Source organism: Drosophila kikkawai, chromosome 3R (genome assembly GCF_030179895.1).
Source record: "Drosophila kikkawai strain 14028-0561.14 chromosome 3R, DkikHiC1v2, whole genome shotgun sequence".
Lineage (NCBI taxonomy): Eukaryota > Metazoa > Arthropoda > Insecta > Diptera > Drosophilidae > Drosophila > Drosophila kikkawai.
The window spans coordinates 5,481,322-6,058,037 of NC_091731.1; the positions used below are offsets into that span (position 1 = coordinate 5,481,322).

Here is a 576,716-nt window from a genome sequence, read left to right on the forward strand (position 1 = left end):
TAAATGATTGCGCTCTTGAAAGAATATCTCTTGTTGATGATTTAGGCGTTCGCTTAGACCCCAAACTTTCGTTCTCTGAACATATTTCGTGCATGGTTAATAAAGCCAAGGGCATGCTCGGTTTTATTAAGAGGTGGTCGAAGGAATTCGATTCCCCTTATATAACGAAGACCCTTTTTACTTCGTTAGTTCGCCCTATATTGGAGTATGGTTCATGCGTCTGGAATCCTCAATTCGGAATCCATATTAACCGTATTGAATCTGTACAAAAGAACTTTTTACTTTTCGCCCTCCGGGGCCTACCTTGGGATGCTGATGAGAGGCTACCGTCCTATTCAAGTAGACTCCTATTAATTAACTTACCCTCCCTAGCTAACCGTAGAACGATGCTCGGTGTCGTATTCCTTCATAACCTAATAAACGGTGATGTTGAGAGCCCTTTTCTTTTAGGGCAGCTTAACTTCCACGTTCCCCGACTAACATCTAGAACCCTTATCCCTTTAGTAGTAAATCACTGTAGGCGGGAGTTTGAAGTACATGAACCCTTTAGGGTTTTATGTTCGGATTATAACCGCCTCTCTGATATTATTATTCGTAGTGATACCCCGTCTATATTAAAAACCTTAATACTTGTAGAGTTAGCTCGTAGTGTAGCACCGTAGTTTAATTTTGCATGCGTTTTTATTTTATTTTATTTTATTTTACCTATTTATTTATTTTTGCATGACTTGTAGTAGTTATCTCGTAGTGTAGCAATAATTTTGCATGCGTATTAATTAATATTTTTTTTTTATTTTTACTTTTGTTCACTTATTTATTTATATAGTTATATACTTACAGAATACTGTCCTAATTTTGCATGCGTTTTTATTTACCAATATATTTATATTAGATTTAGTTATTTTATATTATATTTTGTTCTCTAATGTTTCCTCGTTCATTTTCGTCTTTCTTTCTAACGCGTCTATCTAGTTCGCGATTCGTGCCGTACGTCACACGGCTGCGCCCCTCGGTCGGTTGGGCGGGAGGTGGAAGCGGGACCCCGCGCGAAAAAAAAATATGGGCACAATCCGCGTACTAAAGGATTTCAGTACTCGCGGTGCCACGATGGATTTTGTCGGTTTGGACGGACTGAAGCGTAACGTAGGAGGTTGAATAGAATTTATAGTTTCCAGTGTTTTATGGCGCTCAGTAAGAAAAGAATCAAGCTCTAGCCACGTCGGAATTTCGGTTTTATTTGGTACGAATTGCTCCCATAATGAGAGCGTTAGCTTTGGAAGCTTCGAGGAGCACAAATAAACCAATAGAAAATCCCAATTTTCCGTAGGAAGGCCGGACAGAGGGATGTGAGGCAATTTTGAATTGTATTCTGCAGCTCGTTCAAGGCTGCCGAGGATTCGCGTACAATTGATTATATGTTCAGTAATTTTTTCAGTTGGCTGTTCACCAACGCGCGTTTATTTTCGAAACGCTCAGTTAGGTTTTCCCATGCTGAGCGGAAACCGTCGTTGGTGAGTGGCGAATTGGAAACTATGGAATGAGCTTCACCACTAGTCTTGGCATTTAAGTAGAACAACTTTTCTACAGGGATCAGCGTAGGATTGTCGATATAGACCGCTGTGAAAAGGTCTCGGACAGTCGGCCAGCGAAGATAATCGCCCGAGAAAACTTCCGTTTCGCACGGAGGAAGCCGACAGCCAGACGGAAAGGAATTTTGGGGCGCATGGGGTTGGACTTGAGCAGCTTGGGAGGAGATCGTATCGATCCGTTGCATGAGGTGGGCGGCAAACCGTTCGTAAATACAATAGGAGTCGTCGTGTTTTGCCTTAAGGGTAGGCAAGGTGTCCTCCGCGCTGAAATTAGCTCTGAACAATCTTCGTACTCTTTCTCGACCTTATCCCATAGCGCTCGGACTTGGTCGAGATGAATTTGGCAAGAGTACTTGGATGGAGTGGGTGCTGCTGGATTGCAGACTCTGGACTCAGACGGTCACAGATCAAAGTAAATTTGTTTAAAATTTAAGGAGCCATTTTGGATATTTTTTTACAAAAATGTACTATAAATATATATTAAAATTTATGGGTCGAAGTTTGATTGGGAATTTAGGAACCAAGCGGACTCGTAATAATTATTTTTGAAATAATTATTGTTATTATATATAATTAATTGGGGAAAATCGTATTTTTTCCGTATGGAATTTAAATCGGGAATGTTTGAATTAATTCAATAATTCCGGTCAGCAGCGAAAATACGTTCACACTAATGCGGATATGGAAGCGCAGTTGGATTTCTAACTTATTCGTTAGTTGGAATATTAATATAAAATAATTTACAAATTATTTTATTTATCTGGACTTATATGATTGACCGGTGCTGTATTTTGGAATCAATACGCGTGTACGTATATTTGTGCACTAGCCGTATGCAAGTGCAGAATAGCGGAGATAACGGCGAAAAAAATTGCCAAATATCGGAGCGTCGACTTGCAGACGATTATGTATGTATGTATGTACATATGTATATTTAATTAGGTGAAGCTCAGGATAGAGCAAGGGAGAGTAAATAAATTAAATATACAAACAAACTTGGCGTTGCATATATTTAAATAAATTTATAATCGTAGTAGCTGCGGACATTAATTGTTGTATGTATGTAGTACGTTTTGGAATTTAGGTTAAAGTTTATGTATTTATATATTTGTTGTAAATTTTTAAATATATGTTTCGGATAAGGTGGACTGTATTATTTTTTTTTTCCTTTTTTTTTAAGATTTATTATATATGTTATATACGCAGAAGTAGTAGAACATCAGTAGTAGGAGTATCAGTAAATGTAAATAAATGCAAGCAGAACACAGCGAACGTAAAGGAATTTAGAACAATTCGGAACTGAAAGTTTCACTGTGGCTTATGCATTTATTAAAATAAACACTTTATGAATTTTGGAACCCGTAGATCTTGTAAAGAAATTATTTGGATATAATTTCTCGGATTGGGGAAATGTCAATGTTGACAGCGATTGTAGTCTTATAGAGTGGACTGTATATATGTATGTAAATGTAAATAAATGCTAACGGGAACACAACGAAAAGTAATTGAGAACTATACGGAGTTAAATTCTCACTGTGGCTATTGCATTTATTTACACACACAGTTTGGATTTCGACACATATTACAAATGTAGAAAACGAATATTTTGTATTGAGGGGGAAAACCGTTACCCGCACAAGAAGAGAATAGGCACGAAGTGATCTTTATTTGCGACTGACTCGCGTTCATAGGTATATGCACAAACGCAAGTATGGGTTAGAGAACAAGTTTAACATTTTAACAAATTCAATGTGTTTCTTTTTCGCCAGGTTCTTTGTCAGTATATCTGCAATCATTACATTTCAAGAAGCATATTTCAAAACTATCTGACCATCATTTACAATCTGACGAATGAAGTGATATCTTACATCTACACGCTTTGTCCTAGCATGATGCACTGGGTTCTTGGCTAGTTGTTGTGCACTTAAGTTGTCTCCAAAAACGATCGTCGGGGTTTCTGCGTCCCCGCAGCCAAGTTCGATGATCACCCGCCTCATAGCAACTGCCTCCTTGCACGCCGTCGACAACGCCATGTACTCAGCCTCGGTACTGCTGAGTGCTACGCTGTGCTGCTTCTCCGACTTCCACGATGTCGGACCACCAGCCAAAAAGAACACGTATCCTGTATACGATTTTCGATCAAGCCTGTCGCCACCCCAATCGGCGTCGACGTAGCCAGCAAACGCCTGTCCCGTCTTCTTGTAGTGCAGCTTGTATTCCAATGTAGACGCCAGGTAACGCATTACATGCTTAACGCCTGCTAGATGCTCGCTATACGGTTCCTTATTCCGCTGTGCCAATTTCGCAACGGAATGAAGAATATCCAGTCGGGTCGTAAGCGCCAACCACATCAGCTCGCCAACTACTGTCTGGTATTCCGTCTCGTCCACCTTTGCGCATTGCTCATTACACGCAACCTGATACCCTGGATCCAAAGGTGTAGACGCAGGTCTGCAGCTCTCGACTTGATGTCTATGCAGCAGGTCCTGGATTTACTGGGTCTGCGCTAGGGTTATCTCTCCAAGTTCACCCTTGCGCTCTATCTCCATACCTAGAAACAGCCGTAACGAGCCTTTATCAACACATTCGAACGCCGCTGAGATCGATGTCTTGATGTTGAGTAAGTCTGCTTTCTTCTGGCATGCTATAATGAGATCATCAACATAAACAAGGATTAATGCTATATTACCATCATCCGCACGCTTATACAAGCACGGCTCATTCTGCAACGGATGGAAGCCAATGCCCTTCAGAACACCATCCAGTTTGATTTTTTCTGATCATCTCCGCTTGTTTCCTCGGTCGACTGCCATCAGTGTTGCCAACTTTTCCTTAAAAAAAAGCGGTTTTTGACTGGAAGTGCGATTAAAAAAAGCCAAAAAAATGTTCGAAAACGCAGAAAAAAAATCTGTTTTTGAAAACAATTATTTGTTGGTTTTAGTTCAACTAATTATATTATATATGTTTGATTATTGTATGTTGAAAATACCAAAAGTCACAGTGTTTAAAATCCCAAAAAGAAGGTCACACTTATCTAAGAACATTTTTGGTTTCCTTTCGTACCCGAATTAATTGCTTAAAGATAACGAGAGCGTGCGGTTGTGAAATAAAGAAGTTTAATTAACTAAATCTATAATTAAAGTGTTTTTACTATTTGGCTTCTTGGAGTTTGTATAAACTCTGTTTATATAAATCTCATAGGTTATGGGCCCAGTCAGCTAAGTGCTATAGTGAAATGCTTTAATTGTTAAAGAATAATTGTTAACAAATAATAAAAGTGAAATATAAAAAAAAAAAAAGTGAACAACGTAGTAGACTTCTGCATGAATGCATCCAAAACGACAAATGAATCACTTATTCTAGAAACGGGAACACACTTTTTACTGCACAGTATACTTGGGTGTGAGTCAGTAGGGTAGTATTGTATGTTTTGACAGACAGTGTTCTCACTCATTCGATAGCTGTACAGCTGTTTATGAGTACAGCAAAAATGGTGTGCAGTAGTCAGGCACTGTACAGTGTTTTGGTGTGCAGTTGACTTATTGTACAGTGAGTGAAACTTCATGAGTGGTACATGCACACATATAGAGTTCTCGTGTGTACTATGTATTTCTTATAAAGAATTTTATTTTATTAAAGAATCTATATTTAAATTATTAATATTAGAATGGAGAAACATTATTTTATGTACCATTTTTATGCACTTATTAAAGAATACTGAACTCATCTGCACAGTTGTACACAGACAACTAACAAGCTGTACAACTAACAAGCTGTACAGCAAATATAGTACTCACTCCCGAAGGGTACAACCATATACTGCACTCACGCAAAGTGGGCACACTTAAAATGTTGTGCTATCTACTTCTGGCCTATAGAGTATACTGTACAGAAAGGATTGGGTGCAGTATTTTTAAGAACTCTACACTACTGTACAGATCTGTTATGCTACAAATGAGTACACTCATGCAGAAGTCTACAACGTACATATAAATATATGTATAACGGCGCACCAAATTGGCGTACATTTTTTCATTTTTCAGTGCGAGTGTTAGAGCAGGATAGCAACACAAATTCTAAGAAGCGCAGTTTTTCTCGGAAGATGGAAAAAGGAAAGATAAACATAGTACCTTTTAACGGGGAAAAGTAAGGGCTTTATTGGAGGAAAACGAGTTGCTAAAAGTAATTGACGAGAAACCAAGTGATGATGAAAGTGAGGAAGTGAAGCGAGCAGAGAGAAATGCAAAGAGTCTTATAATAGAATATTTGAGTGACTCTTTTTTAGTGTTTGCCAATAATGGGAACTCGGCTAAGGAGATTTTTGAGAATTTGGATAATATTTACGAGCGTAAAAGCCTGGCATCTCAACTTTCATTACGCAAACAATTACTGGCTTTAAAATTGAAGGGTGATTCTCCGCTAGTCAACCATTTTCGTTTATTTGATGATTTGGTTACTGAGTTAGTTGCAGCGGGAGCGAAAATAGATGAAATGGACAAAGTGTCTCATTTGCTGCTAACACTTCCAACTAGCTACGATGGAGTAATAACAGCGATAGAAACTCTCTCTGAGCACAGTTTAACTTTAGCATTTGTAAAGACTCGGCTTCTTGATCATGAAATCAAACTAAAAGGAGTTGGCAAGGACACAAGTGCAAAAGTGTTGCAGGCTATAGGCAATCGAGAGCCTAGGGATAGCACAAACAAAAACAAATAATTAAAATTTGTGAAGAAACAATTTTCGAATAAGATAAAGCCTAAGCTGAAGTGTTTTCATTGTGGCAAATTAGGCCACATGAAGAAAGACTGTTTCTTCTTAAAAAGGCAGGCAGGAGGCAACCAGAATATTCATGCTCAGAGTAATGTTAGAGAGAGACAGGCCCAGATGGCAACAGCAACGCAGCCAGAACGCTCGTTTGCATTCATGACGAACATAGCTGTTAGAGAGAGACAGACTCAGATGGCAGCTGCGCAGCCGGACTGTGCTTTTGCTTTTATGATGAAATTAGCTAATTCCAGTGAACAGACAGACGGCGTAGATTTTATATTAGATTCAGGGGCGTCAGATCACATAGTAAACGACATAACTTTATTTTCTGAGTATGAGAATATAAATCCGAGTGTAGCGATTGAGATTGCAAAGAGTGGAGAATTTGTGTATGCTACTGTCTACACCGATCAGGCATCCACATCGCGTGCTGCTGCCATCAACGACGCGTCGGTGGTGTCAAATCCCAACCCAGTGGCTCCCCCGGTGGTCACTATCTCGGTGCCGGCCGTTACCAGAAGCGGCCCCCAACAGTCGACAATTTCTGGCGTTGCCAAACGCGGACCGGTGCCTTTGGCTGGTGTTGCTCCGAAAAAACAGATTTTTGTTTCCCGCCTCAATCCAGATGCTTCTGAGGGCGACGTTAAGACCCACTTGAGCAGCAAATTGAATGTTTCTGTTACTGAATTTAGTGTCTCCAAATTCAATTTTAAGGAAAGACGTGATATATCTTCGTTTAAAATTACAATTTCTGACCAACTATTTTCTAAGGCTATTGATCCTTCTGTGTGGCCTAAGCATGCAATTGTTCATGAATTCGAACACAAAAGTACTCCTCGTGCTCGCGGGCCTCAAACTCCCTCAACTAGGCCTCCAAAAAACTAATAGACTATTTTGTTCTTCATTATCAGAATGTTCGTAGTTTACTTGGCAAGCTCAGTAGGCTGCACGTCAATAGTGTCTCTTTCGATGCCAATGTTATTGTCTTTACAGAAACATGGCTCAACTCCTCTGTGTCTGACTCTGAGATTTTTTCAGGGAACTATGCCATCTTTAGACGTGATCGTCCTATACGGACAGGCGGTGGTGTTCTCATTGCGGTTAAATCCGATCTAGTTTCCAATATCATTTCTAAAACTGACACTGATATAGAGTTTGTGGCGGTTCGCATCCAGGTTTACGATTATTCTATCTACGTTTCATGCTCGTATATTCCACCTAGGTCTGACACTGATATTTATATGCAGCATTTATCCTTAATTCAAGAAATTCATTCTTCCCTTGGTATTAATGACCACCTTATCGTCACGGGTGATTTTAATCTACCCTCCATTTCCTGGATGCCCTTACCTGATTCAAATGTTCTTGTTCCCACCTCACCCCACGATTTAATTCATGGTCTCATTGACCATTCATTGGGACAATTAAATTTTGTTAGGAACTGCAGTAATAACGTCTTAGACCTCATCTTTGTCTCTGAGTTTGCCAATGCCTACGTCACTAGAATTGACCCTCTTTCTAGTCCTGAGGACGCTTATCATCCCACTTTGGAGCTAACCCTCGAAGCCTCCACACCATTATTATTGTGTCCGGAAGCTGAGCCTGCAACGTTTCGTTGCTTTCGAAAAGCTAAGTTTACAGAAATGAACCACCACTTATCCTTAACGGATTGGACTTTCTTGAACTCCACAGAGGATCCCTCAGACATTGTTAAGCGTTTCTATGAAATAATGTACTCAGTTTTCGACATGTATGTCCCTTCATTTCCCTCACCAGAAGTTTCTCATAAGCCCCCTTGGTTTTCTCGTCGGCTTTCATATCTAAAAAATCTGAAATCCAGACTGTTTAAAAAGTATAGCAAATCTGGTCTTCAAGTCGACCATTCGAGATATTTAACTGCTCGTACAAATTTCCTAGCACACAATTCTGAATGCTACAGAAACCACTTAAATCGGTGCAAAATTGAGTTTCAGGCTAACCCGAAGCAATTTTACGCTTTTGTAAACTCGAAACGGAAATCTCAACAATTTCCTTCATGTCTTCATTTCGATAATGCCTCCGCTTCCAATGAGCCTGATATCGCGAACCTGTTTGCAAAGTTCTTCCAGACTACATACTCACAAACTAATTTCGATAATAACTCAGAGTATTCTTTTCCACTCCCGCATTCCAATTGCATTTTTATGCCTGTAATCAGCGAAGATGATGTTCTTCATAATCTTAGAACAATCAAACTTTCCTTTTCCTCTGGTCCAGATCTTGTACCTAGCTGTGTTCTGAGAAATTGTTCCAGCTCATTATGTAGACCATTGTCTAGACTTTTTCAGTCACTTCAGCATTCGTTTTTCCCCAAAGTTTGGAAAGAATCGTTTATCATTCCGCTTCATAAAAAGGGCAGTAAATCTAATATTGAACACTATAGAGGTATTGCAAAACTTAGTGCGATTCCCAAATTATTCGAATTTCTAATTACTACTCAGCTTCAGCACCAATGTAGCTCAATAATGTCCCCCTCACAGCATGGCTTCATGAAACGTAAATCAACGTCTACAAATCTCCTTGAGTTTGTTGCTGTCATTAGAAACGCATTTAAAAATAACACCCAAACCGATGTTATCTTTACAGATTTCAGCAAAGCTTTCGATTCGGTGAATCATCAATTACTGCTGAAGAAACTTTGTCTGTTGGGTTTTCCGGTTACGTTGATCAAGTGGATTTCTACTTATTTGTCGAACCGTACTCAAAGAGTTGCATTCAAGGGTTCATTCTCAAACCTTGTTCACGTGACTTCTGGTGTTCCTCAAGGGAGCCACATCGCTCCTCTTCTATTTGGCATTTTTATAAATGATCTGCCCCAAGTTATTCTCCACTCTTACGTCTTGATGTATGCTGATGACGTAAAACTATGTTTGCCTCTTGTGAATCCTGACTCTGCTCAGCTTTTGCAAGCTGATTTAAACAACATGATGTCCTGGTGCATTCACAATTTATTGTTTCTTAACAACTCCAAATGTAAATACATGTCGTTTTACCGCAGAAATTGTTTCCAGGCTAACTATTCCTTAGGCACGAGTGTTCTTGAACGTATCCACTCTGTAACGGATCTTGGTGTTCTATTTACCCACAACTTGAGCTTCACCGATCACATCGGTATAATTGTTGGTAAAGCAAAGGTTGTTTTTGCTTTCGTAAAACGATGGTCTAAGGAATTCGATGATCCCTACACTACAAAACTTTTATATATATCCCTGGTTCGGCCCATACTCGAATATTGTTCGTGCGTATGGTCCCCTCAATATGCAAAGTATCAGGATCTTATCGAATCGGTACAGAAACAATTCCTTTTGTTCGCTCTTCGGGGTTTAGACTGGGACCCACATCGCCACCTTCCTCCGTATGCCGACAGACTACGCCTTCTGGACCTGCCCTCTCTTAAGGATCGTCGGACCTGCCATGGCGTGATGTTCCTGCATAAATTAATAAATGGATATATTTTTTCCAGTAATCTTCTTAAACAAATACGCTTTTCAGTTCCTTCTAGGCCATCACGTTACTTTCGGCCTATAGCTTTGGATATTTGTAAAACTAATTTCGAGGCACACGATCCTTTTCGCGTTTTATGTTCGCTTTACAACGACATGTACTCTCTGTTATATTTTGAAATGTCATTAGACTTTAACAAAAATAATATCTTAAGACACCTATCCTTGCCTCTGACCACCTGATGTGAGTCGGAGCATATCATTAAAAAACACTCCTTATCCGGTCTGAGGTAAGGATATGGATTTAAAATGGCAGATATTTGCTATTCTTAATAAATAAATAAATAAATAAATAAAAGGACTAGTTAGTCTTAACAGTTCCGGGAAAAACATTGCATTACAAAATGTGCTGTATTGCAAGGAAATCCCGCACAATTTACTATCCGTGAAGAAGATGCTAGATGCTGGAATGACCGTCGAGTTTAATCCGGATGGTATAAAAGTAATCAAAGATGGTAACTTGGCATTTGAATTGTTTTGTAAATATAATATACCGATTGTGAAATTTTATTTAAATAGAAAAGTATATACATCCAAAAGTTTAAATGATGCAGAATATCGCTTGTGGCATGAAAGGTTAGGACATATTAGTGTAGGAAAATTCTTAGAAATTAAACGAAATAGCTTGTTTGAAGATGTTGAACTTATTAAAAACGTACAGCTAAATAAAAATGAAATATGTGAGGCGTGTATTAACGGAAAGCAATCTAGGCTAAAATTTGAGAAATTTAAAAACAAAGAAAATATTGATCGCCCATTGTTCGTAGTTCATTCTGACGTTTGTGGTCCGATTACGCCCTCAACTATTGATAATAAAAACTACTATGTAGTTTTTATTGATCAGTTCACACATTACTGCGTGACATATTTAATAACTTATAAATCAGATGTGTTTTTTGTATTCAAAGACTTTGTGGCGAAAAGTGAGGCTCATTTCAACTTAAAAATGGTAAATCTATATATTGATAATGGCAGGGAATACCTCTCTAATGAAATGCGTGAATTTTGTATAGAAAAAGGTATCAGCTATCATTTAACGGTTCCTCATACCCCACAATTAAATGGTGTTGCAGAGCGGATGATTAGAACAATCACCGAAAAGGCTCGCTCTATGATTAACTGTACTAAACTTAATAAAAGTTTTTGGGGTGAAGCTGTTTTAACAGCAACTTATTTAGTTAATAGGTCCCCAAGTAGAGCGTTGGAAAATATAAGAAAAACACCATATGAGATGTGGCATAAAAAGAAGCCAATATTAAAATATTTGAAAGTATTTGGATCGATTGTATACGCTCTAAATAAAGTGCGTAAGCGAAAATTTGATGAGAAATCTATTAAGACTATACTTGTCGGGTATGAGCCAAATGGCTATAAATTGTGGAATGAGGAATCGAGGAAATTTATGATAGCTAGAGATGTAGTGGTGGACGAAAAAGGCAAAAACTCTATGACTTTAAATGAAAATGACATGATTCTCCAATTGAAGAGAATGAAGAGTTAGATTTTCCATCACAGGAAATGAATGAATCAATAGATTCTAAGTCCTGTGAAAACTTAAATGAAAATTCCACTTGTCTCGAGAATACCGATCCAGTAGCTGAAGCTGGTGATAATATACGAGAAAATGAAAATCAACAAGTCAGACGCAGTGAGAGAAATAAAGATAAACCAAAATTATCATATAGATTTTTAGAAAAATGTCTTATGAATACCCAAATATGTTTAAGTGATATTCCCAATACTTATGAGGAAATTCAATTTCGAGATGACAGAGCCTTGTGGGAGGAAGCCATTCAAGATGAACTAAATTCGCATTTTGTAAATAAAACATGGTGCTAAGTGCAAAGGCCTATGGATAAAAACATAGTAGATTGCAAGTGGGTTTTTAGTTTAAAGCAAGACGAAAATGGTAACTTACTAAAACATAAGGCAAGACTGGTAGCGAGGGGCTTCACCCAAGAATATATGATGGATTATGCTGAGACCTTTGCACCTGTTGCACGAATTTCTAGTTTCAGATTTCTTTTAGCATTTTCTAATCAATATAATTTACTGATCCATCATATGGATGTAAAAACAGCATTTTTAAATGGAACTTTAAAGGATGAAATTTATATGAAGGTTCCAAAAGGCTTAAACCAGTATGATGGAAATAAATAATGCAAACTAAATAAAGCTATTTATGGCCTTAAGCAAGCTGCAAGATGCTGGTTTGAGGTTTTTGAAAATGCACTTAAAAATTTTGGATTTCAGAATCTAGAAGTAGACCGATGTATATATATTTTAGATAAGGGAGATATAAGTAAAAATATATATTTACTATTATATGTTGACGATGTGGTAATTGCCACCAGTAATTCCGAAAGTATGTCTAAATTTAAAACATATCTTTCAAGTACGTTTTAAATGACTGACTTATGTGAAATACGACATTTCCTGGGTATAAAAATTGATCGAAAAGATGATCAAATTTGTCTCAGTCAATCTGCATATATTAAAAATGTTTTAAGGAAATTCAATATGCAAGATTGTAATCCAGTTAGTACCCCTCTTCCAAGCAAACTAAATTATGAGGATTTGCAAGCTGAAGAATCATGTGAAGCACCATGTAGGAATTTAATTGGCTGTTTAATGTACATAATGTTGTGTACACGCCCGGACTTGAGTACATCGATAAGTATCTTAAGCCGGTATACTAATAATAATAACAAAGAATTATGGCAATGTCTTAACGAGTTCTAAGATATTTGAAAGGAACTGTTGACTTAAAGTTATCGTTTAAAAGGAATCCTAAAGTGGATAATATTCTTATAGGATATGTCGATTCTGATTGGGCGGGAAATGAGACTGATAGGAGAAGTACTACAGGATATATGTATATTTAAAATGTTTGGAGATTGTTCAATTTCCTGGAATACTATGAACCAAAAAATCAGTTGCTGCTTCATCTACTGAAGCCGAATATATGGCCTTATTTGAGGGTGTTAGAGAAGCATTATGGCTAAAGTCATTAATAAATGAAATTAAATTAAAATTAAATGGCCCAATAGATATTTTTGAAGACAACCAAGGTTGTATTAGTATAGCCAACAACCCTACTTGACACAAGAGAACTAAGCACATAGATATTAAATATAATTTTACCAGGGAACAAATTGAAAACAAACTAATCTGCGTCAAGTATATTTCCACAGATTTCCAATTGGCTGATATTTTAACGAAGCCACTACCAACAGCTAGATTCACTGCACTGCGAGACCAACTGGGGCTAATTGGACCTTTAGCCTGAACCTTTATATGGAGTTTCTTTTTAAACCAAGACAAACTGGATCTCTTGGCATATATATATATATATATAATTAACAATAACACAGGAACACAAAATTAAACTTTGTGAAATTTCCACGAACCATTTCAAGTTTTCCATGATATTTGGGTGCTCCTGAGTAAAAGTCCCATACAAAATTATTTTCCATCACCTACAGGTTCCGCGGTATACCTAAGAATACAAAAAACCTATGTTTGCCGACATTTTGAATTACGTGGCCTATATAATTGGACTTACCTTTATTATTTTCGGTAGGACCTACTCTCAATACATCACGGCACTACTAAAAAAAATAGTCCCAATCGTGGACCATTGCCCATGTCTTTGGAATTCGACGCCAAAGTTGAAACTCCCAAAATTTTCAACATTTCTGTGATGAAAAAACCATTCTGAGAATTAAATCTTATATGGAACTAATTTTAAATATTCATTGAATCTATTGTTCATTGTATTCTTTAATTTCGGTTTAAAGCGTTTGCATGAGGACATTTTATTGGATTTATTAAACGAATAAAACCGCTTTTTTGGTTTGATTATCTACTACTATTTTCTGTCAAATTTCAAATAAGTCAAGGCAACCTATAAAATAGTAGTAGATATGTTTCTTTTTATATATAATATACATTTAGTTTTATATTAAATAAAAAGGTCTTCCGAACATAACATTTTTAAGACAGCTTAGTAGCCAGCGATAATCCTTACATATTTAAGTTTAGTCAAAAAGAAAAAATGTATATTATATATAAAAAGAAACATATCTACTACTATTTTATAGGTTGCCTTGACTTATTTGAAATTTGACAGAAAATAGTAGTAGATAATCAAACCAAAAAAGCTGTTTTATTCGTTTAATAAATCCAATAAAATGTCCTCATGAAAACGCTTTAAACCGAAATTAAAGAATACAATGAACAATAGATTCAATGAATATTTAAAATTAGTTCCATATAAGATTTAATTCTCAGAATTGTTTTTTCATCACAGAAATGTTGAAAATTTTGGGAGTTTCAACTTTGGCGTCGAATTCCAAAGACATGGGCAATGGTCCACGATTGGGACTATTTTTTAGTAGTGCCGTGATGTATTCAGAGTAGGTCCTACCGAAAATAATAAAGGTAAGTCCAATTATAAAGGCCACGTAATTCAAAATGTCGGCAAACATAGGTTTTTTGTATTCTTAGGTATACCGCGGAACCTGTAGGTGATGGAAAATAATTTTGTATGGGACTTTTACTCAGGAGCACCCAAATATCATGGAAAACTTGAAATGGTTCGTGGAAATTTTTGGCTGTGTACCTGTGGAATCAAACCAAAATAATTCCTAGTCTAACCACTGCTGTTTATATATATAAGTGAATCATGTAAATTTATGTTTTTGATTGATCTGATTGGGTCTTACTGGGTTTCCCCAATTCTTTGCAGCAAATGCTGGATTAGAAAAGAAAGAGACCCCAGAGAAAGAGAAAAAGAAGAGAAAAGAAAAGAAAAGAAACTACAACCATTTGAATATGCACTCACTCGTCTAAAATTATGTTTTTGTTAATCCTTAATTTGTATCAGTGTAACTTTTGAGGTGGCGTGTTGAAAATACCAAAAGTCACAGTGTTTAAAATCCCAAAAAGAAGGTCACACTTATCTAAGAACATTTTTGGTTTCCTTTCGTACCCGAATTAATTGCTTAAAGATAACGAGAGCGTGCGGTTGTGAAATAAAGAAGTTTAATTAACTAAATCTATAATTAAAGTGTTTTTACTATTTGGCAAATCTGGCTGGCGGCTTCTTGGAGTTTGTATAAACTCTGTTTATATAAATCTCATATTGTAATATATCAATAATGTCATCAATTTCTGCTGTTTGGTCCTGGCTTTCATAGCATAATCCTGTTCCAATCATTCGTAAATGCTTGTTGGGAACGGTGTAGGTGTAGCAGCACTTCTGCAGTCTGCGCAAGCCATATCTGTAAGTTCGCAATAAAATATGATATTTATATTTAAAGTAAGAGTTAAGCCAATTACCTTATATACAGTACACTATTAAGTGCAGACAATTCCAATTTGTTTCGCAATTTGGACTTAACAAGATTGAATTGGCTAAATACGCGCTCCACTTCGGCGTTAGACCAAGGCAACGACAGTATGTCCAACGCAACGTTGGCCAGCTCTGCAAATGTGTGTTTGCCTCCGGAGTCCTTATAGGTATTTACCTAAGTCCAGAATTTGGAAGTGTTTTCTACATTTTCCCATTTTACCAGGTGAATTTTCTTGTATTGGCTCTCAATTTGGCCTATATTTTGGTAGTTAAGACCTTCCAATAAAGGTATGATGTCTTATTTATTGTGGCGCAATACGTTCTTGACAGATAAAATATCTACCTGTTTTAATATTTTATAGTTGTCTGGATGCCTTAAAATAAAAAAAAAAAATTATAAATTTACAAATTCTATCAAGTTTAAGATATTTACCTCTGCTTTAATTGCTTAATAAGTGCTATCAAAAATTTTGAGCAGCAGTCTCGAATGTCTTTTTCAGAATCTGGATCCAATTTAATTAATTGCATATGCTTTTCAAATTCATATCCTTGCTTGACATTACCGTCGACATATTTTTCAAAGTCTTCTGTTTCCAATAAATCTATGTCTATTTCCGGAGGTATAATGCCCTTCTTCAAAGATTGAATGGCCAACGTCAAATCATTTAATAATTCGGTTGCATTTGTGTTGTTGCTCTGAAAACACTTGTTCACTTTTTGCAATTCTGCTAAAACTGGACTTAGAAAAAGCAAATATAAATAGTTTTCTTCGTTAAACATTTTCTGAAGGAGTTCCGCTTTGTGGCATTTTTCCTTGTTTGCCGCTAAACTAAAATGAAGTTTCAGTTTTTCCCATTGTTGTAAAATTTGAGATACAGGCAGCTCAATAGAACGCCATCTCGTGTCCGACACTTTTGGGATCTTTAATGGAGCCTTAAAGAAGTATATTTAAAAATTAGTTTTAATTATCAAATTATCGTTAGTACAAAATTTAACAATCAGAGAGCTAATATTACAACATATATTACAAACATATTTATTTAGAACTCTAAGTATAAATGACTTAGACCAAAAACCACTTACAACAAACACATTATATATAACAAACCTTGTCGTCGTTTATAGATTGGTATATTTTTTTGTACTTTGTCTAGCTGAACTTTTCGAAAACCAGTTGTAGGTTTCGTGGACTAAAAACTCCAAACTGGCCGGCAAAAAATCTTTGCAAGCGTGACTCAAGTATCGAGTGGCAGACGCACTTTATTAAAATTAAGGATGGTGCTTCCCGTTTTAGCTCGGTATAAACACTCTTATTTGTGCCTATCATCACATTTGCGTTGTCAGTGCCAATGCCTATTAATTTTTTTATATCAAGCTTGCGATCCTTTATTTCAGTTTTTAAGGCCGCAACAATGCTGGATGCGTTTCCTTGATCTAGGGAAATTAGGTTTAAGGGGGGGTAAGGTTAATTCGGTGCAAAAATGGCCACTTTTCAAAAAATTATTGTGGCGGAACGGCTAAAGTTAGCTTAATGAATTAAATACCATATAATAACACAACATTTGAATAATTTTTGAAAAATTTTGTATTGAAAAATATTTCGAAGTAGAGAAGTTATAGGGAATCTCCCGAGTCGCCTCCAAAAAAAGTTGTTTTGCGGTGTACATCCTAACAGTCCACAGGATCATCCGATCTAAAAAAATTATACCTCATTCGTTAAAGGATAAGTGTCCCGAGGTAATCAGGAAGCGTTTTTTTTTTTAGTTTTTTTGTGATTTTTTAGGAAATTTGAAAGTCAAAAACCCGATTTTTGACTAAAAAAAAAACGTTATTTCTTAATTTAAAAATATATAAAAATTAAAATTTAAAAAAAGGCCGACGTGAATACCTGAGGAATTAGTTAAAGAATGTGTGTGCCAAATTTCAAATCGATCGGTCCAGTAGTTTTTCTGTAATCGTGTACACCGATTTGAAAAATTGAATTTTTCAGGAGAGCGCTTTAAACTTTGTGATTCCCATGCATTGAACACCAACCGACCTTCGTTCAACTCCGCATAACTTCGTCAATTTTACTCTGATCGATGTAAAACTTGGACACAATATTCTTAAGATGTTGAACTTTAAAAAAAAAATATAAAAAAAAATACGAAAAATATTAAATACCTTACCCCCCCCCCCTTAAAAATGTCGAAACAAACTTTTCATGTTGACGCGAAAAGTAATTGATGGCAACCCCTACATAAGTACATATAGAATTAAATAAAAACCATTTAAACGATATTATATGAAACGTAAAGAAATATATATATACAAATGAGTCATACATACCTAGAATTTTGGTAAATCCAACGTCAGTTGACTCATCTATTTGGAGACTAAACTTTGAGTCCCCAATATCGGCTCTCAACTCTTCCGAGAAATGCACTCCCAACACATTTTTTATGATGTTTGTGCATTTGGTTCTATGCAGTCTTATTCGACTCGCACTGTCACTGTCGTAATATTTAGTGAATAAGTTGCCCAAGTGATCTACTTGTGCAAACGATGTATGCTCCGCGATAAACAAACAGAGCGTTGCTTCTTGCTCCATTGTCTTAACCGGAAGCGTAACAAAATCTAATTTGTTTGTTTGCTGATGTCCTCCTGCTGCACTTTTGTGCTTTTTGGTTAAGGCATGGGCGCGCAAATCGGACAGTTTTGCAGTTATTGTGCATTTGCAATAACTGCATAAGACCCGCCTCTCATCCGTATCGTCCCTACGTGCCCATTCCTTAAACTCGACACTTTTAAGCCACGCATCGCGAACTTTTTGTTTATAATCTTTTGGCATCTTTTCAGCTTGAAACTCGTCGTCGTTCTTGTAATTCCCGTTTCTTGAAATTCGTTTCAATGTACCAAAGTCGGAAACGAGGTATTTCTTCTAATGCTATCCCTATAGGTATTCTTAAAAGTATTTTTAAAAGTATTCTTAAGAATATTCTTAAAAGTAGCAATCGTTTCATTGATGGATAAGTATTCGTTGCTGAACGCAACCAATGAAACGATCATACACAAAAAAATCGGAAAAAAATCATTTAAATAAAATAAAAAGCCAGAATTCCCGCTGCCCGTGTTTGTTAATTTTTCTAGCAAATGGCATTCAGAAAAAGCCAGATTTGACGCGAAAAAAGCGACTCTGGAAACAGTGTTAACAATGTCTGTTTTAAATTTGTTGTTATTTTAAATGTGTCTTTAACAATATTTAAAAATATCAATTCGAGTTGTTTTATTTTGTTTTTAAATGTCGATGAAGGTTTCATCAGACCTCCATGCGAAACCTCATCTACGTATGTAAATGTAATTTTTTCCTTGGCCACTTAAGGGGTTATATACAGTTGTGATAGTCGAAAAAAAATTTTTAAATTTAAAATATTCTTAAAGTATATACTGTTGAGAATACTCTCACAAAAATTCGTAACGATCGGAGCATTAGAACCGAAGTTGTAGCTATTTATAGCGCACTACCTCCACGTCGGCCGGAACAAACTTGAAACTTTAAACGCGATTATCTCAGAATCTTGTTTTTTCGAAATTACCTTTGCGGTGGACACGATTACTAAAAAACTATTAATCCGATCAACACCAAATCTTGACCACTTATTTATTATAATAAAAACTAGTCCGTGAACGAAGGATTTTCAATTTTTTTGAAAACTTCCTTTTTTAGAGCATAAAAACCGAAAATTTTACCCCTTAAAAAGGACATTTTTTGTTAAAATCGTCGCCATTTTTTTTTAATCAAAATTTTTCGTTCACGGACAAGAAAATTCAATATACTAACGAAATTTTGTCGAATTTTTGATTTCTGATGAACCGTTCTCGGGATATGATGTCCACCGCAAGTCACTATCGGAAAAAGAGGGTATTTGAATTCGGCCATAACTTTTTTATTAGTTAATATTTTTTTTATAAAAAAAATTTAATAAGTACCCAGAAAGATGTACTAAACACCGCTGGCAAAACATTTTTAATAAATATTCTTTATGGTGTCAAAAAAAAAATCGACAAAACTTCATATTTTTGCGCGGTACAACTGTATATAACCCCTTAAGGGTTAAAGCTCTGAAAAAAAACCGTCCGCACACAGCCTTTCAGTTCGACAAGCAGGCATGCACTGACATTAATGGACCAAAACCCGAACGACTTCGGCAGCCGAGTGGACTACCTTGTATAATTCTATCATGGCCTAGAGTTTAGGCCATAAATTCTGCCCTAGAAGAAGGTGTTTCCCATAATCGATTCCCTCTCTTTGTCTCCTCGTAGCGAATGCTATGAGCCAGGCCCAATACGCGTTACCGCTTTACGTTACCTTTTCCGCTCTTCTGCCAATGCCGAAACAATTGCTTTTCGTACTCAGTATACCGGTGGCTGACACTTTGTATCCTTAAAATTTGGCATATACACTCTTATTTTAGAAAATATATGGGCATTTCCACGGAAAGGTCCACCGCGGCCAAAACACTAAAACTTCTCTAAAATGTTTTTTTTCCAACATAGTAACATTAGGAAAAGGCCAATTGTTTAAATTTGAAAGGCTTTATCATATTCTTAAACAAATTTCGAAATATTCGAATGCATATTCGCGCAAACACGATTTTTCATTATTTTGATGAAAAACGTCATAAAAATGGGTCCGTTTTCTTTTGATAATTACATCCAAACCGAGGCATTATGCTTTGAGTGTTGTTTACTAACATGACTAGAAGAATGCAAAAAGTCGAAATAAATGGATATATGCTCTTCCAATTTACTTATAATAGTCAAAATTACATGCAAAGTATGATGATAAAAAATGTCGCGTGCAAATCTGATTAAAATTAAATAACAAATAAACTACGCTATATTTCTGATTATAAAATAAAGCATATGAAACTGGCATTATTGCATCACCTTTTAAAATTTGTTTCATTAAAATAGTCTCTGCCGTTTCGCTGAAATCAGTGTTTAAACAGCTCGCCGCGAAAGTGACTTCTGTTTTTGTCGCGTGCAAATCCTTCAGTTTTTTTAAATTTTCTTAAATTTGAGCAAACACTCAAAATCAACATTTGCACCAATTATAGCCCTAGGCAAGAGCTATAAGTTAACATATATAAAAAAAATAGAAATGAAATGTACCATAATTTTTTTTTGCTTTGAATGCGTACGAATGTCGCGTGCGACATTATGGAAATGCCCATATGCTACTTTATCGGAATAAATTGAAATTTTAATTCTTGATGATTATCGATGTACTTATTTTAGTTTTTATTTCTGTGGTTCTTAAGCACAATATAAAAAACATTTCATGTATAAAATTATTTTTCTTTCAAGGACTTCTATTGGTTCCCAACGGAGAATCTCTTGGAAATTGGTTTGGAGATGGAAGTGATAATACTTCACGAGGTCAATTTGATGAAGAAAATAAATTTAACAATTTCACCAATAATCGTTATATGCCACCGAAGACTTCTCACGCGTGGGGCATTTTTTTTACAGTATTAGGAACTGTCCTTCTCGATTTTGACGCAGATGCTTGCCAAAGTCCTGCTAGAGCTTATCTCTTAGACGTATGTCTACCAGAAGATCATGCAAAGGGTTTATCAACATTCACCATTATGGCAGGCTTGGGTGGATTTTTTGGATATTCAATGGGTGGCTTGAACTGGGATGAAACTGATATTGGTAAGAAACATATACTAAAGCGCTTGTTCAAAGTTATTTTACTTTAAATAATATAGGTCGGCGATTGGGTGGACACGTCAAGGCCGTTTTCTCTATAATAACATTTATTTTCATTGGCTGTGTCGCTTTCACAGTTACAAGCTTTGCTGAAATTCCTCTTTGGGTACTAGCAGACGCGGAATCTCTTTATGATAAAGGAGAAAATGAAAAATTGCGAGCCCCAAAAGAAGCATATGGTGCCTGCGCAATAGAAGAGGAAAGAGGTAAAGCATTCGAGGAACTTGACCAGGTAATATAACATTAGCTTTGCTGTAACATAAACTCTTTATATTCTATATTTTTTATGAAAGATATAAAGTATGTATATTGTCTTTTTAATTAGTTTTCTATAATAATACTGTGTCAATCAAAAACTTGTGTAAAAGGCACAAGAAAGCGTTTCTTCTTTCTCTTTTCTTGCAGAGAACTTCCCTATTCTTTATACAATATTGTAGGGCAGTGTTTATTTTTGGTGTTATATTATTCACTATCGGAGGTAATGGGTGAATTCTTCTCAGCATGCGCCAGTTCTGCAAAGTCTAAACTTCAGGCCAGCATATTGGTGTGTTTCAAAAGCTTATTAATGTACTTTGACGACTGCTTGTTGATTACAACTCCCATCAGGGGGACAAAAAGGGCCCTGGCGATGTCCACATTGTGGACAACCGTCACCCGGGAGTTGGTATTTCCAGCTTCGTAGGAAGAGAAAACCGGTTGGCGTGTTCTCATTTAATTTTAATATAAAGGTATGTCCCTATCCTACGAAGGCACTCCTAATTCTCCCACTTGTGACGCCTGTAGGCGCACAATATATATGCGATAGAATGAAATAGAAACAATTAGGGACATAAGAAATGGATTGGCAACATTATGAAAATAATTTGAATTGAAAGCGCGCGCGCGCCACTGATCGTGAAGGAGGGTCACACTGGACCGAACGGAGGCTGGCCACACTATTCGGGGAAAAGCCCGCACAGGACTCTGGCCACACTGAAGCCGCGCCAGGGCCTATATAAAGCGGACCACGGCCCTGGAGTAATCACTTAGCAGCCGACTGCGATTGGGTCGAGTTAACCTCCCCAGTAGTTAGCAGCGAAGTCACTTTTTGGGAACTCAGGTTCCTATTTATAAATCGTAGTTAGGATCTCTGCCGACTTTCGAGTCCGATTCTCTCTGCTGACTTGCGAGTCCGATTCTCTCTGCTGACTTGCGAGTCCGATTCTCTCTGCTGACTTGCGAGTCCAAAATACTGCAGACTTTCGAGTCCGAGTCTCTCGGCTGACTTGCGAGTCCGAAACACTGCCGACTTTCGAGTCCGATTCTCTCTGCTGACTTTCGAGTCCGAATCTGCAGACTTTCGAGTCCAAACGTCTTCGAGCTGACTTTCGAGTCCGAATCTGCAGACTTTCGAGTCCAAACGTCTTCGAGCTGACTTTCTAGTCGGAATCTGCAGACTTTCGAGTCCGAACTTCTCTGAGCTGACTTTCGAGTCCAACCAACGGCGCTGAGCTGACTGTCGAGTCCGACAACTACTGGGTTCGGTTGACTTTCGAGTCCGAACGCATTCTCTCGTGGAGGACTTTCGAGTCCGAACGCATTCGCTATTGGGTGGCTTTCAAGGCCCATACCCTGGCGGGACTATCGGCATTCCCCTATCGGACAGCCGCACTCGGGACGAGGAGGACGAATCGGAACTACGGCGTAACCCCAGAATCGAGATCCGGCATGAAATTATTGAAAATTGTACCTTTTAAGTAAATAAACATTAAGATACATTTACGGCATAATCTCTAATCCTCTAGCGTTCTACTCTGGCACGGGGTCGGAATCTCTTATAGCAACCACGCTTGAACCAAATAAATATATCTGCACAGACCCTGGACGTCCCGCTGACTACCCGTGGACGACAAGACGTTACACACTATTTGTAACAATCATTTAAAATTACATATTCAGGCTTGAGATGGTGTGTGAAGTCGCCGGGCACGGACGCACCACGGCGGTGCTCCCCCGACGAACGCGTGGTGTGGGGGTTGTGGCAAGGCCCCCTGCAAAATCGGATGCTGACCGGCCTTGCGAAATGGCTGAGATTGCTCACCTGCAGCGTCATACCCGTGGTGTCCGCGGATGATTCAGGAAGCCCGATCTTCCAATTCTCTGAGCTGGGCCAGCGGTGGGAGCGGTGAGAACTTCTCTCTCTCGGTAAATGTGGCTGCCCCCGCAGCATGTTGGCAAGATCAGCTGTGACCGAAGAGAAGCAAAGCCGCCTAGGAGGAGACCACCCCTGACGCTGAGGTTGAGCAGGAGATGACGCTTACTCGCACCGACTGCGTCATCAAGCTGGGAAAGCTGTTCGACGGACTCCACAGCCTGGTGCACGAGAAGCAGGTGCGCCACATCAACATTACAATGAAGGCGATGATAGCGGAGATGCGGAAGCTCAAGTCCGGCATCGAGCAGTCAACAGTGGAGCCCGAGAAAACGAGCGCCCCGGAGAGCGTATGCTGCAAATGCTCCCAGATCCTACCAGCTGGGAAGACTGTTGAAAGCAAGGCACTGCAGACGGCGGTAGTGCCGAGGAAAGACCGAGCAGTCCAGACTGACCCGTGGAGAAGGGTCAGCCAACAAGACGGCATAGCCGGGATGAGCGACGTCCCCAGGCAGAGGCGAGCCCCTCCAGCCCAGGCCACAGCCCCCGCAGTGCCGAGGAACGGTGCTAAAAAGGCTCGGTCGGTGGAAGCGCCAGGGAAGAGCTACAGCGAGATCCAGGCCCTATTCACAAGAGGGAGGACAGACAGCTGACCGATCTCGGAGGGGCTGTCACGAAGGTGCGTCAGACGGCTTGGGGGAATCTACTTCTCGAGATAGCCAGAGGAAGCTCAGAGAGCGCTGAGTCCATGAGGGACAGCATATCCAGGGTCCTTCGAAAGCGCGAGCCCTAACGGAGGAGTCGAAGGTCTGCGTCTTCGAGATACGCAACCTCGACGCGATCACGATGGAGAGGGAGATCCGTACCGCCCTCGTAGAGCAATACCAGCTTAGCGACGGAGCAGTGAGGATACGAAGCCTCCGCCCCGGGTATGGGGATTCTAAAACGGCGGTCTTCAGCCTGCCATGCCCGATGGCGAAGGAAGTCAGGCGGCGCGGCAAAGTCCGCATAGGCTGGACCATATGCAGAGTGCGGGAGCGCGAGGGCCCTCTCCGCTGCTTCAGATGCCTGGAGCTTGGGCACATCGCCATTAGGTGTAAGAGCCTGGTGGATAAGAGCATCAAGTGCGGCGAAGCAGGCCACAAGGCAGTTGCCTGTAAAAAGGAGCAAGTGAACTCTTCAGCGAGTTCCGGAGAGGCCAACGATCGACCCGGCAGCAAAAGCAGTCAGGCCGGAAATGGCGGTACCGGTATTCCAAAGACCGTATGCAGTTAATTCAGCTCAACCAGAATCACTGCAGAGCGGCGCAGGACTTGCTGACGCAGACAGTGCGAGAGGTAGCGGCGGATGTGGCCATACTGAGCGAGCCATACAGGGTGAGCGAGGGAGGAGAGTGGGCCAAGGACCGCTCTGGCAAGGCGGCCCTTTGGCTCTGCGGAGACAGAAGACTACGGATGTCCAACATCCTGACAGCAGACGGATTCGTGCGGGCGGAGATTGGCGGCTGCCGCATATATAGCTGCTACCTGGCGCCTAGTCTCCCACTGGAGGTGTTCTGTAGAATCCTGGACGACCTCAGCTCCGATCTACGCGGGAATCCCAACGATATAGTCGGAGGAGACTTCAACCCCTGGGCCCAGGAGTGGGGATCTGTCTTGACCAAAGGTACTCGAGGCGTTTGCATCGACAGACGTTATCCTCCTCAACGACGGTGAGCGGCATACGTTTGTCAGAGCAGGAGCCGCCTCAATCATCGACCTAACGTATGTGAGCGGAGCAATTTCCCATACCGCTAGATGGGGAATCTGTAACGCACATACCGGGAGCGATCACGAGGCGATCTTATGCTCAGTGGGAGTATCCGCGGAAGATACCCGCTTAGTACCGCGGCCCAGCAAAGCCTACCGGCCAGACACGCTGTGCACGCAGGCTTTCGCAAACGCGTTGGGCGGCATGGCGGCCGAATTGACGGGTGGAGCCAACGAGATGGCGAACCGCATCGCAACAACCCTGGAGCATGCCTGCGACCAGAGCATGCGACAGAGAGGCTCGTTCCGGAGGAACCATAGGTCAATGTTCTGGTGATGCGATGTGATCGCCGACCTCAGGAGCACCTGCCTTCGAGCCCGGAGGCAGCTGACCCGTGCGCGCGGCACCTCACGTGTCGCACAGCGTAGCTAGGCCTACAGGACGGCGAGGAAGGCCCTCAAGACGGCCATAAAGGACGCTAAGAGGGACCGCTTACTGCAGCTCTGCGACCATGCAGAGGACGACCCCTGGGGCGGAGCGTATAGGATGGTAGTCAAAGGGCTGAGAGCCGGCAGTACAGCTCCATCGAACCCCGAGGCCTTGGACGGCATCGTGCGGGCGCTTTTCCCGACAGGATCTCCGGGAACCATGGAGCCCAGTGCGGAGCGTCTCCCAAACTACGCCTGCGAAGTCTCGGAAGCGAAGGTGATCCGGATGTGCAGTAGTGTGCCCCCAAGAAGGCACCTGGGCCGGACGCTGTACCCAACAGAGCGTTGAAGCTGTCCGTCGCCTTACACCCGAGGGCGTTCGCCACCCTGTACTCCAAGTGCTTGGAGGACCTTTCCGGAGAGGTGGAAGAGACAGAAGCTACTGCTACTCGTCAAGCCGGGCAAGCCGCAGGAGAGCCATCCTCGTTTAGGCCCATCTGCCTCACCGACACCACCGGAAAGGTATTCGAGCGGATCATTTCAGCCAGACTGACTGCCGCCATCGAGGAGGCCAGTGGTCTCTCTCCAAACCAGTTTGGGTTTAGGAAGGGGAAGTCAACGCTGGATGCCATCGGCTATCGCAGGTAAGAGGTTGAAGATGGCTCCAAAAGCTACTGTCTAGTGGTAACGCTAGACATAAGGATCGCCTTCAACACCGCGAACTGGAACCGAACGTTGGAGTCCCTCGCCGCCCTGAATATCCCACGGTACCTCATGAGGATAGCAAGGAGCTACTTCAGTGAGAGAGTGCTCACAGTGGCCACGGATATGGGTTCCACAGCATATGAAGTCTCCGACGGAGTCCCTCAGGGCTCCGTGTTGGGACCCCTACTCTGGAACACCATGTACGACGGAGTCCTGCGGCTCCCAATGCCCAGTGGCACGACCGTTGTGGGCTTCGCTGACGACGTAGCGGTGGTCGTAGTCGCCAAGGAGCGCATCGCAGCAAAAGCTACGGTTAACGAGGCGATCAAATCGATCGAATCGTGGCTCGCAAGTGCTGGCCTGGAGCTAGCGGCACACAGGACGGAGGCAGTCCTGATAACGAGCCGGAAGATCGTGGAAACGGCCGAGATCCGGGTAGGCGGAGCCGTGATTAGATCGCAGAGGGCAATAAAATACCTCGGCGTTGTGATCGATACCCGGCTATCGTTTAAGGAGCACTTGGAGTACGCCCAGAAGAAGGCCAGCAGGACGGCAGGAAGCCTTTCGCGGATACTCCTTAACACCAGAGGACCCAAGCAGATCACCAGGAAGTTGCTGACTAGCGTCGTGACCTCCCAGATGCTGTACGCGGCTCCGGTGTGGGCTGCAGCCGCCGAGACCAAGTCCTATATGCGGGGGGCGGAATCTACATACAGACTATGCGCTGTCCGAGTGGCAAGCGCATTTAGAACGGTCTCGGATGACGCTGCGCTTGTGATAGCGGGATTGGTCCCTCTGAGGGAGTTGGTCCGCGAGAAGGCTGAGTTGCGCAACGCGTTCCGCGGGCACCATAGACCTGATCGCGCCGCGAGGTCCGAGGCTAAAATAGCGGCTAGAGGAAAGAGCTACGAGAGCTGGCAAGCCAGATGGGATGCTTCGTCCAAAGGGAGATGGACGCACATCCTGATCCCCAACGTAGAGGCCTGGATGGAGAGGAAGCACGGGCAGGTGGATTTCTACCTGACCCAGGTGCTGAGCGGGCATGGCTGCTGCACTTACCTCAAGAGGTTCGGCCATGAGAACAAGGATGGCTGTACCGGCTGTCCGGAGTGCGGATACGGCGTGCAAGAGGATGCGCGCCACGTCGTATTTGAGTGCCGCCGATTCGCGGAGAACAGGCAGCGCTGGAGGCGGCAGCAGGAGCGGAGATCGGCGTGGGCACGCTGGTGCACCTAATGTTGAAGAGCCCAAGGCCTTGGGAGAGGGCTGCTGGAGAGGGGCAGGAACGAGCGAATGAGCTAAGCGGCCTGCCACTGTGCGAAGCGATGCTTTGCGGACGTACCGCACAGTAAGGGGCCAAGGTCCCGCTCGCGAGAGACGAGGAGTAGCATCTGTATTTACTATAGCATATTGTTATTCTAGTTGTATAGTTGTATAATCGAGTAAATAAATTGAATACAAAAAAAAAAAAAACATATTCAGGCTTGTTGTTGGTACTGAGAGAAACGCACATGCAAAATTGTTCTCCGGTTGTGACTTGTCGGCAGGGGGGGTGGTGGTCTTGCTGCTTCAGTGTGACCTACTTTTATTATTTTTGGAAGGAAAACTAATTTCATGTATGATTTTTCCAATATAAGAGTGGAAGAGAAAACTCTGAGATGAATTAAAAGAGGACGAAAAAAGAAAGATTATGTTGAAAACTTGCCCTTATCCTATGCCCTAGAACACATTGCAAATCTCGAATTTTGATGGGATCCCTCCCTTCCTATGGCCGCTCGATTTCCATTTTAAATATCCTCCTTTTGAACGGCCCCTTTTGGATCCAATGCTTTCCTGCGGTCATAGGTGCTTCGCCAAATTTAAAGAGCTAATTACAACATTATAAACAGAATTGACAAATTATCTCAAGAAAATTTTTCCCTCTTCGCTAAAAACCCATGAGAAAAAACATGACGAAAACCATATAAAATAATACAAACATAATTATACATAGATTAAATTATATGAATGTGAAAAACCAAATGTACTGAAGGGCTTAATTTAAAATATTATACTGTAAATAATATTCATTTTTAAATAATATATGTATAACAAGAAAGGAAGCTAACTTCGGCACGCCGAAGTTTGTATACCCTTGCAGATTGGTTTCGATGTTTATATTATAGATTTAAATGCTGAAAACACTCACAAAACAGAGTTTCATTACATTTTGCCTATACTTATTATGTTTACAGTTTGACAGTTACAGTTTTACATTCCCAGTTTTACATTTTCTCTACATCTACCGATCGGTTTATATGGCTGCTATATGATATAGTTGTCCGATTTTTATGAAATTTATACCATACTTCCGTCCGTCTGTCCGTTTCTACGCAAACTAGTCCCTCAGTTTTAAAGCTATCTGAATGAAACTTTGCATATAGTCTGCTATATACGCTCAATGCTATATATGTCGGAACGGGCCGGATCGGACGACTATATCATATAGCTGCCATAGGGACTAGTTTGCGTAGAAACAGACAGACAGACAGACGGACAGACGGACATGGCTAGATCGACTCGGCTGTTGATGCTGATCAAGAATATATATACTTTATAGGGTCGGAAACGTCTCCTTCACTGCGTTGCAAACTTCTGACTGAAATTATAATACCCTGCAAGGGTATAAAAAAGCTCTCCTCACTAATTTCTCCTATTTATTTGCCTTTTGTCATTGCACTATGGTCCAGAATCCGTTTTTTTTGGCATAAAGTCGAAAAATGGAGCTACTTCGCAGATTTTATTGTTGTGGCATTAACAACTTGTGTACAAAAAATTGGGCCATTACGACCACGCCCACTCTTGCCGCCCCTGCAAACTGATTGATATTTAATTTTTAATTTATATATATATACATAATTACCATTTATTATATACATAATTAACGCATATATAATGAAAAAGTTGTTAAAAAAAAAGAGAGATATTTTTCCGAATTTATAATTAGAATTATTGGAAGAAATTAACCGTTCAAGAACGTAGTTACATTTGGGAAGATATTTTTGAATATCACTATAAAAATTACTGCATTTTTAATCTATTTCCTTTATTTTCTTGGATTTCACAGTGTCTTCATTAATTTTGGTGCATAGTCACTTGGATACAGATTGAATTTTTCGATTGTTGCTGCTCCATAATTTAAAAAGTTCGCTGTGACCAAACTATGTATATTACCAAAATATTAGAAAAGGGGGACGAACGGGGATGAGTTTTTTGTTTGTGGTTAAAGACAACATCCAGGAGTACAATCTGGACCAATTAGTTGCTGTCAGCATGGAGCAGCTTATTAGTTATACTCCACGAAACATGGAGAACGCATGATAGTTTTCTAAAAACATACACATAAATTTGACATTACACAACACTAAATACGTAGAACTACACAAAAATTTACAATATAGATTAAATAGTGCATACTTTGAAGATTATTTTCCATATTTTAGTTGATTTTTTTGAACCAAAATAACAAGTCTGACACAACATAAAGTAACTAAATTTTTTGGCGCGAATTTCTATTCGGAAATGAGCTGATCGCAATCGCATTTTTAAAAGCTCTCAATAGGCTTTGGTGGCGCATTTAAAGCTTTTTGTTAACATTTTTATAACGTATGATGAGTTTACTTTAAGATTAAAAAAAGAAAACAACGATATATTAACATAAAAAAATCGACTTTATGCCAAAAAAAACGGATTCTGGACCATAGTGCATTGGCTGACTGAATTGTACGAAATAATTAATTCTAATTCTCCTTCATTATTTACTTAGATTTTTTCTTTTAGTTTTCTTCCACTTCTCTTATTCTTTTTCACTCAATTTCTCTTTTGTTGATCAGAGGCGGCGACGTCTGGTTTAATTCCTTTCAGCACTACTTGCAGTCCCTTGCTGCTTTTTAGTTGGTAGGTGTTAAAATTCTTTTTGGATTCTTCCAGGTATTTAGACACAGCCCGAAAGTGTTCTTCTGTTTTGGTTTGAATTTTTGTTTTGCAAATGTTCCCTTTAATAAGCGGAACAACATGAAAGTTTCCGTCCCCGACCAGCGCAACAATTTTGTTGACCAGGGCGTTTGAGCTTTTCTCCCTAATATAAATGGGTGGGGCTTTGGCTGTTTTTGAGTCTCCTGCTCCTGCTCTGCTTGGTTATTCTCATCAGCTGCTAGCGAAGAAAATTTGTTGGAGTTGTTTGGGTCGTAGCTTATGGTGAGACGGTTGATCTTGGGCTTGTTCCCAACCGTGTTATGTGGGCTAAGCTTACGCTTAATTTGGATGTAGCGATCCATGCCAGTCTGTATGGCCGGAACCGCTTGTTGCTTATTGGAGTTCACGGTTTTTGTTACCATTGAATTTGGCGCTGCGGCCGTTGGCACCGATTTCGCAATATTGGTCGTTGGTTTAGTTGTTGCTGTTGCTTTTGCTACGTTTGCAGAAATTGCAGCTCTGCTTGTTGTTGGTGCGTCTTCCATCGAAGCCGGTGGTGGTGGGGTTTGGCATTGGGAGCTCCAAGATGTAGGAGCTGGAATGAGTAGGGCGGGTGAGCAAGAGCGCGCTCTCGTGCCGTCGCACAGTAGCGCCTCTCGAACAATTAGCGTTGCAAAAATCGAAAAAGTCATGTTCGCAAAAACGATTTTAACTATACTTATTCGACAGGAAATTTAACAAGGATTCAGAATCTGCAATAAAATCAATTTTTTTTTTTTGTAGAAGTTATGAGCATTTAAAGTTGAACTTTGTTTCGTTTTTTGCATCATACAAAAAAAAATGTGTAAATTGGTCGACTTTCAGGTAATATTACAAAAAAACCATAAAACCAATGGTCATGGTTTTAACTTTAAATGATAGATACATTCATAAACTATTAAAGAACCTAAAAAAACGACACTTTGGTTTGGGTTTCTACAGGTAAATCGCTACCTGCCAGGTGTCCATTTTTTTCACCTTTTTCTGCCTAAAGTAGTCTATATCTTTTGACGCCAATGCCGGCCACTGTCTACACTATGACTACAAGTTCCGTGGATCTTTCCTGGATCAGAATTATTTTTCATCGGCTGCGTCAAGCTGCGTCTGCGGAAATGCAACGCAAAAAACCAAAACAACTCAGGGTAAAATATACCAAAATACCATAACCGCCACTTACACGGTATATACTATATACCAAATTTAGCGCGCAACTGTTTTGCATCCCAAATACTTTCAATCTGTTTATGTTTTCTGTATTGAAGGACAAAACGTACCTTTTAAAATGGGTTTGGAGGTTTCATATTTATACCTGATTATACTTCCAAAGGGGCAAAAAGAGTACTTTTAAAAAGAGGTAGACCATTTTGTTGTTTACAAAATAGTTTTGGGCTGTACTAGGTTTCATATTTATACCTGATTATACTTCCAAAGGGGCAAAAAGAGTAATTTTAAAAAACAGGTAGACCATTTTGTTGTTTACAAAATAGTTTTGGGTTGTACTAGGTAAATAATGTCTTACCTAAAAATTGCATAACATGAATTTGGGACATATTTACAAAGATGCACAGGTATAACACGTGCATGACGTAACCCTTTAAAAGACCCAAAACCGGGATATGGAAACTCAAGCGATGGAAATACTTCTCGGAGATTTTTTGAAAATTGCCATGTTGCGGCAGAAATCACTGGAGTTGACGAGGAAATCATTCAAAGATTGGGTACGATCTTGAATGTACTCAATTGCAAGGAGAAAATTGATTCCGTAAAATATGGGGAATATGCTTCCATCACAGCTTCACTTTTGGCTCAGAAGTATCCATCATCATCTGCATCATCTGACCCATTTATTGCATCTCTACGGCATGTAAAATCACGAAAAGAGATAGAATCAAGTGATTATAGTCCAGAAATGCTTAGTCTATTAGAAATTCCTCAAATATAAGCATATATTTAGTAATAAGTAGTCAAAATTAACCAAAAATTAAAAAATACTAAAAAAAATTGTAAAAAAAAAAATTTTTTTTCAGTGTTCAAAATATTTTTATTTTATAAATTAAATAAAAATAAAGCAAAAAAATTAACAAACTTTTGTTTTTAAAAATTCGTTTTCATAGAAAAAAAATTATTTTTTCTCTTTTATACCCTATAAAATACCCTATTTGTGGGCGTGGCACATTATGCAGTACATATATAAATTTAACAACAATTACCTGTCCAATGCCGTTTAAATTATTTAGTTATCTCATTTGGTTCAAAAGTTATGATTTTTGCAACGCTAAATGAGAAAAGGCGCTACTGTGCGTCGGCGGTCATTAGAGCCTGGTTGGGCTTTGTAGACGTTTTTTCTGCTTCGATATCGCGAGTTGAGAAATAAGTGAAACAGCCGTTTCTTTGGTTTACAGAGGTTCTACGCTCATTCTTTTGATCGCCGCTCATTATTTTGAGCTTGTTACGCGTGGCACCATATAAATGAACTTTGCAGCTCAAAAATACGTCTCACGCACTAGTGTCCGTATGTCATACGCACTGTAAAGCTTGGCCTAGCTGACAGTACGTAGTTTAGAGTTCCGAATTTACTTTTTCACCATGAAAAAACACTTCGAGAATAAACCCCGGGTAGCGGTCGTCCGTAAGCACGTCTGCACTCGATGAAGGTCGAAGACGGAAGATATGTCGGCCGGCAACTTCAGTGCCAGAGCGGTAGTATTACGCCACTTCTCGGGTGTTGGTCACCGGCTGGTGGACCGTTTTGGAGGCTGCTGGCTAAGATCGACGCAACAACCGCCGTATTTTTTTGGACGTGCCGCGTGCTGATTGCCACGTTTTGAGGTTGGAATCGACCTACGCGTGAGCTTGCCCAACACCAATCGTATTTAACCTCAAATTTTGAGCGACACTTCGGCCGCGACAACCCTGTGCCACATGGAGGTTCGGATTTAACCTTAATTCGACCTGCCGTTCCCAATCAGCCAATCCATCCCAGGCGTGGTGTCGGAGTACCCATGCGGGTTAGGATACCCTAAGGAACGCGAGGAGGAGGGGAAGGAGATCGAATGACCGTTGGTTATGCTGCCGTAATTAGGAGGATGAGACGAATGTGATATATCCCAGAGCGGGATGAAATAAGGAGAACAGACATTCTTGTATTCAAGTAATGTAAATTTAGAATCGTTTGATCAAGCAACGCAAAAATAATTTTTGCTCAGAAGTTAACAACATTTTTGATTAAATCTAGCACAGCGTCTTCGATGGGCCCACCGTACCTGCTTCAACCGGATTTGTGAGTAAGTGAGATCTCTCCGTATAAAAACATATTGATTTCTGACTTTACAAATATATTCTATTTTTGTGTGTGCATTTAAATAACAAAACGCCATATAATAAGTCGAATGACATTTAAATATTTTTATAATTTATATAAAAGTAAATTTTAGTAGCATTATGATTGGGAGTTAAATACATCGTAAGCAACAATAAGAATTTTAGGAGCGAATAAGAATTTGTAGACGATAAGATGATGCGATTTGATAACGTTTTGTTATTGTTTTGGGCGGCTTGTTTAGGCGGCTTCTGGAAACTCGTATCAAGTCCCTTGCTAAAGGATTTGGATGGGTGGAGAGTTTTTCCTTGTAGGACGCTTTTTTGTTTTTCTATTTCGTTCTTAACTGCAGGAATGCCGAGATCCCTGTGGATGTGTTCGTTGCGAATATACCATGGTGCCCTAGTGATAGTTCTCAGGATTTTTGATTGGGCGCGCTGTATGATGTATAGATTGGTGCTGCACGCGTTCCCCCAGAGCTGGGAGCCATACGTCCATATTGGCTTTAGTGTGGAGTTGTAGAGCAGGACCTTGTAGTCCAGGCACAGAGGCGATCGGGAGTTTATGAGCCAGTGGAGGCTGCTGGCTTTTAGTTTTAGATGAAGTTTCTTGCATTCAATATGTCTTCGCCATGTTAGGCGTCTGTCCAGGTGGACGCCCAGGTACGTTACCACGTTGACTTCGGGGATCAGTGTGCTGTTCAGGTAGAGCGGGGGGCATGTTTGTCTGTTGAGAGTGAACGTTATATGCTTACACTTTTGTTCATTTATTTTGATACGCCAGTCAGATAGCCACTTCTCGACTACCTTGAGGTGGTTGGCGAGCTGGGCTGTTGCACGGACTGGGCATCTGAACGGCTGAGGATCGCAGTGTCATCAGCGAAAGTGGATAATGTTAGCTGGTCGCTTGTAGGGATATCCGCTGTGTATAGAACAAATAGGGTAGGCCCAAGTGCGCTTCCTTGTGGGACTCCAGCTTCGATTGAATAGGTGCCGGATGTTGTTGCGTTTCACCTCACTGCGAAGACTCTGTTGTAGAGATACGACTCAAGTAATTTGTGTGTGTATACCGGCAAAAGTGTTTTTATTTTGTGCATGAGGCCGTTAAGCCAGACGCGGTCGAATGCTTGAGAAACGTCGAGAAATATCGCGCTGCAATATTCTCGATGTTCGAAGGCTGTGCGAATTTCTGATGTTATTCTGTTAACTTGCTCGATAGTTCCATGTTTTTCTCTGAAGCCAAATTGATGAGCTGGGATGATGTTGTGAGCTCCCAGATAAGGAATTATGCGTTTTAGTAGGCATTTTTCAAATAACTTGGACAAGCATGATAGTAGACTTATTGGTCGGTAAGATGACGGAATCGTGTGGTCTTTTCCGGGCTTCGGTATCATTATAATTATATATTTTTTCCATTTTGTTGGGTAATGGCCGAGACTTATGATCCCATTGAAGATTTTACAGATGACCTCAATAGCACAATTCGGAAGTTCAATTATCCTTTTTTGAGTTATTAGGTCATCGCCGGGAGTCCTTTTCGGCATCAGTTCCCTGATGACCTTCGTTATCTCGTTCGGACGAAATGATGCTGGAGTAGATTCCGTTTCAGTGTGGATTTGCGGTAGTTCAAATGGATTTGCAGCAGGGTTCGGCTGGAAAACTCCCTGGAGATGTGAGGCAAAAGTTTCGGCTCTGTCTTTGTCGCTGCGGGCCCAGCAACCAGATGACTTTCTTATCGGGGTGATGGTTTCAGCCGGTGAGCTTAAAGTTGGGTGAGCTCTCCATAAGGGATGCTTTGTGCTGGTTGGCGAGAGTTTTTCAATATATCTTAATTGTGCTTTTTCGGCAACTTGCTTCAGGGCCCGGCTTAAATTGCGTGTGGCTTCATTTAGACGTTGCTTTGAGCATGGCGATCTATTGGTTTGCCACGCCCGACGCAGACGCCTCTTTTCTTGGATAAGCTGTTCAATCCGTCTGTTGTGGTGTTGAGATTCTGGCTGCAGTCACAAGTACCTCTTCCAGTGCGGAGGTGGAGGAGTCGATGTCGGTTTCAGTATTGAGCTGGGGGGCTAGCTCAATGTGGGAACTCACATACTTTTTGTATTTCATCCAATTGGTTCTGTGCGACGTCAGCCTATCGGGGCGATCCGTATTTTCTGGGCTTTGAAGGAGGGTTATCAACAGCGGCGAGTGATCTGAAGAAAGGTCTGGAAGGGCCTTGGCGTTTATTAAATTGCGTGGGATGTTTTTTGTCACCGCGAAGTCAATTAGATCGGGTATCTTTCTGGGGTCTGCTGGCCAATATGTGGGGCTACCAGGAGAAACGTAGTCCAGCTTATTTCTCACATTGATGAGAGCGTTATACAGTTGGCTTCCCTTGGGGGTCACGAGGCGCGATCCCCAATGCGTATGCTTGGCGTTGTAATCTCCTGCAGCTATAAATCGATCTCCAAGAGAGTTTCAAAAATCCATGAATTGACCTTCAGAGATTGTAAAGCGAGGTGGGCAGTAGACAGCAGCAATGCAAAGGTTGCCGTTACCTGACTGCACTTTTATGGACGTAGCTTGCAAGAAATTTGTTGCAAACCTTTGGTGAAAATGGTGTTTGATGCGTTCTCTGATGAGGATGCCGGTCCCGCCGTGGGCTTTACAATCTGGGTGATCTGTGCGGTGGAAGATATAACCTCTTATATGAAAGTTGTATCTGCTTGTGAGGTGCGTTTCAACCAGTAGCATGGCGTCGATATGATTTTCATTTAGGAATTGTGTTGATTCAAGTTTATGCCGTGAGACGCCGTTGGCATTCCACGTGGATATACGTAGATTAGACATTGATTATTTCGACTGTTGTGCTACAAGCAACTGTATCACCATATTCTGATTCTGGACAAGCGTTTGCATGGTCGTTTTCATAAACGACATGAGTTCCATCATACTTTGTTGCATGGTCACCATCATGGATTCCAGGTTGTTTTGTGACTGCCCTGGGGCCTGCTGAGCGTTTACCGAGTTTGAGGGGGGAGGATTTTGCATACCTGTTCGAAGAGCTTCAGCGTAGGAGATGCCCGTGGGGGCATTTAGCGGACCAAAAGAAGATCTGGCCAGAAGATCTGGCTACTTCTGGAGTAGTTTTTGAATTATAATACACATTTTGTGTATTTTGTTGGCGTGTAGCTGTTGCTCGTCGCATGCGACTCTTCAGCTCCTTGTAGACCACGCAGCCTCTGTAGTTAGCTGTGTGATTTCCTCCACAGTTTCCGCATTTTTTCTTGTTTGGGTCTTCTTTGTTCGCAGGGCAGTGTGCGGAATTGTGGAAGTCTCCACAGACTACGCAGACTGACCGAAGGGTGCAGTATGTCCTTGTATGTCCATACTCCTGGCAATTTTTGCATTGCACAGGACCGTTGCGTTTGTGCGGTTCTTCCACGGTGATTCTTCGATGCAATAGGAACTGCAACTTGTAGATCGGGTGAACTTCATTCTTCTTCATGGTTTTACTTTCTGGCTCCAGTTCGACTTTGAAAAGTGGTTGCGGCTTTTTGTTTTTATTTATAATGTTGCTGACATTCTTGGCAAGGAAACCCTTGCCTTTCAGGGCTTCCACTATCTCAGAGGGGGCGACGTCTGGTTCAATTCCTTTTAACTTGCAGTCCCTTGCTGCTTTTTAGTTGGTAGGTGTAAAAATTCTTTTTGGATTCTTCCAGGTATTTAGACACAGCCCGGAAGTGTTCTTCTGTTTTGGTTTGAATTTTTGTTTCGCAAATGATCCCTTTAATAAGCGGAACAACATGAAAGTTTCCGTCCCCTACCAGCGCAACAATTTTGTTGACCAGGGCGTTTGAGCTTTTCTCCCTAATATAAATGGGTGGGGGCTTTGGCTGTTTTTGGGTCTCCTGCTCCGGCTCTGCTTGGTTATTCTCATCAGCTTCTAGCGGAGAAAATTTGTTCGAGTTGTTTGGGTCGTAGCTTTTGGTGACACGGTTGATCTTAGGCTTGTTACCAACCGTGTTATGTGGGCTAAGCTTACGCTTAATTTGGATGTAGCGATCCATGCCAGTCTGTATGGCCGGAACCGCTTGTTGCTTTTCGGAGTTCACGGTTTTTGTTACCATTGAATTTGGCGCTGCGGCCGTTGGCACCGATTTCGCAATATTGGTCGTTGGTTTAGTTGTTGCTGTTGCTTTTGCTACGTTTGCAGAAATTGCAGCTCTGCTTGTTGTTGGTGCGTCTTCCATCGAAGCCGGTGGTGGTGGGGTTTGGCATTGGGAGCTCCAAGATGTAGGAGCTGGAATGAGTAGGGCGGGTGAGCAAGAGCGCGCTCTCGTGCCGTCGGCGGTCAGTAGAGCCGGGTTGAGCTTGATAGACGTTTTTTCTGCTTCGTTATCGCGAGTTGAGAAATAAGAGAAACAACAGTTTCTTTGGTTTACAGAGGTTCTACGCTCATTCTTTTGATCGCCGCTCATTATTTTGAGCTTGTTACGCGTGGCACCATATAAATGAACTTTGCAGCTCAAAAACACGTCTCACGCACTAGTGTCCGTATGTCATACGCACTGTAAGGCTTGGCCTAGCTGACAGTACGTAGTTAAGAGTTCCGAATTTACTTTTTCACCATGAAAAAACACTTCGAGAATAACCCCCCCGGGTAGCGGTCGTCCGTAAGCACTTCTGCACTCGATGAAGGTCGAATGCGAATTTTGGGTTTTGTTACCATATTTTTTGTCTTTGCGGTCATTGACAACGATTACGCAATATTGGTCGTTGTTTTAGTTGTTGCTGTTGCAGGTAGGTACGTCTCACTCGACGAATGTCCAATGATTTTCCATCTTGCCAAAAATGAAACGGAACGTGATTGGGGAGAGCTCGTTGGGCGTTCTTCTCTGAACCAGAGAGAACTAGCTACTCGCCGAAGACCGTCGCTACCTCTGGACACTTAAAATCATATGCTTCTGATGATGATGATTCTCCAATGGTGTGCTATTGATATTTAATTTTACTTATATTTAGTTTATTTGCTTTTAAATAAAATAATTGTGTATCGCTGACAGTTTTTTTGTTGTTTTTTTTTTTTTTTTGGAAAGCAAGGGACAATGACTCCCAATTTATACACTTTTCACAAATCAATACGAATAGCCCGTACAGGTAAAACACTTTTTTACCACAGAAAGAAACCTGGTTAGGCAATACTGAAAACATACTTTTTTTACTTGTATAATTTGTTAATATTACCACTTTTTTAACTTTCATTCTAAGGTGACTGGAAGGCCATCCCTCGGCAACATAAATAATGAAACCAGTTTTATTGAAAATGCAGACGTCATGCAAGAAAACTCAGAAGGAGGAAATGATGACTTAATTCATACCCATAATTTTATGGAAGTAGAGTCGTTGCAACACTATTTGCTATCTATTGTACACATGCCATTTTCTTTGAGAATGATTTGCCTGACAAACCTTTTCTGCTGGATGGCACATGTATGTTATTCGCTTTATTTTACCGATTTCGTGGGAGAGGCCGTATTCAAAGGAGACCCAAAGGCATCGCAAGGATCTGTACTTCAAATTCGTTACGAAGAAGGGGTTCGATTTGGATGTTGGGGAATGGCAATGTATTCTCTCTCATGTTCATTTTACTCACTTATAATAGAACACCTCATTAAAAGATTTAGGTAAGTATATAAAAATATCCTGTTAATATATATATATATATATATAAGGTTGTCAAAAAAGTCTTGCGGTATTTTTATTGAATTTTCAATTGTTCATAAAATTGGTTATTATAATGTGATTTAAGTCAAATATGCGCCGTTTTGTTCGATAACGAATTCCTAACGAGATGCCATCTTCATAATTCCCATCTTAACGAAGCTCGCTTCCCTGTTGGCAAAAAACTCGGAGAGCCAATTTTCATAGGACTCTCTTGTGTCCATCTTCCGACTACCAAGCTCGTTCGCCATGGACAGAGTTAGGTTGTAATCACGTAGTGCGAAATCCGAACTATACAGTGGATGCAAAAGAACCTCCCATCCGAGCTCCCGAAGCTTCTGGCGCGTCACCAAAGATGTGTGTGGCCTGGCGTTGTCCTGATGGAAGACAATTCGGCGTCTGTTGATCAAATATGGGCTCTTTTGGAAGAGTGCTGCATTTAAGCAGTCCAGTTGTTGGCAAAACAGGTCCGAATTGAGCGTTTGGCCATAGGGGAGCAGCTCATAGTGGATGATTCCCTTCCAATCCCACCAAACACACAGAAGAACGGCCGTCAATCGAGGCTTGGCAGCTTCACCGCTCTTCGACCACGACCGTTTGCGCTTCACATTTTCGTAAGTGACCCCCTTTTCATTCCCAGTCACCATCCGCTTCAAAAAGGGTCGATTTTGTTGCGAATTAGAAGCTATTCGCATGCATCCAAACGGTCAAAAATGTTTTTTTGCGTCAAGTCGTGTGGCACCTATATATCGAGCTTCTCTTTGAATCCAAGCTTCTTCAAATGGTTTATAACGGTTTGATGACTCATGCCCAGCTCTTGGCCGATGCTACGGCTGCTACAAGCCGGTCTCTTTCGATCAATTCAGCGATATTATCGCAATTTTCGACGATAGGCCTTCGGCATCTTCGACCACCTCTGCACCAGAACGAAAACGTTGAAACCATCGTTATGCGGTGGAATTGGAAACTGTATCGGGTCCATAAACTGCACAAATTTTATTGGCAGCATGAGACTCTTTTTTGCCTTTATCGTAGTAGTACTGTAAAATATGCCTATTTTCTCTTTATTTTGCTCCATGTTCGCGACGGTATAACTCACGAACGACTAAAAACAAACAACCACAAATCAAACAAATGTTAGCGCGGGAAAAGAGCTTTCCAAAAAGGTCTAGTGTAAGCCCATGTGACGAATAAAACTAGAACTACACGCTTGCAAAGATACTTACCTAAAATACCGCAAGACTTTTTTGACAACCTTATATATGTAGGATTGGTATATTTGTAGAAGAGTATCCCTAGTGTATTTAAGTATATCTTTAAAGTATTTTAGTGAAGTATATATGCTGAAGTATATCCATTAATGTAAGACTAGTATTAAGACTCGGGATGGCATGCATTATGCGGGCACACTTAAGAGAAGAGAAGAGCTGAGCGGTTGTTAAGTTTGAAGAAAAAGCGCGACATATATCGACGCATTTCCGCGATAGTATCGTATGTCTCTTTTTTTCGAAATTGAGATTTTAATGCAAAATTCTTAGGCACCTAGTGTATCACTACCCTGTGAAATATTATAACTGAAAACCCTATAGTTCCGATAAAAATTAAATTTCAACTTTATGGTTTGTTCAGTGCTTCCTAAGAGATCAAATCAAAAAAAGAGCTTCTCCTGTAAAATTAGATTTTTCAACCCATGATACATTCGCGGAAATGCGTCGATATGTAAATTGTTTAATAGTTATCAAATTCAGTAAATAATAATAAGTAAACATTTGTGGGAAACTCAATAAAGTTATAACCCTACAAATATTGGGGGCTCGTCCAGGAATAATATAAAAGAACATTCTGAAATTTTTTCTTTTCGCAATTCGTCAAAATTGCATGCGGTTAAACTTTTGCATATATATATATATATTTTTTAATATATTCCATTTATTCAACATACACAAGAACTTATTAACACATAACAACAAAAAAACGAAGACTGCGTGTTTTTGGGTAGAAGGGTGCTTTGATGCAGTGTAGAGGGCCATGGTCGCGCGGTACCGCCGCTAAGCATCCTTCTCTCCGTCTCCAGGGTACTAATGGTCATCATGACGCTTGCCACGAAAGTGGCAGTCGCGTCCCAGGCCTTCTGGCTGGCAAACATGGTGGGGACCACATTGTCAGCTCCGATGGCAACGCCCACGACTTCCTCCAGTGCTAGCCGCTCGAGGTGGAATCGGTGGCATTCGAAAAGAACGTGGTCCTCTGTGTCGTGGCCGAATCGCTTGAGGTAGCTTCGAAAGCAACCGTGTCCACTGAGTGGCTGTGTCAAGTAGAAGACTACCTCGCCGTGCTTTCGGTCTTCCCAGCCTTGGATGTCCGGAATCAGGCGGTTTGTCCAACGGCCCTTTGTGGAACTGTCCCAACTGGACTGCCAACGGGCGATGCTCCTGCGCCTGGCGCTGCTCCTGGCCTCGCGCCTGGCCAAAGGGTTTCTCGGCTCACATAGGAGGAGGGCTTCTTGATCTTCTTGCACCAGCTCACCTATCGGCACCTTTCCGGCAATGACCAGGGCCGCGTCGGTGGAGACAGTCCTAAAGGCGCACGCTACTCTTAGGGCGCATAGACGGTAGGTTCCCTCCACACCCCTCGCGTAGCTCTCGCAGCCTCCGCCCAGGATGGGGCTTCATAGAGGAGTTGCGACGTGACGACGCTCGTGAGCAACTTCCTCTTGGACTGCTTCGGCCTCCTGATGTTTAGTAGGATCCTGGATAGGGATCTCCCAGGACGGAGCCCTGCGGGACTCCCGCTAAGACCTCGTGTGTTTTGGTGCCCAGGGACGTGTCCACGATGAGAGTCCTCTCGCTGAAGTAGCTGCGGACTATCCTCAGCAGGTAGCCAGGGACGTTAAAGGCTTCCAGAGCCTCCAGTGTCCGCCTCCAATCCGCAGAGTTGAAGGCGTTCCGGATGTCTAGTGTTACCACCAGACAGTACTCCTTGGCGCCTTTTTTCCATCTAGCGCCAGCGATGGCGTTCGCTGCCAGGTTAGTGACCGTTTCGATGGCATCCAGGGTCGATCTTTTTGGTAGGCCCCGCCCCAAGGGTCCTTATCGACGTCGTCGCACAGCTTGAGAAAGCACTCTTTCTTGCTGGTCCTTATCGCTTCTTCAGGGCCGCCCTTGCGATCTTATACGCTTCGCTACGGGCTAGAAGGTTCGGGGAGCCGCGCGCTCTCTGAACTTGCCTTCTAGCTCGGATGCAAGATGAGCTTAGAGTTGCTATATCGTCGTTCCACCAGTAAACAGGTGTGTGGTGCCTTCGGAATGTTTTCCGTTGCTGCATGCTTGCGTTACATGTACGCTCGACGGCGACCGCCAGTTGAGCGTGTTGGCACAGTCCGTCTCGTCGGTGGCTAGGCCCGCCAGGGCACTCGAGAACGCTTGGGCGTTGAACGTGTCCTGCCGGTACGCCTTGTTTGCGCTAGGCGGAACCGTTCTGCGGGGTGGGTTCTCGCCGAGGGAAACGAGGATGGCCTCATGGTCGCTGGCCGTGTAGATCTCGCTGATTCTCCACCTGGCCTGGCAGGCTAGTGCGATGCTAGCGTACGTTAGGTCTTTAATGGACCCAGCTCCAGCTCTGTTGAATGTTTGCTGGATGCCCTCGTTGAGCAAGGCGATGTCCTGGGAGGCGAAATCCCCCAATCCTGGGTCCAGCCGTTGAAGTCGCCACCCACTATGGTGTTGCTTCGTCCTCGGATGTCATTACTGAGCTCATCGATGGTGCTGCTGAACGCCTCCAGGGTGAGGCTCGGTGCCAGGTAGCAGCTGTACACCCTCACCCCGCCTACTCTTCCGCGAACGAAGCCATCCGCCGATCTGACGTCGGACAAGTGACCGGATTCCCGTCCACACATCCATATCGCAGCCTTGCCGGTACGGTCCGTGGCCCAGCCGTGTGTGCTAGCAGCTTTGTTTGGCTCGCTGAGCACCGCCACCTCCACGTCCAGGTCGCGCACTGTCTGCATCAGCAGGTCCTGCGCGGCCCTGCAACTTTTGCATATATGTATGCGTGTGCGTGTAATGTGAAAATGAACATGTGGAAAAAGTGCAGTTAGACACTAAATGGAGCTGGTGTTTGAAAAAAAGAAGACGGTCCTCCTCGGTCCTCTTCTATTTGGCATTTTTATAAATGATCTGCCCCAAGTTATTCTCCACTCTTACGTCTTGATGTATGCTGATGACGTAAAACTATGTTTGCCTCTTGTGAATCTTGACTCTGCTCAGCTTTTGCAAGCTGATTTAAACAACATGTTGTCCTGGTGCACTCACAATTTATTGTTTCTTAACAACTCCAAATGTAAATACATGTCGTTTTACCGCAGAAATTGTTTCCAGGCCAACTATTTCTTAGGCACGAGTGTTCTTGAACATATTCACTCTGTAACGGATCTTGGTATTCTATTTACCCACAACTTGAGCTTCACCGATCACATCGGTATAATTGTTGGCAAAGCAAAGGGTGTTTTTGCTTTCGTAAAACGTTGGTCTAAGGAATTCGATGATCCCTACACTACAAAACTCTTATATATATCCCTGGTTCGGCCCATACTCGAATATTGTTCGTGCGTATGGACCCCTCAATATGCAAAGTATACAGAAACAATTCCTTTTGTTCGCTCTTCGGGGTTTAGACTGGGACCCACATCGCCACCTTCCTCCGTATGCCGACAGACTACGCCTTCTGGACCTGCCCTCTCTTAAGGATCGTCGGACCTGCCATGGCGCGATATTCCTGCATAAATTAATAAATGGATACATTTCTTCCAGTAATCTTCTTAAGCAAATACACTTTTCAGTTCCTTCTAGGCCATCACGTTACTTTCGGCCTATAGCTTTGGATATTTGTAAAACTAATTTCGAGGCACACGATCCTTTTCGTATTTTTTGTTCGCTTTACAAGGACATGTACTCTCTGTTATATTTTGAAATGTCATTAGACTTTAACAAAAATAATATTTTAAGACACCTATCCTTGCCTCTGACCACCTGATGTGAGTCGGAGCATATCATTAAAAAACACTCCTTATCCGGTCTGAGGTAAGGATATGGATTCAAAATGACAGATATTTGCAATTCTTAATAAATAAATAAATAAATAAATAAATAAAAAAGTGTGAAAAGCAAGGCGCCGCTGGAATTCTACGAAAACGGATCTTTCGAAGAACTTGAAAAGGCCCCGTATTTCTGGCGTCGCTGGAATTCGTGGAAAACTGAACTTAAATTTGGTGAAAAGACCGCGTGTTGCTGGCTTCACACAGGCAATCATAACGACTTGAAAAGGGGAAAAAACCGCATTATATACACATAACGATCGGAAAATTGGTGTGACAGACAGTTTGTTTTTTCACAGTGATTAGACGTGTTTTTCCGAGCTCCAAAGTAAAAGTTAGTGTTGACGGCTCGAAAGGCCCCAAAAAGGTGATATTACTACTTGTGAGACAGCTCGGGAAATGTACGTACCAAAATCGGACCCCGCTGACTATCTGGGCTACCCGAATCTAGGCACTTGGAACCGCCATAGGAACCCGTGGGCAAGGGGGGGACTCTCTCCTGTCCAGCGAGCGGCTCCATTTCCCGCGATCTTTCTCACGGCTTGGAATAGTTTCCGGCGCAACAAACAATCAGCTGATCATAGCGTTCTGCAGCGCATGCGCAGCGAGCATTCACACTCGCGCAGTGTTGGAAAGCGCGAGCAGACAAATTCCAGCCACAGCCAAAATTTAAACTTAAATTTAAGCCGTAAGCATTTCTACCTGAATTTAAGTTCTAATACAACTTGAGATCTAACTTTAATCTAATTTAATTATAGTTTAAGCCTTGGATTGGATTAAGGTTTGAATTTGGGAATTTGGGTTTGAATTCGAACACGAATTCAAATCTAGACTCTAGGGTTCAAGCTCGAATTTGGTCTACACTTAGATTATTGGGATCCAAATTTAAAACAGAATTGGAGTTGAGTTGGAACTTAATTTTGATATAAAACTTGTTTAATTTGAATTTAAATTCCAAATCCGGACCTGAACTTAAGGTTGAACTTGGGTCCAGATCTAGATTTGAACCTTGATATTTAAAATAAATTTGCCTTAAATTTGAGTTGGGTTTCGGCTCGGATCTAGATTCTATATTTATTTGATTCTAGATTTTAGTTGGATCAAGACTTGATTTGACTTGAATTCAAGGTTTAAATCAAGCTTGGATTTGTGTTTAAATTAGGGTTTAGGAATTTTCATTCGCATTCCGTAGTTGGCTCTGGTGGGGCTAAGAGCACAAGGCCAAGGAACTCGTTATTTTCAAACCCCTCCGCTAAGGCGGCGCCGATTAAAAGGGGCTCTGGGGACCGAGAAGGAGCGGTATAACTCCCATCAGGCATTCGCAGGGGGAAATCCCCGCGCACCGAGGGCCCCCCTAGGAGCAGGTGCGATGAGCGAGGAGAAGCTGCGACCAGGTAGCGAGAGCTGAGGAGCGACTCAAGCAGAAGGTCCAACACTCGCCCCCGGCCAGCGCGCCGGAGATTCACCCGGTGTCAGCGCCGCCGAAGGTGCATCTGCCAGTTTTTGTCTTCGGCGACATAAACGAGGAGCAGGCAACCCCGAAGCGAAGCTGGGACGCGGTGAGCCCTGACGGGAAGCAGGTTGAAGCCCACAAGAGGCAAAAGGTCGAAGCTAATGCCCCAGCGCTAGTTGAGAAGCTAGGATCAATGCTCGACGAAATGATCGCGAAGTCTACCGATACTAAGAGCAATAACAAGAAGGTAGTACGGCACGTCACGCAGGGGACGATCGATTCGATGCAAGCTATGAAGAAGCTACAGCATTGTGCCCGAAAGCAGACCGAGAAATGCGGCATGGCAGCAGGTCAAGGCAAAACCCAGACCTAAGAGCATAGAAGTCAAAGCTGCGAGCGGCGATTAAAATGGGAGCCGTGCACCTCAACCGGCAATGCCCAGGAAGCAGCGCGCCGACGCAATCATAATCAAATGTAGCGAAGGTACATACGCAGACATGCTCAAGATTGTCAAAACTGAGCCCTCTCTACAGGGACTCAAGGACAATGTGCAAGGACTGCGGAGAACAGTGAATGGTGGACTCCCCTTAAGGATGCCGAAAACCCTGGACCCATCCACGCAGCAGCTGCGAGCCCTAAAGACTGCCATCTCCGGCAAAGCATAGGTGGCGGTTATCCAGGAGATGATTCAAGTGGAGATTCGCGACCTGGATGACATGACCAGCGCGGGGAGGTCATCATGGCCCTGTTTACGGGAGAAGAGTGCGACATACCACGAGACGCCTCACCTAGGATGCGAAAAGGGTTCGGCGGAACCCAAATAGCGATGGTCAACCTTAGACCAGAGCATGCGCGGAGGTTGCTCGAAAAGGGCAGAATCCGGATCGAATGGGTCGTATGCCGTATCCGAGAAAAAACCGAGCCAAAGCGATGCTACAAATGCATGGGCTTCGGACACACCTCGGCAAGATGCCGAGCCTACGACGCAATAACTAAAGCCACACAGGAGTCATGCTTTAAATGTTGTGGCACGGGCCACAAGCACAATACGTGCATCCTATGCACCCGAGGAGGCAAGCACGCGAAGGAGGCAGAGTACGCTACAATGAGCAGGACCTGCCCAGAATACCAGAGGGCCGTCAAGCACATGCAGAATGGTTAAGTTCCTCCAGCTTAACCTAAACCACTGCAGAGCAGCCCAAGACTTACTGTCGCAGACGGCTATCGAGCAGAGAATCGACATCGCCACACTGAGCGAACCCTACAAGGCAAAACCAGAAGGAGTATGGAAACAAAGCGCGGACGGTGGGGCAGCCATCTAGAGCTGTGGAGAGCCTCCGGGCCACCTATCGCAGAGAGCTTCGAGACCTGGCTACGCCAGGGCCAAGTGCCAGGCGACTACAATATACAGTTGCTACCCTCCGCCGAGCATGCACATAGATGCATTCAAGGATGTAATCCAGGAGATTGCCCAAGACGCCCGGGGACGATCCCCGGTAATAATTGCCGGGGACTTCAACGCGTGGTCCACCGCATGGGGGAGCACGGCAACAACTCAGAGGGGAACCACTAGATGCCCTGGCGACCTTGGATGTCTGCCTCCTTAACGATGGAGGCAAATGCACATACTGCAAGGCAGGCCGAGAGTGACCTCCTCACCTACGGCGACCATGCAGCGATAGTCATAAAGACGAGTCACTACCTGCCGGGCCTAACCAACCTTTAAACTGCCTACAAGGTAGGCACCCAAAATGTCGAGGCGCTCTTAGAAAACATGATGGTAATACCATTTCTGGCGACGCAAACACCTGCGCGGATGTGGTATCTGCGAGGATCAAGGAAGCTTGCGATGGGGCAATGGAAGGCGACCAGTCCCCTGGTGGAACCAAGAGATAGCCACAGCCAGGAGAGAGTGCATCTCTGCGAGACGGAGGTGTCAACGAAACCGTGGACGGCCCATGCTTGAGCTATCTGAGTCTCGCTACAGGGAAAGGAAAAAAGCCCTAATGGTGGCCATTAGAGCAAGCAAGAGAGAGTGCTTTCAGCAGCTGTGCGATGAGGCAGACCAGGAACCTTTTGGATCTGCCTACAAGCTCGTCATGGGTAAGCTCAACAGACAGACCCCAACAGCCCAGGAACAGCTTGGAGCGATAATCTCCACCCTCTTCCCTGCACAGCCGCCTCTAATGCTACCCAGTATAGCGGCGGGCGGAGCTATTATCACCAGCGAGGAGGAAGTCCTGAGCGCGGTGGCCAGTAGCAAAATTTCCAAGGCCCCGGGACCAGATGGCATCCCAAACGCGGCATTGCACGCCATAATCAAAGCAAACATGAGCCTATTCAAAGAGCTGTACAACAAGTGTATCGGCGAACGTACCTTCCCGAGAGTCTGGAAGCAGCAAAGGCTCGTGCTTATCCCGAAGCCAGGCAAACTGAATGACGATCCCTCCCCCCTCTGTATTGTGAGGAGTCGTTTGACTCCCCACAAATACTGCCAGCCGGCCGCAACAACGGCCACCCACGCCAGCAACAACAACGGCCACCGACGACGGCCACCAGCAGCCGCGTCATCAACAACAACGGCCACCGACGCCGGCCACAACAACGGCCACCAGCAGCCGCGTCAGCAACAACAACAGTGACGACGGCCACAACACCGGCAAACAGCTCGCGCCAGAAGCCCACAACAACAACAGCTCGCGCCAGCAGCCAACAACAACGGTAGCCAGCGCCAGCCGTCGACAACAACAGCACCCGCAGTCAACAACAACGGCAGCCCGCCGCCGGCAGCAACAACAAGCGCAGCCAGCGGCAATAACGACAGCGGCCAGCAGCCGGCAGCAACAACCACAGCAGCCAGCGGCAATAACAACAGCCGCCAACGCTCATAGAGAGCTACAACAAAGGCAACAACAACAGCCGCCAACGCTCATGGAGAGCCGCAACAGCAGCTAGCAGCGAAAACAAAACCAAAACAAACCGGCGTCGGAGCAAAACAAAACGCCCACGAATCATTTCTCAATTTGTAAAATAAACTTTGTATATTTCCAGTTTACGATTTGTATTATACCTAATTAATAATTGTATAAATTTAAGCTTAAACGATAATATGTAGTTATCTTTTGTTCCCCGTTCTCGCATCACTAGCGCGCACACACACACACACACACATCCAGATACGTACAAGTGATATACGTACAAGTTGTGTTTCCACCGCGCTCCGCTAAATTATCCTTTTAAGTCGGTTAAGCGTGTCAGGCATCCTGAAAAAGGCGTGTAAAAAGGCGTGTAGTGTAGTGTGAGACTCCCAGGTACACAGGTACGTACCCGGATCGTTCCTGGTTTCGGCTCCACTAGGCTCCGGACGCCCAAAAGTTTTTCGGCAATCCAAGCCGCCTCAGGAACCGGTGGACAAGGGGGAGGGGGAACTCCAGCCTCTCTTCCCAGCAGACGCCTTCCACTCTTACTTTTGCGCTCTCGCTGCTTTCCACTTTCCACAAGCCTTTCCCCGCGTTTTCTTTTTGGCACACAAACACAGCTGATCGCAGCTGATCCAGTGTTGGGTAACGCTATCGCGGGAGCTTGTACAGCCGCGCTTAACAGCACACTTTAGTGTTGGACAGTGCTTGCGGTTAAGCCTTCCCGCCCTGTGCCGTTTTAAATTTTAAATTTAAATCGGCATATTAATTAATTAATTTATTAATTATCAACCCGGAACCGTGCAAGGTCGCGCAGCTGGCAGGCGGAAAAAGGTCTCGGATCTGACCAATTCCCGATTCCCCGCCTAGGCGGTGTCCCGAGCAACGGGCTTCGGGGACCGAGTTGGGGGGAAATTCTTGGCCAGCGTGGGAGCCCTGCGCGGACTGACTAGCCGGATATGGAGGAGGAAAACCCTTTGGCGGGCAGGTCTGCACTAGCGAGTTCGCCATGTGCACCGAGGGATGAGGAGGAGGAGGCGGCGTTCGGGAGGAGCAATAAGCTCTCCCGTACGCCACCGATGTACGAGGCCCAAGAAGGTGGGCAGAGCACAGGCTCTACGCCGCCCCCTAAGAGGTTGAGGGACCCGGCCAAGAAGAGCAAGGCGTCAGAGAAGGCAGCCTGCCTGCAGGATCTGCAGAAGATGGGCAATCTATTGCAGGAGGTCTCATCTAGAATGATGGATAAGTCGACCCGGCATATTACCGTGCCGCTGAGAGAAATGATTGCCAGTGTGAAAACCCTGCACTCGAGCATCCTTGCAGCAAGCAGTGCGGCCGCGGCAGGTGTCAGCGACAGGCAGGAGAGCCGGGTCGCAAACAACCTGTGCCGGAAATGCGCCCAGATCACCAAAAGCGCGGACAAGGAGCAGCAAACGGTGACCGCCTGGAAAAAGGAGGCTTCGGTCCAAACCGAGCCTTGGAGAAGGCTAAGCCAGCCAGATGCGCCGGGATTACCCGCACCGGTGCTGGCCCCGCCACTCCCTCGCCCAGCAGAAAAGCGCAAGGGCGCCCAAGAAGCCCCGTGCGAAGCCGCCATCGGCGGTGCATGATGCATCGGAGCAGCATAGGCCAGCCCGGAAGCCTGAGAGCCAGGCAAACCCCGAAAACGACTGGGAGGTCGTGGCGAGGAAGCCGAGAACAGCGCGCAGCACTCGCCCGGACGCTGTCATTGTCCACGCGAGTGGCAAGTCCTACAGCGAGGTGCTCGCAATGGTGACGAGGAGAGAGGACAAGCAGCTGTCGGACCTGGGACGCTGTGTGTCAAAGGTTCGCCGAACCAACAACGGCAACCTGCTCCTGGAGGTGGCGAAAGGTAGCGCCGAGAGCGCCACGACAATGAGGGAGAGCATCGAGAAGGTGCTCGGAGATATAGCGTCGGTGCGCGCAACGACAGAGGACTCAAAAGTCCTCGTCTTGGAGGTGCGCAATATCGACCCGATCGCGACGAAGCAGGAGGTCTGCGCCGCCCTCGCGGGCCAGTTAAACTTCGAGGCGGAGAGGGTGAAAGTGCGGAGCATGCGCCGCAGCTTCGCTGAAACCCAAACTGCGATAATCAGCCTTCCCGTATCCCTTGCCAAAGCCCTCCTCCATAGAGGTGAAGTTCGGATTGGATGGACCATCTGCAGGATCCGGGAACGACTTGGTCCCGTGAGGTGCTTCAGATACCTAGAACCAGGGCATATTGCGATCCACTGCAAGGGCCCTGTGGACAGAAGCGGTTGCTGCATTAATTGCGGCGAGCCGGGACACAAGGCGGCTTCGTGCAACAAGGAGCCGTCTTGCTTCATATGCTCTGCGGCTGGAAGGAAGGAGACGAGGCACAAGGAAGGCGCAAGGGGATGTCCAGCCTCGAACAGTGGGTATGCGAATCCTAAGCCTGCATGCAGTTGATTCAACTCAATCTGAATCACTGCAGGGCAGCGCAGGATCTCCTGTCGCAGACGGTGCGGGAGCTGGGCTCGGAGGTGGCAGTCCTGAGCGAACCCTACAGGGTCGGTACCAGCCGCGTCTGGGCCACTGACCGCTCTGGCAAGGCGGCCTTGTGGCTCTGCGGAGCGGATGCTCCGGAGATGTGCGACACCAAAGCAGCGGAAGGCTTTGTCCGGGCGAAAGTCGGCGGCACTTGGCTGTACAGCTGCTATCTGGCACCCAGTCTCTCATTGGAGGCGTTCGGAAGGATTCTGGACGAGCTGAGCAGCGATCTGCGTGGGCGGAGCAACGTCGTGGTTGGCGGCGACTTCAACGCCTGGGCCTTGGAATGGGGATCCTCCCGGACCAACGCCAGAGGCCGAGCGGTGCTGGAGACCTTCGCCTCCCTGGACGTAGTCCTTCTGAATGAAGGCTCCCGGCAGACCTTCAGCAGGGCTGGGGTGGGCTCGGTAATCGACCTCACCTATGTCAGCAGTGCGCTGGCCAGCCGCGCCCGATGGAAGATCAGCGAGGCCTATACCGCCAGCGACCACGAGGCTATCGAGTGCTCGATAGGCGCCGCGCCTCGCACGAGTGGGTCCCTACTCCCTGATAGGAAGGCGTTCCGGCAAGACACCTTCAGGCCGCGGGATTTTGCAAATGCCCTCGAGGGCTTCACGGCAGGCGAAGCAGAAGGAGCCAACGAGACGGCCGACAAGCTGGCATGGGCCGTGGACGGCGCTTGCAGCCAAAGCATGCTACTAAGAAGGCCGTTCAGAAAGCACCACTCCCCGGTGTTTTGGTGGAGCGAGGAGATCGCGGACCTGCGCCGTAAATGCCACCGCAGCAGAAGATTGTTGCAGCGAGCTAGAGGCACCCCGCGCCTTCTTACGTGTAACGACCGCTACAAGGCAGCAAGAAAGGAGCTCAAGACTGCCATTAAGAACAGCAAACGAAATTGCTTCCTCAAGCTGTGCGACGCCGCCGAGGAGGATCCATGGGGAGGAGCCTACAGAATGGTAGTAAAGAGGCTTAATGCGGGTGGCTGTGCCCCAACCGACCCAGCGACGCTGGAGAGGATAGTTGGCTCCCTGTTCCCGAGCGGTCGGCAGGTCTTGATCTGCCCCAGCACCGAGTTGGGCGACATCCGTTGGGTCACGGAAGCTGAGGTTCTCCTTGCCGGTAGAAGCCTGAAGCCCAAGAAGGCTCGCTGCTGACGTCCGAAGTTGCCGGCCTGTTCAACAAGTGCCTTCTGGAGGGGACGTTCCCCGACAGATGGAAAAGGCAACGTCTGGCAAGCCACCAGGAGAAGCATCGTCCTACAGACCGATCTGTCTGCTGGACACGATCGGCAAGGTATTCGAAAGGGTGATCTCAACCCGGCTGAGCCAAGCCATCGAAGCCGCTGGTGGACTCTCCCCGGAGCAATATGGCTTCACGAAAGGGAAGTCTACGCTGGACGCCATTGCAAAGGTAGTCAAATTGGCGCAGGATGCCATTGCCGGAACCAGGTGGAAAGGAGGAAGCAAGTCCTACTGCCTGGTGGTCACCCTGGACATCAGGAATGCCTTTAACTCGGCAGACCGGAGCCGTATGCTAGAGTCCCTGAGGAACTTTAACATTCCTGGGTACTTGCTGAACGTAGCTCACAGCTACTTCAGCAACAGGGTACTCATGATGGACACGAGCATGGGTCCCAAAGAGCACAACGTCTCAGCCGGTCCCGCAGGGATCCGTCCTGGGTCCTCTCCTTTGGAACGCAATGTACGACGGCGTGCTGAGGCTTTCGATGCCAGTCAGCACCAACCTGGTTGGATTTGCGGACGACGTCGCTAGAGTGGTGGTAGCAAAGGAGCTAGCATCTGTGGAGGCGCGCGCGGACTCGGCCATCCAAGCCGTAAAGTCGTGGTTGGCGGTTGCAGGTCTGGAGCTGGCGGCCCACAAGACGGAAGCGGTCCTAATCTCGAGTCGGAAAGCGGTGGAGACTGCTAGCGTGCTGGTTGGAGGGACGAGGATCCGGTCGCAGAGGGCGATCAAGTACCTGGGCGTCATCATCGACACCCGGCTGTCCTTCAAGGAGCACCTGGAGTACGTCCACCAAAAGGCCAGCGGTACGGCTGGAGCGCTCTCCAGGATGCTAACGAATACTAGAGGTCCAAGGCAGTACACGAGGAAACTCCTCTCATCTGTGGTGACCGCGCAGATCCTGTATGCGGCACCAGTTTGGTCTGAAGCTGTTTCGGTCAAAAGCTACATGCGAGGAGTGGAGGCGACCTACCGGCTATGTGCCATCCGGATCGCATGCTCGTTCCGGACAATTTCGGAGGACGCGGCACTAGTGATCGCAGGGCAAGTCCCACTGACGGAGCTCATTCGGGAGAGGAAGGAGATCTCTGAATCCCTACAGGACAGGCGATCACCGCTGTCCCACGCTGAGGTGAAGCATGCCGCTAGAAGAAGGAGCATGGAGAACTGGCAAGCTCGATGGGACTCTTCTCCGAAAGGCCGGTGGACGCACAGGCTCATCCCAGACCTAGCGCGGTGGGTAGAGAGGGCGCATGGCCAGGTGAGCTTTTACCTCAGCCAGGTGCTTAGCGGCCACGGATGCTTTCGCCAGTACCTGAAGCGCTTTAGCCACGAGGCGGAAGACTGGTGCCCGGAGTGCGGCTCTGGCATAGTGGAGGATGCGCACCACGTTCTCTTCGAGTGCCGCAGGTTCGGCCTCGAGAGACAGGAACTGGAGGAAGCAGCGGGATCCTTGATTAGCGCCGAAACTTTGGTGCCGAGGATGCTGGAAGACCCAAAAGTTTGGGAAGCGGCAGAAACATTTTCCGCTCATGCCATGAAGACCCTCAGGGCGATGGAGCGAAGGCGGAAGGAGCGGCCGGAGTAGGGGCCTCCACGCCCGCGAAGCAATGCCAGGCGGCGGTACCGCACGGCGTGAGTTTCTATTCCCATGTACCTGTTCCGTCTTGTCCTAGTTGTAACTTTAAGTGTATTATAGTTTATTAGTTATTGTAAGATGGAATAAAATAATTGGAATAAAAAAAAAAGTCGCCGGGCACGGATGCGCCGCGGCGGTGCTGCCCCGATGTACGCGTGGTGTGGGGGTTGCGGCAGGGCCCCCCACAAAATCGGATGCGGAGCGGCCACGCGAAGCGGTTGAGATTGCTCACCTGCGGCGTCACCCCGTGGTGTCCATGGATGATCCAGGGAGTCCGATCTTCCAAACCGTAGATCTGGGCCAGCGGCGAGAGCGGTGAGAATATTTCCCGCGACAACCTTCATGGTTGTTGTTGCCTCCGTTCGCGAGCTTCTCTCTCGTGGTAAATGTGGCTGCCCCCGCAGCATATGCCAGTCACGTCAGCTGTTGGCGAGATCAGATGTGACCGAGTGTTGAGAAGCTTCGAATAGTGCACAGGTCTGGCAACGCTCCGCCGCCACCAGGTGGCGCTGTGCAAACCGACCGGCAGGTGGCGCTATCGTGACAAAAGCTACCTGCTACGACGTGCATATGCGATCTGCAAATGCAAAATGTAGCATAGCTTTCAGGGCTGCTGCTCGTGATCCTTGGCAGGAGGTAGTGGAAAACGGGTGAAACCCAAACTCAAGGCTCGCACTGAGGAACACTAAGGTGGTAAAGGTCATGGAGCGGACCAATACACCTTTTAAACGGGGCTCTGGCGACCGAGCAGGAGCGGTAAAACTCCCACCTGCATAGTTACGGGGAAACCCCTGGCCAACAAGGGACCTCGCAAGTGCACACACAAGTGTAAGAGGGGCAGAGACCCGGCCAGCCCGACGAGCGGTCTAAAGGGTACGCTACCAAAGAGAAGCAAAGCCGCCTAGGAGGAGACCACCCCTGACGTTGAGGTTGAGCAGGAGATGACGCTCACTCGCACCGAGTGCGTCACCAAGCTGGGACAGCTGCTGGACGAACTCCACAGCCTGGTGCACGAGAAGCAGGTGCGCCATACCAACCTCGCAATGAAGGCGATGATAGCAGAGATGCGGAAGCTCAAAACCGGCATCGAGCAGTCAGCAGTGGAGCCCGAAAAAACGAGCGAGCCGAAGAGCGTATGCGGCAGATGCTCCCAGATTCTACCAGCTGGGAAGCCGGTAGAAAGCAAGGCACAACAGACAGCGGTAGTACCAAGGAAGGACCGGGCAGTCCAGACTGACCCGTGGAGAAGGGTCAGCCAACAAGACGGCATAGCCGGGCCTAGTGACGTCCCCAGGCAGAGGCGAGCCCCTCCAGTCCAGGCCACAAGGCAAGGCGGATTTTTGGCTATGCAGCGACAGGCGACTTCGGATGTCCTGCATCCGTGTAGCCGATGGCTTTGTGCGTGCTGAAGTTGGTGGCTTTTGAATGTACAGTTGCTACCTCGCGCCTACCCTGCCGCTGGAGGCGTTCAGCAGGAATCTCGACGAACTTTGCTACGACCTGCGCGGTAGGGCGAACGTGATAGTTGGAGGCGACTTCAATGCCTGGGCCCAGGAGTGGGGATCCACATCGACCAAAGCCAGAGGACGGGTGGTGCTAGAGGCGTTCGCCTCGACGGATGTTGTCCTCCTGAACCACGGAGAACGGCACACTTTTGTCAGAGCGGGAGCTGCCTCGATCATTGACCTCACGTTTGCGAGCAGTGCAATCTCCCATAATGTCAAATGGGAGATCAGCGACGCATATACGGGGAGCGATCACGAGGCTATCCCCTGTTCGGTAGGGGAGTCCGAGAGTCCACGCGCCGTGCTGAGACCCATCAAAGCATACCGGCCGGACACGCTATGCACGCAGCAATTCAATGACGCGCTGGAGGGCTTGTCAGTGGATGGATCAGTCGGAGCGAACGAGTTGGCGAACCAGACCGCTGCACTTGTGGAATATGCCTGCGACAGATCCGGAAACACTGGACGGCATAGTGCAAGCCCTATTGCCGGGGGAGCACCGGTGACCCTGCAGAGTAGCGCTGTGAGGCATTCCAGCGACGCCTGGGCGGTTTCGGAGGAGGAGGTGACCAGAATGGGACGAAGCGTACGACCCAAAAAGGCGCCGGGGCCGGATGCAGTGCCAAACCGTGCGCTGAAACTGGCCATCGCGTTGCACCCAAAGGAGTTTGCCGACCTATACTCAAGGTGCCTCGAGGAGGGTACCTTTCCAGAGAGGTGGAAGAGGCAAAAGCTTCTGCTGTTGGCCAAACCGGGCAAACCGCCTGGAGAGCCATCCTCGTATAGGCCAATCTGCCTTACCGACACCACGGGCAAGGTGCTCGAGAAGGTAATAGCCGCAAGGCTACATGCCGCCATCGAGAGGGCCGGAGGCCTCTCGCCGAGCCAGTTCGGCTTTAGAAAAGGGATGTCAACGCTGCACGTAATCGAGGCGGTGAAGGAGACGGCGGAATCTGCGATCGCGGGAAAGAGGTGGGAAGGCGGTTCCAAGAAGTACTGTCTGGTGGTCACGCTGGACATTAGGAACGCCTTCAACACTGCTGACTGGAATCGGACGTTGGAGTCCCTTGCAGCCCTCTACATCCCAGGATACCTACTGGAGATCGTGAGAAGCTTCTTCAGCGAGCGGACTCTCGTCGTGGACACAAACACGGGGCCCAGAGCATACGAGGTCTCAGCCGGAGTCCCGCAGGGCTCCGTGCTGGGACCCCTGCTCTGGAACACCATGTATGACGGGGTCCTGCGACTCCCGATGCCCAGCGACACCAAGATCGTTGGCTTCGCGGACGACATTGCTGTGGTAGTAGTCGCGAAGGAGCGGGCGGCTGCGGAGGAGAACGCGAATGGTGCGATCAGAGCAATCGAGGCGTGGCTCTCGAACGCTGGCCTGGAGCTAGCTGCGCACAAGACGGAGGCAGTCTTGATTTCGAGTAGGAAAAAGATCGAAACGGCGGAGGTCCTGGTCGGAGGGACGGCGATTAAATCCCAGGGGGCCATCAAATACCTGGGTGTCCTCCTCGATATAAGGCTGTATTTTAAGGAACACCTACAGTACGCCCAAAAGAAGGCCAGCGGGACGGTTGGAGCACTGTCTCGGATGCTGCTTAACACCAGGGGACCCAAGTATAGCATAAGGAGGCTGCTGACCAGCGTCATCACCGCCCAATTGCTGTATGCGGCACCAGTGTGGGCTGAGGCGTCTGGGAAAAAGTCCTACATGCGGGGAATCGAGTCCACGTATAGACTCTGTGCCATTCGAGTGGCGAGCGCCTTCCGAACCATCTCGGACGACGCGGTGCTGGTGCTAGCAGGACTGGTCCCTCTGGAGGAGCTGATCCGCGAGAAGGCGGACATTCGTGCCGTGCTCTGCGGCCAGCAGGGAGCCGATGCGGCCGCAAAGGCCGAGCTGAAAAGCGCGGCCAGGAAAAGGAGCTACGGAAGCTGGCAGGCCCGGTGGGACGCCTCGTTTTAAGGTCGCTGGACCCACAGGTTGATCCCCAATATCGAGGCCTGGATGGAACGGAAGCACGGAGAGGTAAATTTTAACCTGACCCAGGTGCTGAGCGGGCATGGATGCTTCCGCAGCTACCTCAAGAGGTTTGGCCATGACGCGGAGGAAAGCTGCCCGGAATGTGGATCCGGGATAACAGAGGATGCCGGCCACGTCATCTTCGACTGCCGCCGGTTCGACGAGGAAAGGGACGAGCTGGAGGCGATAGCAGGTGCAGCCATCAGGGTGGATACGCTGGTGCCGCTGATGCTGGCGGACCCGAGGACATGGGAGGCGGCGCTGCCAAGCTGATGAGATCTCTCAGGGCCCTGGAGAGATCGAGGAAGGAGCAGACTGGCTGAGAGGCTTACCGAAGTGCGAAGCATTGCAGGCCCCTTGCCTTGTCATTCTCATTTTCTGTTATTTGTTAGCGAGTTGTAAAAGTAAATACTGTTGTGTAATAAAAGAATAAAAGAAAATAAAATAAAAAAAAACACACACCCGGAGAGCAGAGAGTTATTCACAACGAACAAGTGGCCCCCGAGCCAACGCCGTGCAAGAGACCCCCGAAAATTGGCACGCGCCAACGAGAGAGAGCGAAGACAATGCATCGCAATGTCGAGGAATGGAAAATTTCCAGCGCGGCCAAAATTCGCCAAAACCGCATGGCATTTTTTCACTCTGGCGAACGTGAGGAAAGAACGTAGACGTGCGAGCGGACAAATTCTGTAAAACTTTGGAAACGGGATTGGCGCGGCGGAGTTTGTGCGCAGAGTGGATAATTGACAGTGACAATTTCTTTTGAGATCTTACCCGAGACCAGCCAGGAGGTGGTTCTCGACGGAGACCAGTGCGAGTGAACAAGGAGTCAGCTAACAGGAGTTGCGGCAACTAGTGGCCAGCGAGTGCACCTTTGGACGAGCGAGGTCAACGGCGGCGGAGCATCAGCCACGTGTGTGTGTGCGTGAAGTTTGAGACGGGTGAGTGATTAGGGTGAACCGCATTCTGGCCAGCGAGAACCGCGTGCAATGAGAAATTTCTCAAAGTCCTCGATGCGGTGTCACTTAGAGTAGGCTAGGAAATTAAAAACTAACTAAACTAATACTGACCATAAAAACTTAACCTCTAACACTGAGAAAAAAAAATTGCATAAATTAAGACCAGACCGAAAATGAAATGAAAGCCAAAACGCAGAAATAATAAAAATTTACATACTTTTCTGAAATCCGATTCTAATAATAAAAATTATATTTTCTTGAAATCTGAAATTCCTCTTGCTACCGCCATGTTTGATTTTCTTGACCTTTACCAATTTCGCCAACCGAATCACACCGAGAGAAAAGGGGTGGACCAAATTCTAGGAAAATCCTGTTGTAAATTTCTTTAAATAAATATTTCTCGCACATTTAAGAATACGGCGCTCGCCATGATTTTTCCCTAAATAAAAATTCTGGAAATATTGTAAAGGGAAAACTTAGATCTTTTCTCGCCACTGTCGGTCGTATTGACTACACTGGGAAAAAAATAAAGTAAAACTCGGGTTCCAAATCATTTAAATATATTTTATTTATGGAAATCCCAGACACTCGCGGCCACTTTTAGAGCATTTGAACCGACCACACTGAGAGAAATAAATTTAATAAAATGCATCAATAAATATTTCTCGACTATTTTCTTGCGCTCCTAGGGGAAATATGCCAAGAGCTGCCCGCGCATAAAATACATGCACTTCGAAAAACCTGCGCTTGTTCAGGGCCAGGCTTAGCCGGCTGAAATATTTCACGCGACAGCGAGTGCCCACGTCGGCTGCCGATTTTTCCATCCCGATGCCTAGCTTGTAGGCCGTAAAATCTGCCCCTAGAAAGATGTGTCGCCCATAATCGGTCCCCTCTCTTGGCCTCCTTGTAGCGACTGCTATGAGCTAGGCCCAAAACGCGTCTCCGCCGGTTCTTTTGCTCTTTTGCAAACGCCGAAGCAGCCATTTCTCTTACTATGCATCCCGGTGACTGACACATTACATCTTTCGTCAGTCCGAATTTCGTCAAAGACCTCTTTGTCCCATGTCTTTACAAATTTTTCAGTAAAAAGACTCTGGACGTGATTGAGCCTATTCCCAGCCGTCGAGACTTCTTTACAGAATGGCGCCCGAGCAGGGACATGGGGTTTACAATTTTTAGAGGACGAAAATATGGCCTAAAGACCCATCTGGTTACATAATGTTCGAAAAATTTTCGGTTCCGCCACTTAGAGGCGAAATTTTAAGTCGGAACGTAAGGAGAGTCGGATGACGAGGGACACAGAAATTTCTAGGGCAGGAAAAAACAGGGAAATATATATATCTTTATTTTGATAAAAATATATCAGAGCATCGTACATAACCTCAAATTCGAAACTGCGAATTTGTAAGCAAGGCACATGGCACCTTCGGGAGAAGTTTAGCAAAAAAAAAAAAAAGTATATCCACACACTCGAGAAAATTTTAGCACACGGCGACAAACGCATGTACATGTCAGAGCACCGAGAACATAACCTAAAAACAAGCGGTTATTTAATTTCAAGATCACGTTGCCAGCAAAGCACGTGAGGAAACGCACATTGCCAAATAAGCAGAGCAGAGCAAAAGAGAGAGAGCGAGAGCCCTCTAGGTAGCCAAGTCAGGTCGCGAGAGTTTGAAAAGCACGAGGTAGGGAAAGCTAATATAAACTCCCCACAGCGCAGCCATTTTGTTTTCACACTTCACTCTAATCGTCGTCTCCCTCACACCAGGGAGAGTCTATCGAGTACAGTCAACGGGATCACATCGTTTTTTCTTCTCATCCAACCTTCGTCGAGTCAACACGTGCAGCCGCAGTTTTTTTCAACGGACAAAAAAAATCATCATCGTGAAAACTTACAAGCTTTAACCATCGTCGAATAAATTTTAAATCGCAGTCGAATAAACTAAATCATCGTCGTGAAAACTTACAAGCTTGAACCATCGTCGAATAAATTTTAAAATCGCCGTCGAATAAACTAAATCATCGTTGTGAAAACTTACAAGCTGGAATCGCTGTCGAATATATTTAAATCGCCGTCGAACAAAGTTAATCATCGTCGAGGAGAACGGAAGAATTAAATCGCCGTTTTACATCTAGTTTGTGGTCAACCTAGTTGCACGTGGGTATTGAGTGAATTTTCGTGGCAAATAAAAGCAAATATTTCACTGAAGATTTTGTTAACCAGTTCAAACGTCGCTTGACCCTCGCCTAAAAATTTCTCTCGTCCTATCGAAATTTTTCCTGTCGTTTGCCAGTTGATTAATTATTTCACAGCAATATGGGCGCGCGTTGGATTTCGTATCTGCGGAAGCGAGAATTGGACGCGATTCTAAAGGAGTTTTCTTTGGAAGCCACCGGAACCGTTAACCGTTTAACAATCGAGACGATCACGTGCTGGAGATAGCCGAGCGGCTACAGAAATGCGAGGCGGAGATCACAGCCGCGTTAACGGAGATAAAACAATGCACACCGAGTTCGAGTCCACACCCTCCGGGTCCAGCACAGCTACAGGTACCAATCCTTGAGACCAGAAGTGTCGCCGATGCCATCGGAGACTTGGAGATCCCTCCAACAAGACGGTATATTTTCCCCAAGAAGTCGGAGATGTCCGCAGCCACACTGGCGGAGAAGCTGAAGAGCTGGGGAATAACGTTTGACGGAACCTCGGACCCCATCACCTTCATTCAACATCTCGAGGAGCGTGCAATCGCATACGAAGTCAACGTGGAGAAGATGCCGCAGGCCATCCCCGGTCTTTTGACGGACACGGCTGAGCACTGGTTCCGGACGAGTCAGCTGCTAGGGGAATCGTGGTCGAATTTCAAGAAGGCGTTTTTGGACTTCTTCCTGCCGCCGAGGTATATCCAGCGACTCGAGGATGAGATCCGCGCCAGAGACCAGCAGACTTTTAAGCAATACCTCGTCAACATCAGACTACTGACGCACCGAGCGGGGTATAACGCGGAACAGGAGTTGGACCGAATCTACGAGAACCTCCAACCGGAGTACCAGAAGTACGCCACGATTTTGCAACGTTGGATCAACTTACCAATTTAGCGGTAAACTACGAGGTCACCCGGGATCGGAGCATTGGAAGCCATGCTAGGATGCTAGCAGAACCCCAGCCAGCGCCAAGGAGGAAGGAGTACGAGGCCCCAGCGTATGCGGGAGCGCCACCAGCAGGTCAGCAAAACTTCTCATGAGCAGCCAGACGACCACCCACCCCAGCCGCAATTCCACATCACGGTCCGCGAGTAGGAAATCTGTCGATGGTGACAAATTTCAGGACTGCTTGTAGAAATTGCGCTCAAGAGGGACATCAGCAAGCCACGTGCCGCAATCCCAGAGTCCTTTTCTGTTGGGATTGCGGGCGCAGGGGAATACGCACGCTCGAGTGCTGCAGACGTACCCAGCCGGGAAACGAGAGGAGTCTTCGCCCACTCGGGGAGCGGACGGAGACTGCCTACAGGAATCCCCGGAATTAGGAGAAATCTTACAGGTGCAGTCGAGCAGAATTATCGCGCAGGTGCGAATCGAGGGTCAGGGGTTTACAGCTACTATCGACACTGGAGTCAGCTGGAGCTTCGTGAGCGAACGGATCGTGCAGCGCATAGGAACGCCACAGAACGTACGGTCGGTACGCACTCATGTCAGCCTGGCCGAAGGCTCCCGCAAGGAAATAACGAAGTCTCTGGTAGCCAAAGTCCAGTTGGACCAACGTTGGGTAACGTTTCCACTGTTAGTTCTGCCTTCAATCATGGAAGACGTGCTCTTGGGCATGGATTTCCTCTGTGGCGTATCTGCCACTATCCAATGTACCCGCGCTTCCCTGCAGCTGAACCCTTTCTTGTTAACCAGTCCCAACTACAACTTAGCTATGCCGTCGCTTTTGACAAACGCGTTCACTCCGGAAACAACAGACCCCATCGAAGCCACAGAACCCGCACCAGCCAGCAACGATCCAGATAATGGGACGCAAGATACCCCGACCAGCAGTATTTTAGGGCCTCGAGACGACAACGCCGTGCAAAACAATCCGTTTCGTCGGAATCAAGCCACCATGTCAGCGGAGCCGGCAGCGGAACCCGTAGCGGAAAGGCGTGTGCCTTCCCCAGCCATACCAGAGTCCATACCCGACGCTGGAGGAGCACTAGCCGTCATCACCAAAAACACGAAGCACGCGGACTTAGAACCGTGGGTGGACATCGTCATACGACCGGACATGGAGCCCAATGCGTTTGCATACTTGGATGATATTATTATCATCGGCCGCACTCTGGAGGAGCATGTGCAGCATCTACAAGAAGTGTTCCGGCGGCGACGAAAGGCGAAACTTCGCCTCAACGCAAAGAAATGCAGCTTCTTTAAGCGCAGCCTAGTGTACTTAGGGCACGTAATCAGCGAGGAAGGCATACATACCGAACAGATTTCGGCCGAACAGATTTCGGCAGTACGACAGCTGAGTCATGCAAGGAACTGAGGAGATGTCTGGGCATCGCGTCATGGTACAGGAGATTTGTATCCAACTTTGCCAGCGTAGTGCAGCCTATGTCTCTGCTGCTCAAGAAAGGAAAGAAGTGGCAATGGGAGCTGGAGCAGCAGGATGCGTTCGAAGAGCTGAAGAACAAACTCACAGAGGCGCCGGTTCTTGCCTGCCCTGATTTCAATGAGAAGTTCGTGTTGCAAACGGATGCCAGCGAAATCGGCCTCGAAGCGGTGTTAACACAGACAATCCAGGGAGAAGAAAGAGTCATCACATTCGCCAGCAGACGCCTCATCGCCGCGGAGGAGAACTACTCAGCCACGAAAAAGGAGTGTCTGGCTATCATATGGGCCATCAGGAAACTCAGGTGCTACTTGGAAGGATATCGATTCGAGGTGATAACCGATCACCTCGCTCTGAAGTGGCTCAACTCGATTGAGAATCCCACCGGCGCCATAGCACGCTGGGCATTGGAACTGCAACAGTACCAATTCGATGTCACGCGGGAGCCAGAACGTTGTCGCTTACGCACTCTCCAGGCAGCCTTTGGAGGTGCTACAGATGATCCAGGAGGAAAAGCCGGGATGCACTTGGTACCAGCGGTCGCTCAAACTCGTACAGGACAAACCCGAAGACTACCCAGACTACGCCTACGAGAACCAGCAGCTCTACAGACACATCGGATCTCGACCTGATGACGAAGACTCTGTGCCATGGAAACTGTGTGTGGCCAAGGAACACCGACAGCGAGTACTGGCGGAATGCCATGACCAGCCCACGGCAGGACATCTCGGAATCAGGAACCGCCCGCATCGCCCAGAGGTACTACTGGCCGGGCCTCTTTCGCGATATTTCCAGGTATGTGCGCAAGTGTGACACTTGCCAAAGTCAGCCAGACCAAGCAAACGGGAAAAATGTTCACCAGACAGATTAACGAGCCATTCGACACTGTCTGCGCCGATTTTATTGGGCCCCTTCCGCGATCCAAAAGTGGGAATACGATGTTGCTCGTATTCTTCGACGCTTTCTCGAAATGGGTCGAGTTGATCCCTTTGAGAAAAGCCACCTCAGCGCATCTAGAAAAATCCTTTCGGCAGAGGATTTCAAATCACTTCGGGGTCCCTCGCACTTTTGTCTGTGACAATGGGACACAGTTTACGAGTCGTTCCTTCAAAGCCTTCTGTAAGCAGGCGGGAATGGAAGTCCAATACACAGCACCTTATACTCCGCAGCACCATTAAATCAATGGTCGCCCAGTACATCGAGGACCAGCAGATGACTTGACGAGCTTATGCCCGAGCTGAACTTGGCCATTAACAGCAGCATCTCAGACTCAACCGGATTCAGTCCGGCGTTCATCGTCCAAGGCCGAGAGCCAAGACTCCCAGGGGCCTTATATGATGAAGTGACTCCAGGACCAAGCCAAGCGCCACGTTCACCGGAGGCGAAAGCGGAATTTCTACGGGATATTTTTAAGGTGGTTCGAGAAAACACTCAGCGAGCTTCGTTGGAACAGCGAAAACACTATGATCTCAGGCGACGTGCGTGGAGACCAACCATAGGATTGCTGGTCTTTGTAAAGCAGCATCACTTGTCCAAGGCGGCGGATAACTTTGCCGCCAAGCTAGCTCCCAAGTATAAAGTCCCGTACAAAGTAATCAAGTTCTTTTCTCCCACCATAGTGCGCTTGCAACATATCCAGAACAGACAACGCAGAACAGCATCCCTTGGAGACTTGAAGGAAGCAGTCAACGAGCCAGAAACCCAGAATCTGGTACCCAGCCGACTGGACAACACTGAAGACGCGCAGACGACGGAACAAGTTTAGCGATCGAGGAGCGCTAAACCCACGAGCAGAGTAACAGCAGCAGCAGAGACACAGCAGAGACCACCACCGGCCCCGACAGCGGAAGGGACGACGACTTGGCCGCCGACGTCAGCCAGGAGGAGGACGACTCGGACGCCACAGGACCCAGCAGCATCGAGGACTTTGATGCGGCTGAGGTAGCCCGAACCAGCCTCGGCGACCCACTCGCAAATGTGCGCGTCCGGAAGCCGAAGGTGGGCCGCGATGACCCCAACTCGGGCAAGCTCAAGCCCGACCCCTGGGTACTCCCATGGGAGAAAGACCTTCAAGCCAAGGCCAGTCGAGAGCGAGCCCAGCGGATGAAGGCCCGTACTGCACCAGGGCCGACCGAGGCACAGCCTACTGCCCCAGTCGCAAAGGAGGGGAAGCGCGCGGAGTATCCAACAGCCGACGAGGACTGGGTCCTGCCGCCCCGACACTGGAACATCCGGGTCCCGGGAGGACGCATTCCTCGATCCGTGGTCGAGCTGGTGCAACCGCAGGAGGCCACGAACAGGCGGGTCAACCGCAAATTTCTGTTCCACGCGGGCGCCGAGGAATTCCGGGTCCATTTCTCCAAGGCGAACCGGGTCACCGTTTCGCAACGCACCCCGAAGTAAGGGGAGAATGTGAGGAGTCGTTTGACTCCCCACAAATACTGGCAGCCGGCCGCCACAACGGCCACCCACGCCAGCAACAACAACGGCCACCAGCAGCCGCGTTATCAACAACAACGGCCACCGACGCCGGCCACAACAACGGCCACCAGCAGCCGCGTCAGCAACAACAACAGTGACGACGGCCACAACACCGGCAAACAGCTCGCGCCAGAAGCCCACAACAACAACAGCTCGCGCCAGCAGCCAACAACAACGGTAGCCAGCGCCAGCCGTCGACAACAACAGCTCCCGCAGCCAACAACAACGGCAGCCCGCCGCCGGCAGCAACAACAAGCGCAGCCAGCGGCAATAACGACAGCGGCCAGCAGCCGGCAGCAACAACCACAGCAGCCAGCGGCAATAACAACAGCCGTCAACGCTCATGGAGAGCTACAACAAAGGCAACAACAACAGCCGCCAACGTTCATGGAGAGCTACAACAAAGGCAACAACAACAGCCGCCAACGCTCATGGAGAGCCGCAACAGAAGCTAGCAGCGAAAACAAAACCAAAACAAACCGGCGTCGGAGCAAAACAAAACGCCCACGAATCATTTCTCAATTTGTAAAATAAACTTTGTATATTTCTAGTTTACGATTTGTATTATACCTAATTAATAATTATATAAATTTAAGCTTAAACGATAATATGTAGTTATCTTTTGTTCCCCGTTCTCGCATCACTAGCGCACACACACACACACACCCGGAGAGCAGAGAGTTATTCACCACGAACAAGTGGCCACGGAGCCAACGCCGTGCAAGAGAGAGGGAGAGAGGACGTACGATCATGCACAAAACAACCCCCGAAAATTGGCACGCGCCAACGAGAGAGAGCGAGAGCGAAGACAATGCACCGCAATGTCGAGGAAGAAAATTTCCAGCGCGGCCGAAATTCGCCAAAACCGCATGACATTTTTTCACTCTGGCGAAAGTGAGGAAAGAACGTAGACGTGTGAGCGGACAAATTCTTGAAAACTTTGGAAACGGGATTGGCGCGGCGGAGTTTGTGCGCAAACGAGTGAATAATTGACAGTGACAATTTCTTTTGAGATCTTACCCGAGACCAGCCAAGAGGTGGTTCTCGACGGAGACCAGTGCGAGTGAACAAGGAGTCAGCCAACAGGAGTTGCGGCAACTAGTGGCCAGCGAGTGCACCTTTGGACGGGCGAGGTCAACGGCGGCGGAGCATCAGCCACGTGTGTGTGTGCGTGAAGTTTGAGACGGGTGAGTGATTAGGGTGAACCGCATTCTGGCCAGCGAGAACCACGTGCTTAGAGAAATTTCTCAAAGGCCTCGATGCGGTGTCACTTAGAGTAGGCTAGGAAATTAAAAACTAATGGCAAATACTGACCTGCCCCAAACCTCTAACACTGAGAAAAAATTGTATAAATTAAGACCAGACCGAAAATGAAATGAAAGCCAAAACGCAGAAATACAAATAATAAAAATTTACATACTTCTCTGAAATCCGATTCTAATAATAAAAATTATATTTTCTTGAAATCTGAAATTCCTCATGCTACCGACATATTTCATTTTCTTGACCTTTACCAATTTCGCCAACCGAATCACACCGAGAGAAAAGGGGTGGACCAAATTCTAGGAAAATCCTGTTGTAAATTTCTTTAAATAAATATTTCTCGCACATTTAAGAATACGGCGCTCGCCATGATTTTTCCCTAAATAAAAATTCTGGAAATATTGTAAAGGGAAAACTTAGATCTTTTCTCGCCACTGTCGGTCGTATTGACTACACTGGGAAAAAAATAAAGTAAAACTCGGGTTCCAAATCATTTAAATATATTTTATTTATGGAAATCCCAGACACTCGCGGCCACTTTTAGAGCATTTGAACCGACCACACTGAGAGAAATAAATTTAATAAAATGCATCAATAAATATTTCTCGACTATTTTCTTGCGCTCCTAGGGGAAATATGCCAAGAGCTGCCCGCGCATAAAATACATCCACTTCGAAAAACCCGCGCTTGTTCAGGGCCAGGCTTAGCCGGCTGAAATATTTCACGCGACAGCGAGTGCCCACGTCGGCCGCCGATTTTTCCATCCCGATGCCTAGCTTGTAGGCCGTAAATTCTGACCCTAGAAAGATGTGTCGCCCATAATCGGTCCCCTCTCTTGGCCTCCTTGTAGCGACTGCTATGAGCCAGGCCCAAAACGCGTCTCCGCCGGTTCTTTTGCTCTTTTGCAAACGCCGAAGCAGCCATTTCTCTTACTATGCATCCCGGTGACTGACACATTACATCTTTCGTCAGTCTACCGAATTTCGTCAAAGACCTCTTTGTCCCATGTCTTTACAAATTTTTTAGTAAAGAGACTCTGGACGTGACTGAGCCTATTCCCAGCCGTCGAGACTTCTTTACAGTATGTTAAACACATTGGGGAAGATATTTGAACTCATTATATGCGGCAGACTGGAAAGGGAAATGGAAGAACGCGGAGCACTCTCGGGCCACCAACATGGGTTCCGAAAGAAGAGAAGCACAATCGACGCGATCCGAGAAGTGCCCCAACTTGCAGCAAACGCGATCGAAGGTGAAAGATGGCAGAATGGCTCTAAGCAATACTGCCTTGTATGTACCCTCGACGTCAAAAACGCCTTCAATTCGGCAAACTGGAGCCTAGTCCTGCAGGCATTGCAGCGCGCAGGCATATCTGGATATCTGATTGAGCTAATAGCCGACTACTTTAAAGACCGAGGCACAGGAGGCGTACCGCAAGGCTCAGTTCTTGGGCCTATCTTGTGGATATGCCGGGGTTCTCAGGCTCCCATTACCCCCTGGCTACACGGTTGTGGGGTTCGCTGATGACATCGGTCTGGTCACGGTGGAGAAGCACCTTACCGAAGTCTCTACGAAATGCAGCCGCGCCATCGACACACTGATGTCCTGGCTTGCAGACAACGGGCTCTCGCTGGCGAAACACAAAACGGAAGCAGTGCACATAAGCAGCAGAAAAATAGTAGAGAAGGTGAACTTCAGGGTCGGCTCAACTACCATCGAGTCCACCCCGGTGATCAAGTACCTGGGAGCTATGATCGACCACAGGTCCAGACCCATCTGGAATACGCAGCGGCCACGGCATCCAAAGCTACCGCTGCCATCTCGAGGATGATGGCCAACAACCATGGCCCCAAGCAGCACAGTAGGCGACTGATAGACACTGTGGTGACCTCGACCATCCTGTATGCCGCGCCAATATGGGCTGAAGCCATGAAGATCGTTAGCTACAGCCGGCAATGCAAGTCTGTTTACAGACGCTGTGCACTGCGAATTTCCAGTTGTTTTCGCACGTTCTCGGAAGAGGCGTCGCTAGTGGTATCGAACAATCAACGGAGCGACACTATCGCACGGTGGCAAGTGAGATGGGACAACGCGAGCACAGGCCGATGGACCCATAGACTCATCTTTGACCTGGTACCCTGGATCCAGCGATGCACCTGGCAGTTGGATTTTCACACCACGCAGATCATAACTGGCCATGGATGCTTTAAGGCGTACCTGCACAGGTTCAAGCACGAAGCCAACCCATACTGTGACTATTGCGGGAGCGTAGTTATCGAGGATGCGGAGCATGTCTTTTTCGCGTGCCCCCTATTCTCGGAAGAACGAGCTGCGCTGGAAGCAGCCACGAATCGTCGCCTTACACCCGACAATCTAATAGGATGTATGTTAGAGATGCCTTCCAACTGGGATGCGGTTGCTGAAATGGCAGCATCCGTGATGCGAGAGATGAGACGGCTGGAGCAGATCCGACGCACCGATGACACCTGAAGAGAACCGGAAGAGCGGACCCCTGAAGAGCGGCAACTGACCGCCAGCCGCCCCGTGAATTATAGCTTTGCGGCAGTCCCGCGGGAGCGGACATTTCTCTTTCTTAATCCTACTCTACTATTTCTTATGTATAAAAGTTATATCTATTAAATAAAAAAAAAAAAAAAAAAATAGGTGTGTGTGTATGTGTGGAGCACCAAGCAGGGGTGCAAGCAAGAACAAAAGAGACATCGTCGAGGGAGTTGCAGTTGAAGAGCGCCAATTCTGTGCGACACAGAGGTCGTAGATTGGCAGGCTGCAACAACAACAGCGGCTAGAGAGCGGTAAAGCAGTGCGACACAGAGGTCGACTGCTACAACGGGAAAAACGTCGTCGAGGGAGTTGCAGTTGAAGAGCGCCAATTCTGTGCGACACAGAGATCGTATATTAGCAGGCTGCAACAACAACATTAACAACTGTAGACAACAACAATCGGCAGCAACACAAACTTTCAAACAGTGCCTCGACAAGGGATCGTTAAATCAGAGTAACGTGAGATCGTGAGTCTTACGTACAAATTTTCCAATTGTATAAGGATTGAGGAACCTAACTGTAGTTAACAAATAAGTATGGAAGCTAAAAAGATTTTATCCTTAAAAGTGGAGGAATTACGGCAACACCTACGAGCTTTTGAGCTAGATTCCACCAGTAAAAAAGCAGTGCTGCAGGATAGGCTGTTAGAGCATTACAATTTAGAAGAAGATGTTCAGGGAGATGAAGAAGAGCAAGAGACACACTTAGTAAAGTCCAGCGAATATCAAGAGGCAGAGACAGATTGTTTTAAGAGTGCATCAAGATTTACGCTCAAAGACTTTCAGGATCAGATCAGCCAGACATCAATCAGTGGATGATTTGTATAGCCTGATTGAGATTGGGAAGCAAGTCAAATTAGATGAAACAAGACTTAAATCGTACTTCGTGGATGGTATTCCAGACAGTAAATTAAACAAGAGTAACCTGTACGGATGCTGGACACTTGACGAATTCAAAGCAGAGATATAAATTTACGAAAAGATCAAGGATAGTACCAAGGGCGTCAGTACAAGAAAGCCAATCTCCCAGATTAAGAGGAAGTGTTTTAAATGTGGCAAGGAGGGACATTTTTCAACGGATGTACTGCGCAAATTTTATGCTTTAAATGCAACAAAACTGGTCACATTTCTAAGAATTGAAATCAGGGAAAGACAAACGAAAACAATGAGACAGTAGGTGTATTGAAGTCTAAATCAAAGTCGAAAGACCAAATCAATACGATTATGTGCGAATGGACTGTGACGACGCGACTGGTCGTCACAAACTTATAAATATCTATGTAAGTATATATATGTAAATAATACCCGAAAGTTAAGCATAGAACTAATTATGTAAATATTGTACCTAAAATTAAGATTAGAACTAAGTACACATACCCACTCACACACGCACACACCACTGGAAAACCTCCACGAGGAAAAAGCGGCGCAAGAAACTCGAGGCTCCTCATCGATCCCGCCCGGACGCAGTCATTATAGCTGCGAAAGGGAAGACATACAGTGAAATCCTGGCCATGGTCACCAGAAGGGACGACAGCCAGCTTGCAGGCCTGGGTAATTGCGTCAAAAAGGTTAGACGAACCACCAACGGAAACCTTCTGCTAGAGGTGGCGAAGAATAGCGCTGAGAGCGCAGCGTCAATGCGAACGAGCATAGCGCAGGTGCTTGGTGAAACGGCGGAGGTTCGGGCGATGTCAGAGGACTCAAAGGTCTCTGTGCTCGAGATCCGAGAGCTGGACGCCCTAGCCAAAGAGCCCGAGATTGTGGCCGCGATTGCGGAGCAATTCAGCTTGGATGGGGCCAAGGTCAAAGTGCGAAGCCTCCGCCCTGGCTATGCTGAGTCACTGACGGCAGTAATTAGCCTCCCGTGCCCCCTGGCAAAGGCGGTGCTCAAGAGAGGTTCTCTACGCATAGGCTGGACTTCCTGCACGATTAGGGAGAGGACAGGCCCCCCAATATGCTACCGGTGTCTCGAGGCTGGCCACCTGGCCGCAAACTGCAGAAGCGCGACCGACCGGAGCGGCTGCTGCATAAAATGCGGGAAGAGGGGACACAAAGCCGCTAAGTGCCCCAACGAGGCGAAATGCTTCCTCTGCGCTGCTTCCGGCAAGAAGGAGACGATGCACCAGGCAGGCAGCAAAAGCTGCCCGTCCAGGAGCTCCAGTAGCAGTGCCGCCGTCCCCCGTAACGCGCCATGCAGTTGATTCAGCTGAACCTGAATCACTGCAGGGCAGCGCATGATCTGCTGATGCAGACGGTGCGCGACCTGGACGTGGATGTGGCGGTGCTCAGCGAGCCATACAAGGCTGCAAGCACACATGGTTGGGCCATGGACCGGACTGGCAAAGCTGCGCTGTGGATGTGTGGGCGGGAACCCGCTCACGTGTCCGACGTCAGATCGGCGGATGGCTTCGTTCGCGGTAGAGTAGGCGGGGTGTGGGTGTACAGCTGCTACCTGGTACCAAGCCTCACCCTGGAGGCCTTCAGCAGCATCATCGACGAGCTCAGCGATGACATCCGGGGACGGAGCAACACACTAGTGGGTGGCGACTTCAACGCTTGGGCTCAGGATTGGGGGTCGCCCTCAACCAACGCCAGAGGCCGCATCATCCTGGAGGCCTTCGCCTCCCTGGATATCGCTCTGCTCAACGAGGGTACCCAGCGAGAACTCACCGAGCAGGACGATCCCGCCCAGTGCAGATAAGGCGTTCCGGCAGGACACGCTCAACTCCCAAGTGTTCACGAGCGCGTTAGCGGGCTTAGCGACAGACGGGACGGACAGCGCCAACGATGCTGCGCTCAAACTGGCGGTCGCTGTCGAGCGAGCATGCAAGGCAAGCATGCAGAGCGGAAAACTTTCCGGAAGCACCACTCGCCCGTTTACTGGTGGAACGACGACATTGCCACCTTACGCTCATCTTGCCTTCGAGCTAGGAGGCTCGTCCAGAGAGCGCGAGTTACCAATATTGTTGATAACAATATTGGTGTAGATATCTACCAGGGCCAGTTATTCAATAAATACACTTTTATTAGTTATTCTTGTTTTCATTTATTCTTGTAACGTCTGCTCAGCAACAATGTTCACACTCGACTCACTCGGCCGAGCAGAATCGCCACTTCGCGATTCTGTCTTCTCTTGTCTGTTTATAACGGTAGTTCCCGATTATGTCCAGTTGGATCGTGCCTCTTCGGGTTCGTCGGAGACTCTCCATCTCTACGAATAGGGTAGAGAGGGTAACTCCCCCCCCCCCCCCCCCAAGTGCTGAGTGAGGTCCGGAATGGAGACACATCTGACGGCACGAACGAAGGTGTCTTCCTTAAAACGAGACCCTGCTCTAGTCTTAGATTAAGCATGGTTAGTAGTTTATTCGATTAATATAACATGAATAAGTATGTGGTTACTGAAATATTGTTACTTTGCCTTATTAGATATATTGTGACATACGTACATTTTTTATTGCGTTCATCGCCTATTCTATACATACAGTGTTTGTAACTCTTATATTATTATGCTTATTATTCTGAATTTTGAGCTTATATAATATAACTATTTTATATGTTTTTCTCAAAAAAAAAAAAAAAAAATGATCAACTTATTTTGTTCATTAACTTTCATTATTTATATTTATATATCTTACTTTTGTAACAAACTTCATTTTTTTTTTTTTTTTTTTTTTTTTTTTTTTTTTTTTTTTTAAGGATTAGAATTTAAATGGACTGAGTTTCCTGTTTCTTTATTCTTTTTTTAATTTTTGTTTTATGAATCTTCTGATTTTTGGATGTGATAAGGAGTGGACCTTTATCTCGTAATACGTGATGCTTAGTGAATCTAGGGGTAAGCTTATTTCGTCTATTTTCTTTTCTAAATATTATATCATTGTTTTCTAGTCGTTCCGGGTCTTGCCTATCGTTATTCAACTTATTGATTCTAATTTTCATCTTTCTTTCAACTTTATCTTTAATCTCGGGATATATTACTCTCTGAAAATCATTAAGTTTTTGTATATAATCATGTTCGTTGCTGAAGGTCGTCTCTTTGTTAAATAAATGTGGTCTACCGTAAAAAATCTCATATGGAGTGTATTTAGTTGTAGAATGGATAGCGTTATTATATGTGGTAAACGTTTCAGTAAGAATATCATCATGATCGCAATCCAATTTTTTCTCCTTTTTTTTATTTAATATGATGCGATATATTTCTGTTAAGGAGGAATGTAACCTCTCAACTGGTGAATTGCTAGATGATTGTTGGAAAGACGTGAAATGTACTTGAATATTATATTGTTGGCAGAAGTCTTTAAATATTTTTCCTGCAAATTCAGCGCCTTGATCGCAGACAAGTTTTTTTGGAGTACCGAAGAGTACAAAGAAATTTCTCATGGCTTTAACTATATTCAGACTATCCCTTGCTGGAATAGTATATCCAGCTGCAAATTTTGAAAATTTATCTATAATTGTTAAAATTATTTTGCAATTGATGCTGTACAAGTCGATGTGTAATATTTGCATAGGAAAATCTGGAGTTTCTGTTTCTTGATAAGATAGTTTTTGTGGTTGTCTATCATATTTTAAAGTTTGACAAATATCACAACTATTAATTAATCGGGACGTTTGATTTTTAAGTTGTGGAGAATATATTTGTCTCTTTAAATGAGCTACCGTTTCGTCTACGCCTCTATGATTGTTGTTTATATGATAATTTTGTATTTCTGTGATTAATTCTGCAATACTTTCAACATCTTTCAGTATTGTAGTAGTTCTTACGATTTTATAAAGATTTGTGGGTAAGAAATATTCTTTTAATACATCTTGAATGATGGTGAAAATGTCATCTGCAGCAAAAATAGCGTATACTTTATTTGGTTTTAATATTGTTTTAAATATTTCTGTTATTTTTTTATTATCAAATGAACTATCCGTGACTACTCTCCTTATTTTATTTTTGAAAAGAGTTGAGGTTATTATTTGAGAGGCTGTATGAATTCTAAATATAATCTGCATGTTGTATTCGTTAATTGGTTTATTTACGTTTAAAATTGTGTTTGTCTTTTTATTAAGGGTATTTTTTATAGAACTGTTGGTGTGTACTTCCGCTGAAATGCGACTAAGTGAATCTGCTACTACATTTTCAGAACCTTTTTTATATGAGATTTCATAATCATATTCTAAAAGTTGCAGTTTCCACCGAACCAATTTAGAATTAGGCTCTTTAAAATTCATTAGCCACGTTAGTGGTCTGTGATCGGTGTTAATTTTAAACTTTTGGCCATATAGATAAGGACGGAAATATTTAGTAGCCCATATAATGGCTAACATTTCTTTTTCGATGGTTGAATACTTTAATTCTGAGTCTGTAAGTGTGCGACTAGCAAATGATACTGGTTTTTCATTGTTCGATGTGCCTTGAGAAAGGACTGCTCCTATTGCCACATTACTTGCGTCTGTCGTAAGAGTGAAAGGATTTGAAAAGTCCGGATATTTTAACAATGGATCATTACATAAAAGGTCTTTACAATTTTCAAATGCGTTTAAGAACTCTTTGCCAATTTTTACTGAATCTTTACCTTTTAATTGTTGTGTTAAGGGTTTGGTGATCGTAGCAAAATCTTTAATGAATTTTCTATAGTAACCGAGCAGACCTAAAAATGATTTTATTTGTTTTCTGGTCTTTGGAAGTGGAAATGATTTAATAGCACTAATCTTTTTTGGATTTGGTTTAATTCCATTGTCCGTAACCACGTGACCTAAATACTCAATTTCCTTTCTCATAAATTCAGACTTTGCAGGTTGCAATTTAAGGTTAGCATTATTTAATTTTTTAAAGACTGCTTTTAAATCGTTAATATGTTCCTGTAGAGATGCAGAGAATATTATTATATCGTCTAGATATATAAGACAACATTTGCCATTTAGGTCGGCTAAAACGTTATCCATAACCCTTTGGAAGGTGGCTGGGGCATTTGTAAGTCCAAATGGCATTCTTACAAATTCAAAGTGTCCTCCTTCTGTGGAAAATGCCGTCTTGTTTATATCTTTCGGATGCATCTCGATTTGGTGATACCCGCTAGCTAAATCTAATGCTGTGAAGTATTTAGCCCTGCCAATTCTATCTAACACATCATTGATGTTGGGCATAGGATATTTGTCTTTGATGGTTTTTTCATTTAATTTGCGATAATCCACTACTAATCGCCATTTTTTTGTATTTGAGGCGTCCAATTTCTTTGATACCAGAAACGTTGGAGCACTCCATGGAGAATAACTATGCCTAATTATTTTTTGTTCCAGCAGGTTATCGATTTGTTTCCTCATTTCTTGTCTTTCTTTTTGACTATAACGAAAGGGTCTAGTGTGAATGGGAATTTCGTCTGTGGTTCTAATTCTGTGCTTTATTAAGTTAGTGAAAGATAAGGTATTTCCGTCTTTGAAAAACAGCATCGGAAATTCTAAGCAGAGTTTTTTAAGTTGGGTAATTTCCTCATTATTAAGATGCTGAGTTCGTATATAAGTATTGAAATCTTGATTATCGAATGTCGTTTCGTTATTTTCTTTTTGAATTAAGTTTACTTCAAAATAATCTTGTTCTCTACAGTTTTGTACTTCTAAGTATGTATCTAAGCAGAATTTTTTGTCCTGGCTTGAAAAATTATTAACTTCCATATAACTAAGATTATTTTCGGCAGTATAAAGTCCACCTGATATGACAATGTCTTCGGAAATAGTTGTGGTTTCAAACAAGAACATTCCATTTGTTACGTTTACTGGTAGATGAATAATCTTTTTTGATTCTTCTTCTATTGTATATATATCAGAATTTGATCTCTCTTCTAGCTCAATATTTATTTTTGAAGTTTTTGTTTCAAGTATTTTTAACGGAATGTTTACAATAGCTTTTATTTCTTGCAATATATCTATCCCGATAAGTCCATCAAAATATGGATGAAAATCAAATAAAAGAAATGAGTATTCTGACACATCGGAGAATTCACTAAACAATGGAATCATAGTCTTGTTATATAATTGGAATTGATTTAGTACTGTCTTAATGGCTATTGGTGTATGTAATTTAATTTGATTTTCTTTTTCAATGTACTTAGGGTTAATAAAAGAAAAGGTAGCACCAGTATCTATAAGGAACTTGAGAGTTTTATCGAAAATCTTGTTTACCATAATATATGGTAGTTTTGACTTGTCTTTATTTATCAGGTATCCGGTCTGTTGTCTGAGGCTTCTTGTGGAAAATTTGCCGGCTCATTAAAATTGTGCATTTGTGCGTGTTGATTAGCATTACTATTCGAATTTCTGTACTGATAGTTGGTGTTTTGTCTATTGGATTGTTTTTGTTGATTGTTATTGTTATATTTATTATCTTTTGGCATAATTGCTAACATGTTATTTCTTTTGTAATTATTATCAACATTGTCATAATCGTTTCGATAACGCTTATAGTTACGTCTGTCGTCATTTCCTCTATTACCGTTTTTATCGTTAGAACCGTCTCTACTACGTTTATGGCTACGTCTGTCATCATTTCCTCTATTATATTCTATACTTCTATTATAATATTGTTGAGATCCATATTCCTGTTTTTGATCCGGTATTTTTATATTCTTTTGAGCGAAAAAAGTTTCTCTTTCTTTCAACGCCCATTCGAAGGCCTCTCGGAGATTGGTCGGTTTCATGGATCTTATTGTAGCTCCTAATGGGCCTCTAATGCCTGCTAAAAATGAGTTGAGACATATGTCAGCAAACAATGTTTTTTTAGTCTTAACCACAATCTGCTCCGATTTTGTGGTTTCCGCTATTCTAAATAATGCTAGTTTAATCTCACAGACTTTGTTATATAGTTGACGTAAGGAAAGACCCTCCTGCACAGTATTGTGGAGCTCGAACATAAGAGTGGGTTCATCTCTCTTGTCCGCGCAATGCAAGATGAGAGCTTCTTTAATTTCTTCCCAATCAAGACTGGCTCCTGCTTCGATGATGCCTTCGCTGGCCTTTCCTTCGATTTTATTTCGAATCGATCTTAGAAGCAGCTGACCATATGGCGTTTTACTAGTGCCGCTAATCAGTGCTAGAATTTCCTCCACATTGGTTATAAATTCATGTAAAGTTTTTGGATTACCGTCGTATACAGGTAAAAAACGAATTGCGTCAGGTATTTTCAGTGTTGATAGGATATCAAGTGGATTAGCATTTTGCTCTCCTTGATTCGAAGGGACGTATTCTGATGAAGAAGTAGTGGATGATTGCTCGTCTTGTCTTGTTACGATGGCCTCTGTATTCTCGGATACGATGTTGTTGATTCCAGTTTGACTCCTGGTATTTGGAGTATGGTTTTTTGCTCCTCTCATGGTAGCTCCTATCTGTTAATATAAAATATGTATTTTATTTTTTTAGTTTTACGTATATTAATATATTGTTGCATTTGGTACTTAGGTTGCACCTAAATATATACTAATACCACTCGAACATGTATCGACTGCACGTTAAAAGGTTTGAAAACGTATATTTGCCCCTAGTCTGTGAGTCGCACTGAAACACAGAACTAACTGCAATTATCTCAAACATCCTCACGACACGTTTGATTGGCTTGAGCACATATTGTTGCTCTTAGTTCGTGAGTCGCACTGAAACACGGAACTAACTGCAACTGTCTCAAACATCTTCCACGACACGTTCGATCGGCTTGAGCACATATTGTTGCTCTTAGTCTGTGAGTCGCACTGAAACACAGAACTAACTGCAACTGTCTGAAACATCTTTGACGACGCGTTCGATCGGTTTGAGCACATATTGTTGCTCTTAGTCTGTGAGTCGCACTGAAACACAGAACTAACTGCAACTGTCTCAAACATCTTTGACGACACGTTCGATCGGTTTGAGCACATATTGTTATTTTGCGCGTCTCTATGCATTGCTTTTTGTTATATACATACGTATACACACAACTGTGCTCAGGCAAAAAAAATGTTTCGACGACTGTTCGTACTGAATCGAACGATCCCGTTATCTGTGTGTGCTTCACGCATTGTTCCAACATATTCGTACAAAAAAAAAACACAGAATAACGGAATTACAATAAGCAAATCATTTACTTTGCTTCGCTGATATATACATACATACATATATGTATGTTTTTCTTTCCATTTATTTTATTAAATTTCACCATTATGCTGTGTGTTTTCACTCGGAATTAATAAATCAAGTATATACATGCATACCTTTTATAATGTTGTGTCCGGCTTAATATGGAATAATAGGTAAGAGTCCGACTGCGCCAGTTACCAATATTGTTGATAACAATATTGGTGTAGATATCTACCAGGGCCAGTTATTCAATAAATACACTTTTATTAGTTATTCTTGTTTTCATTTATTCTTGTAACGTCTGCTCAGCAACAATGTTCACACTCGACTCACTCGGCCGAGCAGAATCGCCACTTCGCGATTCTGTCTTCTCTTGTCTGTTTATAACGGTAGTTCCCGATTATGTCCAGTTGGATCGTGCCTCTTCGGGTTCGTCGGAGACTCTCCATCTCTACGAATAGGGTAGAGAGGGTAACTCGCGCGGCTCTCCGAACTTACCAGCCCGCAGTGAGGCTTACAGGACCGCAAGGGCGGCCCTAAAGAAGGCGATAAAGTCCAGTAAGAGAGAGTGCTTTCTTAAGTTATGCGACGACGTCGAGAAGGACCCATGGGGCGGGTCCTACCAGAAAGTCGTAAAGCGAGTGAGCGCTGGCAGCAAGGCGCCAACGGACCCTGAGGCTCTCGAAGGCATAGTCCGGGTGCTATTTCCGACTGGGCAACCGCTCAACTTCTATGTGAGCAGCGAGTCCATGGAGATATGCCCGGTCTCGGAGCAGGAGATCTTAGTGTCAGCGAGGACGCTCAAAAACAAGAAGGCGCCAGGCCCTGATTCAATCCCTAACAGGGCGACCAAACTGCTGCTCACACTGCACGCCAAAGCGATCGCCGATTTGTTCAACAAGTGCCTGGCGGAAGGCTCGTTCCCAGTGAGATGGAAGCGCCAGAAGCTTCTTCTTCTCCCGAAACCGGGGAACCCAGCGGGCGAGGCATCTTCGTACAGACCCATCTGTCTGCTGGATACGATTGGGAAAGTATTTGAGAAGATGATTGTTTCAAGGCTGGAGGCAGCGATAGAGCGCGCTGGTGGGCTCGCGCCAAACCAGTTCGGCTTCCGGAAGAGGAGATCGACCCTGGATGCCATTGAAACGGTCACAAACCTGGCCGCGAGATGGAAAAAAGGCGCCAAGGAATACTGCCTGGTTGTTACTCAACTCTGCGGACTGGAGGCGGACACTGGAGGCTCTGGAAGCCTTCAGCATCCCGGGCTACCTGCTGAGGATAGTCCGCAGCTACCTCAGCGAGAGGAGTCTTATGGTGGACACGTCCCAGGGTACCAGAACGCACGAGGTCTCAGCCGGAGTCCCGCAGGGCTCCGTTCTGGGACCGCTGCTCTGGAACACGATTTATATCGGGGTGCTAAACCTCCCGTTATCCTCGAACACCACTATCGTTGGCTTTGCCGACGACGTGGCGCTGGTGGTAGTGGCGAAGGAGCTGGCAGATGCGGAGATGGCGGCAAATAGTGCGATCCGTACGGTCGAGTCCTGGCTTGCAGTCGCCGGCCTCGAACTGGCCTCGCACAAGACCGAGGCAGTCCTGATCTCCAGCAGGAAGCGCGTGGAAACGGCGGAGATCCGGGTAGGTGGACTTCCAATCACCTCCCAGCACGCACTGAGGTACCTGGGCGTCATCCTGGACACACGCCTCTGCTACAGAGAACACCTAGAGTATGTTCATAAAAAGGCCAGCGAAACCGCAAGGTCCCTCTCCAGGATCCTGCTGAACACCAGGGGGCCCAAGCAGTGCAAGAGGAAGCTGCTCATGAGCGTCGTCACGTCGCAACTCCTCTATGCAGCCCCAGCCTGGGCGGAGGCCGTGAAAGTCAGAAGCTATGTGAGGGGTGTAGAAGGAACCTACCGCCTATGCGCTCTAAGAGTAGCGTGCGCCTTCAGGACTGTCTCCGACGACGCGGCCCTAGTCATAGCGGGGCAGGTGCCGATATGCGAGCTGGTACGAGAAGCTCAGGAAGCCCGCCTCCCACGCGAGCCGGGAAACTCTTCGGCGAGGCGAGAGGTCAGGAGCAGCGCCAGACGCAGGAGCATCGCCCGGTGGCAGTCCAGGTGGGACAGTTCCACAAAGGGCCGTTGGACTCACCGCTTGATTCCTGATATCCAAAGTTGGATCAACCGAAAGCACGGCGAGGTAGACTTTTACCTGACTCAGGCACTCAGTGGGCACGGTTGTTTTCGGAGCTACCTCAAACGTTTCGGCCACGACTCAGAGGACCACTGCCCGGAATGCGGGACCGGAGTTGAAGAGAACGCGCACCACGTTCTTTTCGAATGCCATCGCTTTCACCACGAGCGGCTAGCATTGGAGGAAGTCGTGGGCGCTGCCATCGGAGCTGACAATCTAGTCCCCACTATGCTTGGCAGCCAGAAGGCCTGGGACGCGACTGCCACTTTTGTGGCAAGCGTCATGAAAACGCTGAGGACCCTGGAGACGGAGAGAAGGATGCGTGCAGAGTAGGTGGCCCGTACCTCGCGCGAAGCAATGCCTAGCGGCGGTACCGCGCGACCAAGGCCCCCTACACTGTAAAACAAAGCAGCCTTCAAACCAACAATTCGCAGTCTTCGTTCTTGTTTGTTGTTATTTGTATATTACTAAGATTTAATGTTGTTAATAAATGGAATATAAAAAAAAAAAAAAAAAAACGCACACACCACCAGGCATGAAGCCACACACACTCATACGCACACATCAGACAGTTTGTTTACTCACACTGATTGGACGTGTTTTTCCGAGCTCCAAAAGAAAAGTAGTGTAGACAGCTCGGAGGGCACTAAAAAGGAGATTCTAATGAGTAGTGAGACAACTGGGAAGGGTACGTACCAAAATCGGCCCCGGCTGGCTATCCGGGCTCCCCGAATCTAGGCACTTGGAACCGCCACAGGAACTCGAGGGCAAGGGGGGGACTCTCTCCTGTCCAACAAGTGGCTTATTTCCCGCGAACTCTCTCACGGCTTGGAATAGTTTCCACACGCCACTTTTTCCCTCGCGTTTTTCCTTCACGGCGCAACACACGGCCAGCTGATTGTAGTGTTGTGCAGCGCATGCGCAGCGAGCTTTCGCGTAGTGTTGGAAAACGCGTAGTATTGGAAAGCGCGATTAGACAAGTTCCCGCCACAGCCAAAATTTAAATTTAAATCTAAACGGCTTAGGAATTGTCACTCACATCCCGCAGTTGGCACTAGTGGGGCTAAGAGCACAAGGCCAAGGAACTCGCCATTTTCCAACCCCTCCGCTGAGGCGGCGCCAATCAAAAAGGGGCTCTGGGGACCGAAAAGGAGCGGTATAACTCCCATCAGGCATCCGCAGGGGGAAATTCCCACGCACCGAGGGACCTCAACAAGAGCAGGTGCGATGAACAAGGAGAAGCTGCCAGCAGGCCGGGATGACGAGACCCAGGCACTGGCGGTAGCGAGAGCAGAGGAGGAGCTGCTGCGTAACTTTCAGCGTGTAAAGCAGAAGGTACAACACTCGCCTCCAACGACCACGACCGAGACGCACCCGATGTCAGCTCCACCGTATGTGCATGGCCCGGTGTTCGTATTTGGCGATAATGAAGAGGAGTTGGCCACCCCAAAGAGAAGCCGCGATGCTGTGAGCCCAGACGGAAAACCCGACGGAGCCAAAAAGCAGAAGGTCGAAGCCAGCGTACAAGCCCTGGTTGAGAAGCTTGGAACGATGCTGGATGACATGATCGCGAAGTTCACGGACACCAAAAGCAACAACAAAAAGGTAGTCCGCCACGTCACGCAGAGCATAATAGACTCGATGCTGGCTATGAAAAAGCTACAGCTCGAAATTGCAGAAGCGATTCCCGACGCCAACCCCCACCTTATGCGCAAGCCAGCAGATAACCCCGACGCTGACTGGCACGAAGCATACAGATGCACCCGCAGGCAGGCCAGGAAAGCCAGCTTGGCAACTTGTTAAGGCCAAGCCCAAGCCAAAGAACCCTCAGACCAGAGCTGAGACCAGCGCGCGGGAGGAAGATCGTGCACCACGCACTCCGATGCCAAGGAAACAGCGCTCTGACGCTATCCTAATCAAATGCAACGAAGGATCCTACGCAGACATGCTGAAGATCGTAAAAACCGAGCCCTCCCTACAGGGACTCAAGAATAATGTACAAGGTGTGCGAAGGACAGCTAATGGCGGGCTCCTGCTTAGGATGAAAAAGCCCCTCGATCCAGCTACGCAACAGCTACAAGCTGCCATAAAGACAGCCATCTCCGGCAAAGCGGAGGTGACTGTCATGCATGAAACAGTCCAGGTGGAGATTCGCGACCTGGACGACATGACCAGCGGGGAGGAGGTCACCATGGCCCTTTTCGCTGGCGAAGAATGTGACATCCCAGGCGACGCTGCACCCAGGACGCAGATCGCTACGGTCAACCTTAGACCTGAGCATGCGCGGAGGCTGCTGGAGACGGGCAAAATCCGGATCGGATGGGTCGTCTGCCGCATTAGGCAGAAGACAGAACCGAAGCGCTGCTTTAAGTGCATGGACTTCGGAAATAATGCTGTGAGATGCCGAGCCTCGGAAGCAACAGCCAAGACCACGCAGGACTCCTGCTTCAAATGCGGGGGCGCTGGCCATTAGCATAAAACATGCCATGGCAAGCCTAGGTGCATCTTATGCACCCGAGCGGGCAAGACCGCGAGGGATGCGGAGCACGCGACTCTGAGCAGGTCCTGCCCAGAGAACCAGAAGGCCGCCAAACACATGCAGAATGGTTAAGTTTCTCCAACTTAACCTCAACCACTGCAGAGCAGCCCAGGACCTCCTGTCCCAAACCGTCACGGAGCTGAAAACGGACATCGCTATACTAAGCGAACCGTATAGGGCAAAACCTGACGGAGTGTGGCAGCAGAGCATCGATGGCGGGGCAGCCATCTAGACCTGCGGGCAGCCCGCGGGCCATATGACGCAGAGAGCGTCGAGACCTGGCTACACCAGGGCCAAGCTCCATGAGGTGACCATATACAGCTGATACCTTGCCCCGAGCATGCACATAGACGCCTTCCGAGATGTGGTGCAGGAGATCGCTCAGGACGCTCGTGGAAGGTCGCCTGTATTAATCGCTGGGGACTTCAATGCGTGGTCCACCGCTTGGGGGAGATCGAGGACAACGCAGAGGGGAACCATCCTCCTGGATGCCCTGGCCACTTTGAATGTTTGCCTCCCCAATGACGGTAACAGGTGCACCTACAGCAAGGCAGGCAGAGAGTCAGTCATCGACCTGACCCTTGCCAGCCCGGAACTCACCCGGAACTGCCAATGGGAAGTCACGGACCTGCTAACATACAGTGACCATCCCGCGATAACCTTCAAGACGATGCGCAGCCAGCAGCGACTCCCTGACCGGCAAACTGCGTATAGGGTACACCCCCTAGACGTAGAAGTGCTTTCAGCCAGCATGGATTGCAACGCCATCATTGGGGATGCAAATAGCTGTGCGGATGGGTTATCTGCCAGAATCAAGGCTGCCTGCGATGCGGCAATGGAGAGCTCCAACAGGGGATTTGGCAGCCGACCAGACCCGTGGTGGAACCAGGAGATAGCCACAGCCCGAAGCGAGTGCCTCTCAGCAAGGCGGAGATGCCAGCGAAACAGAGAACGCCCTCTGCAAGGGATGTACGAGTCCATCTACAGGGAGAGGAAGAAAGCCCTCAAGGTGGCCATCAGGGCGAGCAGAAACAGGTGCTTCCAGGATGTCTGCGACGCGGCAGACCAGGAGCCGTTCGGGTCGGCCTACAAGATGGTAATGGGAAAGCTAACCAGACAGCCGACACCAACCTCCCATGAACAATTGGGAGCAATAGTTACCACGCTGTTCCCAGCTCAGCCGCCGTTAGTGCTGTCCAACGTGATTGTGGGGGAACCAATCCCCATTGATGAAGAGGAGGTCCTAAGCGCGCTAACCAGCTGCAAAGCCTCCAAGGCCCCTGGACCAGACGGCATTCCAAACGCGGCCCTGCTTGCGATAGTGAAGTCCCACCCAAAGTTGTTCGCGGAGGTGTACAACAACTGCATAGGCGAACGGAATTTTCCTACAGTCTGGAAGCAGCAAAGGCTTGTACTCGTTCCGAAGCAGGGAAAATTGGACGACGATCCATCCTCATACCGGCCCCTCTGCTGAACTCCCGCGGAAAAATATTCGAGCGGATAATATGCAGCAGGCTGGAAGCGGAAATCGAAGAGCGCGGAGCCCTATCCAGCCACCAGCATGGGTTTCGTAAGAAACGCAGCACTATCGATGCAATCCGCGAGGTAACACAGCTGGCAGAAAATGCGATTGAAGGCGAAAGATGGCAAAGAGGCACCAATAAATACTGCCTTGTGTGCACCCTGGACGTCAAAAACGCCTTCAATTCTGCAAACTGGAGCCGAGTCCTCCAAGCACTCCAACGGGGCGGCATATCCGGATACCTCGTACAGCTGATAGCCGACTACTTCAAAGACCGCGATCTGCAATACAAAACAGACGCCGGAAACCAGGAGCACCAAGTAACAGTAGGCGTACCCCAAGGCTCAGTCCTCGGGCCAATCCTATGGAATGTCATGTACGACGGTGTACTGAGGCTGAATCTGCCCGAAGGCTGCTCTGTAGTGGGCTTCGCAGACGACATCGCGTTAGTCACTATGGAGAAGCACCGGGCTGATGTTTCCACAAAATGCAGCCTTGCGATCGACATGCTAATGTCTTGGCTAGCGGATAACGGACTCTCGCTTGCCGAACACAAGACGGAAGCAATGCTCATCAGCAGCAGGAAGGCCGTAGAGAAGGTGAACTTCCGTGTCGGGTCGACTACCATCGAGCCCTGCCCGGCGGTCAAGTACCTAGGCGTTCAGATCGACCACAGGCTAAACTACAAGAGCCACCTGGAGTACGTAGCGGCCAAGGCTTCCAAGGCCACTGGCGCCATCTCAAGGATGATGGCCAACACACGAGGCCCAAGGCAGCACAGTCGAAGGCTAATAGCAACCGTCGTGACGTCTACCATCCTATATGCCGCGCCGATATGGGCGGAAGCCATGTCGACCGCGAGCTACAGTCGACAATGCAAGACGGTATATAGACGCTGCGCACTGCGCATCTCCAGCTGCTTCTGCACAGTATCGGAAGAGGCCACACTGGTTGTGGCTGGAACAATTTCAATCGACCAACTGGCAGCGGAGCGCAGGACTGGCAACTCGGGTAGTGGAACCCAGCGGAGCAGAACCATCTCCCTATGGCAAACGAGGTGGGATAGTGCGAGCACTGGAAGGTGGACGTACCTACTCATCCCCGAACTGGAACCATGGCTATATAGAAGACACGGGCAGATGGATTTCTACACGACGCAACTGATTACAGGCCATGGATGCTTCAAGACATACCATAATCGGGTGTATGCTGAAGACGCCGGCGAAGTGGGAGGCGGTTACGAACATGGCAGCAACCGTATTGAGAGAGCTGAGGCGCCGGGAGAAGATCCGACGCATGGACGGCGAACGATGAGCGGCACCTGACCGCCTGCCGCCCCGCGAAGTAAAGCTTTGCGGCAGTCCCGCGGGAGTGGACCTTTTCTTTTCCTATCTTTCTCCTAATTTTCCTGTCTGTATAAAACAAAAAAAAAAAAAAAAGCACACATCACCCGGCATGAAGCCAACGACATGAAGCCAGAAAAAACCCCGCGAAGGGAAGTCCAAAGACGAGCACAAAGCTTTAAATTTACGCGCGCAAGTGGCAACGCTGTCAGCGATAGTATCAGCATCTGGCAACGCCAAGATCGATCGTGGCAGCGCTGCCAGCAGAAATTAGGTCACGGCCACACTGCGGAAATTAGGTCAATCGATTCTCGCAAAATTCTCAACCGCGCAAGTCGTGCCGCTCCGAAAGTCAAGTGAAAAGTACAAGTGCCAAAACCGCGTGTCCGCGTCGGGACCAATTATCCTGCAGGACCTCCAGGGATACCGAGTCAGGGTGAGCATGGCCGCCGGCCATTGAGTTTATTCGGGATCTATCCCGCACCCACCGACAGCAGTTATTTTTTACCAAATAAAAGTACAAATTAAGAACATGTGCAGAATTCTAATTGTGCGTTTTTTCCGTCCTCGTTCGCGGGCCGGTGCCCCTCGCCGGCAGTGACCCATTTCCCTCCTGCTTTCCCCGTAGCACCGGAGTAATTCCGGGTCCGGGCGGAAGCTGGACGGGAACAGGAGTCCGTGGCTGCTGGATTCTCTCCGAACCCGGACTTGCTGCGCGAGGCCGCCGGTTCCCTTTCCCCTTGCCCATCAGAGAGCCACCCCGCCGCGGATTTTTCCGGGCGAGGATCTGGGGTTGGTCGCTGGATTTTTCCGAGCCAACTGTCCCGCTGCTGGATTCCTCCGAGCCGTTGTCCTGTCCCAACGGACGCCGCGCTGCTGGATTTTTCCGGGCGCAGGCGTGGGCGTGGCTGCTGGATTATTCCGAGCCCTCTGAACAATCCTGCCCCTGGATTCTTCCGGGCGAGGATTCGGGGCTGGCTGTTGGATTTTTCTCCGAGCCAGTGGTCCCGCTGCTGGATTCTTCCGAGCGTGGACACAGGCCTTGGCTGCTGGATTCCTCCGAGCCTTTGTCCTGCCCCGAAGGCGCCCCGCTGCAGGATCATTCCGGGCGTGGGCGTGGGTGTGGCCGCTGGATTATTACGCGTCGCCCAGTTTCCTGGCCAATAACCATTTGCAAATATTTTCTTCCCCATTCCCCTCGCTAACTGGCTAGCGGCGCTTTTCCATTCTGGGCGTCTCACAAATTATAAATTTTGTGAGGGGACTCTGGGCCGCTGAGGTTCACCCCGGCCGCCCAGACGCTTCCTTACATGGCGCCCGAACAGGGACAGCCCAGGACGGAAAGTTGGTCATCTTGGCGGATTAAAGCCCCGCCAGCCGATTTTTTCTAGGTCAGAGAAAAAAAGATATATAGGGTGAATATTTGGCAACGGCCACTTTTTTTTCACAGTGCAAACAGGTCGCGTCAAAGAGAAATAGGCAATAAAATTTTCCACCCGCCACGCGGGATATTCTCGCCAACAATTAGCTTCGCTGCACCGCTTGAAATTTGACGTCGCTGCCCGCGTCAACGCCGGCAGAGGGACGCTCTCTGCCGCTATCGCTCTGTCGTTTTGTTTGCATTCGCCCGAGAAATATTCCCGCCAAAACTTTGCTTCGCTGCATCTCCGTCCGCGTCAACGCCGGCAGAGCGACGCCCTCTGCCGCTGTTGTTCTGTCACTTTGCTGCTCCGCTGCTAGAGTGGGCAGCAATAAATAAAGCTACACTGGGCAACAGAATTTTAATCACCGACGATCTATCATAGAAATCACATCGCTCAAATTTTTTCCGCCGTCGCAAAAATATTTTTCGTAAAACGCCAGTGACTAAGATCCTTCCGCCGTGGTCCATAACATCCTTCGAGGACACTAATATTTTTCGAAATTAATAATATCCTTCAAGGACAGTGCCTAGAAAAATTTTTTCGCCGTCGCATTCAAAGACCTCAACGGGAAGATCCTTTGATACAACAAAAAAATACCATGGGTACCCAGAGGATCCTGCGCGATCCTGTCGCCGATTTAAAAACAAAGCGGATCCTGCGCGATCTCAAAAACGCAGAAGCCTAGTACACACGCCGAAATAATTAAATAAAATAACTAAATAAAATAATTAAACAAAATAATAAATATAATAAAATCAAATAAATAATTAAATAAAATCAAATAAATAATTAAATAAAATAATAAATATATTAAAGTCAAATAAAATAATTAAATAAAAAAATAAAATTATCGGAAATAAAATAATTGAAATAAAACGAAATCAAATAAAATAATTGAATAAAATAATAAAAATACTAAAATCAAATAAGCAATAAAATAAACACAATAAATAAAATAATTAAAATAATTAAAGAAAAAAAAAAATTTTTTTAAAAAATAATAAAATTTGTTTTGTAGCATTTACCTGTTTTTTTTGTAAGCATTCGTAATTGCAGACTTGAGGTCATAGCTTCGATTTTATAAAAATCAAAGGCTCGAAGCATCGAAGCTTACGATTCCCAACGGGTCTAAGCAAAGATTGAAGGTAAGGTACCAAGAAAATCAGCAATAGTTAGCAAGTGGTCTGATGAGTTGGGTAGCGCCAACGAAACGATGGTAACCACAGCTGCTACTTGTCTATTGACAAGTTCTTTTTGTTGTTTTTAGCTAAAGTCGAGCCTTTGATTTTTATAAAATCGAAGCCGGCTATGACCTCAAGTCTGCAATTACGAATGCTTAATTAAATAAAATAATATAATAAATCAAATAAAACAGAATAATAAAATTTCGATTTTTACGTAGAGCGATTACACTCGATTCCGTGACCCGTGCCATTGCGAATTAATTCTCTATCGCCATATCCCTGATCATTTTTTTTCGCAACGATGGGCGTCACATGGATCAGCTATCGTAAAAAGATGGAGCTGGAAGCCATTCTCGGCGAGTTCGGACTCGATCGAAGCGGCACTGTGGACGAGCAACGTGATCGACTCATCGCATTTTCACGACAAGCGGATAATTCCGAGGAAATCCAAGATCGACTCGAGGAACTGGAGCGCCGGTTCGGGAACGCACCCACGGGCGAAATGAAGTCACCAATACCCCTGGATCCGGGCCTCTTATCGCCAGAACCGACCACGTCGGCATCGTTGGTACCACCTTCGCTTTTCCTACCGCGTAGTACTTCACCGGCCACAGGGCGACGCCCGAAGGCGGAAGAAGGAATACCTGATTGACATCCGTTTGCAGATGCGTCGGGCAGGATTCTCCCCGGACCGGGAACTGGAAAGGATCTACGAGAATATGCTGCCGGAATACCAACTCTACACGAGGAGGCAGGATTTCCGCACCCTGGCGGAGCTGACCAACCTGGTAGTGGACTACGAGGTGACGCGCCGCCGGAATAGAGGCCAAGATCATCGCTCTCCGAGCCCTCGCCAGGAAGCTAGATCCAACTATGATTCGGAAGCCGGGCGGACGCCGCGCCGTGCCCCACCAGCAGCCCCATTGGGCAATCCTTTCAACGGAGGTACCAGCCGAAACGCGAACACGAGCCAGAGCACAGCCTCTCTCGTCACATCGGAGCCAGTCAACCTTCGCGACGCCTGCCCCCACTGCGGCCAACCGGGACACTTCTCGGCAGACTGCCGGAATCCCCGCGTCATTTTCTGCTGGGACTGCGGACGCAGAGGAACCCGGTCTCGATTGCTGTCGGCGTGCAGCATCGGGAAACGGGAACGGGCCTCAAGTGACCGGGAATCACCCGGGGAACCCGTCCAACCCACGCAGCCAGTAGGAGAAACCCTCCACCAACACCAGGGACGGATTCGCGCCGCCATCACCATGGAAGGGCGAGGATTCGTGGCCACCCTGGACACCGGAGCTACGCATAGCTTAATCAGCGAGGACCTAGCCCGAGAGCTAGGCAACGCAGACAACACGCGAAATATTCGCACCCAAGTCAAGTTGGCCGACGGGACATGCCGGGACATGGCGGGCCCTCGCCGCCAATATCCACCTGGGGAACAAAGGCGCTCAAACCATCCTGCTAGTGATGAGCGAAGTCCTTGACGACGTTCTCCTAGGCATGGATTTTATTTGCAGGACCGGAGCCACCATGCAGTGCGGGGGACAGACCCTCAGCCTGATGCCCGACAGATACACGGAGCCACCCTGGGCCCAAGAACAAGCCAACGCAAGACGCCGGAGGGAAGAGCCACGCTCTGTCCGCTTCGAGGAGCCACGCTCCAACGCTCACGGAGGGCCACGCCCTACGCCGCAGCCGAAAGAGCCACGCTCTCAACCCCGAAGCCCGCCGGCCAAGTCACACTCCGCCCGCCGGGAGCCAGCGACGACGGAGTCAGCGACGACGGAGCCACGCTCCAGTCACATGGAACCAGCAACGGTCAGAGAACCGACGCCACGCGCCCGCCCTCGGGGCACAGCCCTCGAAATCAACCGGGAGACCGCCAGCACCACGCCTGCCGGAGAGGAGAGCACATCCTCAAGGAGGGCGGCAGTCATCCCGGGCACAGACCCGTCCACGATGGGGAACCAGTCGCCAAGTTGGACCCATGTCTTGCCTGTGGCGGATGCCACCGCCGCGCAGCGAAATCCATTTCACACCTCCATGAAGCGTGTCCGTTTCCAGAACCACGCCGAGAAAACGCCGGCGCAAGACTCGCCTCTCTGCGGAAACATTAACTCGGTGAGTCACCCCGCTGGGGATCCAGATTCAGCCGAGGCGGAAGAGCTCGAGACCCACAGCTACCCAGAGCCCTGGGTAGAGGAATCTCTGGAGAAGAAGTTGGCCTTGTTCGAGAACCTTTCAGGGGAGTCCCACATAGTGGAGCACCACATCATCATGCGCAGCGATCGGCCACTGAAGCAGCGATACTTCCCGAGGAACCCGGCCATGAGGGCCATCATCGACAAACAGATCGACGAGCTTCTTCGAGACGGGCGGATCGAGCTCTCGAAGAGTCTGCCCAGCGCGCCCATTGTGATTGCGGCTAAGAAAAACGGAGACGTACGCATGTGTGTTGACTATCGTCAACTCAACGAAAACTCGGTCCCCGATGCCTATCCGCTCCCGAGGATTAACCAGATTCTGGAGCACCTCCGGAACACCAAGTTCATCTCGACGCTGGACTTTAAAAATGGATACTGGTAGTACCATTACCAGTATACCAGTAGCCCCGGACAGCCGGGAGTGCACGGCTTTCACCGTTCCCGGCAGAGGATTATTTCACTGGCGGGTGATGCCGTTCGGCCTGCATTCCGCCCCTGCAACGTTCCAGCGCGCTTTGGATACAGTCATCGGGCCTGACATGGAGCCGCACGCATTCGCCTACCTGGACGATATCATCGTCATAGGCTCAACGCTGGAGGAACACGTCGCTAACCTTCAAGAGGTCTTCCGACGCCTGCTCAATGCGAATTTGCGCCTGAATCGAGGGAAGTGCCACTTCTTCCAGCGCCACATCGTCTACCTGGGACATGTGATCAGCGAGGCGGGTATCCATACAGATCCGGATAAAGTTGCCGCGAACCGCGAGCTGAAGCCACCAACTTGCCTAAAGGAACTCCGGAGGTGCCTTGGGATTTCATCCTGGTATCGCCGCTTTGTTCCACACTTCGCCGACGTGGTCGAACCCATGACCGCGTTGGTAAAGAAAGGCTAAAAGTGGGAGTGGACATCGAGGCAGGATCACGGCGCCGTATACGCCAAGGCAGAACCCGACGGAGAGAGCCAACAGGACGGTCAAGACGATGATCGCCCAGTACCTGGATGGAGGCCCGCAGAATACATGGGACCAGCTGTTGCCGGAAATCTCCCTGGCCATCAACAGCAGTGTCTCCGACACAACAGGATTTAGCCCAGCTTTCCTGACGCAAGGGCCAGAACCGAGGCTGCCACGGACGCTATACGATGAACTCACACCAGGACGAGGCACCCCAGAGGTGGCCCCAAAGGACCGAAGCCAGCAGCTGAAGGACATCTTCCGATTGGTGCGAGACAACGCCGAGCGCGCTACGGCTGATCAGGGCCGACACTACAATCTGCGCCGACTGACTTGGAAGCCGCCTGTAGGATCTCTAGTGCTGGTGAGACGCCACGCACTCTCCAACGCTGCTGAAGGATTCGCCGCCAAACTGGCCGCGAGATACGAGGGACCCTTCCGAGTGGCGAAGTTCCCTTCGCCAAACATCGTCCAGCTACACGTACCCGGCAGCCGCCGACGTCGTACTGCGAGTTTGGGACAGCTGAAACCCTACCGACAGGGAGAAGCAGATGACCACGCCGAAGGCGCGAGCGATGACAGCGACTACGAGGAAGACCACGCCGAGGACACGCACAGCCCAAAGCAGTCAGACGCCACCGACACGAGCCCTGGGGAGAACCGCCCCACTCCACGCCGCCGCCACTAAGCCACGCCCCGATCGAAAGATGGCCATGTTCAGAGGGGCCACTTGATGACAGGCGCGCCTGTCCAACGCTCCTACCCACCTAGGGGGGGAACATTGGCCCGCTCTTTCGCAAAGAAACTTAGAAATCGAGCAACTCTCGGTTAGGTAGGGTCCTAAGAAAGCGCCCCCTAACGACGCCGTCTCTTTTTCTCTTTTCTCGCCACAGACACAGCGATCAGCACGCAGCCCAAGCACACACGGTGCAGCAGATCGCGGCAAAGCGACGTCGCCAGCAGCATCAACAGAGCCGTTCTACGGCCGCGACCCACCGTCCACGGGCAACCACCGGCGAGCACCCTCGGGGAATCCAGCGCACGGCAGCGCTGAACACACGCGCTTCGCATCTCGCCCACGACCCCGAGCACGGCCGCATCGCCACCAACCCGGATCAACCATCTCGCCACGATGACAAGCAGTCGGCACGCCAGCGCCACCATCTCATCACCCAGGGACGACGCCTGGATAGGGCTCGCCATTGACGAGCTGCTGGAGGGTCTCGAGATGGGGCATCGGCCCCAACCTCCACTCCTTGCGCCACTCCGTGTGGCCGGAGGCCGCGGACAAATTCCGTCCGCGGAGCAGCTCGACGTCCCGCCGGATCACCGATTCGGCCCAATACGGGTGGACACCACCCCGCCACGTCCGCGACCACCCGAAGCCACCACGCCTGCCGACCAGGGGAAGCCGCAACTCGCGGATCAGAGGCCGCCGCCTTTGGTCCCGCTGCGCACGATTCCGCCTCCATCGACTCAGGCCACCCAATGGCAAGCCCCAGGAGGGAAGCCATCGCCACGGGAAGCACCAAGAGCAGCCGGCCCATCGATGCGCCCGCACACCGGCCGGGTGTCCGCGACGCCTACCGGCAACCAGGGGCAGCCACCACGGGCAGCACCGCGAGCAGCCGGCACTTCGACGCGCCCGCACACCGGCCGGGCCACTACGACACCCGTCGGCCACATAACATCATCACCGCGGGCGGCACCAGATTCAGACGGCGAGGTGGAAGCGGCGCTACGAGAGTGCCTAGGCGACCTTCCACCCGACGTGCTGGAGGAGATGGCCCACGGGGCTGAGGACTGGAGCATGGAGGGCCTTTTCGGAGAGTCTCCCGACGAGGACGGAGCGGAGCTCCCAATGCGCCCCGCCCCCGCCCAATCCATAGACGAGCCACGGACCCCGTCACCTCAGTTCCTGCCGGACTATGAGGAGATCTCCAGCGACGAGGGAGCGGCGGATGAGGTCATACAGATCTCGGACTCCGACGACGCCGAGCCAGCTTTTAGACCGCCGAGCACCCCGCCGCCGGGTCCGTATCATACCGGCCGCCCACTAATGTCCTGCGCGGCCGCAACACCGAACCGCTCAACGCCGACAACGTCAGGCGGATACGCCGCCGCCGTCGCCCCACGCCGGGCAGAAGGGCCATCGACGAGCAGGAGCTTCGCCTCGACTGCCGACGAGGACTCCGCCGACGAGAGGCCAGCCGTGGCCGCACCGAGACGCCCCCCACTACCGACACCCGGCGAATGCGCCGCGGCAGTGGCTCGACGCAGGGCTGAGGACCTGAGCGACGAGCTGGGCTCGTCCTCCGCCGGGCCGACCCGGCCAAACGATCCGGAGCCACGGTCGGCCAGGGACCGATCACCGACACCAGCACCGGCACGCCGAGGCCGCCGACGGAGCGCGCCCTGGGCGAACAGCCCCAGTGCATCCTCGTCCGAGGAGGAGTCGCCCCGCGACCGCCAGGGTCACACCCGCTGGGTACCCGCTCCCGACGGCTGGAGCACGCCAAACGGCACGCTACCCGCCGGGCTCATCCGTCGGATCCAGCAGCGACTCCAAATAGCCAGGGCCCGACGCTACCTGGAGGAGGAGCAGGGCCAGCGGTTCCGGGTATAGCTGAACAACGACTGCCCTGGAAGCAGCAACGAGCTGTCGTCTTACACCGGAAAACATAATCGGGTGTATGCTGGAGACGCCGGCCAAGTGGGAGGCGGTTACGAACATGGCAGCAACCGTATTGAGAGAGCTGAGGTGCCGGGAGAAGATCCGACGCATGGACGGCGAACGATGAGCGGCACCTGACCGCCTGCCGCCCCGCGAAGTAAAGCTTTGCGGCAGTCCCGCGGGAGTGGACCTTTTCTTTTCCTATCTTTCTCCTAATTTTCCTGTCTGTATAAAACAAAAAAAAAAAACGCACACATTACCCGGCATGAAGCCAACGACATGAAGCCAGAATAAACCCCGCGAAGGGAAGTCCAAAGACGGAACAAAGCTTTAAATTTACGCGCGCAAGTGGCAACGCTGTCAGCGATAGTATCAGCATCTGGCAACGCCAAGATCGATCGTGGCAGCGCTGCCGGCAGAAACTAGGTCACGGCCACACTGCGGAAATTAGGTCAATCGATTCTCGCAAAATTCTCAACCGCGCAAGTCATGCCGCTCCGAAAGTCAAGTGAAAAGTACAAGTGCCAAAACCGCGTGTCCGCGTCGGGACCAATTATCCTGCAGGACCTCCAGGGATACCGAGTCAGGGTGAGCATGGCCGCCGGCCATTAAGTTTATTCGGGATCTATCCCGCACCCACCGACAGCAGTTATTTTTTACCAAATAAAAGTACAAATTAAGAACATGTGCAGAATTCTAATTGTGCGTTTTTTCCGTCCTCGTTCGCGGGCAGCAGATCACGGCAAAGCGACGTCGCCAGCAGCATCAACAGAGCCGTTCTACGGCCGCGACCCACCGTCCACGGGCAACCACCGGCGAGCACCCTCGGGGAATCCAGCGCACGGCAGCGCTGAACACACGCGCTTCGCATCTCGCCCATGACCCCGAGCACGGCCGCATCGCCACCAACCCGGATCAACCATCTCGCCACGATGACAAGCAGTCGGCACGCCAGCGCCACCATCTCATCACCCAGGGACGACGCCTGGATAGGGCTCGCCATTGACGAGCTGCTGGAGGGTCTCGAGATGGGGCATCGGCCCCAACCTCCACTCCTTGCGCCACTCCGTGTGGCCGGAGGCCGCGGACAAATTCCGTCCGCGGAGCAGCTCGACGTCCCGCCGGATCACCGATTCGGCCCAATACGGGTGGACACCACCCCGCCACGTCCGCGACCACCCGAAGCCACCACGCCTGCCGACCAGGGGAAGCCGCAACTCGCGGATCAGAGGCCGCCGCCTTTGGTCCCGCTGCGCACGATTCCGCCTCCATCGACTCAGGCCACCCAATGGCAAGCCCCAGGAGGGAAGCCATCGCCACGGGAAGCACCAAGAGCAGCCGGCCCATCGATGCGCCCGCACACCGGCCGGGTGTCCGCGACGCCTACCGGCAGCCAGGGGCAGCCACCACGGGCAGCACCGCGAGCAGCCGGCACTTCGACGCGCCCGCACACCGGCCGGGCCACTACGACACCCGTCGGCCACATAACATCATCACCGCGGGCGGCACCAGATTCAGACGGCGAGGTGGAAGCGGCGCTACGAGAGTGCCTAGGCGACCTTCCACCCGACGTGCTGGAGGAGATGGCCCACGGGGCTGAGGACTGGAGCATGGAGGGCCTTTTCGGAGAGTCTCCCGACGAGGACGGAGCGGAGCTCCCAATGCGCCCCGCCCCCGCCCAATCCATAGACGAGCCACGGACCCCGTCACCTCAGTTCCTGCCGGACTATGAGGAGATCTCCAGCGACGAGGGAGCGGCGGATGAGGTCATACAGATCTCGGACTCCGACGACGCCGAGCCAGCTTTTAGACCGCCGAGCACCCCGCCGCCGGGTCCGTATCATACCGGCCGCCCACTAATGTCCTGCGCGGCCGCAACACCGAACCGCTCAACGCCGACAACGTCAGGCGGATACGCCGCCGCCGTCGCCCCACGCCGGGCAGAAGGGCCATCGACGAGCAGGAGCTTCGCCTCGACTGCCGACGAGGACTCCGCCGACGAGAGGCCAGCCGTGGCCGCACCGAGACGCCCCCCACTACCGACACCCGGCGAATGCGCCGCGGCAGTGGCTCGACGCAGGGCTGAGGACCTGAGCGACGAGCTGGGCTCGTCCTCCGCCGGGCCGACCCGGCCAAACGATCCGGAGCCACGGTCGGCCAGGGACCGATCACAGACACCAGCACCGGCACGCCGAGGCCGCCGACGGAGCGCGCCCTGGGCGAACAGCCCCAGTGCATCCTCGTCCGAGGAGGAGTCGCCCCGCGACCGCCAGGGTCACACCCGCTGGGTACCCGCTCCCGACGGCTGGAGCACGCCAAACGGCACGCTACCCGCCGGGCTCATCCGTCGGATCCAGCAGCGACTCCAAATAGCCAGGGCCCGACGCTACCTGGAGGAGGAGCAGGGCCAGCGGTTCCGGGTATAGCTGAACAACGACTGCCCTGGAAGCAGCAACGAGCTGTCGTCTTACACCGGAAAACATAATCGGGTGTATGCTGGAGACGCCGGCCAAGTGGGAGGCGGTTACGAACATGGCAGCAACCGTATTGAGAGAGCTGAGGTGCCGGGAGAAGATCCGACGCATGGACGGCGAACGATGAGCGGCACCTGACCGCCTGCCGCCCCGCGAAGTAAAGCTTTGCGGCAGTCCCGCGGGAGTGGACCTTTTCTTTTCCTATCTTTCTCCTAATTTTCCTGTCTGTATAAAACAAAAAAAAAAAAACGCACACATTACCCGGCATGAAGCCAACGACATGAAGCCAGAATAAACCCCGCGAAGGGAAGTCCAAAGACGGAACAAAGCTTTAAATTTACGCGCGCAAGTGGCAACGCTGTCAGCGATAGTATCAGCATCTGGCAACGCCAAGATCGATCGTGGCAGCGCTGCCGGCAGAAACTAGGTCACGGCCACACTGCGGAAATTAGGTCAATCGATTCTCGCAAAATTCTCAACCGCGCAAGTCATGCCGCTCCGAAAGTCAAGTGAAAAGTACAAGTGCCAAAACCGCGTGTCCGCGTCGGGACCAATTATCCTGCAGGACCTCCAGGGATACCGAGTCAGGGTGAGCATGGCCGCCGGCCATTAAGTTTATTCGGGATCTATCCCGCACCCACCGACAGCAGTTATTTTTTACCAAATAAAAGTACAAATTAGGAACATGTGCAGAATTCTAATTGTGCGTTTTTTCCGTCCTCGTTCGCGGGCCGGTGCCCCTCGCCGGCAGTAACCCATTTCCCTCCTGCTTTCCCCGTAGCACCGGAATAATTCCGGGTGCGGGCGGAAGCCGGACGGGAACAGGAGTCCGTGGCTGCTGGATTCTCTCCGAGCCCGGACTTGCTGCGCGAGGCCGCCGGTCCCCTTTCCCCTTGCCCATCAGTGAGCCACCCCGCCGCTGGATATTTCCGGGCGAGGATCTGGGGTTGGTCGCTGGATTTTTCCGAGCCAACTGTCCCACTGCTGGATTCTTCCGAGCGTGGACGCAGGCATCGGCTGCTGGATTCCTCCGAGCCGTTGTCCTGTCCCAACGGACGCCGCGCTGCTGGATTTTTCCGGGCGTGGGCGTGGGCGTGGCTACTGGATTATTCCAAGCCCTCTGAACAATCCTGCCGCCGGATTCTTCCGGGCGAGGATTCGGGGCTGGCTGCTAGATTTTTCTCCGAGACAGTGGTCCCGCTGCTGGATTCTTCCGAGCGTGGACACAGGCCTTGGCTGCTGGATTCCTCCGAGCCTTTGTCCTGCCCCGAAGGCGCCCCGCTGCTGGATCACTCCGAGCGTGGGCGTGGCCGCTGGATTATTCCGGGCCACTCGTCCCGCCGCTGGATAATTCCGGGCGCGGACGCGGGCTTGACCGCTGGATTATTCCGGGTCGCCCAGTTTCCTGGCCAATAATCATTTTGCAAATAGCGATGCCAGAACTGGAGAGCCTAGGTATCTCATTCTTGCCCTCGTTAGTGCCGGACATATGCAAATGAGATGCTCCAAGGTTTCGGTTGCCTCGGATTCATCACATTTCCGGCATTTGGCGTTGTCGGTAATACCCAGCTTGACTGCATGTGCAGCAGACAGGCAGTGACCTGTCAGAATACCCACTTACATTCTGCAGTCCTTCCGCGGAAGATGCAGCACGTAGTGGGTGAGTTTCTCTTTGTGTTCTTTGCACATGATTTTTGATATTCTGCAGGTTGCGGAATTACTCCTCCACCTGCTTTTTGCGCTTGCGTCAGCCCGTCTCTCTAGCTCGCTTTGGAGCGTTCTTAGGGAGATAGGGACGTTTTCTGTTCTTTCACTCGCCAGTCCAACGCCTTCCTTTGCAAGTCCGTCCGTGGTTTCGTTACCGTCTATGCCTTGGTGACTGGGAACCCAGTAGATCCTACCTGACTTAGTCGTGCTTAGACTATCTAGTGACTCCCTGCTTGCCAGTACATTTTTGGAACTGACCGCTGATGATTGCATGGATCTTATCGCCGCTTGACTGTCTACGAACAAATTGACCGCCTCATGTGGACGGTTTATGCTCTACGCAAGCTCTGCTGCTTTCCTGATGGCGAATACTTCTGCCTGGAATATACTGCAGTAGCTTGGTAGCTTATACGACTGCCTCATTTCAGGGTCTCAACAGTATATGCTCGCTCCAACTCCTCCTTCCATCTTGGAGCCGTCGGTGTATATATTGAGGTATTGAGCATGGTCCTGGCTTGACTTCCAGTCATTTGGTCCCATGAATACTGTTGTGTTTACATCCGGGCACGTTCTGAGTATCATGTAGTCAGATGTACTGCTCATGTCTCGACCAATTGAACTGTGCCCGAAACCTTGTAGCGACTAGTTTCCTGATGCAACCAGATGTTGTGCCGCCTTTCCTGCTATCAGTTGCGCTCGGATATCTAGGGGATATATACCGATTATGGTTTCGAGTGCTTTGGTGAGGGTTGACCTCAGCGCCCCTGATTTGCAGAGCAGTGCCTGCCGCTGGGTTCTCTCCATAAGCTTATTATACGTTTTCTTCTCCGTGGCTTGCCACCACACTAAGACCCCATACAGCAGAGTCGAACGCACCACCGATATGTAGACCCAATGCATTAAGGTCCGTCTTATCCGCATTGATATTGAGTCCTACCTTCTCCGCCCACTCACATATCTCTGTTGTTTCCATGATCGAGCTGAGGGTCGATGGACAGACTCCCATGATAATTATGCTAATGTCATCCGCATAAGCTGTTATCTTTGGTGCTTTCCTCTCGAGTCTCTTGATTAGGTCGTCTACCACCAGATTCCATAGGAGGGGCGACAGAACCCCACCTTTCGGCGTACCTCTGTGCGCTCCTCTCACCATGGAAGCGGTGCCCCAATCTGATTGTACCCGCCGGCAACTGAGAAGAATCCTTATCCACAAGTTGATGGCGGGGGACGAGTTGGTCGCTTCTAGGCGATCCATTATTGCGTCCGTGCTAACGTTGTTGAATGCCCCGGATATGTCCATGAACACTCCAAGTGCATACTCCTTATTGTTTAGAGCTCTCTCAATGGTGGCTACCAACGAATATAGTGCCGTCTCCACTGATTTCCCCTTCGTGTAGGCGTGCTGGTTGGTCGACAGTTGTCTCCCTACATCTTTCGTGATGTATAGGTCCAGCAGCTTTTCCAGCGTTTTAAGTAGGAATGAGGTGAGGCTTATCGGTCTGTAATCCTGTGGCTGCACTTTCCTGCTTTGGGCAGGAAGACATTCCAAGAGGTCCTCCATTGGATAGGGATATAGCCCGTGCTTAAACAAGCTGTATATATTGCGTAGAGCTATGGGGTGATCACCTCCTTGGTTACCTGCAGCATGGGTGGGAATATTCCATCTAGTCCTGGTGCTTTTATCCTCGCAAAGGAGTCTATGGCCCAGTGGATTCTACCAGAGGATATTAAACCTTTTGGGAGATGCTCTACTCCAGTTGCTAGGTCCTGGTGCTCATTTGCATCGGGTACCTCAGTGCATCCTGGGAAATGCGCATGCATTAGTGTTGTTAGGGCCTCTTCGCTGCCCTCAGTCCACTGTCCGTCGTCGCGTTTGAGCTGACTCTGTATGGTTGGCTGTTTTGATAGCATCTTCCGGAGTCTAGCCGTTTCCGGGGCAGTCTCTATATTGGAGCAGAAGTTTCTCCATGAGTTTCTCTGCACCTTGCGTATGTCCTTCTTGTAGTCCCTTAGTAGGACTTTGTAATCCTCATTGATGATGTCATCTTTCGCCTGCTTGGCGATTTTGAGGAATTCTTTGAGTTTGTTGCGTCGGAGTGAAAGGTCCTTATTCCACCAGGGTGGCCTGGTCCTCTTTCTCGTGTCCGATATAGGGCATGATGCGTGGTATGCATCCAGTAGTTCTTTGGAGAGGGTCTCTAGGGACTTTTCTATGTCTTCCGCGGATTCTACTATGCCCGAAGAGATCGCGAGCCATGTCACGATAGTCTCTTTCCCCAGTTAGTATTCCGGGGGTTCCTGAAGACTGATTGTTTTGGAGAGTGTTCGAATGCGTATTGGAACCGTATGTACTTATGATCTGAGAAAGATGGTCTCTCAAGGACTCTCCATTCTGATACCAAAGTACCTTGTCCCCTTAACAGAGTAAGATCTAGCACGTTTGAGGAGGTGGGATCTACATAGGTGTGTTCCTCCCCCACGTTTGCTATACTCAGGTTGGTCGAGAGTATAAAGTCTAAGAGGGACTCACCTCTGTCGTTTATGTCGGGGCTCCCCCATACGCAGTGGTGCGCGTTGGCGTCTGCACCCACGAGCAGTTGCTGGTCCTTCGGGCTGGCTTCTACCAAGCTCATGAGTTCGTCTGGTGGGGCCGTCCTGTCATGTGCCATGTAGCAGGAAGCTACCAAAAAGCGCTTTTTCCCGCTCTCTAGCATCACCACGGTCAGTTCATCAGAGCTGTAATGAGACATAAGGTTAGCGTGTAGACCCTTCCGTACAAGTACGGCGGTTCTATTCCTGCTTACCGTTGGTGGATGGAGCAAATTGTAATTTGCGGACTTCAGTCCGGCGATGGCATTGCCTGAGGCGATCCATGGCTCCTGGACCAAAGCTATGTCGGCGGATCCTTGCTCCATGGCTATGAGGAGTTCCGCCGACGCGACCTTGCTCTTATGGAGGTTGAGCTGCAGCACCCTGAGTGTCATTAGTACTGGCCTCACCTCCATACGACGGGTTGACTACTACGATAAGGTCACCGTTTTCTCCTTCGTCGGACTCATCCAGCGTCATTTCCCGGTCGGCATCCACGATGGTTTCCAGACCTAGGTCCTTCTCCACCACATCTGCCTTCAGGATGTGAGCAACCCGGGGTGGCGCTTTTTGAGGCGCAGGCATACGCTGCCCATGCCCCACGCCATCTTCCCGTATCTGGGATAAAGGATGTCCTCTGCCTCCTTGTTTATTTGGAGGACTGCACTTTGCCCCCCCTCCTTGGGTGATGGGGCAGCAACGTGCAGAACCTTCCAGTTCGTTGTTGGGATATCCGGGTTCTGACGCTACAGCAGCTTCAGCGCCCGGTCCGATTGGATTGCGATGGGGAAGAGTACCTTCGCTTTTGGAGTGGATGGGATTAGCTCCCGGTCTATCACCTCTAGCTTGGCTCCCTCCCACAGCGCCTCCAACTGGCAGACCGCTTGCGTCAGCCACTTTCTTGTCTGGTCATCCATGTACTTTAGGATTTTGACCCCATTTACCCACCCAGCGCCATCGAAGGTGGGCATGGGAGCTTCGGTATCATCCTCCATCCGTGCGTATAATGACTCAACGAGCGGCGCATGCACCATCTTCCACTGCGCCTCGGTCATTTTGCCGGCTTCATCGCTGCTGTTAATGAGGGCCACGATCAAGTGTCGTTTGGTCACCTCACTGACTTTTGCGGTTTTTTTTTGGGCTTTTTCGCCATTTGAGGAGGGCCTGCATCCTTAGGCCCGCGTTGCCGCTTGCTCCCCGGTGCGTCCATAGAGGCGCTTTCGGTTGAGCGTTACCTTTTGTTGGCAAGCGTCTCCTCCACCTTGTTGGCAAATCCGCCAGTTGAACTCATGTGGGGGAGTTTGGCGAAGTGAAACCTCCCCTCAGCGATTTTCTCCTCAGCCCAGATAAGTTTTGCCTTCTCCTCTGGGGATAGGGCGGCTTTTCCCTGGAGCCGATCCTGGATGCGGAGGGCAGCCTTGTACAGCGCCTTGGCCTTCATTCCCTCGCTTGACCGCTTTGGCCCGTCCCTGCGCTGGTAGCTGGTGCCTGGTGAGTGGAGAAGCTGCACGCTCTCAAGGTCCGAGTCTGTATCGACTATGGCACGTGAGCTGCTCAACTTCCCCTGCGTAGTTTTTTCGGCAGTAGCGTTGCAACTGACATGACCTGCTCCCGTCACATCAGAGGTGTAACCGCTGGCGACACGCAGAGGGCATTGCTCCCCCCCGTGCCCGCCAGTGGTAGCGGTCACTCTTTCCACCGACGTTTGGGCTGACATCCCAGCCCTGGTTTCTTCCTTTAAACCCTCCAGAATGGTTTGTTTTTCAGGGGTACCACCCACTTGCGTTTTATGCCTTCCGCCAGGCACCTCCACCCATGGCTAACGGCTCACTTCCTTAGGCTTTTTAGGGCAGAAGGAGTTGAACCGTGGCCTTTGCTAGACACTGTGTTATCGCGGACGGGGCAAGCAGCAATGCATTACCCCTGTCCGGGCTAATATAGTGCCCATTGCCCAGCCGGCACCCTCGGGGAGGGTTCAGATGGACGATTTTTCAAGATTGGTTAAAGGAAGGAATCATATCACCCAGTTGTTCTCCATACGCAGCACCAGTAGTTCTTCTTGGTAAGAAAGCAGCACCAGTAGTTCTTCTTGGCTCAAAAAGATTTTGTTGTGATTTCAGGAAAAAAATTTTTTTTAATTAGAAGAGACAATTTTCCAATGGTGTTAATAGATGACGTACTTGACCGATTGAAGGGAGCAAAGGTTTTTTCAACGTTGGATCTCAGGAATGGTTACTTTCATGTGTCTCTGGAGCTAGATTCTAAGAAGTACACTGTGTTCGTAAGAGAGCGCGTATGAGTTGGAGGTACTAGCTATAATAAATGCCATCAAAAAGTGGAGAGTATACTTACTTGGAATCGAGTTAAAGATAATAACGGACTGTGACGCTTTTGCAATGACAGTAGGGAAAAAGGATGTGTTTGTAAGAGTAGCAAGATGGGCAATGTTTCTGGACGAATATGGGTACAAAGTCGATGACCGATCGGATAGTCTAATGAAGCATGTAGATGCTTTAAGTCGAGTGTCATGCTGTCTGTTAGTCGAACCATTAGGGTATCGTTTAAGGTAAGCGCAGGACAAAGATGACAGGATCAAAGCCTTGAAGGTGCTGTTGGAGTCTGAGAAAACCTATGAGGACTATTCTGTTCGAAATAATATTCTTTATAAAGACCCAAATAAAGAACTTAATCAGGGACCGTAAATAATGAATATCAATGTTTTCTTTAAACAAAAAAATCATTCACTTGGAAAAGTCGCACAAAGAAACGAATTATACCAATCGGCTACAATTTGGATGCTCTTTCGAGAATGATTGCTGAAATCTAGATTTTTATATATTAAACCAATTTTAATTATTAATTTTTGAGTTTTATTTACTTGTTCAAAGAATAATAATTATTCTTTTGAGCGAAAAAAGTTCGATCAAGAAATAATGATAATTTTTTGAGTGATATTTTTTCGCTCAGAGTGATATTTTTTCTGCGAGTTTCTTCGAAAAAAATTTTACATGCTTCTATGACTTGAAAACAGACAAACCCAAAAATCACATTTTTAAAATTAAAAAAAAAAATTTCTTCTTTTTTTTTAATTTTACTTATTTTATAATTTTAATTTATATTTTAAATTTTACTTATTATTATTTTGTATATAAGTGTACCTAGTTTAATGCTCATCATTGTTTTGTTTACAACATAAAAGCTCACACAAATAACAGAAAATGCAACATACATATATGCATTAATATTGAAACATTACGCGATCATTTTTGCACGTTTTATGTTTTCGGCAGTTGATGCAGTTAAACTTTACAAGCCACCGCTCGCTAATCGCACCCGCTTAAAAAAATTGCAAAAAATAATCTAAAAAATGTATTGTAATCGGAGTTATGTTTCGCGGAGTTTTTTTGATTTCGACGTGGGACAAAACTTATGGAAGTGCAAAGTAAAAACATTTTCTGGAAACTATAATTGCAATCTGGAACGGCATTTAAGATCCAAGCACAACGAAATATATCAGTCTGAATTGGCCCAGCAAGAGGAAGATGATATTCCGGAAAAACTAATAAAGTTTTTTTCGACTATGAGTCAAAGTGCCGTGAAAGAGGCTTCCGTTGAGCTGGTGACTGTCGAAAAAATGCCATTTGCTATTTTGGATTCCAAAGCATTCAAAACTTTAACTGAACAAATTTTTTTTTCGGTCTGAATATGCCAGCTGTGACTTTCAGGAACGTTATGGATGTTGTTTCGGAAAAATGTGCCAAAATAAAAGACAAAATTACAAGTCTTTTAAAACGCAAAATAATTTCATTAAAAATAGATACAACCACTCGATGTAATCGAGGTATTCTTGGAGTCAATGCGCAGACTGAAATAATCACTAATCGAGAAGGACATTTTGGAAGCAAGAAAACGAGAGAGTTGGTAGAAAGAAATTATTCGGTAAACAATACAGCAAAAAACAATCGAAGGTAGAGAAAATAGTTTGAAATTGTGTAGAATGTCTTATTGCTGAAGCTAAGCGAGGAAAGAAAGAGAGATTTTTATGTCCGATTGATAAAGAACAAGAACCGTTATGCCCATATGATACTGTAATGCAGTTTTCATTAGTTAGCTACTTCATTAGAACCTTGAAAGAGTCCACTATATGTGTCATTTTCTTGGATTATTTTTGTAATACGACTACGGTCACACCGACCGTAAAAGGTAAACAAAAAAAAACGGCCGCCATTCGCGGCGTATTACTATGAATTTCTGAATTCCTCGTCGAAGTATTCTTGCATAAATAAATGCAGAACCCTTTAAATTTATGTTTTTAACCTATAATGCTAAAAATTTGTTTAATTATTACCAAAAAAAAAAAAAATTTAATTAATTTTACAGCGCAAGAACCTTGCCACCGCAAAACATATTATTTTTACTAATTTTCTAATATATTTTGAGTTAAAAAACCAGCGATATGATATAAAAATAAACTTCTCATTGTGAGACCATACTGTCAATGAGCTGGCTAATACATTTTTCAATTACAATTTTCTTCATTAAACCCGTATTTTGTTATCGAGTATCTGGTATATTTTATGTAGATTATCGATTATCGCGACAATGAAGTAGCTAATGCATTATTCTAATGCATTAGAGCGCCATATAGTCGTCTTGATCGCACTTGTGTAAAATGCTATAGCGCTGTCAAATCTTTAATGAAGTCTCTAATTAATGCGGCAGTGTCATGCCCGTATTAGGAACATATCATGTGAATCACGTAGGACCTCTAACAGAAACCAAAAAGATGTACAACCACATATTTGTCGTAGTTAATGGGTTTTAAAGAGCAGGTGGCAATATATGGTAATCCGCGAAGAATTATAACAGATAGAGGAACAGCGCTTACTTCGAGTTTATTTCCAGACTACTGTGAGGAAGAAGAATACAGTTGTTGCACATTACTACAGGTATGCCAAGAGGTAACGGACAGGTGGAGAGAGTCCACAAAATTGTTATTCTGATGCTGAACAAACTCTGCCAGGACAATTGGACCAAGTGGTATGCACATGTAGATCGGATAGTACAGCAGATTATAAACAACACACACAGTGCTAACAGGCTTACAAATGAAAACAAAAACTGACGAAATTAGAGAACTTTTACAAGAAATAGATTTAAAGGCATTAATACAGGAACTTGCAGGGATCAGCGGAAAGGCACAAGACAACATTGAGAAAATACAGCAAGAAAATAGAAAGAGCTTTAATGAAAAGAGGAAAATAGAAATAGAAAATGAAGTAGGGGATTACAAGAACTGAATATGGAGCAAAAATGAAATTACATCCAAAATTTGTTGGACCTTATAAGGTAGTTGCAAAGAAAAGTCATGGACGCTACGGGGTAGAAAAAGTTGGTTGCCAAGAAGGTCCCAATCGCACGTTTACAGCAGCAGAGTTTATGAAAAAATGGGTTTAGTTCGGGACGAACTAAGATTCAGGATGGCCGAATGTAGGATTGGTATATTTGTAGAAGAGTATAACTAGTGTATTTAAGTATATCCTTAAAGTATTTAAGTATTGAAGTATATCCATTAATGTAAGACTAGTATTAAGACTCGGGATGGCAAGCATTATGAGATGCGGGCACACTTAAGAGAAGAGAAGAGCTGAGCGGTTGTTAAGTTAATAAGTTTGAAGAAAAAGCGCGAAATATATGTAAATTGTTTAATCGTTAAGAAATTCAGTAAATAATAATAAATAAACATTTGTGGGAATCTCAATAAAGTTATAACCCTACATATATATAATTAAATACTTGCGATATACATAAGTTAAAAAAATACAAACTTTATTTAACTGAATATTGGTTTTACAAGTTATTTATGTTGAAGAACACCGACCGAATAATTTCAAGTCTCAAACTGAACTCATCTTATTGATCTGGATTGATTGACGTTCAAGCCTCGGTCTCGAGCTTTCAAATATTGAGTTAAACTTTAAAAGTTCTGAAGAGAATTTGGAGAAAGCTTGGAGTTAGTAATTAATCTTCTCTTGGATTCGAGTGCATTCGCTCTTGGATACAAGTGCTCTTTTGATTTTACGATCTTGTTATCGAAATCTAATATTTTTGTTTTCGACTGGCGAGTCCGAACTTTGAACGTGGGAACGTGACAATTCGGTGATGGACTTAAGTCATAATGTTTATTCTACTTGGAGGGACTGTCTGTAGTTTCAGGTTGCATCCTTTATGGAGCCTGGGTTTATTCCACTATCGGTTTATTCAACTGGCCTTGGCTTTTGGATTCATTTAGCCGTCTAGTTGCTATCTGGTGTGTACTGGATAACTATGGGTAGCAAAGGGTGTATTGGGCAAGTGTGGTTGTGTTACAGGGTATTACAATAATGTGTGTTTGTGTACGGACTTATTGTATGTACTTATAGTAGGCTTAGTAAGAGTCTGTAGGACTATGGGTATGTCACTCCCCCAATCTTTGAATTTTGCCTGTCTTCAGGTATTTAAATTTGGATAAATCAAAATATTTTCAAATGCTAAAGGTTCGTTAATAGGTTGGTTCGGTGTTTCCTCTGGTTTGGTATATTTTACAATTATACATTATTATTATATTTACAATATTCTTAAATTTATAAACTAGATACAGGGTTAAACCGACTGTTGTGATTACAAATGTTGGCAAGCATATCATTTGAAATGTTGTGTAGTATTTTACATGAGTATCTATTAATTCTTTAGTTTTCATATAGACTAATGGTTCTATTCTGGTAATATTGTTGTTTATAAAGATTGTTTGTGTAAGATCTGCGAAGCTTTTGGAAATTATAAATTCATTAATTTGGATTGTACAATTTTTTATTTTAATCATGTTGTTTCCTGTTATTTATACCTGGCTGTTTGTAAAGTCTTGGTTTACAATTGTTTGCGGAAGATTCCATGTAATTAAGATATTTGGTTCAATGTAAACGTGAACATTACGAATACACACGTATGCCCTTTGGTTTGAAAAATGCACCCGCAACATTCAAGAGATGCATGAATAATCTCTTGGAAGATTTAATCTACAAGGATTGTTTAGTGTATTTGGATGATATAATTATCTACTCCACTTCATTGGAGGAGCAAATTTTATCACTCAAGAAGGTCTTTGGAAAATTAAGGGATGCTAACCTGAAATTGCAACTAGACAAATGTGAGTTCATGAAAAAAGAAACTGAATTTCTGGCTCGTCATGACGGACGGTATAAAGCCTAATCCAAATAAAACCAACGCTATCATAAACTTTCCATTACCAAAGACACCTAAGCAAATAAAATCATTCTTAGGACTTTGCGGCTTCTATAGGAAATTCATTCCCAACTTCGGAAAGATCGTCAAACCAATGACGATGAAGTTGAAGAAAGGAGCGGTAATCGATACCAAATGCAAAGATTACATTGAGTCATTTGAAAGGTTAAAAGTATTGATAACCTCAGAGCCGATTTTGATCTACCCTGACTTTTCAAAACCTTTTTCCCTTACAACAGACGCAAGTAACTTGGCGATAGGGGCGGTATTATCCCAAAATCACAAACCCATATGCTATGCCAGCAGAACGCTGAACGAGCATGAAATAAACTACGCTACTATCGAAAAAGAATTGTTAGCAATAGTTTGGGCAACAAAGTATTTCAGGTCATACCTGTTTGGCAGGCCTTTTTAAATACAAAGTGATCATAAACCCCTGGTATGGCTCAATAACATTAAAGAGCCAAACATGAAACTCCAACGACAGAAAATTAAATTGAACGAGTTTGATTATAAGATTAAATATCTCCCTGGAAAGGAAAACTATGTAGCAGATGCCCTCTCTAGAACAAAGATTGAGGAAGTGATGCTTGGCGAAATTGCAAACAGTAATGATGCCACGATTCATAGTGCAGGCGAAGATAATCTAAATTATATATCAATCTCAGAAAGGCCATTGAACTTCTACACTCGGCAAATCGAGCTGAAAAAGGGTGATAACGACAACGCAGAAGTTACTCATTTCTTTCAGAAACTCAAAATTAAGATAACCTATAAAGAAATGACTAAAGAATTGGCTAAATCCCTCATTAAGGAGTACGTATGCACAAAGAAAAGCGCCGTTTTGTTCCCTAATGACGAGGACTTCCGAGTGTTTCAAAGGTCATATACCGAAATTATAAGCCCCAACAGTTTAACGAAATTGTTGAGATATACTAGGAAGTTGATTGATGTTTCGACTTATGCTATATTCAAGGACTTGATCCTCAAGAAGCATAAGGAGTTTCTACACCCGGGAATAGAAAAGACCATTAACTGGTTTAAAGAAGAATATTATTATCCGGACAGTCAGAATTTTGCAACGACGCCAGAACCGAACATACGTAATGGATTTTTATCTTACGGGTAATCCGATTTTCTTGTCTTGCATAGATATCTACTCGAAATTTGCAACGCTCGTCGAAGTAAAAAGTAGAGACTGGCTTGAAGCAAAAGGGCCATAATGAAGATATTCAATGATATGGGAAAACCCCAAGAAATCAAAGCAGATAAAGATTCAGCCTTTATGTGCATCGCACTGCAAAACTGGCTCAAATCTGAGGGCGTAAACATATCTGAAACCACCAGAAAGAATGTAGTGTCTGACATAGAAAGATTCCACAAAACTGTTAATGAGAAACTTAGGATCATTGGTAGTGAAGCGAACATAGAGGACAAGTGTACGAAGTGCGAATCTATCTTATATGTTTATTATCACAAAACAAAGCACAATACTATCAAGAGAACCCCAGCAGATATCTTTCTATATGCAGGAAGCCCCGACTTCGACACCCAGCAAAACAAAATCAACAAAATTATCAAACCCAATGAGAAAAGACAAGAGTTTGAAGTTGATACAAAATAGGCCAATATGGCCCATAGCTATCCGGGGAAACTCCTGGATGGCCCTAGAGACTATTTATGCGGGTTTTGAGATCCTTGAATATCAAGGTGTTTTTCGCAAAGGCAAGGAGTTCGCCTGACTTTCTCCTGGAGGCATCTTCTAGCGATGCCAGAACTGGAGAGCCTAGGTATCTAGGCCCTCGTTGCCCTCGTTAGGGCCAGACATTTGCAAATGAGATGCTCCAAGGTTTCGATTGCCTCGGATTCACCACATTTCCGGCATTTGGCGTTGTCGGTAATACCCAGCTTGACTGCATGTGCAGCAGACAGGCAGTGACTTGTAAGAATACCCACTAACATTCTGCAGTCCTTCCGCGGAAGATGCAGTACGTAGTGGGTGAGTTTCTCTTTGTGTTCTTTGCACATGATTTTTGATATTCTGCAGGTTGCGGAATTACTCCTCCACCTGCTTTTTGCGCATGCGTCAGCCCGTCTCTCTAGCTCGCTTTGGAGCGTTCTTAGGGAGATAGGGACGTTTTCTGTTCTTTCACTCGCCAGTCCAACGCCTTCCTTATGCAAGTCCGTCCACGGTTTTGTTACCGTCTATGCCTTGGTGGCTGGGAACCCAGTAGATCCTCACTGACTTAGTCGTGCTTATGCTATCTAGTGACTCCCTGCTTGCCAGTACATTTTTGGAACTGACCGCTGATGATTGCATGGATCTTATCGCCGCTTGACTGTCTACGAACAAATTGACCGCCTCATGTGGACGGTTTATGCTCTACGCAAGCTCTGCTGCTTTCCTGATGGCGAATACTTCTGCCTGGAATATACTGCAGTAGCTTGGTAGCTTATACGACAGCCTCATTTCAGGGTCTGAACAGTATATGCTCGCTCCAACTCCTCCTTCCATCTTGGAGCCGTCGGTGTATATATTGAGGTATTGAGCATGGTCCTGGCTTGACTTCCAGTCATTTGGTCCCATGAATACTCTTGTGTTTACATCCGGGCACGTTCTGAGTATCATGTAGTCAGATGTACTGCTCATGTCTCGACCAATTGAACTGTGCCCGAAACCTTGTAGCGACCAGTTTCCTGATGCAACCAGACGTTGTGCCGCCTTTCCTAGGGGATATATACCGATTATGGTTTCGAGTGCTTTGGTGGAGGTTGACCTCAGCGCCCCTGATTTGCAGAGCAGTGCCTGCCGCTGGGTTCTCTCCATAAGCTTATTATACGTTTTCTTCTCCGTGGCTTGCCACCACACTAAGACCCCATACAGCAGAGTCGAACGCACCACCGATATGTAGACCCAATGCATTAAGGTCCGTCTTATCCGCATTGATATTGAGTCCTACCTTCTCCGCCCACTCACATATCTCCCTTAGTGTTGTTTCCATGATCGAGCTGAGGGTCGATGGACAGACTTCCGTGATAATTATGCTAATGTCATCCGCATAAGCTGTTATCTTTGGTGCTTTCCTCTCGAGTCTCTTGATTAGGTCGTCTACCACCAGATTCCATAGGAGGGGCGACAGAACCCCACCTTTCGGCGTGCCTCTGTGCGCTCCTCTCACCATGGAAGCGGTGCCCCAATCTGATTGTACCCGCCGGCAACTTAGAAGATTTTTATCCACAAGTTGGTAGCGGGGGACGAGTTGGTCGCTTCTAGGCGATCCATTATTGCGTCCGTGCTAACGTTGTTGAATGCCCCGGATATGTCCACGAACACTCCAAGTGCATACTCCTTATTGTTTAGAGCTCTCTCAATGGTGGCTACCAACGAATATAGTGCCGTCTCCACTGATTTCCCCTTCGTGTAGGCGTGCTGGTTGGTTGACAGTTGTCTCCCTACATCGTTCCTGATGTATAGGTCCAGCAGCTTTTCCAGAGTATTAAGTAGGAATGAGGTGAGGCTTATCGGTCTGTAATCCTTGGGGCTCACGTGGCTGCAGTTTCCTGCTTTGGGCAGGAAGACAATCCGAGAGGTCCTCCATTGGATAGGGATATAGCCCGTGCTTAAAAAAGCTGTATATATTGCGTAGAGCTATGGGGTGATCACTTCCTTGGTCACCTGCAGCATGGCTTGGAATATTCCATCTAGTCCTGGTGCTTTTATCCTCGCAAAGGAGTCTATAGCCCAGTGGATTCTACCAGAGGATATTAAACCTTTTGGGAGATGCCCTACTCCAGTTGCTAGGTCCTGGTGCTTATTTGCATCGGGTACCTCAGTGCATCCTGGGAAATGCGCATGCATTAGTGCTGTTAGGGCCTCTTCGCTGCCCTCAGTCCACTGTTCGTCGTCGCGTTTGAGCTGACTCTGTATGGTTGGCTGTTTTGATAGCATCTTCCGGAGTCTAGCCGTTTCCGGGGCAGTCTCTATATTGGAGCAGAAGTTTCTCCATGAGTTTCTCTGCGCCTTGCGTATTTCCTTCTTGTGGTCCCTTAGTAGGACTTTGTATTCCTCATTGATGATGTCATCTTTCGCCTGCTTGGCGATTTTGAGGAATTCTTTGAGTTTGTTGCGTCGAAGTGAAAGGTCCTTATTCCACCAGGGTGGCCTGGTCCTCTTTCTCGTGTCCGATATAGGGCATGATGCGTGGTACGCATCCAGTAGTTCTTTGGAGAGGGTCTCTAGGGACTTTTCTATGTCTTCCGCGGATTCTACTATGCCCGGAGAGATCGCGAGCCATGTCACGATAGTCTCTTTCCCCAGTTGCGTGGGAGAGTGTTCGAATGCGTATTGGAACCGTATGTACTTATGATCTGAGAAGGATGGTCTCTAAAGGACTACCAATTCTGATACCAAAGTACCTAGTCCCCTTACCAGAGTAAGATCTAGCACGTTTGAGGAGGTGGGACCTACATAGGTGTGTTCCTCCCCCACGTTTGCTATACTCAGGTTGGTCGAGAGTATAAAGTCTTAGAGGGACTCACCTCTGTCGTTTATGTCGGGGCTCCCCCATACGCAGTGGTGCGCGTTGGCGTCTGCACCCACGAGCAGTTGCTGGTCCTTCGGGCTGGCTTCTACCAAGCTCATGAGTTCGTCTGGTGGGGCCGTCCTGTCATGTGTCATGTAGCAGGAAGCTACCAAAAAGCGCTTTTTCCCGCTCTCTAGCATCACCACGGTCAGGTCATCAGAGCTGTAATGAGACATAAGGTTAGCGTGTACACCCTTCCGTACAAGTACGGCGGTTCTATTCCTGCTTACCGTTGGTGGATGGAGCAAATTGTAATTTGCGGACTTCAGTCCGGCGATGGCATTGCCTGAGGCGATCCATGGCTCCTGGACCAAAGCTATGTCGGCGGATCCTTGCTCCATGGCTATGAGGAGTTCCGCCGACGCGACCTTGCTCTTATGGAGGTTGAGCTGCAGCACCCTGAGTGTCATGGGTACAGGCCTGACCTCTATACGACGGGTTGACTACTACGGTCAGGTCACCGTCCTCTCCTTCGTCGGACTCATCCAGCGTCATTTCCTGCATCCACGATGATTTTCAATCCTAGGTCCTTCTCCACCACGTCTGCCTTCAGGGTGTGAGCATCCTTATCCCCCGGGTGGCGCATTTTGAGGCGCAGGTATACGCTACCCATGCCTCACGCCATCTTCCCGTATCTGGGATAAAGGATGTCCTCTACCTCCTTGATTATCTGGAGGACTCCACTTTGCCCCCCCCTCCTTGGGTGATGGGGCCGCGACGTGCAGAACCTTTCAGTCCGCAATTGGTATATCCGGATTCTGACGCTGCAGCAGCCTGGTCCATTTGGATTGCAATGGGAAAGAGTACCTTCGCCTTTGGAGTGGATGGAACTAGCTCCCGGTCCACCACCTCTAGCTTGGCTCCCTTCCACAGCGCCTCCAACTGGCAGACCGCTTGCGTCAGCCACTTTCTCGTCGGGTCATCCATGCACTTTAGGATTTTGACCCCTTTTAGCCACCCAGCGCCATCGAAGGTGGGCATGGGAGCTTCGGTATCATCCTCCATCCGTGCGTATAATGACTCAACGAGCCGCGCATGCACCATCTTCCACTGCGCCTCGGTCATTTTGCCGGCTTCATCGCTTCTGTAAATGAGGAGGGCAGCCTCGTACAGCCTCTTGGCCTTCATTCCCTCGCTTGACCGCTTTGGCCCGATCCTGCGCTGGGAGCTGGTGCCTGGTTTCGCTAGTGGAGAAGGAGAGCTGCACGCTCTCAAGGTCCGAGTCTGTATCGACTTAGCGGCTTAGCTTCCCCTGGGTTAATTTTTCGGCAGTAACGTTGCAACTGACATGACCTGCTCCCGTCACATCAGAGGTCTAACCGCTGGCTTGCTCCCCCCCGTCCCCGCCGTTGGTAGCGGTCACGCCTTCCACCGACGCACAGTAGCGCCTTTTCCCATTTTACGTTGCAAAAATCATAACTTTTGAACCAAATAAGATAATAAAATAATTTAAACGCCATTTGACAGCCAATTGTTGTAAAATTTACATATTTGTTGGAAAATGTGCCACGCCCACTCATTCCCTTTTTTATAGGGTATCAAAGTGAAAAAATATTTTTATTTCAATGAAGGAAATTTTTTAAAAATATTTTTTATATAATTTTTTATCTTTATTTTTATGTATTTGCTCAAATAAAAATAATTTTAAAACTGAAAAAACATTTTTTTTTTTTAATTCAAAGTGTAACCGCCACGCGCTACAGTTAGTATATTTTTTGGTTTGTATGAAATTGTGTCGGTATTTTGGTATATTTAACCCTGAGTAGTTTTGGTTTATGCTGTTGCATTTCATGGGACGCAGCTCGACGCAGCAGATGTAAGTTGATTTTAGTCCAGAATAGATCCACAAAGGTCGTAGTTATAGTGTGTATAGTGGCTCAGCCCATCCAAAAAAGATATAGACTACTTTAGCCGGAAAAAAGTGAAAAAAAATGGACACCTGGCAGGTAGCGATTTAACTGTGCAAGCCCTAACCCAATTCCCATTTTTTTTTGATTGGGTTACAGTTTATGAATGTGTCTATTATTTAAAAAAAAAATCATGGCGATAGGTAATATATTTTTTGTGTATTATTACCTGAAAGTCAACCAATTTTCCCTTTTTTTTTCTTATGATGCAAAAATGGAAACAAAGTTCAACTTTGAATGCTCATATCTTCTACAAAAAAATCCGAAAATTGATTTTACAGCAGATTCTGAATCCATGGGAAATTTCCTGTCGAATAAGTATGGTTAAAATCGTTTTTGCGACAACGACTTTTTCGATTTTTGCAACGGCTTTTGTTCGAGAGGCGCTACTGTGCGACGTTTGAGCTGACATCCCAGCCCAGGTATCTTTATTTAAACCCTCCAAAATGGTATCTTTTTTGGGGGTACCGCCCACTTGCGTTTTATACCTTCCGCCAAACACCACCAGCCATGGCAAACGGCTCACTTCCTTCGGCTGTTTGGGGCAGAAGGAGCAGAACCGTGGCCTTTGCTAGACACTGTATTATCGCAGACAGGGAAAGCAGCGATGCATTACCCGTATCCGGGTTAATACAGTGCCCATTGCCCAGCCGGCACCCTCTGGGAGGGTTCAGATGGAGGATTTTGGCCAGCCGTGTGAGTGCATATATATAAAGACAAATGTTAGTAAATTTAAAGTAAGTTGTACATATTGTTCCACTATTTTTGCAAGCTTTGGTTTGGGAACGTTTACCTTAATATATTTCAATTTCATGTAGGAACCACCGTTCGGGGGATTAGCCTTTTCAAGCGCTTTGTCCATTTTTTTTTTTTTTCGCGCGGGGTCAGGCTTCCACGCGCAGCCGTGTGACGTACGGCACGAATCGCGAACTAGATAGAGGCGTTAGAATGAAAGAAGATAAACGAAAGAGGAAACATTTTAAGGAGGGGATAAAAAAAAATTTTAAATAATAATAAAGTAGATTAATAAAAACGCATGCAAAACTAGATTACGGTACTACACTACGAGCGAATTCTACAAGAATTAAAGTCTTTAGAATAGAAGGGTTATCACTACGAATAATAATATCAGAGAGGCGGTTGTAATTCGTACATAAAACCCTAAAGGGTTCATATACTTCAAACTCCCGCCTACAGTGATTTACTACTAATGGGATATGGGTTCTGGATGTTAGTCGAGGAACGTGGAAATTGAGCTGCCCTAAGAGATAGTGGCTCTCAACATCACAGTTTATTAAATTTTTTGGAAATACGACACCAAGCATCGTTCTACGGTTAGCTAGGGACGGTAAGTTAATTAATAGAAGTCTACCAAAATAGGGAGTCCACGAAGGACGAAAAGTAAAAAGTTCTTTTGTATAGATTCAATACGGTTAATATGGACTCTGAATTGAGGACTCCAGACGCATGAACCATACTCCAATATAGGGCGCACTAACGAAGTAAAAAGGGTCTTCGTTGTATAAGGGGAATCGAATTCCTTCGACCACCTCTTAATAAAACCGAGCATGCCTCTGGCTTTATTAACCATGCACGAAATATGTTCTGAGAATGAAAGTTTAGGGTCTAAGCAAACACCCAAATATATTTTTTTATTATTATTATTATTCTTTCCAAAACGCAATCATTAAGCGTATAAGTGGCAAACTGTGGAGTGACTCGTGAAAATGTCATCATTTTTCATTTGGAGCTATTGAGAGTTATTGAAAGTTTTTAAGATCCGAATGCAGGTCTGACTGGTAAGAGCTGTACCTATACTGCAACCATAGTTTAACGTCATCCGCATACATAAGTACTCTAGAGTTCGTTAGAACCAGCGGGAAGTCATTGATAAACAAAGTGAATAGCAGCGGGCCGAGGTGGCTACCATGTGGAACACCAGAAGTGACTCTGAGGAATTTCGATACAGCATTTTTAAACAGAACCTTTTGAGTTCTGTCACTTACATAACTCAAAATCCATTTAAGTAGATCGACAGGAAACCCGATTAAGTCAAGCTTCCTTACAAGAAGAAAGTGATTAACCGATTCAAAAGCTTAACTAAAGTCTGTGTAAATCACGTCGGTTTGAAAGTTGCGTTTGAAACCCCTAATAACGAAAAATGTGAGTTCCAGAATATTTGTATTGGTCGATCTTCGCCTCATAAATCCATTCTGATATGGAGAAATTACGGATCTGCATAAATGGTGCAAGTGAGGAGTAATTACATTCTCAAAAAGTTTTGGAATTGCCGACAATTTGCTACCTTTTTTATGGAGAGGAATGATAAATAATTCCTTCCAAATAAGGGGAAATTCTGAGGTTTCTAAAAATAAGGTAAACAATTTCAGAAGGGGATTGCACAGAGCCCCAGCACAATACCTGAGCACGAAGCCTGGTCTTCCATTGGGACCCGGTGAATAATGGCCTGATCAGAGATTGCTGTAGTGTTCTTAAATGAAAGTAAGGAAGGATTTATATTGGGTTTACGTTTAGTGTTAACAAAGTTATAAAACTGTTTCGGTTTGTTTTTTGCTCAGTATATGATCTAGTTCATCTTCCGATGCAAGGTCAGGGGCAAGCCGAGAAACAAATATTGTCTTTAATGGTGGAACAGCGGTGAGGGTCTTTGGTAACGCAGCATAACCGACTTCAGCCGGTGGTCCGGCCCTTTTTACCCTGTGGAATGGGTGAAATTTTTTTTAAGTCTGCGGTGTCACAGCTTGAGAGCGCTTTGGCGACTCACTTATCAACTTCATCCTGTTAAATTGAGTGTCCGGCGCTGAGAACAGGTCATTCGCTTTGCGAAAATTAACCCTACGTTCATTAAAACCGCTTTTGGTCTGTCGTATAAAGGATAAAATTTTCTTGTCAACCTCCCGGCAGGCATGGCAATAGTAACGTATGCCATTCTTGGCAGAAATAACGTCAGCGATACGGCCCGTTAAGTCCAGACACTTAGCGTGTACGACCGCATCGCAAAGTCAGCAATAAAGGCTGGGCAGATCTGCCAAAACTTCTTTTTGGCGGCCTTTAATTGCGCAGACAATATTTGACACCATTTTACACAACCTTCGACCACGGAGCACAGATAAAGTGTCGAAAAAAAACGTGAGAGCGGGAGCGTAGGCGTGGGTGAGCAGAGAACAAATGAAAGCTTAGAACCGCTTAAGTGCAGTTAGAAGCAAATAAACGGGATAGCACAAAAGGGGAACAAGAAAACGCAAAAACTAAAAGTGATTAATAAACTACCTATAAATTAATTAAAAACTGAAAGACACATGCACTCGCGTAGCAGAACGGCAAAGTTTGGAATTGTATTTAAGCAATTTAAACTGAGCCCCAGTGGTTTTAAATGCCAAAAAAAAATGCCGTTCGCTATGAAAGTTAGCGCACGTCTTCTTAATCTCAGGAAGAGCGTCGGCTGGCCGCACTTTGGCGAAGTCACACTCAATACGATCGATATGCTGCGCAAATTATAGTCCGAAATGCCGAGCACAATGCCATTGTCCCCTCAGTAAATTCGGAGGTTGCAGAGGAGACTCGCCTACGAAATACCGTAGCACGCTCTCAAAAATGGCGTAGTGAGCGCGGGAACGATTAAATGTTGCACTCATGCACTCGCCAGACAGGACTCGGAGGAACGACGACCACAGCAGTTGCAAAATACTGCGGGCACCAGAACGTGCATGCAAAAATCCGAGGAACTACGACATCAGCAAGTGCAAAACACCCTCTCTTGCTCTAACCGGAGAGGACCGAGCGAGCACGAGACGCCGAAGTCCACAAAATCAGGAGGAACATCCCAATAACTCGGGAAGGGGAACAACAAAATAACACAATGCATCATTGAAAGACTAGACTTCACAGGAGACTTCGGGAGCAGCAAATTCAGGAAATGGCTTCGGAGCGGCTCCTAACATACAGGTCTATTTCCCAAAATCGCCAGGTCGAATCAGCAAGGCAATCACAGTGAAATATTGCTTAAAGAGCCGAACTTTCCACGGATGAAATACAGGATCATATTACACAAAAAATATATTACCTATCGCCATGATTTTTGCTTTAAATAATAGACACATTCATAAACTGTATCCCAATCTGAAAAAGGGAATTGGGTTTGGGCTTGCACAGGTAAATCGCTACCTGTCATGTGTCCATTTTTTTCACTTTTTTCTGGCTAAAGTAGTCTTGTCCTTTTTGGATGGGCTGAGACACCTACTACACAATAACTACACGACCTTTGTGGATCTATTCTGGACCAAAATCAACATACATCTGCTGCGTCGAGCTGCGTCTGCGGAAATGCAAAAGCGTAAACCAAAATAACTCAGGGTTAAATATAACAAAATACCGACACAATTTCATACAAACCAAAAAATATACTAACTGTAGGGCGTGGCGGTTACACTTTGAATTAAAAAAAAATTTTTTTTTCAGTTTTCAAATTATTTTTATTTGAGCAAATACATAAAAATAAAGATAAACCCTTAAATAAAAAATATTAAAAAAAAATTATTTTCATTGAAAAAACCCGAATTTTTCATTTTGATACCCTACAAAAAAGGGAATGAGTGGGCGTGGCTCATTTTCCAATAAATATGCAAATTTTACAACAATTGGCTGTTAAATGGCGTTTAAATTATTTTATTATCTTATTTGGTTCAAAAGTTATGATTTTTGCAACGTAAAATGGGAAAAGGCGCTACTGTGCGTGGTTCCAGCGGGTGGTTCCAGTGTCGGGTCGTCGTGCACGGATTTCAAGTCGGCGAGATTGGCATTTCGTCGTTTCCGTGTCTCCAGAATTTGAAGTCGAACAATGTTCGCCGAGAGAAACCTTATATTTTAGAAGGTCCCTCGTACTTCGGTACCAGCTGCTTTGGAGAGTGGGTGCGTTCGGACCCATACTAACGTTAGGCCTCCATGTGTGCCTCCGCAGATTGTGGTATTTCCTTTGCTCTTGTGTGGCGTTCCCCTTTTTTGAGCGGACCGCCTGGAATACTTCCTTCAAGTGGTTAGCTTTAGCCTTGGGTTCAGCAATTGCTACGCCGGCCACTGGAGTCACTTCGTCGAACTAGGCTCCAGGTAACCGCGGTTCCCGGCCTTGTATAAGGTACTCTGGGCTAAAGCCGGTGCTGTCGGAGACGCTGGTATTAATAGCGAGATTAATTTAAGGCAGGAGTTGATCCCAGTTTTTCTGATTCTCGTTTGCGCACTGCCCGATCTATCTAATTTGCCCGCTCCGTCGGATTCTGATGGGGAGAGTATAGGGCCGTGTGCTGAATCTGGATTCCTGCTCCTTTACAAAATGCTTTGAACGCCCTGCTCATAAATTGTGTGCCGTTATCGCACACGAGAGTCTTCGGAGCTCCGAACCTCGCCTGAATTCGTTCTCGAAAGGCTAACTCCAGGCTTGCCGGCGTGGCCTTCCGCAAGGGAACTAACTGCACCCATTTCATGAAGTGATCCAGGAACAGAAGAAACATAGTATATCCTCGTCGGGAGCGAGGCAGTCGTCCTACAAAATCGGCACATAGCGTCTGGAAGGGACCTTCGGGTCGCCGGGTCATCTTTCCAGCCTGCTTAAGTTGGCTCACTTTGTACTGCTGACAGGTCGGACACCGGCGCACGTATCGGTCTACGTCCAGATGCTTTTGGCCATTTTGTGAATAGCCATGTGGCGCACCGTCGTATGGTCACGGCATTCTTGCAGAATTTGTTGCCGAGGGCTACTCAGTATGCAAAGTCTCCAGGTTCCGCGTCCTTGCTGATCAAAGGGATCGGCAAAGTGCCGATATAACTGGCCGTTCTCTTCAACGTAGTCCGGAAACTTATCTTGGCTCGCCCGTATTTGTTGGCACTTGGCTTCTATCCATTTGCACGGATCCGGTCCTTCCTTGAGCTGTTCAAACGTTTCCAGTTGTTGTGTAGACACGCCAGTAACGGGGTTTCCGTCAGCTTCGTTTTTAATTCCTCAAAAGCCTACAGTTGAGGCTCGCTCCAAACTCACTTGCGTCCCTTCTTGAGAAGTGTCGATAGAGGCTGGACGATCGTTGCAAAGTTTGGCACGAAACGCCTGTACCATGACGCAACCCCTAAGCATCGTCTGAACTCCTTGCAGATCGTCGGCGGTTCCAGTCCTCGGACAGCCGCGATTTTCTTTGGGTGTACAGCGACAATGCCAAGAATTTCGTAGGAGCGAGCAACGTGCTGCAGGAGCTGAACGCAGCGTTTCACCACAGTAAGGATCAGCTGAGAGGGTACGCGGCTCAGGGATGTGTCGAGTGATTTTTCATACCGCCGAGCTCACCACACTTCGGAGGACTGTGGGAGGCAGCCGTCAAGTCAGCCAAGCATCGACTGCTGAGAGGGGTCGGCCACGCCAAGCTAACTGCCGACGAATGGAGCACCCACCTGGTCGAGGTAGAGGCGCTGCTCAATTCTCGACCAATCGCATCGCCTGGCAACGATCTCAACGATGGAGAGGTGCTGACACCAGGACACCTGCTGATCGGTCAGGCTCTTCTTTCGCTGCCACACGAGTCCGGCACAGGCGTAATCTTCAGCAAGGCCGGATGCGAGTACTTGAGGCGGTGGCGAATGCTGTCCGCTCTCAAGCAGCTGTTTTGGGACAGTTGGTCCAAGGACTACCTCGTCAGCCTGTAGCAGCGCAACAAGTAAAGCACCCGATGCAGCGATTTTGAGGTCGGACGCTTGGTGCTCGTACACGAGGACAACTCGCCCCCACAACGGTGGCTAACAGGGCGCGTGGTAGCAACACAAGTCGGCGGGGACGGTAAAGTGCGTGTAGCACAAATTCAGACGTCAGGAGGCGTCATCAAGCGCGCCATCCATAAGTTGGCATTGCTGCCAATAAACAGCGCTCCTAACGAGGAGGTTATCGTTTGCACGCTTGCACTCAGCTTAGCTGAATAGCCGAACGCATAACTTTCATAGCGAGGCAATTTCGGACGCTGCTCGTGTAAATTAGTAGCCGATTAACCTTTGGAACTGCTGGCTACGCCAGCACAATAAAACTTATGTGCGACTGCAGTTTTTTTTTTCCTCTTCTTTTCTTTGCCTCGAGTGGAAATTCCCCAGCTAGGCAGCTAGTTGCTAGTCGCCCAATTTTTCGATTTATTTGTCCGGAAAACCCTCACGGATTTAAATACATTTTGAAATCTAAACTACGTACTGATAGTTAGGCCAAGCCCTACAGTACGTATGACATACGGATACTAGTGCCTGACACGTGTTTTTGAGCTGCAAAGTTCATTTATGTGGTGTCACGCGTAACAAGCTCAAAATAATGACCGGCAATCAAAAAAATAAGCGCAGAAGCTCTGTAAACCAAAGAAACGGTTATTTCGCTTATTTCTCAACTCGCGATATCGATGCAGAAAAAACGTCTATCAAGCCCAACCCGGCTCTACAGAACACTCGCCGCTGTTGATAACCCTCCTTCAAAGCCCAGAAACTACGGATCACCCCTACAGGCTGACGTCGCACAGATCCAATTGGATGAAATACAAAAAGTATGTGAGTTGTCATATTGAGCTAGCTCCCCTGCTCAATACTGAAGCGGACATCGACTGCTCCACCTCCGCTCTGGAAGAGGTACTTGTGACAGCAGCCAGCATCACGGACGGATGTGCAAAAAAAAAAATTCAAAACGAACCAGCGAATTGAACAGCTTATCCAAAAAAAAAAAGAGGCGTCTGCGACGGGCGTGGCAAACCAATAGGTCGCCATGCTCAAAGCAACGTCTAATCGAAGCCACATGCAAACTAAGCCGGGCCGGGCCTGAAGCAAGATGCCAAAAATGCACAATTAAGAAAGTCATCTGGTTGCTGGGCCCGCAGCGACAAAGACAGAGCCGAAACTTTTGCCTCACATCTCCAGGGCGTCTTCGAGCCGAACCCTGCTGTAAATCCATTTGAACTACCGCAAATCCAAATTGAAACAGAATCTACTCCAGCATCATTTCGTCCGAACGCGATCACGAAGGTCATCAGGGAACTGAAGCCGAAAAAGGCTCCCGGCGATGACCTAATAACTCAAAATATGATAATTGAACTTCCGAATTGTGCTATTGAGGTCATCTGTGAAATCTTCAATGGGATCATAAGTCTCGGCCATTACCCAACAAAATGGAAAAAATCAATAATTATAATGATACCGAAGCCCGGATAAGACCACACGATTCCGTCATCTTACCGACCAATAAGTCTACTATCATGCTTGTCCAAGTTATTTGAAAAATGCCTACTAAAGCGCATAATTCCTTATCTGGGAGCTCACAACATCATCCCAGCTTATCAATTTGGCTTCAGAGAAAAACATGGAACTATCGAGCAAGTTAACAGAATAACAGAAATTCGCACAGCCTTCGAACATCGAGAATATTGCAGCGCGATATTTCTCGACGTTTCTCAAGCATTCGACCGCGTCTGGCTCGACGACTTAATGCACTAAATTAAAACACTTTTGCCGGTATACACACACAAATTACTTGAGTCGTAACTTTACAACAGAGTTTTCGCAGTGAGGTGCATCGCAAAAACATCCGGCACCTATTCAATCGAAGCTGGAGTTCCACAAGGAGGCGCACTTGGTCCTACCCTATTTGTCCTATACACAGCGGATATCCCCACAAGCGACCAGCTAACATTATCCACTTCCGCTGACGCCCCTGCGAGCCTCAGCCGTTCCAGATGCCCAGTCCGTGCAACAACCCAGCACGCCAACCACCTCAACGTAGTCCAGAAGTGGCTATCTGACTGGCGTATCAAAATAAATGAACAAAAGTGTAAGCACATAACGTTCACTCTCAACAGACATACATGTCCTCCGCTCTACCTGAACAGCACGCAGATCCCCGAAGTCAACATGGTAACGTACCAGGGCGTCCACCTGGACAGTCGCCTAACATGGCGAAGACATATTGAATGCAAGAAACTTCATAAAAAATCCTGAGAACTATCACTGGGGCCTGGCCTCCATCTGAACCCTCCCCGAGGGTGCCGGCTGGGCAATAAGCACTATAGTAGCCCGGACACGAGTAATGCATCGCTGCTTGCCCTGTCCGCGATAATACAGTGTCAGCTCCTTCTGTCCTAAAAAGCCTAAGGAAGTGAGCCGTTAGCCATGGTGCCTGGCGGAAGGCACAAAACGCAAGTGGGCGGTACCCCCATAAAAGATAGCATTCTGGAGGGTTTGAATGATAAAACCAGGGCTGGGAGGTCAGCCCAAACGTCGGTGGAAGGCGTGACCGCTACCACCTACTTGCACGGGGGGGAGCAATCCTCTCTGCGTGTCGCCAGCGGTTACACCTCTGATGTGACGGGAGCAGGTCATGTCAGTTGCAACGCTACTGCCGAAAGAACTACGCAGGGGAAGTTAAGCCGCTCACGTTACATAGTCGATACAGACTCGGACCTTGGGAGCGTGCAGCTTCTCCACTCACCAGGCACCAGGAACCAGCTCCCACCGCAGGGACGAGCCAAAGCGGTCAAGCGAGGGAATGAAGGCCAAGGCGATGTACAAGGCTGCCCTCCGCATCCAGGATCGGCTCCAGGAAAAAGCCGCCCTATCCCCAGAGGAGAAGGCAAAGCTTACCTGGGCTGAGGAGAAAATCGCTGAGGGGAGGTTTCACTTCGCCAAACTCCCCCACATGAGATCGACTGGCGGATTCGCCAACAAGGTGGAGGAGACGCTTGCCAACAAAGGCAACTTTCAACCGAAAGCGCCTCTATGGACGCACCGGGGAGCAAGCGGCAACGCGGGCCTAAGGAGGCAGGCCCTCCTCAAATGGCGAAATAGCCCAAAAAAAACCCGCAAAAGTCAGTGAGGTGACCAAACGACACTTGATCGTGGCCCTCATTAACAGCAGCGATGAAGCCGGCAAAATGACCGAGGCGCAGCGGAAGATGGTGCATGCGCGGCTCGTTGAGTCATTATACGCACGGATGGAGGATGATACCGAAGCTCCCATGCCCACCTTCGATGGCGCTGGGTGGCTAAAAGGGGTCAAAATCCTAAAGTGCATGGATGACCCGACGAGAAAGTGGCTGACGCAAGCGGTCTGCCAGTTGGAGGCGCTGTGGAAGGGAGCCAAGCTAGAGGTGGTGGACCGGGAGCTAGTTCCATCCACTACAAAAGCGAAGGTACTCTTCCCCATCGCAATCCAATCGGACCGGGCGCTGAAGCTGCTGTAGCGTCAGAGCCCGGATATCCCAACCGCGAACTGGAAGGTTCTGCACGTTGCGGCCCCATCACCCAAGGAGGGGGGCAAAGTGCAGTCCTCCAGATAAACAAGGAGGCAGAGGACATCCTTTATCCCAGATACGGGAAGATGGCGTGGGGCATGGGTAGCGTATACCTGCGCCTCAAAAAGCGCCACCCCTGGGATACGGTTGCTCACACCCTGAAGGCAGATGTGGTGGAGAAGGACCTAGGTCTGGAAACCATCGTGGATGCCGACCGGGAAATGACGCTGGATGAGTCCGACGAAGGAGAGGACGGTGACCTGACCGTAGTAGTCAACCTGTCGTATGGAGGTGAGGCCAGTACCCATGACACTCAGGGTGCTGCAGCTCAACCTCCATAAGAGAATGGTCGCGTCGGCGGAACTCGTCATAGCCATGGAGCAAGGATCCGCCGACATAGCTTTGGTCTAGGAGCCATGGATCGCCTCAGGCAATGCCACGGGAGCAAGGATCCGCCGACATAGCTTTGGTCCAGGAGCCATGGATCGCCTCAGGCAATGCCATCGCCGGACTGAAGTCCACAAATTACAATTTGCTCCATCCACCAACGGTAAGCAGGAATAGAACCGCCATACTTGTACGGAAGGGTCTACACGCTAACCTTTTGTCTCATTACAGCTCTGATGACCTGACCGTGGTGATGCTAGAGAGCGGGAAAAAGCGCCTTTTGGTAGTTTCCTGCTATATGGCACATGACAGGACGGCCCCACCAGAAGAACTCATGAGCTTGGTAGAAGCCAGCCCGAAAGACCAGCAACTGCTCGTGGGTGCAGACGCCAACGCGCACCACTGCGTATGGGGGAGCCCTGACATAAACGACTGAGGTGAGTCCCTCTTAGACTTTATACTCTCAACCAACCTGAGTATAGCAAACGTGGGGGAGGAACACACCTATGTAGGTCCCACCTCCTTAAACGTGCTAGATCTTACTCTTGTAAGGGGACAAGGTACTTTGGTATCAGAATTGGTAGTCCTTGAGAGACCAACCTTCTCAGATCATGAGTACATACGGTTCCAATACGCATTCGAACACTCTCCAAAACAATCAGTCTTCAGGAACCCCCGGAATACTAATTGGGGAAAGATCAAGGAGACTATCGCGACACGGCTCGCGATCTCTCCGGGCATAGTAGAATCCGCGGAAGACATAGAAAAGTCCCTAGAGACCCTCTCCAAAGAACTACTGGATGCGTACCACGCATCATGTCCTATATCCGACACGAGAAAGAGGACCAGGCCACCCTGATGGAATAAGGACCTTTCACTCCGACGCAACAAACTCAAAGAATTCTTTAAAATCGCCAAGCAGGCGAAAGATGACATCATCAATGAGGAATACAAAGTCCTACTAAGGGACTGCAAGAAGGAAATACGCAATATAGAGACTGCCCCGGAAACGGCTAGACTCCGGAAGCTGCTATCGAAGCAGTCAACCATACAGAGTCAGCTCAAACGCAACGACGGACAGTGGACCGAGGGCAGCGGAGAGGCCCTAACAGCACTAATGCATCCGCATTTCTCAGGATGGACTGAGGTACCCGATGCAAATAAGCACCAGGACCAGATTTAATATCCTCTAGTATAATACACTGGGATATAGACTCATTTACGAGGATAAAAGCACCAGGACTAGATGGAATATTCTCAGCCATGCTGCAGGCCACCAAGGAAGTGATCACCCCATGGCTCTACGAAATATATACAGCTTGTTTAAGGACGGGCTATATTCCTATCCAATGGAGGACCTCTCGGATTGTCTTCCTGCCCAAAGCAGGAAAGTGCAGTCACGTGAGCCCCAAGGATTACAGACCGATAAGCCTCACCTCATTCCTACTTAAAACGCTGGAAAAGCTGCTGGACCTATACATCAGGAACGATGTAGGGAGACAACTGTCGACCAACCAGCACGCCTACACGAAGGGGAAATCAGTGGAGACGGCACTGCATAAATAGTCTCTAGGTCCGCATAAATAGTCTCTAGGTCCATCGAGGAGTTTCCCCGGATAGCTATGGGTCATATTGGCCTATGTGTGGCCCCTCGAGGGCCGTCCGGACTAACCTAACCTAACTGGGGCACCATGGTATATTCGCAATGAAAACATCCACAGGGATCTCGGCATTCCTGCAGTTAAGAACGAAATAGAAAAACAAAAAGAGTCCTACAAGGGAAATCTCTCTGCCCATCCAAATCCTCTCCACTACGTAACGACCTTCCAACCCAGCCATAATTAGTCAGAGCCTTTTTGTGTGACCAGTCTACAAGACTGCTAGTTAGGTAGTATTATAAGATTTGGTACACTTATTGTTAGTCACATAAATGAGAAGATTCAATAAACAAAAGCAAAGACTAAAAAAAATAAAAAAATAATCCAGTCGCATCACTTTTCATGTTAAGCATAGTCTGCAGAATATCACATTGATTAACGGTCACAAACCTAAACCTATTATTACAGACGATTTCAAGTGCAAGTTGTGAGTATTGATTGTCAAGAACTTCAGTTAATGAGCATTTTATAAGTTTTTTATTTAGTTCATTCACATCTATGTCCTCTTCTACCCTCCCTTTGGATTTTCCCATTCCCAAACTTTTTATTGTTTTCCATGTTTCTTGAGTAGAAGATGTTCTTTCAAATTTACGGGAATAGTAGCTGCTTTTAGCAATGTCAATGAGCTTAGTTACAGATTGTCTCAAAAAACTAAATGTCCTATATTCATGTGATGTCCTATACCTCTTCCACTTTTTGAAAGCTTTGTCGCGTTCATTGATCGCATTCCGAATGCCATTATGAAACCATGGTTTCTCCGTTGCACGGATTATTTTTCTACGAATCGGAACGCAGCTGTTATACAAGTTACATATATTATCCTGAAAAAACTTTACTTGATCGTTGACTTCCGTGAGTAAATATAGTCCATCCCAATTACAGCAGTTCAATGCTACATTTAAATGCTCATAATTTATATTTCAAATGTCCCTTCAAACTATGGTATTGTCATGATATAGAAGGTTAATTGCGTATGGCAGAAAGATGAGGTAATGTTTCGAAAAAAACCGGAACGATTAGCTGGCCATATAAAACTACTATGTCAGTATTAGTCATAAAGAACGCATGTAGTAATGGGCTCCGAGTGTTGCAAAAATGCGTAGGAGAAGAACTGTTCACTTCATTTAACTCTAGCGACTCCATATTATTTGTAAGATGTGATTCTCTTATTAAATCACTATTAAAGTCTCCTGCAAGACTAACATCTGCATATTTTGTTGATAAATCATGAATACATGAAATACTTTCGTAGTTGGTCCGACAATTAGGCCGATCTGCATTTTTGCAGGCTGTTGCCACTTAAATATAAGTTGCAACAGACTGCAAAAGTGCAGATTTCTACAAATATATATTCCACAGAACTACAAGCAGGATGTTTACATACAAAGTGTGATTTCAATTTTTTGTTCACATACATTGCAACCCAGAACGATAAAAGTTAAAGCCGTCACATTCAACTAAGACTTAACAGATATTCGGAACAAACCATGTTTCAGATATTCATACATATAACATCTATTTCTGAGTCGATAAAGAGGTACCTAAATTCTCAAATTTTTTTTGTCAGGCTTTGAGCATTTATATGACAGATTTTTAGACCAGATCTCTGCTTTCCGAGAATTCGCATCCTATTATAGCGTCTGATTTTAAATATTGCTAAACTTATTAAATACAAAATGTATTTAAAATTAAAATTACGTTTAGTCGCGAGAAAAACTATTTTGTAAAGCTCCAACACTTGAAGCTTCTAAAGTAAGGGACTCATTACTGAGCCCCAACTCCAGCTCCAGATGATACAAATCGCCAAAGTTTTGCAAACACATAGCCTCTACACCTACTCGTTCCTTCACATATATCTCCCCTCGCCGAGTGAAAAGAGCTGATAAGCGCTTTATCCGTTTGAGATGCATTGCTCGTTTGAAGATCTTATATTTCGGTTTCATCAGCTACTCGTTGGTGTAGATCAGCGAAGGGCACGCAGTGGCTCAATTTGCTCACGCTGCTCAAACCGTTATCTTTTTTCGGAGGCGCCAGCATGTCGCACAATTGCAGACGCACAAGTGCAGTGCTCGCGACCAGCGAACCGTGAAGATTTACAAAAACAACCACACTGACCTTTGGCGCAGGTAGCGAGGACATCCCCGCGATCCCGAGTTGGCAACAACAAAACACAAGCGACCGAACACGCACATCGTCCCAAAAACAAGAACAATTTTAAAGGGAACTGTGCGGCTAGCGTTGACTTCTGCACTAAAGAAAAAAGTTTGGATTTCTTTTGCAGTCGTTTTTCTTAGGCGGACATAAATGCACGTAAAAATGGCTGAAGATATTGATCTACTCAAAAAGTTTTTGTCAGTGTATTTTCTCGGCTCGCACATTCTGTGGGTCGCGTGGGTGCGACGGTTCGCAACGCTGGGGGTTGTTGTTGTTTTTTTTTTTTTCAGCGAGCTGCTGCTCAAACCGTTAGATCTCGTGCCCATCGCTGGTGTAGATAAAGCCTGGCGAGTCTAGGCCTATGAGCTTTAAGCTTAGTTGCGTTTTGTTATTTCGCCGGAATGCAGCCACTTAAGAGCATCACTTTATCGCTCACGTGGTCCAACTATATAATAATTATCGGATCAACTATTGACTGTACGGGTAGTTTTGGTCGCACCCAAAAAATATTGCGTATTTTGGGCGGAAGAGTTAACAAGAGTGAGAAGCAGAGTGCGTGGAAAAGTGCCCTCAGGTTCTCCCCATTTAGTTGAGGGACTCCATGCCAGCGCAAGTCGTATGCGATTTCTGTCTCTGCCTGCGCATTGCAAGTTGCCACTAGCCTGGCCTCGAGCGCCTCGACGCGTATATCGCTTTGGGTATCCGCTAGCTTCTTATCCAGCTCCGAGACCCACTGCTTCAACGCGCCCATCTGTCTCACGTCCATCTCCAGTTTGCCCACTAGCTGGCATAGCTGGTCGTATTTTTAGGTCATCGGTTGAAACTTGCTCTCCATCAAGACAGTCAGACTCTCCTTTAGGTCTGCGAATTTCAGGTCGAATTTCTGCAACAAGATGGCATCAGAGGGCCGGGATCCATCCTGGTCGAGCTGAGTCTCCTTCATGGATCGCTTTGCCGCCGAATTCATAGTGTTGTTGTTTTGAGTGTTCTATGCGCACGCTATGGTTTATACAGGGTGCGCCATCTTTTATGTCGGTATTTAAATATCGAATAACTTTGTCATAAGTGAACCAATTAACTTGAGTAGACCAGTGTAGAAAAGCTCACTTCAGCAGAATTTTAATCATGGATCGCTTTACTCCAAAAGAACGCGCTAAAATAGTGACGCTTTACATTGAAAATAGTCGATCAGTTGTGTTGACTCAAAAAACTCAAAAAAGGCTAAACTGCGCCCAGATTTCCAGATTTCACACCTCCGGACTTCGTTTTCTAAAGCGAAGTTTACGCCAGCAAGCCTCAAACTATTAATGAGATCATGACTAATATTCGTGCAGAAATCATCGCTATACCACATGAGATGGTAGAAAAAGTAATGGAAATCCAGCAGAAAGGGCACTTTTTGTGTGTTATTGATTGATATTGTTTTCAAAAATTAGTCTGTAGAAATTCTAAAGAACCGAATTAAATAAAAATATGTACATATATCAATACTTAACAAGAAAGGAAGCTAACTTCGGCACGCCGAAGTTTGTATACCCTTGCAGATTGGTTTTGATGTTTATATTATAGATTTAAATGCTGAAAACACACACAAAACAGAGTTTCATTACATTTTACCTATACATTTACATTCCCAGCTTTACATTTTCTCTACATTTACCGATCGTTTATATGGCAGCAATTTTTTTTCTAAAAATTTATCGAACATTTGTATGGGAGCTATATGATATAGTCGTCCGATCGCCCGTTCCGACATATATAGCAGTGAGAGTATATAGAAGACTATATGCAAAGCTTCATTCAGATAGCTTTAAAACTGAGGGACTAGTTTGCGTAGAAACGGACAGACGGACGGACGGACAGACGGACATGGCTAGATCGACTCGGCTGTTGATGCTGATCAAGAATATATATACTTTATAGGGTCGGAAACGTCTCCTTCACTGCGTTGCAAACTTCTGACTGAAATTATAATACCCTGCAAGCGTATAAAAATCGGTTGTTTATTTTCAAAGATATTCAATGTTTAAATACCGACATAAAAGATGGCGCACCCTGTACATATGTATGTGTTTAAGTGTAAGCGAATGCACGGTTCGATGTGAATCGTGTGAATGGCGTTTAAACAACTTTTGAATCTTATTTCCATGTATAAAGTTGATTTAGTGCGGAGCAAGAGTAAACACGTCCGTATTCCCGCGCTCCCTCTTCGGGGTTTTAATACAAAGAAAAAGCCTTTCACTAAAAGAAAAAAAGTAAAATACAGTCACGGAAAACGATGTTGAAATATAAGCTTTCTTATTAATTTATAAACACACATGAATCCTGAATATTATTATGAAACAATCCTAAATATTATTCTGAAACCTTAAGTCGCACTAGTCGAGACCAAAGTTCTCTGTTTTTTTATATACACTCATGAACCCACGCACCACCCATGAACACGCTAAAATATATGTATTTCGCAACCCGCTACTTGTCCGGGCCGGCCGCATAATTTAGAACGGCAGCGAGTGCTGACGGAGGAACATCTGATCCATGGTGGCGACCCTTACGGCGAGTGCCGGCTGTGATCTAACCTGGCGAATGCCTAGGTTCTAGCTAGAAGATTCTGCCTTAGAAAAGTGTCCCCATAATCGATCCCTCTCGGTCTTCTCGTGGCGAGTGCCGTGAGGCAGACCCAATACCAAAATAAAGCCGTTTCTTACTCGGTAACCCGGTGGCTGACACACCCCATCTCACGTTAGCCCACCATTCGTCGAAGACCCTTGTCCCAATCTTTATAAATTTTCTGTAAAGAGATCCTGGCGTGACTGAGTTTCACCTTAGCCATAGAACTACCTTACAGTAGGGCGTGGCCCTTCGTGAGGTGTGGAGCGTGGCTCCTTGTGATGGACAGAGGCTCTTCCTACCGTGGGCTCGGTGAGTGGCAATCCTGGGCTCGTTCGTACCGGCTACGCGTCACCTTGTAGTCGACCACCAGGCGAGTCAGCTCCGCAAGGGTGCGGAAATCATGCCACCGGGTGAGTAATTGGTACTCCGGAAGCATGTTATCTTAGACCCGCTCCAGCTCTCGGTCCGGAAAGAATCAAGCTGGGCGCATCTGCAAGCGCAGATCCACCAAGTATTTCTTGAACTGCAGGTCCTGATCTCGTCCCCAACTGCTGGTAGTAGCGCAGTGGGAGGAAGAAATCCAGGAATTTGTGCCGGACTTCGACCCATCTGGCTTCCTAGAGATCGCTGGTCCGGCACTAACTTTTGGCTCGGCCAAATAGTAACGCCACCGAGGCTTGAGACATATACTTGCGATCGATTCGCCTGATATCGGCGCGCTGCTCTATGCGCTCGACGAATTCCAACGATTCCGTCGAACAAGAGGCCCCACTTGGTCATCCTGAATATCAGGGTGCTTCCATGTTGAAGTCTGCATGGTGGGACAAAGGTTCTTCTGCCTTCGTCGCCCGTTGACCGGAAAAGTGCCCCATGGCAGGAAAAGAGTGGGCGGCATCGACTGCGCCGACGTGATCGATCCTGGCGAATTATGGATTGGTTCGAATTGCATCGGCGAGAGCAACTTGGTTTCCCCGGTGGGAGCGTTCCCGTACCGTCGCTCTAGTTCGCCAAGGTTCGCCGCGGAGTTGTCCGGTTCCCGGACGAATGCAATGAGACGGGCGCGCTGCTCGTTCACAGTGCCGCCATGGTCAAGACCGAACTCGCCGAGATTGGCTTCCCACTCGTGGTTTTTGCGGCAGCTGGTACACGGCGAAAAAACACGGACAAGGATACGGCGACCGAGGGTTAGCTACCAAAGGATTTGGTGTCCATATGGTCAAGATCTGGGGCATGGTCGGGCTGGAAAAAATTTAGAAATTTAGATTCCCTTGCAGGGTATTATAATTTTAGCCAGAAGTTTGCAACGCAGTGAAGAAGACTTTTATATATACTTGATCAGCATCAACAGCCGAGTCAATCTAGCCAAGTCCGTCTGTCCATCTGTCCATCTGTCCGTCTGTCCACCTGTCCGTTTTTACGCAAACTAGTCCCTCAATTTTATAAGTATCTGAATGACACCTTGCATATAGTCTTCTGAATACTCTCACTGCTATATATATCGGAACGGGCCGGATCGGACGAATATATCATATAGCTATGGCATTTTTTATTATTTCAGAATTTCAGTTTTAATTTTATGAAAACAAAACGACTATATCTTAAAGCTGCCATAGGAACGATCGGGAAATTAGGAGTAAAAAGTTATGATTTCGTTGTTTTTCAACGTTTTTTCATATACTCAGAGATTTTATAAAAATCGGATAACAATATACATATACAGGCCTGTACTAGTTTCCACTCGGAAGTGAATTTGATAACATTTGCGAATTTCCCTTTAACATATGCGAAATTCCCTTGTTGATTTAGGGACTTATTGTTAAATTTCCTCTTAGTGTCTTTTGTTCCCAAGGAATACCAGCTGGCCGGTATAAATAACCGCGTTTGTTTTGCCTGAGTTTTGTTAATAGGAGTCTTATAAGATTTTGGCCCGCTCCAGCGTTCAACCTAAGTACGTTAATGGTATACTAGTTCATTAAAAAAAATTGTTTGATAAAATTAAAGGTACCAGCATTCCTGGCCGTAAAATGTTAATTTGAAATATTTAAAATTTCATTCGTCTGTTTTCGGCGCAGTACTGGAAATGTTCGATAAGAAGTATTGGAAAACTCATGCAAATGTCAGCTGTTTTGCCCGTCCCATTTCACCCTTTGTGTAGCCTCTGGCAATATCACTATTATTTCCATAAATAATATGAAAATCTTATCCTGCGCTTGATTTTTATGCTTCCTCCTAATAGAAATTGTTAATTAAATAAACTTCTGAGCGTTATTTTTACTTACACGGTTAAAATTTAAATTGCGTGAGCTAGTCAGTTGTTCTTAGACAGTGTTGTGCAATTTTTTACATGAAGTGTTAAATGCAACTTATAAAAGTGTTGAGGTCAAGGAAAAAAAATACCTTTCACATCTCGCACAGTTTGTACAATAATTTTGGAGATATTTCGAACAAAAACTATTTTTTTAGCATAAGTCAATAATAATATTTATAATAATAGACCAATTAGTACAACGATTGTTTAACGTTAGCATGAAACATATTTTCTCTCATGGTCTCTCTCAAATAGGACACAGCGACGGCGGCTTTGCAATAATGATGAAAGTTAGAATCGAGCCGATTTTAAGGTGCTCCCACGAAATAATTATTTATAAATCAAGGGTGTTAGTTAGTACATATTAGCTAATTCAATTATGCAACAAGAAAGCTAACTTTGGCAAGCCGAAGTTTGTATACCCTTGCAGATTGGTTTCGATGTTTATATTATAGATTTAAATGCTGAAAACACTCACAAAGCAGATTTCATTACATTTTACCTATACTTATTATGTTTACAGTTTGACAGTTACAGTTTTACGTTCCCAGCCTTACATTTTCTCTACATCTACCGATCGCTCCTATGGCAGCTATATGATATAGTTGTCCGATTTTTATGAAATTTATACCATAATTCTAGAATAATAAAAAAAGCTCATATCTCTGAGTAGATAAACATACGTTAAAAAACAACGAAGCTATAATTTTTTTTCCTATTTATTTCTCGATCGTTCCTATGGCACCTATATCATATAGTCGTCCGATTTTCATAAAATTTTTACCAAAATTCTAAAATAATATAAAATGGTGCAAAAATGTTGAAAAACAGCAAAGTTATAATTTTTTTTTCTACAAATATATCGAACATTTGTATGGCAGCTATATGATATAGTCGTCCGATCCGGACCGTTCCGACATATATAGCAGTGAGAGCATATAGAAGACTATATGCAAAGTTTCATTCAGATAGCTTTAAAACTGAGGGACTAGTTTGCGTAGAAACAGACAGACGGACAGACAGACAGACGGACAGACGGACAGACGAACATGGCTAGATCGACTCGGCTGTTGATGCTGATCAAGAATATATATACTTTATAGGGTCGGAAACGTCTCCTTCACTGCGTTGCAAACTTCTGACTGAAATTATAATACCCTGCAAGGGTATAATAATGTTCCCAAAACCTTAAGGAATAAAATACAATTAACATAATCGCATTGTATTTCAAAGTAATTAATTTCTGATCTTGACTTGAATCCACCGGCCCAATGGTAGTTGGAAAGTTTCCGAGCGTTTCGCTCGCAAATTAATAGAGACTGAACAGAGGGAAATACGATTCCGTAAGAATTTTTCGGAACAGGTTAGGGAAATCCGAATCTTACAAATTTTGCGGAAGTGGAAACTAGAACAGGCCTGATAGCTGCCATAGAAATGATTGGTAGATGTAGAGAAAATGTAAAGCTGGGAATGTAAAACTGTAACTGTCAAACTGTAAACATAATCAGGTCTGTTCGAGTTTCCACTTCCGTAAATTTATTCGGATTCGGATTTCCCTGACCTGATCTAGTGTTCACTTCCGGAAAATTCATACGTAATTTGCAGGCGAAAGGCTCGTAGCTTTGCCTTGTACCTTTGGCGCTACATTTAAAATTCCTAATTTATTTTGTTTCTCGCCAAGTTTGTTTACATTTTCGTAGTGTTGATAAAATTTTCACTGTTAAGAAGAAGAATTCAGAGTTGCACCGAAAAACTGTCGCCTAACTATCGCCAAACAAACGGTCGTTAGATTTAAATGCGGAACGGCAAAATCTTATGGACCGTTTGTTCAACGGACGGTGGATGCGCTTTGACGGTGTAAGAGAAGACCCTATAATTTTCGTCATAATCTTTCGTCTTCTGAACGCCACTTTTTTATTCACTCTAATGAACTTCCTCAAAATGTAAAAGCAATAAGAAGCACACCGCAATTTAAGAATAATTTAATAACGTTTTATAGGAATGAAAACATAAACTAGACATTATAAAATAAAGATTCAATGTTAATATAATGACATGCTAATTGTTAGAATAAGATATACACGTATTACGAGTTTGTTTAGTTTTAAGAAAGATATGCAAATTTTAAAAAGTAACCCGTTGTGACTATCGCACTAATTTATAAGTTTTTTTAAGTTGTAGCGTTAGGAATATTGTTCACACATAAACACGTATCTACACTTATCGACAGACAAGATGCATATGTTAGGTATTAAATCTCTGCAGCAATGCACTGCACTTTGTGGTGGCCAGTAACAAACCGAAAATAAATTAAATGAGAAATAAGGAAATTAATTTGTAAACATTGCGAAAATGCAAGTCACATTTGAATTCGCATATGCTCACAAGCAAAACGTAAAGTATAGCGGAGAGCGTCGATAGAAGCTTATCTGGTCTGCTCCCGCATACAGTCTACCTGCATAGCGCTAACCCGTTCTCGTGTGCACCGAATGCGTGTGAAGACGGAAAAGGAGAAGGGCGACTCCGTTAGGTTTAACTTCTCGAGTCAGAGCTCTCGCTCATTTCATTTTGGCACTGAAGACGTTCGCATGCGAATTGCTGCTGATCGTCAGAGTTAATAGTGGAAAATTTTCAACCGCGTGGTCGAAAATTTCAAAGTGTTTTCTGGCCGAAGAAAAGGAGTTCACCAGTGCAGAAGGAGTTTCGGAGAAACGAACCCAGCACAATGGGTAAATATTTCTGTGAAAAGTGCAAATGAAAAGGCAGCGTTTAAGTGCATATTTTTGTGTAGGAAAGAGACGGAAGATATATTTTTTTTTTTTTTTTAGGCGTTGCTTTTATTTATTGAATCTTCTCATTTATGAGACTAACAATAAGTGCATCAAATCTTACAATACTACCTAACTAGCAGTCATGAGACTGGTACAGAGTAAATGGCCCTGACTAATTATGGCTGCGTTGGATGGTCGTTACGTAGTAGGCGGCTTCTTCTGGAAACTCGTATCAAGTCCCTTGCTAAAGGATTTGGATGGGTGGAGAGTTTTTCCTTGTAGGACGCTTTTTTGTTTTTCTATTTCGTTCTTAACTGCAGGAATGCCGAGATCCCTGTGGATGTGTTCGTTGCGAATATACCATGGTGCCCCAGTGATAGTTCTCAGGATTTTTGATTGGGCGCGCTGTATGATGTCTAGATTGGTGCTGCACGCGTTCCCCCAGAGCTGGGAGCCATACGTCCATATTGACTTTAGTGTGGAGTTGTAGAGCAGGACCTTGTAGTCCAGACACAGAGGCGATCGGGAGTTTATGAGCCAGTGGAGGCTGCTGGCTTTTAGTTTTAGATGAAGTTTCTTGCATTCAATGTGTCTTCGCCATGTTAGGCGTCTGTCCAGGTGGACGCCCAGGTACGTTACCACGTTGACTTCGGGGATCAGTGTGCTGTTCAGGTAGAGCGGGGGGCATGTTTGTCTGTTGAGAGTGAACGTTATATGCTTACACTTTTGTTCATTTATTTTGATACGCCAGTCAGATAGCCACTTCTCGACTACCTTGAGGTGGTTGGCGAGCTGGGCTGTTGCACGGACTGGGCATCTGGAACGGCTGAGGATCGCAGTGTCATCAGCGAAAGTGGATAATGTTAGCTGGTCGCTTGTGGGGATATCCGCTGTGTATAGAACAAATAGGGTAGGCCCAAGTGCGCTTCCTTGTGGGACTCCAGCTTCGATTGAATAGGTGCCGGATGTTGTTGCGTTTCACCTCACTGCGAAGACTCTGTTGTAGAGATACGACTCAAGTAATTTGTGTGTGTATACCGGCAAAAGTGTTTTTATTTTGTGCATGAGGCCGTTAAGCCAGACGCGGTCGAATGCTTGAGAAACGTCGAGAAATATCGCGCTGCAATATTCTCGATGTTCGAAGGCTGTGCGAATTTCTGATGTTATTCTGTTAACTTGCTCGATAGTTCCATGTTTTTCTCTGAAGCCAAATTGATGAGCTGGGATGATGTTGTGAGCTCCCAGATAAGGAATTATGCGTTTTAGTAGGCATTTTTCAAATAACTTGGACAAGCATGATAGTAGACTTATTGGTCGGTAAGATGACGGAATCGTGTGGTCTTTTCCGGGCTTCGGTATCATTATAATTATATATTTTTTCCATTTTGTTGGGTAATGGCCGAGACTTATGATCCCATTGAAGATTTTACAGATGACCTCAATAGCACAATTCGGAAGTTCAATTATCCTTTTTTGAGTTATTAGGTCATCGCCGGGAGTCCTTTTCGGCATCAGTTCCCTGATGACCTTCGTTATCTCGTTCGGACGAAATGATGCTGGAGTAGATTCCGTTTCAGTGTGGATTTGCGGTAGTTCAAATGGATTTGCAGCAGGGTTCGGCTGGAAAACTCCCTGGAGATGTGAGGCAAAAGTTTCGGCTCTGTCTTTGTCGCTGCGGGCCCAGCAACCAGATGACTTTCTTATCGGGGTGATGGTTTCAGCCGGTGAGCTTAAAGTTGGGTGAGCTCTCCATAAGGGATGCTTTGTGCTGGTTGGCGAGAGTTTTTCAATATATCTTAATTGTGCTTTTTCGGCAACTTGCTTCAGGGCCCGGCTTAAATTGCGTGTGGCTTCATTTAGACGTTGCTTTGAGCATGGCGATCTATTGGTTTGCCACGCCCGACGCAGACGCCTCTTTTCTTGGATAAGCTGTTCAATCCGTCTGTTGTGGTGTTGAGATTCTGGCTGCAGTCACAAGTACCTCTTCCAGTGCGGAGGTGGAGGAGTCGATGTCGGTTTCAGTATTGAGCTGGGGGGCTAGCTCAATGTGGGAACTCACATACTTTTTGTATTTCATCCAATTGGTTCTGTGCGACGTCAGCCTATCGGGGCGATCCGTATTTTCTGGGCTTTGAAGGAGGGTTATCAACAGCGGCGAGTGATCTGAAGAAAGGTCTGGAAGGGCCTTGGCGTTTATTAAATTGCGTGGGATGTTTTTTGTCACCGCGAAGTCAATTAGATCGGGTATCTTTCTGGGGTCTGCTGGCCAATATGTGGGGCTACCAGGAGAAACGTAGTCCAGCTTATTTCTCACATTGATGAGAGCGTTATACAGTTGGCTTCCCTTGGGGGTCACGAGGCGCGATCCCCAATGCGTATGCTTGGCGTTGTAATCTCCTGCAGCTATAAATCGATCTCCAAGAGAGTTTCAAAAATCCATGAATTGACCTTCAGAGATTGTAAAGCGAGGTGGGCAGTAGACAGCAGCAATGCAAAGGTTGCCGTTACCTGACTGCACTTTTATGGACGTAGCTTGCAAGAAATTTGTTGCAAACCTTTGGTGAAAATGGTGTTTGATGCGTTCTCTGATGAGGATGCCGGTCCCGCCGTGGGCTTTACAATCTGGGTGATCTGTGCGGTGGAAGATATAACCTCTTATATGAAAGTTGTATCTGCTTGTGAGGTGCGTTTCAACCAGTAGCATGGCGTCGATATGATTTTCATTTAGGAATTGTGTTGATTCAAGTTTATGCCGTGAGACGCCGTTGGCATTCCACGTGGATATACGTAGATTAGACATTGATTATTTCGACTGTTGTGCTACAAGCAACTGTATCACCATATTCTGATTCTGGACAAGCGTTTGCATGGTCGTTTTCATAAACGACATGAGTTCCATCATACTTTGTTGCATGGTCACCATCATGGATTCCAGGTTGTTTTGTGACTGCCCTGGGGCCTGCTGAGCGTTTACCGAGTTTGAGGGGGGAGGATTTTGCATACCTGTTCGAAGAGCTTCAGCGTAGGAGATGCCCGTGGGGGCATTTAGCGGACCAAAAGAAGATCTGGCCAGAAGATCTGGCTACTTCTGGAGTAGTTTTTGAATTATAATACACATTTTGTGTATTTTGTTGGCGTGTAGCTGTTGCTCGTCGCATGCGACTCTTCAGCTCCTTGTAGACCACGCAGCCTCTGTAGTTAGCTGTGTGATTTCCTCCACAGTTTCCGCATTTTTTCTTGTTTGGGTCTTCTTTGTTCGCAGGGCAGTGTGCGGAATTGTGGAAGTCTCCACAGACTACGCAGACTGACCGAAGGGTGCAGTATGTCCTTGTATGTCCATACTCCTGGCAATTTTTGCATTGCACAGGACCGTTGCGTTTGTGCGGTTCTTCCACGGTGATTCTTCGATGCAATAGGAACTGCAACTTGTAGATCGGGTGAACTTCATTCTTCTTCATGGTTTTACTTTCTGGCTCCAGTTCGACTTTGAAAAGTGGTTGCGGCTTTTTGTTTTTATTTATAATGTTGCTGACATTCTTGGCAAGGAAACCCTTGCCTTTCAGGGCTTCCACTATCTCAGAGGGGGCGACGTCTGGTTCAATTCCTTTTAACTTGCAGTCCCTTGCTGCTTTTTAGTTGGTAGGTGTAAAAATTCTTTTTGGATTCTTCCAGGTATTTAGACACAGCCCGGAAGTGTTCTTCTGTTTTGGTTTGAATTTTTGTTTCGCAAATGATCCCTTTAATAAGCGGAACAACATGAAAGTTTCCGTCCCCTACCAGCGCAACAATTTTGTTGACCAGGGCGTTTGAGCTTTTCTCCCTAATATAAATGGGTGGGGGCTTTGGCTGTTTTTGGGTCTCCTGCTCCGGCTCTGCTTGGTTATTCTCATCAGCTTCTAGCGGAGAAAATTTGTTCGAGTTGTTTGGGTCGTAGCTTTTGGTGACACGGTTGATCTTAGGCTTGTTACCAACCGTGTTATGTGGGCTAAGCTTACGCTTAATTTGGATGTAGCGATCCATGCCAGTCTGTATGGCCGGAACCGCTTGTTGCTTTTCGGAGTTCACGGTTTTTGTTACCATTGAATTTGGCGATTTGGCCGTTGGCACCGATTTCGCAATATTGGTCGTTGGTTTAGTTGTTGCTGTTGCTTTTGCTACGTTTGCAGAAATTGCAGCTCTGCTTGTTGTTGGTGCGTCTTCCATCGAAGCCGGTGGTGGTGGGGTTTGGCATTGGGAGCTCCAAGATGTAGGAGCTGGAATGAGTAGGGCGGGTGAGCAAGAGCGCGCTCTCGTGCCGTCGGCGGTCATTAGAGCCTGGTTGGGCTTTGTAGACGTTTTTTCTGCTTCGATATCGCGAGTTGAGAAATAAGTGAAACAGCCGTTTCTTTGGTTTACAGAGGTTCTACGCTCATTCTTTTGATCGCCGCTCATTATTTTGAGCTTGTTACGCGTGGCACCATATAAATGAACTTTGCAGCTCAAAAATACGTCTCACGCACTAGTGTCCGTATGTCATACGCACTGTAGGGCTTGGCCTAGCTGACAGTACGTAGTTTAGAGTTCCGAATTTACTTTTTCACCATGAAAAAACACTTCGAGAATAAACCCCGGGTAGCGGTCGTCCGTAAGCACGTCTGCACTCGATGAAGGTCGAAGACGGAAGATATGTCGGCCGGCAACTTCAGTGCCAGAGCGGTAGTATTACGCCACTTCTCGGGTGTTGGTCACCGGCTGGTGGACCATTTTGGAGGCTGCTGGCTAAGATCGACGCAACAACCGCCGTATTTTTTTGGACGTGCCGCGTGCTGATTGCCACGTTTTGAGGTTGGAATCGACCTGCGCGTGAGCTTGCCCAACACCAATCGTATTTAACCTCAAATTTTGAGCGACACTTCGGCCGCGACAACCCTGTGCCACATGGAGGTTCGGATTTAACCTTAATTCGACCTGCCGTTCCCAATCAGCCAATCCATCCCAGGCGTGGTGTCGGAGTACCCATGCGGGTTAGGATACCCTAAGGAACGCGAGGAGGAGGAGAAGGAGATCGAATGACCGTTGGTTATGCTGCCGTAATTAGGAGGATGAGACGAATGTGATATATCCCAGAGCGGGATGAAATAAGGAGAACAGACATTCTTGTATTCAAGTAATGTAAATTTAGAATCGTTTGATCAAGCAACGCAAAAATAATTTTTGCTCAGAAGTTAACAACATTTTTGATTAAATCTAGCACAGCGTCTTCGATGGGCCCACCGAGTAAGTGAGATCTCTCCGTATAAAAACATATTGATTTCTGACTTTACAAATATATTCTATTTTTGTGTGTGCATTTAAATAACAAAACGCCATATAATAAGTCGAATGACATTTAAATATTTTTATCTATATATATAAAAATGGAGACAAAAAATGTTACTAATGGCATCACAAAAGAACGGCTGGGCCGTTTTGGCTCAAATTTTTTTCAGTTGTTTGTAATTGCCAGAAGAAAGCTATTAAATAAGAACATTTTGGGAAGTCCTTCCGGAAAAGTCGCTAGCGGCTCAACAGATGGACACACTGTTGTATGTAAAATTCTGAAACACCCTACAAAGATCATAGCTGCGTTGAAATTGTGTATCAATGAACTAGGTAAAAAATATTTAAACAAAAAAATCGAGCTAACGAAGCATTATCAAAGTGAGCTTAAACAATTGGAAGTAATGCCTGCTGTTAGACGATCAAATCTTGGGCGGCGTTCACGCAGTGCAATAAATAATCAGAATTTCCGTAATAGTCGGACGCAAGAGGAACGTACAGAAATAAATGCATCGATACGTGCCCAAATGGCACAGCTTCGCGCTGCACAAAGACCACCTCAAGCCCGACAAAATAATAGAGGAAGACGAGCCGCAAATGAAAACTTGAATCGCGCTGCATTCCCATACAATCATGAAACATCCTACAAGGATCTTACGTGCGTTGTTATTGGTTCATTATCTGTTGTATGTCAGCATTGTAATGCATTGAAGTTTCGGTTGGAAACCCCCGGCTTATGCTAACCAGGTGGCAAAATTAAATTGCCCGTTTTGGCTCATCCACCAGAGCCATTGTACTCGCTACTATATGGAAACTCAGCCCAATCAAACAGTTTCCTAAAGCTTGCACAAAAATATAACGGATGCTTTCAAATGACGTCTTTTGGAGCCGAGGTTGTCCAACAATCAGGCTACAATCCAAGTTATAAGGTAATGGCGTCTCTTTATTATCAAAATGAACAACTCACATTTTTTCAAAATTGCATCCCAACATTCAGATTCAAGGGCAAATTCACCACCGAGCGGGCGCTTTGTTACCACCACAAAACAAAGATCATAAATTCCTTAAGATATATTTCATTGGTGATTCGGAAGTTGAACTAAATCACCGCTGTGCAATTTTTACTGCAACTAAACGTGAAATTATTCAACAATTGCAAAACCTTCTCCATGAGCATAATGAATTGGTCAGATTGTTTAAAACCGCATTGGATATAATGCATTATGACGAACATAAAATCATTATCAGCGCTGACAAAAGACCCACTGGTAGCCATGCAAGACAATTTAATGCTCCCACTATCAATGAAGTCGCAGTGGTGATTGTTGGCGAGAATGTTGAATCACGCGATATTGTTCTTAAGCGTCGGGATAATGGCCAATTGCAGCGAGTTTATGAGACTCATCGGTCTTATGATGCTCTTCAATACCCGTTGATGTTCTGTCGTGGAGAAGATGGGTATCACTTCAACATAAAGATGGTCAATCCAACGACAGGTTTGTTTAAAAGTCATCACGTCTTTTTAATTCTACAACTGAGTTTGAATTCAAATTTTAGGAGAAGAAACGAATAAGAAGGTTAGCTGTATGAATTTTTATGCGTATCGATTAATGATTCGACTTGATGTTGACAATCATCTGTTAAGATACCGCCGTTTGTTTCAACAGTACTGTGTCGACATGTACGTCAAAGTAGAAACGGAACGTCTCAATTTCATTCGTTTTAATCAGTCGAAGTTGCGCTCAGACGAGTACATCCACTTGCGTGACGCCATCGCTACTGAAGGACACGCGGCCAACATCGGTTTTTTGACCATTCTCCCAGCTACTTATGTTGGAAGCCCGCGCCATATGCATGAGTATGCTCAAGATGCGATGACGTATGTCCGGAATTACGGACGCCCGGATTTATTCATCACCTTCACATGCAATCCGAAATGGCCCGAAATTACCAATTTGTTGCTTCCAGGACAAACATCCAGCGATCGACCTGACATCACTGCACGAGTATTCAAGCAAAAGATCACAGTACTTATGGATTACATTGTTAAGCAGAAGGTTTTTGGCGCAGTTCGTTGTTGGATGTACTCGGTTGAGTGGCAAAAGCGTGGCTTACCACATGCGCACATTCTGCTCTGGATGTTCGACAAGATCCGATTAGATCATATTGATTCGATTATTTCAGCCGAAATACCAGATAAGCAAACTGATCCCGAGCTGCATTCCATTGTGACAACGAGCATGATCCATGGCCCTTGCGGAGTCCACAACCCAGAGTCAGTATGCATGAAAAACGGAAACTGCACAAAACGATTTCCCCGTCCGTTGACGGCTGAAACAATCAGTGGAAACGATGGATATCCATTGTATAGGCGTCGTTCTCCAGATGATAACGGCAAATGGATCGAATTAATGGTGAAACGTAACGAAACAAACGTAACAGTAATCGTGGATAACCGCTGGATCGTTCCATATTGCCCGCTTTTGTCGAAAACGTTCTCAACGCATTGCAATGTTGAGTACTGCAACTCTATCAAATCCATCAAATACGTTTGCAAATATGTGACAAAGGGAGCGACATGGCGGTGTTTGGCATTGCTGATCCGAATGCAAACGACGAGGTGACGAAATTTCAACTTGGAATATCCATGTTTTTCACATGGCCAGCTATACGTAGCCTGTTCGCGTGTGGGAAAGCCGTCATCATTATTTATTTTTGCACAGGATAACAAAACAAAAAATATTGTTTATCAAATCGCTCTCCACTAATTTCAAGTCAAAAAATTTGTCAATCCAACGAAAGGTTTGTTTAAAAGTCATCACTTCTTTTTGATTATCAACTAATTTTGAATTCAAATTTTAGGAGAAGATAGGAATAAGGTAAGGTAATAATGTACGTCAAAGTAGAAACGGAACGTCTCAATTTAATTTGTTTTAATCAGTCGAAGTTGGGGCGAGATAAAGTTCGCCGGGTCCGCTAGTAATTTATATAAAAGTAAATTTTAGTAGCATTATGATTGGGAGTTAAATACATCGTAAGCAACAATAAGAATTTTAGGAGCGAATAAGAATTTGTAGACGATAAGATGATGCGATTTGATAACGTTTTGTTATTGTTTTGGGCGGCTTGTTTAGGCGGCTTCTTCTGGAAACTCGTATCAAGTCCCTTGCTAAAGGATTTGGATGGGTGGAGAGTTTTTCCTTGTAGGACGCTTTTTTGTTTTTCTATTTCGTTCTTAACTGCAGGAATGCCGAGATCCCTGTGGATGTGTTCGTTGCGAATATACCATGGTGCCCCAGTGATAGTTCTCAGGATTTTTGATTGGGCGCGCTGTATGATGTCTAGATTGGTGCTGCACGCGTTCCCCCAGAGCTGGGAGCCATACGTCCATATTGGCTTTAGTGTGGAGTTGTAGAGCAGGACCTTGTAGTCCAGACACAGAGGCGATCGGGAGTTTATGAGCCAGTGGAGGCTGCTGGCTTTTAGTTTTAGATGAAGTTTCTTGCATTCAATATGTCTTCGCCATGTTAGGCGTCTGTCCAGGTGGACGCCCAGGTACGTTACCACGTTGACTTCGGGGATCAGTGTGCTGTTCAGGTAGAGCGGGGGGCATGTTTGTCTGTTGAGAGTGAACGTTATATGCTTACACTTTTGTTCATTTATTTTGATACGCCAGTCAGATAGCCACTTCTCGACTACCTTGAGGTGGTTGGCGAGCTGGGCTGTTGCACGGACTGGGCATCTGGAACGGCTGAGGATCGCAGTGTCATCAGCGAAAGTGGATAATGTTAGCTGGTCGCTTGTGGGGATATCCGCTGTGTATAGAACAAATAGGGTAGGCCCAAGTGCGCTTCCTTGTGGGACTCCAGCTTCGATTCAATAGGTGCCGGATGTTGTTGCGTTTCACCTCACTGCGAAGACTCTGTTGTAGAGATACGACTCAAGTAATTTGTGTGTGTATACCGGCAAAAGTGTTTTTATTTTGTGCATGAGGCCGTTGAGCCAGACGCGGTCGAATGCTTGAGAAACGTCGAGAAATATCGCGCTGCAATATTCTCGATGTTCGAAGGCTGTGCGAATTTCTGATGTTGTTCTGTTAACTTGCTCGATAGTTCCATGTTTTTCTCTGAAGCCAAATTGATGAGCTGGGATGATGTTGTGAGCTCCCAGATAAGGAATTATGCGCTTTAGCAGGCATTTTTCAAATAACTTGGACAAGCATGATAGTAGACTTATTGGTCGGTAAGATGACGGAATCGTGTGGTCTTTTCCGGGCTTCGGTATCATTATAATTATAGATTTTTTCCATTTTGTTGGGTAATGGCCGAGACTTATGATCCCATTGAAGATTTTACAGATGACCTCAATAGCACAATTCGGAAGTTCAATTATCCTTTTTTGAGTTATTAGGTCATCGCCGGGAGTCCTTTTCGGCATCAGTTCCCTGATGACCTTCGTTATCTCGTTCGGACGAAATGATGCTGGAGTAGATTCCGTTTCAGTGTGGATTTGCGGTAGTACAAATGGATTTGCAGCAGGGTTCGGCTGGAAAACTCCCTGGAGATGTGAGGCAAAAGTTTCGGCTCTGTCTTTGTCGCTGCGGGCCCAGCAACCAGATGACTTTCTTATCGGGGTGATGGTTTCAGCCGGTGAGCTTAAAGTTGGGTGAGCTCTCTATAAGGGATGCTTTGTGCTGGTTGGCGAGAGTTTTTCAATATATCTTAATTGTGCTTTTTCGGCAACTTGCTTCAGGGCCCGGCTTAAATTGCGTGTGGCTTCATTTAGACGTTGCTTTGAGCATGGCGATCTATTGGTTTGCCACGCCCGACGCAGACGCCTCTTTTCTTGGATAAGCTGTTCAATCCGTCTGTTGTGGTGTTGAGATTCTGGCTGCAGTCACAAGTACCTCTTCCAGTGCGGAGGTGGAGGAGTCGATGTCGGTTTCAGTATTGAGCTGGGGGGCTAGCTCAATGTGGGAACTCACATACTTTTTGTATTTCATCCAATTGGTTCTGTGCGACGTCAGCCTATCGGGGCGATCCGTATTTTCTGGGCTTTGAAGGAGGGTTATCAACAGCGGCGAGTGATTTGAAGAAAGGTCTGGAAGGGCCTTGGCGTTTATTAAATTGCGTGGGATGTTTTTTGTCACCGCGAAGTCAATTAGATCGGGTATCTTTCTGGGGTCTGCTGGCCAATATGTGGGGCTACCAGGAGAAACGTAGTCCAGCTTATTTCTCACATTGATGAGAGCGTTATACAGTTGTCTTCCCTTGGGGGTCACGAGGCGCGATCCCCAATGCGTATGCTTGGCGTTGTAATCTCCTGCAGCTATAAATCGATCTCCAAGAGAGTTGCAAAAATCCATGAATTGACCTTCAGAGATTGTAAAGCGAGGTGGGCAGTAGACAGCAGCAATGCAAAGGTTGCCGTTACCTGACTGCTCTTTTATGGACGTAGCTTGCAAGAAATTTGTTGCAAACCTTTGGTGAAAATGGTGTTTGATGCGTTCTCTGATGAGGATGCCGGTCCCGCCGTGGGCTTTACAATCTGGGTGATCTGTGCGGTGGAAGATATAACCTCTTATATGAAAGTTGTATCTGCTTGTGAGGTGCGTTTCAACCAGTAGCATGGCGTCGATATGATTTTCATTTAGGAATTGTGTTGGTTCAAGTTTATGCCGTGAGACGCCGTTGGCATTCCACGTGGATATACGTAGATTAGACATTGATTATTTCGACTGTTGTGCTACAAGCAACTGTATCACCATATTCTGATTCTGGACAAGCGTTTGCATGGTCGTTTTCATAAACGACATGAGTTCCATCATACTTTGTTGCATGGTCACCATCATGGATTCCAGGTTGTTTTGTGACTGCCCTGGGGCCTGCTGAGCGTTTACCGAGTTTGAGGGGGGAGGATTTTGCATACCTGTTCGAAGAGCTTCAGCGTAGGAGATGCCCGTGGGGGCATTTAGCGGACCAAAAGAAGATCTGGCCAGAAGATCTGGCTACTTCTGGAGTAGTTTTTGAATTATAATACACATTTTGTGTATTTTGTTGGCGTGTAGCTGTTGCTCGTCGCATGCGACTCTTCAGCTCCTTGTAGACCACGCAGCCTCTGTAGTTAGCTGTGTGATTTCCTCCACAGTTTCCGCATTTTTTCTTGTTTGGGTCTTCTTTGTTCGCAGGGCAGTGTGCGGAATTGTGGAAGTCTCCACAGACTACGCAGACTGACCGAAGGGTGCAGTATGTCCTTGTATGTCCATACTCCTGGCAATTTTTGCATTGCACAGGACCGTTGCGTTTGTGCGGTTCTTCCACGGTGATTCTTCGATGCAATAGGAACTGCAACTTGTAGATCGGGTGAACTTCATTCTTCTTCATGGTTTTACTTTCTGGCTCCAGTTCGACTTTGAAAAGTGGTTGCGGCTTTTTGTTTTTATTTATAATGTTGCTGACATTCTTGGCAAGGAAACCCTTGCCTTTCAGGGCTTCCACTATCTTAGAGGGGGCGACGTCTGGTTCAATTCCTTTTAACTTGCACTCCCTTGCTGCTTTTTAGTTGGTAGGTGTAAAAATTCTTTTTGGATTCTTCCAGGTATTTAGACACAGCCCGGAAGTGTTCTTCTGTTTTGGTTTGTATTTTTGTTTCGCAAATGATCCCTTTAATAAGCGGAACAACATGAAAGTTTCCGTCCCCGACCAGCGCAACAATTTTGTTGACCAGGGCGTTTGAGCTTTTCTCCCTAATATAAATGGGTGGGGGCTTTGGCTGTTTTTGGGTCTCCTGCTCCGGCTCTGCTTGGTTATTCTCATCAGCTTCTAGCGGAGAAAATTTGTTGGAGTTGTTTGGGTCGTAGCTTTTGGTGACACGGTTGATCTTAGGCTTGTTACCAACCGTGTTATGTGGGCTAAGCTTACGCTTAATTTGGATGTAGCGATCCATGCCAGTCTGTATGGCCGGAACCGCTTGTTGGTTTTCGGAGTTCACGGTTTTTGTTACCATTGAATTTGGCGATTTGGCCGTTGGCACCGATTTCACAATATTGGTCGTTGGTTTAGTTGTTGCTGTTGCTTTTGCTACGTTTGCAGAAATTGCAGCTCTGCTTGTTGTTGGTGCGTCTTCCATCGAAGCCGGTGGTGGTGGGGTTTGGCATTGGGAGCTCCAAGATGTAGGAGCTGGAATGAGTAGGGCGGGTGAGCAAGAGCGCGCTCTCGTGCCGTCGGCGGTCATTAGAGCCTGGTTGGGCTTTGTAGACGTTTTTTCTGCTTCGATATCGCGAGTTGAGAAATAAGTGAAACAGCCGTTTCTTTGGTTTACAGAGGTTCTACGCTCATTCTTTTGATCGCCGCTCATTATTTTGAGCTTGTTACGCGTGGCACCATATAAATGAACTTTGCAGCTCAAAAATACGTCTCACGCACTAGTGTCCGTATGTCATACGCACTGTAGGGCTTGGCCTAGCTGACAGTACGTAGTTTAGAGTTCCGAATTTACTTTTTCACCATGAAAAAACACTTCGAGAATAAACCCCGGGTAGCGGTCGTCCGTAAGCACGTCTGCACTCGATGAAGGTCGAAGACGGAAGATATGTCGGCCGGCAACTTCAGTGCCAGAGCGGTAGTATTACGCCACTTCTCGGGTGTTGGTCACCGGCTGGTGGACCGTTTTGGAGGCTGCTGGCTAAGATCGACGCAACAACCGCCGTATTTTTTTGGACGTGCCGCGTGCTGATTGCCACGTTTTGAGGTTGGAATCGACCTGCGCGTGAGCTTGCCCAACACCAATCGTATTTAACCTCAAATTTTGAGCGACACTTCGGCCGCGACAACCCTGTGCCACATGGAGGTTCGGATTTAACCTTAATTCGACCTGCCGTTCCCAATCAGCCAATCCATCCCAGGCGTGGTGTCGGAGTACCCATGCGGGTTAGGATACCCTAAGGAACGCGAGGAGGAGGAGAAGGAGATCGAATGACCGTTGGTTATGCTACCGTAATTAGGAGGATGAGACGAATGTGATATATCCCAGAGCAGGATGAAATAAGGAGAACAGACATTCTTGTATTCAAGTAATGTAAATTTAGAATCGTTTGATCAAGCAACGCAAAAATAATTTTTGCTCAGAAGTTAACAACATTTTTGATTAAATCTAGCACAGCGTCTTCGATGGGCCCACCGTACCTGCTTCAACCGGATTTGTGAGTAAGTGAGATCTCTCCGTATAAAAACATATTGATTTCTGACTTTACAAATATATTCTATTTTTGTGTGTGCATTTAAATAACAAAACGCCATATAATAAGTCGAATGACATTTAAATATTTTTATAATTTATATAAAAGTAAATTTTAGTAGCATTATGATTGGGAGTTAAATACATCGTAAGCAACAATAAGAATTTTAGGAGCGAATAAGAATTTGTAGACGATAAGATGATGCGATTTGATAACGTTTTGTTATTGTTTTGGGCGGCTTGTTTAGGCGGCTTCTGGAAACTCGTATCAAGTCCCTTGCTAAAGGATTTGGATGGGTGGAGAGTTTTTCCTTGTAGGACGCTTTTTTGTTTTTCTATTTCGTTCTTAACTGCAGGAATGCCGAGATCCCTGTGGATGTGTTCGTTGCGAATATACCATGGTGCCCTAGTGATAGTTCTCAGGATTTTTGATTGGGCGCGCTGTATGATGTATAGATTGGTGCTGCACGCGTTCCCCCAGAGCTGGGAGCCATACGTCCATATTGGCTTTAGTGTGGAGTTGTAGAGCAGGACCTTGTAGTCCAGGCACAGAGGCGATCGGGAGTTTATGAGCCAGTGGAGGCTGCTGGCTTTTAGTTTTAGATGAAGTTTCTTGCATTCAATATGTCTTCGCCATGTTAGGCGTCTGTCCAGGTGGACGCCCAGGTACGTTACCACGTTGACTTCGGGGATCAGTGTGCTGTTCAGGTAGAGCGGGGGGCATGTTTGTCTGTTGAGAGTGAACGTTATATGCTTACACTTTTGTTCATTTATTTTGATACGCCAGTCAGATAGCCACTTCTCGACTACCTTGAGGTGGTTGGCGAGCTGGGCTGTTGCACGGACTGGGCATCTGAACGGCTGAGGATCGCAGTGTCATCAGCGAAAGTGGATAATGTTAGCTGGTCGCTTGTAGGGATATCCGCTGTGTATAGAACAAATAGGGTAGGCCCAAGTGCGCTTCCTTGTGGGACTCCAGCTTCGATTGAATAGGTGCCGGATGTTGTTGCGTTGCACCTCACTGCGAAGACTCTGTTGTAGAGATACGACTCAAGTAATTTGTGTGTGTATACCGGCAAAAGTGTTTTTATTTTGTGCATGAGGCCGTTGAGCCAGACGCGGTCGAATGCTTGAGAAACGTCGAGAAATATCGCGCTGCAATATTCTCGATGTTCGAAGGCTGTGCGAATTTCTGATGTTATTCTGTTAACTTGCTCGATAGTTCCATGTTTTTCTCTGAAGCCAAATTGATGAGCTGGGATGATGTTGTGAGCTCCCAGATAAGGAATTATGCGCTTTAGTAGGCATTTTTCAAATAACTTGGACAAGCATGATAGTAGACTTATTGGTCGGTAAGATGACGGAATCGTGTGGTCTTTTCCGGGCTTCGGTATCATTATAATTATAGATTTTTTCCATTTTGTTGGGTAATGGCCGAGACTTATGATCCCATTGAAGATTTTACAGATGACCTCAATAGCACAATTCGGAAGTTCAATTATCCTTTTTTGAGTTATTAGGTCATCGCCGGGAGTCCTTTTCGGCATCAGTTCCCTGATGACCTTCGTTATCTCGTTCGGACGAAATGATGCTGGAGTAGATTCCGTTTCAGTGTGGATTTGCGGTAGTTCAAATGGATTTGCAGCAGGGTTCGGCTGGAAAACTCCCTGGAGATGTGAGGCAAAAGTTTCGGCTCTGTCTTTGTCGCTGCGGGCCCAGCAACCAGATGACTTTCTTATCGGGGTGATGGTTTCAGCCGGTGAGCTTAAAGTTGGGTGAGCTCTCCATAAGGGATGCTTTGTGCTGGTTGGCGAGAGTTTTTCAATATATCTTAATTGTGCTTTTTCGGCAACTTGCTTCAGGGCCCGGCTTAAATTGCGTGTGGCTTCATTTAGACGTTGCTTTGAGCATGGCGATCTATTGGTTTGCCACGCCCGACGCAGACGCCTCTTTTCTTGGATAAGCTGTTCAATCCGTCTGTTGTGGTGTTGAGATTCTGGCTGCAGTCACAAGTACCTCTTCCAGTGCGGAGGTGGAGGAGTCGATGTCGGTTTCAGTATTGAGCTGGGGGGCTAGCTTAATGTGGGAACTCACATACTTTTTGTATTTCATCCAATTGGTTCTGTGCGACGTCAGCCTATCGGGGCGATCCGTATTTTCTGGGCTTTGAAGGAGGGTTATCAACAGCGGCGAGTGATCTGAAGAAAGGTCTGGAAGGGCCTTGGCGTTTATTAAATTGCGTGGGATGTTTTTTGTCACCGCGAAGTCAATTAGATCGGGTATCTTTCTGGGGTCTGCTGGCCAATATGTGGGGCTACCAGGAGAAACGTAGTCCAGCTTATTTCTCACATTGATGAGAGCGTTATACAGTTGTCTTCCCTTGGGGGTCACGAGGCGCGATCCCCAATGCGTATGCTTGGCGTTGTAATCTCCTGCAGCTATAAATCGATCTCCAAGAGAGTTGCAAAAATCCATGAATTGACCTTCAGAGATTGTAAAGCGAGGTGGGCAGTAGACAGCAGCAATGCAAAGGTTGCCGTTACCTGACTGCTCTTTTATGGACGTAGCTTGCAAGAAATTTGTTGCAAACCTTTGGTGAAAATGGTGTTTGATGCGTTCTCTGATGAGGATGCCGGTCCCGCCGTGGGCTTTACAATCTGGGTGATCTGTGCGGTGGAAGATATAACCTCTTATATGAAAGTTGTATCTGCTTGTGAGGTGCGTTTCAACCAGTAGCATGGCGTCGATATGATTTTCATTTAGGAATTGTGTTGGTTCAAGTTTATGCCGTGAGACGCCGTTGGCATTCCACGTGGATATACGTAGATTTGACATTGATTATTTCGACTGTTGTGCTACAAGCAACTGTATCACCATATTCTGATTCTGGACAAGCGTTTGCATGGTCGTTTTCATAAACGACATGAGTTCCATCATACTTTGTTGCATGGTCACCATCATGGATTCCAGGTTGTTTTGTGACTGCCCTGGGGCCTGCTGAGCGTTTACCGAGTTTGAGGGGGGAGGATTTTGCATACCTGTTCGAAGAGCTTCAGCGTAGGAGATGCCCGTGGGGGCATTTAGCGGACCAAAAGAAGATCTGGCCAGAAGATCTGGCTACTTCTGGAGTAGTTTTTGAATTATAATACACATTTTGTGTATTTTGTTGGCGTGTAGCTGTTGCTCGTCGCATGCGACTCTTCAGCTCCTTGTAGACCACGCAGCCTCTGTAGTTAGCTGTGTGATTTCCTCCACAGTTTCCGCATTTTTTCTTGTTTGGGTCTTCTTTGTTCGCAGGGCAGTGTGCGGAATTGTGGAAGTCTCCACAGACTACGCAGACTGACCGAAGGGTGCAGTATGTCCTTGTATGTCCATACTCCTGGCAATTTTTGCATTGCACAGGACCGTTGCGTTTGTGCGGTTCTTCCACGGTGATTCTTCGATGCAATAGGAACTGCAACTTGTAGATCGGGTGAACTTCATTCTTCTTCATGGTTTTACTTTCTGGCTCTAGTTCGACTTTGAAAAGTGGTTGCGGCTTTTTGTTTTTATTTATAATGTTGCTGACATTCTTGGCAAGAAACCCTTGCCTTTCAGGGCTTCCACTATCTCAGAGGGGGCGACGTCTGGTTCAATTCCTTTTAACTTGCACTCCCTTGCTGCTTTTTAGTTGGTAGGTGTAAAAATTCTTTTTGGATTCTTCTAGGTATTTAGACACAGCCCGGAAGTGTTCTTCTGTTTTGGTTTGAATTTTTGTTTCGCAAATGATCCCTTTAATAAGCGGAACAACATGAAAGTTTCCGTCCCCGACCAGTGCAACAATTTTGTTGACCAGGGCGTTTGAGCTTTTCTCCCTAATATAAATGGGTGGGGGCTTTGGCTGTTTTTGGGTCTCCTGCTCCGGCTCTGCTTGGTTATTCTCATCAGCTGCTAGCGGAGAAAATTTGTTGGAGTTGTTTGGGTCGTAGCTTTTGGTGACACGGTTGATCTTAGGCTTGTTACCAACCGTGTTATGTGGGCTAAGCTTACGCTTAATTTGGATGTAGCGATCCATGCCAGTCTGTATGGCCGGAACCGCTTGTTGCTTTTCGGAGTTCACGGTTTTTGTTACCATTGAATTTGGCGATTTGGTCGTTGGCACCGATTTCGCAATATTGGTCGTTGGTTTAGTTGTTGCTGTTGCTTTTGCTACGTTTGCAGAAATTGCAGCTCTGCTTGTTGTTGGTGCGTCTTCCATCGAAGCCGGTGGTGGTGGGGTTTGGCATTGGGAGCTCCAAGATGTAGGAGCTGGAATGAGTAGGGCGGGTGAGCAAGAGCGCGCTCTCGTGCCGTCGCACAGTAGCGCCTCTCGAACAATTAGCGTTGCAAAAATCGAAAAAGTCATGTTCGCAAAAACGATTTTAACTATACTTATTCGACAGGAAATTTAACAAGGATTCAGAATCTGCAATAAAATCAAATTTTTTTTTTGTAGAAGTTATGAGCATTTAAAGTTGAACTTTGTTTCGTTTTTTGCATCATACAAAAAAAAATGTGTAAATTGGTCGACTTTCAGGTAATATTACAAAAAAACCATAAAACCAATGGTCATGGTTTTAACTTTAAATGATAGATACATTCATAAACTATTAAAGAACCTAAAAAAACGACACTTTGGTTTGGGTTTCTACAGGTAAATCGCTACCTGCCAGGTGTCCATTTTTTTCACCTTTTTCTGCCTAAAGTAGTCTATATCTTTTGACGCCAATGCCGGCCACTGTCTACACTATGACTACAAGTTCCGTGGATCTTTCCTGGATCAGAATTATTTTTCATCGGCTGCGTCAAGCTGCGTCTGCGGAAATGCAACGCAAAAAACCAAAACAACTCAGGGTAAAATATACCAAAATACCATAACCGCCACTTACACGGTATATACTATATACCAAATTTAGCGCGCAACTGTTTTGCATCCCAAATACTTTCAATCTGTTTATGTTTTCTGTATTGAAGGACAAAACGTACCTTTTAAAATGGGTTTGGAGGTTTCATATTTATACCTGATTATACTTCCAAAGGGGCAAAAAGAGTACTTTTAAAAAGAGGTAGACCATTTTGTTGTTTACAAAATAGTTTTGGGCTGTACTAGGTTTCATATTTATACCTGATTATACTTCCAAAGGGGCAAAAAGAGTAATTTTAAAAAACAGGTAGACCATTTTGTTGTTTACAAAATAGTTTTGGGTTGTACTAGGTAAATAATGTCTTACCTAAAAATTGCATAACATGAATTTGGGACATATTTACAAAGATGCACAGGTATAACACGTGCATGACGTAACCCTTTAAAAGACCCAAAACCGGGATATGGAAACTCAAGCGATGGAAATACTTCTCGGAGATTTTTTGAAAATTGCCATGTTGCGGCAGAAATCACTGGAGTTGACGAGGAAATCATTCAAAGATTGGGTACGATCTTGAATGTACTCAATTGCAAGGAGAAAATTGATTCCGTAAAATATGGGGAATATGCTTCCATCACAGCTTCACTTTTGGCTCAGAAGTATCCATCATCATCTGCATCATCTGACCCATTTATTGCATCTCTACGGCATGTAAAATCACGAAAAGAGATAGAATCAAGTGATTATAGTCCAGAAATGCTTAGTCTATTAGAAATTCCTCAAATATAAGCATATATTTAGTAATAAGTAGTCAAAATTAACCAAAAATTAAAAAATACTAAAAAAAATTGTAAAAAAAAAAAATTTTTTTTCAGTGTTCAAAATATTTTTATTTTATAAATTAAATAAAAATAAAGCAAAAAAATTAACAAACTTTTGTTTTTAAAAATTCGTTTTCATAGAAAAAAAATTATTTTTTCTCTTTTATACCCTATAAAATACCCTATTTGTGGGCGTGGCACATTATGCAGTACATATATAAATTTAACAACAATTACCTGTCCAATGCCGTTTAAATTATTTAGTTATCTCATTTGGTTCAAAAGTTATGATTTTTGCAACGCTAAATGAGAAAAGGCGCTACTGTGCGTCGGCGGTCATTAGACCCTGGTTGGGCTTTGTAGACGTTTTTTCTGCTTCGATATCGCGAGTTGAGAAATAAGTGAAACAGCCGTTTCTTTGGTTTACAGAGGTTCTACGCTCATTCTTTTGATCGCCGCTCATTATTTTGAGCTTGTTACGCGTGGCACCATATAAATGAACTTTGCAGCTCAAAAATACGTCTCACGCACTAGTGTCCGTATGTCATACGCACTGTAGGGCTTGGCCTAGCTGACAGTACGTAGTTTAGAGTTCCGAATTTACTTTTTCACCATGAAAAAACACTTCGAGAATAAACCCCGGGTAGCGGTCGTCCGTAAGCACGTCTGCACTCGATGAAGGTCGAAGACGGAAGATATGTCGGCCGGCAACTTCAGTGCCAGAGCGGTAGTATTACGCCACTTCTCGGGTGTTGGTCACCGGCTGGTGGACCGTTTTGGAGGCTGCTGGCTAAGATCGACGCAACAACCGCCGTATTTTTTTGGACGTGCCGCGTGCTGATTGCCACGTTTTGAGGTTGGAATCGACCTACGCGTGAGCTTGCCCAACACCAATCGTATTTAACCTCAAATTTTGAGCGACACTTCGGCCGCGACAACCCTGTGCCACATGGAGGTTCGGATTTAACCTTAATTCGACCTGCCGTTCCCAATCAGCCAATCCATCCCAGGCGTGGTGTCGGAGTACCCATGCGGGTTAGGATACCCTAAGGAACGCGAGGAGGAGGGGAAGGAGATCGAATGACCGTTGGTTATGCTGCCGTAATTAGGAGGATGAGACGAATGTGATATATCCCAGAGCGGGATGAAATAAGGAGAACAGACATTCTTGTATTCAAGTAATGTAAATTTAGAATCGTTTGATCAAGCAACGCAAAAATAATTTTTGCTCAGAAGTTAACAACATTTTTGATTAAATCTAGCACAGCGTCTTCGATGGGCCCACCGTACCTGCTTCAACCGGATTTGTGAGTAAGTGAGATCTCTCCGTATAAAAACATATTGATTTCTGACTTTACAAATATATTCTATTTTTGTGTGTGCATTTAAATAACAAAACGCCATATAATAAGTCGAATGACATTTAAATATTTTTATAATTTATATAAAAGTAAATTTTAGTAGCATTATGATTGGGAGTTAAATACATCGTAAGCAACAATAAGAATTTTAGGAGCGAATAAGAATTTGTAGACGATAACGTTTTGTTATTGTTTTGGGCATTTGGCCAAAATTTTTTTTTTTTTTTTTTTTTTATATATATATTCCATTTATTTATTTATTTATTTTTTTTTTTTTTTTGGAAAAAAAGTGAAATTTTATTTGACTAGTGCACTGTTACCTAGATATTTGGCAACTAAACCTAATTCGAAGTTAATTCTATGTTTACAATGCTTTGTTATGGAGGAGTATTAAGTTAAGTTATGTTTACATAATTTGAAATGATTTTCATGTTTTGTCTGATATTTTATGTCAAGACCCTATCGGGGAGGTCTTGAGGGTGGTGACGTATAAGTCTTCTCCTGACTAGTGTTCTGTGTTCAGCGGTGGCTAATCTTCTAGCCAGACTATTAGGGTGATTGTTTAGTTTTCCCATGTACTTAGTTGAAATAGTGTGAAGTTTGTCTCCAAGCTTGGGCACCTTTAGGTCTCGTTCAATGTCTCTAGTCCTCATATACCAAGGAGCCCCAGAGATCCTCCTTAAGGGGGTCTTCTCATTGGGCAACTTTTTTTTTTTCGATTTTTTTTATTTTGCATTTATTTATAGCTTGGGATGGTGTGTATATGTCCCCATTTTTAGAAATTCGAAATACTTTAGAAGATACAGCGTTTTTTGTGAAGCAAGATCTATGCAAAATGAGCTTTTTTCAAACTTCAAACGCGTTTATCTCGAAACCACGTTTTTCGAACTGGCGGCCATGATATCTCCAGTTCAACTGAACCGATTTTCATGAAACAAAGTGGAATCGACGCAGAATTGTCACCATTTTTGGCTGACGGAACAGATTTTTTTTTAAATTTTTTTTTCTATTTTTTTTTTACACTAAACTACAAAAAAACGCCTGAAATCGAATTTTTTTTTTGAATGGCCGCCATTTTGTTTTAAAAATGTTTAAAAAAAATCTGTTCCGTCAGCCGAAAATGACATCTATTCTGATTATAACCCCGTTTTTATTTTTCATTTCGGACGCTCTGGAGACCCTGAATCGTGGCCGCCAGGACGACACCTTTTTTTTCGACCACCAAGTTTGAAGTCTCATTACTCTTTGAACAACCCTCGTATCGAGGAAAGAACAACTTTTTTAGTTACTTTGAACATTTTTGAATACAATAAATAAAAAAAGTTTTCAATTATTCTTTGCGTTTTCAAATAAGAATTTTTTTAAAAAGGGTCCAAAAAACGGCTTTTGAATGAGAAGACCCCCTTTATGTTTTTGCTTGAAGAATCCGTATCTTGTTCAAATGACATCTTGCAGCAATTCCATAAACTTGAAGGCCATAAAACAGGGAGGGGGCTAGTATTGACTTATATATCATGACCTTGGAGTAAAGCGATAGTTTGTTGCGGGGTGCCAGGAGCCATGCCATCCGGGAAACTTTAGCCTTAAAAGCATGCTGAATGGTCCTCAGCGTTTTCATGACGCTTGCCACAAAAGTGGCAGTCGCGTCCCAGGCCTTCTGGCTGTCAAGAATGGTGGGGACCAGATTGTCAGCTCCGATGGCAGCGCCCACGACTTCCTCCAGTGCTAGCCGCTCGTGGTGGAATCGATGGCATTCGAAGAGAACGTGCACATTCTCCTCCACTCCAGTCCTGCATTCAGGGCAGTGGTCCTCTGTGTCGTGGCCGAATCTTTTGAGGTAGCTTCGAAAGCAGCCATGTCCACTGAGTGCCTGTGTCAGGTAAAAGTCTACCTCGCCGTGCTTTCTGTCTACCCAGCTTTGAACGTCCGGAATCAGGCGGTGAGTCCAACGGACCTTTGTGGAACTGTCCCACCTAGACTGCCACCGGGCGATGCTCCTGCGCCTGGCACTGGCCCAGCCCTCGCGCCTCGCCGAAGAGTTTCCCGGCTCGCGTAATAGACGGGCTTCCTGAGCTTCTCGAACCAGCTCGCCTATCGGCACCTGCCCCGCTATGACTAGGGCCGCGTCGTCGGAGACACTCCTGAAGGCGCACGCTACTCTAAGAGCGCACATGCGGTAGGTTCCTTCTACACCCCTCACATAGCTCCTGACTTTCACAGCCTCCGCCCAGGCTGGGGCTGCATAAAGGAGTTGCGACGTGACGACGCTCATGAGCAGCTTCCTCTTGCACTGCTTGGGCCCCCTGGTGTTCAGCAGGATCCTGGAGAGGGACCTTGTGGTTTCGCTGGCCTTTTTGTGAACATACTCTAGGTGTTCTCTCCGGCGACGGAGACTCCGGCTGATACCTCGTGTGTTCTGGTACCCTGGGACGTGTCCACGATGAGACTCCTCTCGCTGAGGTAGCTGCGGACTATCCTCAGCAGGTAGCCCGGGATGCTGAAGGCTTCCAGAGCCTCCAGTGTCCGCCTCCAGTCCGCAGAGGTAAAGGCGTTCCGGATGTCTAGAGTAACTACCAGACAGTACTCCTTGGCGCCTTTTTTCCATCTTGCGCCAGCGATGGCGTTCGCGGCCAGGTTTGTGACCGTTTCGATGGCATCCAGGGTCGATCTCCTCTTCCGGAAGCCGAAGTGGTTTGGCGCGAGCCCACCAGCGCGCTCTATCGCTGCCTCCAGCCTCGAGACAATCGTCTTCTCAAATACTTTCCCAATCGTAACCAGCAGACAGATGGGTCTGTACGAAGATGCCTCGCCCGCTGGCTTCCCCGGTTTCGGGAGAAGAAGAAGCTTCTGGCGCTGCCATCTCTCTGGGAACGTGCCTTCCGCCAGGCACTTGTTGAAAATATCGGCGATCGCTATGGCATGCAGTGTGAGCAGCAGTTTGGTCGGCCTGTTAGGGATCGAATCAGGTCCTGGCGCCTTCTTGTTTTTGAGTGTCCTCGCTGTCACTAAGATCTCCTGCTCCGAGACCGGGCATATCTCCATGGACTCGCTGCTCACATAGAAGTTGAGCGGTTTCCCAGTCGGAAATAGGACCCGGACTATGCCTCCGAGAGCCTCAGGATCAGTTGGCGCCTTGCTGCCAGCGTTCATTCTCTTTACAACTTTCTGGTAGGCCCCGCCCCAAGAGTCCTTCTCGACGTCGTCGAGAAAGCACTCTCACTTACTGGACTTTATCGCCTTCTTTAGGGCCGCCCTTGCGATCCTGTAAGCCTCACTGCGGGCTGGTAAGTTCGGAGAGCCGCGCGCTCTCTGGACTTTCCTCCAGGCTCGTAGGCAAGAGGAGCGGAGGTTTGCGATGTTATCGCTCCACCAGTACACCGGTGCGTGATGCTTCCGGAAAGATTTCCGTTTCTGCATACTTGCATTGCATGCACGCTCGACCGCGGCCGCCACTTTGAGCGCAGCATCGTTAGCGCTGTCCGTCTCGTCTGTGGCTAGGGCCGCTAAGGCGCTCGAGAACGCTTGGGCGTTGAGCGTGTCTTGCCGATATGCCTTATTTGCGCTGGGCGGGACCGTTCTGCAAGGTGGGTTCTCGCCGAGGGAGACGAGGATGGCCTCATGGTCGCTGGCTGTGTAGATCTCGCTGATCCTCCACCTGGCTTGACAGGCTAGTGCACTGCTAGCGTATGTGAGGTCTATGACGGACCCTGCTCCCGCTCTGTTAAAGGTTTGCTGGGTACCCTTATTAAGCAGAGCTATATCCAGGGAGGCGAAGGCCTCCAGGATAGTGCGGCCTCTGGCGTTGGTTGTGGGCGACCCCCAGTCCTGAGCCCATGCGTTGAAGTCGCCGCCCACTAATGTATTGCTCCGTCCCGGATGTCATCGCTGAGCTCGTCGATGACGCTGCTGAAGGCCTCCAGGGTGAGCCTCGGTGCCAGGTAGCAGCTGTACACCCACACCCCGCCTACTCTACCGCGAACGAAGCCGTCCGCCGATCTGACGTCGGACATGTGAGCGGGCTGCCGTCCACACATCCACAGCGCAGCCTTGGCAGTCCGGTCCATGGCCCAGCCATGTGTGCTTGCAGCCTTGTATGGCTCGCTAAGCACCGCCACAACCGCGTCCAGGTCGAGCACTGTCTGCATTAGCAGATCATGCGCTGCCCTGCAATGATTCACGTTCAGCTGAATCAACTGCATGGCGCGTTTCGGGGGCCGGCGCCACTGCTACTGGAGCGTCTGGACGGGCAGGTTTTGCTGCCTGCCTGCCGGAAGCAGCGCAAAGAAAGCATTTCGGCTCCTTGGGGTACTTAGCGGCTTTGTGTCCCCTCTCCCCGCATTTTATGCATCAACCGCTCCGGTCAGTCGCGCTTCTGTAGTTTGCGGCCAGGTGGCCAGCCTCGAGACACCGGTAGCATCTTGGAGGGCCTGTCCTCTCCCTGATCGTGCAGGAAGTCCAGGCAATGCGTAGGGAACCTCTCTTGAGCACCGCCTTTGCCAGGGGGCACGGGAGGCTAATTACTGCCGTCTGTGACTCAGCATAGCCAGGGCGGAGGCTTCGCACTTTGACCTTGGCCCCATCCAAGCTGAATTGCTCCGCAATCGCGGCCACAATCTCGGGCTCCTTGGCTAGGGCGTCCAGCTCTCGGATCTCGAGCACCGACACCTTTGAGTCCTCAGACATCGCCCGAACCTCCGCCGTTTCACCAAGCACCTGCGCTATGCTCGTTCGCATTGACGCTGCGCTCTCAGCGCTATTCTTCGCCACCTCTAGCAGAAGGTTTCCGTTAGTGGTTCGTCTAACCTTTTTGACGCAATTACCCAGGCCTGCAAGCTGGTTGTCGTCCCTTCTGGTGACCATGGCCAGGATTTCACTGTATGTTTTCCCTTTCGCGGCTATAATGACTGCGTCCGGGCGGGATCGATGAGGAGCCTCGATTTTCTTGCGCCGCTTTTTCCTCGTAAAGGTTCTCCAGGCGCCTCCCTCGGCTTCTGTGCCTTCAGTCGCTGGGCCGATTGGCTGCGGCGGGTTGGGTGCCCTGGACTTGGGCGCGCTGGCCACGGGTGTCCCTCTTGCGGTAGTTTTCCCCTGCTTAGCAGCTTCAGCCGGCGTGGGGGCGCGCCGCAGGTACTTCGCGCTCGTGTTGGCCGCCGTTACTTGCGATTTCTCTGTAGTGGTCGGGGCTAGCCGCGCCTCCGTCTGCGTTGCGCCGTCCTTGCTCCAGACCTTGGGCGTCTGCTGTGCTGCGTCCCGCCTCTGGGTGCTCTCTATCTTGTTCCCGCCCTGAGAACAGTTGTGGCATGCTACTGCAGTTTCGGGTCGATCCGTCTCCTCAGGTTTCCGAGCAGAGTTGAGCCACTCCCCTATGTCGGCTTGCAGGTCCTTCACCCTCGCCAGCTTGGTCTTCATAACCAAGGTTATGTGCCGGACCTACTTGTTATCGATGTTTTTGAGACACTGGGATTCCCTGCATCTCTTAGGTGGCGTCTCTCGCTGAGAGCCTGCTGGGCTGGCGGCGTCCCGTGTCCTTTTGGGAGTTTGGGAGTCCGCATTCTCTCCTGCTGTCGGTACCGGAGCCTTGCTCGCTGGAAGGTGCGGGGATCTTAGAACCCTGCTGCTCCTTCTAAAGGCCATGGGACCGTCGTCTGTCTCGTCGTCTTGGCTTGGCGTATTAACTACCGTGGCGGCCAAGTCAGCCACCGCCACGTCAGAGCTTGGGGGAATGTTTTTTAGGGCCTCCAGAATCCTTGCCCTGGCCGCGGGGTCTCCCGCGGGTGGATTTCCACATGTGTATACCTCTTGCCAGGTATGTTTAACTGCCGGCCAATGTGGCTCAGACGCAGACCAGGTAGCCGCCCAATGTGGGTCAGACGCTGCCTGGGTTTGGGAGATTTGATGCAGCTAGAGCCTGCTGCCAGGTTTGTTCTTCAGCCGGCCAATGTGGCGCTGACGCAGATCACGTAGCCGCCCATTATGGGACAAACGCTACGTGGAGGAGTGTGGAGGGAAGGCGAGTGCACTTATGGGGTCCCTCGAGGGTCAGGGGTTTCCCCGAGACTTAGCAGGTGGGGGTTATACCGCCCCTGCTCGGTCGCCAGAGCCCCGATTTTAAAGGTGGACCGCAGAGCGGAGGGGTTGGCTGTTGGTCAGCTCCTTGACCTTTACCACCATTTAATCCCCTGTGCGGGCCTTGATCACGAGTTTCGTGATGATCCCACTTCCTGGAGCCAAGGATCAGGAGCAGCAGCCCTGAAAGGTATGCTACCTCCTGGATCGGTGTTTGACATGTACGTGCTGTAGCATGCATAGATTTTTTCCATTTTGTTGGGTAATGGCCGAGACTTATGATCCCATTGAAGATTTTACAGATGACCTCAATAGCACAATTCGGAAGTTCAATTATCCTTTTTTGAGTTATTAGGTCATCGCCGGGAGTCCTTTTCGGCATCAGTTCCCTGATGACCTTCGTTATCTCGTTCGGACGAAATGATGCTGGAGTAGATTCCGTTTCAGTGTGGATTTGCGGTAGTTCAAATGGATTTGCAGCAGGGTTCGGCTGGAAAACTCCCTGGAGATGTGAGGCAAAAGTTTCGGCTCTGTCTTTGTCGCTGCGGGCCCAGCAACCAGATGACTTTCTTATCGGGGTGATGGTTTCAGCCGGTGAGCTTAAAGTTGGGTGAGCTCTCCATAAGGGATGCTTTGTGCTGGTTGGCGAGAGTTTTTCAATATATCTTAATTGTGCTTTTTCGGCAACTTGCGTGTGGCTTCATTTAGACGTTGCTTTGAGCATGACGATCTATTGGTTTGCCACGCCCGACGCAGACGCCTCTTTTCTTGGATAAGCTGTTCAATCCGTCTGTTGTGGTGTTGAGATTCTGGCTGCAGTCACAAGTACCTCTTCCAGTGCGGAGGTGGAGGAGTCGATGTCGGTTTCAGTATTGAGCTGGGGGGCTAGCTCAATGTGGGAACTCACATACTTTTTGTATTTCATCCAATTGGTTCTGTGCGACGTCAGCCTATCGGGGCGATCCGTATTTTCTGGGCTTTGAAGGAGGGTTATCAACAGCGGCGAGTGATCTGAAGAAAGGTCTGGAAGGGCCTTGGCGTTTATTAAATTGCGTGGGATGTTTTTTGTCACCGCGAAGTCAATTAGATCGGGTATCTTTCTGGGGTCTGCTGGCCAATATGTGGGGCTACCAGGAGAAACGTAGTCCAGCTTATTTCTCACATTGATGAGAGCGTTATACAGTTGTCTTCCCTTGGGGGTCACGAGGCGCGATCCCCAATGCGTATGCTTGGCGTTGTAATCTTCTGCAGCTATAAATCGATCTCCAAGAGAGTTGCAAAAATCCATGAATTGACCTTCAGAGATTGTAAAGCGAGGTGGGCAGTAGACAGCAGCAATGCAAAGGTTGCCGTTACCTGACTGCTCTTTTATGGACGTAGCTTGCAAGAAATTTGTTGCAAACCTTTGGTGAAAATTGTGTTTGATGCGTTCTCTGATGAGGATGCCGGTCCCGCCGTGGGCTTTACAATCTGGGTGATCTGTGCGGTGGAAGATATAACCTCTTATATGAAAGTTGTATCTGCTTGTGAGGTGCGTTTCAACCAGTAGCATGGCGTCGATATGATTTTCATTTAGGAATTGTGTTGGTTCAAGTGTATGCCGTGAGACGCCGTTGGCATTCCACGTGGATATACGTAGATTAGACATTGATTATTTCGACTGTTGTGCTACAAGCAACTGTATCACCATATTCTGATTCTGGACAAGCGTTTGCATGGTCGTTTTCATAAACGACATGAGTTCCATCATACTTTGTTGCATGGTCACCATCATGGATTCCAGGTTGTTTTGTGACTGCCCTGGGGCCTGCTGAGCGTTTACCGAGTTTGAGGGGGGAGGATTTTGCATACCTGTTCGAAGAGCTTCAGCGTAGGAGATGCCCGTAGGGGCATTTAGCGGACCAAAAGAAGATCTGGCCAGAAGATCTGGCTACTTCTGGAGTAGTTTTTGAATTATAATACACATTTTGTGTATTTTGTTGGCGTGTAGCTGTTGCTCGTCGCATGCGACTCTTCAGCTCCTTGTAGACCACGCAGCCTCTGTAGTTAGCTGTGTGATTTCCTCCACAGTTTCCGCATTTTTTCTTGTTTGGGTCTTCTTTGTTCGCAGGGCAGTGTGCGGAATTGTGGAAGTCTCCACAGACTACGCAGACTGACCGAAGGGTGCAGTATGTCCTTGTATGTCCATACTCCTGGCAATTTGTGCATTGCACAGGACCGTTGCGTTTGTGCGGTTCTTCCACGGTGATTCTTCGATGCAATAGGAACTGCAACTTGTAGATCGGGTGAACTTCATTCTTCTTCATGGTTTTACTTTCTGGCTCCAGTTCGACTTTGAAAAGTGGTTGCGGCTATTTGTTTTTATTTATAATGTTGCTGACATTCTTGGCAAGGAAACCCTTGCCTTTCAGGGCTTCCACTATCTCAGAGGGGGCGACGTCTGGTTCAATTCCTTTTAACTTGCAGTCCCTTGCTGCTTTTTAGTTGGTAGGTGTAAAAATTCTTTTTGGATTCTTCCAGGTATTTAGACACAGCCCGGAAGTGTTCTTCTGTTTTGGTTTGAATTTTTGTTTCGCAAATGATCCCTTTAATAAGCGAAACAACATGAAAGTTTCCGTCCCCGACCAGCGCAACAATTTTGTTGACCAGGGCGTTTGAGCTTTTCTCCCTAATATAAATGGGTGGGGGCTTTGGCTGTTTTGGGTCTCCTGCTCCGGCTCTGCTTGGTTATTCTCATCAGCTGCTAGCGGAGAAAATTTGTTGGAGTTGTTTGGGTCGTAGCTTTTGGTGACACGGTTGATCTTAGGCTTGTTACCAACCGTGTTATGTGGGCTAAGCTTACGCTTAATTTGGATGTAGCGATCCATGCCAGTCTGTATGGCCGGAACCGCTTGTTGCTTTTCGGAGTTCACGGTTTTTGTTACCATTGAATTTGGCGATTTGGCCGTTGGCACCGATTTCGCAATATTGGTCGTTGGTTTAGTTGTTGCTGTTGCTTTTGCTACGTTTGCAGAAATTGCAGCTCTGCTTGTTGTTGGTGCGTCTTCCATCGAAGCCGGTGGTGGTGGGGTTTGGCATTGGGAGCTCCAAGATGTAGGAGCTGGAATGAGTAGGGCGGGTGAGCAAGAGCGCGCTCTCGTGCCGTCGCACAGTAGCGCCTCTCGAACAATTAGCGTTGCAAAAATCGAAAAAGTCATGTTCGCAAAAACGATTTTAACTATACTTATTCGACAGGAAATTTAACAAGGATTCAGAATCTGCAATAAAATCAATTTTTTTTTTTTGTAGAAGTTATGAGCATTTAAAGTTGAACTTTGTTTCGTTTTTTGCATCATACAAAAAAAAAATGTGTAAATTGGTCGACTTTCAGGTAATATTACAAAAAAACCATAAAACCAATGGTCATGGTTTTAACTTTAAATGATAGATACATTCATAAACTATTAAAGAACCTAAAAAAACGACACTTTGGTTTGGGTTTCTACAGGTAAATCGCTACCTGCCAGGTGTCCATTTTTTTCACCTTTTTCTGCCTAAAGTAGTCTATATCTTTTGACGCCAATGCCGGCCACTGTCTACACTATGACTACAAGTTCCGTGGATCTTTCCTGGATCAGAATTATTTTTCATCGGCTGCGTCAAGCTGCGTCTGCGGAAATGCAACGCAAAAAACCAAAACAACTCAGGGTAAAATATACCAAAATACCATAACCGCCACTTACACGGTATATACTATATACCAAATTTAGCGCGCAACTGTTTTGCATCCCAAATACTTTCAATCTGTTTATGTTTTCTGTATTGAAGGACAAAACGTACCTTTTAAAATGGGTTTGGAGGTTTCATATTTATACCTGATTATACTTCCAAAGGGGCAAAAAGAGTACTTTTAAAAAGAGGTAGACCATTTTGTTGTTTACAAAATAGTTTTGGGCTGTACTAGGTTTCATATTTATACCTGATTATACTTCCAAAGGGGCAAAAAGAGTAATTTTAAAAAACAGGTAGACCATTTTGTTGTTTACAAAATAGTTTTGGGTTGTACTAGGTAAATAATGTCTTACCTAAAAATTGCATAACATGAATTTGGGACATATTTACAAAGATGCACAGGTATAACACGTGCATGACGTAACCCTTTAAAAGACCCAAAACCGGGATATGGAAACTCAAGCGATGGAAATACTTCTCGGAGATTTTTTGAAAATTGCCATGTTGCGGCAGAAATCACTGGAGTTGACGAGGAAATCATTCAAAGATTGGGTACGATCTTGAATGTACTCAATTGCAAGGAGAAAATTGATTCCGTAAAATATGGGGAATATGCTTCCATCACAGCTTCACTTTTGGCTCAGAAGTATCCATCATCATCTGCATCATCTGACCCATTTATTGCATCTCTACGGCATGTAAAATCACGAAAAGAGATAGAATCAAGTGATTATAGTCCAGAAATGCTTAGTCTATTAGAAATTCCTCAAATATAAGCATATATTTAGTAATAAGTAGTCAAAATTAACCAAAAATTAAAAAATACTAAAAAAAATTGTAAAAAAAAAAATTTTTTTTCAGTGTTCAAAATATTTTTATTTTATAAATTAAATAAAAATAAAGCAAAAAAATTAACAAACTTTTGTTTTTAAAAATTCGTTTTCATAGAAAAAAAATTATTTTTTCTCTTTTATACCCTATAAAATACCCTATTTGTGGGCGTGGCACATTATGCAGTACATATATAAATTTAACAACAATTACCTGTCCAATGCCGTTTAAATTATTTAGTTATCTCATTTGGTTCAAAAGTTATGATTTTTGCAACGCTAAATGAGAAAAGGCGCTACTGTGCGTCGGCGGTCATTAGAGCCTGGTTGGGCTTTGTAGACGTTTTTTCTGCTTCGATATCGCGAGTTGAGAAATAAGTGAAACAGTCGTTTCTTTGGTTTACAGAGGTTCTACGCTCATTCTTTTGATCGCCGCTCATTATTTTGAGCTTGTTACGCGTGGCACCATATAAATGAACTTTGCAGCTCAAAAATACGTCTCACGCACTAGTGTCCGTATGTCATACGCACTGTAGGGCTTGGCCTAGCTGACAGTACGTAGTTTAGAGTTCCGAATTTACTTTTTCACCATGAAAAAACACTTCGAGAATAAACCCCGGGTAGCGGTCGTCCGTAAGCACGTCTGCACTCGATGAAGGTCGAAGACGGAAGATATGTCGGCCGGCAACTTCAGTGCCAGAGCGGTAGTATTACGCCACTTCTCGGGTGTTGGTCACCGGCTGGTGGACCGTTTTGGAGGCTGCTGGCTAAGATCGACGCAACAACCGCCGTATTTTTTTGGACGTGCCGCGTGCTGATTGGCACGTTTTGAGGTTGGAATCGACCTACGCGTGAGCTTGCCCAACACCAATCGTATTTAACCTCAAATTTTGAGCGACACTTCGGCCGCGACAACCCTGTGCCACATGGAGGTTCGGATTTAACCTTAATTCGACCTGCCGTTCCCAATCAGCCAATCCATCCCAGGCGTGGTGTCGGAGTACCCATGCGGGTTAGGATACCCTAAGGAACGCGAGGAGGAGGGGAAGGAGATCGAATGACCGTTGGTTATGCTGCCGTAATTAGGAGGATGAGACGAATGTGATATATCCCAGAGCGGGATGAAATAAGGAGAACAGACATTCTTGTATTCAAGTAATGTAAATTTAGAATCGTTTGATCAAGCAACGCAAAAATAATTTTTGCTCAGAAGTTAACAACATTTTTGATTAAATCTAGCACAGCGTCTTCGATGGGCCCACCGTACCTGCTTCAACCGGATTTGTGAGTAAGTGAGATCTCTCCGTATAAAAACATATTGATTTCTGACTTTACAAATATATTCTATTTTTGTGTGTGCATTTAAATAACAAAACGCCATATAATAAGTCGAATGACATTTAAATATTTTTATAATTTATATAAAAGTAAATTTTAGTAGCATTATGATTGGGAGTTAAATACATCGTAAGCAACAATAAGAATTTTAGGAGCGAATAAGAATTTGTAGACGATAACGTTTTGTTATTGTTTTGGGCATTTGGCCAAAATATATTTTTTTTATTTTTTTTTTATATATATATTCCATTTATTTATTTATTTATTTTTTTTTTTTTTTGGAAAAAAAGTGAAATTTTATTTGACTAGTGCACTGTTACCTAGATATTTGGCAACTAAACCTAATTCGAAGTTAATTCTATGTTTACAATGCTTTGTTATGGAGGAGTATTAAGTTAAGTTATGTTTACATAATTTGAAATGATTTTCATGTTTTGTCTGATATTTTATGTCAAGACCCTATCGGGGAGGTCTTGAGGGTGGTGACGTATAAGTCTTCTCCTGACTAGTGTTCTGTGTTCAGCGGTGGCTAATCTTCTAGCCAGACTATTAGGGTGATTGTTTAGTTTTCCCATGTACTTAGTTGAAATAGTGTGAAGTTTGTCTCCAAGCTTGGGCACCTTTAGGTCTCGTTCAATGTCTCTAGTCCTCATATACCAAGGAGCCCCAGAGATCCTCCTTAAGGGGGTCTTCTCATTGGGCAACTTTTTTTTTTTCGATTTTTTTTATTTTGCATTTATTTATAGCTTGGGATGGTGTGTATATGTCCCCATTTTTAGAAATTCGAAATACTTTAGAAGATACAGCGTTTTTTGTGAAGCAAGATCTATGCAAAATGAGCTTTTTTCAAACTTCAAACGCGTTTATCTCGAAACCACGTTTTTCGAACTGGCGGCCATGATATCTCCAGTTCAACTGAACCGATTTTCATGAAACAAAGTGGAATCGACGCAGAATTGTCACCATTTTTGGCTGACGGAACAGATTTTTTTTTAAATTTTTTTTTCTATTTTTTTTTTACACTAAACTACAAAAAAACGCCTGAAATCGAATTTTTTTTTTGAATGGCCGCCATTTTGTTTTAAAAATGTTTAAAAAAAATCTGTTCCGTCAGCCGAAAATGACATCTATTCTGATTATAACCCCGTTTTTATTTTTCATTTCGGACGCTCTGGAGACCCTGAATCGTGGCCGCCAGGACGACACCTTTTTTTTCGACCACCAAGTTTGAAGTCTCATTACTCTTTGAACAACCCTCGTATCGAGGCAAGAACAACTTTTTTAGTTACTTTGAACATTTTTGAATACAATAAATAAAAAAAGTTTTCAATTATTCTTTGCGTTTTCAAATAAGAATTTTTTTAAAAAGGGTCCAAAAAACGGCTTTTGAATGAGAAGACCCCCTTTATGTTTTTGCTTGAAGAATCCGTATCTTGTTCAAATGACATCTTGCAGCAATTCCATAAACTTGAAGGCCATAAAACAGGGAGGGGGCTAGTATTGACTTATATATCATGACCTTGGAGTAAAGCGATAGTTTGTTGCGGGGTGCCAGGAGCCATGCCATCCGGGAAACTTTAGCCTTAAAAGCATGCTGAATGGTCCTCAGCGTTTTCATGACGCTTGCCACAAAAGTGGCAGTCGCGTCCCAGGCCTTCTGGCTGTCAAGAATGGTGGGGACCAGATTGTCAGCTCCGATGGCAGCGCCCACGACTTCCTCCAGTGCTAGCCGCTCGTGGTGGAATCGATGGCATTCGAAGAGAACGTGCACATTCTCCTCCACTCCAGTCCTGCATTCAGGGCAGTGGTCCTCTGTGTCGTGGCCGAATCTTTTGAGGTAGCTTCGAAAGCAGCCATGTCCACTGAGTGCCTGTGTCAGGTAAAAGTCTACCTCGCCGTGCTTTCTGTCTACCCAGCTTTGAACGTCCGGAATCAGGCGGTGAGTCCAACGGACCTTTGTGGAACTGTCCCACCTAGACTGCCACCGGGCGATGCTCCTGCGCCTGGCACTGGCCCAGCCCTCGCGCCTCGCCGAAGAGTTTCCCGGCTCGCGTAATAGACGGGCTTCCTGAGCTTCTCGAACCAGCTCGCCTATCGGCACCTGCCCCGCTATGACTAGGGCCGCGTCGTCGGAGACACTCCTGAAGGCGCACGCTACTCTAAGAGCGCACATGCGGTAGGTTCCTTCTACACCCCTCACATAGCTCCTGACTTTCACAGCCTCCGCCCAGGCTGGGGCTGCATAAAGGAGTTGCGACGTGACGACGCTCATGAGCAGCTTCCTCTTGCACTGCTTGGGCCCCCTGGTGTTCAGCAGGATCCTGGAGAGGGACCTTGTGGTTTCGCTGGCCTTTTTGTGAACATACTCTAGGTGTTCTCTCCGGCGACGGAGACTCCGGCTGATACCTCGTGTGTTCTGGTACCCTGGGACGTGTCCACGATGAGACTCCTCTCGCTGAGGTAGCTGCGGACTATCCTCAGCAGGTAGCCCGGGATGCTGAAGGCTTCCAGAGCCTCCAGTGTCCGCCTCCAGTCCGCAGAGGTAAAGGCGTTCCGGATGTCTAGAGTAACTACCAGACAGTACTCCTTGGCGCCTTTTTTCCATCTTGCGCCAGCGATGGCGTTCGCGGCCAGGTTTGTGACCGTTTCGATGGCATCCAGGGTCGATCTCCTCTTCCGGAAGCCGAAGTGGTTTGGCGCGAGCCCACCAGCGCGCTCTATCGCTGCCTCCAGCCTCGAGACAATCGTCTTCTCAAATACTTTCCCAATCGTAACCAGCAGACAGATGGGTCTGTACGAAGATGCCTCGCCCGCTGGCTTCCCCGGTTTCGGGAGAAGAAGAAGCTTCTGGCGCTGCCATCTCTCTGGGAACGTGCCTTCCGCCAGGCACTTGTTGAAAATATCGGCGATCGCTATGGCATGCAGTGTGAGCAGCAGTTTGGTCGGCCTGTTAGGGATCGAATCAGGTCCTGGCGCCTTCTTGTTTTTGAGTGTCCTCGCTGTCACTAAGATCTCCTGCTCCGAGACCGGGCATATCTCCATGGACTCGCTGCTCACATAGAAGTTGAGCGGTTTCCCAGTCGGAAATAGGACCCGGACTATGCCTCCGAGAGCCTCAGGATCAGTTGGCGCCTTGCTGCCAGCGTTCATTCTCTTTACAACTTTCTGGTAGGCCCCGCCCCAAGAGTCCTTCTCGACGTCGTCGAGAAAGCACTCTCACTTACTGGACTTTATCGCCTTCTTTAGGGCCGCCCTTGCGATCCTGTAAGCCTCACTGCGGGCTGGTAAGTTCGGAGAGCCGCGCGCTCTCTGGACTTTCCTCCAGGCTCGTAGGCAAGAGGAGCGGAGGCTTGCGATGTTATCGCTCCACCAGTACACCGGTGCGTGATGCTTCCGGAAAGATTTCCGTTTCTGCATACTTGCATTGCATGCACGCTCGACCGCGGCCGCCACTTTGAGCGCAGCATCGTTAGCGCTGTCCGTCTCGTCTGTGGCTAGGGCCGCTAAGGCGCTCGAGAACGCTTGGGCGTTGAGCGTGTCTTGCCGATATGCCTTATTTGCGCTGGGCGGGACCGTTCTGCAAGGTGGGTTCTCGCCGAGGGAGACGAGGATGGCCTCATGGTCGCTGGCTGTGTAGATCTCGCTGATCCTCCACCTGGCTTGACAGGCTAGTGCACTGCTAGCGTATGTGAGGTCTATGACGGACCCTGCTCCCGCTCTGTTAAAGGTTTGCTGGGTACCCTTATTAAGCAGAGCTATATCCAGGGAGGCGAAGGCCTCCAGGATAGTGCGGCCTCTGGCGTTGGTTGTGGGCGACCCCCAGTCCTGAGCCCATGCGTTGAAGTCGCCGCCCACTAATGTATTGCTCCGTCCCGGATGTCATCGCTGAGCTCGTCGATGACGCTGCTGAAGGCCTCCAGGGTGAGGCTCGGTGCCAGGTAGCAGCTGTACACCCACACCCCGCCTACTCTACCGCGAACGAAGCCGTCCGCCGATCTGACGTCGGACATGTGAGCGGGCTGCCGTCCACACATCCACAGCGCAGCCTTGCCAGTCCGGTCCATGGCCCAGCCATGTGTGCTTGCAGCCTTGTATGGCTCGCTAAGCACCGCCACAACCGCGTCCAGGTCGAGCACTGTCTGCATTAGCAGATCATGCGCTGCCCTGCAATGATTCACGTTCAGCTGAATCAACTGCATGGCGCGTTTCGGGGGCCGGCGCCACTGCTACTGGAGCGTCTGGACGGGCAGGTTTTGCTGCCTGCCTGCCGGAAGCAGCGCAAAGAAAGCATTTCGGCTCCTTGGGGTACTTAGCGGCTTTGTGTCCCCTCTCCCCGCATTTTATGCATCAACCGCTCCGGTCAGTCGCGCTTCTGTAGTTTGCGGCCAGGTGGCCAGCCTCGAGACACCGGTAGCATCTTGGAGGGCCTGTCCTCTCCCTGATCGTGCAGGAAGTCCAGGCAATGCGTAGGGAACCTCTCTTGAGCACCGCCTTTGCCAGGGGGCACGGGAGGCTAATTACTGCCGTCTGTGACTCAGCATAGCCAGGGCGGAGGCTTCGCACTTTGACCTTGGCCCCATCCAAGCTGAATTGCTCCGCAATCGCGGCCACAATCTCGGGCTCCTTGGCTAGGGCGTCCAGCTCTCGGATCTCGAGCACCGACACCTTTGAGTCCTCAGACATCGCCCGAACCTCCGCCGTTTCACCAAGCACCTGCGCTATGCTCGTTCGCATTGACGCTGCGCTCTCAGCGCTATTCTTCGCCACCTCTAGCAGAAGGTTTCCGTTAGTGGTTCGTCTAACCTTTTTGACGCAATTACCCAGGCCTGCAAGCTGGTTGTCGTCCCTTCTGGTGACCATGGCCAGGATTTCACTGTATGTTTTCCCTTTCGCGGCTATAATGACTGCGTCCGGGCGGGATCGATGAGGAGCCTCGATTTTCTTGCGCCGCTTTTTCCTCGTAAAGGTTCTCCAGGCGCCTCCCTCGGCTTCTGTGCCTTCAGTCGCTGGGCCGATTGGCTGCGGCGGGTTGGGTGCCCTGGACTTGGGCGCGCTGGCCACGGGTGTCCCTCTTGCGGTAGTTTTCCCCTGCTTAGCAGCTTCAGCCGGCGTGGGGGCGCGCCGCAGGTACTTCGCGCTCGTGTTGGCCGCCGTTACTTGCGATTTCTCTGTAGTGGTCGGGGCTAGCCGCGCCTCCGTCTGCGTTGCGCCGTCCTTGCTCCAGACCTTGGGCGTCTGCTGTGCTGCGTCCCGCCTCTGGGTGCTCTCTATCTTGTTCCCGCCCTGAGAACAGTTGTGGCATGCTACTGCAGTTTCGGGTCGATCCGTCTCCTCAGGTTTCCGAGCAGAGTTGAGCCACTCCCCTATGTCGGCTTGCAGGTCCTTCACCCTCGCCAGCTTGGTCTTCATAACCAAGGTTATGTGCCGGACCTACTTGTTATCGATGTTTTTGAGACACTGGGATTCCCTGCATCTCTTAGGTGGCGTCTCTCGCTGAGAGCCTGCTGGGCTGGCGGCGTCCCGTGTCCTTTTGGGAGTTTGGGAGTCCGCATTCTCTCCTGCTGTCGGTACCGGAGCCTTGCTCGCTGGAAGGTGCGGGGATCTTAGAACCCTGCTGCTCCTTCTAAAGGCCATGGGACCGTCGTCTGTCTCGTCGTCTTGGCTTGGCGTATTAACTACCGTGGCGGCCAAGTCAGCCACCGCCACGTCAGAGCTTGGGGGAATGTTTTTTAGGGCCTCCAGAATCCTTGCCCTGGCCGCGGGGTCTCCCGCGGGTGGATTTCCACATGTGTATACCTCTTGCCAGGTATGTTTAACTGCCGGCCAATGTGGCTCAGACGCAGACCAGGTAGCCGCCCAATGTGGGTCAGACGCTGCCTGGGTTTGGGAGATTTGATGCAGCTAGAGCCTGCTGCCAGGTTTGTTCTTCAGCCGGCCAATGTGGCGCTGACGCAGATCACGTAGCCGCCCATTATGGGACAAACGCTACGTGGAGGAGTGTGGAGGGAAGGCGAGTGCACTTATGGGGTCCCTCGAGGGTCAGGGGTTTCCCCGAGACTTAGCAGGTGGGGGTTATACCGCCCCTGCTCGGTCGCCAGAGCCCCGATTTTAAAGGTGGACCGCAGAGCGGAGGGGTTGGCTGTTGGTCAGCTCCTTGACCTTTACCACCATTTAATCCCCTGTGCGGGCCTTGATCACGAGTTTCGTGATGATCCCACTTCCTGGAGCCAAGGATCAGGAGCAGCAGCCCTGAAAGGTATGCTACCTCCTGGATCGGTGTTTGACATGTACGTGCTGTAGCATGCAGCTTTCGTCATCAGCTAGGGTTGGCGCACTAGCGCCAACTGCTGGGTGATTCCGCTCAGCGCCACCTGGTGGCGGCGAGGGGTTGCCAGACCGATGCAGAACTGGGAGATACCCAACACTGGATCGCAGCTGATCTGTCCATCAGCTGGCGTGACTGGCATATGCTGCGGGGGCAGCCACATCACAGGCAACAGTGATACTTCTAGACACCGAAACCGACTACAGATCGGCAGATTTCTAAGTGCAGGATACTAGAATGAAACTCAGCTCCACGATTTTGCTCTAGTAGTTACCAATAATTATATTAGTGTGTGCTGAAGTTTAGTTTCAAGTCTTTTCAGTTTATGTAATGATCATTAAAAATTCGAGGCCGGAATCGCGATCTTGATTCGAGTAATCTACGGATTAGGTCGACCACTCAGTTTGAAGTATTCATGTAATCTTGGAAGGATTGAAAGTAACAATAAGTAGAATTTATTTGCGGATTTGGATAAATTTGAATTAGGTCTCTAGGAATTGCGATTGTATTTCGAGTAATCTACGGAATAGTCGACCAGAACCAACAGTTCACTTGATATCTCATTTCCATGAATGTTCTTTAAACTTGCTTTTAGACTACGGGAGTCTGTTCAATGGAATTGCAAAGTATTGGAGGTACTTCGATCTTTGACCGGTTCAGATAAAGTAACTCGTGAGTGCTTGCTTCAACGATTTTTGTTTTGATTAATTTTGCTTTGAAATTAAACTTTTTGTAAGCTATCAAGAAACATAAGGAGTTTAATTCACATAGCGAGCATGCAGTCATTATACGATCAATCACGAAACTTGAATTTGTTTGTATATAACCAAAATATTTAGCGATATGTCAGTCACAGCAACGTCGATTTATCTGCCGCAGCAGGCGGCGAAATTACATCTTATACAATTTGTACGCAACCATTGAGCACAAGCGATTTAACAGCAACTACTCCTTGCGGTCATACATTCCACCATCAGTGTATCAGGGATCATATGATTGATTCCAATGGATGTCCAATGTGCAATCGAGAATGCACAGAACAACAATTGTCTTTGTCTAACAACAATCTTTTAGCGGAATTGTCAGCTGCTGATCGAAGATTAGGAGGTACTAATACTGTCAACAACGATTTACCGGCTTGCAGCGTCTCGATTGAGCATACGAACAGAGGTAGAGCAGGCGGAAGAAGAGGCAGGAATACAGGTCAACGCCGAGGCAGCGGACAACGAACAGGAATGACGCTGAGGTCAGGTCGCAATAATCCAGCGAACCACCTCGAGCAAAGTCTTGACACAGATTCTGTAAGAGATATTTCTAGGGCAGACAATTTAGAGGACATAGAGAGAGTAGTACAGACAGCCATACAGGCACAACAACAAGTCATTAGGCAAGAACTTTCAGAGTTTATACGAGCGCAAGTAGCGAACCTACAGATTGGTGGTTTTGCTCAAACTCCGAATAGGAGAATGAACGATAGTTGAGATCAACCAAGGGAAGCTCATTCAGCAGAAACGGTTTACCATGATATTCATCTAAACACTCAGCGCGTCGATAGATCCGGATCTACATTTCAGCCAGAAAAGGTGCCGAGCATCATTTAGAGTTGGCACATCAAGTTTGATGGATTAAAGGACTGGTTACAGACAGAAGAGTTCCTTCGCATACAGGCATTAGCACAGCAAAATTTAAATGGAAATCGTCAGCTTTTCTGTGACCATCTTCATTTATTTTTCGTTCACAAAGCGTGCGAATGGTACTGGAAATTCCACCGTTCGTTTCGTCAGTTTAACAGGATACTATTTTGCAGAGAATTTCGGAATAAGTTCAAGGAGAGTGACTCGGACATGGACATTTGGGAGTTCATAAACAGTAGGCGTCAAGCTGAAAAAGAACCTTTTGAAGACCACCAATTCCAAGTAGAGAAGCTTGTGTCTCGCTTGAGCACTCCGATCTCAGAAGAATCGTTAGTGAGGCTTATTATACGACAAGCGAAACCTTCACTGCGATATGAACTTATGCATTTGCGAATAGACACGTTAGCTCATCTCAGGGAGGAAGTCCGTACGCACGAACAATTTTGTAGGCAAATGAAAGCTCAACCAGTCAGAGGTGGTTTTCAACAACGATCTTTTGTGTCTCAAATAGAACAAGAGTTTGATGACAGTGAATCAGCTGAAGTTGCAGCTATGCAACGAAAGCAACTTAAGTGTTGGAATTGCGACAAACTTGAACATCGTTTTGATGATTGTCTCGAAGTTCGCACGATCTTTTGCTACGGCTGCGGAGCAAAGAATACGTTCAAGCCCAGGTGTCAAAAGTGCAACCCTTCGGAAAACCCCCCGATGGATGCGCCGGTCAAATCTTGCCACACGTCGCATCCGAGGCAGTAAATTCTGATAGTGGTACACAGACAGAACCTTTAGTAACAATAAACCCAGACGAGTCAAATAACAAACCGGGCGAATCTAAACCAATTAATGTCAATCATTACCAGCCATATCATGTGAGAGTAGCGAATTACGCAGCCGCAAGACAGCGAATCTTCGGAGAAGTCAGTTCTTGTTCCTGCATTTGCAAAACAAGACGTTCAACCAAGCGTCTGCGAAGTTTTTGGAAAGAAGTTCGAGGCAATCGCCAGAAACTGATTTCCGCAATCTTTATGAAGTCTGACAATCGAGTTTATACAGATATCAGCATTGACGAGCATAAATACCTAGCTTTATTGGATTGGTGCATCCATAAGTTGCATCGGTGGAACAGCAGCCAAGGAGCTAGAACACTATCCTAGAATGCGTAAATGCTCAGGCAGAATTCGAACAGCAAACAACGCGAAATGCACAGAAGTCGGAAGACTCGAGTTAGAAATTGTCTATCGGGAATTTAAGAAGCCGATACAGTTTTTTGTAATTCCGGCGCTTGATCAAGATGTTTATCTTGGCATAGACTTCTGGCGCGATTTTGGATTACTCAGTAAGATTATGGATGATAAAATCTCTATAGCAGAGTTAGACGTAGGTCGAGAAGACGAAACTACTGAGAAACCGGATATTCACGTGCTGTCAGCACAGTAAAAAGCAAGATTAGACTTAGTTATCGACAAATTGCCTTCTTACGAAAGGAATGGTCTTGGTCAAACACATTTGATGGAACATTGTATAGATGTAGCAGAGGCGAAACCAGTTAAGCAGCGTCATTGGCCAATCTCGCCAGCGAAAGAAAGCGCTAGGCGTAATAGAAGAATCCAAAAGTCCATGGAGCAGCAACTGTGTTCTCGTGAGAAAAGGACCTAAAGTTCGCTTATGTCTACATTCTAGGGAAGTGAATAAGCTGACTGTTAAGGATGCATATCCACTACCGCACATAGACGGGATACTTAGTCGTTTACCTCCCGCACGTTTCATCACAGGCGTTGATAGGAAACACGCGTTTTGGCAAATACCTCTCGAGGAGAAGTCCAGACAATATACCGCATTTACGATACCGAACAGGCCACTATACCAATATAGGGTTATGCCTTTTGGGCATAGCAGGTTATCTCCGTGACGCGAATCTAACGATAAACATAGCCGTCAAAGTTCTGCATGACCGAAATCAAATATTTAGGTTTTGTCATTGGTCATGGTGAGCTGAAAGTCGATCCAGAGAAAGTAAGCGCGATCGAAAATTTTCCTGTACCCACTTCGGTCAAACAGTTGCGCAGATTTCTTGGATTAGCCGGTTGGTACCGACGTTTTGTGGACAACTATGCCGCAATAGCCGTACCACTGACAGATTTGCTTAAAAAGCACAAAGTTCTTACATGAACTCAAGAAGCAGAGGCATTTGTTCAACTCAAGTCCAAGTTAATCTCATCTCCAGTTTTGAGAACACCAGATTTCAAAAAGCCGTTTATACGGCTTTACGAAGCAAGTTTATATGGTCTCGGGTGTGTCTTAGTTCAAGAAAACGAGGAGGGAGTCGAACTACCGATAGCATATATGTCTGAAAAACTGTCTAAAGCACAGCGAAACTATTCGGTTACCGAGTTAGAGTGCTTAGCTGTAATCAAGGGCATCAATAAGTTCAGAGCATACATTGAAGGGCAAGAGTTCTGTGTGATTACCGATCATGCTTCGCTTCAATGGCTAATGCGACAGAAGGATTTATCAGGACGTCTAGCCAGATGGGCCATTCGTCTGCAAGGATATTCGTTTACGATTAAACATCGAAAGGGATCTGAAAATGTTGTAGCTGACGCGCTTTCGCGACGCGAAGAGGCAGAAGTGTCGAGCATAACGGATCTTGGACCAATCATCGACTTGAATTCGGATGTTTTCAATTCAGAACAGTACGTCGAACTGAAAAAAAGGATTCAGGACAACCAGTCTAATCTTTCTGAGCTCAGGATCTTGGACAAATTTGTGTATAAGAGAACTGAACCAGCTAAGGGAGAAGTGTCGCAAGACGAGTCATGGAAGCTTTGGGTTCCGATGCACCTCATCGACCAAGTACTAGCGCGAGCACATGATTCACCCGATGCTGCTCATATTGGCATGAACAAGATGATCGAAAAGATCAGACGTCATCTATTCTGGCCAGGAATGGTTACTAAAATTCGTAATTATGTCTCAGATTGTAGCGTTTGTAAGTCAACAAAGAGCCCTAACAAAGTTCTTAGACCACCTATGGGTAAACCCGTGTGACGCCTCTATTTTACAGCCGCACAACATTTTGTTATAATTAAGAAAGTAGATAATAAGTGTAAAAAGGGAAGGGATCGAAGCAGGCGGAGAGCTTCGAACTGACAGCAGCTAAGTAGGAACAGGGAGAGAATTATTCATTGTGTTTTGTGGAGTTCAGCAGTGCGGTTGAAAATTCAGTAGATACGACAGCAGAGAGAACCATAACGCAAGCTGAAAATTAAAAAAGCAGAAAAGACGCAAAACTTGCAATAATCAAAATAAATATAATTTAACAAAATAAATACTATAATAAAGAACCAGCTAAGCGGAGCTATCAACCCATCTTACATAAGTATATAAATATTCCCCCTACTATGCACTATGGGGCGTTTGACCGATTTTTTGGAATAAATGTAATTTTCAAAAGTATGCCGATTTTCGATTTTTTTATTTTAATGTATTAAGAAAACATCAAGCTGTTTTCTAACATACCGCAAATGTTAACTTTACAGTCTAGTATTTAAATACCAACTGTTAAAGTCAGCTGTTGCAAGCGCACAGGGTTTGTTTACTTTTAGCCGAACTTTGAAGCTCATTTTGAAAACAGTATTTCTCTAATAAAATTAAGTGAAAAATTCTAATTTAAATTGGTTAGTAATTCTGCAGGTATGTACTTTGTGTAAATACTAATATGTTGCTTGATGTGTGCGTCCAATACTAACAATTTGTAAATGTAGCAGGTGATGTTTTCGATTGGGTTTTGGAAAGAAAGTTCAACTTTCAGTAGAGTTTTAAAAAAATGTTCAACTTTGTCTAGTGAGTGTCTATATCCATTTAGTAGAGTCATTAATTGCGAACTCAGAACATTTTGTCTCATCGTGCGCTTCGTGCGACTTTTCGCGTAATTTAATTTCTTTTAAACCAATCTCTTGATCAGAAACAGAACGTTGCTGGATGTGTGGCATAAGCAAAAGGGTCTTTGAGACGTTAGTGAGCAAGCAAGTTGATCCCATTCTTGTTAAGATAAATCAAGCAAGTTGATCTCAATCTTTTTGAGATAAATCAAAGCTTTTTAAAAGAAAAATCCCGACTTTCTTCCGTAAACTTATTACAAAAATGGCGAAAATGCCAGAGGAAGATGGATAAGTTATCGAAAAAATATTCAAAGTGGATGGAAGGCAATTTTAGCTTAAATTTGATTGGAAATGCAAGCAAATCTAAGCAAAGAACCGCTGAACGTCTAAAAATATCATTTTGGTTAAAATGTTCAAGAGGGAAAATTGATGAAGCTAACTATATCTCAGCGGTTATCTGATTTAAGCAGCAGGCATAGAAGCTCGAAAACATTAAAAAAAACATATCTGCCTGTTATATTAAAGTTACTAGCTTAAATCCAGCACAAACCAACATGTTCAAATGCAAGACCATTGAGCAGCCTGTACGTTCTTCGACAGAGGAGACTTTGGCTTTAAAACTTGATCAAGGCTTCACCAAAGAGCAGTAATCTCCAATTTGAGAGGACGCAAAGAGCAGGAAGGCAGATACATATGTATCCTATTCTATTCTACAACATTGAAATTAAAAATAAAAATTATGTGTAGAAAAATTTGCTATATAAAAAGAAAAAAAATTTTTTTTTTTAATTTGGGGGGGGGGGGGTATTTTTCCTTTTCCAACATGTGTGTAAGGGTATGTAGAACACTATAAAAAAAACCTCATTCAAATATGTTACATAGTTCGCGAGTTATTAATTTATTCCAAAAAATCGGTCAAATGCCCCATAGTGCTATGTAAGCATTAACATTAAACTAATAAGTTGGCATTGAAGCCTTAACAGACGAAGACTTGAAGTATACTTAAAGTAAAAATAGTTAATTTAAAATAATAAGCTAAGTTCGGCACCTTAGAAGTCGCCGAACCGGGAAAATGATCGAATAGTCGAACTAGTCGAACTAGATCAGATCGCGTTGAACTGGTTCGAACGACAAGTTCACCAAAGCTATGACAGCTCGCGTCTTCCGCCATTTGATCTCTTCCGCTGGTCAGACGTGCCCATCGCCGCGCTCCGCGACCAAGTCTTTACCCAACGCACCAAAGCCAACGACCGCGTCGATCCCTCGAACCGCGAAACCAGCCGCAAGAACCCCGAACCCACGCGCCGATTCTTCAGAGCAAAACCGCGATCCGCAGCTTCACGCCCCTCGACACAAGGGCTAGAACCGTAAATTGCTGGCTTTCTGTAAGGCAGTAGTAGGACTTACACATAGTTGAAACCCAACAATAAAACTAACAACCAAATCCTCCCGTAGTCGTATTTCTCCAGTAGTGTTTGACCCCGTTTTCAGGTCCCGCTGTTCTCTGTTCCGCTGACGACACAAATACTGCGTTTCGGAACTTCCATTCGCACGTGTTTGCTGCCGTCCAGCCTCCCTTCGATCCTTTTCGTGCCCGCAGTCGTAGCGTCACGCCAGCACAGGCTCCTTCCGTGCACAGCGTGCCGCCGCGACTGGAGTACACCTACTCCTCCGCTCACGCCCAGCTTAGGAATCCTCTCTCATGCCCACAGTCGTAGCGTCAGCACCGGCTCTTCCGTGCACAGCGCGCCGCCGCGACTGGAGTACACCTACTCCTCCGCCCACGCCCAGCATAGGAATCCTCTTTCGTGCCCACAGCCGCAGCGTCACGAAAGCACCGGCTCTTCCGTGCACAGCGCGCCGCCGCGACTGGAGTACACCTCCTCCTCTGCTCATGCCCATCTTAGGAATCCTCTTTCGTGCCCACAGCCGCAGTGTCACGCCAGCACAGGCTCTTCCGTGCACAGCGCGCCGCCGCGACTGGAGTACACCTACTCCTCTGCCCCCGCTCAGCTTAGGAATCCTCGTTCGTGCCCACAGCCGCAGCGTCACGCCAGCACAGGCTCTTCCGTGCACAGCGCGCCGCCGCGACTGGAGTACACCTACTCCTTTGCCCACGCTCAGATTAGGGATCCTTCCAGTGCCCGCAGCCGCAGCGCCACGCCAGCACTGGCTCCTTTCCGTGCACAGCGTGCCGCCGCGATTACGAGTGCATCCGCTCCATTGTCCACTTCGAGATTAGGGACACGTCGGCACGAATCGCCGCAGCGCCCCGCCTACCCTGGCCATCCCGCACACCGTGCGTCGCCCTGACTGCAAGTGTACTCCTCTCCTGGCCAACTTTCGAGCAGGGAACCCACCCGTAGCTAGAAAACACCTCTCTGACCCCCCTGGTCACCCCTCTCAGTCCCCGCCGAAAAATTTTGGGCAAGATCAGGCCAATTCCGCCAGGATTCCGACAGAGTTGCCGGCACAAGCCAGCCGACCCTCGGCGACCAAATTAAGTGCGCGTAAATTTGCAACCCCGGGCCCCATACGCTGTTGTAATAATTTCCTACAGATATTCTCGTCCCCTCTATACAAATTTCTTGTAGAGGATCCCTGGTCACGACTGGGATCTATCCCGGCCGGAGAGATTTGTTACACCCGTTACATCTGATCGTCCATTTCAGCGACTATACATGGTTCTTTTCGGTCCATATCCAAGGTCAAAGAAAGGGAACATAGGACTTATAATTGTAGTTGATCACTGCACCAAATTCCATTTCTTGCAGCCACTTCGGAAGTTTACATCTTAAAGGATTTGTAAGTATTTCGAGAAGCACATATTTTACACCTTCGGTACTCCAGAATCCATACTGATCGATAGCGGATCACAATTTAAATCAGGTAATTTCAGAGCATTTCTAACCAAGTTTGAATTAAACAGATATGTACAGCACTTTATTCGCCGCAAGCGAATACAAGCGAGCGTGTAAATAGGTCGATCCTAGCCGTGATCAGAGCTTATATCGGATCGGACCACACGAATTGGGACGTAAATATCGATGCGATAAGTGCATCACTAAGATCAAGTATTCAAAGGAGTACAGGGTTTTCCCGTATTTTCTTTGTTTTGGACAGAACATGATAGCCAATGGACAGAATTATGAATTGCTTCGAAATCTGAATTCCCTATCTGACGATGTAGCTATAAAAACAGCCGACATGTTACAAGCAGCGAGACAGCAAGCTAAAAAGATGATTTCGGAATCACATACAGCAAATGCTAGGGTACACAATTTGCGTAGTCGAGTCGTGCATTTGAAAGTAGGAGACACCGTATTCGCTCGCAGTTTTGCTCAAAGCAATGCTGGCAAGAAGTTCAGTAGCAAGTAAGCACCCGTTTTCGTCAAAGCATCAATAATGAAGAAAATCTAAATCTAGAACTAGCTAACAAATCGAACAAGTCCTTGGGCGTATGTCACCTAAAAGATATAAGAACATGACACAGCAAAGGAATTTGCGACTGACCTTTGTTTTTGTCAGTTAACCCTTCTGCGAGTTTAACCTCATGCAAAGTTAACTGTGGTGTGGTGGCCAGTCACAAACCCAAAATAAAATAAATGAGAAATAAGGAAATTAATTTGTAAACATTGCGAAAATGCAAGTCACATTTGAATTCGCATATGCTCACAAGCAAAACGTAGAGTATAGCGGAGAGCGTCGATAGAAGCTTATCTGGTCTGCTCCCGCATACAGCCTACCTGCATAGCGCTAACCCTTTCTCGTGTGCACCGAATGCGTGTGAAGACGGAAAAGGAGAAGAGCGACTGCGTTAGGTGAAGTTTGGCAACGCTGCGTACAGCTAACTTCTCGAGTCGGAGTTCTCGCTCATTTCATTTTGGCACTGAAGACGTTCGCATGCGAATTGCTGCTGATCGTCAGAGTTAATAGTGGAAAATTTTCAACCGCGTGGCCGAAAATTTCAAAGTGTTTTCTGGCCGAGGAAAAGGAGTTCACCAGTGCAGAAGGAGTTTCGGAGAAACGAACCCAGCACAATGGGTAAATATTTCTGTGAAAAGTGCAAATGAAAAGGCAGCGTTTAAGTGCATATTTTTGTGTAGGAAAAAGACGGAAGATACGTCGGCCGGCAACTTCAGCGCCAGAGCGGCCGTATTACGCCAGTTCTCGGGTGTTGGTCACCGGCTGGTGGACCGTTTTGGAGGCTGCTGACCAAGATCGGCGTAACAACCGCCGTATTTTTTGGACGTGCCGCGTGCTGATTCCCACACCAATCGGATTTAACCTCAATTTTTGAGCGACACTTCGGCCGCGACAACCGTGTGCCACATGGAGGTTCGGATTTAACCTTAATCCGACCTGCCGTTCCCAATCAGCCAATCCATCCCAGGCGTGGTGTCGGAGTACCCATGCGGGTTGGGCTACCCTAAGGAACGGGAGGAGGAGGAGAAGGAGCTACGAGCTCCTGCAGAAGCAACAACGATCGGATGACCGTTGGTTCTGCTGCCGTAATTAGGAGGAAGAGACGAATGTGAGGCGACGCTAGCCTACACTTTACGCGCACGTGCCACGTGCGGCACCATATCTCAGAGCGGGATGAAATAAGGAGAACAGACCTGTCGTCTGTCATGCGAAGACGCCAAACCCTTCGTATGCGGTGAATTGATCAGGAGATTTGGAGGAGAATGTCGCAAGGAGTCAACGTTGACGCGTGCTGCAGATCATTTTCTTTATTTAGGGATTAAAGCCAATGTGCTAAATTTGTAGATTTTAATTCTTTGATAGTTGCGTATGCAATATACTTTTTGTATTCAAGTATGTACATTTAGAATCGTTTGATCAAGCAACGCAAAAATAATTTTTGCACAGAAGTTAACAACATTTTTGATTAAATCTAGCACAGCGTCTTCGATAGGCCCACCGAACCTGCTTCAACCGGATTTGTGAGTAAGTGAGATCTCTCCGTATAAAAACATATTGATTTCTGACTTTACAAATATATTCTATTTTTGTGTGTGCATTTAAATAACAAAACGCCATATAATAAGTCGAATGACATTTAAATATTTTTATAATTTATATAAAAGTAAATTTTAGTAGCATTATGATTGGGAGTTAAATACATCGTAAGCAACAATAAGAATTTTAGGAGCGAATAAGAATTTGTAGACGATAAGATGATGCGATTTGATAACGTTTTGTTATTGTTTTGGGCATTTGGCCAATATGATTGAATTTATGCGATTCTTTGTTTAGATTGATTGATATCTTATTCCAATATGTTGGAGTAATTTAAATTAGTTTTCGTGAACAGATCTTGATGCTGCCGCAATGTGAATTATATATAATGAAAATATAAAAATATAATATCCAAGTTATTTGTGTTGAAATTAGTGACAATGTTTCCATTTATTAGCGTATGTAAACAGACTGTAGGAATAACAGAATGTAATCGTGTTAGGGACAGAACTGTAATGCTTATGTAAAACGGAGTCGAGTAAAGAAAGCGAACATGAAAACATCGCCGCGAGGAGTCGCAATCAAATAAAAAGCATTACAACTTTAAATTGATGCTCCGCCTTTTATTTTATTTCGGGATCGGCAGGATTTTCCCTCATCAGGTTATGGGCCCAGATCCCAGGTGCTAGTTTTTCCTGCGTAAAATAAAATAAAAGGTTGATCGGTCTACGCCGCGACATAACGGTGGTTGCGCGGAATACGTACATAAGTCTTTAGGTCAATATGAGCGCCTTGTATCAGATAGATAAATTGGACACAGGAAATTATGACACCTGGGTTATCCAAATGCGCAGTGTGCTGATCCATGCAGAAGTCTGGAAGGTGATCCAGGGACAGCGACCAGGTCGATCAGAAGGCTCTAGCGATGATTACCCTGAGCGTAAAGCAGACGCAGTTAGGTTATCTCAAGAGCTGTACAACGGCTGGCAGTGCGTGGCAAAAGCTGAAAGATGTCCACCAGCCTAGCGGGCCAGTGCGAAAGGTTTCGCTATATAAAACATTACTTGGAATGCGTATGGCAGAAGGTGACGATATTACAGTGCACATAAATTCATTCTGCACGACAGTGGACAAGCTCAGTGAAGTGAAAATCAAGTTAGGAGACGAACTAACAGCAATAATATTACTGTCGAGTTTAAGCTGAGAATATGAGAATTTAGTCATAGCCATGGAAACGCGGGACACATTGCCCTTGTTAGATGTTTTAAAGGTCAAACTGCTTGCAGAAGGAGAGAGAAGGAACAGCGAAGCCAGAAATAGAGCTGGAGATGAACAGTTAGCTTTCCAGGCAAAGTTGCAGAACACAAGGAGCAAGGTAAGAGAAAAATCAAACGTAGAGTGCTATAATTGTGGCCACTATAAAAATCAGTGCAAAGCACAAGGTAAAAACGGATTGCCGAAAGAGAGAGAGCACAAGAACAGATCATATACAGTAGTGCCTGCAAGTGACGTACGAGAGTTAGAAGCATCTAGCTGGTGTCTTGATAGCGGGGCTACAGCTCATATGTGTTGCAATCGAAGTCTTTTTACCAATTATGTGATGCAAGTAGAGGATATTATTTTGGCAGACAACAACGTAATGAGGTAAAGGCGACGTAAAGACAGATCATTGCAATCTAACGCTGCGGAATGTATTGCACGTTCCAGAAATGAAAGGAAATTTTATGTCCATAAATTGTGCAGTTTCTCGAGGATGTACTGTAACATTTCGCAAAGACTATGCGACTGTACTCCTCAATGGAGAAGAAGTGTTGAAAGCGAAATGAAAGAACAAGCTATTTATTTTCGAGAGCAAGCGGAACAGTTGTTTTGGCGCTATGCAGACGAGTGCAAGTTTGTGGCATAATCGATATTGTAAACGTTATAGTTGTAAACGTGAGAATATAAATCCGCTGCTTTATTTAAACTTTTCTTCTCGAACACAAGCCAACGAATGTCGCGGCGTCGTTTCTTTTCCTTTACTTATACCTTTCGATGCGTAAGCGAGATAGGTATACGTACATATTTATCTCTTAAAGCTAATGTGCGAGTGTTTATTTTTTCTTTTAACTCATCCACAATTTTTCCTCTTTGTTCTAAGCCAAAAAGCACTTTGCTTGGGGTTTGCTTGATACTACGGTGTTGCGTATTATTTAACACGTGTTCAACTTTATCTATTACTGTATCCCAATATATACCTTTCTCTGGTTCTATTAGCTTCGCTATCATTGGACCTAAACTTCTATTGACTCTTTCAACCTGCCCGTTAGCCTGAGGTGATCCAGTTGCAATCTTCATGTGCTTAATATCAAACTCTGACACAAAATCATCGAACTCTTTGGATGTAAAACAACTTCCCCTGTCTGATATGATGCATTTAGGCTTGCTATATGCTCTAAAATAGTCCTTCAGGGCGGTAACGACTTCCCTTGTATTCGTAGTCTTCGTGGCATATAAGCGTACAAACTTCGTAAAACCGTCTATCACGACAAAGATGTGTTTTTTTGATCTACCTGAGTCGACTGGACCATAATGATCGATGTGTATTAGTTCGAATGGTTTGCTACCTTTCGGAATGCAATGCAAAAATCCTTCCTTGCCTATTTTAGGGGAGAACGCGACACATTTTAAACAATTTTCTATATGACTTAAACATTTTTCTTTGACACTGGGAAACCAATAAGATTTCAAAATACTATCCAACATTTTGTCTCTACCTACATGTCCGACCTCATTGTGATATTTATATAGAACATGCTCTTCCATGTCCGTAGGAACATAAAATAATAGTCTGCCATCGTTGCATTTTCTATAAATAATTCCGTTTCTCATTTCGAATAACTTATGTTCGTCTTTTTCTAACCGTTTTTTAATCTCCTGAACTTTTGGATCTTTGGCCTGGCAGATTACTAAATTATCTTCGAACGTATTCGACTCTACAATCAGAATATTTGTGCATCTACTAAGAGCATCAACATGCTGCATTCTTTTTCCTTCTCTGTGTATGAGCTCATAGTCGTAGTTTTGGAGCTCTAACGCCCATCTAGCTATTCGCGGATTAGGTTCAATCTTATTAAGGGTTAAAGTAAGCGAATTACAGTCAGTAATAATTTTAAAGCGTTTTCCATATAAATATATTCTAAATCTTCGCAGTGCGTGAATAATAGCCATTGTTTCCAGTTCGAAACTGTGATATTTTGCCTCAGCGACAGTTGTGCCCTTCGAAAAATAAAATATGGGGTGTAATTTCCCGTCTTCTTTCTTTTGACATAGTACAGCACCAAAACCAAGAGCGCTTGCATCACAGTGCAGCTCTACTTCGTCTTTGTAATTGTAAATAGCTAAAACCGGTGCCTGCACTAGCTTTTCTTTAAGCGTTGAAAAACAGTTCATTTCCTTCTCTCCAAACTTAAATTTTTCATCTTTTCTCAAAAGATCGTATAATGGTTTCGCTAATGTTGAAAAATCTTTTATAAATCTACGGAAGTATGAACATAAACCTAGGAAACTTTGAACGGATTGTGTCTTGTCTGGAATTGGAAAATTTTGTATGGCTTCTATCCCTTTGTCGTCAGCCCTAATGCCTTCGCCATTTATAATGAATCCTAAATATTTAATATTAGTTTGAAGAAACTCACATTTATCCATTCTTAATTCTAATTTGTTTTGAGCTAGCCTGAGAAACACTTCCTTTAAGATCTGAAAATGTTCCTCAGTGTCCTTACTGGCGATCATGATGTCGTCCATGTATACGATTACTTTGTTCTCTCTAATAAGATCCTCGAAAATTCTGTTAACAAATCTTTGAAACACTGCCGATGCAGTTTTCAGGCCCATTGGCATCCTAAGAAATTCGAATTGTCCTAAAGGCGTAACAAACGAGGTGTATTTAACCGATTCCTTATTGACAAACACATGAAAATAACCATTTTTTAAATCCAGTTTCGAAAAAACATTCTTGTTAACCAGTTTGTCTAAGAGGTCATCGATAAGCGGTATCGGATAATTGTCTTTAATTAAAACCTTGTTCAGTTTTCTAAAGTCTATACATAATCTTATGTCTCCTGTCTTCTTTTTGACTAAAACTATGGGTGAAGCATATTCGGATTCGCTGGGTTGTATATTTCCATCTTTTAAATATTCATCTAGCAATTTTTGCAATTTCTCTTTCTCTGAATAAGCTAATCGCCTTGGGGAGCAGCTAAATGGTTTTGAAGTTTCCAAATTCAGTTTTATTTCACATTTGACGAAAGGTTCTGCAGGTTTTTCTACGCTAAAGTAATTGCATTTAATAATCTCTTCTAATCGGCAGTTTAAGCCTTGGTCGTTATTTGTGCCGCATATATAACTCATTTTCTCATCCTCCATATAATCAATACTAAAGATTTCTTTAACAGTTTCCTCATAACTAGGCATAACTGTATTCAAAGGCATAACTGTTTCGATAACCGTTTTACTAACTGTAGGATTAACTATATTACTAATTTCAGGACTAACCACTTTACTAATCGCTTCACTACCTGTTTCGCTAACTGTCTCACTAACTGTTTCTCTAACTGTATCACTAACTGTATCACTAACTGTCTCACTAACTGTTTCACTATCTGTTTCACTAACTGTTTCACTAACTGTTTCACTAACTGTATCACTAACTGTCTCACTAACTGTATGACTAAGTGTATAATTATTTGTTTTTCTATCTTTTTTAATATCTAAAGGGTCAATTGTAACCTTTCCCAAAGTGTCTGGATCCAATTTCAGCTGGCAAGCTTCCATAAAATTTCTTCCAAGAACTATTATGACTCATAGACTCGTTTGGGACCACGTACATGTAAAAATAACATTTTATTCTTTCTTTTAATACGTAACACAAAATTTTTCCAAATATTTTCAGTTGGCTTTTATTCAGCCCGAAATAGTTCTCCGAAACGGTTTCTAAATTAACTTCTTTGGGTATACTGCTTACTTTCGAAAATGAAATTGGACTCCCTGTGTCTATGAGGCATTCTGTAATTAATGGGGTTTTAAAACTATTGTGAAAAAAAATCTTAATCAGCCTTACATAATTGTTTGTGTTCGCACTCTTGCGCTCTGGGCACTGCCCGACGAAGTGTCCAAACGTGCCGCAGGCATAGCAGGAACCGGGCTCCCTCTTTGGTTTGAGGCACTCCTTGGCGAAGTGCCCTTTAGAGTTGCAGTTGGCGCAACGCAAATCCTTGTTGAGTGCAACTTTTCCAGATAGCTGCTTTTCCGAACCTCCTCCTGTTTTGCGCTCTGGTAAACGGACTTCCGCGAAGGCTCGCAGAATCTGCATCGGCTCGGAAAAGCACTGTATGCGTGCCTGTTGCGCAGCGCTGGTGCTGAAATGCCTTCTATGATGTTCTCTAGAAGCTCCTCCGAATCGATGTTGATGTCGTTAGCTAGCATAACCTTGCCCTCGAAATAAGCGGCGAACTTCTCTTCTGGACGCCATTGACGTCTTTGGAAAACGCTCCTCAGCTCTCCTTTGGACATTTTAACGCCGAACGTCATAATAAGTTGTTCGCAAAGTTGATCGGCCGGCTCCAGAATGCGCGTGGCGTTTGCGTGCAGCCAGCGTTGCGCGTTTCCCTTCAATTTGGCAATCAGAAGCATATGCATGCAGCCATCGTCTAAATTATACACCTTGCCAATGTTCTGAAGTTGTGTGACCCAATTGCGCGCACACACGCTGCCGTTGTATTCCATTGTAACTTCTTTTGCCAAAGCAAGCGATGCTGCCGGAGATTCCAGTAGTTTGTTTACATTTGTGTTCATGCGTTGATCATCACTGCCATCGATATGTTTTCCAACACTGGTATTGTCCGGACCAATGTTATCGGCGGTGATGGTCACTTTGGTGCTGTTAACCTTAACAGCGTCGCTGTTGGCGCCAATGTTAGCACTTCTAGAATTTTCCATGGTATTTGCGATGACGTCATGGATTTCTTGAACATGAACAGATTTGTTCTTGTTTGCGTCGTCGATCTCTATGTGAATCCTCTGCAATACGGCCATGCTTGCGTCGATTTCATCACGAATCTTCTGTAGGGTGGCTTTTTCGGCATCCACGAATGATAGTTGCTCAAACTCGACGTTGCCCAAGGTATGCGACGCCATTGAGTGCGCGTCGCCTGAGACCTCATGCAAGCCTGCACCCTGTGGCTCCTGCAGTACCAGCAAAGATGCAGCTCCATCCGTCTCGTCTGCTGGTTCTGCTGCCGATCGGCCGTTTGGTGGTTGGTCGCCCTGGCTGCTCGATGTCTTGGTTGGCGGATCGCCACGTGTCTCTGGAGAGATTGCTTGCAGACGCGCTATTAACTCCGCTTTAGTGCCGGCAGTTGGGCGTCCGAGAGCTCCCAACCAGTTCTTCAGTTGGAGCACCGAGAATTGCTTCAAATCCACGTCAGGCATAGTGAGTAATGACCACTTCTGATGTTGTAAACGTTATAGTTGTAAACGTGAGAATATAAATCCGCTGCTTTATTTAAACTTTTCTTCTCGAACACAAGCCAACGAATGTCGCAGCGTCGTTTCTTTTCCTTTACTTATACCTTTCGATGCGTAAGCGAGATAGGTATACGTACATATTTATCTCTTAAAGCTAATGTGCGAGATAGACAGAGATGACAGTGTTATACTAAACTCTAACGGGGATTTTATCTTGTATGCCTCTTCAATACAATGGGCTTTATCCTGATTCTATGCTAATACAATGTACAGTGGGCCTTATGCGTATCTAGCCTACCACAATATGGGCATTTAAATTATGCCAGTTTATTCGAGTTAGTAAAACATTCAATGGTGAAGGGCATTAACTGTGTTAATTTTTCAGAGAGAAGCCAGTGCCTGTCATGTATGAAAAGCAAGATACATACACAGCCCTTTCCAGTGTCTGAGAACAGAGCTAAGCAGCAGCTGGAGCTAATTCACACGGATATGTGTGGTCAAATGGAGAAGAAATCAATTGGACGAGCTTCGTATTTTGTCACATTTATTGATGATATGACTCGCCGTATGTTTGTGTACTGCAAAGAAGGTCCAAAGACGAGGTATACGACAAGTTTGTAGTTTTCAAAAACATGGCAAAGAGTCAGCTCGGACGCAAGATTAAAGCGATACGCAGTGATAATGGGCGTGAGTTTGTTAATAAACGTTTTTATACCCTACTTCAGGAAAATGGAATCGTAAAGCAGTTGACGGTCCCCTACAGCCCGCAGCAGAACGGCGTGGCGGAGCGAGCCAACAGAACGCTAGTGGAAATGGCCAAGAGTTTACTTGTTCACTCAGGAATGCCGTAGAGCCTTTGGGCAGAAGCCGTGATGACTGCTTGTTACATCAGGAATCGGTCACCAACGGCAGCTCTCGTCAGAATTACTCCTTATGAGGCGTGGAGTGGAAAGAAACCTAATGTGAACCAAATGCGAGTTTTTGAATCGATGGCGGTGTTGCTAGACAAAGGTCACCGTGGAAAATTTAAGGCCAAAGGAAAGGCATTTAGATTCGTTGGATATTCGCTTGAATCAAAAGGATACAGGTTGTACGATAAGGAGACGCAGCAGGTCGTTGTTAAACGTGACGTATTATTTACCGAAATTCAAGGAGATGAGCCTAAGATTTTTGAATTTCCAGCAGCAGAAGCGTCGCCGAGGGAATCTGAAAATGTAATCAAAGTATATTGGCAGCGCGAGAAGGACGAGCAGCCAGAAGATGATAAAGCGGAAGTATCCAGTGAGAACTCCAGTGCAGAAAGGTCAGAAGGACGCACGGATCGTAACCTGCAGGATGAGGAGGAGGTGTCACCGGCAGGAGAGGTATTAAGAATCGGACCAGGGAATCCTAGAATAATTCGGACCGGCAAGTCAGGACGACCAAGGAAGGAGTTTTACGTTATCAATGCAATGGTTAAAGCCGAAATTCCACTCCCGCAAAGCTGTGAGGAAGCGCTAGATAGCCAGCAAGCTATTTTTTGGCAGGCAGCCATGAAGTCGGAGTATGACGCGCTAGCGTCATTTGCAAAAGGAAAAAAAGCCATAGGATGCCGTTGGGTTTATACCATTAAAAGGAACGGAGAAGGTAATCCCGAGCAGTATAAAGCTCGTTTGGTAGCGAAAGGTTGTTCGCAGAAATTCGGAGTTAACTATGGAGAAACATTTTCATCGGTATGTCGATACGAAACTATTCGCCTTGTGTTGGCGATATCGGTGGAGCTAAAGATGTACCTACACCAGATGGATGTGTGAACTGCCTACCTCAATAGTCATTTGAGCGAGACCGTGTACATGAAGCAGCCAAAAAGTTTTGACAACGAGGTGTGCAACGATAAGGTTTTGAGGCTCAATAAGGCGATATATGGGCTAAAACAGGCAGGTCGTGAGTGGAACGCCACTCTGGATGGAGCACTTAGAGATATCGAATTCGTGCCCTGCCAATATGAAGCATGTTTGTACAAACAGGACATAAACGGTAACTTGTGTCTTGTACTAATTTATGTTGACGATCTTCTTATAGCGTGCCAGAGCAGAATGGATCTTATGCAGGTCAAGTCTAAGATAGCTTCGAGATGTGAATGCATCGGTAAAGGTCTGCTGAATACGTTTTTGGGCATGCAGATAGAACGAGAAGGCGAATTGGGCAGCATAACGATGAACCAGACGCTGTATATCAAGGATATGTTGCAGCGACATGGTCTAGAACAGTGCAGGCCGACATCGACACCCTTAGACGCAGGATTTCAGGTGGTGTGTAACAACGAGGATTGTGTTACTCAGGATCCAAGGATGCATATCAGACAGCAATAGGGGAGTTAATGTGGATTGCGTTAACATAAAGGCCAGATATTTATCACTCGGTTGTGAAGCTGGCGCAGAGAAATAAGAACCCGCATAGCGAACATGTGATGGCCATGAAATATGTGATACGGTATTTGGCAGGAACGGCCACCAACAAATTAAGCTACCGCGTTGGAGGTTTGCCATTGGAAGGCTACGTCGATGCCGACTGGGCAGGTGATGTCAGCCACAGACGGTCGTACACAGAATATGTTTTCTTTTTGTCAGGAGGCCCTGTCTCAGGAAAGTCAGAAAAGCAAAACAATGTCGCCTTAAGCAGCACGGAAGCTGAATACATGGCGCTTTCATCAGCAGTAAAGGAGGCGTTACATTTGAGGCGTTTAATTATCGAGATCGGTAGCGGAAAGAAGGATAACCCAACAATCATTAATGGAGATAATCTTAGCGTTCAGAATTTAGACAGAAATCCAGTTTACCATGCGCGGTCAAAGCATATTGATATCAGGCATCACTTCATTAGGGAAGTTATCCGGAATGGTGACGTTGAATTAAAATATGTGCCAACTAACGATATGATAGCCTAACATAATTTGTCAAAGATTAAACATGAGAAGTTGATCAAGCTTATGAATGTCATGTAAAATGGTAAAATTAAGGAAATTAGTGACAATGTTTCCATTTATTAGCGTATGTAAACAGACTGTAGAAATAACAGAATGTAATCGTGTTAGGGACAGAACTGTAATGCGAGGAGTCGCGATTAAATAAATAGCATTACAACTTTAAATTAATGCTTCGCCTTTTATTTTATTTCGGGAGCGGCAGGATTCTCCCCTCATCAATGTGTAATAAGTTGGTGTACTTTGTTGTATTTTGTAACTTACTTGTCGCCGTACCTTTTTCTCCGCGTAGTCGTTCCTTGTGTTCGGAATTTGTGCAGCACCATTGCTGCGGAGTGAAAATTCTTAAGATTTAAAAGAAGAAGGAATTTCAGAGTGACCCACCCTTATGGTTTCTTTTGGAGCTCCAGTTGGGAGTCCCTACGGAGTCCTTAAGTCCCTGAAAGGAGTCCTTACATTCGGCCATCCTGCAAAACATCTGCCCCAGATGTATCATCCTCCTCAGCACTCAGGTCGTCATCTTCTTCGTAGTAAGAATAGCGCCACAGCATAAAATCAGCGCTTGTAGATGTTTGTACTGGACCCTCAAATTCTGCTGCTTTTTTGACATCATATCTGCCGTTTCGTTTTACTTGAGTTACTTCATATGGTTCGAGGTATTTATTAGCCAACTTTCTTTCGGTTATAAACTGCGTTGCTTTGATGGCTACTAGATCACCCAACTGATAGCCATGATGTCCCTTTCTCTTCTTGTCGTAGTTCTTCTTATGGGTTTCTTGAGCTTTTTCGATTTGTAGCCTAGTTTCTTGGCAAATTCGATTGCGTTCGTCTTGTAGGTTTAAAAGCATTTCATCTTGTAGAATCTGCATAAGCTCAGGACTGCAGTTATTCCTCATTCGTTGACCAAACATAACTTCAAAGGGTGTGAAACTAGTCGATGCGTGGAGATGTGCGTTTATAGCCTGCTGCACTTGTGATATGTACTTATACCATTTTGCTGGTTCCGCTGCTGACATCTTTGAGAGTACAGAAATAATAAATCTGTTGACCCGTTCGATTTGGCCATTGCCCCTTGGTACGCCTGCTGTAGTCTCGATATGTTCAATCTTGTTGTTACTGCAAAATTCTCTAAAAGAATGTGATGTAAACGCAGCTGATAATTCCTTGAGGACTGCCAAATATTAAAATTCACGATTCCAGGTGGCGGATAGCTTCTTCTGTGTTTGTCGACTTAGTATGGAATATCCAAGTATATTTTGAAAACCATCGACAACAGCGAAAATATACTTGTAGCTTTTCGACGTCAAGTTCAACGAACCTAAATGATCAATGTGCAATGTTGAAAGTGGAATATCGCCTTTATCTATTGCGTGCAGATAATCCTCTTGTTTACCCAACTTTTGGTTGTGAGTGATGCATTCAATGCAGTTCGAAATTACCAGCTTGACTTTCTTTTCCAAGTGTGGTATATAAAAATCCTGCTAAACTGCATGTATAGTCTTCTGAGTTCCCATGTGGCCAAAGGTTTGTGACTTCTGTATTATCTCTTTCTCCATACATTTTTGACCTGCCAGCAAATCTTATCCATTTATTTGTTTGAAAATTATGTCGTTCTTGACTACATAATCTGCATACGCCTTCTGCTTTAAAATTTCCCTAACCGTTGTTAGATATTCATCATTCTGCTGCGCTCTTCTGATCTGTGCGTGCACCTCCGACGTAACGATCATCACAGGAAAACGACTCAGGCTATTGACATGCTGCATTCTGTTTCCTGCTCGGTGCTCTGCATTGAAGGTAAAGTCTTGTAGATACATCAGCCACGGCGTAACTTCTCGAGGAATATCTTTCTTGGAGATTATTTGTTTAAATTCTGCACAGTCAGTGACTAAATCAAAGTGTGTTCCTAACAAGTAATGTAGAAGTCTCTTCGTTGCTAGGAAAGCTGCCTTTACTTCAAGTACGTAACTTGTAAGCCTTTCTTCTGGTGGCGTTGTTTTCTTACTCCAGTAAAAAACGGGGTGTCATTTGCCATCGTGTTGCTTCAGCAGTGTTCCACCAAATCCATGATTAGATGCATCCACATGCAGTTGTGTTTTAGCGCTTTGGCTCCAAATCTTGAGAACAGTTTCATCTATTAGGGCTGCTTTTAGTTGTTCTACTGCTTGCTTCTGTTCTCCCTCAATTTTAAAAGCCGAATCTTTTTTCAACAGCTGCGTTAGGGGTTTAGCAATAAGGGCGTAGTTCTTAATAAACTTACGGGAGTAGCCCGTCAATCCAAGAAATGCTTGAATACCTCTGATATTTATTGGCATTGGAAAATTTTTAACGGCTTTAACCTTCTCTTTCCCAGGCCATATCTCTCCATTTTCCACCTCGTAGCCAAGGAAATTAATATGCTCTTTTAAAAAGTGGCATTTTTACCATTTAATGTCGAGGCCGTACTGCTCTGCCTGCTTTAGGACTCGCTGCATGTTGTTAAGACATTCTTCAACTGTTCGTCCAAAAACAATATTGCCGCAATGTACATCTCCATAACACCTTCATTGATCAGCTGCTGGAAAATATATAAGACATACCTCACGAAAACTGCTGGCAAATTACAAAATCTAAATGGCGCTCTGTTAAATTCGAAAAGTCCATCCTTTGTCACAAACGCTGTGTATTTGCGGCTGGGTTCATCAATTTCGGCGTGGAAGAAACCATTCTTGAGGTCAAAGACTGAAAAATACTTCGCACATCTAGTTCTGTATCCTGACGTTGTAGACATTATGTTGTACACGAGCTTCTTCGGCGGCATCTCCTCCAGTGAAAGCATATTTGCCTTTCTCCAGCACAGCTGTGAACTTCTTCAGGAAATCAAAGCCGATGATTACGTTAACATTGACTTTGGAATCAGGGACTATGAGAAACTTATGATGAGTAGCCATTCCATCCACCTCCACTTGCGCATTCAACGAACCTAGTACAGTTGTCTCAATATTTCCGAGACCGTACAGTCTAGCAAAACTTTTCTGCAGTGGATTTTCAGCAAACTTCTCCTTATATGTCCTGAATCCCATAAGGGACAAGTCAGCACCAGTGTCGATTAGACAGGAAACGCTTTTGTTGTTGATGGTAAGGGTTTTCTCCCTTGACTCGCTGATCACATCGATATTTGGATTTTCTCCTCTACAATTGCGTGATGTGTGCCCACTGCCCCTGCACTTTAAACATTTGGTCTCCTCTTTGTATTCAGCTCCCACATGCTCGGGTGAGCCGCAGTTGAAACAATACCTTTTGTTTTAGTTTTGTTGCTGTTCGAATCGCCTCCCTGACTTTAATGCTTTGCCGAAATCACTCTGCTACACTGCTTGCTTTCGCCCAGCTGTTGTTTTTGTCATCATTTCTATCGTTTCAAATCGGCTTCGCAACTCCTTAAAACTTGGCGCACTGTAGAGAGGATATTTAAGATCGGTACTACGCTTTAGCCCATCTGCAAGATTCATCTTCAACCAATCCTTGAGCTGCTATCTTTCGCATATGCAATACGTATTCATGGAAGTTCACGTTCTCATTCTTCTTTCCAACTGCTTGTGCACTTCAGCACTGCTTAGCGATTTATCAAATTCATCCAACAATACGGCAGTTAAATTCTCATACGTTGACACAGTGGTAGACTCGAGAAATAACTTAGCTGTGCCCTTCATTTTCATACGAGCGTTCACATATTTCTGCTTGGTGGTCAGATCATAGACATCTGCGTTCTCGTCAAAACATTTTAGCCACTGCTTAATTGGGATTGAAACTCCATCTGGCACAACTTTAGAAAAGCTTTCAATTGGAATGGCATTCCTGTTGGAATCGCTTTGTCCAATTTTCGCTGCAAGCAGTTTAAGCACTTTGCTCAGTTCGTTGTTGTTGGGTACTTCTTCACGGCCTGTTTTAAATTTCAGCGTGTGGTGAAATTCAGAATTTGCTGCTCCGCCACTTGCAAAGTTCTCGATCTCATTCCTGCCGATTTCTTCCTTTTCGCTTTGGTCTTCTACTTCGTTCGGCGACAAGAAAAAAGTTGTATTCAAATCCATCTCTTTGACTTCTGTGTTTACTGGATGTTGAGATACCTGCAATTGTCCACTTCGGGTTTTAGGTTGATTATTCTGGTTGTGATTTTTGTTCTTCTTCGCAGACCGAATCATTATTACAACGTTTTATTAAACTTCTGCAACTTGATCTTTCTTGTTATGTCTCTGTCCTCTGTATTCGACTGACGCTCACACACTGTACTTTTTTCGACTCCACCAATTCCGTCCCAAGAATAGTCGTCGAATCTTATGTTTACGTTTCGATGTTAGTGATGTAAGTTTTTGTAGCGATGATAGTTGAGACGTCCGATATATCATCGGTATCTAAATTGTGCGGACTGTGGGCATCGGGTCGAACCCGCCCTGGGCATCCACTGAGCTAGCCCGGCGTTGCCCAGGAGATGCAGTTCCGTTACAATACAACTTATATATATATATATAGTCGGACGTGTTCCCCCTCGCTCTACCTTCGTTTGAAGTTTTCACTGTGAAATCTTAATTCTCAAATTCAAATTTTTTAGCATTTGATCAGTGTTTTGGTGTCCGTTATTTTACCCTAACATCTGACTTTAATCCCCGAAAACTAATTCGGATTTTTTATTTTTCCATTCGCCTTGCCTTTCTTTTCTCTGCTGTGCGTTTACCGCTTACCGCTGCATTCGGTCCAGCTTTGTTGTTTTTGCAAGTGTTTCTGTATACCGCGTACATATACACAAACTACTGCTTTTATGCTGCTTAGTTAAAAGCTTTGATTATTCTCACTCGCTCTTTGTTTTGATCGGCTTCTTCGTCGCGCAAATTAAATACTTTTCATTTATTCCTAAACTCGTATGCCTTTAACGAATTATTAGAAACTTTTACTAAACAAATCATGGCTACTTGTTGTGCAACTGAATGCCCAAATAGCCGAAAATTAGCCAGCGGCAGGTCACTGTCTAATGTTGGCCCTGCGACAATATCGCCCACCTTGGCTGCCCGATCTTGGGCAGATCGGCCCACGTATCGCGAATCGCATAGCAGATCACGCCGGATTGGATTGGACTTGACCAAGCTGCATTCATATTAAATCCGATATGAAGATTCTTATAAGGCAAACGCATCGAGTTTTAGTCTCTGACAGCTGGATTCAAGGAGCTATCCAAACGTTTTCAGATGGCGGAGTCCCACTTCAAAAGTGAAAGATTTTTAAGTTATTCGCCTAATATTAGCTTGAGCACTTTGCCTAATAATTCATGTTCCTTACCCTGCGAGCTCCCTTATGCAGTTCAGCCCGCAAAACTTATCCACAGATGTCACCTCGGCAGTGGGTGACGACTCTTGCGATGCTGCAGCACCTGGACCAACTCGAACTACGGCTCTTCGCTCTTTATTTGCCGATGTCACCGCACCCTCGAGTCGACAGCCTGTTAATGCTGACCAGACTTCCAGGCGGTGGACAGCAACAGAGACACTCATCCTGTGATACCAGTGATCTCTACTTTTTCGTCTCCTACGCCTGTATCACAACACTCTACAATCTCGGGAGTTTCTCAGCAAAAGCCGACGCCACTTGCCGGTGTTACTCCTAGGAAGTTTGTTTTTATTTCCCGCCCCTAAACCTGAATCTTGCAAAAATGACGTTAAGACCCATTTGTGCAGCAAGCTGAATATTTCTGGTACTGAATTTACCGTTTCAAAGTTCAATTTTAAACACAGACGCGATATATCTTCGTTTAAAATTGCACTTTCTTACGGTCTTTTGGACAGGGTTCTTAATCCTCCCGCCTGGGCTGAACATGCCATAGTTCATGAATTCATAAACAAAAAAGATCCTCGTGTTCTCAGACTCCCTTAGCTTTGCCTTCAAAAACCTAATTGATTTGTTTTAGAAACTTAACAAATTACACGTTAATAGTGTTCCTGTTAATGCCGACGTAATTGTCTCTACGGAAACGTGGCTTTACTTTTTTGTCTGTGATACTTAACGCTTTACAGGAAATTCTGTTGTCTACCGGCGGTGCGGTCCTTCACGCATCGGTGGCGGTGTTCTTACCGCTTATGTATAATGAATATTATCACTTAATACATGTTAAGATGTCCCTAGATTTTAATGCACTTATCCTTACCTATCCTTACACTTCCTTCTTCGATCTGAGGTTACATGGCATTAATTTGTTTTTTTCTTAATAAAGAAATAAAGAAATGTAAAAAAGGGTATTGATCGGAGCAGGCTGGGAGCAAGGAGTAAAACAGGCAGTAAAGCAGTAACCGAGGAAAAAGAGTTCATTCAGTTAGTTTTCAGTTCAGCAGTGAGATCGACAGCAGAGACAACAGAAAACGAAAGCTGAAAAGTAAAAAGCAGAAAATCGCAAAACTTGCATATTTCAAAATAAATATAATTAAAAAAAAACTAATATAATAAAGAATCAGCTAAGCAGAGTTATCAACCCATCTTACAAAAATAAATAAAAAATAACTGCAAGGGTATAAAAACTTCAGCGTGCCGAAGTTAGCTTCCTTTCTTGTTTTATACAATTCTATTTAATTAAGGGGGTCTTCTCATTGGGCAACTTTTTTTTTCGATTTTTTTTTTTTGCATTTATTTATAGCTTGGGTGGTTGTGTATATGTCCCCAAAAGGATTTTTAGAAATTCGAAATACTTTAGAAGACACAGCCTTTTTTGTGAAGCAAGGTCTTCGCAAAATGAGCTTTTTTCAAACTTCAAACGCGTTTATCTCGAAACCACGTTTTTCGAACTGGCGGCCATGATATCTCCAGTTCAACTGAACCGATTTTCATGAAACAAAGTGGAATCGACGCAGAATTGTCACCATTTTCGGGTTCCGTCACCCGAAAATGACATCTATTCTGATTATAACGCCGTTTTTTTTTTTCATTTCGGACGCTCTGGAGACTCTGAATCATGGCCGCCAGGACGACACCTTTTTTTTTCTACCACCAAGTTTGAAGTCTGTTTACTCTTTGAACAACCCTCGTATCGAGGCAAAAACAATTTTTTTATTTACTTTGAACATTTTTGAATACAATAAATAAAAAAAGTTTTCAATTATTCTTTTCGTTTTCAAATAAGAATTTTTTTAAAAAGGGTCAAAAAAACGGGTTTTGAATGAGAAGACCCCCTTAAACCTAGTTTCGTTAGTATCGACGTATCCTTGGTAACCGGGTCGCGTTACAGGAGCGCGCAGGATCCGCTTCGTTGGTATAGCTCAGGTGTCAAGTTCACGTAGGATCCTCTGTGCACCCGGCATTTTTTTTTTTTTTTCAAATTGGGGACAAGAATCGAAAGACCTTCCCGTTGAGTATCGATGACGACGGCGAAAATATAGCGATGTGTTCACGACGGGAGGGTATTTCTAAGTGTTCTATGCTGGCAAGTGTACCTATTTTCATTGGTGTCCGCTTCGTTGGCGGCGCGAAAAGAGACAAGAAGCCCGCAGGCAGTATTACTGCGGCGGTGGTTTACTATTGTGGTGACATTCCTCGTGGAGGATGGAAAATTTTCTCGGCGATTCCTCTTTGTCTCTGCTTTGTTGCTGCTGGCTGGCGTCGGTATGGCGCGACACGTGTTTGCGAAAAAGTATTTTACTTATTTTTTCCCCTTTAAGACCTAGAAATTTTTGGCTGGTGGGGCTTTAATCCACCCACATGAGTGTCCCTTATGTCCTGGGCTGTCCCTGCTCGGGCGCCATGTAAGGATGTGTCTCTGGCGGCCCAGAGTTCCCCCCACAAAATTTATTGATGAGACGCCCCGGACATAAAGTGCCAATATTTATTTATTTATTTAGAGGGCGGGAAGGGTAAGTTTAATGGGAATTATTTCCCATTCCCCCGAATCTGCGCCCGGAATGATCCAGCGGCAGGATGGCTGGTCCAGAATAATCCAGCGACCAAGCCCATCCGGCCTTCGCCCGTACCCGGAATTCTCCGGTGCCACGGGAAAGGCAGAAGGGGATTAGTTAATGACGTGAAAGGCACCGGCCCGCAAGCGATGCACAGTGTTTGATCTAGTATGGGAAAGGCGGCCAAAAATACTTCCAGTTGGAATAGAGAGCTAAAATTTTCTGTACTGCTATATAGACCCAATAACATGAAGAAAATTATAAATCTAAGGCAAAAACCATTCGTAATAGCCCGAAAACATCAGAAAACAATATTTTATAACAAAAATTCAACTGCATACTTTTAGGGTAACGAAATCCAGTATTCATAAAAGTTATTTCAATTTTATTATCTATATACAAAATAAAGTTAAAGTGGGTTGATCATATACATAGTAGATTAAATAATAAATCAAACTAAATTAAATAAGCAATGGAAAAAGTATATTATGCCAATAATTTTCTAACAAATCAAAAACTGGTTTCGAAAGAATCGTTTTGCATTTATTTGGTAAATTTCGCTGTCCGGTAATGAAAGGATCTGAAGTTAATAGCTAACGATTTATGAGGTCTTGCTTGGTGGCTAAACGGGACATTTTACGTATATGATTTAGTCGGTAATTCTTAACGTCCTTGTTCCTTGATTCCGCAGCTTCTTCTGAGAGCTCTCCAATGGATTCTAATGCATATTGGATAACATCTAGGGTATGAGTTAATGATTAATGAGTAAATGATTTTATAACCATGAGATTGAAATCTATGCTGTAGGTCATTATAGGCTATTTTAGCCTTATCAGGAATTAAACATGTTACTGAGCACCAGATCTCAAAAATATATAAACGTTACAGTTTGCACCGGTATGAATTACCTACATAATAAGAAATAAATTTTACCAAATTAAAAAAAGCAATTTAAATGTTCACAATTGAGCAATTGAGACGAACATATCAAAACAAAAATTAAGCACGAACACAAAAACGCGCATAAGTCAGAAAGTTGCAGCTCAAATTTTAAACATAAATTAAGAAAACATACACAATTATAAATAAAAAGGTTTCATTAAGGGGTGAGACGGGCAATACAACTATTTCACTATGTTAAATCTACGTATACAAAAAAATACACCTGTCGGCAGTGTCCTGAGGAAAAACTTAATTTAAAAAAAAAACACGACATCTTATGGCATAAAAATTACTCAGTTTTATAGTAAATACTTTCATTTTCAAAATTCACTTTATTTGATCAAGATTGGACGCGATTTAATAGAGAAAAACAACTTTTTTGTGCAGGCTTATTTTGAAGCTTCGTATACTGCTACGACCACGTGTTTTCTTTGTCTGTCTTCTCTATTTGTAGCGCGTACGAAAGAGATAGAGCAAAAATAATTTTACAGTTCGATTTATTGCTCTGTTAAGAACTACATTTATCATAAAAAGTGACCAATTTCAGAATTTCGATTTTTTATTTTTGGCCTATGGAATCAACCACAGTGCGATGACGGGTGGAGAGAAAAGAAGGAAGCGGGGGATCGACTGCACTTATGTAATATATATAAATCACGTGTCACGATGTTTGTCCGCGATGAACTACCTAACTGATTTTAAATTAAATTTGCACACCGTGGGCAGTTTTTTTATTTTTATTATTAAGAAATAGCAAATATCTGCTTTTATAAAAAATATAACAAGAAGTACAGGTCGTTGTAAACTAACTAATAAAACGCAAAAAGGAACATGTAAGTCGAAATTTGTTTTAAATATATTCAATGATGGCCTTGACTCAGAAGCTGACTGGAAAAAATATGTTTGATCCAACTTAAAAGATAGGAGCTTACATCTTAATTTATTTGCTCAATATCATTTTTTTGCAAATTATTTGTCGAATCGCGGTTATAATTTGAGAACGGCTTTACCGATTGGCTGATTTTTTATTTTTAGTTAAACATCGGAGCGGAGAAGAGAATAGAGGTGCCATGTGGGCGTAACCGTGTCTTATATCGCGAATAAAATTGAGTTTATAAATTGAGCTGCATCTCCAAAAAGTTACATGTTATTTATGTGTCAGTCACAAACGAAATAAAACCTCCAAAAAAATCGAATTTGGGTCGTCGCACAGTAGCGCCTCTCGAACAATTAGCGTTGCAAAAATCAAAAAAGTCATGTTCGCAAAAACGATTTTAACCATACTTATTCGACAGGAAATTTAACAAGGATTCAGAATCTGCAATAAAATCAATTTTAAGTTTTTTTTTTGTAGAAGTTATAAGCATTTAAAGTTCAACTTTGTTTCGATTTTTGGATCATACAAAAAAAATGTGTAAATTGGAACAAGGTAAAGAAGTAATGAAAGTAATGAAAAGTAAAGAAGTAATGAAAATGACCTATCTATTTCTCAACAATTGGTTTTATGGTTTTTTTGTAATATTACCTGAAAGTCATATTACAAAAAAACCATAAAACCAATTGTTGAGAAATAGATAGGTCATTTTCATTACTTCTTTACTTGTTCCTAATTTCATATAATTGCACCTAGTTAATTGCGCATCACTGTATTGTTTACTTTATGAAAGCTTAAAGCTCACACGCATAGCCGAAAATGCAGCTTTGTCTATGTATTAGCGCATCACGCGATCTTTGCATTTTTTGTTCTTTCTGCACGCTGTTCGCCGCTAGTTCTTTTGCTTCTGTATACTTGACCGCAACCGCACGCAAAATCGCTTATCAAGCTTTGTACAGTAACGCAACCGCTCACCGCCCGCAACCCGCTTATAATTTTGTAAACCCGCTAAATCATTAATAAAACTTACAAAACTAAGAAAATAAATAATACAGTCCACTCATTCATCGCCATACAAATTTTGGTCCGTTCGAGTAGCCGGATACCCGCGTTTATTTGTGAGTTTTCTTCGCGCATACAAAGAGACAAATTTTCGCCATGAATTCGATAATGCATCGGACAATTCAACAACGTGGTGCCTGTAAGGGGCAATTAACGCGCACCCTGAACAGCGCCACGGACTTTGCACAGAGATGTGATTGTGTGCAGACATTGCAACATAAACTGGAGCGTTTGGTTGCCACTTTCAACCACTTCATGGAGCTCTCCGATGACTTAGTGGAGTTCAACCTGGAGGATGGGTACGAGGACCCTGGTTTGGATATACCGGAATACGAAGAGAAGTTCTACAGTGCCCACGCTATTTTTAGTAAAGCCATAAAAGAAATGGGAGGTCAAGATTACGGCCAAGACCAGTCTAACCTTTTGATCTCAAGTACAGTGGAACGTCTATTTGAGGGACAGAATCAGCTTTTGGAACAAATCCATACCTCTTCGAGTGCAACTGATTTAAGGTTCGAGAAAATTCGGATTCCCACCTTTTCTGGTAAATATGAAGACTGGAGCCAGTTTAGTGATTTGTTTTTGAGCTCAGTGAATAACAACGAGAAGCTTTCTAAGTGCCAAAAACTCCATTACCTGAAATCTTATCTGGATGGTGAAGCTCTGTCGTTAATTAAACATATCGCCGTTTGTAACGATAATTACCAAGATGCATGGGAGAAATTGGAAAATCGTTATAATAAAAAATCGCTTATTGCTCGATCTTTTGTGCAGAATTTTCTGTCGCTGCCAACCGCTAATAATTTGAATATCGCTGAGTTACGCAAAATTGTGGATTCTGCCGACGAATGTATACGAGGCCTACACGCGCTTAACTGTGACAGCCGCGATGTATGGCTAATTCATATTCTGCTATCAAAGTTAGGTTCTGAAGTCAAGCAAGCTTGGGCCAATTGTAGTATGTCGTCCAAGGAAGACGTCACCATATATGATTTATTCACTTTTCTCTTCGCTCATTGTGATACTTTGGAGTCTTGTCAGGATTTACACGCATTGCAGCCGTCAAGACCAGCCCAGAGTAGACGCCGCCAAGTCACCTATCATGCAAGTGGATCAAATCAACCGCCCCGCGAATGTATATATTGTCAAGGACAGCACAATATATATTCATGTACTGAATTCAAAGCCTTGGATGTCGGAAGCCGCCGCACCTTTGTCAGGGATACTAAGTTATGCTTCAATTGTCTAAGTAGGTCGCATCAAGTTTCGGATTGTAATTCTTCAAACGCTTGCCGTCAGTGCAACGCGAGACATCATACTCTAGTACATCCGGAGGAGTCAAGATCAATTCCTTCGGCTTCCGCCCAGATGTCTGCCGCTGAATTAAATGCAACTTCTTCCTTTGATCATGCTGCTGACATGAATACTGCCGCTATCAGCCATCATACTGTGGAGAGGGCTAACAATCAAGCCCTACTGCCAACCATTCTGGCCAATGTTATTGACGCATGTGGCAACACCACCTTGTAAGGATGTGTCTTAGGCCGGGGTAAACCTCAGCGGCCCAGGATTCCTCTCCAGAAATATTTATATTTTTAGAGACGGCCAGGACATGGACGCCGAATTTTTAATGACTTTTCTAGGGGCAAAATGGCAGCGAAAAGGGGCTCGTTTTCAAAAGGGGAACTCTGGCTTCGGGAAAATGGGAATCTTGGACGGTCACCCTGGCGATGGCCAGGTGCTCCTCCGTTTTCCTGCGCCCGCTCGGTTGCCCAGCAGCGGCGACTCTTTCGATCGGCAAAATCTCCGCCGCCCGGGATGACCCAGCGGCGATGGCGGGCAAAATGCAGATCGGAAGGGAAAGGGAGAGGGGAAGGGGAAACCTAAAACACGTGGTCACCCTGGCGATGGCCAGGTGCTCCTCCGTTTTCCTGCGCTCGCCCGGTTGCCCAGCAGCGGCGACTCTTCCGATCGGCAAAATCTCCGCCGCCCGGGATGACCCAGCGGCGATGGCGGGCAAAATGCAGATCGAAAGGGAAAAGGAGAGGGGAGAGAGGGGAAATCTGTGAGCACGTGCCGGTGGCGATGGACTCGTAGCTCGGGAAAACCCAGCAGCCCCGATGCCCACGCCAGATCTGTGCCCGGGAGAGCCCAGCAGCGACAAATCCCGCTCCCGTCCCGCTTCTCCGGCCCGGAGCTTGCCCAGCGACCACGCGGAGTTGGTGCGGGAGAACCCAGCCACCAGCTCGGCGAGTGAGTGAGCGGGAGGGGAACACTTTGGCACGCGTCAAAATAAGGGTTGGTTGTTGCTACGCGGAGTTTTATGCGGGTGCGAGAGAGAAAGACGATGGAATTTCTGAATTCATTTTTGGTACTTTATTTTATTACTTAATTATTATGTCTACATTTTCTAATGTACGCCTGTCGTCCCTAACCTGGCCCTACGCCACACTCCAATGACCTGCCCTTACATGGCACTCGGCCGGCTCACCTGATGTTAGCAACCAGGATGTAAGTCAACACACGCGGGTCCTTTTGGACTTAGCCGTCGGTTTGGATAATTTCGAGTCGCGGAGACTAATTTCAATTGTTCACGTTCGCAGTTGTCGGAGAAGTGATCGCGGTCGCAGCTTGCAAAGCCCTTGTCGCCTCGTCTCTGCCAAAAATGTCCGGGCAGCGCAGCTTTCGGCCGTCGGTTTTGTTATTGTTATTGTTTATGTTTTGATCGGCATGTAAATAAGCACGACCAAAACGTAAACACGCACGATCGTCGGAAGGGAAATGTCGCTGCCTCTGCCGCTGTTCGCGTCGGCAGCGGAGAGGGGAAATGGCTTCAGCGCGGTCGCTACAGTCCGTGTTGACAAAATGTATACGCCTGTGCGTTGCGGCCTAAATCTAATTTGGCCCTTCCTGGGCAAATTAATTTTTGGCTTCATGCCCGCTTAAATGTACAGTTCTGTGTGTGGGTGTGTGATGTGGCTTATCCTACCTTATTTCCCTATACTAATTACTAACTTAACTATAACCTTAACTAATATGTACAGTATTTACATAGGGTGTTGTGACATCGTCACAACCTCATGTAGGTTGTTGCTCGATACTGGATCAACAATAACCATGGTATCCGAGTCCTTTATCCAAAGGATCGGAATTTCTCGCTCGCATGCTCGCATTTCGGTAGTTGGTTTAGGTGCTAGCCCGGCAGGCGTGAGCCGAGGTCGCGCTACCTTCACCCTGCTGTCAAGGACCACTACTGCATCAGTGGAGGTCACCGGTTTAATTATGAGTTCTCTGACTTCTCTGCTTCCAGCTCAGCAGGTCAAGTCCAGCTCTTCTATATGGAACAAGATTCGCCGCTTACCGCTAGCTGACCCGACGTTTGGAGCTCCGGGAAAAATCGACGTAATCTTAGGCGCTGATCAGCTGTGGAACATATACACTGGACATCGCCGAGAGTTTGGTATCGAATACCCCATCGCACTACATACTAATTTTGGTTGGGTAATTACAGGCAGTTATTCTGATTGCAACGAAGCATCTACGCAAGCCCAAGTTCACCACGCGTACGAAGACTTGGACTCCTTGGTCCGATCATTCATGGATATGGAACAAGTGCATCCGACCAAAGCGACTATTGATGCTAGTGATCCTGCAGAACAACATTTCCTTAAAACGCATGCTCGTACAGCAGATGGTGTCTACATTGTTCAGTACCCATTTAAGGAGCCCATCATGCCAATTGGATCTACGTTGCCACAAGCTTTAAATCGCTTCGCCGCATTAGAAAGGAAATTTCGAAAATTCCCCGCACTCAAACAACAATATGTTGATTTCATGGAGGATTACCTGAGAAGGGGACACATGGAATTGATACTTGCAGCCACCGCTGGTGACGACCCAGCACGCTATAATTATTTGGCACACCACGCAGTGTTTAAGCCAGATAGCACTACCACACGTTGCCGAGTCGTATTTGATGGCTCAGGAAAGGACTCCAAGGGTCATTCGCTTAACTCCCGACTGCACATAGGCCCACCTATTCAACGGGATCTGCTTGGAGTATGCCTTCGCTTCCGTCAGCATCGTTACGTCTTTTGCGCTGATATCGAGAAGATGTTTAGAGGGATCTTGGTAGCAGACGAACATACGCATTATCAACGAATCGTTTGGAGAAAGGAGGAAACCGCCACGCTGGATCATTATCGATTGCTGACAGTCACATATGGATTAGCTTCATCGCCGTTTATAGCTGTTCGAGTCCTGAAGCAGCTCGCCACCGACTATGCCGAAATGTATCCGAACGCTGCTGTCGTTCTTAATAGAGACGCTTACGTTGATGATATTCCTACTGGATGCGACAAAGTTGAGGATCTTATCGCACTCAAAGATGAGCTGATTCTGCTTCTGAGTGAAGCTCACTTCAACCTTCGAAAGTGGAGTTCAAACTGTTGCGGCTTATTAAAGTCTTTGCCAAAGGAGATTTGTGAGTATCCACCAAACGCTTTAGAGAACGACAGCCCTTTTCGATTTGTTAAAGTTCTGGGAGTATGTTGGGAACCTAAAACTGATTACATCTTCTTCAAGCTGTCACCTCCTGGAATTACAACTGCTCTTACGAAACGCACTTTGCTATCAGAGCTCGCCAAGATTTACGATCCGCTGGGTTTGCTTGCGCCCACCACTGTTTTTCTAAAGATTCTATTTCAAGATAGCTGGCTTAGCTCTGTCGAATGGAGTGAGGTATTACACCCCCATTTATGTATCCGATGGCAACAATTTGTATCTGAAATGCATTTATTGGAAACTTGTCGAGTTCCTCGCTACATTTCAACACCAAGTCAAGCAATTGAGCTGCACGGATTTGCGGATGCTTCATCTCAGGCATATGCGGCCGTCATCTATAGTCGTTTCAAAGTCAACACTGGATACGCAGTCAACTTGATAATGGCTAAAACTCGAGTCGCACCTATTAAGCCCATATCCATTCCTCGACTTGAGTTAAACGCAGCACATTTGCTTTCTAAACTGATTTCCCTGGTCAAGCAATCATTAACTATTCCTATTTCCAGAATCAATTGTTGGTCAGACTCCGAAATAGTCCTGCATTGGCTATCATCTCCTCCTCGGACATGGAACACATATGTTTGCAATCGCACTGCTGAGATTTTAGAAGTTTGTCCAAGAAGCTGCTGGCAACATATTCGAAGTGATGACAATCCTGCAGATTGCGCTTCCCGAGGTATATTACCAAAGGACCTCGTCGATCATCAAATCTGGTGGAATGGACCCGCTTGGCTATCTCAGTCACGTTCAGCTTGGCCACCCGCTAAGGCTAAGTTTGCTTTGTCGACAGAAGAAGAGGCATGCTTGGAGGTAAAGGCCGAACCCAAAGTTAATCTACACATTTCCGACGACGGAAATTCGCTCAACTGTATGATCAACAAAATCTCCTCATGGTCTCGCTTAATGAGGATACTCAGCTACTGCTTTCGCTTCGTCCATCGTTTTCGTGGAAGGACTCCACTCCAACCGTTCCTAGCAGCGTGGGAGCTACAATATGCACGATCCAGGATATTTGCGCACGTTCAGAAAGAGTTCTTTAGCATGGAATACACTCAGTTGAGCACCGGACAACAATTATCAAAGAAGTCCAAGCTAATCCGCTACACGCCCTTCTTAGACGAGCAAGGAATAATGCGTGTTGGTGGTCGCATAGACAATTCGCTGGCTAATTATGACGCAAAACATCCCATAATTCTGCCTAAGGAATCTCCAATCGCCGCTACACTAATTCTATATCAACACTCTGCCTTGCTACACGCTGGTGTCGAATACACCTTTCATAGTTTACGACAACGATATTGGATTCTAGGAGCTAGAAATCTCGTCCGCAAAACTGTATTCAATTGCCGAACTTGCTTCTTGCAGCGAAGACACACGGCCTCTCAACTGATGGCAGATTTACCAGAGTTTCGAGTTCAACCTGCCCGCTGTTTTCTTCACACTGGTTTGGATTATGCTGGACCTGTATCGATCAAAATATCTACAGGTCGGACGCCAAAGTTTGGAAAGGCTTCGTTTGCTATCTTCGTTTGTCTATCTACAAAGGCAATACACATTGAGCTGGTCAGTGATCTGACAACATCTGCATTTATTGCCGCTTTTCAACGCTTTTGGTCCCGCCGTGGGCCCATCTCAGACTTGTACTCAGACAATGGCACAACTTTTCATGGAGCTAAAAAAGAGTTAGCGGAAATGCAACAGATTGCAATTTCCCAAAGTCAAAACGAAGAGATTTCGAGTTTCTTGTCGACTCACGAAGTTAATTGGCACTTCATCCCGCCCTCTGCACCCCATTTCGGAGGCATTTGGGAGACTGGTGTGCGATCTATTAAACTGCACCTGAAACGAGTTGTTGGCAGCAGCGCACTCACATTCGAGGAATATTCGACCCTGCTCATACAGATTGAAGGACTTCTGAATTCTCGTCCTTTGTGCGCACCCTAAAGCTCACACGCATAGCCGAAAATTTCAGCTTTGTCTATGTATTAGCGCATCACGCGATCTTTGCATTTTTTGTTCTTTCTGCACGCTGTTCGCCGCTAGTTCTTTTGCTTCTGTATACTTGACCGCAACCGCACGCAAAATCGCTTATCAAGCTTTGTACAGTAACGCAACCGCTCACCGCCCGCAACCCGCTTATAATTTTGTAAACCCGCTAAATCATTAATAAAACTTACAAAACTAAGAAAATAAATAATACAGTCCACTCATTCATCGCCACCAATGGTCATGGTTTTTACTTTAAATGATAGATACATTCATAAACTATTAAAGAACCTAAAAAAAACGACACTTTGATTTGGGCTTCTACAGGTAAATCGCTACCTGCCAGGTGTCCATTTTTTTCACCTTTTTCTGCCTAAAGTAGTCTATATCTTCTGACGCCAATGAAAGCCACTGACTACACTATGTCTACAAGTTACGTGGATCTTTCCTGGACCAGAATTAACTTTCATCGGCTGCGTCGAGCTGCGTCTGCGGAAATGCAACGCAAAAAACCAAAACAACTCAGGGTAAAATATACCAAAATACCGACACAATTTCATACATTTCAAGAAATATACTAACTGTAGCGCGTGGCGGTTACACTTCGAATTAAAAAAAAAAAATTTTTTTTCAGTTTTCAAATTATTTTTATTTGAGCAAATACATAAAAATAAACATAAAAAATTAAATAAAAATTTTTGTTTAAAAATTGTTTTCATTGAAAAAAAATTATTTTTTCACTTTGATACCCTTTAAAAAGGAGTATTTGTGGGCGTGGTACTTTATGCAGTACATATATATATTTTACAACAATTACCTGTCCAATGCCATTTAAATTATTCGATTACCTTATTTGGTTCAAAAGATATGATTTTTGCAACGCTAAATGAGAAAAGGCGCTACTGTGCGTCGTTAGGACTGAGGAAGAGCAGTAATTGGTGCAAGAGACGGATCGGTTGAGACAAAAGCAAAGGAATATATTTCAGTTTCTCTTTTATTATTTAGACGATTAAATTATTATTTTTTGTCAAATGCTACCGAAAAGATCTAACCTCAACAACGTGAGCAGCAGAGAGGCACGGCACAGAAGTAGGGAAAGAGCTCATAAATCGACGTACAAATTACAACAAGAAATACAGCTCAAAGAATCAGGACAGCAGAAGGTCGAAGGAAGAAGAAGGAAGAATCTCAAGAACATCGTGACAAACGTCTGTGACAGAATATTTCGAGAAGAAGAGCGGCACCAGAATGATACATAGATACAGCACAAGTACAACAACATCAGAGGCAGCGGACCAACCGCTTATTAACACGTACATCATTCGTTCTGCTTTTGAACATGCACTACTCTGCGCATTCACCCGGCATGTGCTATCCATCACGAAAAGTTTTGCTGTCACCTCTACCCACTTCGGCGAAACCTTTATTATCCATTCTTGCGGACAATCCAGATCATTTAAAATAATTTATTATTGCTTCCAAATGACGTCATTTGGGGCAACTAAAATTTGCGATCCAATGGACGTAATTTTGAAACTACATTCCAAATAAAAGGCCAGGTATATCATAAAATAGGGACATTGATGCCCATGCCTGATGATAATCTGAAATTTCTCCAAATTTATTTTATGGTGTTACTGGAACATTTTTTAGAAGATGAGAATCAATTTATTCGATTGATTAAAAGCCACGTTGCAAACTGACAACAATCAATAAAAGCTAACAAAGTACCATTAGGTGAACATACTGGCTTAGACATTGGGCGATTTTGGGAGCCAAAATGTTGATACTGACGAAATTAACTTCCAGATGCAAAAGTTGTTACAAGGCAATCTGATGTTAATGAAAAATAAAGTGTAAATTTTGCAACTGAATATTTAAATTCACTAGATATACCTGGAATGAACCCACATAATCTTCGATTAAAAATTGGTTCCCCTTTTATTCTCCTGCGTAATTTGAATCCATTTGGTCATCAAAAAGTTCACCGGAAATATACTTATAGCGACCATTTTAACTGGTAAGCTTAAAGGAACAGTGGTCCTGTGGTATTCCAATGATACCGTCAGATTCTACCATACCCTTTAAAAGGCTAAAGTTTCCAATTCGTTTAGCTTTTGCCGTGTCTTTAAATAATTCTCAAGGTCAAATGTCCATTTGTGGTTTACATTTGGGAAGCCCATGTTTTTCTCATGGGCAACTATATGTTGCATGATCACGTGTAGGGAAACCGTCGAATCTATTTGTGTTAGCTTAAGACAGGTTAATCAAAAATGTTGTGCACCGACTAGCAGTGGCGGATCCAGAGACGATTCTTGGGGGGGGGGGGATTTCCTAATTTCCCCCCGGTGGATCCGCCACTGCCGATTAGTGCTAAATTAAATTAAACAAGAAAGGAAACTAAATTCGGTGCGCCAAAGTTTGTAAACCCTTGCAGATTGGGTTTGATGTTTATATTATAGATTTAAATGCTAAAAACACTCTCATTACATTTTACCTATGTATACTTATTATGTTTACAGTTTGACAGTTACAGTTTTACATTCCCAGTTTTACATTTTCTGTACATCTATCCGATCGTTTCTATGGCAGCTATATGATATAGTTGTCCGATTTTTATGAAATTTATACCAAAATTCTAGAAAAATAAAAGAAGCTCATATCTCAGAGTAGATGAAAATACGTTGAAAAACAACGATCGTTCCTGTGATAGCTATAAGATATAGTTGCCCGATTTTGATCAAATTAAAACATAAACTCTAAAATAATACAAAATGCCCATATATCAAAAATTATGCAAAAATGTTTAAAAACTGCCAAGTTATAATTTTTTTTTCTGAAAATTTATCAACCATTTGTATGGCAGCTTTATGATATAGTCGTCCGATCCGGGCCGTTCCGACATATACAGCAGTGAGAGTATATAGAAGACTATATGCAAAGTTTCATTTAGATAGCTTCAAAACTGAATGACTAGTTTGCGTAGAAACGGACAGACAGACGGACGGACGGACAGACGGTCATGGCTAGATCGACTCGGCTATTGATGCTGATCGAGAATTAATTAAAAAAAAAATAGTGGGATTGTATTAACAGAACATAGAACTGTTATGCCTCATATTCAAAATGTTAATACTTAACAGCATATGTTAGCAACAGAGCTGCAAAATCAGCTGTTGCATCCGAAAGCACGTCTGCTAAGTTTGCAATTTTTACGAAGGGATCTTTGAAACTAAACTATTCGTGTAAGGCACCATTTGTAAAGGAAAAAACTAATGGACACTTATTTCACTCGCACTGATCGAGGAATACGAGCACTACGAATAGGAGCACCCAGAAGCGATTTTACCTCCCCAAGCGAAGCGCAACCGCTCACAAGAGGTGAGCGAGAATGCTCCGAAGAGAGCCAAGGACGCAAAGGGCGCACCGAGACCGACCACTTTTGTCAAGCCGGCGAAAATGTTCAGCGAGGTGGCCCGAGACAGCCTCTCAATGGCATTTGTTGATGAGCTCAACGACGATGGGCGCCTTCTGATGGAGAAATGGGAGGAGGTCGAGACCCAGTTGGCGGAGATGGTAACAGACAAGATACTGTCCGAGCCAACGGGTCGGTCACCCTCCTTTGACTCCTCGGAAATGGTTAAAGGGCACCGGGTAATCAGGTGCGACGATGACTTCTCGCCGGACTTCCTGGCGGACTGCGTTGCCAGACTAGGCAACGCATGGAAGGGGATAAGCATAAAGTTGGTCCCCGCCAAGGACATCCCAAGGAGACCCAGAGCTCGCATTTGGTTACCCATGGGGCTGTCTAGCCATGAAATGGTGCTCAATTCTCTGCGAGCGATGAACAAGGGAGTCGATATGGAGGACTGGGCCATCCTCAAAGCGGAACGTGAGATGACGTCCAGGCAGCCATACCTGTTCCTAATCAACCAGCGCTGCCTAGAACAGCTTAAGGCAGCAGACAATAAAGTCCGGTACGGCATTAGGAAAGCCAAGGTAAAGGTCTTCCTAGACGAACCGGACGATATTCTGGAAGACGAAGTCGAGGACGCCAACAAGCTGCTGGACGACTTGGCAATCGACGACAGCGCCCCCAACATCGCCCCGATCTAATGCCGACTGTCGTGCAGATCAAACGCGCAGCTCCCACTCTTCAGTTAATCTGGGGTCCTTCTCCGGGAGAAGGACATCGACATCGTCCTCATACAAGAGCCATGGAAAAGGGACGGGCGAATCTCTGGCATTGCCATGAAAAGATATACAACATTGTACACAAACTGAGCTCCCTTAACGGTATAGGAGTAGAAGGAGGCAACAGGGCGTGGACTGGCGCAATGCTGACGAGCAGAAGGATAACAGCCGAACTGAGTGGCACTCATCACACAAGATTTGTGAAGAGGGGCACACCTCAGGGGGGAGTCCTGTCCCCACTGCTCTGGCTGATAAACATGGATGACATACTAAGAACATTAAATAGGAAGGAGTAAAAGTGGTAGCATACGCAGACGACGTAGTCCTACTCACTTCTGGACCATTCCCCGACGTCACCAGCGAACTAATGACAAGGGCACTCACTAAACTCAATGCATGGGCAAAAGCCTGTGGATTGGGCATAAACCTAAGTAAGAACAAGGATCCGCATTAAATCCATTTATAAATCGAAATAATCGTCAAAATCTCATAACTTTGCTTTTTTCCTGCAAAACAAACATAGTTCTGCAGCGATTATATCGAAGTAAACAATAATTTGCACTATTTACATTGTTTTTTTAACAACTAAAAAGCTTGTTAAACGCTGTGCATTTTGTTATTGTCGTGCGAATCGAACATAGAACATTTACATCGAACCGAAGCAAACCGCTTGTGCACTCGCTTACACATAAACACATACACAAAACATACAACACAAAGCGCGCGCACAAAATACTCAAAACAACAACACAATGAGTTCGATGGCAAAGCGATCCAGGAAGGAGACTCAGCTCGACCAGGACGGTCGCGACGACAGAAATTCGCGGACCTAAAGGAGAGTTTGACTGGCTTCCTGGAGAAGAAACTGCAACCGGTGACCGAGAAATACGACCAGCTATGCCAGCTGGTGGCCAACTGGAGAACGAGGTGAGAGAGATGGGCGCGTTGAAGCAGCGGGTCTCGGAGCTGGAGAAGAAGCTAGCGGATACCCAAAGCGATAAACGCGTCGAGGCGCTCGAGGCCAGGCTAGTGGCAACTTGCAATGCGCAGGCAGAGGCAGAAATCGCATGCGACTTGCGCTGGCATGGAGTCCCACAAACGGATGGGGAGAACCTGAGGGCACTTTTCCACGCACTCTGCTTCTCACTTGAGCTAACTCCTCCGCCCAAAATACGAAATATTTTTCGCGTGCAGTGGCTACATTCCGGCGAAATAATAAAACACAACTGAGCTTAAAGCTCATAGGCCTAGACTCGCCAGCGTTTATCTACATAAACGAGCAGCTGACGAAACCAAAATACGAGATATTCAAACGAGCAATGCATCTCAAACGAATAAGGCGCTTATCAGCTGTTTTCACTCGGCGAGGGGAGATATACGTAAATGAACGAGTAGGTGCAGAGGCTAGGTGCGTGCAGAGCTTTGGCGATCTGGACCATCTGGAGTCAATCAGTTGTTCTATCTAATGTATCGTCGGAATTTGGAAATGTCACTCGTGGTGTCCCCCAAGGTTCAGTACTTGGTCCACTGTTGTTTACACTGTATGCTAATGACCTACCATCTGTTTTGTCAGAATGTAATGTGCATCTGCGTATGCCGATGATGTCCAAATGTATGTGAGTCGTCCTTTAAATAGAATAAGTGAATGTATTGATGTATGTATCCGTAAACTTGCGTGAACTCGAGTAAATGAATGGGCAATCAAAAATGGACTAGGCATTAACCCAAACAAATCTAAGTGCCTCATAATAAGCAGAAAAAAAATAAAGCTAGACAATATCGAACCTCTTCACATTAATAACAGTCCATTAGAGTATGTCGAAAAAGCCGTAAATCTTGGATTTACATTCAACGGGACTCTTACATGGAACGATCACATTGCAAAGGCAATAGGAAAAGTATTTGGAATGCTGAGAGCATTGTCTGTGACTAAGGGTTGCCTGCCTATAAATGTTCGTATATTAGTAGCAAAAACATGTTTAGTTCCGTGTTTATTTTATGGTTTAGAAGTTTTTTCAAATTGCGACTCGATTAGCCAAAATAAAATAAAAATAGTATATAATAGCATCGCAAGATATATATTTAATTTGGCACGAATGAAACATGTGTCGGGTTATGCCTATAAAATTTTTGACGTAGAACTTAGTGGATGGATAAAGATGAGAATATTGACATTTCTTCACAAATTAATATATAAGAAAGAACCAGCATACCTATTTGAAAAATTAACATTTACTGCGTCTAGAAGACTAAACAATCTAATTTGCATAAGGCCCAGATCCCTGGCATCCGAAAGACAATTTTTTATTAATGCTATTAGATTATGGAATCAGCTGCCCAACAACATTAAAAATATTAGCAATGCTACGAAATTCAAGGAAAAGGTACTCTCACAGTTTAAATAAGTCCCATAAATTAAGAATTAAGTTAAATTAACTACCAAATATACTAAATAATAATAATAATAATAAACTTTAAATTGTTAGATTAAGAATATCATATGCACAAATTTTGTTTAGATTTAAGCTTTATGACAGAATGTATTGTAACCCTTTCTGACTAGCGCTCTAATTTATAAGTTTTAAACTTGTAGCGTTAGGAAGGCAAATAAAATCAAAATCAGAATCAAATCAAAACGGAACTAATGCTCTTCACTAGGAGAACAAAAGTTCCCAACTTCACAAAACCAAAGATAGATGGCATAGAATTAGAGATATCACAGCAGGCAAAGTATCTGGGGGTGATACTGGATGCGAAACTTTCATGGAAACAGAACATAAACGAAAGAGTCAAGAAAGCGAGCATAGCATTTTATTCCTGTAGAAAGATGTTCGGAAAGAACTTGGGCATTCACCCCAGGATAATAATATGGATTTGCACAGCGGTTGTAAGACCCATACTCACATACGGAGCACTAGTATGGTGGCCAGCATTAACTAGAGCATACAACATCCAGAAACTCACAAGGATACAGAGATCGGCATGCGTAGGAGCCACGGGAGTACTGAGATCATGCCCCGCAGCGGCGCTAAACGCCATCCTGAACATAATACCGATAGAGCATTTCATCAGGAACACTGCAGCACAAGGTGCGGTACGACTAAAGGCTAGTCAAAGCTGGAAAGACTACCACACCGGACACTGCAGGATCCTGAACAAGGTAAACTATCGGACGACAGTAGACACAGACTACATGACAACCGAACTGCGATTCGGTAATACATACACCACTATATACCCTACAAGGGAAGACTGGAAGAGAGGGAGAGTAACCGAACCGGATGAGGTATCACTCTACACCGCTCAAAGATGAGCGGCGGGGTAGGGGCCGGAATCTACGCCGAAAGCTGGAAGGTGGAGGAATACTTCCACCTCTCAGAGTCAGCGACAGTTTTCCAGGCGGAGGTTCTCGCGATACTGAAAGCTGCCGAACTTTCGCTAGACCGAGGCCTTCGGAATGCCAAGGTGAGGATATACTCAGATAGCCAGGCGGCGATCAAATCCCTCGCACAAGCACGGACGACTTCAAAACTAGTGGCCAAATGTAAAGGGGCACTAAACAGACTCGCAGAAGACAACAGGGTACAAATAGCATGGGTATCCGGACACAATGACATAGACGGAAACGAGAAAGCCGACCAGCTAGCCAGAAAAGGGTCAGGAGAACACTCGGTAACAACAGATATCCAGATCTCCCTGAACTCGGTCCAGACGGAAATTCATGACCATTTCAAACAATTAGCCAGTAAGGAATGGTCGACGAATGCAAAGCACAGAAGATCGAAACTGTTGAAGATAAATATTTTCCCTAAGCAATGCATGTTCGTTCTCTTACCCATACTTGCGTTTGTGCATATACCTGTAGGAATTTAATATTCAATACAATGAATTTATTTGTGGGATTTGGTTTAAACATAAGTGCTTAGATTAATTTTACAATGTTCTTTTCTTTTAGTTTGCACGAGCTCTTATTTCACGACCTCCTCTTTTCTCTCTCGACGATCTAGTGATGACAAAACATGGCATCTTCCATTTTCTTAATTCTGCTTATTCTAACTATCGAGTATTACTTCAATATCGTCCTGACCTCGCGTTGCCAGATAGCTTAAACCGCTTCGAGTATGCCGCGAAGGAAACCCGCCTGTTTCAAATCCTACATTCGGCCCTCTTGACTGTTCATTCGCCTCGAATGGACCTGACCAAGGCTTCATAAATTCAGAAACTGTTGATGTTTTAAACGGACGCTCTGTATCTCCAATGCGTTCTACCTCATATCTTCCATGCTCCTTTACAGCAACTATCTTGTATGGCCCTAAGAATTTTCCCTTAAGCTTTAATCCGACTCCGTACTGGGTTCTCTTTATCGCCACTAGGTCATTGATTTTGTAAACTCGTTCTTGTTTTCTTTTTGAATCAAACGATTTCTTGTTTTCGTACTGTACCGCCTTTATGTTGTCTCTTGCTGTTTGACGATACTTCTCCCTTTCTTCATCCAGCTCTTTCACTATGAGCTCCTGCATTAAATCTCTCAGTTCGGTGAAATCAGTTAGTCGCATCTCCACTCCTGTTAAAAGCTTGAACGGCGTGATCTTTGTGCTTCTCGGCTCAGTGCTATTGATAATCTGCTGAACTCTTCCAACGTATTTATACCATGCAAACGGGCTTTCATAACTTAACTTTGCCAGCACTGGTACAACGATCTTGTGGATCCTTTCGACTTGGCCATTTCCGCGCGGTACGCCTGTTGCTATAAGCAGATGCTGAATGTTGTTCGACTCGCAATACTCCTTGAACGCTAGAGAGGTAAAAGCTGTGCCTCTGTCGCTTACTATGCGAAACGGATTACCAAAGTGAGCAGCTTGTTTTTCCAGGCAAGTTAAGACTTCTTCGACACCAGTGCTACGAGTTGGGTAGAGCCACACATACTTTGAAAAGCCATCAACTACGACAAGGATATGATTGTAGCGTTTGGTCGTCATCTCCATTGGCCCGACGTGATCGATGTGGTATGTGACGAATGGTAGCTCACCTTTGTCAATGGAAGTTAAAAACCCTTCCCTTTTTCCTGCTTTGGCATTTACGATTATGCATCTGATGCAACTTTCGACAATTCGCTCTGTCTTTTCTTTCAACTTGGGAATGAAGTAGGAATTTTCGATGAGATCCTGTGTCTTTTTGGTTGAGAAATGTCCTTGATTATGCGCGTTTTGGATTATATCATTTTCCATAACTGAAGGTACAACAAGTAGTTCACGATTTGGGTCTTTGAAAAGAACGTCGTTTTGGATGTAGAAATCCTGGTAAGCATCCTTTTCCACAAGGCTCCTAACTGCTTGAGTCCACTCATCTTTAACTTGAGCTTCCTTTAGACGATGTGTTGCAGAATCCGATAAGAAATAACACGAAGCTCGGCTCAGAGCATCAGCATGTTTCATTTGCGTCCCTGAACGATGCTCAATCTTGTAGTTGAAGTTCTGTAAATATAACGCCCACCGTGCGACGCGAAGAGGAACTTCCTTCTTGTTCATTGTCATCTTGAATGCGTTACAGTCCGTAACAATTGTGAACTTTATGCCCAAAACATAAACACGCCACTTGACTAGAGCTCCAATAATAGCCAACACCTCCAGCTCGTACGAATCGTATTTTTCTTCAAATGGTGAAGTTTTGCGGCTCATGTATTGAACTAGGTGAAAGGAACTGTCTTCTGGATCTTTCTGCAATAAAACAGCGCCGAAACCGTGCTTAGAAGCATCTGTGTGAATTTCTGTTTGTAAATTTGGATTGTACAGCTTCAGGACTGGTTCACTGATGAGAGCAGTCTTCAACGCCAATCGTTGTTTCTCCCCGAATTCATACTTAAAATCACCTCTCAGCAAATCCGACAAGGGCCTGGCAATGGAAGCGTATCCGTTAATGAATTTTCGAAAATAGGACGTCAGTCCTAGGAATCTCTGAATACCTTTCTTGTCTCGCGGTTCGGGAAATTCTTTCACAGCTTGTATTTTCTCGGGACCTGGAGTGATGGTTCCACTCAGAATTATGTAGCCTAAAAACTGTACTCTGTTGCTCAGTATTTGACATTTACTCCAGTTGATACGCAACCCGTTTCTAGAAGCGACCTCTAACACATCTTTTAACTTAGCAAGTCCTTCTTTAATATCCTGGCTGGGAATAATTACGTCGTCCATGTAAACAACGACAACATTGGTAGCAATGAGTTCTCTTAGAACTGCCATGATAAATCTGGTGAAAACCGCAGGCCAATTCGATATGCCAAACGGAACATAAAGGAATTCGAACTGTCCTGACTGAGTCACAAACGAGGTATACTTTCGAGAACCTGGTTCAATGGGAACGTGGAAGAAACCGTTGGTTAGATCCAAAGTGGTGAATACTTTGGATCCTTGCAGCTTGTCCAGAACTGTCTCCATATGAGCCATAGGGAAATTGTCTCGAATAATCTTCTCGTTTAGCTTCCGATAGTCACAACATAGACGCTTTTTTCCGTTTTTCTTGGATACCAAAACTACTGGCGACGCATATTCCGAGGAACTCGGTTGGATTATCTTCTCTGAAAGCCACTCCTTAACTTGATCGTCCACTGTTTTCTGGTCGCAGACAGGTAAGCGCCGTGGATGCTGATAAACAGGTATTTCGTCCTTCAAAATGATTTTCATTTGTACAGGTGCGTCTACATTGCGTTCGGCTACGTACTCCTCAATCAAATTCTTGACCTCGACCACCTGAGATTGATCTAAATGCGACAAATCAACTTGACCTGAAACCGCCACCTGTTCTGCACACATGCCCCTAAACTCTTGTAAAAACTCGGTATCTATGTTGCTCTGCTCTTCATCGATACTTCTGGATGCGTTTCGACGTAAAAACTCGGTGCCTTCCTTAGTAACTTTCATGTCCACAATGTCAAGAATGGTTCTGCCTAAAATAGCGTCAAAACCCATGTCTTCTTCCGGAACTACGTGGAACTCTACTTCCATTTCGATGTTGTCTATTTCAACTGGTAGGATTATACTTCCAAACGTCAATACCTGACTCTCGCCTATTCCAGTCAAGCATTTCTCTCTTCCAGTGAGAAGTTTGCTGCCTATCTTGAGGAAAATGTTCCTGCGCATCAAGCATAGATCTGCACCTGTGTCGACGAGTCCTTTAAATTGAACAATGGGATGCTTTATAATTTTTAGTTCAAGCCCGGAAGCTGTAAACTCGCTTTTTGGTTTCGTGGCTGCGCTCTCCAAGTGAATAGCATTGGTGTTACTTTCTTGCTTTACCTCGAGTTCGGCCATGCACTGTGCAGCACGATGACCTGGCTGTCCGCAACGATAGCAATTGAAATTGTCCTTCTTCTTGCAATCCTTTTTTAAGTGGGACGGATCTCCGCACTTAAAGCATTTTCGCACAAACTCGGGTTTCGAGACAAAACCTTTCGATCCTTCCGTCTCAGCTGTACGCTGCTCATTTTTGAATGATCCCTTGAAAGTGCCACGAACTTTCTTGTAGACTTCGATCTGCTCCTTCAGATCCCTTATAGTTTTGGCCTGGTATAACATGATCTTGTTTGCCTTCGCATCTGGCACTCCCTTCACGAAGTATTCGATTAAACTCTCTTCGTCTAAATTGACTGGCTTAGCAATTTCCATCAACGCATACAAATATTCCTGAAGAGTTTCTCCTTTTGCTTGCACCCGCTGACCTAGCTTGCGATGCACCTCAGCCGACGATATTTTAACTGCAAATTCCCTGCGCAAAGCTGTTTTGAGAGAATCCCAATTGCGAATATTAACCTGACTGCGAATGAACGATTTAGCAGCTCCACTGAGCAACTGCTTAGAGTAAATAAATAGTTGAAGCTGATTCCACTCAACGGTTAAAGCACATTCTTCTAACTCTTGAATCCAATGGTCAACATCTGGGCTACCTGTTCCTGCAAAAGTTGTTACACTGCCTTCTACATCTTTAAGAGTGAACATAGAACGGCTTGTGGGCATTTCCGGCATTGTACGATCGAGAGCGGTAGCTACAGATTCGATTTCTGAATCGCTGTTTTCATCCTCATCACGAATATTAAAGTGAGCAAGAAGCCTATCCTGTAAATCGCGCTTTCTACCGGTTGTGACTAAATTCAACTCTCCTAGCTTCGCGCGCAAATCTTCGCATCTCATAACCATTATTTCTTCGAGCTGCATTTTGAAATTTTTACAATAATTGATATTAGCTTAACAATAACAATATGTTTTTCAAGATTTTAAGAATTTCTCACGTTTCAGTTGTTCTTACGTTCAGTTCTGTTCAAATTTTATACATACAGTCTGCTTAACACTGCTTCTCAGCCACTTCCAATTAGATCTTCTTAGCCTTAACGTTTTGCACCTCTTCCAGTGCACTGCTTTCGAGACTGCTTGACCGCCTGTCTCGCCTTCCACCAGTTACTTGCCAACTGCTTGACCGCCAAAATCTGCTTGCTCCAGTTAGCGTCACTTTTTGTGCTTGTCGCTGCTTGTCCGCCTGTGCCCTTCCGCGATGATCTGCCTGCTCCAGATTCACCTCCGTTGTCTCTGTTTGTCCGCCTGTGCTCTTCCACGATGATCTGCCTCTGCTGTCACCTCGCCTCTGCCTTTCCAGTCCCTGCCTCACGCTCCTGACTTGCTCCGCTCGCCTCTGCCTTACGCTGCTCCCAACGCCTTCCACAGATCAGCCTTTGCAAACTTCAGTTTTCCGTGACCGGCCCGATCTAAGACTGCCGCTCTGACGATAATTGACGCACTGCCTCTGGACTTCAGCCGCTACTTCCACATGCGTCTCCTTTGCGTGTCTTCTAGCTCGTCTCAAATGCGCTCACACATTCAAAATGTTGCTATCCAGCGTTGCCTCGTTTCACAAACTGCCTCGTTTCAGTTGCAATTTCACCACACTTCGCAATTTTTGTTCATCTGTAGTTGTGTGTGAAAACGCACTTCAGCACTCTCCAATTGTCTGGCACTTGATGTTTGGGTTAATTCCCGGACGAGCCCCCAAATTGTAGGAATTTAATATTCAATACAATGATTTTATTTGTGGGATTTGGTTTAAACATAAGTGCTTAGATTAATTTTACAATGTTCTTTTCTTTTAGTTTGCACGAGCTCTTATTTCACGACCTCCTCTTTTCTCTCTCGACGATCTAGTGATGACAAAACATGGCATCTTCCATTTTCTTAATTCTGCTTATTCTAACTATCGAGTATTACTTCAATATCGTCCTGACCTCGCGTTGCCAGATAGCTTAAACCGCTTCGAGTATGCCGCGAAGGAAACCCGCCTGTTTGAAATCCTACATACCTATCGCAAATAAACTCTCAAGCTAAGCAGAGCACTTCGTGCCTATTCTCTTCTTGTGCGGGTAACGGTTTTCCTCCTCAATAGGTAATGGGCCCAAACCCCGCCTAAAACCATTGTGCGTCTTCAAGAAGTAATTGCGCGAATAAGTAAAAGACATAAATGTAGCTTGAGTGTTCGGCTCGTTTGTTTTTCTAACTCCGGAGATCGACAGCAGCGATATGAGCGGGATGTACCAAATCGAGAAGCTCGATGAAAGGAATAACGATTCGTGGTGTGTCCAAATGCGTAGCGTTTTGGTGAACGCAGAGCTGTGGAAAGTCGCATCAGGGGTACTAAAACAAGAGGCAGTTCCAGAAGGAGTGGACTGGACAGAATTGGACCAGAAGGCCTTGGCAACGATCATCCTAAGAATAAAACCCTCACAGTTGTGATATGTCAATCACTGTGGACACGCGTTTGAAGCGTGGACGAAACTTAAAGAAGTTCATCAACCCAGCGGACCGGTACGCAATGTTTCGATTTACAAAAGATTATTGAGCCTTAGGATGGCGGACGGCCAGAGCATGGCCAATTACATCAATATGTTTGTCTGTGCATAAGGTTGAAGGAAGAAGGAGAAAGAAGAGACGGCGAGAACACGACGAGCGAGCAAGCGTTGGTTGCTAGGCAACGGCCGAGAAAAGGCAAAGGAACGGTAAAGTGCTACAGATGTGGTGAATTCGGCCACATCCAGAAAAACTGTCGAAGTAACGGACGGACAGTCGAGAGCAAAGAGCGAGCAAAAACTATGCACTGTTCTCTCTTAGGCGCGCTGAACAGCGTTTCTCTTGATCAAGGGACTTGGTGTCTCGACAGCGGCGCGACCAGCCACATGTGCTGCAACAAAAACAAATTTGCGAAATTTGAAGAGCACACCGAAATGATCGGACTCGCAGACGACGACCTGTTAAGAGCGGAAGGAAAGGGTGAAGTCAACCTGAAAATCGGAATGTGTGAGCTGAAGTTGTACAATGTTCTAAAAGAGTAATTTTATGTCCGTGAGCCAAGCAGTAAACAAAGACTGTGTGGTCACTTTTGGAAAAAATAGCGCGGGCGTCGTGCAGAACGGTGACGGCCGAATAACTGTAAACAGAGTTGGCAATTTGTATTTGTTTACCGAATCGCAGAACAAATTTTATGCTGCACATGAGTCTGAAGCTGTTTTGTGGCATAAAAGATTTGGTCATCTGAATTACGCAAGTCTCATGGAAATCGCCAAACCACAAATGGTGAGCGGTCTGGAAAAAGATGATTTTTCGAGGAAGTCTCCGTGCCATACGTGCATGGTGAGCAAAGTGAAGTTTTTGATAAAGTTGTGGAGTTCAAAAACTGGCCGAGCGACAAACTGGGAAGAAATTAATTTGCTTGCGAGCGATAACGATCGCGAGTATGTGAACCGAGCATTTGATGAATTTCTACGAGCAAATGGAATTACGAGGCAGCTCACAGTTGCCAACACACCGCAACAAAATGGTGTTGCAGAGCGTTTCAATCGGACATTGGTTGAGATGTCAAGATGTTTACTCGTGCAGTGTGGACTTTGTGAAGCATTGTGGGCAGAGGCGGTATATACGGCGGTGTATCTACGAAATCGATCACCTACAAGTGCATTGAGCCACATGACACCAATGGAAGCGTGGACTGGTAAGAAGCCCTCGATCAGTCATCTCAAAGTTTTTGGTTCCATTGCAGTGGCGCTTGATAAAGGTGTCCAGCAAGTGGTCGAGAAAAGAGACGTCCTCTTCGATAAGAGGGAAAGCGGAGCGAAGCATGCTGGAAACGAAACTATTTCGTTTGAATGGCAGTCGACCGAGGAAACAACAACCAGTGCTGGCGGAGATGATCAGTCCAAATTTTCCGAGCTGGCTGATGGCATCGTTGATGGAAACGGCATCAAGGATGAAGGCGGCGGCGAAAGAGAGGAGATGGACAGCGACGGCGTGGATACCGAATGTGAGGACGACGTGAAGGAGCAGCGTGTTGGCCCCGGCAGAATTTTAAGTACGGGCAGACCCGGTCGCCCAAAGAAGCAGTTCAATATAATTGGAACTTTGGCTGGAAGAGATGTACAAATTCCTTCGACGTACGGTGAGGCGATCAGTGGCGAGTTTTCTACACAATGGCGAGAAGCGATGCGTTCTGAATTTGATGCCTTGATTACGAATCAGACATGGGAAGTCACAGATTTACCTAGCAGCCAGAAGCCCATCGGCTGTAAGTGGGTATACAGTGTGAAGCGTGATGAAAACGAAAAGGTGGAGAGGTTCAAGGCTCGACTTGTGGCGAAGGGAAGTTCTCAACGTTACGGCGTAAACTACAGCGAAACGTTTGCACCAGTTTGCCGATTGGAGAGCATGCGTTTATTATTGGCCATGGCAGCAGAAATGGAACTCTATTTACACCATATAGACGTATGTACGGCATACCTCAACAGCGACTTGGAGGATATCGTGTACATGCAGCAACACGAAGGTATAAGCTTGTATAAGCGTGCGGATGATGGTAATATAGCATTAATCCTTGTTTATGTTGATGATCTCACTATAACATGCCAGAAGAAAACAGACTTACTCAACATCAAGACATCGATCTCAGCGGCGTTCGAATGTGTTGATAAAGGCTCGTTACGGCTGTTTGTAGGCATGGAGATAGAGCGCAAGGGTGAACTTGGAAAGATAACCCTAGCGCAGACCCAGTATATCCAGGACCTGCTCCATCGACATCAAGTCAAGAGCTGCAGACCTGCGTCTAACCCTTTGGATCCAGGGTATCAGGTTGCGTGTAATGAGCAATGCGCAAAGGTGGACGAGACGGAATACCAGACAGTAGTTGGCGAGCTGATGTGGTTGGCGCTGACTGGATATTCTTCATTCCGTTGCGAAATTGGCACAGCGGAATAAGGATCCGCATAGCGAGCATCTAGCAGGCGTTAAGCATGTAATGCGTTACCTGGCGTCTCCATTGGAATACAAGCTGCACTACAAGAAGACGGGACAGGCGTTTGCTGGCTACGTCGACGCCGATTGGGGTGGCGATAGGCTTGATCGAAAATCGTATACAGGATACGTATTCTTTCTGGCTGGTGGTCCGACATCGTGGAAGTCGGAGAAGCAGCACAGCGTAGCACTCAGCAGTACCGAGGCTGAGTACATGGCGTTGTCGACGGCGTGCAAGGAGGCAGTTGCTATGAGGCGGCTGATCATCGAACTTGGCAGCGGGGACGCAGAAACCCCGACGATCGGTTTTGAAGACAACTTAAGTGCACAACAACTCGCCAAGAACCCAGTGCATCATGCTAGGACAAAGCACGTAGATATAAGATATCACTTCATTCGTCAGATTGTAAATGATGGTCAGATAGTTTTAAATATGCTTCTACAAATGTAATGATTGCAGATATTGTTCAGTCGCTGCAATATTCATAATCATAACATTACATAATCTGTAATTCGTCAGTCGCAGCAATCTCATATGCGCCCAAAATAAAGTATAGATTACCAGGTCAAGCGCATATATAGATTCTTCTGACGCGATGAAGTGGGATGGAGCAATACCCTCATTCTGCATATACCATTACAACCTACATTATTCATGCACATCAATATTTGTAACCAGAAGCATATTTGTTTCCGCATGCACTAGCAACCTACATTATTCTTTTTCATTAATATTCGTAAATGCAAGCACATTTGTTAGCTATAAATATCGTTAACTTTGAATCAATAAAGTCAGTAATCATCTTCACGTCAAAGAGATCTTTACTCCTCCAAACTGCAGTCCACCTAGTTCAAGTGCTGGGTGCGACACAAACAAGGCAAGTAGTTTATGTGCTATTTTGCCAGGCATCGAAGCCTACTCACACTAATCAACATTCACAACAACATTTTTGGTGACCCCGACAGTTCACGTCCTGCCGACAATTCACATCCTGCCGACAATTCACGTCCTGCCGATAATTCAAGTCCTGCCGACAACTCACGTCCTGACGACAAATCACGTCCTAACGATCAAATCCTAAGGACAATTCAGGTCCCGACGATCAAGTCCTGACGACAATTCTGGCCTGACGATCAAGTCCTAAGGACAATTCAAGTCCCACGAGTCAAGTTCCCTACTCTTGGAACAATCCTGGGCATCCTTTGAAAAAATCCTTTCACTAGAACTCAGAGTCTAGTGTCTTAAAAAGCGAATAAAACACTCCCAACGGGTCACTTTTCAACATGACTAGCATGGAGGAGCAAGCAGCCACAGAGGCGTTAGACTTGCAGGAAAAGATCAGTCAAGAGATCTTAAAGCTGATCCGCAATTACAAGAAAGACTCTGCGGAGAGGAAGCAAAACCCAATCTACTTTCAATCTAAGTTGGCCGCAATCGATGAAGCTTGGAATCGATTTGCGGAAAATGACCGTAATGTTCTGGAGAAATATAGAACCTCGGAATATGTAAGGTTTTACAAAGGCTGTCGTGACTCATTCGACAAGTATCGAAGCGCCATAACTCACGCAATGGCTCAAACTACGAGCAAACTCATGTCGGCATGTCGCCGACAAAGAGCCATATCAGACTCTATCCATCGGGCTCTGAAAGAATTTTCAGAGACTGGAAAAACCATTACAAGTTATTTGATAAAATCACTATGGTTCAAGAGATCCACTTCGCGGTTCATGAAGAACACGAAGACCCGGTCAAGGGAGGATACGGTATGCAGTCGTTTCTCCGACTGGAAAGGGACATCCAAAAGGTATTAGGGGCAAAAACTAATGCATCGAGCAATGAAGATGTATACTTGCCCAAAGTTAGCATCCCCAAGTTCGATGGGGATCTACTCAAATGGACGCAGTTTTTTGATTTATTCAAATGCATGGTCCACGATACCAACATGCCGACAGTACAAAAAAAGGTGGTATCTAAAAACCACCGTAACTGGAGAGGCAGAGAGATTGATAAGACACATCGATCTAAAAGAAGAAAACTACACAAGCGCATGGGGCATATTGGTTGACGAATACAACAATCCCCGACACGTAGCCGACACGATTCTTAATCGTCTCTTGCAACACCGCACAAATAGTGACGATCCGAAATCATTCAAAGAGTTGTATATAACAACTATCGAGTCCCTGGCATCATTAAAGGGACTAGGAATCGATGTATCTAGCTGGGATACAATATTGATGGCTATCATCAAGCAAAAATTGGATATTGCTAATAGAGCCGTTGGATGGTTCTCGACAACTGCAAGGTCTCGACTCAATACTTAACTTCCTCGACCAAAGAATTCGCGTACTGGGAACAGGAAAAAGAAGTCAACAAGAAAAAAGGGATCAGAAGGGACCAACATGCACTTCTGCCAGCGCTGGAAAATTACCAAGATGTCCGTTTTGCAAACGGAATCATTGGCTATACAAATGTGATAACTTCCGCAATAAATCAATACCCGAACGACCTAATTGGGTACAAAAACAAGGACTGTGTGTCAACTGCTTCAGCAACGACCACAAGGCAAAGGAATGCCGAGGACGTTTGTGTTTTAAATGCGATAAAAAACACCATACATTGCTGCATCTTGAAACGTCATCAGGTGCAGAAACTGAACCACAATCACCTTCTGTGGGGGCAGCAAGTATCAAGAGTTACAATCTGCTGGCCACAGTCAAGGTATCAGTAAAAGCAAGCAATGGTCAGGTGGCCACTTTCAGAGCTCTGCTTGATTCAGGATCACAAATAAACTTGATCTCTGAACGAATGGCTTCAAAGCTATCATTAAGGCTCCACGGTACTTCATTACATATCGAAGGTATTGGAGGCAATCCTAAGACTAGTCGAGCTAGAGTGAATGTGCAAATGAAATCAATGCATAACGACTTTACTCAGCAAGTCGAGGCTTTTGTGTTACCACACATTATAGCTGATCAACCGGCTCATCAGCTAGATTCCACAAATCTACTACTCCTTCAAACATCGCTCTGGCAGATGCAAACTTCGATAAGCCAGGAAAGATTGACATGCTTATCGGAGCTGAGCACTACTACTCGTTGGTTGGATTGTCGCCGGAAAAGTATCTGAAGAACACAACCAAGCAGCAATTTGCGCGCCTGCAACCACAGAGGACCAAATCGACACGCTTTTGGAACGTTTCTGGACTTTGGAAAACCTAGAAACGGAAGAGAAACCAAAATTACAGATAAAGGCTCATTGCGAAAGACACTTCCTAGGAAATCTCCAATTCGCAGCAGATGGAAGGTTCATAGTAAAACTTCCCTTTTCTGAGCAATCATCGCAGAAAACTGCAACTAACAGGTTCCTGGCACTAGAGCGCAGAACGTCACCTGAAGTCTGGAAAGGTTACGTAGATTTTATAAACGAGTATGAAAGCCTTGGACACATGAAAGAAGTGCCTCCCACAATGATACCTACGGATCACAACTTTATCCCGCACCACTGTGTGCTAAAACCCGAAAGCAGCACTACAAAACTACGGGTAGTGTTCGATGCTTCCTGCAAGACCACCAGCAATAAGTCGTTAAATGATATTTTGTATGCTGGACCCACCATACAGAGCGAACTGTTTGCAATTTTGCTACGTTTCCGCACTCACAAGTACGTGTTTACAGCCGATATAGAGAAAATGTATCGCCAGGTATGGATACATCCTGATCATCAATTTCATCAATTAATCGTCTGGCGAAAGAACCCATCAGACGAACTCAAGTACTATCGACTTAAAACCGTAACATACGGTACAACATCAGCTCCATTCCTAGCGACAAAATGCTTGAGTTACTTGGCTGAGAAAACTAAGAAGAAATTACCGCTTGGAGCAGCCGTGCTCAAGCATGATTTTTATGTCGACGACCGTCTAACAGGAGCAAATAGCATCCCAGAAGCAGTTCAGATTCCACAAGAGCTAAACAAAATACTGCTACCAGCCGGATTCAAGCTCCGAAAGTGGTGCTCCAACAATGACGAAGTTCTCCCACAAATTCCAAAGGAAGACATAGTCAAACACGTCAAATTAGACGAAACCTTTAAACACTTGTAAGGATGCGTTTTGCTGGGGTCGGCGTCTCAGTCCGCCCAGAGTCCTCATCAGATAAATTTATTTATCTTTGAGACAGTTGAGGAGGGGTTTCATAATATTGTAACGAATCTCTCCGGCCGGGATAGACCTCAGCCGTGACCAGGGATCCTCTTCAAGAAATTTTATTTAGAGGGGACGGAAATATTTATAGGAATTTATTACAGCAGCGTGCGGGGCCCGGGTGGCGAATTTACGCGCACTAAAATCCGATCACCGAGGGTTGACACCGTGGCTGCCGGGTGCGGTGGTCACTGGGTGCTCTAGAAGCAGGCGGGGCACACGCACTGCTTATCAATGACTGGCTATCGCGCTGCTTGTATCGACCCGTCGATCTGCTTGATCGGTCGGTCCCTGACACAAAGCTGCTTGTCGCGAACTGCTTTCAGGCACTGCTTGCGCCCACTGCTTGTCTGCACTGCTCTCGCAGATGCGCGGGGTGGCAACTCCGGCGGACTCCTGGCGGACGCAGAAACCCCGACGATCGGTTTTGAAGACAACTTAAGTGCACAACAACTCGCCAAGAACCCAGTGCATCATGCTAGGACAAAGCACGTAGATATAAGATATCACTTCATTCGTCAGATTGTAAATGATGGTCAGATAGTTTTAAATATGCTTCTACAAATGTAATGATTGCAGATATTGTTCAGTCGCTGCAATATTCATAATCATAACATTACATAATCTGTAATTCGTCAGTCGCAGCAATCTCATATGCGCCCAAAATAAAGTATAGATTACCAGGTCAAGCGCATATATAGATTCTTCTGACGCGATGAAGTGGGATGGAGCAATACCCTCATTCTGCATATACCATTACAACCTACATTATTCATGCACATCAATATTTGTAACCAGAAGCATATTTGTTTCCGCATGCACTAGCAACCTACATTATTCTTTTTCATTAATATTCGTAAATGCAAGCACATTTGTTAGCTATAAATATCGTTAACTTTGAATCAATAAAGTCAGTAATCATCTTCACGTCAAAGAGATCTTTACTCCTCCAAACTGCAGTCCACCTACGATCAAGTCCTAAGGACAATTCAAGTCCCACGAGTCAAGTTCCCTACTCTTGGAACAATCCTGGGCATCCTTTGAAAAAATCCTTTCACTAGAACTCAGAGTCTAGTGTCTTAAAAAGCGAATAAAACACTCCCAACGGGTCACTTTTCAACATGACTAGCATGGAGGAGCAAGCAGCCACAGAGGCGTTAGACTTGCAGGAAAAGATCAGTCAAGAGATCTTAAAGCTGATCCGCAATTACAAGAAAGACTCTGCGGAGAGGAAGCAAAACCCAATCTACTTTCAATCTAAGTTGGCCGCAATCGATGAAGCCTGGAATCGATTTGCGGAAAATGACCGTAATGTTCTGGAGAAATATAGAACCTCGGAATATGTAAGGTTTTACAAAGGCTGTCGTGACTCATTCGACAAGTATCGAAGCGCCATAACTGACGCAATGGCTCAAACTACGAGCAAACTCATGTCGGCATGTCGCCGACAAAGAGCCATATCAGACTCTATCCATCGGGCTCTGAAAGAATTTTCAGAGACTGGAAAAACCATTACAAGTTATTTGATAAAATCACTATGGTTCAAGAGATCCACTTCGCGGTTCATGAAGAACACGAAGACCCGGTCAAGGGAGGATACGGTATGCAGTCGTTTCTCCGACTGGAAAGGGACATCCAAAAGGTATTAGGGGCAAAAACTAATGCATCGAGCAATGAAGATGTATACTTGCCCAAAGTTAGCATCCCCAAGTTCGATGGGGATCTACTCAAATGGACGCAGTTTTTTGATTTATTCAAATGCATGGTCCACGATACCAACATGCCGACAGTACAAAAAAAGGTGGTATCTAAAAACCACCGTAACTGGAGAGGCAGAGAGATTGATAAGACACATCGATCTAAAAGAAGAAAACTACACAAGCGCATGGGGCATATTGGTTGACGAATACAACAATCCCCGACACGTAGCCGACACGATTCTTAATCGTCTCTTGCAACACCGCACAAATAGTGACGATCCGAAATCATTCAAAGAGTTGTATATAACAACTATCGAGTCCCTGGCATCATTAAAGGGACTAGGAATCGATGTATCTAGCTGGGATACAATATTGATGGCTATCATCAAGCAAAAATTGGATATTGCTAATAGAGCCGTTGGATGGTTCTCGACAACTGCAAGGTCTCGACTCAATACTTAACTTCCTCGACCAAAGAATTCGCGTACTGGGAACAGGAAAAAGAAGTCAACAAGAAAAAAGGGATCAGAAGGGACCAACATGCACTTCTGCCAGCGCTGGAAAATTACCAAGATGTCCATTTTGCAAACGGAATCATTGGCTATACAAATGTGATAACTTCCGCAATAAATCAATACCCGAACGACCTAATTGGGTACAAAAACAACGACTGTGTGTCAACTGCTTCAGCAACGACCACAAGGCAAAGGAATGCCGAGGACGTTTGTGTTTTAAATGCGATAAAAAACACCATACATTGCTGCATCTTGAAACGTCATCAGGTGCAGAAACTGAACCACAATCACCTTCTGTGGGGGCAGCAAGTATCAAGAGTTACAATCTGCTGGCCACAGTCAAGGTATCAGTAAAAGCAAGCAATGGTCAGGTGGCCACTTTCAGAGCTCTGCTTGATTCAGGATCACAAATAAACTTGATCTCTGAACGAATGGCTTCAAAGCTATCATTAAGGCTCCACGGTACTTCATTACATATCGAAGGTATTGGAGGCAATCCTAAGACTAGTCGAGCTAGAGTGAATGTGCAAATGAAATCAATGCATAACGACTTTACTCAGCAAGTCGAGGCTTTTGTGTTACCACACATTATAGCTGATCAACCGGCTCATCAGCTAGATTCCACAAATCTACTACTCCTTCAAAACATCGCTCTGGCAGATGCAAACTTCGATAAGCCAGGAAAGATTGACATGCTTATCGGAGCTGAGCACTACTACTCGTTGGTTGGATTGTCGCCGGAAAAGTATCTGAAGAACACAACCAAGCAGCAATTTGCGCGCCTGCAACCACAGAGGACCAAATCGACACGCTTTTGGAACGTTTCTGGACTTTGGAAAACCTAGAAACGGAAGAGAAACCAAAATTACCGATAAAGGCTCATTGCGAAAGACACTTCCTAGGAAATCTCCAATTCGCAGCAGATGGAAGGTTCATAGTAAAACTTCCCTTTTCTGAGCAATCATCGCAGAAAACTGCAACTAACAGGTTCCTGGCACTAGAGCGCAGAACGTCACCTGAAGTCTGGAAAGGTTACGTAGATTTTATAAACGAGTATGAAAGCCTTGGACACATGAAAGAAGTGCCTCCCACAATGATACCTACGGATCACAACTTTATCCCGCACCACTGTGTGCTAAAACCCGAAAGCAGCACTACAAAACTACGGGTAGTGTTCGATGCTTCCTGCAAGACCACCAGCAATAAGTCGTTAAATGATATTTTGTATGCTGGACCCACCATACAGAGCGAACTGTTTGCAATTTTGCTACGTTTCCGCACTCACAAGTACGTGTTTACAGCCGATATAGAGAAAATGTATCGCCAGGTATGGATACATCCTGATCATCAATTTCATCAATTAATCGTCTGGCGAAAGAACCCATCAGACGAACTCAAGTACTATCGACTTAAAACCGTAACATACGGTACAACATCAGCTCCATTCCTAGCGACAAAATGCTTGAGTTACTTGGCTGAGAAAACTAAGAAGAAATTACCGCTTGGAGCAGCCGTGCTCAAGCATGATTTTTATGTCGACGACCGTCTAACAGGAGCAAATAGCATCCCAGAAGCAGTTCAGATTCCACAAGAGCTAAACAAAATACTGCTACCAGCCGGATTCAAGCTCCGAAAGTGGTGCTCCAACAATGACGAAGTTCTCCCACAAATTCCAAAGGAAGACATAGTCAAACACGTCAAATTAGACGAAACCTTTAAACACTTGTAAGGATGCGTTTTGCTGGGGTCGGCGTCTCAGTCCGCCCAGAGTCCTCATCAGATAAATTTATTTATCTTTGAGACAGTTGAGGAGGGGTTTCATAATATTGTAACGAATCTCTCCGGCCGGGATAGACCTCAGCCGTGACCAGGGATCCTCTTCAAGAAATTTTATTTAGAGGGGACGGAAATATTTATAGGAATTTATTACAGCAGCGTGCGGGGCCCGGGTGGCGAATTTACGCGCACTAAAATCCGATCACCGAGGGTTGACACCGTGGCTGCCGGGTGCGGTGGTCACTGGGTGCTCTAGAAGCAGGCGGGGCACACGCACTGCTTATCAATGACTGGCTATCGCGCTGCTTGTATCGACCCGTCGATCTGCTTGATCGGTCGGTCCCTGACACAAAGCTGCTTGTCGCGAACTGCTTTCAGGCACTGCTTGCGCCCACTGCTTGTCTGCACTGCTCTCGCAGATGCGCGGGGTGGCAACTCCGGCGGACTCCTGGCGGAATTGGCGTGATCTCGCCCAGAATTCGGGCGACGTGGGTCGAGGGAATGGCCAGGGCGTCAGGGAGGTGTTAGTCAACTCCGGTTAGGCACGGAGGCTGGCTACGGGTCGGGCAGGCAGAGGTTCTGGTGTCACCGCGGTGGTGCACGGCGTGGGGAATGGCCCTTGCAGGCGGGGCGGCAGCGTGTGTCGAAGTGTCCCTAATCTAGGAGTGGACTCGGGCGCGGATGCCCTCGTGGTCGTGGCGGGACACGGTACGCGGGAAACCAGCGTTAGCGTGGCGCGGTGACTACGGGCACAAGAAGGGGGGTCCCTAGTGGGGCGAACGCGGGGGAGCACGTATTCTCTAGTCGCGGCGGCACGTTGAGCACGGAAGGAGCCTGTGCAGGCGTGGCGCTGCGGCTGTAGGTATGACCGAGGGTCCTAAACTGTGGGTGGACGGAGGAGTATGTGTACTCCAGTCGCGGCGGCACGCTGGGCACGGAATAAGCCTGCGCTGGCGTGACGCTGCGGCCGTGGGCACGGGAAAGGATCCCTAAGCTGGGCGTGGGCGGAGGAGCAGGTATCCTCCAGTCGCGGCGGCACGCTGGGCGCGGAAAGAGCCTGCGCTGACGTGACGCTGCGGCTGGGGACACGGGAACGGATTCCTGAGCTGGGCGTGGGCGGAGGAGTAGGTGGCCTCCAGTCGCGGCGGCACGCTGGGCACGGAAAGAGCCTGTGCTGGCGTGACGCTGCGGCGAGGAGCACGGGAAAGGATTCTTAGCGGCGCGGGGCAGAGGAGCAGGTGACCTCCAGTCGCGGCGGCACGCTGGGCGCGGAAAGAGCCGGCGCTGACGTGACGCTGCGGCGAGGAGCACGGGAAAGGATTCCTGAGCTGCGCGGGGCAGAGGAGCAGGTGACCTCCAGTCGCGGCGGCACGCTGGGCGCGGAAAGAGCCGGCGCTGACGTGACGCTGCGGCGAGGAGCACGGGAAAGGATTCCTGAGCTGGGCGTGGGCGGAGGAGTAGGTGACCTCCAGTCGCGGCGGCACGCTGGGCGCGGAACGAGCCTGCGCTGACGTGACGCTGCGGCGAGGAGCACGGGAAAGGGTCGATGGGAGGCTGGATGGCCGTAAAACACGTGCGAATGGTAAGGCCGAAACGCAGTAATTTTGGGGCCGCCAGCGGAGCAGAGATCGGGGAACCTGAAAACCAATACTACCAAGGAGATACTACGACGGGTCAGTTCAATTGTTAATTTATTGGTTATTTGGTTATCTAGGGGGTGTAGCCTACTACTGCCTTACAGAATTGACTCCTGTAAACTTACGAAACTAGCCCACGTGTCGGCGGGCGTGGGGACTGTCGATCGTGGTGGTTCTCTTGCCACTCTGTTGGTTTGTTTCACTTCGTTGATATCGCGGTGCGGGCGTCTTCGTCGCGGGATGGGGCGAGGACGCGATATACTTTGACTGTTTGGCTCGATCGCGGAGGCGCGGCGATGGGCACGTCTGCCTCGGTGCACAGTTGTCGACGGAAGAGAGCGAATCCCGGAAGACGCGAGCTGTCATAGCTTTTGAGTGAACCGGAGCCTCGAACCGGTTTCACCGAGAACGGGTCTGGTTCGACTAGTTCGACTAGTCGATAGTTTTCCCGGTTCGGCGACTTCTAAGGTGCCGAACTTAGCTTAATATTTAAAAATTAACTATTTCTACTTTTAGTATACTCCAGGTGTGCGTCTGTTACGGCTTCAATGCCAACTAAAGAAGTTCTAATGATAATGTATTGGCTTCAGTGCCGACTTACTCCCTAAACTTAGACTATGGCTATAATATGGGGGGGAATATCTGTATACTTAATCGCTAATTCTTAAATTATAGCAAGTTGTTGTGCGCCTGTAGGATAGAGGCGTCACACTCCCTCCTTAATCCGCCCGGCCGAAACGGATCTGCACTTCTCCTGTCGTCTTCATCGTTATCTGGTATGGTCCTTCCGGCGTGCGGACGCGGAAGCGCTGACGGGAGTACTGCGCTGCATGGCTCCGGCGCTCTACCTCTTGCCAAACCGCCAGCGGAACTCGCTGGTCATGCGTGTTCGTCCACCAAGCGGATGGTATGGCAACTCGCTCGGGCGCTGGGTCGTCGGTGGTGAAATCCTCCGCCGGAGGGGCTCGACGAGCGAAGCGTGGCGCCGGAGGTGGAACCTCGTCGGCGGTAGGGTCCACAGGGGCTGGACGCGGGAAGCGCGGCGCCGGAGGGGGGACCTCGTCGGCGATGGTGGCCGTAGTAACTGGGCGCGGGAAGCGCGGTGCCGGAGGTGGGACCTCGTCGACGGTGGCGGTCGTAGGAATTGGCGCGGTTGAAGGTACGCCCGGGTCCCAATCTGGGATTAATCCTTGGACCAGACCCTCCACTCCCGGCTCGAGCTCCTCCATGAGTATGTCCATGGTGCCTGGGGAGAGATCGAACCCGCGATCTCCTAAGCCGACACGTGGGGTGGCTGGGGGAGTGACCTCCTCGTGGGTAGTGGAGCGGCGAGGGTTGGCGGCCCGGCGGTTGGTCTCGGCAGCGTGGTGTAGCGCGTTCATGGCCGTGGCTATCCCGCGGCGGTGGGCCGAGGATCGCTGGTCAGGCCTAACGAGGTTCGGCGCTGGTCGTGGTTGTGTCTCCTTACGACGGAATTTTTGCTCCGTCTCTGTCTCGCTGTCGCTGCTCTCCGACTCCCATAGCATTGCCTTCCCGGTGGGCTGGTAGGCATGCTCGGTGGTCTCGTCGGCGATGGGGATCGAGCCTTGGCTGGATGAGGTTAGCGGCGCGTTGTCATCGATCTGGTCATGGATGTTGTGGAACGCTTGTCGGCTTGTGGATGCTCGTGGGGCGTTATCGTAGGCTTTGTCCGTGATGTGGCGGAGCGCTTGTTGGCTCGTGGATGCCCGTGGTGCGTGGTCGTCGGCCCGGTCGCCGGGGAAGATGGGCAGGACCGCATCCTCCCCCAGTGCTGGCGACGGCGGGCGGACCTCGGGGTTGTCTCCCAAGTCCATCTCCCAATCTTCATCCGGGGCCATTATACACAGCCTCTCCGGTGACGGGGGAAAGGTAACAATTGGGTCCGGGGTTGGCCGGAAGGGTGCCTCAATGAGGATGGAGGTGTAGCGGGCGTGGATCAACTGGATCCATGATCCCCGCCAGAACCCGTACCGCTCCTCTCCTTCCCATTGATAGTGGGCGGCCCTCGGGACACCATCGTCGGGCTCGCTGTCGCTACTGATGGTTTGCGCGTCGTCGTTGCTCTGTTCGCCGGCTTCCTCCCCAGGGTACAGAGGGGTGGCGTCGCTGTCGGTGGCGTCCTCCAGCACATAGTCCTCGTCGCGTGCCGGGGCAGCTGGACTGGAGGATCGGGAGTCTCCCTCCTCGTCGTCGTCCTCGTCCGACTCCGGATCCTGCTGGCGAGGGCTGCGTGGACGGTAGTGCCCTGCAGGTGGTGGAGCAGCAGCGGTCGGGTCAGGGTGTCCTGGAGCGGGGCGCGGGTTGTGGAACCAACGCGAGTGGCCCGGCGCGTCCGGATTTGGCGGGCCCGGGTTGTAGGAACCTTGGTAGGGTCCCGACGGCGGAGCTTGGGAGCAGGGGATCCTGCGTCCCGTTCTGTCCGTGTAAAACGGAGAGATTGAGCGGCCCGAGGGTCGTGGAGGCGTTGGTGGCGCGGCGCGCCGTGGTGGCGAGGTTGGCGGAGACTCGTCCGACGACTCGGACATTGGGTGCGGCGTGGCCCGGCGCGGTGGCGCTCTGGACATACTTGGGCGCATCGGGGGCGACGGGGCTCGGGAGCGGCCCGAGGGTCGTGGCGGCGTTGGTGGCGCGGGGCGCCGTGTTGGCGAGGCTGCAGGCGACTCGTCCGACGACTCCGTCATTGGGTGCGGCGTGGCTCGGCGTGGTGGCGCTCTGGCCGTACTTGGGCGCATCGGGGACGACGGGGCTCGGGTAGGGCCTCGAGCCTGTCGGATCCCGGTTGGGCAGGCTCTCGTGGGTCTGCCGGCGTAGTATGCGCCAGGGCGTAGCCGGGGGTCGCGGCCGGTCGTTGGCCTGTCATATGCTTCATTTGGAGCCGTGTCCTCCTCGTCGCTGGAGTCGATGGTGATGGGCTCCATCCTGACTCGCTCGTGGCACGCGTATGACTGAATGAATCTATGGGAGAAAGAGAACTATCCAAACTTAAACTAACCAGTACTTAAATGTTAATGTCCTAACGGGCAGTAGTAGGCATCAGGTCTAATGTTAATCTAATTGCTAACAATGGTCTTAGGGTTAGAGGGAACCTAGTGGGCTACTTAAATTCACCCCTCGCTGATGTCGTGGTCGGGTGACCGTGGCTTGTCGGACCCGGGTTGAACGCCGGTGTTGTCCTCCGACATGGCGTCGTCGTCAGTGTCTGCATCACCTGTGGGAAGAGAAGAATGGAATTCTTTTAAGTCGGCGATATTGGCAAGGCGGCCCTTTCGTTTCCCGGGCAAGCGGATTCGGGCTATGTTTGGGGATGGAAGGGCGACCACTTTGTATGGCCCGTCGAACTTGGGCGCGAGTTTGGCAGCGAATCCATCCACGGCCTTGGATAGGTGATGCTGGCGCACGAGGACCAGGGAGCCGATGGTGGGCCTCCATGCCCGACGCCTGAGGTCATACTGTCGTCCTTGGTCGCGGCTGGCCTTCTGGATGTTTGTCTGGACGATCTGGAAAATTTCCTTCAGTCGTCCAGCTCGGTCGGCAGGGGTCTCCGGAGCGACGCCTGCTCCCGGTGTCACTTGATCGTACCATGAGCCTGGTAACCGTGGCTCTCGCGCCTGTAGTAGGTAAGCCGGGCTGTATCCTGTGGTCTCCGAAACGCTGGTATATAGGGGGCCGTGTATTGCAGTTCTACGCCCATCTCCTTAAGGAATCCTCTGAAGGCCTTGCTGGTGAATTGGGTGCCATTGTCGCACACCAGTTTCTTTGGGGCTCCAAACCTCCCAATGATTCTTTCCCGGAACGCCTGTATCAGCGTGGTGGTAGTGGCTTTTCGCAATGGGACCAGTTCCACCCACTTGGTGAAACTATCGAAGAAGACCAGCAGCATTGTGTTTCCGGCCTTGGAGCGCGGTAGTGGTCCCACGAAATCTGCACATACGATGCCAAAGGGTTCGTCGACCTGCCTCGTCAGCATCCTTCCTGCTTGTGCCTTTTGCTCTGCTTTATATTTCTGGCAGGGGACGCATTGACGGACGTATTGTTTCACGTCGCGGAACATTCCGGGCCAGTAATATTTTTGTGAGATCCGCAGAATCGTCTTCCGGGTGCCAAAGTGGCCAGCCGTGGGCGCGTCGTGGCATTCTTGGAGAATCCGTGCTCGATGCTCAGCAGCAACGCAGAGTTTCCAAGGAATATAATCTTGGTCGTCTGGGCGGTGTCCGAGGTGTCGATACAGCTCTCCGTTTTCGATCACGTAATCTGGAAATCGCTGGGGATCGTCCTGAACTTCAGTCAGTTTTCGTTTCAGCCATTTGCACAAGCGTTCGTCTGGCATTAGTCGTTGGAGGTGCTCCAGTGGTTGCCGGGATAGGGCATCGGCGACAACGTTATATTTCCCGCGGCGATAGTGGACATCGTATTGGTACTGTTGAAGTTCCAAGGCCCACCTGGCGATCCTTCCGGTCGGGTTCTCAATTTGATCTAACCATTTCAGGGCCAAGTGGTCTGTGATCACGTCGAAGCGATAGCCCTCGAGGTGTCATCGTAGTTTACGAATTCCCCAGACGATGGCTAGGCATTCCTTTTCCGTAGGAGAATAATTGAGTTCGGCAGCGTCTAGCTTCCGACTCACGTAGGCGCTGACCCGTTCTTGCCCCTCTATTTCTTGCGTCAGCACACCTCCGAGTCCATAGTTACTCGCGTCGGTCTGGAGCGTCATCTTGACGGAAAAGTCTGGACATGCCAGCACCGGAGCATCTGTTAGTAAACTTTTGAGGAGCTCGAAGGCTGTCTGTTGTTCTTGCTCCCACTTCCACCGCTGGTTTTTGCGCAGCAAGTTCGTCATGGGCTGAACGACAGACGCGAAGTTCGGTACGATCCTCCTATACCAAGAGGCCATACCTAGGCATCGGCGTAATTCTCGCAGGCTCGTGGGTGGACTTAGGTTCCGTACCGCGGCTACCTTTTCAGGGTCCGTGTGGATGCCCTGGTCGCTAATGACGTGGCCGAGATAAACCAACTTCCGTTTGAAGAAGGAACATTTATCTTGGTTTATCCGCAAGTTCGCCTTCCTGAGGCGCTTGAAGACTCTCCGCAGATTCTCCATGTGCTCTTCGAGGCTGGCCCCGATGACGATTATGTCGTCGAGATAAGCGAAGGCATATGGGTCCAAGTCTGGCCCGATCACGCTGTCGAGCGCTCGCTGGAAGGTGGCTGGAGCCGAATGGAGCCCAAAAGGCATGACCCGCCACTGGAAAAGGCCGCGGCCAGGGAGCGTAAAGGCGGTACACGCCCGACTGCCTGCTTCCATTGGAATCTGCCAATAGCCATTGCGCAAATCCAGGGTGGAAATATATTTTGCGTTTCGAAGCCGCTCAAGGATATGGTTGATACGCGGCAGTGGGTACGCGTCGGGGATCGATTTGGCATTTAGCTGGCGATAATCTACGCACATGCGCCATTGTCCAGTCTTTTTCCTGACCAGGACCAAGGGAGCGCTGTGCGGACTGCGCGATGGCTCGATACAATGCTGATCAAGGAGGGCGTCCACCTGCTCGTCGATGATCTTCTGCATAGCTGGGTTCTTTGGGAAATACCGCTGCTTGATGGGCCGATCGTCTCGCATGGTAATCCTATGCTCGGCGATGTTGGCCACTCCGGTCATTCCCTCGAACTGGACCAGCTGCTCGTATAAAAACGCCTGGATACGAGGGTCTTGTTCCTCGTTGGTGGCCTCGGAGGCGCCCTCAAGATTCTCCTCGGGTGTCTCGGGGTGTGTGTCGATGTGTGCCTCTGTGTGCTTGTCCTCGGTGTTTACCATCTCATGTAGGTTCATGAGATTACTCTCAGAGGTTCCGGTGCTTGGGTTCCTGTGTGCCTCGGTGTATTTCCCTTGTGTGCCCGCGCTGGGGCTCTCGTGTGTCTCTGCGTGTCTACCTTGTATGCCCGCGCTGGGGCTCTCGTGTGTCTCTGCGTGTCTACCTTGTATGCCCGCGCTGGGGCTCTCGTGTGTCTCTGCGTGTCTACCTTGTATGCCCGCGCTGGGGCTCTCGTGTGTCTCTGTGAAATTCTCGTGTTGCTCTCCGGCGTTAGTGTTCTCGTGTTTCTCGTGGTGCTCTCTGGCGTTAGTATTCCCGTGTATCTCGTGTTGCTCTCTGGCGTATGTCTCCGTGAAATGGTCGGCGATGCCCAGGCGGGGGTCTTCCTGGCGAGTAGGCGGTGCTTCCTCGCTCAGCTCGGATCCGGCTGGGTCCCGTGGGCTGGGTGGTTCGGTGGTTCGAGAGTCCGTTGTGTGTATGCTGCGTCTCGCGTCTCTGGGTGGTCTCATGTCCCGCTCTTCCGGCTGTCGTCTTGACAGGATGAGTTTGGCCGTCCCACACTGGATGGTGGTGCCGATCGTGGCCAGGAAATCCATGCCCAGGATCAGGGGTTCCAGCATGGCCGGCATAACGAAGAGGGGCACCTGGATAGTCTTCCGAGCGAGGGTGATATCGGCGCGCAGGAGTTGTCGGACCTCGACTCGCGAGGTGTCGGCCAAGTTAATTTGGGTGCGGATCTCCTGAAACTGGTGTCGTTGGTCAACTAGGTTGGCGACTTCCTGGCTGATGAAGCTCTTCGATGCGCCAGTGTCGATGGTGGCCAGACGTCGGTGGCCACCGATCTCGACTTCTGCGGCGATCCTCCCTCTCTCGATTCTTAGCGGCGCGTTTACAAGGTGTTCGTTGCGGGATTGGTCCCCAACGGACTCCGCCGGTAGTGGGGACCCGCTCCGTTTCCCGGCTGGGGTCGGCGACAGCACTCTACTGTGCGAACATCGCGTCGTCCGCAGTCCCAGCAAAAGTATAGCCGAGGGTTCCGGCATTCGCGGCTGAAATGCCCGGAATCCCCGCAATTTCGGCACGCATCCTGCACGTTGATGCGGCGATCTGGTGTCGCTACCCGGTTTACTCGCACGGGCGCGGGTGGCCGTGCCTGGCCTGGCGTCCGCGGAACGTCGTTTGATCTGGTGTACCCGGGAGAAGATGTTTGACCCCCACTGTGGGGAGGCGGACGGAAGGAGGGGCTACTCGGAGGCGTTGACATGGCTTGGGATCGCCCTAGGCTGCGTCGCCTGACGGCTTCGAATTCGGTCGCCAGTTGAGCCAGCTCCCCAATTGTTTGGAACTCGCTGCGCCGAATGTACATCTGATAGTCGGGTGCGATATTCTCGTACAGGCGGTCGAGCTCCTGAGTCTCGTTATAGCCCGCGTGGCGCATGAGAACGCGAAGGTCGAGCATGAAATCTTTAAAAGCTTCTTCTCCTAGCTGCTCGCGACTCCGGATTCGGTCGTCCAAGCGCTGGAGGTATCTGGGCGGGAGGAAAAACTCGAGGAATTCCCGTCGGAATGTAGCCCAATCAGCCTCTTGGAGGCGGCTGGTTTGAAACCACTTGTCGGCCCTGCTCGTCAGCAGTTCCGCCATGGCTCGAGGGAGGAGTCCTAGGTTGATTCCATAAGACAAGGCCCGACTTTCGACCTGTTCGATGAAGGCCAATGGGTCGGAGTACCCATCAAATTGCAAACCCCATTTGCGGATCCGCTCTGGGACGCACACAAAGTCGCGACGAGGCCGGTCGTAGCTTGGCTCAGCGTAGGTTTCTCGAGCGGTAGTGAAAGTTGGAGGGGCGGCGACGGCGAGGCTTGGGGCGGTAACAGTGAAGCTGGGAGTGCTAACAACGAAGCTAGTTAGAGGAACTGGGGTAGTGGAAACGGGGGCGCTACGTGGGCGTCCAGAATTGGCATTTTTGCCTGCGGAGAGACCACTGGGTCCCGGCCGCTCTTCTCCCTGAGGCACAGGGCTCGGGCCCCGAGTGGTATATCGACGCTCCAGGTCGGCGAGTCGAGTCCACACTTCCTGTGGTTGCTCGGATTCCTTGATCAGGGTGACGAAGCTCCGTCGTAGGTCATCGACGACCCCGTCGGGAGAGAACCCAAATTCTTCCGCGAATGCTAATAATTCGGCCTTCGGGCGGGAATAGATCCACCGCGAGGAGACCCCAGGGTTTTTAACTAAACGTGGAACGAACTCACCGGCAGGTTTCTGGTCCGAATCCATGGCTTCTGTTGCTCGGCTGTCTTCTCGTGTGTCTGTGTCGGTGATATCAGGAAGCCTTGGCCGCTGGGGCACTTTGCGTGAATTAACAGTCTGGTGGCACTAACACTCGTTCGCGTTGACTTGGCGGAGACGCGGATGAGCTCGTGGGCTCCTGGACGCGGCTACTGGTGGACACGGTTGTCGCTTGTCGCGGTTACTGAGCGAGGCGGTTTTAATTTCGCGGTCACGGGCACTTTTCGGTGGATTTTCACTCGCGGAATCCGGTGGAAGTTATTTTCCGGCTTCGGCCCGGGGCCACACGGCTGTTATATAGGTGTTATTTTTCCTGGTTTTTAACCCAATCCCGTCCCTGCTCGGGCGCCACCTGTAACGAATCTCTCCGGCCGGGATAGACCTCAGCCGTGACCAGGGATCCTCTTCAAGAAATTTTATTTAGAGGGGACGGAAATATTTATAGGAATTTATTACAGCAGCGTGCGGGGCCCGGGTGGCGAATTTACGCGCACTAAAATCCGATCACCGAGGGTTGACACCGTGGCTGCCGGGTGCGGTGGTCACTGGGTGCTCTAGAAGCAGGCGGGGCACACGCACTGCTTATCAATGACTGGCTATCGCGCTGCTTGTATCGACCCGTCGATCTGCTTGATCGGTCGGTCCCTGACACAAAGCTGCTTGTCGCGAACTGCTTTCAGGCACTGCTTGCGCCCACTGCTTGTCTGCACTGCTCTCGCAGATGCGCGGGGTGGCAACTCCGGCGGACTCCTGGCGGAATTGGCGTGATCTCGCCCAGAATTCGGGCGACGTGGGTCGAGGGAATGGCCAGGGCGTCAGGGAGGTGTTAGTCAACTCCGGTTAGGCACGGAGGCTGGCTACGGGTCGGGCAGGCAGAGGTTCTGGTGTCACCGCGGTGGTGCACGGCGTGGGGAATGGCCCTTGCAGGCGGGGCGGCAGCGTGTGTCGAAGTGTCCCTAATCTAGGAGTGGACTCGGGCGCGGATGCCCTCGTGGTCGTGGCGGGACACGGTACGCGGGAAACCAGCGTTAGCGTGGCGCGGTGACTACGGGCACAAGAAGGGGGGTCCCTAGTGGGGCGAACGCGGGGGAGCACGTATTTTCTAGTCGCGGCGGCACGTTGAGCACGGAAGGAGCCTGTGCAGGCGTGGCGCTGCGGCTGTAGGTATGACCGAGGGTCCTAAACTGTGGGTGGACGGAGGAGTATGTGTACTCCAGTCGCGGCGGCACGCTGGGCACGGAATAAGCCTGCGCTGGCGTGACGCTGCGGCCGTGGGCACGGGAAAGGATCCCTAAGCTGGGCGTGGGCGGAGGAGCAGGTATCCTCCAGTCGCGGCGGCACGCTGGGCGCGGAAAGAGCCTGCGCTGACGTGACGCTGCGGCTGGGGACACGGAGGCACGGCCGTGGGCACGGGAAAGGATCCCTAAGCTGGGCGTGGGCGGAGGAGTAGGTGGCCTCCAGTCGCGGCGGCACGCTGGGCACGGAAAGAGCCTGTGCTGGCGTGACGCTGCGGCGAGGAGCACGGGAAAGGATTCTTAGCGGCGCGGGGCAGAGGAGCAGGTGACCTCCAGTCGCGGCGGCACGCTGGGCGCGGAAAGAGCCGGCGCTGACGTGACGCTGCGGCGAGGAGCACGGGAAAGGATTCCTGAGCTGCGCGGGGCAGAGGAGCAGGTGACCTCCAGTCGCGGCGGCACGCTGGGCGCGGAAAGAGCCGGCGCTGACATGACGCTGCGGCGAGGAGCACGAGAAAGGATTCCTGAGCTGGGCGTGGGCGGAGGAGTAGGTGACCTCCAGTCGCGGCGGCACGCTGGGCGCGGAACGAGCCTGCGCTGACGTGACGCTGCGGCGAGGAGCACGGGAAAGGGTCGATGGGAGGCTGGATGGCCGTAAAACACGTGCGAATGGTAAGGCCGAAACGCAGTAATTTTGGGGCCGCCAGCGGAGCAGAGATCGGGGAACCTGAAAACCAATACTACCAAGGAGATACTACGACGGGTCAGTTCAATTGTTAATTTATTGGTTATTTGGTTATCTAGGGGGTGTAGCCTACTACTGCCTTACAGAATTGACTCCTGTAAACTTACGAAACTAGCCCACGTGTCGGCGGGCGTGGGGACTGTCGATCGTGGTGGTTCTCTTGCCACTCTGTTGGTTTGTTTCACTTCGTTGATATCGCGGTGCGGGCGTCTTCGTCGCGGGATGGGGCGAGGACGCGATATACTTTGACTGTTTGGCTCGATCGCGGAGGCGCGGCGATGGGCACGTCTGCCTCGGTGCACAGTTGTCGACGGAAGAGAGCGAATCCCGGAAGACGCGAGCTGTCATAGCTTTTGAGTGAACCGGAGCCTCGAACCGGTTTCACCGAGAACGGGTCTGGTTCGACTAGTTCGACTAGTCGATAGTTTTCCCGGTTCGGCGACTTCTAAGGTGCCGAACTTAGCTTAATATTTAAAAATTAACTATTTCTACTTTTAGTATACTCCAGGTGTGCGTCTGTTACGGCTTCAATGCCAACTAAAGAAGTTCTAATGATACTGTATTGGCTTCAGTGCCGACTTACTCCCTAAACTTAGACTATGGCTATAATATGGGGGGGAATATCTGTATACTTAATCGCTAATTCTTAAATTATAGCAAGTTGTTGTGCGCCTGTAGGATAGAGGCGTCACAATATTATATTTGGGGAAAACTCTTACTCGGGTCACCGAGTCGCGTACCGTTGGCTATTCCGCGACGGACGCTTATGGAAGAAAATATATATGAATATGAGAATTTATAACGCATATGTATGGCTACGCTCTGACACTATCGTAGCTAGCCCTGGTGGTACAAACTTTACACGTGTGCCCGAAATACTCACGGCCGGCGCTGTCGCGACCAATCCTGCCCAGAAATCCTACGAAAATGCCCGGAGTACTCACGGTCGGCATTAACGGAGGTAACACTGGTGGCCACAAATATTGTCACAGGCCCAAAATACTCGCCGACGGCACTGCCGCAGCTAATTCTGACCAGCGAAACCTACTACGAAAATGCCCGGAATACTCACAGACAGCAAAATCGGAGGTATTACGGCCAGCCCTAACTACTGCGCAAATGCCCGGAATACTCGCAGACCGCACTGTCGCGGCTATTTCTGGCACGCAAATCCTACTACGAAAATGCTCGAAATACTCGCAGACAGCAAAATAGGAGGTATTACGACCAGCCCTAACTACTGCGCAAATGCCCGGAATACTCGCAGACGGCACTGTCGGGACTAATTCTGTCGAGAAAACTACTGCGCATGTGCCCGGAATACTCGCAGACGGCACCAGCGCGGCTAATCCTGTCCAGAAAACTACTGCGCACATTCCCGGAATACTCGCAGACGGCACGATCGGGGCTTGACACTTGCACAAATAATTCTAACACTTTGATTCCGAGTTACTTTTACTTTTATTTTCTGGATTTTTCCTTTCTAATCCCTATCTGTCCCTGTCGCACTCTTTATGCTCACCCTGCTTGCCGAAGCCAGTGTTTCTGTGTCTCGTCGGTTGCTTGCTTCCACTTCCTGGCCACGCGTCGGTTGCATCTTGGACTTGGTTTCTTTTCCGTCGTTTTCTCCGCTTATCCAAAACTCCGAACTTTTCTCGCCGCGCACAAAAATCCAAGTCCCGGAAGTTAGTGTGGCTGTTGGTCTCGTTTCCAAGAAACCTCCCCTGTGGGATTTTATCGGGGATTTCTTCTTAGTATTTTCCATGGCGTGATCGTGGTTGGTGTCCTGGCTTCGGCGGGAAATTCAACTATTCTCCTGACTTATTCGATAGTTTTGGGTTGCCACTTAGGGCTCACTTAAAATTATTTATCTTCAGGTTCTTGTCTCTTAAAGCTACTGCCGTATATAGACTTAAAAACTATTAATGGTGAACTTAAACTATTTACTTAATCCTAAACTATGTACATATAAAAGAATGTGAAAGTAAAAATGTGAAGGCAATATTGTGAGTCTTCACACCCCCCCCTTTACTTTGGGGTGGGTAAAAAGATGGTGACGCGCCCACTCCTGGAGAGATGGACTCTGTAAGGCCTGCCGTCGATCTTTTCCTAGCGTCGTATGTCCCTGTTTCGTGGTAATCCCAGCTCTCCTTCTATCCAGGTGCGTAGGGTTGCTGGGATTACCCGTCCAGCCGTCTCCACTCGCCACTGGTCCGGGGCCACTACCATGGAGGGTCACAGTCGTTCCACGGGTCCGGATCTCGGTGTCGGCTCAGGGGAGCTGTCCGTGGAGGAACTTCCCCTTGACCGTGCGGCTTGGCGGCGCTGGTTAGGGCGTCCCGTGTACACGACCTCTTGTACCGCTCCGCATGGGATCTCCTCCCTGGTTTGAGGACCTGCTTCCACTCGCTGCCGGTTGATCCTGGCCCTGTTCCCCTTGGACCGGCGTCTCCTCTTTGTTGCCGCCTGCGGTTGCGCGAAGCCAGTGTTGCTGTTGGGTGCCCGGTTGTTGTCACGACCCTGTTGGAGTACAGCTGCCCGTGCTCTGGCTGCTTGGCTTGATGTGCTGGGGCCCTCCAGGAGCAGTTCGTCGCTGAGTCGCCGGGTGTTGTTGTGGCTCGGCTGTGATGCAGTTGCCCGTGTCCTAGCTGCTTGGCTGGATGTGCTGGGGCCCTCCAGGAGTGGATCGTTGCTGAGTCGCCGGGTGTTGTTGTGGCTCGGCTGTGGTGCAGTTGCCTGTGCCCTAGTTGCTTGGCTGGATGTGCTGGGGCCCTCCATGAGTGGATCGTTGCTGAGTCGCCGGGTGTTATTGTGGCTCGGCTGTGGTGCAGTTGCCTGTGCCCTAGCTGCTTGGCTGGATGTGCTGGGGCCCTCCAGGAGCAGCTCGTCGCTAAGTCGCCGGGTGTTGTTGTGGCTCAGCTGTGGTGCAGTCGCTGCTGGCAGGTGCTTCTTGGCCATGGTGCGGGGGCTGTCGTAGGGGCCTGGCCCGAACAGTTCCTGGAACGATGGTGGTGGAGTCTCTGGCCGTGGTGGTACCTCCCTCCACAGGGGCGTGCTTCGGTCGTCGGAATCCGAGACTTCTATAATCTCATCCCTTGTGGCGCTGAACAGCCGAGATCCTGCTTCGGAACGCGCTGTGGCGAACGACCGGGCCGTGGCTTCTGTTTCGTCGGCACTGGAGATGTCCTCGTACCGTGGCGGTGGGTTGGGCATCTCGACGGTCGTCCTGGCCACTTCACTGATGGAGGGCAGCATGGCGTCCCTGTCAGACCTGCCAACGCTGGACAGTGTGACGTCGGCGGAGGAACCACCCGAGCTGGGTAGCAGCGCGTCGCAAGACGATCCGCTGGATCCTGGTAGCAAGGCGTCACGCGAGGATCCGCCCGAACTTCCTGGGATGGTGCCGCTTGATGTCCCGCTGGATGCTTCGCTGCCGCTAGTTGGTGTTGCGGCACTCTGCAGTTGGTCAGCAGGGGTTCGATGCCGTGGCGGGCTCGGGTTGCGGTAGCTCCCAAATCTGCCGTCTGGTTCGACGTCTCCATCGCCTATACATTCCAGCGGGTCCCCTGGTTCGACGCAGAGGTCGAGGACATCATCCAGGGAGAGGCCGGTGGCCTCAGCCTCCAGGATCAGCTGGTCTGGTTCCCACAGTGGATTGCGCAGGAGGTCTTGTATTGAGTTGTTCAGCGCCTCCTGCATCTCCACATCGTCGTCTGCACCTACGGTGCCCGTCACTGGGCGTCTCGGGTCTCTTGAGTTCATGGCACTGCGGGTAAAGAAACTTAGTATATCTTAAATATTTGATATCTCTATGAGTGCGAATGACTAAACTAAGCCTAGCTCCTTCCTATGTAACTCGAAAACACGATCTAGTCTAACAAAGTTTTAGTGATAGTAAATAACAAAAAAAAAGTTTTGAGTGGCCAGTCATTGAGTTCCCCTCGATGGGGAGGGACGTTGGGTAGTCGCCAGTGGCCCCCTTTTCTCAAGACTTGGTCCCCTCGGCGGCAGCGGGTGGCTCGTCGTCGTCGGTATCCTCGTAATGGTATTCTTTTACGTCCCCTAGTCCGGCTGTGCGTCTTCGTCGACTCCCAGGCACCTGTAATTGTAAGAGATTAGGAGATAGAAACTTGTGAACCTTGTATGGTCCATCGTATTTGGCCGCCAGCTTTGCAGTGAATCCCTCTGAAGCCTTGGATAGTACGTGGCGGCGGAGGAGTACCAGGGATCCCACGGCCGGTCGCCATTCCCGGCGTCTGAGATTGTAGTGCCGTCTTTGTTCGTTGGATGCTCGCTCGCTGTTGTCTTTGACGATCCGGAACAATTCCTGCATCTGTTCTGCCTTTCCTGGTGGTGGCTGATTCGACGTGTGACTCGGCGTGGCTTGATCGAACAATGTATTGGGTAGTCTCGGTTCCCTCCCTTGCATGATGAAGGCGGGGCTGAATCCTGTGGTGTCTGAAACGCTTGACTTTATGGCCAGCGAGAGTTCGAGAAGTAGCTCGTCCCAGGTGTTTTGTTCAGCTCCATCCAAGTACAGGGCCAGCATTGTTTTTATGGTCCTTTTTGCCCTTTCCGTTGGGTTCTGTTGTGGAGTGTAGGGAGCTGTGTGCTGAAGTTCCATCCCAAGGTTCTTGCAGAACGCTTTAAACGACCGGCTGGTGAACTGGGTCCCGTTGTCACATACGAATGAATGTGGAACGCCAAAGCGACTCAGAATCCGGTTCCGGATTGATCGTTCCAGGTGAGGTGTTGTCGCTTTCCGGAGTGGGACTGATTCTACCCATTTGGTGAATGCGTCCAAAAATACCAGTAACATGGTATTTCCATGACGAGAACGTGGAAATGGGCCCATGAAGTCCGCACATACTACGCTGAATGGTTCTTTGACTTGCCGTGTGAACATCCGGCCGGCGGGTTTAAGTTGGCTTACCTTGTATTTTTGGCAGGTGGGGCCCCGTCGTACGTACTTTGTGACTTCCCTGAAAAGTCCTGGCCAGTAATACTTTTGCGCTACGCGCTTGCCGGTTTTCCGTGTCCCGAGATGTCCCGCTGTCGGATGATCGTGGCACTCCTGTAGGACTCGTTGGCGGTACTCCTGGCCAACGCATAGTTTCCACGGGACCTGGTCTTCCTCCTGGGGTGTATTCCCCGTCATTCGGTACAGCTGGCCTCCTTCGATCCGGTAGTCTAGGAATTTTCCCGGTTCCTGAGTCACTTGAAGTATCATCTTGCGCACCCATTTGCATTGGGATGGCTCTACGTTGGCTTGTTGTACTGTGTCCAAGGGCTGACGGGAAAGAGCGTCGGCTACTATGTTGAATTTCCCTCGTCGATACTGAACGTCGAACTGATATTGTTGCAGTTCGAGTGCCCATCTGGCGATTCGTCCGGTTGGGTTGTCGATTGAGTTTAACCATTTAAGCGCCAGATGATCCGTCACGACTTCGAACCGATATCCTTCCAGGTAGCAACGCATTTTGCGAATGGCCCATAAGATCGCGAGGCACTCCTTTTCTGTTACTGAGTAATTTTCCTCGGCTCGGGTTAATCGTCGACTGGCATAAGCTATGACTCGTTCTACCCCGTCGATGCTTTGTAGTAGGACTGCTCCTAACCCGTGATCGCTAGCGTCGGTTTGTAGGGAAAATTTCTGCGTAATGTCGGGGCACGCAAGTACTGGGGCCTCGGTGAGTCGGGTTTTCAGAGTCTCGAAAGCTTGCTCCTGTTCCGTGTCCCAACTCCATTTCCTACCTTTCCGGAGGAGTGTGGATATCGGCTCTACGATGGCTGCAAAGTTCGGGACGAAACGGCGGTACCACGACGCGACACCGAGGCAGCGTCGTAATTTACGGACATTCGTAGGCGGTTGTAGTTCGCGAATCGCGGCGATCTTATCAGGGTCAGTATGGATCCCTGACTCGCTTATCACGTGACCCAGGTATTTTAGACTCCGCTGAAAGAAACTACATTTGTCTCGGTTGAGCTTCAGATTAGCTTGCCGGAGTCGCCTAAATACTTCGCGCAGGTTTTCGAGGTGTTCGTCGAGAGTCGTGCCGATAACAATGATGTCATCTAAGTATGCGAAGGCTGAAGGTTCTAACTCCGGACCTATGGCGCTATCGAGAGCTCTTTGAAACGTCGCGGGAGCTGAATGTAACCCGAATGGCATCACCTTCCAATGGAAGAGGCCTCGTCCCGGGACGGTAAAAGCGGTGTATTCCCGACTGGCAGGCGCGACCGGAATTTGCCGGTATCCTCTCTTAAGGTCGAGAGTGGAAATGAACCGCGCGTTCCGTAAGCGTTCCAGAATGTGATGAATTCTGGGTAGGGGGTACGCGTCGGGGACTGATCGCGCGTTCAGTTGTCGATAATCCACGCACATTCGGATATCGCCTGTCTTTTTCCCGACTAGAACTATTGGTGCACTATGAGGGCTTTTTGATGGCTCGATCCGTCCATCCCGCAAAAGTTCATCTACTTGTTTGTTTATAACCGCTTGCATTGCTGGATTTTTAGGGTAATATCGCTGCTTAATGGGCTTATCATCCCTCATAACGATGTGATGTTCCGGGATATTAGAAGTGCCCGCCAGATGGTCAAATTGATCTAATTCGGTCTGCAGAAAAGCACTCACCCTAGGATCCATGGTATCCGGTGCCGCTTTCAAGCTCGTGTTGGTGTCGATGCTGGCTAGGCTTTCCTCCCTTTGGAGGTCCGTTGATGTTGATTCGTCAGGTCTAACGCCGTCTTCGCTTTCCACAATTGGTTCTCGGAACCGGACTTTCCTAGTTGGTAGAGGTGTCTCTGGTCCTTGTCGGAAAGGATTGTGTTGCCGAGCGGTCTGGCTGCTGGTAGGCAAGGCCGAAGTCCAGCTAGGAGGCCCAACTCCCTTACCATCGAGTCTCCGTGTCGGTTTCGGTTCTGTCTGGCACGATTCGGTCGTCTGTGTTTGACTGTGGGGGTCTCCTTTGTGTCCTCGTTGCTCCTGGATATTCCGGGGGAATCAACCACGCACTCCTCGTTCGATGCGTCGTTTGAGGGTGTGCGTACACCTATCGGACCACCTGTTGTTCCTCGGTGGGGTGCACTAAATCCTTCGCGTTCCTGACTACCCATTTGGTTTCCTTGTCCTCGACTTCTTATGATCTCGAAGTTTACCACTAGTTGTGTCAGCTCGGCTAGCGTGTGAAAATCCTGACGCCGTGTGTACAGTTGGTACTCCGGCAACATATTTTCGTACACGCGCTCCAGTTCTTGCGCCATGGTGTATCCCGCTCGTTGCATGAGTATGCGGAGGTCGATCAAGTCGAATTTGAACAGCTCACCTGGTCTCTGTGTATGCGTCCGTATCTGGTCTTCCAGCCTTTGGAAGTACCGTGGTGGTTAGAAAAATTCCAGAAACTCCTTCTTAAAAGTTTTCCATGTCGTGCCCTGCAGTCTGCTCGTTCGGAACCAGCTCTCTGCCCTTCCGGCTAGGAGCACTGGCATTGCCTGGGGTAGGGCCCTTAGATCGACCTGATACGTGGCTGCTCTTTCTTCCATGTGTTCCATAAATCGGAGTGGGTCGCCAGATCCATCAAAAGTAAGCCCCCATCGGGCCATCTTGTCCACGAATGTGGCGCAAGAGGTGCCTTCAGGTCGCGCGCTACGACGTTCGTCTGCTTGCAGAGCGACACCAAATTAGGAGCCGAATTGGTCCGTGGTAGCTGGAGGGTGTGACTCCTGCAGTCGCCCGATACTTTTTCGCTCGTAGGTTCAACCATGACTGCAAGCGGCAATTTTTGGTCGGGAGTAACGGCATTCCCGTATGCCGCTTCCATTTTCGCCAATTGTCCTTGCGTTTCTGGCGACAGATCCTCCCGCTTCGAAAATTCGGCGTGTCGTTGGCGTAATTCTTCGACGGTTCCAATGCTACTTAACCCGAATGCGGCGGTCAGGGTCTCGAGTTCCTGTTTCCGACGATACGATATCCACTTGACACCCATTACTTGAGGGTATACACGCGGTTCGGATCACATGACGTTTAGATTCTCGACGATGGCACACAAAAAAAATTTTTTCTCAAATATTGTTTCGATGACCACGGACTACTGTGTTGTTTTTCGTTTGAAATGCCAGCCGCGAATGTTTAATTAATTTTTATCTGTATGGTGCACGTGGCTCACGATTTTTAATTGCACAATGCACGCGGTTTTATTCTTCGGCGACGAACGACTGTACTTGTTTTGCACGATGCTCACGATAAAAAAATGTTCTTGCTGTTTGCTGGTCTTGACCGATGTTGACTGCTTGAGCTCTCCCGAACGACTGTCCTCCTGACGATGAGTTCTCGTTGTTATATACCCGGTGGCGGCGCGATCACGTTGCTTCTCGTCGGTTTTTGTTCGGGTCGAACTCACGCACGTGGTTCTCTGCTTACTATGGGTATTATGAGCGTGCGATCTCAGAGGTTAGGTAGAGCCCTGTTTGTCACTACTGTTACTACTATTACTACTACTTTTGTTAGTATTTTCCCCATTAAAAATTCTTTTCGTGTTTTTTTTTTTTTTTTTTTTTTTTTGTTAAAAATGTTTATTTGATTTTAATTAGCTTTCTGATACCGCTGAGGCAACTTAATCTAATTTCATATTAAAAACAAAAACAAAAAGATAAAGTACAAGCTATACAATATCCTGCATACATATTTAAATTTATATTTTTGTGTATTATGTGTAATATGATGTTATGCGTATTATGTTATGTGTAATATGTTATGTGTATTATGTTATGTGAATTTGTTAAGTGTATTTTGTTATGACCCTTTTAGGAAGGTCGATTGGATGGCATCTTTTTAATCGTCTTGTTCTGGGTCTCCCTCTAAGGTGTCTGGCCAAAGCATTAGGATGGTTTTCAAGGCGTTGCGCATATCTGATTGCCAAATCTTGGAGAACGTCTCCGACCATCGGGACCTTCAGGTTCCTCTCGATGTCCTTATTTCTGACATACCAGGGAACACCAGAAATTTTTCTTAGGATCTTGGATTGTCCTACCCTAATTTTGTTCAAGTTCGTTTTAGCTGCAGTACCATATATTTGAAAAGCGTATTTCCATATGGGAGATAAAATCGTCTTGTATATGGCAACTTTATTATGTTGAGTTAGCTTGTTTTGCGGTGAGAGTAGCCACTCCATTTTCTTTGCCTTCTGCAAGACAGAGTGCTTGACCATTGTGGTGTGGGCTTTGAAGTTGATCGACCTGTCAAGTATGACCCCCAGGTATTTATACGAGGCTTTGTGCTCAAGTTCAGAGCCCAACATCGTGATCACGCCGCAGGATTTGGTCCTTGTTGCAAAGGTTACGTTTGCACATTTACTACTTTTGACACCTATATTCCATTTTTTGGTCCAATTTTCGAAGGTGTCAACATAGCTCTGTAGAGCTCGCCAAGCCGTATGTATACACGAGCTTCTTGTCAACACGGCATTGTCGTCGGCAAACGTTGCAATAAGTACGTCGTCTTTTTCAATCCCTGCTATCGTGTTAGCGGTTGGTATATCGGCTGTGAATAGCGTGTAAAGTGTTGGGTCAAGCACGCTTCCTTGTGGAACGCCTGCACATATTGGGCGCTGTAAGGACTCAGCTCCATCTACAACCACTTTGAAGCTTCTGGCCTGCAAGAAGCTGCTAAGCAGCTGGAACAGTTGCGGGGTCAATATGTTTTTTAACCTAAAGAGGAGGCCTTCATGCCACACCCTGTCGAAAGCCTGCTTAATGTCCATGAACACAGCTACCGCATATTGCTTCTCCTCCATTGCACTTAGGGCGAAGTTCACCACTCGATGCAATTGCTCCGGAGTTCCATGACCTCGCCTAAACCCAAACTGCCATTTTGGTATATTGCGCTTCATCGCTTCAAGTTTATTGCAGGAGGAGATTTTAATGCAAAGCACCCATGGTGGGGTAATATAAACAAGTGCCCACGTGGAAGGCACTTACAAGAGGCTACTGCTAACAGCAGCTGTCAAATAATTGCCACGGGTGAGCCAACCTTCTTCTCGTACACCACTTCAAATAGACCAACTGCACTAGATTTCTATATTGTTAATGGCATCCCAACAAGCAATATAACACTAGAACTGAAGCATGACCTGTCCTCGGATCATCTGCCGGTCGTCCTTCGTGTTTTCGGATATATTTTATTTCTCTTGCTGGAACTTTCCAATTTAACGTTTCTCTCAATGCATTCGAAATTTCTTCTCAACAACAAAATGCAACAAAATTTCTCCCAGAATTTTTCTCAGTGTATTTTCCCCTTGACAGAAATTTTCCCAGTGGTAGAGAATAAAATGATCTAGTGGTTCTTTAGGCCACGATGGCTGGAATTTTCCCCCAAAATTTCCTCAACTAGTCCCTGCTCGGGCGCCAATCTGTAAGGATGCGTTTTGCTGGGGTCGGCGTCTCAGTCCGCCCAGAGTCCTCATCAGATAAATTTATTTATCTTTGAGACAGTTGAGGAGGGGTTTCATAATATTATATTTGGGGAAAACTCTTACTCGGGTCACCGAGTCGCGTACCGTTGGCTATGCCGCGACGGACGCTTATGGAAGAAAATATATATGAATATGAGAATTTATACGGCATATGTATGGCTACGCTCTGACACTATCGTAGCTAGCCCTGGTGGTACAAACTTTACACGTGTGCCCGAAATACTCACGGCCGGCGCTGTCGCGACCAATCCTGCCCAGAAATCCTTCTACGAAAATGCCCGGAGTACTCACGGTCGGCATTAACGGAGGTAACACTGGTGGCCACAAATATTGTCACAGGCCCAAAATACTCGCCGACGGCACTGCCGCAGCTAATTCTGACCAGCGAAACCTACTACGAAAATGCCCGGAATACTCACAGACAGCAAAATCGGAGGTATTACGGCCAGCCCTAACTACTGCGCAAATGCCCGGAATACTCGCAGACCGCACTGTCGCGGCTATTTCTGGCACGCAAATCCTACTACGAAAATGCTCGGAATACTCGCAGACAGCAAAATAGGAGGTATTACGACCAGCCCTAACTACTGCGCAAATGCCCGGAATACTCGCAGACGGCACTGTCGCGGCTACTTCTGGCGCGCAAATCCTACTACGAAAATGCCCGGAATACTCGCAGACAGCAAAATCGGAGGTATTACGACCAGCCCTAACTACTGCGCAAATGCCCGGAATACTCGCAGACGGCACTGTCGCGGCTATATCTGGCACGCAAATCCTACTACGAAGATGCCCGGAATACTCGCAGACAGCAAAATCGGAGGAATTACGACCAGCCCTAACTACTGCGCAACTGCCCGGAATACTCGCAGACGGCACTGTCGCGGCTACTTCTGGCGCGCAAATCCTACTACGAAAATGCCCGGAATACTCGCAGACAGCAAACTCGGAGGTATTACGACCAGCCCCAACTACTGCGCAAATACCCGGAATACTCGCAGACGGCACTGTCGCGGCTATATCTGGCACGCAAATCCTACTACGAAGATGCCCGGAATACTCGCAGACAGCAAAATCGGAGGAATTACGACCAGCCCTAACTACTGCGCAACTGCCCGGAATACTCGAAGACGGCACTGTCGCGGCTACTTCTGGCGCGCAAATACTACTACGAACACTGGTGGCCACAAATATTGTCATAGGCCCGGAATACTCGCCGACGCACAGTAGCGCCTCTCGAACAAAAGCCGTTGCAAAAATCGAAAAAGTCGTTGTCGCAAAAACGATTTTAACCATACTTATTCGACAGGAAATTTCCTATGGATTCAGAATCTGCTGTAAAATCAATTTTCGGATTTTTTTTGTAGAAGATATGAGCATTCAAAGTTGAACTTTGTTTCCATTTTTGCATCATAAGAAAAAAAAAGGAAAAATTTGTTGACTTTCAGGTAATATTACACAAAAACTATATTACCTATCGCCATGATTTTTGCTTTAAATAATAGACACATTCATAAACTGTAACCCAATCCAAAAAAAGAGGAATTGGGTTAGGGCTTGCACAGGTAAATCGCTACCTGCCAGGTGTCCATTTTTTTCACTTTTTTCTGGCTAAAGTAGTCTATATCTTTTTTGGATGGGCTGAGCCACTATACACACTATAACTACGACCTTTGTGGATCTATTCTGGACCAAAATCAACTTACATCTGCTGCGTCGAGCTGCGTCCCCGGAAATGCAACAGCATAAACCAAAACTACTCAGGGTTTAATATACCAAAATACCGACTCAGCTTCATACTAACCAAAAAATATACTAACTGTAGCGCGAGGCGGTTACACGTTGAAATAAAAAAAAAAAATTTTTTTCAGTTTTCAAATTATATTTATCTGAGCAAATACATAAAATTAAAGATAAAAAATTAAATAAAAAATATTTTTAAAAAATTGTCTTCATTGAGAAAAAAATATTTTTTTACTTTGATACCCTTTAAAAAGGCGAATGCGTGGGCGTGGCTGATTTTCCAATACATATGTAAATTTTACAACAATTACCTATCAAATGGCGTTTAAATTATTTAGTTATCTTATTTTGTTCAAAAGTTATGATTTTTGCAACGTAAAATGAGAAAAGGCGCTACTGTGCGACGACACTGTCGCAGCTAATTCTGACCAGCGAAACCTACTACGAAAATGCCCGGAATACTCACAGACAGCAAAATCGGAGGTAACACTGGCAGCCCTAACTACTGCGCAAATGCCCGGAATACTCGCAGACGGCACAGTCGCGGCTATTTCTGGCACGCAAATCCTATTACGAAAATGCCCGGAATACTCGCAGACAGCAAAATCGGAGGTATTACGACCAGCCCTAACTACTGCGCAAATGCCCGGAATACTCGCAGACGGCACTGTCGCGGCTACTTCTGGCGCGCAAATCCTACTACGAAAATGCCCGGAATACTCACAGACAGCAAAATCGGAGGTATTACGGCCAGCCCTAACTACTGCGCAAATGCCCGGAATACTCGCAGACGGCACTGTCGCGGCTATTTCTGGCACGCAAATCGTACTACGAAAATGCCCGGAATACTCTCAGACAGCAAAATCGGAGGTATTACGACCAGCCCTAACTATTGCGCAACTGCCCGGAATACTCGCAGACGGCACTGTCGCGGCTACTTCTGGCGCGCAAATCCTACTACGAAAATGCCCGGAATACTCGCAGACAGCAAACTCGGAGGTATTACGACCAGCCCTAACTACTGCGCAAATACCCGGAATACTCGCAGACGGCACTGTCGCGGCTATATCTGGCACGCAAATCCTACTACGAAGATGCCCGGAATACTCGCAGACAGCAAAATCGGAGGAATTACGACCAGCCCTAACTACTGCGCAACTGCCCGGAATACTCGCACACGGCACTGTCGCGGCTACTTCTGGCGCGCAATTCCTACTACGAAAATGCCCGGAATACTCGCAGACAGCAAACTCGGAGGTATTACGACCAGCCCCAACTACTGCGCAAATACCAGGAATACTCGCAGACGGCACTGTCGCGGCTATATCTGGCACGCAAATCCTACTACGAAGATGCCCGGAATACTCGCAGACAGCAAAATCGGAGGAATTACGACCAGCCCTAACTACTGCGCAACTGCCCGGAATACTCGAAGACGGCACTGTCGCGGCTACTTCTGGCGCGCAAATACTACTACGAACACTGGTGGCCACAAATATTGTCATAGGCCCGGAATACTCGCCGACGGCACTGTCGCAGCTAATTCTGACCAGCGAAACCTACTACGAAAATGCCCGGAATACTCACAGACAGCAAAATCGGAGGTAACACTGGCAGCCCTAACTACTGCGCAAATGCCCGGAATACTAGCAGACGGCACAGTCGCGGCTATTTCTGGCACGCAAATCCTATTACGAAAATGCCCGGAATACTCGCAGACAGCAAATTCGGAGGTATTACGACCAGCCCTAACTACTGCGCAAATGCCCGGAATACTCGCAGACGGCACTGTCGCGGCTACTTCTGGCGCGCAAATCCTACTACGAAAATGCCCTGAATACTCACAGACAGCAAAATCGGAGGTATTACGGCCAGCGCTAACTACTGCGCAAATGCCCGGAATACTCGCAGACGGCACTGTCGCGGCTATTTCTGGCACGCAAATCGTACTACGAAAATGCCCGGAATACTCTCAGACAGCAAAATCGGAGGTATTACGACCAGCCCTAACTACTGCGCAACTGCCCGGAATACTCGCAGACGGCACTGTCGCGGCTACTTCTGGCGCGCAAATCCTACTACGAAAGTAACCGGAATACTCGCAGACAGCAAAATCGGAGGAATTACGACCAGCCCTAACTACTGCGCAACTGCCCGGAATACTCGAAGACGGCACTGTCGCGGCTACTTCTGGCGCGCAAAATACTACTACGAACACTGGTGGCCACAAATATTGTCATAGGCCCGGAATACTCGCCGACGACACTGTCGCAGCTAATTCTGACCAGCGAAACCTACTACGAAAATGCCCGGAATACTCACAGACAGCAAAATCGGAGGTAACACTGGCAGCCCTAACTACTGCGCAAATGCCCGGAATACTAGCAGACGGCACAGTCGCGGCTATTTCTGGCACGCAAATCCTATTACGAAAATGCCCGGAATACTCGCAGACAGCAAATTCGGAGGTATTACGACCAGCCCTAACTACTGCGCAAATGCCCGGAATACTCGCAGACGGCACTGTCGCGGCTACTTCTGGTGCGCAAATCCTACTACGAAAATGCCCTGAATACTCACAGACAGCAAAATCGGAGGTATTACGGCCAGCGCTAACTACTGCGCAAATGCCCGGAATACTCGCAGACGGCACTGTCGCGGCTATTTCTGGCACGCAAATCGTACTACGAAAATGCCCGGAATACTCTCAGACAGCAAAATCGGAGGTATTACGACCAGCCCTAACTACTGCGCAACTGCCCGGAATACTCGCAGACGGCACTGTCGCGGCTACTTCTGGCGCGCAAATCCTACTACGAAAATGCCCGGAATACTCGCAGACAGCAAACTCGGAGGTATTACGACCAGCCCTAACTACTGCGCAAATACCCGGAATACTCGCAGACGGTACTGTCGCGGCTATATCTGGCACGCAAATCCTACTACGAAGATGCCCGGAATACTCGCAGACAGCAAAATCGGAGGAATTACGACCAGCCCTAACTACTGCGCAACTGCCCGGAATACTCGAAGACGGCACTGTCGCGGCTACTTCTGGCGCGCAAATCCTACTACGAAAATGCCCGGAGTACTCACGGTCGGCATTAACGGAGGTAACACTGGTGGCCACAAATATTGTCACAGGTCCGGAATACTCGCTGACGACACTGTCGCAGCTAATTCTGACCAGCGAAACCTGCTACGAAAATGCCCGGAATACTCACAGACAGCAAAATCGGAGGTATTACGACCAGCCCTAACTACTGCGCAAATACCCGGAATACTCGCAAACGGCACTGTCGCGGCTACTTCTGGCTCGCAAATCCTACTACGAAAATGCCCGGAATACTCACAGACAGAAAAATCGGAGGTATTACGACCAGCCCCAACTACTGCGCAAATGCCCGGAATACTCGCAAACGGCACTGTCGCGGCTACTTCTGGCGCGCAAATCCTACTACGAAAATGCCCGGAATACTCTCAGACAGCAAAATCGGAGGTATTACGACCAGCCCTAACTACTGCGCAAATGCCCGGAATACTCGCAGACGGCACTGTCGCGGCTACTTCTGGCGCGCAAATCCTACTACGAAAATGCCCGGAATACTCGCAGACAGCAAAATCGGAGGTATTACGACCAGCCCTAACTACTGCGCAAATGCCCGGAATACTCGCAGACGGCACTGTCGCGGCTATATCTGGCACGCAAATCCTACTACGAAGATGCCCGGAATACTCGCAGACAGCAAAATCGGAGGAATTACGACCAGCCCTAACTACTGCGCAAATGCCCGGAATACTCGCAGACAGCAAACTCGGAGGTATTACGACCAGCCCCAACTACTGCGCAAATTCCCGGAATACTCGCAGACGGCACTGTCGCGGCTATATCTGGCACGCAAATCCTACTACGAAGATGCCCATGGGAAAGTGGGTGAAATGGAGACAGTTGACACTTGCCGCTGTTGCTCTCTCGGATCTATTCGTTCATGCCTTCTCTACCCTATTGTGAAGACTCACATTTTTTGGCCTTCACATTTTTTACGTTTCTTATATGTATATAGTTAGAATTAAGTAGTTTAAGTTCATACTCAATATGTACGCAGCAGTAGTTTTAAGAGACAAAACTTGAAGTAAATAATTTTAAGTTAGCCCTAAGTGGCAACCCAAAACTATCGAATAAGTCAGGAGAATAGTTGAATTTCCCGCCGAAGCCAGGACACCAACCACGATCACGCCATGGAAAAATACTAAGAAGAAATCCCCGATAAAATCCCACAGGGGAGGTTTCTTGGCAACGAGACCAACAGCCACACTAACTTCCGGGACTTGAAATTTTGTGCGCGGCGAGAAAAGTTCGAAGTTTTGGAGAAGCGGAGAAAACGACAACGAAAACCAAGTTCAAGATCCAACCGACGCGTGGCCAGGAAGTGGAAGCAAGCGACCAACGAGACATAGAAACACTGGCTTCGGCAAGCAGGGTGAGCATAAAGAGTGCGACAGGGACAGATAGGGATTAGAAAGGAAAAATCCAGAAAATAAAAGTAAAGTAACTCGAAATCAAAGTGTTAGAATTATTGGTGCAAGTGTCAAGCCCCGATCGTACCATCGGCGAGTATTCCGGGCATGCGCGCAGTAGTTTTCTCGACAGGATTAGTCGCGACAGTGCCGTCTGCGAGTACTCCGGGCATTTGCGCAGTAGTTAGGGCTGGCTGTAATTCCTCCAATTTTGCTGTCTGCGAGTATTCCGGGCATTTTCGTAGTAGGAATTGCGTGCCAGAAATAGCCGCGACAGTGCCGTCTGTGAGTATTCCGGGCATTTGCGCAGTAGTTAGGACTGGTCGTAATTCCTCCGATATTGCCGTCTGCGAGTATTCCGGGCATTTTCGTAGTAGGAATTGCGTGCCAGAAATAGCCGCGGCAGTGCCGTCTGCGAGTATTCCGGGCATTTGCGCAGTAGTTAGGGCTGGTCGTAATTCCTCCGATATTGCCGTCTGCGAGTATTCCGGGCATTTGCGCAGTAGTTAGGGCTGGCTGTAATTCCTCCAATTTTGCTGTCTGCGAGTATTCCGGGCATTTTCGTAGTAGGAATTGCGTGCCAGAAATAGCCGCGACAGTGCCGTCTGTGAGTATTCCGGGCATTTGCGCAGTAGTTAGGACTGGTCGTAATTCCTCCGATATTGCCGTCTGCGAGTATTCCGGGCATTTTCGTAGTAGGAATTGCGTGCCAGAAATAGCCGCGGCAGTGCCGTCTGCGAGTATTCCGGGCATTTGCGCAGTAGTTAGGGCTGGTCGTAATTCCTCCGATATTGCCGTCTGCGAGTATTCCGGGCATTTTCGTAGTAGGAATTGCGTGCCGGAGATAGCCGCGACAGTGCCGTCTGCGAGTATTCCGGGCATTTGCGCAGTAGTCAGGGCTGGTCGTAATACCTCCGATTCTGCCGTCTGCGAGTATTCCGGGCATTTTCGTAGTAGGATTTGCGTGCCAGAAGTAGCCGCGACAGTGCCGTCTGCGAGTATTCCGGGCATTTGCGCAGTAGTTAGGGCTGGTCGCAATACGTCCGATTTTGCTGTCTGCGAGTATTCCGGGCATTTTCGTAGTAGGATTTGCGCGCCAGAAGTAGCCGCGACAGTGCCGTCTGCGAGTATTCCGGGCATTTGCGCAGTAGTTATGGCTGGTCGCAATACCTCCGATTTTCCTGTCTGCGAGTATTCCGGGCATTTTCGTAGTAGGATTTGCGCGCCAGAAGTAGCCGCGACAGTGCCGTCTGCGAGTATTCCGGGCATTTGCGCAGTAGTTAGGGCTGGTCGTAATACCTCCGATTTTGCTGTCTGTGAGTATTCCGGGCATTTTCGTAGTAGGATTTGCGCGCCAGAAGTAGCCGCGACAGTGCCGTCTGCGAGTATTCCGGGCATTTGCGCAGTAGTTAGGGCTGGTCGTAATACCTCCGATTTTGCTGTCTGTGAGTATTCCGGGCATTTTCGTAGTAGGATTTGCGTGCCAGAAGTAGCCGCGACAGTGCCGTCTGCGAGTATTCCGGGCATTTGCGCAGTAGTCAGGGCTGCCAGTGTTACCTCCGATTTTGCTGTCTGTGAGTATTCCGGGCATTTTCGTAGTAGGTTTCGCTGGTCAGAATTAGCTGCGACAGTGCCGCCGGCGAGTATTCCGGGCCAGTGACAATATTTGTGGCCATCAGTGTTACCTCCGTTAATGCCGACCGTGAGCACTCCGGGCATTTTCGTATAAGGATTTCTGGGCAGGATTGGCCGCGACAGCGCCGGCCGTGAGTATTTCGGGCACAAGCATAAAGTTTGTACCACCAGGGCTGGCTACGATGGTGCCAGAGCGTAGCCATACATAGGCATTATAGATTCTCATATTCATATACATTTTCTTCCATAAGCGGCCGTCGCGGCATAGCCAACGGTACGCGAGTAAGAGTTTTCCCCAAATATAATATTATGAAACCCCTCCTCAACTGTCTCAAAGATAAATAAATTTATCTGATGAGGACTCTGGGCGGACTGAGACGCCGACCCCAGCAAAACGCATCCTTACAGATTGGCGCCCGAGCAGGGACTAGTTGAGGAAGCTTAAGGGAAAAATTCCAACCATCGTGGCCTAAAGAACCACCAGATCATTTTATTCTCCACCACTGGGAAAATTTCTGTCAAGGGGAAAATACACAGAGAAAATTCTGGGAGAAATTTTGTTACATTTTGTTGTTGAGAAGAAATTTCGAATACATTGAGAGAAAAGTTAAATTGAAAAATTCGGAATCAGCAAAATAAATAAAATATATCCGAAAACAAGAAAAGAATTTTAATGGGGAAAATACTAACAAAAGTAGTAGTAATAGTAGTAACAGTAGTACAAACAGGGCTCTACCTAACCTCTGAGATCGCACGCTCATAATACCCATAGTAAGCAGAGCACCACGTGCGTGAGTTTGACCCGAAAAAAAAAAAAAAAAAAAAAAAAACCGACGAGAAGCAACGTGATCGCGCCGCCACCGGGTATATAACAACGAGAACTCATCGTCAGGAGGACAGTCGTTCGGGAGAGCTCAAGCAGTCAACATCGGTCAAGACCAGCAAACAACAAGAACATTTTTTTTTATTATCGTGAGCATCGTGCAAAACAAGTACAGTCGTTCGTCGCCGAGGAATAAAACCGCGTGCATTGTGCAATTAAAAATCGTGAACCACGTGCCCTATACAGATAATAATTAATTAATTAATCATTCGCGGCTGGCATTTCAAACGAAAAACAACACAGTAGTCCGTGGTCATCGAAACAATATTTGAGAAAAAATTTTTTTTGTGTGCCATCGTCGAGAATCTAAACGTCATGTGATCCGAACCGCGTGTATACCCTCAAGTAATGGGTGTCAAGTGGATATCGTATCGTCGGAAACAGGAACTCGAGACCCTGACCGCCGCATTCGGGTTAAGTAGCGTTGGAACCGTCGAAGAATTACGCCAACGACTCGCCGAATTTTCGAAGCGGGAGGATCTGTCGCCAGAAACGCAAGGACAATTGGCGAAAATGGAAGCGGCATACGGGAATGCCGTTACTCCCGACCAAAAATTGCCGCTTGCCGTCATGGTTGAACCTACGGGCGAAAAGGTATCGGGCGACTGCTGGGGTCACACCCTCCAGCTACCACGGACCAATTCGGCTCCTAATTTGGTGTCACTACTACAAGCAGACGAACGTCGTAGCGCGCGACCAGAACGCACCTCTTGCGCCACATTGGTGGACAAGATGGCCCGATGGGGGCTTACTTTTGATTTTGAGCTGTTCAAATTCTACTTGATCGACCTCCGCATACTCATGCAACGAGCGGGATACACCATGGCGCAAGAACTGGAGCGCGTGTACGAAAATATGATGCCGGAGTACCAACTGTACACACGGCGTCAGGATTTTCACACGCTAGCCGAGCTGACACAACTAGTGGTAAACTTCGAGATCGTAAGAAGTCGAGGACAAGGAAACCAAAAGGGTAATCAGGAACGCGAAGGATTTAGTGCACCCCACCGAGGATCTACAGGTGGTTCGATAGGTGTACACACACCCTCAAACCCGGAGGGGCCGAACGGACCAGGTGCCGAGATACAGCATGGGACCATAATGCCAGAATTAGAAGCCCCGATCAACGCCTGCAGGAATTGTGGGGAGAGTGGCCATTTCCAAAGGGAATGCCGACAGCCGCAAGTTCTATTCTGCTGGGACTGCGGCAGACGTGGCCTTCGCACCGTGGAATGCTGCCGCAGATCGGGAAACGGCTACGGGCCTCGAGCAGGCGGGGATCGCCCGAGGAACCCGGGAGTTTCCCCAAGCCAGTAAGCCAAGTTCTAAGACTAAAGCAGGGTAGGATCCAGGCGCAGGTCCGTATCAAAGGAAACGCGTTTAAGGCCACCCTGGACACGGGAGCCACCCGAAGTTTCATTAGCGAACAGCGGGCGGCACAGATCGGATGTGGAAGAGATTGGCGAGAGATTCGCACTCGGATCCGATTGGCGGATGGATCCCATCGAGACCTCACCAGGGGCCTTGTAGTAACCATTCACCTGGGCCAACAGCAGGTAAAACTGTTCTTACTAGTGATGCCCACGGTGCTAGATGACATACTACTGGGAATCGACTTCCTTTGTGGCATCAAGGCCATCATTAGCTGCGGAGGAGAACACTTGCAATTGGATTCAAGGGCAGAATTGACCAACGGGGAAAATCCGGAAATTTCAGCGAGGAACGACGCACCGAGCGAGGAGTGCGTGGCTGCTCCTTCTGGAATCCTGCGAAGCAACGAGGAAAACCCGGAAATTTCAGCGAGGAACGACGCACCGAGCGAGGAGTGCGTGGCTGCTCCTTCTGGAATCCGGCGACGCAACGAGGACAATCTGGAAATTTCAGCGAGGAACGACGCACCGAACGAGGAGTGCGTGGCTGCTCCTTCTGGAATCCGGCGACGCAACGAGGACAATCTGGAAATTTCAGCGAGGAACGACGCACCGAACGAGGAGTGCGTGGCTGCTCCTTCTGGAATTCTGCGAAGCATCGAGGAAAACCCGGAGATGTCGGCGAGGAACGACGCACCGAACGAGGAGTGCGTGGCTGATCCCCCCGGAATATCCAGGAGCAACGAGGACACTAAGGAGACCCCCACAGTCAAACATAGACGACCGAACCGTGCCAGACGGAACCGAAACCGACACGGAGACTCGATGGTAAGGGAGGCCCAACCTAGCTGGACTTCGGCCTTGCCTACCAGCAGCCAGACCGCTCGGCAACACAATCCTTTCCGACAAGGACCAGAGACACCTCTACCAACTAGGAAAGTCCGGTTCCGAGAACCAATTGTGGAAAGCGAAGACGGCGTTAGGCCTGACGGATCAACATCAACGGACATCCGAAGGGAGGAAAGCCTAGCCAGCATCGACACCAACACGAGCTTGACAGCGGCACCGGATACCATGGATCCGAGGGTGAGTGCTTTTCTGCAGACCGAATTAGATAAATTTGACCATCTGGCGGGCACTTCTAATATCGCGGAACATCACATCGTTATGAGGGATGACAAGCCCATTAAGCAGCGATATTACCCTAAAAATCCAGCAATGCAAGCGGTTATAAACAAACAAGTAGATGAACTTTTGCGGGATGGACGGATCGAGCCATCAAAAAGCCCTCATAGTGCACCAATAGTTCTAGTCGGGAAAAAGACAGGCGATATCCGAATGTGCGTGGATTATCGACAACTGAACGCGCGATCAGTCCCCGACGCGTACCCCCTACCCAGAATTCATCACATTCTGGAACGCTTACGGAACGCGCGGTTCATTTCCACTCTCGACCTTAAGAGTGGATACTGGCAAATTCCGGTCGCGCCTGCCAGTCGGGAATACACCGCTTTTACCGTCCCGGGACGAGGCCTCTTCCACTGGAAGGTGATGCCATTCGGGTTACACTCAGCTCCCGCGACGTTTCAAAGAGCTCTCGATAGCGTCATAGGTCCGGAGTTAGAACCTTCAGCCTTCGCGTACTTAGATGACATCACTGTTATCGGCACGACTCTCGACGAACACATCGAAAACCTGCGCGAAGTATTTAGGCGACTCCGACAAGCTAATCTGAAACTCAACCGAGACAAATGTAGTTTCTTCCAGCGGAGTCTAAAATACCTGGGTCACGTGATAAGCGAGTCAGGGATCCACACTGATCCTGATAAGATCGCCGCGATTCGCGAACTACAACCGCCTACGAATGTCCGTGAATTGCGACGCTGCCTCGGCGTCGCGTCGTGGTACCGCCGTTTCGTCCCGAACTTTGCAGCCATTGTAGAACCGATATCCACAGTCCTCCGGAAAGGTAGGAAATGGAGTTGGGACACGGAGCAGGAGCAAGCTTTCGAGACTCTAAAAACCCGACTCACCGAAGCCCCAGTACTTGCGTGCCCCGATTTTACGCAGAAGTTTTCCCTGCAAACCGACGCTAGCGATCACGGGTTAGGAGCAGTCCTACTACAAAGCATCGACGGTGTCGAACGAGTCATAGCTTATGCCAGTCGACGATTAACCCGAGCCGAGGAAAATTACTCAGTAACAGAAAAGGAGTGCCTCGCGATCGTATGGGTCATTCGCAAAATGCGTTGCTACCTGGAAGGATATCGGTTCGAAGTCGTGACGGATCATCTGGCGCTTAAATGGTTAAACTCAATCGACAACCCAACCGGACGAATCGCCAGATGGGCACTCGAACTGCAACAATATCAGTTCGACGTTCAGTATCGCGAGGGAAATTCAACATAGTAGCCGACGCTCTTTCCCGTCAGCCCTTGGACACAGTACAACAAGCCAACGTAGAGCCATCGCAATGCAAATGGGTGCGCAAGATGATACTTCAAGTAACTGAGGAACCGGGAAAATTTCCAGACTACCGGATCGAAGGAGGCCAGCTGTACCGAATGACGGGGAATACACCCCAGGAAGAAGACCAGGTTCCGTGGAAGCTATGCGTTGGCCAGGAGTACCGCCAACGGGTCCTACAGGAGTGCCACGATCATCCGACAGCGGGACATCTCGGGACACGGAAAACCGGCAAGCGCGTAGCGCAAAGGTATTACTGGCCAGGACTCTTCAGGGAAGTCACCAAGTACGTACGCCGATGCCCCACCTGCCAAAAATACAAGGTAAGCCAACTTAAACCCGCCGGCCGGATGTTCACACGCCAAGTCGAAGAACCGTTCAGCGTAGTATGTGCAGACTTCATGGGCCCATTTCCCCGTTCCCGTCATGGAAATACCATGCTACTGGTATTTTTGGATGCATTCGCCAAATGGGTAGAATTAATCCCACTCCGGAAAGCGACGACACCCCATCTCGAACGAGCGTTCCGGAATCGGATTCTGAGTCGCTTTGGCGTCCCACATACATTCGTATGTGACAACGGGACCCAGTTCACCAGCCGGTCGTTTAAGACGTTCTGCAAAAACCTTGGGATGGAACTTCAGCACACAGCTCCCTACACTCCACAGCAGAACCCAACGGAGAGGGCAAACAGGACCATAAAAACAATGCTGGCCCTGTACTTGGATGGAGCTGAGCAAAACACCTGGGACGAGCTACTTCCCGAACTCTCGCTGGCCATAAACTCAAGCGTTTCAGACACCACCGGATTCAGCCCCGCCTTCATCATGCAAGGGAGGGAACCGAGACTACCCAATACATTGTTCGATCAAGCCACGCCGAGTCACACGTCGAATCAGCCACCACCAGGAAAGAAGGCAGAACAGATGCAGGAATTGTTCCGGATCGTCAAAGACAACAGCGAGCGAGCATCCAACGAACAAAGACGGCACTACAATCTCAGACGCCGGGAATGGCGACCGGCCGTGGGATCCCTGGTACTCCTCCGCCGCCACGTACTATCCAAGGCTTCAGAGGGATTCACTGCAAAGCTGGCGGCCAAATACGATGGACCATACAAGGTCCACAAGTTCCTGTCTCCTAATCTTTTACAATTACAGGTGCCTGGGAGTCGACGACGACGCACAGCCGGACTAGGGGACGTAAAGGAATACCATTACGAGGATACCGACGACGACGAGCCACCCGCTGCCGCCAAGGAGACCAAGTCTTGAAAAAAGGGGGCCACTTGCTGGTAGTCGCGACTACCCAACGTCCCTCCCCATCGAGGGGAACTCAATGACTGGCCACTCAAAACTTTTTTTTTTGTTATTTACTATCACTAAAACCTTGTTAGACTAAGAAAACACGAGTTACATAGGAAGGAGCTAGGCTTAGTTTAGTCATTCGCACTCATAGGGATATCACATATTTAAGATATACTAAGTTTCTTTACCCGCAGTGCCATGAGTTCAAGAGACCCGAGACGCCCAGTGACGGGCACCGTAGGTGCAGACGACGATGTGGAGATGCAGGAGGCGCTGAACAACTCAATACAAGACCTCCTGCGCGATCCACTGTGGGAACCAGACCAGCTGATCCTGGAGGCTGAGGCCACCGGCCTCTCCCTGGATGATGTCCTCGATCTCTGCATCGCACCAGGGGACCCACTGGGAAGTGTAGGCGATGGAGAAGTGGAACCAGACGGCAGATTTGGGAGCTACCGCAACCCGAGCCCGCCACGGCAGCGACCCCCTGCTGACGCCGCAGCACCAACTAGTGCCAGCGAAGTATCCAGCGGGACATCGAGCGGCACCACCCCAGGCAGTTCGGGCGGATCCTCACGCGACGCCTTGCTACCAGGATCCAGCGGATCCTCTGGCGACGCACTGCTACCCAGCTCGGGCGATTCATCTGGCGACGTGCTGCCACCCAGCTCGGGTGATTCCTCCGCCGAGGTCACACTGCCCAGCAGGTCTGACAGGGACGCCATGCTGCCCTCCAGCAGGGAAGTGGCCAGGACGACCGTTGAGATGCCCAACCCACCACCACGGTACGAGGACATCTCCAGTGCCGACGAGACGGAAACCACGGCCCGGTCGTTCGCCACAGCGCGTTCCGAAACAAGAACCCGACTGGCCAGCGCCACCACGGAGGAGATAATAGAAGTCTCGGATTCCGACGATCGTAGCACGCCCCTGTGGAGCGAGGTAACACCCCGGCCAGAGACGCCACCTCCATCATACCAGGAATTGTTCGGGCCAGGCCCCTACGACAGCCCCCGCACCATGGCCAAGAAACACCTGCCAGCGGCAACTGCACCACAGCCGAGCCACAACACCCAGCGACTCAGCGACGAGCTGCTCCGAGATGGCCCCAGCACGTCCAGCCAAGCAGCCAGGGCACGGGCGACTGCACCACAGCCGAGCCCCAACAACACCCGGCGACTCAGCGGTGAGCTGCTCCGAGATGGCCCCAGCACATCCAGCCAAGCCGCCAGGGCACGGGCAACTACACAACAGCCGAGCCCCAACAACTCCCGGCGACTCAGCGACGAGGTGCTCCTAGATGGCCCCAGCACATCCAGCCAAGCAGCCAGGGCACGGGCAGCCATACAGCAGCAGAACCGCGACAACAACCGGGCACCCAGCAGCAACACCGGCTTCGCGCAACCGCAGCCGGCAACAAAGAGGAGACGCCGACCGAATGGGAACAGGGCCAGGATCAGCCGGCAACGACTGGAGGCAGGTCCTCAAAACAGGGAGGAGATCCCATGCGGAGCGGTCCGAGAGGTTGAATACACGGGACGCCCTAACCAACGACGCCGAGCCGCACGATCAAGGGGAAGTTCCTCCACGGACAGCTCCCCTGAGCCAACCCCGAGATCCGGACCCGTGGAACAATTAAGACCCTCCATGGTAGTGGCCCCGGCCCAGTGGCGAGTGGAGACGGCCGGAAGGGAAATCCCAGTAACCCTACGCACCTGGATAGAGGGAGAGCTGGGATTACCGAGAAACAGGGATATACGACGCCAGGAGAAGATCGACGGCAGGCCGTACAGAGTCCATCTCTCCAGGAGTGGGCGCGTCACCGTCTTTTCACCCACCCCAAAGTAAAGGGGGGGTGTGAAGACTCACATTTTTTGGCCTTCACATTTTTTACGTTTCTTATATGTATATAGTTAGAATTAAGTAGTTTAAGTTCATACTCAATAGTTTTGTATATACAGCAGTAGTTTTAAGAGACAAAACTTGAAGTAAATAATTTTAAGTTAGCCCTAAGTGGCAACCCAAAACTATCGAATAAGTCAGGAGAATAGTTGAATTTCCCGTCGAAGCCAGGACACCAACCACGATCACGCCATGGAAAAATACTAAGAAGAAATCCCCGATAAAATCCCACAGGGGAGGTTTCTTGGCAACGAGACCAACAGCCACACTAACTTCCGGGACTTGAAATTTTGTGCGCGGCGAGAAAAGTTCGAAGTTTTGGAGAAGCGGAGAAAACGACAACGAAAACCAAGTTCAAGATCCAACCGACGCGTGGCCAGGAAGTGGAAGCAAGCGACCAACGAGACATAGAAACACTGGCTTCGGCAAGCAGGGTGAGCATAAAGAGTGCGACAGGGACAGATAGGGATTAGAAAGGAAAAATCCAGAAAATAAAAGTAAAGTAACTCGAAATCAAAGTGTTAGAATTATTGGTGCAAGTGTCAAGCCCCGATCGTACCATCGGCGAGTATTCCGGGCATGTGCGCAGTAGTTTTCTCGACAGGATTAGTCGCGACAGTGCCGTCTGCGAGTATTCCGGGCATTTGCGCAGTAGTTAGGGCTGGCTGCAATTCCTCCGATTTTGCTGTCTGCGAGTATTCCGGGCATTTTCGTAGTAGGAATTGCGTGCCAGAAATAGCCGCGACAGTGCCGTCTGTGAGTATTCCGGGCATTTGCGCAGTAGTTAGGACTGGTCGAAATTCCTCCGATATTGCCGTCTGCGAGTATTCCGGGCATTTTCGTAGTAAGAATTGCGTGCCAGAAATAGCCGCGGCAGTGCCGTCTGCGAGTATTCCGGGCATTTGCGCAGTAGTTAGGGCTGGTCGTAATTCCTCCGATATTGCCGTCTGCGAGTACTCCGGGCATTTTCGTAGTAGGAATTGCGTGCCGGAGATAGCCGCGACAGTGCCGTCAGCGAGTATTCCGGGCATTTGCGCAGTAGTCAGGGCTGGTCGTAATACCTCCGATTCTGCCGTCTGCGAGTATTCCGGGCATTTTCGTAGTAGGATTTGCGTGCCAGAAGTAGCCGCGACAGTGCCGTCTGCGAGTATTCCGGGCATTTGCGCAGTAGTTAGGGCTGGTCGCAATACCTCCGATTTTGCTGTCTTCGAGTATTCCGGGCATTTTCGTAGTAGGATATGCGCGCCAGAAGTAGCCGCGACAGTGCCGTCTGCGAGTATTCCGGGCATTTGCGCAGTAGTTATGGCTGGTCGCAATACCTCCGATTTTCCTGTCTACGAGTATTCCGGGCATTTTCGTAGTAGGATTTGCGCGCCAGAAGTAGCCGCGACAGTGCCGTCTGCGAGTATTCCGGGCATTTGCGCAGTAGTTAGGGCTGGTCGTAATACCTCCGATTTTGCTGTCTGTGAGTATTCCGGGCATTTTCGTAGTAGGATTTGCGCGCCAGAAGTAGCCGCGACAGTGCCGTTTGCGAGTATTCCGGGCATTTGCGCAGTAGTTAGGGCTGGTCGTAATACCTCCGATTTTTCTGTCTGTGAGTATTCCGGGCATTTTCGTAGTAGGATTTGCGTGCCAGAAGTAGCCGCGACAGTGCCGTCTGCGAGTATTCCGGGCATTTGCGCAGTAGTCAGGGCTGCCAGTGTTACCTCCGATTTTGCTGTCTGTGAGTATTCCGGGCATTTTCGTAGTAGGTTTCGCTGGTCAGAATTAGCTGCGACAGTGCCGCCGGCGAGTATTCCGGGCCAGTGACAATATTTGTGGCCATCAGTGTTACCTCCGTTAATGCCGACCGTGAGCACTCCGGGCATTTTCGTAGAAGGATTTCTGGGCAGGATTGGCCGCGACAGCGCCGGCCGTGAGTATTTCGGGCACAAGCATAAAGTTTGTACCACCAGGGCTGGCTACGATGGTGCCAGAGCGTAGCCATACATAGGCATTATAGATTCTCATATTCATATACATTTTCTTCCATAAGCGGCCGTCGCGGCATAGCCAACGGTACGCGACTCGGTGACCCGAGTAAGAGTTTTCCCCAAATATAATATTATGAAACCCCTCCTCAACTGTCTCAAAGATAAATAAATTTATCTGATGAGGACTCTGGGCGGACTGAGACGCCGACCCCAGCAAAACGCATCCTTACACTATCTTGCCATAGTGGCAACGCAGCCCCTCGACCTACGACTGACCGCTAGATGGCGCTAGCAAAGTATCTTTTGGGCCGAGCAAGCGCTACAGAAGACGGCACTGTCGCGGCTACTTCTGGCGCGCAAATACTACTCCGAAAATGCCCGGAGTACTCACGGTCGGCATTAACGGAGGTAACACTGGTGGCCACAAATATTGTCACAGGCCCGGAATACTCGCCGACGACACTGTCGCAGCTAATTCTGACCAGCGAAACCTACTACGAAAATGCCCGTAATACTCACAGACAGCAAAATCGGAGGTAACACTGGCAGCCCTAACTACTGCGCAAATGCCCGGAATACTCGCAGACGGCACAGTCGCGGCTATTTCTGGCACGCAAATCCTATTACGAAAATGCCCGGAATACTCGCAGACAGCAAAATCGGAGGTATTACGACGAGCCCTAACTACTGCGCAAATACCCGGAATACTCGCAAACGGCACTGTCGCGGCTACTTCTGGCTCGCAAATTCTACTACGAAAATGCCCGGAATACTCACAGACAGCAAAATCGGAGATATTACGACCAGCCCTAATTACTGCGCAAATGCCCGGAATACTCGCAGACGGCACTGTCGCGGCTATTTCTCGCACGCAAATCCTACTACGAAAATGCCCGGAATACTCACAGACAGCAAAATCGGAGGTATTACGACCAGCCCTAACTACTGCGCAAATACCCGGAATACTCGCAAACGGCACTGTCGCGGCTACTTCTGGCGCGCAAATCCTACTACGAAAATGCCCGGAATACTCACAGACAGCAAAATCGGAGGTATTACGGCCAGCCCTAACTACTGCGCAAATGCCCGGAATACTCGCAGACGGCACTGTCGCGGCTATTTCTGGCACGCAAATCCTACTACGAAAATGCCCGGAATACTCACAGACAGCAAAATCGGAGGTATTACGACCAGCCCTAACTACTGCGCAAATGCGCGGAATACTCGCAGACGGCACTGTCGCGGCTATTTCTGGCACGCAAATCCTACTACGAAAATGCCCGGAATACTCGCAGACAGCAAAATCGGAGGTATTACGGCCAGCCCTAACTACTGCGCAAATGCCCGGAATACTCGCAGACGGCACTGTCGCGGCTACTTCTGGCGCGCAAATCCTACTACGAAAATGCCCGGAATACTCGCAGACAGCAAAATCGGAGGAATTACGACCAGCCCTAACTACTGCGCAACTGCCCGGAATACTCGAAGACGGCACTGTCGCGGCTACTTCTGGCGCGCAAATACTACTACGAAAATGCCCGGAGTTCTCACGGTCGGCATTAACGGAGGTAACACTGGTGGCCACAAATATTGTCACAGGCCCGGAATACTCGCCGACGACACTGTCGCAGCTAATTCTGACCAGCGAAACCTACTACGAAAATGCCCGGAATACTCACAGACAGCAAAATCGGAGGTAACACTGGCAGCCCTAACTACTGCGCAAATGCCCGGAATACTCGCAGACGGCACAGTCGCGGCTATTTTTGGCACGCAAATCCTATTACGAAAATGCCCGGAATACTCGCAAACGGCAAAATCGGAGGTATTACGACCAGCCCTAACTACTGCGCAAATACCCGGAATACTCGCAAACGGCACTGTCGCGGCTACTTCTGGCTCGCAAATCCTACTACGAAAATGCCCGGAATACTCACAGACAGCAAAATCGGAGGTATTACGACCAGCCCTAACTACTGCGCAAATGCCCGGAATACTCGCAGACGGCACAGTCGCGGCTATTTCTGCCACGCAAATCCTATTACGAAAATGCCCGGAATACTCGCAGACAGCAAAATCGGAGGTATTACGACCAGCCCTAACTACTGCGCAAATACCCGGAATACTCGCAAACGGCACTGTCGCGGCTACTTCTGGCGCGCAAAGTACTACTACGAAAATGCCCGGAATACTCACAGACAGCAAAATCGGAGGTATTACGACCAGCCCTAACTACTGCGCAAATGCCCGGAATACTCGCAGACGGCAGAGGCTGGCACCTACCCGTTGCATGAGCTGGAGCCCGTCTCCGAAGAAGAGATGCTGGCAGTGGCGGCAAGGATCAAGGTGGCGAAGGCGCCAGGCCCGGACTGCGTTCCCAACAGGGCGCTTAAGCTTGCGATTTGTCTCCGTCCGGACATATTCGCGGCGCTGTTTGACAAGTGCATGCGAGAAGGGCTCTTCCCTCAAGGTGGAAAGCGCAAAGGCTGGTCCTGTTGCCTAAGCCGGGAAAGCCGCTGGACGACCCAGCATCCTTCAGACCCATATGTCTGATAGACGGGGCCGGCAAGGTGTTGGAATACCTGATCAGTTCGAGACTGGAGAGGGCCATAGTAGCGGCAGGAGGCCTCTCTGACTCCCAGTACGGGTTCAGGAAGGCCTTGTCGACCGTCGACGCCATCACCAAGGTGGTGGACATTGCCTCCGCGGCTATCGCCGGACAGCGGTGGAAAGGGGGCTCTAAGGAATATTGCCTTATTGTCACCCTGGACATACGCAATGCCTTCAACACGGCGAGATGGGGCCGGATAATGGATGCTTTGTCCAACTTCGGTGTTCCCACCTATCTGCTCAACCTGATGCGAAGCTATTTTCACGACAGGGTGCTGCAGATAGACTCGGACAGCGGCACTCAAGCGGTCGAGCTGTCGTGCGGGGTTCCGCAAGGGTCCGTGCTTGCGCCACTTCTGTGGAATGCAATGTACGACGGCGTTCTCCGGCTTCCACTACCAGGGAGAACGGAGATTGTGGGCTTCGCAGACGACATAGCGGTGGTCACTGTCGCAAAGGAGATCGAGAGAGCAGAGGAGACTAGCAGCCAGAGTATCGCCATCATCAACGAGTGGCTGTCGAACGCCGGATTGCAGCTAGCGCCGCAGAAAACCGAAGCCGTCCTGGTGAGCAGCAGGAAAAAGGTGGAGGTGGCAAGCGTTCGGGTCTGCGATGCAACGGTCACATCTTCTAGAGCTATCAAATACCTAGGAGTGATGATCGACACCAGACTCTCCTTCAGGGAGCATCTGACGTACGCAAGCTCTAAGGCTGCCACGGCAGTGAGAGCGCTGTCCAGGTTGTCCATGCTGAACCAACATGGCCCAAGGCAAGCGAGCAAGCTCCTTCTAGCGAGCCCAGCTAGAGCGACCATGCTGTACGCAGCCCCTGTGTGGAGTCACGCCATGGCGTCGCCTTCTTCCAGTCGTGGTCTGGTTGCCTCACACCGTCTGGCCGCTCTACGCATCTGCAGTGCGTTTCGGACGGTCTCGAACCAGGCGGCGCTGGTTATAGCTGGCATCCCGCCGATAGATCTGCTGGCCAAGGAGTAAGCAGAAATACACAAGAAGGTCCACGGCCGAGTCCTATCGTCCGGGGAGAAGAAGGAGGCACGAGCAGCTGGAAAGAGTGCATCTCTAACCGCTTGGCAAGCACGATGGGATGCCTCATCAAAAGGGCGTTGGACGCACCGCCTAATACCTAGAGGCGTGGACAAAGAGGGCGCACGGGCAGGTGAACTTCTTCCTGTCCCAGGTCCTCTGTGGCCATGGTTGCTTTAGAAGCTAGCTGCATAGGTTCGGCCACGAGGAGAGGGGAGGCTGCAGTCGTTGCGGCCATGATGTCGAGGAGACAGCCGAGCACGTGCTGTTCTCGTGCGTAAAGTTCGAGAACGAGCGTCGCACGGTGGAGACCCTCCTACGAACCAGCATTACGGTGGAAAACCTCGTCCCTGAGATGTTGAGGAATGAGGAAAACTGGCAGGGAGTCTCCAGCTTTGCCGCCACGATCATGGGCAAGCTCAGGATCGAGGAAAGGCGGAGGAACCAGGAGCAGACGTAGTGGGGAGCGGCGCCCGCGCGAAGCATTGCTTCGCGGCCGTACCGCGCGAGTGTTACGCCCCATCTACAGTAACCCACCCCCCCCCCCCCCCCCCCCCGTTTCCATTATGAAGCCAAATAAACCCCGCGAAGGGAAGTTCACCACAAGCACTAAGCTTTGAAGTAACGCGCGCAAGTGGCAACGCTGTCGGCGATAGTACCAGCATCTGGCAACGCCAAGATCGATCGCGGCAGCGCTGCCGGCAGGAATTAGGTCACGGCCACGCTGCGGGAATTAGGTCAATGGAATCCTCGCCAAAGTCTCGATCTCGCAAGTTGTGCCGCTCCCGAAGTTAAGTTAAAAGTGTCCGTGAGAAACCGCGTGTCCGCGTCGGGAATAATTATCCTGCAGGACCTCGAAGGACATCCCGCCAGGGTGAGCATGGCCGCCGGCCATTAAGTATATACCTATTGGGGAATTCATCCCACACCCGCCGCCAGAAGTTATTTTCTTAAATAAATTACCTAATCAGAAAACATGTGCCCAAATCAAATTGCGCGTTTTCCCTGTCTTCGTTCGCGGGCCGGCGCCCCTCGCCGGCAGTGACCAATTCCCCTCCTGCTTTCCCCGTAGCACCGGAGTAATTCCGGGTGCGGGCGAAAGCCGGACGGGAACAGGAGCCCGTGGCTGCTGGATTTTTCCGAGCCCGGACTTGCAGCGAGGCCGCCGGTCCCCCTTCCCCCTTTGCCCATCACAGAGCCATCCCGCCGCTGGATTTTTCCGGGCGAGGATCTGGGGTTGGTCGCTGGATTTTTCCGAACCAACTGTCCCGCTTCTGGATTCTTCCGAGCGTGGACGCAGGCATCGGCTGCTGGATATCTCCGAGCCGTTGTCCTGTCCCAACGGACGCCGCACTGCTGGATCTTTCCGAGCGTGGGCGTGGGCGTGGCTGCTGGATCATTCCGAGCCCTCTGAGCAATCCTGCCGCTGGATTCTTCCGGGCAAGGATTTGGGGCTGGCTGCTGGATTTTCTCCGAGCCAGTGGTCCCGCTGCTGGATTCTTCCGAGCGTGGACACACCCTTGGCTGCTGGATTCCTCCGAGCCTTTGTCCTGCCCCGAAGGCGCCCCGCTGCTGGATCACTCCGAGCGTGGGCGTGGGCGTGGTCGCTGGATAATTCCGGGCCGCTCGTCCCGCTGCTGGATAATTCCGGGCGCGGGCGCGGGCTTGACCGCTGGATTATTCCGGGACGCCCAGTTTCCCTGGCCGAATAATCACGTGCAAATATTTTCTTCCCCATTTTCCCCGCTAGCTGGCCAGAAAATTATCGGCGCTTCTTCGTTCTGGGTGTCTCACAAATTATAAATTTTGTGAGGGGACTCTGAGCCGCTGAGGATCACCCCGGCCGCCCAGACGCTTCCTTACATGGCGCCCGGAGCAGGGACAGCCCAGGACGGAAAGTTGGTCATCTTGGCGGATTAAAGCCCCGCCAGCCGGTATTTTTTTTTTTTGGTCGGGAAAATATATATACATAGAAAAAAAATAAAAATATATATATAGGGAGAAAAAATAATAATATATATATACATGAAAAAAATAATAATATATATATATGGGGAAAAAAATATATAAATTTTCTATGGGAGAATATTTGGCAACGGCCACGTTTTTTTCACAGTGCAAATAGGTCGCGCCAATTCGGCGACAGACGGCAGCGGCGAAGCATAATACAAAGAGAAATAGACAATAAAATTTTCCACCCGCCACGCGGTATAGTCCCGCCAAAAATTAGCTTCGCTGCACCGCTCGAAATTTGACGTCGCTGCCCGCGTCAACGCAGGCAGAGGGACGCTCTCTGCCGCTATCACTCTGTCGCTTTGCATGCATTCGCCCGAGAAATATTCCCGCCATAACTTAGCTTCGCTGCATCTCCGCCCGCGTCAACGCCGGCAGAGGGACGCCCTCTGCCGCTATCGATCTGTCACTTTGCTGCGCCGCTGCTACCGTGGGCTGCAATAAATAAAGCTACACTGGGCAACATAATTTAATCTCCGACGAACTATCGTAATAATCACATCGTTCAAGTTTTCCGCGGTCGCAAAAATATTTTTTCTCGCAAAACGCCAGTGACTAAGATCCTTTCCGCCGTGGTCAAGAACATCCTTCGAGGACACTTAAATATTTTTTCGAAATTAATAATATCCTTCAAGGAGTGCCGAGGAAAATTCTTTCGCCGTCGCATTCAGAGATCTCAACGGGAAGATCCTTTCATACGAAAAAAAATATACCACGGGTACCCAGAGGATCCTGCGCCGATTCAAAACAAAGCGGATCCTGCGCGATCTCAAAAACGCAGAAATAAAATCGAAAAAAAATAATATAAAATAATTAAACAAAATAATAAATATAATAACATCAAATAAAGAAACAATAAAATCATATATAATAAAATTAAATAAAATCAAACGAAATAATTAAATATAATAAAAAAAATTAAATAAACAATAAATAATAAAATCAAATATAATAAAGTTAAATAAAACAAATAATAAAATAATAAAATTATCGAAAATAAAATAATTGACAAAGCGAAGTCAAATAAAATAATTGAATAAAAAGAATACTCACATTAAATAAACAATAAAATAATTACAACGAATAAAAGCAAATAAAATAGTTAAACGAAATAAAATAAAATAAAATAATTGAATAATTAAAAAAAAATAATTAAAATAATCAAAAAGAAAAAAATAAATAATAAAAGAATTAAATAAAATAATAAATCAGATAAAACAGAATAATTAAATTTCGATTGTTTACTCGGTTCCGTGACCCGTGCCATAGCCAATTAATTCTCGGTCGCCGTATCCCTGATCATTTTCTTCGCAACGATGGGCGTCACATGGATTAGCTATCGTAAAAAGATGGAGCTGGAAACCATTCTCGGCGAGTTCGGGCTCGATCGAAGCGGCACCGTGGACGAGCAGCGTGCTCGACTCATCGCATTTTCACGACGAGCGGATAATTCCGAGGATATCCAAGATCGACTCGAGGAACTGGAACGCCGGTTCGGGAACGCACCCACGGGCGAAGTGAAGTCACCCATACCTTTGGATCCGGCCCTCATATCACCAGAACCGACCACGTCGGCATCGTTGGTACCACCTTCGCTTTACCTTCCGCGTAATACTTCGCCGGCCACAGGGCGACGCCCGAAGGCGGAAGAACCTCCGAGATCCGTGAATCACCCCAGCGACGCCGGCTTGGGAGCCATCCTGATCGACAGGATGACGAAGTGGGGTCTCTCGTTCGACGGAACGACGGATCCACTCGGGTTTATAGAGCACATCGAGGAGCGTGCCGACACCTGCCGGATCGACCGGAGATATCTGGCTCAAGCCCTGGTGGTGCTGCTGTCCGGCCGGGCTGAGAGTTGGTTCCGCACGAGCGGACTCCAACAAGCCAGCTGGGCCGAGGTTCGCCGTGAATTTCTAGATTTTTTCCTGCCACCGCGGTACTATCAGCGACTGGAGGACGAGATCCGGACGCACCTGCAGCGACCCAACGAGCCGTTCAAGGAATACTTAGTGGATCTTCGCTTGCAGATGCGCCGAGCTGGATTCTCTCCGGACCGAGAGTTGGAGAGAGTCTACGACAACATGTTGCCGGAGTACCAGCTGTTCACCCGAAGACAGGACTTCCGCACCCTGGCGGAGCTGACCCATCTAGTAGTGGACTACGAGGTGACGCGCAGCCGGAATAGAGGCCAGGATCATCGCTCTCCGAGCCCGCGACAGGAAGCTAGACTCAACTATGGGACGGAAGCCGGGCAGACGCCGCGCCGTGCCCCACCAGCAGCCCCATTGGGCAACCATTTCAACGGAGGGACCAGCCGAAACGCGAACACGAGCCAGAGCACAGCCTCTCTCGTCACATCGGAGCCAGTCAACCTTCGCGACGCCTGTCGCAACTGCGGCCAACCGGGACACTTCTCGGCCGAGTGCCGGAACCCCCGCATCATTTTCTGCTGGGACTGCGGACACAGAGGAACCCGGACTATCGATTGCTGTCGGCGTGCAGCATCGGGAAACGGGAACGGGCCTTGAGTGACCGGGAATCACCCGGGGAACCCGTCCAACCCACGCAGCCAGTAGGAGGAACCCTCCACCAACACCAGGGACGGATTCGCGCAGCCATCACCATGGAAGGGCGAGGATTCGTGGCCACCCTGGACACCGGAGCTACGCATAGCTTCATCAGCGAGGACCTAGCCCGAGAGCTAGGCAACGCGGACAACACGCGAGATATTCGCACACAAGTCAAGTTGGCTGACGGGACATGCCGGGACCTGACTCGGGCCCTCGCCGCCAATATCCACCTGGGGAGCAAACGCGCTCCAACCGTCCTGCTAGTGATGAGCGAAGTCCTTGACGACGTTCTCCTAGGCATGGACTTTCTTTGCAGGATCGGAGCCACCATGCAGTGCGGGGGACAGACCCTCAGCATGATGCCTGACCAGTACACGGAGCCACCATGGGCTCAAGAACGAGCCAACGCAAGACGCCGGAGGGAAGAGCCACGCTCTGTCCGCTTCGAGGAGCCCCGCTCTGTCCACTTTGAGGAGCCACACTCCAACCTTCACGGAGGGTCACGCCCTACGCCGCAGCCGAGAGAGCCACGCTCTCAACCCCGAAGCCCGCCGGCCGAGTCACACTCTGCCCGCCGGGAGCCAGCGACGACGGAGCCACGCTCCAGCCGCACGGAACCAGCAACGGTCAGAGAACCGCCGCAGTCGGCGCCACGCGCCCGCCCTCGGGGCACAGCCCTCGAAATCAACCGGGAGACCGCCAGCACCACGCCTGCCGGAGAGGAGGTCGGCAGTCATCCCGGGCACAGACCCGTCCACGACGGGAAACCAGCCGCCAAGTTGGAGCCATGTCTTGCCTGTGGCGGATGCCACCGCCGGGCAGCGAAATCCATTTCGCACCTCCATGAAGCGTGTCCGTTTCCAGGACCACGTCGAGGAAACGCCGGCGCAGGACTCGCCTCTCTGCGGAAACATTAACTCGGTGAGTCACCCCGCTGGGGATCCAGATTCAGCCGAGGCGGAAGAGCTCGAGACCCACAGCTACCCAGAGCCCTGGGTAGAGGACTTCCTTGTTCGAGAATCTTTCAGGGGTGTCCCACATAGCGGAGCACCACATCATCATGCGCAGCGATCGGCCCCTGAAGCAGAGATAAACATCATCATCGACAAACAGATCGACGAGCTTCTTCGAGACGGGCGGATCGAGCCCTCGATGAGTCCGCACAGCGCACCCATTGTGATTGCGGCAAAGAAAAACGGAGACGTACGCATGTGTGTTGACTACCGTCAACTCAACGAAAATTCGGTTCCCGATGCCTACCCGCTCCCGAGGATTCACCAGATTCTGGAACGCCTCCGGAACGCCAAGTTCATCTCGACGCTGGACTTGAAGAATGGATACTGGCAGATACCAGTAGCCCCGGGCAGCCGGGAGTGCACGGCTTTCACCGTTCCCGGCAGAGGATTATTTCACTGGCGGGTGATGCCGTTCGGCCTGCATTCCGCCCCTGCAACGTTCCAGCGCGCTTTGGATACAGTCATCGGGCCTGACATGGAGCCGCACGCATTCGCCTACCTGGACGATATCATCGTCATAGGCTCAACGCTGGAGGAACACGTCGCTAACCTTCAAGAGGTCTTCCGACGCCTGCTCAATGCGAACTTGCGCCTGAATCGAGGGAAGTGCCACTTCTTCCAGCGCCACATCGTCTACCTGGGACATGTGATCAGCGAGGCGGGTATCCATACAGATCCGGATAAAGTTGCCGCGATCCGCGAGCTGAAGCCACCAACTTGCCTAAAGGAGCTCCGGAGGTGCCTTGGGATTTCATCCTGGTATCGCCGCTTTGTTCCAAACTTCGCCGACGTGGACAAACCCATGACCGCGTTGCTGAAGAAAGGCCAAAAGTGGGAGTGGAGACAGGATCACGCTTTTCAGGAGCTGAAGGCGCTACTAACGAAGGCACCGGTTTTGGCCTGTCCGGATTTCGGCCAGAAGTTCGTTCTACAGACGGATGCCAGCGAGTACGGAATAGGAGCCGTATTGACGCAGACCATCGAGGGACAGGAGAGAGTTGTCGCCAGCCGCCGGCTCATCCCGGCCGAGAGGAACTACTCCGTTACGGAGAAGGAGTGCCTCGCCATCGTCTGGGCAATCAGGAAGATGCGATGCTACCTCGAGGGGTACCGTTTCGACGTGGTGACGGATCATCACTCGCTGAAATGGCTGAATTCGATCGATAACCCGACGGGCAGGATTGCACGCTGGGCTCTCGAGTTGCAGCAGTACCAGTATGACGTCCACTACCGGAAAGGGGCCCAAAATCTTGTGGCCGACGCCCTTTCTCGCCAACCGCTGCCTACCGCGCAGCAAGCACAGGTACAAGGAGTCAACTGCCGATGGATCAAGAAGATGCTCCAGAAGATGCGGACAGAACTCGCCAAGTTCCCCGACTACAGGGAGGAGAACGGACAACTCTATCGCCGCATTGGCCTCCGGGCAGAGGAGGAGAAGGACACGCCATGGAAGCTGCGCGTTGGGTCGGATTACCGCCAACGCGTCCTCGAGGAATGCCATGACCACCCAACCGCCGGACACTTGGGAATCCGGAAGACTAGTAATCGCGTGGCTCAGCGATACTACTGGCCGGGTTTATTCCGCGACGTCGCGCGCTATGTTCGTCACTGTACGAGTTGCCGGAAGTTCAAGGTAAGCCAGGAGAAACCTGCGGGGATGATGTTCACCCGTCAGGTCGACGAGCCATTCCAGGTTCTCTGCGCTGACTTCGTCGGACCGCTTCCACGATCGAAGCAAGGCAACACCATGCTGTTGGTGTTTCTGGATGCCTTCAGCAAGTGGGTGGAGTTGGTGCCACTGCGGAAAGCCACTGGAGCACAGCTTGAACGCGCCTTTCGGGAACGGATCCTGAGCAGATTCGGAGTGCCGAAGACCTTCGTCTGCGACAACGGCACGCAGTTCACAGGTCGATCTTTCCAGAACTTCTGCAAAACGCTGGGCATGGAGCTGCAGCACACGGCGCCATATACGCCAAGGCAGAACCCGACGGAGAGAGCCAACAGGACGATCAAGACGATGATCGCCCAGTACCTGGATGGAGGCCCGCAGAATACATGGGACCAGTTGTTGCCGGAAATCTCCCTGGCCATCAACAGCAGTGTCTCCGACACAACAGGATTTAGCCCAGCTTTCCTGACGCAAGGGCGAGAACCGAGGCTGCCACGGACTCTATACGACGAGCTCACACCAGGACGAGGCACCCCAGAGGTGGCCCCAACGGACCGAAGCCAGCAGCTGAAGGACATCTTCCGAGTGGTCCGAGACATCGCTGAACGCGCTACGGCGGATCAGGGCCGACACTACAATCTGCGCCGACGGACTTGGAAGCCGCCTGTAGGATCTCTAGTGCTGGTGAGACGCCATGCACTCTCCAACGCGGCTGAAGGATTCGCCGCCAAACTGGCCGCGAGATACGAGGGACCCTTCCGAGTGGCGAAGTTCCCTTCACCAAACATCGTCCAACTACACGTACCCGGCAGCCGCCGACGCCGTACTGCGAGTTTGGGACAGCTGAAACTCTACCGACAGGGAGAAGCAGATGACCACGTCGAAGGCGCGATCGCCCATGTTCAGAGGGGCCACTTGCTGACAGGCGCGCCTGTCCAACGCTCCTACCCCCCTAGGGGGGTTGGGTAGGGTCCTTCGAAAGCACCCCCTTAACAACGCCGTCTCTTTTGCTCTTTTCTCTCCACAGACACATCGATCACCACACAGCGCGAACGCACACGGTGCACCAGACTGCGGCAGAGCAGTCCAGCGGGGAGGAGGTCACAATGGCACTATTTGCGGGAGAGGACTGCGACATCCCAAGCGACACTGCGCCCAGAATGCGGAAAGCGTTTGGAGGAACGCAAATTGCGACGGTAAGCCTGAGACCCGAGCACGCGCGGAGACTGCTCGAGAAGGGCAAGATCCGAATTGGATGGGTAGTATGCCGCATCCGGGAGAAATTGGAGCCGAGGCGCTGCTATAAATGCATGGGCTTCGGTCACACCTCGGCAAGATGCCGCGCTTCTGAAACTACGGCCAAAGCCACACAGGAAGCATGTTTTAAATGTGGAGGCACCGGCCACAAGCACTATACGTGCCAGGGCAAGCCCAGATGCATTCTATGCACGCGAGGTGGCAAGACTGCGAGAGACGCAGAGCACGCGACCCTGAGCAGGATCTGCCCCGAGTACGTGAAGGCGGCCAAAAACAATACCAATGGTTAGGGTTCTTCAACTCAACCTTAACCACTGTAGATCAGCCCAAGATCTACTGACCCAGACGGTCAGCGAGCAGAACATCGACGTCGCTATACTGAGCGAGCCCTACCGGCCAAAACCAGCGTGGCGGCATATCTGGCTACATTATCCAGCTGATTGCCGATTACTTCAAGGACCGCGTCCTGCTATACAGCTCCGACGCCGGAAAACAGATACATCACGTGACAGGAGGCGTACCCCAAGGCTCAGTCCTCGGGCCACTTCTGTGGAACGTCATGTATGACGACATACTGAGGCTGCCACTACCCGAAGGTTGCTCTGTAATTGGCTTTGCAGACGATATCGCGCTTGTCACGGTGGAGAAACACCTATCAGACGTCTCTACTAAATGTAGCCATGCGATAGACATTCTGATGTCGTGGCTAGCAGACAACGGTCTCTCCCTTGCCGAGCAGAAAACGGAGGCCGTACTTATCAGTAGCCGAAAGATTGTCGAGAAGGTGAACTTCCGGGTCGGCTCGACCACCATCGAGTCAAGCCCGACGGTTAAATACCTTGGGGTCCTGATCGACCACAGGCTCAACTACAAGTGTCACTTGGAGTACGCAGCGGCCAAGGCGTCCAAGGCCACTGCCGCCATCTCGAGGATGATGGCTAACACGCGCGGTCCTAGGCAGCACAGTAGACGGCTGATATCAACAGTCGTGACGTCAACCCTACTCTACGCCGCACCGATATGGTCGGAGGCCATGCTGGTTGCGAGCTACAGCCGCCAATGCAGGACGGTGTATCGACGCTGCGCGCTGCGCATCTCCAGCTGCTTCTGCACGGTCTCTGAAGAAGCTGCGCTGGTGGTAGCCGGATCGATCCCTATCGACCTGCTGGCAGCGGAACGCAGGACCGGTAACTCGGGCAGCAGAACCCAGAGGAGCACCACTGTCGCAAGGTGGCAGGCGAGGTGGGATAACGCGAGCACTGGACGCTGGACACATCGGCTCATCCCCGATCTGGATCAGTGGATACACAGACGTCACGGGAAAGTAGACTTCTACACAACGCAGCTGATCACGGGCCACGGATGCTTCAAGGCTTATCTTCACAGATTCAAGCACGAGGCCGACCCATCCTGCGACTATTGCGGCGGTGCATCCGTTGCGGATGCAGAACACGCCTTCTTCGAGTGTCCGCTTTTCCGCGCGGAAAGAGAGGCAGCAGAGGCAACAACCAACCGTCGCCTTACACCCGAGACCATAATTGGGTGTATGCTGGAGACCCCATCCAACTGGGATGCGGTTACGGACATGGCAGCAACCGTCATGAGGGAGCTAAGGCGCCGGGAGCAGACCCGACGCACTGAGGGCCTTAGATGAGCGGCAACCTGACCGCCAGCCACCCCGCGAAGTATAGCTTCGCGGCAGTCCCGCGGGAGTGGACTCCTTCTTCAAAACTTCCACTATCCAAATTTTTTGTAAAAATACTTCCTGTTCATCTTTAAATAAAAAAAAAAAAAAAAAAAAAAAAAAAAAAAAAAAAAAAAAAGACTGCGGCAGAGCAACACCGCTGGCAACAGCAACTGAGACGCGACCCACCGCCCACAGGCAACCGCCAGCGAGCACACGCCCGCATCCTCGAGGATCCAGCGCACGGCAGCGCTGAACACACGCGCTTCGCATCTCGCCCACGATTCCGAGCACGGCCGCATTGCCACCACCCGGACCAACGATCTCGACACGATGTCAAGCACCATGTCATCACCCAGGGACGACGCCTGGATGGGGCTCGCCCTGGAGGAGCTGCTGGATGGTCTCCAGATGGGGCATCGGCCCCAACCTTTACTCCTCGCGCCACTCAGTGTGGCCGGAGTCCGCAGACGAATCCCGTCCGCGGAGCAGCTAGACGTCCCGCCGGATCACCGATTCGGCCCAATACGGGTGGACACGACCACGGCCAACCGAGGCCGCTCACACGCCTGCCGACCAGGGCAAGCAGCCACTCGCGGAGCAGGGGCCGCCGCCGTTGGTCCCGCTGCGCGCGGCCACAACCCAGCCTCCAGCGACTCAGGCTACCCAAAAGCAGGCTACAGGAGGGAAGCCATCACCACGGGCAGCACCTCGGACAGTCGGCTCATCGACGCGCTCACACACCGGTCGGGTGTCCACGACGCCTGCCGGCAATCAGGGGCAGCCACCACGGGAAGCACCGCGAGCAGCCCGCCCGTCGACGCGCCCGCACACCGGCCGGGCCGCCACGACAACTACCGGACACGAAACCCCATCATCCAAGCCCTCACTTCGGCACGCTTACACACCGTCCCGATTCCAACAACGCCTGGGACACGCGCAGTCCAGGCTGCAGCGGCACCAGACCCAGACGGCGAGGTGGAAGCGGCGCTACGAGAGTGCCTAGACGACCTTCCACCCGACGTGCTGGAGGAGATGGCCCACGGGGCCGAAGGGGTGGACATGGAGGACCTCTTCGGGGAGTCTCCCGACGAAGACGGAGTACAGCTTCCGATACGCCCCGTCTCCGACCAATCCGCCGACGAGCCACGGACCCCGTCACCTCAATTCCATCCGGACTACGAGGTGATCTCCAGCGACGAGGGAGAGGCGGCCGAGATCATCCAGATCTCCGACTCCGACGACGCCGAGCCAAGTTTTAGACCGCCGGGCACCCCGCCGCCGGCGTATGAGGACATTTTCGGGCCGGGTCCATATGCCACCAGCTGCCCGATATCCACATGCGCAGCCTCATCACCGAGCCAGTCACCGCCGACCACGTCAGATGGGCCATCGACAAGCCGACACGTCGACTTGACGACCGACGAGGACTCCGCCGACGAGAGGCCAGCCGTGGCCGTACCGAGCCGCCCCCCGCTACCAACACCCGGCGAATACGCCGCTGCAGTGGCCCGACGCAGGGCTGAGGACCTGAGCGACGAACTGGGCTCGTCCTCCGCCGGGCCGGTTCGGCCAATCAACCCGGAGCCACGTTCGGCCAGGGATCGACCACCCACACCAGCACCGGCACGCCGAGGCCGCCGACGGAGCGCGCCCTGGGCCGACAGCCCCAGCGAATCCTCGTCCGAGGAGGAGTTGCCACGCGATCGCCAAGGTCACACCCGCTGGCTACCCGTTCCCGACGGCTGGAGCACGCCCAACGGCACGCTACCCGCCGGGCTCATCAGACGGATCCAGCAGCGACTTCTAATAGCCAGACGAAGGGCCCGACGCTACCTGGAGGAGGAACAGGTTCAACGATTCCGGGTGCAGCTGAACCGGGACGACCACGTCCGGGTCTTCCTACACCCCACCCGGAAGTAAGGAGGGAGTGTGACGACACGACCGGTCGCCACAACATTATAAATATATATATGTAAATACTACCCTACAATCTAAGCTTAGAATTACTTATGTACATACGATACCTAAAATTAAGACTAAAACTAAGCACACACACGCACACCCGGCACGAAGCCATACACACACACTCACACACGCACACATCACCCGGCATGAAGCCAACGGCATGAAGCCAAATAAACCCCGCGAAGGGAAGTTCACCCCAAGCACTAAGCTTTGAAGTTACGCGCGCAAGTGGCAACGCTGTCGGCGATAGTACCAGCATCTGGCAACGCCAAGATCGATCGCGGCAGCGCTGCCGGCAGGAATTAGGTCACGCCCACACTGCGGGAATTAGGTCAATGGAATCCTCGCCAAAGTCTCGATCTCGCAAGTTGTGCCGCTCCCGAAGTTAAGTTAAAAGTGTCCGTGAGAAACCGCGTGTCCGCGTCGGGAATAATTATCCTGCAGGACCTCGAAGGACATCCCGCCAGGGTGAGCATGGCCGCCGGCCATTAAGTATATACCTATTGGGGAATTCATCCCACACCCGCCGCCAGAAGTTATTTTCTTAAATAAATTACCTAATCAGAAAACATGTGCCCAAATCAAATTGCGCGTTTTCCCTGTCTTCGTTCGCGGGCCGGCGCCCCTCGCCGGCAGTGACCAATTCCCCTCCTGCTTTCCCCGTAGCACCGGAGTAATTCCGGGTGCGGGCGAAAGCCGGACGGGAACAGGAGCCCGTGGCTGCTGGATTTTTCCGAGCCCGGACTTGCAGCGAGGCCGCCGGTCCCCCTTCCCCCTTTGCCCATCAGAGAGCCATCCCGCCGCTGGATTTTTCCGGGCGAGGATCTGGGGTTGGTCGCTGGATTTTTCCGAACCAATTGTCCCGCTGCTGGATTCTTCCGAGCGTGGACGCAGGCATCGGCTGCTGGATATCTCCGAGCCGTTGTCCTGTCCCGAAGGCGCCCCGCTGCTGGATCTTTCCGAGCGTGGGCGTGGGCGTGGTCGCTGGATAATTCCGGGCCGCTCGTCCCACTGCTGGATAATTCCGGGCGCGGGCGCGGGCTTGACCGCTGGATTATTCCGGGACGCCCAGTTTCCCTGGCCGAATAATCACGTGCAAATATTTTCTTCCCCATTTTCCCCGCTAGCTGGCCAGAAAATTATCGGCGCTTCTCCGTTCTGGGTGTCTCACAAATTATAACTTTGGTGAGGGGACTCTGGGCCGCTGAGGATCACCCCGGCCGCCCAGACGCTTCCTTACAACACTTGCACAAATAATTCTAACACTTCCGAGTTACTTTTACTTTTATTTTCTGGATTTTTCCTTTCTAATCCCTATCTGTCCCTGTCGCACTCTTTATGCTCACCCTGCTTGCCGAAGCCAGTGTTTCTGTGTCTCGTCGGTTGCTTGCTTCCACTTCCTGGCCACGCGTCGGTTGGATCTTGGACTTGGTTTCTTTTCCGTCGTTTTCTCCGCTTATCCAAAACTCCGAACTGTTCTCGCCGCGCACAAAAATCCAAGTCCCGGAAGTTAGTGTGGCTGTTGGTCTCGTTTCCAAGAAACCTCCCCTGTGGGATTTTATCGGGGATTTCTTCTTAGTATTTTCCATGGCGTGATCGTGGTTGGTGTCCTGGCTTCGGCGGGAAATTCAACTATTCTCCTGACTTATTCGATAGTTTTGGGTTGCCACTTAGGGCTCACTTAAAATTATTTATCTTCAGGTTCTTGTCTCTTAAAGCTACTGCCGTATATAGACTTAAAAACTATTAATGGTGAACTTAAACTATTTACTTAATCCTAAACTATGTACATATAAAAGAATGTGAAAGTAAAAATGTGAAGGCAAAATTGTGAGTCTTCACACACTACAGCGTGAAAACATTGGGTTTGATCTGGGTACCACATAAGGATCAGCTATGTGGGCGATCCCAAAAAAGTGAAGCGTCAACCATCACCAAACGAGTGGTGAGCTCAGAGGCGTCACAAATTTTCGATCCACTAGGACTATTCGCTCCTGTTGTGGTAAAGGCTAAGATATTCATGCAAGGCCTGTGGGAGCTGAAGATGGGCCGGGAAGACGAGCTTCCTCAACTTCTGCAAACTAAGTGGAAAAATTATCGTGCTGATCTGCAAGCATTGAACAATCTACAAATTCCACGGCACATCTTTGACGGAAAGGTGCCCATTAACCAGGAAATTCAGAGCATCAGAGCGGGCATATGGAGCAGCAATCTATGTCCAAGCCACATATAAGAACAATCAAGTGTCTGTTCGGCTACTGTGCTCAAAGTCAAGAGTAGCGCCGACAGCAAAAGAGACGCTGCCTCGCCTGGAACTATGCGCCGCAGTTTTGGGAGCCGAGCTAACCCACAGGGTGCGGAAGGATTTACGTATACCAAACGATAAGGTATCTGGATACTTATGGTCAGATTCGACTGTGGTGCTATCCTGGATAAACGCATTAGCATCATCATATCACACATTTGTGGCAAATCGGATCGCAAAAATCCAAGCTGTTTCAGACCAATCTCAGTGGCGTCACATGTCATCAGCTAACAATCCAGCAGATGTACTATCAAGAGGAATTGCCGCCAGCAAGTTAGCAGAACACAATCTATGACTATATGACCCTCTATTTCTACATGGCTCTCGCCACAAGTGGGCTCAGGTACCAACTACCACCCCCAGCGATCTAGAACGCAGGCTCAATCACATAAGCTTGCCAACATGTCAAAATGAAATTGGCAGTGTACTCTACAAGTGCAGCCACAGCAACTCCTTCAATAAGCTACAACGTATTGTAGTATATATGATGCGGTTCTGTAACAAGAAAAACAGATCACCCACAACTACATTGTGTGTCGGTGAGTTAACCAATGCAAGGACCATCATCCTGCGGACTATCCAGCAAATTGATTTTAGTGCTGAATACAAACAACTCCTGATCCACAAAACGGTGGACAAAAAGAGCTCGATTGTCTCCCTGTGTCCTATAATGGGAAACGACGGACTGATCAGAGTCGGAGGTAGATTAGAAGAATCTAGCCTTCCATATAGCGCGAAACATCAAATTTTGCTTCCATACAACGATCCACTTGTGAAAATGCTATTGCGAGAGATTCATGAATAGAACATGCATTGCGGGGCTCAAGCTCTAAGAGCCATTGCCAGACAACAATATTGGATCCTCAATGATAAAACAATGGCAAGAAGCATAATTCACAGCTGTGTCAGGTGTACGAAGGCACGGCCCAAGTTGATGCAACAAATCATGGGCAACCTACCAGCTGACCGAGTAACACAGGCTCGGCCATTCTTTAACTCTGGTGTTGACTACTGTGGACCGATTTGGAGTCATCACAAACTACGTGGAAAAGGACCTGATACGGCTTACATTGCAGTCTTCTGCTGTTATGCAACAAAGGCAGTTTATTTGGAGTTAGTAAGTGACTTATCAACAGATGCATTTTTAGCTGCGCTTCGACGATTTTTGGGTCGACGCGGAAAATGTCAGACTATTCACTGTGACAACGCAACAAACTTTGACGGTGCCAACAATCAATTGAAGACCTTAGAGGAAGCTATATTCACCGACAAGGCTCAAGAACAGATTATAAACCATTGCAATAAAAAGCAAGTGGAGTTTAAGTTCATACCGCCCCGAGCACCATCGTTTGGCGGGCTTTGGAAAGCGGCGGTGAAATCTGCGAAGCGGCTGCTAGTATCAGTCACAGCCACAGCTTCATTAACATTTGAGGAGCTTAACACCGTAATCGTGGAAGTCGAAGCAATCCTCAATTCCCGACCGCTGACACCGATGTCATCTGATCCAACAGATACATCAGCTCTGACTCCTGGCCATTTTTTGATTGGTGAACCGTTGACCGCCGCTCCCGATGCAAATCTAGCCTCACCAGGGAAAACGTTGGTAAAAAGATGGGAATTAGTGTCCAGATTAAAGCAAATGTTCTGGGACCAATGGTCTATGGAGTATCTACAAGAGCTTCAGATGCGCAACAAGTGGAAAACCACATCACAACACGTGAAGGAGGGACTATTTGTGCTAGTCAAGGAAGACAACGTGCCTGTGATGAGTTGGCCAATGGGACGAATAGTGAAGACTTATCCCGGTAAGGACAACCATGTCCGAGTAGTAGATGTAAAGACTGCATCTGGGATCTTCAAACGGTCAGTAACTCGTCTCGCGCTACTGTTAAAAGAATAAACAGCCGTCAAACGTCCGCACAGTTCCATCGAAGATACAACGTCAAAGGATGAAATGCCAACACAGAGAAGGAAGGTGTCACCTTCGAGCCTTCCAACACTGCTGGCAATGTTACTCATTCTGCCACTAGCGATGGGACAACAAACAAAGGTTACCCATTTCACAAATCAGCCAGGACTATTCTATGAAAGAATCGGGACCTCAAGAATGGCAATTTCAGAATGGACCATCATCGTATATTACGACTTGCAACCATATTGGAGTGATATGAGAATATTGGCTGCCGGGATAACTGAACTCAAACACAAGTATTCAGAATTACAGAACGTCAATGCATGTAACTCTATATATGCGCACTTTCAACACTTACATGCCGAGCTACAAGCCGGAAATGAGCTTATTAATCACTCACGGCAGCGAAGATCACCACTAAATATAGTCGGTAATGTGGCGAACTCATTATTTGGCGTGCTGGATTCCAAATATGCTGAAGATATGTCCAAGGTCAAAAACGATGTCAAATCAAACGAGGACGTATTAATGATGCTATTGAAGAACCAAACATCGATCTTGGATTCCACTATAAATGTGGTAAAGAAAGGCAATTCAGCAACCAACGACCGCATCCGAAACATAGAACGACAAATAGATGCTCTCACCAAAGAACGAGGAAAATATCAAGGCAACTATCTGCAACAAGCATTCATGGTCCTGACAGCCCAGCTCACTCTACTGGCAAGTGGAATGCAGCGAATGCAAAATGAGATAACCAACGTTCTTACCGACATTCGCCACCGAACAATTAGCCCCATGCTAGTTTCTCCCCAACTTGATCAGATTAGGGAACACATCCCACCGGATCAACAGCTGCCAGTCTCTTCAAATGACGTAACACAACTCTATCGAATCATGCATGCCGAGGGAACAACAACCACTGACCATGTTATCTTCAAAATAACGCTGCCATTAGTATCCACAGCGCAGCAAGAAGTTTTCAGCGTCATCCCCATCGCAGCATGGAAGGCAGGAAGCTGGCATGAATTCAAGCTCAAAACAAGGATCATAACTGTCAATGCCCATAGAGATCAATTCATGGGACTAACTACTGACGAGTTTGATCAATGTCTACAATTGCCAAAAGATGAACACATATGCGTCAATCATCAAGCTACGTTTAGCGTAGATAATCGATGTGAATTTCAGTTGTTCAATAACAAGACTGAAACGGAATGTGAGACTGCTAAATCGAAGTCCGATTTAAAATGGTCAGCAACACATCAACGAAACAGATGGATGTTTGCAACCCACAGTCCGATCGAACTGCAGGCTGTATGCAAGGGAGTTACCTCCACAGTACACATGGAAGGAACAGGCTTACTATCACTCGCCGCAGGTTGCACGGCACGCAGCTCAAAAATCAGTGTTAGTACATTTAGCACAAGGCGCAGCGAGACAAAAGCAGCATATGTTCGTTTTGGCAACATCACCAAGTTTAACATAGAAGAGACACCGAAACCAGGCGGAGAACCGACAACCAAGATAACCGACGCCGAATTAGGCGAATTAGATGCCCTACAACAACAGCTGGCCAAACTAAAGGATGCGAAGGACGAAAATAAAGTCAGCGCTGTACACCATCATCAAGTAGCCGCCTATGTGGCACTATCAATATCAATTCTACTGGTACTGACCCTGAGTCTACGATATCGACGAATCAATTGGAGAACACCACAATGCAGCCCCAAGCCCCGGACAACAAGTGAACAGCCAGCACCCGAACCTACCCCACGTTCGACATCACTGAAGGTTGAACACCCGTTCAACGGCCGGGAGAATGTTCAGTCTCTGCAATATTCATAATCATAATATTACATAATCTGCAATTCGTCAGTCGCAGCAATCTCATATGCGGCCAAAATAAAGTATAGATTACCAGGTCAAGCGCATATGTAGATTCTGCTGACGCGATGAAGTGGGATGGAGCAATAGCCTCATTCTGCATATACCATTACAAACTACATTATTCTTGCACATCAATATTTGTAACCAGAAGCAAATTAGTTTCCGCATGCACTAGCAACCTACATTATTCTTTTTCATTAATATTCGTAAATGCAAGCACATTTGTTAGCTATAAATATCGTTAAGTTTGAATCAATAAAGTCAGTAATCATCTTCACGTCAAAGAGATCTTTACTCCTCCAAACTGCCGTGCACCTAGTTCAAGTGCTGGGTGCGACACAAACAAGGCAAGTAGTTTATGTGCTATTTTGCCAGGCATCGAAGCCTACTCACACTAATCAACATTCACAACAACATTTTTGGTGACCCCGACAGTTCACGTCCGGCCGACAATTCACGTCCTGCCGACAATTCACGTCCTGCCGATAATTCAAGTCCTGCCAACAATTCACGTCCTGACGACAACTCACGTCCTGATGAAAATTCACGTCCTAACGATCAAATCCGAAGGACAATTCAGGTCCTGACAATCAAGTCCTGACGACAATTCAGGCCTGACGATCAAGTCCTAAGGACAATTCAAGTCCCACGAGTCAAGTTCCCAACTCTTGGAACAATCCTGGGCATCCTTTGAAAAAATCCTTTCACTAGAACTCAGAGTCTAGTGTCTTAAAAAGCGAATAAAACACTCCCAACGGGTCACTTTTCAACATTACTAGCATGGAGGAGCAAGCAGCCATAGAGACTTGCAGGAAGAGATCAGTCAAGAGATCTCAAAGCTGATCCGCAATTACAAGAAAGACTCTGCAGAGAGGAAGCAAAACCCAACTTACTTTCAATCTAAGTTGGCCGCAATCGATGAAGCGTGGAATCGATTTGCGGAAAATGACCGTAATGTTCTGGAGAAATATAGAACCTCGGAATATGTAATGTTTTACAAAGACTGTCGTGACTCATACGACAAGTATCGAAGCGCCATAACTGACGCAATGGCTCAAACTACGAGCAAACTCATGTCGGCATGTCGCCGACAAAGAGCCATATCAGACTCTATCCATCGGGCTCTGAAAGAATTTTCAGAGACTGGAAAAACCATTACAAGTTATTTGATAAAATCACTATGGTCACAAGTTCAAGAGATCCACTTCGCGGTTCATGGAGAACACGAAGACCCGGACAAGGGAGGATACGATATGCAGTCGTTTCTCCGACTGGAAAGGGACATCCAAAAGGTATTAGGGGCAAAAACTAATGCATCGAGCAATGAAGATGTACACTTGCCCAGAGTTGGCATCCCCAAGTTCGATGGGGATCTACTCAAATGGACGCAGTTTTGTGATTCATTCAAATGCATGGTCCACGATACCAACATGCCGACAGTACAAAAAAAGGTGGTATCTAAAAACCACCGTAACTGGAGAGGCAGAGAGATTGATAAGACACATCGATCTAAAAGAAGAAAACTACACAAGCGCATGGGGCATATTGGTTGACGAATACAACAATCCCCGACACGTAGCCGACACGATTCTTAATCGTCTCTTGCAACACCACACAAATAGTGACGATCCGAAATCATTGAAAGAGTTGTATATAACAACTATCGAGTCCCTGGCATCATTAAAGGGACTAGGAATCGATGTATCTAGCTGGTATACAATATTGATTGCTATCATCAAGCAAAAATTGGATATTGCTAATAGAGCCGTTGGATGGTTCTCGACAACTGCAAGGTCTCGACTCAATACTTAACTTCCTCGACCAAAGAATTCGCGTACTGGGAACAGGAAAAAGAAGTCAACAAGCAAAAAGGGATCAGACGAGACCAACATGCACTTCTGCCAGCGCTGGAAAATTACCAAGATGTCCATTTTGCAAACGGAATCATTGGCTATACAAATGTGATAACTTCCGCAATAAAACAATACAAAAACCACGACTGTGTGTCAACTGCTTCAGAAACGATCACAAGGCAAAGGAATGCCGAGGACGTTTGTGTTTTAAATGCGATAAAAAACACCATACATTGCTGCATCTTGAAACGTCATCAGGTGCAGCAACTGAACCACAATCACCTTCTGTGGGGGCAGCAAGTATCAAGAGTTACAATCTGCTGGCCACAGTCAAGGTATCAGTAAAAGCAAGCAATGGTCAGGTGGCCACTTTCAGAGCTCTGCTTGATTCAGGATCAAATAAACTTGATCTCTGAACGAATGGCTTCAAAGCTATCATTAAGGCTCCAAGGGTACTTCATTACATATCGAAGGTATTGGAGGCAATCCTAAGACTAGTTGCTAATGTGCAAATGAAATCAATGCATAACGACTGTACTCAGCAAGTCGAGGCTTTTGTGTTACCACACATTATAGCTGATCAACCGGCTCATCAGCTAGATCCAACAAATCTACTACTCCTTCAAAACATCGCTCTGGCAGATGCAAACTTCGATAAGCCAGGAAAGATTGAAATGCTTATCGGAGCTGAGCACTACTACTCGTTACTACTGCCAAACCAGATGATGTTAAAACCAGGCGGCCCGGTCCTACAAACTACTAAACTTGGTTGGATTGTCGCCGGAAAAGTATCTGAAGAACACAACCAAGCAGCAATTTGCGCGCCTGCAACCACAGAGGACCAAATCGACACGCTTTTGGAACGTTTCTGGACTTTGCAAAACCTAGAAACGGAAGAGAAACCAAAATTACCGATAAAGGCTCATTGCGAAAGACACTTCCTAGGAAATCTCCAATTCGCAGCAGATGGAAGGTTCATAGTAAAACTTCCCTTTTCTGAGCAATCATCAGCCCTGTGGGCATCGCAGAAAACTGCAACTAACAGGTTCCTGGCACTAGAGCGCAGAACGTCACCTGAAGTGTGGAAAGGTTACGTAGATTTTATAAACAAGTATGAAAGCCTTGGACACATGAAAGAAGTGCCTCCCACAATGATACCTACGGATCAATACTTTATCCCGCACCACTGTGTGCTAAGACCCGAAAGCAGCACTACAAAACTACGGGTAGTGTTCGATGCTTCCTGCAAGACCACCAGCAATAGGTCGTTAAATGATATTTTGTATGCTGGACCCACCATACAGAGCGAACTGTTTGCAATTTTGCTACGTTTCCGCACTCACAAGTACGTGTTTACAGCCGATATAGAGAAAATGTATCGCCAGGTATGGATACATCCTGATCATCAATTTCATCAATTAATCGTCTGGCGAAAGAACCCATCAGACGAACTCAAGTACTATCGACTTAAAACCGTAACATACGGTACAACATCAGCTCCATTCCTAGCGACAAAATGCTTGAGTTACTTGGCTGAGAAAACTAAGAAGAAATTACCGCTTGGAGCAGCCGTGCTCAAGCATGATTTTTATGTCGACGACTGTCTAACAGGAGCAAATAGCATCCCAGAAGCAGTTCAGATTCCACAAGAGCTAAACAAAATACTGCTACCAGCCGGATTCAAGCTCCGAAAGTGGTGCTCCAACAATGACGAAGTTCTCCCACAAATTCCAAAGGAAGACATAGTCAACCACGTCAAATTAGACGAAACCTTTTAACACTTGTAAGGATGCGTTTTGCTGGGGTCGGCGTCTCAGTCCGCCCAGAGTCCTCATCAGATAAATTTATTTATCTTTGAGACAGTTGAGGAGGGGTTTCATAATATTATATTTGGGGAAAACTCTTACTCGGGTCACCGAGTCGCGTACCGTTGGCTATGCCGCGACGGACGCTTATGGAAGAAAATATATATGAATATGAGAATTTATAACGCATATGTATGGCTACGCTCTGATACTATCGTAGCTAGCCCTGGACGGCACTGCCGCAGCTAATTCTGACCAGCGAAACCTACTACGAAAATGCCCGGAATACTCACAGACAGCAAAATCGGAGGTATTACGGCCAGCCCTAACTACTGCGCAAATGCCCGGAATACTCGCAGACGGCACTGTCGCGGCTATTTCTGGCACGCAAATCCTACTACGAAAATGCCCGGAATACTCGCAGACAGCAAAATCGGAGGTATTACGACCAGCCCCAACTACTGCGCAAATGCCCAGAATACTCGCAGACGGCACTGTCGCGGCTACTTCTGGCGCGCAAATCCTACTACGAAAATGCCCGGAATACTCGCAGACAGCAAACTCGGAGGTATTACGACCAGCCCTAACTACTGCGCAAATGCCCGGAATACTCGCAGACGGCACTGTCGCGGCTATATCTGGCACGCAAATCCTACTACGAAGATTCCCGGAATACTCGCAGACAGCAAAATTGGAGGAATTACGACCAGCCCTAACTACTGCGCAACTGCCCGGAATACTCGCAGACGGCACTGTCGCGGCTATTTCTGATACGCAAATCCTACTACGAAAATGCCCGGTATACTCACAGACAGCAAAATCGGAGGTATTACGGCCAGCCCTAACTACTGCGCAAATGCCCGGAATACTCGCAGACGGCACTGTCGCGGCTATTTCTGGCACGCAAATCCTACTAGGAAAATGCCCGGAATACTCGCAGACAGCAAAATTGGAGGAATTACGACCAGCCCCAACTACTGCGCAACTGCCCGGAATACTCGCAGACGGCACTGTCGCGGCTATTTCTGATACGCAAATCCTACTACGAAAATGCCCGGAATACTCGCAGACAGCAAAATCGGAGGTATTACGACCAGCCCTAACTACTGCGCAAATGCCCGGAATACTCGCAGACGGCACTGTCGCGACTAATTCTGTCGAGAAAACTACTGCGCATGTGCCCGGAATACTCGCAGACGGCACCAGCCGCTTGTAGTTCCAGACGGGGAATAGACAATGTCCTCATCGGAGCGCACTTGGTCTTGGAACATATAAAATGCGCCTGCACGTCTCCGCTCTCGTATGTGGCCCGCCAATAGGCCGCTGGTGCAATCCGCCGAGCATGGTGAGCAGGCAGCTCCGAACGTCATCACCTGCATCTCATATATGTCGGGATCCCGACGATCGTATCCGTTTCTCCACAGGAACCTCTGGGCGCATCTGTCCTGTGGTCGCATCAATACCTGATGAAACATCTCCTTGATGTCTGCGCAAACCCCAACTGCTCCTTCCCGGAAATGGAAGAGCACCGCTGGGAGGGGCTTGTAGCGCTGTGGGCCTTTTTTTTTAGCGCTGAATTCAGTGACACGCCGTTCACCTTGGCAGCCGCGTCGAAGACCAGCCGGATTTTTCCAGGCTTGTTCGGGTTTTCCACCCCGAAGTGCGACAGGTACCATACCTTGCCTTCCTGGGACCTCTGGACTTCCTGGGGCTCCAGTCGTCGTGCGTAGCCTTTCTTTATGTAATCATCCATAATTCTGTCGTAGGCCCGCGCGAAGTCCACATCGCGTTTCATTTTCCGCTGAATGTTGACGAGTCTCTTGAGTGCCATACTGTAGCTCTCTGGCAGTCTCACCTCGTCGTCTCTCCATAGCAGCCCAGTCTCATATCGTTGACCAACTTGTTTAGTCGTCTACTCCCGGATACTCAGGGCCCGTGCGACATCTTCCCGACGCAAGCTCTGCATCGGAAGGTTCAAATTGGCTACTCCGTAAACGTTCTTTAGCCCATGGCGCTTGGGTTTGCCCGCTGCACTGATCTGAAGGCTAACCATCTTTGTATGCTCTTTGGCGGACTTTCCGCCAAACCACTGCACATTCAGTTGTCGACTCTCACCTTTTAGGTTCAGGCTGCGGATGAGTTCGTCGTCGATGAGCGTGACAGACGACCCTTTATCCAGCAGTGCGTAGGTGTCTACCTGCGTATTCTCCCCGTACAACGTCACGGGCAAAATACGGAACAGCAGGTAACCTCCATCCGAATCGACACAACTCAGGTATCAGTGCGATAATTCCTGGCGATCGCATGTCGAACGCCTCTCACCCTCCTCACGTCCCGCGTCTAAAACTGCGGCTGGCGTGGGCCAGGTATTCTCGTTGGAATCCACTGACTGTGGCATTCGTATCCGTCGGCTGCTGTCTCTGTACAGCTGCCGGTCCTGACTGCTCTGCTGATCCCTCCTACGGCTTCCATCTGCGACGCGGCCGTCTGGGATGTCCAGCTGGTTCATGGAGTAGGTAGTGATGCCTCATCCGGCATCCATAGACGTTGCATTCGCGGCCCTTCTTGCAGAACCGGGCCATGTGTCCATACTCCAGACACGAAAAACATAACCTCAACTTCCTCGCGGACTCGATCCGCATCGTCGAAGAAGCGTGGTTGAATTCCTTGCAATCTTTGATCTCGTGTTGTCCCTCACACATGGGGCGACGTTTGGGGCGGTCTGCATACCGCTCCTCCTCGGGGACGCTATTCGCGTGCAACACCTGTCGCTTCGGGTGCTCCTTGATTCCGACGTCCGTGAAAGTGCACACCAATTTAGCGAATTCATGAAGCCACTCGCTCAGGTGCACCACTGTCGGGTATGGCTGTATGGTAGCCGCGTGCTTCGCCCAGTCCAGCCTTTTGCTCACAGGCAACTTGGCGACCAGCTCCTCCATCAGGGTTGGGTTACCCAGGTGCTGGTTGCCCGTCGTGGTGGACTGCAGGAACGCTGCCAGGTTGCTCACCCATGTGGCGAACGGCACGATCCTTGCGATATTAGCCTGCAGGATTGGCTGCACATCGCGCACGTTCTCCAATTGGCTGCGGATCAGTAGCTCAGGTCGTCCATACCGGAATCGTAGCTGCTCCATAACAGCTTGCACATTTCTGGGGTGGATAAGCAGCGACTTCACTGCTGCTCTGGCTTCACCCTTCAGGGCTTTCACTAGCCTCTGATTATTCTCCAATTCTGTACACTGGTAAGCTGCCGTTGTCTCCGTGAACGCACACAGGAATATTGGCCATTCCTCTGGCTGACCTTCAAACTCGGAAAGATCAGGCAATCTTCGTGGCGTCCACCCAGGTTTGCTCGTTGTCGCCGCTCCATATGATAGGGGCGTGGCATAGATACCTCCAAAGTTGTGTGTTGGCTCCCGTGGCGGCTGAACGTAACCTAATTCAGGCTGCGCCGTGGCGGTAACACAAAATGACAGAGAATAGCTCGCTGTTGTTGATGCACAGGTCCGTGTGACAGGTTGCCCGTTTACCCAATGGCCGCCGAGCGTCGGCGCCAAGTTTCCACTCAATTGTGGCGGCAAATTTGCACTCAATTGTGCCGGCAACTGCTCATCCAAAGATGGCGTCACTCTAAGCTCCGGTTGCAGATTGTCACTCATCTGCCTGGCAGGCTCTCACTGGAGCCCTGCCGTGGTGCTGCTCTCATACGTGTCAGCATTCCACTCAAACATGCCGCTTCACTGGCAGCTTTTCCACTCAAATATGGCGGTGTATTCGCCGCACCGCTCACTCCAACGCCGCGTGTCCCGATTCTAATGGGATCCCTGGCTCCAGCTCCGACTCTAGGTGTGCGATCCTTTCCATTAGGGCCGCCACTTGTACAGTTGTGGAGTCCGTAATCTGCCCCTTTGCTGCGGGCTGCAGATTACTTGCCGCTTCACTGGCAGCTTTTCCACTTTCCTTCGGAGTCTGTGGCCGCTGTCGATCACTAGCTGCACTCGCAGAGCTGGCCGCTTTGCCAGTTGCTGTGGTCGTGGGTGTCGCAGTTGCGGGAGCACCCGAGGCTTCCAGCCTGGGGCTCCGCCGGGGCGATTGCTGTGTAGACATCTCGCAGGGTGCGAATAAAAGAAAATGACGGCGCTTGCCCGATCACGGGGATATGCCTTCTTAACACTCCGTTAACCGCCTCTCAAATAGCGATAACAAAGGACAACGTTGGTTGTGAACGTGTTCCAGTGCGTTTTATTCTGAAATACATAAGTTAACCTGCAATACAGTTTTTCTTAGCTTACATACCGCAGTTTCTCTTCCCTCTCTCTGTGATGGCGCAAATCGGTACAAATTCATCCGCCAATTCTAAGCTTGCATTTGCCTAAATTAGTGTGCCCGACATTCATTTCGAAATCCTGACACAATAAATACTGACTCCTTTACGGCCCTACTAAAACCTGGCTAACAATCGATAGCCCTAATTCGTTCCGCGACAGTTACTATTTAATATAAGCCGCCTACCTCTTCTTTATTTTATAGATTTGGGAAGCCTATACCACCTATACAAAATGAATAGAGAAACTCAAATTCCTTGTAGAGAAAATGTAAAGCTGGGAATGTAAAACTGTAACTGGCAAACTGTAAACATAATAAGTATATGTAAAATGTTATGAAACTCTGTTTTGTGTGTGTTTTCAGCATTTTATTTATGCTATGTATATTTACACAACATTTACCGAGCAAAATATATAGCGATTCTGCTATAACACATCTTACAGCGGATTTTTGTCGTCAGAGTAAAGTCTCAATTAAGAAACGAAACCAATTACAATGCGAAAAGGATGCTGAACTCGGAATAAAGAGAAGGTGATTATGTCATGGTAAAGAATTTTGATAGTACCGCAGGAGTATGTAGGAAGTTAAAACCCAAAAACAGCGGACCTTACATTATTGGAAAAGTTAAAAAAAAAAATAGATTTTTGCTAAATAATCGATAAGTTTTAATTATCTCGAAATCCATACTGCACTCGCAATAAGAACACGGGGTCTTTCGGGGTTTGCGCGAAGTGCGTCGGGATGTTTATTTGGTCGTATGTAAATCGGTACTAAAAATACAAAGAATCTTAAACCTAGCCTCAGAGAGCGGATTGGAAGCTCTATGTCCGGAGTTTAACAAGAGAACTAAGAGAGACTGGAATCGTGCAAAAGAAATATATGCGAACGAAACAAGAACAGACAAGCACAAACATCCTGTCACATTTCTTTAACTAATTATTCAGGTACTCAAGTCGGGCATTTTTTAATTTTTAATTTAATTATATTTTATTATTTAATAAATTAACTTAATTTCTGTAGTAGAAATTCAAGGTTTTAATTTCAATAAAAAATCAGGAAAAAATACTAAAAATAACAAGAAAGGAAGCTAACTTCGGCACGCCGAAGTTTGTATACCCTTGCAGATTGGTTTTGATGTTTATATTATAAATTTAAATGCTGAAAACACTCACAAAACAGAGTTTCATTACATTTTACTTATACTTATTATGTTTACAGTTTGACAGTTACAGTTTTACATTCCCAGCTTTACATTTTTTCTACATTTACCAAACGATCTGTATGGCAGCTATATGATATAGTTGTCCGATTTTCATAAAATTTTTACCAAAATTCTGAAATAATAAAAAAAGCTTCTATTTAAAAGTAGATAAGAATATGTTGAAAAACAACGAAGTTATAATTTTTTTCCTATTCATTTTCCGATCGTTCCTATGGCAGCTATATGATATAGTCGTCCGATTTTTATAAAATTTTTACCAAAACTCTGGAATAATATAAAATGGCTATATCTCAAAAATGATGCAAAACTATTGAAAAACAGCCAAGTTATAATTTTTTTTCTAAAAATTTATTGAACATTTGTATGGTAGCTATATGATATAGTCGTCCGATCCGGCCCGTTCCGACATATATAGCAGTGAGAGTATATAGAAGACTGTATGCAAAGTTTCATTCAGATAGCTTCAAAACTGAGGGACTAGTTTGCGTAGAAACGGACAGACGGACGGACGGACAGACGGACAGACGGACAGACGGACATGGCTAGATCGACTCGGCTGTTGATGCTGATCAAGAATATATATACTTTATAGGGTCGGAAACGTCTCCTTCACTGCGTTGCAAACTTCTGACTGAAATTATAATACCCTGCAAGGGTATAAAAATGCCACGTGAGTTCCTCGGGACATATATCCATTATATTTTGTTAATATCAGACGATCCTAAATCAAATTAACTTTTTTTAGGGAGATTCCCAATAACTTCTGGACCTCTCAACATTTTTCAATACAGAATTTAACACAAAATTATTTTAATGTTTTGTTTTTATATGGTATTTAATTCATTAAGCTAATTTAAGATGTCTTTCCACAATAATTTTTTGAAAAGTGACCAGTTTTGCACCGAATAAGTTTTTAATATGTTCCTAATACTTACAGGGCTAAAACTGTATATGTAGGAGGACTATGTTTCTATTGTGTTGGAATGGCACTGATGGCTTTGTCACGATCAAAAATAAGTGTCTTAGTTTTCAGTTGGACAGCAGGTGTTATGTACTCTACGCTTTTCACCATGCCTTTTTTGCTTGTTGCCCACTATCACAACTTGTCTACGGTATGTATTGAAAATATGGATGTAAATAGACAATATCTTTTGGAAGGAGGAGCAATCTCCGACCCAGTAAAGTAAAAATATTTTTGATCAGCATCACCAGCCAAGTCGAGTTACCTGTCCGTCCATCTGTCCGTCCACCTGAAGAAAAGAGCTTCCAAATTTGGTGACAAATTTTTGTTCCCAAGCAAATCAACTTTTTAAATTTTGCCACCCTCACAACTCATAACCTGTTCGGTCAAACTTTTGTAAGCATAGCATTCCCTTAATCTATTACATAAAAGTAATTCGGGTTTTCCTCCCTGATCATATAACTCCAGAACGGACGAACCGATTTTCCTCGAGTTTTGTAGCAAAGAAAATTTAGAAAAAATTTCAACACTGTGAAGTTGTGAAAAAAATACAAAAAATAAGTTATTCATTTCCTGACATTTCAAGTTTTTATTTAATTTCAACAGCAGGCATTTGTCTTTAAGGTGGTAAGATGCATAGAGCATGACGTGCGAACAAGGTCCGCCGCACAAGACATGCAATCCAGCACCAAGTGTATTCACAAAACTTAAGCGAAGAAAGCCAAAATATAATAAGAGAAAATGCCCGATTGAGTCAGCCACTAAAAACATTGTTTAATGGAAGTGATACCGGTACAAGGTAAAAGATAAAACATACATAACCAATTACTCACACAAACACAATGAATTGCAACCCTGCAATCGTCATTCCACTTGAATATACTTGAAGTTAAAGAATCTGTTTCATGATCTGATAGAATCGAGGCACAAGTTTTTGAAAATAAGACGCCAATTCAATAAATGGTCTTATGATGGTTACTAATTGCACCGATTGAAAGAACGGATTTTTAACGTAAGTATTTTCTAGGAATTGGGTCTGATTTCTCCATCGCGCACCTCATAGCCGAAATACTGCATAGCAGGTTCGAGACACCCACAAATGACTACCAGTCAACACATTTAATACAACATTTAGTCCTTGGAAAGCTTATTATTCTTCCGAGTTTGCAATGATTAACACGTCAACTATGTAAACTATCGCAAACAATCATGCTAAACTCCAAACGCCTTAACAATTGCATGATGAAGGTAAAAGATGCACTCTTCAGACCAAACGGCACGGCAAAGAACTCGTAATGGTCCTCCAGGATAGCAAAAATTATTTTTTCCGACAGGACCCTCACAAGTTGGTACCCAATTTAAGCTTAAGAAACATTTTTCTTCACAGAGTCTGACATAAGCGGCAAAGGATACCGTCCGAAACCATGTTCGAATTTTGTTTTCGATAGTCTAGGCACAACCTATCGTAGCACAAGGATCGCAAATGGGAATGGGCTAACAACATTGAAATCTAACATATCTTTATTTAATAACTTTACGTCCACACTATGTCTGTAAGGACAACTCTGCACTGTTCTATTTACGTCTACTAGACTAATTTCCAAGCACCAGTATATTAACACGCTAATTTTGGAATTCGATATCATATCTTCCAGTTTATCGCAGCTGTTTACACTTCGTATTTCATTACCGTATGCTCCTAGGTTGAATTATCGCACACAAATCAACTCGCTTCTCTTTGTAGTTGTTCTTGCTGATCGTAGCCGCTGATACTTATCTCGTGCACACAGATGCAATGAGACCACTGTTGTCATGCTTGAATGGCGTTACTCCAGCTCTCTGTACTTCAGCCATAGTTCTGCCAGTGTGCTGTTGTTGTTGTCTTTTATATTTCCCAACTTTTCTGGCCGACAATGATGACAAAAATGACGTTTCACTTGCAACTGTCCGGTTCAACACGCGAACAGTGTATATTCTTGGTTTTTACGCCTCTGGTGTCTTGCATGATGCGGCTGCGTCAGCTTCCGATTCGTCTGGGTCAAACGGGGGCCACCCGGTGTCAATATTGCGCGCCGGTTGCACTGTTGCCACATTTTTTGCGTGTCCACAAACGTATCATTGCATTTAATATCTACCGCGAGGCTGTGGAGAATCCCACTTCTGATGTCGGAGAAACAGTCATTTCGTTCTTCCGTAGTCAAGCTGGCAAGTTCTGTTCGCCTGCGCAGTCTCTGAATGTGGCATCACGCTACTTTCCCTTTGGCACTTTCACCCTTTCTCAATAGACAATATCTAGCTGTCTCTCTCTCTCTTTTCTATTGCGGCAGACGAACAGACCTCACTCAGTAACAGACTGTCTTCTGTCCTTGTCCTGTTTCCTGCTCAACTGTCATTGCTCCTGCGCGCCAGCAACACCTACAGGGCTACCAATACCTGAGCATGCCGAATAATTCCAAATTTGCACTTAGCAACCAACTCTCCGAAATATTTATTTATTCATTGTTAGATGTTAATAAATCGTTAGTTAGGTGATTTGATTTTATTTTTTTATTTTTTTTTTATATTTTTTTTTTTTTTATTTTGCCTTCCTAACGCTACAAGTTTAAAACTTATAAATTAGAGCGCTAGTCACAAACGGTTACAATACATTCTGTCATAAAGCTTAACCTAAACAAAATTTGTGCATAAGATATTCTTAATCTAACAATTTAAGGTTTATTATTATTATTATTATTTTGTATATTTTGTAGTTAATTTAACTTAATCCTAATCCTATTCCTAAGTCGCTGTAATTTACTTTAATTTATTTAAACTGTGAGAGTACCATTTCCTTGAATTTCGTAGCATTGCTAATATTTTAAATGTTGTTGGGTAGCTGATTCCATAATCTAATAGCATTAATTATATCTTGCGGTATTTTAGGTAAGTATCTTTGCAAGCGTGTAGTTCTAGTTTTATTCGTCACATGGGCTTACACTAGACCTTTTTGGAAAGCTCTTTTCCCGCGCTAACATTTGTTTGATTTGTGGTTGTTTGTTTTTAGTCGTTCGTGAGTTATACCGTCGCAAACATGGAGCAAAATAAAGAGAAAATAGGGATATTTTACAGTACTACTACGATAAAGGCAAAAAAGAGTCTCATGCTGCCAATAAAATTTGTGCAGTTTATGGACCCGATACAGTTTCCAATTCCACCGCATAACGATGGTTTCAACGTTTTCGTTCTGGTGCAGAGGTGGTCGAAGATGCCGAAGGCCTATCGTCGAAAATTGCGATAATATCGCTGAATTGATCGAAAGAGACCGGCTTGTAGCAGCCGTAGCATCGGCCAAGAGCTGGGCATGAGTCATCAAACCGTTATAAACCATTTGAAGAAGCTTGGATTCAAAAAGAAGCTCGATATATAGGTGCCACACGACTTGACGCAAAAAAACATTTTTGACCGTTTGGATGCATGCGAATAGCTTCTAATTCGCAACAAAATCGACCCTTTTTGAAGCGGATGGTGACTGGGAATGAAAAGGGGGTCACTTACGAAAATCTGAAGCGCAAACGGTCGTGGTCGAAGAGCGGTGAAGCTGCCAAGCCTCGATTGACGGCCAGGAACGTTCTTCTGTGTGTTTGGTGGGATTGGAAGGGAATCATCCACTATGAGCTGCTCCCCTATGGCCAAACGCTCAATTCGGACCTGTTCTGCCAACAACTGGACTGCTTAAATGCAGCACTCTTCCAAAAGAGCCCATATTTGATCAACAGACGCCGAATTGTCTTCCATCAGGACAACGCCAGGCCACACACATCTTTGGTGACGCGCCAGAAGCTTCGGGAGCTCGGATGGGAGGTTCTTTTGCATCCACTGTATAGTTCGGATTACGCACTACGTGATTACAACCTAATTCTGTCCATGGCGAACGAGCTTGGTAGTCGGAAGATGGACACAAGAGAGTCCTATGAAAATTGGCTCTCCGAGTTTTTTGCCAACAGGGAAGCGAGCTTCTATAAGATGGGAATTATGAAGATGGCATCTCGTAAGGAATTCGTTATCGAACAAAACGGCGCATATTTGACTTAAATAACATTATTATAACCAATTTTATGAACAATTGAAAATTCAATAAAAATACCGCAAGACTTTTTTGACAACCTTATATATATCTTGCGATGCTATTATATACTATTTTTATTTTATTTTGGCTAATCGAGTCGCAATTTGAAAAAACTTCTAAACCATAAAATAAACACGGAACTAAACATGTTTTTGCTACTAACATACGAACATTTATAGGCAGGCAACCCTTAGTCACAGACAATGCTCTCAGCATTCCAAATACTTTTCCTATTGCCTTTTCAATGTGATCGTTCCATGTAAGAGTCCCGTTGAATGTAAATCCAAGATTTACGGCTTTTTCGACATACTCTAATGGACTGTTATTAATGTGAAGAGGCTAGCTTTATTTTTTTTCTGCTTATTACGAGGCACTTAGATTTGTTTAGGTTAATGCCTAGTCCATTTTTGATTGCCCATTCATTTACTCGAGTTCACGCAAGTTCACGGATACATACATCAATACATTCACTTATTCTATTTAAAGGACGACTCACATATATTTGGACATCATCGGCATACAGATGCACATTACATTCTGACAACACAGATGGTAGGTCATTACCATACAGTGTAAACAACAGTGGACCAAGTACTGAACCTTGGGGGACATTTCCAAATTCCGACGATACATTAGATAGAACAACTGATTGACTCCAGATGGTCCAGATCGCCAAAGCTCTGCACGCACCTAGCCTCTGCACCTACTCGTTCCTTTACGTATATCTCCCCTCGCCGAGTGAAAACAGCTGATAAGCGCCTTATTCGTTTGAGATGCATTGCTCGTTTGAATATCTCGTATTTTGGTTTCGTCAGCTGCTCGTTTATGTAGATAAACGCTGGCGAGTCTGGGCCTATGAGCTTTAAGCTCAGTTGTGTTTTATTATTTCGCCGGAATGTAGCCACTGCACATAAGAGCATCGCTTTATCGCTCACGTGGTCCAATTTTATAATTAGGATAGGATCAACTATAGACTGTGCGTGTTGTTTTGGTCGCACGCGAAAAATATTTCGTATTTTGGGCGGAGGAGTTAGCTCAAGTGAGAAGCAGAGTGCGTGGAAAAGTGCCCTCAGGTTCTCCCCATCCGTTTGTGGGACTCCATGCCAGCGCAAGTCGCATGCGATTTCTGCCTCTGCCTGCGCATTGCAAGTTGCCACTAGCCTGGCCTCGAGCGCCTCGACGCGTTTATCGCTTTGGGTATCCGCTAGCTTCTTCTCCAGCTCCGAGACCGGCTGCTTCAACGCGCCCATCTCTCTCACCTCGTTCTCCAGTTTGGCCACCAGCTGGCATAGCTGGTCGTATTTCTCGGTCACCGGTTGCAGTTTCTTCTCCAGGAAGCCAGTCAAACTCTCCTTTAGGTCCGCGAATTTCAGATCGAATTTTTGCAGCAACTGGGCATCTGAGGGCCGGGATCCGTCCTGGTCGAGCTGAGTCTCCTTCCTGGATCGCTTTGCCATCGAACTCATTGTGTTGTTGTTTTGAGTGTTTTGCGCGCGCGCTTTGTGTTGTATGTTTTGTGTATGTGTTTATGTGTAGGCGAGTGCACAAGCGGTTTGCTTCGGTTCGATGTAAATGTTCTATGTTCGATTCGCACGACAATAACAAAATACACAGCGTTTAACAAGCTTTTTAGTTGTTAAAAAACAATGTAAATAGTGCAAATTATTGTTTACTTCGATATAATCGCTGCAGAACTATGTTTGTTTCTCAGGAAAAAAAGCAAAGTTATGAGATTTTGACGATTATTTCGATTTATAAATGGATTTAATGCGGAGTAAAAGTAAACACGTCCGTGTTCCAAGATGGTTCGATTACTAGATTTAGGCCCAAATAAGACACGATCGCCGCCTTGCTTCATCAGGATTAAATTAGTTATACTGTTGGAGGCGGCTTCCGCTCCGAATTCCACAGTCCAGTCGGCCGTGAATCTTGCCCTGGTACAGGCAGCGGATACGCACCGCAATACCCAGGCAACTGGGATTAGCCAGAGTTTTAGGGATGAGATGTGAGCGGGAAATGATGCAGCTGATGAACAGGGTGCTGAGACCAGCCAACAAGCAGCAACCAGTTCCAGCAGAGGAGCCGATGCCGCAGTAGTAGGCACTCACAGCAAGACGACACCAGCTGGCAATTCCAGTAGGACAGCATCAGCAGCATCTTCCAGGACGACAGCAGCAGCCACATTAATTTCAGCGTACAATGGAGCCACTCCAGGATGTTCGCGGGGCGGTATCACGGCGTCTCCCGTCGGCCACCGGGCAAGTGGCAAGGACACCTCCACGAGTCCCACCGAAGCCGCCCAGGAGGGCACCTGATCCTTTCGAGGTGATCAGCAGCAGCCCAGGATCTTCCACTGAGGCCGAAAAGAGGCCGCGGGATGACGGAGGAGGCCGGAACTGGAGGATCGAAGAGTTGGTGAGTTCCCAGACGAGCGGGCGTACGTCAATTGGTACGCGGGAGGCATTTCCCACTACGCTGGGGTGGACCAGTGGAATATTTCGTTCTCGGGAGAAGACGAGCGCAACCACGTCGAGGGATTCGTATTTAGGTTAGAGTACCTCCAGCGACAAACTTGGTGTCCGTGGGCGGAAGTTCTTCGCATCTTCAATACATTGCTGTCGAGGGTATTGGATCCACGTACAGCAACACCGAATGGATCACTGGAGCCAGTTACGGCGCTGCTGGTAAGGTTTCAAAGCCACGAGATGGAGCACCAGCGGATGCATCAGCTCTTGCAGCGGGAGCAGCAGCCAGGAGAAAGCGTATGCGACTACCTGCACGCAATGCAGACTCTTCTCGATTGAATAAACGAATTCCAGAACGGCATTTGGTAAAGGTAGTCAAGAGGGGTTTGCGTGAATGATTCGCGAGCTTTTCTGACACCGCAGACTTAAAAAAAAATCTCAGCTATCCCACAGGGCCAAAAAAGAGTTGGACCACTAGCTGAAGTCGGTAATGCTGCGTTACCAAAGGCCATCACCGCTATTCCACCATTAAAAACAATATTTGCTCGGCTTGCCCCTGACCTCGCATCGGAAGATGTACTGGCTCATATACTGAACAAAAAACAAGCCAAAACTGTGAAAGTGGAAAAATTCAATTTCTCATACCCCAGAGATATCTCATTTTTCAAGATAAGTGTCTCCCTCGATCTTTTTGACATAATTTGTTCTGGTGACTTCTGGCCCGAGCACGCTGTAGTCAAGGAGTACGAGGTACGAGTAAAAATAAAGAAAAAACGGCCTTCACGGCTGGCACAAACCACAGCGACAGCGGGCGTCACGGCAGTGCCAAAAAAAAAAAAAATACCTCCCTCCTACTTTCCAATCAGAATACTAGAGGCTTACGCAACAAGCTCTCTAAATTGAATTCTGATAGTTTTTCGTTTGCATCCCAGGTGATTGTGTTTATCGAAACCTGGTTAAAGCCGGAGATTCTCAGCTCCGACATTTTTCCGGGTAAGTACACAACTTATAGATTGGACCGTCTTTCCCAGCGAGGTGGAGGAGTTTCAATTGCCGTTGACTCCACCCTTATTTCCGAACTGGTTCAAATTGATGATCTCACAGGTATTGAATTTATTTGTGTAAAACTATAATTTCCAGGTAGTTTTATCTATATAACCTGTTCTTACGTTCCTCTATCTGCTGAAGAGCTTATTTATTAAAAAACACCTTTCGGCAATTCAGACCGTTTCCAACATGCTTTCAGATAGAGACCAATTGGTAACTCTAGGTAACTTCAATATACCTGGAGCTCGTTGGTCATCAGATGGTACGTCCAATGTCCTCCAGACTACGGCACAGCATGACCTCATAGTAGGCTTGCTTGACATTTCTTTGTCCCAAGTTAACCATGTCTTAAATTCTTTAAATCGCTTACTAGATCTGTGTTTCGTCTCCGATCCTGTAGGTGTAAACTTAACAAGAGTTGATCCATTGACGAAGTGACCATCGATTTGGGAACTGTCGTAAAGACCAAACCTGATCTGAGTTGCTCAGCTCCTAAAGTTCGCTGCTTTCGTAAAGCAAATTTTGAAAGGCTAGATATCCTAATATCTGAATTTAATTGTGTATATTTTTTACAGTGCCATGAACGCGTTCTTTGCATCGTGTGTTCCGTTGACCTATCCGTCGGTTTCTAGTAAACCACCTTGGTTCACTAAAGAGCTGACACACCTAAAAAAAGTTTAATCTACGCTTTATAATCGCTATAAACGCACCGGATCTCCTACTGTTCATTCAAGAAATCTTAGTGTTCGGTCGAATTTCACCGTGCTTAACGCGCAGTGTTATAAAAGTTAGTTGTAGGGTTCAGTTCACGCAGGACCCGAAACAGTTTTACAACTTTGTTAACACTAAGCGAAAACCCAATCTACATACTTCCTCGCTTTCTTTCAATAACGGTACAGCAAACTCTGATCAGGCCATCGCCGATCTGTTTGCCGACTTTTTCAAAACTACTTATTCTTCCTCAAATAGGTTAGATCAGACTTACTCTTTTGATTTGCCCAGGTCGAACCTAATTTTTGGTCCTATTTTAACCGAAAGCTCCCTTAGTTCGGATCTTTACCGTGTTAAACCAGTTTATTCACAAATCTCCTGGAACTCGCCTCTTTCGTTATTAGGGGTTTCTAACGTAACTTTCAAACCGGCGTGATTTACACAGACTTCAGTAAAGCTTTTGACTCGGTTAATCACTCTCTTCTTGTAAGGAAGCTTGACTTAATCGGGTTTTCCGTCGATCTTCTTAAATGGATTTTGAGTTATTTGAGTGACAGAACTCAAAAGGTTCTGTTTAAAAATGATCTATCCAAATTTCTCAGAGTCACTTCTGGCGTCCCACAAGGTAGCCACCTCGGCCCGCTGCTATTTACTTTGTTTATCAATGGCCTCCCGCTGGTTCTAACGAAATCCAGAGTACTTATGTACGCTGATGACGTTAAACTATGCTTGCAGTATAAGGACAGCTCTTGCCAATCAGACCTGCAATCGGATCTTAATAACTTTCAAGCATGGTGTCGTGCTAATTTATTACATCTCAATAGCTCTAATTGCAAGCTGATGACATTTTCACGTGTCACTCCCCAGTTTGCCACTTATAAGCTAAATGATTGCGCTCTTGAAAGAATATCTCTTGTTGATGATTTAGGCGTTCGCTTAGACCCTAAACTTTCGTTCTCTGAACATATTTTGTGCATGGTTAATAAAGCCAGAGGCTGCTCGGTTTTATTAAGAGGTGGTCGAAGGAATTCGATTCCCCTTATATTGAATCTGTACACAAAACTTTTTACTTTCCGCCCTCCGTGGCCTACCTTGGGAAGCTGATGAGAGGCTAGCGTCCTATTCTAGTAGACTCCTATTAATTAACTTACCCTCCCTAGCTAACCGTAGAACGATGCATGGTGTCTTATTTCTTAAAAACTTAATAAACAGTAATGTTGAGAGCCCCTATCTCTTAGGGCAGCTCAATTTCCACGTTCCTCGACTAACATCTAGAACCCTTATCCCATTAGTAGTAAGTCACTGTAGGGGGGAGTTTAAAGTAGATGAACCCTGTTCGGCTGGGGGGAACTGTCGTCGATAGCTTCCGAAGAATAGGCACCAAAATCATCCCGCGACGCAATCGAAGGTTCCGCAGAAAATTAACCACCACAAAAAGGAATAAGCCGGGGCGTCGGGGTAATTTCAATAGATATTTGCATAGACGTCTCGTCTGCTTTGAGTTCAGTGGGATAACTAATTACAAGCGGGAGCGGGAGAATCAAAATAGGAGTGCGCGAGCAACCGAAGCATCAGCTTGGAGAGCGAGAGCGCAAGCGGAGGAGCTTTGGACTGGAAGTCCGGAGGGAGAGGGAGAGAAAGAGAGATCGCACTGCCTCCCTAAATTAAACGCCTTTCTGGCGTGAGCAAACCCTTTAGGGTTTTATGTACGGATTACAACCGCCTCTCTGACATTATTATTCTGTACTAAAAACTTTAATACTTGTTGAGTTAGCTCGTAGTGTATCACCGAAGTCTAATTTTGCATGCGTTGTGAGGAGTCGTTTGACTCCCCACAAATACGCGGCCGACAACAACAACAGCGGCCAGCGCCGGCGGCCAAGCAACAAAAACCACAGCAGCAGCCGAAGAACAACAACAGCAGCAGAAAAACCCAAAACCCAAAACAAACCGGCGGCGGCCAAGGGCCGAAACCAAAACAAAACCCTCGCGAATAACTTTGTATATATTTTTTAATATCTCCTTCATATGTAAACCTAAGCAATAATTGTAAGATTTCGCATACTATTTCAAAATAATAATTGTATTAATCTAAGCTTAAGCGATAATCGGTAGTTATCTTTCCCCCCCGTTCTCACACCACTAGCACACACACACACCCGGAGAGCAGAGAGATATTCACCACGAACAAGTGGCCACGGAGCCAGCGCCGTACAAGAGCAAGAGAGAGAGGACATACGATCGAGCCCAAAAACAACCTCCGGAAATTGGCACGCGCCCAAGAAAGAGGGAGAGCAAAGGAATGCACCGAAACTTCGAGAAGTGGAAAAATAACGGAGCTGCAGAAACTTGAAAAACGCATGGTAATTTTTCACTCTTGCGGACGTGGCGAACTTGATCAGAAGTGCGAGCGGAAAATATGTAAAACTTCGAGCCAGATTTTTTTGCGATTGCTAAGTGCGGTTTACAGTGAGCATCGAGTGACGACGAGGAAGTCCCAAGTGACCAAGGAGACCACCAGGAGGGATGCGCTGCAGCCAGTGGCCAGCGAGAGCCAGCTTCGACGCTCGAGGCCAACAGCGGCGGCGATCAGGAGCGCCCGATTCCAGCCACCGGCTGATGACTTTGGAGATCAACCAGGCGATCTCGGAGAGCGTGTGCGCGGCCCAGGACCAGCGGCGGAGCACCAGGAGACCACGCGAGTGTGTGTGTGCGTGAGCGCGAGACGGGTGAGTGATTAGAGTGAACCGCATATTGGCCAGCGAGAATCACGTGCGTTGGGAAATTTTCGAAGACCTCGATGCGGCGTCACCCAGAGTAGGCTTGAATTAATTACATAACCATGACCTAACCTAACCGGTTACCCCCGTGAGCACCGAGGGAAAAGCCATGAAGAAAATATAAATGAAACCAAAACGCCAAATGAAACAAAGTAAAACTTAATAATAAATATATTTTCCTGATATTATCTGAATATAAATTTACCTCTGTCATGTTTTTCTGAGATTTCGTTGACTTTTCCTGCCTAGCCTGATCGCCCTGAGAGAAATGGGTGGACCCAATTTCTCGAAGCCTGTTACGAATTAATAAATAAATATTTCTCACATGATTAAAGCTCAAAGGATTGTCATGTCTCTGCCCCAAATAAATGCTGGGATGATCCCCGATGAAAGTTAATGTCTTTTCTGCCACTGTCGGTCGACACTGAGAGAAATAAATGTATTTCTCGGCAAGTTTTAATACAACTCCTAGGAAGGAAATAAAATCAAGCTGGCCACGCATTAATATAAATATTTATTATTTATTTTATTCGTGAAAAAATTTGACAAGTTTCAACCAGCGTCGAATAAATTTCAAATCGCCGCCGAATAAATTAAATCATCGTCGTGAAAACTTACAAGCTTGAATCGCCGTCGAATAAATTTAAATCGCAGGCGAACAAAATTAATCATCGTCGAGGAGAACTGAAGAATTAAATCGCCGTTGTACATCGAGTTTGTGGTCAACCTAGTTGCACGTGGGCATTGAGTGAATTTTCGTGGCAAATAAAAGCAAATATTTCACTGAAGATTTTGGTAACCAGTTCAAACGTCGCTTGACCCTCGCTTAAGTATTTCTCTCGTCCTATCGCAATTTTTCCTGTCCTTTGCCAGTTGACTAATTATTTCACAGCAAGATGGGCGCACGTTGGATCTCGTATCTGCGGAAGCGAGAATTGGCGGCGATTCTAAAGGAGTTTTCTTTGGAAGCCACCGGAACCGTTGAGGAAATGAGGAGCCGGCTGGCTGCCTTTAATAATCGGGACGATCACGTGCTGGAGATAGCCGAGCGGCTGCAGGAATGCGAGGCGGAGATCACAGCCGCGTTAACGGAGAGAAAGCAACGCACACCGAGTCCGAGTCCACACCCTCCGCGTCCTGCACAGCTACAGGTACCAACCTTTGAGACCAGAAGTATCGCCGATGCCATCGGAGACTTGGAGATCCATCCAGCAAGACGGGATAATTTCTCCAAGAAGTCGGAGATGTCCGCAGCCACACTGGCGGAGAAGCTGAAGAACTGGGGAATCACTTTTGACGGAACCACGGATCCCATTACATTCATCCAGCGCTTCGAGGAACGAGCCACCGCATATGAAGTCGACGTGGAGAAGATGCCGCAGGCCATCCCTGGTCTTTTGACGGACACGGCTGAGCACTGGTTTCGGACGAGCCAGCTGCTAGGAGAATCGTGGACGAATTTCAAAAAGGCGTTTTTGGACCTCTTCCTGCCGCCGAGGTATTTCCAGCGACTCGAGGATGAGATCCGCGCCAGAGATCAGCGATGAGGAGAAACTTTCAAGCAATACCTCGTCAACATCAGACTACTGATGCACCGAGCGGGGTATAACTCGGACCAGGAGTTGGACCGAATCTATGAGAATCTCCAACCGGAGTATCAGATGTACGCCAGGAGGCACGATTTCACAACGTTGGATCAACTTACCAATTTAGCGGTAAACTACGAGGTCACCCGGTATCGGAGCACTGGAAGGATGCTAGCCGAACCACAGCCAGCGCCAAGGAGGAACGAGTATGAGACCCCATCGTATGCAGGAGCACCACCAACGAGTTACCCATGTGTCGCGCGACCAGCCAGACGACTACCCACATCAGCCGCAGTTCCGCAACCAGTTTCTCGAGTGGAAAACATTTCGATTGTGCCGAATTTCAATTTTGCTTGTAGGAATTGTGCACAGGAGGGTCACCATGCATACGCATGTCACAATCCCCGAATTCTCTTCTGCTGGGATTGTGGACGCAGAGGAATACGCGCCTACGAATGTTGCCGTCGTACCCATCCGGGAAACGAGTGGAGTCTTTGCCCTCTCGGGGAGCGGCCGGAGACTGCCAACTGAAATCCCCGAAATTAGGACAGATTTTACAGGTTCAGGCTATCAGAATCACCGCGCAGGTACAGATCGAGGGTCAAATATTCAATGCAACGATAGATACCGGAGCCAGCAGAAGCTTCGTGAGCGAACGAGTTGTTCAGCGAGTAGGGACATCACAGAACGTACGGTCGGTACGCACCCATGTCAGCCTGGCAGAAGGCTCGCGCAGGGAAATAAACAAGTCACTGATAGCCAAAGTCCAGTTGGACCAACGACGGGTCACCTTTCCACTTTTAGTTTTACCTTCGATGGTGGAAGACGTGCTGTTGGGCATGGACTTCCTCTGTGGCGTGTCTGCCACTCTTCAATGTGGTCGCGTCTCTCTACAACTGAACCCTCTTCTAGTACCCAATCCCAAGAATGATCCAGTTCTACCTTCTGTTTTAACAAATCCGTTTTCTCCAGAACCAACAGACAACAGCGAAGACACAGTACCAGAATCAGCAAGCAACGATCCAGATAACGGGATGCAAGCCACCCCGACCAGCAGTATTTTAGGGCCACGAGACGAGATCGCCGTGCGGAACAATCCGTTTCGACGGAACCAGGCTACTGTTTCAACGGAACCAGTAGAGAAACTGCGAGTGCCTCCCCCCCCCAGAGAAGAGTACACACCTGACGCTGGAGGAATTTTAGCCTTAATCAAGCAGAACACAGAGCAGGAAGACCGCATCAAGACGGCATCAGAAAGCAGAGAAACCCGTAGCAGAGAAGCATCAGCAGCAGAGAGCCTGTACCGAGACAGGAGCAGAATCCAGAGATACCCGCACCAAGGCGGAAGGAGCAGAGGAGCATCACACGGAGATACCCGCATCAAGGCGGAAGCAACGGAGAAACCAGTACGAGAGGATACCCGCGGACGGCGGAAGCATACACGAAGACAGCAGCGCAGGAGCAGCATCCAGAAGTCCGTACGACGACGGCACATTAGCAAGGAACAAGCTACAAACAAGACGTCGAGTGAGACTCGATCCTGGCCAAGGCGAGAGCAAACCAGGAACACTGCGACAGTGTAGAGCCTGCATCACCTCGCCCTGGCGAGCCCCACCTGTGCCGCCTGGAGACGCCAGCCAGGGCCACCGTGGAAAGCTTGGACCCCAACGGGGTCGTACTAGAATACCCGTCGGAGAAGGAGAGGCCGGCCTTGGTCACGGCCGCCACCACTACAAGCAGCGACGATACGGCCGACACGGCGCCGATTGGCGACGACCTTCCTGGTCTCAAAGAAATCCGTCCCAGGAAGACCGCGAATCGCCAGTCCCGTCACCGGACGAGGATTGGGTTCTGCCACCCCAGCACTGGCGGATCCTGGTCGAGGGGGGACGCATTCCCTGCTCCCTCGTCGAGCAGGAGGGCACGAACCGGCGGAGAAACCTGAAGTTCCTCTTCCACGCCGGAGAGGAGGAATTCCGTATTCACATCACAAAGCGCGACGGGATCATCGTCTCAAAACGCCCCCCGAAGAAAGAGGGGGATGTGAGGAGTCGTTTGACTCCCCATAAATACGCGGCCGACAAACAACAAAAGCGGCCAGCGCCGGCGGCCAAGCAACAACAACCACAGTTGCCAACACTCATGGAGAGCCACAACAACCACAGCAGCAGTCGAAGAACAACAACAGCAGCAGAAAAACCCAAAACCCAAAACAAACCGGCTGAGGCCAAGGGCCGAAACCAAAACAAAAACCTCGCGAATAACTTTGTAAATAACTTTGTATATATTTTTAAATATCTCCTTCATATGTAAACCTAAGCAATAATTGTAAGATTTCTCATACTATTTCTAAATAATAATTGTATTAATCTAAGCTTAAGCGATAATCGGTAGTTATCTTTCCCCCCCGTTCTCACACCACTAGCACACACACACACCCGTATCACCTGCGCCGGCATATTATCTGCGAGAATCAAGGCTGCTTGTGATGCCGCCATGGCGAGCTCCACTAGAGGAAATGGAAGGAGACCAGTCCCCTGGTGGAATCATGAGATATCCGTCGCCAGGAGCGAGTGCCTCTCTGCAAGGCGAAGATGTCAACGAAGTAGAGGGCGTCCCACGCAAGCGCTGTTCGAGACACGCTACAAGGAGAAGAAAAAAGCCCTCAAAATCGCTATTAAGACGAGTAAGAGCAGGTGCTTCCAAGAGCTGTGCGATGCAGAAGACCAGGAACCCTTCGGCTCGGCCTACAAGCTGGTCATGGGCAAACTCTACAGACCGCCGACTCCAACCTCCCAGGAACAACTTGGAGCTATAATCTCCACGCTGTTCCCGTCGCAGCCGCCCCTCGTGCTGCCAAACATAGCTGCGAGTGAAGCGATCTTCACCAACGAGGAGGAAATACTGTGCGCGTTGGCCAGCAGCAAGGCAGCTAAAGCCCCGGGACCCGATGGCATTCCCAACGCTGCACTTCATGCCATAATGAAGTCATTCCCAAGCCTATTTGCACAGGTATACAACAGGTGCATTGCGGAGCGCACTTTTCCAAGAGTATGGAAGCAGCAGAGACTAGTGCTTATCCCTAAACCAGGCAAAATGAATGACGACCCGTCCTCATATCGCCCCCTGTGCATGCTCAACACACTGGGGAAGATATTTGAGGGCATAATCTGCAACAAGTTGGAGAGAGAGATCGAAGAGCGTGGAGCTCTATCGAATCAGCAGCACGGTTTCAGGAAGAAGCGGAGCACGATCGACGCGATACGAGAGGTAACGCTAATGGCAGCAAACGCGATTGAAGGCGAAAGATGGCAGGGAGGCACCAAGCAATACTGCCTGGTCACCACCCTAGATGTTAAAAACGCTTTTAACTCAGCAAATTGGAGCTTAGTCCTGCAGGCACTCCAACACGGCGGCATATCAGGGAACCTCACCCTCCTGATAGCGGACTACTTCAAAGATCGCGTCCTTCTGTACACATCCGACGACGGCAACCAGATGCACCACGTGACAGGTGGTGTACCCCAGGGATCTGTTCTTGGGCCAATCCTGTGGAACGTCATGTATGACGGGATCCTGAGACTTCCACTACCAGATGGCTGCGCCGTAGTAGGGTTCGCTGACGATATAGCGCTGGTCACGGTGGAGAAGCACCTGTCCGATGTCTCTGCTAAATGCAGCATTGCAATCGACATGATGATGTCTTGGCTGAAAGACAACGGTCTCTCGCTCGCCGAACACAAAACGGAAGCAGTGCTCATAAGCAGTAGAAAGACCGTAGAGAAGGTCACCTTCCGGGTCGGCTCGACATACGTCGAGTCCAGTCCGGCGATCAAGTACCTCGGAGTCATGATCGACCATAGGCTGAATTTTAAGAGCCACCTGGAGTACGCAGCGGCCAAGGCATCTAAGGCCACTGCCGCTATCTCTAGGATGATGGCCAACACCCGTGGCCCAAAGCAGCATAGCAGACGATTAATAGCTACAGTGGTGACCTCGACCATCTTGTACGCCGCGCCGATTTGGGCGGAAGCCATGAGGACTGTCAGCTACAGCCGGCAGTGTAAGTCTGTCTACAGACGCTGCGCTTCTGCACGGTGTCAGAAGAAGCTGCATTGGTGGTGTCGGGAGCAATCCCAATAGACCTACTGGCAGAGGAGCGCAGGACTGGGAACTCAGGTAGCAGAATCCAGAGAAGCAGCACCATGGCTCGATGGCAGGATAGATGGAACAACGCGAGCACAGGACGATGGACCTACAGGCTCATCCCCGATCTGGTTCCCTGGTTGCAGAGACGACATGGTCAGCTGGACTACTACACCACGCAGATCATCACAGGACATGGTTGCTTCAAGGCCTACCTCCACAGGTTTAAGCATGAGGTCGACCCGTACTGCGACTACTGTGGCAGCGCTTTTACTGAGGACGCGGAGCATGCATTCTTCGTATGCCCCCTATTCTCGGCGGAACGAGCCGCGCTGGAAGCGGCAATGAACTGCCGCCTGACACCCGACAACTTAGTCGGTTGCATGTTGGAGACCCCCTCCAAATGGAATGCGGCTGCCGAAATGGCAGCAACCGTGATGCGAGAGCTGAGGCGCCGGGAGCAGACCCGTCGCACCGAAGGCGACCGATGAGCGGCAACAGGACCGCCAACCGCCCCCGTGAAGTATAGCTTTGCGGCAGTCCCACGGGTGCGGACCTTCCACCCTATCCATCCTCTGTAACATATGTACTTAAGCCTATATTCTTTTCAATAAAAAAAAAAAAAAAAAAACACACCCGTATCTCCTGGAGTTGCTGAAGAGCTACTTTAGAGGCAGAACCCTGGTGTACGACTCCGATGGCGGTGTCAGATCCACAGAGCTTTCCTGCGGAGTTCCGCAAGGGTCGGTCCTGGCACCGCTGTTGTGGAACGCCATGTACGATGGTGTTCTGCGTCTCCCGCTCCCAGATCGGACCGAGCTGGTGGGCTTCGCCGACGACATAGCAGTAGTCGCAGTCGACAAATATCTCGCAGGAGCTGAAGAGCTGTGCGACAGGAGCATCAGCCGCATAAACTCGTGGCTGTCTAGTGTTGGCCTACAACTAGCGCCACAGAAAACGGAAGCCGTGCTGGTAAGCAGCCGGAAGAAGGTGGAGGTCGCAACCATCCGGGTGTGCGGGGCCCCGATCAGATCGTCCAGAGCCATTAAATACCTGGGCGTGATGATCGATACGAAGCTATCGTTCCGCGAGCACCTAACGTTTGCTAGCACAAAGGCCACCACAGCGGTGAGAGCAGTCGGCAGATTAATGCTGAACCACAGGGGCCCGAAGCAGGCGAGCAGGCTGCTACTGTCCAGCGTAGCTAGAGCCAGCATGCTCTATGCGGCACCAGTGTGGGGGCATGCACTAACGACCCGAGCCTATAGTCGCGGTCTGAACTCAGCTCATCGCCTCGCGGCACTTCGAATCTGCAGCGCCTTTAGGACGGTGTCCGACCAGGCTGCGTTGGTCCTAGCTGGGACTCCACCGCTGGACCTGCTGGCAACGGAGAGGGCCAGTATCTACGGCCAGTCAAACGGCAGGACGCTGACGCCTCGTGAGAAACAGGTGTTTCGCTCCGCGGCGAAAGACGCCACATCTGCAGCGTGGCAAATGCGATGGGAGTCTACGTCCAAGGGAAGATGGACGTATCGCCTGATTCCCCAACTGGACTGCTGGCTGAAGAGGAAGCACGGCCAGGTAAATTTCCACCTGACCCAGATCCTCAGCGGCCACGGCTGCTTCCGGAGCTACTTGCGGAGATTCGGCCACGAGGAAGCTGATAACTGCACGCACTGTCAAGGACAGTTGGAGGAGACGGCAGAACACTCAGTTTTTAGCTGTGTGAGATTTGCCGGTGAGCGAGATACGCTGGAGGCCAGGCTGAGAAGCACCAATCTCAGTGGAAACGTTGGTTCCACTGATGCTAATGTCCGATGAGAACTGGCAGGCCGTGTCGGACTTCGCAGCAAAAGTAAAAACGGAGCTCCGAGCGGAGGAGCGACGTAGGAATAGCGAGGCAACATAGGTCGGGATCAACGCCCGCGCGAAGCATTGCTTCGCGGCCGTACCGCGCGAGCTAACCGTCCCGATACTTGTGTGACCCAACCCTTCTATCCCCCCACTTTTGTATTTATTCTTTTCCAAATAAACGAATTAAAAAAAAAAAAAAAAAAAAAAAAAAAAAAACACCCGGAGAGCAGAGAGATATTCACCACGAACAAGTGGCCACGGAGCCAGCGCCGTACAAGAGCAAGAGAGAGAGGACATACGATCGAGCCCAAAAACAACCTCCGGAAATTGGCACGCGCCCAAGAAAGAGGGAGAGCAAAGGAATGCACCGAAACTTCGAGAAGTGGAAAAATACCGGAGCTGCAGAAACTTGAAAAACGCATGGTAATTTTTCACTCTTGACTTGGCGAAAATATGTAAAACTTCGAGCCAGATTTTTTTGCGATTGCTAAGTGCGGTTTACAGTGATGACGAGGAAGTCCCAAGGGACCAAGGAGACCACCAGGAGGGATGCGCTGCAGCCAGTGGCCAGCGAGAGCCAGCTTCGACGCGCGAGGCCAACAGCGGGGGCGATCAGGAGCGCCCGATTCCAGCCACCGGCTGACCACTTTGGAGATCAACCAGGCGATCTCGGAGAGCGTGTGCGCGGCCCAGGACCAGCGGCGGAGCACCAGGAGACCACGCGAGTGTGTGGGTGCGTGAGAGCGAGACGGGTGAGCGAATTAGAGTGAACCGCATTCTGGCCAGAATCACGTGTGATGAGAAACTTCTCGAAGGCCTCGATGCGGTGTCACCCAGAGTAGGCTAGATCTAAGAAAATTTAATAACCCCGAGTTAACCTAACCTAACTTCACACTGAGAGAAACCATTGACAGAGAAAAATAAAATGAATCGAAGCTATATATTAAATAAAGAATATTTACTTGCATATATGAACACCAATTTTTTGCCGCCATGTTTTCTTTAAATTCTCTGATTTTTCCCGCCGAGCCTAACCACACTGAGAGAAAGTGGGTGGACTAAATCTTAGGAAACCTGTTGTAAATTTTTAAATAAATATTTCTCGCACATTGAAAATACGGCGCTTGCCATGATTATTCCCAAATAAATTCTGGAAATATTTTAAAGGGAAAACTTAGATCTTTTCTCGCCACTGTCGGTCGTATTGAGCCCACCCTTGCCTGACTACACTGGGAAAAAATAAAGTAAAACTCGGATTCGAAATAATTCAAATATATTTTATTTTTTTATGGAATCCCAGACACTCGCGGCCACTGGTAGAGCATTCGAACCGACCACACTGAGAGAAATAAATTAATAAAATGCATCAATAAATATTTATCGACTATTTTTCTTGCTCTCCTAAGGGAATTATAACAAGAGCGGCCCGCGCATAAAATACATGCACTTCGAAAACCCGCGCTTGTTCAGGGCCAGGCTTAGCCGGCCGAAATATTTCAAGCGGCAGCGAGTGCTCACGTCGGCCGCCGATTTTGCCATCCCGATGCCTAGCTTGTAGGCCGTAAATTCTGCCCCTAGAAAAATGGGTCCCCATAATCGGTCCCCTCTCTCGGCCTCCTTGTAGCGACTGCTATGAGCCAGGCCCAATACGCGTTACCGCTAACCTTTTCCTGCTCTTCTGCCAATACCGAATCAATCGCCTTTCTTACTCGGTATCCCGGTGACTGACACATTACATCTTTCGTCAGCCTACCGATTTTCGTCAAAGACCTTTTTGTCCCATGTCTTTACAAATATTTTCAGTAAAGAGACCCTGGACGTGACTGAGTATATCCCAGCCGTCGAGACTTCTTTACAGCGTTTTTATTTATTTCTCGTAGTTATTAATTAGTTACATTATATTATTTTTTTTTTATATTTATTTTGCATGCGTTTTTATATATATATAAGTAAAAACTTTTTACTTATATATATATATTTTTATTATATTTTTTTCCTTATTAAATTTTTTTGTTCTCTCCTAACGTTTCCTCGTTCTTTTCATCTTTCATTAAAACGCGTCAATCCAGTTCGCGATTCGTGCCGTACGTCACACGGCTGCGCACCTCGGTCGGTTGGGGGGGAGGTGGAAGCGGGACCCCGCGCGAAAAAAAAAGGAAAAAAATGAATCCGTTCCGAGCTAGCCAATGAACACGGGTTCCGAGATTGCTGGCAGGAGTTGACCGAGGTCTTCTGTTTTCGCTGTGGAAAGGCCGACACCGTTGCTCCCAAATACCTGAATTGTACGGGAAATAGACGGTTGGACGATCCGAGAGCGGGAGAAACGCGCCAAACGAGGAACACTGCGAAGTAGAGGAGCCTGAAATAAACAATATAGGTCGTAAGGATAGTAATTATAAAAATAGACTAAGGTACTTACCCTATGAGGAGCGCATGCGACGCTATTTAGAGATTAGGAGCCGAATTTTTGGAACAACACCAGCTGAGTGGTATGCGCCAAGTATCCACGCCAGGGAAATGCCAGGAAAACGACGACGAAGAGAGAGCAAGTCCCGAATCCTGGACGTTATCTGAAGCTAAATCCCGGGAGCTGAAGAAGATCAAGCGGAAGTTCCTTACTTTCGAGAAGGATGGCTTGGGAACCACGAGTCTGGAGAAGCATTGCATTGAGCTAAATGAAGGCGCGAAAATCTTTAAGGATCGACCCTATCCGATGTCTCCGACGAAGCAGACGGTGGTCGAACCGAAGTCGTCAAGATGCTGGCCCTGGGAGTCATCGAGGAGAGTAAGAGCCCTTGGAGCAATCGGACGACGGTGATGTCGAAGCCTGGAATGGATAGATTCTGCTTAGATGCCAGGACATTGAATGACGTGATCGTCAATGACTCCTTGCCTAGAATCGATGGAATCCAGTCCAGAATCGATCAAACGCACTTCATCTCCAGCGTGGATTTTAAATTCGCGTTCTGGAAAATCGAACTGAACGAGAAAAGCAAGGAGTTGACAGCGTTCACGGTTTCTGGTCGGCAGCTCTACCAGTTCAGGGTGATGCCGTTTGGACTCTGTAACGCGGAACAGCGCTTGGTGAGGCTCATGGACCGAGTGATCCCAACCGAAATCCGATCGAACGTGTTCGTCTATTTAGATGATCTGCTGATCCTGGCTCCGGACTTCGAGACGCACTTCCGGTACCTACGACAAGTCGCAGAATGCCTAAAGGAAGCAGGATTAACGATCGGGCTAAGCAAGTCGAAATTCAGTTTTAAATCGTTGACTTACCTAGGGTTCATCGTAGGTGGAGGTCGTCTGCGCATGGATCGGAAGAGTGGCCGCAATCAGGAGGATGCCAGAACCGAGGACGATGAAGGAGGTGCATGCGTTTCTGGGTACGGCTGGATGGTATCAGCGCTTCGTCAAGACCTTAGCGACGCTAGCAGCACGGCACGGAATCTCTTAAGAAGACCGGCGAAAATGAACAAGCACCAGGTGAATTACACCGTCACCGAAAAAAAATGTCTTGCAGCTCTCCTGGCGATCCGGAACTTCCATCCCTATGTGAAAGGCATACCGTTCACGTGCATCACAGATCACGACAGCCTGAAATGGTTGATGTCCATGAAGGATCTCTCGGGACGCCTGGACAGGTGGTCTCTGCAGCTCCAGGGGTTCAAATTTAGCATTGAGCACCGGAAAGGCAGCGAAAACGTGGGGACAGTCACGCTTTCGGGATGCGTGGAGGAGATCGCCGTTGATCCGACAGAGTTGCTGGGTTTTGAGACCTCCGAGTTTTCTGCAGATGAGTACTAGGAGTTCGTCCGAGAAGTTCAGGAAAACGTGGATAACTTACTGGATCTTAGGATCGAGGACGGTCCCATCTTAAAGCGGCTCCTCCCGGCAACATTGGATGACTAAGTGGAAGGATCTGCATGGAAGCTCTGGATATCTGAGAGGCTGACCCACAGCCTAATCGAGCGAGCGCATCCGGATCCAAAGGCAGCTCACGGAGGAATGGGGAAGACGCTGGAGATCCAACGGTGGCAGTTTTACTGGCCTGGGATGGTGATACATGTTCGCGAGTTCGATCGAAGATGCCAGGTCTACAAGGAGTCGAAGGCGCCGAACCACAGGATGAGGGTGGGGATCGGAGAGTGGGTACGGACGGAGCGGCCATTCGAGAAGCTGTACATCGATTTCCTTGGAAAGTATCCGAGGTCGAAGAATGCTTGGATCTTCATCGTGGTGGACCACTACTCCAGGTATACGTTTCTGAAGGCCATGAGAGACGCGACAGCTTCGAACGTTGTGGATTTTCTTATCAACGAGGTCTTCTACAAGTTCGGGGTGCCGGAGGTGATGCTTTCGGACAGCGGGCGTCAGTTCACATCGAGGGTATTCGAGGGTATATGTTCCTGCATAGTTACAGCTACGGGCTGGCCAGGAAACTGCAGTCGTTGTGCGACCACGAGATGGACGGAATGCCCACGGCTGAGAACATGCAGGAGAAGGTGCCTGGAGACCTCGTACGATCGCAGTCGCCAGCGATAAGACCAGAAGGCCAGAGTGTTCGCCGCGAAGCCAGGTCTGAAGGTGTATCGCGGGAAATTCCTCCTAAGTGACTTTGGGAAGCAGTTCAACGCGAAGTTGAAGGAAATTCCTGAAGGCCGGAGTGGTAAAGGCGGTGGGCAACAATGCTTATGAGATAGAAGACATGCAGGGCCGAAGTCTGGGCGTCTATCACGCAAAGGATATCCGAATCTGAGCTGGAACAGAAACGGAAACAAAGTATACAAGGATGAACATTTAAAAACGGTTTATACTTCACGTAAGGCGTAAGGGTTTTTTTTATTGTTTTTGTGTGGTGTGTCTCCAAACCGCCAACAGGCCTAGCCGGAAGAGACCTGCGCGCCACCAAGACGCCATCAGGCCGATTTGGAAGCCACCTGCGCGCCACCAGGCCGATCCGGAAGCCACCTTGCGTCACCAGCCTACGGATCCAGAAGTCCATTTGGAGAACTACGGAGACCGGTGAATCCGTTCCGGTAGATCGCCGCCATAAACCGCCCGTCCGTAACCTCAGTGACCGTGAAATTTAATTGCCACTCGCCGCCGCCTGGTGGGCACGAAGGCCAACAGCCGTCAATACTAATCGTTTCCTGCTGCCTAGACTGGCTATTTCTGCCGCCAATACTGGCCATTGGAGCCAGCCGCTACATTTGACCTGCGCCGCCTCCGGCAAACTTCGCTATAAAATATTTTGCTAATAGTTTTTTTTTTTTTCTTTGTGATAGACTTACGCTTCGCTATACCTTTTCCTCCGCGTTGTCGTTCCTTGTGTCCGGGATTTGAGCAGCACGAGGCTGCAATAATACAGGAATCGGGTGAAGAAGTTGGATATAAAACTCATTAAAAAAGAAAAACCCACTCCCCTTTTATTTCTCTTGGAGCTCCAGTAGGGATATTAGGTAGGAAATATGGAGTCCTTCTGGGCCTGGTTGTATCCGGCCAGCCTTGGCGCGAGCGCATCCCTGGCTGAGACCACGCTCTCGCCGGGAGCAAGTTAGGCGTAACTGAAGCAATCTACCATGTGAGTTTAAGCGAACCTAAAAGAAAAATTATAATGAATTAAAGTGCCATGAACTTTGAATAAGGAGTTATACCTGAGGGAGATGGGTGATGCCCCAAGCCGACCAGGAGGCATCACAGGATGGGTAAATGCGTCGTGGCGAACCCATCTAAGCCAAAAATTTCGTTCCAAATTGTCCTCCAAATTTGCTAGTTTGTTTATGTTTTTGATGTAGTGATGTGAGTTTTCGTAGTGATGATAGTCTAAGACGTCCGATATTTTCAGTATTTCATTGTGCGGACTGCGGGCACCGGGTCGAACCCGCCCTGGGACATCCGTTACAGTAGGGAGGGTCAAGACTTGAGGAATTTTTAACACCTTAATTCCCAATATCTTTCGGAATCCCTAGTACCTCTCTAACGTGTCTTTTATATTTTTCCGTAGTTCAGATTTGATTATTACTGATTTGTTTGAATAAGCCGCACTGAATAGAACCCCGACATATGGCGAGCTAGACCTGAGTCTAGCAAGAGTGCGCATCCCTAACTTAGGAAATACAACGTCCTCTTTTGTAGTAATTACCGGCCGGTTTTTTTAACTCATTCTTGTTTACAGCTTGATTTTCCAGGAATACAATATATGAGCATGAGGTAATATACCATCTACAATCCACCATCAAATATATATACAACTGAGAAATCTGATAGAAGTGATCGACATAAAGAAAGGCAAACCAAACATTTACAAATATTATAATAACAATAAGAGAGAGCCAAACATAGTACTGATAATGCAGTGGAAGTGTCACAAGGCACCGAAAATAGCTGTACTATATGTAGAGAAAACGTTACTCCAGCAGTTCTGTCTGCAACAGGACCTTGCAGGCATACATTTCACAAGCGGTGTAATCACTTAGGAAGTACACAAAATTGTCCCACTTGCAATGCGGATTGCAACGAATCTTATTCTAATAATACTTACTAGCTGAATTAAATGCCGCAGTAGCTGGATCTTCCAGCGTAAGCGAATATCTAGATGATAATAGTCAATCAAGAAGAAATACCCGAACAGGCAGAGTCCGAGGTACACCTCCTACACGGGAAATTCCAACCAGAAATACTTACAGAGGGAATTTAGATAGGCTCTTATCAGAACCACCAAACACTTCCAGGATGGCTCTTTCTACTCAATCATAGTTGATGAACTATATACCGTTCACAGTAAGCCAACAATAGGCCCAACTTATGGATCAATTTACCTCTTACTTAGGGAAGACTATAGAGACATATATTAACAGTCACTTGGACAGCTTGCAATTACCTCAACCTACACACACAACTTCACAACCTGGCAATATACAATCAAATAGGGATCTTAGTAGGAACGATTCTGATCAAAACTCTTACTCTCAAAACCATGTTAGTAACATCGTAGAAGAAAGTCGCGAAAACAGGAGCAATACAAGATCATATGCTAGCCCGGAAAAAGTATCAGGAATTATTCAGAAATGGGGATTAAAACTCGATGGCAGTAAAACAAGAATCAGAATGGATGAGTTTATTTACAGGGTATGTTCACTTACCAAACAAAATCTATGAAATTATAACCGATTAATCGAAACAGTCGGAATTTCGATTCGAACACATTTTGTGGAGAATTTAAGAAAAGATTTTATGATATAGAGACAGACTATGATATTTGCGAGGAAATCCGAAAACGCAAACAAGTTGAAAATGAAGCCTTTAAAGATGTCCAGGAAAATATAGAACGATTGATTAATAGACCTCAAACCGAGTGTCCAGAGTAAAATTAGTTGAATTACTAGTTAAACACGCGAATCCAAGCCTACATCACGACTTGTTGCATCTTAAAATCTTAAAGAGAGCACAACTCCGATACGAAGTGCGCAGACATGAACAGTTTAATAACAATCTCAGAACTTTCAAGACATAACCTTTCGCTCATAAGTTACAGGGCTAACCACTGAGTCAGAGGAAACAGGTTCAGTAGATGAGGTTAATAAAATTTAACGTTGAAATATCGCAACTTGTTGGAATTGTGATAAGCAAGGTCATAGATTCGACGAATTATATTTTGTTATCGTTGTGAACTTAAAGAAAAATTTATACCGACTTGTCCAAACTGTAATTCAGGAAACTTACAAAGGGATGTTTCTCTGAGCAACATCCGTAAAATCCAAAGTTGCAACTTCAAACCCAACCTCTGTGCAAATTATAATGATTTGTACATCATAATATTTAATGTTGATAGCTAAACTAAAAATTTTAGTCTTAACCCACTTAATACGCATGCAAGCAACCAATCCGGCAGATCGCCAGAAGTAGTTTCCTCGCATCCTTTTCTATTTATTTCCTTCGCATCTTGCAATTAAATAGTATTCAATGAATAAGTAGTTAAAAGTATTTCTATATTGTTTAAGAAAAGATAATATAATTATGGAGCAAGAGCGTTTCTATAAAATGCCACTCTACTGCCCCTTTTGAAATACCGCTCTTGCTCCATAATTATATTATATTTTCTTAAACAATATAGAAATACTTTTAACTACTTATTCATTGAATACTATTTAATTGCAAGACGCGAAGGAAATAAATAGAAAAGGATGCGAGGAAACTAATACTGGCATTCTGCCGGATTGGTTGCTTGCATGCGTATTAAGTGGGTTAAGATTAAAATTTTTAGTTTAGCTATCAACATTAAATATTATGGTGTACAAATCATTATAATTTGCACAGAGGACTCATGCAGTTCAAAGGATGTTCTACAGTGGGGTAAAACTAGTGGTAAAAAGGATCTAGTGTTTCTTATAGGTACGTGAAAATTTAGCTGACCCAGCAAGTCAGCACTTTCCACGTCACCACGGACTAAGTTATATAAGAATGTAATACCTAGCACGGTTCTACAATTAGATAAAGAGGGTAAGTTAATTAGTAAGAGTTTACTAGAATAAGACGGTAACCTCTGGTTTGCATCCCAGTTTAATGAAACCAAACACACCCCTGGCTTTATTCACCATGCACGAAATATGATCGATAAAGTCAAGTTTAGGGTGCAGACGGACACCCAAATCATCAACTATATTAATTCTTTCCAAAGAGCAGCCGTTCAGCGTATAATTTGCAGGCTAAGGAACGACACGGGAGAATGTCATTAGCTTGCATTTAGAGCCATTTAAGTTTAATAAGTTCACGCGGCACCATGTGTGAAAATTGTTAAGATCTGTCTGTAAGTCTGACTAGCAATTAGCGTCGTTATATTGCACACCAAGTTTGACGTCATCAGCGTACATAAGTAATCTAGAGTTGGTCAAAACTTCGGGCAGATCGTTTAAGTCAGCCAGTGATTCATTATTTATTCATGCAAAATTACAATAAAAAGTGTAAGGAAATATTTGATAATGTAGATAATATTGGGACTCTTTTAAACCCAAACGATCTACTAGAAGATTAAGTACATAGGGATCGACAGAAACTTATTTCAGCTATAGTACTTAGTTCCGATCAAAGCCTCTATACGGATATTTCTATAGAAGGTCAAAATTATAAGGCTTTCTTAAATTATGAAGCAACTATAAGCCGTGTATGCGTATTTGCTGCTCAGAATTTCCTCGAACACAAGATGTCTACTTAGGTTAGGGCTATTAAATAAAATTACATGCGAACCAGGCGTATCAAAGTTAGATATCGATACATTGGATGATAATAGAGTCTCCAAAATATCATGAACTGAATGAAGAAGAAAAACATCGACTTGATACAGTAATTAAAACATTTCCATCGAAGCTTCGAAGGCTTAGGTCGTACCAGTTTGTCCACACATAGCATTGATATAGGAAATGTACCTGGAGCAGTAACTGGGTGTTAGTAAAGAAGAGTGACAAAAATCGTCTGTGTCTTGACTCGAGAGAAGTAAATAAACTCACGGAGCGATGGCATCTTAAGTCGTTTTCTGCGAGCTAAATTCATAAGTAGTATGCATACTGGCAGATACCTCTCTATGAGAGTTCTAAGCAATACACGGCGTTTGCAATACCAAATAGACCCCTGTATCTATATAAAATTATGCCTTTTTGGCTTTGTAACGCGACTCAAGCTCTATGTCGTTTGATGGATCGAGGTATACCAGCCCATCTCAGGACTAGAATTTTTGTATATTAAGACGAATTATAAAACCAATAATTCCGAGGACTTTGTAAGAAAGCGTCTGGGCGGCCGGGGTGATCCTCAGCAGCCCAGAGTCCCCTCACAAAATTTATAATTTGTGAGACACCCAGAACGGAAAAGCGCCGATAATTTTCTGGCCACCTAGCGGGGGAAATGGGGAAGAAAATATTCACACGTGATTATTTGGCCAGGGAAACTGGGCGACCCGGAATAATCCAGCGGTCAAGCCCGCGTCCGCGCTCGGAATTATCCAGCGGCGAGACGAGCGGCCCGGAATTATCCAGCGGCCACGCCCACGCCCACGCTCGGAGTGATCCAGCAGCGGGGCGCCTTCGGGGCAGGACAAAGGCTCGGAGGAATCCAGCAGCCAAGGCCTGTGTCCACGCTCGGAAGAATCCAGCAGCGGGACCACTGGCTCGGAGAAAATCCAGCAGCCAGCCCCGAATCGTCGCCCGGAAGAATCCAGCGGCAGGATTGCTCAGAGGGCTCGGAATAATCCAGCAGCCACGCCCACGCCCACGCTCGGAAAAATCCAGCAGTGCGGCGTCCGTTGGGGCAGGACAACGGCTCGGAGGAATCCAGCAGCCGATGCCTGCGTCCGCGCTCGGAAGAATCCAGCAGCGGGACAGTTGGCTCGGAAAAAATCCAGCGACCAACCGCGCTAGGGTGTCCTGGGATGGTCACGAAAGCGGCGGGGTTGGCGCGCTGCGGCGAGTGGTTGTCGGCCATCTTGACGGAATGACCGGCTCGGTGATGTCGCGGCGTGTGGCGCGACCGTGCTCGGGATCGCAGGCGTGGTGCAAGTACGCGTGTGTTTAGCGCTGCCGTGCGCAGGATCCACGAGGGCGCGGACGTGCGCTTGCTGGTGGTTCGCCCGTGGACAGTGGTTTGCGGCCGTAGAACTGGCGCAAGGACCGGCCGTGGTGACGGATTTGTGCTGAACCGTGCGCGTGCGTGCTGGACGTAGCGTCGATGCGGTGGGGTGTCGAGTTAATTGTACCGCATAGGGGCGAGTCTTGCTCAGGCGTTTCCTCAGCGCGGTCCTGGAAGCGGACACGCTTCTTGGAGGTGCGGAAAGGGTTCCGCTGCGCGGCGGGGGCATCGGCCACGGGCAAGACGTGGCTCCAACTTGGCGGCTGGTTCCCCGTCGTGAACGGGTCTGCGTCCGGGATGACCGTCGGCCCCCGGGGAGACGTGCTGTCCCCTCCGGCAGGCGTAGTGCTGACGGTCTCCCGGCTGGTCTCGAGGGCTGTGCCCCGAGGATGGGCGCGTGGCGCCGGATGCGGCGGTTCTCGGGCTGTCGTCTGCGGCTGCTCCTCGTAGTTGGAGCGTGGTTCTATCGTCGTATGTTCTCGGCGGGCAGAGCGTGTCTCCGCCGGCGGGCTTCGGGGTTGAGAGCGTGGTTCTCTCGGCTGCGGCGTAGGGCGTGGCCCATCGTGAGATGTGGAGCGTGGCTCCTCGAAGTGAACAGAGCGTGGCTCTCCCTTCTGGTGTATTGCGTTGGCTTGTGCTCGAGCCCATGGTGGCTCCGTGTGACTGTCGGGCAGCAGGCTGAGGGTCTGTCCCCCGCACTGCATGGTGGCTCCGATCCTGCAAAGAAAATCCATGCCTAGGAGAACGTCGTCGAGGACTTCGCTCATCACTAGCAGGATGGTTGGAGCGCGCAGATTCCCGAGGTGGATGTCGGCGGCGAGGGCCCGAGTGAGTTCTCGGCATGTCCCGTCGGCCAACTTGACTTGGGTCCAGGTGTCCCGCATGTTGCTCGCGTTTCCTAGTTCACGAGCTAGGTCCTCGCTGATGAAGCTGTATGTAGCTCCGGTGTCCAGGATGGCTACGAATCCTCGTCCCTCCATAGTGATGGCGGCGCGGATGCGTCCCTGGTGTTGGTGGAGGGTTCCTCCTACTGGCTGCATGGGTCGGACGGGTTCCCCGGGTGATTCCGTTGAGTGGGATGCCCGGCGGGGTTGCTGGCGGAGCACGGCGTGGCATCCGGCCGGCTTCCGTCTCGTAGTTGGACCTGGGTTCCTGTCGAGGGCTCGGAGAGCGATGATCTTGGCCTTGTCCGTTCCAGCTGCGCGTCACCTCGTAGTCCACCACCAGGTGGGTCAGTTCCGCCAGGGTGCGGAAATCCTGCCTCCGGGTGAATAACTGGCACTCCGGGAGCATGTTGTAGACCCGCTCCAGCTCTCGGTCCGGAGAGAATCCAGCTCGGCGCATCTGTAAACGAAGATCCACCAAGTACTCCTTGAACGGCTCGTTGGGCCGCTGTAGGTGAGTCCGGATTTCGTCCTCCAGCCGCTGGTAGTAGCGCGGTGGCAGGAACTCGTGTCGGACTTCGGCCTAGCTGGCTTCCTGTAGCCCGCTGATCCGGAACCAACTCTTGGCTCGGCCGGTCAGGAGCACCACCAGGGCTTAGGCCAGGTGCTTCCGGTCGATCCGGCAGGTATAGGCGCGCTCCTCGATGTACTCGATGAAGCTTAAAGGGTCCGTTGTCCCGTCGAACGAGAGTCCCCACTTGGTCATCCTGTCAAGTAGAGTGGCTACCATGCCGGAGTCGGCATGGGGGGTGGCAACGTGCGGCGGCTCTTCCATCTTCGGAGTGGCTCGTCGTCCCGTAGCCGGAGAAGTGCACCGTGGCAAGAGAAGAGTGGGCAGCGTCGGCTGCGCTGACGTTAATTTTATGTTGGCTAGTGTAGCTTCTATTACGCGTGCTTACGGCGGCAGCGGCGCAAAAAAACAAGAGAACTATGGCTGCAGAGGGAGTCGCACTGCCGGCAATGACGCGGGCAGCGACGTCGATGCGAACTTTTAACGGTGCAGCGATGCTAACTTTTGGCGGAATATTCCTCGTGGCGAATGGAAAATTGTATTGTCTATTTCTCTTTGAGTTTTGCTTCGCTGTTGTTGGCTGGCGCGACATGTATGCACTGTGAAAAAACCTGGCCGTTGCCAAATATTCTCCCTATATATTTTTTTCTCTGACCTAAAAAAAATATCGGCTGGCGGGGCTTTAATCCGCCAAGATGACCAACTTTCCGTCCTGGGCTGTCCCTGCTCGGGCGCCATGTAAGGAAGCGTCTGGGCGGCCGGGGTGATCCTCAACGGCCCAGAGTCCCCTCACAAAATTTATAATTTGTGAGACACCCAGAACGGAAAAGCGCCGATAATTTTCTGGCCAGCTAGCGGGGGAAATGGGAAAGAAAATAATCACACGTGATTATTTGGCCAGGGAAACTGGGCTGGAAATCCAGCGGTCAAGCCAGCGTCCGCGCCCGAAATTATCCAGCGGCGAGACGAGCGGCCCGGAATTATCCAGCGGCCACGCCCACGCCCACGCTCGGAGTGATCCAGCAGCGGGGCGCCTTCGGGGCAGGGCAAAGGCTCGGAGGAATCCAGCAGCCAAGGCCTGTGTCCACGCTCGGAAGAATCCAGCAGCGGGACCACTGGCTCGGAGAAAATCCAGCAGCCAGCCCCGAATCGTCGCCCATGAGAATCCAGCGGCAGGATTGCTCAGAGGGCTCGGAATAATCCAGCAGCCACGCCCACGCCCACGCTCGGAAAAATCCAGCAGTGCGGCGTCCGTTGGGGCAGGACAACGGTTCGGAGGAATCCAGCAGCCGATGCCTGCGTCCGCGCTCGGAAGAATCCAGCAGCGGGACAGTTGTTTCGGAAAAAATCCAGCGACCAACCCCAGATCCTCGCCCGGAAAAATCCAGCGGCGGGATGGCTCTCTGATGGGCAAGGGGAAAGGGGACCGGCGGCCTCGCTGCAAATCCGGACTCGGAAAAATCCAGCAGCCACGGGCTCCTGTTCCCGTCCGGCTTTCGCCCGCACCCGGGATTACTCCGGTGCTACGGGGAAAGCAGGAGGGGAATTGGTCACTGCCGGCGAGGGGCGCCAGCCCGCGAACGCAGACAGGGAAAACGCGCAATTTGATTTAGGCACATGTTTTCTAATTGGTAATTTTATTCGGGAAAATAACTTCTGGCGGCGGGTGTGGGATAAATCCCCAATATACTTAATGGCCGGCGGCCATGCTCACCCTGGCTGGATGTCCTTAGAGGTCCTGCAGGATAATTGGTCCCGACGCGGACACTCGGTTTTGGCACTTTTCACTTGCGGAGCGGCACGACTTCCGCGATTAAGAATTTTTCGAGAATTAATTGACCTAATTTCCGCAGTGTGGCCGTGACCTAATTTCTGCCGGCAGCGCTGCCGCAATCGATCGCAGCGTTGCCAGACGCTGCCACTATCGCCGACGATCGGCCTTTCCTGCGCGCATAATTTAAATAATTCCCTTCTTGGGATATCTTAATTGTATAATTAATTCTAAACATAATGTTATTTTGTGACGACAATTTAGCGTCGTCACAAGTGTAAGGAAATATTTGATAATGTAGATAATATTGGGACTCTTTTAAACCCAAACGATCTACTAGAAGATTAAGTACATAGGGATCGACAGAAACTTATTTCAGCTATAGTACTTAGTTCCGATCAAAGCCTCTATACGGATATTTCTATAGAAGGTCAAAATTATAAGGCTTTGTTAAATTATGAAGCAACTATAAGCCGTGTATGCGTATTTGCTGCTCAGAATTTCCTCGAACACAAGATGTCTACTTAGGTTAGGGCTATTAAATAAAATTACATGCGAACCAGGCGTATCAAAGTTAGATATCGATACATTGGATGATAATAGAGTCTCCAAAATATCATGAACTGAATGAAGAAGAAAAACATCGACTTGATACAGTAATTAAAACATTTCCATCGAAGCTTCGAAGGCTTAGGTCGTACCAGTTTGTCCACACATAGCATTGATATAGGAAATGTACCTGGAGCAGTAACTGGGTGTTAGTAAAGAAGAGTGACAAAAATCGTCTGTGTCTTGACTCGAGAGAAGTAAATAAACTCACGGAGCGATGGCATCTTAAGTCGTTTTCTGCGAGCTAAATTCATAAGTAGTATGCATACTGGCAGATACCTCTCTATGAGAGTTCTAAGCAATACACGGCGTTTGCAATACTAAATAGACCCCTGTATCTATATAAAATTATGCCTTTTTGGCTTTGTAACGCGACTCAAGCTCTATGTCGTTTGATGGATCGAGGTATACCAGCCCATCTCAGGACTAGAATTTTTGTATATTAAGACGAATTATAAAACCAATAATTCCGAGGACTTTGAGTCACATATGCTTTTGCTGCAAGAGATCGTGTTATGCCTGCGTAAAGCAAATCTCAACATCAACGTCAGCAAAGCCAAATTTTGTATGAGAGAAATCATATCTCGGCTTTATAATTGGAAATGGGCAAATGAGAACCAACTCTGAAAAGGTTAAAGTGGTAGTAGAAATTCCGCTACCAATTTCGGTTAAGCAGTTGCGAAGATTTCTTGGCTTAGCAGGATGGTACCGACGGTTCTTAGAAAAATTTGTTTCCATTGGTTTTTTTTGAAACTTTGAAATCGTGTCTTCGCCAAATCTTATAGCACCTGAATTTACTAAGCAGTTCATTTTATTGTGCGACGCCAGTTCTTTTGGTATTAGTTGTGATTTGGCTCAGGAGCGAGACGGAATAAAACGTCCAGTTTCGTATATGTCCGAAAAATTGTCAAGGGCGACACAATTACTCTGTTTCCGAATAAGCATGTCTCGCGGTAATAAAAGGAATTCAGAAATTCCAAGCGTATATTAAAGGCCAGGATTTTTTAGTCATAAACACTTATCAGGAAATTTAGCTCGATGGTCAATGAAGTTAAGAACGTTTAAATTCACTATAAAACATCGTATCAGAACGAGCCAGCTATTGACACATATTGTCAAAACGGTCCAATAGTTGACTTATATTCTCCAAATTTTAAATATGCAGAATACTTGGACTTAATAGAGAAGGTATCTACAAATCAGTCCAAGTTTCCCGATTTGCAAGGGAGATGGATATGTCTATAAGAGAAGACTTAAATCAAGAAAACCCTTTGAAACTTTTGGATACCTTCAGCATTAGTACTAGACATCTTGTATCATGATTCACCTAATTCGGCTCATTGTGGTATGAGTAAAACCGTGAAAAAACTAAAGGGATAATTGTTTTGGCCTGGTATAGTCACGCAAATTCGCCACTATATATGATTGTGTCATTTGTCGTACTACGAAAAGTCCGTTAACTATTCTAAAACCACCAATAAAAAAACCTTTAACCTCCGATACGTCATTTCAAATGCTATATATTGACCTGTTATGGCCATATCCTCGCACGAAGAAGGGTCACATAGGCTTGCTTATCGTTGTTGATCATAACACCCGGTTCCACTGTAACCACCACTCTTAAAATCTGCGATAACTTTAAGGAAGCAATATTCTATACCTTTGGCGTTCCAGAAGTGATACTTTCTGATAATGGTAGTCGATTTAATTCAAGTTATGTTCAAGCTTTTCTTACTAGTTTTGAAGTGCAGCAAAAACTTACTGCCATATATAACATATATAACGCGAGTGAAAGACTTAATAGATCGGAAGTAGCCGCTGTAAGAGCGTATATAGGGAAAAATCACACCAATTGAGATGACAACTTATATGCTATTAGTGGCTCTCTAAGAGCTTCTTTACACCGAAGCACCGGTTCATCGCCTTACTTCCTGACTTTTTGTCAGAATATGATTCTCAACGGTAACGACTACAGTCTCTTGCGCAGTCTTAACCTTTTAGCTGTTATCCAAGCCAGATAAACAGAGTAAATGAAGATACAATCTACGAACTCGGCAAATAGATTTTAAAAACAGCGACTTAGCTTATGCTGTAAATTTAGAAATTTGGTAGTTAATCGGACCCGTGGTTCTCCCAGCCAGAGTTTATAAGAAACGTAGTTCGTACCATTATAAGTTAGAGGATGAGAAAGGAAAGAAACTAGGAGTTTTCTATTTAAATGATATGCAGAGAAGAAAGCAAGAGTTACTTTCAGATAAGGCTTCCTAGAAATATTCTCGTCACCTTTATCTGTAACTCAAATTTGACTTGGCTATAAAATTTATTAATTGATAAATCCGAGTGAAATCAAGAGTGGGCTATACAGATATAACTTCAGTGTGTGAATTGTCGTGACAAAAAAATGTGAATAAGTGCCAATTTAATGAGTCTCAATATTAACTTAGTGACGGATGCCTAGGCCTCGAAAAGCCAGATTTCCCTGCTCTACGGCCGTCAGTAGCCAACTCCGCCAACCGCTTGCAGTAGATCTCAATTGACCCCGGTTTCGCTCCGCAGGCAGCAACCCGGACGGATGCGAACTGTGCAACCCCAATTGGAAGACCTGAGCACAGCCAACCAATTCCGTTGCCCGGAAGTTTAATTCGACCGGATCAAGCGCTTATCATATGGTTATCACAGCGGCAGTGGAAACCATCTCGTCTGGCCGGCGGAGGCCTAAGCTATTGATATTTAATTATCGCTAGTGCAGTGGATACTACCTAAAACCCGTTAGGATCGCCTTAACGAACACCAGCCGGCGTTGGAGTTGACTTTTTTTTCGTTTTGTTTTGATTATCAATTTCCCTTTTATTTATAATTGTTAGACTTAAATACTCGCAGAGCAACAGGAGTATGGCATTCGGTAGAAGTTTAAGTTAGGATTCTCTAATTTTGACCAACAGCTCTTCAACGTCAACGTGAACTTAGGCCCAACTTTACGCACGGATCAGGAAGGAATATTGAAAAGCTCGTGAGTACATAATAAAAACAACAACAAGAACAAATACCTATAATAAAATTCTATAAAATGCCACTCTACTGCCCCTTTTAAAATACCGCTCTTGCTCCATAATTATATTATCTTTTCTTAAACAATATAGAAATACTTTTAACTACTTATTCATTGAATACTATTTAATTGCAAGACTCGAAGGAAATAAATAGAAAAGGATGCGAGGAAACTACTACTGGCATTCTGCCGGATTGGTTGCTTGCATGCGTATTAAGTGGGTTAAGATTAAAATTTTTAGTTTAGCTATCAACATTAAATATTATGGTGTACAAATCATTATAATTTGCACAGAGGACTCATGCAGTTCAAAGGATGTTCTACAGTGGGGTAAAACTAGTGGTAAAAATGATCTAGTGTTTCTTATTGGTACGTGAAAATTTAGCTGACCCAGCAAGTCAGCACTTTCCACGTCACCACGGACTAAGTTATATAAGAATGTAATACCTAGCACGGTTCTACAATTAGATAAAGAGGGTAAGTTAATTAGTAAGAGTTTACTAGAATAAGACGGTAACCTCTGGTTTGCATCCCAGTTTAATGAAACCAAACACACCCCTGGCTTTATTCACCATGCACGAAATATGATCGATAAAGTCAAGTTTAGGATGCAGACGGACACCCAAATCATCAACTATATTAATTCTTTCCAAAGAGCAGCCGTTCAGCGTATAATTTGCAGGCTAAGGAACGACACGGGAGAATGTCATTAGCTTGCATTTAGAGCCATTTAAGTTTAATAAGTTCACGCGGCACCATGTGTGAAAATTGTTAAGATCTGTCTGTAAGTCTGACTAGCAATTAGCGTCGTTATATTGCACACCAAGTTTGACGTCATCAGCGTACATAAGTAATCTAGAGTTGGTCAAAACTTCGGGCAGATCGTTGATAAATAATGTAAACAATGGCCCCCTATTGACAAATGACTCCCTTGCGGGACTCCAGATGTAACCCTAAGAACAGTAGATAGTTTATTTTTAAAAGGGACCTTTTGCGTCCTGCCATTTAGATAACATGAGATCCAATTAAGAAGATCAATCGGAAATCCCATTAAATCGAGTTTCCGAACAAGAAGAAAATGGTTAACAGAGTCAAATGCTTTACTGAAATCAGTATAGATTACATCTGTCTGAAAGTTATTTCGGTAGCCCTTTATAATAAAGGAAGTGAGCTCCAAAAGATTGGTTGTAATTGATCTTCGCTTTACAAAACCATGTTGACATGGAGAGATAATTGACCTACACAGGTGCTGCAAATGAGGAGTAATGACATTTTCGAACAGTTTTGGGATGGCCGACAACTTAGAGTTTCCTGTGTAATTATTGGCCTACAATTTGCTACCTTTTTTGTGGAGAGGAATAACGAATGATTGCTTTCAAATAAGCGGAAAGTGGGAGGTTTCTAAGGATAAGGTAAACAATTTGAGAAGGGGGTTACACAGGGCTTCGGCACAATACCTAAGCACACAGCCTGGTATTCCGTCGGGACCTGATAAAAAAAACTGGCTTAACACGATGAAGATCTATAAGAAGAGAGCTTTAGTGTAAGGTAGGACTGAAGATTTGGTTCGATTTGGGGATGATGTAAGAATAAGTCTGGTTTGAGTCTATTAAGTTGGAGTAAGTGGTTTGAAAAAAAAAAACAGGGATTGCAAATAAGAGTTATGAGTAAAATAAAAGTTACTACCAAAAAATTGAGCTGGAAAGATTAAAAATTTAGGTATCCCATAATTTTTGAAGGAGTTCTCAAAAATAAAATAAACTTTTATGACCAATTTTTATTTTTTAATTGCGCTTTAACTCTTATTTTTAAATTTTAATAAAAAGTTGTAGAATAATTACTATTTTTCAATTTGTATATAAAAGTTGAGTTATAACAATTATTTGCAATTTTTAAAATAGTAATTGAAAATTAAAATTATTCACCAATTTTTATTTTAAAAATTGAAAATAATAGTTACGTGTCAATTTGTATTTTAAAAATTGAATCGCAATAACTTTTCAACGGAGCGGTATATCTTAAAGATTGACATATATAATTAATCTACGCTTCAATACCTTTCGTTTGATGTATATATTGGTTATTGCATGTACACAAATATGTACATGAACATAAGTGCATATAATAAAAAATTCACCGTTTCTCAAATAAACATGAATACTGAGATAATTACCCAGGAATTTCTTGTCAGTTGGTCTTTAATCAGTATGGGTCGTAAACGAGAAGTAATTGTCCGCGATTTTTTTATTTTCGATCCAAATGGTTCAAAGTGCAAAATTTGCACTAGACCCAAATGCGAACATAATGGAGTATTGGGAGAGTAAAAGATACACTTATCCATGCCTTTATGCACTGGCTAAGGTAGTTCATTGTGTTCCTGCTACGGAGGTTCCTGTAGAAAGAGCCATTTTAGACTCGATTAAAAAACTGAAGTTTTTAAATTTAAATAAAATGGGGAAATAAAAAAATATATACTTAGTTTTTTTTATATATAATAAAAACCATTTACGGATAAGGAAAAAATAACTACACTCTCTGAAAAAAAACGTTAAAATGTTAAATTAATCGGAGCTGTTGTCAAGGTATTTTAGTATCCTTGTTTGTTTGGGGAATGTAATAAGCATTACGTATACGCATATTTTTATGCATAAGCAATACCCAAAAAATATATACATCAAACGAAAGGTATTGAAGCGTAGATTAATTATATATGCCAATCTTTAAGATATACCGCTCCGTTGAAAAGTTATTGCGATTCAATTTTTATTTAAAATTGACACGTAACTATTATTTTCAATTTTTAAAATAAAAATTGGAGAATAATTTTAATTTTCAATTATTATTTTAAAAATTGCAAATAATTGTTATAACTCAACTTTTATATACAAATTGAAAAATAATAATTATTCTACAACTTTTTTATAAAACTTGAATAATAAGAATTAATTTTCTATTTTTTCTATATATTTGTAAAATAACTCTTTTTTCATAATTTGTATTATAAAAATTATAACTGTTACGATCCCTGAAAAAAACTGAGCAAATAGATCGGCTACTTTCAAAAGAGAGCGAGGAAGGATGAATAGTGGGTGTACGTTTAGTCTTAACAAACTTATAAAACTGTTTTGGGTCCTCAGAGAACTGGGACCTGCAACGAGTCAAATAATTATTGTAGATTAGATTAGATTAGATTAGATTAGAGAACCGGTACGTTTAAATTTAGCATACAGATATGATTTTTTATTTTTGAGGCGGGTCAACTCTTTGGTAAACCAAGGCGGCTTATATGATATACGGACAGAATAACGGAAGTCATTCAATAAAATATGAATTCATAGCACTGTAAAAAATATCCACGGCTTCGGACCAATTATAATCAATTATTTATTGATTTATATAATGCTAATTCATAGTTAAAAGTAAAAGTTAATTAAAATTAATTAGCATTGGCTGCTATGGCCTACCACTCTACAGTGTATTAACAAAAGAGATGTGTATGGAACATGTTATAAATTAAATGTATGAGATTGGTTTTATGTAGAAAGTACATATATGATTTTGTTGGAGTTTGCTGCTGTTGGATTCGAAAGGAGATGGAGTGGGTTATCGTGGGAAAAGCAAATGGTTCTAATATGTGAAAGTGCAGTGTAGTCTATTAAAATATGTTGGATGTCTATTGCTGAGGTGTTGCAAAAGGGGCAGATACTTGTTAGGGAACTTTGTAATATAATGGGCGTTTGTGAGTTTTGTGTGTCCTAGTCGTAGCCTATTAATTATAATTTGTGGTTGTCTGTTGAGGTTTGTGTTTTTGAAAGAGAAGTTAGTTGGGGTGTTTAGTAAGATCTGTTTGTACCATTGGGAAGTTTGTGTATGAAGACTGTTCAGTTTGTCAGTATAGTGTTTGTTAAGGAGTTGTGTGATGTCTTTGGTGTTGAAGTTGTTTGTGAATATTAGAGGGTTTTTGTGTGTTTCTTTTGCTGCTGTGTCCGCTCTCTCATTGCCTTTTATACCTATATGGCTAGGGATCCAAATTAGTCTGATTTTGGGAAAGATTTTGGTAATAAGGGATCTAATTGTATTGGGGTAGTAATAGTAATTGCTTACGTTTGATATGGATTAAATGGAGGATAGGGAGTCCGAGCATATCGCATATTTGCCAGATGATCCCGACCAAATTTTGACAGCTTCATGGATTGCAATCAACTCACTAGAGATTACGGAGGAATACTGGGGAAGGAGTCCAGATTTGATTATGTCAGTATTGTTGGTTACACTGTAGCCCACAGTGTCATTGGATTTTGAGCCGTCTGTGTAAATGAATTTGTGGTCGTGTAGGGAGTTTTTAATAGAGTGAAACAGCTGGTGGTATGTTATAGGCAAAGTAGTATTTTTGTTGTATAGGGAAAGGGTCGTGTTTGTGGCTTTAAGAATTATTTCCGGATTGTATTTTTTGACGTGTAGCATTTGGCGGGAGAGAATGGAATAGAAAATGATTTGCAAGAGTCGATGATTCTGTCTAATGTGCTGGGGTATCTGTAGTTTCTTTTTGTTTTGGCCATGGATTTGGATAGTTTGCCTATTGGGGATTTATAAGAAAGAATAAGTTTTGTTCCGAGCTTGCTTATTAAAAGTTTGCATCTGTTTTCTAGTGTTTTAATTTTACCTTCAATTAGCAGGTTTTTTACAGGAGTTGTTCTAAATGCCCCGAGGGTTGCTCTTATAGCGGAGTTTTGGGTCGATTTAAGGCAGTTTAAAATGGTGGCGGGAGCTTTCCCGTATATCAGTAGGCAGTAATCAGTTTTTGAGATGAGAATGGAGTTTACAATTTGGATGAGGGAGGTTGTGTTGCAGTTGTATTTTCTTGAGGAGAGTTGTTTTATGATATTGAGGGGACGGGGGAGGGATGTTTTCAGGTTGGCAATGTGATAATTCCAGCTGTATCGTTTGTTTATAGTGAGTCCTAGGATTTTTGTTTGATCAGTGGTTGGGATGTTAATGGAACCAGTAATGATGTTTGCTCTGCAACTTCTTTTCCGGCATATGTGGAGTAGTTAACATTTATCAATGAAAAGTGAAGAACCTGAGTAAGAGCACCATTCTCCGATTTGATGTCAAAGAGATGTGAGGTTAACTTGGGGATTGTTGTTACGATTATGCTGCAATATTAGATGGAAGTCGTCAGCGTAGGCTGTAAAATTAAGTTCATTTGGAATGGAGATAATATTTGTTAGGGAGTTGTATGCGATAAGGAAGAGGATAACAGATATAGGGACCCTTGAGGGATAATGGGAAGCTTATAAAGAGAGATGTGCCGTTTTTAACTATAATTTTCCTGTTCGTCATGAAATTCCATATGTATTTAATAATTCGGGGACCAGGTTTCCATTTTTCTAGTTGGTGAATGCGAGAATGAATGCCTATTTTGTCAAAAGCTTTTGCAAAGTCGAGAGAGATAATAGAGATGTGTTTTTTTAGAGACAATGATCTTTTGGCAAGGTGGTCCACATAAAGTAGACTGTCTAGATCGGACCAGTTGTAATCAATTATGAAATTATTTAGCCGTACGAAATCCGTCTTGCTAAAGCAGTAGACTTCTTGGGCTGGACAGTCAGATTTATTTCGTGTAACAGTCCCAATGTCGATAGTCACATCAAAAGTAGGATGATAGGGATGGCATAGCGACATAAGTCCGACGACATATCTCCGCCCGCGGAGTTATGTCGTTTTCATGCGACATATCTCCGAGCGGAGTTATGTCGTTTTCATGCGACATATCTCCGCCAGAAAAAAAGCGTCATATCTCCGCGCGGAGTTATGTCGTTTGTAAGCGACATATCTCCGCCAAACTACTAACGACATACAGTGGCGAACTTAATTTTTGCCACCGTTTTTCTTCATTTAACATAGAAATATTTACTTGAATCAAATTTGATTTAAATATTTTGATCAATTTCCAACTAAATGAACTTAATTTTATTTTTGTATATCATTCCATTAATTTATAAAAATTTTAAATTTAAAAAAACCGCTACATTTCCCTGAACAAAATTATTGGCACACATGGCAAAAAGTGAATTATTTTCTAAAAATTTTATCGACCTGTTAACTTTTTACTTCTTGAAAGCTTTGTTATCTTTATTTAGAATATGTTTGTTGATAAAATTTTAACTTAAAATCGTCGAAGTGTCTATTTTGTAAGCCAAAGTAGCTCATTTTACTAAAATGATTTATACTAAAAACCGTTCCATTTTGAATTTTTAAAAAATGTTTGGTTCGGTTGCAAGTTCGACAAAAAACATCGATGTCGATGTTTTCAAAATAGACCATCGATGTATAACTTAACATTGGTATCAAAAAAATCATCGAAAAACATCGGAAAATAGCGCTAAAAATAACATCGATGTTCGATGCACCGATGAACTTTGTAATAAATTACAAAGGGCTTATTTCTATTATCTTTTTTGTGAGTAAAAACTGCAAACAAGCTACCGTAGTAATTTTATATTTTGTTCTTATTTTTTAGATATGAAATGACATAATTAAAAATGATATCAATATTGATGCTTTCATAGGACTCTTTCATTTTATTTGAAATTATGAAATAGGCAAAAATTTTTAAGATGTTATCCATAGGCCCATTTATCCATAGACTCATAAATAAATATTAAATATTGTTGAATCAGAGACCGACGTTTCGTCAAACATCGATGCATCGGTTAACATCGATATCAACAAAAACATCGAAAACATCGGAAACATCGCTATAAAAAACCTTGATGCTCGATGCATCGATGTTTTCAGCATCACTAGTTCGGTGTGCCAATAATTTTGTTCAGGGAAATGTGACAGTTTTTTTAGTTTTTTAATTTTTATAAATTATTGGAATGATATACAAGGATAAAATTAAGTTCATTTAGTTGGAAATTGATCAATATATTTAAATAAAAATTGTTTAATGTAAATATTGCTATGTTTAATGGAGAAAAAGGGTTCCAAAGTCAGACATGCTAACTGTGCCACAAATTAAGTACGTCACTGTATTTTCGCGCGGAGTTATGTCGCTTTAAAGCGACATATCTCCGCCGAACTAGAAACGACATATCTCGGCGCGGAGCTATGTCGTTTTAAAGTGACATAACTCCGCGCGAAGATATGTCGCTTGAAAACGACATAACTCCGCGCGGAGATATTTCGTTTCTAGTTCGGCGGAGATATGTCGCGCGGACTTATGTCGCTATGCCGTCAGGGGCGTCACCCTAGCTAGACTAACTCTTGCCGGATCAGAGACAAAGCAAAGATCAAGCAAGCGCTCTAAGGAATTTCAAACATGGTTGACTTGGGACAGCGAAATGTCAAACAAGCCAGCAACAAAATCATGATGTGTAAAAATTTCTATTAAAAAAAAAATTATCCAAATAGCCCCTGGGATGTTAAAATCAGCAAGAACTACTAAGTGGTTCCTATCCAAAAGTCTTTTGGAGACCAACTGAATAGCGGAAAGATGGTTCGAATAAATAGGAAGTACCGACAATGGTGGAATGTAGGAACATGTAACAAAAATGGAACTACCATTACCTGATAGCTTCGCGCAAAGGAATTCAACATCGTTGCATTCCTCGTGTTTAGAGGAGGCATTAATTTATGCCACCTTTTTTTGCGAATAATTAACGAGAGAGAATTATGCGTGTGTCAGAACGGTGTAAGGATGCGTTTTGCTGGGGTCGGCGTCTCAGTCCGCCCAGAGTCCTCATCAGATAAATTTATTTATCTTTGAGACAGTTGAGGAGGGGTTTCATAATATTCGATTTGGGAAAACTCTTACTCGGGTCACCGAGTCGCGTACCGTTGGCTATGCCGCGACGGACGCTTATGGGGGAAAGTATATATGAATATGAGAATCTATAATGCCTATGTATGACTACGCTCTGGCACCATCGTAGCCAGCCCTGGTGGTACAAACTTTATGCGGGTGCCCGAAATACTCACGGCCGGCGCTGTCGTGGCCAATCCTGCCCAGAAATCTTTCTACGAAAATGCCCGGAGTACTCACGGTCGGCATTAACGGAGGTAACACTGGTGGCCATAAATATTGTCACAGGCTTGAAATACTCGCCGACGGCACTGTCGCAGCTAATTCTGACCAGCGAAACCTACTACGAAAATGCCCGGAATACTCACAGACAGCAAAATCGGAGGTAACACTGGTGGCCATAAATATTGTCACAGGCTTGAAATACTCGCCGACGGCACTGTCGCAGCTAATTCTGACCAGCGAAACCTACTACGAAAATGCCCGGAATACTCACAGACAGCAAAATCGGAGGTAACACTGGCAGCCCTAACTACTGCGCAAATGCCCGGAACACTCGCAGACGGCACTGTCGCGGCTACTTCTGGCGCGCAAATCCTACTACGAAAATGCCCGGAATACTCACAGACAGCAAAATCGGAGGTATTACGACCAGCCCTAACTACTGCGCAAATGCCCGGAATACTCGCAGGCGGCACTGTCGCGGCTACTTCTGGCGCGCAAATCCTACTACGAAAATGCCCGGAATTCTCGCAGACGGCAGAATCGGAGGTATTACGACCAGCCCTAACTACTGCGCAAATGCCCGGAATACTCGCAGACGGCACTGTCGCGGCTACTTCTGGCGCGCAAATCCTACTACGAAAATGCCCGGAATACTCGCGGACGGCAGAATCGGAGGTATTACGACCAGCCCTGACTACTGCGCAAATGCCCGGAATACTCGCAGACGGCACTGTCGCGGCTATCTCTGGCACGCAATTCCTACTACGAAAATGCCCGGAATACTCGCAGACGGCAATATCGGAGGAATTACGAGCAGCCCTAACTACTGCGCAAATGCCCGGAATACTCGCAGACGGCACTGTCGCGGCTATTTCTGGCACGCAATTCCTACTACGAAAATGCCCGGAATACTCGCAGACGGCAATATCGGAGGAATTACGACCAGCCCTGACTACTGCGCAAATGCCCGGAATTCTCGCAGACGGCACTGTCGCGGCTATTTCTGGCACGCAATTCCTACTACGAAAATGCCCGGAATACTCGCAGACGGCAATATCGGAGGAATTACGACTAGCCCTAACTACTGCGCAAATGCCCGGAATACTCGCAGACGGCACTGTCGCGGCTATTTCTGGCACGCGATTCCTACTACGAAAATGCCCGGAATACTCGCAGACAGCAAAATCGGAGGAATTACAGCCAGCCCTAACTACTGCGCAAATGCCCGGAATACTCGCAGACGGCACCGGCGCGACTAATCCTGTCGAGAAAACTACTGCGCACATGGCCGGAATACTCGCAGACGGCACGATCGGGGCTTGACACTTGTACCAAAAATTCTAACACTTTGATTTCGAGTTACTTTACTTTTATTTTCTGGATTTTTCCTTTCTAATCCCTAACTGTCCCTGTCGCACTCGTTATGCTCACCCTGCTTGCCGAAGCCAGTGTTTCTATGTCTCGTTGGTCGCTTGCTTCCACTTCCTGGCCACGCGTCGGATCTTGAACTTGGGTTTTCGTTGTCGTTTTCTCCGCTTCGCCAAAAACTTCGAACTTTTCTCGCCGCGCACAAAATTTCAAGTCCCGGAAGTTAGTGTGGCTGTTGGTCTCGTTGCCAAGAAACCTCCCCTGTGGGATTTTATCGGGGATTTCTTCTTAGTATTTTTCCATGGCGTGATCGTGGTTGGTGTCCTGGCTTCGGCGGGAAATTCAACTATTCTCCTGACTTATTCGATAGTTTTGGGTTGCCACTTAGGGCTAACTTAAAAATTATTTACTTCAAGTTTTGTCTCTTAAAACTACTGCTGTATATACGCTTAAAAACTATTGAGTATGAACTTAAACTACTTAATTCTAACTATATACATATAAGAAACGTAAAAAAATGTGAAGGCCAAAATGTGAGTCTTCACACCCCCCCTTTACTTTGGGGTGGGTGAAAAGACGGTGACGCGCCCACTCCTGGAGAGATGGACTCTGTACGGCCTGCCGTCGATCTTCTCCTGGCGTCGTATATCCCTGTTTCTCGGTAATCCCAGCTCTCCCTCTATCCAGGTGCGTAGGGTTACTGGGATTTCCCGTCCAGCCGTCTCCACTCGCCACTGGGCCGGGGCTACTACCATGGAGGGTCTTGATTGTTCCGCGGGTCCGGATCTCGGGGTTGGCTCAGGGGAGCTGTCCGTGGAGGAACTTCCCCTGGATCGTGCGGCTCGGCGTCGTTGGTTAGGGCGTCCCGTGTGTTCAACCTCTCGGACCGATCCGCATGGGATCTCCTCCCTGGTTTGAGGACCTGCTTCCACTCGCTGCCGACTGATCCTGGCCCTGTTCCCATTGGGTCGGCGTCTCCTCTTTGTTGCCGGTTGCGGTTGCGCGAAGCCGGTGTTGCTGCTGGGTGCCCGGTTGTTGTCGCGGTTCTGCTTGTGTATGGCTGCCCGTGCCCTGGCTGCTTGGCTGGATGTGCTGGGGCCATCTAGGAGCAGCTCGTCGCTGAGTCGCCGGGTGTTGTTGGGGCTCGGCTGTGGTGCAGTCGCCCGTGCCCTGGCTGCTTGGCTTGATGTGCTGGGGCCATCTCGGAGCAGCTCACCGCTGAGTCGCCGGGTGTTGTTGGGGCTCGGCTGTGGTGCAGTCGCCCGTGCCCTGGCTGCTTGGCTGGACGTGCTGGGGCCATCTAGGAGCAGCTCACCGCTGAGTCGCCGGGTGTTATTGTGGCTCGGCTGTGGTGCGATTGCCCGTGCCCTGGCTGCTTGGCTGGACGTGCTGGGGCCATCTAGGAGCAGCTCGTCGCTGAGTCGCTGGGTGTTGTGGCTCGGCTGTGGTGCAGTTGCTGCTGGCAGGTGTTTCTTGGCCATGGTGCGGGGGCTGTCGTAGGGGCCTGGCCCGAACAGCTCCTGGTATGATGGAGGTGGCGTCTCTGGCCGGGGTGTTACCTCCCTCCACAGGGGCGTGCTACGATCGTCGGAATCCGAGACTTCTATTATCTCCTCCGTGGTGGCGCTGGACAGCCGTGTTCTTATTTCGGAACGCGCTGTGGCGAACGACCGGGCCGTGGCTTCCGTCTCGTCGGCACTGGAGATGTCCTCGTACCGTGGCGTTGGGTTCGGCACCTCGACGGTCGTCCTGGCCACTTCCCTGATGGCGGGCAGCATGGCGTCCCTGTCAGACCTGCCAACGCTGGGCAGTGTGACGTCGGCGGAGGAGTCACCCGAGCTGGGTAGCAGCACGTCGCCAGATGAATCACCCGAGCTGGGTAGCAGTGCGTCGCCAGAGGATCCGCTGGATCCTGGTAGCAAGGCGTCGCGTGAGGATCCGCCCGAACTGCCTGGGGTGGTGCCGCTCGATGTACCGCTGGATACTTCGCTGGCACTAGTTGGTGCTGCGGCGTCAGCAGGGGGTCGCTGCCGTGGCGGGCTCGGGTTGCGGTATCTCCCAAATCTGCCGTCTGGTTCCACTTCTCCATCGCCTACACTTCCCAGTGGGTCCCCTGGTGCGATGCAGAGATCGAGGACATCATCCAGGGAGAGGCCGGTGGCCTCAGCCTCCAGGATCAGCTGGTCTGGTTCCCACATTGGATCGCTCAGGAGGTCTCGTATCGAATTGTCCAGCGCTTCCTGCATCTCCACATCGCTGTCTGCATCTACGGTGCCCGTCACTGGGCGTCTCGGGTCTCTTGAACTCATGGCACTGCGGGTAAAGAAACTTAGTATATCTTAAATATGTGATATCCCTATGAGTGCGAATAACTAAACTAAGCCTAGCTCCTTCCTATGTAACTCGTGTTTTCTTAGTCTAACAAGGTTTTAGTGATAGTAAATAACAAAAAAAAAAGTTTTGAGTGGCCAGTCATTGAGTTCCCCTCGATGGGGAGGGACGTTGGGTAGTCGCGACTACCAGCAAGTGGCCCTCTTTTCTCAAGACTTGGTCCCCTCGGCGGCAGCGGGTGGCTCGTCGTCGTCGGTATCCTCGTAATGGTATTCTTTTACGTCCCCTAGTCCGGCTGTGCGTCTTCGTCGACTCCCAGGCACCTGTAATTGTAAGAGATTAGGAGATAGAAACTTGTGAACCTTGTATGGTTCATCGTATTTGGCCGCCAGCTTTGCAGTGAATCCCTCTGAAGCCTTGGATAGTACGTGGCGGCGGAGGAGTACCAGGGATCCCACGGCCGGTCGCCATTCCCGGCGTCTGAGATTGTAGTGCCGTCTTTGTTCGTTGGATGCTCGCTCGCTGTTGTCTTTGACGATCCGGAACAATTCCTGCATCTGTTCTGCCTTCTTTCCTGGTGGTGGCTGATTCGACGTGTGACTCGGCGTGGCTTGATCGAACAATGTATTGGGTAGTCTCGGTTCCCTCCCTTGCATGATGAAGGCGGGACTGAATCCGGTGGTGTCTGAAACGCTTGAGTTTATGGCCAGCGAGAGTTCGGGAAGTAGCTCGTCCCAGGTGTTTTGCTCCGCTCCATCCAAGTACAGGGCCAGCATTGTTTTTATGGTCCTGTTTGCCCTCTCCGTTGGGTTCTGCTGTGGAGTGTAGGGAGCTGTGGGCTGAAGTTCCATCCCAAGGTTTTTAAACGACCGGCTGGTGAACTGGGTCCCGTTGTCAGATACGAATGTATGTGGGACGCCAAAGCGACTCAGAATCCGATTCCGGAACGCTCGTTCGAGATGGGGTGTCGTCGCTTTCCGGAGTGGGATTGATTTTACCCATTTGGTGAATGCATCCAAAAATACCAGTAGCATGGTATTTCCATGACGGGAACGGGGAAATGGGCCCATGAAGTCTGCACATACTACGCTGAACGGTTCTTCGACTTGGCGTGTGAACATCCGGCCGGCGGGTTTAAGTTGGCTTACCTTGTATTTTTGGCAGGTGGGGCATCGGCGTACGTACTTGGTGACTTCCCTGAAGAGTCCTGGCCAGTAATACCTTTGCGCTACGCGCTTGCCGGTTTTCCGTGTCCCGAGATGTCCCGCTGTCGGATGATCGTGGCACTCCTGTAGGACCCGTTGGCGGTACTCCTGGCCAACGCATAGCTTCCACGGAACCTGGTCTTCTTCCTGGGGTGTATTCCCCGTCATTCGGTACAGCTGGCCTCCTTCGATCCGGTAGTCTGGAAATTTTCCCGGTTCCTGAGTTACTTGAAGTATCATCTTGCGCACCCATTTGCATTGCGATGGCTCTACGTTGGCTTGTTGTACTGTGTCCAAGGGCTGACGGGAAAGAGCGTCGGCTACTATGTTGAATTTCCCTCGTCGATACTGAACGTCGAACTGATATTGTTGTAGTTCGAGGGCCCATCTGGCGATTCGTCCGGTTGGGTTGTCGATTGAGTTTAACCATTTAAGCGCCAGATGATCCGTCACGACTTCGAACCGATATCCTTCCAGGTAGCAACGCATTTTGCGAATGGCCCATACGATCGCGAGGCACTCCTTTTCTGTTACTGAGTAATTTTCCTCGGCTCGGGTTAATCGTCGACTGGCATAAGCTATGACTCGTTCGACACCGTCGATGCTTTGTAGTAGGACTGCTCCTAACCCGTGATCGCTAGCGTCGGTTTGCAGGGAAAACTTCTGCGTAAAATCGGGGCACGCAAGTACTGGGGCTTCGGTGAGTCGGGTTTTTAGAGTCTCGAAAGCTTGCTCCTGCTCCGTGTCCCAACTCCATTTCCTACCTTTCCGGAGGAGTGTGGATATCGGTTCTACAATGGCTGCAAAGTTAGGGACGAAACGGCGGTACCACGACGCGACGCCGAGGCAGCGTCGCAATTCACGGACATTCGTAGGCGGTTGTAGTTTGCGAATCGCGGCGATCTTATCAGGATCAGTGTGGATCCCTGACTCGCTTATCACGTAGACTCCGCTGGAAGAAACTACATTTGTCTCGGTTGAGTTTCAGATTAGCTTGTCGGAGTCGCCTAAATACTTCGCGCAGGTTTTCGATGTGTTCGTCGAGAGTCGTGCCGATAACAATGATGTCATCTAAGTACGCGAAGGCTGAAGGTTCTAACTCCGGACCTATGACGCTATCGAGAGCTCTTTGAAACGTCGCGGGAGCTGAATGTAATCCGAATGGCATCACTTTCCAATGGAAGAGGCCTCGTCCCGGGACGGTAAAAGCAGTGTATTCCCGACTGGCAGGCGCGACCGGAATTTGCCAGTATCCACTCTTAAGGTCGAGAGTGGAAATGAACCGCGCGTTCCGTAAGCGTTCCAGAATGTGATGAATTCTGGGTAGGGGGTACGCGTCGGGGACTGATCGCGCGTTCAGTTGCCGATAATCCACCCACATTCGGATATCACCTGTCTTTTTCCCGACTAGCACTATTGGTGCACTATGAGGGCTTTTTGATGGCTCGATCCGTCCATCCCGCAAAAGTTCATCCACTTGTTTGTTTATAACCGCTTGCATTGCTGGATTTTTAGGGTAATATCGTTGCTTAATAGGCTTATCATCCCTCATAACGATGTGATGTTCCGCGATATTAGAAGTGCCCGCCAGATGGTCAAACTTGTCTAATTCGGTCTGCAGAAAAGCACTCACCCTTGGATCCATGGTGTCCGATGCCACTGTCAAGCTCAGGTTGGTGTCAATGCTGGCCAGGCTTTCCTCCCTTCGGATGTCCGTTGATGTTGATCCGTCAGGCCTAACGCCGTCTTCGCTTTCAACAATTGGTTCTCGGAACCGGACTTTCCTAGTTGGTAGAGGTGTCTCTGGTCCTTGTCGGAAAGGATTGTGTTGCCGAGCGGTCTGGCTGCTGGTAGGCAAGGCCGAAGTCCAGCTGGGTTGGGCCTCCCTTACCATCGGGTCTCCGTGTCGGTTTCGATTCCGTCTGGCACGATTCGGTCGTCTGTGTTTGACTGTGGGGGTCTCCTTAGTGTCCTCGTTACTCCTGGATATTCCGGGGGGATCAGCCACGCACTCCTCGTTCGGTGCGTCGTTCCTCGCCGACATCTCCGGGTTTTCCTCGATGCTTCGCAGAATTCCAGAAGGAGCAGCCACGCACTCCTCGTTCGGTGCGTCGTTCCTCGCTGAAATTTCCAGATTGTCCTCGTTGCGTCGCCGGATTCCAGAAGGAGCAGCCACGCACTCCTCGTTCGGTGCGTCGTTCCTCGCTGAAATTTCCAGATTGTCCTCGTTGCGTCGCCGGATTCCAGAAGGAGCAGCCACGCACTCCTCGTTCGGTGCGTCGTTCCTCACTGAAATTTCCAGATTTTCCTCGTTGCTTCGCAGGATTCCAGAAGGAGCAGCCACGCACTCCTCGCTCGGTGCGTCGTTCCTCGCTGAAATTTCCGGGTTTTCCTCGTTGCTTCGCAGGATTCCAGAAGGAGCAGCCACGCACTCCTCGCTCGGTGCGTCGTTCCTCGCTGAAATTTCCGGATTTTCCCCGTTGGTCAATTCTGCCCTTGAATCCAATTGCAAGTGTTCTCCTCCGCAGCTAATGATGGCCTTGATACCACAAAGGAAGTCGATTCCCAGTAGTATGTCATCTAGCACCGTGGGCATTACTAGTAGAACAGTTTTACCTGCTGTTGGCCCAGGTGAATGGTTACTACAAGGCCCCTGGTGAGGTCTCGATGGGATCCATCCGCCAATCGGATACGGGTGCGAATCTCTCGCCAATCTCTTCCACATCCGATCTGTGCCGCCCGCTGTTCGCTAATGAAACTTCGGGTGGCTCCCGTGTCCAGGGTGGCCTTAAACGCGTTTCCTTTGATACGGACCTGCGCCTGGATCCTACCCTGCTTTAGTCTTAGAACTTGGCTTACTGGCTTGGGGAAGCTCTCGGGTTCCTCGGGCGATCCCCGTCTGCTCGAGGCCCGTAGTCGTTTCCCGATCTGCGGCAGCATTCCACGGTGCGAAGGCCACGTCTGCCGCAGTCCCAGCAAAATAGGACTTGCGGCTGTCGGCATTCCCTTTGGAAATGGCCACTCTCCCCACAGTTCCTGCAGTCGTTGAGCGCGTTGATCGGGGCTTCTGATTCCTGCATTATGGTCCCATGCTGTATCTCGGCACCTGGTCCGTTCGGCCCCTCCGGGTTTGAGGGTGTGTGTACACCTATCGGACCACCTGTAGATCCTCGGTGGGGTGCACTAAATCCTTCGCGTTCCTGATTACCCTTTTGGTTTCCTTGTCCTCGACTTCTTACGATCTCGAAGTTTACCACTAGTTGTGTCAGCTCGGCTAACGTGTGAAAATCCTGACGCCGTGTGTACAGTTGGTACTCCGGCAACATATTTTCGTACACGCGCTCCAGTTCTTGCGACATGGTGTATCCCGCTCGATGCATGAGTATGCGGAGGTCGATCAAGTAGAATTTGAACAGCTCACCTGGTCTCTGTGTATGCGTCCGTATCTGGTCTTCCAGCCTTTGGAAGTACCGTGGTGGTAAGAAAAATTCCAGAAACTCCTTCTTAAAAGTTTTCCATGTCGTGCCCTGCAGTCTGCTCGTTCGGAACCAGCTCTCTGCCCTTCCGGTTAGGAGCACTGGCATTGCCTGGGGTAGGGCCCTTAGATCGACCTGATACGTGGCTGCTCTTTCTTCCATGTGTTCCATAAATCGGAGTGGGTCGCCAGATCCATCAAAAGTAAGCCCCCATCGGGCCATCTTGTCCACCAATGTGGCGCAAGAGGTGCCTTCAGGTCGCGCGCTACGACGTTCGTCTGCTTGTAGCAGCGACACCAAATTAGGAGCTGAACTGGTCCGTGGTAGCTGGAGGGTGTGACTCCTGCAGTCGCCCGATACCTTTTCGCCCGTAGGTTCAACCATGACGGCAAGCGGCGATTTTTGGTCGGGAGTAACGGCATTCCCGTATGCCGCTTCCATTTTCGCCAATTGTCCTTGCGTTTCTGGCGACAGATCCTCCCGCTTCGAAAATTCGCTGAGTCGTTGGCGTAATTCTTCGACGGTTCCAACGCTACTTAGCCCGAACGCGGCGGTCAGGGTCTCGAGTTCCTGTTTCCGACGATACGAGATCCACTTGACACCCATTACGTGAGGGTATATACGCGTGACGTTTAGATTCTCGACGATGGCACAAAAAAAAAATTTCAAATATTGTTTCGATGACCACGGACTACTGTGTTGTTTTTCGTTTGAAATGCCAGCCGCGAATGTTTAATTAATTAAATTTTTTCTGTATGGTGCACGTGGTTCACGATTTTTAATTGCACAATGCACGCGGTTTTATTCCTCGGCGACGCACGACTGTACTTGTTTTGCACGATGCTCACGATAAAAAAAAATGTTCTTGTTGTTTGCTGGTCTTGACCGATGTTGACTGCTTGAGCTCTCCCGAACGACTGTCCTAGTGACGATGAGTTCTCGTTGTTATATACCCGGTGGCGGCGCGATCACGTTGCTTCTCGTCGATTTTTTTTTTTTTTTTTTTTCCGGGTCAAACTCACGCACGTGGTTCTCTGCTTACTATGGGTATTATGAGCGTGCGATCTCAGAGGTTAGGTAGAGCCCTGTTTGTACTACTGTTACTACTATTACTACTACTTTTGTTAGTATTTTCCCCATTAAAAATTCTTTTTCGTGTTTTCGGATATATTTTATTTATCTTGCTGGTTCCGAACTTTCCAATTTGACGTTTCTCTCAATGCATTCGAAATTTCTTCTCAACAACAAAATGCAACAAAATTTCTCCCAGAATTTCCTCGGTGTATTTTCCCCTTGACAGAAATTTTCCCAGGTAGAGAATAAAATGATCTAGTGGTTCTTTAGGCCACGATGGTTGGAATTTTCCCCCGAAATTTCGTCAACTAGTCCCTGCTCGGGCGCCAATCTGTAAGGATGCGTTTTGCTGGGGTCGGCGTCTCAGTCCGCCCAGAGTCCTCATCAGATAAATTTATTTATCTTTGAGACAGTTGAGGAGGGGTTTCATAATATTCGATTTGGGAAAACTCTTACTCGGGTCACCGAGTCGCGTACCGTTGGCTATGCCGCGACGGACGCTTATGGGGGAAAGTATATATGAATATGAGAATCTATAATGCCTATGTATGACTACGCTCTGGCACCATCGTAGCCAGCCCTGGTGGTACAAACTTCATGCGGGTGCCCGAAATACTCACGGCCGGCGCTGTCGTGGCCAATCCTGCCCAGAAATCTTTCTACGAAAATGCCCGGAGTACTCACGGTCGGCATTAACGGAGGTAACACTGGTGGCCATAAATATTGTCACAGGCTTGAAATACTCGCCGACGGCACTGTCGCAGCTAATTCTGACCAGCGAAACCTACTACGAAAATGCCCGGAATACTCACAGACAGCAAAATCGGAGGTAACACTGGTGGCCATAAATATTGTCACAGGCTTGAAATACTCGCCGACGGCACTGTCGCAGCTAATTCTGACCAGCGAAACCTACTACGAAAATGCCCGGAATACTCACAGACAGCAAAATCGGAGGTAACACTGGCAGCCCTAACTACTGCGCAAATGCCCGGAACACTCGCAGACGGCACTGTCGCGGCTACTTCTGGCGCGCAAATCCTACTACGAAAATGCCCGGAATACTCACAGACAGCAAAATCGGAGGTATTACGACCAGCCCTAACTACTGCGCAAATGCCCGGAATACTCGCAGGCGGCACTGTCGCGGCTACTTCTGGCGCGCAAATCCTACTACGAAAATTCCCGGAATACTCGCAGACGGCAGAATCGGAGGTATTACGACCAGCCCTGACTACTGCGCAAATGCCCGGAATACTCGCAGACGGCACTGTCGCGGCTATCTCTGGCACGCAATTCCTACTACGAAAATGCCCGGAATACTCGCAGACGGCAATATCGGAGGAATTACGACCAGCCCTAACTACTGCGCAAATGCCCGGAATACTCGCAGACGGCACTGTCGCGGCTATTTCTGGCACGCAATTCCTACTACGAAAATGCCCGGAATACTCGCAGACGGCAATATCGGAGGAATTACGACCAGCCCTGACTACTGCGCAAATGCCCGGAATACTCGCAGACGGCACTGTCGCGGCTATTTTTGGCACGCAATTCCTACTACGAAAATGCCCGGAATACTCGCAGACGGCAATATCGGAGGAATTACGACCAGCCCTGACTACTGCGCAAATGCCCGGAATACTCGCAGACGGCACTGTCGCGGCTATTTCTGGCACGCGATTCCTACTACGAAAATGCCCGGAATACTCGCAGACAGCAAAATCGGAGGAATTACAGCCAGCCCTAACTACTGCGCAAATGCCCGGAATACTCGCAGACGGCACCGGCGCGACTAATCCTGTCGAGAAAACTACTGCGCACATGGCCGGAATACTCGCAGACGGCACGATCGGGGCTTGACACTTGTACCAATAATTCTAACACTTTGATTTCGAGTTACTTTACTTTTATTTTCTGGATTTTTCCTTTCTAATCCCTAACTGTCCCTGTCGCACTCGTTATGCTCACCCTGCTTGCCGAAGCCAGTGTTTCTATGTCTCGTTGGTCGCTTGCTTCCACTTCCTGGCCACGCGTCGGTTGGATCTTGAACTTGGGTTTTCGTTGTCGTTTTCTCCGCTTCGCCAAAAACTTCGAACTTTTCTCGCGCGCACAAAATTTCAAGTCCCGGAAGTTAGTGTGGCTGTTGGTCTCGTTGCCAAGAAACCTCCCCTGTGGGATTTTATCGGGGATTTCTTCTTAGTATTTTTCCATGGCGTGATCGTGGTTGGTGTCCTGGCTTCGGCGGGAAATTCAACTATTCTCCTGACTTATTCGATAGTTTTGGGTTGCCACTTAGGGCTAACTTAAAAATTATTTACTTCAAGTTTTGTCTCTTAAAACTACTGCTGTATATACGCTTAAAAACTATTGAGTATGAACTTAAACTACTTAATTCTAACTATATACATATAAGAAACGTAAAAAAATGTGAAGGCCAAAATGTGAGTCTTCACAACGGTGTTAAAAGGAAAGCCGAGAATGTGGTTCGATTTTAAATGCGTTTATTGTGGTAGCAAGAGCGAACGAGCTGCTCCGTACCAGCGATCAAAAGCGAATGTAAAAGATGAGAACGCGTAAGTCCGAGAGAGCAGTGAGCGCAGTCGCTTATCTCGGCTTATCTTTTGCAAAATAGATAATTGGGAGCTTTTGTTTACATTGTTGTTGTCAGAGATGCTGACCAAATGGCAAACAATAAATGATTTTAAATTGATATTAAGTTGATTGCTGCGGCTGCTCCCAACATGCTCCCCCCGTTGGAAGAGTCATGCTTCCAAGTGAAGTGGTTTCCAGGGGCAGTACCGCAAGCTTCCTCATTGCCCGCTTGCATAGTCCAGAGTCGGTTCGGATGACTGCAACTCGTTCGACGCCGTCCTCTCCGGCGACGGTGCTCTCGACCCTGCCGAGGCGCCACCGCAAAGGGGGTACGTTGTCCTCCTTGATGAGGACCATGCTGCCTGCCGGTACGTTGCTCACAGGAAGGCGCCATTTAGTCCGCTCCTGCAGCAGCGAAAGGTAGTCGGCATTTGGCATACGCGCTGCCACCGGCTCAAGCGATCGATGTTCAGATGGGTGACATCAGGCTCATCCATTGCAGTGAATGTAGATCCAATGAGAAAGTGTGCAGGAGTAAGAACATTAATGTCATCTGGGTTTTCTGAAATGGGACAGAGCGGTCGTGAGTTTAAAATTGCGGAAATTTCACAAACTAAAGTGCGCAGTTCATGAAATGTTAGAATTGATTTTCCAACAACACGGACGAGATGATATTTTGCGGATTTGACCGCGGCTTCCCACTGGCCACCGAAGTGCGGAGAACGAGGTGGGATGAAATTCCAGCGGATCTCCATCGACGTAAGGGAATTCCATAGCTCCATGTTTTGAGGATCGCTCAGAAACAGCTGCCGAAGCTCAATTAGCTCGTTTTTGGCTCCCACGAAGTTCGTTGCGTTGTCTGACCAAATAGTTTGAGGTTTTCCCCTCAGGCTTATAAATCGCTTCAGGGCTGCTATGAACGATTGCGTTGAAAGGTCTTCGACGACTTCCAAGTGTGTGGCCTTGCTGACGAAGCAAACGAATATGGCTATGTAGCACTTCGTAGGGGGCCTGTTTCTGACCTCTAATTTCGAATAAAAGGGGCCACAAAAGTCCACTCCAGAGATGACGAATGGGCGATTCGGCTGCACTTGGTCCTCTGGGAGCGGCGCCATGATGTGTTCTACTAGCTTGGGCTTTAATCTGAAACATTGAATGCACTTGTTGATGACAGCAGAAACCGTTTTTCGCCCTCCAATGGGCCAGAATCTCTGTCGTAAAGCGGCTAACAAGCTCTGCGCTCCTGCATGAAGGAACTTGCGATGAAAATGATCAATGATAGCTGAGGTTATATGATGAGACTTGGGAAGAATCATAGGGTGCTTGGCATCGAAATCCAGCTGCGAATTTTGAAGGCGTCCGCCGACGCGCATTAGACCTCCTGCATTTATAAATGGGTTTAAGGACAGAAGTTTACTTCTCGGCGACAGCTTCATCTTCAAGGTTAATGCTTTGTGATCCTCGGCAAAGTGCACGCGCTGAATTCCTTTAATAAGTAGATGAGTCCCACCTTTGATTTCCTCGACTGTAAGCTCTCCTTTATGCCGTACTCGATACTTGCTGACCCTTTGAAGGAACCGATATATATATCCGAAGACTCTGTAAATCCGTGAGGGTTTTCCGGACAAAAAATTCGAATAAAAAAGGCGACTAGCAACTAGCTGCCTAGCTGGGGAATTTCCACTCGAAGCAAAGGAAAGAAGACGAGAAGAACTGCAGTCGCACGAAAAAGTTTTATTGCGCTGGCGCAGCCAGCAGTTCCAAAGGTTAATCGGCTACTACTTTTACACAAGCAGCGTCCGAATTGCCTCGCTATGAAAGCTATACGTTTCGGCTATTCAGCTCGGCTGAGTGCAAGCGATAAGCTTTTTGTTTTACATTGTTTACGTTTAGTTCTATTTTTTCTTCATGTAAATTCATTTCTAACAATAATATCAATCGCTAATCTAGTGCTCCAACATTCCGGCCCCGTTGAAGGCCTCCGGCGCTTTAACCTCCTCGTTAGGAGCGATGTTTATCGGCAGCAATGCCAACTTCTGGATGGCGCGCTTGATGACGCCTCCTGACGTCTGGATGTGTGCTACACGCACTTTACCGTCCGCGCCTACTGTTGTTGCCACCACGCGCCCTGTGAGCCACCGTTGTGGGGGCGAGTTGTGCTCGTGTACGAGCACCAAGCGTCCGACCTCCAAATCGCTGCATCCGGTGCTCCACCTGTTGCGCTGCTGCAGGCTGACGAGGTAGTCCTTGGACCAACCGTCCCAAAACTGCTGCTTGAGAGCGGACAGCATTCGCCACCGCCTCAAGTACTCGCATCCGCCCTTGCTGGAGGTTACGCCTGTGTCGGACTCTTGCGGCAGCGAAAGAAGAGCCTGACCGATCAGCAGGTGTCCTGGTGTCAGCGCCTCTCCATCGTTGGGATCGTTGCCAGGCGATGCGATTGGTCGAGAATTGAGCAGCGCCTCTACCTCGACCAGGTGGGTGCTCAACTCGTCGGCCGTTAGCTTGGCGTTGCCGACCCCTCTCAGCAGTCGATGTTTGGCGGACTTGACGGCTGCCTCCCACAGTCCTCCGAAGTGTGGTGACCTCGGCGGTATGAAATACCACTCGACGCCTCTCTGAGCCGCGTACCCTCTCAGCTGATCCTCGCTGTGGTGAAACGCTGCGTTCAGCTCCTGCAGCACGTTGCTCGCTCCTACGAAATTCGTGGCGTTGTCGCTGTACACCTTCTTCGGCAGCCCTCTCCTCCCGACGAACCTTTTAAAAACAGATAAAAAACTGTCAGTGGATAGGTCTATCACAAGCTCAAGGTGAACAGCCTTTGACGAGAAACACACGAAGACGGCCACATAAGTCTTAATCGGGGGTTTACCGCGGATCTTCAATGATACATAAAATGGACCGCAGAAGTCTACCCCACAAACCAAAAAGGGGCGAGCCATTTTGACCCTATCGGCGGGTAAATTACCCATTATCTGGTCCATTAGCACTGGTTTGTACCTAAAACAGTGTACGCAGCAACGGACAATTTTATTGCATGCTCCTCGAGCATTGATGAGCCATATCTGCTGTCTCAAGAGCGATACCAAAACCTTGACACCAGCATGGTAATGAGTCCGATGTAGGTTGCGAAGATACAACGAAACAAATTCTGACTTCGATGGCAGTAACAACGGAAATTTGGCATCATACGGAATTGGCGCGTTTAATAATCTTCCCCCAACCCGAATTAGTTGAAACTTCACACCATCTATTTCGCTGGAGTGTATGAAAGGATTTAGACGTTGTAGATGTGGACTCAAACTTTCAGATTTCTCTATCTTGACATATTCTGACTCAAATTCAACTCTTTGCAAGACTTGGACCATCCTAAGAAACGACAGCTTCAGTTCGTTGGCCGAAATAACAACATCGCGTTGACGCTTCTTCCCTTGAATAAATCGATTTACGTATGCCATGATCCGCATTAATTTATTAAATGACGAACATCGTCCAACAAGTTCAATAAAGACATTCGGTTGGTTTTTTGTGACGGAACATACTGCTACGCTTTTTTTATTCTCGGACAACTGTAACTCCTGTGATACCTCAACCTGATGAGAACTAGGCCACTCGTCTGGATTTCGCAGTAAGAATTCAGGTCCATTTTCCCATAGAGTACGCTTCAAACCCTCTATATCTGTTCCACGTGACACTAAGTCAGCCGGATTCTCTTCTGTAGGCACATGACGCCAGACTATATTCTCTGAGAGTTCCTGGATTTCAGCAACTCTATTCGCGACAAATGTTGCTAAAGTAGACGGATCCCTCTTTAACCAGTATAGAGTGACTTGGGAGTCCGACCAAAAATTAACGCTCTCCAACTCTATCTTGTGTAGCAAAGGAGATACTTGAGTCCATAGCTTGGCCAGCAAATGCGCTGCACATAATTCGAGCCTTGGAATTGATTTGGTTTTTAGCGGGGACACTCGTGACTTAGCGGTTAGCAGCCTCGATAACCTATTTGTCCCAGCCACCGTGCGAACATAAATGCAACAGCCGTAGGCGTGGCTCGATGCGTCAGCAAATCCGTGGATTTGAACAGCGTCATAGGCCGACAGACAGATATATCGAGGAATGGATATCTTGTCAATCTCTGATAAATTCTGCTTAAATTCGTTCCAACTTGTATGCAATTTCATGGGAACTGATTCATCCCAATCTAGTTTTTGTCACCAAAGCTCCTGAAGCAGAATTTTTGCTCTTGTGATCAACGGACACAATAGCCCCAAGGGGTCAAACAAACGAGCTGTGACGGACAAAATGTTGCGTTTCGTGGGAGGTAAGGATTGAAACGAATCCTCCATACTATAATGAAATGCATCATTCTGAGGGTTCCACCTCATTCCAAGCGTCTTAACGACTCAGAGGTGTTAAATATAAGAGATTTTTCTGGTCCCTGGTTAGTCATCAAACTTGGATGATTTGTTGCCCATTTGGCTAGATGGAAACCCCCTAACTCCAAAACCTCAGTGACTTCCTTGCGAATCACTTCCAACTCGTCCAAACTGTTCGCTCCTGTGAGCATATCGTCGACGTAAAAGTCGCTCGAAATTACTTCCGCTGCCACCGGATGTGATTTAGCGTAAATTTTTGATAGCTCAAAGAGACAACGAATGGCTAAGAATGGAGCTGAGGCTGTCCCATAAGTGACAGTGTTTAGGCGAAAGGTTTGGAGAGCTTGAGTAGATTTTTCCCTCCACAAAATTAGTTGGAAATTCCGGTCTTCATTGGCAACGTTTACTTGCCTATACATCTTTGAAATATCTGATGTCAAGGCATATTTGTTCAATCTAAATCTTGCCAAAATAGCGTAAAGCTCCCTCTGAATAGTTGCACCCACCATTAGTGTCTCATTTAATGAGATCGAGGTTGACGTTTTGCTTGACGCATCAAAAACAACTCGCAACTTTGTGGTGCTACTATCAGGTCTCAGGACACATTGATGTGGAATATAGTAGTGTTGTCCTGGAGGAGGCGTTGGAAGCCGTGACATGTGCCCAAGATTAAGATACTCTCTCATAAACTCGTGATACATGTCTTGCAACTCGCAGTTATTCGCAAGTCTGCGCTCCAACGAAAGAAATCTGCGTCTTGCCGTTTCGAAGGATAAGCCTAGAACACTTGGATTTGTCTTGAATGGCAGCTTCACCGCAAAACGACCTGAAGAAAGTCTTTTTACTGTGTGCTCGAAATGCTTCTCACAAGCAACTTGTTCAGCTGTGTAAACAGCCTTCGATCTCTCAGGGACTTGTTCCAACTCCCAAAATCGTTCCACCAGAGAGTCGAGAGAACTTATATTTTCACTGACAGTGACGCTGCCTACTTGAGCTTGACTCGCTAAGCGTTGAGTGTACTTTCCCGACACAATCCATCCTAATAATGTTTTCTGAAGCGAAGGATGGTCGGAACCCAATTTTATTTGGCCTACGCTTAGAAGTTCAAAAAAGGATTCTACGCCAATAAGCAAGTCCACTTTTGCGGGCTTGTGAAAACGAGGGTCTGCCAATTCAATGTTTGCTGGAATTTTCCATTGGGCATAATTGACCTCATAGTCAGGTTGATATGATGAAATTGACCTTAACACCCAAAAATCGGTTGCGAAACTATGAGCATTGACGCGAGAGTGAATTGACGTGTGCACCTTGTGCCGCACTACCGAATCGTTCTTCCCGACAGTAGTAATATTCAAATAAGACTCCTCCCTATGTAGCCGCAAACGTTGTGCCAAATCTTCGGCCATAAAGTTTATTTGCGACCCGGAATCTAAAAGAGCTCGTGCTAATTGAAACTGTCCGAATCTATCCCGCACCTTAACGACGGCAGTGGCAAGAATCACTTGGTCGCTACTTGCAACATGACATGAGTGGGCTTGATTTGAATGATCAAATGCTACAGGAAACGACTGTGACTGCACTTGAGAACCTGATCCCGAAGCTACAGGTTGCTGCTCTACCCCATATCTGTGAAGAAGTGTGTTATGAGGCTTAGAGCAGACGCGACAGTTTGTTGCTTTGCATTTTTTAACTGGATGACCAGGATTTAAACAATTTATGCACAGCCGATTATGTTTCGTAAAATCAAAACGCTGAATCACGGACAGAGCCATAAAGGCTTGGCAACTACCTAAATTATGATTCGTCGCTGAGCAATATTGACATTTCGAATCTGGTTTGTGATCTGCTTTTGTGCATGAGAATGACGATTTTGAGTATCCCTTATTCGAACCTTGGCTAGGCTTCCCTTTACTTTTCGTTGATTCCTCAGCAGCTAAATGCTGGTATCGCCGATTCAACTGAAACGCACAATCAGACCATGTTGGCAACTTATTGTAATCTAGCTGCTCCTCAAATCGGGATTTTGTTGTGTGATCTACCTTGGACATAGCTATGTGAATAAAAATTGCATTATTGATCTCCTGTTCACTACCCAACGACTGCAATGATGCATACAGAGCCGATATCTCATCAACAAGAGACCTCAAGCCTGATGCAGAGGGTTTCGATACCTGGGGAAGGTCAAACAACTGAGAAATCGTGTCGAAGAAAATCAAACATTTATTGTCGTACACGTTTTTCAAGCAAGCCAATGCTTTCTCATAATTTAACTCGGAAATTTGAAACGCCTTTACAGTTCCTAATGCATCACCTGTTAGACATGTAAGCAAATGGTTGAACTTTTCTACCTTTGTAAGGGATGGATCGTTATGAACTAAACTCTCGAATAGACTTATAAAATTTTTGTAGTCCGAATGTTTTCCACTAAACTTCGGCAGATTCATTTTTGGTAATTGCGATGAATGACGATAACCACTGAAATCCCCTTGACTAATTCACTGAGGTTCAACTTCTATCATTGCGGAGCGATACAATGCCTTTGTAATGATACATGCATCCTCAACCGACGCTCTCAGATCATTTTCTGGGTATAGTATATCAATGTCTGCCTGGATATCCATTAGTTTTTTACAGTACGATTAGAGAAGTTGCATTCGATATTCCATTTGAATTTTGTCGAATGAAATAGTTCTTTCCTCAAATGCCTTTTTCATTCGCTCGATGTCACTCAGAACCATATCGTGTTTCTGCATAGCCATCAAAAGTTTTGCATTTGGCTTTGCAGCCGAATCTCTTTCAGCCATTTTGAAATTGATTGGGAATTAATAAAAATGCTCCAAATGTAAATGATTGGCACTAAGTTTTAATAAATCACTTTCGCAAATGATTCCGTAATTATTATTCACTTGATACAATTTCGCCGATACCCCAATATTAAATTTTATTAATATAAATTCACAAGCACACCAAATTTTATTTGGGTTATATAAGGGTTAATAATGCCAAAAACCACCGCCGAAATTAAACACCAAGTTGAATTTTATTTGACAAATAAACTGTCCGAAAATATTTAAGTGGATCCCATACGGGTTAAAGATGCCCACAAGCACCGCCAAAGCCAGAAACTGTATCACAATTAATGTCGCACGTAAATACATACATATGTACATATAATAATATGTGCAGAATTTAATTTCACTGCCGAGTTTTGCAGGAATTTTACTTTGAATACTGTTCGAATACCACTGACAGAGTATATGCTGTCGAAATTAACCGATATGCCACTATGTACGGTTTGAAAGCCACTGACCAGAGTATATAGCTCAAAAATAACTGCTCTGCCACTGCACAAAAGGTAAATGAACTTGGCGGCAAAACGCTGGTATATAAGTATGTAGATATGTATGTATTTAACTGTACCGCACGCACATCAATTTTCTCACAATTTAATTCCAAAAATTATTAAAGGCTGTTCACTTTTTATTTGTTTATTTGGAGGTTTTATATGTTGGTTTTAAATTGGTTTTCCAATATACAAAGTGCCAAGAATTACAGCCAGATAATTGCACACAAACACACGTAACGTGGAGTGCTTCCAAGTTTTAATTTTTGGCACTGAATACCTGATCGTTGGGCATGATTTCCAGAACTTTCCTTTTTTCCAAAATTTGATCCAATCCGATCCAAGATTTGCCGAGTTCCGCCAGCTAGGTTTTTTCGCCAAATATATAAAAAAAAACGGAACAAGTGCCGAGACGACGAAAATGCACTATTTTTGTTCGTTTTTTCGACGCGAAATCGAAAAGCTAGTCGTAGTCCCTGTTCGGGCGCCAAAATGTAAATCCGTGAGGGTTTTCCGGACAAAAAATTCGAATAAAAAAGGTGACTAGCAACTAGCTGCCTAGCTGGGGAATTTCCACTCGAAGCAAAGGAAAGAAGACGAGAAGAACTGCAGTCGCACGAAAAAGTTTTATTGCGCAGCCAGCAGTTCCAAAGGTTAATCGGCTACTACTTTTACACAAGCAGCGTCCGAATTGCCTCGCTATGAAAGCTATACGTTTCGGCTATTCAGCTCGACTGAGTGCAAGCGATAAGCTTTTTGTTTTACATTGCTTACGTTTAGTTCTATTTTTTCTTCATGTAAATTCATTTCTAACAATAATATCAACCGCTAATCTAGTGCTCCAACAGACTCTCTGCATTCTCCAAAACGAGTTTCCAAACTTGCAACTGTGTGAGATGTCCATTTCCTGCGACAGCACCAATGCGCTGCGTCGACGCTCAGAAAGTTCCTTGACAGGGGGCGAGTCATCGGGCCATGTAGAAGAATCAGTGAGTACGAACTGCGGTCATTCACTCCAAAGTTTTGATTCCATCAGCTCAATAGGGGTACATCCACGAGATAAGATGTCCGCCGGATTCTGCCGTGACGGTACGTGCCTCCAAGTCATTCCCTTAGTTCTTTCCTGTATCTGCGAAATCCTGTTCGAAACGAAAATGTTAAAATCTGATGGAGGTTGTCGGATCCAAGCCAAGACTATTGTCGAATCTGACCAACAATGAAAGGTGCAAGATCGAGGTGCGATTTGTGCCACTTGAGAGACAAGCTCAGAGAGTAAAAGAGCTGCAGATAACTCTAGCTTCGGAATCGTGAGGGTCTTCAAGGGTGCGACTCTTGATTTCGAGCAAAGTAGGTTCGACGAAACGATACCTTGGTTCTCTGATCGAACATAGATGCAAGCTCCGTAAGCTGCCATGCTTGCATCGCAAAATCCATGTATTTCGCACGATGAGTTATGCCGTAGAACAAAGCGTGGAAACCTCAAACAAGCAACTGTGGCGATCTGCGACATGTGCTCCAACCAAGCGGAATGCAAAGATTGCGGCAGGGATTCATCCCAGTTGAGCTTATCCTTCCATAAGACCTGCATGAAAATTTTAAGCTTGGTTATGATTGGGGCTATTAGTCCAAGGGGATCGTAAAACTTAGCGATAGCAGACAGGATGCTGCGCTTGGTTGAGGGTTTTTCTGTCCATTCGTTTGAGAAGCTGAAAAGCAAGCTATCCGATAGCGTGTCCCAAGATACCCTAACGCCTTTGTAACGTCGGTTCCGTCGTGGAACTTTAAAGTTTTCTCCCGATCCGAGTCATCCACTCCTTCTAGCGCAGCAGGTTCGTTGGAACACCATTTGCGAATTGGAAAGTGTCCTCTTTCCAGGAGCGCCTTGATTTGTTGACGAATTTCAACTACCTCCTCAATGGTGTCTCCTCCTGCGATTAGATCATCCACGTAGAAGTTTGTGCGTATGATTTTAGCTGCTACTGGAAATTCCTCTTCTTCATCGTAGGATAGCTGCTGCATTGCACGAATTGCCAAAAAAGCAGCAGGCTTCGTGCCATAGGTTACGGTGTCAAGCGAGTAAACTTGAATCTCGTCTTCTGGCCGATCGCGCCATAGAATACATTGCAGAAACTGATGGGGATGCGTAACCCGAACGCAGCGATACATTTTGCAAATATCTCCACACAAAGCTACCTTGAAAAATCGAAAACGAAGCAGGGTAGTGAAGATTTTTGGTTGAATAGAAGGACCAGCGTAGAACAAATCGTTCAACGAATATCCCGAAGTGGACTTCGCCGAGCCGTTGAAAACAACTCGCAGTTTTGTTGTTGTACTTTCCAATTTTTGGACGCAGTGGTGAGGTAGGTAATACTGATGAGGCGCAGCATTTTTAGTTGTTAGAGACATGTGACCAAGGTTCAGGTACTCCTCTATAAAGGCTTTATACTGCGACTTTAGCTCTAAATTTCTAGCTAATTTGGTCTCGAGTGATTTAAAACGAATAAGTGCACGATCATACGAATCTCCTAGAGCATCGAAACTAGTTTTGGCAGGAAGTAGTACCGAATATTGGCCAGATTCAAGCCGAGTGTATTCCTGCTGAAATAGCTGCTCGCATAGAGCTTCTTCTTTCGAAATGGTTTTTGTGGAATCTGCGCAGTTGTCTATTTCCCAAAATCTCTTTAGTATCTCAGAGATCGATTCCGACTCCGAATGAGTGCTGGGCTCTTGAGATAAAGAAACTAACGATGAGCGAATGGAGGATCCTACCGATAGACCCCCTGAGACGATCCAGCCAAGTCTGGTTTTCTGCAGAGTGGGTAAATTGCTGCCTAATCGAATTTGTCCAATACAAAGTAAATCGAAGAATATGCTTGCTCCAATAAGCAAGTCGATGCGTTGACTTTTGCGGGTCGGCGAGCTCGAGATTTTCCGGTATTTTCCATTCAGACGCGTTGAGATCGAAATGCGGGTGGTAATCGGTGATTGATTGGGTGACTGCAGCAGAGAGCGAACTGCTATACTTTGCGTTGCTCGACTGAGCGAAAATATGAACCGATTTATCCGAAGCGAGCGGGGATTCACCGATTCCTGATATGGAGATGACTGAACGATGGATTTTGAGCTGAAGCTGATTGGCGAAACGAGATGTGACGAAATTGATTTGAGAAGCCGAATCGAGCAAGGCCCTGCATGGCAAGAACACGCCAGAGCGATTTTTTACGTAGACTATGGCGGTGGCAAGCAAGACGTATTCGGTTCTAGTCGGCGATGAAGCTAACGGCGGCGTTTTGGACAAGGCTACAGAGACGTGAGATGATCCTTGCGGAAATATTTCTGGAACAGGCTGGGCCAGGGTTGGAACGGGATTTGTTTCCAAATGAAGAAGACTATGATGCCTCTGGTGGCAGTATCTACAGTTGCCAGACTTGCATTGCTGTAGGCTGTGTCCCTTTCGTAGGCAATTGAGACAAAGATGTAACCTTTTTGACTCTCTATACCGCTGATTGGGGTTCAATCCTAAGAACTGTGGGCATTTTGTCAAATAATGTTCCCTAGACTCGCACAAGGTACATAATGGCATAGCTGATGATGAAGCAATGAGGGTGCTACGACAGAATTTGTTAGCTACTTTTCCAACCTGCTTGCTAGGTGCTTGGTTTACCATAGCGTATTCCAAATTTTCCATCATGCGGCATCTAAGGTCCAAGAACGTTGAGAATTTATCCCAACTTGGCAGCTCCTTGGAAGGTAATCCTTCTTCCCACCTCTCCTGGGTCTGAACGTCCAGTTTTGAAGCGATGAGATGAATTAAGAGGCCGTCATATATTTCCTGTGTAGAGGCCATAGTAGCCAGGGCGCGAAAATGCGAATTTGCCTTGTCGCTTAACTGCCGCAGACTACTTGCGGAGCCCTTCTCCACTCCGGGTAGCTTGAATAAAGACCGAACATGTGCCTGAAAGTGCAATAATTTATTATCGAATCTCGACGTTAACAATTCCAAAGCCCTGTCGTAATTATTTTCCGTGGGCTCCAGCGAGCGAATTGCGTCCAGTGCAATGCCGTCCAAATATGCGCGAAGATGCTGAAACTTTTCCACTTTTGTTAGATCTTCGTTCTTTCCCACCACAGTGTTGAACATGGCGTAGAAATCCGGCCAATCGATGTATGCTGAAGCTGAAATTCCGGTAGCCTGGTGGGCCGCGAATTGCACTTGAAGGCGGCTGCGTGTCCACCGAGGATGCCATGCAACTCAGTTGAATTTGCCAACGACTTTCTCTTCTCGCTGTTGAGATGGCGGCAGATTTTTCCTTTCGTCTCACAACATGCCGTGGTAATGGTTAAGCGCGCATCTGACTCCAACTCCTCAAGCACAAGTTGTTCGAGGTTAAGTCGAGAGCTGTCGAAGTCAGAGTACATGCGCTCGATTAGGTCCAACCGCACCTGCAACTCACTTTCGTCGAACTTGGCCAACTGCTCCTCTGTCAAAAAAGAATTTAGGGCCGCCACCTGGCGTACCATAGAATCTGCCTTAGCCCGATAAAACTCCTCGCCGTTTGGTGCGTGAGGCGCGAGCTCAGGTTTTTTCGTATGTTTGGCTCTCATTTTTAATTTTTATTTGCCGCTTGTAGGGTATACGAAAGTCACCGCACGAAATTTCCGCTGCACCTGCACTTGGGCCAGCGAGAACCAAAGCACGAATTTGAGGGTAATCAAGGAGCCGAAAACAACGGGCAGCGACCTCTGCCTGGCGAGCGAAGTTGCGTAACACCTTCCGTAATGCAGAAAAATTCAAACTGTACAGCAGCCGATTCTAACTGTACAATGTATGTATGTATGTATGACGGTATGTACGAATACCGGGCGAAGCGATGCGAAAAGAGTTTGTGTGGGTATGGCCCTGCAGCGACACATGCAAAGGGCGCGTAGAATTATTAAAACTATATTTAATAATTGCTTAACTTTAACACACGTTCACGATCACGTCGGGGTCACCAAATGTTTAGAGGAGGCATTAATTTATGCCACCTTTTTTTGCGAATAATTAACGAGAGAGAATTATGCGTGTGTCAGAACGGTGTTAAAAGGAAAGCCGAGAATGTGGTTCGATTTTAAATGCGTTTATTGTGGTAGCAAGAGCGAACGAGCTGCTCCGTACCAGCGATCAAAAGCGAATGTAAAAGATGAGAACGCGTAAGTCCGAGAGAGCAGTGAGCGCAGTCGCTTATCTCGGCTTATCTTTTGCAAAATAGATAATTGGGAGCTTTTGTTTACATTGTTGTTGTCAGAGATGCTGACCAAATGGCAAACAATAAATGATTTTAAATTGATATTAAGTTGATTGCTGCGGCTGCTCCCGATACCTCGAAAGTTATTAATTCGGGAGTGAGAGTGGAGTCGACCGCTATAAGGACACTTTCCCCACGTCTGATAGGCCGATATAGCCGGTATACTGTGAACACAGCTGGAAAAACTTCGGAGCTCAGAATCTCCGGCTTTAACCAGGTTTCTGTGAACACAATTACTAGTGAAGCAAATGTGACACTATCAGAATACAATTTAGGAAGCTTACTGCGTAATCCTCTTGCATTCTGATAGGAGATACCAAGAGAGTTGGCTAGTTTTTTGGACGGAATTGACAGACGTAGAAGGTGCATTGGGCAAATCTAGCCTAGGAAGAGTAATTCCTACAGGCCGCTTTTTCTTTTTCTTACCTTCGAACTCTTTGACAACCACATGCTGTGGCCAGGTTTGGGCAGAGCATAGTATGCCAAAGACTTCGTCAATAACATTTATCTTGAAAGAAGAAATGTTCCTAGGATAAGAAAATTAAAATTTTTCCACTAGGGACTAGGGCTCTGAGAGGAAAACTGTTGGGACCCCCAGGGGACAACACGGAAATGGGTAACACCGGGGGCACGGTCTCACCCGCGACACATTCGGATACCGAGTCTTTTCTAGCACTCGATCTCAGGATTCTTGGAGTTTGTCCTGAGGTCGAAGGCTGTATCGAGGGAGGCTGCTGTTGAGAGCCTGTCACTGGTGGCTTGTATCCGCCAAGATGCTGCCCACCAGTTGCGGTTTTTTTGCGCCTAGGAGACTCATTTAACAGCTTGAGGCTATTAAATTGAGTATCCAGCGCCAAGAGCATATCTTGAGTTTTGCGGAAACTCAAAAATAGCTCTTTAAAACCACCCCTGGTTTGCCGCATGAAAGACATCATTTCCCTCTCCACCTCGCGGCAGGCCTCGCAGCAGTAACGTACGCCGATATTTTTGGCCACGTCATCTACTCTCCGTGCAACAACGCCAATGCACTTGGCATGTACTATGTTGTCACACAGCCAACAGGTGATGGTGAGTTCACCGTAAGTAATATTTTTCTTACAATTTTTGGCGAAGCAGACCATATTATGGGACATAATAAGGACTTACCACTGTACTTCCACTATTTAAGAGAGGGCGCAAGGGATTAAATGCAGCGGAACGTGAAGAGCGGGGGGCAAAGAGCAGGAGAGCGAGAGATAAACACTGAGTAGAACCGTTTATAGCTGTCGCGGCAACGCAAACAACAACAAACGCTAAAGGCACAAAAGGGAATGCAAAAAGAGCAAAATGCAAAGCAACCGCAGAAGCCCAAACTAAAATGCAATTTAAATTGAATTAAATAGCACAAAATAAACAAGTAGCATGCACACGCGAAGTGAACGGGAATTATTAGAAACACCAAATATGAAATGTAAATAAACCCCGGTGGTTTTTAGGAAAATTTTACACAAATCGGGAGCTCAAGAAAAAAACACGTCCGTTCCCTTTGAAAGAAGAATAGTCCGAATAGGAATAAATAAAACTATGGGTTAAGGAATAAATAAGAAAGAATAGAAGCTAACTTAAGATTTGTTATTTGTAGTTTGAATTAAATGTAGAACCAATGAATCTAAAATTGGAGAAATGGACATATAAATGAAATAGAAAGTTATTAATTATGAATTTTGAATAAATAATTATAATTATGTCGGACACGTACTTATTTATGTGGTAGAGTTAATTTCACTCGACCAAGGGACAATCTGGAATTCAAACAACATTATGATAGGGAGGTTAAAGACTTGTGGAATAATTAACACCTTAATTCTTAATATCTATCGGAGTCCTTAATATCTATTTAACTTGTAGGCGTGCATCCGTATCGTTTATACAAATTCATTCTCCTTTATTTTTCCGTAGTTCAGATTTGATTTTTACTGATTTGTTTGAATAAGCCGCACGAATTAAATTAAGAAGCGTCGTACTACCCCTAGCGACGTATGGTGAGCTAGTCTCGAGCCTAGCAAGAGTGCGCATCTCCAGCTAAGGAAGTACAAGGTCCTCATTTGTAGTAATTACCGTCCACTATAAAAGGCTAACTAGAAAAAAACCCTTCAGACTACCAACACTACAGAGAGTGTAGGAGTAAGCAACCTTAGAATGTTTTACTTACCGTATCAACGGCAAAAACAACAGCAAACGAATGAAGCACACAAAGAAAAACTATTGTTCCCGCCAGAAAGGCGCTTAATTTCTGGAGGCAGTGTGATCCCACTACCAGCCTCCAATGATCCCGTAAGCGCTCTCTTTCTCTCCCCCTCCATCCGGACTTTCAGTCCATAGAGCTTCCAATCCGCTCTCCCTAGCTTTAGTTTTTGTTCTTTGTAATTAGTACCGCACCAAATAAGTTCCAAGTACATTATTGCTGCAGGTCATACAGTTAGGTTTTGCAAAGCCCAATTCGTCTAACTTTTCTGTATGCTTATTGTCTAAATCCAAGTCCGATTAATCCGACACTACGCCAGCATAATAACTTCCAATTCCAAATCCAAAATATTCGTTTTCTATTTCTATTTATATTTTCTATTTGTGCCAAAATCCAAATTGTGTGTGTAAATAAATGCAATAGCCACAGTGAGAATTTAACTCCGTATAGTTCTCAATTCCTCTTTGTTAACTGTGTTCCCGCTAGCATTTATTTACATTTACATACATACATATTCAATACAGTCCACTCCACAAGACTACAATCGCCGTCAACATTGACATTTCCCCAGTCCTAGAAATTATATCTGAGGCCTAAGCCACAGTAAAACTTTCAATTCCGAATTATTCTTAATTCCTTTTCGTTTACTGTATTCCCGCTAGCATTTATTTACATTACATACATACTACAAATACAGTCCACTTCACTCCGAAACATATATTTACAAATTTACAACAAATATATAAATACATAAACCTTAACCTAAATTCCAAAACGTTCTACATACATACAACAATTACTGTCCGCAGCTACTACAATTACACATATATTTAATTCGTACATATGCTGTTGAGCCGGCTTGAGGTCAGGGAGGGGGGTGGAGTATAAACATAAATAAAAAGCTTTTTATTCAGTTTTAGTCCGATATATTTCGGTTGAACTAACGTCAACCGTCTTCAGGGCAACTATAACAATGTTAAACAATTAATCAACATAAAATTTACAATAAAAACATAACTTTTTTAACCTACATTATTTTACACGTCCGCTCTGTTCGACGTGGAGTTTTGTACTGTTTTTATTTCGTCATGGTATATCTCGTCCGATATGTTTATCGTATTTGTTATTTACTTATTGTATTTGTTTATTTACTCCTTTGCTCTATCCAGAGCTGCAATTACATATATGTACAAACATACAAAATCGTCTGCATACGACGCTCCGATATTTGGCAATTTTTCCGCCTCTCCTTATCTCCGCTATTTTGCACTTGCATACGGCAAGTGCACAAAGATACACACACACGTATTGGTTCTGAAATACAACACCGGTCAATCAAATAAGACCAGACAAATAAAAATAACTTTTTTTTTTTATGCTTTGCTTTTATTTATTGAATCTTCTCATTTATGAGACTAACAATAAGTGTATCAAATCTTACAATACTACCTAACTAGCAGTCATGTAGACTGGTACAGAGTAAATGGCCCTGAATATTTATGGATGGGTTGGAAGGTCGTTGCGTAGTAGATGGCTTCTTCTGGAAACCCTTGCTAGAGAATTTGGATGGACAGAGAGTTTTTCCTTGTAGGACGCTTTTTGTTTTTTTATTTCGTTCTTAACTGCAAGAATGCCGACATCCCTTTTGTGATGGTCAAAGCTTATGTTTTGTAACTCTCTTATAAAAAACTGAAAAGCTCAGAAGATAAACCCGCGCTTGTAACCTTATCTTGTCAGCAAAACCGTAATATTGGACTATAAGCTTACGTTAATGCACACTCGAGAGTAATTGCGTAAAGTTTAAGGCCTGGCGATTTAGTTGAATAAAGCCTCTGAGATCAATAAGATCGTTTCTGCTGCCAGACATAAAGTGAAGTGGTTACATCACCTTTTTTTCACCTAACACGTGTTTTTTTTGCACTTGCCAAATTTGCATGGCAAATAAAATTTTAATTGAGTGCTACACGTATTATACCACCTAATGGCAGGAAGGATATTTGTCTAACAATCATATTTGATAATACAAAAAAAAAAAATGGAAATCATTTCTTTGAAATCCGTCAGGTAAAGCTTGTTTTTTTTTTAAATAAATATTTTTTTTGATTAATTGAAATAATCCGTACAGGATTCTGGATATATATTATTATAAATATATATAGTCGATTTGGAAATTTGTCCCAAAGCAGTGGACAACTTGATAGAGCCCACCAAATAAATATGTTTTATGGCTTGATCAATTACGTCACACCATGTGCCTTACAACACGGGAGCTGCTAATTATTTGAAGACGAAAAGCAATCAAGATCCAGACGGCCAGTTGCAACATTTTTTTGAGGAGCACATTTCTTAACCTAATTATTATTTTATATAACATCTATTCTACTTAACCTAACCCTGATAAAAAGCTCACACCCACACAGCTACAGGCCTGCATGCATACGTGGGTAACAAGTTAAAATTAAAATATTTATCAGGAAATATATAAAGAAAAACTAATAATATTAATAATGGAGAAGTACATAAATCTGAATTAAAATTTTTTTTTCGTCACTCAAATATTTGAAATTTAAATGAATTAATTAATCAAATTACTTACTACTATTCTTTGTTTTATTAATATTAAATAATTTAAGCATTAGACTAAGCCTATTGTATGATCCAATTATTATTGTCTTGTTGACTTCGCGAATTAGAAATGACATTGAAATGAGCTTGAAATTTGTAAAGATAAGGGAGTTAATTAAAGCTATGAATTGTATACGAATTTAAAATGAAGAATTTTGATTAAAAGGTGAATAAGGGGTGTTCGGCTGGGGGGGGGGGGGATTCTTCCTTCAATATCCAGATAAGCACAAAACTATTAAAAAACACTCCCGCGCCGCAGTCAGCGAAAACACCGTAGAAATAGCGAAAAGTCACCACCAAACGAAGAGAAGTAGTAGGCCGGGGGGCGTGGTTATTTTCAATATAAAATAGTCTGGACTTGGTCCGCTTTATTAGAGTTCAATATAGGAATTATATTTACAAGCGCAAGTGGGAGATCAAACAACTAGGAGAGCGGGAGCGGCCGCTCAGCGATGCGACGATCGGCCAGTGCCGAAGCATCCGCTAGAAGAGCGAGAGCAAGCGGAGGAGCTTTGAAGACGCGGGAGCGCTTCGGAGTCGCGGGGGGCGGGAACATAAGCTCCTGACCTGAACATTCTCCCCCCCTTGCGAGGATACGCAGCAAAATATCAGAAGTCCTTCGCTCGAGAAAGTGTTGGAGTCGCTGAGCGGTCGTCGGCATGTAGAAGTGTGTGATGATCCTGTCCACACGACTGGCATCGGTCGTTACTACGGCAAGATCCTCCAGAATGGTGGTGGGCCAAGCAGTTGACGCAGTATTTTCTGTCGATGACTGCCTGGAGCCGTTTCTTTGCATCAAGTCGAAGAAAACGGTGGCACTTCCGAAGAGGATGGTTCCCTTGACAGACTCGGCATTGGTAGGATGAAATACCTCGGGAACGTCTGCTTTTGTTGTCGTTGTATGGAACCCAGTAGTTGAAGGAGTCGGCGGCATTGGTCACTCGTGTAGAGAACGACGAAATCCGCTGGATAGGTGGAGATATTTGTCGGGCGTCATCACGAGGAATCGGAACACTGGAAGATGAGTCGCTTGGATGCAACAAAGTGTGATGTCGACCGTGGCAAGTAAGACAGTTGTGGGCGCTTGTGCAATTACGGAGTGGATGACCGCTTGCAAAGCAATTTAAGCACAACTGCTTTTTCTGGATATAAGATGATCGATCGACTATCGTCATCTGAAGGAAGCGTGGACACAAACGCACTGGATGGTTCTCTGCAGAGCACAAATCGCATCTTTTGGACGTATGTAGAATCCTCGTACTAAAGGATTGTAGTACTCGTGGCGATGGGTTGGAAATTGTCGGTTTAGATGAACGAAAGTGTGTCACAGTAGGCTGGATAGAATCTATGGCTTCCAGAGTTCTATAGCGCTCTGTTAGGAATGAATCAAGTTCCGGCCACGTAGGAATTTCGGTTTTTTGTTCGATGGATTGCTCCCATAATGAAAGCGTCAGCTTTGGAAGTTTTGTGGAGCACAAATAAACAAGGAGGCAATCCCAATTCTCAGTAGAAAGGCCGGAAATTCTCAGCGATGTTAGACAATTTTGGATTGTATTTTGCAGCTCCTTCAAGGCTGCCGAGGATTCGCGTTCAATGGACGCGATGTTAAATAATTTCTTAAGCTGATTGTTTACTAACGCGCGTTTATTTTCGAAACGATCGTGAAGCGCTGACCACGCGGATTGGAAGCCATCATTGGTCAGTGAAGATTTAGAAACAATGGCGTGAGCTTCGCCGCTAGTTTTTGCGTTTAAGTGGAAAAGCTTTTCCACTGGAGTTAACCTTGAATTATTTACATAAATGGCCGTAAACAGATCACGAAAAGTGGGCCAGAGCAGATAATCTCCGTCAAAGATTTCTGTGTCGCATGGCGGAAGACTGCAACCCATCGAGAATGTCTCTGTCGGCGGAGCTGTTCTTGCTGTGGAGGCGGACACACGGTCGATGTCTTCGTTCAGCTTGGAAGCACATCTTTCGTACACCGCATAATAGTGTTCGTATTTATTTTGAAGTAGCGGAAGATTTCCGCTACTTCCCTCTTGAAGAGCTGCTCTGGAAACGGTCTCATACTCCCGTTCAACCTTTTCCCATAAGGACTGGATCTGATCTCGACGGATCTTTAATGTGAATGAATTGGGCTTGGAAGTGGATGCCGCAAAAATCTGGTTTTCAAATTGGATGAGACGGTTGCTAGTTGCTATAAACTCAAGCATAGCAACATCTAGAGGGCCGTTGGCTCTGGATATCTCCCTCTTCTGACTTGCATCTTGGGGAATTGACCTTTGTCCTTCTGACATATTTATATTCCTTAGGGAGTAGGCAGGAGTGACCAACTAAGTAGTTGAATGAAGCTGCTGGATTGAGCAGAATTCTCAAAATAAAGGATGTTCGCAAGAATATGCTGTAGAATTCGAATGGTAGAATTATTTGCTCCCAGTACCGTCAACTAAATCGAAGGAGTAGCAATGTGAGACGGTAAAATCGAAACAAATATGGATTGCAAGAATATGCCGTAGAATTCGAATGGTAGATGGTAGATGGTGGAATTAACCAATCTCAGAATTGCAAGTAAATAAACTGGAAAAAATTTACTTGATGTAGAAGCGACGAGAATCGAAAATATATGTAGTGGAACCAATATTAATTGGAGCAAGTGCGACGAGAATCGAAATTTATTTATATTTATAAATAATTGCGGAATGGAAATGCAGAGTTTTTATTATTTTCGTATTTAATAATAACCCAATGGAGTACCCTTAACAATTGCGGATATTTAATCGAGTGCAAAACTTTAAAAGTAATTGATGATCAATTAATTGATTAAATATTAATTAATAAAAATATTAATTATGAAGAAAAAATAATTAGATCGAAATGGTGGGATTGGAACACCTGACACTTTTTTCCCAACACAAAGTTCGTTGGGTTACGCTGCCGGCGATGTAAAGCTCTTGTGTATGTATGTATATGTATGTAAGTAGACAATTATATGTCGCGGCGGCAGCGGAACTATGCAAGGCGCAATAATGAAATGCACAAAAATACGGACACTGGTTTACAAATTTTTGCAATTTTGTATTCTTTATTTATTATATATTTTGATTTTCTTGTTTTATATTTTTTTAAATGTTGTATGTAATGGGGAAGAAAATATAATATGTAATATATGTATATTATATGGAGAAAATATAATCTGGATTTATAATATAATAATATGTATGTATATATATGGATGATAGCGGACTGTATTTTGATTATTAGTAATTATTGGATTTTTATTTTCTATCGTGCTTCATAAAAATCAATGTCTTTATGTAAGCCGATATGTATGGACGTATGTATTTAATTTTATTCTTATGTAGGAACCGTTTTGTACATTGATGTACGGATAAATGCCAATATGTATAGAGGAAAGCGGAATAACAAGAATATGGCGACGTTCAAAACGGAGACGGATTGAAAATTTGCAAATTGTAGGAAATGGAAAATTCCTCAACTGCCGTTGTCAGGAAAACTCGCACTTGGAGTCGACACGGAAAATTAATCTTGCAGCAGAGTGACCGAAATTAATTGTTCGGACTACTGCTGAAGATCGGCAGCGAGGGGGGCGACGGAATACGGAGTACTTATCTTGGAAGCAGAGAAACGCCGAGAACTGCTGGTGAAGTGGAGTTGTAGAAAAAATCCGGAATCCAAAATCCGGCTCGAAGGACCAAATGTTCAGCTGGGGGGGGGGATTCTTCCTTCAATATCCAGATAAGCACAAAACTATTAAAAAACACTCCCGCGCCGCAGTCAGCGAAAACACCGTAGAAATAGCGAAAAGTCACCACCAAACGAAGAGAAGTAGTAGGCCGGGGGGCGTGGTTATTTTCAATATAAAATAGTCTGGACTTGGTCCGCTTTATTAGAGTTCAATATAGGAATTAAATTTACAAGCGCAAGTGGGAGATCAAACAACTAGGAGAGCGGGAGCGGCCGCTCAGCGATGCGACGATCGGCCAGAGCCGAAGCATCCGCTAGAAGAGCGAGAGCAAGCGGAGGAGCTTTGAAGACGCGGGAGCGCTTCGGAGTCGCGGGGGGCGGGAACATAAGCTCCTGACCTGAACAAGGGGTTCTAAAAAGAAAAGACACACATTAATTCAACTATTGGTTAACAAATTATGCCTTAATGAAAATTGTTAACAAGGTAGGGTGGGTAGTAAAGGGCACTAACATCTCCCCTTAACAAATACACAATACGCATACATTAACTAAACAAATTTAACACCTGGCTAGGTTAGCACATTTCTCTTGTCTGTGTCGATAACTAGAGTTGATAAAGAACCCCCTCCAATCCGACGAAGTCCTAGCCGAAAACGTCCCAGTGCTAACCGACACTCAATCACACTCTAGAAAATGAGAAGACTCCTGTCAACCAAAGACTCAGTACAAAAGTGGCGCCCAACGTGGGGCAACGAATGATAAAAGAAGGCGACAGATATTTTAAATTTGAATTTAAAATTAACACCAACACCCTTTAAGCCTTATTCGATCCAATTTTTTGTCTGTGCGAACTACAATTATTGTTTGAAAATTTCTGGGATACAGTTTATGTAAAGTATTCATATCTTAACATGGCCGTCCGAATATTATCTAAACAATAATTTATGAGCAAAGAAATAAGTATTTTGTAAAAGGAATAACATTGCCTGTGGATTTCTTCAAGGTTATTATGCAAGCCATTAACTTTGCTGCCCGGAACAATTTTTCTTTTGCATTGACTTACAGTCACAACTTATTAAAGACAACATAATCTAAATAAAAGAGGGAATAGTTAAAAACTTGCGTATTGATAAAATTGAAAATGATATGTCTTAATTTTTTGGAACCCCTGTAGATATAAAGCAAATTTTGTTAGTCGGAAAATCTAAATCTAAACTTTGTGGTTAATATATGTTATTATATTAGAGCAAAATGCTTGTGAGACACAGTTTAGATCGGCCAAGTCTGCCTAATAATGAAAGTAATTGTGAGATATGTTCCCAACCAATGATGCCATTGGATATGAGGGTAATTACTAGGTGTTAGTATACACTGCCTATGAAATGTATGCAAAGTTGGCTGGAGAGTTCTTCTACATGCCCAGTTTGCTGCCAAAGTGTTACACGGAATAGTCTGCTAGAAGTTGTATCAAGGGAAGATATAGACATAAATAACGGGACCGATTCCGATGGAAGATTGTTGTTAACCAGTGGTCAAAAGAAGAAAAAGAAAAGAGTACCAGAATCAGCGTTCAGAGCAACTGATAGCGAGCCAGTTACACCCATAGATAACAATCAGAATCCAGAAGGCAATAGAAATCAAGCGTCAGAGGAACAAAGATTAGTAGATCGAATGGAAAGTCGATTTAATTCACAACTAAATCAAATGAATTTAACGATTGCAGAACTTACACGACAAATTTCTAGATTGACCGCAAACTCAACAAATCATAGATCAACTGAAGCTGGAGAAAATATTGAACCAGAGTGGGGAAGAAGTATAACTCCTTCATTCGGTTTGAATGGAGATGCTCCTCCTTTCGTCCCAAATGAGTCCCGAGGTCGAAATAGTCAAGAGCGAAGTCGTAGTAGTAATATTAGTTCAGATGTTGGAAAAGTGGCAAACCTTATAAGTGGTTGGAAAGTGCAGTATACAGGAGCTAGAAATGGCATGCCTGTTGGGAAGTTTATTTATATGGTGACTGCATTGACCAATGATTGTCTTGCTAATAATTTTGATATTTAGTGTGATCATATTCACATTCTTTTCGGTGGTAGAGCCAGTGAATGGTTTTGGAGGTATAGAAGAACAGTCGACAAAGTGGAATGGAATAGTCTTTGCAACTCACTTAGATCTTATTTTCACGATCCATTGTCAGACGACGATGTGAGAGAATTAATAAGAGATAGGAAGCAGCAACCCAACGAAAACTTTGACGAATTCCATAATGCCATTATGTTGCTAGTAGATCGTTTACAGTATCCCATAAGCGAAAGTCAATTAGTAACAATACTTAAGAGAAACCGAAGGCCTTTTCTTAGAAAGGAACTGTTCTATTTGGAAATAAACTCGTTAGGAAACTTGTAACGTCCTGTCGTCCACGGGTAGTCAGCGGGACGTCCAGGGTCTGTGCAGATATATTTATTTGGTTCAGGCGTGGTTGCTGTAAGAGATTCCGACCCCGTCCCAGAGTAGAACGCTAGAGGATTATGCCGTAAAGGTATCTTAATGTTTATTTATTTAAAAGGTACAATTTTCAATAATTTCATGCCGGATCTCGATTCTGGGGTTACGCCGTAGTTCCGATTCGTCCTCCTCGTCCCGAGTGCGGCTGTCCGGTAGGGGAATGCCGATAGTCCCGCCAGGGTATGGGCCTTGAAAGCCACCCAATAGCGAATGCGTTCGGACTCGAAAGTCAACCACGAGAGAATGCGTTCGGACTCGAAAGTCAACCGAACCCAGTAGTTGTCGGACTCGACAGTCAGCTCAGCGCCGTTTGTTGGACTCGAAAGTCAGCTCAGAGAAGTTCGGACTCGAAAGTCTGCAGATTCGGACTCGAAAGTCAGCTCGAAGACGTTTGGACTCGAAAGTCTGCAGATTCGGACTCGAAAGTCAGCAGAGAGAATCGGACTCGAAAGTCGGCAGAGATTGGACTCGCAAGTCAGCCGAGAGACTCGGACTCGAAAGTCGGCAGTATTTTGGACTCGCAAGTCAGCAGAGAGAATCGGACTCGAAAGTCGGCAGTGTTTTGGACTCGCAAGTCAGCAGAGAGAATTGGACTCGAAAGTCTGCAGTATTTTGGACTCGCAAGTCAGCAGAGAGAATTGGACTCGAAAGTCGGCAGTGTTTCGGACTCGAAAGTCGGCAGTGTTTTGGACTCGCAACTCAGCAGAGAGATTGGACTCGAAAGTCAGCAGAGAGACTAACTACGATTTATAAGTAGGAACCAGAGTTCCCAAAAAGTGAGTTCGCTGCTAACTACTGGGGAGGTTAACTCGACCCAATCGCAGTCGGCTGCTAAGTGATTACTCCAAGGCCGTGGTCCGCTTTATATAGGCCCTGGCGAGGCTTCAGTGTGGCCAGAGTCCTGTGCGGGATTTTCCCCGAATAGTGTGGCCAGCCTCCGTTCGGTCCAGTGTGACCCTCCTTCAAGATCGGTGGCGCGCGCGCGCATTCAATTCAAATCATGTCGCCAATCCATTTCTTATGTCGCTAAGAGTTTCTATTTTATTCTATTTCCTACTATATTATTCCAATTGTGCGCGTATAAGCGTCACAAACTTATGAAATCTGGTAACGCGAAGAGAAGCTTTTAGTGACGAAGTTAGTAATGCGTTTAATATAAAGAATAATTGGAAAGTGAATGAAATAAGTATAGGCGAACAAAGCGTAAATGAATACTTAAAAGAAGAAGCTTGTGAAATACAAGGAGAAAAAGTAGAAAACGAAAATAAGCTATTGTGTTGGAACTGTAGGAGATATGGTCATAAATATTTTGATTGCCAAGCTGAAAAGAAAATATTTTGTATGGGATGTGGCGCAGAAAATGTGAAAAAAACCAAATTGCGAATTCTGCCAGGAAAACCGCAGAGTGAACGGCTATAACAACAACAACAATTATGGTTTCAATTCAAAAAACTAAGTAATGGGGAAGGAAACTTAGCTCATCCTTCGCCAAAGTACATTACATCTACACAATTGGGGCAATACAGCATAAAAGGCAAGTTGTACCCTATAATACCATACCATGTCCGATTAAGAAACTATAATAATGTCAGAAACAAAATCTTTAACCAGAGTAAAGAAATTGTTCATGAAGTGAAGAACAAAGCTAAGCGAAACTCTTTACGGTTGCGTAACTTTTACAAAAAAGTTAAGGATCAAACGCAAAGATTGACAGTTAGTTTGGATGCCATACTGCATGTTGGGAAAGATATTAGACCATTCGTAGAAGTAAAAATATTTAATAAAGTTTATGGCAGATTATTGGATTCAGGAGCTACTGTTTCGTGTTTAAGCGGGCAAGCAGCCAGGGAATATTTAAATGATAATATGGATTTCAAATTCACTAACTCGGAAGTAGAAACAGCAGGAGGTCAGAAATATAAAATTCTAGGAACTATAAAAACTAAAGTTACATTCCTAAATAAGACAAAAATGCTAACTCTGTACATAATCCCCGATCTGAGACAAGATTTATACTTAGGGATAGATTTTTGGTGCACATTTGGATTGATCTAGAAAAAGGGAAGACTCCTGTCAACCAAAGACTCAGTACACTGTGGATGTTTTCATTGCGAATATACCATGGTGCCCCAGTGAGAGTTCTCAGGATTTTTGATTGGGCGCGCTGTATGATGTCTAGATTGGTGCTGCACGCGTTCCGGCAGAGCTGGGAGCCATACGTCCATATTGGCTTTAGTGTGGAGTTGTAGAGCAGGACCTTGTAGTCCAAACACAGGGGCGATCGGGAGTTTATGAGCCAGTGGAGGCTGCTGGCTTTTAGTTTTAGATGAAGTTTCTTGCATTCAATATGTCTTCGCCATGTTAGGCGTCTGTCCAGGTGGACGCCCAGGTACGTTACCACGTTGACTTCGGGGATCAGTGTGCTGTTCAGGTAGAGCGGGGGGCATGTTTGTCTGTTGAGAGTGAACGTTATGTGCTTACACTTTTGTTCATTTATTTTGATACGCCAGTCAGATATCCACTTCTCGATTACCTTGAGGTGGTTGGCGAGCTGGGCTGTTGCACGGACTGGGCATCTGGAACGGCTAAGGATCGCAGTGTCATCAGCGAAAGCGGAAAATGTTAGCTGGTCGCTTGTGGGGATATCCGCTGTGTATAGGACAAATAGGGTAGGCCCAAGTGCGCTTCCTTGTGGGACTCCAGCTTCGATTGAATAGGTGCCGGATGTTGTTGCGTTGCACCTCACTGCGAAGACTCTGTTGTAGAGGTACGACTCAAGTAATTTGTGTGTGTATACCGGCTGTTCACGCCAGAAAGGCGTTTAATTTCGGGAGCTAGTGTGATCCCGTACGCTCTCCTTTTCTCTCCCTCTTCCTCCGGACTTCCAGTCCCTAGAGCTTCTAATTCGCTCTCCCTAGCTTTAGTTTCGACTTTGTATTCAGTACCAATTTACCTACGATCAAATAAAGACATCGACGCCCGTCGCGTAACACCCCGAGAAGTCTCCGTGTTCTTATTTATTTCGAGTGCATTTCAGACTTAAAGCCGCCCCCCTCCAACATTTGGTCCATCAGAGCCGGATTTCATCCACCAGCAGCTCCGGTGGCTTTAACACCGCATAACATAAGTTTAAGTACATTATTGCTGCCGGTCATACAGTTAGGTTTTGCGAAGCCCAATTCGTCTAACTTTTCTGTATGATTTTGTCTTAATCCAAGTCCGATTAATCCGACACTACGGCAGTATAATAACTAACAATTCCAAGTCCAAAATATTCGTTTTGTGCCAAAATCCAAAAGTGTGTGTTTAAATAAATAGTTCTCAATTCCTCTTCGTTAACTGTGTTCCCGCTAGCATTTATTTACTTTTACATACATAGTCAATACAGTCCACTCCACACCACTACAATCGCTGTCAACATTGAAATTTCCCCAATTCGAGAAATTATATCCAAATAATTACAAGATCTACGGGTTCCAAAATTCATAAAGTGATTGTTTAAATAAACGCCTAAGCCACAGTAAAACTTTCCAATTTCGAATTATTCTTAATTCCTTCTCGTTAACTGTGTTCCTGCTAGCATTTATTTACATTACATACATACTACAAATACAGTCCACTTCACTCCGAAATATAATATATAAATATATAACCCAATATATGAATATTCATGAACGTACTACATACATACATGCTACAATTACTGTCCGCAGCTACTACAATTATAAATTGATTTAATTCGTACAGATATTTGTTTATTTCCTCCCTTGCTCTATCCTGAGCTGAACTCCACCTAAGCAATTAAATATACATATGTACATACATACATAAATCGTCTGCAAGTCGACGCTCCAATATTTGGCAATTTTTTCCGCCTCTCCTTATCTCCGCTATTTTGCACTTGCATACGACAAGTGCACAAATATACACACACACACGTATTGGTTCCGAAATACAGCACCGGTCAATCAAATAAGACCAGACAAATAAAATAATTTTAAATTATTTTATATTAAAATTCCAACTATCCGATTAAGTTAGAAATCCAAGTGTGCTTCCATATCCGCATTAGTGTGGCCGTATTTTCGTAATTCCGTATTTAATTCAAAAATTCTCGATTTAAATTCCATACGAGAAAAATACAATTTTCCACAAATAATAATTATTTCGAAAATAATTATTACGAGCCCGATTGGTTCCTAAATTCCCAATCCAACTTCGACCTATAAAGAAATATCCAGAATGGCTCCTTCAATTTTAGACAAAATTACTTTGATCTGTGACTGTCTAAGTCACTTCGAGTCCAGAGTCTGCAATCCAGCAGCGCCCACTCCATCCAAGTACTCTTGCCAAATCCATCTCGACCAAGTTCGAGCGCTATGGGGATTTTGTGTGTTTTGATAGCGCCACCAAAAGAGAGAATGTGGGGCAAACCCCTAAAAGACAGCAACTAAATGATAGAATGTAGTTCCATTTGAGCCACACGATTTTAGATTCTTTTTTTTGTATCCTACTCCAGATTATAAACAATGTTCCCACGTCTACGTAGCGCCATCGAAATGGAGAGCAGACGTACACGAGGTATAAATTCCTACCGTTGCCGAGTCTGCCACGGAGTCCACCCTCTACGGAAGTGCCGCAGATTCTTGCGGCTGAGCATCGAAAAGAGGCTCCGCGCGGTCCTCGCGAATCGCTATTGCGCCAACTGCTTGGCTCACGAGCATTCGGATGGAGCGTGCCGCCGTGGCGATAGGTGCAAGATCTGCAACGGAGAGCACCACACACTGCTGCATATGCAGGAGCAGCCGCTGTATTTACGCCGTTCCCGTCAGTTGACGCCGCCCTCTCTTCGCGCTTCAGCTTCTGCTCACCACGCTTCGACCTCTCTTCACTACGCTTCGACCTCTCCTCGGCGCTCTTCGGCCTCTCCTCGGCGCTCTTCGGCCTCTCCTCGGCGCTCTGCGGCCTCTCTTCAGCTGTCGTCGGCCTCTCCTCGGCATTCTTCGGCCTCTCCACGGCATTCGTCGGCCTCTCCACGAACCGCGGCATTCGCCCCGCAGGGAGTTCCGACAGGGCCTTCACTGGCCACGTTGCTTCAGCGATACCGCGTGAACCTCCTCCCGACCGCGCTGGTGCGGATTGACACCGGGATGCGAGTGTTCGACACAGCGGCGCTTATCGACGCATGCACGCCTATGAGCTGCATTGACGCGTCGCTGGCGACTTCTTTGCGACTTTCAACGACAGCGGTGGGTGCTGAACAGATCTGCTCAGCCACCGTCGGCTCGAAAACGAACGCCCATGTCCGGCTCGACCTCGTTTTCAAAGTGGAGCCTCACGTGCGCGTCTGCACTCTGATCCGACAGTTGGATGAGACTGTGCGGGCCTATTTCAAGGACATCACCTTGGCTGATGAACGGTTCTACCTTCCGGCTACGATCTCCGTCATCCTGGGTGCGGATGTGTACCCCAAAGTTATGCAGCCTGGGTTCCTGAAAGTGCAGGATGGATTGCCGGTGGCCCAAAGCACCGTATTTGGATGGGTCCTGTCCGGGGCCTGTCACACGCCGTAATGAGGAGCAGACTTTATTGCAACCCATAGTGATTGCAAGGGGGGCGGAATGTTCAGGTCAGGAGCTTTCGTTTCCCCCCCGCGCGACTCCGAAGCGCTCCCGCTTCTGCAAAGCTCCTCAGCGCGCTCTCGCTCTCAGCTTGCGCTCTTGCGCAGCTTGCTCTCTCGCTCTTCTAGCGGAGGCTTTCGACTCTGGGCGATCGGCGGTTCTGATCTCTCACTCCAACTTGTACATTTAATTCCTTTTATGCCAGCAAATAAAGCGGACCGAGTCCAGAACATTTTATATTGAAAATAACCACGCCCCCGGCCTACTACTCTCATTTCGTTTGGTGGTGATTTTCTCTTTCGTGCGGTGATTTCTACGGTGTTTTCGCTGACTGCGGCGCGGGAGTGCTTTAATAATAATTTGTGCTTATCTGGAAATATTGAAGGAATAATTCCCCCCCCCCCCAGCCGAACACTTGTGGTTTTTTTTTTTTTTTTTTTTTTTTTTTTTTTTTTTTTGGATTTTTTGCTTGTTTTTTCTCTGGCTCAATGGCTTGTGTTTGCCGTAGCAGTGGGTTCGATAATGCGGGCCCATCCCCGCAGACATGACATAGGCCTTGGGCGACCGTGTGTACATTGGCTGTGTTTGTGGTCACGACTCTTCTTAGCCGTACCAACCATAACTGTTTTGCAATTTGCTTTGCTCAACTTTTTTGCTTTCGCTTTCTAACTTTGTGTCTCAGATAAACCTTTCTTTTCATAAGCGTTTTCCTTGATCAGTTTTTTCTCAACGTTTTGACATACATTTCGTAATCATTTGTTTTTTATGTAAATGCACAACGAAAAGTTAAAGGATTAATAATGATTGTGGTTTTTGTGGGATTTTGTGCATTTTGATAGCGCCACCAAAAGAGAGAATGTGGGGCAAACCCATAAAAGACAGCAACTAAATGATAGAATGTAGTTCCATTTGAGCCACACGATTTTAGATTCTTTAGTTTTGTTTAATAGGTAAATGTATTTTTACTGAATTGTAGTATTTTGCCAACAACAAATTTGCTAATTTTCAATGCACTAAACAAAGCTACATCCAACGACGACGGACTGCGGACCCCATTCCCCTTGCATCATTTTTGCTGGCAGTGTCTCTGGTGTTCTCTGCAAATTCGGGAGGCTGGGTCAGGGTCTAATCGTTAAGATGTGAAAGATTCTCATTATAGTTTGAATGTGTAGTTGTTTTTTTAGTTTGTAGAATATCTGTTCACTTTTATTTTGTTGTTCTTGTTGTTACTGCACTTTTGCTATTGCTGATTCTGCTGTTGTTGTTGTTGGGCGTGTGGGGATGTTAGACAAGTTCAAATATTCCTCGACTGGCGCGGGGAAGCATCGACTTAGGCCTCCAGCTCCAGACCAACACCGATCTTGTGGCCGCCGGCATTGAAGTTCTTGCCATCGACCAGCGTGGACAAGGTCAGAGTGATGCCATCGCGCAGCTTCTGCTGGTAGCCCAATCCAACCTGGCTAGCGTTGTTCACCTTGGCGCGCACGCTGGCATCATCGTCCAGCTGGTATTTAGCGCCGATGGCGAACTTGGTGTTGCTGGTGCCGCTGGCCCACGACAGCTGCACACCCACATCCAGCTTGTCCGAAGTGCGCTGGAAGATAGAGCCGCTGAACTCCTGGCCATCGTTGACAGCTGTGTGCAAGACAAAGTCCTTGGTGGCATAGCCAAGGGCAAAGTTGTTGGTGGTCAGCTTGGACTGCTGTGTGTCAAATGCGCTCTGGTAGCCGGCCAACCATCCCTGGTAGCCAAGCACGGCAGAGGCGTTGATCAAGGGGCCCTTCAGGTCAATGTTGACATCGGAATCGGCCTTGACATTCTCATGGCCGTAGGCCACCTTGAACTTGCCGCTCTTGTTGCCAGACTGGGGGGCAAAGTTACCCTCCAGGGAAAGCTTCAGACCCTCGAGCAGCTGATCCTGGACAGCGACCTCGGTGAACAGCGTGTTGTCTGTGTTCCACTTCTCAGTGAGGGTCAGGCCATAGTCCTTGACCTTGTACTTGGTCTCCAGGGAGCCGAAGACCTTGCCAGACTCCTGGTTGGAGTGTCCGGCTGTGTTGAACTCGATGCCCGACGAGGTCTTGGTCTTCGGATCGAGCTTCCACAGGCCGAAGTTGTAGCCTTTGCTGAAGATGTCGCGAGCCTGCTTGCCCAAATCGCTGTATGATGGAGGAGCCATTTTGGATGAGCTTGAGTTTTAGAGTGTAATGCGAAACGCAGAGGAACAGAGACAACCACGAGACCCACGAGAAAGAGTACGAAGATTGTTCAGAGCTGATTTCAGTTGGGTTAGAGGGCGCGGAGGACACCTTGCCTACTCTTAAGGCAAAATACGACTACTCCTATTTTATTTATGGACGATGTGCCGCCCAGCTCATGGAACAGATCGATACGATCTCCTCCAAATCGTCTCCAGTCCAACCTCCTGCGCCCCAAAATTCCTTCCCGTCTGGCTGTCGGCTTCCTCCGTGCGAAACGGAAGTTTTCTCGGGCGATTATCTTCGCTGGCCGACTTTCCGGGACCTTTTCACAGCGGTCTATATCGACAATCCTACGCTGACCCCTGTAGAAAAATTGTTCTATTTAAATGCCAAGACGAGTGGTGAAGCTCATTCCATAGTTTCAAATTCGCCACTGACCAACGACGGTTTCCGCTCAGCATGGAAAAACCTATCTGAGCGTTTCGAAAATAAACGCGCATTGGTCAACAGCCAACTGAAGAAATTGTTGAACATTCAGTCCATTGAACGTGAGTCCTCGGCAGCCTTGAAGGAGCTGCAAAATACAATTCAAAATTGCCTCACATCCCTAACTCTGTCCGGCTTTCCTACGAATAATTGGGATTGTCTATTGGTTTATTTGTGTTCCACGAAGCTTCCAAAGCTGACGCTCTCATTATGGGAGCAGTCCTTACCAAATAAAACTGAAATTCCGACGTGGCGAGAATTAGCTTCTTTCCTTACTGAGCGCCATAGAACTCTGGAATCTATAAATTCTATCCAACCTCTTACGATACGCCTCAGTCCGTCCAACCCGAAAAAATCCATCGTGGCACCGCGAGTACTACAATCCTTTAGTACGCGGATTGTTAACTTATCCAAAAGATGCGATTTGTGTTCTGCAGAGAACCATCCCGTGCGTAAATGTCCACGCTTCCTCCAAATGACGATAGAAGATCGTACTTCATACATTGAGAAAAAGCAGTTGTGCTTAAAGTGCTTTGCAAGCGGTCATCCACTCCATAATTGTACAAGCGCCCACAACTGTCTGACTTGTCACGGTCGGCATCACACATTGTTGCATCCAAGCAACACTTCATCCAGTGTTCCGAATCCTCGTGATGACGCACCACAAATTCCTGCACCCATCCAAAGGATTTCCTCGTTCTCCACACGAGTGACCGCTTCTGCCGATTCCTCCAATTACTGGGTTCCGTACGACGACAGCAAGAGCAGACGTTCCCGAGGTATTTTATCCTACCAATGCCGAGTCTGCCAAGGGAACCATCCAGTCCCTAGAGCTTCTAATCCGCTCTCCCTAGCTTTAGTTTCGACTTTGTATTCAGTACCAATTTACCTACGATCAAATAAAGACATCGACGCCCGTCGCGTAACACCCCGATAAGTCTCCGTGTTCTTATTTATTTCGAGTGCATTTCAGACTTAAAGGCGCCCCCCTCCAACACCGGCAAAAGTGTTTTTATTTTGTGCATGAGGCCGTTGAGCCAGACGCGGTCGAATGCCTGAGAAACATCGAGAAATATCGCGCTGCAATATTCTCGATGCTCGAAGGCTGTGCGAATTTCTGATGTTATTCTGTTAACTTGCTCGATAGTTCCATGTTTTTCTCTGAAGCCAAATTGATGAGCGGGATGATGTTGTGAGCTCCCAGATAAGGAATTATGCGCTTTAGTAGGCATTTTTCAAATAACTTGGACAAGCATGATAGTAGACTTATTGGTCGGTAAGAAGATGGAGTCGTGAGGTCTTTTCCGGGTTTCGGTATCATTATAAATATAGATTTTTTCCATTTTGTTGGGTAATGGCCGAGACTTATGATCCCATTGAAGATTTTACAGATGACCTCAATGGCACAATTCGGAAGTTCAATTATCATTTTTTGAGTTATTAGGTCATCGCCGGGAGCCTTTTTCGGCTTCAGTTCCCTTCGCTATCTCGTTCGGACGAAATGATGCTGGAGTAGATTCCGTTTCAGTGTGGATTTGCGGTAGTTCAAATGGATTTGCAGCAGGGTTCGGCTGGAAAACGCCCTGGAGATGTGAGGCAAAAGTTTCGGCTCTGTCTTTGTCGCTGCGGGCCCAGCAACCAGATGACTTTCTTATCGGGGTGATGGTTTCAGCCGGTGAGCTTAAAGTTGGGTGAGCTCTCCATAAGGGATGCTTTGTGCTAGTTGGCGAGAGTTTTTCAATATATCTTAATTGTGCTTTTTCGGCATCTTGCTTCAGGGCCCGGCTTAGTTTGCGTGTGGCTTCATTTAGACGTTGCTTTGAGCATGGCGATCTATTGGTTAGCCACGCCCGTCGCAGACGCCTCTTTTCTTGGAAAAGCTGTTCAATATGCTGGTTCGTTTTGATTTTGATTTTTTGCACATCCATCTGTTGTGGTGTTGAGATTCTGGCTGCAGTCACAAGTACCTCTTCCAGTGCGGAGGTCGAGGATGTCGGCTGCAGTATTGAGCTGGGGGGCTAGCTCAATGTGGGAACTCACATACTTTTTGTATTTCATCCAATTGGTTCTGTGCGACGTCAGCCTATCGGGGCGATCCGTATTTTCTGGGCTTTGAAGGAGGGTTATCAACAGCGGCGAGTGATCTGAAGAAAGGTCTGGAAGGGCCTTGGCGTTTATTAAATTGCGTGGGATGTTTTTAGTAGTCACCGCGAAGTCAATTAGATCGGGTATCTTTCTGGGGTCTGCGGGCCTATATGTGGGGCTACCAGGGGAAACGTAGTCCAGTTTATTTCTCACATTGATGAGAGCGTTATACAGTTGGCTTCCCTTGGGGGTCACGAGGCGCGATCCCCAATGCGTATGCTTGGCGTTGTAATCTCCTGCAGCTATAAATCGATCTCCAAGAGAGTTGTAAAAATCCATGAATTGACCTTCAGAGATTGTTAAGCGAGGAGGGCAGTAGACAGCAGCAATGCAAAGGTTGCCGTTACCTGACTGCACTTTTATTGACGTAGCTTGCAAGAAATTTGTTGCAAACCTTTGGTGAAAATGGTATTTGATACGTTCTCTGATAAAAATGCCGGTCCCGCCGTGGGCTTTACCATCTGGATGATCTGTGCGGTGGAAGGTATAACCTCTTATATGAAAGTTGTATCTGCTTGTGCGGTGCGTTTCAACCAGTAGCATGGCGTCGATGAGGTTTTCATTTACGAATTGTGTTAGTTCCAGTTTATGCCGTGAGACGCCGTTGGCATTCCACGTGGATATACGTAGATTAGACATTGATTATTTCGACTGTTGTGCTACAAGCAACTGTATCACCATATTCTGATTCTGGACGAGCGTTTGCATGGTCGTTTTCATAAATGACATGAGTTCCATCATAATTTGTTGCATGGCATGGATTCCAGGTTCCTGGGGCCTGCTGAGCGTTTACTGAGTTTGAGGGGGGAGGATTTTGCATACCTGTTCCTAGAGCTTCAGCGTAGGAGATGCCCGGGAGGGGCATTTAGCGGGCCAAAAGAGGATCTGTCTGCTTTGGCAAAACATACATCTGGAGTAGTTTTTGAATTATAATACACATTTTGTGTATTTTGTTGGCGTGTAGCTGTTGCTCGTCGCATGCGACTCTTCAGCTCCTTGTAGACCACGCAGCCTCTTGCAGGGTATTATAATTTCAGTCAGAAGTTTGCAACGCAGTGAAGGAGACGTTTCCGACCCTATAAAGTATATATATTCTTGATCAGCATCAACAGCCGAGTCGATCTAGGCATGTCCGTCTCTCCGTCTGTCTGTCTGTCCGTCTGTCTGTCTGTCTGTTTCTACGCAAACTAGTCCCTCAGTTTTAAAGCTATCCATATATATGTCGGAACGGGCCGGATCGGACGACTATATCATATAGCTGCCATACAAATGTTCGATATATTTTTAGAAAAAAATTATAACTTTGCTGTTTTTCAACATTTTTGCACCATTTTTTAGATATGGCCATTTTATATTATTTCAGAATTTTGGTGAAAATTTTATGAAAATCGGACGACTATATGATATAGCTGCCATAGGAACGATCGAGAAATAAATAGGAAAAAAATTATAGCTTCGTTGTTTTTCAACGTATGTTTATCTACTCTGAGATATAAGCTTTTTTTATTATTCTAGAATTTTGATTTAGAAGCGATCGGTAAATGTATAAAATATATAAAGTTGGGAATGTAAAACTGTAACTGTCAAACTGTAAACATAATAAGTATAGGTAAAATGTAATGAAACTCTGTTTTGTGAGCGTTTTCAGCATTTAAATCTATAATATAAACATCGAAACCAATCTGCAAGGGTATACAAGCTTCCTTTCTTGTTTTTTTTTTTTATATATATATTATTTTATTTGAAAACATAACATTTAAGACTATAACTACATATATAACACAGGGTTGCTCGGAAGGAGCAACAGAAACAGTGTAGAGGGCCGTGTCGCACGGTACCCCCGCTAGGCATTCGCGCGATATGCAGGCCGCCTACTCCGCTCGCGTCCTTCTCTCGTTCTCCAGGGTCCTCAGGATCTTCAAGACGCTTGCCACGAACATGGCTGTCGCATCCCAGGCCACCTGGCTGACCAGCATGGTGGAAACCAGGTTGTCCACTGAGATGGCCGTACTCACGACCTCCTCCAGCGCCTGCCGCTCATGATGGAAACGATGGCAATCAAAGAGTACGTGGTGCGCGTTCTCTTCCACCCTGGTTCCGCATTCTGGGCAGTGATCCTCGGTGTCGTGACCGAAGCTTTTGAAGCATCCGTGACCACTGAGAGCCTGTGTCAGGTAGAAGTCGACTTCTCCGTGCTTCCGACTTATCCAGCTCTTGATGTCTGGAATCAGGCGGTGGGTTCAGCGGCCTTTGATGGATCTGTCCCACCTGTCCTGCCACCTGACAACGCTTCTGCGTCTGGCACTGCTCCTGGCCTCGCGCCTTGCCGTTGGATTATCCGGCACGCTATGGAGGCGGGCTTCCTGCACTAGATCTTCTAGCGGCACCAGTCCTGCAATGACCAGGGGCCGCTTCGTCGGAGACGGTCCTGAAGGCGCACGCTACTCTCAGAGCGCTGAAGCGGTAGGTTCCTTCCGCGCCCCTCACGTAGCTTTTGACCTTCGCTGCCTCTTCCCAGACTGGGGCTGCGTAGAGAAGTTGCGAAGTTATCACACTCGTGAGCAGCTTCCTCCTGCGCTGCTTAGTGCCTCTGGTATTTAGCAGGATTATGGAGAGAGATCTTGCTGTTTCGCTGGCCTTTTTGTGGATATACTCCAAATGCTCTCTGAAGCAGAGGCGTGTATCCAAGATGGTAATTGGGAGGCCGCCTACCCGTATCTCGGCCGTCTCCACGCGCTTCCTGCTGGAAATCAGTACTGCTTCCGACTTATGCGAGGCAAGTTCTAGGCCGCCGACTGCCAGCCACGACTCGACCGCTCTGATCGCGCTGTTTGCCGCTGACTCTGCCTCTGCCAGCTCTTTCGCTACGACCACCAGCGCCACGTCGTCAGCGAAGCCGACTATGGTGGTGTTTGCGGTAAGCGGAAGGCTAAGCACTCCATCATACATCGTGTTCCAGAGTAGAGGACCCAGGACGGAGCCCTGCGGGACTCCGGCTGAGACCTCATGCGTTCTGGAGCCCGAGGAGGTATCCAGGATGAGCATCCTCTCGCTGAAATAGCTGCGGATGATCCTCAGTAGGTAACCGGGGATGCTGAAGGCTTCCATGGCCTCCAGTGTCCGCCTCCAATCCGCAGAATTGAACGCGTTTCGGATATCTAGCGTTACCACTAGGCAGTTCTCTTTGGCGCCGTTTTTCCATCTTGTGCCTGCGATGGCATTCGCGGCCAAGTTGGTGACCATTTCGATGGTGTCCAGAGTCGATTTCCGTTTCCGAAAACCGAACTGGTTTGATGAGAGTCCTCCCGCGCGCTCTATTGCATCCTCCAGCCTCGCAACAATCACCTTCTCGAAGATTTTCCCGATCGTGTCCAGCAGACAGATGGGTCTGTACGACGACGCCTCTCCCGCGGGCTCCCCCGGCTTCGGCAGAAGAAGGAGCTTCTGTCGCTTCCATCGCTCTGGGAACGATCCTTCCGCCAGGCACTTGTTGAAGATCTCGACGATCACCTTGGGATGCAGGGAGAGCAACATTTGGGTCGCCCTGTTAGGGATCGATTCGGGACCCGGTGCCTTCTTGTTGTTTAGGGACCTCGCGGACACTATAATTTCCTGGTCCGAGACCGGGCAAATCTCCAAGGACTCGCTGCTCACGGGGTAGTGCAGCGGATGACCAACTGAAAAAAGCACCCGAACTATGCCTTCCAGGGCCTCCGGGTCCGATGATTCTTTACTGCCGGCGTTCACGCGCTTCACCACCTTTTTGTATGCCCCGCCCCATGGGTCATCCTCGACGTTATCGCAGAGCTTAAGGAAGCACTCTCTTTTGCTGGTCCTTATCGCATTCTTCAGGGCAGCCCTTGCGATCTTATACGCCTCGCTACGGGCTGGAAGGTTCGGCGAGCCGCGCGCTCTCTTGGAGGCAAAATGAGCGTAGGGTAGTTATGTCGTCATTCCACCAGTAAACAGGTGTGTGGTGCCTTCGGAACGTTTTCCGTTGCTGCATGCTTGCGTCACATCCACGCTCGACCGCGACCGCCAGCTTGAACGCAGCGACATTGGCACTGTCTGTCTCATCGGTGGCTAGGCCTGCTAGGGCACTCGAGAACGCTTGAGCGTTGAACGTGTCCTGCCGGTACGCCTTGTTTGCGCTAGGCGGAGCCGATCTGCGGGGTGAGTTCTCGGCGAGGGAAACGAGGATGGCCTCGTGGTCGCTGGCTGTGTAAATTTCGCTAATTTTCCACCTGGCTTGGCAGGCTAGTGCACTGCTAGCGTATGTAAGGTCTATTATGGACCCTGCTCCCGCCCTATTGAAGGTTTGCTGGGTACCCTCGTTGAGCAGAGCGATATCCAGGGAAGCGAAGGCCTCCAGGGTGGTGCGGCCTCGGGCGTTGGTTGTGGGCGACCCCCAATCCTGGGCCCATGCGTTGAAGTCGCCGCCCACTATTGAGTTGCTTCGTCCCCGGATGTCGTCGCCGAGCGCTTCAATGATGCTGCTGAACGCCTCCAGGGTGAGGCTCGGAGCCAGGTAGCAGCTATACACCCACACCCCGCCAGCTCTACCACGAACGAAACCATCCGCCGATCTGACGTCGGACAAGTGAGTGTGTTCCCGTCCACACATTCATAGCGCAGCCTTGCCGGATCGGTCCGTGGCCCAGCCGTGTGTGCTAGGAGCCTTGTATGGCTCGCTGAGCACTGCCACCTCCACGTCTAGGTCGCGCACTGTCTGCATCAGCGGGTCCTGCGCGGCCCTGCAATGATTCAGGTTCAGCTGAATCAATTGCATGACGCATTACGGGGGCTGGCTAAACTGCTGCTGGAGCTCCTTGGCGGGCAACTTTTGCTGCCTGCCTGGTGCCTCGTCTCCTTCTTGCCGGACGCAGCGCAGATAAAGCATTTTGGCTCGTTAGAGCACTTTGCAGCTTTATGGCCCTTTTCCCCGATAGCATCTTGGGGGGCCCGTCCTTTCCCTGATCGAACATGAGGACCAACCTATGCGTAGTTTTCCTCTCTTCAGCACCGCCTTGGCCAGGGAGCATGGAAGGCTTATTACAGCCGTCTGGGACTCGGCATATCCCGGGCGGATGCTTCGCACCTTGACCTTTGCCTTATCCAGGCTGTATTGCTCGGCGATCGCAGCCACTAGCTCGGGCTCCTTAGTTAGGGCGTCTAACTCTCGGATCTCAAGAACTGCCACCTTCGAGTCCTCCGGCATGGCTCGCACCTCCGCCGAGTCGCCGAGCACCTGCGCTGTGCACGTACGCATGGACTCTGCGCTCTCAGCACTCTCCTTCGTCATCTCCAGCAAGAGGTTGCCGTTTGTGGTTCGTTGTGGCTGCCTCCGCTTCGGGTGACCATGGCCAGGATTTCACTGTACGTCTTCCCTTTCGCAGATATGATGGCTGCGTCCGGCCGGGATCGAGGAGGAGCATCGTTTTTCTTTCGCCTCTTTTTTCCTCGTAAATGTTCTCCAGGCGCTTCCTTCTGCTTTGGTGCCTCCAGTAGTCGGGCCTATGGGCAATGGTGGGTTCGGGCCCTGTGTTTGGCCGCGTTGGCCATTGGTGACCGGTTGGTGGAGGGTTTGTCCGAACTAATGGCTCCAGTCGGCATGGGAGCGCGCCGCAATTGCTTCGCACTCGCGCTGGGCCTCCGTATGTGATGCTCCATCTTTGCACCAGACTTTGTGGGTCTGTTGCTCGGCGTCCCGTCTCTGGGTGCCCTCTACGGTACTCCCACCACTACATTTGTGACACGTAGCTTCGGGTTCAGGGCGATCCGTTTCCTCTGTCTTTGCTGGCGGAGTTAAGCCACTCGCCTATGTTGGCTTGCAGGTCTTTCACCCTCGCTGCTTGACCTGCTTGACGTTGATATCGTGGAGGACCTCGTCCAGGATCTTGCCCAACTCCGCAATGTTTTCCAGGCACTGGGATGCCCTGCATCTCTTCGGCGGCGTAACTCGCTGAGAGCCTGCTGGGCTGGCGGCGTCCCGTGTCCGTTTTGGGGTTGGGGAAGCAGCAGTTCCGCTGTCCGACGGAGCCTTGCTCGCAGGGAGGGTCGGGGATCTTACGATCCTGCTGCTCCTCCTGAATTCCATGGGACCATCGTTCTTGTTTTCTTGGCTTGGCGTAGTATCTTCCGTGGCGGCCAAGTCAGCCACAGCCACGTCAGTGCTTCGGGGAATGTTGTGTAGGGCCTCCACGCAGCCTCTGTAGTTAGCTGTGTTATTTCTTCAACAGTTTCCGCATTTTTTCGTTTTTGGGTCTTCTTTGTTCGCAGGGCGGTGTGCGGAATTGTGGAAGTCTCCACAGACTACGCAGAATGACCGAAGGGTGCAGTATGTCCTTGTATGTCCATACTCCTGGCAATTTGTGCATTGCACAGAACCGTTGCGTTTGTTCGGTTTGCGGTTCTTCCACGGTGATTCTTCGATGCAATAGGAACTGCAACTTGTAGATCGGGTGAACTTTATTCTTCTTCAGGGTTTTACTTTCTAGCTCCAGTTCGACTTTGAAAAGTGGTTGCGGCTTTTTGTTTTTATTTATAATGTTGGGCATCCACTATCTCAGAGGGGGCGACGTCTGGTTCAATTCCTTTTAACACGACTTGCAGTCCCTTGCTGCTTTTTACTTGGTAGGTGTAAAAATTCTTTTTGGATTCTTCCAGGTATTTAGACACAGCCCGGAAGTGTTCTTCTGTTTTGGCTTGAATTTTTGTTTCGCAAATGTTCCCTTTAATAAGCGGAACAACATGAAAGTTTCCGTCCCCAACCAGCGCAACAATTTTGTTGACCAGGGCGTTTGAGCTTTTCTCCCTAATATAAATGGGTTGGGGCTTTGGCTGTTTTTGAGTCTCTTGCTCCGGCTCTGCTTGGTTATTCTCATCAGCTGCTAGCGGAGAAAATCTGTTGGAGTTGCTTGGGTCGTAGCTTTTGGTGACACGGTTGATCTTAGGTTTGTTATCAACCGTGTTATGTGGGCTAAGCTTACGCTTAATTTGGATGTAGCGATCCATGCCAGTCTGTATGGCCGGAACCCCTTGTTGCTTATCGGAGCTCACGGTTTTTGTTACCACTGAATTTGGCGCTGCGGCCGTTGGCACCGATTTTGCAATATTGGTCGTTTGTTCAGTTGTTGCTGTTGCTTTTGCTGCGTTTGCAGAAATTGCAGCACTGCTGTTGTTGGTGCGTCTTCCATCGAAGCCGGTGGTGGTGGGGTTTGGCATTGGGAGCTCCAAGATGTAGGAGCTGGAGTGAGTAGGGCGGGTGAGCAAGAGCGCGCTCTCGTGCCGTCGGCGGTCAGTTGAGCCGGGTTGGGCTTGGTAGACGTTTTTTCTGCTTCGATATCGCGAGTTGAGAAATACGCAAAGCAGCCGTTTCTTTGGTTTGCAGAGCTTTTACGCTCATTCATTTGATCGCCGCTCATTATTTTGAGCTTGTTACGCGTGGCACCATATAAATGAACTTTGCAGCTCAAAAACACGTCTCACCCACTAGTGTCCGTATTGTCATACGTACTGTAGGGCATGGCCTAACTATCAGTACGTATTTTAGAGTTCCGAGTTTACTTTTTCACCATGAAAAAACACTTCGAGAATAAACCCCGCGTAGCGGTCGTCCGTAAGCACGTCTGAACTCGATGAAGGTCGAATGCGAATCAAATAACTTTGAATTATTTTTTATAAAATTCCAACTAACAAATTCAGTTAGAAATTCATGTGCGCTTCCATATCCGTATTAGTGTGACCGTATACTAATCGGTGCTGACCGGATTTTGAATTAATTTCCGTTTTAAATTACAAAGGAAAAAATAAAATATTCCAAAAGTAAATATTATATGAAAAATAATTATTATTAGTCCGATTGGTTCCCAAATTCCCAATTCAGCTTCGACCCATAAAGAAAATTTTAATATATATTTATAGTAAACTAGCGGACCCGGCGAACTTTATCTCGCCCCAACTTCGACTGATTAAAACAAATTAAATTGAGACGTTCCGTTTCTATTTTGACGTACATGTCGAAACACTACTGTTGATACATCATCATTCGATACGCATAAAAATTCATAGAGCTGACCTTATTCCTATCTTCTCCTAAAAATTGTAGGCTAAAATTTGAATTCAAAATTAGTTCAGAATCAAAAAGAAGTGATGACTTTTAAACAAACCTGTCGTTGGATTGACAAATTTTTTTGACTTGAAATCAGTGATAAACAATATTTTTTGTTTTGTTATCCGGTGCAAAAATAAATAATGATGACGGCTTTCCCACACGCGAACAGGCTACGTATAGCTAGCCATGTGAAAAACATGGATATTCCAGATTTATCCCGCAGACTTCCAACGATTGGCATTGCGATTTATTGATTGTCATCGCAAATGCCAATCGAACTGGGAACTGAATCCTCTTGAATTGGAATGGAAGATCTGTTGGAATAATCGGAATTCGTGGGATAAGAAATTCCTCTCCTTTAAATTTGCCCTTGCATATGGCGCGGACTTCCAACATAAGTAGCTGGGAGATTGGTCAAACAACCTATGTTGGGCGCGTGTCCTTCAGTAGCGATGGCGTCACGCAAGTGAATGTACTCGTCTGACCGCAACTTCGACTGATTAAATCGAATGAAATTGAGACGTTCCGTTTCTACTTTGACGTACATGTCGAAACAGTACTGTTGAAACATCATCAATCGATACGCATAAAAATTCAAAGAGCTGACCTTATTCCTATCTTCTCCTAAAAATTTGAGGCTAAAATTTGAATTCAAAATTAGTTGAGAATCAAAAAGAAGTGATGACTTTTAAACAAACCTGTCGTTGGATTGACAATTTTTTTTTGACATGATATCAGTGGAGAGCGATCTGATAAACAATATTTTTTGTTTTGTTATCCGATGCAAAAATAAATAATGATGACGGCTTTCCCACACGCGAACAGGCTACGTATAGCTGGCCATGTGAAAAACATGGATATTCCAGATTTATCCCGCAGACTTCCAACGATTGGCCTTGCGATTTATTGATTGTCATCGCAAATGCCAATCGAACTGGGAACTGAATCCTCTTGAATTGGAATGGAAGATCTGTTGGAATAATCGGAATTCGTGGGATAAGAACTTCCTCTTCTTTAAATTGGCCCTTGCATACGGCGCGGACTTCCAACATAAGTAGCTGGGAGATTGGTCAAACAACCTATGTTGGGCGCGTGTCCTTCAGTAGCGATGGCGTCACGCAAGTGAATGTACTCGTCTGACCGCAACTTCGACTGATTAAATCGAATGAAATTGAGACGTTCCGTTTCTACTTTGACGTACATGTCGAAACAGTACTGTTGAAACATCATCAATCGATTCGCATAAAAATTCAAAGAGCTGACCTTATTCCTATCTTCTCCTAAAAATTTGAGGCTAAAATTTGAATTCAAAATTAGTTGAGAATCAAAAAGAAGTAATGACTTTTAAACAAACCTGTCGTTGGATTGACAAATTTTTTTGACATGAAATCAGTGGAGAGCGATATTTTTTGTTTTGTTATCCGGTGCAAAAATAAATAATGATGACGGCTTTCCCACACGCGAACAGGCTACGTATAGCTGGCCATGTGAAAAACATGGATATTCCAGATTTATCCCGCAGACTTCCAACGATTGGCCTTGCGATTTATTGATTGTCATCGCAAATGCCAATCGAACTGGGAACTGAATCCTCTTGAATTGGAATGGAAGATCTGTTGGAATAATCGGAATTCGTGGGATAAGAAATTCCTCTCCTTTAAATTTGCCCTTGCATATGGCGCGGACTTCCAACATAAGTAGCTGGGAGATTGGTCAAACAACCTATGTTGGCCGCGTGTCCTTCAGTAGCGATGGCGTCACGCAAGTGAATGTACTCGTCTGACCGCAACTTCGACTGATTAAAACGAATGAAATTGAGACGTTCCGTTTTTACTTTGACGTACATGTCGACGCAGTACTGTTGAAACAAACGGCGGTATCTTAACAGATGATTGTCAACATCTAGTCAAATCATCAATCGATACGCATAAAAATTCATAGAGTTGACCTTCTTATTCGTTTCTTCTCCTGGAATTTGAATTCAAACTTAGTTGTAGAATCAAAGAGAAGTGATGACTTGTAAACAAACCTGATGTTGGATTGACCATCTTTATGTTGAAGTGATACCCATCTTCTCCACGACAGAACATCAACGGGTATTGAAGAGCATTATATGACCGATGAGTCTCATAAACTCGCTGCAATTGGCCATTATCCCGACGCTTCAAAACAATATTGCGTCATTCCACATTCTCGCCAAAAATCACCACTGCGACTTCATTGATGGTGGGAGCATTAAATTGTCTTGCATGGCTACCAGTGGGTCTTTCTTGTCAGCGCTGATAATGATTTTGTGTTCGTCATAATGCATTATATTCAATTCAGTTCATGCTCATGGAGAAGATTTTGCAATTGTTCGATAATTTCACGTTTAGTTGCAGTAAAAATTGCACAGCGGTGATTTAGTTCAACTGCCGAATCACCAATGAAATAGAACTGAAGGAATTTATGATCTTTGTTTTGTGGTGGTAACAAAGCGCCCGCTCGTTGGTGAATTTGCCCTTGAATCTGAATGTTGGGATGCAATTTCAAAAAAATGGGAGTAGTTCATTTTAATAATAAAGAGACGCCATTACCTTATAACTTGGATTGTAGCCTGATTGATGAAAAACCTCGACTCCAAATGACGTAATTGGAAAGCATCCGTTATATTTTTGTGCAAGCTTTAGGAAACTGTTTGATTGGGCTGAATTTCCATATAGTAGCGAATACACTGGCCCTGGTGGGTGAGTCAAAACGGGCAATTTAATTTTGCCACCTGCACAGCATAAGCCGGGGGTTTTCAACCGAAACTTCGGTGCATTGCAATGCTGACATACAACAGACAATGAACCAATAACAACGCAGGTAAGATCCTTGTAGGATGTTTCAGGATTGTATGCGAATGCAGCGCGATTCAAGTTTTCATTTGCGGCTCGTCTTTCTCTATTATTTTGTCGGGCTTGAGGTGATCTTTGTGGAGCGCGAAGCTGTGCCATTTTGGGCACGTATCGATGCATTTATTTCTGTACGTTCCTCTTGCGTCCGACTATTACGGGAACTCTGAATACCTATTGTATTGCGTGAACGCCGTCCAAAACTTGATCGTCTAACAGCAGGCATTACTTCCAATTGGTAATGCTTCGTTAGCTCGATTTTTTTGTTTAAATATTTTTTTACCGAGTTCATTGATGCACAATTTTAACGCAGCTATGATCTTTGTAGGGTGTTTCAGAATTTTACATACAACAGTGTGTCCATCTGTTGAGCCGCTAGCGACTTTTCCGGAAGGACTTCTGGCAAATACAAACAACTGAAAAAAATTTGAGCCAAATCGGCCCAGCCGTTCTCTTGTGATGCCATTAGTAACATTTTTTGTCTCCATTTTTATATATATAGATTTTTGTAAAAAATATCCTGAATGGCTCCTTCCATTTTAGAAAAATTTACTTTGATCTGTGACCGTCTGAGTCACTTCGAGTCCAGAGTCTGCAATCCAGCAGCACCCACGCCATCCAAGTACTCTTGCCAAATCCATCTCGACCAAGTCAGAGCGCTATGGGATAAGGTCGATAAAGAGTACGATGATTGTTCAGAGCTAATTTCAGTTGGCTTAGAGGGCGCGGAGGACACCTTGCCTACTCTTAAGGGAAAATACGACTACTCCTATTTTATTTACGGACGGTGTGCCGCCCAGCTCATGGAACAGATCGATACAATCTCTTCCAAAGCTGTTCCAGTCCAACCTCCTGCGCCCCAAAATTCCTTTCCGTCTGGCTGTCGGCTTCCTCCGTGCGAAGTTTTCTCGGGCGATTATCTTCGCTGGCCGACTTTCCGAGACCTTTTCACAGCGGTCTATATCGACAATCCTACGCTGACCCCTGTAGAAAAGTTGTTCTATTTAAGGGGGTTTCCTGAATTAGGAGGCAAAAAAAATCGATTTTTTTTTTATTGCTTAAAACGATAGATAAACTATCTAAGAACATACCACAAAAATTTCAGAAGCCAATTCGAAGTATTTTCGAAGATACAGAGATGAAAGCAAAGGAGCGCCGAGCAGGTTTGCAGGCGCTTGGTGAACTTTGAAGCGCGTTTTCTCCACTTCTCATTTTTCGAATTGGCGGGAAAGATAACTAAAAAACTTATTGACCGATTGAAACGAATAAAGGCTTATTCTCTTTAGAATTAAATTCTCTTCTAAATAGACTAAAACGGTTGTTGAAAACCGCTTTTTATATTTTTTACAGCATGTTAAAGTCAATATTTTATCCCGAAAAATGCAATATTGACTTTAACATGCTGGAAAAAATATAAAAAGCGGTTTTCAACAACCGTTTTAGTCTATTTAGAAGAGAATTTAATTCTAAAGAGAATAAGCCTTTATTCGTTTCAATCGGTCAATAAGTTTTTTAGTTATCTTTCCCGCCAATTAGGAACTGCTGTGACGAGGCGGTTCAGTGAACTACTTATAAGTCCGCCATTTTGAAATTTTTTTTTTTTTTTTAATTTATTTAAGCGCTTTAAATATGTATAAAAATATACCAAAAATTGCAAGAAGCTTGGTCGTTTCTTTACCTTCCAAAAAAAAATGCGAAAAACAACTAATTTTTGGCCTCCTAATTCAGGAAACCCCCTTAAAAGCCAAGACTAGTGGTGAAGCTCATTCCATAGTTTCCAATTCGCCACTCACTAAAGCCTAGTACTCTGACGAGAAAAAACCGCTGTATAAATTTAGACAGCGGCCAAACTCCATATAAAAAAACGGTGTCGAAAAAAAAAGAAGAAGAACTTTTAGACACGTCGTTTTTTTCGGTACTCTGACGACGAAAATGAAGCCTGCGAAAATTGAATGGCGTTGCCAGATCAAGATAGTAAACAGCTGATATCGCGCTGTCTAAATAATTCATTTGATTTATTTAGACACCCCTAATGGAGGGAAAGTTGAAGGAAAAAGGTGGCATTGATAGGGGCTGTCAAGGGGAAGCCCATAATATGGAATTTAACCCACAAAGGACATTTTAATGCCATATTTATTAATATTTTTAATATTTTTTTGAATATTTGTTTACAAACAGCTGTCCAGTGTGACCAAGGAAAATCCTTAAACGCCATAAAAAGTACATTTTCATGGAATTTCCTTAATTTTTTTGGTCACACTAGCTCGGTAGCGAAATAAACAGCGATTCCGCTGTATAATTTAGACAGCGGGTTTTTCTCGTCAGAGTACTAGGCTTAACGACGGTTTCCGTTTAGCATGGAACAACCTATCTGAGCGTTTCGAAAATAAACGCGCGTTGGTAAACAGCCAACTGAAAAAATTACTGAATATGCAGTCCATTGAACGCGAATCCTCGGCAGCCTTGAAGGAGCTGTAAAATACAATCCAAAATTGTCTACTATCCGGCCTTTCTACTGAGAATTGGGACTGCCTTCTGGTTTATTTGTGTTCCACGAAACTCCCAAAGCTGACGCTTTCATTATGGGAGCAATCCATCCAACAAAAAAACCGAAATTCCTACGCGACCGAAACTTTAATCATTCCTAACGGAGCGCCATAGAACTTTGGAAACTATAAATTCTATTCAACCTCCTACGTTACGCCTCAGTCCGTTCAAACCGACAAAATCCATCGTGGCACAGCGAGTACTAAAATCCTTTATTTATTTTATTTATTTATTTATTTATTATTAAGAAATAGCAAATATCTGCCATTATAAATCCATATCCTTACCTCATAAGGAGTGTTTTTTAATGATATGCTCCGACTTACATCAGGTGGTCAGAGGCTAGGATAGGTGTCTTAAAATATTAATTTTGTTGAAGTCTAATGACATTTCAAAAAATAACAAAGAGTTGTGACGCTTGTACGCGCACAATATATCTTAACAGTAGGAAATATAACAAAATAGGAGCAATTAGGGACATAAGGAAATGGATCAGCAACATTATGGAGATAATTTGAATTGAATGCGCGCGCGCGCCACTGATCGCGAGCGGAGGGTCACACTAGACCAAACGACTGGCCACACTATTCGGGCAAATCCCGCACAGGACTCTGGCCACACTGAAGCCGCGCCAGGGCCTCGATTGGGTCGAGTTGACCTCCCCAGTAGTTAGCAGCGAAGTCACTTTTTGGGAACTCTGGTTCCTATTTATAAATTGTAGTTAGGATCTCTGCTGACTTGCGAGTCCAATCTGACGACTTTCGAGTCCAAAACACTGCCGACTTGCGAGTCCAATTCTCTCTGCTGACTTGCGAGTCCAATCTCTGACGACTTTCGAGTCCAAAACATTGCCGACTTTCGAGTCCGATTCTCTCGGCTGACTTGCGAGTCCGAAACACTGCCGACTTTCGAGTCCACTTCTCTCGGCTGACTTTCGAGTCCGAATCTGCAGACTTTCGAGTCCAAACGTCTCTGCTGACTTTCGAGTCCGAATCTGCAGACTTTCGAGTCCAAACGTCTTCGAGCTGACTTTCGAGTCCGAATCTGCAGACTTTCGAGTCCGAACTTCTCCGAGCTGACTTTCGAGTCCAACAAACGGCGCTGAGCTGACTGTCGAGTCCGACAACTACTGGGTTCGGTTGACTTTCGAGTCCGAACGCATTCTCTCGTGGTTGACTTTCGAGTCCGAACGCATTCGCTATCGGGTGGCTTTAAAGGCCCATACCCTGGCAGGACAATCGGCATCCCCCCTATCGGACAGCCGCACTCGGGACGAGGACGAATCGGAACTACGGCGTACCCCAGAATCGAGATCCGGCATGAAATTATTGAATTATTATTATTGTACCTTTTACGTAAATAAACATTAAGATACATTTACGGCATAATCCTCTAGCGTTCTACTCTGGGACGGGGTCGGAATCTCTTACAGCAACCACGCCTGAACCAAATAAATATATCTGCACAGACCCTGGACGTCCCGCTGACTACCCGTGGACGACAGGACGTTACAGATTGGCGCCCGAACAAGGACAGGTGGTTGCAAGAGATCGACACCAAGAGTAATGGCTAGCAGGCAGATTTAAGAGAGAGGCAGCAAGACCGTGAGTCAGAGCAACGACCACAAGGAAACGGTCAAGGATTGTAAGAGCTAGACGTACGCAAAGCTGGAGATACAATCATGGAGAGGAGGATAAACGTGGAAATCCTGGATCAAGTACGGAGCTGGGGAATAACGTACGATGGAATGACCAACCCGCTGGAATTTATAAGGAAGCTGGAAGGTTGGGCGACGGGATACGGCATCGGGCACGACCAGTTGGTGCAAACCATGCCGTTCATCCTGGAAGACGCGGCGAGCGATTGGTGGAACTGCACACCAAACAAGCTTGACAGTTGGGAGAAGGTCACGGGAGAGCTGGTGGAGTACTTCTTGCCGCGGAGGTATCAGGAGCAACTCAAGGAGCAGATCCAGCATCGGAGGCAAGGAGAGACCGAACCAACGAGAGGGTTCGCAATGGAGCTGATGCAAATGATGAGGTTTGCGGAGTATACGGCGGAGGAAAAATTGAACCGCATTTACCTGAATTGCCGAAGCCAGATAAAACTATACACGAGGAGGTCGGGGTTCAAAACACTTCCCGAGTTTCTCAAACTGGCAGAGGTAGTTGAGATGATCGAAGCAGAAGGTTTCGATCAACCACAGCACAGACTCGACCAAGAGATCAGCAGAGAGTCCGACGGTGGGCCTGTTAAAAGGGACCCCAAAACCATCGGATGCTGTGAGACGGCATGGAACCGATCAGGGCACACAGGCCAGGCGGTTTCGGACCAATGGAATACACCAGGAAGTGGAGAGGCCAAGGTGTACATTCGGTCAGCCGCTAGGAAAGAGGGCACCGAGGAATTAGAGGAATCCGACATGGTGATCCAACAAGACCTGGAAGAGGAATCGAGGCAAGAGGAAGGTGGAAGCACCACGGCGCTAGCAGGCGAGATAGGAAGGATGGCAGAGCAAGTGGAAGAACAGCCGCACGGGCAGGAAGACGAGGATCAAGAAGAAGAAATGCTGGAGGACCAGATAAAGGGGGAAGTAGAGAAGAAGGACGTGGACCAGGGAGAGGAGCCAGTACAGGAAGTAGCCAACTTCGCGAGAACAACGGCAGGACGAGCATCGTGGGAAGGAGACGGCACGATTACACAAGCAACGGCGAAAGACTGGAGCGAACGGAGAGCGACGGGTCTAGTGGCATCCCGGGGAAAAGAACAAGGAGCGAAACGCAGGAAGCAACGGCACAAAGACGGAACGATGGACAGGACCCCGAACTGGAGAAGCGTCTTCGACCGGGGAAAAGATCTTACGGTGTGGTAGCACACCGTCTCCCAAACGGGGGGGGAGTGTGACGCTTGTACGCGCACAATATATCTTAATAGTAGGAAATATAACAAAATAGGAGCAATTAGGGACATAAGGAAATGGATCTGCAACATTATGGAGATAATTTGAATTGAATGCGCGCGCGCGCCACTGATCGCGAGCGGAGGGTCACACTAGACCAAACGACTGGCCACACTATTCGGGCAAATCCCGCACAGGACTCTGGCCACACTGAAGCCGCGCCAGGGCCTATATAAAGCGGACCGCGGCCCTGGATGAATCACTTAGCAGCCGACTGCGATTGGGTCGAGTTGACCTCCCCAGTAGTTAGCAGCGAAGTCACTTTTTGGGAACTCTGGTTCCTATTTATAAATTGTAGTTAGGATCTCTGCTGACTTGCGAGTCCAATCTGACGACTTTCGAGTCCAAAATACTGCCGACTTGCGAGTCCAATTCTCTCTGCTGACTTGCGAGTCCAATCTCTGACGACTTTCGAGTCCAAAACACTGCCGACTTTCGAGTCCGATTCTCTCGGCTGACTTGCGAGTCCGAAACACTGCCGACTTTCGAGTCCACTTCTCTCGGCTGACTTTCGAGTCCGAATCTGCCGACTTTCGAGTCCGAAACACTGCCGACTTTCGAGTCCACTTCTCTCGGCTGACTTTCGAGTCCGAATCTGCAGACTTTCGAGTCCAAACGTCTCTGCTGACTTTCGAGTCCGAATCTGCAGACTTTCGAGTCCAAACGTCTTCGAGCTGACTTTCGAGTCCGAATCTGCAGACTTTCGAGTCCGAACTTCTCCGAGCTGACTTTCGAGTCCAACAAACGGCGCTGAGCTGACTGTCGAGTCCGACAACTACTGGGTTCGGTTGACTTTCGAGTCCGAACGCATTCTCTCGTGGTTGACTTTCGAGTCCGAACGCATTCGCTATCGGGTGGCTTTAAAGGCCCATACCCTGGCAGGACTATCGGCATCCCCCCTATCGGACAGCCGCACTCGGGACGAGGACGAATCGGAACTACGGCGTACCCCAGAATCGAGATCCGGCATGAAATTATTGAATTATTATTATTGTACCTTTTACGTAAATAAACATTAAGATACATTTACGGCATAATCCTCTAGCGTTCTACTCTGGGACGGGGTCGGAATCTCTTACAGCAACCACGCCTGAACCAAATAAATATATCTGCACAGACCCTGGACGTCCCGCTGACTACCCGTGGACGACAGGACGTTACAGAGTACAAGTCGTTGTAAAGCGAACATAAAACGCGAAAAGGATCGTGTGCCTCGAAATTAGATTTACAAATATCCAAAGTTATAGGCCGAAAGTAACGTGATGGTCTAGAAGGAACTGAAAAACGTATTTGATTAAGAATCTTACTGGACAAAATATGTCCATTTATTAATTTATAAAGGAACATCACGCCGTGTCAGGTCCGACGACCCTTATAGCCATATGATACAGGCGCATTAATTAGACTGGACGGCCCTCGAGGGCCATACATAGGCCAATATGGCCCATAGCTATCCGGGGAAACTCCTGGATGGATGAGGGTTTCGAGATCCTTGAATATCTGGGTGTTTTTCGCAAAGGCAAGGAGTTCGCCTGGCTTCCTCCTGGAGGCATCTTCTAGCGATGCCAGAACTGGAGAGCCTAGGTATCTCATTCTTGCCCTCGTTAGGGCCGGACATTTGCAAATGAGATGCTCCAAAGTTTCGATTGCCTCAGATTCATCACATTTCCGGCATTTGGCATTGTCGGTAATACCCAGCTTGACTGCATGTGCAGCGGACAGGCAGTGACCTGTAAGGATACCCACTAACATTCTGCAGTCCTTCCGAGGAAGATGCAGCACGTAGTGAGTGAGTTTCTCGCTGTGCTCTTTGCTCATGATTTTTGATATTGTGCAGGTTGCGGAATTAATCCTCCACCTGCTCTTTGCGCTTGCGTCAGCCCGTCTCTCTAGCTCGTTTTGGAGCGTTCTTAGGGAGATAGGGACGTTTTTTGTTCTTTCACTCGCCAGTCGAACGCCTTCCTTTGCAAGTTCGTCCGCGGTTTCGTTACCGTCTATGCCTTGGTGGCTGGTAACCCAGTATATCCTCACTGACTTAGTCGTGCTTAGGCTATCTAGTGACTCCCTGCTTGCAAGTACATTTTTGGAACTGACCGCTGATGATTGCATGGATCTTATCGCCGCTTGACTGTCTACGAACAAATGACCACCTCATGTGGACGCCTCCTTCCATCTTGGAGCCGTCGGTGTATATATTGAGGTATTGGGCATGGTCCTGGCCTGACTTCCAGCCATTTGGTCCCATGAATACTGTTGTATTTACATCCGGGCACGTTCTGGGTATCATGTAGTCAGATGTACTGCTCATGTCTCGACCAATTGAACTGTGCCCGAAACCTTGTAGCGACCAGTTTCCTGATGCAACCAGACGTTGTGCCGCCTTTCCTGCTGTCAGTTGCGCTTGGATATCTAGGGGATATATACCGATTATGGTTTCGAGTGCTTTGGTGGGGGTTGACCTCAGCGCCCCTGATATGCAGAGCAGTGGGTTATATACGTTTTCCTCTCCGTGGCTTGCCACCACACTAAGACTCCATACAGCAGAGTCGGACGCACCACCGATATGTAGACTTAATGCATTAGAGCGGGTGAGAGGCCCCATGTGCTGCTAAGCATCTTCTTGGATGCATATAGCGCTATGGTGGCCTTTTTTATCCTCTCTACTACATTGGCTCTCCACGTCAGCTTGCTGTCAAGTACAATGCCGAGGTATTTGACTTGTGTTTTGGGGGTCAGCCTGGTTTTGTTAATTTTTGGGGGGATCCATTGCGGCACCTTGTATCTCTTGGTGAAGAGAATAAGGTCCGTCTTATCCGCATTGATATTGAGTCCTACCTTCTCCGCCCACTCACATATCTCCCTGAGTGTTGTTTCCATGATTGAGCTGAGGGTCGATGGACAGACTCCCGTGATAATTATGTTTATGTTATCCGCATAAGCTGTTATCTTTGGTGCTTTCCTCTCGAACCTCTTGATTAGGTCGTCTACCACCAGATTCCATAGGAGGGGCGACAGAACCCCACCTTACGGCGTGCCTCTGTGCGCTCCTCTCACCATGGAAGCGGTGCCCCAATCTGATTGTACCCGCCGGCAACTTAGAAGATTTTTTATCCACAAGTTGATAGCGGGGGACGAGTTGGTCGCTTCTAGGCGATCCATTATTGCGTCCGTGCTAACGTTGTTGAATGCCCCGGATATGTCCACGAACACTCCAAGTGCATACTCCTTATTGTTTAGGGCTCTCTCAATGGTGGCTACCAACGAATGCAGTGCCGTCTTCACTGATTTCCCCTTCGTGTAGGCGTGCTGGTTGGTCGACAGTTGTCTCCCTACATCGTTCCTGATGTATAGGTCCAGCAGCTTTTCCAGCGTTTTAAGTAGGAATGAGGTGAGGCTTATCGGTCTGTAATCCTTGGGGCTCATGTGGCTGCACTTTCCTGCTTTGGGCAGGAAGACAATCCGAGAGGTCGTCCATTGGATAGGGATATACCCCGTTTTTAAACAAGCTGTATATATTGCGTAGAGCCATGGGGTGATCACCTCCTTGGTCACCTGCAGCATGGCTGGGAATATTCCATCTAGTCCTGGTGCTTTTATCCTCGCAAAGGAGGCTATAGCCCAGTGGATTCTACCAGAGGATATTAGATCTTTTGGGAGATGTTCTATTCCAGTTGCTAGGTCCTGGTGCTTATTTGCATGGGGTACCTCAGTGCATCCTGGGAAATGCGCGTGCATTAGTGCTGTTAGGGCCTCTTCGCTGCCCTCAGTCCACTGTCCGTCGTCGCATTTGAGCTGACTCTGTATGGTTGGCTGCTTCTACAGCAGCTTCCGGAGTCTAGCCGTTTCCGAGGCAGTCTCTATATTGGAGCAGAAGTTTCTCCATGAGTTTCTCTGCGCCTTGCGTATTTCTTTCTTGTAGTCCCTAAGTAGGACTTTGTATTCCTCATTAATAATGTCATCTTTCGCCTGCCCGGCGATTTTGAAGAATTCTTTGAGTTTGTTGCGTCGGAGTGAAAGGTCCTTATTCCACCAGGGTGGCCTGGTCCTCTTTCTCGTGTCCGATATAGGGCATGATGCGTGGTACGCATCCAGCAGTTCTTTGGAGAGGGTCTCTAGGGACTTTTCTATGTCTTCCGCGGATTCTACTATGCCCGGGGAGATCGCGAGCCGTGTCGCGATAGTCTCCTTGAACTTTCCCCAGTTAGTATTCCGGGGGTTCCTGAAGACCGATTGTTTTGTTCTGAGAAGGATTGTCTCTCAAGGACTCTCCATTCTGATACCAAAGTACCTTGTCCCCTTACAAGAGTAAGATCTAGGTGTGTTCCCCCAGGTTGGTTGAGAGTATAAAGTCTAAGAGGGACTCACCTCAGTCGTTTATGTCAGGGCTTCCCCATACGCAGTGGTGCGCGTTGGCGTCTGCACCCACGAGCAGTTGCTGGTCCTTCGGGCTGGCTTCAACCAAGCTCATGAGTTCTTCTGGTGGGGTCGTCCTGTCGTGTGCCATGTAGCAGGAAGCTACCAAAAGGCGCTTTTTCCCGCTCTCTAGCATCACCACGGTCAGGTCATCAGAGCTGTAGTGAGACATAAGGTTAGCGGGTAGACCCTTCCGTACAAGTACGGGGGTTCTATTCCTGCTTACCGTTGGTGGATGGAGCAAATTGTAGTTTGCGGACTTCAGTCTGGCGATGGCATTGCCTGAGGCGATCCATGGCTCCTGGACCAAAGCTATGTCGGCGGATCCTTGCTCCATGGCTATGAGGAGTTCCGCCGACCCGACCTTGCTCTTATGGAGGTTGAGCTGCAGCACCCTGAGTATCATGGGTACTGGGCACACCTCCATACGACGGGTTGACTACTACGGTCAGGTCACCGTCCTCTCCTTTGTCGGACTCATCCAGCGTCATTTCCCGGTCGGCATCCACGATGGTTTCCAGACCTAGGTCCCTTCTACCCATGCCCCACGCCATCTTCCCGTATCTGGGATAAAGGATGTCCTCTGCCTCCTTGTTTATCTGGAGGACTGCACTTTGCCCCCCTCCTTGGGTGATGGGGCCGCAACGTGCAGAACCTTCCAGTCCGGGTTCTGACGCTGCAGCGGCTTCAGCGCCCGGTCCGCTTGGACTGCGATGGGGAAGAGTACCTTCGTTTTTGAAGTGGATTGGATTAGCTCCCGGTACATCACCTCTAGCTTGGCTCCCTCCCACAGCGCCTCCAACTGGCAGACCGCTTGCGTCAGCCACTTTCTTGTCCATGCACTTTAGGATTTTAACCCCATTTAGCCACCCAGCGCCATCGAAGGTGGGCATGGGAGCTTCGGGATCATCCTCCATCCGTGCGTACAATGACTCAACGAGCCGCGCATGCACCATCTTCCCCTGCGCCTCGGTCATTTTGCCGGCTTCGTCGCTTCTGTCAATGAGGGCCACGATCAAGTGTCGTTTGATCACCTCACTGACTTTTGCGGTTTTTTTGGGCTTTTTCGCTATTTGGGGAGGGCCTACCTCCTTAGGCCCGCGTTGCCGCTTGCTCCCCGGTGCGTCCATAGAGGCGCTTTCGGTTGAGCGTTGCCTTTTGTTGGCAAGCGTCTCCTCCACCTTGTTGGCGAATCCGCCAGTCGTTGTCATGTGGGGGAGTTTGGCGAAGTGAAACCTCCCCTCAGCGATTCTCTCCTCAGCCCAGGTAAGCTTTGCCTTCTCCTCTGGGGATAGGGCGGCTTTTTCCTGGAGCCGATCCTGGATGCGGAGGGCAGCCTTGTACATCGCCTTGGCCTTCATTCCCTCGCTTGACCGCTTTGGCCCGTTCCTGCGCTGGGAGCTGGTGCCTGGTTTCGGTGAGTGGAGTAGCTGCACGCTCCCAAGGTCCGAGTCTGTATCGACTATGGCACGTGAGCGGCTCAACTTCCCATGTGTAGTTTTTTCGGCAGTCGCATTGCAACTGACATGACCTGCTCCCGTCACATCAGAGGTGTAACCGCTGGCGACACGCAGAGAGGATTGCTCCTCGCCGGTGGTAGCGATCACGCCTTCCACCGACGTTTGGGCTGACATCCCAGCCCCGGTTTCTTCATTTAAACCCTCCAGAATGGTTTGTTTTTCAGGGGTACCACCCACTTGCGTTTTATGCCTTCCGCCAGGCACCTCCACCCATGGCTAACGGCTCACTTCCTTAGCCTTTTTAGGGCAGAAGGAGTTGAACCGTGGCCTTTGCTAGACACTGTATTATCGCAGACGGGGCAAGCAGCAATGCATTACCCGTGTCCGGGCTAATATAGTGCCCATTGCCCAGTCGGCACCCTCGGGGAGGGTTCAGATGGAGGATTTTTGCCTGGACGCATTAATTAGAGACTTCATTAAAGATTTGACAGCGCTATAGCGTTTTACACAAGTGCGAGCAAGACGACTATATGGCGCTCTATGGCGCGATAATCGATAGATCTACATAAAAATACTAGATACTCTCTAACAAAATACGGGTTTAATGAAGAAAATTTTAATTGAAAAATGTATTAGCCAGCTCATTGACAGTATGGTCTCACAATTGGATTGTTTTGGTTTTGATTTGTGCAAATATTTAGAAATAAATTATTATTTTGGAAATCAATTGTTATCGTTGTTTGCTGGTCTTTTACTTATATATGGAGGTAATATGCTGCAAAACACAAATAACAAAAAAAAAAGTTTTCGGCTGCATGGCTTATGCGGCGAGACCTAGAGGGTACGTTTTATATTAAAATTAAATACAAGTATATACAAAATAAGGCTTAAAATACATTTTAGGCTTTTCACATAAATTACTGCCGGAGCTGTTGGACGAGGACACTAGGATGCATAAGCACGTACTACGGATGAGCCCACACCAGTTTGAAACTCTTTTGGAGATGGTGAAGCCTTTGATTTCAAAGCAAGACACTCAAATGACAAAGTGCATTGGACCTGTGGAAAGGCTTCAAGCCACCTTGTGCTATTTGGCTACGGCAGAGACTCAATCGTCGCTGCAGTTTTCGTTCCGCATTCAACAGTCCACTATCTCCAAAATTTTAAAGGAGACGATCCCAGCTATTTATAAAGTGCTGCACGAGAAGCACCTATCTTTTCCGTCCACAGCCGATGCATGGAAACAAATTGCAAAGGACTTTTACGAACAATGGGGCTTTCCAAACTGCATAGGTGCTGTTGACGGAAAACACTGCAAAATACGAGCCCTTAAATCAGCTGGATCAACCTATTTCAACTATAAAGGTGATCACTCCATTATTTTAATGGCCATTGTGGATGCAAACTACAAGTTAATTTATGCTGACGTTGGTACGAATGGACGAGTTGGTGATGCTGGTGTCTGGTTGCACTCGGATCTAAAATATGCCATTGAGGCTGATAAGGTGCACATTCCTTCGCCAGCAAGGTTACCGAATTCATCCATCAAGCTACCGTGTGTGTTCGTTGCAGACGACGCTTTTGCCCTGACAGAGTATATGATGAAGCCATATACCAACACAAATCAATTGGAAAGTCGTCAGAAATTTAATTATATGTTGTCGAGAAACAGACGCGTAGTTGAGAACGCTTTCGGAATACTGGCCAATCGTTTCCAAGTGGTTTTCCAAGCAATGAACAGAAGTCCACTGGAAGCTGCTCATATTGTTATTACAAGCGTTTGTTTACATAATTTTATAAGAGAAGATAATATAAAAACAAGAAAGGAAGCTAACTTCGGCACGCCGAAGTTTGTATACCCTTGCAGATTGGTTTTGATGTTTATATTATAGATATAAATGTTGAAAACACTCACAAAACAGAGTTTCATTAAAGTTTACCTATACTTATTATGTTTACAGTTTGACAGTTACAGTTTTACATTCCCAGCTTTACATATTTTATACAATTACCGATCGCTTCTATGGCAGCTATATGATATATTTGTCCGATTTTTATGAAATTTAAAAAAATTTAATTCTAGAACAATAAAAAAAAGCCTATATCTCAGAGTAGATAAAAATACGTAGAAAAACAACGAAGCTATAATTTTTTTCCCATCGTTCCTATGGCAGCTATATCATATAATCGTCCGATTTTCATAAAATTTTTACCAAAATTCAGAAATAATATAAAATGGTCATATCTAAAAAATGGAAAAATATTGAAAAACAGCAAAGTTATAATTTTTTTATATGATATAGTCGTCCGATCCGGCCCGTTCCGACATATATAGCAGTGAGAGTATATAGAAGACTATATGCAAAGTTTCATTCAGATAGCTGAGGGACTAGTTTGCGTAGAAACGGACAGGTAGACAGACGGACAGACGGACATGGCTAGATCGACTCGGCTGTTGATGCTGATCAAGAATATATATACTTTATAGGGTCGGAAACGTCTCCGTCACTGCGTTGCAAACTTCTGACTGAAATTATAATACCCTGCAAGGGTATAACAAAGTCAACATTAGATCTAATATCCGATTATGGAGCCACTATATTAACAAGTTTTGAAGATTTCGAAGTGGATCGCAGACATTTAAAACAACAGCAAAAGCGGAAAAAATAAGACCCTTATTTGAAAAATATTTTAGTGAGAAATCACAAAACACAAATAAATGAAAATCAGATCATTTCAAATATAACCTTTTCTTTTTATTTCACATTATTCTTTTTGCATATCTCTGTTGAGCTGCTCCGTCTCCACCTCCAGCATAGCTTACAAAATAACCTTCCTAGCCCGTAGCTGAAAGTCAGCGTCGAGTCGTCCTAGACATTGACCGATGTACTGGGAGAAGTAGAACACCATGTCCACCTCGGGTTTTTTTTTCACAGCGGATGCGATAGTGCTGGCTGACTCCATGATTGCTTTTGCCATATAGTCATCGCTGTTGTGAACTAGTCTTTTTCTATTTAAAGCATGCCGAGCAGTTGCATGGCTATAAGATGGGCCGTCTATATCGTTCAGCTGCTGGCTAGACGAGTCTAGACCAAAGCTGATCTCCGAGTCTGGGAAAATCCCGTCCAAGCTAGAATCGTCCAATATCTACAAGATCAAAAAATGGGGTTTAAAAGTGTATGTATATATATGCATTGCATGTACATTGAAACCAATCTTACATGAAGGCTTCTCTTGCTGAAATTATTGATGCTTGGCAAGGGATTGCTTATTCCGCTCAAGAAATTCATTTTGGATTTGTTCTTCCAATTGTCGATTGCCTCCAAACTTGCCGAGTTGGCTCCGCTCTTCTTTGCCTTCAGCAGTCTTTGACTCTCGTGATTGTAGTACGACTTGAGATTGTTCCACTTTCAAGTAACTTCTAACTAAATGTGTAAAAATTAATTAAATGTTTTAAAAATATATTTACTTTTACAATGTACTAATTTGAACAGACCGGAACTGCTGGATCGAAGTTCGAATTCAGTTCCTCCGCCAATTGGTGCCAAAAGTTGAGCTTTAAGTTCTTCACTTTGTATGATGGACTTTTGTGGTTCCAAATGAAGTCGTTAGCCTGCACACTTTAGATCAAATAATTTGTCATTTCTTCTGTGAAAACTATTTTCGCCATTTTCGACACTTTTTTTCCGCTTTTGTTTACCTTACCAAGCAAAATTACACATATAGTGGTTTCTTTCAAGGTTCTAATGAAGTAGCTAATTAATGAAAACTGCATTACTGTATCATATGGCCATTAAGAGAGGTTAGGTCCAAAAGGCGTAGTCTATCAGCATAAGGAGGCAGGCGGCTATTTGGGTTCCAGTCTAAACCCCGAAGAGCGAACAAAAGGAATTGTTTCTGTACCGATTCGATAAGGTCCTGATACTTTGTATATTGGGGGAACCATACACACGAACAATATTCGATTATGGGCCGAACCAGGGATATATATAAGAGTTTTGTAGTGTAGGGATCATCGAATTCCTTAGACCATCGTTTTACGAAAGCAAAAACACCCTTTGCTTTACCGACAATTATTCCGATGTGATCGGTGAAGCTCAAGTTGTGGGTAAATAGAACACCAAGATCCGTTACAGAGTGGATACGTTTAAGAACACTCGTGCCTAAGAAATAGTTGGCCTGGAAACAATTTCTGCATTTGGAGTTGTTAAGAAACAATAAATTGTGAGTGCACCAGGACAACATGTTGTTTAAATCAGCTTGCAAAAGCTGAGCAGAGTCAGGATTCACAAGAGGCAAACATAGTTTTACGTCATCAGCATACATCAAGACGTAAGAGTGGAGAATAACTTGGGGCAGATCATTTATAAAAATGCCAAATAGAAGAGGACCGAGGTGGCTACCATGAGGAACACCAGAAGTCATGGAACAAGGTTTGAGAATGAACCCTCGAATGCTACTCTTTGAGTATGGTTCGACAAATAAGTAGAAATCCACTTGATCAACGTAACCGGAAAACCCAAAAGACAAAGTTTCTTCAGCAGTAACTGATGATTCACCGAATCGAAGGCTTTGCTGAAATCTGTAAAGATAACATCAGTTTGGGTGTTATTTTTAAACGCGTTTCTAATGACAGGCACAAACTCAAGGAGATTTGTAGACGGTGATTTACGTTTCATGACGCCATGCTGTGAGGGGGACATTATTGAGCTACATTGGTGCTGAAGCTGAGTAATAATTAAGAATTCGAATAATTTGGGAATCGCACTAAGTTTTGGTATACCTCTATAGTGTTCAATATTAGATTTACTGCCCTTTTTATGAAGCGGAATGATAAAAGATTCTTTCCAAACTTCGGAGAAAAACGAATGCTGAAGTGATAACTGAAAAAGTCTAGACAGGGGTCTACATTATGAGCTGGCACAATTTCTCAAAACGCAGCTAGGTACAAGATCTGGACCAGAAGAGAAGGAAGTTTGATTGTTCTGAGATTTTGAAGAACATCATCTTCACTGATTACAGGCATAAAAATGCAATTGGAGTGCGGGAGTGGAAAAGAATACTCTGAGTTATTATCAAAATTAATTTGTGAGTATGTAGTCTGGAAGAATTTTGCGAACAGGTTCGCGATATCAGGCTCAGTGGAAGCGGAGGCATTATCGAAATGAAGACAGGATGGAAATTGTTGAGATTTCCGTTTCGAGTTTACGAAAGCGTAAAATTGCTTTGGATTAACCTGAAACTCAATTTTGCACCGATTTAAGTGGTTTCCGTAGCATTCAGAATTTTGTGCTAGGAAATTTGTACGAGCAGTTAAATATCTCGAATGGTCGACTTGAAGACCAGATTTGCTGTACTTTTTAAACAGTCTGGATTTCAGATTTTTTAGATAAGAAAGCCGACGAGAAAACCAAGGGGGCTTATGAGAAACTTCTGGTGAGGGAAATGAAGGGACATACATGTCGAAAACTGAGTACATTATTTAATAGAAACGCTTAACAATGTCTGAGGGATCCTCTGTGGAGTTCAAGAAAGTCCAATCCGTTAAGGATAAGTGGTGGTTCATTTCTGTACACTTAGCTTTTCGAAAGCAACGAAACGTTGCAGGCTCAGCTTCCGGACACAATAATAATGGAGTGGAGGCTTCGAGGGTTAGCTCCAAAGTGGGATGATAAGCGTCCTCAGGACTAGAAAGAGGGTCAATTCTAGTGACGTAGGCATTGGCAAACTCAGAGGCAAAGATGTTGTCTAAGACGTTATTACTGCAGTTCCTAACGAAGTTTAATTGTCCCAATGAACGGTCAATGAGACCATGAATTAAATCGTGGGGTAAGGTGGGAACAAGAACATTTGAATCAGGTAAGAGCATCCAGGAAATGGAGGGCAGATTAAAATCACCCGTGACGATAAGGTGGTCATTAACACCAAGGGAAGAATGAATTTCTTGAATTAAGAATAAATGCTGCATATAAATATCAGTGTCAGACCTAGGTGAAATATACGAGCATGAAACGTAGATAGAATAATCGTAAACCTGGATACGAACCGCCACAAACTCTAGATCAGTGTCAGTTTTAGAAATGATATTAGAAACCAGATCGGATTTAACCGCAATGAGAACACCACCGCCTGTCCGTATAGGACGATCACGTCTAAAGATGGCATAGTTCCCTGAAAAAATCTCAGAGTCAGACACTGAGGAGTTGAGCCATGTTTCTGGCATCGAAAGAGACACTATTTACGTGCAGCCTACTGAGCTTGACAAGTAAACTACGAACATTCTGATAGTGAAGAACAAAAGAGTCAATTAGTTTTTTTAAGGCCTAGTTGCAGGAGTTTGAGTTTGAGGCCCGCGAGCACGAGGAGTTCTTTTGTGTTCGAATTCATGAACAATTGCATGCTCAGGCCACACAGAAGGATCAAGAGCCTAAGAAAATAGTAGGTCAGAAAGTGTAATTTTAAACGAAGATATATCACGTCTTTGCTTAAAATTGAACTTGGAGACACTAAACTCAGTAACAGAAACATTCAATTTGCTGCTCAAGTGGGTCTTAACGTCGCCATCGGAAGCACCTGGATTGAGGCGGGAAACAAAAATCTGTTTTTTCGGAGCGTACACCAGCCAAAGGCACCGGTCCACGGCCGGCGGCGAGATAGTGACCACTGGGGGAACCACTGGGTGGGTATTCGATACCACCGACGCGTCGTTGATGGCAGCAGCACGCGATGTGGATGCCTGATCGGTGTAGGCAGGCTGCTGAACCGGGAGCATGGTGGCTTCGCCCTGTCCGAGAATGGGCACCGGTGCAACAACTTCAGCAGAGGCTGCAGCGTGCAACGTAGACACCTGGACAACGTTGACAGACTGCTGATCCAACAGCCTGACAAGATCTTCAACCATAGAAGTTGGGATCGATGCAGCATCATCACCAGAGCCGTTATCCACGGCTGCAGGCTTGGCACGTGGGGTGAACTGCATAAGGGGGCATTCAGGGTCTGGAAGAGATAAGAACTTATCAGACAGGTTGCTCCTGTTTTTGTTTGCGGGGTCACTTAGCAGTTTAAGCGAACCGAGTTGACAACTCCTTAAAGCCGGCCGCCAACGACTGAAACTCCAGGCGAGTTTGCCTCCTGAAAGCCCGCATATCGGATTTGATGTGCAGGCAGCTCGGGCACGTCCAGTCCAATCCAGCATTTTCTCGAATGCTATCAGAGATAAGCGATCCACTTTGACCCAGATCGGCACATCCAACGTGAGCGATATTATCGCAGAGCCAGCAGTAAACTGTGACCTGCAGCGAAGAAATTTGTTGGCCGTTTGGGCACGTAGGGAAATAACACATAGCCATTTTGGATTAAAAATACTTTATCCAGGTAAATTATAAATTTTTTTAATTTATTTGCGCGACGAAAGAGCCTATCAAAACAAATTATCCAATTGTTTTATAAAAAATTGTTTAAGTTTCGCGGCGAACAGACCAGATAATACGCGGATTTTTCACTTATCCAAAAGATGCGATTTGTGTTCTGCAGAGAACCATCCAGTGCGTAAATGTCCACGCTTCCTGCAAATGACGATAGAAGATCGTACTTCTTACATTGAGAAAAAGCAGTTGTGCTTAAATTGCTTTGCAAGCGGTCATCCACTCCGTAATTGCACAAGTCTTTCAAGGGAACCATCGACCTATATTTGTTAGCATTCGTAATTGCAGACTTCAGGTCTCAGTCGCCTTCGATTTTATTAAAATCAGCAGAAGGCGACGATCGTTTGGTTGGCGCTACCCAACTCATCAGACCACTTGCTTGGGTAGCGCCAACGAAACGATCGTCACCACAGCTGCTACTTATCTATTGACAAGTTCTTTTTGTTGTTTTTAGCTACAGTCGAGCCTTTGATTTTTATAAAATCGAAGGCGACTGAGACCTGAAGTCTGCAATTACGAATGCTAACAAATATAGGTCGATGCTAACATAAATAACTATTTATTTAATTTTAATAAACAAAATGATTATTGTTCAGTTTAATTTTATTATTTAAAAAAAAACTCATATGTTATATCGTCGGCTTTCTTATCTAAAAAATTTGAAATCCATACTCCTGAAAGAAGTATAGTCTACAAGGCGAACAATCGAGATATTTAACTGCTCGTTCAAATTTTTTAACTCACAACTCTGGATGCTATAGAAACCACTTAAATCGGTGCAAAATTGAGTTTCAGGCTTAAGTAAATTTAAAACCCTTTTGTAAATTTAAAACGGAAATCGTAACAATTTCCATCATGTCTTCACTTCAATAATGCCTCCGCTTCTAATGAGCCTGATATCGCGAACCTGTTCGCAAAGTTCTTCCAGACTACATACTCCCAAATTAATTTCGATATAAACTTAGAGTATTATTTTCCACTTAAGCACATCTTATGCCTTGAATCAGCGAAGATGATGTTCTTTATAATCTCAGAACAATCAAACTTTCCCTCTCCTCTGGTCCAGATCTTGTACGTATGAAGGTAGCTGTGTTCTGACAAATTGTGCTAACTCATTATGAAGACAACTGTCTAGACTTTTTCAGATATCACTTCCGCATTCGGTAAATCTAATATTGAACATTATAGATGTATAGCAAAACTTAGTGCGATTCCCAAATTATTCGAATTTTTAATTACTATTTAGCTTCAGCACCAATGTACCTCAAGTATGTCCCCGCACAGCACGGCTTTAAAAAACGTAGATCAGCGTCTACAAATCTCCTTGAGTTTTTTGCTGTCATTATAAACGCGTTTCAAAATAACACCCAAACTGATGTTATCTTTACAAATTTCAGCAAAGCCTTCGATTCGGTGAATCATCAGTTACTGTTGAAAAAACTTTGTCTTTTGGGTTTCCCGGTCACCTCGATTAAGTGGATTTCTACTTATTTGCCTAATCGTACCCATACAGTTGCATTCAAGAGTTCATTCTCAAACCTTGTTCCATGACTTCTGGTGTTCCTCATGGTAGCCACCTCGGTCCTCTTCTATTTGGCATTTTTATAAATGATCTGCCCCAAGTTATTCTCCACTCTTACCTCTTGATGTACGCTGACGATATTAAACTATGTTTTTCTCTTGCGAATTCTGACTTTCCTAAGCTTTTGTAAGCTGATTTGAACAACATGTTGTCCTGGTGCACTCACAATTTGTTGTTTCTTAACAACTAAATACATGTCGTTTTACCGCAGAAATTGTTTCAATGCCAACTATTCCATAGGAACGAGTGTTCTTGAACGTATCCTTTCTTTAACGGATCTTTACCCTCTACTTGAGTTTCACCGATCACATCGGTATAATTGTCTGTAAAGCTAAGGAGGTTTTTGCTTTCGTTAAACGATGGTCTAAGGAATTCGATGATCCCTACACCACAAAACTTCTATATATATCTCTGGTTCGGCCCATACTCGAATATTTTTCGTGTGTATGGTCCCCTCAATATACTAAGTATAAAGACCTTTTGAATCGGTACAGAAACAATTCCTTTTGTTCTCCCTTCGGGGATCAAACTGGGACCCACTTCTTTGCCTTCCTCCCGATAGACTTCACCTTTTGGACCTGCCCTCTCTTAAGGATTGTCGGACCTACCAAGGCGTGATGTTCCTTCACAAAGTAATCAATGCACTATGGGCAAAAAAACGGTTTTTGGTGCATAAACTCTAGTTTATAAGATATTGACTTGAATTTTTTTTTGGTGTATTACTTCAACTATTACAAAATTTTGGTTTTTGTTTTTTTTTTTTAATTTGTCCACTGCACAGTGGTTCAAAATGCATTTAAAAAAAAATAAATAAAACAAATTATAATTTTGTTCAGAGACAAGAAAAACATGTCTAGAAGAAGTGTGGAAAATCTGAAGTCGATCGGTCCAGTAGTTTTCGAGAAATCTTGACTACCGACTTCAAGAAAGTGGTTTTGAGAAAAACGCGTTTAAAGTTTTAATTGCCAGTTGTGACTCATACGACGCGCTGGGCTTTAAATTTCTCCCATTCCTACAGTTTTGCTTTTTGAAATTTCAAAACCCGGATAACCCCTTAAGCAAAAATTAGACAGCAAGGGATCAGACGAATCCATGGCCCTGTAAAAAACATCTGACATGTTGTCAACCCGGCTACATTTTCTGGCATGATATTGTCTGTCAGCTTTGTAAAGTTTGTGTCTTGCTTCTGATGCACTTTCTGCTAAAGAGCCAACAGGAACAATCGATTTTTCTTATGTGGGGATTCATTTTCATCACAAAGCCGTATTACCGTCTAGCCACATGGCGTGTTTTTGTCTAAAACGCTTTATGTTTCGGCAACATCGTGGCAAATGTTTATTAATGTAATTTATAAAGTTAGTAATTTTATTTGATATTAATTTGCTTATTGTTTCACTTTGATGATCGGGATTCACTTTGTCGAATATGTAAGTCTCCAAGGCTTCCCGCGAGCGTTTGTTGCTTTCCCAAACTGTAAGAAAAGCCCCGTGACCAAGCACCTATGTACCTACATAAACGCAAGTTTAGCTTAGTTGTATGACAATAAGGACACTTTTGTAGTTAGTTTCTCGTTCTTACTCTTTTGCAAGTCTGTGCTATTAATAAGTTATACTCTACAAAACACAAAAACAATTGTTAGTTCAAATCTATAAAGATACACATATAAAACAGTTCACAGGTGGACAACAGGACACATAAAAACAAACGTCTAAGCTAATTTGCATTAATAAATACCTTCGCAAGGAATTTCCATGTTTAGATTTATAAAACTTTTTTGTCACACAAAACAATAAGCACGCAAAGTTTGACAATTTTTCGCGCCAATTTCACGGCATTGCAAAGTATCTCAAACATCTGACTTTGTTGGAGTAGCAACACTACAGAGTTGCCACAAAAAATTTTTGGAAAACTGTTTTTTTCTAATGAAGATATTTAGATTCGATAAATATAGGCTATTTATAAAAATTCATTAGGAAAATAAATAGGTTTATGCACCAAAATCGGATTTTTTACCCATAGTGGAATGGGAGAAATTTAAAGCCCAGCGCGTCGTATGAGTCACAACTGGCAATTAAAACTTTAAACGCGTTTTTCTCAAAACCACTTTCTTGAAGTCGGTAGTCAAGATTTCTCGAAAACTACTGGACCGATCGACTTCAGATTTTCCACACTTCTTCTAGACATGTTTTTCTTGTCTCTGAACAAAGGATTTTTTATATCTTCAATTAGATCCGATTTTATAACCCAAAATATGGCCAAAATTGACGTAAAAGTGCCATTTTTCATGAAAAACGCTCCAAAAAATTCAATTTTTAATTTTTTAAAAAAAACCTTCGTTCAAAGACAAGACACATAAGCTAACAGAAAAATTTTGGTTTTTTGATTTCAAATAAAAATTGACGGAGAAACCCTGCCTACCGCAAGGACATAATTTTTTTTAGGGTTAAGTTCAACCCTCCCTCAACGGCTCATTTGTGAATATTTTTTGTGCAAAATTTTACAGAATTTAGTTCAAACCTTATGTATTTATGTAGAATAAATTAAATTTTGCAAAATTGTCATAGGATCTTTTAAAAAAAATTCTGAAAAATAGGCCTTTGTTTGTGGTTCTAAACCCGGATAACCCCTTAAAAAACCAACAGGATGCCTCTGCCAGCAGAGGTTGTAGATCTTTTGGATTCGTCAATCATATCCCCAAGTGTTGGCCACAATGTTACAATTTTTTTTCCAAAAAGTAATACCAAACGGGATTGAAATTATAATTTGTTTTATTTATTTTTTTTAAATGCATTTTGAACCACTGTGCAGTGGACAAATTTAAAAAAAAACAAAAACCAAAATTTTGTAATAGTTGAAGTAATACACCAAAAAAAATTTCAAGTCAATATCTTATAAACTAGAGTTTATGCACCAAAAACCGTTTTTTTGCCCATAGTGCATTCCTACAGTTTTGCTTTTTGAAATTTCAAAACCCGGATAACCCCTTAAGCAAAAATTAGACAGCAAGGGATCAGACGAATCCATGGCCCTGTAAAAAACATCTGACATGTTGTCAACCCGGCTACATTTTCTGGCATGATATTGTCTGTCAGCTTTGTAAAGTTTGTGTCTTGCTTCTGATGCACTTTCTGCTAAAGAGCCAACAGGAACAATCGATTTTTCTTATGTGGGGATTCATTTTCATCACAAAGCCGTATTACCGTCTAGCCACATGGCGTGTTTTTGTCTAAAACGCTTTATGTTTCGGCAACATCGTGGCAAATGTTTATTAATGTAATTTATAAAGTTAGTAATTTTATTTGATATTAATTTGCTTATTGTTTCACTTTGATGATCGGGATTCACTTTGTCGAATATGTAAGTCTCCAAGGCTTCCCGCGAGCGTTTGTTGCTTTCCCAAACTGTAAGAAAAGCCCCGTGACCAAGCACCTATGTACCTACATAAACGCAAGTTTAGCTTAGTTGTATGACAATAAGGACACTTTTGTAGTTAGTTTCTCGTTCTTACTCTTTTGCAAGTCTGTGCTATTAATAAGTTATACTCTACAAAACACAAAAACAATTGTTAGTTCAAATCTATAAAGATACACATATAAAACAGTTCACAGGTGGACAACAGGACACATAAAAACAAACGTCTAAGCTAATTTGCATTAATAAATACCTTCGCAAGGAATTTCCATGTTTAGATTTATAAAACTTTTTTGTCACACAAAACAATAAGCACGCAAAGTTTGACAATTTTTCGCGCCAATTTCACGGCATTGCAAAGTATCTCAAACATCTGACTTTGTTGGAGTAGCAACACTACAGAGTTGCCACAAAAAATTTTTGGAAAACTGTTTTTTTCTAATGAAGATATTTAGATTCGATAAATATAGGCTATTTATAAAAATTCATTAGGAAAATAAATAGGTTTATGCACCAAAATCGGATTTTTTACCCATAGTGCAATGGACAAATTTTTTCCAATCAGCTTCTGAGTCAAATAAGTTTTTCACTTCCTGCAAGGACATCACGTTACTTCCGGCCTATAACTTTGGATATCTATAAAACAAATTTCGAGGCACATGATCCTTTTCGAGTTTTGTGTTTGCTTTAAAACGACCTGTACTTTGTGCTATATTTTGAAATGTCCTTAGAGTTAAAAAAAAAACAATATCCTAAGACACCTACCCTTGCTTTTGGTCATCTTATGTGAGTCGGAGCATATCGTTAAAAAACACGACTTATCCGGTCAGAGGTAAGGATATAGATTAAAATGGCAGGTATTTCCTATTCTTAATAGAAAATAAATAGAAATTAAGAGCGGTTTATGCACTGTTTTTAGCATGGGGTGGTGTGCATTATTCCAAGGCAAGATAGCATTTGATGATGTATAATCCTTGGCTTTAGTGGGGCACCAAGTCGACTCGTAGGTGAACATCAATTTAATGGACACCACCGTCTCCCACTTCGTGCCGTGACCCCGGCAAGTCTTGAAGCGCCACTCCTCAGTCGAGTTCGACAGGGAATGCTAAGTCGAGCACTCCCCAAACGTACACAGCAAGCACCAGCAAAACCAACTAGACCTGCTCACCAAGCTGAGCAAGGCTAAGATTGGCAAGTGCAAGTTTCCAATTAAGGAGAGGGATTCCCGCCTTAAGTGGTTCAAATGCTTGGAGTCGGGGCACATCGCCCTAGCACTGTGGATAGGAATAAGTTCTGCTTTAAGTGCGACCAAGAGGGGCACTTAATTGCAGCGTGCACGAATCCTGTGAGCTGCTACAGATGTACCAGGAAGAAGCTAATTGCAACCAACTTTCCAAGTGGCGCCCGCTAGAGTCCATCAATCCTCGCAGGCATGAAAGTGATCCAGATCAATCTAAACCACTGTGCGGCAGCACAAACTGTCGCAAACAATCACGGAGCGGAACGTGGACCTAGCGCTACTCAGCGAATCTTATCAGATAAAGACCAGCCTTAACTTTGCAGCCATATCAGATGTCGCGCTTCTGGGGGGCAGCACACGTTTACTCGGGCTGGAGCAGGCTCAGTGGTGTATCTCACGTTCGTGAGGGACTCCAGCGACCACTTCGCGATATTCCAAACCAAGCTCGCCTACCGCACCCCCATTTACGTCCGGGAATGGATACCCTGGATATCCAGTTGTTTGCTGCGGGAATGGAGGGGCTAGAGACCTTCGGAGACGCCGAACAGATGGCAGATGTCTTCATGTGGCAGCTGCAATCGGTTTGCGATGGCTGTATGCAAGCCAGAAGACCCCACATTCGCCACCCTGAACAGGTATTTTGGTAAAACCGCGCGATAGCCGTGGCTAGGAGCCAGTGCGTCCACCCTAGGCGAAGATACCAACGTCAGATGGTACCTCCTCACACCAGAACAAAAGGAAAGAGTACCCGTCCTGTAGCAGAACGTTCAAAGTCGCAATCCGGGCGAGCATTTGTTCCCAGGCAGGACTCCAGATGGATCCGCTCTCTTACGAATCGCCGCAGGCAAAAATCGCGTGCTCGGCGGTCTCCACCGTTCCGTCGTTGCACAAGGTGCAATCACCGCTGTCCTCGTGGCCAAATCGGTGTAGGTATTCCCGGAAGCCGCTCAGGATCTGGGTCAGGAAGAAGTTCGTCTGTCCGTGCTTTCTTCCGATCCAGACATCCAGCCAGAGGATAAGCCGGTAGGTCCTCCGGCCTTTCATCACTGTATCCCAGCGTGGCTAAGATGGCTAAGTGTTAATACTTCATAAGCCCCCGGCCCCAACAACATCCGGAATAGGGCGCTGAGACTCGCGCTTTCGCTCCGGCCGGAACTCTTCGCAGAGCGCTTAAACCAATGCCTAAAGGAATGCATTTCCCGAACCGGTGGAAAATGCAAAGGCTAGTGTTAATACCGAAACCCGGCAAGCCCCGGACAAACCTTCGTGGTTTAGGCCTATCTTCCTGATCGACGGAGTTGGCAAGGTGGTGCAACACATCATCGGCACTCGGCTGGAGAAGGCGATCAGAGAGGCAGGAGACCTATCCGATGCGCGATTCGGCTTCCGTAAGGCGAAGTCGACGGTCGACGGTCGACGTCATCTCGAAGGTGGTATCAATCGCAAAGTCGGCTATTGCTGATGATGATTGATGGAAAGGAGGCTCGAAAGAGTATTGCCTCATCGTGACCCTGAATGTCCGATTGAGTTGCATCATGAAGCCCTTTCCAGCTTCGAAGTGGCCCCATACCTGCTAAGGATAATACGGAACTGCTTCGCAAGCCGCATATTAGAGGTTGACACCATCGAAGGCGCGGAATCGGTGGAGCTCTCCAAGGGTCTGTTCTAGCCCCGTTGCTTTGGAATGCAAGGTACATCGGAGTGCTGTGCCTTCCTCTGCCCGGACGTTCCGAGTTAGTTGGCTTCGCCGACGACATAGCGGTGGTCGTGCTTTACAAACAGCTCCACAATACATTACCTGTAATCGTCAAGGTTATTGGTACGTGGCTAGCCAGCGTGGGACTGCAGTTAGCCCCGCACAACACGGAAGCGGTACTAGTGAGTAGCACGGTCGATGTTGCCAAAATCGAGGTGGGTTGCTCTCTGATCACCTCGTCCAGAGCCATTAAATACCTTGGCGTCATTTTGGATACTAGGCTCTCCTTCCGCGAGCACCTGGAGTACGCCAGTATCAAGGCGGCATCTTTCTTCATGGCTTTTTTCCGGTTCATGCTCACCCACAGAGGGCCTAAGCAGGACAGCAAGCTGCTTCTGACAAGCGTGACGAGGGCAACCATGCTTTACGCTGCATGTGGGCGCACGCACTGACAAGACCCAGGCGCGCCTGGCTAAAGGGGGTGCAAATTCACGCGAAGCATGGCTTTGCGGCCGTATCACGTCTGTCTCTGCGGTGAAGTAGTTTGATGGCTGGGATGAAGCTCAGTCACGCCAGGATATCTTTACAGAAACATTTTTTAAGATAGGACAAGGGCCTTCGATGAACGATGGGCTGACGTGAGATGGAGGGTGTCAGCCACCGGGTTACCGAGTCGGATACGGCTTTATTTTGGTATTTACAAAAGAGCGAATGAGCCACGAGAAGACCGAGAGGGATCGATTATGGGGACACTGTGCTAAGGCAGAATCTTCAAGCTAGAACCTAGCATCCGACAGGTCAGATCACAGCTGGCACTCGCCGAAAGGGTCGCCACCATTGATTCCTCCGTCAGCACTCGCTATGCGGCCGGCTGAGCCTGGTTCGAACAAGTATTTGGATGTGAAATACATATATATTAGCGTGGGGAGCATTTGTATTCATGTACAAGTATTTGGTTGTGAAAAACATATATATTAGCGTGGATGAGCATTTGTGTTCCTATGTGAATATAATTTACTTATTTATTATTAAGAATAGGAAAAGGATCATGTGCCTCGAAATTTGTTTTACAAATATCCAAAGCTATAGGCCGAAAGTAACGTAATGGCCCTGCAGAAACTGAGAAACTTATTTGTCTGAGAAGCTGACTGGAAAAATATATCCATTTATTAGTTTATGAAGAAACATCACATCGTGGCAGGTCCGACGATTCTTAAGAGAGGGCAGGTTCAAAAGGCGTAGTCTATCGGCATAGGAAGGGAGGCGGCGAAGTGGGTCCCAGTCTAAACGCCGAAGAGCAAACAAAAGGAATTGTTTTTGTACCGATTCAATAAGGTCTTGATACTTTATATATCGAGGGGACAATACACACGAACAATATTAGAGTATGGGCCGAACCAGAGATATATATAGAAGTTTTGTGGTGTAGGTATCATCAAATACCTTGTTCCATAGTTTTACGAAAGCAAAAACCCCTTTAGCTTTACAGACAATTATAACGATGTTTTTCTTTTTTTTTATTGAAAAGAATATAGGCTTAAGTACATATATTACAGAGGATTGATAGGGTGGAAGAGTCCGCACCCGCGGGACTGCCGCGAAGCTATACTTCACGGGGGCGGTTGGCGGTCCTGTTGCCGCTCATCGGTTGCCTTCAGTGCGACGGGTCTGCTCCCGGCGGCTCAGCTCTCGCATCACGGTTGCCGCCATTTCGGCAGTCGCATTCCATTTGGAGGGGGTCTCAAACATGCAACCGACTAAGTTGTTGGGTGTTAGGCGGCGGTTCATGGCTGCTTCCAGCACCGCTCGCTCCGCCGAGAATAGGGGGCATACAAAGAAGGCATGCTCCGCGTCCTCAGTAAAATCGCTGCCACAATAGTCGCAGTATGGGTCATCCTCATGCTTAAACCTGTGATGGTAAGCCTTGAAGCAGCCATGTCCTGTGATGATCTGCGTGGTATAGAAGTCCAACTGACCATGTCCTCTCTGCAACCAGGGAGCCAGATCGGGAATGAGCCTGTAGGTCCATCGTCCTGTGCTCGCGTTGTTCCATCTGTCTTGCCACCGAGCCATGGTGCTGCTTCTCTGGTTTCTGCTACCCGAGTTACCAGTCCTGCGCTCATCCGCCAGTAGGTCTATTGGGATTGCTCCCGATACCACCAATGCAGCTTCTTCTGACACCGTGCAGAAGCAGCTCGAGATGCGCAATGCACAGCGTCTATAGACAGACTTACACTTCCGGCTGTAGCTGGCAGTCCTCATGGCTTCCGCCCAAATCGGCGCGGCATACAGGATGGTCGAGGTCACCACTGTAGCTATTAGACGTCTGCTATGCTGCTTGGGGCCACGAGTGTTGGCCATCATCCTCGAGATAGCAGCTGTGGCCTTGGATGCCTTGGCCGCTGCGTACTCCAGGTGGCTTTTGAAGTTCAACCTATGGTCGATCATGACTCCAAGGTACTTAATCGCCGGGCTGGACTCGACGTTTGTCGAGCCTACCCGGAAGTTGACCTTCTCAACGGTCTTTCTGCTGCTTATGAGCACTGCTTCCGTTTTATGTTCAGCGAGCGAGAGACCGTTGTCTTTCAGCCATTACATCATCATGTCGATCGCGAGGGTGCATTTAGCGGAGACATCGGACAGGTGCTTCTCCACCGTGACCAGCGCTATATCGTCGGCGAACCCTACTACGGCGCAGCCATCAGATAGCGGAGGTCTCAGGATCCCATCATACATGACATTCCACAGTATTGGCCCAAGAACAGAGCCCTGGGGTACACCTCCTGTCACGTGGTGTGTCTTGTTGCCGTCATCAGATGTGTATAGAAGGACGCGATCCTTGAAGTAGCCCGCTATCAGGAGGGTGAGGTTCCCTGATATGCCGCCGCGATGGAGTGCCTGTAGGACTAGGCTCCAGTTTGCTGAGTTAAAAGCGTTTTTGACATCCAGGGTGCAGACCAGGCAGTATTGCTTGGTGCCTCCCTGCCATCTTTCGCCTTCAATCGCGTTCGCGGCCATTCGCGTAACCTCGCGTATCGCGTCAATCGTGCTCCGCTTTTTTCTGAAACCGTGATGTTGATTCGATAGGGCGCCACGCTCTTCGATTTCTCTCTCCAACCTGCTGCAGATGATGCGCTCGAATATCTTCCCCAGAGTGTTGAGCATGCAAAGGGGGCGATATGAGGATGGTTCGTCGTTCATCTTGCCAGGTTTAGGGATGAGCACTAGCCTCTGCTGCTTCCATGCTCTTGGGAAGGTGCGCTCAGCAATGCACCTGTTGTATACCCGTGCAAATAAGCTTGGGTAGGCCTTCATTATGGCATGCAATGCAGCGTTGGGAATGCCATCGGGACCCAGGGCTTTTGCTGCCTTGCTGCTGGCCAACGCGCACAGTATTTTCTCCTCGTTGGTGAAGATCGATTCACTCGCAGCTATGTTTGGCAGCACGAGGGGCGGCTGCGACGGGAACAGCGTGGAGATTATAGCTCCAAGTTGTTCCTGGGAGGTTGGAGTCGGCGGTCTGTAGAGCTTGCCCATGACCAGCTTGTAGGCCGAGCCGAAGGGTTCCTGGTCTGCTGCATCGCACAGCTCTTGGAAACACCTGCTCTTACTCGTCTTAATAGCGATCTTGAGGGCTTTTTTCTTCTCCTTATAGCGTGTCTCGAGCAGCTCTTGCGTGGGACGCCCTCTACTTCGTTGACATCTTCGCCTTGCAGAGAGGCACTCGCTCCTGGCGACGGATATCTCATGATTCCACCAGGGAACTGGTCTCCTTCCATTTCCTCTAGTGGAGCTCGCCATGGCGGCATCACAAGCAGCCTTGATTCTCACAAGCAGCCTTGATAATGGCTGCGTGGTCGCTGTATGTGAGCAAATCCGTGACCTTCCAGTGGCTGGTCCGGCAGAGCTCCGGGCTGGCGAAAGTCAGGTCAATGATTGACTCTCTGCCTGCCTTGCTATAGGTGCATCTAGCTCCATCGTTCAGGAGACAAACGTCTAATGTGGCCAGGGCGTCCAGGAGGATGGTTCCCCACTGAGTCGTTTTCGAGCTCCCCCAGGCGGTGGACCACGCATCGAAGTCCCCAGCGATTAGTACTGGGGATCTTCCGCGGGCATCTCGGGCGATCTCCTGCAAGATGTCTCTAAAGGCATCTATATGCAAGCTCGGGGCTAGGTAGCAGCTGTAGATGGTGGTTGCTTGGACCTTAGCCCTTGCATAGCCAGGTCTCGACGACCTCTGCGACAGGTGTCCGGGGGACTGCCCGCAGCTCCATATGGCTGCACCACCATCCGCACTCTGTTGCCATACTCCCTCTGCCTTTGACTTGTACGGTTCACTCAGTACAGCAATGTCAATTTTCTCCTCGAAAACCGTCTGTGACAGCAGATCTTGGGCAGCTCTGCAGTGGTTTAAGTTAAGCTGTAAAAACTTAACCATTCTGCGTGTTATGGGTGGCCTTCAGGTACTCAGGGCAGATCCTGCTCAGAGTAGCGTGCGCAGCTTCAGTGCTTGTGGCCTTCTTCCCCGCATCTGAAGCAGGAGTTTTGTGTGGCCTTGGCCTTGAGTCTGAGGCCCTGCATCTCGTCGAGATATGCCCATAGTCCATGCATTTGAAGCACCTCCTTAGCTCGGTCTTCTGTCTGATGCGACAGACGACCCATCCGATTCGGATTTTGCCCTTATCGAGCAGTCTCCGCGCATGATCAGGCCTGAGGCTGACAGTTGCTGTTTGCGTGCCGCCAAACGCCTTCTGCATCCTAGGTGCAGCGTTGCTTGGGATGTCGCAATCCTCTCCGGCAAACAGAGCCATAGTGACTTCTTCGCCGCTGGTCATCTCGTCCAGGTCGCGAATCTCCACTTGCACAGTTTCCTGCATGACCGCCAGCTCTGTTTTATCGGATATGGCCGTCCTGAGTGCTGCCTGCAGCTGCTGTGTGGACGGGTCCTGAGGCTTCTGCATTCTCAATAGGAGTCCGCCATTTGCAGTTCTTCGTAAGCCTTGAACATTGTCTTTTATGTCCCTGGAGGGAGGGCTAATTTTTGACCAGCTTCAGTATATCTGCGTACGAGCCTTCGCTGCATTTTGTTAAAATAGCGTCGGCGCGCTGCTTCCTGGGCATGACAGCGTTTGGTGCTCGAATCCCTTTGTGTTCGCTGCTCTCCGGTCTCGGTTGGGGATTCCTGGGTTTAGGCTTGGCCCTGACCTGTTGCCATGCCGAATTTCCTGGCCCGGTGGTACAGGCCGCTTTGGGGATCATGGTTGTTAGCGTGGGAGTGGTCTGCTGACTTGCGCTCGAGGTAGAGCCCTTGATGTGGCCAACGGCTAGCGGTGCACTGATGTCGACCTGCAGCATTTTCATCGCCAGCATGGAGTCGATTGTCCCCTGGGTGACGTGGCGGACCACCTTTTTGTTGTTTGTCTTGGTGTCCGTGAACTTGGAGATCATCTCATCTAGCATCTTCCCCAGCTTTTCGGCTAGTGCTGGTGCGCTAGTGTCCACTCTCTGCTTCTTGTGCGCTCCAGTCTGGTTCGCTTCGGGGCTCACAGCATCCCAGATTCTCTTCGGTGTACCTGTTTCCTCCTCAGTCTCGCCGAAAACAAACACGGGTCCCTGCACATTTGGGGGTGCCGACACCGGTTGCTTCTCTGGCATGCTCGTGGGAGGCGAGTGTTGCATCTTCTGCTTGTTGCGCTGGAAGTTTCGCAGCAGTTCCTCCTCTGCTCTAGCTACTGCTAATGCCTGGGTCTCGTCGTTCCGGCCTGCAGGCGGTTTCGTTTGGCTCATCGCACCTGCTCCTTAGTGGGGTCCTTCGGTGCACAGGGATTTCCCCCAGTGGATGCCTGATGGGAGTTATACCGCTCCTTCTCGGTCCCCAGAGCCCCTTTTGACTGCCGCCGCCTCAGCGGAGGGGTTGGATAGCGGCTAGTTCCTTGGCCTTCTGCGCTTTGCCCCACTGGAGCCAGCTGCGGAATATTAACTGGGGCCGTATGGGTGGGCCTTCTAGCTGTACGCACAAATTTAGGATTAAATTAAAGGCCAACACTAGCCTCTAGTTAAAATTTTTAAATTTGCGCGGGCTACTCTCGTTTTCCCTCCCTACGCGTGCGTTACGCAACACTGTGATCAACTGATCTTGTTGTGTGGCTTGTGGAAACTGTTCCAATTCGTGAGAGTGAGATAGAGGTGCTCACTGGACGAGAGAGCGGTCCCCCCCCCCCCCTCTTGCCCTGGGGATCTATGGCGATCGCGAGTACCAAGATTCCCAAGATTCGGATATCCTCCCTGGGCCGGTTCTGGTACGTACCCTTGTCCCGAGGTGTCTCACACTGCACTAATACTGCTTTTCAGCGGCTTCCGAGGTGTTTACACTGGCTCCTAGACGGTTCACTTTCGGAGCTCGGAAAAACGCGTCCAACCACTGTGAGTAGAAAACACTTCTCTTATAACGATGTGAAGCTCAAGTTGTGGGTAAAGATCCGTTACAGAATGGATACGTTCAAGAACACTCGTCTCTATGGAATAGTTGGCATGGAAACAATTTCTGCGGTAAACTACATGTATTAACATTTAAAGTTGTTAAGAAACAACAAATTGTGAGTGCACCAGGACAACAAGCTGTTCATGTACATCATGACGTAAGAGTGGAGAATACCTTGGGGCAGATCATTTATAAAAATTCCAAATAGAAGAGGATCGAGGTGGCTCCCTTTAAGAACACCAGAAGTCACGTGAACAAGGTTTGAAAATGAACCCTTGAATGCAACTCTTTGATTACGCTTAGACACATAAGTAAAAATCCACTTGATTAATAATACGAAAGCTTTCCAAAACGTTCCGAGAATTTGTTTTATTTATTTTTCAGTATAATTGTTTGTCTGGTCGGAGATTCGGGTTAGGGCGACTAAATGTTCCATATAATATTCAAACACCTTTCTTGTGTTAAGGGTTTATATACAGTTGTACCGCGCAAAAATATGAAGTTTTGTCGATTTTTTTTTTTGACGCCATAAAGAATATTTATTAAAAATGTTTTGCCGACGTTCTTTAGTACATGTTTCTGGGTACTTATTAAAATTTTTTTTATAAAAAATATTACAAATTAAAAAAGTTATGGCCGAATTCTAAGATCGTCTTTTTTCGATGGTGACTTGCGGTGGACATCATATCCCGAGAACGGTTCATCAGAAATCAAAAATTCAAAAAAATTTCGTTAGTATATTGAATTGCGACGGTTTTAACAAAAAATGTAATTTTAAAGGGGTAAGATTTTCGATTTTTATGCTCTAAAAAAGGAAAAAAAATGAATATCCTTTGTTCACGGACTAGCTATTATTATAATAAATAAGTGGTCAAAATTTGGTGTTGATCGGATTAATATTTTTTTAGTAATCGTGTCCACCGCAAAGGTAATTTCGAAAAAACAAGATTCTGAGATAATCGCGTTAAAAGTTTCAAGTTTGTTCCGGCCGACGTGCAGGTCGTGCGCTATAAATAGCTACAACTTCGGTTCTAATGCTCCGATCGTTACGAATTTTTGTGAGAGTATTCTCAACAGTATATACTTAAAGACTATGCAATAAAAAAAAGGTCGATTTTTTTATCATCACAACTGTATATAACCCCTTAAGGTTAGAATCTACAAAACTAGTGTTTACGTATTTCATTAAAAACATGACAAAACATAAGCACATATAATTAAACACTTATACAGATATTTTCTACATACCATGTGAAACATTTTCCATTTTAAGGTATTTTAATTGGTCAAACTGTTTAAAAATACGAGAACGTCAAAGTTAAGAAACTTGTCTAATCAGCAAGCTTGCACGCACTACGTGGCAAGAACAGCTGACTTTCAAGGGCTGCACTATGGGTAAAAAATCCGATTTTGGTGCATAAACCTATTTATTTTCCTAATGAATTTTTATAAATAGCCTATATTTATCGAATCTAAATATCTTCATTAGAAAAAAACAGTTTTCCAAAAATTTTTTGTGGCAACTCTGTAGTGTTGCTACTCCAACAAAGTCAGATGTTTGAGATACTTTGCAATGCCGTGAAATTGGCGCGAAAAATTGTCAAACTTTGCGTGCTTATTGTTTTGTGTGAAAAAAAAGTTTTATAAATCTAAACATGGAAATTCCTTGCGAAGGTATTTATTAATGCAAATTAGCTTAGACGTTTGTTTTTATGTGTCCTGTTGTCCACCTGTGAACTGTTTTATATGTGTATCTTTATAGATTTGAACTAACAATTGTTTTTGTGTTTTGTAGAGTATAACTTATTAATAGCACAGACTTGCAAAAGAGTAAGAACGAGAAACTAACTACAAAAGTGTCCTTATTGTCATACAACTAAGCTAAACTTGCGTTTATGTAGGTACATAGGTGCTTGGTCACGGGGCTTTTCTTACAGTTTGGGAAAGCAACAAACGCTCGCGGGAAGCCTTGGAGACTTACATATTCGACAAAGTGAATGCCGATCATCAAAGTGAAACAATAAGCAAATTAATATCAAATAAAATTACTAACTTTATAAATTACATTAATAAACATTTGCCACGATGTTGCCGAAACATAAAGCGTTTTAGACAAAAACACGCCATGTGGCTAGACGGTAATTCGGCTTTGTGATGAAAATGAATCCCCACATAAGAAAAATCGATTGTTCCTGTTGGCTCTTTAGCAAAAAGTGCATCAGAAGCAAGACACAAACTTTACAAAGCTGACAGACAATATCATGCCAGAAAATGTAGCCGGGTTGACAACATGTCAGATGTTTTTTACAGGGCCATGGATTCGTCTGATCCCTTGCTGTCTAATTTTTGCTTAAGGGGTTATCCGGGTTTTGAAATTTCAAAAAGCAAAACTGTAGGAATGGGAGAAATTTAAAAATATGGCCAAAATTGACGTAAAAGTGCCATTTTTCATGAAAAACGCTCCCAAAAATTCAATTTTTAATTTTTTAAAAAAAACCTTCGTTCAAAGACAAGACACATAAGCTAACAGAAAAATTTTGGTTTTTTGATTTCAAATAAAAATTGACGGAGAAACCCTGCCTACCGCAAGGACATAATTTTTTTTGGGGTTAAGTTCAACCCTCCCTCAACGGCTCATTTGTGAATATTTTTTGTGCAAAATTTTACAGAATTTAGTTCAAACCTTATGTATTTATGTAGAATAAATAAATTTGCAAAATTGTCATAGGATCTTTTAAAAAAAATTCTGGAAAATAGGCCTTTTTTTGTGGTTCTAAACCCGGATAACCCCTTAAAAAAACCAACAGGATGCCTCTGCCAGCAGAGGTTGTAGATCTTTTGGATTCGTCAATCATATCCCCAAGTGTTGGCCACAATGTTACAATTTTTTTTCCAAAAAGTAATACCAAACGGGATTGAAATTATAATTTGTTTTATTTATTTTTTTAAATGCATTTTGAACCACTGTGCAGTGGACAAATTTAAAAAAAAAAACAAAAACCAAAATTTTGTAATAGTTGAAGTAATACACCAAAAAAAATTTCAAGTCAATATCTTATAAACTAGAGTTTATGCACCAAAAACCGTTTTTTTGCCCATAGTGGGCTGGTGGAAGACAAGGGCTGCACAATAAAATACCAATTAAATATTTTTGATGTCTAGGGACTTTTCTTAGCTTAAAATAATTGTAACACGAATTTTTTAAGTTTTGGCCAAAATAAAGGCATTTCATCCCAATGTGCAATGGGAAGAACGAAGAGATCCGCTATTCCCGGGTATGGAATAATCAGACCAGGAGTAGGTATTTCCCCGAGGTCAATATTTGCGGTTGAGTCTGTGCCGCGCTATAATTGTTCTTTCCAAAGGTACAACTCTATTGACAACACTAATTAACGATGTAAACATGTTGCAATAGTTTTCATTATAGGTGAAGAATACCCAAAGTTTAGTTTCGTGTCTTAAACTGAACTTAATCTAGTGATCTGCATAAATTGACGTTCAATCCTCGGTCTTTGGCTTTAGAAATATTGAGAGGATTTTAAAGTTCTTAGAGGATTAGTGAGGATAAAGACAGAGCTTTTGAGTTATTACTGAGCTGCCTTTTGACTGTCATTGATTCTTCTCTTGTATTCAAATGCGTATGCTTTTGGATATACTCGTAAGTGTTTTTTTCAGGCACAGTAATCATTATAAGTTATATTATAAAAATTAAATGGTAATGTTTATGTTTAAATTTTGTTATATTATCTTTAAAGATAGTTATCAAATATCATGGAAAACTTGAAATGGTTCGTTGAAATTTTTGGCTGTGTACCTGTGTAATCATTAGATATGAGTAAAAAAATAAAATATTTTGAATAAAAATTAATTTTAATCAAGAAAATGAAAAAAATTTAAAAACTTAAACCCAGATTGTAAAATAAAAAACCAGGGACCATAAATAATGATTATTTTCATTTTTCAAATATAAAAATTAACACAGTTTATTCGACGTGCCGAAGTTAGCTTCCTTTCTTGTTTTTTAATTTTATTTTTTAGATCAAATAAAATATGTATTGTAAATATTTTATTTTTTCTGCTATCATCAAAGATAATCCAAATCTAATGATTATCTTTGATGATACCATAAAAAATCTAAAAAATAAAATTAAAAAACAAGAAAGGAAGCTAACTTCGGCACTCCGAAGTTTTTATACCCTTGCAGATTGGTTTTGATGTTTATATTATAAATTTAAATGTTGAAAACACACACAAAACAGAGTTTATATATATGCTGAAAACACTCACAAAACAGAGTTTCATTACATTCTAGTAGAATGATTCTACCTTTACTTATTATGTTTACAGTTTGACAGTTACAGTTTTACATTCCAAGCTTTACATATTTTATACATTTACCGATCGCTTCTATGGCAGCTATATAATATAGTTGTCCGATTTTTATGAAATTTATTCCAAAATTCTAGAATAATAAAAAAGCTTACATCTCAGAGTAGATAAAAATACGCTGGAAAACAACGAAGCTATAATTTGTTTCCTATTAAGCGAGAGAAAGTCAGAGAAAGACGTATTTTTATGACCGCTCCGTGAAAAAAATTAAAATCTTTTGTAATCTCACTTATTGTTGTGGAAAATACATTTAATTCCAAAGATCACTCAGTTTTTTATCTGAACCAATTGAAAAACACTTTAAAAACACTATAAAAATAATTAAAAGTGCAAAAAAATTTTTTGCTTGCGCGCAAAGTAACAAGCAAACGGAAAATAAAACACTCAAACAGAAGTGGGCAAGGAAGAACACAGAAGACAAAGCATAATCCGTCGCACGCACACAAACAAATGGCTCCAGCACCCAAAAGCACGCGTGAAGCTACATCCACGGACTTAAAGAAGGATCGACCCTCTGGACACGGCGCGTCCTAAATTACTTGACATCATCGAGAACAAGCTAGCCGAACAAACAGCCAGTATTTCAGCCACTATAACTGATGCGGTTCAAACATCTGAAAGCCGCATACTACAAGAGCTGGGCGAAAATGTAAATGTGATGAGTGAGACCATTGAAAAACTCACTCAAAGGGTGCTCCAGCTGGAAAGAGAAGTCGCCGGTGTGGATCAGCTGAAGAAACGGTTGTTGCAGCTGGAGGCCTCTGCTCAAGAGGCTCAACATTTGGGTGGGCGTCTTGGAGAAGTGGAGGCTCAGGTGGCTACTCAGGCTAACGCCTGCATTGCGGCAGACTTGCGAGTCCACGGAGTTCCCTATGGTGAAGGCGAAAATTTAAAAACTTTGATTCACTCCCTAGGCTTCAGCCTGAAACTCACGCCACCGCCTAAGATCCGCGATATTTTCCGAATAAAGCCGCGGAGATCTAATCCAGCTGTGGATCCGGCCATTATTATTAGATTTAAACACGTGCGAGATAAGGCCGCGATGCTGCGGGCGGCTGGTGCATATCGTAAAGAATTTAAGCAGACACTAAACCTTTAATTTATTATTTAAATTCAATAGCTTTGATTTAACAGCATCCAGAGCGAGTAGTAGTGCAATAATTAGGGTTCTTGCAAAACAAAAGAAGGGTTGCGTATATGCCATATTAACGCTCAAAGCTTATGCAAAAAAATTGATGAGTTCCGGTATTTGTTTATTAAATCTAATGTTAATGTTGTGTGTGTTAGTGAAACTTGGTTTGTCCCTTAACTTAGTGATGTCCTAGTTGAATGTGAAGGTTATAACCTTTATAGATCTGACCGCGAGGGGCATGCTGGAGGGGTTGGCATTTATATTAAGAAAACTTTAAAAACCAAATTAGTAATCAAACAACCCTCTGGCAGTTCAATAGAATATCTTTTCTTGAAAGTACATGGGCGTGGCAACTCATCGAATATGCTCCTTGGATGTGTCTACAGGCCACACAAAACGATTGACTGTAGTAAACTTATCTTCTTTATGTTCCGAATGCACTGACGTTTTAATAACTGAGGACCTGAATAGTAATATGCTAAGGGAACGACAATTAAACTCTGAAATGGAAAGTCTTGGACTACAACTAGTAAAAAAGACTCTACCAACACATTTTACGACGAATTCAAATACACTTCTAAATGTCTTCTTTGTCAGCAATAAAGACAGAATTCTTCTTTATGACCAGGTCTCAGTGCCGGCTTTCTCAAAACATGACCTAATATATATGACGTACGAATTTAACCCTAACTGTACTGACCAAACAATTTTCTATAGGAATTTTAGGAACATTGACTTTGAACTTCTAAGTCATGAATTGGATGCTTATGATTGGAGCCCTATGTACAATTTTAGTGACGTTAACTCCCAATTGCATTACTTAACGTACTGCATTGACTCAATGTACGAAAGGTTTGTGCTATTTAAGCAAAAGGTTCTTAAAGCCAAAGATAATCTGGGGTTCAAAATAGTATTGCTGCAATGATCAATCGACGCGATATTGCCTTTAGACGCTGGAAAAGATACAATGTTGCAAGTTACTATGACGAATTTAAGTCTTTGAGACTGACTGCTAATTTGATGATTGCCAATGCAAAGAGCAATTATTTCGCTTTAATGAAACAAAAATAGAGGGAACTTAAAATGTTGGGAATCGGAAAATCAAACCACAATAGCAAATTAGACATAGACCCCAATTATCTCAACAGAAAATTCCTGCAATCAAACGTACCTGAAATATTGACTAACCCTTATTTGGACATGACTGTGAATAATATCTGTGATAATAGCTTTAGTTTTATGTGTGTTTCGCCGTGTGACGTTCTAGAATCAGTCCTTTCTGTAAAATCGAGTGCTGTTGGGCTTGATAATGTTCATCCCAAATTTATAAAAATTATATTGCCAAAGATTTTAGACAAAATAACATATGTGTACAATTCCGTTTTGACTATGTCTAGTTTCCCTACCTGCTGGAAATCAGACAAAATTGTTCCTGTCCCAAAAACTTACGGCGAATATAGGCCGATATCCGATACTGCCACTTTTATCCAAAGTCTTTTAACAACTATTGGCCAAACAAATCAACTGGTTTCTGAGACAAAGCACCCTAATGTGCAATAACCAATCTGGCTTTAGACAATTAAGAAGCTGTACCACTGCAATAATAGATATAACTGAGAGCATTAGACAAAAACTTGATAACAAACATGTGACGTTATTAACTCTTTTGGACTTTAGCAAAGCCTTTAACACTCATTCGCGGACACTGCTGTTAAATTAATCTCGTCATATTTATATGGCAGATCGCAAGCTGTGATCACTTACACTGGACCATCTGACGATATGATTTTGACGCGAGGTGTACCTCAAGGCTGTGTTCTTGGTCCACTACTGTTTTCTATGTACGTGAATGACCTCCCGAATGTATTAAGCAATAGTAATCTTCATATGTATGCTGACCATGTTCAAATGTATGTTAGTTGTCCTGTTGCTAGAATTTTTGACTGTGTAGATGTATGTAACCTTGAATTGTCAAATATTAGTAAGTGGGCAAACATGAATCGACTCTCCCTAAATGCATCAAAATGTAAATGTTTAATTGTTAGTAAAAGATCGTCAAATATTCCAAATCTTCCTAGTCTTCGTATTAATAATAGCTGTATTCACTATGTTGAGCAAGTTGTTAATCTAGATATTACCATGACTAATAACCTTTCATGGAGTGCACATGTCATAAGGGTATCCGGGAAAATATACGGCCTACTTAGGCAACTCTATATGACACAAAAGTACCTATCGTCTGATATGCGGCTTATGATTGCAAAGGCGTATCTCATACCTTCTCTAAGTTATGGGATAGAAATTTTCGGGAACTGTTATGCTGCCTCCCAAAACAAATTAATCGTTGCATTTAACAACATTGCAAGATACATATTCAATATTAAACGAGGTGATCCCATTAGGGCAATGGCCAATAGCATATACGGATTTAACTTTAAAATTTGGAGTAATACCAGAAATCTAATTCTTTTGCATAAGGTAATAAAAACCAGAGAGCCCAATTATCTTTTTGAAAAATTTAAATTTGGAACATCAGCAAGAACCAATAATCTAATTAATTTTCGTCATAATCTTTCTTCTTCTGAACGCCACTTTTTTATTCACTCTATTCGCTTGTGGAATGAACTTCCTCAAAATTTAAAATCAATAAGAAGCACACCGCAATTTAAGAATAAGTTAATAAAGTTTTATAGAAATTAAAACATAAACTAGATATAATAAAATAAATGTTCAATTATAACATAAGGACATGCAAATTGTTAGAATAAGATATACATGTATTTCAATCTTGCGTAGTTTTAAGACAGATATGAAAATTTTAAAAATTGACCCGTTGTGACTATCGCACTAATTTATAAGTTTTTAACTTGTAGCGTTAGGAATTTATTTACCAATAAATTAATTTAATTAATTAATTAATTAAATTTCCCGATCGTTCCTATGGCAGCTATATCATACAGTCGTCCGATTTTCATAAAATTGTAATATAAAATGGCCATATCTAAAAAATGTTGTTAAAATGTTGAAAAGCATCAAAGTTATAATTTTTTTCTAAAGATTTATCGAAAATTTTTATGGCAGCTATATGATATAGTCGACCGATCCGGCCCGTTCCGATATATATAGCAGTGAGAGTATATAGAAGACTATATGCAAAGTTTCATTCAGATAGCTTTAAAACTGAGGGACTAGTTTGCGTAGAAACGGACAGACGGACATGGTTAGATCGACTCGGCTGTTGATGCCGATCAAGAATATATATACTTTATAGGGTCGGAAACGTCTCCTTCACTGCTTTGCAAACTTCTGACTGAAATTATAATTATGATATAGTCGTCCGATCCGGCCCGTTCCGACATATATAGCAGTGAGAGCATATAGAAGACTATATGCAAAGTTTCATTCAGATAGCTTTAAAACTGAGGGACTAGTTTGCGTAGAAACAGACAGACGGACAGACGGACAGACAGACAGACGGACAGACGGACAGACAGACAGACGGACAGACGGACATGGCTAGATCGACTCGGCTGTTGATGCTGATCAAGAATATATATACTTTATAGGGTCGGAAACGTCTCCTTCACTGCGTTGCAAACTTCTGACTGAAATTATAATACCCTGCAAGGGTATAACAAATTATAACTTTTCAGTTTTTCAACATTTTTGCATCATTTTATAGACATGGCCATTTTATATTATTTCAGAATTTCCATAAAAATTTTAAGAAAATCGGACGACTATATGATATAGCTGCCATAGGAACGATCGGGAAATTAATAGGAACAAAATTATAACTTCGTTGTTTTTCAACGTATTTTTATCTACTCTAAGATATAAGCTTATTTTATTATTCTAGAATTTTGGTATAAATTTCATAAAAATTGGACAATTATATCATATAGCTGCCATAGAAGCGATCGGTAGATGTAGAGAAAATGTAAAACTGGGAATGTAAAACTGTAACTGTCAAACTGTAAACATAATAAGTATAGGTAAAATGTAATGAAATAATATCTGTTAGTATTATTATGGTTTTAAAATAGTGTGGTAGATTGTTCCATTGACGGATAGCATTTATAAAGAATTGTCGGTTTGAGCATAAAGTTTTGTATCTGGGGCATATTAAGTCTCATCTTTCTTTCAAGATAAGTGTCTCCTTCGATCTTTTTGACACAATTTGTTCTGGTGACTTCTGGCCTGAGCACGCTGTAGTCAAGGAGTACGAGGTAAAAATAAAGAAAAAACGGCCTTCACGGCCGGCACAAACCACAGCTACCGCGGGCGTCACGGCAGTGCCAAAAAACTAAATACCTCCCTCCTACTTTCCTATCAGAATACTAGAGGCTTACGCAGCAAGCTCTCTAAATTGTATTCTGATAGTCTTTCGTTTGCATCCCAGGTGATTGTGTTTACCGAAACCTGGTTAAAGCCGGAGATTTTCAGCTCCGAAATTTTCCCAGGTAAGTACACAACTTATAGAGTAGACCGTCTTTCCCAGCGAGGAGGTGGAGTTTTGATCGCCGTTGACTCCACCCTTAGTTCCGAACTGGTTCAAATAGATGATCTCACAGGTATTGAATTTATCTGTGTAAAACTATCATTTCCAGGTAGTTTTATCTATATAACCTGTTCTTACGTTCCTCCATCTGCTGAAGAGCCCATTTATTGGAAACACCTTTCGGCAATTCAGGCTGTTGCCAACAGGCTTTCAGATAGAGACCAACTAATAACTCTAGGAGACTTCAATATACCTGGAGCTCGTTGGTCATCAGATGGTACGTCAAATGTCCTCCAAACTGCGGTACAGCATGACCTCATAGATGGTTTGCTTGACATTTCGTTGTCCCAAGTTAACCATGTCGTAAATTCTTTAAATCGCCTACTAGATCTGTGTTTCGTCTCTGATCCTGTAGGTGTAAACTTAACAAGTCGATCCATTGACGCTTCCCGAAGACTCTTACCATCCTACTTTCGAAGTGACCATCGATTTGGGGACTGTCGTAAAGACTAAACCTGATTTGAGTTGCTCAGCAACTAAAGTTCGCTGCTTCCGTAAAGCAAATTTTCAAAGGCTAGATATCTTGATTTCCCAATTTAATTGGTCTGAACTTTACAGATGTACTGACATGGCGTCCGCCGTGGATATTTTTTACAGTGCCATGAATTCGTTCTTTGCATTGTGTGTTCCTTTAGCCTATCCGTCGGTTTCTAGTAAACCACCTTGGTTCACCAAAGAGCTGACACGCCTAAAAAACGTTAAGTCTAGGCTTTATAATCGCTATAAACGCACCGGATCTCCCACTGTTCATTCAAGATATCTTAGTGCTCGGTCGAATTTCACCGTGCTAAATGCGCAATGTTATAAAAGTTATTTAACTCGCTGTAGGGTTCAGTTCACGCAGGACCCGAAACAGTTTTATAACTTTGTTAACACTAAGCGAAAACCCAATTTACATCCTTCATCGCTTTCGTTCAGAAACGCTACAGCAAACTCTGATCAGGCCATCGCCGATCTCTTTGCCGAGTTTTTCAAAACTACGTATTGTTCCTCGAATAGCTCAGATCAGACTTACTCTTTTGATTTGCCCAAGTCGAACCTAATTTTCAGTCCCATTTTAACCGAAAGCTCCCTTAGTTCGGATCTTCATCGTGTAAAACCAGTTTACTCACCGGGTCCCGATGGAATACCAGGCTGCGTGCTCAAGTATTGTGCCGGAGCTCTGTGCAATCCCCTTTTGAAATTGTTTACCTTATCTTTAGAAACCTCAGAATTTCCCCTTATTTGGAAGGAATCATTTATCATTCCTCTCCACAAAAAAGGTAGCAAATCGGACGCCAGCAACTATAGAGGAATCTCTAAGTTGTCGGCAATTCCAAAATTTTTCGAGAATGTAATTACTCCCCACTTGCAGCATTTATGCAGATCCGTAATTTCACCATGTCAGCATGGTTTTATGAGGCGAAGATCGACCACTACAAATCTTCTGGAACTCACCTCTTTCGTTATTAGAGGTTTCCAACGTAACTTTCAAACCGACGTGATTTACACAGACTTCAGTAAAGCCTTTGACTCGGTTAATCACTCTCTTCTTGTAAGGAAGCTTGACTTAATCGGGTTTCCTGTCGATCTACTTAAATGGATTTTGAGCTATTTGAGTGACAGAACTCAAAAGGTTCTGTTTAAAAATGCTCTATCCAAATTCCTCAGAGTCACTTCTGGCGTCCCGCAGGGTAGCCACCTCGGCCCGCTGTTATTTACATTGTTCATCAATGACCTCCCGCTGGTTCTAACGAATTCTAGAGTACTTATGTACGCTGATGACGTTAAGCTATGCTTGCAGTATAAGGACAGCTCTTGCCAGTCAGACCTGCAATCGGATCTTAATAACTTTCAAGCATGGTGTCGTGCTAATTTATTACATCTCAACAGCTCTAAATGCAAGCTGATGACATTTTCACGTGTCACTCCCCAGTTTGCCACTTATATGCTAAATGATTGTGCTCTTGAAAGAATATCTCTTGTTGATGATTTAGGCGTTCGCTTAGACCCTAAACTTTCGTTCTCTGAACATATTTCGTGCACGGTTAATAAGGCCAGAGGCATGCTAGGTTTTATTAAGAGGTGGTCGAAGGAATTCGATTCCCCTTATATAACGAAGACCCTTTTTACTTCATTAGTCCGCCCTATATTGGAGTATGGTTCATGCGTCTGGAGTCCTCAATTCGGAATCCATATTAACCGTATTGAATCTGTACAAAAGAACTTTTTACTTTTCGCCCTCCGTGGCCTACCTTGGGATGCTGATGAGAGGCAACCGTCCTATACAAGTAGACTCCTATTAATTAACTTACCCTCCCTAGCTAACCGTAGAACAATGCTTGGTGTCGTATTCCTTCATAACCTTATAAATGGTGTGGTTGAGAGCCCCTTTCTTTTAGGGCAGCTTAACTTCCACGTTCCCCGACTAACATCTAGAACCCTTATCCCTTTAGTAGTAAATCACTGTAGGCGGGAGTTTGAAGTACATGAACCCTTTAGGGTTTTATGTACGTGTCGGCGAGTTGGTTGCTAAGTGCAAATTTGGAAAGCTTGTTGCTATGGCAACAGAGTTATTCGGCATGCTCAGGTATTGGTAGCCCTGTAGGTGTCGCTGGCGCGCAGGCGCAATGACAGTTGAGTCGGTAACAGGAGTGTTACTGAGTGAGGTCTGTTCGTCTGTCGCAACAATAGGAGAGAATGAGAGAGACAGCTTGAGATTGTCTAGGAATGACATCTGAGTGAAAAGTAAGAAAAGGTGAAAGGGCCACAGGAAAAGTGGCGTGATGACAGATTCGATTTGACTGCGCAGGCGAACAGAACTCGCTGGCTCGACTACGGTTAAATTAAATAACGGATATCTCCGACATCAGAAGTGGGATTCACCATAGCCTCGCGGGCATTCTGATAAAGTGATTTTCGGTCGATATTAAATTCAGTGGCGCATCGAAGGCTTGCGCAGCCGCGTGGTGCGAGACACCGGAGTCGTGATAGGCAGTCAAATGCACTGGTCGCGTGTTGAGCCGGACGGTTGCAAGTGTCATCAGTGTCGGCCAGAAAATTTGGGGAAGAATGGAAGACAACAACAACAGCACACTGGCGGAACTGCGGCTGAAGTGCGGAGAGCTGGAGTGACGCACTTCAGGCGTGAGAACGGTGGTCACATTGCATCTGTGTGCACGAGATGGGTATCAGCGGCTGCGAGGGGCAGCGGCAGCTGCATGTAGAAGCGAGTTGATTTGTGTGATTCAACAGTGACAGTATCGGGTGAGCCCTTTCCAATTATTCTTTGATTTGGGAGCTGAATTGGCTAAAAGATGGGAATAGAGATGTGTTTGATTGCAGTGTCGTTTGCCCATCTGCCTTCCCATTGGCGAGCCCTGTGCTACGATAGGTTGTGCTTAGACTATCGGAAGCAATATTCGAAAATGGTTTCGGACAGTGGCCTTTGCCGCTTATGTCAGACCCTGTGAAGGAAAAATGTTTCTGTTGAAAAATAATTAATTAAAATTACGAGTTGCCGTCTGTTTGGTCTGCCGTGCCGTTTGGTTTGAAGAGTGCATCTTCTACCTTCATCATGCAATTGTTAAAGCGTTTGGAATTTATCATGATTATTTGCGATAGTTTACATAGATGACGTGTTAATCATGGCAAACTCGGAAGAAAAGGCTTTCCGAAGGCTGAAGGTTGTATTAAATGTGTTGACTGTACCAGAGTTGCCATTTAACGTTACCAAATGTGGGTTTCTTGAACCTACTACGCAGTATCTGAGCTATGAGGTGTGCGGTGGAGAAATCAGACCCAATTCCTAGAAAATCCTTACGTTAAAGGTCCGTCCTTTTAATCGGTGCAATTAAGAGACCGTCGTAAGACCATTTATTGAATTGGTGCCTTATTTTCAAAAACGTGTGCCTCGATTTTCTCAGATCATGAGACAGATTCTTCGGCTTCAAGTATCTTTAAGTGAAATGACCATATTCAGAAATTGGAACGAACGTTTTTAATATTATTACAAATGAGCCTGTAATCGTTATTTGTGGGTTCGAAACATCTGATCAAATTTGAAACAGATATAAGCTCTTGTGGATATGGTCCAATGCTAATACACCTAATTAACCCTTATGTTGGTGGATATATTGGTAGAACTATGTGTCTTGTGGAGTCCAAGTAGCCTTTGTATGAATTGGAAATATTGGTTGGCGTGCAATTATTCTGACATTTTTGGCATTGTTTGCTCAGATGAGAGTTTGTAGTCTATACTTATTGCAGATGTAATCATTTCTAAACAAAAAAAAATTAACTGAAGTGCATCATAGAGTAGAGGAAGAGAAAGCGCAAGGCAATTGTGGAATTCTTTTTGTGTCCAGAATTCACATGACTGATTTAACTCCGATAAATAAAAATAAATTGACAGAAAAACGTCTGAACTTAGAATGGAAATCTCAAATGACCGACTGATCAACTTCAGGATTTATTGGTATAGTTTATAAACAACTAAAAATAATTGAAATTAACTTGAGTTACGAAGAGGGATTTTAAAGAATACAGAGAGGTGTGAGGCAATGTTATCTGCCAGTAGTGTCCCTTAAATTTTGTTGGATAGTTATTAATCAAGGTTATAAATCCGTTATGTGTTTGGATTGGAAAAAATAGACTCAGCAATATTTATCAGAATTGTTGGAAATGACTAAGTTTAAAGATTGTTGAAAATTGTATCATGTGTAAAGTTGTAAAGTAGTCATCTGGCTGGATACCAGGACCGCAGAGGTGATGGGAAGATGCTCTTGGCGGGGTGCAACTTGCGGCGAACTGCACAGTTAGTAGTGCAACCAATGCAAGCCCTTAAGAGATGCCAATCGGACCCACCCTTTGGGCTTGATACCACCACATGACACAGAGAAAAGTATAAAGAAAGAGAAATTTAAAGTTACGTTATGCCGGTTCGGTAAAATTATGGAAGTAAGAGCACAATTTTGTTAAGGCAAGATTAACTTAAAATGGATAAATTGGAAATTGAAATTGTTACGAATGAGAGAAAGGAGAAAGAAATGAAGATGGAAAATGAAAATGAAGATCGGCACCAAACAGAGTTTATAGAAAAGCTTGATGGTGGCTGATATGTTTTGAGATATCTGTCAAGTAAGCGAACTTTTATAAGTATGCGCATGAGTTTTTGAGGGCATAGCCAAATAGACAAAATAAGCAATGACGTTGATTGATTAAAGATTAAAGTTGATTAAAGATTTAGACGACTCAAGTGGAGATGCGTCTGATTCCCATGTGGGGAATGATGATATGGATGGCACGGTTGATGCCTTGGAATCCCAAGAGGGGATATAAAGACCGCACCATAACAGAAGGAATTGTTATGGCGGGGGTCAGTGGAGACCGCACCATAACAGAAGGAATTGTTATGGCGGGGGTCAGTATGTGGGTGTAAAAGGAAATACACCAGTTGATAAAGCTATGTAATTAGAGAAGTCTGAATTGTAAATTATGATTAAAATGAAGATGTAATTTGTTATGTTATCATGAAACCAAGATGCTTATTTTGTCTAAATGCCTCAATACTCATGTTTAGAAAATTAATGAAATGTTTGTTAACAATAAAATGTAACGAGTACTGAAATTTGAGAATACTGTGATATAAAGTTAACACACGAGGACGTGTGATTTGTCAGGAAGGCCGTGTCGGATCACATGAAACAAGGCCTACTTTATTCCTATGGTTAGAATATGTGAAGCAGGGCCTTTTGAAATATGGAGCAGGGCCTTTCTGAATTGGTAAGAATTGAATAAAACAGATAAAATGAAATGTTAAGTTGAGACCAAAGAGAGAAAAAAGAGAGAATGATAAATGACAGTTATGTTTAGAGCTATTAGAAGACACGTCACGCGAGGACGCGTGAATTGTCAGGATGGCCGTGTCGGCGAGTTGGTTGCTAAGTGCAAATTTGGAAAGCTTGTTGCTATGGCAACAGAGTTATTCGGCATGCTCAGGTATTGGTAGCCCTGTAGGTGTCGCTGGCGCGCAGGCGCAATGACAGTTGAGTCGGTAACAGGAGTGTTACTGAGTGAGGTCTGTTCGTCTGTCGCAACAATAGGAGAGAATGAGAGAGACAGCTTGAGATTGTCTAGGAATGACATCTGAGTGAAAAGTAAGAAAAGGTGAAAGGGCCACAGGAAAAGTGGCGTGATGACAGATTCGATTTGACTGCGCAGGCGAACAGAACTCGCTGGCTCGACTACGGTTAAATTAAATAACGGATATCTCCGACATACGGATTACAACCGCCTCTCTGATATTATAATTCGTAGCGATAACCCTTCTATATTAAAAACCTTAATACTTGTAGAGTTAGCTCGTAGTGTAGCACCGTAGTCTAATTTTGCATGCGTTTCTTTTTATTTTACCTATTTATTTATTCTTGCATGACTTGTAGTAGTTATCTCGTAGAGTAGCACTTATTTTGCATGCGTTTTTATTTTTATTTTTTTTTTATTTTTTATATTTTGTTTATTTATTAAATTATGGTTATGGTTATATATTTTTATTATTAGATCATTATTTTGCATGCGTTTTTATTTATTTATATATTTATAGTTTATTATATTATCTTCTAATGTTTCCTCGTACATTTCGTCTGTCCTTCTAACGCGTCTATCTAGTTCGCGATTCGTGCCGTACGTCACACGGCTGCGCCCCTCGGTCGGTTGGACGGGAGGTGGAAGCGGGACCCCGCGCGAAAAAAAAAAAAAAAAAAAAAAGTTATTCGTTCTAAGTGAATTTGCAAACAAAAGATTATCATACAAATAGTTTGGTTCTTTCGAGGTTATTATTTTATGAAAGTAAGTAAGAGTTCTATAAGAAATCCATGAAGTCAAGTCAAAGTCAATAATTTTAATTGTCAAGTTGGATACATGGTAATTGTTATGTATTGTTTTTGTGCCAGCAGGAAGTTATCTTAGAGATACCTCAACATCTGCTGCGCCATTACATTTTCAAGCACCTTAGCAAGAAACGGAAGGATTGAAATGGGTCCTTATTTGGTTTTGGAACTGGAATAATCTTTGCTTTTTTCCAGGTTGTGGGCATAGTCGAAGTAGTAATTGCAGTATTGAAGATGTATGTTATGTGTGGAAAAAGTAGCGGTATACTAATTTTTAAGAATTTGAGACTGACATTATCTAAACCTACAGCATTCGATTTAACTTTGAGGATTTCATTTAAAACATCACATTGATCGACGCACATAAAGCTAAAATTATTATTACAGCAAGATGTATTGTTCAGGTTCTGGTTAAGAGTTGCTTCAGGTACATCGATGTGCGAAAACGATTGACAGAGATTCTCTACATCAATATAGTTATTGCTTGTTTGCCTGCACTTTCCGATTCCCAATTTTTTGAGTTCATTCCAGGTCTTTTTTGACGAGGTGGCATTCTCAAACTTTAGTTTGAATATTTCACATTTGGCAGCCTTTATATACATTATAAAACCACAGGTTTTGTATTGGTTTAATACCTTTTTTTTACAGGTACACATTTGTTAACCATTTTTAATATGTTAGTATTTAAGAAATTTAGATGAGACTCAACACTTGAACATTGATAAATAGGAGACCAGTTACTCATACTATATTCGCACTGAATATCCAACGCGTTAATGCCTTTATAGTCCCTAAAGCTGAACGAGTTAACATTATTGGTCAAAGTTACGTCATAAGTCCAGAATATAAGGTCATGTTTCGAAAAAACGGGTGCAGAGACCTGATCATAAAATGAAATTAAACTAGGGTCATTTATGAAGAACAAGTCAAGAAGGGTATCAGTGGAGTCAGTGAAGTGAGTAGCCATTGATTTATTGACAGCATAAAGGTCCAAAGCCTCAAAGCTATCTGTAGGAACCTGTACTTCCGAGAGAGCTCATCAAGTGGGCTTTGGATTTACATTTATGTTCGGACTGTCAATATAAAAGCTAAGGCAGTATTATTCGGTGAAGCAAAGGTGTGAGAATAAAGCGAGAAAACATACATACGTAATAATTTGTGTTATTAGTGTGAAAAACCGGGTTAATACATTGGCGACGAGGTAAATAAACACAAAATAGTGAAAGTGTATAAATTATTAAACGAAAAAAAAAAAAAAAAAAAATTCAATTGCACCATCCTTTTAGGCACAGCATTTGTCATGTAGGTATGCATGAATATGAGAATATGCAAATGTGTCCTGACATATGTAAAGAAATTAAAGATGAGTGAAATGCAATCAAAGGAGGTTTTTGAAAAAAATTTTTTTTATTAAAAAAAAAAAGAGAATACACGGTATACATGATATATATACATGTGGAAGAAAATTAAAATGTAGAGGCGTTAAAATGTGAAGAATTATCTGACAAAGATAACTGCCTCTGATCTTTGTCAGATAATTCTTCACATTTTAACGCCTCTACATTTTAATTTTCTTCCACAAAGCCACAAACTAAGCTGACAAAAGTCAGAGGCAGTTAAATAAAAAAAAAAAATGTGAAGAATTATCTGATAAAGATCAGAGGCAGTTAGCCACAAACTAAGCTGACAAAAGTCAGAGACAGTTAAATAAAAAAAAAGAAATGAAAAAAAAAAATAATCTGAAAAGAAGTTTTCAGAGGCAGTTAGCCACACACTCACTAAGCTGACCAAGGTCAGGGGCAGTAGAGACAGACAAGCACCCACTAAGCTGACAAATGTCAGAGACGGTAAAATTAAAGAAAGGAAAACTAAAATAAGGGCAGTAGCCAGAAGGCAGATACATGTGTATAAATGTTGATCAATGTTGGTCAATGTATGTACATATAAATGTTAAAGGAACTGATTAAGTGAAAGAAATTTAAAATTTATTTCAGATGAACGCGGAATTCATTAAACCATTCTTGTGCGAAAGCATTGACAAAGCACTGCTTTGTAGCGAGTGGGAGAAATGGTTGAGAGCATTCCACATCTACGTGGAATCAGAGGAGATAACTGCGGCCAAGAAAAAGAGGACGAAACTACTCCATCTAGGTGGAACGCAACTACAAGCAGTAGCGTTTTCACTACCCGACGCTTTGGTCGAATTCAACGAAGTTGAACAAAACGATGTATTCCAGGTATTGGTAGACAAGTTAACAGCGTTTTTCTCCCCAAAGAAAAACTCGTCCTTCGAAAGGCATATGTTCAGGAGTTTGACTCTATCTGATGACGAGAGCTTCGCAAAATTTGTACTGCGTCTTAGACAACAAATTAAGAAGTGCGAGTTTGGTTCAACAAAAGCTGAGATGGAAGAAATTTGCCTTAAAGACAAAGTAATCGATACATGGGCGTCGGACGACCTAAAAAGAAAACTATTAGAGAAAGCACACTCATTGGATGAAGTAATTGAGGCTTGTCAAATTGACGAGGAAATAAAAAAGGAATCTGCGATGATGACAAGGAATACAGCGGAGCCGGTAAATAATGTCTCAACAAGTAAACCACAGCGAAATTCCGAATGCGGGAGATGTGGACGTGTTGACCACAAAGATGACTGCTCAACTTGTCCAGCTCGACAGTCGAAATGTAATCGTTGCGGTCGCCTTGGCCATTTTGGACGTAAATGTAGAACGAAGTTAAAAAGGGGACATTTTCAACCGAGATCGAGAAACCAACACGAAACATTTTCCGCCACTAAAAGGTCAAAGACGAAGGGTTGTTTCAAAATCAATTGAGAACATCAAGAAGAATGGATTAAATGCCGGATTGGTGGGGCAGACATATCTATGATTATTGATTCTGGTTCTCGCTATAATCTCATCTGTCAAGACGACAGGGTCATCCTGAAAAGGAACAAAGCCACAATATTCAACGTTCGCCCAAACTCCCAGAACCAGTTCAAAGGTTATGCTTCAGACCTAATATTAAATGTAATTTGCGTATTTAAGGCACCAATTTCTGTTGGTAAACAAGCGGAAATGATTGCCTCCTTTTTCGTCATTGAAAAAGGGAAGCAGTCATTGCTGGGAAGAAAAACGGCCATTAAATTGGATGTACTACGACTGGGACTGCAGGTGAACCATATACAGGAGGTATCAGTTTTTCCGAAGTGGAAGGGGGACAGGGTCAAATTGGCAATAAATCATATCATAAAGCCAGTACAACAGCCCATGCGAAGGATACCAGTCCTGCTGGAAGACAAGGTTCGCGGTAAAATCCAGGATGCACTGAAGCGAGATATCATTGAACCTGTAATGGACCCAGTGTCTGGATTTCGCCAATGGTTCTGGTTTTTAAAGAGAATGAGGACATCCGATTATGCCTGGATATGCGGCGAGCAAACCAAGCCATTCTGAGGGAAAATTATCCTTTGCCGACATTTGAAGCGTTCATGACCCAACTTAAAGATGCTAGATTTTTCTCAAGGCTGGACCTCAAGGACGCATACCACCAACTCGAGTTAGACGAGGAAAGTCGAGAAATAACAACGTTTATAACTCCTTTAGGACTATTTCGTTATAAGCGATTGATGTTTGGAGTCAACTCGCCGCCAGAGATTTTCCAGAGGAGACTTCAGCAAGTACTGTCAGCATCCACGAATGTCCTAAATTACATCGATGACATTATCGTTTTTGGAAAAACTGAGGATGAGCACGATGCGGCGTTGGAAAGAGTTTGCGGCATTCTAAAAGAAAACAATGAGGTATTAAATAAACGGACCTTTTTGGGACACATATTACACAGGTACACAGCCAAAAATTTCCACGCACCATTTCAAGTTTTCCATGATATTTGGGTGCTCCTGAGTAAAAGTCCCATACAAAATTGTTTTCCATCACCTACAGGTTTCGCGGTATACCTAAGAATACAAAAAACCTATGTTTGCCGACATTTTGAATAACGTGGCCTATATAATTGGACTTACCTTTATTATTTTTGGTAGGACCTACTCTCAATACATCACGGCACTACTAAAAAATAGTCCCAATCGTGGACCATTGTCCATGTCTTTGGAATTCGACGCCAAAGTTGAAATTCCCAAAATTTTCAACATTTCTGTTATGAAAAAACAATTCTGAGAATTAAATCTTCCATGGGACTAATTTTAAATTTTCATTGAATCTATTGCTCATTGTATTCTTTAATTTCGGTTTAAAGCGTTTTCATGAGGACATTTTATTGGATTTATTAAACAAATAAAACCGATTTTTTGGTTTTATTATCTACTACTATTTGCTGTCAAATTTCAAATAAGTCAAGGCAACCTATAAAATAGTAGTAGATTAGTTTCTTTTTATATATAATATACATTTTTTCTTTTTGACTAAACTTAAATATGTAAGGATTATCGCTGGGTACTAAGCTGTCTTAAAAATGTTATGTTCGGAAGACCTTTTTATTTAATATACAACTAAATGTATATTATATATAAAAAGAAACAAATCTACTACTATTTTATAGGTTGCCTTGACTTATTTGAAATTTGACAGCAAATAGTAGTAGATAATAAAACCAAAAAATCGGTTTTATTTGTTTAATAAATCCAATAAAATGTCCTCATGAAAACGCTTTAAACCGAAATTAAAGAATACAATGAGCAATAGATTCAATGAATATTTAAAATTAGTTCCATATAAGATTTAATTCTCAGAATTGTTTTTTCATAACAGAAATGTTGAAAATTTTGGGAGTTTCAACTTTGGCGTCGAATTCCAAAGACATGGACAATGGTCCACGATTGGGACTATTTTTTAGTAGTGCCGTGATGTATTGAGAATAGGTCCTACCAAAAATAATAAAGGTAAGTCCAATTATATAGGCCACGTTATTCAAAATGTCGGCAAACATAGGTTTTTTGTATTCTTTGGTATACCGCGAAACCTGTAGGTGATGGAAAATAATTTTGTATGGGACTTTTACTCAGGAGCACCCAAATATCATGGAAAACTTGAAATGGTTCGTGGAAATTTCACAAAGTTTAATTTTGTGTTCCTGTGTTATCGAGCCAAGGCATTGAGGCCGATCCAGAGAAGATTAACACAATTAAATCTTTTCGCCCTCCAAAGAACAAGGAAGAGACTCGGAGTTTTCTAAGGCTAGTAACATATGTGGGAAAGTTTATCCCAGATTTAGCAAATAAAACTGACTCGCTGCGACAACTGCTCAGAAAGGATGAAAAGTTCATCTGGGGCGTTGAGGAACAGGATGCGTTTGACAGACTCAAATCATGCCTAGCGGATATTCCAAAATTGCAGTACTTCGATCCAAAGCACAAATCACAGTTAATTGCAGACGCAAGCCCGGTTGCATTAGGAGCTGTTTTGCTACAATTTCATGGAGACAAGGTGCCGAAAATAATATCTTTCGCTAGTCGAAGCCTGACAGATGTCGAAAAGCTCTATTCACAGACCGAAAAGGAAAGTCTATCATTGTAGAAAAATTGTTCTACTACCTAGCGGGCCTAGAGTTTGAACTGATAACCGATCACATGCAACTGGAGACCATTTTCAAAGCATCTTCGAAACCACCGGTAAGGATCGAAAGATGGATCCTCCGCCTCCAAGCTTTCAAATTCGTAGTCAAGTATAAAGCTGGAAAGGAGAACATTGCGGATACTTTTTCGCGACTATGTAAAATAAACCCAGGATATTGCTACGACATGAAAGGCGAACATAGCATTCTACATGTAGTTGAAAACGCGACTCCGTCGTCTATGACTATAACTAAAATTGCAGAGAAAAGTACTCTCGACGAAGAGATAGTACATGCAATGTCGTGCCTGCAGGATGAATCGTGGAACGCATCATCTTCAAACAGTCTGTTTCCGTTCAGACATGAACTCTCATTAATTGGATCCATAATGATGCGAGGAACCCGCATAGTCATTCCATCGTCGTTAAGACATGCGATCTTAACGTTGGCACACGAAGGTCATCCAGGCGAGTCGGCTATGAAACGGCGATTACGGTCCAAGGTATGGTGGCCACAAATAGATAGAGATGCGGAGAAATTTGTCAAATCCTGCAGAGATTGCATAATGGTATCACAAGTCTTAAACCCCACCGCGATGAAGCGAACATTTCCAGAGGGTCTATGGATTTATGTAGCTACCGACCTTTTGGGACCATTGCCAAACCACGAACACATTTTAGTTTTCATCGACTATTATTCGAGGTATATGGAATACAAATTTCTTAAATCGATCTCATCAATTTCGTTAATCGGAGCCATGAAAGAAATTTTCTCCAGATTAGGTAATCCTAAAAAGTTAAAAACTGACAATGGAAGACAATATGTCAGTACAGAATTTAAAGAAAAGTGTAAGCAATGCGGAATAGAGCAAGTAACATCGCCACCTTATTGGCCTCAAGCTAATGGGGAAGTTGAGAACATGAACAGATCGTTAGTGAAAAGGCTGAAAATTGCGTACACCAACAAGCTTAACCTCAAGGAAGACTTTCAATCATTTGTTATGATGTATAATGTTACTCCCCATGGAACCACAGGGTCTGCACCAACAGAATTGATGTTCAATCGAGTGATAAGAGACAAAATCCCGGGAGTTCAGGATTTGATAGGAGAATACAGTGATTCAGCAGAAAGAGACCGGGATTTAGTAAACAAACAGAAAGGGAAAGAATATGCCGACAAGAGGAGAGGGGCTAGGGAGATTGATGTTAAAGTAGGCGACAAGGTTTTTCTTAAATGTAATATTACCTCACAAACTTACACCGAATTTTGACATCACTGAATACGTCGTAGAAGGAAGAGAGGGAGATATTGTAAGAATAGCGGGTGGAGGCAAGACCTTGACAAGAAACGTGAGCCATGTGAAAAAGATTCCACCATTACAGTTACCAGCTGATACCGGCGATCAGCTGGTCGTCATATAGGAAGGGATATAGGAACCTGTACTTCCGAGAGAGCTCATCAAGTGGGCTTTGGATTTACATTTATGTTCGGACTGTCAATATAAAAGCTAAGGCAGTATTATTCGGTGAAGCAAAGGTGTGAGAATAAAGCGAGAAAACATACGTAATCATTTATGTTATTAGTGTGAAAAACCGGGTTAATACACTATCTATCAGGTGGTTCTCATTAAGGACGTTACTGTTAAAGTCTGTAGCGTGTAACGTTAGAAAATCTGACGGGTTACTGAGGATCTGAGCTGCGGGGGCACGCTATAGTATCCGGCTCTAGCTCGTCGGCCTTGGGGGTGGTGTCTTGCTTACCCAGACCTCTGCGCTTTATTATTAAAAGAATCTAGAATTGAGCATGCGTGCGACAAATGACAAGGAAGTAGAACTAAACCGGAATAGAAAACAAATAAATTCATAAGAAAAGAAAGAGAGAAATTCTAGAGATTAGAAGAAAAAAAAAAGGATAGAGAAAGCTAATCTTGCGAGAACACAGCTGTTGTTGTGCTCGCGGTATGCCCACCCAACCTATGATCACCTTCCTTTGGAGGCATAACTCCGGTGACCCCTTAGGATACCCTACTCTCACGGATTCATCAGCAGAGTTGAAAAGTTTTTAGTTTTAGGTATTCATGATTTTTAATCGTTTTTTCTAGTCTTCTTACAGCTAGTATAATCTAAGAACATTGTAAGGTAAGTGTAGATATAGTTAAAGAATAATAGATGTAATAATATTGACCCTAATTAGAACTTAATCGAAATTTCTCTAAGTGTAGCTGATCTAAGGAGGTAATCATATTAATATAAACAAAATTATACAAGATTCGCAGCTATATTTAGATTCACTTTATCTAACTGTAATTAAGTTTAAAAATAATATTATCGGGCTGAATTTCATGTACTTGTTCGTGTTTCAAAACTAAACTTCATTGTTAATCGAGATCGATTATAAGAGATTCCGTAATACAGATTTAATTTAAATTATTTAAACGTAATTGTTTCAAAGAACGATATAAGCTAAGCTCAGTACTGATTTCGAAAAGTTACAGAAGATTCATTGTTTCAATTTCAATTTAAGGAAAGCGTTAAGTTGGGGTCACTTCTCTCATTCAATTTGTCGAAAGAACACAATACCATTCGGTTATATAACTCACTCAGGATAATTCCAACGAAGAAGATCGATCTCCGGCGTGGTTCGCTGAAAAAGAAATTCGACAGACCCTTGCTTCCTTTTACACTATAACTTCTCGATGCCATTTAGAACTAGCCTTGATTCGTCTGTACTCAAACATTAACTTTTCTCGATTTAAAGAAACTTTATAGATAACTAAAATTAAAGTAATTCGAAGAATTTAGAATAATTTAATATTCACTCATTAATTCTTAATAGCGGTTGCCTCTGGGCACTTCCTTTTCAGTAATCCAACAATTGTATTTAATTCGTTGACATTTGATTAGCATTTGTCTCTTAAAATACCACTACTTTGCGGCACATGCAAATTGTTTTAATTCGTGTAGTTCTAATCGGCTGCCACAAAAGCAGAAAAAAGTTTGGTTAAATTCGTTAGGCCACGCCAAAAGACAAAAAAATATGTAAGTGAGGTTAAGTTTGATCGGCCCCGGCAAAGGCAAAAAAATATGGAAGTGAGGTTAAGGCAGACATGACTCGCAGGTCAAGGTTTCACTCCAGGAACCAACAAAAACAAGAGAAATCCCTAAACGGCTCCTGGTAGAGATGCGTTGCTCGATCAGACAACGATGCGCTGCAGGATTACTCTCCCTCGAAGTTCAGCAAAGCACCCATCTAGTTCGACATCTTTACGTGCTCGCAAGCCCCTTCTAGGAGGCCACCCGAGAGGGGTGCTCCTGAGGACGCTCTAGAGTTCAGCAGAAGTTTTCGATGCTTGTTCCTGAACCCTCTTTAGATCCTTTTAAAGCTCCTTAACTCGTTACGAATTTATTTTGTTAACTCGTTCCGATTTCACAATTCCTTATTTTATTTTTTTATTTTAACAAAATTAAATCTAGTATACAATACTAAACGTAATGCATTAATTAATGAGTACTAGCTCCTAAGGCCTACGACTCGAGATTTATAAGAAGGAATTAAATTTTCAATTTGTTTTTGATGATAAATTTGTAAATATTCATTATGTTTTCTGGTGATACCATTTTTAATGTTTCTGAAGGTTTCCTTTGCCCAAAAATTGAAGCCCTGACGCCCTCCAAAAGACGGCAGGAGTCAAGTAGATGGTCGATTTCAAACCGTTCGCCACAAAGGCAAGACGGCCGTGGTGCTCCTGTGAGAATGTGTTGGTGTGTCGCACAAGTGTGTCCAATGCGTAGGCGGATGAATGTTGAACAGGCCTGCTTACCGAGGTAGACAGGCAAGGAAATTTTTGAGAAGGTGGTGTTGATGGAGAAATATCGGTGGTCGTATCTGCCCGTTCCAAAATTTGATTGTCCTTAAGGTGAAGATGGATACTGTTTTTTACGTCTTTGTTGTTAAATGGAGTGAAAAGAAAAGACGGTTGGAGTCTTATGTCCTGTGCGGCACGATCTGCTAGTTCGTTGCCATTTATTCCTTGGTGACTGGGGACCCATAAAAGGGTAATCTTGTTTGAATTTGTGGTTGTTAGCTTTCGTATCTTTTGGATTGTGGGATCGGTGTTACCCCAGTTCCGTAGAGATGATAACGATGAAAGGCTATCTGTACAGATAACAAAGCGCCCGCTTTGTTTGGTGGCGAAGAGGCAAGCTTGTAGTATGGCGAAGGCTTCAGCAGTAAAGATGGAGTTGTACGAAGGCAGCATTCCTCCTGAGATCATTTTACCGTTGCAATCGACAACGGCAAAGGTTGTAGCGAGATCTGTTTTTGATCCGTCTGTGTAGAGCCATGATTTTGAACCAAGTTTTTCTTGTACAGATAGAAAGCGAGTCTAGAATTCAGCTCTGGTGGTATTTTGTTTACAGGAATTATACATCTCAAGATTCACATTGGGTTTATTACAATCCCAATATTCAGGTGGCTTAGACATTGTACTTGGCTGGGGCAGAGCTAAGCCAAGTTGGGTTGTGTAGTTTGCACATCGCCTTAGCGCAGAAATGCATTTGTATCTTCGCTTTTGCTTGAAGATTGCTGTGTACTCTTTCCATAACAGGAGGTTATCTGTTGAGTGTATTTTGGAAATGAGCTGCATAGTCTTCCCTCCGGGACTGAATGCTCGGTAAGCCAGACTCGGCTAATATGCATGCAGTGGGAGAAGTGGGAAAGGCGATTATAGCTCGTCGGATTGCGCCATGGTATGGAGCCTGCAACTTGTTCAAGTGGGATTTTGCACACCAACCGTAGACTGGAAGGCCGTAATCAATTTTAGAGAGCATCAGGGCCTGAGTTATTCCTATAAGTGTGTTTATGTGAATCCTAGTGTATTTCGATGATAAAAATTTTATAATATTTAATCTAATCTCGAGTTGTGTTCTTAGTTTGGTACAATGTACATTGAAGAGCAGTTTGGTGTCAAAAGTTATGCCTAAAATGGTTAGATTTGTTACATTTTCTATTCTATTATTATCCAAGTCTATATCAGGGAGGGAACATCTGTGCTTACGACAAATATGAAGTATTTTACATTTTCCTGTAGCTAGAGAAGCCCCAGAAACAGCTCCCCAGGAATCTATATCACTTAAAATATCTAAAAATTTATCTTTAACAGTGTTTACATTTTTTAATTTAGTGAAAAAGATGGCGTCATCTGCATATATTGATACATGTATATCCTTATGTCTTTTTACAATATCATTTATTTTATCAAAAGCTATAATGAAAAGCACTACTGAGAGTGGGGAGCCTTGTGGAATGCCATTGTAGAGGCTGTGGGTGTTGGAGGTGTTGTTATTGACCCGAACTCTGAAAGACCGATTGGTCATGAAGGCCTTTATAAGGTTATAAAGCCTTGGACCAACGCCCCAGCGCTCAAGCTGACAAAGCACGGCATGAGTCCCCACGCGGTCGAAGGCTCTTTCAAAATCCGTCGCCAATATGGAGACGTGATTTTTAGATGAAAGAGCGTTCGACGCGAAGAGTTGAATACGCAACAAGGCGTCCATAGTGCTGTGTTTTTGTTTAAATGCAACTTGGTTCTGAGAGATTAGGTTATTCCGTGTTACGTACCACATAAGTCGACGGGCTATAATTTTTTCTATTGTTTTCCCTAAACAGGATAGGAGGGAGATGGGGCGGAAGCTGTTTATTTCGGCATTAGGTTTATTGGGTTTGGGTATTGGGATGACCGTGGCTGATCTCCAAGTGTGTGGATATGTTCCGGAATCAAGCATTAAATTATATATGTTCAACAGTTTAAGTTTGAGGGAGTTTGGCAATTCTTTAAGCATAGGTAGGCATATGATATCCTGTCTGCACCAGGGGTTTTACCCTTGGCTGCTGCCAAAGCTGTTTCGATTTCGGTTAGGGTGAAATTTGCCTCTAAACTTATGCTATGCGTTGACAGACGAGTAGGATTGTAGGATTGGGCTAAATAAGCTTCTTTTTGCCGAACGTATTCGGCAGAAAAGTTACTATTTGCAGAATAGTTTGACCAGAGATGCCCGAACTCTTCGGCAATCCTCTGAGCACCTGTTACGATACCGGAATCGCATGACAAAAATCGAAATGGTTGAGGTGGCACAACCGCCTCTTAACATCAGACCAAACTTTTTTGGATGAAGATTGACGGGATATCCTGGAGGTAAAATTTTCCAGGCACTCACGCTTAGCACGAAGTACCGATTTTTTGAAAACTGCGTTAGCTTTTTTGTAATTTATCAGGTTAATATCGGACATACTGGTCTTATAAACTGCGAAAAGCTGTTGCTTTTCATTTCGGAGTTTTTGAAGGGTGTTATTCCACCAGGGAACTGCTGCTTTTCGCACGACTCGTTTGGTTTGTGGTATACTGCAGTTTGCCGCAGTTCTGATCCCTTTTGTGATTTGTGCGACTTGGTAGCTTAAACAACCTGTCTTCCAGTTTGCAGCTGTTTGTTCGCACTTCGATTTGTACGCGTCCCAATTGGCTAGATCTAACCTTTATTTTGGTAAAGGTAGGGAAGTATCCGAGTAAAGATTAATTGAGAAAGCTATGGATATGGGGAAGTGGTCACTTCCATGAAGATTGGCCAAGATAGACCAACTACACCTATGCGCTATTTGTGGTGTTATCAATGAGAGGTCTACGTGGGTAAGGGAGTTGTGGGTGGATAAGTGTGTGGGAGATCCATTGTTAAGGACTATCAAATCAAGTTCAGCTATTACACTCTCAATTTTTCTACCTCTTGTGTTTGTTTGAGGGGATCCCCAAAGAGGACTCCACGAATTGAAGTCCCCTAGCACTATGTACGGCTGTCGTACGCTTCCTAGGATGGTAGATAATTCAGCTGTTCTAAAACCTTGATTAGGGGGGATGTAAATATTGAAAATCTGGAAAACTATACTTAAATTAAGCTCCAAAACAGAGCAAAGTATATTGGAGTTTTAGTTGCGGTGAGTGTGTGGAATGTTCTGTTTAATAAGGAAACCGACACCTTGCTTGGCACCGATGTTCTGTGGTAAATTGTGGAAATATCCGATATAGCCTTTTGGGCATATAAAATTTTTAAAGTTGAATGGCAAGTTAGTTTCTTGCAGACATAAAATGTCGGGAGATTGTTCCTTTATGAGAAGAGTAAGTTCGTTGTAATTGTTGAAAATTCCGTTAATATTCCATTGTAAGATTTTTATTGGCATGGGTTAATATAAATAATATTTAAAGAGTATTTAGTTTGAGATATTTTTACAATGAAAAGACTTGATTAGTCAAGTGCTTTGAAATTGGGAGCTATGTGGATGGCATGGTCGTAGAAGTGGACGTGTTGTTTACGTTGTCGGGCTTTGGAGGTTTGGTTTTGGTGATCGTGTCGTTATTGGTTGTTGTTTTGTTCGGGGTTTGGTCGGCCGTAGAAGGCTTGTTTGCGGAGTTGGCGATAGAAGCGAAGGTAGTCGATGTGTTGTTAATATTTTTTTGTTTTTGTAAGATAATGCGGGCTTCGCGGAAGCTGCATTTCTTGCTTGTTTTTATACAGAGCAGATCTCTCTGATCTTGATAACTCGGGCACGTTGGAGACGAAGCTGGGTGATCGCCACTGCAATTGGCGCAGAAAATGCGAGTGCAGGGCACTGGAAGGTGTGGGGGGAGATTACAAGAAACTCATGATGCTGCGTTCTTACAATGTTTTAATGTGTGGCCTAGTAGCTGACAAGACTTACACCTCATGGGATTAGGAAAATATTCCCTAACCTTCACGGTGTGCCAAGAGATGTCGAGCTTGGTTGGTAAATTGTACGAGTCGAAGGTGACCAGAATTTTACCAAATGGTTTCGCTTTGCCATCAATTATTTTGGTGAATTTATATACGCTGTGCACATTTTGCGACTTTAGTTCCTCAACAATCTCTGTTTCGGGAATATTTATAAGACAAGGGGCGTAAATGGTGCCCTTAACAAAGTTAAGTGATTGGTGGAGTTTGCATTCAACATCGACAATACCGGGCAAAGAGGTGACTTTAGTGAACTTATCAGCAACTTCTCTGGAGTTTACCAAGACGAGCAGATTCCCATCGCGAAGAGTAGAGATCTTGGAGACTTCTTTGCTTATGAGCTTGAGAGCACGGTGAACTGCGAAGCAGGAGAACTCTGATAGGGGTTTTGATGATTTAGATGAGACGACGATAAATCTTGGGTTTTTTTGTTGGGCTAAAGGGAGTTCTGGGAAATCCTCTTGGAGTTTTTGATATGGTCTTTTTTTCTTAGCTTTTGGGCTAACGCTTAGATTGGTAAAGCGGTTATCCCCAAGGTTGGGTGGCCCGGGGGCCATGATACCAATTTATATATGTGCACTAAAAGGAGAAAAAACACACGTGCGCGATAGAAAATTTGGAAAAGGTATTGGTCGAAGAGAGCGAATAGGAAAGAAGCAAAATTTGCGAAAAACACTGATAGTTGGAAAGACAACGACGTCCGCACTCGAAGAGAGATAGTCGGTGACTGACAATTCCTTAACTCGTTATAAGTTTATTACGTGGGGCACGATCTGTAAATGTAATTTAATTAAGACCGTGTCGCACTGGCGGCGGCTATGGCGTACCTGTGCCCCAAAAATTTAAATCCTGGGAGTTTTCTACTCGGCTCTCCACTGATGAGGATCACTGTGCAGACTTGGCGCCAGCAACGGCGGCGAGGAGCCCCGTCTGGGTCTCGGCAGCGCCGACAAAAGTTAAGTTTGCGATCTGTAGAAATTTCGAGGTTAAATATAACCAAAACTGCAGACGCAAGCTTACTCACTTTATAAATATCACTTGTGGCACTTGTTTACCACTTTAACTAACTGGATGCCAACTCGCGATTTAATATTTCGCACTTTGCAAACTTTTTAACTTAATTTCTCGAATTGCGAGACGCACGTCTACTTCTGCTGCCGGTTCAATGAAAAAGAATGGCCGCAGGAAATAAGCTTGACAGCCTGGTCAAGGGACGACAATCTGGCAACGCTTTTAAGCTTGCTATCGATACCTACTCGATATGGCTACACTGATCTATGTCTGATCTGGTAACGTCAACTTCAGGGTCTCAAACTCGGATATTAATCGCAATTGGTTTAAGTCTGAGATAAAATACTAAACAAATTTTTTGTCTAAGCCAATCGGGTAAGCGCGAATCGAATCAAACTCGGTTCGTTTCTTAACCGAAATTTTTTTAATGAATATTACACTTTGCAGACGCTACAGGCGCCGTTACAAGTCGCCTGCAAGAATAATGTCAGTGTAAGCAGTAGATACCTCACGGATAGTGTCTATGAAAGATCCGTATTCAATCGTTCGGTTTGGTCGGTAAATGCAACCGATAAGAGATTTTATTTCCTTTGACATACTATTTACCTCCAAAAATATATATTCGATGGGACTATCGTTTGGCTGTTTACACTTTACCTCACAGTTAAGACAGCTACTGACATATATGGCCACTCCACCAGCGTTCCCAACTCGGTCAGAACGAAATACATTATAACCATCACAATTGATCAATAAATCAGACTGCTCAGACATAAGCCACGTTTCAGATACACTATCACATCAAATACCTAAACTCATAAATTTTCTTAAGAGACTCTGTGCGTTAATATGAACCACTTTTAGGCCCTGTTTATGATTAGTTAAGACTTTTAAAATGCTACCGACCATGGAACCCCCTACATTATCGCACATAGTTTGGGACATAACATTTATGAGGCGCAAACTCAGTGTTACAAAAGACATTAAACATTAAATAATAAATTATATACTGACCGGGTCGACATTTGTTCTTTGTGTTTCACGGGCCCGGAAAATGTTCCGAACCCGCAGTGGCGGGGTTATGTGTAGTGAAAAACACAGAGTGTGAAAAAGTGTTTTTAGGTTTTCACCCTCAACATATGGGATTCCATGCATGCGAGGGTCCAGCGCATTGCTAACCGCATGGTGAGCAGCTTGTTTAGACTCCACACCTCCCACTCTCTCGTTTACCACCCGCAAGTCAGCGACTTCCTGGTTGAGACGGTCAACAAGAACACGCAGCTGTTCCCGCTGCGAGCGGGATTCACTTTTACAGATTGATTTAATTGCAGTTTACCACACGATACGAAATACGCAGGTACTTAAAGTGTTTATAAATGAAACCAAGTAATTTATATTAATTGTTTGTTTTAATAGGTAAAAACTACAGCGGAGCGAAACAAAGCACAATCGATCGATTCTTCTTCTTATTTTATGCTGTTTTCAGCATTTAAATTTATAATATAAATATCAAAACCAATCTGCAAGGGTATACAAACTTCGGCGTGCCGAAGTTAGCTTCCTTTCCTTCGTCGTCAGGGTACGAGGCATTTATTTAATTTTCCTGTTTTCCATAAAATTATTTATCTTCGTCTTCTAACTTTTCCCCAATTTGTTCTTCCTCTTCTAACCTTTCCTTACATTCATCACTTATGTATATGTATATGATCAGGGTCTATAGGCAGAGTGGTTAATTTAACTTTGTAATTTTTTTTTTTTTGTACTCTTCAATTTCACAAAATTTAACACAATTTCGGTTGGTCTCATGTAATAAACTGAGCAGAGAATAATAGCATGCTATGTTTTAGAGATGGTGCTGTATGCGAAAAATGATTTTCTCGCTTTTCTGTTGCAATTTTTCCTGAATTTTCTTTGCTGCAAATCTCACGAAGCCCGAGACCTTTCCAACGATTGCAAAACTGTGGAAATTGGTTCGTGCGTTCTGGAGTAATAGGATCTAGGACGAAAACCCGACTTATTTTTATATATTAGATTATTTATCTTCGTCTTCTAACTTTTCCCCAATTTGTTCTTCCTCTTCTAACCTTTCCTTACATTCATCACTTATGTATATGTATATGATCAGGGTCTATAGGCAGAGTGGTTAATTTAACTTTGTAATTTTTTTTTTTTTTTTTTACTCTTCAATTTCACAAAATTTAACACAATTTCGGTTGGTCTCATGTAATAAACTGAGCAGAGAATAATGGCATGCTATGTTTTAGAGATGGTGCTGTATGCGAAAAATGATTTTCTCGCTTTTCTGTTGCAATTTTTCCTGAATTTTCTTTGCTGCAAATCTCACGAAGCCCGAGACCTTTCCAACGATTGCAAAACCGTGGAAATTGGTTCGTGCGTTCTGGAGTAATAGGATCTAGGACGAAAACCCGACTTATTTTTATATATTAGATATATATCTTTATATATAATTAATTAAAATTTATATTTCTTTTCAGTTTGAATTAGATGAAAACGGATGTGCAAAACTTGGATCTGGACTACGAGGATTGGGAACTGATGTCGCTATTATAAGTAGCATGGTTTTCTTAGCCCAATTTATTTTGTCTCTATGTATGGGTACAATTATAAAAGTTGCTGGAACAACTACAGCTGTTATTAGCACCGCAAGTTTTTTAAGCTTATGTGGTGCCATATCTGCTACAAATGTAATGTATTTGGACCTATAATTTTTAAATATGAAAATTATAAATTAAAGTACTGTAAATAAAATGAACCTGCATGATAATATCAATGTAGTACTGGAGGTGGCGATTGGCCTTGCATAGTTGCTTACTTCGTCGGTTACTATATGGGTACTTACTATACTGACTCTACGGTAAACGAACTGCGAACCAGCTACTAGCTGGAAGTAATGTAAGTACTTACATGGGACCCCATGGAATGGTTGGTAATGTAAGTACTTACATGGGACCCCATGGTATGGTTGGTAATGTAAGTACTTACATAGGACCCCATGGAATGGTCGGTAATGTAAGTAGACAAAAAAAAAATCCGGGATAAAGTAGTGCTTAAAAATCAATCCCAAGTGGGCATGATTTTGAGCTTAGGTCGGTTATTAAATTACTTATATTAATGTATAAATCTTATTAAAAGCCACTTATTAAACTTACTTTTCCTAGTTCCCGGTCGGGATTCGAACCCATGTCTCAGAAATTACAGACCGTCTGCTTACCAACTGGGCCACTGAGTCAAATCAAAAGCTAATGTTGGGAACCCGAATACATACAATTTGAAGGAACGAGCAAAAATATATGTTGGCTTGGGGCCAATGGGTAAGTAGTGGGGGTCTGCTGGTAAGCACTTATTTCACCAGCTACGAACCAGCGCGCAGTACTACAGGGATGGTATACTATGCAATCTATATTGTATTTAAATTTATTTTATTTTAATTTTTTAACTTCCAGTACACTAGTATCAAGGTTAAATTGGAGCAAAACGGTCATTTAAAAAAATGTTGTGGCGAAACGGCTTAAGTTTGCTTAATGAATTAAAAACCATATAATAACAATCCATTTGATCAATTTCATTATTTTGTTTTGTATTTTGTAAAGCTCTAGAAGTTATACAGGCCTTTCCTATGTAACGTTCTGTCGTCCACGGGTAATCAGCGGGACGTCCAGGGTTCGTGCAGGAATATTTATTTGATTCAGGCGTGGTTGCTGTAAAGATTTTCCCCGATCCGTTACCACCCAGGGAGAACTCGAGAGGTAAATACAGTAAAGAGTAAGAGTACGGTTTATTGACGGAATATTACAGTTAGGTGATTTGAACAGGATTTGGGCTGCGCTGGCGACGAACTGATGGCTCGGGTTGCCGGAGAAGATCAGTTCCGCGCGTCCCGGGTGACGGTGGGGGTTGGCTTCTCGCGTCTAGGTGGGTCTTCTCGCGTCTAGATGGGTCTTCTCGCGTCTGGAGTTCCCAGGTTGCAGCTCGTGCCTGGGAAAGAGAGAGAAGAGAGGTTCTCGGCTCCGGTCGGGGTTGCGGCGGGTTGTTGTTGGTGGGCGCGCAGGTCCGTGTGCCGCCAGTCGCTTGGGCTCGCAAGTCTGCTCGGTGGATGGTTGAGGGACTCGAAAGTCTACTTGGAGAAGCGTTGCTGTTGGACTCGCAAGTCTGCTCAGAGAGTTGTTGTTATGGACTCGGAAGTCTGCGCGGCGAGTTGTTGTTATGGACTCGAAAGTCTGCTCAGAGAGGTTATTGTTGGACTCGAAAGTCTGTTCGGAGAAGTATTGTTGTTGGACTCGAAAGTCTGCTCAGAGAAGTTAGTGTCGGACTCGAAAGTCAGCTGAGATCGGACCCTAAAGTCAGCAGAGATTGGACTCGAAAGTCAGCAGAGGGTGGACTCGCAAGTCAGCAGATATCGGACCCTAAAGTCAGCAGAGGTTGGACTCGAAAGTCAGCAGAGGGTGGACTCGCAAGTCAGCAGAGATCGGACCCGAAAGTCAGCAGGGATTGGACTCGAAAGTCAGCAGAGGGTGGACTCGCAAGTCAGCAGAGATCGGACTCGAAAGTCAGCAGAGAGGGTGGGAAAAGGTTAGCGGGGAAAAACTACGGCGACTAACTACAATGTATTGGTTGGAACTTGGGGTTAACTGGTTCCAGAAAAAGTGACTTGGCTGCTTGGGTGATTATAATCGCAATCAGCGGCTGAGTGATTTCTCCAGTGCCGTGGCCCGCTTTATATAGGTCTCGGCGAGGCCCTAGTGTGGCCAGCTCCCTTGTCGGATTTTGGCCTCCGCCAGTGTGCCCAACGCGTGGCCAGTGTAGCCGTTCGTGGATAGTGCGCGAGTTACCGGCAGAGCTACCGGCAGTGCCCCCTACTCCACCGTCACAATGAAATCCAGCTAGTCGGCACATCCGGCCTGACTTAGCTGGACAGTATCTGGAACATTGAACTCATCAACACACACAGACATATAAAACCTTTGTACAGAAATGCTTACACAAGCATTTCTTAGGATTGGGCCGAGCCTTAGCGAAGCCAACTTACTCTTTTAATAAAACACTCTGATTCTGAACTTCAAACGAAGAACAACATACGTTGACTTTTATTTCCATACGAATATACATATACATAAATATACCCCTTGGGCTCTGGACCTTCCAGGACACGATTGCACTAAATGATAACTGGCGCAGCCGACGGAGAACAAAGGATTATAATGCCTACTACGCTCTTCTTCCTAATACCCATGTAAGCAAATGGATAAATATAAGTGTTACAAGTGCTACAAGAAAATAAATTATAAAATAAAAAATTTTTTTTTTTAAACAAAAATGGCCAAAATAAATAAACAAAATATAAAGAAATTGCGTGTTCAAATAGAGAAGTGTCTAATTAACGCCGGAGTGCAAAAGAAAATATTCATATAACAAAACACATGCAAGTGAGACATATATATGTACGTACAACCAAGCCCAAAATTTTTCTCAGTGCCTATATGTGTGAGTACATTTAACTCAAATAAAATGCACACAAAACATAGTGCGCCAAGTCAATCGCCGACTATACCCACTGAGAGAAACTTGGCGGCTCAATACAGTTAAATTCAATAAAATTTGTAAAAATTACATATATACAAACTATACATATATATATATACACATGCATACAAAATAAAATTCCACCGCAACTCCAATGTATGGGATCATCTATCGCAGATAAAGTACATACGGATAGCAACGGAAAATTCATAAAAATTAAATATATACAAAAATTATACACATATATATATACACATGCATACAAAACAAAATTCCACCGCAACTCCAATGTATGGGATCATCTATCGCAGATAAAGTACATACGGATAGCAACGGAAAATACATAAAAATTAAATATATACAAAAATTATACACATTTATATATACACATGCATACAAAACAAAATTCCACCGCAACTCCAATGTATGGGATCATCTATCGCAGATAAAGTACATACGGATAGCAACGGAAAATTCGTAAAAATTACATATATACAAAAATTATACACCTTTATATATATACATACATGCAAAACAAATTTCCACAGCAACTCCAATGTATGGGATCATCTATCGCAGATAAAGTACATACGGATAGCAACGGAAAATAAAAAAAAAATATTTTTTACATATATACAAAATTATATACATCGATATACCAATACCATACTCCACACGAACATATGCATACCCAATTACTTCGCAAAACCAATGTATGGGATCATCCATCGCGGATAAAGTACATACGGTCAGCGAAATAAAAAATAAAAAAAAAAAAGAAGAATAAACACAATCGCATACAAAATTGCCAACACTTAAATTCAATCCCTACCTAAAACAAAAAAAAAAAAAAAAACGACAATAAGCACATACCGTAACCAGCTCGGCCAACAACAAGGGCCACAGCCGAGTAGTCCGCCACCCGACACCCGACACCCTTAGCAAACAAAATAAAATAAATAAATGCTTACACTTTGTAGTTGACTAGCTGGTAGCAACGGCCGAAGGCGAACAAAATTATACACTGAGAGAAATTGAAAACGCAAAATTTTTAATTGGCCAATATCAAATATTTCAAACCTATATTAATCGAAATAAATTAAAATATATATATATGTACATATATATACATATATATATATACACAAAAAAAAAAAAAAAAAAAAGAAGATAATAAAAAAAAAATACGACCATTTATATATCAGCACTATAACATATATATATATCCAGTTGATATTTTACCTCCACGAAAAATACTAATAACACTACATTACAGATAAATTCAACAAATTGTACAACAAACACCAACACTGAATACCAACATAAGTACATACATTAAACTCTACCAATTTACAGAAAGGAATAATAATAATCCTCCTATTTTACAAAATATATAGATAGGCTATAGATATACATATACACATACACACAGAAGTAATCTTAAGAACACACACCCACACATATATATATAAAAAAAAAAAACCTAACAAAAATTAAAAATCAAATAAAAAACACAAATCCTACATCTCCTCCAAGTAAACAAATTATAATTAAATGCCAAAAACCAACGCAGTAGGAAGAGTTAGGACCAGATTAGGACTCAGAAGTAGTAACAGCTTAGCATCAATCGAAGAAATAGCACCGGAGTTAGACCTCAACAATATTAACATCATGGAAACTCCACCCGCATCCTCTAGACCCCAATCATTGGCTCCAACCATTAACACCGCTACTACCATAACTACCGACCTAAAACCTAAAGACCTACTCGCTTTTATTGAACAGTTAGCCACCTATGAAGGGCCCCCAGACAACTTAGACGAATTCATTGACAGCGTTGAAGAAATAATAATGCTTATTAGGGGTGCAGACCAAACACCCTATGGCGTCTTACTTATGAGAGCCATTCGAAACAAGATCAAAGGAAAAGCAAGCGAAGCTCTAACATTGGCTAGGACCAGACTGCAATGGGACCATATTAAATCTAATCTTAGGAATATTTACATTCCTAAGAAAACTGTAGCTATGTTGATAAGGGAAATACAAACTTTCCCGCCAAACTCTTCGGTCGGACAACTATACTTCGGTATAGCCCGATTGAGAGATCAGTTATTATCCTTGACTAATTCAGAAGACACACTCGGAGACACTACGGACGACAACGAACATTTGTATGATGAAATCTGTCTTAACGCATTTTTTATAGGGCTTAGAGAACCGCTCAGGTCTGCTGTCAGGTCACGCAAACCTAACACCCTAAACAAGGCATACCAAATATGCAGGACAGAACAGGCTTTCTTTTCACAAACCAACTATAAACAACGGGATAATTCACGCGACCGAGATAGGTCGTACTCCCGTCGTTACGATAATAGCTCAGGAAATAGTAACAACCGTTACGATAATAACCGGCGTAGCAACTATCGTGACAGCAACAACAGGAACAACAACAGTTCCAACGACTATCGTGACAGCAACAACAGGAACAACAACAGTTCCAATGACTATCGTAGACACGACTCTAACAGGGATACTAACCCCTCGAGCTCAAACCGTAATAACCCTTTTAATAATAATACCAAACAGAATCCCACACAATCCGCTTATCTCTGCAACATAGAAGATAACGCAAATTTTCAAATAGAAGCCTCGAAAAACCAATCGGCTACTTAAGTAGACGAACCCATGGGTCTGCCCTACCTTTCATAGAAGTAGAATCACCGACCGACTCAAAGAAGATTTTAAAATTCTTAATCGACACAGGTTCTACCTATTCGTTCATAGACCCAACCAATATCCCTGATACAGATAAAACGAAACTAGACATCGACATTCAAGTAAATACAATATTAAACAATTTCGTAATTACGCACTTTTCTAATTTACCAATATTCAAAGAATTTACCGGATCAGGTACTTCACAATTTCTCCTCTTTAAATTCCATTCTTACTTCAATGGGTTACTAGGCATAGATTTCTTAACTAAACATAAAGCTAAGATAAACCTAGAAAACCACCTCTTGGAAACTCCGTTTACAAAAATAAAAATTTTTACACAAGACAACCCCATAACAGAGACACACAAGATCCCGGCAAATACAAAAGTCCGTCTACCAATAAAGGTTAAACTACAAAACGGCGACTTCCTTTGCCCAACCATAAAAGTTAAAGACAACCTTACGATTACCGGCGGGCTATACACAGCTCTAAATAGTTCCGGAATATTAGAAATCATCAACGAGTCCGACCAAGACCAGATGTTCTACCTAGAGGAACCCTTAGAGGTCGACCAATTCGAAGCACAAAACTTCCACATTTCCCACTCACTGAAGACCTTTGACACTAATATTAATATTAAAGATGTAAAACCAATACAAACGGATCACCTCAATACAGAAGAGGAATCTGCACTTAAAAAATTACTAAGATCGTTCCCAAATCTTCTGCACGACGAAGGGACACCACTTTCATTTACAAACGTTGTTAAACACAACATCCCAACGACGGATTCAATACCCATCTATACAAAATCTTATCGCTACCCTTTCGCACACAAAGAAGAGGTACGCAGACAGATTAATAAAATGCTCGACGAAAAAATTATAAAAAACAGCCATTCCCCCTGGAGCTCACCAGTGTGGGTTGTCCCTAAAAAAGTCGATAATGACGGAAACCAGAAATGGAGACTAGTCATAGACTTTCGTAAACTTAATGAAAAAACAATTTCGGACAAATACCCTATACCGAATATCAATGACATTCTAGATAAAATAGGCAAAACAAAATATTTCACAACACTTGACCTTGCTAGCGGGTTTCATCAAATAGAGATGGATCCGAAAGACACACCAAAAACTGCATTCTCGGTAGAAAACGGACATTACGAATTTACAAGAATGCCTTTCGGGCTAAAAAACGCCCCAGCCACATTCCAAAGAGTCATGGACAATGTCCTCGGCGAACTAGTTGGTAATATCTGTTTGGTGTATCTAGATGACATCATAGTTTTCTCTCCATCATTAACAGAGCACATTGCTAATTTAAAGGCCGTATTCCGGAAACTTGAAAAAGCGAATCTTAAGATGCAACCATCCAAATGCAACTTTTTGCATAAAGAAATCGATTTCCTTGGGCATATTGTCACTCAAGAAGGAGTGAAACCAAACCCCAACAAAATAGAAGCCATTAAGAATTTCCCATGTCCTAAAAACTCCAAAGAAATTAAATCTTTCCTAGGATTATTAGGATATTACAGGAAATTCATAAAAGATTTTGCCAAACTAACAAAACCCATGACCCAACAACTGAAAGGTAAAAAGGCCGTTGTAATAGATAAGGAATTTACAGAATCATTCGAACTCTCCAAAACGCTGCTTTGTAATGAACCAATTTTACAATACCCAGATTTCGAGAAACAGTTTACACTCACGACAGACGCTAGCAACCTTGCCATAGGAGCAGTACTCTCGCAAGGACCTGAGAATAATGACAAACCCGTGTCCTTTGCCAGTAGAACCCTTTCGGATACCGAAATCAGGTATTCTACTATAGAGAAGGAAATGTTAGCTATTATATGGGCAGTAGGACATTTTAGACCTTATCTGTTTGGAAGAAAATTCAAAATAATCACTGATCATAAACCCTTGATCTGGCTACAAAATCTTAACAGCCAAAATTCAAAATTTCTACGATGGAAAACAACATTAGCTTCCTACGATTTCGAGATAGCTTACAAAAAAGACTCTCAAAACGTAGTAGCTGATGCCCTCAGTAGAATCGAACCTAACCTCAATCTATTGGAAGAATCGACATCAATACCTGTATCTTCCCAACCTTTAAATACGTACAATATTCAAACCATTTTCAAAATAGGACCCTCTTCTTCAACAACATCAATCCCCTTCGCAAACAAAATACGTAGGACAATAGTCGAACCAAAATTCGATTTGGAAACAACTAGTCGACTACTAGCAACAATATTAAGACCCAACAAGACATACGCGATACTCGCCACAGACACAGTCTTTCATATAATTCAAGAGGCCTTTAGCACACATTTCTCCGAAAATAATCTCTATAAGATAATCCGTTGTCTAATCCTCATAGAAGATGTCCAAAATGAAAACGATCAGAATTCCAGAATCTTGCAATACCACATCAACAACAATCATAGAGGTAGCGAGGAAACCTACAAACACCTAAAAAGGGAAATATATTTCCCCCAACTCAAGTCGAGAGTTTCGCAAATTATAAAAGAATGCGATATCTGTTTGACGATGAAATATGATAGGAACCCACCTAAAGTGTCATTCCAGTTAACGGAAATACCGAAAAGACCTTTAGATATAGTTCATATCGACATTTACACCATCAACCACAGCCTGCATCTAACTATAATAGACAAGTTTTCTAAATTCGCTCAAGCTTACATCCTGACAAATAGAAATACCGTTTGCGTAATAAAGAGCTTGAAAACATTCTTCTCTCAATTCGGCATCCCCTCAAAAATTATTTTTGATCAGGGTGCAGAATTTTCAGGAGCTATGTTTCAAGATTTTCTTACCCAATACAGCATTACGCCTCACGTTACTTCTTTTCAACAATCATCGAGTAACTCCCCCGTAGAACGTCTTCATTCTACTCTCACAGAAATTTTTCGTATAATATTAGTAACCAGGAAGGAACAAGGATTAAGCCTAGACCATGAGACAATTATTACAGAAACAATTATGACTTATAACAACGCAATCCATTCAACCACCAACCTAACTCCCTTCGAGTTGTTCACAGGACGGACACATATTTTCGAGAAAACAATACATTTCAATGACAACCACGATTACTTACAAAAGTTAAACGAATTTCAACAAAAGTTGTACCCGCAAATCGAACAGATTCTCAGTAAAACAGCACAAACAAGAATAGATAAACTTAATCAGGACAGGGTCGAACCAACCCCTTTAAATCAAGGAGACACAGTGTTTCGAAAAGAAAACAGGAGGAACAAAACAACAGCGAGATTTACTAAACATAAAGTAATCGCGAACAAACACACGACTTTTACAACCACTAAAGGACAGAAACTTCATAAAGCTAAAATCAGAAGATTAGTGAGGAATTGTACAAGTTCAGTAAGCGAGATTGGTCAAGTAAACCCACAGAACGAGACTGTCGAATTACCTTCCCAACCCTCATAACCTCATTTCATCAATCATCTCAATCACACTCTTTTCCTTTACTCATTTCTTCCTTCAGGCTGATGCTTGTAAAAGCTCACATCCACATTCACGAAATCAATGGTTCACAACCATTGGCGACCATCCACCTAGCAGAAGCATTCATAGAACACAATCATAAATCAATCACCCACGTCATCAATATAGAGGAGTACCAAAACTGTACCCTAATATTAGAAGATACAATAAATAACCTACGCATAGACCCCATATTCAACCCATCGGTAGAAATCCTTAAAATAAAAATGAACAATCTTAAAACCAAATTAAACAACATTACTCCGCACGATAGAATGAGAAGAGGACTAATAAATGGGTTAGGCTCAGTCATAAAAGTAATATCCGGAAATATGGATAATACAGACGCTGATGAAATTTTCAAAAGAATAAACTCACTAGAAACAGACCAAAACAAAATTGAATCAGAAATTATAACTCAGAACCATTTAAACCACGAAATATTAATCAGGTTCACAAATATCACAGACCACATTAACAAAGAACAACAAACTATTAAATACTTCTTCAAAAACCTACAAAATTCAATATTTAAAGAAATGAATAATGAAAACAATCATTTACGAACACTCCAATATTTAAACAGAATATCATTTAATCTAGATGTCCTAGATAATCTAATTCAAAACATTGCAGAAAGCCTTGTGTTTGCAAGAGCTTACATCATCCCTAAATTTATATTTGACAAACAAGAAATAGAAAAGATAAGAAATATATATTCAACACAGAAAATAAACTTATCTTTAGAGGAGGATATCCTCTCGATTGTTAAACTAGAAACTATTGTACGAAATAAACACATTGTATTTAATCTTAAGCTACCCATTTATGAAAAGAATCAATACCAATTCTACAGAATAGTTCCACTACCCATAAAAGGCAATAAATTCGTAAAAGCACCAAATTTCGTGGCTCATAATAAAGAGTCTACAAAAGAATTTAACTCCAAATGCATAATGATTAACAAAACAATGTTCTGTAAAAAACCGAAAGATACAATCCTACATTCAGTAACACAAAAATGCCTAAACAACCTACTGAATAAAATAAGTCCGGAAACATGTGACGTACAGGAATTCGACGAAACTACAGACATATTCGAACCAGAGGAAGGTTACATATTTGTATTTAATGGAAAAGATATCAAAGTAAATACCACTTGCGGACTAAACACCACCCTACATGGATCCGCAATCATAACCCACAGTAATTGCACAGTTACTCTCAATGATATAACTTACGATAGCACAGAGATAATTGCCACGGAGCACTTAGAAATCTTTCTCCCACCTCCCAAAGTGCTTTTAATAAACCGTGGTACCCAAAAGATAACATTAAACAAATTGCACCTACAAGACATAGACCTGGGACACAGAATAATATCAACGAAACAAGCCACCCAACAACACACAGTCGTCATATACAGCATTACTGGATTATTAACACTGGCCCTGATCATCACTTGGTGGAAAGGAAAAACCAAGACCATCGTATGGACTCAGCCCCGAGAAGTTTCTCCTGTTGTCACGGCGACCATTCCTTCATTATGGCCGTCGCTCCAATCTGGGGGGGGAGGAGTTACCGGCAGAGCTACCGGCAGTGCCCCCTACTCCACCGTCACAATGAAATCCAGCTAGTCGGCACATCCGGCCTGACTTAGCTGGACAGTATCTGGAACATTGAACTCATCAACACACACAGACATATAAAACCTTTGTACAGAAATGCTTACACAAGCATTTCTTAGGATTGGGCCGAGCCTTAGCGAAGCCAACTTACTCTTTTAATAAAACACTCTGATTCTGAACTTCAAACGAAGAACAACATACGTTGACTTTTATTTCCATACGAATATACATATACATAAATATACCCCTTGGGCTCTGGACCTTCCAGGACACGATTGCACTAAATGATAACTCGCGCGCGCGCGCTTTTGAATCAAATTAAAGTGTGTCCTTCCTTTTCTCTCCTTTTGAGTTTTTACTTTGTTTTATTTAATTACTTCAGTTTTACATATTTCAGTTCTTTTTGTTTTCTTTTTGAGTTCTTACATTGTTTTATTTAACTACTTCAGTTTTACATATTTAAGTTCTTGTTGATACTTCAGTTTCTTGCTTGTTTCTTTTATTTACATTTTTTTGTTTTACTTATTTTAGCGGAACTTTTAGTTTTCACATTTTTCTTATTATATTTATTCTTATTATTTTATCTTTGTGCGCGGAGCGCCTACTACTTCTCTTCGTTTAGTGGTGACTTTTCGTTCTTGCGGTGATATTTCTACGGTGTTTTCGCTGACAGCGGCGCGGGAGTGTTTTTAATAGTATTGTGCTTATCTGGAAAGTGAAGGAAGAATTCCCCCCCCCCCCCCCAGCCGAACATTTGGTCCTACGGAGCCGGAATTTTGGATTTTTGGATTTTTTCTGGATTTTTGGATTCCGGATTTTTTCAACCCTTCCATACCAGCAGTTCTCGGCGTTTCTCGACATTTCCCAAGATAAGTACGAATTATTCCGTTGCCCCCTCACTGCCGGTCTTCAGCAGTAGTCCGAACAATTAATTTCGGTCACTCTGCTGCAAGATTAATTTTCCGTGTCGACTCCAAGAGCGAGTTTTCCTGACAACGGCAGTTGAGGAATTTTCCATTTCCTATTTTCCATTTCATAAAATTGGCAAATTTTTTTTTTTAATCCGTCTCCGTTTTAAACGTGGCCATATTCTTTTTCGTCCGCTTTCCTCTATACATATTGGCATTTATCCGTACATCAATGTACAAAACGGTTCCGACACAAAAATAAAATTCATACATACATATGTCCATACATCGGTCTACATAAAGACATTGATTTGATTTCGCACAATAAAAAAAAAAATATAATAAGATTCCGATAATAATAAATTACTAATAATAAATAATACAGTCCGCTGCTAACATCCATATATACACATACATATATTATTATATTATAAATCCATATTATATTTTCTGCAGATAAAACATATATTATTCCATATTATATTTTTTTTCCCCATCCACATACATTTACATACAACATTTTAAAAACCAAGAAAATAAAACATAATAAATAAAGAATAAATATTAAAACAAAATTTTTGTAAGCCAGTGTCCGTCTTTTTTTCTGAATTTATTGGCGCGCCTTACATACATAGTTCCGCTGCCGTCGCACAGTAGCGCCTCTCGAACAATTAGCGTTGCAAAAATCAAAAAAGCCATGTTCGCAAAAACGATTTTAACCATACTTATTCGACAGGAAATTTAACAAGGATTCAGAATCTGCAATAAAATCAATTTTAAGATTTTTTTTTGTAGAAGTTATGAGCATTTAAAGTTGAACTTTGTTTCGTTTTTTGCATCATACAAAAAAAAATGTGTAAATTGGTCGACTTTCAGGTAATATTAAAAAAAAACCATAAAACCAATGGTCATGGTTTTTACTTTAAATGATAGATACATTCATAAACTATTAAAGAACCTAAAAAAAACGACACTTTGATTTGGGCTTCTACAGGTAAATCGCTACCTGCCAGGTGTCCATTTTTTTCACCTTTTTCTGCCTAAAGTAGTCTATATCTTTTGACGCCAATGCCGGCCACTGACTACACTATGACTACAAGTTCCGTGGATCTTTCCTGGATCAGAATTAACTTTCATCGGCTGCGTCGAGCTGCGTCTGCGGAAATGCAACGCAAAAAACCAAAACAACTCAGGGTAAAATATACCAAAATACCGACACAATTTCATACATTTCAAGAAATATACTAACTGTAGCGCGTGGCGGTTACACTTCGAATTAAAAAAAAAAAATTTTTTTCAGTTTTCAAATTATTTTTATTTGAGCAAATACATAAAAATAAACATAAAAAATTAAATAAAAATTTTTGTTTAAAAATTGTTTTCATTGAAAAAAAATTATTTTTTCACTTTGATACCCTTTAAAAAGGCGTATTTGTGGGCGTGGTACTTTATGCAGTACATATATATATTTTACAACAATTACCTGTCCAATGCCGTTTAAATTATTCGATTACCTTATTTGGTTCAAAAGATATGATTTTTGCAACGCTAAATGAGAAAAGGCGCTACTGTGCGTCGCGACATCTGCATACACACATACATACATAACTAAGAGCTTTACATTGCCGGCAGCGCATCCCAACGAACATTAAGTCGAGGAAAAAGGTGTCAGGTGTTCCGATCCCACCATTCCGATCGAATTATTTTTTTTCTTTGTAATTAATATTTTTATTAATTAATAAGTAATCAATTAATTGATCATTTAATACTTTTAAAGTTTGCACTCGGTTAAATATCCGCAATTGTCAATGGTACTCCATATATATATTTTTTTTTGCATTTATTGGTTTACTATTGAATACGAAAATAATAAACAACTCGGCATTTCCGTCCAGCAATTAGTTATTTCTACAAATAAATTTTTAAATTCTCGTCGCATTTGCTCCAATTGATATTGGCTCCACTACAAATAAATTTTAAAATTCTCGTCGCATTTGCTCCAACTGATATTGGCTCCACTACAAATAAATTTTTAAATTCTCGTCGCATTTGCTCCAATTGATATTGGCTCCACAACAAATAAATTTTCCATTCTCGTCGCATTTGCTCCAATTGATATTGGTTAATTCCACCATCCGCCATCTACCATCCTAGTTCTGCGGCATATTCTTGCCAACCATATTCGCTTCGTTTTTACCGTCTCACATTTCTACTTCGGCGTTTTTAGTTGACGGTATTGACCACAACTAAGTCTAACATTGGAATTCTACGGCATATTCTTGCCAATCCAATCCAAAAAAATGTCGGAAGGACAGGAACCAATTCCGCAAGACGCGAGTCAGAAGAGGGAGGGAGCGCAGTTAGCGCCTTCAATAGATGGAAGTCAAAGGCGGGAACCGAGTCCGAGAAACACGGGCGCGGGACCGTCAAGTAATTTGAGATCCAAAGCCAAGAGCACTTTAGACGATATTTTGCTTGAGTTCATAGCAACTAGCGACCGTCTTAGCAAATATGAAAGCCAGATATTTACGGCATCCTCTTCCGAGCCTAGTTTGTTTACCTTAAAGATCCGTCTGGATCAGATACAATCCTTATGGGAAAAGGTTGAACGGGAGTATGAAACCGCTTCCAAAGCAGCTCTTCGCGAGGGAGGTAGCGGAAATCTTCCGTAACTTCAAAACAAATACAAGCATTGCTACGCGGTGTACGAAAGATGTGCTGCCAAGCTAAATGAAGACATCGACCGTATGTCCGCTCCCACTTCACCGCCAAGAACAGCTCCGCCGACAGAGACATTCTCGAGGGGTTGCAGTCTTCCGCCATGCGATACGGAGATCTTTGACGGAGATTATCTGCGCTGGCCCACTTTTCGTGACCTATTTACGGCCATTTATGTAAATAATTCCAGGTTGACTCCAGTGGAAAAGCTTTTCCACTTAAACGCCAAAACTAGCGGCGAAGCTCACGCCATTGTGGCCAAGTCTCCGCTGACTAATGATGGTTTCCAATCCGCGTGGTCAGCGCTTCAGGATCGCTTTGAAAATAAGCGATTGTTGGTAAACAGCCAACTAAAAATCCTGTTTAGTCTTCCGACCCTAAGCAGTGAATCAGGCACGGCCTTGAAAGATCTACAGAGCACAATCCAAGGGTGCTTGATAGCCCTCGAGCATTCACAAATTTCCACGGAAAATTGGGACTGCCTTCTAATTTTTCTAATCTCCTCCAAGTTGCCGAAGGTCACTCTCTCGTTATGGGAGCAGTCCTTGACCAATAAGTCCGCGATCCCAGCCTGGGAAGAAATGAATTCCTTTCTCGAGGAGAGATATCGCACGTTGGAAGCAATTGAAGATGTTCGACCCAATTCTTCCAGCACACAACATTCAAGGGAGCCCAGAAGTGCACAACCAAGGAGGGTAAATACCTTCGAGACACAAGTCGGGCCACGGGCACGATTTTGTGATCTCTGCTCCAGAGAGCCTCATCCAGTTCGGCTTTGTCCTCGCTTTCTCCAGATGACTCAACCAAAAAGAGCATCATATATTAAACAAAAGAGACTGTGCCTTAATTGCTTTGCAAGGGGACATAATCTTCGTGAATGCCCGAGCAGGCATAGTTGCTTCACATGCAGGGGACGGCATAATCCGCTCTTGCACAAAAATACTCCGTCTAATGCTGTCAGCACAGCGCCGGCTCACCCTCCTGAGCAGCCAATCTCAAACACGTCAGTTCATTTCGCCTCCAACCAACAAGGAGTACTTCTAGGTACGGCCATAGTTCATGTGTGCCACCGAGGAGAGAATTTTCCAGCACGTGCCCTGATAGATTCAGGCTCCGAAGGCACTTTCATTTCTGAGAGGCTTGCCAACCGGATTAAACTTCCATTTCAAGCCGTAACAACAAGAGTCACAGGGCTCAACCAAGCCAATTCCGGTGTCTCACAAAAAATGTGTCATTTCCAGATGGGCACTCCGGCCAAACCGATGCTCAAGATCGACACGACGGCGTTTGTGCTGCCGAACCTGGCCGGCAATCTTCCGACAAGCACAATTGATCGGAACATTCTTGATAGGCTGCCAAATATGCCATTGGCAGATCCGTCGTTTTTCCAGCCGTCTCAGATAGACCTTCTTCTAGGTGCGGATATTCTTCCGTCTGTCCTGCTATCGGGCTGGAGGCCAAACGTATGTGGGTCTTTATTAGCGCAAGAGACCATTTTCGGGTGGATTTTAACCGGCCCAGTGTCTTCAACCACTAGTAGGGTTTCGTCTTTTACCACACAGATATCCATAGAGTCCGAACCAACCATGGAAACACTTCTCACAAAATTTTGGGAGGTGGAGGACCTTCCATGTAGACTGGTAAAGGAGACGGACAAGTTGTGTGAAGACTTTTTCGTCCGAACAACTACCAGATCCTGCGACGGGAAATATATAGTATCCCTGCCCTTCAAAGATTCAGAGCACATTGACTTGGGGCATTCGAGGAGTTCCGCACTCGCACAATTTCTGAGGAATGAGACTCGCTTGAAGAAGGAGCCCGCTCTCAAAGGCACTTATGACTCAGTGATCCAAGAATATATCGATCTTGGCCATATGAAGCCGGTGCCTCCGAAAACCGACAAGATAAATTTCTATCTCCCCCATCATGCAGTATTTAAGCCCGAAAGTGCGACCACGAAAGTTCGCGTAGTTTTCAACGCATCCAGTCCTTCTTCCAATGGGAACAGCCCTAATGATATTCTGTATCCAGGGCCGGTACTGCAGTCCGATCTCACTCTTCAAATCCTGAAGTGGCGGACGTTTAAATTTGTTTTCAATGCCGACATCACCAAGATGTATCGGCAAATTCTCCTAAACCAAGAGCACACTCCGTTTCAGAGGATTCTCTTTCGAAATGGCCAAGGGGATATATCCGACTTCGAGCTTCAGACGGTCACGTTTGGAGTGAATTGTGCCCCTTTCCTGGCCCTACGAACACTGCAACAATTGTCCGACGATGTCAACGCCCAATATCCAAGGGCGTCGCATATAATCTCAAATTATATGTATGTCAGCCCATACAGAAGCTGAAGCTATTTTAGCCATACAGGAGCTGCAAGCAGCTCTGAACTCAGCTGGATTCCCTCTCCGCAAGTGGATATCGAATGAAAGTGCACTCCTTAAAGCACTTCCTAAAGAGCATTTACTTTCGACTGATTTTCTTGATCTCGAAGAGGTCAGCACCACTAAGACATTGGGAGTACGGTGGAACGCTACGAAGGATGAGTTCTATTTTGTCCCAACAGAGGTCACCATTCAGGCAAACTACTCGAAACGCGACGTCTTATCCCAAATCGCGAAATTGTTCGACCCAGCTGGGTGGCTCTCCCCATTTGTGGTTCAGGCCGAAATCCTGATGCAGGATATCTGGTTAGTCAGCGTCGAATGGGATGAGTTTCTTCCTGCAGAACTACTACATCGCTGGCATGATTTCCTTCGGAGCTACAGTTTCCTCCACCAAGTTCGCATTCCGCGTTGGGTACATTTTCAACCAGGTGTACAAGTCCAAATCCATGGTTTCTGCGATGCTTCACAAAAGGCTTATGGCGCAGCGATTTACGTTCGCATCCAGCGTGATGGAATCATTTCATCAAATCTTTTAACGTCAAAGACCAAAGTCGCTCCGGTAAAAACCGTTTCGCTCCCGCGTCTAGAACTGTGTGGAGCCGTCCTTCTGACAGACTTGTGGACTGCAAATCTGCCTCAGATTCCTTTCGGTCGTATAGAATCTTTTCTATGGACTGATTCCACTATTGTGCTGGCATGGTTGAACAAGCCACCATGTCAGTGGACGACCTTCGTCGCAAATAGAGTCACTAAAATCGCTCAAAATACTGATGCCAGCCAGTGGTCTCACGTGCGTTCCGAGCACAACCCGGCAGATCTAGCCAGTCGTGGAGTAGCGGCTGAAGAGTTAGCTACCAGTGAGCTATGGTGGCATGGGCCTTCATGGCTAACTCAGCCACAAGACTCCTGGCCTGCACCTTATGAATCAGTTTCCGACATCGACATCGAGAAGCGACCCATACTTTGCCATTTAGCATGTCCAGAGCAGGACATGCTTAAGCGGTTCTCCAAGCTCGACAGGGCACTACGAATTTTCGCCTATGTTCAGCGCTTCATCCAGCGCTCGCAAAAACGACCTATTCCAGGCGAGCTGCAGCTATCCAATACAGAGATTTCCACAGCTGAGCAACTCCTAATTTTCATAACAAAGCGCAGATACTTTGCGCTTGAATATGCTTGCCTGAGCCAAAAGCGGCCAATTCCAGCATCCAGTTCTATTAAGAACATGAATCCCTTCCTTGATCCTCACGGCCTCATCAGGGCGTGTGGTCGGGTGACGGCCTCCGAAGTCCTCCAATATGATGAACGGCATCCGATCTTTCTTCCATACAACTGTCAGTTGGCGCGTCTCCTTGTATCCTTTACGCATCGCATCTCCTTGCACGGCGGTAATCAGCTAATGGTACGCCTGATCCGCTCAAAATTCTGGATACCAAGGGTCAAGAACTTAGACAAGTCAGTAATTTTCTCCTGCAAAATATGTGTGGTCCACAAAAATAAGTTGCAGACTCAACTCATGGGCGAGTTACCGAAGGAAAGAACGTCCTTTTCGCGGCCCTTTACGTACACAGGCATGGATTATGCCGGACCATTTGACATAAAGAACTACACCGGGAGAGCCTGCCTGATTACCAAGGGCTATGTGCTGGTGTTTGTATGTTTCTCCACGAAGGCCATCCATTTAGAGCCAACTTCGGACCTCACAACAGAGAAATTTCTCGCAGCATTCGCCCGATTCGTTTCGCGAAGAGGGTGCCCTCGACAAGTTCAGTCGGACAATGGGAAGACCTTTGTTGGTGCAGCCGCAGTGCTGTCGCGTGAATTTCTGCAAGCTGTCAAGGAGTCCGTGACGAATGCTTATAGTCACCAGGAACTCCTGTGGCAATTCATACCCCCAGGAGCCCCGCACATGGGAGGATTGTGGGAAGCTGGAGTTAAAAGCTTCAAGACGCTGTTTTATAAATCCACAGCCACTCGAAAGTATACGTTCGAAGAACTTTCCACATTGCTGGCCAAGATTGAGGCCTGTCCCCCCACAGACTTGTTAGCACTCACGCCAGGTCATTTTCTCGTAGGTGGACCCCTTCTCGCCACCGTCGAACCCGAAATTAAGGGTGCGTCCACTTCTATTATCAACCGGTGGCAGCACCTTAAGGCCCTTCATCAGCAATTCCGCCTGAGATGGAAGGAAGAGTACCTCAAGGAGCTCCACAAGCGAACAAAGTGGCAAGTCCCCACAAGAAATCTCGAGGTGGGCGAGATGGTTATAATCAAGGACGATAATCTGCCATCCAATGAGTGGCGGCTCGGCAGGATTGACTCCATGTTTCCCGGACCCGATGGTCATGTCCGAGTAGTTAATATTCGTACTGCTCGGGGAATCGTTAAGCGCCCTGTCGCAAAAGTCGTATTGCTTCCGGGGGCGACCTCCGAAAAATCTCAATAACTAGCCGTATCCTCACTCCGTAGTTTGCTTCTTTCGCTAGTTCTAAGTCATATTTTCGACTCCATACTAATTCTTTTTTTTTGTATCCTACTCCAGATTGTAAACAATGTTCCCACGTCTACATAGCGCCGTCGAAATGGAGAGCAGACGTACACGAGGTATAAATTCCTACCGTTGCCGAGTCTGCCACGGAGTCCACCCTCTACGGAAGTGCCGCAGATTCTTGCGGCTGAGCATCGAAAAGAGGCTCAGCGCGGTCCTCGCGAATCGCTATTGCGCCAACTGCTTGGCTCACGAGCATTCGGATGGAGCGTGCCGCCGTGGCGATAGGTGTAAGATCTGCAACGGAGAGCACCACACACTGCTGCATATGCAGGAGCGGCCGCTGTATTTACGCCGTTCGCGTCAGTTGACGCCGCCCTCTCGTCGCGCTGCTCACCACGCTTCGACCTCTGCTCACCACGCTTCGACCTCTCTTCACCACGCTGCGACCTCTCCTCGGCGCTCTTCGGCCTCTCCTCGGCGCTCTGCGGCCTCTCCTCAATTCTCTTCGGCCTCTCCTCGGCATTCGTCGGCCTCTCCACGGCATTCGTCGGCCTCTCCACGGCATTCGTCGGCCTCTCCACGAACCGCGCCATTCGCCACGCAGGGAGTTCCGACAGGGCCTTCACTGGCCACTTTGCTTCAGCGACACAGCGTGAACCTCCTCCCGACCGCGCTGGTGCGGATTGACACCGGGATGCGAGTGTTCGACACAGCGGCGCTTATCGACCCATGCACGCCGATGAGCTGCATTGACGCGTCGCTGGCGACTTCTTTGCGACTTGCGACGACAGCTGTGGGTGCGGAACAGATCTGTTCAGCCACCGTCGGCTCGAAAACGAACGCCCATGTCCGGCTCGACCTCGTTTTCAAAGTGGAGCCTCACGTGCGCGTCCGCACTCCGATCCGACAGTTGGATGAGACTGTGCGGGCCTATTTTAAAGACATCACCTTGGCTGATGAACGGTTCTACCTTCCGGCTACGATTTCCGTCATCCTGGGCGCGGATGTGTACCCCAAAGTGATGCAGCCTGGGTTCCTGAAAGTGCAGGATGGATTGCCGGTGGCCCAAAGCACCGTATTTGGATGGGTCCTGTCCGGGGCCTGTCACACGCCGTAATGAGGAGCAGACTTTATTGCAACCCATAGTGATTGCAAGGGGGGCGGAATGTTCAGGTCAGGAGCTTTCGTTTCCCCCCCGCGCGACTCCGAAGCGCTCCCGCTTCTGCAAAGCTCCTCAGCGCGCTCTCGCTCTCAGCTTGCGCTCTTGCGCAGCTTGCTCTCTCGCTCTTCTAGCGGAGGCTTTCGACTCTGGGCGATCGGCGGTTCTGATCTCTCACTCCAACTTGTACATTTTAATTCCTTTTATGAACTCTAATAAAGCGGACCGAGTCCAGAACATTTTATATTGAAAATAACTACGCCCCCCGGCCTACTACTTCTCGTCGTTTGGTGGTGACTTTTCGTTCTTGCGGTGATATTTTTACGGTATTTTCGCTGACTGCGGCGCGGGAGTGTTTTTAATAGTTTTGTGCTTATCTGGAAATTGAAGGAAGAATTCCCCCCCCCCCCCCCCCCCCCCCCAGCCGAACACTCTGTTTGAGATGACCCGCCATACATTGTCTCCATCCCGCTCTAGCCAACGCTTTTGCTTTGTCGCTCGCTTGCTTGCCAGCTTCTGCCTTATTTTCGTTATCACCGTCTCCGAGATGTGGCTTCCTGCCGGCACGACCCACCCGTATTTATTCTTCTCCTCCGTGTAGATCTCCAGCACATCCCGGTCCGGTGACCTGGCTTGGTGTCTGGTCCATGGCGGAGCGTTGTGCCCGCCGCTCTTTGGCGTCGGCTGATTCGGCCCTGCTGGCGTCTTTTATTTTATTTATTTATTTTTTTTTGTATTCAAAATAATTATTTATTCCCTAATATAATAGTATTCATAATAATAATAACAATAATGCTCCAACAGTAAGACGAATAAAGGTACGAGGGAATAAGAGCTCACGCCGTGCGGTACCACCGCCTGGCATTGCTTCGCGGGCGCAGAGGCCCCTACTCCGGCCGCTCCTTCCGCCTTCTCTCCAGAGTCCTGAGGGTCTTTATGACGTGGGTGGCAAATGCGTCTGCCGCTTCCCACGCTTTTGGGTCCCCGAGCATCGTCGGCACCAATGTTTCGCCGGTAATCGATGATACCGCTGCTACCTCCAGTTCATGTCTCTCGAGGCCGAACCTGCGGCACTCGAAGAGAACGTAATGCACGTCCTCCAGAATGCCAGTGCCGCACTCCGGGCACCAGTCTTCCGTCTCATGGCCAAAGCACTTCAAGTACTGGCGGAAGCATCCGTGGCCGTTAAGCACCTGGCTAAGGTAAAAGCTCACCTGCCCATGCGCCCTCTCTACCCATCGCGCTAGGTCTGGGATGAGCCTGTGCGTCCAACGGCCCTTCGAAGAGGAGTCCCATCGAGCTTGCCAATTCACCATGCTCGTTCTTCTGGCTGCAAGCTTCACCTCGGCTCTGGACAGCGGTGACCGCCTGTCCTGTAGGGATTCGGAGATCTCCTTCCTCTCCCGGATGAGTTTCGTCAATGGGACTTGCCCTGCGATAACAAGAGCCGCGTCCTCCGAGATTGTGCGGAACGCGCATGCGATCCTGATGGCACACAAATGGTAGGTCGCCTCCACTCCTCGCATGTAGCTTTTGACAGCTGCAGCTTTGGCCCATACTAGTGCCGCGTACAAGATCTGCGCGGTCACAACTGACGATAGCAGTTTCCTCGAACATTGCTTCGGCCCTCTCGTGTTCGGCAGCATTCTGGAGAGCGCTCCTACCGTCCCACTTGCCTTTTTGTGGACGTACTCCAGGTGCTCCTTAAAGAATAGTCGAGTGTCGATGAGGACGCCCAGGTATTTTATCGCCCGCTGCGACCGGATCCTCGTCTCTCCAACAAGAACGCTGGCCGTCTCCACTGCTTTCCGGCTCGAGATAAGGACAGCTTCCGTCTTGTGAGCCGCCAACTCTAGCCCCGCGAGAGCCAGCCACGCCTCTACGGCTTGGATGGCCGTGTCCGCTCGCGCCTCCACGAAAGCTATCTCCTTCGCTGCCACGACGATAGCGACGTCGTCCGCAAAGCCAACCAGGCTGGTGCAGGCAGGCATCGGAAGCCTCAGTATGCCGTCATACATGGCGTTCCAGAGAAGAGGTCCCAGGACGGAGCCTTGAGGGACTCCGGCTGAGATATTATACTCTCTGGAACCCATGCTCGTGTCCAACGTGAGAACTCTGTTGCTGAAGTAGCTGAGCGCTACATTCAGTAGGTACCCCGGAATGTTGAATTTCCTCAGGGACTCTAGCGTTCGGCTCCAGTCTGCAGAATTGAAGGCATTCCTGATGTCGAGAGTGACGACCAGACAATAGGATTTGGTTCCACCTTTTCATCTGGTTCCTGCAATGGCATCCTCCGTGATCTTGACGACCCTCGCAATGGCGTCCAGCGTAGACCGTCCCTTCGTGAATCCGTATTGTTCAGGGGAGAGACCACCAGCGGCTTCGATGGCTTCGCCCAACCGAGTTGAGATCACTCTCTCGAAGACCTTGCCAATCGTATCCAGCAGACAGATTGGCCTATAGGACGATGCCTCACCAGGTGGCTTGCCTGGCTTGGGCAGCAGCAAAAGCCGCTGCCTTTTCCATCTGTCGGGGAACGTCCCCTCCAGGAGGCACTTGTTGAAAAAGCAGGCCACCTCGGACGACAGCAGCGATAGAGAAAGCTTAGTTGCTCTGCTCGGAATGGCGTCCGGCCCCGGCGCCTTCTTAAGCTTCAGGCTTCTGCCGGCCTGTAGAACCTCAGCTTCCGAAACCCAGCGGATGTCGCCCAACTCGATACTGGGGCAGATCGCGACCTGCCGTCCGTTAGGAAACAACGTGCCAACTATGCTCTCCAGAGTCGCCGGGTCAGTTGGGGCACTGCCGCCCGCATTGAGCCTTTTCACCACCATTTTGTAGGTTCCTCCCCAAGGGTCCTCATCGGCGGCGTCGCACAGCTTGAGGAAGCACTCGCGTTTACTGTTCCTGATGTCAGTATTCAGCTCCTTCCTTGCCACCTTGTAGCGGTCGTTGCACGCAGGAAGGCGCGAGGTGCCTCTAGCTCGCTGCAGCAGCCTTCTGCTTCGGAGGCATTTGCGGCGAAGGTCAGCGATCTCCTCGCTCCACCAGAACACCGGGGAGTGATGCTTCCTAAACGGCTTCCTCAGTAGCATGCTTTGGTTGCACGCGCCATCAACCGCAGCCGCTAGTTTGTTGGCCATCTCGATGGCTCCATCGTCCTCACATGCCGTGAAGTCTTCAAGGGCGCTTGCAATTGCCCGCGGCCTGAAGGTGTCTTGCCTGAACGCCTTCCTATCTGGGAGTAGGGGCCCTCTTGTGCGGTGAGCGGTACCTAACGAACACTCAATAGCCTCGTGGTCGCTGGCGGTGTAGGCATCGCTGATCCTCCAGCTGGCTCGGCTGGCAAGCGCACTACTGGCGAAGGTGAGGTCAATTACCGAGCCCACCCCTGCCCTACTAAAGGCCTGCCTGGAGCCTTCATTCAGAAGGACTACGTCCAGGGAGGCGAAAGTCTCCAGCACCGCTCGGCCTCTGGCGTTGGTCCGGGAGGACCCCCACTCCATGGCCCAGGCGTTGAAGTCGCCGCCAACCACAACGTTGCTCCGTCCACGCAGATCGCTGCTCAGCTCGTCCAAAATCCTGCCGAACGCCTCCAGTGAGAGACTGGGTTCCAAGTAGCAGCTGTACAGCCAAATGCCGCCAATGTTCGCTCGGACGAATCCTTCCGCTGCTTTGGTGTCACGCAGCTCCGGCGCATCCTCTCCGCAGAGCCGCAGGGCCGCCTTGCCAGAGCGATCAGTGGCCCAGTCGCCTCTGCTACCAACTCTGTAGGGTTCGCTCAGGACTGCGACCTCCGAGCCAAGCTCCCGTACCGTCTGCGACAGGAGATCCTGCGCAGCCCTGCAGTGATTCAGATGGAGTTGAATCAACTGCATGCAGGCTTAGGATACGTGTTCCCACTGTTTGAGGCTGGACATCCCCTGCCTCCTGCCTTGTGCCTCGTATCCTTTCTTCCAGCCGCAGAGCACATGAAGCATGACGGCTCCTTGCTGCACGAAGCAGCCTTGTGTCCCGGCCCGCCACAGTTTATGCAGCATCCGCTTCTGTCCACAGGGCCCTTGCAGTGGATCGCAATATGCCCAGGTTCGAGGCACCTGAAACACCTTACGGGACCAAGTCGTTCCCGGATCCTGCAAATGGTCCATCCAATCCGGACTTCACCCCGATAGAGGACCGTTTTGGCAAGGGAGACGGGCAAGCTGACCACCGCAGCTTGGGTTTCCGCGAAGCCGCGGCGCATACTGCGCACTTTTACTCTCTCCGCATCGAAGTTGAATTGCCCCGCGAGGGCGGCGCAGACCTCCTGCTTCGTCGTGATCGGGTCTATATTTCGAACCTCCAAGACAGTGACCTTCGATTCCTCGGTCGTTGCGCGAACTGACGCTGAGTCCCCGAGCACCTTCTCGATGCTTTCCTTCATTGCCGAGGCGGTCTCGGCGCTCCTTTTCGCCACCTCCAAGCCGTTTTCGCGGTTCGCCTGGCTCTCAGGCTTCCGAGCCGTCAACTGCTGGACCGCAGCACCGTGGGCAGCCAGTGGCGGATTCGCTCGGGACTTCTTGGGCGCCTTTGCGCTTTTCTGCTGCGCTAGACGAGTGGGGGGCGGGGCCAGCACTGGTGCGGGAAGTCCCGGCGCATCAGTCTGGCTTAGCCTTCTCCATGGCTCGGTTTGGACTGATGCCTCCTTCTTCCAGGCGGACATCGTTTGCTGCTCCTTATCGACGCTCCGTGTATTCTGAGCGCATTTAAGGCACAGGTTACTTGCGACCCGGCTCTCCTGCCTGTCGATGACACCTGCCGCGGCCGCTCTGCTTGCCACTAGGATGCTCGAGTGCAGGGTCGTCACTCTAGCAATCATGTCCCTCAGCGGCACGGTAATATGCCGCGTCGACTTGTCTATCATTCTGGCAGAGACCTCCTGCAAGAGTTTGCCCATCTCCTGGAGATCCTGCAGGCAGGCTGCCTCCTCAGACGCCTTGCTCTTCTTGGCCGTCGTAGTTCTCGGTGATCCAGCCGGGCTAGCAGGGTCCCGTAACCTCTTGGGGGACGGCGTAGCGTCCGAACCCCGCCCTCCTTCTTGGGGCACGTGCAGCTGTGGCGATCGGGAGAGCTTGCTGCTCCTGCTGAACGCCGCTGCTTCCTCCTCGTCCCTCGGTGCACTTGGCTTCCTCGCCAGCGCTGTTTTGCCCACGAAGGGGTTTTCTTCCTCCATAGCCGACTTGTCGGTCAGCGCCGCGCTCCCACGCTGGCTAGGGATTTCCCCCTGGCTCTACGACGGGGGATATACCGCCCCAACTCGGTGCCCGAAGTCCCTTGATCGGGACACCGCCTAGGCGGGGAATCGGAGCTTGGTCAGATCCGAGACCTTTTTCCGCCTGCCAGCAGCGCGACCTTACGCGGCCTCGGGTTAATAATTATTTAATTATTTAGTCAATTAAGTCAGGCAGACCAACCAAACTAATAAAACAGATCTAATTGATCAGACCAGCCAATCAACTAAGCCAACTAGATCAATTAACCAGTTAAATCATCAAACTAACCAAACCAATCAAACAAATTTAACTTAATTAAATCAATTAAATTACTTAAATCAAGCCAATTGACCAGCTCAATAAAATCAATCAAATCAATTATGTCAATTAAATTAAATTAATTAATTAAAGTAATCAAATTGCCCAAACCAAACAAATCAATTAAATCAAACCAAGCAATAAGTCAATTAAGTCAACTAAATCAATTAAATTAATCAAACCAGTCAGATCAATCCGCTTAATTAGATCAATAATTAATTAGGTCAATCAACCCAATCAGATCAATCAATTAAGTCAGCCAAACCAATCAAATCCGTGAAACCAATCAGGCTAATCAAACTAAAAAAATTATAAAATTAATAATTTAATTATTTATTTATTTTGATTTATATGTAACTAGAGGTAGGGCGGGAAGCTTGGCCGCGAGCGCTTTCCAACACTAAATGTGTCGTGCTGTTAAGCGCGGCTGTAGAAGCTCCTGCGTTGGCGTTGCGCAACACTACGATCAGCTGCGATCAGCTGTGTGTGTGTGCCAAAAGAAAACGCGGGGGAAAAAAGGCTCGTAGAAAGTGGAAACCGCGAGAGAGTAGTGAAAGTGGAAGGCGTTTTGCTGAGAAGAGAGGTGAGAGATTCCCCTTCCCCTTACCACCAAGTTCCTGCGGTGGGTTGGCTGCCGGGACTTTTGGGCGTCTGGAGCCCAGTGAAAGCCGAAATCCAGGCACGATCCGGGTACGTAACTATGACTCTAGGAGTCTCGCACTACACTTGCACACTTTTCCAGGCTGTCTGACACTTTTAAGCGTCTCTAATGGATAGACTAGCGGAGCGCGTAAAAAACACAACTTGTATGTATCACTCTTCTTCTCCTCCGCCCTCTGCTGCCCCGTGTGCGTCCATGACTCGAACCTGATTGGCGGGTGCCGTCGCCCATCCGGTCGGTCGTTGTGGTTGTTCTTGTTGCCCACTGCTGCATCCAGGTGCCTCTGCGTTGTTCCGCTCCTTGGGAGTATGTGCGACTCTGCTAATTCCCGGGCGGACGGGTGTCATCGGCGGCCCAGCAAGCGGTTCGCCCCCACTCCCTGGTGCCTGTGTGCTCCTGCCGCCCATCCTGACTGGTGTCGTCCGCTTCCTGATCGTCCCCGGTGCCACGTCCGGTTCGATCAGTTGCGCCCGCGAGACACCACGTGCCGCCTTGTCGAAGTTCTCCTTGAACATCTTCGCGCTTGCTTGGAACCGGTGCATCGTCTCTGCTGGAAAGATATCGAATGAATCCATGTTAGTTTTCGGCCAGCTTTTTTTCTAGTGTTAGGTTACGTCCTACGGTGTTATAGTGTTGTGTAACGTTACGTTGGGGTTGTCGGGTTAGGTTCTGGTCTTTGCTTGTTATCGATTCCTGACTCTGCTGCTGTGCTATATCGATCTCTTGACTTGTCTTTGATCTCTGCTCTGTCTCTGCACCTCTATGAGGCTTAATATCACCGATATATGCTCGTTTTGTTTTCCGAGTCTTCGGGTCCCTTAGTGACACTATCACTGGGAATATGAACCCTATTACTTTCCAGGGCCCGTCATACCGTGGTGCCAGTTTTGCGTTGAATTTGTTCACCGCGTTCGAGAGCTGATGTGTCCTACACCAAACCCACTCCCCGATCATTGGTCTCCATTCCCGCTTCCGCAAGTCATAATGCCGTTTCTGTTGCTCAGCTGATTTCTCCATGCTTCCCGTTGCTTCCTTTCGCGCGTCCTCCATGCGCCTCCATCTTGCCGATATGCTCTCTTCCTTTATTCCTGAGCCACTCGTTACCTTATCGAAGGTCATATCCGGTAACCTTAGCTCCTTTCCAAAAACTAACTGTGCCGGGCTATACTTCGTCGATCCCGACGTGCTACTGTTGAATGCTAGCATCAATTCCGGGATGAGTTCATCCCACTTCGTTTGTTCTGATCCCGTCATCTGAGCTATCATTGTCTTTATCGTCCTGTTTGTTCGCTCCGTCGGATTCTCCTGTGGCGTGTAGGGTGCGGTAAATTGTTGCCGTATTCCCCACCTTTCCATCGCGCTCCTGGTCTTGCGTCCCGTGAACTGTACCCCGTAATCGGATATCAGGATCATTGGCGCGCCGACTCGTGATATCACTCGCTCGCGGAAGATTTTTAAGAACGCTTCCGCTGTTGCCTGCCGGATTGCTGCTAGCTCCACCCACTTGGAAAACTTGTCTACTATTACTACCAGTATTGGGTTTCCATGGGTAGTTCGTGGTAGCGGCCCGACGAAGTCCACACACATCGTTTCCCATGGTGCCTCTGCTATCCTTGTTAGCATTTTTCCCGCTGTTTTCTGTTGCGATACCTATATCGCTGGCAGCTCTCACAATTATTGATGAATTCCTCCACATCCTTTGCCAGCCCTGGCCAGAAGTACCTATTCCGTATCCGTTTCTTCGTTTTGTACATTCCCAGATGCCCTACCTCTGGTGTGCAGTGGTTTTCTGTCAGTATCTGGTGTACTTTGTCTTCCGGTATGCACAACTTCCATGGCTGCTGATCCCTCCGGTTTTGGTTCAGCTTGTATAGTTGATCGCCTTCTATGTGAAACCCCGTGTCGCGTTGTCCTTTTTCCACCTCTTCTCGTCTCTGCACCCAACTTGCTGCCTTGCTCACTTTTTTCAGCTCGATCGGCGGTGCTCTTGACAACATATCCGCTACCCTGTTTAGCTTTCCCTTCCTGTACGGTAGTTCGAATTGGTACGGTTGCAATCCTAATGCCCACATTGCTATCCTTCCCGAGGGACTCTTTATCGAGTTCAGCCACTTGAGTGCCATATGGTCCGTTACTACTGTGAACGGGTAGCCCTCCAGGTACATCTTGTATTTCTCGATGCCCCAGTGGATCGATTAACATTCCTTCTCCGTTGCGCTGTACTTCTGTTCTACCTTGCTCAGCTTCCTCCTTGCGAAGGAAATTACGTGTTCGCCGTCCTCGGTGTCCTGCGTGAGTACTACCCCACCCCGAAGTCGCTGGCATCGGTTTGAAGTTTGAACCGCTTCGTGAAGTCCGGACATGCCAGTACTGGGGCTCGCATCAGGCTTTCCTTTAGCTGCTCAAACGAGTTCTGGTGGCGTTGGTTCCATTCGAATTTTTGGCCCTTCCTCGTAAGCTCCTGCAGTGCCCCTGCCTGCTCCGTAAAGTTTGGGATAAATCTCCGGTACCACGAGGCCATTCCCAAAAAGCTGTGCACTTCTTTCGTGTTCTTGGGTGTCGGTAAGTCATGAATTGCAGCTACCTTCTCCGGGTCTGTCCGGATCCCGTGCTCGCTCACCACATGTCTTAAGTTCTTTAGCTCCTTTTGGAAAAAATGGCACTTGTCTGGATTTATTCTCAAGTTAGCTTGCTGCAGCCTTCGGAATACTTCCTGGAGCTTCTCCAGATGCTCCCTCTTATTCCGGCCTATCACGATAATGTCATCCAAATACGCAATTGCGAACGGCTCCATCTCTGGCCCAATTATCGTGTCCAATGCCCTCTGGAACGTTGCAGGGGCGGTGGTTAGCCCGAATGGCATTACCGTCCACTGGAACAATCCTCGTCCCCGTGAATGCCGTGTACTGCCTGCTTCCCTGTTCCATCGGGATTTTCCAATACCCTGACTTTAGGTCTATGGTGCTTATAAATTTTGCTTCCCTTAATTGGTCCAAGATGAAGTTCATTCGGGGCATTCAGCTGCCTGTAGTCGATGCACATTCTCCATTCGTTATTCTTCTTCCTTACCAGTACGACTGGTGCGCTATATCAGTCCTAGAGTCAGCAGTTCGTCTACCTGTTCGTTGATGATTGCGTGTTGCTTCGGATTTCCCGGGTAGTACCGTTGCTTGATCGGTCTGTCATCGTTCAGGTATATTTTGTGTTCTGTGACGTTGCTTACCCCCTTCATGTCTTCGAATACTTACCTGTTTTTGTTCAGGAACTGCTGCACTTCCTCTTCTGACGGTTCCTCTGCCTTCTCTGCTATCGTGTCCTTTTCCTCCCTTGCCGGTGTTTCGTCCACGGCTGATACCAGTTCCAGCTGTAGGTCGCCGCACCTTAACATGCTGTTTGCTCCCGCCAAAAAGCCCATACCCAACAGTATCCCTCCAGACATGAACGTTATCGTGAACGATCTTCCTCCGAAGCTAACCTCCGCTGTGAAGTTCCCTATGGCTCTTTGTCGGGCTCCGTGAGCGAGTGTGATCTCCGCACGTGTACCCCACCATCTTCCTCAGATCCTGGTACATGTTTTTGCTGATCGCACTCCTTGATGCCCCCGTATCGACCACTCCTCGTGCCGTTCCCTCCTCGATTCCGATCCGTGCTATGATCTGAAATCCGTGGCAGCTTAGGTCGTCCTCTATTGCTGGATTCTTTGTCGCCTGAGCTGCCAGCTTCATCTGGTCAGGCCTCTGTCGTTTCCCGGCCCCGCTCTGCAGCATTCTGTTGTCCGGGTGCCGTTTCTCCCACAGACCCAACAGGACAATCTCGGCGGATTCGTGCATGTTCTCGCTGCGTGTCCGGATCCTCCACAGCGCATGCATATGTCTGGTCTGAGCTGATATGGCTGTTGGAGTTGTTGTGTGAGGTTTTCTGCCGCCTCTATTTCCTCCACTTCTCCCGCCAGCTTGAGGAACTCTGTCAGGGTGTTGAACCCCGTCCTCCGTGTATAAAGCTTTATTTTGTTCCTACAGTTCTTATACACTCGGTCGAGTTTCTCTTCTTCCGTTAGTTTCGTGAACCGCATCAGCTTCCTCAAGCTCATTGCGTACTCTCTTACGGGCTCCGATTCCCGCTGTTTCAGCTGTACGATCTGGGTCTCCAGTTGTTCCCCGTATCTTGGCGGTAAGAAATGTTCCAGCAGTTCCGTTGTTAGCTGTCGCCATGTTATCCTGCTTGGTGCGGTGTTTCACCAGTCGTACGCGATCCCTTCCAGTATAAATGGCATGGTCTGTATCAGTTGGTCCTTCTGTATTCCGTACCCATCTGCCCATTGTTCCATCTTACTCAGAAATTCTAATGGGTTTGTTGTTCCTTGGTACCGGATGCCCCAAACTCTTACTCGGTCAACAATTCCTGTCTCCATTCTCCGCTCTACTTTTCTTTCTTTGACCTCCTCCATTTTAGTCGTACCCGTTCTCCGGTGTTCGTTCCTTTGCTCTTCTTCCTTAGCAGCTATGACCCTCGCTGCCGCACTCGTTGTCGGTCGTTCTTCGGTGCGCCGCTCTTCTCCGCTTGTTACCACGATCGCCGGTGCTGGGCTTCTTGTCGGACTCCTCTCCTTCCTATACTTTTCCGTGAGTTTTAGTCTTGTTGCCTCTGTGTGATCCGTTCTTTTGGCGAAAGCCGCTAGCAACCGCCTTAGGTCTTCGCTTCTTCCTGTGGCGTCTAGCCCGAATTCCTCCGCGTACTCTGTTAGCTCACTCTTTGATGCAAGGTATACCCCGCTCGACATTACTCCCTCGGTATCGGATCTTTTACTCACAACCACTTCAACCTGCTCGGGCGCCAACCTGTAACGTCCTGTCGTCCACGGGTAGTCAGCGGGACGTCCAGGGTTCGTGCAGGAATATTTATTTGATTCAGGCGTGGTTGCTGTAAAGATTTTCCCCGATCCGTTACCCCCCAGGGAGAACTCGAGAGGTAAATACAGTAAAGAATAAGAGTACGGTTTATTGACGGAATATTACAGTTAGGTGATTTGAACAGGATTTGGGCTGCGCTGGCGACCAACTGATGGCTCGGGTTGCCGGAAAAGATCAGTTCCGCGCGTCCCGGGTGACGGTGGGGGTTGGCTTCTCGCGTCTAGGTGGGTCTTCTCGCGACTAGGTGGTTCTTCTCGCGTCTAGGTGGGTCTTCTCGCGTCTGGAGTTCCCAGGTTGCAGCTCGTGCCTGGGAAAGAGAGAGAAGAGAGGTTGTCGGCTCCGGTCGGGGTTGCGGCAGGTTGTTGTTGGTGGGCGCGCAGGTCCGTGTGCCGCCAGTCGCTCGGGCTCGCAAGTCTGCTCGGTGGATGGTTGAGGGACTCGAAGGTCTACTTGGAGAACCGTTGCTGTTGGACTCGCAAGTCTGCTCAGAGAGTTGTTGTTATGGACTCGGAAGTCTGCGCGGCGAGTTGTTGTTATGGACTCGAAAGTCTGCTCGGAGAAGTGGTTGTTGGACTCGAAAGTCTGCTCCGAGAAGTTAGTGTCAGACTCGAAAGTCTGCTCAGAGAAGTTAGTGTCGGACTCGAAAGTCTGCTCAGAGAATGGACTCGAAAGTCAGCAGGAATTGGACCCGAAAAACAGCCGAGATTGGACTCGAAAGTCAGCAGAGATCGGACCCTAAAGTCAGCAGAGGTTGGACTCGCAAGTCAGCAGAGATCGGACCCCAAAGTCAGCAGGGATTGGACTTTAAAATCAGCAGAGATTGGACTCGAAAGTCGGCAGAGATCTGACTCGCAAGTCAGCAGAGCTTGGACTCGAAAGTCAACAGAGGGTGGACTCGCAAGTCAGCAGAGATCGGACCCTAAAGTCAGCAGAGGTTGGACTCGAAAGTCAGCAGAGGGTGGACTCGCAAGTCAGCAGAGATCGGACCCGAAAGTCAGCAGGGATTGGACTCGAAAGTCAGCAGAGATCGGACTCGAAAGTCAGCAGAGAGGGTGGGAAAAGGTTAGCGGGGAAGAACTACGGCGACTAACTACAATGTATTGGTTGAAACTTGGGGTTACTTGGTTCCAGAAAAAGTGACTTGGCTGCTTGGGTGATTACAATCGCAATCAGCGGCCCGTTTTATATAGGTCTCGGCGAGGCCCTAGTGTGGCCAGCTCCCTTGCCGGACTTTGGCCTCCACCAGTGTGCCCAGCCGTCGCGTGGCCAGTGTGGCCGTTCGTGGATAGTGCGCGCGCGCGCTCTTTTGAATCAAATTAAAGTGTGTCCTTCCTTTTCCCTCCTTTTTAGTTTTTACTTTGTTTTATTTAATTACTTCAGTTTTATATATTTCAGTTCTTACATTTAGTACCTAAGATCATAGAGCTGAGCTTGCATGCTCATATAGCGAAAAAGCTCTCTCTCTCACTCACTCAAGAACCCATTATTTTGTAAATCAAACAGCCCAAGAAGGAGCTTGAATAAATGTGAAATCACTCGCAATCTGGAGTCGAAAGCGTTGAGAAGCCCATCTTTGTGTCCGCTTTAATTTTATTTGAAACATAATTTTCCGTACCGGCCAGTTCGCAATTTGGGCGAACATTTTTGGCGCCCCGGGTGGACATTTGGATCCCCATCGCTGGACATTTGGAGCCATATCGTTGGAGCCATTGGAAGCAGAACGTTGGATACTTAGTTGGAGTCGATTTCTGGACGCCGGGCAATAAAATCTGGATTTAAAGCCCGCATCGCTGGATTGTTTGGAGTCAACGCTGAAGTGGTTTGAATTGTAATATGCGCCCTTATTATAATTAGTCGCATCAAGCAAATAATGTAATAATTCTGAAAAAAAAAACTTGCGCATGATTTTCGTATCACGCACACATACACATACATAGTACCGCTAATTTGGAAGCAGCAGCAGACAAAAGAATAAAGTGCATAAAGTACAAGAATTTACCGTACGTTTTCTCGACTTTTCGTTGTGCCCAACTTCGTTTTGTGCGGCTGCATTTGTCGGTACAGTCGTGTTAATTTTCTTGGTCGCCGCTCAGCTAAGCCAGCGCTCATACAGTTGTTTCGCTCATTGCGCTCAATTAATTGGAAGTCACTCAAAAGGTCGAACCGTTTGAGTTGGTTTGAGTAATATATGTAATTCGGAGTGGACTGAGTCTGAGTGAAGCGGGACTCTTTGGTTTGAGTTAGAGTGGAATATTTCGGAAATTACAACATCGTTAAAACTCAATAAATTAATTATCGGAAAATGACTCGAAGACGTGGCGGTTCTGACAGCAATACTTCTGTTGTTGAAGAAGTCGATGCGGAAGGTATTATGAGAAAATTAAAGTCAGTTAAGGCAGATATCAATCGTCTAGCGCAAGCTATTAAAACTAAAAAGATTTCGTTAAACCCTACGCAATTGGATTGTCGGTTGAGTATTTTAGACACGTATATAGATCGAGCTTTTTCTTTACAATTGCAAGTGGAGGATATCGATTCGGAATTATCATCGCGAGCCGATCTCGAAGATTTGTGCGTGGTAACCAAAGCATTGTTGTTGTCTTTAAAAGGCCCAACCCCGCCTAATAATTTAAACGAGTCAGTTTTGAATACAACTACATCGCATACACGTCACTTGCCGCGAATGCAGTTGCCCAAATTTTTTGGGATGTATTCTGAATTCAAAAACTTTATTGGATTGTTTTCAAGCATAATTGATTGTGACCCATCGCTAAGCAACGTTGAAAAATTTAATCATCTATTATGTTGTTTAGAAGGCGAAGCTCTCGGTACTGTTAAAGCCTTTCAGGTGACGGATCAGAATTATGCAAAGGCTCTTGATGCATTGAAACAAATTTATGATAATGAGTGTATTTTCTTTGACGGAATATCTCAACTTTTCGAACTGCAGGCTATACACAGCCCGTCAGCTAGTGCATTGAGGTCATTAATTGATACCGTATCTGCAATTTATGATATATATTTGTCTGTTGGTGATGAAAAGGTTATTGCAAACGCACTTTTAATTCATATAGTTATGTCGAAGGTTGACGGAAAGACTCGCTCTAGGTGGGAAGAGAATTTAGATTATCAAAAAATTCCGTTGTGGTCGGATTGCGTTAGTGCCCTCAATAAGCGTTTTCAGCATTTATCGGCTGAAGAAGCCACTACCGGACGGTCAAAGGGTCGCAAGGGACAGCAAGGTAGGCAGTTCGGAAAAACGGCATTGACAGCAGCACAAACAAGCAAAGTGCAGGAAGTAAAATGTGTGTTCTGCAAATCTAATGATCACTTTATCACTACATGTCCGTCATTCTCAGCTGCGGCTGTCATTACCCGGTTTAAATTTGCCAAGGGATTCCCACTTTGTATAAATTGTTTGAGAAAAGGACATAATGTATCGGCATGCAAACTATCTCACTGCGGGGTATGCTCGAGACCCCACCATACATTGTTACATCGATACACTGCTGATGTGTCCATTCCACAAAATGTTGATTCTGCGGCAAGCCATCTTGGAGTGCTTGCTGCAGAACATCCAAGCCCTGTGGATTCAAATCACGCCAGCGTCATTGATGCACAGCAAGTTGTTTTGGCGACTGCAGTTGTAAACATAAAAGGTAGCTCTTGTCAGATTCAGCCAGCCAGGGTACTTCTAGATTCAGGTTCCCAGGTTAATTTTATTACGGAGGAAATGGCAAGAGGCTTGCAGTTAAAGCGAATTCGAAAAGAAGTTAATTTGTTGGGAATTGGAAAATAGAGCTTATCTGCGCACCAAGTGGTGCAAACTACAATTAGTTCGCGCGTTCATGGCTTTCAAATGGTGTTTGATTTCGTCGTTCTGAAGTCTATTTCCTCCCACCATCCAGGGAAAGGCGTAGATGCTGAATCGGTTAACATTCCTAAAAATCTCCCGCTAGCTGATCCAGCCTTTCATAGGCCTCAAAAAATAGATTTGCTGCTAGGAGCAGACGCATTCTTTGATTTGCTAAAGGATGGCCAAATTAAACAGAAAAACACACTCACTTTGCAAAACACTGTTTTTGGTTGGGTGGTGTCAGGGCGTTATAGATCCAAAGATCACCAAAGGACGGAAGTGTGCTCTATGGTAAGCACCGTGAATGAGTCTGGTCCACTGGAAAAATTAGTCAAACGTTTCTGGGAGTTGGAACAAGTTCCAAATGTGTCCGAGGACAAACGGTATACCTCAGAAGAAATGCTTTGTGAGAAAATCTTTCGAGAAACAGTTGTTCGTTTACCTTCAGGTCGATTGCAAGTATCCTTACCTTTTAAATCAAGCAAACATGTCTCGGATCATCGTTTGAGATGGCAAGAAGGCGGTTTCTATCGCTAGAGAGACGCTTATCTAAAAATCCGAACACACAATTAATGTTTAATCAGTTCATGGAGGAGTATTTGGCTCTTGGGCATATGACTGCAATCGAGGGGTCAATACCGAAAGATCCACATTGTTTTATACCCTACCAATGTGTGGAACGTCCACAAAGAAAATCCACCAAGCTAAGAGTGGTGTTTGATGCATCTTGCAAGACTACTTCACAAATGTCGCTTAATGACCTTCTGATGGTAGGAGCTACAATACAACCATGCTTATATTCAACTCTCCTTAGATTTCGCTGTCGCAAATTCGTCCTTGTGGCAGACATAACTAAAATGTACCGTCAAGTGGAGATTGACGAGGCGCAGCGAATTTTCCAGTTAATTGTATGGAGAAGAGATCCTGTAAGCCCTTTACAAATTTATCGGCTGAATACTGTCACATATGGAACAGCAAGTGCCCCTTTTCTTGCAGTTAGATGCTTAAAATATCTCAGCGACAGCCATTTACAATCACATCCTAGAGGTGCAAGGGCACTTGCCAAAGATTTTTACGTTGATGATCTGCTCACTGGAGCAGATACAGAAGAAGAAATAATCATTCTTCGTCGAGAACTCGTTAACATATTGGAACCTGCAGGCTTTGTTCTAACAAAATGGGCTTCGAATTGTGAAACTAATATGTATACCAAATCGAATGCAGAAATTTTACATGGAGATCTTGAAGACCTCAAAACACTTGGATTAATATGGAATCCGCAGGCTGATGTGTTTAAGTACCGCGTTAGTAAGGTATCTTCTGATCAGTTGGTAAACAAAAGATCAATCTTGTCCTTTATCGCTACTCTCTTTGATCCGTTGGGTTTGTTATGCCCAATTATAACCAAAGCAAAAATATTTCTTCAAGAGGCTTGGCTCTTGAGTCTAAACTGGGATGATCCTGTTCCCAAAGAATTTGAAAATAGGTGGAACATAGTAAAAAATGACTTTGCACTATTGGAAAAGTTGACTATACCGAGGTTTGTCGAAACAAGCAAGCAAGCAGTGTGTCACATTCATGGGTTCGCAGATGCTTCTACACGAGCCTATGGGTGTTGCCTATATGTCAGAGTGGTTGATCCAAGCGGGGTATCTGTGCACTTATTAACAGCAAAATCTAGAGTAGCCCCTTTAAAAACAAAAACTATTCCTAGACTGGAACTATGCGCGGCGCATCTATTAGCAAAACTGTGGGAAGAAGTTCGCAGCATTATTGACTTTCCTGTAGAGAGCGTTGTACTGTGGTCCGATTCGGAAGTAGTTCTTCACTGGATACAAACTCACATATCCCAGCTTGCTACATTTGTATCGAACAGAATTGCTGATATTCAGGACATTGTGTCATCAGCGGTTTGGCGGCATGTGCCAACAAAAGAAAATCCTGCGGATTTAGTGTCGCGAGGATGCTCTGTGGATGAGCTAAATACCTCGTTTTGGTACAATGGTCCTTGTTTTTTACAGAAAGAAGCGGAATACTGGCCGCAAAACTCGCACTTTCAGCTCTCAAAAACAGAGTCAGAATTAGAATTCAAAAAGTCACGCGCCGCTCTTATCGCGGCCGATGGTGAGCTAAACCCGATTCTCAATATTGTAGAAAGGTCATCTTCTTATCTAAAGGTGGTTCGCATAGTATTATTATTATTATTATTTATTTGAAGATTTCTTCCTAACGCTACAAGTACAAGATACTTATAAGTTAATGCGCTAGTCACACAGGACAAGTTCCTTATCAGATCACATCTATATGTTATACAATTTTTAGTTATTCTTATACTAAAATTAAAAACTACGGTCGCTTTGTTTTATTTTATGTCACATTTTGTTCTTGAAAGTGTGCAATAAGTTTTGCCTTAAACTGCGCGGCACTGCTAATATTTCTTAGATAGCTTGGTAATTGGTTCCATAATCTTATAGCATAGATAAAGTACTGTCGTTCAGAAAGCAGGGATCTGTGCCTTATTTGTATAATAATATTTGACCTTCGTGAAGTGGAGAATCTAAGTGTTTCATACAAATAAATTGGTAATTTGGAAAAAATTATTTTTTGTAAGTAAACTAGCACTCTCATTTTTATCCAATCTGCCAAGTGGAGTTCAAATATATTGTATGATAGTCTAGTTACGTGATCAAATCGTCGCAAATTAAATACGAATCTTGTAATGCTATTGAAGGCCATTTTAAGTTTGTGCTGACTGTTTGAGTCGCAATTAGCAAATAATTCGATCCCATAGAATAATGTTGGGATCAGGCAAGCTTTCGCAAGCAACATTCTTACATTTAGGGGTAGAAAGTTTCTAACCAAATAAAGCGATCTTAGCAATCCATACGTATTCCCAACCGCGGTGTTAATGTGATCACTCCAGTTTAGCGTATTATTAAAAATAAAACCCAAATTGGTCGCTCTTTCTACGTATTCAATAGGGCTGTCATTTAAAAGTAAGGGCCCAATGTTAAGACTGAGTTTCTTTTTATAAATAATTATGCACTTGGATTTTGATGGATTCAGTCCTAGTCCGTTTTCTTTTGCCCAGTTGCTTATTTTGACCAGTTCATTATTACATATGTCTACACACTCATTTATTCTATGTAGGGGACGGCTCACATACATTTGGACGTCATCTGCATACATATGGACATCACAACTTGACAACATGGAGGGAAGATCATTTACATAAAGGGTGAACAAAAGCGGACCAAGTACAGAACCTTGCGGCACACCGCGTTTTGTAAACACAAAAGACGACGACACATTTGACACAACGACAGATTGACGACGGTTTTGTAGATATGATGTCATTAGTTTGGCAGCAGTTTTTGAGAAGTTGAACTGATTTACTAATTTTGCACATAGGACATTATGATTAACGGTGTCAAAGGCTTTACTATAGTCAAGTAGTACAAGAAGCGTCACATTGGAGTTGTCAGCATATTCTCGTATATCATTTGCTATTTTTAAAATTGCCGAGGTGCAGCTGCGATGTTTCCTAAATCCTGATTGGTTATTATTCAGTAAAGCGTTATCATGGATGAAAGAGTTAATTTGAGATGCCATTATATTCTCAAAGGCCTTTGATAGGTACGGGAGAATAGAAATGGGCCTATATTCTTTGTTTGCCTTTGGAACAGGGATAATTTTCGCGATTTTCCAACGGTCTGGAAACGTGGAAGTTGTAAAGGCCGTGTTGAATATATATGTTATGTATATTAGGATTTTTGGTAACAACACTTTTATAAATTTAGGATTCATGTCGTCAAGTCCAACTGCGTCTGATTTGATTTTAAGAATATTGACGAGCACTTCACACTGATTGACACAAACAAATCTAAATCTACTATCACAGAGGTTTCGAGGTACTGATCTCAGGTACATATTGTTTTCGCAGATTTCAGGTACATTGCATCCTACCTAGTATCCTACATTTATCGATTTATTAACCTTCGAAAAAATGCTACTTGGAATTCAATTTGCCCGTCAGCGGACGAATTGGGAACGGAATTTCTTAAGGTAGTAGAAACGGTTCAACAGAAAGCTGGAGAAATCAACCAATTTGCGTGCGGGAATTCAAAAGTTAAATCCCTTTGTCTCGGTGGAACAACTTGGGAACTCATCATTCTCCCTGCTGCGAGTAGGTGGTCGTCTACTACATGCCCCCATTGCGCACAACGCTAAATTTCCCTTACTAATGCCAAAGAACTGCAAATTTGTGAATCTATATTTGAGGCACTTACATAGAACCAACTGTCATGCGGGACCAAGGTCTTTGGTGGGACTTTTAAGACAATCAATCTGGTTAATAAACGCGCGCCGTGAGTGCAGTACCATTGTAAGGCAGTGCGTCCATTGCTTTCACTACAAACCAAAACTTCTATCACAAATAATGGGTAATTTACCAAAAGATCGACTACAGGGAAATAGACCCTTTGAAGTAAGCGGAGTCGATCTGTTTGGCCCAGTCAAAGTCTCCCTAGGAATTCGTGGGAAGCAGCCGATTAAGATGTACATAGCAGTGTTCGTCTGTTTTGCATCAAAGGCTGTTCATTTGGAAATCGTGAAAGACTTGACATCTAATACATTTATTTTATGCTTATCCAGGTTTCTGGGTCGCCGCGGCCCTGTTGTCAAACTTTATTGCGACAATGCTACAAATTTTGTGGGTGCTGCACGAATCCTCAAGGAGCACATGGAACCCTTCGGCACCAACGACCAGAGCATCATGTCGTATGCTGCAGCACACCGATTCACCATCGAATTCATCCCGCCCAGAGCGCCACACATTGGCGGTCTTTGGGAGGCGGCCGTAAAGTCGGCCAAGCACCTTTTGTTGAAGGCTATGGACAAGGCAATTCTCAAGGAGGACGAGCTGCATACGGTCATCGTGGAGGTGGAAGCCGTGCTAAATTCGAGGCCGCTCATCGTGGACAGTGGCAGTCCCAACGAGGGAGAGGTCGTCACACCAGCGCATCTACTCGTAGGCACAACGCTAGCAACGCTGCCACCCGCATCCGCGCAGCCAAAGGCAGACTGCAACCTCACGTACTTGCAGAGATGGCAGCTAGTCTCAGCGATCAAACAGCGATTTTGGAGCGACTGGTCGAGAGACTATCTACTGAGCCTACAGCAGCGGGGAAAATGGACCAAAGGCGTGGACAATCTTCAAGTCGGAACAGTGGTGGCGATTCACGAAGACAACGTTCCCCCCCAATTGTGGATAACAGGCGTAGTCGTAGAGGTCATTCCAGGACATGATGGGAAGGTTCGCGTAGCTGTAGTCAGAACAAAATCTGGCATATACAAGCGGTCTATTCACCGCCTTGCACCTATTCCTATGTGTTGAAGCATACATGCTGTCAACGCGGCCGATGTTCAGGCAATTCAGTGGCAGATTATAATTGAAACCCAATGTTTACATTTAGTACCTAAGATCATAGAGCTGAGCTTGCATGCTCATATAGCGAAAAAGCTCTCTCTCTCACTCACTCAAGAACCCATTATTTTGTAAATCAACTGCCCAAGAAGGAGCTTGAATAAATGTGAAATCACTCGCAATCTGGAATCGAAAGCGTTGAGAAGCCCATCTTTGTGTCCGCTTTAATTTTATTTGAAACATAATTTGCCGTACCGGGCAGTTCGCAATTTGGGCGAACACATACCACACACACACTACACACCCACACACACAACTGTATATTTAGCGGCACGGAGCCGGAGTTACTTTGCCCAAGGAGGGCCGGATTACAAAGTCATTAGACAACAGCAAGTAGGCGTGTACATTTTTTAGGGAACGGCTGTAGGGACCGCGACCTACGTCAACAACAAAAGCTGGCCGCACTAAAACAGTCGCGGCCGCGCTCAAAACATTTCCCCTCTCCGCTGCCGACGCGACAGCGGCAGAGGTAGCGACATTTCCCCTCCGGGACGACAACGATCGGCATGTAAATAAACACGATCGAAAACGTAAACAACGACGAAAACAAACACGATCGGCGTGTAAATAAACACGACCGAAAACGTAAACAAAGCCGACGACCGAAAGCTGCGCTGCCCGCCAATTCTGGGCAGAATTAGGTCACGAGGGCTCTGCCCGAACTTGGCCTACTTCACTTCTCTGGCAGCTTCGAAGGCGATCGTTACGCATCTCTCCCGCCGCGACTACTAGGTCTAAAAAGGACACGAAACACAGAAAGCGACAAAGTCCCAAAGGGCACGCGAGTGCCCAAGGATAATCCGGTTGCCGGACACGTGTCCCAGTCCACCGACAACAGCGGGTGAGCCGGCCGAGAGCCAAAATGTCAGGGCCAGAGTTCTGGAGTGTGGCGTAGGGCCAGGTTAGGGACGGCAGTCAAAGCTTAGAAAAATATAGAAATAATAACTAAATTAATAAAAATTAATAATTAATAAAAAACAAATGAAGCCAGAAAACTTATCGCTTTCTCCCTCGCACCCGGATAAAACCCCGCGTTGCTACAATCATCCCTTATTGTGACGCGCGCCAAAGTGTTCCCCTCCCGTTCACTCACTCGCCGAGCTGGTGGCTGGGTTCTCCCGCACCAACTTCGCGTGGCCGCTGGGCAAGCTCCGGGCCAGAGCAGCGGGACGGGAGCGGGATTTGTCGCCGCTGGGTTCTCCCGGGCACAGATCTGGCGTGGGCATCGGGGCTGCTGGGTTTTCCCGAGCTACGGGCTCCTCAAAGATTTTCCCCTCTTCCCTCTTCTTTCCCTTCCGATCTGCATTTTGCCCGCCATCGCCGCTGGGTCACCCCGGGCGGCGGAGATTTTGCCGATCGAAAGAGTCGCCGCTGCTGGGCAACCGAGCGGGCGCAGGAAACGGAGGAGCACCTGGCCATCGCCAGAGTGATCGCGTCCAAGATTCCCCTTTTCCCTCTCCTCCCGTCCGATCTGCATTGTCTCCCGCCATCGCCGCTGGGTCACGTCGGGCGACGGGAGATCTTACCGGTCGAAGAGTCGCCGCTGCTGGGCAACCGAGCGGACGCAGAAAAAAACGGAGGAGCACCTGGCCGTCGCCAGGGTGACCGTTCAAGTTTCCCATTTCATCAAGTCAGATTTTTCCCCTTGAAACGAGGCCCTTTTGCTGCCATTTTTCCCCTAGAAAAAATTCAATAAAAATTCGGCGTTCATGGTTTGGCCGTCTCTAAAAATATAAATATTTCTGGAGAGGAATCCTGGGCCGCTGAGATTTACCCCGGCCCAAGACACATCCTTACAGATGGCGCCCGGAGCAGGGACCGGTCAGGACAGCTAGGATACATTTTTTACAGTGGATTAAAGCCCCATTGGCCGAAAAACCAGAATTTTCTAGGAGACGAAAATTATGAAAAATAAATTTTCTAGAAAAATAAGGGAAATTTAGTTTTCTGGAGGACAAAAGTTGGAAAAATTTAATTTCAAAAGATATATTTTCATATACATAAATTTGGTCAGCGCACATTCGTTTTTGCGAGTGTAGAATTTTCGGTCCCACGTGTCGCGACGTACAGTCGCCGGCAAAAATCGGTGAAAACAAAAGGGGAAAGGGAATAGCCGAATACTCGTAGAAAAATTCCATTGGTGCATACGGCGCGTCGTCGCCAAAACAAGCAAAAGTTACCGCCAAAAAAAAATCATAGACAACGTCACTGCCAGCGTCAACGCCGGCAGAGAAACGCATCAAAAGAACACACGTACGCAGCGGCCCACACACATCTCCAGTTCTGCTCTGCCCGCGGCAGCAGCGTCGGCTAGCTTAAGTTTAATATAAAACAGGGGACCCTCGCTAAGGGGGACACTTCGCAAAATCACCTCATTGAATACACATCGCCTCAGATCTTACACTTCGAAAGACCAACTCATCAAAACTCATCGTCGTATCCTTGCACATCGGGAAGTTTTCAATATCCTTCAACCACGCTAAGGACACCCGCGACCCTCAAAGGATCCTGCGAGATCCTGCCGCCGAGAATAACAAAAAAAAAAATAAATAAAATAATAAATATATAATAAATATTATAAACCAAGAAGGATTCAAATGAATAAATAATTCAAATAATAAACCGAACTAATAATAAATCAAATAAATCGAAATAAGAATAATTAAACAAATCCAAATAAAATGATAAATCCAGATAACCTAAAACAATAATAAAACAAATTCGTAGAAAAGAATAATAGAATTCGAATAAAATAACCGCCAAACAAACAAATAATAATCGTATAATAAATACTAGAAACGAATAAATAATAATACTGGCATGACACTGCCGCATTAATTAGAGACTTCATTAAAGATTTGACAGCGCTATAGCGTTTTACACAAGTGCGAGCAAGACGACTATATGGCGCTCTAATGCATTAGCTACTTCATTGCCGCGATAATCGATAGATCTACATATTATATACTAGATACTCGATAACAAAATACGGGTTTAATGAAGAAAATTGTAATTGAAAAATGTATTAGCCAGTTCGTTGACAGTATGGTCTCACAATGAGAATTTTATTTTTATATCATTTCGCTGGTTTTTTGAACTGAAAAAATATTAGAAAATTAGGAAAAATAATATGTTTTGCGAGGGCAAGGTTCTTACGCTGTAAAATTAATTTAAAATTTTTTTTTGGTAATAATTTAAAAAAATGTAAGCCTTATAGGTTAAAAACATAAATTTAAAGGATTCTGCATTTATTTATGCAAGAATACTTCGACGAGGAATTCAGAAATTCATAGTAATACGCCTCGAATGGCGGCCGTTTGTTTTGTTTACCTTTTACGGTCGGTGTGACCGTAGTCGTATTACCAAAATAATCCAAGCAAAATTCAAGCCAAATTACACAAAATTACACATATTGTGGTCTCTTTCAAGGTTCTAATGAAGTAGCTAATTAATGAAAACTGCATTAGTGTATCATATGGGCATTATCGCATAATAAATACTAGAATCAACAACATAATAATAATCGCATAATAAATACTAGAAACGAATTACTAATAATCGATCGATAGAAAATACTGGAATCGAATAAACGAATAAAAATACCGAATACAATCAATCGAAATCGAATAAATAAGAATATCGATAAATCAAAACAATAACATACAAATAAATAAATAAATACAAAATAATAAAACAATAAGAAGTGAAGGAATATAATAAAATACCTATAGGAAATAACGAAAAAAAATTCTCGAACAAAAGCCTCGTGATCCTGCGAGATCCATCTCAGCGAACTCGTGTCCAGCAATACAGAATTCCGTCGGTATCCCGCCATTTCCACTCGCTCAAGCCCCGTTGATATTTCTGATCCTTGTTCTGCGCGTATCCTGAGAACCATGGGCGTCACTTGGATAAGTTATCGCAAAAAGATGGAGCTAGAAGCCATCCTCGCCGAGTTCGGACTCGAACGAAGCGGCACGGTGGACGAGCAACGTGCGCGGCTCATAGCATTTTTGCGGCAGCCTAGCAATTCTGAGGAAGTACAGGATCGACTCGAGGAAATGGAACGCCGGTTCGGGAACGCACCCACGGGCGAAATAAAATCTCCTATTCCGCTGGATCCGTCTCTCATATCGCCGGAACCGACCACGTCGGCATCGTTGGTACCACCTTCGCTCTTCTTACCACGCAGTACGTCACCAGCCACTGGGCGACGCCCGAAGGCGGAGGAGCCCGCGCGATCTGCTCATTCCCCTAGTGAAGCCGGCTTGGGAGCAATCCTGATCGACAGGATGACCAAGTGGGGTCTTTCCTTTGATATAACAACGGATCCTCATGGATTCATAGAGCACATCGAGGAGCGTGCCGATACCTGCCGGATCGACCGGAGATACCTGGCTCAAGCCCTGGTGGTGCTGCTGACCGGCCGAGCCGAAAGTTGCTTCCGCACGAGCGGACTCCAACAATCCAGCTGGACCGAGGTCCGCCGAGAATTCCTTGATTTCTTCTTGCCACCGCGGTACTATCAGCGGTTGGAGGATGAGATAAGGATGCACTTCCAGAAGCCCAACGAACCATTCAAGGAATACCTTATCGACATCCGTTTGCAGATGCGCCGGGCCGGATTCTCCTCGTACAAGGAGGTGGAGAGGATTTACGAGAACATGCTGCCGGAATACCAACTCTACACCCGGAGGCAGGACTTCCGTACGCTGACCGAACTAACGCATCTCGTGACCAACTACGAGGAGACACGCAGCCGACGCGGGCGGACGCCCGAGAACCATATGCCGACTCCACGCCAGGCCACAGGAGCCAGCTACGCAGCAGGCGGAGACAGGATGCCCACTCGACGAGTTCAACAGGCGCCCTCTTCAGGCAACGCCCTCAACGGTTCCCTTAGCCGGAAGAGCGCGGTATCACCACGACCGGAAGCAGTCAACGTTCGCGATGCCTGCCGGAATTGCGGACAATCCGAACATTTCGAAGCTGAGTGTAGGAATCCCCGGATCCTATTCTGCTGGGATTGCGGCCAAAGAGGACGCAGGACGATCGACTGCTGCCGACAGCCACCGTCGGGAAACGAGCAAGGGCCTCGTGTGACCGGGAATCACCCGAGGAACCCTCCGTACCCACGAAGCCAATAGGAGATACTCTCCATCAGTACCAGGGACGCATCCGCGCTGCCATCCACATGAAGGGGCGACGGTTTATCGCTACCCTGGACACCGGAGCTACACATAGCTTCATTAGCGAAGATCTAGCGCAGATGCTAGACAACGGAAGGAACACACGGGACATCCGTACACAGGTAAAACTCGCCGACGGAACATGCCGCGAGCTGACCAGAGCTCTGGCGGCAAATATCTACCTTGGGAGTGAACAGACGCCCACCATTCTCCTCGTGATGTCGGACGCACTGGACGACATACTCCTAGGAATAGATTTCCTCTGCGGGATCGGGGCAACCTTGCTATGCGGCGGGCAGACCCTCCGACTGCGACCGAACGACCAGCGGAGACCAACAACAGAGCCACGCTCTGACCAGCGGAGACCAACGACAGAGCCACGCTCTGACCAGCGAAGGGAGCCACGCTCCAACCCACGGGACCAGCCCGCAGAGCCATACTCTGACCAGCGAAGCACATTAACGGAGCCACGCTCCAACCACGAAGAGCCACCAACGGCACATCACTCAGAGCCACGCTTCAACCACGAAGAGCCACCAACGGCACATCACTCAGAGCCACGCTCCGATCAGCGAAACACATCGAAGAAGTCACACTCCAACCTCGACGAAGAGCCACCAGGGGCACCTCATGCAGAGTCACACTCTGATCAGCGAAGAACGGCAACGGAGTCACACTCCACCCACGCCGAGAAGCCACAGACGACAGCCCAAGGAGAGCCACGCTCTACCCATCGAGGGCAGCCAAGGGAGCCATGCTCCGAACTCGAAGACCAGCCAAGTACCTCACCTCAAGCACAGTTTCGAGACACAGCTTCACCAGCGACGGAGAACCAGCCGCCTTGTTAGAGACAGGTTTGGCCCGTGGCAGACGCCACAGCCGCGCAACGGAACCCTTTCCGTGCCTCCATGAAACGTGTCCGCTTCCAGGACCACGTCGAGGAAACGCCGGAGCAGAGCCCGCCCCTATGCGGAACCGTCAATTCGGTGAGTCATCCCACAGAGGATCAAGTCTCATTCCAGACAGAGGAAGCCGAGACTCAGGACTATCCTGAACCCTGGGTGAAGGAGTGTCTGGACCGGGAACTGGCCAAGTTTGAAACTCTTTCAGGGGTATCACACATCGCAGAGCATCGCATCTTCATGCGCACCGATCGACCCCTTAAACAGCGAAACTTTCCAAGGAATCCAGCCATGAGGGCCGTCATTGACAAACAGATCAATGAACTCCTCCGAGATGGGCGCATTGAACCTTCCAAAGCCCGCACAGCGCGCCCAACGTAATCGCGGCCAAGAAGAATGGCGAAGTCCGTATGTGCGTGGACTATCGCCAACTCAACGAGAACTCCGTGCCGGACGCATATCCGCTTCCGAGGATCCATCAGATCTTGGAACGACTCCGGAACGCGAAGTTCATCTCGACGTTGGACCTCAAGAACGGGTATTGGCAAATCCCAGTGGCCCCGGACAGCCGGGAGTGCACGGCTTTCACCGTTCCCGGAAGAGGGTTGTTTCATTGGAGAGTCATGCCTTTCGGACTTCAATCCGCTCCCGCCACGTTTCAACGCGCTCTAGACACGGTCATCGGTCTGGATATGGAACCTCACGCGTTTGCATATCTGGACGACATCATCGTCATAGGTTCTACACTGGAGGAGCATGTCACCAACCTCGGAAAGGTCTTCAGACGTCTCCGCTGCGCAAACCTGCGCCTCAACAAAGGGAAGTGCCATTTCTTCCAGCGCCGCATCGTGTACTTGGGCCATGTGATCAGCGAAGCCGGAATCCACACGGACCCGGACAAGGTCGCTGCGATCCGTGGACTCGCGCCGCCGACGAAGCTGAAGGAGCTACGCAGGTGCCTGGGAATCGCTTCTTGGTATCGCCGCTTCGCGCCGAACTTCGCCAATGTTGTGGCTCCCATGACATCGCTGCTGAAGAAGGGCTACAAGTGGGAATGGCCAGGAGTTGAAGACGCTGCTGACCGAAGCTCCCATTCTAGCTTGCCCAGATTTTGGGGAGAAGTTTGTGCTACAGACTGACGCCAGCGATTACGGAATCGTAGCCGTACTCACGCAGACCATCGATGGAAACGAAAGGGTGATAGCGTCCGCCAGCCGCCGGCTCAACACTGCTGAGAGGAACTACTCAGTGACTGAGAAGGAGTGTCTCGCCATCGTCTGGGCGATTCGGAAGATGCGGTGTTACATCGAGGGATATCGCTTCGAAGTCCTCACAGATCACCACTCCTTGAAGTGGTTGAACTCCATAGACAACCCAACAGGCAGGATTGCCCGTTGGGCACTGGAGTTACAACAGTATCAGTACGATGTCCATTACCGGAAGGGGGCCCAGAACTTAGTGGCCGATGCCCTTTTCTCGCCAACCGCTGCCCATCGTGCAGCAAGCGGAGGTATAAGGAGTCAACTGTAAGTGGATCACGAGGATGCTCCAGAAGATTCGGGCCGAACCAGCAAAATTCCCGGATTACCGAGAGGAGAATGGCCAGCTATATCGTCGCCTTGGACTCCGACCTGAGGAGGAGGAGTACACGCCCTGGAAACTTTGCGTAGGATCGGACTACCGTCACCGAGTACTCGAAGAATGTCATGATCACCCCACCGCCGGTCATCTAGGAGTCCGGAAAACCAGCACTCGCGTGGCCCAGCGCTATTACTGGCCTGGATTGTTCCGCGAGGTGACTCGGTACGTTCGTCGTTGTCCTACTTGTCAGCGATACAAGGTGTGCCAAGAGAAACCTGCGGGTCAAATGTTGACTCGACAGGTCGAGGAGCCGTTCCACATCCTATGCGCAGATTTCGTCGGCCCACTGCCGCGGTCGAAACAAGGCAACACGATGCTTCTAGTGTTCCTGGACGCCTTCAGCAAGTGGGTGGAGCTAGTGCCGCTTCGAAAAGCTACCGCAACGCAACTGGAGCGAGCCTTCAGAGAACGGATCTTGAGCCGATTCGGTGTTCCCCGGACATTTGTCTGCGACAACGGTACACAGTTTACCGGTCGCTCGTTCCAGAAGTTCTGCCAGTCCCTCGGAATGGAACTCCAGCACACGGCGCCCTACACTCCGAGGCAGAATCCTACGGAAAGGGCAAATCGAACGATCAAGACGATGATCGCCCAGTACTTAGATGGAGGCCAGCAGAACGAATGGGATCAACTCCTGCCAGAGATATCACTGGCCATCAACAGTAGCGTCTCTGACACTACCGGATTCAGCCCAGCATTCTTGGTACAAGGCCGAGAACCGCGACTCCCGAAGACGTTGTATGACGAGATCACCCCCGGACGAGGCACCCCAGAGATTACCCCGACGGAGCGAAGCGAGCAACTCCGGAACATTTTCGAAGTCGCCGCCGCCGAGCAGAGCCGTCACTACAACCTGCGCCGGAGGACATGGAGACCACCAGTTGGATCCATGGTACTGGTACGCCGACACGCCTTATTCAACGCGGCCGAGGGCTTTGCCGCGAAGCTAGCGAAGTTCCCATCGCCGAACATCGTGCAACTGCACATGCCAGGAAGCCGACGCTGGCGGACCGCCAGCCTGAACCAGTTTCAGCCGACGACGCCACTCTGGACGCACAGCCAGCGGCCAAGACCGCACGGCGCGCCGCGGCGCAGGGGACCCATCCCGCGCCGCCAACACTAGCGACGAGCACCCATGTAGGGGGAGATGACCATGTTTCACAGGGGCCACTTGTTGACAGGAGCGCCTGTCCAACGTCCCGAACCCCCTAGTGGAGTGAACATGCGTCTCTCCTCAGAAGTCATAGCCGTAGCCAGCCAGTCCTAGCCCACTCCGTTAGGTAGGGCCCAGGGCCACTCACTAATGCACTCTCATCTGTCCTTACAGCAACATCTCTCAGCTGGCCCACCAAGAGGCATAACGAGCCACGCGTCCCCACAGGCAAAGCACGGCTGACTCCTGTACACTCATAAAAATAATTTTCTAGATTTAAGAAAAATAGCCATAAAAAAAATCGCCCTTAAACTAAGAAAAATTTTCTGGAATTAAGAAAAGGTTTTCATGAATTTAAGGCAAGGCACAGTAAAATAAAGAATAGCCGCCATAAATACACTTTTTTAGGGTTAATTTACATATTTTCCTCAAATATAGGGCAAAATTTTCGGATTTGCTTCTTTCATTTTCTTTCTTTAATTACGGGCGAATTTTCTTAAATTACGGGAGAATTTTCTTTGTTTTGCTGGTCAACTTTTCGTAAAACTATGGCGGATTCTTTTCGCAAATTCCACACGCGTGCACATACAATTCCCAACTGGTTCAAACGTCTCTGGCATGAGGTGACGGTGGCCGGCCAACACTTAGTAAGAGCAAGTCTCTTTTGCAACACCGAAAGTGTTAGCATTTTGGCCGCCTTTGTTAATAAACAATAATAATATTGTGTTTGTTGTAAACAACAACAAAAAATATTATTATTAATATTTATTAACAACATTTTTACAACAAATATAATATTATTTCTTATTTATTAACAATATTATTTACAACAAAAATAATATTATTGCTTATTTACAAATACAGCAGCAGCAACAACAAACAATTGCAACTTACCTTAAATTTTTCTACATTCAAGAAAAATCGTTCTAAATGTAAGAAAAAATTCACCTTCAATTTGAGTAAAATTTGTCCCATTTTTAGGACAAATCTCCTTATAAACAAGAAAATGTTTCTTCATTTAAGAAAAATCGCCCTAGATTTAGGAAAGATTCTTTCCTCAATTTTAGGGCAAATTTTCTCAAATCTAGAGCGACTCGCCTTTGGAACCGTTTCTATGGCGAATTTCTAAAAACACGGGCGAAAAGCGGCTTTTCTAGGGCGATTTTAGGCAAAAATTTTTATGAGTGTATCTACGCAGAAACCCTGCCCCGTCTTCGCCAGACCACCGTCGCCCCAAAGACGGGAACAAGCCACTAAGGACCATGGACGGTGAAATATGATTAATCCGCCATACACATTTCCTTTAAAGGATAAGACTTGGTGTTTTAGTTTTATATTTTTATTAGTGTTTTTATTTGGGTTTTTAAATTGGTGCAGCAATGGTGCCGCTCCAGAGCTCCAAGAGTTAAATGATAGGTGCAGCTATGATGCCGCTCCAATGCTCAATCAGTTAATAATTGTACAAAGTTCCTTAAGTTATAAAGTAAGCTAAGTCTCGGAGCTGCGCTGCTCGCAGAGAGCAGCTCGGCGGCAGAGAGACGGCTGTGTATATGTATTCCTATGTATAAGGAAATGTACTTATGTACATTGGCTATGCGCTCACAAGTGGAGGCGCGAGGCGGTATGCGCGTGTAGTCCATTCGATGCAAATATGCCGACACTAGCACTTTCTGCAGGCTAAGCCTTAGCGATCGGTTCATATTTCGGCCACTCATGGTTTATGACCGGGACTTTGAATTATGTATAGCCTGCAACATTGTATTACAGTGCGCACTCTTTAAGTACTCTGGGTACAGTGCGTATTCGATATGTGTGCATACTACAAAATTTGGGCGCCCCTTGATCCCTGCTCCGTCACCGGAGGCCTCTCATTGGATACACAGCGCTACCGAGGGCCTTCTCCAAGCGCTCTCCGGGCCCAGACCTCGTCCGCCTCTCCCTGGAGGAAACCTCGCCTCCCTCGGCATCGGCTCCCTTCGGGGGCGACAGATGCCTGGGACGGTGATCATCGACGACGACGAGAACGCAGGGGGAACGGACCCGGACGACCGCTCTGGGCCTCGCCAACCCTCTACCAGGGGTATGCTATCTTTGGCACCTCTGCCCACCAGCTCCATTGGACCACGACCACTCCCTCCGGAAGTCGCCCACCACCGTGGCGATGACGAGGAGGGAGTGAACCCGATTGATCATGCCGAGCTACGGCCATCACGTTCGAGGGGAATGCCGCCCCTAGTGCCTTTGCACATGGGTCCCTTTGGGCCACAGCAGACCCCTCCGGAAGTCGCCCACCGTGGCGATGACGAGGACGAGGTCCACCTGGATGAGCACACCGGACTTCGTTCCCCACCATCAAGGGGCATGCCGCTGGCACCCCTGCGCACCAGCCCCACCGGGCCGCACGCACCCTCTCTGGAGGTTGTCCCTCACCACAGCAATAACGAGGAGGAGGTGCCACCGGACAATCGCTTCGGACCCCTTCGGGCCGACCTGACTCCGCCCCGACAGCGGGATACTCCACCCGGAGATTGTACACCCTCCGCAGACGCCGATGACGCCTGGGATCAGGTCGCCGCTTTGCCAGACGACTGGTTCCTCTTCGACATCCCGGTGGAAGGCACCCTGGAAGACCTGTTCGGCGCCTTCACTACTCTAGATGAGACAGCCACGGGGAGCAACGACGGCCTAAACCAAGGGGACCCCCCTCACGGGGATCCCGTCAGGGAGGAGCTGCAAGTGGTAGTTTCTCCCAGACCCCTGGGCGCGGTGTACGACCTGGTCTCCGACGACGAGGACAGCGACAACCACGTACCCCGACACTACGACCCAACCGGCACTTGCGAGAAGGACAGCGATACAACCGTGATATACGACCCCACCGCGGAGGAAAGCACCAACCGGACCTCGCCGTACATGGGGGAAGTGGAAGCCGCCCTCATCGAGTGCTTCGGGGAGATACCAGTGGACGTACTCGACCGGGAAAACGACGGCGACGAGTCTTTATCAACCCTCACAGCCGACGAGGACGAAACCAGCCGGGACAGCGGCCTGCCAAACACGGTCGCCGAGTCTTCATCAACCCTCACAGCCGACGAGGACGAAACCAGCCGGGACAGCGGCCTGCCAAACACGGTCGGCGCCCCCGCGTTGGACTCCGCCCAGCGCCACTCACGTCGGGACCCCGTCACTCCAAGGCTGGGCACCATTCACCGCCGGCCGTACCAGATCCCCTCCGCCCTCGTATGAGGAAATATTTGGCCTGGGATCATACGCCGGTCCTCACACCACCGCCCGATGCGCGCGGTGACCCCCAGGCGCGATCCTCGACCACGGCTGCCCATCATTGCGGAGCTGGCCGCAGAGGAGGCACGCCGAAGAGCGCAAGACCTCAGTGAGGAACTCGGCATCCCGCCGGTTCGCCAACCACCAACGAGGGGCCCACCACCACCTCCCTGGGCAGACAGCCCGCCCAGCTCGTCCGACGAAGCGTCATTGGACACCGACGAGGGAGCCCTCAACCCTCCCCGCTGGGTGCCTGCCCCGGCGGGGTGGACCACGCCGAACGGCACGTTGCCGGCCGCCCTACTCCGCCGGATCCAAGGCCGACTCGAGACTCCTTGACGACGGACGATTCGAGTTCTAGAGGAGGAAGGAAACCAGCGTTTCCAGGTTCAGGTGAACCGAAATGGAAACCAGCCCTCCCGAGGATGGGATGGAGTGTGACGAAGTCACAAAAAGCTTATGTAAATACTGTATATATATATTATAAGTAATTTTAGCATTTAATGCATCTGATAAACTAGAATTAAGCATAACACATATCACACACACACAACTGTATATTTAGCGGCACGGAGCCGGAGTTACTTTGCCCAAGAAGGGCCAGATTACAAAGTCATTAGACAACAGCAAGTAGGCGTGTACATTTTTTAGGGAACGACTGTAGGGACGGCGCCTACGTCAACAACAAAAGCTGGCCGCACTAAAACAGTCGCGGCCGCGCTCAAAACATTTCCCCTCTCCGCTGCCGACGCAAGCCGAAGCGACAGCGGCAGAGGCAACGACATTTCCCCTCCGGGATGACAACAACGATCGGCATGTAAATAAACACGATCGAAAACGTAAACAACGACGAAAACAAACACGATCGGCGTGTAAATAAACACGACCGAAAACGTAAACAAAGCCGACGACCGAAAGCTGCGCTGCCCGCCAATTCTGGGCAGAATTAGGTCACGAGGGCTCTGCCCGAACTTGGCCTACTTCACTTCTCTGGCAGCTTCGAAGGCGATCGTTACGCATCTCTCCCGCCGCGACTACTAGGTCTAAAAAGGACACGAAACACAGAAAGCGACAAAGTCCCAAAGGGCACGCGAGTGCCCAAGGATAATCCGGTTGCCGGACACGTGTCCCAGTCCACCGACAACAGCGGGTGAGCCGGCCGAGAGCCAAAATGTCAGGGCCAGAGTTCTGGAGTGTGGCGTAGGGCCAGGTTAGGGACGGCAGTCAAAGCTTAGAAAAATATAGAAATAATAACTAAATTAATAAAAATAAAGCGCAGACAAATGAAGCCAGAAAACTTATCGCTTTCTCCCTCGCACCCGGATAAAACCCCGCGTTGCTACAATCATCCCTTATTGTGACGCGCGCCAAAGTGTTCCCCTCCCGTTCACTCACTCGCCGAGCTGGTGGCTGGGTTCTCCCGCACCAACTTCGCGTGGCCGCTGGGCAAGCTCCGGGCCAGAGCAGCGGGACGGGAGCGGGATTTGTCGCCGCTGGGTTCTCCCGGGCACAGATCTGGCGTGGGCATCGGGGCTGCTGGGTTTTCCCGAGCTACGGGCTCCTCGCCGCCGGCGCGTGCTCAAAGATTTTCCCCTCTTCCCTCTTCTTTTCCTTCCGATCTGCATTTTGCCCGCCATCGCCGCTGGGTCACCCCGGGCGGCGGAGATTTTGCCGATCGAAAGAGTCGCCGCTGCTGGGCAACCGAGCGGGCGCAGGAAACGGAGGAGCACCTGGCCATCGCCAGAGTGATCGCGTCCAAGATTCCCCTTTTCCCTCTCCTCCCGTCCGAGCTGCATTGTCTCCCGCCATCGCCGCTGGGTCACGTCGGGCGACGGGAGATCTTACCGGTCGAAGAGTCGCCGCTGCTGGGCAACCGAGCGGACGCAGAAAAAAACGGAGGAGCACCTGGCCGTCGCCAGGGTGACCGTTCAAATTTCCCATTTCATCAAGTCAGATTTTTCCCCTTGAAACGAGCCCCTTTTGCTGCCATTTTTCCCCTAGAAAAAATTCAATAAAAATTCGGCGTTCATGGTTTGGCCGTCTCTAAAAATATAAATATTTCTGGAGAGGAATCCTGGGCCGCTGAGGTTTACCCCGGCCCAAGACACATCCTTACAAAGTGAATTTGATAACATTTGCGGATTTCCCTCTAACATAAGCGAATTTCCTTTGTCGATTTAGGGACCTTTTGTTCCCAAGGAATATCAGCTGGCCGGTATAGACAAACGCGTTTATTTTGCCTGAGTTTTGTTAATAGGGGGCTTATTAGAATTTTTCCCGCTCTAGCGTCCATCATAAGTACTTTAATGGGTTCCTAGTTCATTACAAAAATTAAAAGTACCAGCATTCTTGGCCGTAAAATGTTAATTTGAAATATTTAAGATTTCAATCATCTGTTTTCGGCGTAGTATTAGAAAAGTTCGTTAAGAAGTATTGGAAAACTCATGCGGATGTCAGCTGTTATGCCCGTCCCAATTCAGCCTTTGTGTTGTTAACAAGTTAGGTCAGGTAAGAAGTTACAAGTCTAGCCTACTCTTTGGAGGCGCCGCATCGAGGCCTTCGAGAAATTTCTATGGTCACGTGATATTCTAGCTGGCCAAAATGCGGTTTCACTCTATACACTCACCCGTCTCGCTCTCACGCACACACACACACGCGTGAATCCGTAGGTGCTCCGCCGCTGGTCCTGGGCCGGCACCTTCTGCTCCTGGTCTCCTGGTTGACCTTCGTCAAAACCGTCAGCCGGCGGCTGGGAATATGCTCTCGTGATCTCAGCCGCTGTTGGCCTCGCGTCGATGGTTGGCTTCTCGCTGGCCACTGGTGGGCTGCGGCGAGTCTCACTTGGTGGTTCTTTGGTCACAACACTCCTCTTCGAGATCCGCCTGTCGGTCTCGGGTTCTGGTCACTCGATCGTCGGTCACTTGGACTCGCAAACTGTTTCCTCGCAGTTTGAGTTTAAAAATCGGTCTCAAAAAATCAAATACTCCGCTCGCACTTCTGTTCCGTTTCGCCACGTCCGCAAGAGTGAAAAAATGTCACGCGCTTTCTGAAGTTTCTGCAGCTCCGTTTTTCGCTTCTCAAAGTTTCTGCACTCGTTTTTGGCGCGTGCCAATTTTCGGGGGTTGTTTCGCCGTTCCATCGTAGGTTCCCCTTCGCTCGCACTTGTGCGGCGTTGGGTCATGTGACCACTTTTTCGTGGTGAGTTTGTCGCCGCTGCGCTGGTGTGTGTGTGGCTGCTGGTGATGTGAGAACGGGCGGAAACTAAAATATTAATCTTACATCTATTGGCAAAGCTTAAATATTAAGTGAATATCAAGAAATTTAGGGCCTATTTACACCAGGCTGCCTTATTGCGTTAACTCAGTAAACGTTGTGTTTTACTATTAGTTTTTAGTGATGGGAAAAAGTTGCGTCCAAGTTGCGTTCATATCGATAACAACAGATTTGTTGGATTGTCGTGTCGATTACAAGAAATTTGTTAGATTTGTACTCGATATTCGGACTATCGAACAAGTTCCACCACCAATTCGAAATAAAAAACTAAGCAGCCGACGATTGATAATTCAAATAATTCAATCTGATTTCAAAAACGGCCGAAAATAGATTTGTGTGATACACAATGTGTGAAGAAGAAGAGCTGTCGTTGGGGGCACTTCTAGGGGATTGGACGGAAAATGTCTTCGCCAGTCGTCCATTCCTGAGACTGGCCAGTGAAAGAATTGTCGGGACCAATTGGACCAATTGTTTGAAAAAAAAAAAAAGCGGACTCTGCTTCATCACGAAGACAGAAACAAACTTAAAACAAACAATTAAAATAAAAATCTATAAATTTAAAATGTATATGCAAATTATTTATTGGAAATGTACGCCCAACCCTTGTCTAATGCGTTTAGCACTTTCGGTTGCATTTCCTATACAAGTTTCTTGTTCAGGTTATCCCTTCCTTATTGTAGACTTTTGCTCTGGATATGGCAAAGGACCTCGCTATAGTGGGGTATTCCGCAGAGGATCCCAAGGTGTACAGGGCAATCCCTAAATTTTGAAGCTCCTCGAAGGGTGCTGGAGACATCCCAGCCAATTCCATGAACAAGATTTCGTCGTTGTTCATTTTCGTAATTTTTTTTGTTTAAAATAATTTCAAGCAAGCTGTCAAAAACTAACCCAATAACGCAAGTTTTGTAGTATAAACTGGCGTCTTGCGTTATTGCGTTAATTTCGATTTTGATATGTAACTCAGGTCGGTGTAAATATACTATTACAATGATTTGCGAGTGTTTTGTTTTGTTTCGGCTCTTGGCCGTCGCCGGTTTATTTTATTTTGTTTTGTTTTACTGCCGTTGCTTTGCTGTTGTTCTCGCTCGGCTGCTGTTGATGCCGTTGGTTGCTGCTGTTGTTGTTGCAGTGGCGGGGTGGCAACACCCAGTCCTTGTCGGCCAGCGGGTATTCTGTACGGTCTTCCTTGGCCAGGACTGTCAGTGTGCCGGGCTGCTTCCCGACCGAGGTGAGTGGGGTGCGGTCCTCGGGACGCTGTGCTCGTTCTTTCCGGTCCTTTTCCCCCTCCACATAGTCTACTATGCAGGTCCGCCGTCCAACTGGCCATGGCCTCCGCATGGAGGGCGGGATCAAAGCTGGCCTCCCAGCTGTCATCGCTGATGGTGGTCACATCGTCACTGTCCTCGTCGCTCCTGCTGGGAGCCGCAACCGGGGCCGCGACGGCCGTATCGGCATCGTCATCGCCGCTGCTGGGGGTCTTGACCAGCGCCGGCATCCGCCCTTTCGGAGCGCGAGGAGGTATGATACCCTCGGTCACATCTCCAAAGGTCACTCCACGGGGGGCGGATGGCACCACCGCTGCTATCCAGGCGTGTATGGCCGCTTGGCCCAGGCCTGGAATAGACTTCTTCTCGCCGGGTGGGTTAGGCACCCAGGGTTGGGCTGCGTCTTCTCCCGATGGAGGGGCTGTCAGGAGTCGTTTAACTCCCCACAAATACGCGGCCGACAAACAACAACAGCGGCCAGCGCCGGCGGCCAAGCAACAACAACCACAGCTGCCAACACTCATGGAGAGCCACAACAACCACAGCAGCAGTCGAAGAACAACAACAGCAGCAGAAAAACCCAAAACCCAAAACAAAACGGCGGAGGCCAAGGGCCGAAACCAAAACAAAACCCTCGCGAATAACTTTGTAAATAACTTAGTATATATTTTTGAATATCTCCTTCATATGTAAACCTAAGCAATAATTGTAAGATTTCTCATACTATTTCAAAATAATAATTGTATTAATCTAAGCTTAAGCGATAATCGGTAGTCATCTTTCCCCCCCGTTCTCACACCACTAGCGCACACCCACACAAACACACCCGGAGAGCAGAGAGATATTCACCACGAACAAGTGGCCACGGAGCCAGCGCCGTACAAGAGAAAGAGAGAGAGGACATACGATCGAGCCCAAAAACAACCTCCGGAAATTGGCACGCGCCCAAGAAAGAGGGAGAGAAAAGGAATGCACCGAAACTTCGAGAAGTGGAAAAATACCGGAGCTGCAGAAACTTGAAAAACGCATGGTAATTTTTCACTCTTGCGGACGTGGCGAACTCGATCAGAAGTGCGAGCGGAAAATATGTAAAACTTCGAGCCAGATTTTTTTGCGATTGCTAAGTGCGGTTTACAGTGAGCATCGAGTGACGACGAGGAAGCCCCAAGTGACCAAGGAGACCACCAGGAGGGATGCGCTGCAGCCAGTGGCCAGCGAGAGCCAGCTTCGACGCTCGAGGCCAACAGCGGCGGCGATCAGGAGCGCCCGATTCCAGCCACCGGCTGACGTCTTTGGAGATCAACCAGGCGATCTCGGAGAGCGTGTGCGCGGCCCAGGACCAGCGGCGGAGCACCAGGAGACCACGCGAGTGTGTGTGTGCGTGAGCGCGAGACGGGTGAGTGATTAGAGTGAACCGCATATTGGCCAGCGAGAATCACGTGCGTTGGGAAATTTCTCGAAGACCTCGATGCGGCGTCACCTAGAGTAGGCTTGAATTAATTACATAACCATGACCTAACCTAACCTGTTACCCCCGCGAGCACCGAGGGAAAAGCCATGAAGAAAATATGAATGAAACCAAATCGCCAAATTAAACAGAGCAAAACTTAATAATAAATATATTTTCCTGATATTATCTGAATATAAATTTGCCTCTGTCATGTTTTTCTGAGATTTCGTTGACTTTTCCTGCCTAGCCTGATCGCCCTGATAGAAAAGGGTGGACCCAATTTCTCGAAGCATGTTACGAATTAATAAATAAATATTTCTCACATGATTAAAGCTCAACGCATTGCCATGTCTCTGCCCCAAATAAATGCTGGGATGATCCCCGATGAAAGTTAACGTCTTTTCTGCCACTGTCGGTCGACACTGAGAGAAATAAATGTATTTCTCGGCAAGTTTTAATACAACTCCTAGGAAGGAAATAAAATCAAGCTGGCCACGCATTAATATAAATATTTAGGGTAAGGTGGGGTAAAGCCGACAGTGTGGGTAAACCCGACCTCCCTCTGTTTTCGAAAATCGGAAGCACTACGCAAAATAATATTAGTGTTGTCGTGTAGAGCATCGAAAACAATGTAAATGGTGGTATGACAGCATTTTGTTAGTCAACATTGAGATGGTCAAACGACAACAAGTTTGTTTTCACAATTTTGAATTTCATTTTTGTGCATAATTAACTGCAGGATATTTCTTTTTGTCAAAGTTATCGCATGAAAAGGTAAGTGGATTTAGATTCTTTGAATAAAGTCCTACAAAGTGCATATAAGTTTGGTTCATTTTTTTCATAATTTCTTTTTTAATTGCGTTTTTATGAAAAATTACGTGGTGGGGCAAATCCGACCTCTAAATAGTGGGGTAAATCCTGCCGCAAAAAATCCAAAAAAAACAACAATCACACCAAAACCATCATCATCGCAGCCAATCAAACGTTCAACTCGAACCAAAAAACGCCAGCAAGCTATTTGAGCAGCGAATCAGATGATATTGATGAATTATTTTGCTATTTTAATTTTTTTAATTCTATTATCTTTTATTATCATTATATAACATAACATTGATTGATTTATCATTGCAAAACCTATATTTAGGTTATATCTGTACTAAATCAACCAAAAACATAGGCGGTCGGGTTTACCCCATCATTTTTGAACATAGCAAAAATGAACTTTTTCGTAAAACGCTTGTATCTCAAAACTTTTCAAAGGTATGAATAAAATGCTATGCTATAGAAAGTTGCGCAAAAGTCTAACCTTTAATTTGGTATATATAACGACTTGATCCGATGTAAAATAAGCATTTTATAGCCAAAACCATTTACTAGGTCGGCTTTACCCCACCTTACCCTATTATTTATTTTATTCGTGAAACAATTTGACAAGTTTCAACCAGCGTCGAATAAATTTCAAATCGCCGTCGAATAAATTAAATCATCGTCGTGAAAACTTACAAGCTTGAATCGCCGTCGAATAAATTTAAATCGCCGTCGAACAAAATTAATCATCGTCGAGGAGAACTGTAGAATTAAATCGCCGTTGTACATCGAGTTTGTGGTCAACCTAGTTGCACGTGGGCATTGAGTGAATTTTCGTGGCAAATAAAAGCAAATATTTCACTGAAGATTTTGGTAACCAGTTCGAACGTCGCTTGACCCTCGCTTAAGAATTTCTCTCGTCCTATCGCAATTTTTCCTGTCGTTTGCCAGTTGACTAATTATTTCACAGCAAGATGGGCGCACGTTGGATTTCGTATCTGCGAAAGCGAGAATTGGAGGCGATTCTAAAGGAGTTTTCTTTGGAAGCCACCGGAACCGTTGAGGAAATGAGGAGCCGGCTGGCTGCCTTTAATAATCGGGACGATCACGTGCTGGAGATAGCCGAGCGGCTGCAGGAATTCGAGGCGGAGATCACAGCCGCGTTAACGGAGAGAAAGCAACGCACACCGAGTCCGAGTCCACACCCTCTGTGTCCTGCACAGCTACAGGTACCAACCCTTGAGACCAGAAGTATCGCCGATGCCATCGGAGACTTGGAGATCCATCCAGCAAGACGGGATAATTTCTCCAAGAAGTCGGATATGTCCGCAGCCACGCTGGCGGAGAAGCTGAAGAACTGGCGAATCACTTTTGACGGAACCACGGATCCCATTACATTCATCCAGCGCTTCGAGGAACGAGCCACCGCATATGAAGTCGACGTGGAGAAGATGCCGCAGGCCATCCCTGGTCTTTTGACGGACACGGCTGAGCACTGGTTCCGGACGAGCCAGCTGCTAGGAGCATCGTGGACGAATTTCAAAAAGGCGTTTTTGGACCTCTTCCTGCCGCCGAGGTATTTCCAGCGACTCGAGGATGAGATCCGCGCCAGAGATCAGCGACGAGGAGAAACTTTCAAGCAATACCTCGTCAACATCAGACTACTGATGCACCGAGCGGGGTATAACGCGGACCAGGAGTTGGACCGAATCTATGAGAATCTCCAACCGGAGTATCAGATGTACGCCAGGAGGCACGATTTCACAACGTTGGATCAACTTACCAATTTAGCGGTAAACTACGAGGTCACCCGGGATCGGAGCACTGGAAGCCATGCCAGGATGTTAGCCGAACCACAGCCAGCGCCAAGGAGGAACGAGTACGAGACCCCAGCGTATGCAGGAGCACCACCAACGAGTTACCCATGTGTCGCGCGACCAGCCAGACGACTACCCACATCAGCCGCAGTTCCGCAACCAGTTTCTCGAGTGGGAAACATTTCGATTGTGCCGAATTTCAGTTTTGCTTGTAGGAATTGTGCACAGGAGGGTCACCATGCATACGCATGTCACAATCCCAGAATTCTCTTCTGCTGGGATTGTGGACGCAGAGGAATACGCACCTACGAATTGTACTGAGTCTTTGGTTGACAGGAGTCTTCCCTTTTTCTAGAGTGTGATTGAGTGTCGGTTAGCACTGGGACGTTTTCGGCTAGGACTTCATCGGATTGGAGGGGGTTCTTTATCAACTCTAGTTATCGACACAGACAAGAGAAATGTGCTAACCTAGCTAGGTGTTAAATTTGTTTAGTTAATATATGCGTATTGAGTATTTGTTAAGGGGAGATGTTAGTGCCCTTTACTACCCACCCTACCTTGTTAACAATTTTCATTAAGGCATAATTTGTTAACCCTTAGTTGAATTAATGTGTGTCTTTTCTTTTTAGAACCCCTTATTCATCTTTTAATCAATATTCTTCATTTTAAATTCGTATACAATTCATAGCTTTAATTAACTCCCTTATCTTTACAAATTTCAAGCTCATTTCAATGTCATTTCTAATTCGCGAAGTCAACAAGACAATAATAATTGGATTATACTATAGGCTTAGTCTAATGCTTAAATTATTTTAATATTAATGAAACAAAGGATAGTAGTAAGTAATTTGATTAATTAATTCATTTAAAATTTCAAATATTTGAGTGACGAAAAAAAAATTTAATTCAGATTTATGTGCTTCTCCATTATTAATATTATTAGTTTTTGTTTTTCTTTTATATATTTCCTGATAGATATTTTAATTTTAACTTGTTACCTTTTTAATTCCACGTATGCATGCAGGCCTGTAGCTGTGTGGGTGTAACCTTTTTATCAGGGTTAGGTTAAGTAGAATAGATGTTATATAAAAAAATAATTAGGTTAAGAAATGTGCTCCTCAAAAAAAATGTTGCAACTGGCCGTCTGGATCTCGATTCCTTTTCGTCTTCAAATAATTAGCAGCTCCCGTGTTGTAAGGCACATGGTGTGACATAATTGATCAAGCCATAAAACATATTTACTTGGTGGGCTCTATCAAGTTTTCCACTGCCTTGGGACAAATTTCCAAATCGAATATATATATTTATAATAATATATATCCAGAATCCTGTACGGATTATTTCAATTAATCAAAAAAATATTTCTCGAAAAAAAAACAAGCTTTACCTGACGGATTTCAAAGGAATGATTTCCTTTTTTTTTTTTGTATTATCAAATATGATTGTTAGAAAATATCCTTCCTGCCATTAGGTGGTATAATACGTGTAGCACTCAATTAAAATTTTATCTGCCATGCAAATTTGGCAAGTGCAAAAAAACACGTGTTAGGTGAAAAAAGGTGATGTAACCACTTCACTTTAATATCTGGCAGCAGAAACGATCTTATTAATTTCAGAGGCTTTATTCAACTAAATCGCCAGGCCTTAAACTTTTCGCAATTACTCTCGAGTATGCATTAGCGTAAGCTTATGGTCCTATATTACGGTTTTGCTGACAAGATAAGGTTACAAGCGCGGGTTTATCTTTCGAGCTTTTCAGTTTTTTATAAGAGAGTTGCAAAACATAAGCTTTGACCATCACAGAATGTTGCCGTCGTACCCATCCGGGAAACGAGTGGAGTCTTCGCCCTCTCGGGGAGCGGCCGGAGACTGCCAACTGAAATCCCCGAAATTAGGACAGATTTTACAGGTTCAGGCTATCAGAATCATCGCGCAGGTACAGATCGAGGGTCAAATATTCAATGCAACGATAGATACCGGAGCCAGCAGAAGCTTCGTGAGCGAACGAGTTGTTCAGCGAGTAGGGACATCACACAGGCAGAAGGCTCACGCAGGGAAATAAACAAGTCACTGATATCCAAAGTCCAGTTGGACCAACGACGGGTCACCTTTCCACTTTTAGTTTTACCTTCGATGGTGGAAGACGTGCTGTTGGGCATGGACTTCCTCTGTGGCGTGTCTGCCACTCTTCAATGTGGTCGCGTCTCTCTACAACTGAACCCTCTTCTAGTACCCAATCCCAAGAATGATCCAGTTCTACCTGCTGTTTTAACAAATGCGTTTTCTCCAGAACCAACAGACAACAGCGAAGCCACAGTACCAGAATCAGCAAGGAACGATCCAGATAACGGGATGCAAGCCCCGCCGACCAGCAGTATTTTAGGGCCACGAGACGAGATTGCCGTGTGGAACAATCCGTTTCGACGGAACCAGGCTACTGTTTCAACGGAACCAGTAGAGAAAGTGCGAGTGCCTCCCCCAGCCAGAGCAGAGTACACACCTGACATTCCTGGAGGAATTTTAGCCGTAATCAAGGAGACCACAGAGCAGGAAGACCGCATCAAGACGGCATCGGAAAGCAAAGAAACCCTTAGCAGAGAAGCATCAGCAGCAGAGAGCCTGTACCGAGACAGGAGCAGAATCCAGAGACACTCGCACCAAGGCGGAAGGAGCAGAGGAGCACCACACGGAGATACCCGCATCAAGGAGGAAGCAGCAGCAGCAGAGATACAGAGACCAAGGATACCCGCATCAAGGCGGAAGCAACGGAGAAACCAGCACGAGAGGATACCCGCGGACGGCGGAAGCATACACGAAGACAGCAGCGCAGGAGCAGCATCCAGAAGTCCGTACGACGACGGCACATTAGCAAGGAACAAGCTACAAACAAGACGTCGAGTGACACTCGATCCTGGCCAAGGCGAGAGCCAACAAAAACACTGCGACAGGAGCCAAAGCTTGAGTCAGTGGGGGCCACTTGCTGGAGGGTGCCCCTTCCCAACGTTCCCACTCCCCTAAGGGGGAAACTCAACGCTCCCAGTGATGCAGCAGCAAACCTTTTCCCCTCTCTACTAACTAACCCAAAACTAAAACGATCGTTAGTCTTAGCCTTAAACAAAAGACTAATAAATCTCTGTTTCCCACACAGCAACGACATCGTACGACTTCCCCGATTGGAGGCACCTCATACGGTGCGTAGAGGAGGCCATCGGGCCATACCCTGGCGACGAGATGTAACCCGTAGAGCCTGCACCACCTCGCACTGGCGAGCCCCACCTGTGCCGCCTGGAGACGCCATGGAAAGCTTGGGCCCCAACGGGGTCGTACTAGAATACCCGTCGGAGAAGGAGAGGCCGGCCTTGGTCACGGCCGCCACCACTACCAGCAGCGACGATACGGCCGCCACGGCGCCGATTGGCGACGACCTGTCTGGACTCAAAGAAATCCGTCCCAAGAGGACCACGAATCGCCAGCCACGTCGCCGGACGAGGATTGGGTTCTGCCACCCCAGCACTGGCGGATACTGGTCGAGGGGGGACGCATTCCCCGCTCCCTCGTCGTGCATATGCGGCAACAGGAGGGCACGAACCGGTGGAGAAACCGGAAGTTCCTCTTCCACGCCGGAGAGGAGGAATTCCGTATTCACATCACAATGCGCGACGGGATCATCGTCTCAAAACGCCCCCCGAAGAAAGAGGGGGATGTGACAAACAACAACAGCGGCCAGCGCCGGCGGCCAAGCAACAACAACCACAGCAGCAGTCGAAGAACAACAACAGCAGCAGAAAAACCCAAAACAAACCGGCGGCGGCCAAGGGCCGAAAACAAAACCCTCAGGAATAACTTTGCAAATAACTTAGTATATATTTTTGAATATCTCCTTCATATGTAAACCTAAGCAATAATTGTAAGATTTCTCATACTCTTTCAAAATAATAATTGTATTAATCTAAGCTTAAGCGATAATCGGTAGTTATCTTTCCCCCCCGTTCTCACATCACTAGCGCACACCCACACACACACACCCGGAGAGCAGAGAGATATTCACCACGAACAAGTGGCCACGGAGCCAGCGCCGTACAAGAGCAAGAGAGAGAGGACATACGATCGAGCCCAAAAACAACCTCCGGAAATTGGCACGCGCCCAAGAAAGAGGGAGAGCAAAGGAATGCACCGAAACTTCGAGAAGTGGAAAAATACCGGAGCTGCAGAAACTTGAAAAACGCATGGTAATTTTTCACTCTTGCGGACGTGGCGAACTCGATCAGAAGTGCGAGCGGAAAATATGTAAAACTTCGAGCCAGATTTTTTTGCGATTGCTAAGTGCGGTTTACAGTGAGCATCGAGTGACGACGAGGAAGTCCCAAGTGACCAAGGAGACCACCAGGAGGGATGCGCTGCAGCCAGTGGCCAGCGAGAGCCAGCTTCGACGATCGAGGCCAACAGCGGCGGCGATCAGGAGCGCCCGATTCCAGCCACCGGCTGACGACTTTGGAGATCAACCAGGCGATCTTGGAGAGCGTGTGCGCGGCCCAGGACCAGCGGCGGAGCACCAGGAGACCACGCGAGTGTGTGTGTGCGTGAGCGCGAGACGGGTGAGTGATTAGAGTGAACCGCATATTGGCCAGCGAGAATCACGTGCGTTGGGAAATTTCTCGAAGACCTCGATGCGGCGTCACCCAGAGTAGGCTTGAATTAATTACATAACCATGACCTAACCAAACCTGTTACCCCCGCGAGCACCGAGGGAAAAGCCATGAAGAAAATATAAATGAAACCAAAACGCCAAATGAAACAAAGTAAAACTTAATAATAAATATATTTTCCTGATATTATCTATATATATAAAAATGGAGACAAAAAATGTTACTAATGGCATCACAAGAGAACGGCTGGGCCAATTTGGCTCAAATTTTTTTCAGTTGTTTGTAACTGCCAGAAGAAGGTTATTAAATAAGAACATTTTGGGAAGTCCTTCCGGAAAAGTCGCTAGCGGCTCAACAGATGGACACACTGTTGTATTTAAAATTCTGAAACACCCTACAAAGATCATAGCTGCGTTGAAATTGTGTATCAATGAACTCGGTAAAAAAATATTTAAACAAAAAAATCAAGCTAACGAAGCATTACCAAAGTGAGCTTAAACAATTGGAAGTAATGCCTGCTGTTAGACGATCAAGACTTGGACGGCGTTTACGCAATGCAATAATTATTCAGAATTCCCGTAATAGTCGGACGCAAGAAGAACGTACAGAAATAAATGCATCGATACGTGCCCAAATGGCACAGCTTCGCGCTCCACAAAGATTACCTCAAGCCCGACAAAATAATAGAGAAAGACGAGCCGCAAATGAAAACTCAAATCGCGCTGCATTCGCATACAATGCTGAAACATCCTACAAGGATCTTACCTGCGTTGTTATTGGTTCATTGTCTGTTGTATGTCAGCATTGCAATGCACTGAAGTTTCGGCTGGAAACACCCGGCTTATGCTGTGCAGGTGGCAAAATTAAATTGCGCGTTTTGGCTCATCCACCAGAGCCATTGTATTCGCTACTATATGGAAATTCAGCCCAATCAAACAGTTTCCTAAAGCTTGCACAAAAATATAACGGATGCTTTCCAATTACGTCATTTGGAGTCGAGGTTTTTTATCAATCAGGCTACAATCCAAGTTATAAAGTAATGGCGTCTCTTTATTATCAAAATGAACAATTCACATTTTTTCGAAATTTCATTCCAACATTCAGATTCAAGGGCAAATTCACCAACGAGCGGGTGCTTTGTTACCACCACAAAACAAAGATCATAAATTCCTTCAGTTCTATTTCATTGGTGATTCGGCACCGCTGTGCAATTTTTACCGCAACTAAACGTGAAATTATCGAACAATTGCAAAATCTTCTCCATGAGCATGAACTGCATTGAATATAATGCATTATGACGAACACAAAATCATTATCAGCGCTGACAAAAAAGACCCACTGGTAGCCATGCAAGACAATTTAATGCTCCCACCATCAATGAAGTCACAGTGGTGATTTTTGGCGAGAATGTGGAATGACGCGATATTGTTTTTAAGCGTCGGGATAATGGCCAATTGCAGCGAGTTTATGAGACTCATCGGTCATATGATGCTCTTCAATACCCGTTGATGTTCTGTCGTGGAGAAGATGGGTATCACTTCAACATAAAGATGGTCAATCCAACATCAGGTTTGTTTACAAGTCATCACTTCTCTTTGATTCTACAACTAAGTTTGAATTCAAATTCCAGGAGAAGAAACGAATAAGAAGGTCAACTTTATGAATTTTTATGCGTATCGATTGATGATTTGACTAGATGTTGACAATCATATGCTAAGATACCGCCGTTTGTTTCAACAAAACTGCGTCGACATGTACGTCAAAGTAAAAACGGAACGCCTCAATTTCGTTCGTTTTAATCAGTCGAAGTTGCGGTCGGACGAGTACATTCACTTGCGTGACGCCATCGCTACTGAAGGACACGCGCCCAACATAGGTTGTTTGACCAATCTCCCAGCTACTTATGTTGGAAGTCCGCGCCATGTGCAAGGGCAAATTTAAAGGAGAGGAATTTCTTATCCCACGAATTCCGATTATTCCAACAGATCTTCCATTCCAATTCAAGAGGATTCAGTTCCCAGTTCGATTGGCATTTGCGATGACAATCAATAAATCGCAAGGCCAATCGTTGGAAGTCTGCGGGATAAATCTGGAATATCCATGTTTTTCACATGGCCAGCTATACGTAGCCTGTTCGCGTGTGGGAAAGCCGTCATCATTATTTATTTTTGCACCGGATAACAAAACAAAAAATATCGCTCTCCACTGATTTCATGTCAAAAAAATTTGTCAATCCAACGACAGGTTTGTTTAAAAGTCATTACTTCTTTTTGATTCTCAACTAATTTTGAATTCAAATTTTAGGAGAAGATAAGAATAAGGTCAGCTCTATGAATTTTTATGCGTATCGATTGATGATGTTTAAACAGTACTGTTTCGACATGTACGTCAAATTTAACGTCTCAATTTAATTTGTTTTAATCAGTCGAAATTGGGGCGAGATAATGTTCGCCGGGTCCTCTAGTCTGAATATAAATTTGCCTCTGTCAAGTTTTTCTGTGATTTCGTTGACTTTTCCTGCCTAGCCTGATCGCCCTGAGAGAAAAGGGTGGACCCAATTTCTCGAAGCCTGTTACGAATTAATAAATAAATATTTCTCACATGATTAAAGCTTAACGCATTGCCATGTCTCTGCCCCAAATAAATGCTGGGATGATCCCCGATGAAAGTTAACGTCTTTTCTGCCACTGTCGGTCGACACTGAGAGAAATAAATGTATTTCTCGGCAAGTTTTAATACAACTCCTAGGAAGGAAATAAAATCAAGCTGGCCACGCATTAATATAAATATTTATTATTTATTTTATTCGTGAAACAATTTGACAAGTTTCAACCAGCGTCGAATAAATTTCAAATCGTCGTCGAATAAATTAAATCATCGTTGTGAAAACTTACAAGCTTGAATCGCCGTCGAATAAATTTAAATCGCCGTCGAACAAAATTAATCATCGTCGAGGAGAACTGAAGAATTAAATCGCCGTTGTACATCGAGTTTGTGGTCGTTGCACGTGGGCATTGAGTGAATTTTCGTGGCAAATAAAAGCAAATATTTCACTGAAGATTTTGGTAACCAGTTCAAACGTCGCTTGACCCTCGCTTAAGAATTTCTCTCGTCCTATCGCAATTTTTCCTGTCGTTTGCCAGTTGACTAATTATTTCACAGCAAGATGGGCGCACGTTGGATCTCGTATCTGCGGAAACGAGAATTGGAGGCGATTCTAGAGGAGTTTTCTTTGGAAGCCACCGGAACCGTTGAGGAAATGAGGAGCCGGCTGGCTGCCTTTAATAATCGGGACGATCACGTGCTGGAGATAGCCGAGCGGCTGCAGGAATGCGAGGCGGAGATCACAGCCGCGTTAACGGAGAGAAAGCAACGCACACCGAGTCCGAGTCCACACCCTCCGTGTCCTGCACAGCTACAGGTACCAACCCTTGAGACCAGAAGTATCGCCGATGCCATCGGAGACTTGGAGATCCATCCAGCAAGACGGGATAGTTTCTCCAAGAAGTCGGAGATGTCCGCAGCCACGCTGGCGGAGAAGCTGAAGAACTGGGGAATCACTTTTGACGGAACCCCGGATCCCATTACATTCATCCAGCGCTTCGAGGAACGAGCCACCGCATATGAAGTCGACGTGGAGAAGATGCCGCAGGCCATCCCTGGTCTTTTGACGGACACGGCTGAGCACTGGTTCCGGACGAGCCAGCTGCTAGGAGAATCGTGGACGAATTTCAAAAAGCCGTTTTTGGACCTCTTCCTGCCGCCGAGGTATTTCCAGCGACTCGAGGATGAGATCCGCGCCAGAGATCAGCGACGAGGAGAAACTTTCAAGCAATACCTCGTCAACATCAGACTACTGATGCACCGAGCGGGGTATAACGCGGACCAGGAGTTGGACCGAATCTATGAGAATCTCCAACCGGAGTATCAGATGTACGCCAGGAGGCACGATTTCACAACGTTGGATCAACTTACCAATTTAGCGGTAAACTACGAGGTCACCCGGGATCGGAGCACTGGAAGCCATGCCAGGATGTTAGCCGAACCACAGCCAGCGCCAAGGAGGAACGAGTACGAGACCCCAGCGTATGCAGGAGCACCACCAACGAGTTACCCATGTGTCGCGCGACCAGCCAGACGACTACCCACATCAGCCGCAGTTCCGCAACCAGTTTCTCGAGTGGGAAACATTTCGATTGTGCCGAATTTCAGTTTTGCTTGTAGGAATTCTGCACAGGAGGGTCACCATGCATACGCATGTCACAATCCCAGAATTCTCTTCTGCTGGGATTGTGGACGCAGAGGAATACGCACCTACGAATGTTGCCGTCGTACCCATCCGGGAAACGAGTGGAGTCTTCGCCCTCTCGGGGAGCGGCCGGAGACTGCCAACTGAAATCCCCGAAATTAGGACAGATTTTACAGGTTCAGGCTATCAGAATCATCGCGCAGGTACAGATCGAGGGTCAAATATTCAATGCAACGATAGATACCGGAGCCAGCAGAAGCTTCGTGAGCGAACGAGTTGTTCAGCGAGTAGGGACATCACAGAACGTACGGTCGGTACGCACCCATGTCAGCCTGGCAGAAGGCTCGCGCAGGGAAATAAACAAGTCACTGATATCCAAACGCTCAACGCTCCCAGTGATGCAGCAGCAAACCTTTTCCCCTCTCTACCAACTAACCCAAAACTAAAACGATCGTTAGTCTTAGCCTTAAACAAAAGACTAATAAATCTCTGTTTCCCACACAGCAACGACATCGAACGACTTCCCCGATTGGAGGCACCTCATACGGTGCGTAGAGGAGGCCATCGGGCCATACCCTGGCGACAAGATGTAACCCGTAGAGCCTGCACCACCTCGCACTGGCGAGCCCCACCTGTGCCGCCTGGAGACGCCATGGAAAGCTTGGGCCCCAACGGGGTCGTACTAGAATACCCGTCGGAGAAGGAGAGGCCGGCCTTGGTCACGGCCGCCACCACTACCAGCAGCGACGATACGGCCGCCACGGCGCCGATTGGCGACGACCTGTCTGGACTCAAAGAAATCCGTCCCAAGAGGACCACGAATCGCCAGCCACGTCGCCGGACGAGGATTGGGTTCTGCCACCCCAGCACTGGCGGATACTGGTCGAGGGGGGACGCATTCCCCGCTCCCTCGTCGTGCATATGCGGCAACAGGAGGGCACGAACCGGTGGAGAAACCGGAAGTTCCTCTTCCACGCCGGAGAGGAGGAATTCCGTATTCACATCACAATGCGCGACGGGATCATCGTCTCAAAACGCCCCCCGAAGAAAGAGGGGGATGTGACAAACAACAACAGCGGCCAGCGCCGGCGGCCAAGCAACAACAACCACAGCAGCAGTCGAAGAACAACAACAGCAGCAGAAAAACCCAAAACAAACCGGCGGCGGCCAAGGGCCGAAACCAAAACAAAACCCTCAGGAATAACTTTGCAAATAACTTAGTATATATTTTTGAATATCTCCTTCATATGTAAACCTAAGCAATAATTGTAAGATTAAGCGATAAGCTTAAGCTTAAGCGATAATCGGTAGTTATCTTTCCCCCCCGTTCTCACATCACTAGCGCACACCCACACACACACACCCGGAGAGCAGAGAGATATTCACCACGAACAAGTGGCCACGGAGCCAGCGCCGTACAAGAGCAAGAGAGAGAGGACATACGATCGAGCCCAAAAACAACCTCCGGAAATTGGCACGCGCCCAAGAAAGAGGGAGAGCAAAGGAATGCACCGAAACTTCGAGAAGTGGAAAAATACCGGAGCTGCAGAAACTTGAAAAACGCATGGTAATTTTTCACTCTTGCGGACGTGGCGAACTCGATCAGAAGTGCGAGCGGAAAATATGTAAAACTTCGAGCCAGATTTTTTTGCGATTGCTAAGTGCGGTTTACAGTGAGCATCGAGTGACGACGAGGAAGTCCCAAGTGACCAAGGAGACCACCAGGAGGGATGCGCTGCAGCCAGTGGCCAGCGAGAGCCAGCTTCGACGATCGAGGCCAACAGCGGCGGCGATCAGGAGCGCCCGATTCCAGCCACCGGCTGACGACTTTGGAGATCAACCAGGCGATCTTGGAGAGCGTGTGCGCGGCCCAGGACCAGCGGCGGAGCACCAGGAGACCACGCGAGTGTGTGTGTGCGTGAGCGCGAGACGGGTGAGTGATTAGAGTGAACCGCATATTGGCCAGCGAGAATCACGTGCGTTGGGAAATTTCTCGAAGACCTCGATGCGGCGTCACCCAGAGTAGGCTTGAATTAATTACATAACCATGACCTAACCAAACCTGTTACCCCCGCGAGCACCGAGGGAAAAGCCATGAAGAAAATATAAATGAAACCAAAACGCCAAATGAAACAAAGTAAAACTTAATAATAAATATATTTTCCTGATATTATCTATATATATAAAAATGGAGACAAAAAATGTTACTAATGGCATCACAAGAGAACGGCTGGGCCGATTTGGCTCAAATTTTTTTCAGTTGTTTGTAACTGCCAGAAGAAGGTTATTAAATAAGAACATTTTGGGAAGTCCTTCCGGAAAAGTCGCTAGCGGCTCAACAGATGGACACACTGTTGTATGTAAAATTCTGAAACACCCTACAAAGATCATAGCTGCGTTGAAATTGTGTATCAATGAACTCGGTAAAAAAATATTTAAACAAAAAAATCAAGCTAACGAAGCATTACCAAAGTGAGCTTAAACAATTGGAAGTAATGCCTGCTGTTAGACGATCAAGACTTGGACGGCGTTTACGCAATGCAATAAGTATTCAGAATTCCCGTAATAGTCGGACGCAAGAAGAACGTACAGAAATAAATGCATCGATACGTGCCCAAATGGCACAGCTTCGCGCTTCACAAAGATTACCTCAAGCCCGACAAAATAATAGAGAAAGACGAGCCGCAAATGAAAACTTAAATCGCGCTGCATTCGCATACAATCCTGAAACATCCTACAAGGATCTTACCTGCGTTGTTATTGGTTCATTGTCTGTTGTATGTCAGCATTGCAATGCACTGAAGTTTCGGCTGGAAACACCCGGCTTATGCTGTGCAGGTGGCAAAATTAAATTGCGCGTTTTGGCTCATCCACCAGAGCCATTGTATTCGCTACTATATGGAAATTCAGCCCAATCAAACAGTTTCCTAAAGCTTGCACAAAAATATAACGGATGCTTTCCAATTACGTCATTTGGAGTCGAGGTTTTTTATCAATCAGGCTACAATCCAAGTTATAAAGTAATGGCGTCTCTTTATTATCAAAATGAACAATTCACATTTTTTCGAAATTTCATTCCAACATTCAGATTCAAGGGCAAATTCACCAACGAGCGGGTGCTTTGTTACCACCACAAAACAAAGATCATAAATTCCTTCAGTTCTATTTCATTGGTGATTCGGCAGTTGAACAAAATCACCGCTGTGCAATTTTTACCGCAACTAAACGTGAAATTATCGAACAATTGCAAAATCTTCTCCATGAGCATGAACTGCATTGAATATAATGCATTATGACGAACACAAAATCATTATCAGCGCTGACAAAAAAGACCCACTGGTAGCCATGCAAGACAATTTAATGCTCCCACCATCAATGAAGTCACAGTGGTGATTTTTGGCGAGAATGTGGAATGACGCGATATTGTTTTTAAGCGTCGGGATAATGGCCAATTGCAGCGAGTTTATGAGACTCATCGGTCATATGATGCTCTTCAATACCCGTTGATGTTCTGTCGTGGAGAAGATGGGTATCACTTCAACATAAAGATGGTCAATCCAACATCAGGTTTGTTTACAAGTCATCAGTTCTCTTTGATTCTACAACTAAGTTTGAATTCAAATTCCAGGAGAAGAAACGAATAAGAAGGTCAACTTTATGAATTTTTATGCGTATCGATTGATGATTTGACTAGATGTTGACAATCATCTGCTAAGATACCGCCGTTTGTTTCAACAAAACTGCGTCGACATGTACGTCAAAGTAAAAACGGAACGCCTCAATTTCATTCGTTTTAATCAGTCGAAGTTGCGGTCGGACGAGTACATTCACTTGCGTGACGCCATCGCTACTGAAGGACACGCGCCCAACATAGGTTGTTTGACCAATCTCCCAGCTACTTATGTTGGAAGTCCGCGCCATGTGCAAGGGCAAATTTAAAGGAGAGGAATTTCTTATCCCACGAATTCCGATTATTCCAACAGATCTTCCATTCCAATTCAAGAGGATTCAGTTCCCAGTTCGATTGGCATTTGCGATGACAATCAATAAATCGCAAGGCCAATCGTTGGAAGTCTGCGGGATAAATCTGGAATATCCATGTTTTTCACATGGCCAGCTATACGTAGCCTGTTCGCGTGTGGGAAAGCCGTCATCATTATTTATTTTTGCACCGGATAACAAAACAAAAAATATCGCTCTCCACTGATTTCATGTCAAAAAAATTTGTCAATCCAACGACAGGTTTGTTTAAAAGTCATTACTTCTTTTTGATTCTCAACTAATTTTGAATTCAAATTTTAGGAGAAGATAAGAATAAGGTCAGCTCTATGAATTTTTATGCGTATCGATTGATGATGTTTAAACAGTACTGTTTCGACATGTACGTCAAATTTAACGTCTCAATTTAATTTGTTTTAATCAGTCGAAATTGGGGCGAGATAATGTTCGCCGGGTCCTCTAGTCTGAATATAAATTTGCCTCTGTCATGTTTTTCTGTGATTTCGTTGACTTTTCCTGCCTAGCCTGATCGCCCTGAGAGAAAAGGGTGGACCCAATTTCTCGAAGCCTGTTACGAATTAATAAATAAATATTTCTCACATGATTAAAGCTTAACGCATTGCCATGTCTCTGCCCCAAATAAATGCTGGGATGATCCCCGATGAAAGTTAACGTCTTTTCTGCCACTGTCGGTCGACACTGAGAGAAATAAATGTATTTCTCGGCAAGTTTTAATACAACTCCTAGGAAGGAAATAAAATCAAGCTGGCCACGCATTAATATAAATATTTATTATTTATTTTATTCGTGAAACAATTTGACAAGTTTCAACCAGCGTCGAATAAATTTCAAATCGTCGTCGAATAAATTAAATCATCGTTGTGAAAACTTACAAGCTTGAATCGCCGTCGAATAAATTTAAATCGCCGTCGAACAAAATTAATCATCGTCGAGGAGAACTGAAGAATTAAATCGCCGTTGTACATCGAGTTTGTGGTCGTTGCACGTGGGCATTGAGTGAATTTTCGTGGCAAATAAAAGCAAATATTTCACTGAAGATTTTGGTAACCAGTTCAAACGTCGCTTGACCCTCGCTTAAGAATTTCTCTCGTCCTATCGCAATTTTTCCTGTCGTTTGCCAGTTGACTAATTATTTCACAGCAAGATGGGCGCACGTTGGATCTCGTATCTGCGGAAGCGAGAATTGGAGGCGATTCTAAAGGAGTTTTCTTTGGAAGCCACCGGAACCGTTGAGGAAATGAGAAGCTGACTGCCTTTAATAATAGGGACGATTACGTGCTGGAGATAGCCGAGCGGCTGCAGGAATGCGAGGCGGAGATCACAGCCGCGTTAACGGAGAGAAAGCAACGCACACCGAGTCCGAGTCCACACCCTCCGTGTCCTGCACAGCTACAGGTACCAACCCTTGAGACCAGAAGTATCGCCGATGCCATCGGAGACTTGGAGATCCATCCAGCAAGACGGGATAGTTTCTCCAAGAAGTCGGAGATGTCCGCAGCCACGCTGGCGGAGAAGCTGAAGAACTGGGAAATCACTTTTGACGGAACCACGGATCCCATTACATTCATCCAGCGCTTCGAGGAACGAGCCACCGCATATGAAGTCGACGTGGAGAAGATGCCGCAGGCCATCCCTGGTCTTTTGACGGACACGGCTGAGCACTGGTTCCGGACGAGCCAGCTGCTAGGAGAAACGTGGACGAATTTCAAAAAGGCGTTTTTGGACCTCTTCCTGCCGCCGAGGTATTTCCAGCGACTCGAGGATGAGATCCGCGCCAGAGATCAGCGACGAGGAGAAACTTTCAAGCAATACCTCGTCAACATCAGACTACTGATGCACCGAGCGGGGTATAACGCGGACCAGGAGTTGGACCGAATCTATGAGAATCTCCAACCGGAGTATCAGATGTACGCCAGGAGGCACGATTTCACAACGTTGGATCAACTTACCAATTTAGCGGTAAACTACGAGGTCACCCGGGATCGGAGCACTGGAAGCCATGCCAGGATGTTAGCCGAACCACAGCCAGCGCCAAGGAGGAACGAGTACGAGACCCCAGCGTATGCAGGAGCACCACCAACGAGTTACCCATGTGTCGCGCGACCAGCCAGACAACTACCCACATCAGCTGCAGTTCCGCAACCAGTTTCTCGAGTGGGAAACATTTCGATTGTGCCGAATTTCAGTTTTGCTTGTAGGAATTCTGCACAGGAGGGTCACCATGCATACGCATGTCACAATCCCAGAATTCTCTTCTGCTGGGATTGTGGACGCAGAGGAATACGCACCTACGAATGTTGCCGTCGTACCCATCCGGGAAACGAGTGGAGTCTTCGCCCTCTCGGGGAGCGGCCGGAGACTGCCAACTGAAATCCCCGAAATTAGGACAGATTTTACAGGTTCAGGCTATCAGAATCATCGCGCAGGTACAGATCGAGGGTCAAATATTCAATGCAACGATTGATACCGGAGCCAGCAGAAGCTTCAGCGAGTAGGGACATCACAGAACGTACGGTCGGTACGCACCCATGTCAGCCTGGCAGAAGGCTCGCGCTCTTCTAGTACCCAATCCCAAGAATGATCCAGTTCTACCTGCTGTTTTAACAAATGCGTTTTCTCCAGAACCAACAGACAACAGCGAAGCCACAGTACCGGAATCAGCAAGCAACGATCCAGATAACGGGATGCAAGCCACCCCGACTAGCAGCGAGTGCCTCCCCCAGCCAGAGCAGAGTACACACCTGACGCTGGAGGAATTTTAGCCGTAATCAAGGAGACCACAGAGTAGGAAGACCGCATCAAGACGGCATCGGAAAGCAGAGAAACCCAGCAGAGAAAGCAGCAGAGAGCCTGTACCGAGACAGGAGCAGAATCCAGAGACACCCGCACCAAGGCGGAAGGAGCAGAGGAGCATCACACGGAGATACCCGCATCAAGGCGGAAGCAGCAGCAGCAGAGATACAGAGATAGGATACCCGCATCAAGGCGGAAGCAACGGAGAAACCAGCACGAGAGAGGACGGCGGAAGCATACACGAAGACAGCAGCGCAGGAGCAGCATCCAGAAGTCCGTACGACGACGGCACATTAGCAAGGAACAAGCTACAAACAAGACGTCGAGTGACACTCGATCCTGGCCAAGGCGAGAGCCAACAAGGAACACTGCGACAGGAGCCAAAGCTTGAGTCAGTGGGGGCCACTTGCTGGAGGGTGCGCCTTCCCAACGTTCCCACTCCCCTAAGGGGGAAACTCAACGCTCCCAGTGATGCAGCAGCAAACCTTTTCCCCTCTCTACTAACTAACCCAAAACTAAAACGATCGTTAGTCTTAGCCTTAAACAAAAGACTAATAAATCTCTGTTTCCCCGACAGCAACGACATCGTACGACTTCCCCGATTGGAGGCACCTCATACGGTGCGTAGAGGAGGCCATCGGGCCATACCCTGGCGACGAGATGTAACCCGTAGAGCCCGCACCACCTCGCACTGGCGAGCCCCACCTGTGCCGCCTGGAGACGCCATGGAAAGCTTGGACCCCAACGGGGTCGTACTAGAATACCCGTCGGAGAAGGAGAGGCCGGCCTTGGTCACGGCCGCCACCACTACCAGCAGCGACGATACGGCCGCCACGGCGCCGATTGGCGACGACCTGTCTGGACTCAAAGAAATCCGTCCCAAGAGGACCACGAATCGCCAGCCACGTCGCCGGACGAGGATTGGGTTCTGCCACCCCAGCACAGGCGGATCCTGGTCGAGGGGGGACGCATTCCTCGCTTCCTCGTCGTGCATATGCGGCCCCAGGAGGGCACGAACCGGTGGAGAAACCGGAAGTTCCTCTTCCACGCCGGAGAGGAGGAATTCCGTATTCACATCACAAAGCGCGACGGGATCATCGTCTCAAAACGCCCCCCGAAGAAAGAGGGGGATGTGACAAACAACAACAGCGGCCAGCGCCGGCGGCCAAGCAACAACAACTACAGTTGCCAACGCTCATGGAGAGCCACAACAACCACAGCAGCAGCCGAAGAACAACAACAGCAGCAGAAAAACCAAGCCAAGGGCCGAAACCAAAACAAAACCCTCGCGAATAACTTTGTAAATAACTTAGTATATATTTTTGAATATCTCCTTCTAAGCAATAATTGTAAGATTTCTCATATTTCAAAATAATAATTGTATTAATCTAAGCTTAAGCGATAATCGGTAGTTATCTTTCCCCCCTGTTCTCACACCACTAGCGCACACCCACACACACACCCGGAGAGCAGAGAGATATTCACCACGAACAAGTGGCCACGGAGCCAGCGCCGTACAAGAGCAAGAGAGAGAGGACATACGATCGAGCCCAAAAACAACCTCCGGAAATTGGCACGCGCCCAAGAAAGAGGGAGAGCAAAGGAATGCACCGAAACTTCGAGAAGTGGAAAAATACCGGAGCTGCAGAAACTTGAAAAACGCATGGTAATTTTTCACTCTTGCGGACGTGGCGAACTTGATCAGAAGTGCGAGCGGAAAATATGTAAAACTTCGAGCCAGATTTTTTTGCGATTGCTAAGTGCGGTTTACAGTGAGCATCGAGTGACGACGAGGAAATCCCAAGTGACCAAGGAGACCACCAGGAGGGATGCGCTGCAGCCAGTGGCCAGCGAGAGCCAGCTTCGACGCTCGAGGCCAACAGCGGCGGCGATCAGGAGCGCCCGATTCCAGCCACCGGCTGACGACTTTGGAGATCAACCAGGCGATCTTGGAGAGCGTGTGCGCGGCCCAGGACCAGCGGCGGAGCACCAGGAGACCACGCGAGTGTGTGTGTGCGTGAGCGCGAGACGGGTGAGTGATTAGAGTGAACCGCATATTGGCCAGCGAGAATCACGTGCGTTGGGAAATTTCTCGAAGACCTCGATGCGGCGTCACCCAGAGTAGGCTTGAATTAATTACATAACCATGACCTAACCTAACCTGTTACCCCCGCGATTACCGAGGGAAAAGCCATGAAGAAAATATAAATGAAACCAAAACGCCAAATGAAACAAAGTAAAACTTAATAATAAATATATTTTCCTGATATTATCTATATATATAAAAATGGAGACAAAAAATGTTACTAATGGCATCACAAGAGAACGGCTGGGCCGATTTGTCTCAAATTTTTTTCAGTTGTTTGTAACTGCCAGAAGAAGGTTATTAAATAAGAACATTTTGGGAAGTCCTTCCGGAAAAGTCGCTAGCGGCTCAACAGATGGACACACTGTTGTATGTAAAATTCTGAAACACCCTACAAAGATCATAGCTGCGTTGAAATGGTGTATCAATGAACTCGGTAAAAAAATATTTAAACAAAAAAATCAAGCTAACGAAGCATTACCAAAGTGAGCTTAAACAATTGGAAGTAATGCCTGCTGTTAGACGATCAAGACTTGGACGGCGTTTACGCAATGCAATAAGTATTCAGAATTCCCGTAATAGTCGGACGCAAGAAGAACGTACAGAAATAAATGCATCGATACGTGCCCAAATGGCACAGCTTCGCGCTCCACAAAGATTACCTCAAGCCCGACAAAATAATAGAGAAAGACGAGCCGCAAATGAAAACTTAAATCGCGCTGCATCCGCATACAATCCTGAAACATCCTACAAGGATCTTACCTGCGTTGTTATTGGTTCATTGTCTGTTGTATGTCAGCATTGCAATGCACTGAAGTTTCGGTTGGAAACACCCGGCTTATGCTGTGCAGGTGGCAAAATTAAATTGCGCGTTTTGGCTCATCCACCAGAGCCATTGTATTCGCTACTATATGGAAATTCAGCCCAATCAAACAGTTTCCTAAAGCTTGCACAAAAATATAACGGATGCTTTCCAATTACGTCATTTGGAGTCGAGGTTTTTCATCAATCAGGCTACAATCCAAGTTATAAGGTAATGGCGTCTCTTTATTATCAAAATGAACAATTCACATTTTTTCGAAATTTCATTCCAACATTCAGATTCAAGGGCAAATTCACCAACGAGCGGGTGCTTTGTTACCACCACAAAACAAAGATCATAAATTCCTTCAGTTCTATTTCATTGGTGATTCGGCAGTTGAACTAAATCACCGCTGTGCAATTTTTACCGCAACTAAACGTGAAATTATCGAACAATTGCAAAATCTTCTCCATGAGCATGAACTGCATTGAATATAATGCATTATGACGAACACAAAATCATTATCAGCGCTGACAAAAAAGACCCACTGGTAGCCATGCAAGACAATTTAATGCTCCCTCCATCAATGAAGTCACAGTGGTGATTTTTGGCGAGAATGTGGAATGACGCGATATTGTTTTGAAGCGTCGGGATAATGGCCATATGATGCTCTTCAATACCCGTTGCTGTTCTGTCGTGGAGAAGATGGGTATCACTTCAACATAAAGATGGTTAATCCAACATCAGGTTTGTTTACAAGTCATCACTTCTCTTTGATTCTACAACTAAGTTTGAATTCAAATTCTAGGAGAAGAAACGAATAAGAAGGTCAACTTTATGAATTTTTATGCGTATCGATTGATGATTTGACTAGATGTTGACAATCATCTGCTAAGATACCGCCGTTTGTTTCAACAAAACTGCGTCGACATGTACGTCAAAGTAAAAACGGAACGCCTCAATTTCATTCGTTTTAATCAGTCGAAGTTGCGGTCGGACGAGTACATTCACTTGCGTGACGCCATCGCTACTGAAGGACACGCGCCCAACATAGGTTGTTTGACCAATCTCCCAGCTACTTATGTTGGAAGTCCGCGCCATTTTTTAATTTAATTTAAAGGAGAGGAATTTCTTATCCCACGAATTCCGATTATTCCAACAGATCTTCCATTCCAATTCAAGAGGATTCAGTTCCCAGTTCGATTGGCATTTGCGATGACAATCAATAAATCGCAAGGCCAATCGTTGGAAGTCTGCGGGATAAATCTGGAATATCCATGTTTTTCACATGGCCAGCTATACGTAGCCTGTTCGCGTGTGGGAAAGCCGTCATCATTATTTATTTTTGCACCGGATAACAAAACAAAAAATATCGCTCTCCACTGATTTCATGTCAAAAAAATTTGTCAATCCAACGACAGGTTTGTTTAAAAGTCATTACTTCTTTTTGATTCTCAACTAATTTTGAATTCAAATTTTAGGAGAAGATAAGAATAAGGTCAGCTCTATGAATTTTTATGCGTATCGATTGATGATGTTTAAACAGTACTGTTTCGACATGTACGTCAAATTTAACGTCTCAATTTAATTTGTTTTAATCAGTCGAAATTGGGGCGAGATAATGTTCGCCGGGTCCTCTAGTCTGAATATAAATTTGCCTCTGTCATGTTTTTCTGTGATTTCGTTGACTTTTCCTGCCTAGCCTGATCGCCCTGAGAGAAAAGGGTGGACCCAATTTCTCGAAGCCTGTTACGAATTAATAAATAAATATTTCTCACATGATTAAAGCTTAACGCATTGCCATGTCTCTGCCCCAAATAAATGCTGGGATGATCCCCGATGAAAGTTAACGTCTTTTCTGCCACTGTCGGTCGACACTGAGAGAAATAAATGTATTTCTCGGCAAGTTTTAATACAACTCCTAGGAAGGAAATAAAATCAAGCTGGCCACGCATTAATATAAATATTTATTATTTATTTTATTCGTGAAACAATTTGACAAGTTTCAACCAGCGTCGAATAAATTTCAAATCGTCGTCGAATAAATTAAATCATCGTTGTGAAAACTTACAAGCTTGAATCGCCGTCGAATAAATTTAAATCGCCGTCGAACAAAATTAATCATCGTCGAGGAGAACTGAAGAATTAAATCGCCGTTGTACATCGAGTTTGTGGTCGTTGCACGTGGGCATTGAGTGAATTTTCGTGGCAAATAAAAGCAAATATTTCACTGAAGATTTTGGTAACCAGTTCAAACGTCGCTTGACCCTCGCTTAAGAATTTCTCTCGTCCTATCGCAATTTTTCCTGTCGTTTGCCAGTTGACTAATTATTTCACAGCAAGATGGGCGCACGTTGGATCTCGTATCTGCGGAAGCGAGAATTGGAGGCGATTCTAAAGGAGTTTTCTTTGGAAGCCACCGGAACCGTTGAGGAAATGAGAAGCCGGCTGACTGCCTTTAATAATAGGGACGATCACGTGCTGGAGATAGCCGAGCGGCTGCAGGAATGCGAGGCGGAGATCACAGCCGCGTTAACGGAGAGAAAGCAACGCACACCGAGTCCGAGTCCACACCCTCCGTGTCCTGCACAGCTACAGGTACCAACCCTTGAGACCAGAAGTATCGCCGATGCCATCGGAGACTTGGAGATCCATCCAGCAAGACGGGATAGTTTCTCCAAGAAGTCGGAGATGTCCGCAGCCACGCTGGCGGAGAAGCTGAAGAACTGGGAAATCACTTTTGACGGAACCACGGATCCCATTACATTCATCCAGCGCTTCGAGGAACGAGCCACCGCATATGAAGTCGACGTGGAGAAGATGCCGCAGGCCATCCCTGGTCTTTTGACAGACACGGCTGAGCACTGGTTCCGGACGAGCCAGCTGCTAGGAGAATCGTGGACGAATTTCAAAAAGCCGTTTTTGGACCTCTTCCTGCCGCCGAGGTATTTCCAGCGACTCGAGGATGAGATCCGCGCCAGAGATCAGCGACGAGGAGAAACTTTCAAGCAATACCTCGTCAACATCAGACTACTGATGCACCGAGCGGGGTATAACGCGGACCAGGAGTTGGACCGAATCTATGAGAATCTCCAACCGGAGTATCAGATGTACGCCAGGAGGCACGATTTCACAACGTTGGATCAACTTACCAATTTAGCGGTAAACTACGAGGTCACCCGGGATCGGAGAACTGGAAGCCATGCCAGGATGTTAGCCGAACCACAGCCAGCGCCAAGGAGGAACGTGTACGAGACCCCAGCGTATGCAGGAGCACCCCCAACGAGTTACCCATGTGTCGCGCGACCAGCCAGACAACTACCCACATCAGCTGCAGTTCCGCAACCAGTTTCTCGAGTGGGAAACATTTCGATTGTGCCGAATTTAAGTTTTGCTTGTAGGAATTCTGCACAGGAGGGTCACCATGCATACGCATGTCACAATCCCAGAATTCTCTTCTGCTGGGATTGTGGACGCAGAGGAATACGCACCTACGAATGTTGCCGTCGTACCCATCCGGGAAACGAGTGGAGTCTTCGCCCTCTCGGGGAGCGGCCGGAGACTGCCAACTGAAATCCCCGAAATTAGGACAGATTTTACAGGTTCAGGCTATCAGAATCATCGCGCAGGTACAGATCGAGGGTCAAATATTCAATGCAACGATTGATACCGGAGCCAGCAGAAGCTTCAGCGAGTAGGGACATCACAGAACGTACGGTCGGTACGCACCCATGTCAGCCTGGCAGAAGGCTCGCGCTCTTCTAGTACCCAATCCCAAGAATGATCCAGTTCTACCTGCTGTTTTAACAAATGCGTTTTCTCCAGAACCAACAGACAACAGCGAAGCCACAGTACCGGAATCAGCAAGCAACGATCCAGATAACGGGATGCAAGCCACCCCGACTAGCAGCGAGTGCCTCCCCCAGCCAGAGCAGAGTACACACCTGACGCTGGAGGAATTTTAGCCGTAATCAAGGAGACCACAGAGCAGGAAGACCGCATCAAGACGGCATCGGAAAGCAGAGAAACCCAGCAGAGAAAGCAGCAGAGAGCCTGTACCGAGACAGGAGCAGAATCCAGAGACACCCGCACCAAGGCGGAAGGAGCAGAGGAGCATCACACGGAGATACCCGCATCAAGGCGGAAGCAGCAGCAGCAGAGATACAGAGATAGGATACCCGCATCAAGGCGGAAGCAACGGAGAAACCAGCACGAGAGAGGACGGCGGAAGCATACACGAAGACAGCAGCGCAGGAGCAGCATCCAGAAGTCCGTACGACGACGGCACATTAGCAAGGAACAAGCTACAAACAAGACGTCGAGTGACACTCGATCCTGGCCAAGGCGAGAGCCAACAAGGAACACTGCGACAGGAGCCAAAGCTTGAGTCAGTGGGGGCCACTTGCTGGAGGGTGCGCCTTCCCAACGTTCCCACTCCCCTAAGGGGGAAACTCAACGCTCCCAGTGATGCAGCAGCAAACCTTTTCCCCTCTCTACTAACTAACCCAAAACTAAAACGATCGTTAGTCTTAGCCTTAAACAAAAGACTAATAAATCTCTGTTTCCCCGACAGCAACGACATCGTACGACTTCCCCGATTGGAGGCACCTCATACGGTGCGTAGAGGAGGCCATCGGGCCATACCCTGGCGACGAGATGTAACCCGTAGAGCCCGCACCACCTCGCACTGGCGAGCCCCACCTGTGCCGCCTGGAGACGCCATGGAAAGCTTGGACCCCAACGGGGTCGTACTAGAATACCCGTCGGAGAAGGAGAGGCCGGCCTTGGTCACGGCCGCCACCACTACCAGCAGCGACGATACGGCCGCCACGGCGCCGATTGGCGACGACCTGTCTGGACTCAAAGAAATCCGTCCCAAGAGGACCACGAATCGCCAGCCACGTCGCCGGACGAGGATTGGGTTCTGCCACCCCAGCACAGGCGGATCCTGGTCGAGGGGGGACGCATTCCTCGCTTCCTCGTCGTGCATATGCGGCCCCAGGAGGGCACGAACCGGTGGAGAAACCGGAAGTTCCTCTTCCACGCCGGAGAGGAGGAATTCCGTATTCACATCACAAAGCGCGACGGGATCATCGTCTCAAAACGCCCCCCGAAGAAAGAGGGGGATGTGACAAACAACAACAGCGGCCAGCGCCGGCGGCCAAGCAACAACAACTACAGTTGCCAACGCTCATGGAGAGCCACAACAACCACAGCAGCAGCCGAAGAACAACAACAGCAGCAGAAAAACCAAGCCAAGGGCCGAAACCAAAACAAAACCCTCGCGAATAACTTTGTAAATAACTTAGTATATATTTTTGAATATCTCCTTCTAAGCAATAATTGTAAGATTTCTCATACTATTTCAAAATAATAATTGTATTAATCTAAGCTTAAGCGATAATCGGTAGTTATCTTTCCCCCCTGTTCTCACACCACTAGCGCACACCCACACACACACCCGGAGAGCAGAGAGATATTCACCACGAACAAGTGGCCACGGAGCCAGCGCCGTACAAGAGCAAGAGAGAGAGGACATACGATCGAGCCCAAAAACAACCTCCGGAAATTGGCACGCGCCCAAGAAAGAGGGAGAGCAAAGGAATGCACCGAAACTTCGAGAAGTGGAAAAATACCGGAGCTGCAGAAACTTGAAAAACGCATGGTAATTTTTCACTCTTGCGGACGTGGCGAACTTGATCAGAAGTGCGAGCGGAAAATATGTAAAACTTCGAGCCAGATTTTTTTGCGATTGCTAAGTGCGGTTTACAGTGAGCATCGAGTGACGACGAGGAAATCCCAAGTGACCAAGGAGACCACCAGGAGGGATGCGCTGCAGCCAGTGGCCAGCGAGAGCCAGCTTCGACGCTCGAGGCCAACAGCGGCGGCGATCAGGAGCGCCCGATTCCAGCCACCGGCTGACGACTTTGGAGATCAACCAGGCGATCTCGGAGAGCGTGTGCGCGGCCCAGGACCAGCGGCGGAGCACCAGGAGACCACGCGAGTGTGTGTGTGCGTGAGCGCGAGACGGGTGAGTGATTAGAGTGAACCGCATATTGGCCAGCGAGAATCACGTGCGTTGGGAAATTTCTCGAAGACCTCGATGCGGCGTCACCTAGAGTAGGCTTGAATTAATTACATAACCATGACCTAACCAAACCTGTTACCCCCGCGATTACCGAGGGAAAAGCCATGAAGAAAATATTAATGAAACCAAAACGCCAAATGAAACAAAGTAAAACTTAATAATAAATATATTTTCCTGATATTATCTATATATATAAAAATGGAGACAAAAAATGTTACTAATGGCATCACAAGAGAACGGCTGGGCCGATTTGTCTCAAATTTTTTTCAGTTGTTTGTAACTGCCAGAAGAAGGTTATTAAATAAGAACATTTTGGGAAGTCCTTCCGGAAAAGTCGCTAGCGGCTCAACAGATGGACACACTGTTGTATGTAAAATTCTGAAACACCCTACAAAGATCATAGCTGCGTTGAAATGGTGTATCAATGAACTCGGTAAAAAAATATTTAAACAAAAAAATCAAGCTAACGAAGCATTACCAAAGTGAGCTTAAACAATTGGAAGTAATGCCTGCTGTTAGACGATCAAGACTTGGACGGCGTTTACGCAATGCAATAAGTATTCAGAATTCCCGTAATAGTCGGACGCAAGAAGAACGTACAGAAATAAATGCATCGATACGTGCCCAAATGGCACAGCTTCGCGCTCCACAAAGATTACCTCAAGCCCGACAAAATAATAGAGAAAGACGAGCCGCAAATGAAAACTTAAATCGCGCTGCATCCGCATACAATCCTGAAACATCCTACAAGGATCTTACCTGCGTTGTTATTGGTTCATTGTCTGTTGTATGTCAGCATTGCAATGCACTGAAGTTTCGGTTGGAAACCCCCGGCTTATGCTGTGCAGGTGGCAAAATTAAATTGCGCGTTTTGGCTCATCCACCAGAGCCATTGTATTCGCTACTATATGGAAATTCAGCCCAATCAAACAGTTTCCTAAAGCTTGCACAAAAATATAACGGATGCTTTCCAATTACGTCATTTGGAGTCGAGGTTTTTCATCAATCAGGCTACAATCCAAGTTATAAGGTAATGGCGTCTCTTTATTATCAAAATGAACAATTCACATTTTTTCGAAATTTCATTCCAACATTCAGATTCAAGGGCAAATTCACCAACGAGCGGGTGCTTTGTTACCACCACAAAACAAAGATCATAAATTCCTTCAGTTCTATTTCATTGGTGATTCGGCACCGCTGTGCAATTTTTACCGCAACTAAACGTGAAATTATCGAACAATTGCAAAATCTTCTCCATGAGCATGAACTGCATTGAATATAATGCATTATGACGAACACAAAATCATTATCAGCGCTGACAAAAAAGACACACTGGTAGCCATGCAAGACAATTTAATGCTCCCACCATCAATGAAGTCACAGTGGTGATTTTTGGCGAGAATGTGGAATGACGCGATATTGTTTTGAAGCGTCGGGATAATGGCCATATGATGCTCTTCAATACCCGTTGCTGTTCTGTCGTGGAGAAGATGGGTATCACTTCAACATAAAGATGGTTAATCCAACATCAGGTTTGTTTACAAGTCATCAGTTCTCTTTGATTCTACAACTAAGTTTGAATTCAAATTCTAGGAGAAGAAACGAATAAGAAGGTCAACTTTATGAATTTTTATGCGTATCGATTGATGATTTGACTAGATGTTGACAATCATCTGCTAAGATACCGCCGTTTGTTTCAACAAAACTGCGTCGACATGTACGTCAAAGTAAAAACGGAACGCCTCAATTTCATTCGTTTTAATCAGTCGAAGTTGCGGTCAGACGAGTACATTCACTTGCGTGACGCCATCGCTACTGAAGGACACGCGCCCAACATAGGTTGTTTGACCAATCTCCCAGCTACTTATGTTGGAAGTCCGCGCCATATGCAAGGGCAAATTTAAAGGAGAGGAATTTCTTATCCCACGAATTCCGATTATTCCAACAGATCTTCCATTCCAAGTTCCCAGTTCGACTGGCATTTGCGATGACAATCAATAAATCGCAATGCCAATCGTTGGAAGTCTGCGGGATAAATCTGGAATATCCATGTTTTTCACATGGCCAGCTATACGTAGCCTGTTCGCGTGTGGGAAAGCCGTCATCATTATTTATTTTTGCACCGGATAACAAAACAAAAAATATTGTTTCTCAGATTGGTCTCCACTGATTTCATGTCAAAAAAATTTGTCAATCCAACGACAGGTTTGTTTAAAAGTCATTACTTCTTTTTGATTCTCAACTAATTTTGAATTCAAATTTTAGGAGAGGATAAGAATAAGGTCAGCTCTATGAATTTTTATGCGTATCGATTGATGATGTTTAAACAGTACTGTTTCGACATGTAGGTCAAATTTAACGTCTCAATTTAATTTGTTTTAATCAGTCGAAATTGGGGCGAGATAATGTTCGCCGGGTCCTCTAGTCTGAATATAAATTTGCCTCTGTCATGTTTTTCTGGGATTTCGTTGACTTTTCCTGCCTAGCCTGATCGCCCTGAGAGAAAAGGGTGGACCCAATTTCTCGAAGCCTGTTACGAATTAATAAATAAATATTTCTCACATGATTAAAGTTATTTTATTCGTGAAAAAATTTGACAAGTTTCAACCAGCGTCGAATAAATTTCAAATCGCCGTCGAATAAATTAAATCATCGTCGTGAAAACTTACAAGCTTGAATCGCCGTCGAATAAATTTAAATCGCCGTCGAACAAAATTAATCATCGTCGAGGGGAACTGAATAATTAAATCGCCGTTGTACATCGAGTTTGTGGTCAACCTAGTTGCACGTGGGCATTGAGTGAATTTTCGTGGCAAATAAAAGCAAATATTTCACTGAAGATTTTGGTAACCAGTTCAAACGTCGCTTGACCCTCGCTTAAGAATTTCTCTCGTCCTATCGCAATTTTTCCTGTCGTTTGCCAGTTGACAAATTATTTCACAGCAAGATGGGCGCACGTTGGATCTCGTATCTGCGGAAGCGAGAATTGGAGGCGATTCTAAAGGAGTTTTCTTTGGAAGCCACCGGAACCGTTGAGGAAATGAGGAGCCGGCTGGCTGCCTTTAATAATCGGGACGATCACGTGCTGGAGATAGCCGAGCGGCTGCAGGAATGCGAGGCGGAGATCACAGCCGCGTTAACGGAGAGAAAGCAACGCACACCGAGTCCGAGTCCACACCCTCCGTGTCCTGCACAGCTACAGGTACCAACCCTTGAGACCAGAAGTATCGCCGATGCCATCGGAGACTTGGAGATCCATCCAGCAAGACGGGATAGTTTCTCCAAGAAGTCGGAGATGTCCGCAGCCACGCTGGCAGAGAAGCTGAAGAACTGGGGAATCACTTTTGACGGAACCACGGATCCCATTACATTCATCCAGCGCTTCGAGGAACGAGCCACCGCATATGAAGTCGACGTGGAGAAGATGCCGCAGGCCATCCCTGGTCTTTTGACGGACACGGCTGAGCACTGGTTCCGGACGAGCCAGCTGCTAGGAGAATCGTGGACGAATTTCAAAAAGGCGTTTTTGGACCTCTTCCTGCCGCCGAGGTACTTCCGGCGACTCGAGGATGAGATCCGCGCCAGAGATCAGCGACGAGGAGAAACTTTCAAGCAATACCTCGTCAACATCAGACTACTGATGCACCGAGCGGGGTATAACGCGGACCAGGAGTTGGACCGAATCTATGAGAATCTCCAACCGGAGTATCAGATGTACGCCAGGAGGCACGATTTCACACGTTGGATCAACTTACCAATTTAGCGGTAAACTACGAGGTCACCCGGTATCGGAGCACTGGAAGGATGTTAGCCGAACCACAGCCAGCGCCAAGGAGGAACGAGTACGAGACCCCAGCGTATGCAGGAGCACCACCAACGAGTTACCCATGTGTCGCGCGACCAGCCAGACGACTACCCACATCAGCCGCAGTTCCGCAACCAGTTTCTCGAGTGGGAAACATTTCGATTGTGCCGAATTTCAGTTTTGCTTGTAGGAATTCTGCACAGGAGGGTCACCATGCATACGCATGTCACAATCCCAGAATTCTCTTCTGCTGGGATTGTGGACGCAGAGGAATACGCACCTACGAATGTTGCCGTCGTACCCATCCGGGAAAAGAGTGGAGTCTTCGCCCTCTCGGGGAGCGGCCGGAGACTGCCAACTGAAATCCCCGAAATTAGGACAGATTTTACAGGTTCAGGCTATCAGAATCATCGCGCAGGTACAGATCGAGGGTCAAATATTCAATGCAACGATAGATACCGGAGCCAGCAGAAGCTTCATCGAGTAGGGACATCACAGAACGTACGGTCGGTACGCAACCATGTCAGCCTGGCAGAAGGCTCGCGCAGGGAAATAAACAAGTCACTGATAGCCAAAGTCCAGTTGGACCAACGACGGGTCACCTTTCCACTTTTAGTTTTACCTTCGATGGTGGAAGACGTGCTGTTGGGCATGGACTTCCTCTGTGGCGTGTCTGCCACTCTTCAATGTGGTCGCGTCTCTCTACAACTGAACCCTCTTCTAGTACCCAATCCCAAGAATGATCCAGTTCTACCTCCTGTTTTAATAAATGCGTTTTCTCCAGAACCAACAGACAACAGCGAAGCCACAGTACCAGAATCAGCAAGCAACGATCCAGATAACGGGATGCAAGCCACCCCGACCAGCAGCGAGTGCCTCCCCCAGCCAGAGCAGAGTACACACCTGACGCTGGAGGAATTTTAGCCGTAATCAAGGAGACCACTGAGCAGGAAGACCGCATCAAGACGGCATCGGAAAGCAGAGAAACCCTTAGCAGAGAAGCATCAGCAGCAGAGAGCCTGTACCGAGACAGGAGCAGAATCCAGAGACACTCGCACCAAGGCGGAAGGAGCAGAGGAGCACCACACGGAGATACCCGCATCAAGGAGGAAGCAGCAGCAGCAGAGATACAGAGACCAAGGATACCCGCATCAAGGCGGAAGCAACGGAGAAACCAGCACGAGAGGATACCCGCGGACGGCGGAAGCATACACGAAGACAGCAGCGCAGGAGCAGCATCCAGAAGTCCGTACGACGACGGCACATTAGCAAGGAACAAGCTACAAACAAGACGTCGAGTGACACTCGATCCTGGCCAAGGCGAGAGCCAACAAGGAACACTGCGACAGGAGCCAAAGCTTGAGTCAGTGGGGGCCACTTGCTGGAGGGTGCGCCTTCCCAACGTTCCCACTCCCCTAAGGGGGAAACTCAACGCTCCCAGTGATGCAGCAGCAAACCTTTTCCCCTCTCTACCAACTAACCCAAAACTAAAACGATCGTTAGTCTTAGCCTTAAACAAAAGACTAATAAATCTCTGTTTCCCCCACAGCAACGACATCGTACGACTTCCCCGATTGGAGGCACCTCATACGGTGCGTAGAGGAGGCCATCGGGCCATACCCTGGCGACGAGATGTAACCCGTAGAGCCTGCACCACCTGCGCCACCACTACCAGCAGCGACGATACGGCCGCCACGGCGCCGATTGGCGACGATCTGTCTGGACTCAAAGAAATCCGTCCCAAAAGGACCACGAATCGCCAGCCACGTCGCCGGATGAGGATTGGGTTCTGCCACCCCAGCACTGGCGGATCCTGGTCGAGGGGGGACGCATTCCCCGCTCCCTCGTCGTGCATATGCGGCCCCAGGAGGGCACGAACCGGTGGAGAAACCGGAAGTTCCTCTTCCACGCCGGAGAGGAGGAATTCCGTATTCACATCACAAAGCGCGACGGGATCGTCTAAAAACGCCCCCCGAAGAAAGAGGGGGATGTGACAAACAACAACAGCGGCCAGCGCCGGCGGCCAAGCAACAACAACCACAGTTGCCAACGCTCATGGAGAGCCACAACAACCACAGCAGCAGCCGAAGAACAACAACAGCAGCAGAAAAACCAAGCCAAGGGCCGAAACCAAAACAAAACCCTCGCGAATAACTTTGTAAATAACTTAGTATATATTTTTGAATATCTCCTTCTAAGCAATAATTGTAAGATTTCTCATACTATTTCAAAATAATAATTGTATTAATCTAAGCTTAAGCGATAATCGGTAGTTATCTTTCCCCCCCGTTCTCACATCACTAGCGCACACCCACACACACACACCCGGAGAGCAGAGAGATATTCACCACGAACAAGTGGCCACGGAGCCAGCGCCGTACAAGAGCAAGAGAGAGAGGACATACGATCGAGCCCAAAAACAACCTCCGAAAATTGGCACGCGCTCAAGAAAGAGGGAGAGCAAAGGAATGCACCGAAACTTCGAGAAGTGGAAAAATACCGGAGCTGCAGAAACTTGAAAATCGCATGGTAATTTTTCACTCTTGCGGACGTGGCGAACTTGATCAGAAGTGCGAGCGGAAAATATGTAAAACTTCGAGCCAGATTTTTTTGCGATTGCTTTTTTTTTTTTTTTTTTTCGCATAATATTTATTGGTTTTAAAAGCTTTGCTGCATTAAGCTTAATATCTACTATTAAATCATTGGTCCAATAATATGTAGCAGAGGAAACAATTCAAAAAAATATTTAACTAGGTTATTCGCCGGGTGGGCAGCTCCCGTATGATGACTCTCCTAAGTCGTCGTCTTCCTCTCGCAGCTGGCAGAGCTCTCGCCAGCGGGTTGAGGTGTCGAATTAACCTGGTTCGGTGTCGGGCGGCAATGGTGTTTATGGAGTCTCCCACAGCAGGGACATGTAGCTCTGTCCGTATATCCCAGTTCCTGATATACCACTCAGCACCTGTAATACGCCTTAGGAATCTGGCTTGGAAGGCTTGTATCCTTCGCAGATGCGATCTGGCTGCAGTGCCATATACAGCCACTCCGTATTGCCAAATCGGTGCCAGTAGGGACTGGTACAGGCGAGTCTTGCACCTAAGGCTCAGCTTCGATTTAGGGCCTGTGAGCCAGCTAATGCGCCTGGCAGTGTTTTCCAATTTAGCCCTAATCTGCTTGATATGTGTGCTGAACGTCAGTCTCTTATCAAGCACCAGTCCCAGGTATGTGTGTTCCACAAGTTGTGGCAGAAGCTGGCCGTGAAGGAAGACACCTGGGCATGTGCTTCGCTTCAGGGTGTATGTGACCACCGCACACTTCTCCGTATTGATGGCCACATTCCACCTACAGGCCCAGTTTTCAAACCTCTTGAGGAGAATCTGAAGTTTATCAGTGGCACTATAGATGCAGCTGGATCTAGCCAATACTGCGGTGTCGTCTGCATATGTAGCAGCACACGCACGCTCAGAGCTTAGATGAAGCGGGGCATCATGAGCGAATAGATTGTAGAGCGTGGGTCCTAATACGCTTCCTTGAGGGACACCAGCTCTGATATTCCTGGTGGAGGAGGCAACTCCATCCTGCACCACCTGGAAGCTCCTATCCTTGAGGTAGCTGCAGATGATCTCAAAGAGCTGTGGTGGCAGGAGCTCTTTGATCTTGGACAGAAGCCCCTCGTGCCAGACCCTGTCGAAAGCCTGCTGAATATCGAGAAATGCAGCCACGACATACTGGTTCCTTTGGTACCCCTCGACAATAAAATCGACGACTCGGTGGAGCTGTTCAGGAGTACCATGTCCTTTCAGAAATCCGAACTGGTGTCTTGGTATCGCCTCGATGACTTCAGGTAGCCTCTGGATCCTGTCAAGTATGCACCTCTCGAACACCTTGGCAAACGTGGGAAGGAGGCTGATCGGTCTATAGTTGGCTACGTTGTTGCAGCATTTCCCCTTTTTGTGGATCATTACCACGTTTGCGTTTTTCCAGGAGAGCGGGAAGTGTCCGAGTCTTAAAGCAGCATTGTATACCAGGACCAGGAAGAGGAGTGCCTTAACCGGAAGGAGTTTAGCAACTCTATTGGTGATGCCATCCGCTCCTGGCGACTTCCGGTTCTTCAACTTCCTGATCCTGGCCCGCACTTCTGGAAGCAGGATCGGTGAAATGGGAGGCGTCATTTGGTGAGGTATTTCTAGAGAAGCACGGACCTTTTCCGTCCTTTCCTGAGAGGATGTTGCAAAAGGGGTAAATCGCTCCTCCAGACTTTCGGCGAAGGCTTCCGCTCGGTCCTGTGGTGACTTTGCCCAATTTCCATCCGCTTTTCTCACAGGAAACTTGGGGGTTACTTGCCTTTTACTCTGCCCGGCAATTTTCCAAAGCGCGTAGTCCGTGTCCCTGTCTGGTGTTGCCTCCTGGAGCTCCTTGTCAATGCGCTCCTGACGTAGAAGTCTCAGCAGCTTCCTGACCCGGTGTGCCAGTCTTCGGTACACCCTCAGCACCCTGGCTTCATGCGTCCTGGAGTATTCCCTCCTGAGCCTGTGTTTGGTGTCAATCAGTGCCCTGATTTCCGGTGGTAGAGAAAAGCGGGGCACAGAGTGGCGGCTTCTGTCCGGGGGCATTGCGAGCTCTGCTGCAGCCTTGATTTTATCCTCCAGAAGTATGGCAGCGTCATCTACGTCCTCGGCAGAGTTAATCTCCATATGCAGGTGTATTGAGTCCTCCAAGGTTCTTTTAAACATCCTGACGTCAGATCCGGGGGGCAGGAGCGTCCTTCTTGGCACATAAGCGCTTCCTGGCAGGTGTAGGTTGACTATGAGTGGGATATGATCCGAGCTAAGCTCAAAGGATTCATTAATAGTCAGCCGACGTCCATGGAGTCCTTTAAGTAGGGCGAAATCCAGAGCAGAAGGGGTACGTAGGTCTGCCAGTGGCCAGGATTTGTGTGTTCGTGTTATCCAGGGCCTCAACCAGCATTGTGCCTCGCCTGTCAGCTCGGAAGTTGCCCCAGTTGCGGTGCTTGGCGTTGAAGTCTCCTCCTAAGATGGCTTTATCTCCACAAAGGTTAAGCAGAGCCTCAAATCCATCACATGTCCAGGTGGGGCGAGGGGGAAGGTAGACCGCTGCCACATCCAGATCTCCAAAAGGCGAGTTGAGAGTGATCATCGCCATCTGTGCCAATCCCAGGCGTATCGGGTTGTGCTGAAAGTAGGTCAGTCCACTTCTGACCAAAATCGCAGCTCCACCTCTGGTTACAGCACCAGGGAAGTCAGCTCTATGGAGGAAGTACCCAGGAATGTTGAAGAATACTCCGTGTTTAAGGAAGGTCTCAGACACAAGCATAATGTCAATGCTATGTCTTGAGAGGTACACCAGAAGCTCCTCTCGATTAGCAAGGAGACTTCTGGCATTCCATATACCCACTTTAAGGGTCCCCATGGATAGTTGGCATTCCTCTTTTCAGCTCTCTTACAACAAGAGATATCGTAGCTAAGGAGGAAGCCAATTGGTCCACAGTGGCCTTGAGGCTGGTAAGCATGGTCACTATCCTCGTCATGTCCCAATCAGAGTCTGGGTTGGGTGGCGCTGTAGTATTATGAGACCTGCCTCGGCTTCCTAGCACTGGGAAGTCGTCCTGCAGGTTATAGCTTGCCTGCCTGAATCCAGGAGGAAGTTTAAAGGCGGCCGTATGCGCGGCTGGTTGTTGCTGCTGGGCTCTCGTCCGTTGGGCATACGACAATCCTGGTTGAAGCATTGCCGACGGTATTGCAGTATCACGTCTGCGGGCACCTCTCCCTGAGTTGTTAAATGGCAAATTCTCTCTGGGGAGGACTCTCTTAAGCAAAGATGCAAAGATACGGCATTTTTTGTCATATGCCGCATGGCCTTCTCCGCAGTTAGCACAGCAGAGATCCGCTGCGATGACTGCCTTACAGGCCTCAGAGCCCGTCCAGTGACTGTCTCCACACCTTCCGCAGACTGGTGGTTTAAGGCAATAGTTCTTGGTGTGATTAAATCCGAAGCATCGAAAGCATTGTTTCAGCCTGTTGCTATCCCTTTTTAATTCAGCTGTAACCCTCTGCCTGCCAATCTTAGCAATCAATAGCGCTTCTTTATTATTAGGGGCCTGCTTAAGGTCCACAAACCAGCAGTTCTGCCTCGCCTGGTCCGATGATTTTTCTTGAGTTCCAGAGCTTCTTGTTCTAGACGGGGGGTTGTAGAGATTCACAACTGTATGCCCCAATTTTGTAAATTCCTGAATAATAAGGCTCTGCGGTGTAGTAGCAGCCAGGTTTTTGAGGACTAAACGGAAGCTCCTGTCCTCTTTCAAGCAAAAATGCGTGTAGATGACATTGTTAGCAGACAGGAGCCGGGTAATGGCTCTGTGGGTGGTGGAGTCCTTGGCATATATACGCAAGTCTCCAGAGCGGGCAGTGCGCAGCTCAAAACCATCTTCCTCAATCTCCTGCAGGAGCACCTTCTCCATTTCTACAATGTTATTCACATTGGGAACAGTGATCGGCCTCGGTTTGTAGATGGTGGTAGCAGGGGGCTGAGCAGCAGCAGCCACTTGTTCAGCCATAGAGGAAGTCTCCTCCACAACGACGTCCTCATCCTCACAATCCATATCCTGTGCGAGGTCTGACGAAGAAGATTCGCCATCTGGGGTTTACTGATTTTCAACTTCCTGGATAATAGATCAGCTCCAGGAGCACGCCTCTTGAAGGAAGGCCTGCCCGGGACAGTTTGCCAGCTCGGCTGGGGGTTTTGAATGAGTCCCCCAGGAGCGGCTCCTCTCCACAGAGGGAGTGCTGAGGACTTAATTACATCCAGAGCTTGAGCTGCGTCCAATTTAGTCAGCGCCTTACTCGGGAGCTGGTTCTTCTTACTTGCTTGCTTTGTAGCAGCGTTAACGAGGGAAGCCTTCTCCCTTGCCTTACGGGAGGTGGTTGGTTTCTCAGCTGAAAGATCAGCTTCAATCTCAGAATGAGAGGCATAGAGAGCATTAAATTTTTTCACAGGGCAGTTTAAAGCATCCCTCATTTTTTTTTTGAACAGCAGCCACATTTGCTTTAATGTCAAAATCTGATTCCGAAGAGCTTGACACCTCAGCAGGAGAGCTTTTATTGGTGGCATTGGAATCTACCAATCTGTCTAAGAAGGTAGACAAGTCGCTTTGAGCTTCGCCCGGGCCTGCAGAGGAAATCTTACGCATATCTTTAAGTTTAAAAGAATTATCCATTATTAACCCTCCCGCTTGCGCAAGCGCAAAGCGAGAGGCAGACGAACACGAAGTTGACCCAAAACACACTCACAAGACGCTATTTTGGAAAACAAATTTTCAACGGAAGACCGAAAATATTTTTTATAGGAAAAAAAAAAACAAATTTTTTTACTTTTTTTTTTGAGGAGCACAAAAATGAAACACGTCCACACG

The 576,716-nt window shown here is 46.2% G+C and overlaps 6 protein-coding genes and 2 long non-coding RNA genes across 9 annotated transcripts; 4 read left to right on the forward strand and 4 right to left on the reverse strand.

Moving 5' to 3' along the window:
* Positions 1 to 15,065: 15,065 nt before the first annotated feature.
* lovit (loss of visual transmission) lies at positions 15,066 to 479,230 on the forward strand. Its single transcript, XM_070286965.1, has 6 exons — positions 15,066 to 15,185; positions 20,604 to 20,954; positions 21,011 to 21,243; positions 38,589 to 39,004; positions 310,102 to 310,276; positions 478,953 to 479,230. The coding sequence occupies exons 2-6, from the start codon at positions 20,726 to 20,728 to the stop codon at positions 479,181 to 479,183; spliced, it is 1,284 nt and encodes a 427-aa protein (XP_070143066.1). The 5' UTR covers positions 15,066 to 15,185; positions 20,604 to 20,725; the 3' UTR covers positions 479,184 to 479,230.
* LOC138928994 (uncharacterized) lies at positions 333,661 to 334,611 on the reverse strand. Its single transcript, XR_011445423.1, has 3 exons — positions 334,477 to 334,611; positions 334,114 to 334,419; positions 333,661 to 334,061 (listed from the first exon to the last, which is right to left on the reverse strand). It is a non-coding gene; the product is annotated as an uncharacterized lncRNA (long non-coding RNA).
* LOC138928970 (serine/arginine repetitive matrix protein 2-like) lies at positions 355,723 to 360,984 on the reverse strand. Of its 2 annotated transcripts, none has more exons than XM_070287342.1 (2): positions 360,896 to 360,984; positions 355,723 to 358,039 (listed from the first exon to the last, which is right to left on the reverse strand). In XM_070287342.1, the coding sequence occupies exon 2, from the start codon at positions 358,033 to 358,035 to the stop codon at positions 356,281 to 356,283; it is 1,755 nt and encodes a 584-aa protein (XP_070143443.1). In that variant the 5' UTR covers positions 358,036 to 358,039; positions 360,896 to 360,984; the 3' UTR covers positions 355,723 to 356,280. The 2 variants fall into 2 exon arrangements, with proteins under 2 accessions (XP_070143443.1, XP_070143442.1); XM_070287341.1 differs by lacking the exon at positions 360,896 to 360,984 and adding an exon at positions 358,105 to 358,165.
* LOC138928981 (uncharacterized) lies at positions 382,331 to 382,886 on the reverse strand. Its single transcript, XR_011445392.1, has 2 exons — positions 382,670 to 382,886; positions 382,331 to 382,603 (listed from the first exon to the last, which is right to left on the reverse strand). It is a non-coding gene; the product is annotated as an uncharacterized lncRNA (long non-coding RNA).
* LOC108073520 (voltage-dependent anion-selective channel-like) lies at positions 397,017 to 398,335 on the reverse strand. Its single transcript, XM_017165199.3, has one exon. It carries the CDS (start codon positions 398,271 to 398,273, stop codon positions 397,425 to 397,427), a length of 849 nt encoding a protein of 282 aa, XP_017020688.1. The 5' UTR covers positions 398,274 to 398,335; the 3' UTR covers positions 397,017 to 397,424.
* A 39,862-nt stretch (positions 479,231 to 519,092) lies between the features above and the next one.
* On the forward strand, positions 519,093 to 519,932 carry LOC138928700 (uncharacterized). Its single transcript, XM_070286203.1, has 2 exons — positions 519,093 to 519,106; positions 519,191 to 519,932. Exons 1-2 carry the CDS (start codon positions 519,093 to 519,095, stop codon positions 519,930 to 519,932), a joined length of 756 nt encoding a protein of 251 aa, XP_070142304.1.
* A 34,149-nt stretch (positions 519,933 to 554,081) lies between these two features.
* On the forward strand, positions 554,082 to 558,405 carry LOC138928906 (uncharacterized). The gene is made up of 2 exons (XM_070287189.1): positions 554,082 to 556,277; positions 556,339 to 558,405. Exon 1 carries the CDS (start codon positions 555,205 to 555,207, stop codon positions 556,084 to 556,086), a length of 882 nt encoding a protein of 293 aa, XP_070143290.1. The 5' UTR covers positions 554,082 to 555,204; the 3' UTR covers positions 556,087 to 556,277; positions 556,339 to 558,405.
* Positions 558,406 to 560,963: 2,558 nt separating this feature from the next.
* Positions 560,964 to 565,540, forward strand: LOC138928904 (uncharacterized). Its single transcript, XM_070287184.1, has 2 exons — positions 560,964 to 563,161; positions 563,223 to 565,540. The coding sequence occupies exon 1, from the start codon at positions 561,741 to 561,743 to the stop codon at positions 562,968 to 562,970; it is 1,230 nt and encodes a 409-aa protein (XP_070143285.1). The 5' UTR covers positions 560,964 to 561,740; the 3' UTR covers positions 562,971 to 563,161; positions 563,223 to 565,540.
* The last annotated feature ends 11,176 nt before the right edge of the window (positions 565,541 to 576,716 follow it).

Bases quoted from the DNA above. Each gene is read 5' to 3' on its own strand.
- lovit (XM_070286965.1), top strand. From the start codon at position 20,726: ATGCCACCGAAGACTTCTCACGCGTGGGGCATTTTTTTTACAGTATTA. The intron at 21,244-38,588 runs GTAATATAACAT...TTTCATTCTAAG, and splicing joins CATTCGAGGAACTTGACCAG to GTGACTGGAAGGCCATCCCT. The intron at 310,277-478,952 runs GTATGTATTGAA...ATTTCTTTTCAG, and splicing joins ACTATCACAACTTGTCTACG to TTTGAATTAGATGAAAACGG.
- LOC138928970 (XM_070287342.1), bottom strand. From the start codon at position 358,035: ATGAGTTCAAGAGACCCGAGACGCCCAGTGACGGGCACCGTAGATGCA.
- LOC108073520 (XM_017165199.3), bottom strand. From the start codon at position 398,273: ATGGCTCCTCCATCATACAGCGATTTGGGCAAGCAGGCTCGCGACATC.
- LOC138928906 (XM_070287189.1), top strand. From the start codon at position 555,205: ATGTCCGCAGCCACGCTGGCGGAGAAGCTGAAGAACTGGGAAATCACT.
- LOC138928904 (XM_070287184.1), top strand. From the start codon at position 561,741: ATGGGCGCACGTTGGATCTCGTATCTGCGGAAGCGAGAATTGGAGGCG.